Source organism: Meleagris gallopavo, chromosome 1, assembly GCF_905368555.1.
Source record: "Meleagris gallopavo chromosome 1, MGAL_WU_HG_1.1, whole genome shotgun sequence".
NCBI lineage: Eukaryota > Metazoa > Chordata > Aves > Galliformes > Phasianidae > Meleagris > Meleagris gallopavo.
Genome location: NC_139404.1, coordinates 2,525,377 through 3,102,092, shown reverse-complemented (window position 1 = coordinate 3,102,092; position 576,716 = coordinate 2,525,377). Strand labels below are relative to the sequence as shown.

The 576,716-nt window shown below is 44.0% G+C and overlaps 4 protein-coding genes and 1 pseudogene across 5 annotated transcripts; 3 read left to right on the top strand and 2 right to left on the bottom strand.

Moving 5' to 3' along the window:
* Window positions 1-30,692: 30,692 nt before the first annotated feature.
* Window positions 30,693-32,377, top strand: LOC146545182 (E3 ubiquitin-protein ligase PHF7-like; the record flags this gene model as incomplete). The annotated part of the gene is made up of 6 exons (XM_085216831.1): window positions 30,693-30,735; window positions 30,982-31,116; window positions 31,194-31,270; window positions 31,513-31,637; window positions 31,794-31,956; window positions 32,048-32,377. Coding segments are annotated over exons 1-6 (873 nt in total), but the record flags the coding sequence as incomplete, so codon positions are not given.
* Window positions 32,378-32,385: 8 nt separating this feature from the next.
* Window positions 32,386-33,725, top strand: LOC146545181 (uncharacterized; the record flags this gene model as incomplete). The annotated part of the gene is made up of 3 exons (XM_085216822.1): window positions 32,386-32,486; window positions 32,643-32,761; window positions 32,881-33,725. Coding segments are annotated over 3 exons (915 nt in total), but the record flags the coding sequence as incomplete, so codon positions are not given.
* Window positions 33,726-39,051: 5,326 nt separating this feature from the next.
* Window positions 39,052-41,991, top strand: LOC104911613 (E3 ubiquitin-protein ligase PHF7-like). The gene is made up of 9 exons (XM_085216789.1): window positions 39,052-39,094; window positions 39,341-39,432; window positions 39,525-39,629; window positions 39,872-39,996; window positions 40,153-40,315; window positions 40,407-40,513; window positions 40,732-40,845; window positions 41,002-41,120; window positions 41,240-41,991. Exons 1-9 carry the CDS (start codon window positions 39,052-39,054, stop codon window positions 41,932-41,934), a joined length of 1,563 nt encoding a protein of 520 aa, XP_085072915.1. The 3' UTR covers window positions 41,935-41,991.
* Window positions 41,992-49,183: 7,192 nt separating this feature from the next.
* Window positions 49,184-51,544, bottom strand: LOC146545180 (uncharacterized; annotated as a pseudogene).
* Window positions 51,545-132,880: 81,336 nt separating this feature from the next.
* On the bottom strand, window positions 132,881-574,219 carry PLXNA4 (plexin A4). 2 transcript variants are annotated; one of them, XM_085213222.1, is made up of 33 exons: window positions 573,911-574,219; window positions 572,810-573,497; window positions 546,454-547,717; window positions 527,763-527,945; window positions 349,352-349,483; window positions 285,927-286,027; window positions 244,905-245,028; window positions 241,549-241,702; window positions 239,159-239,258; window positions 236,813-236,927; window positions 220,097-220,297; window positions 210,553-210,649; window positions 207,579-207,769; window positions 202,268-202,419; window positions 201,496-201,613; window positions 196,614-196,750; window positions 194,800-194,967; window positions 188,365-188,458; window positions 187,567-187,806; window positions 186,670-186,816; window positions 181,905-182,139; window positions 181,377-181,519; window positions 178,343-178,611; window positions 175,682-175,748; window positions 174,034-174,180; window positions 168,299-168,458; window positions 160,513-160,616; window positions 157,554-157,653; window positions 155,212-155,402; window positions 152,207-152,376; window positions 149,382-149,594; window positions 137,092-137,242; window positions 132,881-136,386 (listed from the first exon to the last, which is right to left on the bottom strand). In XM_085213222.1, exons 3-33 carry the CDS (start codon window positions 547,630-547,632, stop codon window positions 136,291-136,293), a joined length of 5,679 nt encoding a protein of 1,892 aa, XP_085069348.1. In that variant the 5' UTR covers window positions 547,633-547,717; window positions 572,810-573,497; window positions 573,911-574,219; the 3' UTR covers window positions 132,881-136,290. The 2 variants fall into 2 exon arrangements, with proteins under 2 accessions (XP_085069348.1, XP_085069281.1); XM_085213155.1 differs by lacking the exon at window positions 572,810-573,497.
* Between the last annotated feature and the right edge of the window lie 2,497 nt (window positions 574,220-576,716).

Below are 576,716 nucleotides of genomic sequence, written 5' to 3'. Positions count from 1 at the left end.
CCATCCAACCTGGCCTTGAACATCTCCATGGATGGGGCATCCACAACCTCTCTGGGCAGCCTGTTCCAGCACCTCACCACTCTCTCTGTGAAGAATGTCCCTCTGATATCCAACCTAAATCTTCCCTCTTTTAAGGGTCTTCCTTATGAGGAAGGTCTATATATATGTATGTTCATTTTCCTGAAAATTAATGTGAAATGTATACATTATTTGTGAAAAAAGCCAGCTAAAGTTTCTCTAGAGTGGCATACAAGCATATGAGGCAGAACCATCACAACTTTAACCAGGAAAGGAGGAGGAATTTTTTTGGTTGGGAAATTCTTCTTCCTTGACAGTTCTCATGTTGACTCTGAAGGCATACAGAGGGTGTAACTGCTGGAGGGTGTAACTGCTGGAGGTAGGCATAATTTCAGCATTAGTGACCTAAAGAAGCCCTTATCTGGCAAATTTTACATTCCTGAAATATTACTGATAGCTGCTATTATAAAGGGAGAGCAAGAAGAGGAAACACATTCAAAAATTAATAGAAATAAATCCTGCAGAACTAAGAGAAGGGGAAAAAGGAGTTACCATGACAACCACCTTCACCACCACCACCATCACTGACTACAATGTGTGAAAACATGCAGAAAAGGAATAGATTGGGGTAAATGACTGTATATGTCTGGGTGGGAGGATCTACTTGGAAAAGGACCAAGAGAGCTACCACAGAACCAAGTGGCCTTCCACAGCCAGCTCTAAATGACTCTGGGGGTAGTGTGAGGTGAAGAAGATGCTCCTGTGTGAAGCCAGGAATTGGACTCAATGATCCATATGGGTCCTTTCCAACTTGAAATGTTCTATGATTCTATGACTTGTGTCAATGGGGTATGGGGCATGTGACCATGGGCTGAGCAGGGCAGTGAGGAATTGTGTGATCCAAATGTGGGTGGTTGTGTTGGCTTTACCAAGAGAACAAGGAGAGATGTATCTTCCCAGACAATGCTCCTAGCTATGCCTCATACAGGGCAGGCTGTGTTTTCATGCTTGCAGGCAGCATGTCTCAGTGTTCATTCTGCACCCAGCACTATAGTCCAGACAACTGCATTTAGCAGTAAAAAATGCTCCAGATATCACTATGGCCAAATGTTCATTCAGTGATCACCCCAAGAGATTCTGATGCTAAACTATTGCCCTGTATTTGCCAGCAAGTACACAACCTCAGTATCTTGATGAGCTGTATCGAAAGGGATTTCAATCAAAATGATTCCCAGGGGTTAATGAATATACAGCAATACCTTCAGGGTTGAAGTAAATCATTTTCTGTGTATTGTTCAAATGTCATTGTTTTACTGCCTTACAAACACATATATTAAAGGGGGGAGAATCACCAGCTGTAAGTAATACATAAAGGTTTGTATAAAAATGAATTATGCAAATACGATCTCTCTTTTCTTGTGAGTGTAATAATAAAAATGTAAAATAAATCTTAATAACATGTCTCTGACTTAAAATGCTAAGGGGCATAAGGGGAAGGAAGGAGGGTCAGAGCTGTTGTTTATTGTTGAATTCAGTGCTGAATCCAACATGCCTTAACGTTCTTGGAAAAATTGAAACATCTAATGTCAAATAAGATCTCCATGGTCTAATTCTTCATTCAGAGCCCTGGGGATAAAGTATCCCATGTGGCAATCCAATAAGCTTTCACATCTTCATCCATTTGTTATCAAGGAGCCCTCACACCTATGTTTAAAAAGTAAAAAATGTCTCTTAAAAATCATTATTTTTTACATTGTGATAAATTGCACTGGAGCAATGCACGTAATTTAAAAAGAGGGAGGAAAAAAATGACAGACAGAATGAATGATAGATTGTCTACAGCTTTAATGTGTAATATACTGCCTATCATCTACCTGCCCATCTACATATTTGTCTGTCTGTCTATACCCATCTTTATTATTGCAGAGACTTCTGCTTCATCTCAAATGGATGTTCCAGAACTGCATGTTTGCTGCTGAAATTTCACCACCTTCCTTAAACTCCAAAGTTTTGCAGAAAGGCCTGAATTTAAGTGAAAAGAGATGAGGAAAGCCAGCACTTCAGCACTTTCTATTGTGGACCTCAATCATGGTCATCATGACATTGTCCCCCGTTTGTATCTAGTATCACAGAATCATAGAACCATAGAATCATAGAATCATTAAGGTTGGAAGAGACCATTAAGATCATCTAGTTCAACCATCAGTATCACATAACTAACCAGGAACATAGCTGATGCATCCCTCAGAGAGAACAGTCATGGAACGGGAGGGGAGCAGTGATCTTCCCTGTGGTAAGAGGAAGGCAGAAGGGGAACAAGGAGCTGGATGTCTGCTAACATTTAGTATAAAAGAATATGCAGCAATGTGTGGAGAATACCTGGCTTTGGGAAGCAGAGCACATAGTTATCTGCAGTAGATGGGAATCTGCTCCAAGTACTGGACATCCTTAAACATGTCTGGCTGGATGCAGAACATTGGAGAGACCTGCAAAAATTCTTTCATTTTTGGATGTGGTATTAAATCATGTTCGTGACAGCAATGTCACCAAGCACTGCTGGCAGTCTGCAGCCCCAGATGGACACACATGTTAATGACTGGTAAAAGCAGCAGACCCTTGAATGGGACCCGAGTCTTCCTGAGGGGTGGCATTTGATGCTATCCTATGGAGCTGAGATCGAGTCTGTTATCCCTTTTCCTGTTACTAATTTTTACTACTTTTGTTGCTGCATTTTGCATTTTTATCTGCCAGGTTGTTGTTGGACCACAGCTTTCTGCAGGTGGCTTCCTCTGCTTGCCTGTTAATGGAGGACATCTCATCTGCCATTGTGCTTTAAGGCTAAGAATATGTGTGCTCTATCAGAAATGACCCACACTAGCACACATACATCAAGGTACACAGCAGTTACCAGTTGCCTTCGGCTAACACACAGACCAGTCTGTTTCTTGGCACATTAACAAAGTGTTAATTGTTCTTTTCAGATGTATTTTTCCTGCCAAATGCAGAAGTAATCCTGACACTGCCTTGCATCTTAGGCTTTGGGGCTTAGGTCAGACTCTGAAGAGGTTGTAAAACAATGAATCAGCATTGGGCTTTTATTTGGAAACCCAAAGTTGTGCAAAGCTCCAGGGTTCAGGGATGTTGAAGCAAGCTTTGAAGCAGAAGTGGAGCTTACTGAGAAGTCTATTAAAAGATGAAGAAGTTGAGAATTAACCCATAGCCTGGTCTGGAGCAGGTCTAGCAAAGGACTTCAAATGGAGGCTTTGGAGAAAAGAAAGAAAGAAAAGCTTATTTGTATAAACCTGGCTAGAATAGGACAGTGTTTTCATTAGACCTCATCTGCAGCAGGGAAGGAGGGAAATTCCAGGTCTCCTGAGGAGTACAGAGTCTCAGTCCAAAACAAATCTGTGATTGTGATCCAGGCTGGCATTAGGGGCTGAATTTCATAACAGCACAGATTTGATTAACTAAGATCACTTTCTCAGACAGGATTTCAAACAGGTACAGGGCATTGCAAGTTCCACACAATGTCCCAGATTTGTGATTGTTCGTGTTTCAGAATGGGGCATAGAGATTGAAGAAGTTTAAGTGAGGGCACTATTACTGTGAAGCCCAGCTTTTCTGAAACAACACTGGATATCTGCCTCTGTGGAGAGAGGTGGACAGTGAGGGCCTTTGTAAGTCCATGGGGTAAATTCAGTGCACATCTACCAATCTGGTCTGCATTATATAGGATGAGGGATAATGGCCTTAAGTTGTGCCATGAGAGGTTCAGGTTGGATGCTAGGAAAAATATCTTCTTAAAAAGAGGGGTGAGGCATTGGAATAGGCTGCCCAGGGAGGTGGTGGAGTCACTGTCCCTGGAGGTGTTCATGAAATACATAAATATGGCACTGAGGGACATGGTTAGTGGGCATGGTGGGGATGGATGATGTTTGGACTGGATGATCTTAGGCATCTTTTCCAACCTTAATGATTCTATGATTCTGTGATATTTCTGTGAGCAACCAACATGTGTTCCTTAACTAAGGCCATATCATCTGGACTTCAGATACACTTGGAAACCACTGATGAAAGAGACAAAGACAGCAAGCCACAGTCAAAGGTAATGTTGTTTACTCATCCATTTTCACCGAACAGATAAGGTTTGAGCCTGTTATCAACTTGAATAATGCTTGAGGGTAATGTTTTCTTGTCTCAAGAGAAGTGCAAACTGATTTCCCAAAGACAGTCTTTACAATGAGATTTCTATTTTTCCCCTTGGGAGAATGGAAAATCCCAGCTTGGACTTTCTCATGTTGTTTCTTACAAAATGGTTTTTATTTTTGAATAACTTAGTTGTTTTACAGTAATAAGCACAGATGTATCATTGAGGTGTCTGTTTCAGCAGAGTTCCTTGAGTTCAAGAACTGTCTGTTTTTTTGAAGTGGGAAGGGTGAGCATTAGTGTTTTGGCTACCCACTCTCACAACACTTTGTCAGGTCCCCAGGATGCACAAATTGAGTTCATCCACAACGTAAAAATAACTTCCCTCCTTATCATTTATCAAGAAAGTCAAAGCAACATAGAGTTTTCTGTTTACATCTGTGCTTTTTGACACTTCATGTGAACTGTGTATTTTTCAGTATGGTGAACTTAAAGGAACAGAAGACAGCAGGTAAATAGCCATGTGGCCTGAAAATAAAACACACCTTGCCTAGATCAGAGTGACTGCCTGCAGACTGCTAAAACAGAGCCAGCAACAGGCATGGGCAAAGCCATGTTGTCTTGTGTAGCTCCATTTGTGAGGAGAATGAAAATTGGTGGGGTTCAACTAAAAGATGGAATGTTTCTCTGTGCACTGCTGTCACCAAGGAGCCCGGACCAAACAGGGGCTCTGGCCTTGCGCTTTACTTGCAGTATTTCCTCCAGCTTTCTTAGGATGCTGTGCAGCGTCGCTCCACACAGCAGAGAGATGTTGGGCTCTGATGGCTGGAAGCTTTTCTGCTCTTTCTGTGGGGCCAAGAACGTGCCAGTGTAGGCCATGGGATCAGAGGCTGGTGAGGAGCAGGATCTCATGTGGGCGCTGGAGGCCTGTAGCTTGGATCTTAAGAGTGTTTGCTACCAGTATTCTGTTGTGTCCCTGGAAGAAAACTGCTGGAAAGATCCACACACCTCCGTGGTAGAGAAACACTGGGAAAGCCTGGAGTCTGTTAATACAGTTACTCTTTAACAGTTATCTTATTTTTTTTTCCCTTTTCCTCCTTACTTTCATCTTCCCCGATCTGTCTTTTGCTCAAATCTTGAAGTGTGTAACTATGTCATTTTGCAGAGGCTGATAAACTAGGTCTTGGCTGGTGCTACCTTTTCCAGTTCCAACAGAAGTCCCAACAGAATGGGACATGATTTTATTATTGTTGTTATTATTATATAGACCAGAAAATTTATGTTGTTTGTGTAGACAATCCCGTGAGTCATTAAGTAATTTCTTTGTCCCAGGCAGCCAAGGCCAATCCATGGAAGAATGAGGAATTTCCTCTCACTGGCATTACACACAGAGAAATGGAACAAGAGAAAGAACCAAGCAATAGACTCGCTGAAAGAAGAAATCATTTTCAGGTTAAGAAAACTTCTCAGTTTGGCAATGTGCATTCATATATACATATGGACTTCCATCATTTGCACGTAATTTAGTGAGAGCAAAATCCATTGGAAAGATTCAAATGTAACAGAGTCATAATTTTTCTCTGAATAGTGACTGAATAGTTATTATTTGCTTAGGAAAACCTTTTTTTTTTTTCTTTCACTTTCCTTTTTTTCTTTCTCTTCTCCTTTAACATCTCATCAATGTTAATGCAACCCCAACTCAATAAAAATGGGAAAATAGAGCAATAGCAGTCAAGCAATTTTTTTTTTTTTTTTTTTTTTTTTTTTTTGTGAGAATAATATCTTTGGTCTGTATAAATGATATTCTGAGAGGACAGCTGTGCAAAATGAGCATCTCTGGGCTTCATTAACCCAAAGTGAAAGAACTTGGGCAAGGATGATCAATGTGAGATGAAGAAACTTTTTGATTTTGCTTCTTGTTTCCATGAGAAAGGCAGGCAAGCAAGTGATAACATGGTGAAGCTATCAAAGGGGAAGTGGAGCTGGAAAGGTGGAAGGCAGAACTACTGTTGGGCATAAAGGGTAAGAGCAATTACAGGGCTCCAGAGGAAAAGACTTGCTCTTTCACTCTGTGCTTAAACACTGGTATTTGTGTGTGGCTGTGTGGTCTGGTGTGCCTCAGGGATGACTGTTTCAAAGCTACTTTTGTGGTCTCAAGACAAATCTACATATACTTTGCAGGAAAGTATGTATATTGCTATGGTTCTTGCTTCCCACTGATTGGGAATCAATGCAAAGAACATTAGGGCTCCTGTTTAGGTCACTTTCTTTTGCTTCATTTCCGTGGACATTGTGTATGGGATGGAGAAATCCATGATGCTGAGTCAAATGAAATACAGGTACAACAAATCCTGAGCAGATAGACTTGTTCTCTGATGTGCTAAATGGGACTTGGACCCTTCCTTTATTTATGCAGAGCTGATGGCATGGTGTTGAACCTACTGAACTTTAGATGTCTGTGGTGCAGATGCCTCTATCTGAATTTGTCACTCCCTTGTCTGCCTTTACAGTCCCTTTACAGGAAAGAGATGGATACCCAGAAGTCCAATTTGTCTTCCCAGTCTTGGAATCACAGAATAATTAAGGATTTAAAAGACCTCTATAGTCCAATCCCCTGTGCATACTGAATGTGATGCCAATTAGATCTGGTTCCCTAAGGTCTCATCCATTCAAGTTCTGAATATATCCATGGATGTAGATCCTGAAGACTTTGGGCACCTACTCTGATTTTAGCTGTCAACCTTGAGGGTGAAAATCCTTAGTGTTGTAACATCAGCCTGTGGTATCTTGCATTGATGGAGTTACCTGTGCTGTGGAAGAGAAATTCTACTCAGATTCAAGGAGTTTGGTGTTCACAGTTTAGATGTTCCCATGTGAGCTGAGCTCTTTTCATGGCCTGTGAAAATTTACCCAACACAGCCAATCCCTGTGAGAAGGCAGCTGAATAGACTGCTAGGGTATGAGTGAATAACCTCTTCTTTTTCCTGGAAAAGCAACAGAACTGGCCCGGAGGTGTATACAGAAGAAGCTGTGTTGCATCTGCTTCTGCTGCATCATTGTGACACTGGCAGATGGAACCCTTCGTCTTGCCTTAACTCCATTCTTATTGTAATAGGTTAGGACTTTGTCCTCCTCTTCCTGTGTCAACACCAAACTCAGCTTTTCCTTTCTTGAACTGGAATAGGTTGCCCAGAGATGTGGTGGAAGCCCCATCCTTGGAGACATTCAAGGTCAGGCTGAACAGGGCTCTTAAGAACCAGATCAAGCTGTAGGTGTCCAGGTTCATTGCAGGGAAGTTGGAGTAGATGACCTTTAAGGGTCCTTTCCAACTCAAACGATTCTATGATTTCTGCTTCTGAGGGAAGCCAGTTACCATTCTGTAATGAAGGGAATAAAACAAATGAAAGGTAACAATTATCTTTCTCAATCATCATGCATATGAGTGGTCTCTAATAATAATAGCACTTAGCACTCTTGAGCTCTGAAGTGCTTTTCAGACATTAACTAATGAATTAGGATTCAGGGAGGAAAGGCTTGGAGCTCATTCATCTTGGGGTTTCCAACTGTCAGGAGATTCAGATTAGGAATGTGACAGCCATAGAAACAAAGGAAGCAGAGGGTCTCTATTTCTCAAGGTAAAAGAGATCTACACCATCCCTAAGATATTTGAACACTGGCTTCTAAATTAAGTTCAGATTTCAGAAGTTTTTTATTTTATTCAATGGAAAAATAAATGAAAACTGCCAGGAACAGAGTTCATATGATGCATGTTTATGTATACCAATCCACCTATACCAGGATCTCCTATTAATGCCTATAACTGACACGTGGGACATGGGGTAAGGGAAAAGCACCTTGTGGAAATTGAAGGAGATCAAGGAATGGGACATAAATTTGGAGGGCTTCAATTACTTTTGTGTGGCTTTTAAGCTGTCAGTCAAAAGTTGTGCCCATATTTCTGGTTCACTTGTCCAGACGCAGGGCAGACTGGTCAGGCAGAAATTGGCCTTCCCATCTTCCTGTGTCTAGCACAACTTAGCAGACAACCGGATGGCATCATATCATTAATTTACACTCCTGATCCAAGCCTCAGCCTTATTGAAAATGTCACTGTTGATCAAGTCATGAAGAGAAGGAAGAGTGCTCACCAGTTAACTATTGACCCAACAGTTATTTATGCAGCAGTGACGCAGTCTCCGACCATGTCTTTTTAAGTCACTACACTGCAAGGACAAACTGGAGGGTGAGGTAGGACTTGCTTAGAAAGGCTTACAGACCAAGCTTCTTTTGGGCAGCAGACTTTTGCCAAATTCTACCTTCATCCCAGCTCTCTCTTTTGGAAAGTCTCTCCTCACTAACATATTTCCATGGTCTGAAAACCTCTGCTCATATGAAAAATCTGTGGCAGCAACAGGAAGACACCCCAGTACTTCTACCTTTAGATCTTGAATCTTGCTGAGTTTTATCCTTCCATTTTAATATCACAGGAAGAGAGAAACCACAAATGCTCTTTCTACTTTTGCAGTTAGGAAGCTATGCTATCTATTGTTCAAGAGGGAAGGAAAAGAGAAAAATGGAAGGGAAAATGAAAAGGGAAAAGGGAAAAAGAAGCGCCATGTCTGACTGCTCCAAGAAAGTGATTTCCTTACAGTTGGGTTTTTCAAAAGTACTCGACCGATAGTCCTATATGGAGCCTGTTCAAAGAGGAAGCAGGAAGAAAACCCTTTTTTGTTGTTATTCCCATGGTTTTGCATGTCATAGTTGTGAAAAAAAAAAAAAGTCAGAGTAGACTAATAGGGCTGTCTTGATTTTAGGGGGAAATACTGAAGGTGTTGAGGGAGAAGTTAAAACAAATGTTAACTGGGTTACAGAGGAGTGAAAATTGGCTCATGGGGAAGATGGAAAGGGGAAAAAAGGGACTAAGCCCTTCCAAAAGCAAAAGAAAGAAGGAAAGAAACCTGCTTTTGCAGCTGATGAGGATAAAGCTGGAAAACGATAAAACCTTTAAAATAGCCTTTAGTTCACAGCATAATTGGATTTCATGTTCTGGCAGCAAGATGTGATTATTCCCTCCTAAATAAAGCATTCTTCCTGTGAATGATGACCGTGTAGAATTACCATGGCTAAGGAGTTTATTGAGGAAGTTGCTTTGCTCATCTCCCATTTCTTTAACTCAGGATCTCAAAGCACTTTACAGATGGTAAAGTTCTTCAATATTTCTGATCAGTCTGGGCTGCTGCTCCATCTGTGCTGAAAACACTCTGGAAGAAATTGCATATTGCTCCCATTGCCATAATCTTTTCTCTTTTCATATTATCTTATTGGCCTGCCTATGACAAATTATCCTGGGATTCTGTTGGACTGACTCCAAATATTGCTGTTCATAGACATGTGAAAAGATAAGGAAATGTACAACTTGCTGAACTCAATCATAAACATTATCTCAAATAATAACACTGGGAAGCCAGCCAAGATGGGGTATGGTCAAAGATAATGTTCCAATACAGAAAGAGTAAAGATTATTAAGCACCTCAATAAACAGAACAAGTCTACTTCTTTGCCAAAATTATGCATTATTTTTTGTTTTTCTTGTTCTTGTTGGTTTTTTGTTTGTTTGTTTGTTTTGTTTTGTTTTGTTTTGTTTTTAAATCTTCATGGAGACCGCACAAAACTAGGTATGAGACTGGACATCCCTGACTACATAGACTGACTACATAGACCTACAAGACTGGTCTTGAACGAGTAAAGTATGTTAGACTCTCTTGATCATAGAATTATAGAACAGTTTGAGTTGGAACGGACCTTTAGAGGTCATCTAGACCAACTCTCCTGCAATGAACAGGGACACCTACAGCTTGGTCAGGATGCTCAGAGCATGGTCCAGCCTGAAATGGACATTCTGATTGATCCGGGATCTGGAGATATGGTTCACTCAGTAAGACAAGAGGGCCAGTCTTATAGTCTGGGAAACTAATAAAAGGGCTGTCCTGGCTGCTATGTGTTCTGCTTCAATCTCAGTGAATGGGTAGAGAAGAGTTCCCCCCATTGGTCAGTTTCAGGTCTCCATGATATAAACACAACTGTTGCCCCATTCCTTCTTAAGACTATCCTTAACTCTATATGTCATCTTCCTATCTCAAAACCTCCTCCTTTTCAGTTATACTGAGCCCTTTTCCTAGTGAGAGTGTTGGTGATTCAGGTCAGAGAAGTGATGTATCATTGAGAAGAAAAACTAAAATCTTTCAAAAAGCCTGCAGCCTTCTTTCTGAACCCAAGCAGCCTACCCTGGAGCTGCAGCAGTAGCTTAACTAAGAGTGAGATGCTGTTTAATACCTCAAAGTACAAAATGTGAATACAGAGTGAGAAACACACACATGCAGAGTATAAAGCATGAAGATAAAATGAGAGTGGTATAAAACCCCAAGATACATTGGAACAAACTTGAACTGTGGTGCTTATTGTTTAAATGAGAAAAGCCTGTAGGAAAGCTAGAAATAAAAGAATAGCTCAGTAATTGAAATTTCAGGAGAACACACAGAAGCAGTGTAATTTATCCTAGGTAAACATTCCCTCTCCTCTTACAAATCACCCCTGTGACACATATCTTGTAATCTTTTCAGGTAGAAGCCTAGCAGTGAGAATATATGCTTGTGTGAGAGTGAGAAATTTCAACATGTGCTTTTCCTCCCAGTCCTAAGTTCTGTGATAAGGTGGATGGTATGGGTTTAGAGCTAGTCTTTGGATTTCAGGCCTGTGGAGTCAAAGTATTGAGTTTCAGAGGTGAGGTAAGCAGCTGTTTTGAGCACCAGAAGGTGATGGTGGGATGCTCAGAGAGGGAGTGCATGTCATGTAAGTTCTGGAGCTGCCAGAGAAAAGAAAAACGAATCCCATTTTCTAGTAAAATTGTAGTTCTAGAAAGGAAACATCAGAGGAAGATGCTCTCAGCTTTGTATCTGCAAAAATCCAAGGACTTGGTCTCATCATACTGAAAGCATCCTGTCTTCTGTAGACAGCATGACTCATATGATGGGGTCGTGCCAGGGACTTGAAGATGGCAGGTTATGCATAATTATTCATGGAAAATACAGCATAAACGTCACAACAGGATCTGGAAAAGCCCCAAGAAATTACATAAATTTTCAACTGATTTTGAATTTTAGGATGCTTTGGTTATGTCTTCCTTTTTTTTTTTTTCTTTCTGTTTTTTATTTGAAAATATTTTTGTACTGTTTCTAGAACTATGCCCCCTCCAAATTGTTGGCTGAACTACTTTTAGTGTGATCCACACTTTTTTTCTATGCCATAAGATGTTGCTGTGTGTAAGTCATAGCTGAGCAGCTCCATGCTTGTGGGAGCTGGGTCTGTGTTGGTTGTCCACATGGTTGTGTAGGTGCCAATTGTGAAAGGTCAGATGCACTGGTGGGAATTTATGCAGCTGGGAGCTGAAGATGTCTTAGGTAGCTAAGAAAAACATTTCTTGCTCTTTCTGCTGGAATTGAACGTTGTCTAGTGAGCCAGGTACTGACCAGGCGCAAAATGAAGAGAAAACACTCTGTGTCCCAGACAAGCTTATCCACGGTCTTCCTCACACTTGGTTTGTCTTTAGATAGCTGCCTCTTTCATGAGATAGCTGTCAGAAAGCAATAGGGATCCTTCAGGCTTTCTGGAGAATGAGTTGCAAGCTTTGAGATAAGCAGCTGGAGTCGTGCCGTGGGGAAATACCTGACTCTGATTTGGAGAAAGTTCAGCCACTTCTGAAGGGCCAGGAGTGCCTCAGCTCCAGCCCATTTACTGAGCTTGATACCAGGACTCACATCATTCCCCAGTCCCATGTACCAGCTTGTTCCCCCATTTGATTTCAAGAGATGCATATAACCAGACTCAGAAATCATAGAAGCACAGAATCATTTGAATTGGAAGGGACCATAAAAGATCATCTGGTCCAACTCTCCTGCAATGAACAGCACCTCCTGTAGCTCCATCAGGTTGTTCAGAGTCCCATTCAGCCTGACATTGAATGCCCCAGAGATGGGACACCCAACACCTATGCTGCTTACTGCTGCTGTGAGCCTTCCAAGTTTCTCCTCCTTTCCCTCCTAAGGCACTGGGCAAGGACAGTGTGCCTTCACACACCTTTGTCATGCTTCCTTACAGCAAAGCAAAGTCTTTGCTTCTTCCTCCTCTTCTGTCCAGCAAGGTCATAGACAGAGGCTCTGCATCTTTCCTTCTCCATAGATTTCCCACTTCACCAGCTCTTTATCCTCTGCATTAACAAGACAGATGATTTGATCAAGAAAGCTATTTTCCTGCAATGTAGATTATAAAGGAAATTTGGAGAACAGCCCTGACTCAGAGTCTCTGTAGCTTTATCCTCTTAAAACCACAAGCCAATTAACCTCAGCCTGCAGGAAAAGAGCCCCCCTGATAGTGGCTGAGCCTTGGAAAATGAGACATGGGAGATTTAAAATCGTAGGACTCTGAAACTCCATCCCAAGTATATAAAAAAGCCCATGTGTATGCAAACCTTGCCACACAGCAGAGGTGCCACAGCTGTGGAGATGGGGTGTAAGCTCAGCATCTGGTTAGCTATGAAATAATTTGTGGTGGTGTGGTCCATTTTTGGATGAGAGGTTTTGGCTTTAAGTTGTGACAGGCGAGGTTCAGGTTGGATGTTAGGAGAAATTTCTTCTCTGAAATAGTGGTGATGCATTGGAACAGGCTGCCCAGGGAGGTGGTGCAATCACAGTCCCTGAAATGTGGACATGTGGCACTGAGTGACAGGGCTTAGTGGGTATGGTGGAGATGGGTTGATGTTTGGGCTAGATGATCATAGTGGTATTTTCCAACCTTAGTGTTTCTATGACTCCATGATTCTATTCTGTAACATGCAGATTCCCCAAATGTTATCCCACTGCCCTCAGGCTGCTGAAGGGCCAGGCTTAGGAACTGGGCTTCCAGGGGACAGGGATATAATTTATGTGAATGTAGTTTGTGGAGGACAATATCAAGAGCTCTCCAAACTGGAGATGTTTATAGATGATACAATGCAGCCCAAGGCTCAATGATGAAACCACAGTAATTTTATTCTCAGATGAGGGGAACTGAAGAGCACAATGATTAATTAGGTCCTAAGAACTGTGCCATAAAGAGGTAACAACCCATGATGAAGTGGCAGAGACGCTTGGTCCCTGGAAACACTTATTTCTCTTCCATTTTAGGAATTCCAGCTAGGCTCTTGGGTCCATCCAAGTATGACTGAAACTTTGTGAGGCAAAGGAGTGTATCTCTTGGTAGACAGAGATGAGATTTTTTCCACGTCTGCTAGCCTTACCCACCTGAACGATCTCAGCTTATCCCACAAAATGCCTCTGCCATCTGATGCTACCATGGTACCAATTTGCTTGTGAACTGAAGGGAAATGCAGACATACATCAAATACCCTCTCCTCAGGAACCTCTCTCAGAGTCATGCTAACTACCTGTCTTTGCAATCCTTGGCCTTCCTTTAATGACAACAGCTCTTGTTTGAGGTGTTAACATCTCCAGACATTTGACAGGCAGCTGAGTAAATGTCAACATCTTTCTGAAGGAACTGTGGGATTTAAGTGAGTTGTGCACAGATAAGAAAATTGCAGCTGTTTTTGGAGTGTAACTTACTGGTTCATAATAGGTGAACTAATGCTGGTGTTTTAGGCAGAAAGTACTACTGTGCCAATGGAGGTGAGGGACAGACAAAGAAATATCCCTGCTTGTGTAAGTCACAGCCTATGAGATTGTTTTTAATTATGAAGAAGATGGTTTTGAATTAGAACTCTGTTCTGGGGCACTGGAGAAAAGCATCTCATAGAATCATAGAATCATTAAGGTTGAAAAAGATTACTAAGATTATCTAGTCCAACCAAACTTCATACCCTGACTCTGTCACAGACTCCCTTAATAGCTTTGGATTTGGCACCTGCTGGACATAGGTCCTTGCCCATAAAATCCTTTCATAGGTTTCCTGGGCCAGTTGTGGTCAGGAACAACGAACACCTTGTACTTGCACTGAGAAGAATGCCCAAAATATAGCACAGAGTTCTTGCTTCAGTACAGCTCCAGTGGGAACAAATCATCTCTACTGATCACATACTCCTCAAAATACAGTATTTTCCACCAACTCCAAGTGCACTATCAGGTCTTTTCCTGTGAGTTCCTATTGCTTCCAGGCCCACAGCCCCTGGTACTGTGGTCACTTCTCTATTTGTCCTCTGTGTGGAGCATGTGAGTTAGGTATCATTTTGCTAGGGCTTGGTAAACAACACTGCAGGCACCTCTGGGATGATCTTCTTCATCACTTGTTATGGCTACTGTAGAGAAAAAGACTTTCTCATGGAGCAATCCATCTCATCTGGAAAAAGGATATTTGAGAAAGATGAGATGAACAGCTCCTGGAAAATGCCTGTTTCTCTCCCTTAATAGGTCTTAAGGGGAAACAGTTCTGAAAAATCTCACCTGTTGCACCTAGCTTCTGTACAGCAAAGATAGACATGACATTGACGTCGATTGACAGAGCATTGAACTAGGTTTACTGAGTCACAGAGTTCTGTTTCTGCCTGCTAGAGATATCTAGAATGAGATGGACTGGTGAGGGACATGGTTAGTGGACGTGGTTGCTGGACTAGGTGATCTTTTAGGTTTTCTTCCACCTCTTACGATTTTATGATTCCACATGAGTCTTAGGGATTGAAATCAGGATGAGCATACATGGGGAACAATTACTTCCCACTTGGCCTTATTGATTTCTTATTGGAAGATGCCATTATTTTCGATGCAGAGGACAACAGACTTTTGTGGAACTCACTGCTGCAGGACAACAGGCTTTTGTGGAACTCACTGCTGCAGGATGTTAGAGCTTATTGGAACTCTTAATTATACTGGCCAGGCTGGATGGGTCTTTAAGCAACTTGGTCTAGAGGGAGGCATCCTTGTCTATATCAGGGAAGTTGAAACTTAATGATCTCAAAAGTCCCTTCCAACCCAAACCATTTTCTGATTCTGTGACTAAAGAATAAGTAAAAGCCAGTTATTACTATTGCAGTTTTAAGATCCATTGATGCTCACTGAGGTGAAACATCAGAAAAGCTCCAAGAAAGGGTTGTGAGCACCGCTTTGAGTATCTCTGAACTGTTGGGGGCTTATATGGTTTCTCAGGATGCATCTCTGCTTTTAATTTCTGACAATATTGAAGTCATTTCCCAGCGAGTTTAAGAAACATAAGGACCTGTGTGTGGGATAACAGAATAGCATAGGTCAGAAGGGACCTCTAGAGGTGTCTGGTTCAACCTTCAGGTCAAACAGGGCCAGCTTCAAAGCTGGACTGAGCAGTTCAGGACATTCTGTTGGGGAATTTTTAAGATCTCCCAAGTGGAGGTTGCCCTATCTCTGTGGGTTCTCCACAGGCTTAGCCACCCTGCTTACAGAGACCTTATCCTTTTAACCAGCTGGAGTTTCCCTTATTTTAATTTGTGTCTGCCTTCAGCTTTTGCAGGCCTTACTCTGACTGCCACCCATCCACCATGCAGAGACAGAGGGGTTCCCAAAATGTAGATGCTTCATTGCTGTGTTTACTTCTGCCTCCATCCCTCCCTCCAGTTGCTAAGCGATATCTGTGCTCTCCAAAGTCACTGATACAGACCCTTGGCTGCTGCATTTCACCATTCAATTTGCAATTTAAATTCTCTGACAGGCAGAAGCAACCAAGCTGTTCACTTAAGATTGCAAGAAGTTATATTGAAATCCAGGAAATCGCCAATGCCTCAAGCTCTTCATAAATTTCACTTTGATAGTAACAGAGGCAGAGGTGGGGAGAGGGAAGAAGAGAGAAAGCAAAGCAATAGGTGCTCATGTAGGGGGGAGAGGGGGTGAAGCAGAAACAGTAGGGAATCACCACCATGGTGGAGTTTCCTCTTTATTCCTGCTGGTCATTTTGTCCTCTGCCTGCTAAAAGCTTGTCCTTCTTAAAATGCCCCTACATAAAAACATTTTTTGTCTCTTTCCACTCTCTCTATCCTTTATTAGCAATTCCTGGAGAAAATGATAGGTTCCCTTTACATCATATTTTTGCTTCCTAAAACACCCACCCAGCAATTATTGTGGCGGGGTGTCCATCTTGCAAAGCAGGGTGCTGAAGAGCTGCTACCCGTGGCTCTCTGGCTCATTGTGTAGCTTTGTTGGGATTCACTTCAAGCACATGCAGAGGGAGGGTCGTGTTTAGCTAATGGCTTGCCTGGGTCTCCCTTGCACATGCGGATTGGTTCTGTGTAGCAAGGAGAGCAGCACCCTTGAATCAGAGAGAGCTGTGCACAAATTACTGGGAACAGGCAGCTCTGGGAAAGGGGATAGAGTTTTGGGAAAGGGGATAAGAAGGTCCTATGCTGAGGGAATGGGAAGGTGCACAGAGCCTGGAGGCTGGCTCTGAGGATGGAACTGGGGTACTGATGATGGATGAGGAGGTTGGGAGTCCTCTAAGACTGTCCCCCAGGTTGAGTCTCATAAACAGACACTTCTCTGCTCTGAAATCCTCTCTGCATTTGCTCAGAGCCGTGAGTTTTTAGGCCAGCAGAGGGAACCCTCCACCGCAGTTAGTCTGAGCCCCGGGGACTGTTTGAGATGGAGAAGAGGGCTTTCAGTATCTAAAGAAGGGGGCAGACTCTTCAGCACGGTCTGTTGAGATAGGACAAGAGGAACTAATTTCAAACTAAAAGAGAGGAGATTTAGAACTGGATACAAGGAAAAGGTTTTTTTACAGTAAGGGTGGTAAGGAACTGGAACAGGTTGCCCAGGGTGATGGTAGATGCTCTATCACTGGAGACACTCAAGGTAAGGCTGGATGGGGCTCTGAGCACCCTGATCGAGCCATAGATGTCCTTGTTCACTGCAAGGTAGTTGGACTTGATGACCTTTAAGGGTCCCTTCCAACTCAAATCAATCTACGATTGTATGATTCTATGAAACCCCCCTGCATAGGAGGGAATCCTTAGGTCACAGGAGGGTAAGGACTATTCCAAAGGCCATCAGCAGAAACCAAACAGCCAAAGCCTGTGGACCAAAATCCCTCTTGAGAGAGTGGATCTACTGCAATGACTCTCACTGAAGGGAAATGACAGAGGAACATGTGACTCACGTCTGTCTGTAAGGACAAGGTGATATCCAGCATGACCAGGTCAGATACTTTCTCAGAGGCTGATGTGCATTTTGTTCTTTTCCCCTTTACTGTGTTGTCCTCTAGCCCCATGTCCCTTGTCCTAGGCAAAAAAAGATACTGTTTGGCCATGCAACACCATGTTAAAGTCACCATTCCTGGAAGCATTCAAGAAACATGTAGCTGTGACACTCAGGGGCATGGTTTATTGGGCATGATGGTGATGAGTCGGTGGTTGCACTAGATGATCGTATAGATCTTTTCCAACCTTATTGATTCTATGATTCTAGTCACGTCTTAGAGGTTTCTTATCAAAGTTGCTACCCAGTGGCCAGGCTCAAGGGAAGAAGACATCTGAAAGATCTTGGTAAAGAGCTTTATCTTTCACCTTCAGACTCCTAAAGTTCTCTGTTGTAGGAAATCTTTTCCCAACCAGTCTTCCATAGGGTCTGCCTTCATCTGTGACAACATGAGTCAATCCTGGAATCACAGGCTTCCCACTGGTTCTGGAGCAGAGATTTTGTGTAATGTTTCTAAGAGTATAATACTTTTTACCTGGATGATATCTTTACTGGATGAAATCAAGCTGCAAACTGAATCCAATGGGCAGAAAATAGAACTCACCCTCTTGTATCCTTGGTTTCTAGGCACTCCATAGACTATCTCTGCATTTTTTCATTTTGAACATTTTCTATCAGTGAGTCACTTGAATACCCTGAAGGCTGTATAAGACTAGATTAAACTGAGAACAGCAGGGTGGTCAGCAGCATACCTTGCAAAGCAAAGGGCTTCCATTCTTAACCACAATGTTAGAAAGATAATAAAAATAGTAAAAATAAAAACAAAATACTTGGCCAAAAGAAGATCATTTCTACTTACCCTTCTGAAATGATGAATATCTTGTTTGCAAAATCACATACAAAATTTCATATTGCATGTAGCACAGTGAGATATTAGGTTGAGATCAAGGCTCCAAAGGGTCTTCCCCCTCTTTCCCACAACTCAGGAAGGGAACTCTACTTCACTAGCTCCTGACTTGGACTTGCAGCTCCCATGTTTTTCCACTGCCATATGGTGGCCCCCTTTACTTCTCACTCTTCCTGCAGTTTGAGCCAATTAGGCTCTTGAGTAGCTCCCAGCACATCCCTTCTGTTTTGACCTTAGGGGGGACAATAGCTAGGTGATGTCCTACTGAAGAGCATCAGGACGACAGGTTACCCTATGTCTCCTAAAGAACAATTAGGAAAGAGACTGTTTTTATATATTTTTCCTTCCAGTGAGGTGTTCTTTGGCAAAGCTAGAAGAAGTTTTGATCCAGACCCAGCCCTCAGTACCTTGTAGCCTTCAGTGCCTTACCTCTGGTATGGCTTTCGCTTGTCCATCCTTTGGCCTTTATCAGTTTTGAGGCCACAACTAAATGCAGTGGACGCAGCACAAAAATGACCCCAGAGCCATAGCATGTGCAAATATATGTATGTCTTCCTAATGACAAGCACATCACCAATTTCAGATGGACAACCATTAGCAGACTTTTTGAGTTTTCATGGAGATTGGCTGGGATGCTATTCCTGAACAACACATTGATTTCTTGCAGAGGTTGGTGGTCACCATTAGCCTCATAAATGATGACCCATAGGGGGCCCATCTGCCTCTTTGAAGAACAGAGGCTGTTGGGACTCACAACCCACACTTGATCCTATATTTCTCCTTTGTTTTTCCACAAAGGGTGTTCAGGTGTCCGAGTTCAGTTCTATATCCTCATGAGGCAGTTTCTACTCTAGCAGCCAACGAACACTTGAATCAAATCTGTTTTTTATCTGATATGAATGTCCACCCGCTAAAGGACCAAATACTCTGTTCACCTCTCCATAACCTGAGCGCAGAATGCAATGTCAAGAGCCCCCTGGACTACATGGCCACTGGCAAAATGTGCTGGCAGAGCTGGATTTGAAGTAGGAACTGCAACAATCCTTGTGTGGCACTCTCCCCTCTGAGCTCAATGCTGGGATGGTGAGCCCGAGGCCCATTGCACCACTGTTGGTCTTCTTCCTCCGTTCCAGCAAAAACAAACAGACCTCTGAGGCGCAGCAAATCGATTCACTGTGCTATAACTGAATTACAAGCCTGAAATGCTCTCTCTCTCTCTCTCCCCTTTTCATCTTCTCTCTTCTGTTCCTTGCTTTGCAGAGAGAAGGGAGCTTTCCTCACAGCAAAGCTGGAGGTGGGTAGAAGATTCTTCTGAAGGGCTGTGCTGGGACCAGTTCCCAGGGTAGCTCAGCATGACTGCTTGGCCCTGAGGGGCAGTTTCACTTCTCTCCTTCCAAGTGCATCTGGAAGGAAATAAATTGTAGGCTGATGGAGAAAGGTCAGGAGCAGGCTCAGTGCAAGGACATTGATACAGAGACAGACATGCCTATCTGTCTGCCTATAGGAGATTTCTAGACACTGCTCTGCCCCTACGAACCACAGCAATGCCCCCAGGCCTCCATGCAGTGCCACCAAGGGGAAATGGAAGTTTAAGGAAGCAGACTAAGTTTTTCAGTCTCGAAGTAATGATGGATCTGCTCTCCTACAGTATCCCAAAGCAAAAATTGATGTGTTGGGTTGTGAGGCAGCGAGGTACAGTTTCCTCTGAGGTGAGTACTTTTCAGTTAGACCGCTCCTGGGGAAAACAGATACTTTTGGATGAGCATTGCCTTCTATCTCATGTGCCTACTTCCCATCTGTGAGCCAGGAATGCTGATGAAGTGGAGAGACGGAAGTAGCCTTTACCCCTAGAACAGACAATACTGAGTAACTCCTGAGTAACAATACTGTCAAGAGCCCCCTGGACTGCATGGCCACTGGCAAAATGTGCTGGCGTCATGAGAGCATGCTCTTTTCCCTGCTGTTCTGTGCCCCTGTCCAAGTCTTGGCAGGCTGATTAACTACTGAAATTTGTTGTTGAAAAGCTGGAGTTGCTGATGCCCTGTGAGAAAGGCATCTTTGCCTCCTGTACACTCATGCAACCACAGACATGTTGAGAAAACCACAGGCACAGCAGAGCAGAGGAATTGTGAGTGCAGCCTGGGCTCATGACAGCTCAGCAGTTATTGTCTGGTCTAAAGTTGTCATCAAGTTCCCTTTGTAATCAGCAGAGAGAAATCAGAGCTGCTGTAGGGTGATTCAAGTCCACTTATCTCAGACACCTCTCTCAGAGGGGCTGAAATATCCCTATCTCTTTCCACAGTGTGGAGATAGGGGTGAGGCCAACAGCTGAGAAAAGAATTTGAACTTGCAGACAGGAGGAATTAGCAGAAATGCATTTGGCCTCGAGAGCCCTGTTCAGAACCTCTGCAGGCTCAGGTGAAGACTCGGCCACATTGTATCTCATTGATTTCCAAGCAGCTATACAGATGCAAGCCTTTCCTTTTGAGTGCAAACAAGATCACCTTTGCACCGCTTTCCATTTGACTTATTGCCTCCCCTCCCTGCAGAATCATAGAATCATTAAGATTGGAAAAGACCACTAAGATCATTAAATCCAATCATCGACCTACCACCAGTATTGCCCACTAACCATGTCCCTCAGTACCACATCTCCACATTTCTTGAACACCTTCAGGGACAGTGTCTCTGCCACCTCCTCGGGTGGTCTGTTCCAATGCATTACCACCCTTTTGGAGAATTTTTTCCTAATGTCCGATCAGAACCTCCTCTGGCACGACTTGAGGTCAAATATTGCTAACTACTGAGAAGATATTTTCTTTCAAGTCTAGGGAGTCCAGCTCTGACATTTTACTGTGTCCGCTTACTGCATACCAGTGTCCATTCACTCTTTCTATGTACAACTTCCAATTCCCCAGTCCTGGTCCCTGCCTACAGCATCTTACATTGGAAAGACAAAGCTGTCCAAAGTAAATGAGAAGCAGACTTGTCCTGCTCTCCATGCCCAAGGGGATGCCACACTTAAGACTCAGCTCCTGCATGTGTGTGATAAATGGGATCCACCCAAAACAAATAAATAAACTCAGAGGTGCACCAAAGGGGAACAAATTCCCTAGGTTATTCCTGTGTCACTCAGTCATCTCAAGGAGAGAGCAGCTATCTGCCAGCAGTTGGCTGAATCATCAGCTACCTAATGCTGCTTGGAATGAATACAGATGCCTTGTGTGAGCAACACAGTAAAGACAGCTAAAGCAGCTTTGCTATCTCCAGAATAGTGACTGACAAATTCAATCAACAAAGTGACTCTGAAAGCTCTCCTGGCAAAGTATGAAAGGGGAATTAGAGGCACTGCAAGCCTTGCTGCCCATTGCCTTTGCTAGGGAAAAAGACTCACAGTGCCCTGGCCAGTTTGCTTGTTCATTTAACATCTCCTAATTCATCACAGCCACTTGCTCTTTTGGTGATTTATTTCATTGCTTTACTCACAGAGCCTCTATAACATGTGAGTATGCCTGTGTAGGGGCAACAGCCCTCTCCATCATATCTAATGGCAAGAGTCTGTCACCAATGGCCTGGAGGGCTGCAGAGTGGGAAAGGCATGTTGGAATGGATGGTCCACCAGAAGCATTCATTTCAGCTATATTCAGAGGCAATGAATCTGACTTGCAGGACTGACATTTGAAGATGTGACTTGTAAGGAGCTCACTCAAGACCTTAGAATTGGTGGCCCTGTTTCCTCCTGCAGAGACTGAATATCTCCAAGGACCACTGTCCGATGAGTGGATCTAGTTATACAGACCATCTTCTTTCTTTTCCCTTTCATACTCTTCCTTTTACACACTCTCCTATCTTAACCTTTGAAGACAGCTTGCACAGAGTAGACTACGCTGGATATCAGAGCTTTTGTAACCATGTAAGTAAGATGCACTGCTTACCTTTATTCCAGTACATGGAATGTGGTTGAGGCTGATCCCATGTCTGAGACCTGCTGCCATGGAGTGGCAGCCAACAAACTTTTTCTGGCAAACTCTCTGGGACTTTATGTCAGGGTGGCTGCAAATACAGTGTCAAATGGGAATGGCCAGAGGTAAAAGGTTTAATGTTCTTATAAGAACATTCCCTGGGCACTGTCCTGGGGAGCAACTTCAGCTGCAGGTGAAGACCCTCTTTGAGCATGAACATGAGCTGGAAGGCAGGAGTCAATCCCATGGGCTGCAGCAGAGAATACTTGGACTGCTGGCTTGTGTGACAGCACCAGAGACATCCTGGCTGGCCAGGAATCTGTTGCAAGCTGGCCAGCAAGAGAACAAGTAGGACCTGGGCTCTGTAGCAACAGATGCTTTGAGTAGGAGGGAGCCCAAAACTTTGGCACATAGAAGAAGGATTTTGGGTGCCTGTCCTCAGATGTGGGAGAGGAGGAGGGGGATTGCAGAGGGGAAGGCTTGGCAGCAGACTGTGCTCTCGTGAAGGGAAAGAATCTCTCTGTCACAGGCTGGGAAAGAGGGCTTAAGTATCAGGTTGCCTGGCAATGGGTTTCTAGGCATCAGAAATTGCTCTGATCTGTTTAAACAGTGTACTAGTTCAGAACAAAGCCCATGCCTGGCACTTCAAAGATGGGAAGGAACTGCAGGCTGGAGATGAATCTCCTGGCAATGGAAGGCTGTCTCTCCTCCCTTTCCCCTGTACCAAGTCACACTTGGGATGTTCCAGTACAGGCCAGGCTCAGCCAAACACTTGTACCCCCTCTGGGATGAGGGATGAAGATAAGATGATGAAAGCTGGAGAATAAGTAGGTGTAATAATTAAGAAAATCTGGGCAATCTGGCATCATCGACCAGGAGTGGGAATTATGGACAAGGACTAGGAATTGTGGACCAGGACCAAGAATTAAAGTTCTGGTGTTGCAGTTTGAGAGTTCAATTTGATCTTGCCTGTATGTTTATGTATATCCAAGAAAAAAATCCAACAGACCACTGTCCTGCTCTTCCTATGCAAATCTCTTCCCTGATAGTACTGAAGTCAGTAAATTTTCTCAGAGGTTCAGGAACACACAACTGAACTGACCTACACCATGTATCCTGCCACAGACAGTGTGATTTGATTTCTACAGGTCTTGTGGACTCCAGCTGCCAGAACAATTTCTCCTTTCCAAGCTCAATTGTACCATATGGTTGTACATTAATTGAGAGCTAATTGCCAGGTAATTAATCCAGTTTTGCTCATGCCATTTCAATCCCCTTGCGTTTCCAGTTGAAAACTCACTTACATCCCACTATGGATCCTGGTGGATAGCCCTTGTTTTCACCCCTGCTGCAGTCTTTGCAAGAGCATGGGATGTAGCATGGAGAAACAATGCTCCTTTTAAAGAAAGAATAACAAAGCATAGCCATGGGTTTGCATGCAGACAAATGAAGAGCAGATTCCACGTACTTCTAAACCCTTCAGATACAACGGAAGGGCATTGAAGCATCTCAGTTATAAAGATGGAGTGCTATGGTACTGGCTTCTAACCTCTAGCTCTGTCCCTGCACAAGTCTTCCCCTTGCTTTCCCAGCTGCGAAAAGATATAGTAGTAGCCTCCTTCCTCCTGTACTCGTTAAACACACTGAAAATCTCTGATGTTTAGAGACATTCCCTTAGACAGATTATCCTACTAGAATAATGACTAGAAATTTGTTATTAAAAAAAAAAAAAAGGAATACTTGCTGAGTTTTTCTTCACAGCAAAGCAACACTGGGATAGGCAGAGAGGGAAGAAATCTTTCTGTCCATCCAAAAGTGTCTACATTTGAGTTGGTAGATTTTCTTTTAAGCCCTTGCCTCCCTATTGTTTTAAATGACAGAAGCTGCCCTGGCAAAGCCTGTGCTGTGCAAGAAGGAGCAGCGGGATGCCAGGAAGCTGAGGTGGTGAATCATTGCTTTCAAATGGCACTAATAGGAGAGCAGGGGAAAGCTTGTCTGCATTCAGGTAGAATGAGTTAACTCTGCAGGGTGTCCAACAGTAGCTGTGTCAGGGAAAGGGAAGGGGTTGCAAAGCCTCTAATAACTTTGGCAAGGACGGCACAGGTTGCAGAAGGGGTGGGACATGCTACGGCCCATGGATATTCATCGAGCATGGTGCAAAGCCCTGTTTGTCAGCTCAGGGAGCTGCCACACCAGCCTCAAGCTTGCTGCCAGCACAGAGGGCCTCAAGGGGCATGAGGTAATGAATGCATCTTCTGCAGACAACAGGAGCTAATTTCCAGTGGCGGCGAGCGCCTGTCAGACTTGCAGAAATGCTCAGCCTGCTTGGAAATGGTGAGATAATCCCCACAGCATCCCAGTGCAAGGAGAAAGAAGGACAGGCATAGACATTTATCTGTGCCAAAGCAGCAGGGCACAGCCTCCAAAGATCTTTCAATTGTGTCAACTAACCCCTAGCTATGGTGGGGGATCCAACAGCCATGTTTTCAAACCTCAGTTTGACTGTGCCTGTGTTAAAACCCCTGTGTGTGACAGATGCTGGTGTAAACACAACACATGCATAGAGGAATGAGATCAGCCTGCAAAGGAAGAGCGGTCATTTTGAGTGGCAAATGGAAGGTTCAGAGCTGGAAGGAAAGAAATAGGAGAAACCAGGGTACGGGGTGCAGTGTAGTGCCAGCTCCAGTGACGGCAAATAATCTCATGCATGTTGATACTTTGGTTAAACACAGCCCTGTGAACAACGAAAAATATGCAGCCGTGTTTGCCGTTGTGATAAAGAATTTGAGAGCAGGTTTCATCAATTTTCTGTTATATTTGTGGCTTCAATTGACATAAGCACATTTTTCAAGTGGGATGTATAGAGCTGTAATCAGATATTCAACTCAATAATCTGATCATGTCTCTTTACCAGACTTTTATAAGAGAAAGGAATCCCTTGCTTCACAGTAACACCTTATGCACGTCATCTCTTTTGGGCAGCGTGTACATTTGTCAACAACTACTGTCAAGGATGAAGCACAGGAAGAGTGCAATTTCATCAAAAATCTCTGCTGCACACTGTGAGAGCTGAGAATTGCAGCCACTGCCATCAAACCAGGCTGATGTGTTAGTTTCACAAAAGCAAGGTCAGATATCCTTTTAGTTTTATGGTTTTGTTGCTCTTTTTTTGCGGTTTTAATACAAATATTAAAAATTAAAGTAAGTCTTGTTAATTATAGACGTTAACTATATTATATATTGTATGAGGTTTGCTCTGAAAGTAATACCTCCTATTTTATGATGCTGGCCTGTGATGCCAGAGACAAATGTTGGTGGAATGGCAGCAGATGTTGAACCTTCCCACCAATATTCTGTTACATTTTGTTGCTGTGTGACACATGGCAGCAGAGGGGCAGTCTGACAGAATGGAGTCTGACATGGAAGTGCATATAAAGCAAAGGTGTGTCATTGAACTCCTCCATGCAAAAAAAATTGCGCACATTGACATTCATCAATGGTTGCTGAGCAGTTATAGAGAGGAAACAGTGGGGTGGTGGAACATTGTGAAGCAGTGGGCTAGCTCTGTTGGTACAGACTTTTATGAGTGTGGTGTGCAGTCTGTTGTTTATTGCTGGTGAACATGCAAAGCTAATGGTGGTGACAGCGTCAAAAAATAGTGTTTTGTGGCTGAGAATGTGCTCTATCAAATACTGCTATTGTGCTCTTTGTATTGGCTTAGTTTCCATGGAAATAATTAGGAAGCATTACTTTCAGAGCAACACCTGACTATGCTGCTCAAGACAATTCCCTTTACTAAGTGCAGCCCAGACAAGCCAAGACATGCATGCCTTAAGGGCTGATGCTACCTTTATCACCCCCTTGCAGATATCCTGAATAACCCAGATAACTGCATTATTTTAGCAGCTGGACAAAGCTCACTCTGCATGAGGCCACCCTGCATCAGGAAGTGTCACAGATACATCTCCTGAATGCACACCAGTGCTTACATTAAGGGGCACGTAGTCAAATGATTGGGAAATTTATGGGTGGAAATATCCACCCAGAACTGCTGAATTTAAAAGTGCTTTCTGGTAAGGTCTGAGAATTACAGTTGTCTGAAGGATGTAAGGCTATTTTGCAAAGAATGATTCCACACTTCTACTTCTGGCATGAGCCAGCAGTGTGAGACCTTGTGGCCTAGAAGGCCAGCAGTATCCTGGGATACATTCAAAAGAATGCCAGCAGGACAAGGCAGCTGATCCTCTGTCACTGCTCTGTCCTTGTGTGGCTACATCTGGAATACTGTGTCCAATTCTGGGCTCCCCAGTTCACAAAAGTCAGGGATCTCCTAGAATGAGTCCAGCAGAGGGTCACGAAGATGATGAGAGGCCTGGAGCATCTCCTGTGTGAGGAAAGGCTGAGAGAGCTGGGACTGTTCTGCCTGGAGAAGAGAAGACTGAGAGAGGATCTGATTAATGTTTATTAATATCTAAAGTGCGGGAGGCAATTGGATGAGGCCAGACTGCTTTTAGTGCTGTAGAGTGACAGGACAAGGAGCAACGGCCAAAAACTGCAAAAAACATGGAGTCGGCTCTTTTCTGATTTCAGAAGGAGACACAAAGAAGTTCTATAGGAAAAGGCACACATTATGGATGTGGGTCAGTTGCCCCTTTGCAGCATGGACCATACATCCTTGAGTCAGCTCAGCTAAGAGGATGGGACCAAGCAGGGACAGCCTGAAAGAGGAAGAGATAACTTAAGATGATTCCACTTTCAAAGCCTACGTATCATCAATCCACATCCTAAAGGAATGACTAGGGGGAAGTAGGAATACCCAAAACCAACACTGTTCCTGAAGACTTCACACTATGAATGGCACACCACTGTTTTCCCATTCATCCCTCCCATGCCTAGTCAAACACCTTGTAAACCATGCCAGCAGGCACTGGCAGGTGCTGGGGCTTCTTTTTTCTGGGAGCAGTGATAGGAAGCGATGTGCAAGCGATAAGTTGATTTTCATGGTGCTCAGGCCCCAACGGGGTGTTAATCTGCACCTGAGAAATGTCAGATCCAGTCAGCAAAGCCCTAATGGATTGTTTGCTTTTCAGCAGCAGAGGAGTGGAAAATGTGTATCTTGCATAGGCTTGGTTGAGTCAGAAAAGAAACGGCTATTCCCCTGTGCCATCAGGAACAAGCAGGATGCAGTGACTGCAAAATGGATGGAGGGCCATATTCAGGCACTTGCATTGTCTCTCCAGGGAGCAAGAGTCTGGCAACAACCAGCAGCAGGACTCTGAAATGCCTTCTTCTTGCTTGAGTGTAGATGTCCTTGTGGCTGGGAAGATATACGTTATTATGAGCCTCACGAACATCCTCTTATACCTCAATCTTCCTGTGAATCTTTCTGCACAACTGAGAAATCAATCACAGTCCATATATAGACATATACACATACATACTCAGATATGTGTATATACAGAGAGTAGTAAATTCCTTACAGAAAAAAAAAAAAAAAAGTTTGAGAGGAAATAATTTATAAACTCACTTTTAATTTAATGAATAATTTATTTTAGAAAAGAGACAGAAGGGAAATTTCAGAACCAACAAAATACTGTGTTCAGACAATGTCAATATGAATGTTTTCATTGTTCCAATCTCTCGTTTCAGAGTGGTATTTTCACTCCAGAAAATAAACTTCTAAAAGGACAAGTATTAAAACTGAAAACATTCAAATGAAGAACATTATTTGTTCCATTTTTAATTAAACATTTTATTTTAAAACCCTACATGCAAAAATTAGTCCTTAGTTTCAGGTCAGTGTGTCACAAATACAGCTTTTCCGTGTTTTCTTTGTTTATTCCTCTTTTAAAATGCTCTTATTTGATCAAATCCATTTCTAGTGATAGGGCTTAGGAGGATACTGGCAATGTGAGAACCAGAGAAAAAAATGTCACTCAGAGAGCTTTTTTGAATAACAGTTTTAGGGTATTATTACTAACACAGCTTTTCTGTATCACTATGAACTGTGTTCATGCAAGAAAGATAATAAAATTGTGTTTTTATAATATTTACATTTAAATAAAATATCCATAAGTTCTTACCCCCTTTTGTATAAGGCTGGTAAGAAGTTTTCATCATAGCTTGGGGGTTAGTATGCATCCAGGTAAGACTGAATAGATAGATACATAGATACATGCATAGATAGATGGGCCTTAGTATTTACACCAAATTTATACATCCCATATAATCTTCTTCATATAACTGGAGAGGTGAGAAGAGAGAACCTCTAGAGATGTTCTCCAGGTTTAGACCAGATTAGAACAGCAGCACTTCTTGGTAAGGATATGAGACCATTTTAAAGCTTGCAAGTGAAGGTGTTTTGGATATTGACCCGAATTAAGCTTTGAGTGCTGTGCTGCGATGCAGACCTGCATTCCTCATGAGCAAGACAGAGTGAGGAACATAATAGCTCTCCAGTCACACCACACTGATAGTAGGGCTTCCTTTGCAGCTGTGCTGAGATGAACCATAGACTACTTTGCTAATACCGCAACTATACAGACACACTGTGATATTGTAGACACACTTTGGCTATCCCATCTAAACTTGAGGCCATGATTTCACATATGTACCTGGATCCTTGAAAACCTGTTATGTTGCCTTCTACATTTGGGGCAGTCAGAGCTCAAACTGTGTGTACTGAATGACTACTGAGGACACGGTTAGGCCTGTTTGGAACTTGTGTACCAACTTGTGATCTGGAAGAATTTGGGCCGAATTTAGATTCATTTTGGTTTATGTTATACTGCATTCCATTGGCAAATTCTTTCTCAGAAAGAAGCCTTTTATTTTTCATGTTTCCTCCTGATCTACTTAGCCAATTCACTGGGCCCTGGGAAGTGATCTTTCCATGCATTTGTCCAAGAGAAAAGTTCCATTCTCCTGAAGAGAGGACACTTTCTTATAGCATCATCACAACGTCCTGTCTTTGAACATTTGAGCATCTCAGCTTTTACCCATGGGTTTTAAAAAACAGTGAGATGTTCCTCCTGGGAGAAGTTTTTTCAGGCCTTAATGACATCAAACAGTTCCCCTTCTATCTGCAGTGAAGACAGAATTCCTCTCCAATCTCTTTACTGATGTTAACTAGCCATTCTTAGCAAAGATGTTGTTTAGGGGTGCTTAAAGGCTTAAAAGCTTATAGTGCTACTTGAATAGGGGAAGTTGAAAGGAGAACTTATTTTTGTTAATGAATATACATTTTAGCAATTGTGATCATTTTTTTGGTCATGTAACATTTTTTATCTCAATACCGTATCTTAAAGGGCAAACAGACAGCAATGCCAGCTCAGCAAGGCATAAAGATCTAGAAAGTCCCTGCTTAAAAAAATGTCCATTACAAATTCTTTCTGATGCAATAGTGCTTCAAATGCTTGGCAAGGAAAGCAGCATCAAGAGAGTTGACATTATTGAAAGTTGAAAGGGATAAGACATCACACCCATCATTAATATTTTCCCTACTGTCCCCACACAAAAGTGGTCTGTAGCGGTTGTGCATCAGACAAGCATTGAAGATAAAATATTTCTGGCTTAGCTAAGCTTTGTTCAGACCTTTAGCCTCAACAAGATCACGAGAGTATCAGCCATGACCACCAGAAGTCCTGCTGCTAAGCTCTTGGCAACAGTACTGCAGCAGAGTTGGTTATTGAAGAATTATGGAAAGGCTTGTGATGGAAGAGACCTTTATGTTCAACTGGTTCCAACTACACGCCATGCACAGGTTGAAACTACCAGCCAGTGAGCCTCATCTCTGTCCCTGGAAGGGTAGTGAAACAACATCTTCTCAATATTGTCTCTAAGAAATTGGAAGAGTAGAAGGTATCGATACCCAGTATGGATTCATGGAGGAAATTACACCTGATTCACCTGGACGCCTTCCACGTTGTCATCATCAATTGGGCAGATGGGGGGAGAGGAGTGGATGTTGTGTACCCTGACTTCAGTGAGGCTTTTGACACTGTCTGCCACAACAGGTGACTCGTGGTAGCCATAAAGGAAAGGTATCCCTTCAAGAAAGATCTAGTATGATATCCAGGCAAGTGGACCACCATGAAGAGAGGTGTTAAGTACCTGAAGGAATTAGCTTTGCTGGAGGTGATGAACAATATGGGAAAAAAAGAGGGGAAATATAGATTGGATGTTGGGAGCAAATTATGTAATTGGAGGGTGGTGACACTCTGGAACAGGTTGTCCAGATGAGCTGTGGAGCTGCTGCCATCCTCTTGCATGAGGGCCTACGCCCACACCTCCTGTGAGGCAGTGACCATGATGTCACAGTGGGTGTCACAGAGCGGCCATTGTGACCCCCAGGGCTGGGAGCAGAGCAAAGGCTGCTGGGCTCAGGCCAAGCGTCAGTGCAGCCTGGTGAGGTGCAGAGAGAGCAGGGTCTCCTGCAGTCTTCACTGTTGAAGCACAATAATGTCTGATAGGAAGAGGAAGGCCTCCAGCACAGAGGAGCCTGGTGAGTGCAAAGCATCCCTGCACGCAGCTCCCACAGAAGGGCAGAGAAGTGTTGGCAGGACCCCTCTGCTCCTTGGCAAGGGGGTCCAGCTTGGACTGTGGCTTCCTTGGGCCTGCCATGGCCTCTTCTTCTCCACTGCCTCCAGACAGCATGTCAGGCACAGAGCAGGACCCTGGGGACGGCCCTCAGGGACATCTGGCCCCGCCAGGTGCTCACCACTGCTCGCATTTGCTCTCTCCTCTCCAGTGTGCGTGCTGTGTGGCCGGTCGGATGTTGACCCGGACAACTTTGGGTACTTGCTGTCAGAAAATGGGATTCTTGTCCATTCATTTTGCCTGGTGAGTTCCCCCATGGGCTCCTTTCGGATTCCCACAAGTAATGGTCTCTTCCACTCTGTCCTAATGAGAACCTGCTCTTTTCTCTTTTAAAAGCTTTTGCCACCGGCCTTTATCAAGTAGCAAGACTAATTCTGTTGGGAATTTTGGGGTTTTCCATTCCTGCCATCACACGTGCAGTCAAGCAGGCAACCCAGAAGGTGAGGACCTGAACAAAGCAGGCAGATTTGTGGCAGGGGAGGCTCATACAGGTTTAGTCTGGACCAAAGAAAGCAAATGCAGCCACTGCAACTGGCTCCAGGACAAAGTCCTGTCACAGCAGACAAACCTTGTCTACCAGGCAGCTCTGGAGAATGTAACACAGATGCCTGTGCTCAGAGTTGTGGGGCTGGCTGTGCAGGCGCTGAGCCTGTCGCTGATGGGGCTGTTCTGCTTTTTCCAGCAATGCTTTGTTTGTGGTGAGAGGGGCGCTGCCATCACATGCAGAGAGTGGAGCTGTGAACGAAGCTTTCATCTGCCCTGTGCCGCAGAAGGGGAATGCGTCACCCAGTTCTTTGGGCAGTACAGGTAAGGGCTGTCAGCAGCAGCCAAGCCAGGGAGGAATCCGCAGTTACGCCTCTCAGCTGCCCATCAGAACCAGAGCCAGGGCTTGGGACTCCTGCCTGGTCCTCTGCCCTTCTCACAGCACTTCTCACCATGACCATACCTTCAATTTTCCCCCAGTTCCTACTGCTGGGAGCACCGCCCTCGACAGGACAGTTTCGAAGCTCCAGAACATGACATTAACTGCCTCATCTGCCTGGAGCCTGTGGGGGACAGCACAGCCTACCATAGACTGGTGTGCCCAGCATGTAAACATGCCTGGTTCCACCGGGGCTGCATCCAGGTAGGAGCCTTCCCCTCACCCTGCAGGTACACATGTTGATCATCAGCAGCAGGTACCAAAAAAGTTCACCCTGCTTGTGCTTCTCCTGCAGCTACAGGCCTTCACTGTTGGCGCTTTGTGCTTCCACTGCCCCATTTGTCGAGATAAGATCTATACCTTTGTGGAAATGTCCACCATGGGGATCCAAATCCCTGCCAGGTTGGTATTCTTCTGCCCATTTCGGCTGACATTAAGGCTGCAATGCTGGGCCTGCCCAGGAAATGCCTCCAAAGGCCTGGCCCTTGGCTGTCTCATGAGCACGTGCTCCAGCTTCATGGAAAAGCTGGAAGTAGAGTTGGGGTGGAACAGAAGGGATAACCTTCGATATTACAATAGGGACAATGGGGGCTCATCACTTCCTCTCCCTTCTCTTACAGAAGACAAACATAGGAGGAATATGACACATACGAAGCACTTCTAGAGAGGCATAGGCGCTGCAATGCCAGCGAATGCCTTTACCATGGAGGCAGAGAGCAGGCAGAGGGGAGTGGGTGAGTTACCGCAGCAGCTCTCTGAGGCTCTGTGGGGGATCTCAGCCTCACCACAGGCTGGCGGAGCAAGTCCTGAGCACCAGAGATGTGCTGTGCCGGGCACTCCCTGGCTTGGCTCACTTGGTCCTCACGGCCACAACCGCTTTGCTTCCCCAGGCCCTGGCAGCTGCTCCTGTGCAGCTCCTGCGCTGCTGAGGGCACCCACCGACAGTGCTCCCACTTGAGTAACACCACAGCCACGTGGGAGTGCGACAGCTGTGCTGGCCTGGGTACCGGTAAGAGGCAATCAGTGCTCAGGGCAGCTTTGCCAGAGTCTGTCTGCCCCAAGTGGGATGGCAGATCCCACTGTGGTGCCGCAGCTTCAGACTCATGACCTCCCTGCCTCCCCTTACAGCCTCCAGCGCCAACACCGAGCTCGCTGGTCCCAGCACTGCCGGCCAGACGGCTCCGGGGCCATCCAGCAGCTCCATGGAGCCTGAGACCGTGAGCTCCACGCCCGCCAGCCAGGCAGCATTGGGGACAGCATCACAGAGTTCCCAGCTGCCTGAGCACAGCGACCTGCCCAGTGTGCCTGAGACTGAGCAGGAGACCAACGGCCCACGAACATCAGAGGATCAGGCTACCTCAGAGCAGCTGCGAGGACGCCGTGGGAGCAGACAAACAGCAGCCCCGAGTGCTGAGAGCGACTCCCACACATCCACCAGGCGGAGGGCATCAGGGTCCTCCAGGGCGTCTCCGGCAGCTGCTCGCAGGAGACGTCCCAGGCAGCGAGGAAGGAGCCGCACACGAAGCCGCTCCCCGCTGCAAGCTCGGGCCCCACGTTCCCAGAGCCGGCCAAGAAGACGCCGTGGCAGCCGGCAAACGCCAGCCCCAGGGGAGCAGAGTGGCACCCGCAGATCAACAAGGTCTGCCACTTCGAGATCCCCGAGGGCTTCCAGAGTGCCCGGACGCAGGGGACCGTCCAGGCAGCGACGGCGCACCCGCACCCAAAGCCCTCCTGCACAGAGGCGTCGGGCTCAAAATTCCCGCAGCTCGCCCCAAAGAGGCAGCAGGAGCCGGGCCCAACAGCGGAGGCCATCGCGGGAATGAAGCTGCTCCCAGGAACAACTTCAGACACAAAGTCCCCACTGACAGCCCCCAAGTCTGCGTAGGAGCAGCCGTGCGCCCGTCATAGACTCGGTTGAGAAGACCACAACCACCATCTAGTTTCAACCCCCCCCTGCTATGTGCAGGGTCGCACCCCCTTCCCATCTCCCCTGCTAGCTCTGGTCCCAAAAGTCCAACTCAATAAAGATCAGAGATCCCCCCCCCACACATTTGTCAGCTTCATCCTTCCCTGCTTTTGATGAGGTGGGCACAGGTAGGGACCTTGACAACAGGGTTGTCTCCTCCATGAACGCGCTATCCCAGACCTCACTTCACCTGGCCCTGTGGTTGCTCCAGCCCTTACGCTCGGTGCTGGGGGTGCTCGAAGCCCTGCGATGAGCCGTGCAGTTGCTTCTGCCCTCATGACGGGCCCTGCGGTCGTGACAGGCCCTGCCCCGGTCCCTGTGAGAGGACTTGTGGTGCAGCCACGGAACCATCTGTGCCACTGTCAGGCGCCCGAGTTCACAAGACAAGAAAGCGGCTGAGAAAGTCGGCGCATTTAGTAAGGAAATCAACTTTGGCTAAGATGGGAACGGGGGAAGAGGATGAGAACGAAGCCGAGCCATCGCAAGAAATCTGCGGGAAACAGTTCAGGGAGAGGCAGGGACCCGCACTCCCCCCACAGTGTGGAAGCACAGTGGCTCTGAGGCGCGGTGAGCGGAGCCAGGAGTGACGTGGTCAAACGCTGAAGGTACAAAGGCTGCTCTCGGGAGCGTGATCAACCAGGAACGTGGCTGAACAGAGCCAGCAGACAGACTGTGGCACGGCCCTTGGCGCAGGCAGGGCGAGCAGGGAAGGCAGAGCCTCACAGAATCACAGAATGGCCAGGGTTGGAAGGCACCTCAAGGATCACGAATCTCCAACCCCCCTGCCTCATGCAGGGCCACCAACCTCCACATTTAGTACTAGACCAGGCTGCCCAGGGCCCCATCCAGTCTGGCCTTGAACACCTCCAGGGGCGGGGCATCCGCAACCTCTCTGGGCAGCCTGTTCCAGCACCTCCCCACTCACTCTCTAAAGAATTTCCCCCCTGACATCCAACTTAAATCTTCCTTCCCTCAACTTAAAACCATTTCCCCTTGTCCTGCAGTTATCTACCCTTCCCAAGAGTTGGTTCCCCTCCAGTTTGTAGACTCCCTTTTGGTACTGAAAGGCTGCAATGAGGTCACCCAGCAGCCTTCTTTTCTCCAGGCTGAACAAGCCCAGCTCCCTCAGCCTGTCTTCGTAGGGGAGGTGCTCCAGTCCCCTGATCATCTTCGTGGCTCTCCTCTGGACCCTCTCCAACAGCTCCCTGTCCTTCCTGTACTGGGGGCTCCAGACCTGGACGCAGTACTCCAGGTGGGGCCTCACAAGAGCAGAGTAGAGGGGGACAATCACCTCCCTGTCCCTGCTGGCCACCCCCTCTTCTGATGGAAAGCCTCCCTCCCAACTCAGCAGACCACCTCACCTATTGGCTTCCTCCTTGACAACTAACCTAGCCATGGCCTCCACCACAAAGAAAGCTCTTGCCAAAAAGAATGCAGCTACCCAAACTGAGCGCCTACCCAGAGGAATACAGCTGTTCAGGTCTCGGGCCGCAGGGAGTGCCTGAGCCTGCTGCTGCCATCGGAGGGCGGCACAGATACCGGCTGCATGAGGTGAGAGCAGGTGGATGGATGGTGTGCTCAGCCTGAGTCTAAGAGCCTGAGACTAAGGGGAATGCCAGGGAATTGCAATCATAGAATGGTTTGGGCTGGAAGGGACCTTTCAGATCATCTAGTTCCAACTGAAAGGTGAGAAGGGCCCCATAAGTGAAAGTAAAATGGAAAAGGCTTCACAGTGACTGAGAATAAGGGGAATGAAGGGGAATAGTTAGAGAGAGTTTATAGAAGTAAGAACGTAGAGCTTGCTAGAAAAATAAGGGATGGCAGACACTGGGTCTGGGATACTCAGGGGGATGAAAGCCATAAAGATAAGGGTTTGAGAACAACCCGAGGACGTTTGGCAGGGAGGTGATCAGATGTCCACAGGGCAAGAGGAAACCGGTTTGGGGGGATGCCCCCCCAAAAGGTCAGAAGTTTACAGCGAGAAAAGCCAGAAGCTTTTGCGAGGAAGACAACAAATCTTCATCCCACGACCCACTGTGCACGCGCAAGAGGGGAGGGTCTGCACGCTAATGAACTCTCGGGGGTGTAATGAACATGTATCCGAATTCCGGGAAAACTATTGATTATAGATTAGTTTGGCCTATATCTCTAGCACGATTTTTCCAGACGCTGCGCAGGTTAGGTGGATCTTTCCCCCTTGCACCTGGTGTCTGCGCAGCACTGAATAACCCATACCTGCTTTGTAATCTTACTTGGGTTAGAGTTTGATTCCGCACGTCACAACCTTTAGGTTTGTTTAGTTTGACTCCCCTTTAGGCAGGGACACCTCCAGCAGACCGGGCTGCTCACAGCTCCGTGCAGCCTGGCCTTGAACGCTTCCAGGGAGGGGGCATCCACAACCTCGCTGGGCAACCACTTCCAGTGTCTCACCACCCTCACAGTAAAGCATTACTTCCTAGTATCTAGCCCAAATCTACCCCCTACCAGCTTAAAGCCCCTCACCCTGTTGCAACGTGCCCCTATAAAATGTCCCTCCCCAGCTTTTTTTAGCCCCCAGTTGAGAACTGATGGGCTGCTCTAAGGTCTCTTTGGAGCCTTCTCCTCTCCATGCTGAACAGCCCAAAGCTGCCTCAGCCTGTCCCTGTCGGGGAGGTGCTCCAGCCCTCTTCATGGCCCTCCCTTGGCTCTGCTCCAACTACTCCATGTCCTTCTTGTGTTGGGGGCTCCTGGTCTGGATGCAATAGTAATGTTGAACTTAGGGGCATGGTTTAGTGGGCAATATCGGTGAGAGGTGGACAGTTGGACTAGGTGATCTTAGAGGTCTTCTCCAACCCTCCTTAAAGATTCTGGGATCTATGATTCTGTGATGGTAAGAACAGGAGGCAGAAGAGGCACGACTCACAGATGTGACAATAACCGTTCAACTCCCGACCACAGCTGAGCTGAGAGGTATGTGAAAAGACTTCAGCCGTCACGCGGGTGAGCACTGTGCTCCCTGGCTGCTCTGATAACAGGAGAATGGGGCCCGTGGCTCGGACTTAGTGGGCAATGAAGCCAGGCATCTGGGATCCCCTTGAAGGGATCCTGACAAAGCAATTGGAAAAGGGATATCTGATTTCATGGTATGGAAGTGATTCTTTCTCAGCCATGAAGGAAAGTATCCTTTCAAAGAAGATCTGGTATGTTCCCAGGCAAGTGGAAAGGTGTCGAGGGAAACCAGAGGGAACTAGCTGTGCTTGGAGGTGATGCACAATATTGAACAAAGACGCCAGATAAATAGAGCTTGGACGCTGGGAGGAAATTCTTGAATCGGAGGGCAGTGGTGCACTGGAATAGGTTGCTCAGAGAAGCTGTGGAGCTGTTACCTTCTTGCTTTGGAGCTGAGGGCCCGCACCCACATCCCCCATGAGGTGGTGACCATGATGCCACAGAGGGTGGCAGGGAGCGGCCACTGAGACCCACAGGGCCGGGAATCAGGCCTACTTTTGGTGCCAAACTTGAATGGACTTTGACAAGTTCAGATTCAGAGCAGCGCTGCTTATTTCAGGGACTGCTCTGGCTTCAGGGAATTGGGATCCACGTGGAAGAGATTGTCATTTCCACAGGAACAAGCTTAGAAAAATGTTTATAAAGAAAGAAACGCTGTAAAAACAAGCCAACTGTCTGCTGGTAGCCACAGCAATACTTACTGGACTGTCTTTTGCCAATCCCCTTAAACCTCTCCTTTCACCTACAATTTACGGGGCAAACAGCCTTACAGAGCAGAAAGCAGAGCTCACTATGCTCTACCAGCACACTCTCTAACTAACACCCGTGTCTGTTGAGGCGGTCGCTGGTCCCCTGCCAGGCTGGATCTTCATCTCACCCAACACAGTTCTCCTGCCGAAATTTAGGTGTAGACTTGAAGGGAATCGTGGCATGGGTAGGCCAGTTTCCCTCCACTGACTGCAGAAGCTTTGATGCGTGTAGATAAATATTTCTTCTGAGCTGGACAAACCCAAAGACAAATGCTCATCATTGCACAAGGCATGACGCCAGCCTGCATTTCATCTCTGGCTCGACTCATCACTGCTGAGTGAACTTCAGGGCCTTACTTCACTTCTTCCCAAAGTCTTGGAATTCTTCACCTTCAGTGGGATTTCCCTATGGCTGTCTAGTAAAAGTATTGGAACACTCAAACACTCAGGTGAAATAAAACAATGAAACAGTAACTTAAAAATAAAGCAATAAAGGGGAATGACAAAAGTTTGGGAAAATGGGAGCGGGCAGGTTTTCCCTCTGGAGAGAGAAGAAAAGGAGCCAAAATGTCACTGCAGTGAAAAAGGCACCAAAGGAAGAGAGAGCTTAAAGCTGAGCTCAGCTGCAGTCATGAAAGCTCAAGCCACGCTAGAAGGAATATGCTTGGGCAGCTCACTACCATGGGGGTGTTTTGGGGTTTCCTTTCTGTTCCTTCAACCAAGCTTCATCTTGAATCACGCATGTGTCTTTATGCGCATCCTTAACACTTTCCTTGCTGCCTATAACGCAGCAGTAGACACAGGAGCTTTAGACAAACATTGAAGATACGACACTAAGGTCGTGGCTACGTGGCTACAAAGCAGCAGCGTTTGTTACCAAAGTATCACCGAAGGACTCGGGTTGGAAGGCACCTTACAAGCTCAACTAATCCCAACCACCTGCCGTGCCAGATTTGCCGCCGTAGAAGGTTGGAATAGGGCCCCATCCAGCCTGGCCTCAAACATCGCCAAGGATGGGGCATCCACAGCTTCTCTGGGCAGCCTGTGCCAGTGCCTCACCAATCTCGGAGAAAAGAATTTCCTCTAGGACTTAATCTGATCTCTTCTTCTAGAATAGAACTAGATTAAACCATGTCCTATCCCTACCAGACCTTGTAAAAAGTCACTCAGCACACACACTAGACACCAAATATGCTGTTAACTTGCAACCTTTACTAGACTAGGCTCAGATCAGAAGTGCTAGCGTGGCACCAGGGCTGCAAGTGTGCCCAAGGGACAGCCGCACTCCAGCATCTGCCACGAGGAGCAGTGCCAGCAGGTTGAGGGAGGCCATCCTTCCTCTCTGCTGCACGGCAGCACCGGGTCCTCACTCTGTGCTGCCTGCAAGGGCTGCCACCCTCTTGCTTGAGGGCCCGCGCCCACACCCTCTGTGAGGCGGTGACCGTGATGTCACAGTGGGTGTCACAGAGCGGCCATTGTGACGCGTGAAGCTTGGAGCAGAGCAAAGGCTGCCGGGCTCAGGCCGAGCGTCAGTGCGGTCTGGTGAGGCGCAGAGAGAGCAGGGACTCTCGCAGTGCTCGCTATCAACGCACAATCATGTCCAAGAGGAAGAGGAAGGCCTCCAGCACGGAGGCGCCAGGTGAGAGCACAGCATCCCTGTGCACAGCTCCTGCCAACAGGCAGAGGAGTGCTGGAAGGGCCCCTCTGCTCCTTGGCAAGGGGGTCCGGCTTGGGCCGTGGCTGCCTTGGCCTTGCCACGGCCCCTTCCCCTCCACCGCCTCCAGCCGGCACGGCAGGCACACAGCAGGACCCTGGGGACGGCCCTCAGGGGCACCTGGCCCTGCCAGCTGCTCACCGCTGCTCGCATTTGCTCTCTCCTCTGCAGTGTGTGTGCTGTGTGGCCGGGCAGATGTCGACCCGGACGCCTTCGGGCACATGCTGTCTGAAAGTGGGATTCATGTCCACGAGTTATGCTTGGTGAGTTCCCCCATGGGCTCCTTCCAGATTCCTGCCGGGGATGCTCCTTTCCTTTCTGTCCTAATGAGATCCTGCTCTTTCCTCTCCTACAGTCGTTTGCCAACATCACTTCTGAAGTAGCAAGACTAAGGCTGTCGGGAAGTGAGGGCCTCCCCGTTGCTGCCATCAGACGTGCAGTCAAACAGGCCACCAAGCAGGTGAGGACCTGCCCAGAGCAGGCAGATTTGTGCCAGGAGGGGCTCACACCAGCTTAGTCTGGACCAAGGGAAGCAATCGCAGCCCTTCCAACCACCTCCACGACAAAGTGCTGCCACAGGAGATGAGCCCTGTCTGCTAGGCATCTTTGTAGAACGGGACCCAGCTGGCTGTGCCCAGAGGTGTGGGGCCAGCCACGGAGGCCCTGAGTCTGTTGCTGACGCGGTTGTTCTGCTCTTTCCAGCAATGCTTTGTTTGTGGCGAGAGGGGGGCTACCATCACATGCATAGAGGGGAGCTGTTCACGAAGCTTCCATCTGCCCTGCGCCATGGACGGGGAATGTGTCACCCACTTTTTTGGGAACCAATGGTAAGGGCTGTCAGCAGCAGCCAAGCCAGGGAGGAATCCGCAGTTACGCCTCCCAGCAGTCTGCCAGAGCCACAGACAGGGCCTGAGGCTCCTGCCTGCTCCTCTGCCCTCCTCGCAGCACTTCTCACTGTGACCACGCCTTCCATCTTCCCCCAGGACCTTCTGTTGGGAGCACCGCCCTCGACAGGACACTTTCGAAGCTCCACCAGAAGGCACCAACTGCCTCATCTGCCTTGAGCCTGTGGGGGACAGCTTGTCCTATCACACCCTGGTGTGCCCAGTGTGCCAACATGCCTGGTTCCACCGGGGCTGCATCCAGGTAGGAGCCCTCCCTTCACCCTGCTGGCACGCTTGGTGCTCAGCAGCACCAGGCACTCCTCACGCTCACCCTGCTTGTGCTTCTCCTGCAGCAACAGGCCTTGAGTGCTGGCGCTTTGTGCTTCCAGTGCGCCGCTTGTCGAGACAACATCCGGTTCTTTGTAGAGATGGCCATTCTGGGGATTCAAATCCCATACAGGTTGGTGTCCTTCTGCCCAGTTCGGCTGACATTAAGGCTGTCGTGCAGAGCCTGCCCAGGGACGGCCTTGGCAGGCCTGGCCCTTGGCTGTCTCATGAGCACTTGCTCCAGCTTCACAGAGAATCTGGAAGTAGAGTTGGGGTGGATATGTTTGGATAACCTTGGATCTTATGCTGGGGACACTGGGGGCTCATCGCTTCCCCTCCCTACTCTTGTAGATTACCGACATGGGAGGACAACGGCGCATACGAAGCACTTCTCCGGAGGCACAGCCGCTGCAATGCCAGCGAATGCCTTTACCATGGAGGCAGAGAGCAGGCAGAGGGGAGTGGGTGAGTTACCGCAGCAGCTCTCTGAGGCTCTGTGGGGGATCTCAGCCTCACCACAGGCTGGCGGAGCAAGTCCTGAGCACCAGAGATGTGCTGTGCCGGGCACTCCCTGGCTTGGCTCACTTGGTCCTCACGGCCACAACCGCTTTGCTTCCCCAGGCCCTGGCAGCTGCTCCTGTGCAGCTCCTGCGCTGCTGAGGGCACCCACCGACAGTGCTCCCACTTGAGTAACACCACAGCCACGTGGGAGTGCGACAGCTGTGCTGGCCTGGGTACCGGTAAGAGGCAATCAGTGCTCAGGGCAGCTTTGCCAGAGTCTGTCTGCCCCAAGTGGGATGGCAGATCCCACTGTGGTGCCGCAGCTTCAGACTCATGACCTCCCTGCCTCCCCTTACAGCCTCCAGCGCCAACACCGAGCTCGCTGGTCCCAGCACTGCCGGCCAGACGGCTCCGGGGCCATCCAGCAGCTCCATGGAGCCTGAGACCGTGAGCTCCACGCCCGCCAGCCAGGCAGCATTGGGGACAGCATCACAGAGTTCCCAGCTGCCTGAGCACAGCGACCTGCCCAGTGTGCCTGAGACTGAGCAGGAGACCAATGGCCCACGAACATCAGAGGATCAGGCTACCTCAGAGCAGCTGCGAGGACGCCGTGGGAGCAGACAAACAGCAGCCCCGAGTGCTGAGAGCGACTCCCACACATCCACCAGGCGGAGGGCATCAGGGTCCTCCAGGGCGTCTCCGGCAGCTGCTCGCAGGAGACGTCCCAGGCAGCGAGGAAGGAGCCGCACACGAAGCCGCTCCCCGCTGCAAGCTCGGGCCCCACGTTCCCAGAGCCGGCCAAGAAGACGCCGTGGCAGCCGGCAAACGCCAGCCCCAGGGGAGCAGAGTGGCACCCGCAGATCAACAAGGTCTGCCACTTCGAGATCCCCGAGGGCTTCCAGAGTGCCCGGACGCAGGGGACCGTCCAGGCAGCGACGGCGCACCCGCACCCAAAGCCCTCCTGCACAGAGGCGTCGGGCTCAAAATTCCCGCAGCTCGCCCCAAAGAGGCAGCAGGAGCCGGGCCCAACAGCGGAGGCCATCGCGGGAATGAAGCTGCTCCCAGAAACAACTTCAGACACAAAGTCCCCACTGACAGCCCCCAAGTCTGCGTAGGAGCAGCCGTGCGCCCGTCATAGACTCGGTTGAGAAGACCACAACCACCATCTAGTTTCAACCCCCCCCTGCTATGTGCAGGGTCGCACCCCCTTCCCATCTCCCCTGCTAGCTCTGGTCCCAAAAGTCCAACTCAATAAAGATCAGAGATCCCCCCCCCACACATTTGTCAGCTTCATCCTTCCCTGCTTTTGCTGAGGTGGGCACAGGTAGGGACCTTGACAACAGGGTTGTCTCCTCCATGAACGCGCTATCCCAGACCTCACTTCACCTGGCCCAGTCCGGGCTGAGCTGGGTTTGGGCCACATCCCCAGCAGGGCACACGGACCACATTCCTCAAGAACCCAGGCCGCACTGGCAGGAGCAGCCCGGTTCTGGGCTTGTTTCTGGGCTTGGGATGCCACCGTGTTCAGGGTGCATGTCAGGTCCAGGGCTGCTTCCAGCTGCGTCGGAGCTCGGGCTTTCCTCCTGCATCTCAGGTCTGAGGGGGAACGGTTCTAAGCTCAGCCAGGGAAGGGTTAGGGTGGATGCCACGAGGAAGTGCTTTACAGAGAGAGTGCTGACGTGCTGGAATAGGCTGCCCAGAGAGCTTGTGGATGCTCCATCCCTGGAGATCTTTGCAGCTGATGACAGCTCAGCAGGCCCTGCAACCGCTCCAACCCTCCAGCGGAGGCGGCAGTTGCTCCAACTGTCATGACGGAGCCTGCAGTTGCTTCAACCCTGGTGACAGGCCCTGCCGTTGCGACGGGCCCTGTGGTTGCTCCAGCCCTTACGCTCAGTGCTGGGGGTGCTCGAAGCCCTGCGATGAGCCGTGCAGTTGCTTCTGCCCTCATGACGGGCCCTGCGGTCGTGACAGGCCCTGCCCCGGTCCCTGTGAGAGGACTTGTGGTGCAGCCACGGAACCATCTGTGCCACTGTCAGGCGCCCGAGTTCACAAGACAAGAAAGCGGCTGAGAAAGTCGGCGCATTTAGTAAGGAAATCAACTTTGGCTAAGATGGGAACGGGGGAAGAGGATGAGAACGAAGCCGAGCCATCGCAAGAAATCTGCGGGAAACAGTTCAGGGAGAGGCAGGGACCCGCACTCCCCCCACAGTGTGGAAGCACAGTGGCTCTGAGGCGCGGTGAGCGGAGCCAGGAGTGACGTGGTCAAACGCTGAAGGTACAAAGGCTGCTCTCGGGAGCGTGATCAACCAGGAACGTGGCTGAACAGAGCCAGCAGACAGACTGTGGCACGGCCCTTGGCGCAGGCAGGGCGAGCAGGGAAGGCAGAGCCTCACAGAATCACAGAATGGCCAGGGTTGGAAGGCACCTCAAGGATCACGAATCTCCAACCCCCCTGCCTCATGCAGGGCCACCAACCTCCACATTTAGTACTAGACCAGGCTGCCCAGGGCCCCATCCAGTCTGGCCTTGAACACCTCCAGGGGCGGGGCATCCGCAACCTCTCTGGGCAGCCTGTTCCAGCACCTCCCCACTCACTCTCTAAAGAATTTCCCCCCTGACATCCAACTTAAATCTTCCTTCCCTCAACTTAAAACCATTTCCCCTTGTCCTGCAGTTATCTACCCTTCCCAAGAGTTGGTTCCCCTCCAGTTTGTAGACTCCCTTTTGGTACTGAAAGGCTGCAATGAGGTCACCCAGCAGCCTTCTTTTCTCCAGGCTGAACAAGCCCAGCTCCCTCAGCCTGTCTTCGTAGGGGAGGTGCTCCAGTCCCCTGATCATCTTCGTGGCTCTCCTCTGGACCCTCTCCAACAGCTCCCTGTCCTTCCTGTACTGGGGGCTCCAGACCTGGACGCAGTACTCCAGGTGGGGCCTCACAAGAGCAGAGTAGAGGGGGACAATCACCTCCCTGTCCCTGCTGGCCACCCCCTCTTCTGATGGAAAGCCTCCCTCCCAACTCAGCAGACCACCTCACCTATTGGCTTCCTCCTTGACAACTAACCTAGCCATGGCCTCCACCACAAAGAAAGCTCTTGCCAAAAAGAACGCAGCTACCCAAACTGAGCGCCTACCCAGAGGAATACAGCTGTTCAGGTCTCGGGCCGCAGCGAGTGCCTGAGCCTGCTGCTGCCATCGGAGGGCGGCACAGATACCGGCTGCATGAGGTGAGAGCAGGTGGATGGATGGTGTGCTCAGCCTGAGTCTAAGAGCCTGAGACTAAGGGGAATGCCAGGGAATTGCAATCATAGAATGGTTTGGGCTGGAAGGGACCTTTCAGATCATCTAGTTCCAACTGAAAGGTGAGAAGGGCCCCACAAGTGAAAGTAAAATGGAAAAGGCTTCACAGTGACTGAGAATAAGGGGAATGAAGGGGAATAGTTAGAGAGAGTTTATAGAAGTAAGAACGTAGAGCTTGCTAGAAAAATAAGGGATGGCAGACACTGGGTCTGGGATACTCAGGGGGATGAAGGCCATAAAGATAAGGGTTTGAGAACAACCCGAGGACGTTTGGCAGGGAGGTGATCAGATGTCCACAGGGCAAGAGGAAACCGGTTTGGGGGGATGCCCCCCCAAAAGGTCAGAAGTTTACAGCGAGAAAAGCCAGAAGCTTTTGCGAGGAAGACAACAAATCTTCATCCCACGACCCACTGTGCACGCGCAAGAGGGGAGGGTCTGCACGCTAATGAACTCTCGGGGGTGTAATGAACATGTATCCGAATTCCGGGAAAACTATTGATTATAGATTAGTTTGGCCTATATCTCTAGCACGATTTTTCCAGACGCTGCGCAGGTTAGGTGGATCTATCCCCCTTGCACCTGGTGTCTGCGCAGCACTGAATAACCCATACCTGCTTTGTAATCTTACTTGGGTTAGAGTTTGATTCCGCACGTCACAACCTTTAGGTTTGTTTAGTTTGACTCCCCTTTAGGCAGGGACACCTCCAGCAGACCGGGCTGCTCACAGCTCCGTGCAGCCTGGCCTTGAACGCTTCCAGGGAGGGGGCATCCACAACCTCGCTGGGCAACCACTTCCAGTGTCTCACCACCCTCACAGTAAAGCATTACTTCCTAGTATCCACCCCAAATCTACCCCCTACCAGCTTAAAGCCCCTCACCCTGTTGCAACGTGCCCCTATAAAATGTCCCTCCCCAGCTTTTTTTAGCCCCCAGTCGAGAACTGATGGGCTGCTCTAAGGTCTCTTTGGAGCCTTCTCCTCTCCATGCTGAACAGCCCAAAGCTGCCTCAGCCTGTCCCTGTCGGGGAGGTGCTCCAGCCCTCTTCATGGCCCTCCCTTGGCTCTGCTCCAACTACTCCATGTCCTTCTTGTGTTGGGGGCTCCTGGTCTGGATGCAATAGTAGTGTTGAACTTAGGGGCATGGTTTAGTGGGCAATATCGGTGAGAGGTGGACAGTTGGACTAGGTGATCTTAGAGGTCTTCTCCAACCCTCCTTAAAGATTCTGGGATCTATGATTCTGTGATGGTAAGAACAGGAGGCAGAAGAGGCACGACTCACAGAGGTGACAATAACCGTTCAACTCCCGACCACAGCTGAGCTGAGAGGTATGTGAAAAGACTTCAGCCGTCACGCGGGTGAGCACTGTGCTCCCTGGCTGCTCTGATAACAGGAGAATGGGGCCCGTGGCCCGGACTTAGTGGGCAATGAAGCCAGGCATCTGGGATCCCCTTGAAGGGATCCTGACAAAGCAATTGGAAAAGGGATATCTGATTTCATGGTATGGAAGTGATTCTTTCTCAGCCATGAAGGAAAGTATCCTTTCAAAGAAGATCTGGTATGTTCCCAGGCAAGTGGAAAGGTGTCGAGGGAAACCAGAGGGAACTAGCTGTGCTTGGAGGTGATGCACAATATTGAACAAAGACGCCAGATAAATAGAGCTTGGACGCTGGGAGGAAATTCTTGAATCGGAGGGCAGTGGTGCACTGGAATAGGTTGCTCAGAGAAGCTGTGGAGCTGTTACCTTCTTGCTTTGGAGATGAGGGGAGCCACACTTGTTGATGGACTTGTAAGAAGTAATTGTTGAGCCATTATGTTATACCTTTGAAAATTCAGATTTCTCATTTCCACTGAAACATTTGAATTTTTTCTGGTATAATGCTATGTTTTGCTTTAGGAGAAAGACTTTACTGATCAGACAACAATATTTTAGTTATTTCTAAGCAGTTCTTAACACAGCCAAGGATTTTTTTTCTACTACTGTTGTCCCAGTAGGATGTGGGATGTAGGAGTAGGATGAGCTGAGCACAGGAAATTGTGAGTGTACAGAACCAGGACAGCTGAGCTGAACTGGCCATCATGGCCATAGATTCTGATGTAATGTGAAAAATAAACTATGGGGAGTTTTTTGTTTGTGGGATGCACGCAGTGCTGCAGAACTAGCAGGTTTTCAATCTGTAGATGTTGAGCCATTGCCTTGTTTGTCACTTGTTTTGTAAATACATACATATGTGTACAAATATGGAGTTAATGAGATCAATTTACGCCCGTGATAGGAGGCGGTAGGCCCATGCCCTCCCCTCCCCACCCCACAAAATGGGAAGGAAGGGAGGAAAACAAAAACAGCGACAACAATCTATGGAGGAAAACTTTTTTTACTATGATATCGAAATGCAAGATAACACAATATAATACAATCTGATTGAAATTGAGACTAATAAATCAAATAAAATAGGAGAGAGAGAGTTCCCGAAACCGATTCAAACCTGAAAAGCTTGGAACGGCCAGGAAAGCACCCTCCAGCACCTACTGCCAGGCAGTAAGAGACCGCCCCACCCGGAAGAGCCAGATCCCATGACTTCTATAATGTATAGGGATAGGTGCCTGGAATTGGAGCATTAACACTTTAACTCCCAGTACACTACATTATGTTTTGATGCAGAACAGTGAGAACCAAAAACAAACAAACAAAAAAACATAAAACCATGACATTCCATCCCTTATTCTACATCACTACATCATGCTTAATTTATATATATATATATATATGAATAAACGAAAGATGATTAAAATGCATTACACACACAGCATCTAGTTTCCTTGTGGTACACATTGAACATTCCCGTTTTTTTTGCATTACCCACCAAGTGGACCCAGATCCCCGGGCAAAAACAGTACCACAGAGAGGGTTGCCCTTTCCAGAAGCTGGAAGAACCCAAACTGCCTTTCCCAACATGTTCTTTACATGTACAACAGGGACTTTATCTCCCTCTACGGTATGTAGGGAGCCGGATTGGGTAGGACCATCACAATTAATAGATCCTCTGGTATTGACTAACCAGGTGGCTTCTGTCAAATGCTTCTCCCAGTGCTTAAATGTACTGCCTCCCATTGCTTTCAGCATAGTTTTTAAGAACCCATTGTATCGTTCAATTTTACCAGAGGCTGGTGCATGGTAGGGAATATGGTAAATCCACTCAATGCCATGATCTTTGGCCCAAGTATTCCTATTATCTGACTCAATTCTTTCTGGGGTGCCATGTCGCCACAGGACTTGTTTCTCAAGACCTAGTATGGTATTTCAGGCGGTAGCATGGGGTACTGCATATGTTTCAAGCCACCCAGTGGTTGCCTCCACCATAGTAAGCACATAACATTTACCACTGCGAGATCGTGGCAAGCTGATATAATCAACCTGCCACGCCTCCCCATATTTATACTTTTGCCATCGCCCTTACCCCCAATGTGGTTTCATCCTTTTGGCTTGTTTGATTATGGCACATGTTTCACAATCATGAATAACCTGTGCAATAGCATCCATAGTTAAGTCCACCCCTCGGTCTCTAGCCCATTTATATGTTGCATCTCTCCCTTGATGGCCCGAGGTCTCATGGGCCCATCGAGCTAGAAATAATTCACCCTTGTTCTGCCAGTCCAGGTCTGTTTGAGCCACCTCAATTTTGGCAGCTCGGCCTACCTGATGGTTATTTTGTTGTTCTTCAGTAGCCCTACTCTTGGGCACATGAGCGTCTACATGGAGCACCTTTACAACCATATTCTTTATTTGGGCAGCAATATCTTTCCAGAGCTCAGCAGCCCAAATAGGCTTACCCTTTCTTTGCCAGTTATTTTGCTCCCACTGCTGTAACCATCCCCATAGAGCATTTGCCACCATCCATGAGTCAGTGTAAAGATAAAGCATTGGCCACCTCTCCCGTTCAGCAACATCCAAGGCCAGCTGGACAGCCTTTACCTCTGCAAATTGGCTCGATTCTCCTTTTCCTTCAGTGGCCTCTGCAACTTGTCGTGTGGGGCTCCACACAGCAGCTTTCCATCTGCGATGCTTTCCCACAATATGACATGATCCATCTGTGAACAGGGCATATTTCTTTTCATTTTCTGGTAGTTCATTGTATGGTGGGGCCTCTTTTGCACGTGCTACTTCTTCTCCTGGTGATGTTCCAAACTATTTACCTTCAGGCCAGTCCATGATCACCTCTAGGATTCCTGGACGGCTGAGATTCCCCATCCGTGCTCGTTGTGTAATCAGCGCAATCCACTTACTCCAAGTGGCATCAGTAGCATGATGGGTGGAGGGACCCTTTCCCTTAAACATCCAGTTCAGCACTGGCAGTCGAGGTGCCAGAAGGAGCTGTGTTTCAGTACCAATTACTTCAGAAGCAGCCCGAACCACCTCATACGCGGCTAAGATCTCCTTTTCAGTTGGAGTGTAGCCCTCTTCTGACCCCCTATAGGCTCGACTCCAGAATTCCAGGGGTCGGCCTCAGGTCTCTCCTGAGGCTCTTTGCCACAAACTCCAAGTGGGACCTTTCTCTCCAGCAACATATAGAGAATGTTCTTTATACCCTGTCCCATTGTACTGGCCCTAGGGCCACGGCACGGGCTATTTCCTGTTTGATCTGTTCAAAAGCCTGCTGCTGCTCCGGGCCCCATGTAAACTCATTCTTCATTCGCGTCACATGACAAAGGGGACTTACAGTGAGGCTATAGTTTGGAACATGCATTCTCCAAAAGCCCACTGCACCCAGAAAAGATTGTGTCTCTCTCTTGCTAGTGGGTGGAGACATGGCAGTGATTTTGTCAATCACATCTGTTGGGATGTGACGACGGCCATCTTGCCACTTTATACCTAGGAACTGAATCTCCTGAGCAGGAACTTTCACTTTGCTCCGCTTAGCAGCAAAACCAGCACACAGAAGAATTTGGATTATTTGCTCTCCTTTCGTGAAGACTTCTTTTGCTGTATCGCCCCACGTAACGATATCATCAATGTACTGCAGGTACTCAGGAGCACTGCCTTGTTCCAATACAGTTTGGATCAACCCATGGCAAATGGTTGGGCTGTGTCTCCACCCCTGGGGCAAACGGTTCCAAGTATACTGAACGCCCCTCCATGTGAAAGCAAACTGTGGCCTACATTCTTCGGCCAAAGGAATGGAAAAGAAGGCGTTAGCAATGTCAATGGTGGCATACCATTGGGCTGCCTTTGACTCTAGTTCATACTGGAGCTCTAACATGTCCGGCACAGCAGCACTCAGTGGGGGTGTGACTTCATTCAGGTCATGGTAGTCCACCGTCAGTCTCCATTCTCCACTGGCTTTACGCACTGGCCATATGGGGCTGTTAAAGCGTGAGTGAGTTTTGCTGATCACTCCCTGACCCTCTAGTTGACGAATCAACTTATGAATGGGGAGCAAGGAATCCCTGTTGGTGTGGTACTGCCGTCTGTCCACCGTTTTTGTGTCAATTGGTACCTGTTGCTCTTTTACTTGCAGCAATCCCACAACAGACGGATCTTCTGATAGGCCAGGCAAAACAGACATCTGTTTAATGTTGTCTGTGTCCACAGCAGTTATCCCAAAGGCCCATCGATACCCCTTAGGATCCCTGAAATGCCCCCTTCTGATGTAATCGATACCTAGTATACATGGAGCCCCTGGGCCAGTTACAATAGGATGTTTTTGCCAGTCCTTACCAGTGAGGTTTATCTCGGCCTCCAACACAGTCAATTCTTGAGAGCCTCCAGTCACCCCGGAAATATGGATTGATTCTGTCCCTTCATGACTCGAGGGCATCAGAGTGCACTGTGCACCAGTATCCACCAGTGCCTTATATTTCAGAGGTTCTGACATGCCAGGCCATCGAATCCACACAGTCCAATATACTCGATTATCCCTTTCCCCCCCCCCGACTGAGGGCAGGGCCCCTCTATTCATTACCTGTGATAACTGGAGCAACTGCACTGGTGGTTGATCTGCTTTGTAATTCTTTCACCCGTGCTCGTAGTACAGGAGTAGCTTGGTCGTGCCATTTTCTCATGTCTTCTCCATGGTCACGTAGGTAACGCCACAAGGCAATTCGCGATGTATTGTTCCTCACTGGAGCCGGAAAGCGTCTGCCTTTAATAGCTGAGATTTTTGATGGTGCCTGTGAGCAGGAAGGTTCATCATCATTAATTAGTTGGATTTGCATTAGTTTGACCAGCTCCTTCATTAGACTCTTTTGATTATCCTGATCTTCATCGAGTGTTTCTGATACTGCCACAGGTTTGTCACGATTAATCAGTAGAGACATTTGCTCCTGCATTTCATTCAGTTGGTCCGTTATTTGTGAGATGGCGGCAATGGAAACGTGAGTTGGGGGTAGCTGTTGTTCGTAGTTTTGGAGCGTAAGAATCAATTCAAAAACTAAGGGTATTCTCTCTTGTTCCTGGTATCTGTCATTAGCTGACATTAGTGTAGCGGCGTATCTGTCTGGTGCTGTTGTTACGAGTTTCTGCCATATTTCAGGCGTCGTCCTCACTCTCTCAGGGTTGCGGTCTTGTCGTGGGTGGTTAGGAACAAAGTTAGGGTCAAACAACATTTCCACCACAGCCATTTCCCTCAAATACTGGATACCCTTTTCAGCTGTATCCCATCTTTTCATCACAGGCTTCAAGCCATCTTTCTTTCACGGCTATTAACACTCATTCCCAGAGGGTGGCAGACTCATCCAAACATCGACTAATTCCTCGGTCAATAGCTGGGTCTCTGGCAATGGCTCCTAGTTGGTGAGCTTCATTACCATCTAGAAACAAACTATTGGCCCCAAGGTCTCAACAACAAAGCAACCAGGAAACAAGAGTTTCATTCGGGCCCCGTGTGAACTCCTTTCTTGAGCCTTGGATTTCAGTTATCTTCAGAGGCCGACGAGTAGTAATAAAGACTTCCTTTTCATCACTCTCTTCTGCATGTCTCTTAGTTTTTCCTTTTGCTTTTCGCGATGGTGGTGGTTCTGAGGAGGGCCCCTCACCTGGATCTTCCTCCACCTCCTCCTCAGCTTCTTCTCTTTTCCGTTCAAGACACGTGGACACTCATTTCCATTTCTTGCCTTCCACGGGAGCAACTGATATTGTTACTGGTGTCTCTTGTAACTGATCAGATTTGACTTGGAGATTCTCCATTTTGGCTTGAACCTCAGCTCGAAAACTCTCTCTCTCCAGAATAGTATCATATAGGGTGCGGTAAGCACAAGCCAAACTCCAAATAAGTTGTACCTCCTTAGAGTTATGTAAGCCATGTTGTCCCTGACTCAAATACTGACTTAGTTTCTCAGGATCCCACAGGTGTTCAAGAGTAAAATCCCATGACATTGCGGGTCCCCTTGCTTTTAAGATCTTTCCTAAACGTCTCCATATTCCCTGCCAGTCAGCATTCTCTGGTTCTGGAGGAGACTCCTTCCCTTTGTAAAGGAATACAATCCAGGAAAGCAATAGCACGCACACCAACATAAGTATTAATTTGAGATTTGAAAACCGTCTGACAAACCAATAAGGAAGACTGGAGACAGGTCTGAACATCGTGCTGTTCGTAAAATTAGCCATTCCATCTGGGATGTAAATGTCAAAATTCAGACCATACCACATTGCATACAGGTACCATGCAGGTGTCTCCGTCAATGCCTTTAGGTAGTTATATATGAACACAATTCCACAACAAGTAATTATGACATTGATAATTCGCCAGTAAGTTGAGAATAACATGATAGCTTGTAAGCCTTTACTCAACACCCTCACGATGAAAAGTGGGTTCATTGCTGGTGTCTATTAAAAAGGGGTTAATGAATTGAAACTGACAAGAGGAAGGAGGAAAAAGGAAAAAAAAAAGAAAAAAGGCACTACCCAGACTAAGCAGTGCTCAAAGTTTACAAATATCCCAGAACACTGGCAGCACGCCTAGTTTTTCAAGGTTAAGTTTTCCAGCACAGAAACCTAAACTACTGATAATGCTCCCTAACGAAGCTCTCTAAGAGCAGAGAGAGAGATTCGTTCTAAAAGCTAAAAAGCAGATTTGCCTGCATTCTCCACCAAAAATCTGTCACGGAGTTAACAAGATCAATTTACGCCCGTGACAGGGGGCGGTAGGCCCATGCCCTTCCCTCCCCACCCCACAAAATGGGAAGGAAGGGAAGAAAACAAAAACAGCGACAACAATCTATGGAGGAAAACTTATTTTACTAACTATGATATCGAAATGCAAGATAACAGAATATAATACAATCTGATTGAAATTGAGACTAGTTGAGAAACTGTATTCAGTTTTGGGCCTCGCTACAAGACATTGAGGCCTTGGAGCTCGTCAAAGGCAGGGCAAAGAAGCAGTGAATGCTCAGGAGAACAAGTCTTACAGGGAGCAACTGAAGGAATTGGGATATTTTGTCTGGAGGAGACTCAGGGACTATACATTATGCAGTATCTCCCCCTTTTCTAGCTGCTGGTTCCCGTGTCTCACCAGGCAGCAGACAAATTTAAGCATTGTTTTTCCCTGCTCTTCAGCAGTGTCAGTGTTCCTTTTCTGAATTAGATCCCTTTAGAAGTGCTGAGATTTTGCTTCTTCTCTGTTGAATTCTTCTGACTTCTTATTTCAGACTTTCTCTTATTATTTTCTGAAAAATTCTGGAGAGTTGGAACTGGCTTTGACAGCAGCTGTCAACTATTCTTGTTTAATTACAGAGAATGGGGAGAGGGGAAGTCCTGAGAGAGTTGGGGGTACACAGGCTTTACGAAAATCTGTATGACAAGAAAGAGTAGGAGAAATAGGATGTACTGAACTTGGCACAAAGTTGGGCAATTGTTATCCTGGCACAGAGTGTGCCTAAATGTTGTACAGAAACAGGCTGTTAAACTGTCACCATGCATTTCTGTGATCCAGGATGATATAAAACATTTCCTTGCAGTCTGTTTTTCAAGAGAAAGAAGTACTTAAAGACCTGAGTGGATGCTCAGAAATTAGAGATTTCCACTCACTGTGTTGCCTAAAGCTACTGTGATTATCTTAAACAGAGTGTTGCCAAGTGTCTCGTCCTCCCTGGCCTTAAGACTGAATCAGTACAAAGAAACCTGAATCCCTTTTAGTCCAGTCCATAGTTCAGCTCCTGCCTGGATCCTGGCTCAGGGTTGTATTCTCTGCAATATCCTGGAGGGATTTGATTTGGGAATATCCAAACAGACTTCATTTTCACCTTGCTTCAAACCAGGATCCATCCTATCAATCTTTAGCACTGTCTCCCTCCACTTGGAAGAATTCAGATAGATGTCTGCTGGGGTGCTCAACATAGCAGAGTCTCCCAGAGTCCTAGGGGTGGCTTATGACTTCCGCAGAAGCAAACTTTAGTTGTACCAATGTCAATGCTATTCATTCTGGCTTCTCTGATGCCAGTACATTTCCCTGGGAGGGTGAGAACATCTCATTTTGTTTTCCCATATCCCTGCAGAGGAAAAGATACCACTTCCATGCCAAGGCTGAAGGAATAAAACCTTTTCCAGGGAAATTCTGTCAACCTTGAGAGCCACAGCTCCCCAAACCAAAACAGTTAAGCATCATGATAGCTGCACACGAGAGTATATCCTACCTCTTTTCCCTAAGATAATTTACATCCCAGCAGCAGATACAATTTTCTCTGTGAACTTATCTACCCCCTAGTCCCCTCTGCTGTCTCCTGACCACATACAGGGTTCCCAGCAGTGTCAGCTGAGACCATGAGGTATCTCTGCAAAATGTATTAGCACTGTCGGTCTTGTCTGTTTAGCCTGGAAGCACTCCTGGCCTCACATCTCACTCAATGTCTGCTTAACACCTAGCACAGATCTGCAGGGATTGCCACCGTACTGCTAATAATTGCTACAAGGATTCTACTGAGTAGACTATTCTAACAGAGCATTGACTGCAAAGCCAACCACATGGCCAAGAAAGAAGATTAAAAGGGAGGAAGAAACCTTGATGAAGATTGCTTAATTTAGTACACATGAAACTAGTAGTTATTTCTTTAAAAACAGAATATGCTGAAGAAGTGACTTCTAGCTTTTCATTCTTCTCCTTTCCTTTTTTTTAATTACTGTATAATAAAGTAATTAACAAGAGAAAAGAGTGGAGAGGAGAGGAGAGGAGAGGAGAGGAGAGGAGAGGAGAGGAGAGGAGAGGAGAGGAGAGGAGAGGAGAGGAGAGGAGAGGAGAGGAGAGGAGAGGAGAGGAGAGGAGAGGAGAGGAGCCCCTCTGACCATAAAAGCGAGGTGCCCCCTGTGCACAGGAAAGCAAAAACACTGTTGCTTCTTTAGACAGTGGCATGAGCAAACCAGGTGGATCTGTTTTTGGAATTTGCAAAAGTTCAGTAAGACCCTCAAGCTCCTCCATGAAGCTCTCGCATGCCTCCTGGTGTCCTGTTAATACAAAATGAATCAGGAGATGGGAAAGGGAGCAAGAGGTATGTAACTTTCTGGCCAGTGCAGGCTTCCTATTGATTCAGGATTTGATCTTTACCCCCTCTCTGGGGGCTGGTGTCTCCTGCAAAGCCTCAAAAGCAGCTGGAATGAACCCAAACTCCAATTGAACAGGCATCTGAGAAGTGAGAGACATGGGACAAAAAAGTCAACCCAGCTTTTCCACACAGCAGTAAAACAAGATTCAGTCCAGGCTCCCTTTCCAAACTCCATTTCTGGTTTTATCCAGTGACTCACTCATATAAAATTCATAAAAAGTTGCTGGAGCAAAGATGTGCCCTCCAAACCTATCCTTTGCTCCAAAATGGAAGTGAGATACATTCCTGCACACTTAGAATCCAAAATTTATGCTGACACTTCTCTCTGTTTGAGGTCTGACTTGTCTAAGCAGACTAAGGCAGGAGCCCTTTCATGATTACAGAATGGAGCCAGCAAACAGAAGCTGAATTCATTCAGCACCATTCCTCATTTAAGGAAAAGCCCATCACATATACCCTAAGCTGTGGTCTCTTAAAACCATTTGGCTTCTTTTATCTGGTTTAGACATCCCAAGCCTTCTTACCTGTGCCAAAGAATTAAAACCATAAAGCTCAATAACTGGGCTGAGAGCCTCTTACTCTTTGCTCTCATTCAGATGGATACATACTCCTCCAGTTTCTCTCAGTAATGGTCACTCACTTTCCTCCTCTTTCATTCTGGTATGATTTCTGAAGATAGAGCAACAATATCACCCAGCAGACAAACCTTGAAAGACCTGGTTTTTATTTCCAGGTAAAGAGGTCTACCAAAAGACTGATATTTTCCCCAAAATTAGTCAATATCATGAGGAGTCGTGATACACGCATATGAACATTGCCTTTAATCCCTCTCAATTTGTGAGAATGAAGTGGGAACTTTCATAACTTCAGGCTGAAAGCTGCTCATTCATATCCCTCTCTGCTGACACTTTCTGCTATTACCTTTTGGTTTCTCTTGCTGCCAGTCACCCGTAGATTATTTTCTTTCCTCTTTCCTGGTCTGATTTCCTCTGTAGCATCGCACAGGAGCCACCATATTTCCCTTCCATCAGAAGGGCAGAAGACATTAAGTTCAAATGCAAGTCAAATATTATTTTTTAATTATTTTTTTTAAAGAGAGTCTAAAAAACCCCTTCTTTTTGAAGTCCTTTTCATCACCTTTCCATATTTGATGAAGGTGTCAGAGGCTGGTTTTGAAGTAATTAACCTTCAGTCTTCTTCCTTGTGAAGCAGGAGATCTTTTGAGAGTCTCCCTGTGAGTTATAAACCCCAGTGAGCCCTTCTGGGAGTCAGATGGAGGGAAGTGAACCTTGGCACTGTGGCTCACAGGAGCCCATGAGAAGAAAGGACTGATGACACATCACCTGGCTTTATAGGGACACAGCAGGAGCCCAAGATACCATTTGTCCCGTCTCTGTCTCATGATCTGGACACATCCATTTCTCATCACAGGGATGGTGTTTTCCTCTGAGCGAGTCTTCTTTGTCTGCTGTTTCAGATAAAAATGGCATCTTCAGGGGGCTCAGGGTCTAGGCTGCAGGCATGCTGAGACATCAGTCAACCCAGCAGCCCAGCCATTGCCTCTCTTGACCTCATGATCTTTGTGTTGCTTGTTCCCAGAAGTTTTGGAGCGGAAGATAAACTTTTTCTTCAAAATCTGTACTATATCAGTACAAACTTGGAGACATTCAAGATCAGGCTGGACCAGGCTCTGAGCAACCTGATCTAGCTGTAGATATTCTTGTTCATTACAGGGGAGTTGGACTAGATGACCTTCAAGGGTCCCTTCCAACTCAAATTATTCTATGATTTGATGAAACTCCTTCACAGTCTACATCCATAAAAGGTAATTAAAACAAACAAACAAGCAAAACTCAGTTACTTGGACTATTAATTAAGTTTGAGAAGACAGCTTAACTGCCTGTTACAAATACCCATGGCCATTCCTTATCCCAAATCACGTCTGGACATTACATGGCACAATCTAAAACAATTTCAGGAGCCAGCCTAACAATAAAATGCTGCAAACAGTGATGTTTCTGTGGTTTAGCATTTTCCTGCACTGGTGATTTTCCTTGTAGAGGCAGTTGCAGGGCAATATGTAGCAGTCATGCTGTGTTTGGTGCCAGTTCTATGGTATTGCTGCAATGGAGAGGAAATAAGTAGAAAAAGGTTCGGGTCCAGATCTGACTACAAATTTCCTATCTTAGTCCATGGTGAAGAAAGAGGTAGGTGCTGTTAGGAACTGAATAATCTGGCCTCTTCTGAGACAAGCTCACCTGGAAGTTTCCACTAGAACATGGGGTGCATAGGACAGAAGAAGCTATAATAGCCTTTAATGAAGTGAGTTTTTCCTCATGACTCTGTACAAGGCCCTATATCTTTGCTCCTCAGAAGAGAAATTATACATTTCTCTTTCCCCAGCTTCTCAAAACAGCAAAGGAAATGACAGAGAGAGGAATGGGCTAGGTATCTAGACTCTGCAAACCAAGTGCAAAATCAATCCTGTTTTCAAGTCCAGAGATATTTATACACTGGTACAGTGATCTAGTCACACTTCCAAATGCTCTACATGGAATTTGATGTCCTCCATTCCTCTACGCTCATTGCATGTGAGCATGACCTCCCTGTGTCCCAGTTTGTGCTCATTGCCTCTTGTCTTGGCACTGGGCACCATTGACCAGAGCCTGGCTCCATTCAGGTATTCGTATACATTATCCTGTTCACCTTTTTCTCTCTTAGCCACAATGACAATTTACAGTTTGGACATAAAAGGTATCCAATGTCGTTGACCCTGCATATTGTTGACAGCAAGAGAAGGCTCTTCCCACCCTGCCTTTTGCCAAAGCCAAGAAGCACATTAGCATTTCGCTTCAGTGGCTGTTTCTTTGGCTGTGGGAATACTGCCATTCATATGTAGATTGCTTCATAATCCAATGTATGCATGGTTTTTCTGAGTGTCAAGGATTATTTCAGAACCAACCTTGTGGAAAATGGTACCAAAGGTGAGAGGGAAGCAGGTGGACCAGGGAGGAAAAGATACACTGGAACAAGGAACTGCACAGAGATTACTTTGCTGTTCTATCAGGATTGCTGTAGGGGAACTGGATTTGTCCCACCCTATGAGTTACTATCATCAGAGCCTCCCCTTCCTCAGATGACCAACTCTGAGAAAGGAAGGATGAGAAATCCATCACTACCCAAATTGCCTTTACTGAATCTTCCTGTACCTGATGGGGAAGAGAGAATTTTTGAGATGACGATCAATCATCATGCAGCAGCCAGCCATAAGCACTGGAGAAGAGTGGGGAAAACCAAGTTTAGAATAGTTTTTTATAGCAGGCTCCAAGGTCCTGGGTCTCTGCAGAGCTCAGACAGATCTACAGATGTATGTACATCCATAGGCTTTGAATTTCTTTCAAAATAAAAAACACCATCAGTGTTTTTTAAGTGCATTATGTTTGTGTGTCAGAGTCTCACAGTCTTTCGTATTGTCATGCTTTGGGTTCCATTCTCACTGGTATACCAACTGGTATACCAAGTGCTCCTCCATTTTTTGGAAGTATGTGTAAAACAAAGAGTGCACAGCCAGGTTTTGGTACATGACCTGCATGCACCCTTTATTGCTGTGTGGGTAACTTGTCAGCTTAGTAGTGAAACAATCTTCATCCACCTCATATTTGGACAAGGCTTTTCTTGAACACTCCATACAGGGGTTCACTGTAAGTCCCAGGAGGGAGTTTGGCTCAGCTGCATAGGCAGGCAGAGCTCTCCTGGCTTTCCTGCTGCTGTCTCTCAGCTCTCGGTGCAAAGTGCATGCTTTGATGCCCTTCCTTTTTGCAACTTGTAGGCATACTTGACAATGTGGCATCTGGAGTTTTTCATGGAGGAGCAGAGCTGAGGAAAAGAAAGTTTGAAACTAGGCACAAACCATCTATCTCCACCATCAGCCAAACTTCAGTCTAAGGGAGTTCTGAAATTGATATGTGTGCAGAACTGGACTGCTTACAGACAAGCTTCTCAAGCTCAGCAGTGATGGTTGGGCTGGGATAGCTGATCTCAAGGTCATCCTTTGCTGGGAGGTCAAGTGGAACTGAAATGCCAACAGCAATACAGACTGCAAGAGGTTAAAGGTGGAAAGATTGAGTGAGGGTGCCTAGCAGCTGGAATCTCCTTCATTATCATCTCTTCTACAAATTACCCACCTCAAATGTAAATGCAGGTAAGAAATGGATAATCTAGTTTTGCTGGAGCTGTCAGGGGAAGGAAGGGCACTTTGTGTAGCTAATGAAGGAATCTGATGTATGTTTCTATGCTGTATGAACTTTGTGGCAGAAATCTGAGCCATTTCAAATAGAATACTTACTTTCTTCCTACAAGCTTCGCTGCCCACAGTTGCCATGGGAACTCAGCCCACTCACCAGCCAACCACATGAATAGAGCTGTTTTGTTAGTAGTAGTAATATTAGCATTATTTTTGGTACAAGAGACCGATCGTTGCTACCACCTACGTTTCTGTAATATCTTTGGTATGATGTGTGCCTGTGCCCAGTACTGTCAGGAGAAAGAACTGCTGGTAAATGTACTGTTGGTTCAAGGTGGCTAAGAAAAACCTTTCATTCATTAGGAGATGGTCTGTTTGCCTGTTGCTGTTAGGTTATGAATCCCTGTGTGAAGAGGGAGGGGAGAATGCGATGAATCTCAGATTGTAACCTGAACAAATCTGCTACCAGAGCCACAGAAGAGGAAAAACGAGAGCGATGAGGAGGTGAAAGTGGGAGTGAGTATTTTAACAGCAGCAGAGCTAATGGGGAGAGTCAGGGGACTGAGGAGGAGAAGATTAATACTGAAGAGAAGGAGCCTGCACTGAAGTGCAGTTTGTCATGCAGTTTGCAGATGTGCTCATTGGTCAAAATAAATTGAGCATGCTGTAAATCATGCCTGGAAGAGCATATCCTTTTGCAAGTGACAGCCACAGAGACCCCTTGTTAGCAGAGAAGGGCTTGAGTAAAAAGGCAGCTGGAAGCACAGGAGATAAAGCATAAGCAGCAGAATAAAGGTTTATGCCATGTTGAACTGTTCTTTCTACAAAGAGACAGAGGGAGGAGGCACAGGTGGATATGTGAGCTTTCACCACATCTATATGCTGATCTTGGTGTCACTTCTGCAGATAAAGAACATGGATGGTACAATCTACGTATACAGGACAATAAGAAGAGGAACAGCAATGAGGATGAGTTCACCTTACAAGGAAGTAGGAATTACTTTGCTCAGAGAAGTTGTGGATGCCTCATCCCTGGAGGTCTTCAAGGCCAGTTTGGATGGGGCCCTAGGCAGCCTGATCTAGCATTAGATATGGAGGCTGGAGCTTCACGATCCTTAAGGCCCCTTCCAACCCAAGCCATTCTATGGTTCCATGATTACTTCACCTTGACAAGCGGTGCCAATTCCAAAATGTCCAGATGCCCACAATAACAGAGGTAAGAAGGTTCAGGAACAGAATGAGAAGTCTCAATTCTGCATTTCGTGGTCATCAGGATCTGATGTGTTTGATGTGTAACCCATCCTGTGCTGCCCAGATCTTCTTTGAGCCCTTTCCACTTTAACATGGCAAAATCTTTCTCACTTGTGTGGAACATCTGTCTCTTGTCTCTGTTAACCAGTGACAAAATGCATGGAAACAGCATAGAGCTCTGCCAGGGGATGTTTAGACTGGAAATTCTTTTTTTTACCTTAAAGGTAGTCAAACAGTGCAACAGGCTTCCTAGTGAGATGATGGATGCCCCATGCCTGTTCAAGAGGCCTTTTGTTTTTCCTTTTTGTTTTTTCCAATTTTTTTTCTTTTTCCCTCTTGTTGTTGTTGTTGTTGTTGTTGTTGTTTTTAAAGTGGAAATAGAACAGTCTGTGGTAATGCTGTGTTGACTCTCAAAAATTCTGGTGACCTTAGTGTTATGACATACATGTGCTGATTATTTACCTCATTTGGATTTTTCCCATGAGTTTGCTAGACATTGCAGCACTACATTTGTTATACTCAGTAGAGTCCCCAGTGTTGTCAGATTTCCCAGCTGAGACTACAGCAGTGTTGCACATATTCTGCCATCCAGAAAAGCATGGCATGCTCCAGAAGAACCTCACTTCCTGAAAACCTGTGCAGTATTCCAAAGTCACTAGCTGTGACTTCAAGGTCACGAGTTGCATTGAGGGTAAGGGAAAGAGTTTTTTCTGGCAGCTATCTATAGCGGTCAGCAGAGGGGATCAGAGACTTTAATATCAGCAACACGAGTCTTTTTCTAGATTTTGCATCCTGCAGTGAGCTCATCCAGTTACTCCCTGTATTAAATTCATATCAGACCTTTTCAGAGCATTGCCTCAGTTACTGATCAATAGCAATAGTAGCAAGCATCTTCTCTGTCTGGCTTATGAGTATACTGCCTTTGTTTTCCTTTTATAGCCCACAAACAAGTTTATTAAAGACTTTATTTTTTTTTTCTGTAACAGGGGAGCTTTTATATATAATTATACCCACTATCCATTTTTGTGTCAAATGATATTCCCAGGTATAAATCTCTCTGCATTTGTTCTTGCAAAATGAAAAGGAAACCTCAGTAGGGTCAATGTGGTCTATAAAGCACAAAATGCTTTGGTTTCCTGGAGGTGCCACTTGCCAAGCTTGATGCTGTTGAATTGCTTTCTTTCTAACAGCGTGTTCTTTGATGCTAGTGTTGCTCCTGATAGGAAACTATGCATTAAAAATGATGGGAACCTAATCTACTAGAGGCCTTTTACAGTGCACTGTTTGGCAGAATGAAAAAAAAAAAAAAAAAACACAACTGTTTTTCTGACAACAAAAGTTATGTGATCAGCTTGAATGAAAGGATGGAGTTAACTTCGTCATCAGAACTCATCACCTGACTCTTTTTTTCCCAAGGTGGAAAAGCTTCTTCAATGGAAATATTCACCTGTCTTATTTTAAATATTTGCTTTAGAAGATAAAGTAGTGTCTAAAGCAGCTGTTTCTTTCCACTGACTATAAAGTAAACTACATCACTAGAATATCTTGGAAAAGTCTACTCTTCAGACATTGAAAAGCAGATGAAGTGAATATTATTCCAAGACCAGAAAATTCATTAATACTTATCTCCCTTGATCCCATATAGCTGTTTAATCCAATTTGTCCTTGACTGACTGCTGCAAATCACAACATTTCATTAGATGTTGGCTCTAGCCACACAAGACAAACCTCATCTTCAACCTGGTAGAATCATGCTGTTGGACAGAAAATAGTGATAAAAGGTCATTTAAAAGAGGGGAGAAAAAGGGAGAGGGAGAGAAGAAAAAACACTTTATAATTGACTGAAGACTACATGGTTTTTCTGACTGTTAATCTAGCCAAGTGACGTAGATAGCTGTTGGCATATGTTAACGCATGAAATGATGAACAGCTGAAAGTTACAAGCGGCAGTTTTGAAGAAGCGATATCTCTTATAGGTCTAAAACACAAATAATTATCATCCAGAAAGAATAATAGGAAACTTCCTTGGGGCAAGGGTGGGGGAGTCTATAGAAACTTACTTAATTAATCAAGTGATCTACATTATAATTAAACCAAAAGTAGGAAAACAATTATCTGAGTAACTGTGAATTAGAGGATATTTTTAATGACTTTTCCCTCTGTTCCATTTTTAGTTGTGATGCACTAGATGAGATGAACTAGATATAAGACTTTCCTATGTGATTCTAAACCAAAGAGTACTGGTTTATCTCTGCTTAACAGCAAAATTTATAGAGAGTAAGAAAGATATATATACAAAAAGTTGTATTCCCACACATGCTCACTTTTTATTCTCTATACCCTGCATACACCATTAAAGCAAACTGCTCCAAGTGTAAAACAGTGAAGCATTAAAAAGCCATTAATCACTGCTATGTATTCTTTGCTGCTAGATGTTAATTTCAATTTACAGTCACCTATTCAGTTCCCCTTCAGCAGAGTGGCTGGCTCCATTCCTAATGGCCAGGACAATGAGAGAAGGGGGAGAAAATCACCTCGAGCAGAAAGAGAGGGATGTGGAGGGTGGAGGGGTTCCCTTGGGATGCTATTCTTCTTCTCCCTCTTCTATCTGTATTTACATCAGGAATTACATTGTCCAGATGGAGGAGATTTCCATCTCTACTGAAGGAGACAATGACATTTCCCAGCTGTTTGTAAAAAAAAAGAAAAAAAGAAAAAAGAAGGAAGAAGAAAATTGCTGATTAATCATGTCTGGCCCATGGGGTGACAATTATCTTCATATCATTCGTAGAGGATGCAACAGTGAGGATATAAAAAGAAGTTAGCTTGGTCTTCTGCCAGCCAGTTTCCACTTTCTGTGGAGATGACCACTTTGTTCAGCACCGTGAAGCCATACCTGAAGAACTGTGTCAAGTTCTGGGCACTCAGTACAAGAAGGACCTAGGCATACTGGAAAGGGTTCAGAGAATTTCTTTGATACCAAAACCCACTTTTGGAGATTCTTAGGTTATCTACATCTGTCACCTTTCTCTGCCTAGTTCCCTGTCCTTGCTGTCTCCCATTCCCTTATGAGCACTTTGTTCAAGGGATTTGTTTCTTCTCTTTAAAGATACAGAGTCATCGGATGGAATCCAGGGTTACCTCAGTCTCCTTTAAAGAGGCACCATTGCCCTCTCTGCACTTTAAGGTCTGTAAGAGCTCCTGTCCATGTTGTCTAATTCAGCCATAGTATCACTACAAAGCATCCACTCCATATTTAGGAAGGCCTGAAAATAGTCCTGAGATGTATCCCATGGTCTCAGACCACAGAAGATACAACATCCTCCTAGGTCTTCTGGGATCCTGTAATATAATACTCAAACTCAACCCATTTGGTGTGAAGGGGTGAGTTAGATAGCAGCAGAGTGAGATGTTGAGCATGTTTAACACAGACCTTAGTCTCTTCTATCATAGATGAATTGGTGCATCTCATCTCAAAAGCAACTGCAAAGTGAACAAGCTGAGGCTGAGGAGGCCAAGATCTATATCTTTCAAGGAAATGAGCTTGTTCAGAGGGCATGGCATTCATTTAGGAGGAAACAAAACTTCCCTGTGATCCAACTCTGTCTCCCACTGAACCATGTGTGGGAGTAGCCACTGACACTGACAAAATATTTGGTCCCAGTGCAGCTATGCTGCTTGACAGTAGTGTATGTCATGCCTCTCCATGTGGTTTGATGCCAGTTTTTGCTGATGTTTTATGACCTGTAGTAAGGCAGAAACTGCTCTGAGTGAGGCCTGCAGAGACAGTGTTGGACCCAATTGGCACAGCATGTGCATTGTGTCTCTCTGGACTGGATCCCAGTGAAATTATCCTGTCAGCTTTCCCAGACTTTTGCCTGCAGTGAGCCACTGGCTCATGCTGGAAGGGAGCCTGAGAGCACATGTGTCAGATGGATGCCCTGGAGACCTGGGCCTTTGAGGAAATGTAGCAGATCCCACACTTGGCTGTGTGCATGCTCTGCTCAGGAAGAAAGAGCTGCAGCAAGTCTCTCTCTCAAAACCTCCTCCTGTGAGCATCACTTCTCATCCAGCAGATGGGTCCAGCACAATGCCAAAAGATCAGAAATAGCTTTGGTACAGCTCCCTGGGGGATTTCAGACTGTGCTTTCTCTGGCCATGTGGCCAAGCTAGAGGGAATGCTGGAAAAGGTCAACTCTGAGACTGCAGGACCAAGATCTCATTAGGTACAGCAGAGGGGATCATGGCAAATGAACACCTAACATCATGACTTCTCTATGGCAAGAGAATTCTGGTCTAGAAGCCAATAAAGCATTTGCAACAACTCCTCCCAGCTGTCATGCCCTGAAACTGATAGAAGATCTTATTAAAGTAATCAGCTGTGGAGCTGACATTATTTGTACCCTCTCTTAAGGTTTTGAATTGGCATCAGGGTCTCTGAAATAGGCGGGCTGGTGAGGATGCTGCAGCATGCATGAACAATAAGAGGAATTTCCTATTAGCATTGACCTATGGGGAAACAAAAGTGAAGAGAGCAGAGAAGAAATTAAAAACAAAACAAAACAAAAAAAAAAACAGTCCAAAACAGTGGAATATCTCCTTCTTTGCCTGGTTTATTCATCACTGCCTGTTTCCTCATTTACTGTTTATTTATTTACTTGCAGGCGAGGTGACCTTCAAAGCTGCTGCTTGTCACTAGCAGCCTCTTGGTTGCAAGCTGCATGTTAATTTTGGCTTGGATACTGAAACTGAATGTCCTAGGCATACTACAGTAGAATCTGTGTCTCTCATTTTCTATGCTATTTAAAAGCAGGGGTCCACAATGGGTAACCAGGCTGGATTTTCAGGCCTAAATAATAAAGGCTGTAAGAAACATGTGGTCCTAAATATGTAAACTCCCCTCATTTTCATTTGGCTTCAGCTCACTTATATTGGGAATGGTAAGATTGCCTGCCATAGAGGGAGTATTTACAGGTCCCACAGCAGATGTGGGAATGTTCTCTTTCTCCAAACATTGTCTTTACAGGGAACAATCATCTGTATCCCACACATTTGATGCAGTAGACTTTATTTTCATTTGTAATGCTTTTTAAAGCTAAAAGTATCTTTTCTCCACCCTTTTCCACCTATCAGAGGAGTCCACACAGGTTTTTGAGGTGAGTTTATAGTCTTTAGGGCAGCAAGATCACCACAGTGCCAACCAAAAGTGAATCCAAATTGCATCTGCAGAGGATGATCTATAGACTGACAATACTCATACTGCCATGATGGAAAGGAGGTCTTCCAGGGCAGAAGCCAAAGGAAAATATCAAATGTCTGTGGTATTTGTAGCCCTGCCAATATGACAGCAATGGTTTGTTGGCAGCCACATGCTTCAAGCCAAGATCTTGCTAGTCTTGTGACAGGGTTAAGCATGCCCTGGACATGTCCCATTTGGGATGCTTCCCTCTGCTTCTTTATTATTTCAAACAAATATATTGCCCTGTTTAGTGTCCCAATTAAGGCAGTTTGCTCTGGAGCAGACTCTAGGCTATTCTAAACAAATAATGACATTCTCCTGTGCTGTTGCACAGATGCCATGTTTCACCATTTCACTTAGAGTTGGAGGGTTATGTTTCTAGAGAAAACCTGTTACAATAAAAGAAAATTTTGCTGCTTTGAAAAACAGAGGAAATGAAGGAAATGTGAAGGGAGGGGGGGGGAGGGGTAGAAAAAAGCAGTAAACTAATTTATTTGAGGGAAGGAGTGTGAATAATATGAATTCTTCCTTTTCTAACAATCAAAAATAATTATAATGAAAATGGTTCTGAATAGTGGAAGTATTTCTTTCAGAGGTGCCCCTGTTTTGTACATACAAGCTTAACTTGGTGAATCTTGCCCACAATTTAGAACGAAGAGCCCTCTAGGAGGAGCTATTTCTTTCACTTGGCAACAGAGTCCGCTTCAAAGATAAGGACAGACAGCTTTACAAAGGAAAAAGGAACTCTACATCGAACATTAGGAAAATACACTGCAGCAGATGAATGGCAGAGCAGACACAGGCTTATTTCTGAGCTCTGATTCCTAACACAGATCTTGAGAGCCTACAACTGATACAGAGAAAGAGGAAACATACAGCCACAAATCCAACCATTTTGGGTGCCTCTGCAGACTGCAGGGCAGTCCTTGTGGCAGGGCTCCTACCAGAGGCACTTAAGCTCCATGTCTGGAGTTAGAGCAATGATCTTAGGGCACAGAGATCATGGGATCATAGAATCATTAGGGTTGGAGAAGACCACTAAGATTATCTAGTCCAACCATCCACCAAACTCCAATATTGTCCACTAAATCGTGTCCCTATGTACAGCATTTCCACATTTCTTGAACACCTCCAGGGTAGTGACTCCACCACTTCCCTGGTGCTTGTAGACACATCAGGAGAGTCTAACAAAAAATGACAGAATGTGTGAATGAAGCTAAGGCTCACACCAACAGAAATATTGTGGAGCAAGATACAAACTGAGCAAATCTAAGGTTCTGTCGCTCTGCAAAGCTCAGTTTTGCAGCTCCATTTTGATAAAATGTGGAATGAATAACTTGAGGCATGCAAAGCAAATAGGATAGAGCAGGAGTAGATGGAAAAACAGTGGAGAGTCCTGGAGACAAAGCTGTGCTGCTTCTGCTGTCAATTGTTTTCTTGGGAACAGCTACACCAATATAAGGAGTTACTGGTGCTCTGCCATATAATCATAGAATCATGGAATGATATCTGTATGGAGGGATCTTAAAGACCGTATAGCCCCAACCCCTCTGCCATTGACAGAGACACCTCCCACCAGGCTGCTCGAAGTCCTATCCAGCGTGACGTTGAACTTTTCTAGGGGTGGAACATCCACAGGTGTTCTGTTTCAGTGCCTCACCACTCTCACAATAAAGAATATCTTCCTCACATGCAATCTAAATCAATCCTCATTTAGTTTAAAATCACTACACCTTCTCCTAAGGGCAGAGCAGTCAGTGATGTGGTTTGCTTTCCCTATACAAATGCCTCCACCATCTGTTCCTAGATGTCGTCCCAGGACTCAAGAGCTGAATTTAGGTTTCACTCCATACCTTCCCCAGACTTAAACATGGGGCTTTTTAGCTTGAATCTTCTTATACACTTCTTAAAAAATCAACAGCTCCCCTTTTCCTTGCAGATATTTATTTTCCCCCTGCCCCCATTGGCTTGTGAAGATCTTGTCCTACCTCTGCAGCCCTGCAAGACTCATCTAAGGCTTCATGATCTGCTGTCAGAAATTATAAAGACGTTCCCAATTTCCAGGCTGAGCAGCCAGGATCACATTTGCAATCAGTTTTAATCACAAGTGTAACTGAGTGGATTGCAAGTGATAAGCCCCGTCTGCAGACAGCTGTGATATAGTGAATATGACAGTTCAGAATTGGGTCTGAAGGTTATTTTTGGGGAAGGCAGAGAACCGCAAAATTACACTTAGTGCAGGAGAAAAAGAAAAAGATAAAAAGAGAACTAGTGCTTCAAACTCACACAGCTAAGAGATCCTCTCCCTGCCAGACAAGACAAGCTTAAATAATCAAAATTAATTTGTGGAGGAAGGCAGACACTCAAAGAGAAATCAAACAGGTGACCACAGCTGGCATGAAATTTCACAGGATGAAAAGGCAAAAGGGCTGAAATGAAATAGCTGCCAGCTGTCCATATCTTTATGAGCCTGGAGGAATAGAAACCCCTGTTACCAAAATACTTGGCCATTGAAACCGTCCCTTGGAAGAATTTCAGGCAAAATCATCTGAGAATAAACCTGATGCCTTCAAATGCCTTCTTGGCTTTTGGTAAATACGAATTATAGGCTAGCCAAGTGACTGGCACATTTTGAGTGGCAGGTAACATAGCTTATATTTCTCTTTTCTGTGGCCACTGAATCACATAATGGTGGAAGTTGGAAAGGACCTCTGGAGTTCATCTAGTCCAACCCCTGCTCCAGCAGAGCCTCCGGAGCTGTGCCCAGCACCTTGTCCAGGCAGGTCTGAAGATTTCCAAGGATATTCCACAACCTCTGTCACTGCTTTGGCACCTGCACAGCACAGAAGTGGACTCTCATCTGCAAACACACTGAGGGTGCATTTACAATCTGCAGAGCAGAGTAATTACCACTGCTTCTCTCCTGTGCTGGTGGCCACATGCTAAATCCAGCCTTGTCTACAGTCCACCGATGTTTGTAGACAAAGGATTATGGAGGAACAGATGTGCCACAGAGCAGTATGGAGCATATAGTGCCTGCTAGGGGATTTCCCTTCCATCACAAGACCTGGCAAATCCACAGTCCTAGTAATCTCATCACCCATCTGTTCTCCAAGGCTCTGCATCAGAAATAATGTTATTTGCAGTTCCCAGGGTCACAATATAACAAATGTGCTTTGTGGAAAGTAGCTGGTAGCTTTCTGATTTGCAGCAGAGGGTAAGAGAGACCAAACACAGTCTTTTCATAGATTCATAGGATATTTATGGTTGGAAAAGACCACTAAGTTCATCTAGTCCAACCATCAACCCATCACCACCATGCTCACTAAACCATGTCCCTGTGATGTTGTCATCACAGAATATACAAACTTGGGAAAGGGAGTGATCTGGTTCATGATGGCACAAAATATTACCCAATAAATTTATGAGCTCAGGAAGATAATCATGGATTTGTCCAATTAAAATGGGAGTGGATACAGACAAAGATTTTCAGTGCTGCACCGGACTACAGGTCTTTCCATCCTGACCTTGCCGGGTCATTTCAGGCCATTGGTCCATCCATCTGATATTGTTCTCTTGTTACAATGGATTGTGGCATCTCTCATTTGTGCATCCTGTGTCCTGCTGTACCACTGGTGTACTACCTCCTGGCTTGTCAGATCAAATCACTGGCTTCTCCTGCCTCCAGCCAGTTCTAATATTCAATGAGTCAGAAAAGAGCTAAGATCAGCTCAACCTTCATCAATAGAATGATGTCATGTACTGAAAGAAGGACATAATAAAGGTATAAAAAGAAGGTGTGATCAGTCCTGTCATTTTTTTTTTTGTTGTTGTTGTTGTTGTTCTTTCTGTTCAGAATTCTAAACCACAGCAAAAGTATCTGGTTCTAGCTAGAATTCAGCTGCCTCTGTTGACCTCTATTTTTATCCTGTGAGGTTGGAGACAGGTGTCATTCTAGAGAACAGAAAGTCCAGAGAAGTGAACTCTTTCACATATCCACTCCCCAAAAAGTTTCTCCATACAGCTGACTTGAGTGAAAGTCTGTCTGGCTGAAGGAAAACAGAAAGGTAACCAGCAATTATTGTTCAAACTAGCTTTTGTCAAAAACATTTTTGGTGTTTTTTGGACCTAAAATCCTGTGAGCTTGTTGTCATGGGGAAGAAAATTCAACTGAACTGTTAATGTGGATTAGCTGAGCTGCAAGAAAGCATGAATGTTTTCATTCAAAGCTACAGTATTCTTAGTCTGACTCATCCTAACCCTTTGGGGCAGTTATTTTCTCCAGAAGTTAATGCTCTCTGACCAGTCCACCTGCACATATTTTAATCACAGATTATTTCTTCCAAATTGCTGTGTCTAATCTCAGTCGGCCTGATGCTTGTGATGCTCTCCAGCAAAAGTCAGGGTAATACTATAAGAAGAAAGGATAGGTCTGGTGGCCTAGCATGGAGAACACAAGTGTTGAGTTTCCAGTGCATGAGAGATGTTAAAGTTATTGAATCCCACTGCATCTCTTTGCCCCATTTCTCAAAAGGAAATTCTGAAGACTGTCAACTCAGCTTTCACACCCAACCTACGCATCTCTAACATGCTTCTGGCACAAGACTGGGAACTGCAGGCTCTCTACACCGTGTGCCCCCTCATCCACTGTAGGCCTGAAGATAAAGGGTGATTTTACTGTTATGATGACAGTGCTTTCTAAGTGGACATTGCAAATCCATGATTAGGAATTGCATTTTTCCCAACCAATGCATGTGAGATGTAGAAGGGAAAAGAGCAAGAGGATCTGTAGTAAGACACTAAGACAAAGGACATGTCCAGAGTTGTGTCTGACCCTGCCTGGACTTGAACACTGGCATTCTCAGTTCTTCAAAAGGGCTTTGATTCCTTCAAAACATCTTTTGCCTTATCAGTGAAAATGTCCAGCTCTGTTGTTAGCAGACAGACTTCCCAGTGCTTCTTTTTTTCTCTTTTTCAGCAGTATAAAAAAGAAATTCTGCCTCAGAGGCAATATGAGAAGCCAGTTAGGGGGTGCATATTGGTCCAATTAATTCCAATGATTCATTTATCTTACAATCACCCAGCATCAATTGATATCTATTTTCCATTCTTCCTCCTGAAACTGATGTTTCACATTAGATGTACTATGCCCTTTTTGTTCACTCTGACCATGAAGGGAGTGCAAAGTCACTAGTTCACATGTTGACAGCTACCTTGCAGTTGACTGGAGTTTGATAAGATATCCTAGCCCTAGCAGAGGTAAGCCTGTTTGCTCCAACTCAAGAACAGATATGTTCTGGAGAAGCACAAGTTCTTCTTGGCTGGAGTGGTGACTGGGCTTCTTAATTAGATGCCTCAATAACGCAAGACAATTCTTAATTATAAATTAAGAATTTATCATTTTCTTGACCAGTCTCATTTCAACAAGTACTTATTATCTTCTTCTCTTCTCATGTAGATACTCTGAAAGTGTTACAAAACCCACAATAAACTTGGTCTTTAACTGCATAGGCAGCTTCATCTACTGACAGATTTTAGAAGGGATCCTATTGCCCTTTACTCTAGCACACAAAATAGTCTCCAGCTGTCTCCAGTCCTCCAGTAATACGAAGCTTAAAGTACTACTTTAGACTGAAACCAAGGGCCTATAATGCTGTCCCTGTGGACATTATTAATGTTGTATTTGACATGTTTGGACTTTGTCAATGAAAAATGGTCGTGACATTATCAGTTTTGGCAATCTTTTATCTCAGTTCTCCTGAAAGAAAGGCAGCTACATAGTAAATAGGGAAAGTTCACTCTATATGGGAAGCTGAAGTACAAGGAGGTGTTGTGCCATGGGCAAGGTCACGTGGAAAAGGTGGTAGTTCAGATCTCGTGTCCTTTCCACTGTGATTCTGTGTCTCCTGGAGCTTTACATGGCTCCTCATACAGTTGAATTCTGGCTTGGTCAATATTTTTTTTGTACTGTTTAACACTTTTCTTATTTTGATCTGGCTGTAATACTGAAAAACAAAATCTACTGCATAACACAATGGCAAAGCAGTGAGGTTTGATTCATGGTCTTACCACCAAGAACTTAAGAAAATTTGCAGGAGTTCAAATCTTGCATAACATCACTGTTAACATTTCCGAAGTGCCATGAGGAATTTCCAGTTCTTCAGCTACAGCCATCAAGTCACCATCTAAGAGAAGCAGCTACCAGATAATGGAAAAAAATTAAAGGGAAGTAGGGAAGCACGCTTATGTAACAGTCTAGTACAGCATGTGATGGAACATCCCAAGAAATCTGAGTTAGAAGGAGTATAGGCATCTCACAAAATCACAGAATCACAGAAAGCTGAGGTTGGAAGAAATCTCTTGAGGCCAACTGGTCCCATCCATGCTCAAACAGGGAGCTTTGGAAGATTTTGAAGGAGATGACTCCACAGCCATTCTGGACAACTTGTGCCAATGCTCCAGCACCCATACATCACAGAAGTACTGGTGTTCTGGGAGAACCTCCTGTCTTCCAGTTTGTGCTCACTGACTCTTGTGCTGGCACTGGGCACCACTAACAAGAGCATGGAGGTTATTGTCCCCCTGTATTCAGCTGTGGTGAGGCTGCACCTCAAGTGCTGTATTCAGCTTTGGGCCCCTCATAAAACGATAGACACTGAAGTCCTAGGGAATGTCCAGAGAAGAGCAACAAAGCTGTGGAGGATCCAGAAAACAGTCCTGTGGGGAATAGCTGAGAGAATTGCGATTGCTCAGTCTGGAGAAGAGAAGACTCGGGAGAGACATTATTGCTCTCTACAATGACATGAAAGGAGGTTGTGGTGAGGTGGGGGTCAGCCTCTTCTCCCAGGTAACAGTGACAGGATGAGAGGGAATGGCCTTAGGTTGCACCAGAGAAGGTTCAGGTTGAATATCAGGAAAAATTTATTATCCAAAAGAATGGTGAGTTATTGGAATAGGCTGCCAGGGAGGAGGTGGAGTCACTGTTCCTGGAAGTGCAAAAGGAAAGGGAAGATGTAGTACTTAGGGCCATGGTTTAGTGGGCAATATTGGTGATATGTGGACAGTTGGACTAGATGATCGTAGAGGTTTTTTCCAACTCTAATGCTTCTAAGATTCTACGATTCTATGAAAACATCACTGAAAATCAGATATTAAGAATTAAGATGGAAAAAAAGAAGGAAAAAATAGAAAAAGAGATGAGAAAAAAAAGCATCTCTGGAAGTTGGTTTTAGTAAATCTACGATGAGCATGGCTGGGAGAGCAGAGCTGACTGTGCCAAGGACAGAACGTTTCTATCCTTTAGAGAGCCTAGGAAATTAGTATGACAGTTATTATCATACAAACTCAACAACATTCATGGTGGGTCACACTATACGTCTACAGAGTTCAGTACAGGTAGGAGTGTAAAATCAAGGGAAGCACAGAGAAACAATTTCTTTATATATTTTTACAACGTCTAAAGGACAGAATCATAAATATTCCTAAGGCACACTTACGTCTACTGTCAAGTTGTTTACAGTTTTTGGATCAAGTAAACTTCTAGCACTTTCAGTATCCCTTGGACAAGAGGGATTAACTGCAGGCTAACCGCGCATCGTGTGAAGCAGGTTCTTTGTTCTGACCTGCTATCATCTCAAGCATCCTTTTTTGTCTTTTCAAAGGTACAAAATAATAGTTGCTCCCTCTTGTCCTCTTCATGCCACTCATAATTTGATAGACCATTATCATACCCTTCTTCTTATTCAAATGAAATATTCCTAGAGTACTTTGTTGTTCCATACCTCTGATTGCTCTGCTGCCCTTTTATATGTCTTTTCCAGTTCTTCAGTATCCTTTCTGGAACAGACACCAGACCTACCAAAAACATTCAAGAAGCAGTCACACACTGAATTTACCCAAGGAAACAATAATGCTATCTTTTTAAATCTCTTATTTTTCTTTTAATTCTTAACATTCAATCTGCTTTTTTTTTTTTTTTCTCCACTACCACTGAACATTGAGGTGGCATATTCATAGATCTGCCAATTATAAACACCACCTCATTCCTTCCTGAGTACATAACAGTCAATTCAAAGCTCATCAGTGTATGTAAAGTTAGGATTGCTTTTTTTTCCCCTCGTGCAGCATCCTGTACTTACTTCCACCAAATTTCACTCGCTATTTTACCATAGAATCACTCAGCAGCATGACGTCCCACTGTAATTCTTCCACATCGTCCCTCATCATTACTATCTCTAATAGTGTCACTGAGAGATTTAAGTTGCCTCGTTGCATCACTCAACATCATCACACCTGAGCTGTGTCTCCCTTAGGAGAATTTGTCCAACTTTCCATCTCAATGACCACATTCTATTGCAAGCAGCAGTAATGAAACCCCCTATAGAGAATACAGCACTTACACTACTTGTTTCTCTAAATTCTGGGGTATGAGTAAGCAGCTCTGACAGAAGTAATAGCTTTGCTTGTATCTGTGAGCGATGAGTGCATGTACTGAATTCAGAGGAAGCTGTTTTGAATAGGCTGTGAAAGGGGGCCTGTCTGTGCTTGTGTGTGTGTGTGTATCTTTTAATCTACTTCTTTTTTCTTGCACACATGTGACTTTGTGTGTGGCCTTCCTGTGAACATATTTTACTCGCTTTTTGATTGCAATACTAATACCACTATTAAAAAGAAATCTTCTCCTTTAAATTCCCGAATGCCACGGAATGAACTTTGAAACATGAAGGTTAGCAAAGACTTTGGGAACAACTTTGAATGCAGCTAAGCTCTAAGCGATCACCTTGTCCTTTAATCAGATGCTTGGTTTTGCAGCTCCAGCCATCTTCACGGATTAACTCCCATGAACTTTCTGAACTGCTTTTATGGAAAAGCACATCAAACAGATGTCTCTGCTAGGAAGGAATTAATCAATTAAGTAGAAGCAGAGAAGCTGAGTCTCTGCTGAGAAACTGGTCTACTGTCACTTTCCTCCTCCATACCTCCTCCCTTTCACCTTGCTGTAAAGCTTGCTTGCTTCATAGGAATTGAAGGAGATGGAAATTTAGTTGTGCTTTCACCCTGTCCACAGCTTCCCACAAGTATTAAAAACACATCTTTTGTGTTTTTAGAGGCAGAGGGAACTGAGATTGTTTTGTCTGGGGAAGAGGATGCTCAGGGGAGATGTTATTGCTCTCTATACCTGCCTGAAAGAAAGTTGTAGCAAGGTGGGGTTCAGTCTCTTCTCCCAGGTAACAGCAATGGAACAAGAGGTGATGTCCTTACGTTGCACCAGGGGAGCTTCAGGTTGCATATTAGGAAAAATTTTTTCTCAGAAAGAGAAGTAAAGCATTGGAACAGGCTGCCCAGGGAGGTGTTGGAGTCACCATCCCCAGAGGCGTAAACAAGAAATGTTTATGTATGCCACTGAGGGACAGGGTTTAGTAGGCATGGTGGTGATTGGTTGATGGTTGAACTAGATGATCTTAGTAGTCCTTCCAACCTCAATAATTGATTTTATTCTATTTTTAATTTCCTGACCTTTATTATTTTTTTTTCCTAAGATGTGTTTTTATCTAGCCTGTAATTGTGGCCTCTGCAGGTACCAGCAAATTCCATTTGTAGCAGTATTCTTGGTGATGTACTTGGTGAAGCTGAATAGACAGAATGATCTCACAGTGCCTTGAGTGGTGTTTATCTCCCTATGGTGAAGTCACAGGTTGACTGTCTGCATCTTCAATAAGAGCTTAGTATCTGGCATTTCCATAGCTAGCTTGAAGTACATTAAAGGATATTATAAGCAGGAGAGGGACTGACTTTTCCCATGTCTTATGGTGACAGGACAAGGGGGAATGGCTTTAAACTAAAAGAGGAAAAATTTAAGTTAGATGTTAGGAATAAATACTTAACTGAGAGGGTGAGGCACTAGAACAGATTGCCCAGGGAAGCTATGGATGCCATATTCCTGGAGATGTTCAAAGCCAGACTGGATGGGGCCTTGGACAGCCTGATCTGGTGGGTGGCAAACCTGTCCATGATAGGCAGTTGAAACTAGATGATCTTTAAGGTCCTTTCCAATCTAAGTCATCCTATGAATCTAGCCTAGAGGCCAGCTGCGTACCTCATTAAATCAATGAGGTGATAACAGAGTGGCTGGTATCCCCTCAGCTGGAGAGGAATGAGTTGGATGCTACAGGCATAGTGGGGTCTCCTAAGAGATTACCAAATCCCACCCCTAGGGAAGGGAAAAATGAGTTCATCAATATTGCTTCTGCCAGGAACAGGAGGAAGCTACAGGATAAGGAAATTCACACTGTGCTATGTGACTTGGGCATATCCCTGCAAATGACTGATAAATAATTCCCAAAACTCACAGGGTTTGGCCTGAAGAGTTAACTATGAGATCATGTGTTTTCATTTGTGGTGAATGACAAGCTGTTGCCATTATTTATGAAGCTGAGCCCAGTAGCTCTGGGTGTGAACAGCCAGTTGGGATGCAGCTCAGCTCTGCACTCCTCCTTTGTGGTCTTGGGTAAGTTGCATCAACATCAGGTTGAGTTCAACATGCAACTTTAGCTAGGTGATGAGCATCTAGCTAAAGTTGTCTAAATTGGTTTTCTGGGTTTTTCTATAGTCAACAGGGAGACATTTCCAAGGAGAAAATCATCCCTTCCTGGATTAAGTGTCCCAATCAGAACAAAGTGGTCACTGAAGGTGTAAGGGAAGGAACCCAAGTTGATTTCCCATCCAACATGCTCCTATACAAAGTGATAAATACCTACACCTATTTATGGCACACACAAGTGTTCTAAAAATTGGATTCACACTCTTAAGCTGCTCTTTATATGTCCGCCTAGAGAAACTAGGCATGCAAGCTCAGATTTTTTTTTCCTGCCCCATATAAGGATTCTTTTGACTTAAAAAGTGATGATCTTTCATGACAGAAAGAGTTATGAAATTACAATGTTACTGCATATGGCATTTATGGGAGATTCCTCCCATCTGTTTGCTCTTGAGAGTGTTAAAGTCCTGATGTTACAGATTTTTGTAACTAGCAGGGCATATTAACCACTATGTGAAGTCTGAGCTACTGCAGCAGCCTTCACAGTCTTGTGGGCAATAAGCAAGGAGTCAGTTTGCAGAAGCGTGGTTTTATGGACAAGGCAATTCTGAATTTCTCCTGCAGAAATGAAATGATGTGCCATGACAAATCTATCACCTACTCCAGGAATACTTGTGTTGCTAACTAAAAAGCTGGGATTTCTCTTGCAGAGATGAGATCACTCCTGTAGTTCTTCACTAAAAAGATTTTTAGTATGGTAGGAATTCTATTCTAGACTAGAATAGACTGCATCATCTGTCTCTTGTCTCCTCTGTCATATTCACTCCATCAAATCAAGGGATTGGGAGACATCTTAATTCTTCTGTTTCTTGTTCATATTGCTCCTACAAAGAGACTGATCTACAAGAGATGATGAGAATTTTTCTTCTAATTCCCACTCTAAAGCAATTCCTGGTCTGTTTATTCTCATTTTTAGTGCTCATGTTTGCACTGTCATTCTTCTTAAATCCATCTTCATCCTCCCCTGGTGCTTACTCCAGGTGTATTTAAAAGAGCACTTTAAAAATGGAAATGATCTGTTGGTTTTCAGCTTATTTCCTGCTGAGTAGGTGTTTGAAGCACAGTTGTGCAAGTCTCAGATGGTAGGACGACAGAAATGTATCAAAGAAATAGTTAACTTCAAAGCAACTCCCTCACAGAGTGATCTCTCCTTCTTCCAAATACTACCTACTGAGATCCTGTACTGAGATCTCTCTTGTTCTGGTATGTTGCAAGAATACCAGAAGTCTGAAATCTGCTAGCCAAATATAGCTTCTTTCCCACTGTCAACTCTCTTATGTCAGAGCCCTCCAGCATCATGTGAGTATGACACAACTAACTACAGAGTGACAAAGGTTGGAGGAACCCTCAGATAGGTTTGCCACCTTAGTATGAAGCCTTCTCCAGGCTGAACAGCTCCAGTTCTCACTGCTTCTCCTTGCATATCAGATTATTCCGTCTCTTCACTGTCCTTGTGGTCTTTGCTGGACTTGCAGCAGGATGTCCACATCTCTCTTGTACTGGAGAGCCCAGGCTGGACATAACGCTCTGGATGTTGCCTCAGCAGGACTCAGGCAGAAGGGTAGAATCACCCCCTCCCCACCTCGACCTTCTAGTAATGCTCTTCCTTTAAAAATAATAATAGTAATAATAATCCTGCTGTCAAAAATGTAGACCTGAAAGAAGTTACCTGTTTGAGAGCTACAGCACAGAGCTGAGAGGTTTCCATGCCCAGCACACTCAGTCCTCGGGCAAGATATTTGAGTAGTGGGAATTCTCATAAAGTTAGGCTATTTGTAGCATTTTTTAAGATTTGTCAATATCTCTTTTGCAGTAGTAAGCACTGATGTAATGGCCTATGAAGAAATAAGACAGAGAGGAAAATGTACATTTTATTTATGGATTAAAAGTTCAGACCTTTCAGACAGTACTACAGACTTTAACGTGCAAAGCATCTTGATCCAAACTTTTTCACTGCACTTTTGTCCCTAAACATGAAATTTTTATTTTAAAGGACACAAACCTAGGAACAGTGTGCCCAGGTCTGCTCAAGTCTTCTGGAAAGTAATATGCTAGTTTTGGAGGACATTGCAAAGAGATACAAGAAGCAAAACTGGTACATGGTTTGCATTTTCATGTCATGTAGGGAAACAGAAAGTAATTGATCACAGAGAGGAAGTTCAGAGCTCCTCCGTTTTATGACACTCAAAATCTTATTACAAAGAAAAAGGACATGCTATATATTAGCAAAGAAATCACACATCTATTGTTAGTCTAATCAGTCTTAACAGTAGGATCAAACTACAGCATCAAATTATAGAATCATTAAGGTTGGAAATGACCACTAAGATCCATTAACCCATCCCCACCTTGCCAACTAACCATGTCTCTCAGTGCCACAACTGCCCTTTTCTTACCTCCAAAGACAGTGACTTCACCACCTCCCTGGGTGGTGCAATATTGCCTATTGCAATGCTTCACCACTTCCTGAGATGAAATTTTTCCTAATATGCAACCTGAAGCTTCCCTGGCACAACTTGAGGCCATTCCCTCTTGTCCTATTGTTGTTACCTAGGAAAAGGGGTCAACTCTCACCTTGTTACAACCTCTTTCAAGGAGACTGAGAGCAATAACGTCTCCCCTCTCCCTATGACTGAACAATCCCAGTTCCCCATAAGATTTCTGCTCCAGAGCCTTCACAGCTTCATAGTCCTCCTCTGGACTTGCTCCAGGACCTCACTGTCCCTTTCGTAGCATCTAGTTACATTAGTAATAATACTCAAAGTCTCAAGTAGCACAGAAAAGCATTATTAATAATAAAGGCAAAATATTTTTACAAAATAACTTCATTTTTCTCTGCTGTGAGAGTCACCCTACTAGTCTCTCTTCAGTGAAGGTACTGAGTCATGTCATAGAAGGATCTCAAGCTAACATGTGTTGGTCTGGAAAGTCCCTTTCAACAGGGGGTTGGACTAGATGATCTTTGGAAGTTCCTTCCAGATTTTTTTTTTTAAATTATTTTTAATGTAATTAATTTTTTTCTATGAACAGATCTTACATGCTCATCATATGGATGACATCAGTATCTAGAAAGTAGCAAGAACATAACATCTGGAGTGAGTAGAAAAACACCACTTTTATGGGTCTTGGTGCCAGCATCTGGACTGGCACACACAGATCTGGCAGGGAAGAGAAGCAGATCTAGAAACAAATATGTACACATATCACTAGCACAACTGCAAGGCATTACCATCCACAGATGTCCAGCCTGTAGCAGCTGTGCCTGAACCGATCCCACAAGGACAGCAGGGGCTAAAGATAGAGACTTAGAGGCTCCTGAAACCAATAGCACAGCTGGCTTCTCCAACATTCAGATATGCACTAAATACTGATCAGTATTGTTGGTTGTAACAGTGGAAGGTAGCAGAGCTGTGTCTGGAATGTCTCCAGCAGGACCTCCAGTTTTTCTGCTCCACTCTTCTGATCATGATTCACATTTCAGTAGAGGGAAGTGCAGCTATGCTGTGAGTTGGCCTGAAGCAAGCAGGAGACAGATAAAAATGGATAAATACTTTCTCTGAGACAACAAGCTGTACCTTGGCACAGCTGCAGGTAGGGTCCGGTTGAACACATTGACACTGAATGCCATCTAAAATTCCTAGGGTATCCTTCCTGGCCTCTCCTAACATCCCAGAAGCAACAGCTGTCACAGAACCATAGAACCTTTAAAGTTAGAACAGACCACTAAGATTATCCAGTAAAACATCCCCGCCAAGCCCTCGTCCCTCAGTGCTGTATCTCCATGCTTCTTGAATACCTTCAGAGATAGTGACTCTACCACTTCCCTGAGCAACCTGTTCCAATGCCTTTTCACTCTTTGAGGATACTTTTTTTCTTATTATCCACCTTGTCTTGTGCCATACTCAAGAGTTTGGCACCATAGGGCATCTCAGATGGCACTTGGTGATGCGTTTAGTAAAGTGCATCACAACTCTGACCTCCAAGCTCAGCTGGCTGTCTGACATCTGCTTCTTTTCCAAAGAAGGCAGCCACCTGAGGAGATGTCTGAACTCTGCACTGCTGATCTCTCTAAATTGTTACAAAGTCAGAAATTTAAAAAGAAAGTATATTTTTCACTAACTGTTAGGCTTGCTCATCTCAACTCCATGAAGATATAATTGAAAGCATGGCTGTTTTTCTGTTTTGTGTTTGTACTCATCCCCTTTGCTACAACTTCCCACAGCCCTCTTTAATGATGAGCACAAAGTCTTTTTACAAAGAACATTTTTTTCCTGTGGTTTTGGTCCTGTGATATCCTAAAGAATGGAGGCACAGATTGGCACAGAACATATGAGTCTTCTGCACAGTATTGGCCTCTTCATAGTCTAGTCCTTAGTTTAAAAATTTCTTAACCCTCCAACTTCTTTCAGATATCTTACAGAAGAGGAAAAATATGTAGTATAGATTGGCATTCACCACATGATCTGCTTATGAAGAATCAAAATTGCTTCTGGCAGGTTCTTGGCAATACCAGGCAAAATATTCATCGGTAAGCCAATAGCCAAAAGAATTTGAACTTTGAAAATTTGAAAAGAATTGAACTCACCCAAATGGTGAAGGGAGCCTCCTTTCCAAGAAGTAGCCTAGGTCCAAGAGATGCTGGCTCTTCTATGAGTCCAGAGTGGCTACACACTGGGTCCACTCCTTCTGGATAAGTGGAAGGCACAGGTGCAAACAATTTACCTGTGCTCTCTGGGCCAGCCAAATTCCTTCACAATGTCTTCTATCACCAGTTCAAGCCATGACCTAACAGTTTCCCTACACTCCCCTTTTTTAAAAATGAGAATATGCCCTGTAGAGGTTTATAAGCAATGGGATGTCGCACATTCTCACCAGCATGGATTGCTGAGGTCATACAACCAGAGCACAAACTGCAGGCAGGTATCAGTGGGGACTTTACTTCTTAATGGAGGTGCATAACCCCTGCCCTTGTTGCTGAGCTGGTGGGTGGTACAATGCCTTCCCTGCTATTCCTTTCCTGACCACTTAGGGTACTGGTACCACGTTTGCTTGATGTTTTCTAACCTGTTTTCTATTCTGAATAGATACAAGGCTACTCTCATTTTCAAATATTCACTTTTTTTGTCCTAGTTTTGTCTCTGACAGCATTACATTTTCCTCCACAAGTATGGCTGGCAAACAGGAAACTTGTTGCAAGTGGCTCAAAAACGTTTTCTGCTTTGAAAAACAGATTTCGGGAACTGAGACTCTCTACTTCTGCAATGAATGTTCTGGTCTGGTTGCAGTTGGAAACCATCACTTAACTTTTCCAGAACAACCTATCTAACTTGAAACAGGAAAGCTCTTCAGTGTTTATAGAGCTTACAATTTAACTGGATTAGAAAAGGTCTAATAATAGCACTTTCTCACATACAGTTTAGTTAGGGGAATTCAGAAGCAAATCTGTTGCATCACCTCATCTCTCAGTAACCCGCTTTGTTTTGCTCTAGCCATTAGATTCTGCTGACAGTGGCCACAGAGATGCTTTCCTAGCATGACACACAGCAGAGCTGGTGATGAAAAGTCTTCCTGCACACATGCATTGGAATCATCAAGGTCAAGGGCTTGTGGTCATTTCTCATACTGATGTGGATGGCCACGAGTGGATGGCCTTAAATAGTGCCAGGTAAGATTCAGGTTGAATATTAGGAAAAAGTTCTTTGACAGAGTGATGAAGCATTGGAACAGGTTGCTGAGGGAGATAGTGGAGTCACCATCCCTGAAGGTATTCAAGACAAGGGTAATTATGGCACTGAGGGGCATGGTTTAGTGGACATGGTGGTGGGTTGATGGTTGGGCCATTCAATCTTCATGGTCTTTTCCAACCTTAATGATTCTGTAATTCCATAAATGTGTATAAATTGTCATGGTTAAATCACATGATTCTTTCAGCCGTACTGTAACATCCATCATTGTGCTCTGATATTAGGAGAGGGAGAATTCCCTGCACTTTCTGGGGAATTTTGAGAGCCTATCAACAGAAGGATTCTAGCTGGTCAGAGCACTTGCATACCCAGTGAAGAAATGGAAGGTTCAACCCAACTGACTAATGCTTGCAGATGGGCCCCTGAACTGCTGGTTTCTCTAATTCAGGTGTAGACACTGGAGGCCTCTAACCTGCACCAGGCAGAATGTACATGGATAGGGTTGTGACCCCTTGGTGGGACATTCCTTTCATATGTCAGCATGATTGACAACCAACTCCCATCCCTATATCACATTCATACAACAATTGCCTGGATTTCACCTTAACAACAGAAGAATTTGTTGGAGAGATTTGATCTAAGTAGATAAGAGGCTGATGCACTTTATTCCTTTTCAGCATCAGAGCAGCTGAATCACAGACAGACCTGAAGAAAGGGCTGATAGTTTTGGGTTTGCTTTCCATGCTTCATCCTTACAATGACAAGAGAAAGGAGGGAACAGCAGGGGATGGATGCTCTGTTCCTTGTCTCTCAGTACCCTGAAAGGTCATGGAAACAACAAATTGAGATGAGACTGGCACATTTTTAATTCTCTCTCATTACAGCGCCTGTTAAAGCTACATTACAATAATTGCTTTAGTTCTGCTATGGTATTTACAGGTCTCTTAATGTAGCTGTCAGCTCAGCGTGCAGAAAACTAACACCAGCCAAACAGGAAGAAAAAAAAAAAAAAAAAGGCAGGCTCTCTAAGAGATCTTCTCAGATCCTTTTGCTGAGGGACAACTGTGGACTGCAGACAGAACCATCTTTGGTGGGAGATATGAGAGGTTTTTACCCTCTGCAAGAACCAACACAATGGAGAAGGATACTGCAGTGGCATCTTACATTTTCTTGTGATGTTTTGAAGCACCCCTCCATGCCCAAGCCTTTGTGGGACACTCAGTCTAACAGTTCTCTTTTTTGGTCACCAATTTAGGATTAAGAGTTCTTATGAATTGGGTGCTGGATAGATTTACAGTACAAAACCCATTTGCCAGTGTACAGAAAAGGAGATTTCATCATCCACTCCAAGGTGGGTTGCTCAGCTCAGCAGCTCTCCCAGGTGCTCAGCTGTTGTTGCTTTGGACTCACCCCTGACTTTCTCATTGCCATCCTCAGACAAGTGAACCATCTCACAGTGCACTCTTCAGGCTTGCAGTTCTTTATTTCCCCCATGGCCCCTCCCCTCTTCTCTAAGACAGCCAACTTTATCTCCAGCCTTACATGCTTGTTCACATCTTCAGCAACAGCTGTCCCCTGATTACAGACCATCATGACTTTGAACAAACCCTCCCTCCCACTGCATCCACTGCTTGCTTCAGAAAACCACTAAAATGACATCAACACGCCCTTTACAAAGTAGACACTTTTCTCCTCCCATATGACCACACTACAGCTATGGACAGCTCATACTTTTCTTCCAAGTGTGCTTTTTCTCTCCATATGTGCTATGCATTCCAAAGGATGTCCACTGTGAAGACATGCACTACCCACTTCCCTCCATGCACAACATGAAGTGTGTGAAGTGTGTGTGAAGTGCTCTCTCCATTCCCACAGCCATCCCTGATTGATTAAGGTCTCCCTGGGAATTTTCAACTTTGTGAAAATTGTTCATAATTAAAGTTAAAAAGAAAAAAAAAAAAAAAAAAAGAATAAAGTCTCCTAAGCTGTCAGCAATCTTCCAGAAAACCAACAACAGATCTGAGCACCATTTGTCTAATTAGCCTTGATATTTCACACGACATATTTCTCAATTTTCCATGGAAAAGGAAATTTAAAAAATCCCTCTGAGGGGAACAACAGGAGTATCTTTGTAGAAGGATACAATGGCATAGCCAAAGGGAACTCTTAGTAAACAAATGCACATTGAGATCTGAAGGGGGGTGGAGGGGGATACTGAGTCTTCCCATAAGTCTGGATCTGAGTCTTCCCATCAATGTCTGGATGGAGATTGGTGATGAGTGGTGTCCCCTAGGGGTCAGTGCTGGGACTGATACTCTTTAATATCTTCATCAATGACACTGACAGTGGGTTCGAGTACACCCTTAGCAAGTTTGTTGATGACACCAAGCTGTGGGGTGCAGTCAACACACCAGAGGGACAGGATGCCATACAGAGGGACCTAGACAGGCTTGAGCAGTGGGCCCAGGTGAACCTCATGAGGTTCAGTAAATCCAAATGCAAAATCCTGTGCCTGGGTTGAGGCAACCCTCACTGCTAATACAAGCTGGAGGATTGAGCACAGCCCTGCCAAAAAAGACCTGGGGGTACAGGTGGATGACAAGCTGGACATGAGCCAGCTTGCAGCCCAGAAAGCCAACTGTATCCCAGGCTGCATCAAAAGAAGCATGGCCAGAAGGACGAGGGAGGTGATTCTGCCCCTCTTCTCTGTGCTGGTGGGGCCTCACTGGAATACTGCATCCAGATGTGGAATCCTCAGCACAGGGGAGACATGGACCTGTTGGAGTACATCCAAAGGAGGGCCACAAAATTGATGCAAGGGATGGAACACCTCTCCTACAAGGACAAGCTGAGAGAGCTGGGGGTTTGCAGTCTGGAGAAGAGAGGGCTGCAAGGTGACTTGATAGCAGCCTGTCAGTATCTAGGAGAGCTGCAGGAAAGGAGACAGACTCTTCAGCAGGGTGTGGTGATAGAACAAAGGGAAATGGCTTCAAGCTTAAAGAAGGTAGATTTAGACTGGGTATAAGGAAAAAGTCTTGTACAGCAGTGAGGCACAGAAACAGGTTGCCCAGAGTCGTGGTTGATGACCTGTCCCTGGAGACTTTCAAGACAAAGCTGAATCAGTCCCTGGGCAACCTGGTTTAGCTGTGGATGTACCTGTTCACTGCAGAGGAGTTGGACTAGATGACCTTTAAAGGTCCCTTCTAACTCTAGGGATTCTATGATTCTATGATTTATATTCCTTTACTGAATATTTCACATCTGTTACTCTGCCTTCTGGTCATATTTATCTGAGGTGAGGCCAATCTACAACTGCCATGAACCAAGGGACTTCTTTTCTCAGTATTGTAGAATTACAGAATCATAGAACAACCTGGGTTGACAAGGAACAGAATGATCATCAGTCAGTTTAAAGAAGATGAGTGTCTTTATGATAGGAGACTCACCCCCCAAAAGTGCCAATCTAGACTGCAATTGTGAAAGGAGTCTAGATAGTTATCTAGGGATGGGATCCAACAATTATGGTGCAGCATCTGTCTCTAAGTGTGTCATCCTCAGCTCTCTTTATCAGAAGAGACATCAGTGTGGGTCATCAAATTTAGTGTGACTCATCTCTCATAGAGATGACACCCACTTTTCATCAATTGAATGACAGCTTAAACTCCACTGATGTATTGACTCGATCTCAGTTGTCTGCAAATGGAGCTGGGACACCTAGCTCAAGTGCAGATTATATATTAAAAATACCCAAGAAGAAGATAGAAATTTATCTAGGTAAACAAAGATATTCAATTTGTGATACGATAGATCAGCATGAGCATGTACATCTTATTAGCTGGCAGTCTTTCTGTATCTGAAGGGAGGTCATAACAAAGAAGGGGACCTACTCTTTAGTAGGATTGGTTGTGATAGGACAAGGTGTTGTCTATCTAAGGGAGATTTAGATTGGACATAAGAAAAAAAGTTTTTTTGCCATAAGGATGGTGAGGCACTGGAACATGTTGCCCAGAGATGTAGTGGATGCTCCATCCCTGGGGATATTCATTGTCAGGTGGACAGGGCTCTGAGGAGCTGTTCTAGATGTAAGTGCTCCTGTTCATTGCAGGGGAGTTGGAGCAGATGATCTTTAAGGGTCCCTTCCAACTCATACAATCCTATGATTCTATGATAATTAGGCTCACAAGTATGTGAGTTTTCATCACTACAGCCAATGGAGCTCTGAGTCAACAAATGCTGGAGTCTATTGTAGGGTGAGTTAAGGCACTTTTTAGGACCCATGTCTTTCAGATTCCAAAGCTTAGGTTTTGCAGCTGGAACTGACTCTCACCCTTAGAGTTAAATAAGACAGAATCCCCCCATAGGAGATACTTAAGTTTTAGATGGAAAAAGTCATCTGAGGTGAGCCCAACAGTCAACATTCCAGACAGAGCAGAGTGGAAGGTTAGAGTCCAGCGACCTGCAGACATCAGGGCATTTAAACATTGGCTGTAGAAAGATAGTAGATTGTTTAGGAAACTACTTCCCAGAAATATAATATCTTGCTGCACTGGATATGAGGAAGAGGTCACATGAGAGTGCAACTTTGGTGTAATCAGAAATGTGACTTTGAATTAAACAACAGTCTCCTTCATTAAACAAACAAGATCTGCATATTGTTCATGGCATTCTCATCACCTCAGCTCCAAGACCAAGGTGTCTCTGAAAAAAAGCCAAGTAAGATATACAGCCCTTGCAACTCTTATTCTGAGAAATTCTAAACAATGTCTTCTATTCCTAAAATATTTTTAATTGATTTTTTTTTCAGTGATTTTAAAACTTGAGCTGTGCTGTGCTGTTAATAGACCTTTCAGAAGCTCCAGAAAAACTGTAACATGGTTTGAGATGAACACTGGAAAGCTGGAGAGGAAATCAGCTCTGGGATGAATTCTGCAACTTGGTCCTCTGCAGCATTAGGTCTGAAAGAAGTAGTTCGCTCCAAAATTAACGCTTCCTATTTGTTTTCATGGAAATTGCAACAGATACAAAGAGCACAATAACTCTGGTTGATAGAGAATTTGATAGATTTTTCAAGATGATCACCACCATTAGCTCTTTTCACCAGCAATGAACAACAGCCCACATGCTATGTACATAAAAAAACCTGCAGAGGTGAAGGTGACCTACAGTCTCTAGTCTCTGTCATCTATAGGTTCTGTCACCACTGCTGAAATACACTACCAACCAATACCCACTGTGTTCACATCCACTGATCACCAGAAATATTCAGCAATTGTCAATGAATGTCAGTGGATGCAATTTTTTTCTGCACGGAGGAATTCAATTGCACACTTTTGCTCCATACACACTTCCATGTCAGATGCCATTTTGTCAGACTGCCCCTTTGCTGCCATCTGTCACATCAAAACAAAATGTAATGGAATATTGATGGGAAGACTCAACCTCTACTGCCATACCACCAACGTCCACCTTTGTTATCATGTGCCAACATAATAAAATAGGAGGCTTTACTTTCAGAGTATCCTTTACAGACTCATGTTGGCATTGCAAAGAGGAGTGGAGGGAGGAAAAAAGTGTGGTCCTCTAGCTGCAAATCAAAACTTACATCCTGAATGGATCCTCTGCATACTTTTTAGATAAGAGGTGGAAAAGCCAGAAGTTGTGGACTGACGGACATTTTTTTTCTGAAGAGATTTAAGCAATTTCAGTTGTATTAAATATATTTCAATAGTTACAAGTGAAGACAGATACTTAGTTGTGTTTTATACAGTTGAAAAAAAAAAAAGAATCAACCTTAATCTCTTAAGATATTTGGACCTTAGGAAGTCTGCTGTGTACTATTAGACTAAAAATCATTAGCTGAAGAAGCAGGGTCAGTGGTGGGGACACGCTTAAAGTTTTCCCCATACAAATTTAATAGCAAGAGAATCGGTTATTTTCTTCTTATTATTCTGAGCTTTCTGCAAGACACTGAAGAAGGAGGGGATTTTTTTGTGTGTGTGGAAGTAACTGCATTAGCAGGGGGAGTCATTTAGCATCTGGAGTGGAACCTGACTTCAATTTTAGCAGCTGGTTTTACCAAATGGGAGCAAACTTCTCCCAGAACAAATCAGCCTTGGCAAATAGACTTCTAAATCTGGACTAAAAATAAATAAATAGAAAAATGATAGGGGAGATCTAAAGCTGGCCTGCTCTCACCTTCATTGATACTGCAGGGAATTTTCAGGTTTGCTGAGAGGTTAATCTGGGTATTGACTGTCCACCTGATCGTCCCCATGCTCCTCTGCAGCAGATAGGTTAAACTTTTCCATTTGTTGTGCTCAATTATGATATAGCACAGCTAGGAACTGGTGATGGAGCTCAGCAGGAAACAGCTGTGTTCATCTATTGCTTTGTGGCTAAAATATATGGCTTCAAATGCTCAGAAGAATCAAAATCCCTCCACACTCAAACCCCTTGTGAACCCCTACATTTTACTAAACTATAATGAATTATTCCTGGCTTCGGTGAGGAAGACATTGAGGCTCAAAGAGAAGAGATGGAGCAGTGGAAAAGATACCATACTAACCACCAGCTGCAGGTATATGCTAGAAATGCCATTGTAAAACTTCTGCTCACTCCATCCTCTGTCACAAAAGCCAAAGGGAGTCCCTAAGCATCATCTGATTTCTCTAACACCAGAAAGAGCAATGATGCTTCAAAGGGGTGTGTTTCTTTTCTGCTTTAAGGAGTAAAAAGCACCATCAACCACCATGCTTGTGTTGTTACCTGGGTTAGCTGAGATGTCACTGCACTAAGCAGAGTAACTTCATCTTCTATCCAGTGCTAGAAAGACAATGCTCTAATGCAGTGGTGCTCTTACGGTGCCCTTATTCTTTCTCATTTTCTGAAATTGCAGTGATAACTAATCCTGGACAGGAGCCTCAACAGCCTGGTCTTGTCCTTGCTGCATTTGGTCTTCAGTGGTTCAGGGACACAGATGTACTAAAAGACCAAAACCAGAGAGAGCAGTCCCTCATTTTACTTGCACAGGTAAATGTTTTTGGAGCCATCCTCTCCAAGGTTGCACTCATAAAAGCAAATCTGCTTCCAAGCACTTTCTGCTTCTTCACTGCAGTTTCCTTCATCATCTGCTTTGCTAATGCAGCTCTGAAGCAACATTGTCAGCTTGTGTTTTTTCCATCTTGGTCATGCAGTTATTGTAGCTGAACCATACACCCATGAAGCTATTTTTTTGCAGCCTGACAAACAGCATATGACTGGGAAGAATGAGTGTGAGGTAGAGATGTCCCTCTATAGTGCCCATCTGCTCCCGTCTCTCCAGGAATAACTCGTTTTCCTCAGTGAATGGATGCCAGCTGTGGGCACCTAAAACTTCATGTGTTCCAGGCAAGGTCTTGGGTAAATTAGGGGTTTGGTGAGGTCTTGGAACAGAGTATGGCCCTAAGTCTGTTGGAATTGAAGGAGAATTAGGCCAGTGCTCTCAAACAAAGGATTTGAATTTGAGGTGGTCCTGTGTAGAACTGTGTAGATTCTATGGTTGTCAAAGGCAAACACAGGAATGGGCAGGGAGGAGGCATGCATCCCACATGGCCACAGGATGATGTGTCAGATAAGCAGCCAATGTTGTGGGAATAGCCTTTATTCCCAGAGAGTCTGGAAGGGCTTTTCCACACATCCAGCAGCTATAATTCAATTTGAACTGAGAGGTAGCCTTTGGATAGAAGCATTTCTTCCTACAATCATCCAGAACGGCAAAAATCAAAAGCATTTAATTGGAAGAAGTGTTTTTTGCTTTATTATTATTATTATTATTATTATTATTATTTTTAACTTCATTTAATCTTTTGCTAACCCCTATCCCTTCTTTCCCTTACCTTCCTCCATGCCCCATGTAACTCATGGGATGTGCCTACAGTTCACAGGTCATGCCGGCCTGTATCTCACTGTAGGATTCACCTACTGCAGGGTCTGTCTGTCTCCAGCACAGCTTCCCCATTACTGCCAGCAGCAGGATCGAAAATTTTATGTGTCCTTGTCACCAGGAGATTAATGAAAGCTGGGAGGACAGAGGGGGGTCACAGTGGTCTGAACCGTGACCGGATCTCACTGCCACCCAACCTTCCAATATGGTGATGATTTCTAGCCCAATCCCTCACCCTGCCAAGATATACAACAAATGGTAGGGATTGATTATAAAAATGGCCCTGTGCATCACATGAAGAGTTATCATAGTCTGTATCCATAAGATGATCTCTAATCCTCGCGTTTTTCCCCACAGTGGGCATGCAGTGCTGAGATCGGGTATTATTTGGGTATCTACACCTAATTGCTGACATCAGGAAAGCTTAGCTTTTTTTTGAAGATCCCTTTGACAAAGTCTTATAAAATACGTCTTCATTTCAATTAAGACAGGTATTATGCATTTCCTTGCACGTAAGTATCTTGTTCCATTTGCTCCATTAGACATGCATGTCAGCAAATGTGACACTGCCTATGAGACTTTCAAGCCCTTCACAAATTGTACTGGGGCCAGGGAAGATATGGGATGTCTAAGATGACACCCATCACCCATACAAAAGCAGCTCAGTGGCTTGGCTGCTCCCATGCTCAGCGTCCACAAATTGGTCCTCAAGCTGAAAACTCCCCTGTCATTCAATTTGCACAACACTGTTTCAGAGTTCACAGTGCCATGCCATGCAGGATGAAGACCTGATCTCAGCCCTGAAAGCTTTCTTCATGGGAAGTATACCTTCATCATGGATGGAGGCTGGAACTAGATGATCTTGGAGTTCCTTTCCAACCCAAGCCATTCTATGATTCTGTGATTCTGCATTTGATTTTCCCTTGGAAATTTGCAGTTTATCATATCCATCCCATCTGTTGTCTGTCTGGAAACCCAATGAAGAATTTCTTTGTCTTGTTCCTAGGGAACAGGAGGATTTTGGAAAGAACAATCAGGTGACTGAGGTGCTCCCAGAACCCAGGCCAGTCTCTGAGGAGCTTATGATCTCACAGACTGAATTTTCACTGGCAACAGAAACAGTAGAGGATCTGAAGGATGAAGAATTGCAGGAGAAATTAGACGAGGAGAAAAAAAAATTCCCCAAAGACATTTCCTGTTTGCACATATGTTAGGAGGGAGTGTGGAAAAGATAATAATAATAAAAAGAAGACAAACAGAGAAGATTTATCATGAACACTTCCCTCAGCATCCAGCAAATAAGCAGTTATCCAGAGCAGCCAAGCAGCTGTGAATTTGTTGCCTTATCTCTGAAGGTGCTCAAGGCCAGGTTAGATGGCACCCAGTACCTGATTTAGTGGTTGGCACCCCTGCCTACACTGAGGGACTGGGACTAAATGATCTTTGAGATCCCTTCCAACTCAATCCATTCTGTGATTCAATGATACCTGGACAAAATGGGGGACAGTGTGCTGCCTCTTTGTCACCACTCCAGGTGACAACTGGATTGCTGGTGGCAACAGGAGCAGCAAACCCAACTCTTCTTTCTTCTCTCCTATCTTTATGGCAGGAGTAACCTGGGTGAAGCCCTGCACTTTTCCATGTAAGGAGGAAGATTCTCAGTGACTTGACTGAAGTAAGCAAAGCACACTGCCAAGAGGACAGATGCAACAGGAAAGTCGAACTTGAAAGAGAGAGAGAAAAAAACAATTTGCCCAGCAGAGCATCAAAGGTAAATATTCCTTCACCTCTCTCATTGATTCCACGCCTTCTCCGGAAGTTACTCACTGCCATTTAAATCACTTTATCCTGTTAATCCACCAAAGACAGGTGAGATCAGGATGGGTTAGCATAGAACTGCAAATATATTATTGGGATATTTTCTGTGAAGATAAATAGACCTTACAGCGCCTTAATGTCTAACGCCAGAATGCTGTGCTTAATTAAGCAGCTACAGGGGCCATTTACGAATGTGATTTCTGGATTGATTATCTATAACTCTTTCTGCAGCCCTATTAACGGCGTCCTATGAATAGGATTGTTTCCTATAAGTGTTTCATCCAGGAAGATGGGGTGGCTGCCTTTGCCAGGCATCTTATTTGAAAGGATCAACCTGAAAATATCGATTAATCTGCAGCAAGGGTTGATGGGGGCAGAGGAGGAGGTATAAATCTCCTTTGGGTCTTGTGGGGGAGGAGAGCAGTGATGAATTTCCAGATTAAAAGGCTGTTGCATTACCATTGAGGAAGGGTACAATGTGTGCATGTGTGTCTGTTGAGCCAGATCCAAAGCGTGGTGTGTATGCGTACGAGGCTTGATAAAAAGCTTGTACAAAGTAATGGAGTGAGATGTGGGTGCCTTGTTGAAATGATCCAAGTCATTAATGTGTCCAAACAGGAGGACGAAGCAGAGGAAACTGGCAGAGGAAAGGCAGGCTGGTTATAAAACATTTGCTAGGAGGATAGCAGAATAGTATGCAGTATTTCCAGTGCAAGTGCACTGATTTCTTTGGGCTTATTCTGCTACAAACTGTTTTCTACTCTTAAATATCCAAGTTTTATAGGTCTCTTGTGAAGAGGGTTAACCAGGAGCAGTGCTTGTAGTTCTGCTGGTAACTGCTAGGTGTGTCCTGCTATGTGATGAACAAGTAATTTAGACAGAAAATTGTGCAAAAGTTTGCTCCCAGCATGGTGAGAACATCCAGCCAAAAGAATCCAGCAGACAGGTCACACAGACACTTGGCCAAAGGACTGTGACAACCATGTAGGGATAGAATCATAGAATCATGGAATCATAGAATCATAGAATCATGGAATCATAGAATCATAGAATGCCCTGGGTTAAAAAGAACCACAATGATCATCTAATTTCAACACCCCTGCTGTTTGCAGAGTCGCCAACCACCAGACCAGGCTGCCCAGAGCCACATCCAGCCTGGCTTGAATGCCTCCAGAGATGGGAGATCCACAACCTCTTTGGGTAACCTGTTCCAGTGTGTGTCACCACCCTCTGTGTGAAAAACTTCCTCCTAATATCTAACCTAAACCTCCCCTGTCTTAATTTAAAACCATTCCCTCTTGTCCTACCACTATCAACCCATGATAAACAGTTGTTCCCCCTCCTGTTTATATACTCCCTTCAAGTACTGGAAGGGAATAGTGACTCCATCACTTCCCTGGGCAGCCTGTTCCAGTACCTTACCACTCTTTCTGAGAAGAAATTTTTCCTAATATCTAACCTAAAATACCACAAACTAGTGCAGTGAAGAGCCTCAGGTCATTCAAATGAATTTTTTTTACAGGAACAGGGGCACATCCTGTTATGGAAGGAGCAGGTTGGTACCCAGTTGGATCTGCACACCAAATGCAACTTTTCCAGCTTCAGCTCTTTCTTTTGGCTCCCTGTGCACAGAGAGGAGCAGGGAGCAAGATGAGGATGAGGTCTACTCCTTATGTGCCCTGGGGGTGCAAGGGTGCCCTGCGTGAGGGCAAGCAGCAGCACACACACTGACACATGGAAGAAGAGAGAAAAAAAGTGTCAATAATTTAAGAGACAAAGCCTCTGCTGTGAAAGCCAATCTATTTCAGGCGCCTGCAGCAGGTTTTGGACACCTTGATTAATCATAACTTGCTACATATTATTTCCCTATAAACAAACTACAATGTTAGTCATATAAACAGCTTTATCTTGACAGCTGCAAAATGCCAGGATTTAATGTCTAAGGAACAGAGTTTCACCATATGTTACCACTCTGGGCCTGAGACATTATAATCCACAGCATATTGCCTTCCGGAAACAGCGATTACAGGGAAAGTCTCTCTCCCCTCTCCTTTTAATTGCATTTGTTGTCGGTAGTTCTCAGTGTCTTTTTCTTTCCTGACAGCTCAGAATAAATCAGAGTTGCTCAGGGTGCTTGGGGCTGAGTCGGGTTGTTTTCTGGGTTGTTTTATTTTCTCATTTTCTTTTCTCATGATGCCAAATGGTTTGGGGAGTTCTCTGTAGGGCTCAGGGTTGCAGTTTCCGTGCATGATTTCCCAACCACTGCCCTACAGGCTGGTGGATCAGAAAGAGTCCCATTATTACGTCTACATTAAGTGCAACTGCCAGATGGCTTATGCAGTGGATACTTTTCATCCCCCTCTTGCAAATCCCCTTTCCTTTGATAAAATCACATGAGACACCAATATTAACTTTTGCTTTTTCTTCTTGCTATCAGAATCTAGAGGAATTAAGTTTTTCACTACTGGGGACTTAATGAAAAACTGCCTGGGTTTTGCTGGGAGGAGAAGTGAGTGCAGATGTGAACAGACTGTGACTACAGGGCAAGGACCGGGTGCAGGAGGCAGGCTGCAATGCTCTGGGCTCAACTCTGAAGCAACTGTTGTCTTATCCATGTCCCTACCGTAGTAAAATGTATGCCTTTGTTCTTCCAGGCACAGCAATTGTCGTAGCATCATTTGAATTAGAAAGGACCCATAAAGGCCATGTAGTCCAACTCCCCTGCCATGAACAGGGACATCTACAGCTCCATCAGGTTGTTCAGAGCCCCGTTCAGCCTGACCTTGTGTGTCTCCAAGGATGGGGCACCTACCACCTCTCTGGCAACCTGTTCCAGTGCTTCACTGAAGCACTGTCAGACATCCCCACCTCTGAAGCAACATACAGAGAGCATGCGGTGATACTAAAGCGACTCATGCTAAGTGGAAGTCAGCAAAGCAGCCACACTTCATGCAAAATCTCTACTATACCTTCAACATGCTCCAGACTTTGATATTTCTGCCTGTACAAGCAAATTTTTGTACAGAGTTTTATACAATTTCAGGTGGCTATCCTTGGGAGGCAATTTTTTTCGCGTTTTTGTGGTTGTCATTTGGATATTTGGTTCTCATTTGTGGCTGCTGGAAAGGGAGGAAGTTATTACAACTAAGCTATTGTAAATCCTCTATGCTCTCTGAAGGTACAGTTTATGCTTCTGTTGAGGAATCCCTGTATGACCCAACTCATTTCATTTTTATGTTTCATTTTGCTACCATCTGAAAAAAAAAATGATAGACAAGATACTTGTTTTTCTCTCTATTCCATCTCTTTTCTTGCATACCTATGATGCTTTTATACTTATTGCTCTGGCAACTGCAATGCAACATCTCTTGAGTGGATACAACCCCAAATTCAGGTCCCTTTCTCTGACAGTGATGCACATCTTGCTATTCCTTTTGCTTCTAGAAGGGTTTGCTATTGGAGATGGAACGTGGAATTTGTGGAGTTAAATTGTAGTACAGATGAAGATGTGATATCAGGAAGCACTTGGTAAGGGTAGGAGAAACGAGGAGGGTTCTGATCCTTGCAGCACTGCTAGAATAGGTTGCACAGCCACAGCCTAGAAGAGTGCATGGACAGGCTTGTAGGAAAATCCATCCTGTTCCCTGCAAGTGAGATAGTCAATAACTCTGAGTTTCAGCAGCAAACATCTTGGATGTGAAACAAGGCATTGGCAACATGCACAGAATTCAAGAAATCACTGAGGTAAGATCTGAACTGGTACCAAAAAGTTGATGGCCTCCCTTGATTCAAACTGTGCTTTTAAAAAGCATTTGCTCAGCCTCCTCCTAGAATTCTGGTGACTGGGGGGCATCATCATAGCCTAAGACTCTGGTTCCCTCATCCTTCTCTGGTCCCTCCACATGGACTTCTCCTGTGCTACAATTTAGCCTTGGACCATGTCCTCTTGTCTCCAGCAGATCCCAGTTGCTCCCAAGGATGTTACTGATGGCAGGCTGATACGTGGCATATTTCATATGAGAAATGATGTAAAGAGAAATTATAATAATTTGGGCTATATAGATCACATTAAAGCATTGTTTTCTTACTTTTTTTTTTTTTTTTCTATATATATACATCCATAATTCAGTCCTGAAAGGGAAAAGAAGGTAAATTGCCTGCTTGACTAAAAGGACCAGTGGAATTAATCTTACCCCATTTCAGATGTCTAATATGAGTATCTGCAGTTGAAATATGAGACTTTTATAAAAAACCATCGATGTGCATCTCATATTAGAAACAAGGACAAAAACAGAAAGAACATAAAAATTGCTGAGCCCATTCCCTGGATAAGAATTAATGACATCATGAAATATCCTGATTTGGAAGGGATGCATAAGAAACACTGAGTCCAACTCTTGCTGTTCACAGTCCTATCTTCCTCGGCCCAGGGTGCAGGGATGGGAAGAAGACATGAGAGGTGTCAGTTCATATCTCAGTCTCTAATCTGCACTACAGACGATGACAGCCTACTTCAATACCCGTGATGTACCTGCAGGTGCTGACTCCAAGCGAAGAATAGGATTTTGCCTCCTTCACCCTGAGAGAAGCAGAAGAGCAGAAGTGGACAATTCCTACTAAAGAAATACTAGAAGATTGAAAGGTGGCAGGTTTGTGAGAGCAGCTGGTTCAAAGGTTCAAAAGAGCCAATTCTGCAGGTTGCAGCCATGAAATTCATGCTGAGATACAACCAAAACATCAAGTTTATGGACAGCCATTCCACTGGCTTTATGGTTCATCCCTGGGATGGTGTATTAACATCCTGGCTTTACTGTGGTTCAGTGCTGACGAAAGCTTTCAGGCACTTCAGAAGAAATAAGTGCTGTTTCTCCCCCAGTGCTCTTGTAAGCACTGAATAAAGCAGTCCTACTTGGCTAAAGTCTTCCCACAGTGTTCCTTCCTTCCTCATCTCTTTTGATCTAACTTACAAAGGATAATTAAAATCCACAGCCAAAATGTTAAGTAACTGGGGCAAGATAACATTCTTCCCATTAGCAGCAAGGGGTGAAAGACAGCAAGTGAGCCTGATGGTGCAGATGGAGGATGGTGATGAGAACAGAGTCCAGACACATCCTTATGAATTGCAGCTCAATGTCTCTAGGCCATCTGGAACCAATCCCCTCTAACATGCTGCAGGATCCCAGAGCCTGAAGGGGAAGGAGAGTTCACCACTGAGAGGCAAATAAACTGATCTAGGGTGGGTTGAAGTGATATGGGGAGGCATTGAGACATGGTTTGGAAAAAACCACTAAGATCATCTCGTCCAGCTGTTGACCCAGCACCACCATGCTCACCAAACCATGTCCCTGTATATGGTTCTGAATGGCAGATAACCCTTTCCACTGAAGTGCAAGGAGATTTCTCTGGGTTGGGATGTGAACTGAAGCTCATTAACGAAGATGAAAAGAAACAGTTCCAGTGAATGGAACCACCCTTATTGCAACATAATTGCAGGACTGCCACCTGAGCACAGAAATGAGTGCTTGCGAACAGCTGCATCTGATGATCCTACCTTGTCCATATGCTTTGTAACCCTTAACCACTCCTTGACCGTCTCCATCCCAGGCACTTGAAAACCATGCATTGATGGTTGGACTAGATGATCTCAGTGGACTTTTCTAACCTTAATGATTTCACGATTCTATGATTCCCTAGAATACTTGGCTTGAAAAGCTGATGAGCACCCGAATAGCAGCAACAGTCATTGGAACTAGCTTAGCATCAGGCAAAATCAAGACCTGATTATGGTTCCTTCTGAGGCGCTCAGAGACCTTCCATTTACCTCTCACTCCTGGTTTAATTAACAAATGACTCTTGTAAAGTCAGTGCTTGCCTTTTTATTTGGTCCAGTCCTATAAGGAACAGGAGAAAGCAGCAGTTCCAAAACCTTTCAGCTTATCCTACAGTAACAACCTCAAGGAGAAATGGCGAATTGTGCCTTATATACTGGAAAGAGGTCTCAGGGTGATTGATTCAGACATAGGCTCTACTTTGAGGCCAGATAATGTCTAAGGTTAGGCAAAATTAATTCCAGCTATAATAACCACACTGGGCCACATCCATTCTCAGCTGCTCTCAACACAATAGTTTGTTGCCCACCCTCACCAGGCAGGACAATCACCTAGGACAATCACCTGTGGATAATCAGCTAGGACTCTTCAACATATCTGCTGCACTTTTCTCTCTTTCTGTCAATAAGAAGAGTTGTTCTCTTAAGGATAACACATTTGCACAAAAACGGAGGCCCATGTTATGTGCAACAAATTATGTCTTGGCTTAACAAGAGTAAATATACACACATCTCATAGCCACTGTCCTTGAGGTATCCACAAATCAACAGCTGTCAGCTATATAGAAGTGCTGTATTTGAGTCCATCATGGAAAAAAAAAAATTATTGTGACCCACATGTAGGTAATTCTTATTCAACAGCATGAAACGGTGTTCAATAAATTGTAACTCCCTAGATACAATTGCTTTCAAATATTCTTCACCGTGATTAGGAATATTAAGAACCATGCTTGCATATAATCAGTTAATCCTTAATTAAAATTGAAAAAATATATATTTTTCTTTAAAATGTATAGAATTGTAAAAGTAGAATTCTTAGATCTCATAAATTGCAAGAAATACTTGTCTCTATGTATGTATTTTTAATCAAATTATTATTGTACCCAAGTACCCCACAAATATGTTAATAGTTCATTAAACAGGTAAGCTATTTATACATTTACACCTAATATAACATTAATTTAACATCAACACAATCTGCACACATGCCTTCAGATTCACTTTCATTTGCATACTGCTGAATTTACACAGTAAGTTTTGCTAATTAATTTTTCTCAGGAGCTCCACAACGCTAAGCTGTATTCTCATTCCTCCAGCAGTGGTTTGTGCAGTTGTCCCCTCTCAGGGAATGATTTAACAAAGGAGAGGACTTTTCCTCTGGATGTTAATGGGGCTCATAAATTCAAGGCTAAGAGTCTTCCTTCTGCCTTGGGTGGCTTAAACAATGCAAAAAGATATTCTCTGGCCTCGGCTTAATACAGGGGGTGAGTGTATAACCCAGTAAAGAGCTTTCTGTGAAGAACATCCGATTTCAAAATCACCGTAATAACATCTGCATTTTTGTTCTGGTGCTTGGTAAAGCATTAACAGAGAGCTGTATTAGCCCAGTCAGAGAGGTCAGGACTTCTCCAGGTTCTTTGAATCCTTTAATTACATTTGGAAACTCTTAATGCGATTGCAGACTTTCAAAGGTGAATAGATAAAAGAAGGTGCTTGCGTGTTAGCTTGTAGAGGCCAATGTTGCACTCCTGTGGCATTCAGCTCCAAAACCATCAGAAAATCAAAGGGGGGGAATAGCTTTAGCCATCAGAAAAGTCCCCATTATTCTCTGCACAATCATTTGTAACACAGTTATGCAATCACTTTAATGAAAGCTTTTAATAGTAATTTCATCCTCAGAACTTCAGCAAAATCAGCTGAAATCCTTGTAAGCCAGAGCTGTGTAGCTTTAGCTGAAGTGTTCTCCTTCCTTTAAAAATGATTGTAGTTAATTAACATAAATGCACTTTCTGCCTTCCAAAATGTTAATTTTATCCACCCTCCTGAATTCCACAACAATTCTTTGACGATTAATCACTGAAAGTAGCATTTCTATTTAAGACTACATAAGCCAGTGGCATTACTACTTTCCAAACACTACCATTAATAGTCAATAAGAGTTGATGAATCTTGAGCTGAGTCTCACTATGAGGGCCGATTCATAGAAGTTTAAATGCAGGCAACTTGAGTAACATGCTTAATGTCAGTACCTCCATCTGAACTGAGCTCTCCTTTTACAGGAGTAAAATTAGCACCTGCCTGGATCTGTAACTCTGCATCAAGGTAATATGGATCATATGAGGAAAAGAGATAATGGCTTTAATTGCTCCAGGAGGGATTCGGGTTGGATATTAGGAAAAATTTCTTTTCATAGTGAGTTGTTGAGCACAGGAACAGGCTGCCCAGGGAGGTGGTGGAGTCACCATCTCTGGAGGTGTTCAAGAAATATGTAGATGAGGCATTAAGCAATGGACATGGTTCAGCAGGCATAGTGGGGTTGATGATTGAACTAACTTCTCTTTTCCAATATTAATGATTCTATAATTTTATGATTCTATATGCTGGAAGTGCTGGAATTTCTCCTAAGATGAGAAAGGAAGACCAGAAAACAGACTCGGAAGTAAACATCTACATTCCAGATGTCTACATTCACTCAAATGAATTCCACCAGGTCCTAGGTATTCTAAGAGTTTGTCTTCATTTGTCCTTATTTTACTCTCTCCACAATGTTGGGAGGATGACCTACCCTTCTTGCAAGATTGTGCCTGAAATTGATGGACATCCCAGGAGATAATTTTTGAGCAACACAGCAATGCCATTTTGGCTGATAGATGAGCAGCTCTCATTTTGTCCAAGCTGTGTTTAGGAATTCAGAATCAAAAGAGAAGCAAAAAATTGACCTGTCACCATCCCTGATCAAGACAAAGCTGCTTGATGGTCCCTCTGCCATGCTGAGCATGATCATGCTGTGAAACACCACAGTGTTTTCATTAAGACCAACCTCTAAAGTTGTCAAACAGCATGAGCTGGACACCCTGATGTTTTCTCCTCCCTCCCCTGATCCTCCCTTCGAACTATGCTTATTCTCATGCTGACTGACATTTCTGGTTGGAATTCTGATTGGGAGGTTTTAGCTCAAAGCATAACTCAAAGCTATGTAGCACAGATGCAAGTGACCCATTTTTGGCTGTGGTAAAACTATGGGTAGATGATACTAGAATTAAATTTGGAACAGGAAGTGAGAAGTAAAGGTTATTTCTTTCCATGTCAGTAAGGAGAATGAATCAGTCACAATTACTTAAGGAACCTGGGGGAACAGTTCAAGCATATGTGATGCATGACGGCAGACCTAATTGGTGTGATTTTTTGGGAAAAGGTTTGTAAAATGTGCCTGTCTCCATGGTAACTGAACATGTTAGAGTGCGTTGGGTCTAACTGACCACTGGGACTCTCAGCATGTGGCTGTCCATCTCTTAAATGAAGGCTAATTGGTTGTTTCCCATCTTTTCTCTTAGGCAGGCATCTGACTCTATTCTACAGATGTTACACGTGAATCACTTCTTCCACCAAAATGTAGAGGTCTGTGCTTTCCGGAGCAGATACGATCTGATGAAAGAACTGTGGTAAACTTATACGTTCAAATCCTTGGTCTCCAAAGACAACTTTATCTCACACGTTTATCGTGCACTAAATCTCATCCAGATGTGGTATATTTTCTAGAGATCATTGGACCAAGACATACAGGGTATGGAGCAAGCAAAGTAATCATGACCTTGCATTGAATCTGAGCACTATGTGTATGTTTTTCATTAGTTAATTGAATTATATCACCACGTGGATCGTGACCATGACTGCATTAGTCTTCATCAATCAGCAAGTCAAAGCACACTCAGCCAGTATCCTCTGCTCATTCCAAATGAGCAGAAATGGATCAATAGAGGAATAAAAAAGGCTAACTTTTATTTTTGCAGATATTCCCTCTCGGTCACTTAGACCAGTAAATACAGGAATGCAGGAAAATATGGCAGTTTAAAAATTGTAAAAATAATTCTAATGAAGTTTTTAAAACCAAAACTCTTGAAACTTTTTGCTGTGGAGGAGCAACAGAGGTGTACTGCAGTATTATTCGTAGCCCTTCATGTAGAACAACGTGGATTGGGGCAGTTAATTATTTGCCAAGATCTGCCCACAGATAAAATCATAGAGATTTAGAGGACAATGCTTTGTATATTGCCAACAATGTATTAGTTCATCTTTCAATTGATAAAATAATTAAGGAGTTGGTTGAAAAGGGCATATTTCTCTCTGTGGCCACTGGTGCCTGAAAGCGTGAAATTTCAAAATGTTTCCAATAGCTGTTCATTGGAAGGGGAATAATCCATTTTCTGCCTAATTATTTTCAAGAGAGCAATAAAAACTGTATTAGGAATATTTAAAAATGTAAAAAGTGCACTACATTGTCATGGTTTGAACTTTGGCAACGTACCATCATTTGCAGATGATAATGAAAATATTAACCTTGGGAGAAACCATTTTGTCTACAAATTAATGACAAATAAAAGGAATATTAGTTTCTGACTAATTGCTAAGTTCATATACTGCCTCGTACAGCAAAGTATGCTATATTTAAGTTGTAATTCTGTTCTGTGGGTTATATAACTATGTTTTAAATCACTTTTCCTCATCTGACAAAGGGTTTCAGAATGACAGAAGATACTTAATAGCCCTCACCATTGAACAGATCAAAACATCAAGGAATGTCACCATTAAATGGATGGCTGTATAACCTGAGAGTGCCTTAAGATACTTTCCAGTTATTAGGAATTAACTATTACAGAAGCAGAAGATTGCCCATTTCCAATTCCTGAAAGACGTTGAAGATGGGGATGATACAGAGCCACTTTCAGGAACAGAAAATTAACTTCTTTTATTTCCTTTCACAAAATGTTAAAAGATTTTCTTTTTTTCTTTCTTTTTGGATTTTTTTTTTTTTAATAAATGGTGCAGTCATAAAAGTATAACAATCTGATCTTGTATGAGAAGTAATTTATGATATAATGAGTTCTTTGAAGAGCAAAGTTAAAACTGAATATGGTAAATCCTTTGGTCACATTGCTAACTCCTACCAGAAAGTAAACCATAGAGAAGTAGAACACATCAGAAAGTGCTGCCCAATAAACAGCAGCCCTTTGTATGCCCAGGCTAAGCAATGGGCAACTTTTCCACTGGAGCTGGGGACCATGGGAAAGGGGCAGTCAATGAGCGAAGGGGGAGGAGATACCCCCAGGTGGTGCTGAGAGTGAAGAGAAAAAAATCTCACTGTCTAGGGCAGCAGCTACAAAGGTTGCTCCAAAAGTAATGCCTCCTATCTATTTCCATGGAAACTACAACCAATACAAAGAGCACAATAACGCTGTTTAATAGAGCAAATTTTCGGCTACAAAGTACTCTTTTTCAACACAGTCACCACTATTAACTATTCATTTTCACCAGCAATGAAAAAGATTCTGCATACTGAGCTTGCCACAGTCTGTACCAGAGGAGGTGACCAACTATTGCTGTCACCACTGCTCAAATGCACTGCCCAACATCTCACTGTTTGGTCTCCATGAATGTTCCACAAGCATCAGTGAATGTCAATGGGTGCCATTTTTTCTTCATGACATAATTCAGTTCCACCTCCCTTCTTTCACTTCCATGTCAGATGTGATTTTATCAGACTGCCCCTCTGCTGCCATCTGTCACACAGCAACAAAATGTAATGGAATACTGGTGGGAATGTTTAATCTCTACTGCCATACCACCAACATCTGCCTCTGATCTTGTGAGCCAACATCATAAAATATGAGGCATTACTTTCAGAGCAGCCCTCATAAAACATGTAGTATAATTAATGTATATAAGTAACAAAACTTTTTAATTTTTTTTAATGAAAACATATTAAAAATAGAGCAACCAAACCATAAAATTAGTGTGATATTTGATATTGTTTTTATGAAACTAACACATTAGTCTGGTTTGATGGCTGTGGCTGCAATTCTGTCACCTCTTAAGGTGTTCATCAGAGATTTTTGATGAAATTTTATTCTTTCTGTGCATCACCCTTGACAACAGATGTTGACAAATGTATGCACCACCGAAAAGCAATGACATGAGTAAGTCCTGACTCTGAAGTAAGGGGTATTTTTCTCTGATAAGAGAGGTCTTATAAAATCTGGTAAAGATTCTGTGGTTTCAATTTGAGTATCCCCAAGGAAGGACACAGGCTGCAGTGCTAGGTTCTGTCAAGCCACCTCCAAGGACTAGAGATGGTATGAAAAGGCAGGGAAATGTCCTTCCTTCTTCTAGATGAACCATTCAGAAAGAAAGAAATCTTTCCACTTCATTAAAATTCTAGGCACCTGTATTGTATAGTTCAAGTTTCATAAATAAATATTTTTATTTATCTTCTTCTGAAGGTTAGGGCAATTTTAAGATCACAGAACTCCCTCCTTACAAGTATCGCAGTCCTAAAATTGTGCACAAAATATGAAGGGTCCAAAGCCTTAACGCAGGCTATAAAATACTTCAAGGGATAATAGGATATGCATCCACTTTCTCTGCATGAATGAGCTGCTACTTCAGAGGTCAGAAGAAGGAGAAATGTCTTCTAATAATCACCAATAAACAGAAAATCTCTCTGTCACATTGCTAGGTAGACAGGAGCATGCCTGAAATGTTAGGGTGCTGAGAAAAGGCTTGACAGGGAGGTATGAAAGCCCATTTACTTTTCAAGCAGAAAAGGGCAGCAGCAATGGCATGGTAGACAGGACCAGACGATGAATTCAACAGCACAGCAAGAGAGTAGCTGACTCATAAAGTTAATTGATGGCTGGTTGGTTCGTCACTTACATTTTTCAGCCGGACCCCCTCGTGGAAAAAGGATTCTTTCTTTCATGGACATTAAATGATTGCGAGATTAGTGGCCTAGGAATTATAAAGTCCTCCCTTTGACTCCCTCTGGCTCTAAGCATTAATCAGATAATTGTCTGGGATGTGAGACGTTTCCACCTACCTGCCTCTTCCTTCCAAGCCTCGGTGCTAAATCTTACCTCTGTGTTAGACTGACTTCACTCAGGCTGCTGTAGGCTTTCTGCCTCCTTCATTTTGTATATTTGCATGGAAACAGAAGAAGGAATCAGACAGAAAAGGGCAGTTTTCGGAACACAAGACCGGATGAAATGTTTTTGTCCATTGCTACTATCAGATCTACATTACATAATCTCTTAAAAGAAGACGCTGAGGCTCATGAACGCTTTGTTTCTTGTCCTATCTCCTCCTTTGATAGCATACTTCTATAGAATACATTTCCAACCTTAATGATTCTTCCTGTAAGCAAACTAAACAAATGTTGCCGCCTTCTCTAGTTTTCTGCAGTCCAGTGGCAATTTTCTGAGGGGTAATTTGTTTCAGGAAATGAACAGCGGGTAGTCTCCTCTCCAGAAATCAGCTCTGCTGCTCCTCAGTCATATGATCAGTCCTTTGTTGTGTTTGTTTTGGAGTAAGCTAATTTATAGATTATGGCTACACATTGCATTAGCCTTCCTAGCAACATGAGTTGAGGTGGTACCAATGTGCAATGAAACACGATTTTGCATCAGTTACAGAGGAAGACCCAGTTATCATGGTGTATATGGGAGTGGAAAACAGAAGAGATTGGATATTATTCCTGAGATCCATGCTTAAGACAGGATCCATCATTTCTGATACCAGAATGAAGCACTGCTAGCACAACTTCAACACATCGAAGTCCTTTTTATGCATTTTTTTAATCAACATTGAAACAACTGGCAATCATGATATGTAACATAACTTGGAGTTAACAACCCCCTGAGATGAGTGAAGACAGCTGTGCCTCAGAGATGGGTATTCATGCCCTCTGCAGATGCTACTGTCTCTGTTTTCATTTGCTTCAGGATTGCAGGGTTTCTGAAATTTCTTTGATGGGATGCGAGCATCCCTCTATCAGTAGTCACCCTCAGCTGCCTTTACAGTGAAGGGAGAGAACTGGGCATTTTTAGGGCACAAACACCTTCTATATGCACATGTAGAGTGTCTGAGATATGACTGAAGAGTGCTTGCCATTGACTATTTATGTCAAGGGTGAGAAGCTGTCACATACCCTGATCTGGTTAGAGACAGATTGCATGAATCCTGCTCTTATTTTCTTCCTTGAATGGGAGCTCGGTGAAATGCAAGGTAGTGACATGCACAGAACATCATTGACTTCCCCAGCAAACAGGACCTGCTGGAGTCCTCATGCTTCACAGTTCCCTTTTCCATAGCTGTGTTTTATCCATACATCCTAGAAATATTTTATATGCACGTGACATTTCTCACATCTCTCAGCATTGTGTGCTCAGTGTGGGGAGTAATTTTTCTCATCGTTCCCACTAAGATTTCAGCTCTGACAGTGGGATACACCTTGCTGGATGTATCATAAGAATTTTGAATAACTTTCTGTCTACCGAGCAGAGTTTCAGCTCTGTAATGCCGCATGAATAAGTTCACTGCTGATTTGTAAACAGAGAGCATTTGAGGAGGAGAAGCTATAGGGTTTTCCACTGAAAGCTCTTGACAGCTCTGTCTGAAAGCAGCTGGCAGACAAAGGTACAATGAGATCTAACAACAGGAATGAAAAAGTGGGAGGATTTAAAATGAATTTAATTATTTACTTTTGTTGGGATGGATCATCAGCAATATGAATCATCTGTGATGAGATAGCTTCTGCCCTTGAGATCGTTACAGGCAGAGCATCTTGCCCTGCCCTTGTGTATTGGGTATGAGTAGGAAGTGAGTGGGCAGAGGTCTCTGGAGGTCGGACAGAACCAGAATGTCTTTCTGGTCTTAATGCATCTAGCCTCATAGGGTTGTATTACCATCCATGTTTATAACTGGGGGAAACAAAATAGAGGAGCAGCAAGGGGTTCAGGAGGGCTGCTCCAAAAGTAATGCCTCTTGTTTTACTATGTTGGCCCACAACATCAGAGGTGGATGTTGGTGGCATGGCAGCAAAAATTGAACCTTTTCAACAATATTCCATTACATTTTGTAACTGTGTGACAGATGGCACAGAAGGGCAGTCTGACAAAATGGCATCCAACAGGGAAGTGCGTACATAATGTAGGTGTGTCGCTGAATTTCTCCATGTCAAAAAAAATGCACCCATTGACATTCATTAATGCTTGCAGAATGTTTATGTAGACCGAACAGTAGATATTAACCCAGTGAGGTGGTGAGCAAAGTATTTCTGCAATGGTGACAATGGGTCATCTTCACTGGTACAGAGTGTTGCAAGCACAGTATGGAGGCTCCTGTTCATCGCTGGCAAAAACTAGTGATGATAACTGTGTTGAAAAAGTTTTGTAGCTGAGAACTTGCTCTATTAAATAGTGTCATTGTATTCTTTGTATCAGTTGTCATTTCCATGGAAATAATTAAGAGGCATTACTTTTGGTGCAACCCATGTCACTCATCCTGCAGTGCTAATCAGCACCCCTTTCTAGGGAAAAGCTCTTCTACTCAAGTCTTGCTTGGCATACGGTGATTATAGACTCTTTGTGGGCACAGAATTAGTTCTATTTCAGTTGTTCAGTTACTCTCCGATATCAGCAGCTGCAATGCAAAGAAAACTCCCCCCTCACCTGGCAGTGACAGAACTGACCGTGAGCTCACTGTTCTGCTGCAAAATGAAATTATGGTTGGAGGTAGAAAACCGGTCCTTCATTCCCTTCTTCATGCATCTGTCACATTGCATGAAGTGTGCTTCACTTAACCTTATTATACACCAGCAACAGGTCCTGTGGCCCTTATATCACCTTTCTGCTGCTCCTCCACTGGGAGGCTCCATGTTGGCATCCTTGTAAAGGAGGATATTTTTCCCAGCTCTCTGATACACCCATGTGAACTGTGGGACAGAACAAATGTAGGGCATGAACACATCATATCGCATCAAGAAAACTTCCAGAAAATATGCAGAACTTTCCAGAGGGGAAAGAAAAAATATCACTCCATCTGACACAGCCCTGGGAATCTGTGACTTTTATCATTACTTGCTTGGTAAGGATTCAGGACCATGCGGGGATATGTCACTGCCAGCAGGCACTTGAACATCTGTTGCAACTGCAGCAGCATCAAAATGAATAGGAAAAGATTAATCATGCTCTGGACATTAGTAGCTAATGCATCTTCCCTGATTGCCTGCAGTCAGTGACAGGAGCATCCTGAGCTGTGTTTTGCAGCAGGCTCAGCAGGGGCACCTGGACAGCTGGGAGTCTCTGACCCTAAATGGCTTCTTCTAAAAGTTGCTCTCTGGTTGGATTGCTTTGAAATGCTTCTAAATTCTCACTTGTTTGTTTTTTTCTCTCTCTCTTTTTTTTTTTTCCCTTGTTTCAACTTCAAGAGGAAAGACACAGTCTGTAAACAGCATTTGGAGCTGTGACCAAGGCTGGCTCCATTTAAACAAAGCAGTCATGGTTGCCTGTAGAGTTCCTGTGAGTTTCCAGAACAGAAAATGGGGGTGCAGCTGTGGTTCTGACACATATAAAAAGCCTGTTTAGAAAAAGGTGAAAATAGAAAGCAGTTACAGCCACAGCAGACTCTCCCATGGTTGGATCAGCCAAGCGTTTGTTCAGGGGAAAACATTTCCAGCATGCTTTCTCCATGCCTTCGGGGGCTATCACGTAGCAGTGAGAGGATGGCTGTGTGCTCAGTGATGCAGAGGGCTTCTGCTCACAGCAAATTCATCTGCTCCATGTCTGCACCCTCTGTGTGTCTTGGCTGTTGTCCCTGCATCAGTGAAAATTCAGGAGAATGAAACAGTACTGATTTAGGTCCTACATGCAGGGTGTAGGCAAAAATCATCGCTAAGATACCAAGGGCCACTGGCTGTCTGGGTGAAAGTTTTACAGATCTCGCTTCTTAGAAGGATTTAACACATCATTTTTTTTATGATTAATGGGAATCTCACTATCTCCTTTTTGAGAAGGCACATTAAAGACCTTTAATATCATCCAAAGGTACTGAGGAGTCTTCTGTGGCTCATAGGACATGAAATGGATAACGGTTTCATGGGCCCTTCTTTGGAGTGGTTGATGATCACTTATGGTTAATGTCTCCACAAGACAGGAGGCCTCCCACAGATCCAGCCCCATTCAGATAATTCTTACTCTGGGCCAGAGCAGTTTTGTTTCAATAGATCAAGTGCTGCCCATCAGGCCCAAGTATTCTTCAAGTCTACTTCACACATGTAAGATGATTCTATGATTCTGTGGTTCTTTGAAGATGTGCTAAGTTTTTGGCATCCTTTAAAATCTTTCTCTGAAGAAGATGCAATTGCAAGGGATCGATCCCAACCCCACATTTGGAATAACCAATCTGTCTCTGCAAGTGAGAAGCAGAAAATACACCTGTAAACACATCAGAGTGAATGGCAGTAACGATGATTAGATGAAATCCCAGGTGCTGAGGGCAGAGTCAATGAACTGAGTACAGGAACAAACTGTGAAGGCAGTCCATTTTGGTGCCACAGCTTTTCACATTTCCCTCACAATTTGTTGCCTCAGAGTTTCCTGGTGAAAATGGGGTTTTATTCAGCTTTGACAAGATCATTTCTCCTTCTACAAGATGGACTGTTTGGGAAATAAATTTGTGTAGTGCATTTATCTGAACATGGTAGAAGAAGGAAAAAGAACAGAACCCCCTCTGCATGGCTGTCCATAGTTACAGACTGCAAAGTCCAGATTCAACCAGCCAGCCTCTGAGTGGTCCTGTTGGTGTTTCCTACAGATGGAGCAAGGCCTTCAGAGGTGAACAGCATCCAGAACAGTGAAAAATACAACAAAGCCTTCAGTAGGAGTTATATCAGTGAAGCCTGGCCTCGAGGAGAAGAGATATTTTCAGATCTAGAGCAAGATTTAGATAGTTTTATTCTACACCCATCTCCTGCATCGCATCTGACCACCCTGGAGTGTCCAAGTGTGTCTCAAGTGATTGTAAGTGCCTGCATCTGGGTGGCTGAGTTGAGCCGTATATGGCCAAAGCTACAGGCAGAAAATGCTGCTGCTTTAGCTCTTTCCTGCTCCTGTCTTTCCCCTTTAGAGCTCCGCACTATGGCACTCAGTAAAGCCAATGGTCAGAGGAGGGCAGGTGTGCTGCTGCAAGAACCAACAACTGCATACCTTGTGTATCTCTGCCTCTGTTTGGTATCAGATTACACCTTGTGGAATATGTATCCCAGTGGAGGATGAGGCTGATGAGATGCAATCAGCTATGAAAGAAGGAAAGTGTCCTTTTAAACTGAAGGAGCAGGCAGTGATGTGACAGCCAACACAATCAATAGAAGGGAAGAAGGGTCGTTGTATCATCCCCTGAACACACTGTCACTGGTCAATGTTGATCTAAAAGCTAAAAGCTAAAAGCTAAAAGCTAGAATCCTGCCAGGAGCAAGCATGAGAGAGAAAATCAGTACTCAAGAGATTTTCTTAGTTCTCTGGGACAAGGTTAGGATTCCAGCTTTACTGACATTACTCAGAAATACAGAAATTACTGGGTTGTGTTGTTTGGTTTGTTTGTTTGTTGACAAAAGCTCTGAAAAGAAAGTCATGATGTATTTTGCTTTCCTGTTGGGAAGTATATTTCCTGTGCTTACTTGTCCCCCTCCTTTCTTCAAGACAGCTGGGATCTCAGCCCACTCCATCTCCCATGATGAAACAGAGCAAAGAGACTGACCAGCTGCTTGGTCATCCCACAGCTAGAGAAGAGGGTGAAGTTAAATGGTCATCAAGCAAAAAAATTCTGGGCTGTAGGTAGGCAAGACCCCAAAACGCATCTCTTAAGGAGCACAGGAGGAGGGATTTCAAAGCCATTGGATCTTGGGACATGGTTTAGTGAGCATGGTGGTGGTGGGCTAACGTTTGAACTTGATCATCTTAAAGGTCTTTTCCAACTTTAATGATTCTATGATTCTCAGTGGAGTATTGGGATAGGAAAGTGGTTCAGAGATGGATGGAGGCAGAGCTGCTGACTATGGTGTAGTGCATAAGAAAAGTCAGGGTGACCTTATCAAGGTCGGAAAAGCAGAGTATGATCTTACCTCAAGACTCAGCATTGTGCTGCACTGCATACTGCTCCTCTTCTCATTCCTGCAGTTTTGCAGCTGAACCCACCATTAAAAAATCTCCCTGCTCCCTTAAACAACTCCCTTCCTTCCTTCACAGAAGCAGAAAGAACTGCAATTAGCATCTGCGCCCACTCTCTAAGGCAGCTTAGAAGAAGAGAGCGTAGCGTTTCAGGCCATTAGCCCTGGCACCTTGCCACAAAACCTTCCTGCAGCATATCTGCCACCGTGATGGATGGAGGCAGGTTTCAGAGCTTGCCTCGTTCCCAGCCGGTGACTTACAGTAACTTTCTCTAGGGACTGAGAATATGGGAGGAATAAATGGTGCATGAAGCATCAGTGGGGAAAGGAGACAGCTCCAGGAGGAAAATCTACCATCACGTAGATGTGTAGCATCCTTCCCTGACCACTCGTGGATATCAGCTACACATATCTGAGTGAGAACCAGAGATGGAGATGCAGACAGCTGTTAGAGGTACAGGTCATGGGGGTGGTATGGGGAATGATGCTGGAAATACTGGAGTGAAGCAGGGCTGGGGAAGTGCTGCAACCAAATGTGGGAATAGTGCTAGACAAGAAAAAAAGTGATGTTGAGGTAGCGTTAAAATCATAGAAACATAGAACCATGGGATTGTTTGAGTTGGAAGGGATCCTTAAGGGCCATCTAGTCCAACTCCCCTACCATGAACAGGGAAACCTACAGCTAGATCAGGTTGCTCAGATCCCCATCCTGACCGACAGGATATCTCAGGGAAAGGCCATCCACCATCTCTCTGCACAACCTGTTCCAGTGCTTTATTACCCTTATTGTAATTATTTTTTTTCCTTAAATCCAGTCTAAATCTCCAGTTTTATTTTGAAACTAAAATGATGTGTCTGATTCACATGAGGCTGGTGAATAACACAAACTGCTTCATGGGGCTAACTGTCTCCTAAGCCAGAATTCCAAATAAATGCAGTGGCATTTGCACTACAAGAGGTATTTATCCCAGAGAATGGTGACGATGGCATAGATAGGTCATGCCTACACTGTTTGAGAGAGCCCTTTCCAGGCCATCACTCAGAAGAACACTTGTCTATAACACTCTGTTACCATAAGTATTATTTTTATCATAGTTTTTTTTTTAATATGCAGTTCTTGATATATCACATATAAGCATGTGTGAGCCTTCATAAAATCATAGAATCATAAAGGTTGGAAAAGACTACTAAGATCACCTATTCCAACCCATCCCTACCATGCCCACTAACCCTCAGTGTCACATCTGCCCTTTCCTTGAACACTTCCAGGGATGGTGACTCCACCACCTCCCTGGGCAGCCTGTTCCTCCTGTGGGATCAAGGGCTGTGGGAAAGTTTAGTACTGTCTGAGGGGTGGATGGTGTCAAATTCAGGGAAAATCTGGCTACAAGAGATCTGCCAAGTAAACAATTCCTACAGTCACCCTTGGGCTTAAGCACGAGGAACTGCTTAAATGAAGAAGATGGGAGTGATCCAATGCAAATGTAGTGAAATTTTCCAATGTCAAGTTAATGTGATTAAAGCTAGGAAAATTCTGTGCTTCAGCTGCATCCTGAAGAGAGAACGACAGATTCCTCATGGTGAGATGTGTTCACACTGTGAATCATTTTTCCTTCCCCTTCCTATGAGGCAGCATATATAAGTAACTCCAGTACACCAGTAGTCTCACATGCCCATATTGCAGCCCCTGGCTGCTTTTAATGATGATAACAGCACTTAATAGTTCTAATTAGGACAGTGCTAGGTGCCATACACATGGTGATTCCCTTACCAAACGGTATATGAACACTATATGCACCTCCTATAGCTCCCTATTCTTCTGTGAAATCATAAGAAAGAGTTAATTGATACAACATCAGTAAGAAATGTGCTTCTAGATGCATCCCCAAATTATTCCTTTTCTGAACAATGTGTGAGATTTGCCTTTAATTTTCTCTACACCACAAAATTTTCTAGATACCAAAAAGCTGTTACTCTGTTGAAATACTCCTAACGCTACTCTGACACCAGAAATTTTGTTGCTGTCAAGTTTAGAAATTGATGCCCAATATTTCAGCACCCACATGATTTATGTAATTCTATCAATTTTACTCTAGTTTAAGCCCTCTCAGTTTAAAAAAAACAAACAAACACAAATGCTTCTGATGTGCTGTAAATTTGAAATCACGGGAAACATTTGTGCTCAATTTAAGAGCGTGATAAAAAATTGGAATGGTTTGCAGCACAGGAAGCTGTAATGGCAGCTGCACAGACTGCATTCAGAGAGTGAAGAAAACTGTAAATGGGGAAATTGCATATATTTTATAATTCTGTACACACATGGGGAGACGTGCTTAGCAGTAGAGACGGTGCCTTCTTCAATTGTCAGAGGCCATACAATGTTATAAAATCCTGTGATTTGGCAATGTGAGTCCTCCTGACTACTGGAAGTACTGCACTATTCAGCATCCCCAGGCACCTGATATTGAGAGAATGTTCTTTACTGTGAGAGTGATGAGGTGCTGGAAAAGGCTGCCCAAACAGGTTGTGGATGCCCCGTCCCTGGAGGTGTTCAAGGCCAGATTGGATGGGGCCCTGGGCAACCTGGTTTAGTATTAAATGGGGAGGTTGGTGGCCCTGCATGTGGCAGGGGGGTTGGAGATTCCTGATCCTTGAGGTGCCTTCCAACCTGGGCCATTCTGTGATTCTGTGAATGAGCTCTACAGGCTGCTTGCAGAGTGTAAGGAAGAAGTTAATGGCCATGAAGTCACTGAAGCCCTTTTTGGCTCCCCTGCTAACATATGGACAGACCCTTTAGCAGGGTCTGTTGTGACAGGGCAAGGGGAAATGGTTTCAAACTAAAAGAGGGCAGATTTAGATTGGGTATAAGAGAAGTTTTTTTCTTACAAAGGTAGTGAGGCATTGCCACAGGTTGCCCAGAGATGTGGTAGACGCTCTGTCCCTGGACACACTCAAGGTCAGGCTGGATGGGGCTCTGAGCATCTGATCAAGCTGTGGGTGTCCCTGCTCATGGCAGGAGAGTTGGACTAGATAGCCTTTAAATGTCCCATCCAATTCAAACAATTCTATCATTCTATGATTCTATAACTAGGGAGCCTGATGAAGCCCTATAAAAGATGCCCCCAGGTGATCAGAAAAACAAAAGCCCTCTGGATCTACTGCTATAAAATGGATGGGTGCACTGAACTTGAAGTGCCTTCCAGTGAGTTTGGGACTGATACTAATATCCAGCTTGTAAAATCCTAGAAACTATTGCTCACTCATGAAAATCACATGTCATCCCATCACCAGAGCTGTGTTTCACGCCTCTCCCACCCAATTTTGTCAAAGGAAGACTCGAAGTCCACAAGCTCTGCCTCTGCGAGGAAATGTTCCCCAGAGCTAATGAACGTGTTTTGAGCAGTCAGTCATTATGAGCCTGTTTGCTTGCACTTGTGCTACAGCTGAGTCTGATGTCCTTGGGGAAAACGCCTCACTTGATTGCTACAGACTGCGGGTGTTGTGTGACCTTGCAATACTGTGGGCCAAGCTCAAGAGTGAATAATCATTCAGCAGGCAAAATTACTAGGCAATTTCTCAGCAAACACTGAAAGATTTTGGTGTTGGTCCAAATTGTTTCCTCCCTCCTACCACCTTTCCATCCGGGAGATAAGCAGCTTTTTTTTTTTTCCTTTCTCTCTTTTTTTTTTTTTTTTTTTTTTTTTTCTGTTTGTGAGGAGAAAACAGCCTTTACTTCTTGAGACTGAACTGAGAAGAGAACCATATCCTCTTCAGTATCACCGCTGCCATATTCTTTGTCCTCAAGGGGCTTCTCTCAGATAACACTCAGCTCCAGCAATGTTTCTGGACTGTGAATAGCTCCCATAGTCCAACTGAATGCAGGTCTTCCAATGTTTTTGTTGCTCTTTTTTTTATGTGTTTTAATTAAAAAAAAAAAAAAAAGTTTTGTTACTTCATATACATTAACGATATTAATATCTAAAAGGACTGCTCTGAAAGTAATGCCTCCTATCTTACTATGTTAGTCCACAAAATCTGAGGCAGATGTTGGTGGCATGGCAGTAGAGGTTGAAAGTTCCCACCAATATTCCATTACATTTTGTTGCTATGTCAGATGACAGCAGAAGAACAGTGTGACAAAATGATATTTGACATAGAAGTGCATATGAAACAAGAGGAACAAATGGCACCCACTGACATTCATTGCTGCTGGCTAAACGTTCATGGAGACCAAACAGTATCTGTGTGCACAGTGAGGTCATGGGTGGTGCAGTGATGACAGTGACAGTGGGTCACTTCTGCTGCTACAGACTGTTACTATCACAACATAAAGGCTCTTGTTCATCACTAGTGAAAATGTATAGCTAATGGTGGTGACTGTGTTGAAAAAGAGTATTTTATTGCTGAAAACTTGCTTTATTATACAGTGTTATTGTGCTCTTTGTATTGATTGTAGTTTTAATGGGAATAAATAGGAGGCGTTACTTTTGGAGCAACCTTTGTAGTTGCTGCCCTCCAATTCCTTTTCACTGAGTACAGCCAAAAGGTTGGACATCCATGCCCTATAGCATCCCAGATTGCATAAATTTGTTCTGTTTTCAAGAGGTGTTGTTTTTCTCCCACCTCTTTCTGTAGGGCTGAATGTTATGAATTATATTTGCCCTCTTTTGTTATTGCTTCTCAATGAAAAGCAATCGGTGGTAGAGGAAGAGGGGAGGAATAATGCTCGCAATTCAGTGCCTCAACTATTTTTAACACCCTGGCTGGCCTCCAGTTGTGAGTCACAGGGAGTCACAAGAGTCACAAGCATCTGATTCATGTGTACTCCATGTCACATTGACCAGCCCTGCTTGGCTCTAATGGCACTGAAAATGTCATTGTTGCTCTCAGGGACACGGCTAAAGAATCAGCCTTGCTGATGAACTGAAAACATCATTGCTTCTTGTGTTAAGGATAAGGTGACTGGAGCTTCTGGGCAGTCTGACATCTCCTTGTTCACTGGCAAGCGATTTGTCAGCAGTAATCCTTCTCCAACATGGTGGAGCAAAAGCAGAAAGCATCGCCATAATGCTTTCAGGATGTGTCACGAGAGAAGGACACAGTATCTTTCACTTTGTGATGGGGTAAGGAGATCAGATAGATGCAGAGATGAGGGCTCAGCTGGGAGAACAAGCAAGCAGACAGGAGGGGAAGTCTGAAGCAGAGGAGGAAATGTGAAGATGGTGTAGGATGCAATGCAAAACACACAGCCATACAACAGACTTCTTCAGGTGAAGACTCACAGTGTGGGGAAACCACTTTTCAAAGCCATTTGGAAACTTCTCTGTTGCCCTCAAAGGAAAACAGAGTGCTCCCAGTTTCCTGCCTTTGATGATTTCTTCCTTTGAACTGCAATGAACTTTAGAATCATAGAATCATAGAGTCATGGAATGGCTTAAGTCAAAGGGGACATCAGTGATCATCTAGTTCCAATCTCCCTGCCATGGACAGAATTGCCAACCACTAGATCAGGCTGCCCAGGGCCCCATCCAAAATGTCCTTGAATGCCTCCAAGAATGGGAGCTTCTAATAGCAGCAGAAGGATAGCCTGATTACCAGTGAATATCCCTTCATTGCTGGCTTAAGATGAGCTCTAGGAAGGTGAAGATGGCCTTTAGTAGTGCTACTGGGTGTAGAAAGATCAAGGAGATCCTTCAGCCAAGGAGAAATACCTTGAATTCCCATGCTATGGAGATCTTGGGGGAATACAGACAAGCAAAGATACATCACAGCCAGGAGTAGTCTGTGTGTGATCTCAGGACACTTTGGATGCTCATTGGAATTAGCTGCAGATGGAAGCTGTGTAATAAGGTACACAGGTTCCCCTGAGCAGAACATTAGATAAAAAAAAAAAAACCAGCAACTGTGGAGAGGTGTCAGTGAGAAATGCAGCCATAAGAAAGACTTTGCCCTTCCACCCTTACTGACCACACGTCCAAAACTGATGTGGTGTGGATGCATTTGGGAGCAGGAAGTAGGCAGGTCATCTGCCTTTTCTCACTGCAGTGTGTCTTGTCCAGCTAAGAGCAGCCCAGCGAAGGTATGTCTCTTTTCTCAGACTCATGGGGGTCACCTTCCAGCAACTGTGAGTAAAGAGAGGGCCAGGAAAGAGGGAAAGGATAAGTTTAGAAGATAGAGTAGAAAAAGTGACATCTCTCTGCCTCTTGTGGGCTTTGAGAGGTTCAGCACAGGGAGGAATAAACCCTGCAGCAATACCCTAGCAGAAGCTATTCCCATTTCTCCATTCTTCTCTCTTTTTCTAATTTTATTCCTTTTGATCTTGATTTGCTTCTTCTGAGACTTGCATAATCTCACCCTTGGGCAACTGAAACAGATGCAAAACTTCTCTTTCCTTCCTCAAGACATAGCCCCCAGGCAGTTTCCTGAATTTGGAAGGCTGGGGATTAGATCTGTCCTCCATCATCAGGTCACCTCTGATCCGTTTATGTTTTTTTTTTTTTTTCCTAGGACAAATTAAGAGAACTGCATTCCTCAAAGCTGGGTCCACAGCAGTGGCCATGACCAGTACTGTGTGTCTCTTTTACAAATGTTGTAACCTTGAGTGCCCATTGCAAGGTAGGTTTGGCATCCTCATTATTTCAGAGGCCATGTGCAGAGTTATTTCTTTATGAAGTTAGTGGCTGACTCCAAGATCAAGTCAATATAGACAAGATGTCTGAGGTCTAAGGTCCTGTCTCAGCTCCTTCCTCACATACCTAAAAGATGAGCTGATGTCTTGGAGCAATGTAATCCATGTAGGATACTTGGGCTTGAAATGAAAAGAGTTTGAAAGGTGTTACCATGCACTGTTCAGCAGAAAGGCATTTTGGTTCTTCCAGGTTTATACTTCAGAAAATCTACAGTGTTTCATAAGACATTTTTGGTGATCCCTAGGAAACATTATTTCAGATGGATAAATGCCAGTCAACAGGAAATCTTTGTTGGGATCATGCTGTGGCTGGAAAAGGAAATATTACCCCAGCAACATTTGTTGGAGTTCTGGTTTTAGAAAGGATGTGGGATCTTTCAGCTCCTCTCAAGTCTCTTAGAAAGGGCAGAATGGGACTTCTGTTTTAGAGATAGGATTTGATACAGTGATCACTGACAGAACTGTAAGGGTTAATGCGAGGCTTAAGCCAATCCGCAGACCTCAATAATCTGCTCAGCAGGCCTGGGGTAACTCCACTTCTTCCTCATCTTCAATCATTTCCTGCTGACAGCATCTCTTCAGATTTGCACATTCTCTCTGTGATAGAAGACAGCGGTTTCCTTTCCTTTGATGCCATTATCTTTAGTTAGGTCTTGTCACCACTCTTCCAAGAGGAAGATGAAGTGGGATTTCCACCACATCACTGGGAAATACCTGCTATTCCTGAAAGAACCCAGAAATCTCAGGAAAAACTCTAAATACTGCTGCTGGCCTCACACAGGCTTGAATTCTGTGAGTAAGCAGATTATTATGGAAGTGTAATTCATCCCACAAACTGAGCATTTGTCATTCTTTCTGTGAATTATGTTGTATTCCTAACCAAACATTTGTTAGTCACACGCTTTCCAATGCTTCTGTGAACAAGCATTTGAAGGCTCTGAATGGCTTGGAAAAGCAATGACTGTTCTGCATTTTTTAATTATGATAATTTTTGCTGCCTCCGAACTGGGTAGACTTTTTTTTTTTTTTTTTTTTTGTCTTTTTGCTTTGCTGGTTATGAATACTGAAACACATTGGCCAGGTGGCCAAAGCTGTGTGTTCTTTTCTGTTGTGGCTTATCCATCCTGAAGAGATTTAGCAAAGACTATTTAGCAATAGTACAGACATTTAAATGATTGTATTTCCACTCTGAAGGGCATTCACTAAAAGATGGAAGTAGAAATGGAAAAGGAAAGTGGGAAGGGAAGGGAAGGGAAGGGAAGGGAAGGGAAGGGAAGGGAAGGGAAGGGAAGGGAAGGGAAGGGAAGGGAAGGGAAGGGAAGGGACAAGTACTAACATTAAGTCACATCCTCATATAGACCATTATTTAGTGGAGTTAAACTTTGCCCTTGGACAAAACTTCTACCAGTGATTTCATTAGAGATATAAGGCCTTTCTCTTGGAATATTTGCTTCCCACTCTGAAACCATTTTGTCCAGGTGATGGCATCTTTTATTTCTCATGGACTAAGTTAATCATAAAAATGCACCAAGGAACATTCTTGGCTCCTTTGGGCTTCTGGAATAGATTAGTGGGGGTCTTCACAGCATGTTCCTAACCCCAACAAGGCTGAGGCCACTCTGCAATTAGCCAGCAATTGTGCTTCAGCAAACAGATTGCATTGAAGATAACCAGATGTGAGTAGATAAATTTGCCAGTGGAATTTGGACCATGTGTGCCTTATCTCTTAAAGTGTTCAATAGCTTCTCCAGCTCTGAGTTCAGACAGCAGTCACAGGTCTGCAATGTCTCATGCCAGGATGTTTATTAGGCACCATTTCTGGTGATCTGAGCCTGCTGAACTTGCCAGGTAATGAGGAAGGTCAGCAGTTTGAAGGTGAAGGCAGACTTGCATACTGTCAGACCCTTCTGATCACAAGATGTCTGCTCACTCTTTCCTCTGAAGGTGTCAGTGCATTCACAACAGACATTCTGGCCAAATGTTGCATGCCCATTTGGCTTGAATTGCATCATATAAACAGGTTGGGAATAGATATGCCACTGCGAGATAGCACTGAACCTACCCAGATGAACTGTCCTCAGGCAATACTTTTTGATTTTATTCCTAACACCATTCCCTAGCGATTATCCATGCTCAAGACCGCTAGCATGTCTTGAACTCCACACATTTCCAGGGTTTTCAGGGAAATGGTGATCTTTTCCTTGGCCTCCCATGCAGATATTGTCAACAGTAATAACAGAGATGCAGCACAGTTCTGATTAACCCGCAATACAAAGCGCAATATGTCAGTGGAAGGGAATTTCTTTGAAGTAAAACTAAAGAGCTTTTCAGTATATCGAAAGGTTCAGAAGCATCAGGAGGAGTCTGAAATCCCACACAATTTTTTAAAACTGTCCTCCTGTATCTAACTTGGTATACTATACTCAGTCAGCCCAGGTGTGTTGGTTCTTTGGTCATCCCTCATAATTGAACCATTTGCAGGGGCAGATGCAAGAAGAATTGGATGCTGCATTACCCTAAAACTCTTGTTTGTTTGTTTTTTGTTTCTTTGTTTTAAAAACAGATCAAATGAGCAATTCAGTGTGCTCAGAGCATGGCCATTCCAGAGCACTGCTCCGTGTCCTTTACTCCACATGCGCTCCTGTTGCTTTCTGGAGTCTCTTTTGATCATTTCAGCCCTCTTAGGAGTGAAGATTGAACAAGAAACTTTCAGTCATTTGATGAAAATATCCACCAGGCTTGAAGGTGGCAGCAGAATACACTTCAGTGATTACCTAGATATTTTCTCTGTCAGATCCAGCAGTTTGGATGTCTATAATACATTCTTCTCCTTTATCATCCTCTCTTGCAGATGAACATAGCAGTTCAATAAACAACTTCCTCCCCACTCCTTTCATTCCATCTCTGAAAGGTAAACTTTTATTATTATTTTTTAAAGAGTAATTTAAGCTTTATAGGACCTCTACTGTCTGACTATTTCAGATATTCCATTGACAACTCCCAGCTCTCCTATCTCCAAGGATATTCAGTGCCTCCTGATAGTATTATCCTTATCCTTCTGCTAACTGAAATTCAATTCTAAAGAAAAAAAAAAAAAAAAAAAAAAAGATTTCCAAAGGGGGAGAGAAATAACGAGGCCAAAATAAATAATAATAATAATAATAATAATAATGATAAACCAAGGCAAACCTCTGAGGCAATTCCCCAGGCTAGAAAAATGGAACAATATTTTGTACTTTTTTCCTTCTATCAACTTCCCGAAGGGGTAGAATTATCAAAAATTACATGGGCTAATCATAGTAATTAAAGAAATTACACATATATGTGAAACATCACAATGCTGATCACAAGGAACAATCCACTTTACAAAGTGTTTTTCTGCTGGGATTCACCAAGACACTTGCTGTTTTATTGTGGGTTGGTTTTTAGAAGATTGTTTTATACCTCTTTTTTCCAGATGATTTGCCTTGTAACATCACAGGTTTTACTATATGGCTCTCATTTGCTGGCCTAATCTATTTTTCTCTCTCTCTGTGTTCCTTTTTTTCCTCTCCTTTTCTCCCTAGATTTTAGCATGTGATTTTTGGAGTATTCTTGCAGCACTTAACAGTAGACCATTACTTCAATGACTTCCATAAGATTGCTTGGAGGAAAATTGAAGGAGCCTTGAGTGAGAATCATGAATACATTTGAGTTAGTGACACAACAAAGTTTTCAGAGATGTATAGAGTACAAAATCCAAACCAAACAATCCAACAAGAACAAGAAGAATAACAACAAAGCCTTCAAGGATTCCATTTAATTAAGGAAAAAGTTTAGATTACAAACCTTGCTTTCGTGATTGGCTGAACCAGGAGAAAAAAATATGTAGGGCAGTATTTAAAAACAAGCAATTAGAAGCTCTCTTTACTTGTTGAAAATCTCTCTTCTCACGGAGCCCAGAAAAAGTGTCATTCCCACATGCTCAGACCAATAACCTGTGCTCCAATGTGTCCCATGAGAACTCTCTGAAGTTCAGAAAGCCCAGATATGGCCTCATGTATTTATGCAGTGAAATATTTTTCATCTGGTGAAACAGCCCTCACAGTCTGCTAAGTCTGTGCTATCAAAATGATTAACATAAAATACCCTCAAAATTGTCACCATGTGTCAGGAAAAGACTTTCCAGAGGTTTTGGAACCGCTGCCAGAGGATCATGAATCCTTTGGTCTTTAAGCTCTAAACTCACATAAGCATGTAAGCCATCTTGACCTAAATAAACATGGTATGTATGCTACTGGTTTCTATATGGTTTGACACTAGTACAGCTGTCTTCTGACTTAAATGGAGTTTGTGATCATTTATATAATAACTTATATAAAATGAAAATGACAAATAAGGAAAAGAAGACACTGAGCTGTGAGCAACATTGCCATCTCTCTTCTCATATGTGGAAATCTTGTACGTCCAGGATGTGTTTCTTGATTAGAGCAACTATCACATCATATTCCTAAATTCAGTAAGCTTCAAAAATTCTGGTGGAAAGAGGAGACATTTTTATAATGTAAAGTGTTTCAGCATTGTTTTTCTTATATGTGTACAGTGGCTTGATGGCCCATTAAAAGATGTGGTATGACCTAGCACCCAAACTGTGGTCCCAGGAGCTCTAGTCCCAACCTTGTGTTTGATTTTAGTCTTCCTTTTTGGAAGACTGGGTCTTTGAGTCAGTTTCCTCATTCTGAGCTTGTGTTGAGGTTATTTTTTGATGCTTGTCATCTTAATAGGCAAGCAATTCCCAGGCTGATGGTTTATCAACCACTGAAGGCAAGCTTTGGGAAGTTCAAGCTACCCCAAATGGCCCACAAGCTGCAATCACTTAGACTTGTTTAACTTTTAATGCTGAAATGTTCCAGACTGGCTTTATGCTTTGCAGGCTGAATGTCTCCATATAAATGGCAGAAAAAAATATATATTAAAAGAGTGGGGTGCCCCTTATCACCTAAACCATCAAAGAATGCAATTAAGGAAAACGACCTAGTTTGGCCCAGCTTGAAAAGAACCAGGATTGCCCTCTCATTCAAAAGGTTTAACATGTATGAGATGTTTGCAATATGGTTTGTGCTAAGCAATGGTTTTATGGATAAAAAGAGGCGAGAAGATTAAATGTTGTTCTTACTCTTCAAGATGAAGGGAAGGGGATTGGATTTGAGCAGCTGACTGGTAGATTAGTCCATAGGATAGTGACTGCTTTTAAATCTCTATTAAGCAAGAAAGGAAGGAGAGAAGAGATGAAAGGAAGAAAATAGGATGAGTGGAAAAAGACAAAAGGAAACTGAAGTGAGGTGACCTAACTGCATTTTGGAATGGTCATCCTGTGCAGAAGAGAATGGCAGGAAAAAGAATGGATTTACAGCTTTATACCCCCACAGATGGCTCTTTGCATTTGTCCTCTTGCAGACAAACAGACCCTAGCTGAATTATGAGGCTATAATTCTGTATGTGGATGGTGGATGGGAAGATGGGGGAGGTTGCCAGAGCTGTTCAGTGGTTTATTACCTCCCCAGAAGCCCTTGATGGAATTCCAGCCCTATAACTCACAGCTGCCTTTTCTGGATCTAATTCACTGGAGATCTCTGATGTGGTAGTTGTGACTGAGTTTGGTGTTGTTTCTTGCCCCTGCTGGAGATTTAATCAGATTGCCTTTGCTAATCCAAAGCAGGGCAATTTTATGAAACAGTTTCCCTGGTGAATGCATTCTGATTTGGCTTGGGAACTATGAAAGTAGAAAGAAAGCTTAGGTACTGTTAACATAATTGGATCACTGTTTGCAGTCTTATTTCTTTTATACTCATCCATCAGAAATGAAGCATAGGACAAGAGCTATGGCATGGTCATGAAGGCAACCCTGGTGTCCCAAATGCTAGAAGTTACGTTGGATATTAGAAAAAACTTCTCTGAAAGAGTGACTGGGGACTGGAGCAGGTTGCCCAGGGAGGTGATGGAGTCACTGTCCCTAGAGTCATTCAAGAAACCTGGAGATGTGTTACTTACAGACAAGGTTTAGTGAGCAGTATTGGTAGTAGATGGACAGTTGGACTAGATGATCTTAGAGGTCTTTTCAAACCTTAATGATTGTATGATTCTACGATGCTAAGTGCTAAGTTTTCCATTGAGCTCTCCTTCGAGGCATCAAGAACTGTACATAGCATGCTGTTCTGCCCTATACTGGAGCTGGCAGGTGAGATCTAAGTAAGGGACATGAGATCCAACTCACATCCATGCCTGTTGGCCTGCCCTATACCATGACTAATAGGACAGGTCATAGAATCATAGAATTGTGTGAGTTGGAAGAGACCTTCAAAGGTCATCTTGTCCAACTGCCAAGTCCTAACAGTACTTCAAGGTCTGTAGTCGAGTACATCAGTAGTCCTCCAATAAAGCGTTAACCAAACTGCACAGGGAAGAATCTGTAGAATCAACACAGCCCTAGTCAATAGTGCTTGGGAGCTAAGGGGGATGTCGTGGAAAGACGTCACTTTCTCTGGATGATAAATTTCTCTCTGCCATCATTCCTGCCCTCCAAACGCCATATTCCAAAATTCAAATCTAACTTTACAGCAAAAAACAAACATTTATTGGAGCACATTCTCCTTTTCCAGCATACAAGCCCAGAGCAGATATGTGTCACTCACAGTCATATGTTTTAATCAGCTCCTTTTCCAAGATTTCATCATAAACATTTCCTGACCCAGCCAACCCTTTTCTCAGTGTCTTTTTGTGATCTAGTGCTATATCTTTGGCCCATTGAAGCAACCATGTCTAAGAGCAAAGAGGGCAGAAGTGCATGCTCTGCCGTGTCTCCAATACATGTTCTTCCCAAAATTAACATTGCCTGGGAGAGTGCTAGCTGGCATTATCTGACATTGTACGGGGGAGCATGCTAACAGCTGAGCGTTGCAGACAATTTTCATGTAGTGCTTGATACTCTACCTTGGCCTTCTTTTATTTACTAGCACAGATGCAGCCAGGAAAAACATAATGCCTGGTGGTGTTATCTGCTTGTCATGTTCCTACCCATAAAATGTTTGTGTCATGAATTGTGACTAACTGGTGATCTGCTTGCCTGTGTTGTAGAAATAGAGGCTGCATCCCATATGGTGTACTGAAAGAAAGTTGGCCTGTGGAGATGGCTTGGCATAATGTTTGTACTGGGGAGTTACAAGGTCACTGAGTACACTTCCCATTAGAATTTATGAGAAGGCAGGAAATACAAAGCAGCTTATAATAATAATAAGGTTACCCTCGTTTCTATTTCTTTCTCTGAATATCTTAGCTGAAGACAAAGGACCAAACTGATTTCTGCTTTCCTCCGAAATGCTGTGTGGGTTGTGGGAACACACAGCACAGCACAGATGAGATCAGGGCTCTCATGCACTTGCAGGAGACATTCCCTTTCCTAAAACAATCACAGCCAAAATAGTTCACTGGTGGTGTTCATCCCACCTGGCATTAGAAAGTCACAGTACAGCTGGGCTAGTTCCCCTCCATCCTCCCTAGGGCCAGCAACAGGAAACAAGAACTTCTATTTGTCATTCACCAATCTATTTTGGCCAACCAGGTTCCAATAAGATGAATTGCATCCTGAAGAATGTGGGTTTTTTTGTTTTGTTTTGTTTTTACCAGTGTTTGTATGGCATGGTCATGAAGGCAACCCTGGTGTCCCGAATGCTAGAAGTTACGTTGGATATTAGAAAAAACTTCTCTGAAAGAGTGATTGGGGACTGGGAGATAGGACAACTGAACCAGAGGGAATCACCTACAGCTGTTCAGGTAATTGCAAGGCATAAAGACCTCACGAGGTTCACCTGGGCCCACTGCTAAAGCCTACGTAAGTCTCTCTGGATGGCATCCTATCCTTTTGGTCTGTTGATCACACCACACAGCTTGGTATCATCAGCCAATAGCTATGGTTTGCATCACTCTCACAACCTTAGGAAAATAATGAAGCTGAACACGAGCAAGGAAGTCTCAGAATCTTTTGAGCAAGGACAAGAGAACTGATGTTTGAGTTGTACTCTGCTGAACAAGAAAATCCTACAGTGAGGGAATGGTGGGGGGAACAGCTTAATTCAATGCAGGCAGCTGAACTTGTGAAGTGTCAGAATGCGGGTAAGGAAACTGGGAAATAATAAAAACAAATTGAATACTCTCCAGATTGCTGGAAAGATTCTTTCCCAGCTGACATCTGGGATTGCTTTGGGAATCATAGCTGCAGACTGGCTCCTGGCTTCCCCCTGGCCTCTGCCCTGACAGGTTTTTGAAGGGCACTTGGGGGATGTCATTTATACAGGGGATATCATGAAGCTGAGGCAAGTAGTCACTATTTCCTTAGCAGAGGAGCTTGGAGATATATATTGATGCAGGAAATGGGCATTACGTCTTGTAATAATAAAAGCAGGAAAGCTTTCAAGTGCCTCTTTTCTGTAGCTTGGAGGTGGAAGAATCTGGCTTTAACAGTAAAACGCTAATGGTTTTAGTGAAGAGAAAGGTCGCAAGGTTGGTCCTGTTTCTTGGTATATATCTGGTTGGTCAGAGACGTGGTGGATGCCCCATCCCTGGAGATGTTCAAGGTCAGGCTGTATACGGCTCTGAGCAACCTGATGGAGCTGTAGGTGTTCCTATTCATTACAATGGAGTTGGACCAGATCAAATGATTCTATGGTTCTATAACTTGTTGTCCTTGAACCTCCAGCTTAGCCCATGCGAGAGTTGAACAGAGACATTTCAGAAGTCAAAACTGAGAGATGTGGCTGTCTGGTCCTGCTACCACATCCATGCCAGAGGTTTTCCCTCTCATTCCTGCTCTTGCAACTCTTGTTGAGGATAAATTCTCCACTCAGCCAGCCCACACACATAATCCTCTTGCATGCATTTTGAGCTTATAGCTGACAACAGGCAGTTACCACAAGCCTGGAATCTGTTTGGCTGTGCTAAGTAATTGCAGCCCCATTTATTGCTTGGAATGGTGTTTTTGTGGGAATAGCTGATGTAGAGGGTTTTTTTCCTCCTCTTGGCACAGAAGACAAGAGGAAGCTGTGGTCCACGTATGAGATTTATCTACTTGTTCACAGTTTAGGTCCTGACCACACCCTGCCCTGTGGGTTGGATTCTCAGAAGAATGTAATACTGTAATGTGTCCAATTGCAGAAAAAGGTGTCTGACTTGACCACTGCTCAGCAAAAAACAAACTGAAGAGACTCTGAGCGCTGCTGAATGATTGTGGGCAACTCATTTCACCTCTCCATTCCTCAGTTTCCTCCCCACCTCTTCCTTTTCCTGTCCTGTCTCGCCAGCATGGAAGCTGTTATTTCAACTGGGATACTCGTGTTTATTACAAAGCCTGGCAGACACTCAGCCTAACACTTCCCTCAGACAGTCTGCTAGCCTAGAGGAAGCTTTTATGAGACATTTTAGTTTAAGTTTTAAAAACTTAAACTAAAGTTTAAGGGGTGGGAGCAGGAGCACCTTCATAACTTTTCTTTATAAGTGTCCAAGAGTTGTTCTTTTTCCCAAGTGTACTAATAATTCAGAACAGCTGAAATCTGAAGGTCTTCTCCGCACGTGAAAGTTTCTAGCAGCTCACTGCTACCCTGACTGGCTGACCAGCTTCTTGGACATACAAGCAGAATGATGTCAGTATCCCTTTGGGTGATAAGGACATTTTCTTCACTGTGTCCCAAGGAGTGTCTGGACAGAGGTGTGTTATTTTTATGGCTATATGTGTTCAGTCCATTGGCATGCATGTGTTACTCTTCTACTGGTATCACAACGTCTGCTTCTTGGTATCAGTCTGAAATCTATTGCAAAAGCTGTCCTCTGCCTCCCTTCTCTTTTGGAAGCTTGCTTTCTTCCTTCTATGCTCTCTTTTGAGTTGAGACATGCAGACCCAAGTTCAGCAGAAAGGTTCTTGCACAAGCATTATATTGGCTCAATGGCTTGCAAATCTCATAAAACCTCCCAGATGTCTCGTTGCTCAGTGAGTGGCACAGGCTTAGCTATTTGAAACACAACAGGAATCTCAATTCTGGGCATGCAATAACAACCCCGTTCTCCACTCTGTTGAGTGCAGCATAGAACAGTGGTACGTGATGAGGAGAAGGGGAGCAATGAGAAATTCCCTGGGACGTTACCCAGAGATGTGGATGTCCCATCCCTGGGGGCATGCAAGGTCAGGCTGGACAGGGATCTGAGCAACCTGGTCTAGCTGAAGGTACCCTGTTCATTGCGGGGAAGTTGGACTAGATGAACTTTTAGGGTCCCTTCCAGCTCAAATGGTTCTATGAAGACAGATGAAGGTAGAGGAGGTTGGCAAAAATATTGATCCCATGTGCTCAGAATGATACTGAAGATAAGAGCTGTATCCCTGCTTTCTGGCCAGGGGAGGTTGGTGGCTAACAGCAGCACTGTGTGTGCTGGGGAACGTGGGACAAAGTGTGAGCAGAAGGGCAGTTCCTTTATCACGTGTCACTGCCATACATGTGTTAAATTTTATACAGTGGCAGTTTAGGAACTCTCCACCATCACATCTCCCTTGCTGCTCCAAAGGGACCTGGCTTTGCATACATTTGTTTGTCTTTTCAAGAGTATGGTCGGAGAAAATCAAGTATGAATCTTTCATCTCCATTTTGCTGTCAATGGAAGTATCTCAGGTCAGTTTCTCTGTCTATCAGGACACATGATGATGATGTATTAAACCATGTCAAAGCAGTGCAAATGCAGCCAAGTTAGTCATCAGTCCCAGGGAACATAACTTTCTTCATTACAGATTTACTTCTTTGCAACAGCCATTCAAAAGAAAGCATCGCAAGATAATAACCGTAAGACAAGGGGAGCATGGTGTTTATGGATAGCTGTAGGAAAGGGAAAACAGATTTTAATTTCTTTCCTTAGGCTAAGTTGCCTTTCCAAGTGTCCATCACTTGTTCTTCACTGCTCTGTATTTTCTGTGAGGAGAGCAGGAGTACGAGGCAAGAGGGGAGAAAGGCTGCATTTCTCGCTGCCTGGAGAATTTCTTCAGCTCTGAACAAGAATGCTGAGCAGGGCCCCTCTGAAGTCATGCCTGGTGATGAAAAAGCTGCAGATCTGCCCATGGAGGCAACTGGTCCTTGGAGAGGGATGCATCCTCTGCCTCCAGCCAGGGTAGACAGAGAACAAGTGAGGAATTATGATTTCTCCCTATTTAGTGGGCATGGTGGTGATGGGTCGATGGTTGGACTAGATGATCTTAGTGGCTTTCTCCAGCCTTAATAATTCTATGATTCTATTTCTATGGCCAACTATGAGTGCTGCAATCAGCTTGTCTCAGATCTAGCATGACATGCTGAAGAAAAGAAACAAGTGCACTGGACTGTTTGTTTGACAACCTGAACTTGCCTACAGCTCTTGCAAGCGTGAAACCCAGTTTGTGATGACTGCAACTCTGCTGTAATGGCAAAGGAATCAGAGGCTGGTTCCCATCAAAGACTTTCAAGGCCACAGAATTTGGTTCCTTTACTGGCATCATTTACCTCGACAACTTGTCATCTGTCTTCAAAATGCCCACCTGAAGACACTCAAAAAGCAGATGGAAAGGAGTAACTTGTCTGGACTGCACTATATTTTTTTTCAAACAACCCAATGCATGAGTTCTTGTGTGAACAAGGAGAGAGAGGGAAGAAAATAAGGAAGCAAAGGAAGAAGTGAGGTTCAAATGAAGAAAAGAGGTTCATAGGAAGGAAGGCAGGGAGGCAAAGCAGGAGAAAGGGACAGCAGGAGGAATTACTGGGGGAAGAAAACTTTTCACAGTGATTTATTGTCATAAGCATTCCAGTCCCTGAGCCTTTGTTCTCCCTGTAAATGTAGCTGGGGGCTGCTCAGGTGGGAATTCAACCCCCACCACTATTCATCAGCACAGCAAAATACCACCAAGTCATGACTCTTCGGAGCACTGAGGAAGCATGCACTGTGGATGGTAAGAAAATCTGTTCGGGAAGGCTCCTATGGAATAGATATGAAATGGACTTACTTTAATCACTTGCCACCTCTCCAGTCTCTGTAGTTTCCTTTTGCTTCAATTTCCTCCCTCTGGCTCCATTCAGCAGCAGGAAGCAGCAATCACAGCCCAGCACACTTTTTATTTCTTTATTTTTTTTTTTTAATAAACTTTATTCTATATTACAAATAGGTTTTTTTTTTCCTTTTTTTTTCTTGTTTTGTTTTTTTTTTTATTTTTATTTTTTTGTTTTTGTTCTGGACTGCAAAATAGGAATGCCTTATATTTACATACACAGGTATACAATTAATTATAACAAAGGTACAGAAGCTTTGCCTTTACCAAGTAACAATGGGATTCCAATTTAAATAGTATAGATTTTATTTTTTAACTAGGATCAATCCAAAAGAAAATCAAACCAACAACAACAACAACCTAAAAAAAAAGGGATCCCAACCTCCTTTCTAATGCTGTCTTGACATCTCTTTGAGGCTGTTAGTAACACTGTAGTGAAAGGATATGTCTTTACATTGATTTTGTACTTAAGGTGGAAGCCTTAGCAAAAACAGAGAATGAGACTTCTGGACTTGTGTGTACATCCAAGACACAGGGTCAGACACTAGGAAGGGCCTGTCTTGTGGCATTAAATAATCCAGTTGCCTCTCATCTTGGGGAAAATGCTGTGAGCATTTAGCTAGCACCTAATCTCTGCTTCCTTACCCCACCCTGGGCTGGAAAGTGGATCTTCTCCAGGAAATGGGGAAAGAGCAGTGAAGAAATTTTAAGTAACACCAAGTTTCTTTAAGATATTTAAGAAAGAATGTCAAGCTCAGACGTGTGCCTTGGTTTCTCTGACTGGCTCTTGTGTTCCAGTCCTGAAAGTGAAATGCATCTTCTCCTGCTCAGAAATACTGCCCTCAGATTCAAACCACACCAGCAAGAGAAGGGGATGTTGAAAGAGCCTAAATGTCCTGTTCCCTCCCATTTTCCATAAGCAGGCTGACTGTGCTGAGCTTCCCTGCATGCTTCTCTTTGCTGCAGGTGTCTTTGAGGTGATCTGGTTCCAAGCAGAAAGAAATTCTTGAGGTAAACTCTCCACTTTTAGAACAGAAGATTAACAAACAAAAAAATGAACAAACAATGACAGTGACAACAGAAATCATGCATGTAACAAATTGGTTGGACTACGGAGCTTTATATCCTCTCTGCTTTGTTGGGTTTGTTTGTTTGTTTGTTTGTTTTGTAGTGGCTTTATTCTTCCCAAGTGTAATCCTTTTTTTTTTTATTCTTTTGTCATTCTTTTGCATGTTAATTAATAGCCATAAGCCACTGTGTCCTTGGGTGCTTCTCTAACAGAGCAGAAAACTGAGAAGTCCCAAACCAATCGTGATTGACCAGCTCTGTTTTCAAAGCATTCTCTGCATAACTTATCCTCCATAGGACAACAGAGGGGAAGGAATGTTGCACAGTGGCAGACATAAGGGACAACTGCAGAACATTATGGACTCAACTATACTCTGAAATGGAGACAAAGCTGGATGCAAAGCAAGAAAACTCAAGCAGTGAATGGCCAGGAGGCTGAGGTTCACACCATGACGTGGAGCATCTCTTGACTTTCAGCTGTCTGCTCCACAGCAAACCAAACTTGGATGGCAAGAACTAGGGCAGTCCAAGATCTCCATCTGCCCCAAAGGACAATATATTACTACTCATCAGATAACACAGACCAAACTGCTCTGGAATCACTGAGGTTATGCCAGTACCTCTTTACCCAACAGCTGTCATGGTGAGGTCTGTGCCAACAAAGAAACACAATTTGCTGTGTAAATAATCAAAATAATCAAATCCATTCCTGGGCTTCATAGTCACCCCAGGGATTCCTTCTCTTCCAGGAGAGGAGGGCTTACAGGCATTTAGACAACAGCAATTATTCAAGTGATGGATTTTTGTACTGATTTCCTCATTCATGGGTGGAAGATATATAAACTGGGTCTCCTGAGTGCAGTTTCTGGTGAGTTACCAAAAATCAAAAGAAACCTAGTGGGGCCAACATGCACATTTTTAAACAGAGCCCTCTATCCAGCTCCTTCAGCTACATGCTAAACCAAGGAGAAGAAAGGACTATCAAGGATTGATGAGGTTACAGGTAAATGCTTATCTGGTCATGGCATCTTCCCCTATTAGCAATGGCCACTGCTCACCCAGAGAACAGTAAGTTGCTATGATGGAACAAACCTCTTACATACTAGAGCCTGCCCCACGAGTTTGAGAAACAGGACCAGTTTTCTTCCTCTTTGTCATTCCCTTTACAGCATGAACCTACTTATCCAGGCTATCAGATACATCTGCTTCATGAGCTTTTTCTGGCTACTGGGAAGGGTGAACCATGACTTGTATTACTGATGCCTTGGTGATGTGACAGAAGAGCTCTGATCGTCTCCAGCAGCCCAGGTTTTGTTTTGTTTTTTTTTTGTATGTTAAAGGACTCAAGGGTCCTTTGTGGAGACACAACTGTATGTCCCACTAAGAGAAGCCCTAGAACTCAGTCCCTTAGGGTTTTTAGACTTCCTTTGGATGAATATTCCACACAGTGGTATTTCTTCTCAAAACTCTTCATATTCCATATGAAAATACAGAACTGCATTTTGTGTTGTGGCTTACTTTAAAACAACTTTGCTCTTGGCATTATCTGCTTTTTCTTAGGTTGTTATAGAATAGGTATCCCAGCATTTACCAAATATTGCCCAGTGAGGTTGTGAATATCCCCTCCCTGGAAGCATTCAAGGCCAGGCTGAATGGGGCTGTGAGCAACCTAGTCTAGTGGGAGGTGTCCCTGTCGATAGCAGGGGGGGTTGGAGCTAGATGATCTGAAAGGTCCCTTCCAACCTAAACCATTCTATAATTCTATGATTCTATGTACTACTTAGGTTGATTTACTCAACAGTGAGAGTGGCCATGGATTCCTATAACTTTATCTATCAGTTTTCAATAGCATAATTATAAATAATAAAAACAATAATATTATCTTGTCTTTTTCCCTGTAATGCACAAGATCTAGAAACTTCAGTAAACACATTTCAATTAAAACAAACACCAATCTGAATTCTGCTAGTAAATCCTCTTCATGCTGAAACTACTTTTTATGTTCTCTAGTGCTGAGAGGTATGGCAAGACAAGTGCAGGGGTTAAGATGTTGAAAAGTGGCTTAAGCCCAATGGAGCAAGGCTGGTGTATGCCGTGCTGGACCAAATCTTCAAATATCTTCAGGACAGAGTGAAGTGTGGGAAGAGAAGGACTGATGTGTGTTAGGAGATGAAAATGCCCTTGAGAGTCTACATTTCTCCTTTTTCCTAGTTCTCACGTGCTGTTTGCTCAAGCGCTACCAATCTCTAACACCTTCTAGATAACTCTTCCCACAACTCCAGCTTGATGGCTCAAGCTGCAAAAGGACTTGACGTGATGGATTCTGCCTCAGCTCGCTGTGACATTGATAGGTGAATGCACTCACAAAGAGGATACGGTATGTTGCAGAGTGGTTCCTCAAACCTAAACACAAATTCTCAAAGCAAAACTCTGCAATGGAAAAAACTCTGCTCTTTGAGAAGGACCACAAGGAGTCTTCACTCATATTCTCTTTCCATATTTCTGATGGTACTGAAAGTGCCAATATTCATTGTGTTGATTGCAGTGTTTGGGAAAAAATCGAAACATCAGTCTATTATCTGGTATACCAGTAACCTGTCAACTTCTGGGAGTTTTGTCTCCTGTTCTTACTGTGAGGCTTGAAAACCAGCATGAAATACAACTCACATGGCACACTTTTGGTCAAGCTTGTGGTAAAGTGAGGAGTTGGGGGGTAACAAGGCAAAGGAAGAGAAAAAGAACCCATCCATGTCATAGTAGGGCTCATTCTTCTGCTTGTGTCTTTGTTTTTAATTGTATTTTACATGCATTTAGAAAAATAATTAGCTCAACAGATGAGGCTGAGAAGAAAGATGCCGAGACCTCTCATAGACCGTGGTAGATGCTGGAACAGTGGATGGAAAGGAGGAGGACACCAAATGGGACAGAGGACAAAGCCCACACATTTACACCACAATTCTGGACCATTTTTTCAAGTGAAAACCAAATCCATCTTAAGCACCAAAGTTAAAAAAGAAAATGAAAAAGGAAAACGAAAAGGAGGAGGAGATGAAAGAATCGAAATACAAAATCTTCTTTCAAATCCTGTGGTAGGAGAGAGAAGAGAGTTGAGAGAAAAAGGAAATGCCTAACTGGGAACTCTGGAGGGATCAAGACGCCAATCTCATGGCGCTTCCCATTTCCCCTAAGCGTATCATTCTCAGTGTCTCTGAGGTGTTCAAGTTTTTCTTGAAATATACGTATATTTTTTTTACAGCTGAAAAACTCTGTACCAGCAAGAAGAAATAAACCAGCAACAGTGGAAAACAACCATAATAAAACAAAAACACAGCCCTGAAAACATCAAAAAGAAGCAAGGTGAGTCTCAGATTTCCCCTGTGGTGTTCCTCTGACTTCAGTAACAGTGCAGGATTATGCCAGTTCACTTTGATTATTTTTTTTTCTCTTTCTTTCTTTCTTTTTTTCTTTCTTTTTTAACAGCTTCTTTTTCCTTTTGTATGCACGTGTCCAGGCAGTATAGCCCATCACTCATAACCACTTCTCTCCAAGCCAGCTATTTGTCCTTAGACTCCTACCTTCCAGCTGTGAGTACAAGGCATGACAATAGGGTCCATATTTATCTTTCGTGGCACTTTGTTTGTCAAAACCTTTGGTTTCTTCCTTTTTTTTTTTTTTTTTTTTTAATTTTCCTTTTTATGTACTTATAAAAAATATTGTGTTTGTGTTGTTGTTGCAGTTTTCTTACTGCTGGCTCTGGTGGGACATTTACCCCACTTTCACAGCCATAATCAATGGATCTGGAACATGCCCCAACATTACAAAATGGATCAACAAAACCATGGCAGAGCCAACCAAACCAAATCATCCCCATTGCGCAGGCCTCTTAAAAAATGCTGAGATGTCCATAAGGTGCATGATGAGTCCATCAGCTCAGCGATCAAACAGAAAGCAAGCAAAATTAAAAAGGAAATAACGCACACACGCACACAGATACACACACACACACACACAAAATAATAATAATTATAATAAAGAGAGAAATGTCTGGGGTTTTAAAACCAAGACGTGTCCCTAAGTTTACTGTTTCAATATGAATCTTGTGATATTCTTCCCCCACACATGCACCCAATTTTGGACTGCTTGTTCTTTAAATTGTTTTAGAAAGACTTGCTTACATGTGTATGTTTGGCTGAATGAAATCTGCTTGCTATCTGACCCCTGCCTTCACCACTTTCTCCTTTACACACACTTATGAGCCATTGCTCTGAAGAGGTTTAGGCTTACTAGCAAGAGGCATGAACAAAACCAAATACACTTGTTCCATTATCAATTTACACACCCTGTCTTTACGCCTTCATCTACCCAGATGCAAAGTAAACCAAGTCTGTATCTTCGAGGATGGTGAAAGATGGATAAGGACTGATTCTTCACTGCACGATGCCAATCTTCCACTTGCTAGTGAGCACCATTCAGGTGAGATCAACACAGACCTGGCTTCTGCTTCTGTGGTATACCAGATCCAAGGTTTTCCAGTTCCCACAAGGCTCTGCAGCAATGGTTCTCCCACTGCAATGAACCACAGTGTTAAACAGGCCAGCAGCTGCAGGAGAAACCAGCCAAATGCAGAAGGGATGCAGGAGAGCTCATTCCTATTTGGTTTGCATTGAAATAGATTGAGATGTAGATCTTCTGGAGGAGCCGAACAGAGGAAAGAACAAAGTAATCACCCATCCTTGTCCTGTGATGACAATGATCTCTGAAAGGATAGGAAGTGCAAAGAGAGAGCAAACACGTCACAGTCAGCAACTGTGCCTTCAACAAGGCCTGCTGGTTCCAGAATGGAAAAGAGCAAGGGCCAGGAGTTGGCACCAAAAGGCAAATGAGATTACAATAGTTTGCGATCTCCAGAAAACATGCAGTTTGACTTGGAGTATCTAGATGGAAGAAAATTTTGCAGTGTTCCGTTTGGGCTTCTTCCAAGATTTCCTTCCAAACTATATGATGATATTTCCTCTTCAGAGTGGCTCTGAAGGAAGCTTCTACCATCAGTCCTATGCACTACCTTGCTTCACAGGAAGCCCTTTAATATCCTTCTGATATTCCACCAAAAAAAAAAAAACCAATAGCTTTGTTTCAGTTGTGGAAATAAAATGAAAAGAACAAACAGCTTTAAAAAAAAAACCTCTGGTTGGTTTTTGAGGCCACGCTCCTTGTCTGGAACAAAGCGAGACTTGTGGTTCCTGCTTTCCAAGCTGAGGTGGGGACAAAGGAGATGCTGTGCTGTCCATTGCCAGAAGGAACAGAAACACCACCAACGAGATGCCACTGAGAAGAGAGAGCATTTTTGCAGCAGTGCTACGACCAACAGGACACAATGGGAAAGACGGAGGGGAACACAGGTCTCTTTGAAAAATAAGAATAACCGTATGAATCACATGGGCAGGAGACTGTTGGTCTCCATCCTCCCTTCTTGACCCTTCTACTGCCCCAAGAGAGCAACTACACCGCTGTTTGCCCAGGCAGATAAGAGCCACAATGTTCCCACTCTGGACGGAGCTGTGGCATTTTGCGGGGAGCCTTGGTGTTCCTCTCCCAGTGGGTCCCTATCAAGAGATAGAGTTGCAATGGCTCTGCAGGAGAGGATCTTGATTTCCTCCTACCCTTCAGGATCCCTGCAGGCAGGCTGCCTTCCCGTTGGGGAGACATTTAGTAATACTGAGTTCATTTCTATGTCCACTCCAGAGGCTACATCCCCAGGAGGGCAGTTAAAGCAGCATGACAGAGGTGACCTCTCAATTTCCCATCTGCAGAGTGATGATGCGATGCTGGGGGAGGGTTTTGTTTTGTCTTGTTTTGTTTCTGTGGAATTGTTCTTTTTTTTTCTTTTGTAGAATAAAGGCAGAGGGGAAGCTGTGAAAATGAGAGCTTCACCTGAATGTCTTGATATCCCCAGAGCTCAGATTCCTCTGCAATCTTTTCTTTTAACCCCTGGGGATTTCTCACTTTGTCCACAGATTTTGAAAGAGAAAGAAATGAGAGAGAGAGAGGAGTGCTGTTCAGGTGACTCTGCTTACAGCCAATCAAAACTTGCACTTGGTAAAGATGATGATCTTGAGTGAGGCACGACTTGGTTTATCCCTCCCAGGGTGTCCCTGGCAGGACAGTTCTCAGCTGTCTATGCTCATGAGGGTTATGACTTGTTCAAGTTTGTAGGCAAGTTTCTGTTTCCCAGCTTGGTCATCTTGATCAAGGGCTCCGAGAATCTAGAAAAAGAAAGAGAAATAAGTGATGTGGCTCTGTTTTTATATTTATTTTCCAAAACAACTAAGTCCAGTATCTTTCAGCAACACATGAGGGTTAATTTTCCCTACAGCTGAGCCCCAAACTTAGCTTAGATCAAGCAATGCAGGTCAGTCAGCCAGAAGGGAGTTAGGCAGGCAGTTTGGTGTTGATGTGGCTGAATGCAAACCTCTGCTTTGCAACAAATCAAATGGATTAGCATCTTGAACATCAATTATTTAGAAGATTTCTTCATTACCTTGCCATGCCAATTCAGATGTTCTAAGGTATCTCATCTGGTCTTTGATACCCATAACATCTGTTTCATGTTTGATAGACCATTCTTGGGTGCTTTATGGTATTGTAAATGGTATTGGGCATATATGCCTCAACAACTTTTGGCCACTTGTGATGAAGAGTTTATGGAGGTCTTCTCTGATCATCAGCTGCAGCCAGTTAATTTTGATTGACCAATATCAGAAAATTAAAATAATGGAGAATCAGATGGAAGAGCCTTGTGGAAACCAACAAACCCAGACTCTCCAGATTCCAGATTTTGTTTTTTATTCCCTAAATCCATCATCCCCTCAGCCAGGATGAAGAAAGGCAGCCATGACATATGCTGAGCTATCAGAATGGGTGGATTGTCTTATGGTTCTGCAGAACTTCTCCCTTTCCAAGGCTCTTACCTCCTCACTGTACTTGCCGACATAGGAGTATATTTCCGAGAGTGCACTCATAGTGTTGAACTCATTCATATGCATGCGAGACTGCTCAGCCAAGTATGCATTCATGTCCTGGTCACTGATTGCTGGCATTTTGGCAATGTCTGAATAGTACCTGGGAGAGAGAATTACAGGTGTTTCTTGAAGGGACAGAGGATGGAGACAATAACTGAAAGCCATCAACAATATAGAATAACTTTAACACTCAGGCTCTTCTAGAGCATCAATGATATGTCTTGTCATACCCTCTTTTACAGTGAAGATGACTAAAACAGAAATTAGACACTATTCCTGAATAATAGATAAATGTTGTAATCACTCAACCCTATTCTTCTGAGGAATCCCAAAGAACATCTTGTTAACTTCATCCACGTTGTCAAAGAAATAAGATCTACTGCTGCTGGACTCCTTTGTCAGGCATTCAAAAGCTCTGAACACCTCCAGTCCCATAGGGAAGTCCCACTGGTCTCTCTGCCCTCTGAGACCTCAGGCTTTTACTCCCACACACAAAACTCCCCTTACATGCTTGTTTGTGCCATCTATACTACTAGATTTGCATACGTTTCTAAGATTATCTATCTTCCCCACTCAAACCAGTCTATCCCAGTAACAGCTATGCTGCTAGTGTTATATCACATTTCTAGCAATAGGAGTCCATCCCTCTCTGACTGGGAAAAATCTACCTCGAGTTCAAGAGGACTGGGGCTTTATCCATTGGACATGGAGACTTCCAGGACCATTGCCCATGCATCAGATTTTCTCAGCAGACCAATGTCTCTTTAAGGAAGTTGCTATTTTTTAAGTCCTTCATCCCCTGAGTGAGGCAGGTCTTGGAGGACAAGGTTTGCAGAAGGTAATCAGTCACTGTCACTCGCAGCTGTGCTCTGCTGTCAACTGGTTAATTAGACGCCATCATTTACATTTTTAATTTCTGCAATTTGACATTTTGTGCACAAGGAACAAAAAAAAAAAAAAAAAAAAAAAAAGAGAGAGAAGAAAAAAAAGCCCATATCTGCAGCAATCCACAAATTTATAATTAGGAGGCAGAGGGGACAGGGAGCCAAAAGAGCTGACAGGTGTCCTGTAAACAGCATCGAGACACCTGCTGAGATGGAGGCTGCCTTCCACTGCAGAGAAACTGGATGCTGAAGTGCTGTATGATAAGGATCCTTCAGATATACAAGTGGGAAAATACTCTCTACGACAGTGAGATGAGCAGCTGCAGAAGTCTCCTGTGAAAAACAACGGAGTGCAAGAGCACTGGGAGGAAAGCCCTCCACACCAGAAAGCTCCACTGTGGTTTCAGTCTGATTTCATGCCCCACAGTCCCATCCTCATTGACTGCAATATGTAATTCTCACTTATTATACTGGTTTTGCAGAGAGATGGGCTGATGTAACCCTCAGTAGAGAAAGACACAGAAGCCAGAGGTCTTTCTCACACCTCTGTGCATAGCCTTCCAGCTTGACTGCTTCCAGATCTAGACTCAGTTTCAACAGAAAGTCTAATGCAAACCTCATAAATTGTACAGCAGCTTCCAGCATTCACAACATTACTCTTCTTGGAAACAGGTCTTCTTGTCTTCTGGGCTCAGGAAAAGTGAAAATTCCATTCTAATTCAGTCCCTTGCTCTAACTATTGCCCAGTCCCAGTACTTCAACAATGAGTGGTCTGAGCTTCATTTTATTTCATAAATTGCCTAGCCCTCAACCCTAGTTGGGCCTCAACAGCTATGTATGAGGAAAGGAGCCAAGTGGAAACCCCATGAGAAGCTGTCCTACAGAACTACCTCCAGTAGGAGTTGGTGAGCAGGATGAATAGAAATTTCTAGACCTTTGCCAATCCCAGCAAATTTAAACATCCCCAAGCATCAGCAGATAGACAGAATAAGACCTATTCTGCATACACTTCTGACAAGAGGAAGTGTCAGGGAATTGCAGAATTCATGAGAGTGTTGTAACAGAATCCTCAAGGCCAAAGCATATTACTGAGAACCCTAGACTCCTACAGCTAAAACATAAGATGTGCCCTGGCTCTCAAAGGAAACTACGTTCACATGCAACACCACATTTCATAGACCTTTGGGAAGGAAAAAGAAAAAAAAGTCTGCAATGCAGCAAAATGCACTGATTTATGGTGCCTAAGAAGAGCCCATGGAGGAGAGCCCAGTTCCTTTTGAATATTGCATAGGCACTCTCCTGCTGGATGAAATGAAAAGTGAAGGGGATTACATCACAACAAAAAGAAATAAGGCTTGTGGAGGAAAGCAGTAGCACTGTGCTCTATTTTCCAATGTGGTTCTTGCAACCAGTTGAAATGCTCCTTCATCTAATGGCAATGGGATAGTGGGTGCAGGGATGGGAGCTTCCTAAAATGGAAACATGGGCACACATACAGTCAGCTTCTCCAATTTTCTCATGTCTCCCTTTCACTTGGTAGCAATACTTTCCTGGGTCTGTGACTCACAAAGATCTGAAAGCTCCCGAGTCCCTTTCCCTGCAGAGAGATTCTCCTAGCAAGATGAAATTCCTACGATTTATGTGAACAACAAAAAGCAGCATACACTGCTCCCTAAAGGAAAGGACAGGATGCAATGATTTGAACTTCAGGTGCTGTAGGCTTTCTTTTCTCTCCAACCATGACAAACTTACAATCTGTGATTTCAGTGTGCTGAGTTCACAGGCTGTCACCCAATGCCACACCAAAGTGTCCCATCTCCCTTAGTTTACCTCATCACACAGCTGCGCAACACTTTCCCACTGACTGCAAACCAAGATAATGTGGAAGTGGTGGGAAAAAAAAAAAAAGGAAAAAAATGAAAAAGCACGTACCAGTAATCAAACCTAGCTGCTAGAACGGGAAGAAGACATACAATCTCCTTTCATCAGAACTCTGCGATGGACAAATGATTTATTTATACAGAAGTGTTTCTAATGAAGCCATCATTATGCTATCTAAAGAAATTATAAATGTGTACATTAAACCATTCTAGCAGGGAGATGACAACATTCCTGCTGAGTCTTTATTTACTTTCTATTTGAGCCCAGATCCTCAGAGGTACTTAGGGTCTCTCTGCCATTTACATACTTCTAATGCCTTCAAAACCACTGTGAAGCTGTCACCAAATCCCACAGCTCCTTGAATTTTCACTGCCAGCATTTGTAAGACTGCCTGTGTACTACCTTCCTTTGCCCTTGTGGCTGACAGCTTTCACACTAAAGCTAAAATGTGAGGTATTGTAGGGGAATAATCTCAACAATGCAGCTCCTATAGGCACTCCTAAGCTGATGGCCTCTGGATCAGGAAAGGACCATTTTTTGTGGGGTCCCACGAGGGTCTGTCTTGAGATCCATTCTCTTCAACATCTTTATCAATGACATAAATGATGGGATCGAGTGCACCCTCAGCAACTTTGCTGATGACATCAAGCTGAGAGGTGTAGCTGATACAACAGAAGGGACACCATTCAGAGGGACCTTGACAAAGAGGAAAGGTGAGCCCATGTAGACCTACTGAGGTTCAACAAGGCCAACTGCAAGGTGCTGCACTTGAATCAAGGCAACCCCAGATGCATATACAGACTGGGAAAAGAACTCCTTGAGAGCAGGCCACAGAGTGGATGAAGCCTGAAGGAGACCATAAGCCAGGAGAGACCTGTGGTGAGGCAGGATGTTCCCCTCAGCCCATGGGGTAGCATGTAAAGATCAGCTGGTGGAGGAGCCCATGGTGGAGAAGAAGGATATGGTCTGCAGGATGCTGCAGCCCATGGAAATTCCCCACACAAGCCTGGGCCTGGGCTGGAGCTGTAGCTTGTAAAGAGGAGTAGCCCATGATGGTGGATGTGCCTTGAAGGAGGCCAGAGTCTGTGAAGAAGCCGATGGTGGAGCAGGCTGTCCCATTACATCCCATGGGGCACCCCACAGAACAGATCTCCTCATGCAGCCCATGGAGGAACCCACGGTGGAGTAGGTGGATGTGGGCCTGAAGGAGGCTGCAGCCCATGAAACCGTCCCTTCCATGAACAATCCTATCTTCCTCAGCCTGTCTTTGTAAGAGAGGTGTTCCAACCCTCTGATTATCTTCACAACCCTTTTCTGGACCCTCTCCAAAAGCTTCTCATCTTTCCCGTGTTGGGACTTCAAGTCTGGATGCAGTACTCCAGGAGCAGATTCTGGAGTTGCAGCCTATGGAGAGAAGCCTGTGGTGGAGCAGTCCACCCCTGTGGTAAGGACCCATGCTGGAACATTTCCTGAGGAACTGCAGCCTGTGGAAAGCCCATACGGGATCATTTTAGGAAGGACGTCATCCTATTGGAGGGACCTCATGCTGAAACAGGAGCAGAGAGCTATCAAGAAGAAGTGTCTGAAATGTTTCATTATGGACTGACCATATTCCCTCTGCTGCTCATGGGGAAGAGGTAGAAGATGATGGGAAGGTGTTTTTAGTTTGCTTTTAGTTTCTCTCTGCTTTGCTCTAGGCAATAATAGGCAACAAATTACATTTATCTCCCTTATGCTGAATCTGTTTTCTTCATGACAGTAATTGGTGAGTGATGTCCCTGTCCTTATCTCAACCTATGAGCTTTTTTCATCTTATTTTCTCCTGCTATTCTTTTGACAAGGGGGAGTGAGAGAGTGGTGTTATAGAGCTTAGCTGCCCATCAGTGTGAAACCACCACAGATACATATCTAAAGATCCTTTACATGCTCGAATTTCCCCTGAATCACAAGGGGAGACTGACTTCTTACCTCAAGGCTGCTCATTCTCTGATGTGGCAGAGAAAATTTGTTTATTAAACCAGAAACAATGAAAGCCTCAAGAAAGTGGGAGGAATCTCAATGCTCAGAGATGTGATCGATGCCCTGTCTCAAGAGATATTCAATGTCAGGCTAGATGGGGCACTCTGCAACCTTTTTTAGCTGTAGGTGTCACTGTTCACTGCAGGGGAGTTGTACCAGCTGACCTTAAGAGGTCCCTTCCAACTCAAATGATTCTATGATTCTATGAATCTGTAATGACCCTTGCTCAAGCATACTGGCAACTCACATAGGTGATGGGAGGATCACTAGGTCGTATAGATGCAACTATTACCACAGCAGCACACCCCAGCCTGCATGAGCAAGACAGCCCATAGCAATGGGAATAGCAATGCTCCCTCTTAACCTCAACAAAACAATTGCTCTTCTTACTTAAACAACCTCAACTCTCTCTGGGAAGTTTTCTGCTTTGATTTTTTTGGATTGTTTGGTTTTGTCTTGTTTTCTTTAGGAAAGCAATACCACAGTGCCTTGGGAATGCATCTTGCCCTCTGTTTGGGGGTAGGGCAGGGCATTTGCTCTTCTCTTCATCACCAACTGCAGAGTTTCCTTCGTGGTGCTATTTCTAAAAAATAACTGTGCCTGCTGCCACTCAGTAGCTCATTAACTCATCAAAGTGAAGAGAAAAGCCGTGTTGCCAATGATTTTTCTGCAGTCTGAAATTTTCCAGCTTGAGATGTGGTTTAGGCAGCTTAGCATGGAGCTAATTGCCTTCCAAAAGATCTTTTTGTCATGGCTGTTGTTGTGCTGTCGCTGGGTTGGGACTGCACTCATTAATAATCATTTTAGCATATGAAAAGCTTGTAACGAATCCATGTGCTGCAGACGGCAGACGCAATTACAACAATAACATAATTAGGGTTATGCAATAGCCGGCTGCATCCGGACCGCTGAAGGAGGAAGAAATGTATGAAAGGGATATAGTGGACTGCTATAGCAGAGAATGGCTGAAGAAAAGCAAGCCTGATCTAACTGTAGATGTCGTGGGTCATCGTAGGAGAGCTGGAGTAGATGACCCCTTAAGGGTCCCTTCCAACTCAAACGATTATATGATATGATTCTATGAAAGCTTGGGAACAACCTAGTGGCCAGCTCTCTTATGGGATCAAGTGAAGCAATGCAAGGACATGTTGTCAGTCCTTCTGTTGACAGAGCATGATAGCTTTACTTTACTAGGAGGCATCTAAGCTGCAAAGTCAGAGTTCATGCTGATTCAGCTACAGGTAGCCACAAGACCATGTTACTTCAGATCAGTCCCATTTCAGAGAAAGGTTCAAGGCCAAGCTGCTGGACACTAATTGGACTGTGGCATGAACAGCATGACAGCAAAGAAAAAGGATTTTCTTTTGCACATGCGTGGTTTTTCCTGCTGTTTTTTTGTCTCGGAATGAACGACAGAGAATGGGTGGGCAGCACTGAGTCAGTGGCTGAAGAGTGAACTGGTAGTTTCTCCATGAGAAGAAGCTGTCCACAGCACTCTTAGTGCAGAGCCTACATGGTTCTGAGGTTGTATCCTCTGAGTATAGACAAATCTTCATTTTGCTTGCTGAAAACTGTACTGTGTAAGAGCAGTGTGAGACTACAATGAGAAAATATCAGGCAGGTTTGTTGTTTGGTTTCATTTGAGACAAAAAGTGAACAGACTTCAAGTACAACAAAAGCTGCTGAAGAAAGACAGGGAATGAACTATACCCCATACACTTGGGGATGCAGTGAGATGATGGCCAGGGCTTTAATTAAAGCCGGGGAGATTACTGGCTGACCAACAGGGAAAACACTCTGATGTGAAGAAGCACAGGAGCAGACTGCCCAAGGAGAGCAGAGTTTCGATTGCTGGAAGACTTTAAGAAAACATGTCAGAAAGATGTGAGACAGAGCTGATCCAGCCCTAAGGCAGGAGCTGGGCAGGCTGACTTGAGGCCCTTTCCAGCACCATTTTTTATGACCTCTACTGACAACTCCCTTTATCCTTGACTGGAGCACCTCTGAAGCACCTCTCCTATGAAGAAATGTTGAGGGAATCGGGCTTCTCTTGGAAAAGGCTTCTCTTGGAAAAGAGAAGGCTCCTGGGAGACCTCCACTACTTCAAGGGAGCGTACAAACAGGAGAGAGAATGGCTGTTTACGAGCGTGGATAGTGATAGGACAAGGGGGAATGGTTTTAATCTAAGACATGGGAGATTTAGGTTTGATATTAGGAGGAAGTTTTTCATTCAGAGGATGGTGAAGCACTGGAACAGGTTGCCCAAGGAGGTTGTGGATGCCTCTGGATCCCTGGAGGCATTCAAGGCCAGGTTGGATGTGGTTCTGGGCAGCCTGGTCTGGTGGTTAGCGACTCTGCACATAGCAGGGTTTGAAACTGGATGATCACTGTAATCCTTTTCAACCCAGACCATTCTATGATTCTATGACCATTGGTATGCTATCTCTTTAGCCCTCTTTCTGTCAGGGAAAAGAAATGCACAAGACTGCTTTTAAAGTAGAGCAAGCATTTCCAGTTGTTATTTGATGCTCTCTTTTAAAGCCCTTGGAGTTCAAAGGTCACCCGGTTATATCTGTTAAAAATCTCACTGCTTTACAGTGTTGGGGTGTGTGCAGTGTATTGTACTAAACCGATACATTTTGTCTTTGTCACCAGAAGTTGTTGCATAATGGCCGCACTGGGAGAGACCATCGACTGTAGTCTGACATCACAGGCTGAAAAGTGACATAGGTTTAGATACCAAGTAGGACCAGACTATTTATTCTGCATTCTCCAAACAAGCTCCCACAACATTTTCGAGGAAGCTTAAGACCTTGACACCAGATGGCTAACACCATGTAAAACACGGTTACTTCAAGAAAAGGAAGAAAAGAGATCACAAACACAGGCTCTGGGTCCCAGTAGTTAGGTTGGATAGTGTTTGTGCTCAGGTTAACATAATGAACTGCAGATGTTTTAACTCTGAATCCTATTGATAAGGTCACTTTAAACTTCTTTTAGTCTGAAACATGTCAAATCTATTTTGAACTTTCTTGATTAAAAGATTCTCAGAGTCCTAATAATATATGCAGTGTCTCCATTGAAGTCCAGCTTTTCTTTAAGGGACTATTTTTAACTCACACTAAGCAGCTAAAACTTGACCAAATACCCACAGGGATGAGAAAAAAGCACCAGTTCCTCTTCTTGCAGCACTGCAGGTATTTTGGGCACCAGTGTGCAATGGAAAAAACTCTGCCTTCTGCTTTTTGTGCTCTGCCCCTTTGCAGTCTCCTACATCCATGCCTATGTGCCAGGCTTCAGTGGGGAAGCATCGTATTGATTATGATGCAGGCAATTAAATGGTGTTAATGAAGTTCAAACAAGTGTTATCATAAGCTTGGCAGCATGGAGAGAAATGAAAGGTCAGCCACAGCCCTTTGTCATCTTTTCAGTGTGGCACTGAATGCTAATGAGACAGTCACAATTAGAACAGGCTCCACTTTGTAATGCTTGGGGATTGCATCAAATGCTCCCAAGTTCTCCAGATTTCTGGGCTCAAAGGGGACATTTGAAGTAAGCTTGAAAAGATGCAGATCTAAAGCTGCTCTAATGTAAATTCAGCAAAGCCTATGGAGTTTGACTAACAGAAGTCAGATGAGAATCTGGTCTATCTTTCCCATTTTTTTTTCCCCTTTTTCTCAATAGACAAAATTATGATGTTTTAAAAGTTGCCACCTTGTTTTAAAACCACAGAGAGACTTTTCATGGCTTAAACAAAAACCAAATAGTCCGTCCCTCATTTCCTGATTCTCTTGCTTCTCTCACGCCTCATCTTCTGCTGCAGGAATCCCACATTGTGGCTGTGCCTAGGTGCTTTTCAGTCATGCGTTTTCAAAGAGAAAGAGCCCTGATCGTGTCATTTGAATGCTGCACTTGTATTTTACTGGTCAGGATATCTTAATGAGTTTGCTTCAGCAGACAGAAACCAGCTCTGCTTCCAATAGCATTGAAAAAGACCACTGAAATCAAACTCCTGGTTGACCAGTGTGTAAAGGCAGACCATTAGTGAGGCCAAAAACTGCATTATGTCCTTTTCAATGTATTTTCACCCTCTAAAAAGTTGGAAAGATATTTTAACATGAATTGGAGACTGCTTATGTCTGCTGCTTTCTCTGCTATTTCTTGTCCTAAGACAATTGCCACTTTGAGTTTTGTGAGTCCTAAAGGCACACTCCACACTGAGGAATCAGTAGTTGCAAAGCGATGGCTTGGAGTAGCCCAGCTCAGCTGCCATCTGAACAGCCGCACTAAAAGAGAAGAGTTGGCTTTTACTCTAGTGTGCCTTCAAGAAGGGCTACAATTCACTGCTGCCTAATTGCCCTCTTACAGATTCTTCTTCATCAAATAAGTTCATTTGATTTCAGGTTCTTCTGATTTACTCAACCACTTCTTACACTTCCTGATGGAAAATCTTTTTAAGTTATGATTCAGTCTTTGAAGAAGTCTAGTGGTCTTGAATGATGCTGCCTCCAGCTGGCACTGACTACAGAAATAACTCAAACCAGTACTGAAAGCCATTGGAGTACAGTTGCAGAATGGAGAAAAGGAATTCATTAACTCAAACTCGAAATGAAATTATATTCTGTTCATTCTTAGTAAGTTTTTCTTTGATATACAACAGCATCCAGGTGCCACTGCTTTGAGACTGTAGCACTGACACAAAAAAGTATTAATAGGGCAGAAGCTCTAACCATATTCCAAAAGTTACGGTCTCCCCTTGGATTTTAGTACAGTTTTTCAGACATCACTGCAGATAATAACCCAATACATGCTGGGCTCAGAAATGCAGTGCTGTTTACTTGCAACAGGAGGTGTTACATACCTTGTTTGTTGCTCAGGAGAACTCAGAGAAATTCAACAGCTGTTGCTGAAGATCATTGGGCAACAGGATTGAACTCCAGAAAATCTTAATATCCTATTTTTCACCCACGTGTCAATTCTTCACTAAAGCATGCTGTCTCCAAGGGTACAAAGTCAAGCAGAGTTGTAAGTAAGAAACCAGCCTTCACTGGCAACTTCTTTTCACACACCCCAAAGCAGATGGCTCAGAAGGTGGGGATGGGGGGAGCACTGCCCCTCCTGCTCTAGGTGAAGATCATGCTTGCAACCACTTGAGGAACCTGAACATCCATAAGTCCGTCAACCCCGATGAGATGCATCCTAATTAGTCCTGAGGGAACTGGCTGATACAGTCACCAAACCACTCTCGACAACATTTGAGAAGTCATGGCAATCAGCTGAAGTACCTGGTGAGTGGGAAAAAAGGCTACTGTGCACCCATGTTTAAGATGGCTAGAAAGGACGGCCCAGAGAACTATTGACCTGTCAGCCTCATCTCTGTACCAAGGAAGACTGTGGAACATATCCTCCTGGAAGCTATGCTAACACACATGGAAGAGAGGGAGCTGATACAGACAAGCAGCATAGCTTCACCAAGCCATGGTCCTGCCCGATCAACTTAGTGACTTTCTACAATGGTGTAACTGCAACAATGGACAAGGGAAGAGCCATTAATGTAATGTCTTGACTTCAGGAAGGCCTCTGATACAGTTCCCTCATAATATCCTTCTCTCTAAATTGGAAAGATATTGATTTTATGGGTGAACTATTCAATGGAGGGGAACTAGTTCTGAGATAGTACTCAGAGAGAGTGGTGATCAGTGGCTCAATGTCTGGATGAAGATAAGTGATGTGTTGTGTCCCTGAGGGGTCAGTATTTTGGGACAGGCTTTGTTGTGATAGGACAACAGGAAATGGTTTCAAACTAAAAGAGGGTCGATTTAGACTGGGTAGAAGAAAAAAAAAAAAGTATGATAAGATTGGTGAAGCACTGGAACAGGTAGTGGATGCTCCATCCCTAGAGACATTCAAACTCAGGCTTGACAGGGCTCTGAGCAACCTGATTGAGATGTAAGTGTCATTATTTATTGCAAAGGGGTTGGACTAAATGAACTTTCAAGGTCCCTTCCAGCTCAAATGATTCTGTGGTTCTATGAACCACCCACCAACTACATACACTACACAGGTTACAGGAATATGACACCATTGGGTCACTGCTAGTACAAATCTACTGTTTCTAAATAAATCTCAAACACTTCTTTACACCTATCCAGGTCAATCCAGCAATCAATCTCAATACATATCAAGAAACTTGGACACAGTGCTAGAAGTAGGTCATAATTAAGCAAGGTAGTTTCTAAGAGCCTTACAGGTTGCCTAGAAACGACATTTGCAGAAGTGTTTAACCACATCTAAAAATAATTGTCCGGACAAATCAGAAACCAATGGGAGCATTATTGTAAAAAATTCACCTCATGCTGACTGGAGTACACAGCTCTTTCATCAGCTGTGCTCTGCTTTCACAAAATTAGAGAAAATCTTACCCACCAGGATAGACTGGTTTACAGCACAGTATGCCTACAGTAGCAAAGATCTCATATTACCTGCATGGTGACATCAGTTTTAGACAATGCCTATGAAGTCAAGCAAGACAAATCACTGCTGAACATGGGATGCTGTTGTACAGGAATGATCTGTGAGATAAACCCATCGTTGTATTTACAGAACAGTGATCATTCTCCATCTGTGCAGTTCCCAAACCTGTCAATAATGCTAGGCAAGTGTGACATACTGGAAAACAAAGCACAGATCAGCTTCTGCAAGGCTTCCTCCAGCAGACAATGTCTTGCTGAAAGGAGTACAAGATGTGCTATTGTTCATCCTGCAGAAAATCTTAGAGGAACTGAAATCCCTATGTACTGTAGGAAAAGTTGTCTTAGTTGTATTTCCTGTAGGGTAGCTTTGTCAGACAGTGAACTTTAGTGCAGTAGATTGAACAGTAAAACTGCAGGTTCCTGCAGATATGTATAAAATGCTCAGAAAGACTTCTGACCTTTCAGAAAGTACCTGCAGAGCTTCAGTCACTAACCTGACAACTCCACGGCATCCAAAGCACAGAAGAGCTGCCATGGGCAGCTACTGGACTCAGATAAGGGATGATAATTGTGTGACCCCTGAGATCAAGGCAGCGTGGGGACTGTCACAATGATGCTGGGAGAAACTAACTCCTTCTTCTGGTCTGTACGGAAGGAGTAAGAAGTCCATATAGATCACAGGACCCAGATGCAGTCACCTCCACTCCCTTCTTCCCTCCCTCTTCTCAACAGTTTCTCCTCAAGAGAAACAGTGATGGCAAACACCTTCAGTTCACACCTCTAATTAAATTTCTATATGCGCTGTACAGCATGTGGAAATAAATGGCAAAAAGAGCTTTCTACCTGAACATTAATCAAAGAAAAAAAGCCCAGAAGCAGCTACCAAACCCAGTACTGAAGATACCTCTTACCTCCATCCATGAAGCAGGGCTTCATTTTACCACTTGCTTACGTTATTCCCATTTCTAGAGCCAAAACTCACCTTTCCACCCAGTTCTTGTAGCTGGGGATGTCCTTGGCATACAGAAGCTTATTGGAGGGTGAGTCTTTGCCCAGACGATGCTCCGAGGTTGAACAGGAGTCCATGAATGTCTGAGCCACTACAGAGAGGCAGGCATCTGTGATACTGTTCTTGTGAATGTCAAAGACAAACTGTGGGTTCTTGATCATGTTAACCCAGAACCGTAATGGCAGGCTGTCAGAGAGTTGAGAAATGTGGAAAAGGAGAGTCAGTAATTGCAAGTTTCATAAGCTTTGTCTTGTGATGTTGCAAAACTCACTGGTGGATAGGAATTAAAGACGAAGGCATGGAGATAGGGATTCTGGGATATCAACTCTGTCATTGATATACAATAAATCTACGCTGTAGGGGTAGATCTACTCCTGTAGGACTCCAGGGTGCACAACAGAGTCACTTCAGGAATGAGTTTTGTCCCTGTTATCCTCACAGGCCAATTTGGTCACTCCTAAAGTCACAATCATCTTACTGAGGTTGCACATAAATTCTTGAGATTATATTAATGAAAGTATATTCGAGGTGATAGAAATATCTCCTTACTTCCCTATGTTAGGGTGCAAACGTGAGGTTAGCTGTTGTTGGTTGCTTCATCACATGAGAATAAACATCTCATTTACACAACTTATGGTAAGCACTAGGCATTCAAAGACCTGGCTTTTAGCCTCATGGTAACACCATGGGAAGAAAGGTAGGTACAGCTGCCAGGTTGACAGGCGCTGTGTGCCATGTACTGGTCAGTTGCACAGCTCAAGCCCAAGCTTGTGTATGATCCCAACACCCTGGGCATGAAGCAGTTATTATGTCGCAGAGAAAACCCTGTTGCCACAAGGAGAAAAATAAGAACGGGGAACAAGTGTTGCAACCTTTGAAATGAAAATTTATCTGCCCTAACCGTCGAAATGCTATTCCAATTGCAATTCAAAGGCTTTCCCCTCGTTTTTTCCCCTCATACTTAAAAGAGCTGTTCATCTGTGTGAGAGGTCCCAAGGTATCTACCTCCAGCTTTTGCCTCAAGCCTTTTGTGTCAGGGCAAATGCATTCATATGATCATGGCCTAAGAGCTGAGATGTGTCATTATTATCAAACTGTTGTTTCTCTGTCTTCATGCTAGGTAGACTCGTAAGCTAACTTCCAACATTTGCACTTTCCCAGACATGAATAACTCTTCAGCATAAAAAATTCAGCTGACATTCAGGCTAAATTCCTCAGATTCTAACTTCCTTCAATTTGCTCATTACCCTCACATGTTCATAGCACCATAAACAATTCATATCCACATTTGATACCCTTCAGGTGACAGCAGGCATTTTAGCATGTCCTCACAGAGAGATGGAACCACATTTTCCTAAACAAATATGTAGCATCTTCAGCCAGCAAATGTGAGGAAAGCTTCACACAGCTACACTCATCAGCCAAACCAACCTCGTTTAGGGAGGGGACAGAAGTTCAGGAGTGGGAGATGCTGGCAGTGAGACCTAATGGAAGTTGCGGGAGGGAAACCTTTCAGGCTGGGAATGGAGGTTCATCTCTTAAGGAAAGAGCTGTATGAGTGAACTGTGCCAAAATTCTGAGGTTGTTTGGATGCTAAGTACAGCCACAGTGAGGACAAGCACAGCCTGTACGTATGTATGGCTGTGGGGAGGGGATGGGAGGATGATGTCCCTCGCTGGGAATAATGAAGCCCATGATGTGACTTAGAGTTAATTTAATCTGATTGAACAGATTTCTTCGTACTGCCCCTGTTCCCCCCTTCCAATACATACACATTCTGCCTTCCCCCCTCCCCCCCTTAAATAAACCTCCTGCTCATTTAGTCTGAGTGGCTGCAATCAGCCTTAGATTAGTGCTGCAGATAATGTTAATAATATGCTAATGTTTCATTAGTTGAAAGCCTCTTTGGTGCATGGGGTTTCTTTTTTTATGTCACAGCGCTGTGACGACCTGCCATCAGCATGGCTGGTAAAAGGAAAAAAATGCATGAGCTGGGAGCCCCATGGCTCTCCTCTGCTGTTCCTTTCATAGTCTCTGTATTTGCACAGAGAAAGGGGAGGGAACAATTCCCCAGGGACTCTTTCCAACAGGGATACTCAGCAGAGAGGTGCTGCAAAGATCCTTCATCCACCAGTACTGACTTTACCCTGCTGTCCTATTACATGTACAGTGAGGGGTTTCTACCTGCTGAATAGAGTAGTGAGCTAATGTCAACCTTTGTCACTCGTTGAAAAAGGCTTACATCCAACTCCAAACCCTCAAAGTACTGAATACCTTTTCATATGCTTTAAGGTATCTCCTCGTCTCCATCTAACACCCCAGGAGGACGCATGTCTCCTGTAGGCACTGCATATTCCCTTTGGTACACTTTAAAACGTCTCAAACAGCACTAGATACCTCTGGAGGCAACAAAAAGGAACTCTAGGCCCCCAGTGACTGTAGTGGGAGTTCAAACACCCAGGGCAGAAGAAGACAGCACCACTCTCCCATGTATCCCCACAGATCCCTATGGGCCTGAGCACTACTGTAATTAAACATCTTACAATTTTGCCTCCTATATTCTCATGAGGTCGCTCAGAAATACTACTACCCCCATGTAACATAGTACAAACTGGGATCTATAGCCAAAGCACTCTACCTTTGAGAACATCCTTTAGATTTTGGATACACTTCCATCAGCTTGAGAAGACTTAACCTGGCATGCTGAACCCCACATTCCCCACCACTCATATCCTAAATCACACGTCCCACTCTCCTCCTTCTAATCAAGGTCCTGGTAACAGACCTGTCTCACTCACCAATTGCTCTTCCAAGTATGCCGCACATGGGGGTCATGGATGTTGTGCTTATCAGCTTGCTCATCCAGGAAGTCAAACATGTATTTGATAGCCAGGGGAAGTGCACTGCCACGATGAGCTGTGCTGAAGATGGTCTCAAAGAGGTCGTCTACAAATTTCTGGAGAGTGCCCTGTTGGGAGAAGGAGAGAAGAGTATGGGACACCAAGTAGGAAGAGGATGTTTAAATTTGGTATCCCACTGAAAATAGAGTATGTCTATAAATCAGACTCGGGAAATATGCTTGGTAAGCAACAGCCATTTAATAGCTGTTGAACACAACATGAGATGAAATTTCAACCCACATGGCTGACATCTGCATCTTCATAATATCTGTTACTTATGGCTAACAACTGAATGGGATGGGTGAAGTTATTACTTGTTCTCTCTGTTATTGACACACAGGGAAGGTGGCTGAGATGCAGTGGGACACCATATCCCATCTCAAGATGGGATGGTAATGGGAAGGCACTCACCTGTTCCCTCCAAATTTTATCTCCTCTACATCCTAAACTCAACAGCCTTGATGAATACGTGAGCCAAAAATGAGCTATTTTCTACGCTGATTTTCATACAAGGCTTATTCTCAAACTGGGGATAGAAACCAGGCAAAGAAGAGAAGGCTTTAATGACACAAATAGGACAACAGTGACTGGAGAAGATTGCTGTCCATTATGCATTAGTATAACAAAAACCAAGAACTTCATCTTAATTACTTGTATTTTACTACACACTGTCATGGGACCAAGTCAAGCCCTAGGAACAATGCATGGATATGTCAGTTACTGCTCAAGAGACAAAATGGCTACCTAAGGGTGATGGAACACTGGAACAAGTTGCCCAGAGACACGGTCTCCTATGGAGACTTATTTGGATGCCTTCTTGTGTGACCTACTGTAGGGCACCTGCTTTTGCAAGGAGATCGGATTTGATGGTCTCTTCCAAACCCTGAAACTACGATTCTGTGATAACGTCTGCTACAGAGATTGCAATGGTGTCCTCATGTGCTTACAGAACCACTCTGGACCAGCTGATGAGAACAGCTGACCTCCAGTAAGGACATGAAAGGCTAAAATAGCAGAGCCTCCCAAGCCTGGAGAAAGAGGCAGCTGAGGTAGCCTGTGAAAATTGATTCTGCCACCAAAGCAGCAAGGTCATTTACATGTGGATAAACCATGTGGTTGCCAAAATAACCAGTAATTTCCTGATATGCAAAATTTCCTCAGCTGAAAAATAAAATCCTTCCCTTTCTCTGCAGACCCAGGAAAGAAATTCCTTTTTACTAGAAATGAAACACCCGGTTCCATCAGAGTGGCTCAAGTTTACATAGCATTAACAAGTACTTAATTAGAAAGCTGGTGTCTCTTGCTGATTCACCACTCGATTTATTCTTTGGGAAACAAACAGAGGTGCCTTTTGCTTGTGTGAACTCCTACAGGGTGAATAAAGCCCCGTAGTATCTCTGACTCAGAAAGGGCCCCCGAGGGGAAATCTTGTTGCTCTGACATTGAAGAGCTGCCCTCGGGTTCACTTTCCAGAGGGAATTAGTTCTCTACATGCTCACCCACACAAATGCAAAGAAAACCTCTGAAGCTTTTGGCAAGAGACTCTAGGTCTCAGAGGTCAGGGATTTACTAGAATAAAAATCATTGTCAGTTTAACTAAGTGTTCCCTAGGATTGTATTACCAGCAACTGGTTTCTCTCCTCCTTCCCTCCCTCAAATGGTCACGATGATGATAGAAAATTGCTCAGCCCAAGAGGGGAAACCATAAACCACCAGCATTTCTGTTGCTGTGCAAGTTTTGCAGCTGTTCTCCAGCCATCTTTATAGAAAAAAGAAAAAAAAGCAAGTGTTGAGTTTGTGATCTGGAATAAACCAAAAGCACTTCAGTGTCGGAGCAGGGGACATATCCCCAGAAAGTGTACATCAGCACTGGTCCAGTGATCACTGGTTTAATCTGGGACTGAGGCCTTGGGGATCATCATTTTCTTGCTATATTATGTGATCCATGTAAGTACTTTGAATCCCACTGCAACAGAGATGGAGTGAGGCAGAGAGAAGAGACTGACACCACAGGCTGAGGAAAAAATGTGCAGGTAAAACTTACAGTAGGACTTACACATGTAATGGAGACTTGCCAGATTGGCAAGCTCAGATGGTGTCTGCATGAATAAATGTAATCATGTTTGTGCCTGCTGACACCCTGACTGGAAATGATAATAGTCAAAACTTTAGAGAAGGAAGAAAGATTGAGCTGTTTGATTGCTCCTTGGTTTAATCCTGCCCAGAATGGGGTGAGAAAACACACTGATTAGCCCACCTGAGCCACAGCTACAGTTTCCACCTCTGGGCTGCGTTGAGATAACTCATGTGTCTAAGAAATCTGGGCACAGAGATGCACTGCACTGTGAGAGGATTGCAGGATTGCGTAAGGATCTGTCAGATTAAATGCCTGCCTCCCCACCTGCCCTGGTTCCTTCTGTGATGCAAAAGAAAAGCATTGCACCCTCTCCACTAATGCAAGCTTCTCCAAGGAAAGCACCACCACCAAGAGATCCATGGGGTGGAACAGCAGATAGATATACAGACAGCTTCTTCTTCTGCCCATATCCTTAGAGAGCCTTTTGAAGAGGAGTTAGGTGGAGAACTTGTCAACACTCAAATAATGCTGTTCTGGGAAAGCAAAGCCAGACGGACCACAACATACAGAATGATCTAGGTCTGCAGAGAACAGCCTTAGGGGCAAGTCTTCAACTTCTCAAGTCCCTTTCCTGACTTTGACTTTGCTTTCTTAATTAAGTTCCCTCCCTCCGCACTCTATGCACTTCTAGTGCTCTATTTTCCTTCTGCTCTTTTATCCGCTCTTTGATACTCCTTGAGCAGTCTCTCATTTCTTGTTGGCAAGAAGTCACACCACAGCCTTCAAAAGCCCATTCCTCACCCTCTTCCCTACTCCCTCCATATACCTTGGTGGCGAGTAGCCTTGTCAGGTAGATCTCAGAAACCATCTTGCTGCCCCGGTCACCCTCTTTTTGGTCGCCATGTTCATGGTTCTTCACCAAGTGCCACATCTTGACTCCACTCTCAAGGTCAGGAGTGATCATGGGTGTGCGGGAGCGGAGGCTGTCTGGGCTGCCTGTGTAACGGATCATGTTTTCTGCAAAGAGAGATGCATGTGTGTCAGCCCTATTAGCACTTGCATTGAAATTAATGAGTTTCAACAAGGAGATATGCTTTCTCATCAGAAAGGCAAGAAGAAGACCTCTTTCTGCTGTCTGGTTTTAGTACTGGTTCCTCTGACATTTGATATATGAATGAGATGCACATACTGCTGTAAGCGTACTGCAGTGTCCCTCCTCTTGTGAACTCTATATTTCCATATCAGTATGAAATAAATGTCCATTGACCAATTCATAACATTAAGCAGAAGAGTTATATTTCCTGGTGGAATTGCAGTGTCCCAGAAAAGGTCCCAGAACTGGTGTATGGACCAGGCCTTGCCATCAAAGCATGACTGAGTGATTTGCTCAGCAAAAACAAGGGATATGAGCCAAGCAGGACATAATGGTCATGTCTGTAAATTAAATGAAGCTGCCTTTCGGTTGCCCATGGTCTTCATTTATTATGTTCCCTGTCAAACCTCTAGCCTTGGATAACTAGCACTGCTAGTGTAAGGCACTGCCCAGGACGGGTTCAGGGAACAGCAGCAAATACTCATGGTAGCAAACAGGGGCAAGTTCAACTTATTTTACCTGTGTAGTTGATAGCCGTATCTGACCAAGCTTCTTGGCCTTATGGTCAGAGAACAGGTCATAGGCCTTCTTGAACGAGAATATTGATGCAACCAATATGACTTCTTGCCTGTCTCCCCAACACCAAATTCAGGAGGAGCTGCTTCCTCTTTCTCCTTTGGCAACAAAGCAATCCAGTAACTTCTACCCAACTATTCTCTTCAGTCTCTGCTTCAAAGTCTTGTTTTGTTAGAAAGTGAATCAGAACTCAGGGGGCCCACACATATTACCTCCACAAGGTATCCTATAGACAGTACTTCCCTTTGTCCCTGAGTGATGCCATGAGGCATTCCCCTCCCCCTGCCAGCAATGCTACAGATTGAGTTTTTTCCAACCATGATTAACAGAAGAGTGTTGCACATTTCTACAGCAAGATCTGAATCAACATTAATGCACTACCAATCTCTACATATTAATTATTAGATGGAATATCCTTTTTCTCTCTGGATGCTGTTTACTTAATTGCAATTAACAATCACTTGTGACCCACTACATCTTCTCCTCCCCCAGTATTCCCCCCTCACACCCTCCCCCTGAAAAATCAAATGGCAAAAGAATTAAAGAAATCCAAGAGAAATTAACCCCCCTTAAGTCTTCCTTTTCAAAGGTCACTGTGTCTTTCAGTAATTGCAACAACATGACAAACTGGATGAATATTAATAAGGTCTGGTGGATTGCTTATGTCCTTGGAGAAAGAGGAAGGGGGTTCCTCTGGACATTGAGTAACCATACTTTCCCTCAAGCCTAAAGGGAATTAGAAGGATCAAAGATGCCTTCATACATAAGGAAAAATAATAGTAAACTGATACGCTAACTGCATCATGGATAAAGCAACACTCTGGTTCCACATTAGAGACATCTGTCTTTGCCCTCCGATGCCATCATAGCATCTTGGGGTGACAGCTGTCTCATTCTCAGTTGTCTCATGTGTAAAGTGGGAAGAACAGTGCAATGCTCTGAGATACACTGACAAATGACCTCAGCAAGCTGTTTTTACTATTATTCCAGGTGTAAATTCCCTTGGGATAATAAAATAGCAGGATGAGACACATAATACACTAAAATATAACAGTATGCAGCAATGCCCTCTGTCGTGGTTGTTTCTAGTCCTAGAGGCCTCTAATCTGTGCCATAGATTCTTCACAACCTACCAAAATGACTGAGCTCTTACACTATGCAATGCTTCTCCCTTGCCTCTCCCTGTGAAAACTTCAAGAGTAAGATGTATTCCATCTGACCACAGTGATCTGAAATGTACACTTAATTATTTATGCTCCTCTATTATCTAACAGGAGAGAAGAGGTACTTCCCAAGAACATTCCATTTGGCTCAACAGCTTGGACCAAATCCCAACGTTTTAGATGACTTAATCTTTCCTCCTGCCATCCACCAAATAATGTCAACTATTCATCTGCCCATCATTTTTCTTGGTACTGCTCAGTGTCTTGTGACCACAGCGATGTCTGAGATCTCTCCTGAAGTGCTCTCTTGATCCATACCGGCACACAGGTCCTTACCATATTTGCTGGCTGAGGTTCGGGAGACTGTGGAGTTGTTGACTGCATTGTAGGCAGTGACTTGCTTGGAGACTAAAGCTACCACAGATCCATCTGGCACCTATAGAGAAAAATTGACTTTGTTAATAGGCTTCTGAGGAGCATGCCAAAGACAGCAGGAATTCAAATAGCAGAAATAGAGACATAAACCCATGCCACTGCAGGCAAGTCAGTAATTTTCTACCAAAGCTTCAGGTGTTCTCTTCAGAGGGTTTGTTAACAACAACAACAAAAAGAGTGATAAAATCTCCTGTTATACCACTAGAAGGCTGTACTCAGGTATCAGGACAACAGATGACAAAGCAGACAGTCCTGGGATAAAGCCCAGTGATGACAGTGTGGGTCTTTGCATTGATCTGACAGTAGGTTCTCCATGAAGAAGCAGTTGTCAGGACGAGGGTGAGTAGAATAAAATAACTTGTCTTCATACACAGCTGTAAAGCGATTAACTTGCAACCACAGTATTACTTCAAGAAAGGTTGGAACTACTACAGGGTCATTTTTCACAGCAGAGAAATCACCTGAGACTTAAGCTAGTGAATGACCCGGACTATGACACTGGAACAGACATTGGAAATTGCATTTCCTATGAGCAGAGGCAGAATGGAGAATTTAAGGCTGCAAGTTATATAGCAGTTTTCGACCAAGAGCTATCAGTGTTAAGGATCTCTGGATATCCAAATCACAAACATAAGTTGCTTTTACACCACTTCATTTCCCAAATGAAGGAAATTTATCCAAATCAGCCATTTTTGCTTGACCTGACATGAGTACAGGTATCAGCTTTACTGACGTGCTGCTGAGATGTTCACGTAAGAATATTTGATGATAAAGGGAGAGATGAAAGAATGGGGCTCCCTTGTTAGGTCCAAACTTGAGTTAAACCCACAGTTGTGTCAGGAACGAGAAGAGCTCACATCTTATTTATTATCTTAGGAATTAGGATTTGGAGTTCTCTTTCATGGTAAAACTATTTAAAGTGAGTTTTCCTAAAAGAGACAACATTATCAGTGATGACGTGGCTGGTGTGGAGGTGACTGTCCAGCACTCTAGAAATTTTCTGAGAGTGAAGAGTGAAAATTAACACCAGAGTTCATATTATTTCCTTGAAGACAACTGCAGTGTAGACTCCTGCAGCTATGCTAGTCACCTCAAGTGGAGAGAAATAAGTATTTACAGGAAAAAAAAAAACAAAAAACATCAAGGATGGAAAGTCTCATAAGGATGGGAAAATTGATGTGAAATTTTCTGCTCCTCCCACCTTGATTGCAAGTAGTATCTAGATACACACAGCTTAGATGAAGATACCTACATTTTCCACTCTGACTCATCCTGTCAGCCTCTCAGTGCACAGTCTCTCCTTTACAGGCAACAGATGCAATGCTGGCTAGAACTGACCACCACGAACTCTTTCTCTTTGCTGTTTCAGAGGATCTCAGCAGGGATGGAGAGGCTGTGTGAGGACATAGTGGGACAGTGTTCCAACAGAAAGCAGAGCTTTCTGAAATGAGCCAGGCTTTGCATTTCTACAGCTAAGTGATTCATGTGGGTCCTTTATCAGAAATGTTAACAAGTCAGCGGCTCAGAGGAGCCATATCAGGAATATCTGTGATAAATAAGACATCATAAAAAGGAGATAGGTGAAAAAAAAAATGCTAACAACTTCTAGCTCTTGTCTGTGTAATAATAATAATTAGCACTTGCATGGAGTTTTTGATCTTCAAAGCACTGCAGAGGCTAATTAAATAGCCCTTCAGCAATTGTGGAAGGCAATTACAGGCTTTTTGTAGTTTCAGCCCCACGCTATATTAGGGAAACTGAGGCAGCAGAAGTATCAGTGAGTGCCCCAGGTTAAGCAATGCAGAGCTCAAATCTCCAGCAGCTGTGGACCTATTCTGCCCCTATTCATCCACAGACATGGGAGCTCACTGCCTGAAGCAAACAACAGAAAAAAGCACATGAGGGGGAAAAAAATTATACTTGGCCTGTTGATGAAATGAAATAGAAGCCTTTCCTTCTTGCAAAAAAACCCAAAAAACAAAAAACTGGAGTCAGCCAGCAATCCTTCAGTCAATCTGAAGTGAAAAGTTTCGTTCCTTTTTCAAATGATTGCCTGCTGCCTCCTCAGGTCAGCCCTTAAATGGAAAAGATATCTTGTTATGAAACACATATTGCTGAAGTGTGATTAAAGAAATGACAGAATTGTCAGCATCGGATTAAACTTAATGAGTTGGTTTATTTTATCCACTTATTTATTTATTTATTTGCAGGAGTGGAAAGGACGGGGGGACCTTTTGACCAAATCTCCATTTTCATTAAATCTAGCACTTATATGTGATGTATTTGGACATCTTTATCCCTCTCCTATGGGTCTCAAGGTTATGCAGAGATGATGAGAAACCTTGTATTAAGGCAAGTCACAAAGGGATTAAATCAGAGGATCCTAGGGCAGTGTCATCTCCACTGCACTGTTCTCTCCAGTCATGCCGCTTTCCTCCTCCTTTTTTCAGACAATAAATCTTCTTCTCTTCCATTTTTCTCTTTTCCATCCTTCTGTACTCTGCTAGCATTACAAGGCCTCTGATGCATTGGAAAAAGGAAGAAAGAAAGGCTTGTTTTCTGTTTGTCAACATGAGAAATGTTAATCCATGCTGTTCTCTTGAGAAACACTTTTCTTCACATTCTCTGCTCACCCAAACTGCCTCTCTTTTGAGAGAGATGGAGTCTTATTTCTTCCCTTGTCTTCATCTCTAATGATGCTCCAAGAAGGAGTGGGATGGATGTGCTCAACAGGAGCTCTGTTCAGTTATTGCCCACTCAATAACTGTTTAACTCTGCATCTTGGAGAACAACACTTTACCCTTCTACTTAGCAACTTCTTGACTGATTTACCTTCTAACCCACCCTCTCCCAGAGTTACCTGATAATGTGCCAGCGTGTTGAGTCTCTTCCAGTCATTCTCTATCTTGGTTGTGATGTCTTCATCCTGGAGGATCATCCTTGCCCCACTTGCCTGCCGCCACTCTGCAAGGAGAACAGGGACACTGAATGCTGCTCTGCAGAGCCCTCAAAGCCTTGTAATCCCTGTGCTCATAACCTGTGTGACACGTGCACACCTGTAGCACCACATCAGTTGTGGTCATTACGCTCCGTCAGATGCCTCCAACCATGTACAGTATGTGAATGCATAATGCCCAGAGCCCGTAAGAGAGGGAAAGGGTGGACATGTGCCCAAGGAGGCTCTGGATGCATTCAAGGCCAGGCTGTATGTTGCAGCCTGGTCTGGTGGTTGGTGACCCTGCACACAGCAGGGTGGTTAAGACTAGATGATCATTGTGGTCCTTTTTAACCCAGGCCACTCTGTGATTCTACGATTCTATGACAGACGAATCATGACAGGTTCACATAAATGGTTCATGAGCTATGCAAAAAGAGTCATATGGCAAAGTTCACAGTGAAGTCCTAAGTTAACCAGACCAGTTTCTTTATACTTGATAAAATAATGTTGCTGTCAAGAAGTTATCAGTGCACAAGAAAAAGTCAGCCCTTTGAAGAGTGCAAAAAAAGAGTGCAGCTGCCTACACACACGAGAGATCCAAACCCATTGCACAGCAACACACAGCGGTGAAATTTTATGCAGATAAATAAAGCAACGACCACAGAGATTTTGTTCCAACTGCAGAGCTGAATGGAGCAAATCCTGGTGCATCTATTCATAGTGCTTAAGTCCTAGTTTACTCCCTGGTGCTGTTCTTTCTTCATCGTGGCTGTTACTAAAATCCATTTGCCCTTTGCAGGTCAGCTGTTAACATGTGACATAAGAAAATGAACAGCACTTGTTTCAGGAATAGAAATTAGTGGCCCATTTTCATTAAGAGGCAGAGAACTGACATTATGGTACCTTCCAGTATCTACAGAGAACCTACAGGAAAACCAGGGAGTGCAGTAGCAGGACAAGGGGTAATAACTTTTGACTTAGAAAAGAATGAAATTACATTAGATATTAGCAAGAAATTCTTTATTATGAGGATGGTGAGGAACTGGAGCAGGTTGCTCAGAGAAACTGTGAATGTCCTAACCTTTCAAAGCCAATCTGGAAGAGACTTTGAGCAACCCGATCTAGTGGAAAGTGTCCCTCATCATGGCAGAGGAGTTGGAACTAGATGATCTTTAAGGTCTTTTCCGTCTATGATCCATTCTGTGATCCTATGATCCTGTGATTCTATGATTCTATGATACGTCTAACTGCCAAGACTCAGCCACAGACTGAGCACTAACTGCTCCAATGGGCAGAGCAACGTCTGGCTCGGTGCAGTACCAGACCCTTTACTGGGGCTTCAGAAGTATGTCTGCAAGCAGAAGGGTTCCAGTTTCTGACCATACCACTTCTCTAGCTTCCACCTCAAAATACTGAGGGTTTCTTTCCTTCTGCAGTACTAGAGCACCCCATCACTTCCCAGGGTGCTCCAACCTTTTGCAGAAGTCTTGAAGGATGCTTCATGTGGAGGATTGACACAGCTTGTCCCGAAGAGTGCTCACAAACCTGCCTGTAGGCAAGGAACATGTAGACAGGACCAAAAGGAGGGACATGTAGCATCCCTTCGTGAAACCAGTCATGAGTGTAGCTTAACCACAGACAATCTTAACCATCCAAAGCTTCCTTTTTGACTGTCTTGCCTCAATCACAGTGACCCAGACACCGAGCAAGAACCCAAGCAAAAAGTCTATTCAATTGCTGGAGTTAATTAAAGTGAAATTTTGGATGTGAAGACATCACCTGCCACCCCTGCTTATTTATCCTAACATAAAAATGCAAGGACCATTGCAAATTTCCTTTGGTTTCAGCAGTTTTCTTATCACATAATTAAAATGCATTGGGAAAGCTGCCCTTGCCTTTATTATTCATTTAAATTAGTACGAAGAGGTCAGCTGCTCTGTTTATTGCTGGGTGTTACTTTGGCTGGAGACACTGATAGAGTAAGCAAAGGTTGCGTTGGCTAAGCACTGATACAAACTGCCCTTCATTCACTGAAGCTCCTCTGATCCTCACCTATATTATCTTTGTGATGTCCGAGGATGATACACTCTGTTCATTGCCCCCTGGACAAGATTCCCAGAAGCTAACAGATCACAGACGTTGCTTGGAAGAGCACAAAATGTTAAGTTGGAGCTGGGCTGGGACACAGTGCTTTTATAAAGCATTCTGAAGGGTAAAGCGAAACCCTTAAACCCCCACGGTGTCTCTTTGACCCTGCTCCATCATGTCTCAGCATGCTGCCTCCTTCTTCACACATCTTTGGGAAAGGACATACACTTACACAGTATTTTGGGAGGAATCCATGGATTCTCTGAGTTGCACTCAGCTCTGATATGAAATGTAGGCATACCTTTCTTCATTCTGTTTCTCCACGCTTGAGGGCTGAACAGGGTCCTCAGAGCAGCAGAAGTTTTCCCTTTGCTATGGGGACATTTTGGCAACCATAGGACTGTGTCTTCTATGTATATCTTGGGTCCCCTACACTCCCACTCAGACACAGGTGATTACCAAATCTCCTTTCCTTCAGCCTTCATAAAAAAAATGGGCCTTGTGGAGAAGAGCAAGGACCACCCTGACTTTGCACAAGACCTATTCATGAGCAAGACAAGGGGCTGTGAACTCTGCAAGGCAGGCTCAGAGCATCTTGCTTCAGCTTCACGGCCCATTTGCCCAGACCAAATAAAAAGCACTTTCTCATGAATCTGAGCAATAACAGCGAAAGAATCCCCAACTTTTTCTAACCTCAGAAAAGTGCTATGTGTTACTCTTTACTACTAATGGGTGGTCACTGAATCTGCAAAGAAATGTGGTGTCTGGAAGCACCACTGTAGATGTCCCTGTTCTAGCTGTAGGTATCCCTGCTCATTGCAGGGGAGTTGGAGTAGATGACCTTTAAGGGTCCCTTCCAACTCAAACAATTCTATGATTCTGTGATGCAGAGAAACAGGCTGGGAGGGCACAAAAGAAGGAAAAGGTGACCCTGACATCCATATTCACAGCACTAAGTGAAAACTGTTAGCTTTGTCCTCGCTGCCAGCACCCCATCCCCTCTCTCATCAGATCTGCCCACTCCTCTGTGAGCCAGCACAAAGGAGAGACACACTCCAATCCAATTTGTTACACGTCTACCTTCCAGAGAGAGGGGGAGGGAGGTAAAAATCCCATTATCTTTATCAAGCCTTCCAATCAGGAGCAGTGGTAAATGCAAACTCAGGAGACAGCTGCTGTGAAGCCTTTATATTTCATTCAGCAGATAGTGTATCTTTTTATTGCACGCAGGAATTACTTCTTTTTTTTTTCTTTTTTTTTTTTTTTTCCCTTAAGAAACAACCTTTCTGTTCAACTTGACTCAGAAAAAGGGAAATTCCAGGGGACAACGATGAAGAGGAGCTTGTTTGAGTGGCAGCAATGCCTTGCTAAGGAGTGAGTCTACTAGGAGGTGGGAGAGGGGGAGATGTCCTGCACCTCTTATCTTACAGATGTTGTACCTCCTTTTTGCTTTCACTCTGACCCTGATCACCATGAAGATGCCCAGAGAACCGAGGAAAGGGTAGCATAGAAAAGATTTTTCAGGGGCAACTAAAACACTCAGAGCTGTAAGACCTCTCATCTCACTCCAGATGTCTTCTTCTGAGCTAGTCATCATTGTCTACCCTATCCTCTATGAGCATTCGTAGGTCACAATGCACACAATTCATTTTGGTCATCTGTATACACTCCGCTGTGCTTCACAACCTTTTCCTATAGACCTTAAGTCTGGTTTGAAAAGCTATGAAAAGATTTTTGGCTGTGTACTACGATGGAAAGGGGAACATTTGCATCTAGCTTATTCATTCTTGATGCCTTTTTCATGATCATTTGTGCTCATGATGGATTTTTCATAAGAGCCCAGGGTGGGCTGTTTTTAGTCTTCCAGTCCTAGGAGTTTTTCGTCATTTCCCAATAACTTCCAAGTAAGACTCAGTTTATCATAAGAAATAGAAGAAGAAAACCTTTTGCTTCTATGCTGTGTGCTCCAGTACAACCAGATGTGTGGGAAACAAAAACTGAGGAAGTGTCCAGTTAAGTGATGATTTCTAGGAAAAGAGAAGAAACTCAGTTCTGCTTCTAACATGGAAAAGGATCACCACGGTTGGAAAGAAGAAGTTTGTATCAGAACAGATAGAGATATGAAATATTTCAACCTGTATATGCAAGTTACAGAATCAGAGTATTGTAGGGGTTGGAAGAGACCTCTAGCGATCACTGAATCCAACCCCTCTGTCAAAGCAGCTTCCTTACAGCTGCATCCAGGTGGGTTTTGAATTTCCCCAGAGAAAGAGACTCTACAGTCTCCTTGGGCAGTCTGTTCCAGTGCTCTGTCACCCTCAACGTTTTTTCTTGTGTTTGTATGGAACTTCCTACACACCAGTTTGTGCCCGTTACTCCTTGTCCTACTGCTGGGCACTGCTGAGAAGAGTCTGGCCCCATCCACATGGCTCCCACCCTTAACATATTTATAAAGAGTCATAAGATTTCCTCTCAGTCTTCTCTCCTCCAACCTGAACAGTCCCAGCTGTCTCAGCCTTTCTCACAGGAGAGATGCTCCAAGCCCCTCATCATCTTCACGACACTCTGCTGGACTCTTTCTAGGAAATCCCTGTCTTTTTTGAACTGGGGAGCCCAGAATTGGACACAATATTCCAAATGTGGCCTCACCAGGGCAGAGTAAAGGAGGAGGATCACCTCCCTCGCCCTGCTGGCCACACTCTTTTGAACGCAGCCCAGGAGGACTTTGGCCTTCTTGGCCACAAGAGCACACTGAAGACTCACAGACAGTCTGCTGTCCACCAGGAGGCCCAGGTTCTTTAGAGAGTTCCTCTCCAGCAGCTCAGCCACTAACCAGCCATACAGATGCATGCAGTTATTCCTCCCCAGGTGTAGGACTCTACACTTGTTCCTGCCAAACCCCACAAAGTTCCTCTGTGCCCAATTCTCCAGCCTGTCCAGTTCTCTGCCTTACTGTAAATATGATCTAGTTGCACTCTGTTTAAATGGTTCCTAGATGCTAAACCCATCACCTCAGTACTGCATGCTGGTGAAGCACTGACAGTTTGCCCTGATGAGGTCCAAAGTGAGGCTGAGCCAGCACCACCGAGTGTGCAAGGCATTCAACCCAACTGCCTCTGCCTCAGCAGTCCCTTTCCAAAGGCTCAGGGAAAAGTGAATGCCTCAGCATGGAGCCAAATTTCTGTCTGGTGTTTCTCACACCTTACCGCTTTCCCAAAGATGGGGAATGTTTTATTTATGGCAAGGACTTTAAAAAAACAATAATAACAAAAATAGCCACTGTAGAAAGAAGCCTTTACTTTGAGAGCTGCAATTTGGGTTTTGGACTAAAATGTAACCTCAGGGTGTCCAAAATAAACGCTTTCAGCTGACAACCCCCTCCATGAGTTGTCTGGGTAACTGCAAAACATTATGACATTTGCGACACATACGAGTCACTCTGCCTGCAGCTACCCTGCATTTAACAACTCAGAATAACTCATTAGCTTGTTTGCTTTCTACATGTGAGCAATCTGGCCTTAGTGTGGCCGGAAAGCCTAGAAAATTGCATTTGCAATAGAAAACAGTGTTGCTCTTTAGAAAATGATCGATTTCAAGGCCAGATGATAATCATCTGCTCAGACCCACTGCTTAGCATGCACTGGAAGGGCTGAGCCTCTGAGCTTTCAGCCTGGGGCAGGGTGATGCTGAGAACTCTGTGCTGCTTCCTAATGCCTTCTGCTCTCCCATTGCTGCTCTTACTGTCACTGAAGGATGTCAGGTGCCAACAAGCACCTTTTCCTCAAAGAGGATGGGCTGAAGCTGTGGCTGGATGTGCGTGCCCTCTTGTTCCTGCTTCACTCATGCCAGCCTGCTCCTCCCACCTTATTAACTGCTATGATAAGGGAGCCTGAAACTATATTGCTTCTGGCAGAACTCTTCTTCTACATGAGAAGAAGTTTTGTGTTGTTTTTTCTCTTCCTGTATCTTCCTATATAATAGTTATTATTAAACACAAGAATATTATTATTATTGCCAACTACATCATCAATGCTATTGGCCAAACAGCTGCTGATTAAGCATTCTCCTGTCAGTGTGGACAAGACTGTGTTCAGCCCTTCAGTTAGGGTTGCACACACTTTCTGGTACTCAGCATCACTTAGAATATCAAAATTACCTGTAGCAGCAAAGCCCTGGATGCAGAATCCCAGCCTGAGACCCAAACCTAATGGGCTCTGTGATCACCCTCCAGCACCAGACAGATCAATTGGTTTGGCTGTCAATCCCAATAGTCCCATCTCCTCTGCCCTGGCACCCTGCCTGGCCTGATGCTCACCCTTGCACTCACTGCTGACTCACTCAGCATCTCCAAAATCACCTTGGGTCCCTTCTTGATGATATATATGACCTGTTCTTTACTGCTGCTGGTGTTGGCAGATCGTTTCATTATTCTAACTGCCTTACATGAGCAGGAATCTTGCTGCAATTTCTGTCAGGAGTCCCCTCCTCCCCTACACAAATGCACACACATATACACACTTAACTTTAATCCCTGACCTCTTATTTCTGCCTCTGTTATTGCTGTGAATTGTTTCTTGGCATCCATCCATTCCTTCTCCTTTTGGTTCCTCCTCTCCTGCGCTGCCTTTTATAGACTCCATCATTTTCCACTCAAGCCCCTTTCACTGAAGGTCACCAAGGGCAAATTCTGGCTGATCGTCACACACAGTGCAGTCCCAGCCCTGTGCCAGACACCTCAGCAATGCCCCGAGCAAACTGTTCTGCAGCCTTTCATACAGTTCTCCAGGTGCTGTATTGGATCTGCTTCTGGATACAGCTGCAGATATCTCACTGCCCTCATGCCCTTGCTCCAAGTTTTGAACAGAAGCTGATTTTGGCCCCAGAGGTATCCTTTTTTGACGCTGTGTGCCCCAAAGCTGACTTAAAATGCCAGTGAAGCTGGTGCAGCCCTTTCCACCCTCTAAAGCACAGTATCTCACAAGGGAACAAAAAAGCAAGAATTCATAAACAGAGGGATCTTTTCTTAAAATGTTAGTGTTAATCTCCTAATTCTCTACAAAAAGGAGATGTCAGAGCAGCTCCTCCCAGTCCTGCTGCTGGTGGAGGAATGCTGGTAGGAGAAGGAAGCAGTCAGGATGAGATGGATGCAGCCAACTGAATGGAGGATGCTTTATCCCCTTTCCTGTTCCCGCATGATGAGAAATTAATTCTGCTTGGGCTGTGACACTCAGCAAGAAGACATGCATCATCCAAGCCTTCAGCGCCCAGAGAAGAGCTCAGAATAAATCTGAGCAGCCTGAACACCTTGTGCTTTTGGTATTTTCTTTTCCAGAAGGTTTGGCAGGATGTGCCTTGTGCAGGCCAAACTCTGTGCAGAAAAGCAGGATGACTACTGGAGATTTTAAGTCCTCAAGTCTGGAGCAGTAGAGCTTTCACAAGCCAGGAGAGTTTGCATTAATTTCCTCAGTCTTTTCTGCCCTCTGAGCATTCCCGACACTTTGCCTTTCCCAAGCACCTGGAGAGGTGGCACTGGCCACAGCAAAATGCTTGGGTTGAGCTCAACTGTGTCCCCTCTCCCACAAGCCATGGGGCATTCAGAGCCCATTGTGCACTCACATACCCAGGTCCATATCAGCAGCTTTGGGCCGGTGGGAACAGGGCACATTCTTGAAGATGGCATCGAGGATCTTCTCCTTGACCTGTGTGATGGTGTCACAGTTCAGGATCTTCACAGGGATCTCGGAGCTGTTCACGTTGTCAGGGTTCACACAGCTCAGGACCTGAGAAAGAGGCAGTGAGACCAACCATGCATTTCACAACAGTGCCAGTATCCTGTGATCAACCCTTTACACCCACCTTCTCATAGGTCTTTCAAAATAACACTCACCCAGATGCTACCAGACAACACAACCAGACTCTGACTGGATTTGAACTGGTATCCAGAACTTTCCTTTGGCCTCTGACCCATTCCCTGCTCCTTAGAGATCTGGCAAGGTGTCTATGTATTGTAGCAGCCTCCCTACGTTCCCATCTGACAGGTAAAAGTAATCTTTCATCTCTCCACTTTAACTTTGTCCATCTTCTGCATAGGATGGACCAAGATCCTTCTCATGTAATTAATTTGAAATGCAGGCCTTCTTAAGAAGATATACAAAACAACAGTGACTAAAAAGCCTTGCTGCTTTCACACAAAGAATAAGAAAATTGATTCAACTCAAGAGGCTTCTGGTTTCTCTGAAGGAGAATATAATTTTCCCTGAAGATCATGTCCAAGAATAAATGCAAAGCATATGAAATGGGGAGGGAGGGATGCTTTAAAGAAACACAGGGTCTAACAGTAATTTGTCCACTAACTCTTAGCCATGTCTACATCAAGTGTTCTGCTCTCGTTACAGGAGTGTGAAGTCCATAAACTTTCACAAACTTAGCACACCTTTGCACTTGGAAGCTGAAGTTTCTGGCTATATAGAGCCATTAAATGTTGCTCTGCAACTTTTATATGTGCAGGCATGTTATTTTTGGTGACTTTGACAAATTTTACCTTGACGATAAATTCCTCTCTGTAGTACACAAGAGATACTGGACCCTATATCACATTCCATCCATCCTACCAAGATTCAGTGAGATCTAAACGTGGCTTGAAACTGGGTGAAATTGTATCAGTATAATTATATATTGGCTCACCAAGCTCCCTTTGGTGCTGTTATACTTAACTAAGAGGGACTTGTGAAGATATTGCTTACAAAGAGCTCTGTGATCTTTCTGGATGAAAGGGTAGATATAAATATGAGATATTGATTACATCATAATGCTATTATTTATGTGTCACATTCAGGAGTATTGAAAAAGCATCGATTCAGATAATAATGACAACAGCACAGTTGTATAATTCTGAGGCATCTTTCATCTCAAATGATCACAGAGTTATACATAAAAAGCAGTGCTGAAATGCACTCAGTGTTGAGGTTATTAGTTGCCCCCTTCCTGCTACACATTTGTAGGGAAATGACATGGTAATACAGGCTAGATCAGCTCTTTTGGAAATCCTAGATGGGTCCGTCCACATGTCCATGGAGATCAAGTTACTCTGCAGGTCTCATTGACGTGAGCTCACTTAAACTGGACAGAGCTGATATAAGTCACAGCAAGCTCTACAGATTCAGCACCAATGTAAACATCTTCAGTTGCCTTCAAGAATGCAACTCACGCACTGAGATCTGTGTCAGCACAGCAAAATGAGGATGCTAGTCAAGAGGTCAGCACAGAAAGATATGGGACTGGGAACAAGGGGAATAGTCACCTCTGAGCCCTGCTCTCACACTGACTTTTTAATAGAATCATAGGGTTGGAAGGGATCTTAAAGATTATCTAGTTCCAACTCCCCTGCCATGGTCAGGGCTGACCCTGGGCTATGATATCTCACTGCATTTGTGTTTATTGACCTTCTTTCTATATCCTTGGGCTTTATCTGTCAGCTCTTCCAGCCATGAACTATCTCTAAGTATATATATATGCAATGCTTAGCACAACTAAGCCCTAATCTCCACTGGGGATTACTGGCATTTAAATTACAAACACATGGCTTGTGGTTACCCATATGGGGACCCTGGTCCTGAGCTCTCTGTATTGTTTGGGTGCTTCATCATGAGACCAGGACATCACTATAGTTTCGGTCTTCTAGATTAGTCTGAAGAAGGTCCAAAGGGTACAGCACTTCTTGGCAGGAGAACAAGGAGAAGGATATCCAAAGAGAACAAACATGGGAGAACCCTTTGGTATCTCATTTCTGGCTTCCTCCCTGCCACCAAAACTCCCTGAAAGGCTTTAACCAAACGCAGCTCAAAACATATTTAACTGCTCTGGGTTACGTTGTCAGGATGGATGATCTGTTTAGGCTCTCAACTCTGCCAAGGTGTGCAAGGGCCATGCAGAGCATGCCATTGCTCAATACACGTTGGGCAGCTCCTGCCTGCCAGCTCTGAAAACTCATTATCCAATACTCTTGACAGCTTCCGACACACATCAAGGCCTTTGCTCCTCTGCGTTATTTGTGTCAAGAGAAATGAAGCTGATGTAGGAGATGGATGGTCTTTCATCTCCCAGAGAGAGCAGAGCTGTGGCAGCAGGAAGGGAGGTTTGTGCAGAGAGACTCTGCTGTGGTGAAAGGCTAAAAAAAGCCATGGATTCTGGCAAAGGCAGATGGCAGCCAGCAGGAATGAAATCTTCTTGTTTGCCATAGATGGAATAATCCAGCTAGGCTTTTAATAATGCTGCAGACCACAGATGATGATAACTGACTATTAGCAAAGACATTAACACCAGAGGGTGTTTCTCTGAGTTATACATCTTGGGAGAAGACCTACTGTGTAGCTGATGCACATTTATGCTAGCAAATATCATCTGTGGCTACCTTAGTGCCTCCTGGGCTGTCCCAATTCATTGCAAGTGAGTTAGATTAGATGATCTTTAAAGGTCCCTTCCAATTCAAATAACTCTATGGTATCTGGAGTACTGCGTCCAGGTCTGGAGCCCCCAGTACAGGAAGGACAGGGAGCTGTTGGAGAGGGTCCAGAGGAGAGCCACGAAGATGATCAGGGGACTGGAGCACCTCCACTACAAAGACAGGCTGAGGGAGCTGGGCTTGTTCAGCCTGGAGAAAAGAAGGCTGCTGGGTGACCTCATTGCAGCCTTTCAGTACCAAAAGGGAGCCTACAAAAAGGATGGGAACCAACTCTTGGGAAGGGTAGATAACTGCAGGACAAGGGGAAATGGTTTTAAGTTGAGGGAGGGAAGATTTAGGTTGGATGTCAAGGGGAAATTCTTTACAGAGAGATTGAAGAGGTGCTGGAACAGGCTGCCCAGAGAGGTTGTGGATGCCCCGTCCCTGGAGGTGTTCAAGGCCAGACTGGATGGGGCCCTGGGCAGCCTGGTCTAGTACTAAATGTGGAGGTTGGTGGCCCTGCATGAGGCAGGGGGGTTGGAGATTTGTGATCCTTGAGGTGCCTTCCAACCCTAGCCATTCTGTGATTCTATGGGCTGAAAAATCTCCTGCATGTACACAAATTGTTCTACAGTGCAAAGACCTCAGCTCACCGTGGGCTGCTTCCTTGGAGAACTACAGGACATTGACAGAAAAAATTGGAGCTATCTGGTCTGGAAATAAATCAGATCCAAACTACAAAAATTTAGTGAATGAGGTGCACATTGCAAAATTAGTAATTCCAGATGTTTGAAACTGCTCTGTCTCCTTTTGTCTGCTCTGACAAGTCAGTTTCTTGGGATCTGCTTTTTGCTCAAACCATATTTGAAACCATGACTTAACATAATGGTCATGATTAATAAAAGCTTAAGAATAATGCCCTTCCAAAAGAAGCCTTGTCTTCGTGGAATAATGGCAATAAACAGATTGTTTCTAGGTGTGACTCAGCTCCATCCAGCACTCATGAAACAGAACCCAATGAATTTCAGCCACAAACACTACAGACTCATGGCACTGACCAGATGCTTTACAGAGAGAACAGGAGACATTCAGGGAATTCCTATATTACAAATACTGAATCTCCTATACTACAAGCACTGAATCAATTCTTGCTTAATTTCATTACTGTATTTTTTTGACAAAAGATAACAGAATAATGTCTGCTCAAAAAAGGTAGAGGAAGAACAAAATATAACAGAAATAAGAAGAAACAAAAGGAAGAACAATCTTATTTATATTCTGTTTCTTCTTAATCTTCTTCATCGAAGCTGATCTCTGTAAATCTGCTAAGATTCCTATCGGGTTATATTTGTCTGCTCTTGAGATGTAAGAGGGAGAGCTGATTAACATCAAACAACACAAAGCAAATGGAGGAGAGCTTTGTTCAGGCTGACGTATAATTACTACCCTTTGCTGGCTGAGTTATATCAAGCCTAAAAAGATTGGATGGATTTTCTTTGGTGAAAGTGATCACTCTGTGCCTGATTTTTTTTTTTTTTTTCTTTTACTCATTCTCTCCAAGATCAGGTCTCCAAATTACTAGACAACTACACACAAAAGAAAAAGAAGCACTGCTTTGGTGATTTAATAGGAAAGTTTTAGAATGCAAAAGTAAACTGCAGTCTTATTTAAGAGTAAAGTCTACCCATTCATTAACTCATTAGACTTGAATTCAACTAAGTTAGGCTCTAGATTGCAGTCAGGGAAGAACAGACATCTGCAGAGTCAGCCCACCTATGCTAAGATCTAATGCAGGTCAAGGAGCTATAACTGACTGGATACAGTCAGTAATAATAAAAGCAAAAAATAAAAGCAAAATAAAAGCAAAATGAACATCCCTCAATTGAAGGTGTGCATAAAATCAGCTAAGTTCAAAACATCTTCTGATCATAGAATCACAGAATGGCTTGGGTTGGAAAAGACATGACAGATCATCTAATTCCAACCCTCTGCTGCAGGAAGGGTTAATCATCTTAAAACCTGGTGTGTTCTAAGAACAAAATTCTGGGAAATAAAGGAATTACAAGGAGAGTTCAGCATTCAGAAAGTTTCCTTCATCCTGCAGAGACTTAAAAGAATTAGCGTATCCAGGAAAAAAGTGAAGACCTACAAATATTTACATTAAGAAGAGGTGTTTAGTGTTCTTCATCTTTAATTGATGCTCTTTAATCATACAGAAAAAGGATGTGATCTCATATAGAAGCCAAGGTTGGATGTATCTAAGGTAGGAATAAACAGCCTATCTTTCACCATGCAGTCTATTACATTTTGAAGCAAATGACTCAGTGACAGGGAATAATTCCATTTCCCTTGAAATCATTAAATCAAGTTCATTTCTTTTTGTTGAGCTTGCTTAAAAGGAATGTTGCACTGACTCTGAAGAAGACCTGATAGGTCCCTGCTCTGTGCTACTATAACATCTTCCTCAATGCCAAAATCACAGAATCACAGAATTGCAGGGGTTGGAAGGGACCCTCAAGAGATCGTGGAGTCCAATCTCCATGTTAAAGCAGGTACCCTACAATAGGTCACACAGGTAGGTGTCCTGTCCAGATGGGTGCTGATTATCTCTATAGGATTTCACACAACAGACAACACCCTTAGGGAACTCAAGATGGTCTGGGCATGAGATATAACACAGTGGAATTAAATTGGAAGTAGTTATCATTGCAAACATGCTTTGCAAGAAAACTCTTCAGCAACAAAACTTCATTGTGTTAGGGAATGCAACTAGTAGGTCAGGTTATGTTGCTGGGTTGCAAGAAAAAAAAGAACCCAGAAAGTCAATGTGTTCTTCACTAGCTTCTTTCCTCTAAATGCCCTTTTGCTAGAAAAAGGCGAACAAGCTCACAGGAGAGCATGCTCAGAGTACTCACCAGTGTTTTGTAATCAATCTGCTGTCGGATAAGCTTGTCCTCACTCAGTGAGTACCGGGCCTCCCCAGTGATTGAGTCAATGGGACCCTTTTCCATCTGCTGCTTGATGGCACAGAAGAGGGAGAACAGAGGTTCACCAGCACACTCCTGCAAGGGTGAGAGACAACAATCAGGTGAGCAAGAAAAAGCATAGATGAAAATCTGGATACCAAGCCCAAATGGTATCTCAGTGATTGCTGCTGCTTGCCATTCCCAGCCACTCAAGGCAGATGCTTCATTGGAGTCACCCTCACTGGGTGAATCACTGTGTGATTCCACATCAAAAAATATAAAGGCTGTTTGAATGACTGCTGCTGGGCCACACCTTTGCAACAGAGCAGGTGGTGGAATGGGTCCTGAAAGACTTGGAGATAGGCTGGCAGGAGTGCCTCATCCCAGGTGTCTGGGCAGTGCCCACAGTCTCCCTGAGCACTCCTGTGCTGAAGGCAAGCAATGCTGCTTGGACAGGAGCAGCTTAATGACTGAGGGGAGACTTGCCCCACAACCATGGTGCCCCCTGTTCTGTGCAATTGCATCGGTGATGTCAGGTACAACAAGCACCTCACAGGCAGCAAAACAACCTCCTCACCAATGTCTCCTTCCCTTCACTCTCTCTTCACCCTTCTTCCCACACCTATCCTCTTTTGCTGTGACCTCCCTCTGCACGTTTCTTGCCACGCATCCCTCCTTGTGCTTCCTTCTATCCTTCCCTTCCCTCTCATGCCTTTGTTCTTTCTTCCCTCCTTCCCACATTGCCCTCCCCTCTAGCGGTGCATCCCAACTCAGTGAGCGAGGTCATTTTCCTCTGGTGTAAATCCAGGCAAGAACAAGTTAATAATATGAAGTGAAGTGGCCCCTTTCTCAGTTCCTACACCTGTCTCCCACTTAATTAGCTTATCTGCCAGGAGCATATTGCTTCTGTGTGCCTGTCTCATGCACTTATCAGGCCACTGTTCAGGCTAAGGCAGGAAGACAAGTAGCTGAGTGGGTGGAAAGACTTATAAAAGCAGTGCTTTAGAGAGTCACCTCCTTGTACCCTTTCCTTTCAGCTGCAAGAGGGAATCTGATACTAGTCACTGAAATTACCTTGCAGGGACCTTCAAAACTCTCCCATGCATTCAGCCTTTGACAGGCTGCGCCTGGGGGTTGGAAAGGCTCAGAGCAACGGGATTGGTTTGTAAAGCTTTGAATTTCCAAGCAGAGGTTAGTTATCTTGTCCAAATGACATAATGTGAGATGTAAGGAGATTTGGCAACAGCATTGAGAGTCAGGGCACAGTGAAAAGGTATCTTTCTCCAAAAGGCTGGCTGTAAGTATGCGACCACAGCAATTAGCCTAAGGGCTCAGTGTGGGTCCTCATGAGGACATGTCATCACCCAGCCATTAATGATAGGACACAAAGGCTGAAGGCCTCTTTTTTTTTTTAATTATTATTACATAACTCCTGAAGGAGACCTTCCAGCAGGAACAAGAGAGCTCAGAGGGCATCTCAAGTAATTTCACTCATTTGTTGATTGCTGTCATTCAAAGTCAATGCTACCCCAACTACACCTTGCCAAGAAGCAATGCATTAAAGCAGCTGCTTATCCAGGAGTATTACTTAACTTACCTTGAGAAACTTGTACAGAAGAAAGGTGAACCAATTGGTGAGCATTTTCTCAGCTACAGATTCTGTCCTAAAATCAGACCGGGACAAAAAAAAATTGGAAATAAGTTAGTCATGTTGGTCATCTCTAAGGTCTGGTTAAGAGATTTGGTTTTGTGCATCTTACTGTCCAGATCACCAAGCCCCACGGAAAATCAGGCACAATACCATCAGGATTAAGCACATCCTAGGGTCTCTGCTTTAGCTTTGGAGTTTTCTAGAAAACCCTTACTGACCTTGTGATTCCCCAGTGACTAGGAAAGTCCCTATATGCTTTTCTGCATTTTCTCCATCAACGAAATAGAAGAACCTCAGAGATGCTCAGGGAAGATAAATCCATCAAATATGAGGAGCTCACAGTTAGGCTGTACAGATGAGTAGGTCATATAAGTACTTAAGGCAGATCTCAATCTCTAGAGAATACTTATCTGGTAGTGATTATCTCCCTGGCATTTGAGAGTAATTATAATCTTCAGTGTGTCAATGCGGTGCATCCACAGAGCAATTCCTGTAGCCCTTGAACTCTGTTTTCAACCATACAAAAATCAATCTTGTGACTTCAGAGTGAACTTTTCCTACAGATTAACTTGTACTAGTTAACTGAGTTTGGACACCAGGAGCACAGGATAAGCTTGTGCTGCTTCTGATGCACAAACTGATTTTGCTCAAGAAGGAAGCATGAGTTCCTGCTTGAATGAGCAAACGTGCGTCTTGCTAGACCTGGCCATCACCAAGGCAATTCAAAGTTTCTTGCTTAGGGCTGTAGGTTGCTTTTTAGGTTCCTTAGTCTTTTAGCATTAAGTTAATCTCATTTCTTCTGACTACAGTGATCACTGCTGTGTCTCTCTCTAGAGACTGCATCTGTCAAACCCAACCTGCTTGCTTTGTACTTCCCTCAGTCAGCGTCATCTAACAACTGTTCTCCATTGGTTATGGCATCATCCCCAAGTCAAGCACTCTGAGCTCCCCACAGGAGATGTGACACTCACATCACTGGGACCCATCACATACTGTAAACTTAGCATTGATGACAAGAGGTCTGAAATCCTGTCACATTGTTTCCTGAGAACTTTGATCTCTTTGGGTCAGCGTATGTCTTTTGGGATGTACACTGGACACAGGAAGCTGGAAAATCATTCCAACCAACTCTTTCCTCCTGCCTGACAGCCCACAGGCCAATCCTGCAGGAGGGCCTTGAAAGATTTCCTTCCATCCTCACAGTCAAAGGGAGGAAGGGGAAAGAGAAACATAAGTTTAATTCAGCTGCTCCAAATAATTGTCAGCAAATCTTGCACCAATATCTGAATAGCAAGGAATGGAGCCAATTATATGTTCACGTGTGGCCTTCCAAAGGCCGAAGTGCATTCTCAACAAATAGGATTAGTTAGAAAAGAGCTGGAAGAAGGTGAAAAGGGAAAAATGGGGGACTCGGGAGAAGACAGGAATGAACAATTAGAGAAGACAAGGAGATGGAGAGAGGGGAAAAGAAAGGAGAGGATAAATGAAGGGACAACTGGACGAAGGCAGTGACAACAAGCATTGGAGGAGAAGCACAGAGAGGAAGACTGAGAACAGCTGGAGGGAGGTTGCCAGCCAGGCTGTAGGACTCAGAGCCAAATAATGCTGAAGTGAAGACCATTTTCTGCCCCTGGTGTTGCTACTCTGAATGCCAGGAAATGCCTACTGCTCTTCCTTTTGCTGGTACTTCATGATGGGCTGTGTTCCAGAAGAAAACTCACCCAGCAGGCACCACAGACCTCTCCTCTGCCTGAGCCATCCATTATAATCAGCTCAGAGCACCTCAAACACAGCTCTGAGCAGTGGCAAAGGCTCTTTTTTACTTAAAGTCCTGACTTCAAGCAGAAGGGTTGGTTCAAACCATAGAAAGAAGATTAATATGATCCTAAAAGGAGAAAATGCAGCCTTTCCCTAAGCAAGGAGACTACATTAACCACAGAGCAGCATATTCAAGGTTTTCCACACAACCCTGGACATTAGACCATGAAGCACAAACCCAAATGAAATCATTTCTGTTGTCCTGCTCAGCTCTGCCTTCTGGATTCAACTGACCAATGATGAGGAAGAGAGAGAAGATCACACAATGCAGCTGAAGAAGACTACATATGCAGGTAACTCAGAAACATGAAGCACAGCAGATTTGTCCACCTCTCAGGCATGATAAGGCAACTTCCAATTTATTCACCATGCAGTCCAAGTATATTACACAGCCTGTTTTATGTCATATACTTGTTGGTCTAGCACAAATCCAAAATAAGGCTTATGAAATGTGGCCTCTTGCTGCTCTTACAAAGTTTTCTGAAGATTCACATTAAAATCCACAGATAATGCAATAGTAGTAAAAGTTTCAATCACTGGCTGAAGGCAGAAAGCAGCAAAGCAGTAAAGGAAAGCAAAGCCTTCACTCATCCCTACTTGCCTTATTCATCTTTCCCTGCAAACAGCTTCATGCCAGCTCTACAGGGTCATGTGAGCTGTGACTATATACAATTTCATACTCTGCTGCATGAACCAAAATCAAGCAAATTTATCATTTTCGTCCAAAATGGAACTGCATGTTTGTGTTAGATAGTGGGCTGCAGGTTGCCCAGCCCTGGATATCTTTACCTCCGGAGCAGCAGTTTGGGGTGGTTCTTGCTCTCCAGATTTTTGTCTATGAGGTCAGCCAAGAGCTGCTTGAGGACATCAGTAGCATACTCCAGCTTGCTCTGTAACACTGTCATGATCAGCGAGGCCACGTTGCCACGATCGCGCATGGAGAAGCTGCGTTGGGACTCCAGCGTGCGGATGAAGGATAGCAGGAAAACCTTGTTGTTGATGAGCTGTGCAAAGAGCTTGAGGCCTTTCTCCACCCGTTCTTGCCTATAGCCAGGGACCTGTATGAGGAAAAAAAAAGTTCATGCCTTTCTTTCACTGCCTACTTGCAGGACATTCCCAAACAAGTCATACACCGTTTGCTAATTCTCTGCTCTCAGCCCTCCATTTCTTCCAGCTATATAATTCAACAACAAGTAGAAGTCAGATCTGAGATACGGAAAAGGAAAAGCTGCCTCCAACAGCAAAGAAAATTAAAAAGAAAGAAACGTTTTCATTTTGGAGTATAGTTCTTTAAGAAGGAAGAGAGTCATTTGACAGGAAGACAGACAGACATTCCAACCACAGCCAGGTGGTTATTTTCAAGCTCTGCTACTCTCTGAACGGTACATCCAGAGGAAATTGCTGATGCCTGGATGTGGTATCATAGCATACTGTATTCTTATTGCTGTCAGATTGAAGTCTCACTCTATCCACCTCTAACATCTCTTTTTAATCCCTGGAAGAACTAGATCACAGAGTGAATAAGGTTGGAAAAAAACACTAAAAGACTGTGTAGTCCAACATCAACCCACCACCATCATGCCCACTGAACCACAGACAAAAGAAAGTGTGAGAGGGCACAGAGCTGGAACCTATTTTCAATGTCCTAAGGCAGTAGGACCCTGGGGCTTGGGAGGTGAGATTGTTTAGAGACAGGGTAATTGGTAAGATGATAGGTATTTCTCATTTGTGAAAGGCTGGTGAACTAGGTTTGGTGTAGAACAATTCAGGACCTTAACACTGAACCCTGGATGCCACAGTCTACAGTGGGCATTATCCTTTCCTGCCCCTCTGTCTCCGGATCAAAATAAAGCCACACACCATGGGTATACTTCATCCTTTTATATGCTACACCACTGTCCTAAATGAGAACCCCAAACTCATTTCTTCATGTTTCTTTCATCCCTTCAAAAAACATTCCTGGAAGGTGGAGACTCACAACTCGGAGCAACACATGCCACTGCTGTAAGAATGTATTAACCGCCTCATTTTGGCACTTTAATCCAAGCTAGCATGCTTAAATGACCAAGTAATGCAAGTCCCCATAAAGAATCATTACTTTTTTATTCTGCAAATTAGAGATCTTAACTGTTTTTGCAAACTGAAAATAAATTACTTACTAAATAGCTTGAGACAATCAACCAACCACTACCACTCATCCTGCTAATAATTATTTTTAACTCACTTGCTTGAACATTTAATATTGTCTATCCCCAGGTTACTATGTAGAATTAAAAAAAAATAACAAGAGAAGTATTTTGTAATGCATCTGGAAACAGTTAATTAGCAAATGAGCTGGAAATAAGTAAGACCTCCTGACTTCAGGATCTCTGGGGCCTTTTCCCAGTAAGTACTGGCTCCATCTAGGTGCTACAGAGTAAGGAGCAGATGGAAACTCCTTTCTGGTTTGCTGGTATCCAAAGATTTTGACACTGAAAGAACTGTAGAAGGGGGCAGAAACCCAAAGATGAAAAAAATAATTAAGAGAGGAAGGGGAGATCATAGAATCATAGAACTGTTTGAGTTGGAATGGACCCTTAAAGGTCCAACTCCCTGCAATGAACAGAAACACCTGCAGCTAGATCAGGTTAAGTTCTGTTAGACTGACCTGGAATCAAAAGTGGCAGATTGAAACATTAAATCTGTGTCTCTCTGCACGTACCTTCATATGAGAGCATCCATGCTAAAAGCTCTGTAAGGATCAGATACTCTTTGGTGGTCAGCTGGCTGAAGTTAATGAATACACACTTTGAAACCAGCTGTGGGTATGATAAAAGTGCTTGCGTGTGTGTATGTACATGGAGGAGAAACTCATACTCTCATCTTGTGTGCTCATTTGTTGAAGCTGTTGTATCCCAAAAGCAAAGCTCTACAGTAATCAATGTGTTCTGCAGCTTCCTAGCCATTACCACAAGTCCTCAATGCTTCCAGATCATTTTTTAATGATTCTCACCTTACAGTTTAATGAAGTTTGGCTCTCTTGAAGTACAGGAGCAAAACGTAGAAGAAACCTCTGATTACACAGCCAGCCAAGCATGGAATTGTCTGTGCCAAATCCTATTCCTCCTCTCTGCCAACTAACTCAAGTCTTTGCCTCCAGGAAACTCTCTATGCCAGAGCCTCTCTGAGGCACAGAGTTTGCCAGAGACTTTGTAGAGTTCAGCCAAGGACCTTGCTGGCCTTGGACATGGTGTATGACCTGCTTCTCTGGCTCAAGTATCACTAAAGCAGGTCCTGTCTATCTGCCAAGCCCTGAACCAGAATGAACAACGTCATCAAGGTCTGTAAAACTCATGCTGCCAAGGAGATAGTGCAGGCAGCATGCAGACACTAGCAGAGCTGGGCAACGTCTCACCATCCTCACACTGCTGCAGTACTGAGAGCTGGGATGCAGGGCACACAGAGGCAGGTTATGGGCAGACTGATGCTGTATATCTCTGACCTCACTGCAAAGCAATTGACAAAGCTGGTGTGATACACACAGGTATACTGTTCTGACCTCAAACTTTTTTTCCTGGCCCTTGCATGGTCTAAAAAAAAACAAACTCAAACAGGATGGAGACCAAGGGGGAGCTTAAAACAGCAAACTAATAATTCACTTAGATGCATGCTGCTATTGTGAATAGATGAGTGATCAAACAGAATTTAACATCTACATCTACCCATCTTTTTCCAATCTAGACCGTAAATGAGGTACTGTTTTGTCCCTGGTAAGACACAGTATTGTAAGCCATCATGTCCTCTCCACTGTCACAACACATCTTGCAGTTGGCAATGCTGATACCTCCAGATCTCTCAGGACTGGGTGATCTTCAATGCCAGGGAAAAGCACCCTCATGGTGTAGGTTCTGTAATCGAGGAAAGGGATCCCTGCTCCATCCAGGTCACTTGTCAGCTCATGAATATCCGTCTGCAGCTCTGCAAAAGCTGATGCAAAAACAAACAAAACATACATCAATAACAGTTCAGATCTCTCTCATCATAACAGAAAAGACATTCAGCCTCACATGAATGAGGCATAAATGGAGAAACAACAAATGGAGAGGAAGAAGAAGGTAGACAAGAGCAGTCTCACTTTTCCCATCACGTCATCTTTCCCCAGGACGATGGCTCTCTCTGGCCACTGAGCTAGCAAATGCAGTTAACACAAGGTGGAGGAAGACTGGACTCAGAGAAAATGGGCAAAGTCAGATTAGACCTGGACTTGAACTAGGAGTTCAACACCCCTGCTGCTTGGTGATATTTTGGCTCAAAGCTTTGCAGCTGGATTTCTTTCTCCTGACACAATATCAGCCTTCTTTCCTCACCATACCTTCTTTGCACTCAAGTGCCACCCTGGACTCCAGGTTATCCATCTGCATCTGCAGGCGTTTGAGGGTCAAGTCACTCTCTCGGGACTTGCGCTTGTAGGCAATCAGCACAGCCACAATGAAGATGATGAGCAGGCCACCTGCCACTGCAATGCTGACAATAGCTGGCAAGCTGAGAGGGCTGTCTGGAGAGATGTAGACCATCCCTGGGGAGAATTCCATCCCTCCTACACGAGCCTGGAGGGAAGGCAGGATAAAATTGCATTGAAACTGTCAAACACGCAGGAGGAAGTCCATCATCATCCCAATTAAGGCTGTTATGCAAGTCAAACTTGGATGATAACACATGAACGATGACTTCTCAAGTTAAATAGAGTATGAAGTACTTGGATACAGAATGGCTAAAAGCATCTGAAATCTCACTTGGACACAGCTCTGTTGGTAATGCCACCATAAACCAGATTGACAGAGGATTTCTAGTGAGACAAGTCTTACCAGTACCAAAGCCCTGGCTATTTAAAATGTAGGAATTGTTTGGGGCTTTCCTCCAATGTCCTAAACAGCTATGCACTGTCTTAATATCAGTCCCAGGATGCATACAAGATAGGTGATTCTTGGGTATGGTCTGATGGGCCCTAACTTCATTATGAGTTAGGGCACTGGGAATGCAGAAATTACAGAGTCATAATTGACTTTTCAGTCTTCAAGTTGAGAAAACTGTATCTGGAAAGCAAAAGCCACAGAGCCTGGCCCATGCTCTTTGCAGCCCCTCACCTAGCTGTTGTGTCACATGAGCTAAAGAACTTTGCATGCTTACCAGTGGGACAGGAAACCAGTCAGAGCTTTCTGCTCTCCATGCATTCCTGGAGGTTCTCAGGAATCTGGGACAAGTGTCTTTGTGAGATCTTGCTTTTAAAAGCAGGAAAGGAACCCTGCGGGTAGTACTGCTGTGTACCAACAAAATACTCTGCTGAAGAAAGTCTGTTGGGATCCCACTGACACAACATGCACACCATTCCCAAAAGTAATCCCACAGGGTGCTACTTGTTCAAGGCTACTGCAAGAATGCTTGAGACTATCTGTAAAACAGGATAAGTTTGAGTGGCAGTGGGAAAAGTACTACTGACTAGTCTGAGATATAGAAGGAAAGTTTCTAATAGTGTGCTCTAGTATGGGAACACTGCTTATGGATCAGCATGAATCTAGGAAGATGCCACTCAAGCAGTTTGAAGTATCGTGATGTTGTGAGAGCCTCTCACCACCACAGGTCTTTCTGGGGACATGAATCTCTGTATTCCCATCATCTTCTGGAAATTATTTATGGCCTCAATTGCAGCCTCTGAGTTCTGTTTCACACCAGCACCAGCTGTAGCCTGTTCCTCAGTGTGTCTTGAACAATGCCACCTAGCCCAAATCTTTTTATTTTGGTCAGACTAAAGGTGACAGTCTGGAATATGCCATTGTCATCCACAAGGTCCTCTTATGCCCTGAATACCTGTAAGTATTTGGAGTTGCGCTCTTGAAACATAGAATCATAGAATATCTTGAGTTGGAAGGGGCCCCAAAGGATCATGGAGTCCATAACAATGTCCAAAACTAGAAACTAAACCAAATCTAAGCTTGTCTGACCAACTAATAGTGTTAGATGACAAGTTCTTCAGCATGACATGGACACTTTGTAGAGCATCTTCACTGGGCAAAGAACAATCTAGCACCCATATAAGTCAAAGAAATAGAAGCTATTTTTCCTGTCTATTCCGAGATATAAGGTTAAATTCCACTTCATAAAGCTTGCAAAGGGTAGATGTTTGGTACTGGTATGTGGCAAGTCCAGCTAAGACAAACTTCCAAAGTCAAACATTAATCTGCTCACTGGAAGCTATTGCCTTTTGACATAGACCACTGTCTCAAATCCTCCCAAGATGACAGCAAAATTGGCTCACTAGTTCACACAATTTCCTTCCTGTCATGGTGGATCAATAAATGGAGTCATTATCATCATTTTCTGTTTCCTACAGTGGCCTTTTTCATCCAGACCTGGCAGTGAAAGGAGACCTTTGATGGAATATCAGTCCAGAGTCAAACAATCCCAGCCCAAGCCTCAGTGCAAGACTGTCCTCAAAACCCACAGAACAGCCTGGCTCCATGAGTGGGATTCCTCTCACCAAACTTTTGACATGCATACCTGAGTTAGACTCCCAGAGGTATATGCCTAGAAAAGTTCCTCTCCAAAGTTGTTTTCAACACTGAGAAATCCTCACAGTCCACAAACTGCCATGATCTAAGGGAATGTGTCTCTTGGAGAAGGAAGCCTGCAAGGCTGTAGTACTATTTGTGAGCACTAAAATGAAACAGGAAAATATACAGAAATAACCCTACTTTATTTCTTAGGTCCTGCATTTTTTCCAAGGAATCAACTTCCAGATAACCAAACTCTGTACCTCTAAAGAACAGTTTGGTCACTTGTTTGGCCTATTTAACTGGCATTTCTCCAAATAGCACGATGGCAGATACAAGTCTTTTTCCAGCAAAGACATAGGGACGACCAGTAGTGGTTCAAGACAGAGTTTCTTCAACTCCTGTTGTACAAAACTTGACAGTGTCTATGATAGTGTCTTTCCTAGTGCAAGCTTGCATTAACAAAACGTGTCTGGCTTTGAGCAAACTGTGCCCTGAATTTAAGGCAGTACACTTGACCATCTCTCCACTCACTATACAGAGACATCAATGTAACTTTCTGTCTGTAAATGCATACTATGAATATGAGTACTCCTCCTAATGTCCTCCGTCTCTACGCTGCAGGTCTTCTCTACCATGGTTACACTTCCTTGTCAATGTTTCTTTCAGTTGAAAAAGAGCTTCTCCCTAGGCTTTAAGCTATCTTTATCAACCACTGCTCTGCCCTTTTTGTGTGCCTGTGTTGTTTTTTATTTTTAATATATATTTTTTCAAGTATTTAACTCTGTGATTGCATAAAAGAAAGTTAAAGTAGAGCAAAAACATGCTGACACCAACATGTGTCACTGTCACTCTTCCTTCCCTTTGAAATAATCACAGTGTTCAGAGCTGTGGTCTCCTCTCAGATCTAGGCCACTTCACTTTGCAGGAAAGACTTTGCTCAGCAGTTAGCTCAAGGTCACACAGGAAATCATCATCAGAAGCAGGAGAAGGACCCGAGAGAAATACCTGTCAATTATCCCAACCATCAGAGTGACATTCTTGTGAAACATGGGCAACAGAGCTGCTGTGCCATGTTGGAGGAGGCATTTCCCAGCCCAGCTGTCCCCCTGGTAAGTTATAGATGCAAAGTCCATCCTTGGGCACTGGCCTCCATCACAGCTGAGCTTCTGTGTTTGGTTCCCAGCCCAGATCCTGTCAAAGGTTTGCCTTATTGCTGGCTTTAGACAAAGAAATCTGCCAATTGCCCCTAACAGAGATGCTCATCAATAGGCTTCAATGCAATCACCTTCTCATTTTTTCCAACAGTATCTCTTGTTTGATCAGTGTCCTCAAAAAGGGATTATTTCTTTCTCTGAGGTTTCTCTTAAGCTGTCCCAAGCTGTGGGAACAGAGGAGTCTTCCCAATTAGCAAGGCCTGGCCAGATGTTCATCCTCCCTGATCCCCACGAGTTGATAATTGCTCACCTGACTTTGAGTTTTATCTCTCTAGGATTGTTTTTGTCCCTCTCTGACTAAACATATGTCTAACGAAATTCACGAAAATTACAGGCAACATATATTGCTCTGTTCCAAAGCTTTCATATTTACACAGAGAAAATCTCATGTTTGTTATTTTTCTTCTTGGACTGTATTAAAATGCTTTCCAATGAACTGAGAGCCACAGCATATGTGCATGACTGAAAGGGATTACTACCTCTATTTTCCATATGACAAAATTCGGAACAGAAAGGTAAAGTAGCCAGTATGACGTGTCCCAACAGCAGTCACAAATCAGACTCAACACAGTCACCATAAACTCTCAATTCTCTAAAAGACAGTCCCTCTTGTTTTAAAGAGGAAGGCATTGTCTCTCCATGAAACTTGGCAAATCTCCTTACACTGAATTAAATAAGCATATATCAGATTTGGGAGGGCAACAGAGAGCTGGAAAAAAGTTGATCGTGGGCAATGAGAAGCATTGATCATCTGTATGTCTGCTGTCAGCTATCTCTGCTTCCACCCACAGCTCTGCACAACTCAGATGAGTTTGCTGGTGTGCTGTTTATCAAGCAAGAGCACTGAGGCATGCAAATTACTGAGAGGAAAGTAAAGGAGTGAATAAATCAGTGGAGAGAGGAGGAAGCTCCTTCTGATGTAATCGCTGGTTCTTTTTTCACAGGTTCAGGAAGGATATGCAACACCATACTAAGTTGTATAGATGTCAAAATCTCAAAGTCACACTGCAGTCCATATCCTGCACAAATTTTAGCCACCAGTCTGTTGCTAATTGCTGGAAACTGATACATTTAACACAGTTTGTCATGTGGGGAATAAGTTACACATAAGAATTCACAGGAGCATCTGGGGTTCATACAGGCTGCACAAAGAAAGAGGAAAATCATCCTAAAGTTTTATGATTCCAAAAGGTCCCTCACCGTCCGCAAAAATCTCCAAGTTACTCTCCCAGGATTAACTGACAGGAGTATTGTACTGAGAAGGGGCTTTGATATTTCTAGGTTCTACAGAAGGCAAATGGTGAAGGAAACACATTGCTGTACCCTTCCACCAAACCCATGGAAGAAAGGCTGAGTTTCAAGCATCACTTACCATCACCTTGTGCCTCCCAATGAGGTTTGGGGACTCACACAGTAGTTGCACATCTGATACAGTCACCACACAGGGCTTCTCACCAACCAGAACTGTGTAGTTCAGCTTGGCATTCCCTCCTGCCACTGGTGGGATCAGGTTCTTGCCCTGGGTAGAAAGGAGTATCGTGACTCAAAAAATTGTATTACAAAAAAGTTTTCCCTCCATCTCTACTTCTATTATTCCAGTGTTAACATTGCACTTGGTATTCATAGTTTGCAACTCACTCACTTAGTAAGCAAAAGCTGCTCAAAAATCCTACAGAAGACAGCATAAATACAGACTATTATCAGTCAAAGCTGCCTGTCCTATTTCTTTCCCTCAAACTCCACACAAATCTTTCACAAGCAGAAAATGATCAGGCAATACTGAAACATATTTCCAAATGTGCAAGCAGGTATTCTGCATGCGTGCTCATTTATTTGCATATGAATCTCATACAACTGCTGATATGGAAATGTTCAAGCATATAATTTGTTCTTTGTGTTGCTATTCAGGTTAAAGACATGATGGAGGATTGATGTGGGATTTTCCCAAGGATGAGAGAAAAGTGTCTAAAAGACAAGAAATGGGCTTGGGTACAGCAAACAGCATTGGATGCAAATTTAGGCAGCACACAAGTGGCTAAAGCAGTTTACATTTTTTAGTTATGGGTACTGGAAGATGCAGAGCAATGAGTGGTGTGATGTTTGCAAATAGTGATTGATGTGATGCAATATGATAGGCTTTAATGAGTGGAGGAAACCTCTGGGACAGTGTCGGGATTCCACTATGATTAGTGGGTTGTTGGCAGACACAAAATGGCAATAAGCAGCATGTGTCTGACCATCCTTATCCAGTTCTTGGTCCCCATCTCACCTTCAGTATGATTGGACTTCCTGGCTTCAACTCCAAGATCCCTGAGGGATTGAAAACCTCAAAGATAGGGTTTGGATAGTAAGTGAAATTGGTTTTGTTGAGGATCAGCAAGGATTGCACATTGTCGAGAATGAAGCCAAACTCCTCTGGACGCTCAGCTAGCTCAGATTGGTGACTAGGGTCAACAGCCAGCGCAGGAGCCTGGCAGGTCATCTCTGTGCTGTTCTGCACCTCACAGTTCTGGAGAGAGAAACCCAACACAAGAAGAGTTTATGGAAAATGTGCACAGCTCTACTGGTAGGTTGACATTTTTTGATGCAATGCTAGCTCACCTACTCACAGAGGACACTGAGGAGCAGAAAAACTTTACTACCAAGAGACAAGCTGGTGATCCACTGCATCAAAACATAACCCATTCCTACCAGGAATTTGAGACTGGGTACTGCTTGAACTGCAGCAGAAATTCTCTATGCAGAGAGTGGTGAGGCACTGAAACAGGTCGCCCAGAGAAGATGAGCATGCCCCATCCCTGGACGTGTTAGGAGTTCAAGGTCAAGTTGAACAGGGCCCTGATCAAGCAGGTGGCAACCCTGCCCATGGCATGAGGTCTTCAAGGTCCCTTCCAACATAAGCCATTCCATGACTCTATTAATTGGCCATCTCGTGTCTTTCTTAAAAGAAATCATGCCCTCTTCTCTGAATGCAAAAGGAGGTTTCAGCCTCCACAGCTGTTAGGCACCTCTATCACCACCATGGATATGTCTTCTCCTGCAGTTGCAGATTAGTAGCAATACTCACATTTACATGTTCCTTTCCACCATGCTTTGCCCGGATCTGAGGGTTCTGGATCAGGTCTAGGTGAGTTCCCCACACTGCAATGGGTGTGTTGCCACTAGAGAAAAAGAAACAAAAGAAGAGCATAAAACCAGTTAATACATATCAGGACTGAATGGACCAGCAGTGGGTGACCTGTATTCCTAAATGTTGTTTGTAAAGTGTCTGACCATATCTCACGGGACCAAAGGAAGTCAAACAAAACAAACAAGGCTTTTTAACTCATTCACATGGGGAAAAATATGTAAAACTGCATGCTTCCAGAAACTGTTCCATCAAGCAGCATCTGGGTGATCTTCTCTGTTAGGACTAAATAGCTACAAACTTTGGTGGTGAGAAGAGCAGAAAATCTAAAAGAAGCTTTTCAGAGTGGTCCACAGATCATTCTATAGTGTGTAAAGTTGTGATTTTAAGAAACCCTCAAAGCATCTGTCCTGTGTAAGCAACTGTTCAGGATTCAGTGCTATCTTATTTGCATTCTGTATTTGTCTTGAATATTAAACGTGTTATAGAAAGCATCATTCTGAATAAGGCAATGTCACCTCAGTGAACCATCTAATTCATTTCTGCCAGGGAGCCCTGATCTGCAACACTGAGAAGAAACAGAGCCGATGTGTTTAGACTTGGTTTCCATTGGGTGACCTAAGCAGATACAGTCTGCAAATGATGTAGAATCAGCACTCTACACTATGGAGTAGAATAGAGATTTCTAGTCACTGTGTCCTTTTGCTCAGCCAAAGTTTTATGTCCTGAGAGAACTCATTCATACAAGCCATGACCCTGCCTTTGGTAGATTTTATTGCTTTTGTTACATCTCTCTCAGGCCACTTAAGAAGACAAGACATAAACAGAGCCCTTCTCATTCCATGTAATCAATATCACCAGAACGAAAGAGCTTTCAGAAACACTCTTCTTTCCATTCCCTTGCCTCTTCCATCTGCAATCAACATTACTTTTGTGGGACTTTCAGGAGAGGGAGGAAGGAAACTGCAAAGGAACGCATATGGGTTGTCTTTGAGCTCTGCATTGAGGGGAAGGGTTCACCATAAGGTTTGGCCATCTCAAACCAAGCACTGCTCAGCCAGATGGGCTCTTCCTTTTCATCTCATGAATGCCTGTAGCAGAGGCAACAGGGCACAAGGGCTGAAGGGGGAAGAGCCATCTGAGAAAGTGAAAACTTCAGCTGTCAGGACTTCAGCATCCAAGATAAAATGAGGCAATGTCATCAGTGGACGGCCCAGCCTCTGCTGCAGAGCTTTAGATTTCCCAGGGAGGTGGAGCACTCTCATCAGTTTTGACAACTGCCTCTGCAACCCTCCTTGGAAACTCTCCAGGCTTCAATTTATTTCCTGGAACTCTTTCTTTACTGAGAATGGGAAGGAGAGATGCAGAAATCAGTTGTATTCATATGGGATGGGGAATAGAAAGCCTAGAATCTCTTTCCAGCTTCTAGGTAAACCTCTGCATGCATGAAAGGTGAAAAAAGTGCATTATAAATGAGACTGGAGAAAACACCAGAGGAGAGACAAACTGCAGGGAAGATGCCTGAGCTGGCCCACAGATCTCCCCTAGTTCTAATCCTTGTTTTTCAAGTTCCTCTATTATGTATTCCATTATTAATCAGATAGGGCATGTAAAAATGAATGCCAACATGCTGCACTGCTGAGCAGTGCAGCTATCAGATTTCAGAGAGCTGGTTGCAGCTAGCTGGGACTGAATCATAGAATCATTAAGTTTGGAGAGGCCACTCAGATCACCTAATGCAACCATCAACCCATCACCACCACACCACTAAGCCATATCCCTCAGTGCCACATCTACCCATCTTGAACATCTTGAACACCTCCAGGGATGGCAATTCCTCCACCACCCTGAGCAGCCTACTCCAGCCTGTACTTCAGCCCCTCTAGCTAATTCCACACTGATAACCAACAGGGCCAGGACATCAGCTCATACATTGGCTGGTGGCCATTAATGCTTTTAAAAACTCTACTGGCTTGGTTTAAATTGTCTTAACACTCTCCTAGGCAATGTCTGGTCATGGTTTGTGGTATAGCAAGGACCAGAGAATACTTCCAATAAACAGAATGGATGAAGCTATTCTGCCTTTCAAGGAAGAAAGATTGCTTGATGGTAAGGATGAGGAGTATCTCTACTTGCTGGCTTCTGGACCAAAACCAGACCTAAATTAAGTATGTACAAGTTTAAACTTAATTTTGCTCAAGAAGTCTGTAAATCTAGAGTCATCTTAAGAATAGGTGAAGGAAGGATGGCACAAGGAAGGCTACCCCACTGCCATAAAGAAAGTTTTTGCCAACTTTCCAAGACATGGAGACACTTATGTGACCATTCTTCTGACCACAAACACCAAGTCTTTAGCAACAGGTAATGGCGAAGCCATGAGCTCTATCAACAAGTGCTGTCACGACAGCATCTTTCTGCAGGTGCTTCTGTGACACTTCTCTGACAGGTTCCTTATGGTCTTTCAAGCAATGCCTGTATGAACCACATCTCGCTGTGAGCTTTGCAGAGTACCTTAAGTTCTCACTATCCATCAGTAGTGAGAAATTTCCCATGGGGTAAGGGTATATTTTGCCATTTCTGTGAGGTCTGTTTGAATGGCTGAGCTCTCTTGATCACACAGAGGATCTCTTCTGAAGTCACACATTCACTTACAAGAGAACTTTCCCATCCTTGCCTTATAGAAAAAATAGCTTCTCTCCAAAATTCATTTTCAACTTAGATATCCTAGACATCTTCCAGAGAGACCTTGCTTTTCAGAAACCAGAAGATAAATCCACAAACCAAGTTTTTCTTTATCCATTATCTCATTTCATGTGGATTTTTGGCTGTGGGCTTTTATTATTTTTATCATCATGTATTATTTTTATGAATCTCTGCTGACTCAAACTAGAAGGGATTTCACATATTTGCTCAACAATTTAATGTGTTCCAGACATATCAAATTCATGTGCATATATAAATATATACATATATGAGTGTGTGTATGTATAAATAAACCCTTTTATTTAATCAACCACGTCTGTGCATACAGTTTTAAACCCATGTGTTAAAAATTCTCTATTTGTTTTGGAAATTTAGCTTAGAAGGCTCAGACCACAGTTTCTAAGCACAGTAAGAGTGGTGGGTCAGAGAGGGGTCTGTCCTCTGCAAAAATAAAGCCAAAGTAGTCATAGAATCTTTATTACAGAATCATAGAATGGCCTGGGTTGAAAAGGACCACAATGATCATCCAGTTTCAACCCCCTACTATGTGCAGGGTTGCCAACCACCAGACCAGGCTGCCCACAGCCACATCCAGTCTGGCCTTGAATGCCTCCAGGGATCCAGGGGCATCCACAACCTCTTTGGGCAACCTGTTCCAGTGTGTCACCACCCTCTGCACGAAAAACTTCCTCCTAATATCTAACCTAAACCTCCCCTGTCTTAGTTTAAAACCATTCCCCCTTGTCTTATGCACTCTCATAGTCATGTCCACTGAAGACACAAACCCATCTAAAGATTCAGTCTAGCTTGCAACTCAAGCAAATTCAACTGTTACTTGCTTTTGTGTGAGAACTGCTGTCCGTTGCCTTCAGCTGCAGACACTTCTTGCCCAGATCAGACAGAATAGTGACAGATACTGCTCTCCAACATAAAGTTAGAGGTGTCAACACCAGGAGCCTTAATTTAACTCTTCTTTGGCCCCAAAGCTCTAAGCACAATTTTCATTCTGCAGATCTGGATATTTCTGGATGAAATTCAAATCCCAATTAAAAGTATTAATGGAGGCTTACAATCTTCTAGTTACCTGCCTGTTCAGATTGAGTCTTTTTTTATTATTATTTTTTGACTATTGGAATAAATCATCTGTGATCTTTTCTTTATTGTCTTGGAAAATGGCACTTGAGAAGGCTTTAAGTCAGTCTTCATTCACTAATTTTGCAAAGGTAGTTTAGCAGCAATCATCTGTCCCTCAAAACAGCTTAGTCCTCAGCTAGGAGTGATGAATCAAAGAAGCACAGTGCATTTGCTGCAATGAATCATACTGCATAACAGATATAGCAAGGAAGAGCCTACTCAGTCTATCTCCAGATCCATATGTTTCAACTAAATTATTTCTTGTTTGACTCTCTGTACTTGAGTTGGCACTGTGTTCAACCAGCTCTCTGAGGCTGCTTTACCCTAATTGCCTCCATTACAACCTGCAGGGCAGAGCTGCACAGATTAACAGTGATAGTCCATAAAAGATCCCAGACACTCTGAACCACAGATATAATTTCAGATACTGCGTTGTCCTCTGCAGTTACAACCTTCTGGAGTGATTCAAAGGTGTAAAAGAAAGGGCATGAAGGCAGAGGTGGGGTGAATAGATCTGGTTAAAATTAGTCACTACCAATCAAGTGGATGCTTTCTGATTTTAGAGATATCAAAGGAAGTAAAAATTAGAGGCTGTACCTTATTGATGAGACAGATAGAGCCTCAGTCATCCAACCTATCAGCTACACACCCTGAAAGTAAGGTAGCAACTATGAAATAAACACATGTTGATTTGCTTTATGCTGGGAGAGAGGACAGGAGATTCATTTGAGAAAGCAATGGGATAGAGTCTCTGCACCCCATGGCCAAGCAAAACTTTGCCAGCATACCTCAAGCCTCTCCTTGGCTACCTTTTGTCTCTTGCTGGGAGCTTCAGAAGAGAAACCAAAGAGCAAAATGCTCTGGAGATCTCCTCTCATCCCCCAGTCTGAAGCCAGATGAAGGAAGGGCCCTATTCTGTAACTTTCCTGGGGATAACAGAGGAATTTGCTCTTCTTGGCTGTCAATCTTGCACCCTTTAACCAGCCCTAAACTCACTTTCATAAGGAAGGGACTAAAGTGATTTCTCATTTTACTGATAACCTGAACTCTGACTGAAAATAAAACCTCAAAATGGAAAATCCAGACTCGAAAGCTTCAAGCCGGATGTGTAAAGATTCAATCCAGCTAAATCGGTAAATTCCCTCACGGTAATTAAAGGCACTAATTGATTTGTGGAAACATCTTCTGGAGGGAAGCTGAACTGAAGGGATTTATGAGTCCTGCTCCTAATCCCCAGATACCCCAATCAATCCTGTTTGACAGGAGAGCTGAGAGCTGCAGTGGATGAATGAAGGAACACTGAGATTTCTTATTTTGTACCTTTTCGAGGAAACACCAGTGTATTTAATAACCAGTTTCTCTCTTCCTGAAACTATTTCTGCAGGATTCTGAGAGCATTTGGGTCTCGTTTTCAAGTCTTCCACAACTAAGACAAATGCTCCTCTCAGGTACTTTCAGATGAACCTTCCAAATTCACCAAAGCAGCAGCAATGGGCTGAAGAGCAAAAGAGTACCTAACAAGGAAGAAGGCCCTCCAATAGGGTAGGGATCAGGGCTTTCTTTGTGTTTCTTCTCAGGAGATGGCTCTGGAGCTTTCAAGCATGACAGCCAAACAAGGAATAGAGAGGGAAAATTTAGGTTGGATATCAGGGGGAAGTTCTTTACCAAGAGAGTGCTGAGGTGCTGGAACAGGCTGCCCCACCCCTGGAGGTGTTCAAAGCCAGGTTGAATGGGGCACTAGGTAGCCTGATCTGGTATTAAATGTGGAGGATAGTGGCCCTGCATGTGGTAGGAGGGGGTGGATCTTGATGATCCTTGATACTTGGATCCTTCCAATCCAAGCCATTCTATGATTCTGTGAATACTTAGTCCTAAGCCAACAGTCACATGAACGTTGTAAACAAAGTGCTTTCAAACCTGAGTACTATTCTCTTTTCTAAGCACAGTCATGACCAATGGGCTGTGAAAAGGTTCCACTTAGCCCAGTGGAACCCAAAATACAGTTATGACCAGAAAAGGTAAGAATCAAAGTCTTCAGGAATACAACAGACCCAATATTATGTAATACCACTTGGATAGGTTGCATTTGGGTACAGGAGACATCAAGACAAGCTTCTGGTGAGCAACTGCAGCTGGATTTTGCTGCATTAAGCCAGGAAGCTGTGCTCTACTTATGAAGGTTCATTCAGCCTTGGGCTACACTGAGTCAGTTTGGAGAACAAGCGTGGCTCCTGCCCACCCCTCACTAGGTTCTTTGGAAATGTTGTCCTAGGGGTACACATGGCCACAGGTACACTCTGCACATCCAAGGTGCTGTAGAGACTACACAGAATATTCCTGGCATTTAATGTCTCCCCAGAAGGCAAGTCCACCAGCTCTCATGGTTCTTGGGCTCTGTGAAGGAGTTAGATAAATATGTGTTTTCTAGTGAACACGATGCTTGGAAAACACTTTTCAGTATCGAGGACCAACACAAATGTACCAGTGCTGCAATGGAAGATAAAAGGTACTGGTGTGATGTGCCCATGGGATGCTTACCTGAAGATGCTCCACTCAGGCTCAATCCTCAGGATTGTTGGATCCTCCACATATTCATACTGCAGCTCCTGATGTATTTTGGCCTTGTCCACTCTCACAGACACCTTCACCTTCTCAAAGCCTTCATCTGAGGCTGTGGTGTTACAGACAATGTGCTTGGTGGATCTCCTGTGAGAAGAAGCAAGTAAATATAAACGAGGATCTACAAGAAGCAAACCAGTAAGAACCCAGTTACATACCCCTACGTCCTGTGATCTTAACCTATTAACTATAAAGTGGTGGAACTCACTGCTGCAGGAATATACTGAGTATTGTGTGACAAATTCATCATGGGAAGTGGCATTGCCTTTCCACCAGTTTAAGTAAAACTACACAAGCCACTATTACTCAGATCTCAAAACACAAACCTCAAGGGAAGTCCAAAACAGACCTCGCTGCAGAAATATTTCTGTGCGATTAAATACATGATGGATGTTTCCTTCCTGCCTGCAGGCATATTCAGCAGCAGCTCATAAAAGGGAGTGTTTGCACCTCAGCTTTCCAGTCTGGGATAATAAAGTTTACCTTGCATTAGGACTGTAAGCCTTGTTTAAATGCCATTTGCAACATGCCTGGGACCTTTGCATGGGAAGTGCTAATGTAGTGGGAAGCATTTCATGATTTTACTTAAAATGGATTCTGGGTAAATGTTTTCCTTTTGGGCGAGGCTCAAATACAACTCCAGGACTGAATATTGCAGTGGCACTGCCTTCAGTAAAGAGCCAAAAATCCAAGCTTCTACCACCTTCAGCCTTCCCAGCCCTGTGATTTGTGGCACGGCCTCATCTCATATCCCTTGAAAGATAAAATGGGAATTCATTCTTCCCTTGTAGCATGGCATGTACCTCAAATGTACCCTTCAAGTGCTCTTTAAATTTCCCTGAAAACCATGCTGAATCCCTTCTAAAACGCCCTAGTCTGTTCTGAAAGCAACCCCAAGCAGTGCGGTTCCCATTTGGCCTTTTAAAATACAAGCTGTGACTTCACCCTCGTTCATTACAGATATTAAATCACTCTGCAGTCATGACAGGCAGCTAAACAGGATCCCAACAGCCAGGAGATGGAAACATCCTGCCCCAGGACAGTAGTCCCGGCTTCCCTGTGAATGGGCCCTTCTTCTTCTGGCAAAGACAAGCTGGGAGAAATGTGCCAACTTTGTCTTCAGCTTCCACCAATACTGGCAGTAAAGTGTATTGCACTTAGCAGTTTTGAGCTGCAGGAGCCCCTGGGAACTGGATTTAGGCTCATTCTCACAGGGATCAGGGAATATTCAGCAGGTAACACTGACATTAAGCCTCTGAACTGCAATTGAGCAAGAGCCAACCCTGAGCTAAAATGCTACAAGTCATCTGTTTCTCAGCACTATGGGACTATTCTTGGATAAAAGGGAGGTGTTTTAATGCTTATAACTGATGTTGTCAGATTTTCGTTTTTACTTTTTCTAAAGTAGGGACATCAAAATGAATCTTTTAAATTACATACTCTCAAAACAAGTAGCAAAGCATGGGACCGTGGAGAATTGTAGTGAAATTTGACAAGGAGCCATGGAAAAAGCACATCAAATAGCAATCAAAACAATGAAATAAGTCCTATTCTCCCACCCCACAACGTACTCAGTAAGGTTGTGCTGGGGAAGAATGTAAAGATCCCACTGCAGAACAGATGTTCTGCCAAGAATTACTAGAAAGACAGGTTGTCTGGGCTGCAGAAGAAGTCTCTTGACTGTGATTGCTTACATCTTTCAGGTATGTAAGGAAGGAAGAACTCATCTGTACCTGTAGAAGAGGCAAGGTTGTCGCCCAAAGGTCACGATGACGTTGCTGCCCGCATTGAGGTTATTACCCGTAATTGTCACCTGAGTGCCACCCGATACAGGTCCCCGCTTCGGCTTGAGATCAGAGAGTGTCAGAGTCTGTGAAAGCAAAGAGTCATGTTGAAAGCACTGGAGATGAGCAGAGGTACCTACAGTGCTAGAGAAATGCAGGCAACCCCGAAAGTTTAACTACGTTAGGTGGACTTCAGAAGACACCAATATTTTCCTGGTAGAAGAGGAGCCTGGAATGTCTCCTTAATAGAATCATTAAAGTTGAAAAAGACCTCTAAGGTAATCTGTTTAAACCATCAACTCATCCCCACCATGTCCACTAGCCATGTGCCTCAGTGCCAAATCCACACTTCTCTTGAACACCTCCAGGGGTGGTGATTCCACCACTGCTTGAATGACAGCTTTGGTAAGATGAACTCAAGACCTAAGGCTAATTTCAAAATCCCTGCAGAATAAGGCCTGCCCTTGTACCCATTCAGAAATGCTCTGAGCTTCCAAAGTCATCTCTGTGCCTGGGGCAACTGCAGCCATGATCTCTCTGATCTCCACTATTTGATACAACTCAGGAGCTTTTTTTCCAACAACATTTCTGCAAGATAAACTGGGTCTTGAATTGTCTTATTGGATCTTAACAAGGACTCTCTGCCCCCAGAGAAAATTCACAGAGCTCACAAGCATTGAAAACTACTGTGTCTTGAAAAGATTACTCTGAAGTTCATTGATCTACCAAAGTAACAGGTCCTACTGTGCAGCTCAGGAGGACACCTAAAACCTCCCCCTGTGCTAACAGCCCTTTTCCGTGGGAAGGAAGAGAGCTGAGATTCAGAGCATCTCAATATGTGTTTTGACTCTTGCAGGCCTACCACATGACCCCAAACATTTCTCTTTCATCAGATGTTGATGCTGAAACAGTCTCACATGGCATGCATGTCCTGCACTGATACAACGCAGCATCACTCATGTTAAGCTGTTCTCTGAAATAATTCAGCCACAAGAAAGAATGTTGTACAGATGAATATTTTTTTCTCAGTTTCCTGCTTGTTTGAGTCTCTTTTCCAACCATAACACAACGTTACACAACATTAGTATATTAAAAGAGGGGCACCATTCCTTAAGGAGTCTCGAATCTGAAACCTCTTTTTTGCCCTCCAACTCCACTCTTCCCAAAAGCAAGATAAAATACTTGCACTCTGAAAGCACAGATCACCCTATTGCCACAATGTAGAGAGGAGACATCCATTTTCAGGGAGAAACTTGGAGTTACAGTTTATTCTTTCATTTGCATTTTAATAGAAAAACTTTCCACTCAGTCCCAAGTGAAAAGCCACTATATGCATTTAAATGAAGATTTTTTTTTCCCCTCTCTTTAAGAATGATGACACAAATGCTTGAAGCTCTCCTCAGCTCCTCTGAATGAGCAGGTACAACACACAGTCACCTTATTGAGCTTTGGAGACCATTAATCCCTGTTTATAAAATGCCTGACACACACCATAGCTCCCTCTTTCACACACACACAGCTCTCCCTGTGCCCTTCTGGTTAACCATTTCGAAAAACAGCAGCATGTTTCCTCTTTGCTTTTGTTCAAAAATGAAGCTGCTGCCTGGAGGAAGAGCTGAATATGAAAATCAGACTTACAGCCCAGTAGAAAATGTATTAGCAGAGATGGACACTTCTTGTGTTTACCTGTCTGCTTCTGATATGGTGTTTTGGAAACTATTTTGCCTCAAGAAGTCCCTCATCTATCAATTGCTGAAGGTTGGGAAGATGTATAAGAAGAGAAAAAGAACAAATAAATGCTCTGTTCCTTCTACATTACTGTGACTATTCTCTAATAGCTTTTATTGGGATACAAGATGCAGAAAGGGTCTTCAGTATAAAGGGCTTCTCTGTTTTGAGGGTACTGCCTCATGTTGTGATGGCAACGCCTCTTCAATTCCTTACTGGTGATCACAGAACTAACACCAAGTACTGCCACCCGTGAGATGGATGTTGGGAGACTACTTCCCACCTGTGAGAAAATGCACTGAAAGTTGCCCATTTGGTGCAATACTGGATGCTTTACAAACGAGATAATGACATCTGAGTTAAAGATCTGAACCCCTTGTCCCAGTCCTTGATGGGCAGGCATTTCTGCCCCTCTTCCCAGAGGATGACAAATGCTTATGCCCCATTGAGGGCTCTTGCATATTGAAATTATACCAGCGATGCTCCTTGGCAAAGTGTTGATGCATTTCGTGCCGATTTCACAAAAGGTTTTATGGCTAATCTTTCCAAATTGCAATAATCCATTAATTATTCACTGTGGCCTTCATAAATACTGCACAGCATGTCTGCACGTCAGCCTCCAGACTGTTTACCATTTCCATTCTGGTGAAAGTTGATGGAAAATGCATGGGGGTCTATTGGATCTGTGATAGGCTGAGGTGGACAGTGACAGTGAAGGAAGGAGGAGGCCAGAAAATCATGGAATAATAGAATGGTTTGAGTTGGAAAGGACCCTTAAAGTTCAACAAGTCCAACTCCCAATCATCTGTATCTATCTACAGTCTTGACTACTTTCCTCTGCTGTGGAACCTTTTACTTTCTTCTAGCACCTCCTTGGCATAAGCTGTCCACAGAGAAGTTGCTACGAGAGCTGTATCTGAACTGACCTCGTGGTGTACGTTGAGACCTTGGCTCCCACATCACCGATCCTGGGAATAAGGGCATAGAAACACGTGACCCACACAGTTCATGCACCCAGATATCCTTTCTATTGGTTCAACAGCAACAGCTGGAAAGGCAGTACACAGCCCTCTCTGAGCCTGTTCAAAATGCTCTCCTGAAACAGAGAGCCAGAAGAGATGCAGACCGAGCAACCCAAATCACACTGAGCCAAAATAAAGGCAAACTCCTTCTGTGTCTGAATTGAAAAGAACGAAGGTAATATTTCATGGATTGAAAGACAATGGCATTAATCACAGCAATAAAATGAATTAAAAAAAAAATTCATTTAGCTCATCGTAAATACCATTTCAGCATACAACCAAATGCTTTGTTTCCCTTCTGGCTTATTGAACTCTCTAACGCAATTTGCATTTTTGATCACAGACCAGTTTGAAAAACAAATTAACAGCATTTTGAACCTAAAAGTTCTGCATAGAAGTGTTGAGAAAAACTGCTCTATCATCTCTAAATTAAGCTCTTTTTCAAAACACTGAAATAAAATATTCTGTTGAGTACAAATAATCAGCCCTTCCATTTCTCACAAGAGAGAGGGAGGCGGAACCTATTGGCCAAATCTAACCTTGTTTTGCTTCAAACCTTTTGCAAAAGCAATTTTCCATAGGATTTGCTACGTGTCTGGTAGCAGCACTTAACTCCCAGGTGGTGCCCATCGTTGGTTTTTAAACATCTTCCTTTCCTGAAAGCTGCCACCCACCACTGCAGGACGCCAAGGCATGTTGCGATGCGTGCAACAACATCTCTACTCTCTTGGCAGAAATATCAGAGGAAGCCAAGCCATGCCAATAAACACCTCCCACTACGAAAGCAATGGACACAGGAGAGGGCATATGATGGGCAGGCTAGGGAGCATCATTGTTTTTTTCTGCCTAGCACAAAGGTATCAAGGTATGCAGCAGAGAAAACCCTGCAGACTTCACGCTTGCACACGGCTGGGACAGCTGGCAGCCAGAAAGCCAGCAAGTGGAGGGAAAAGCTGTCACAGATGGACACGGATGATCAACATCAGACAGTAATTTCAAGAGCAGCAAAGGTGACATGCTGAAGTGTAATGTCCTGGAAAGAGCCCTTCTGTCAGCAAGGTGGGGGACACTTCTTGAGGTATTTCTATGCCCCCCACATCACAGTAACACCTGAGTGACACTGGAAAATACAGAGATCACTGCAGTTCAAGGGGGAAATCTAAGATATTTGCATTCATTACCAGTTCTCTTTGCCATGAACAAATGCTCAGGCATGTGAATTATTTCAGAAAAGACTCATTCCCTTGCAGGGGTTGAGAGCTTTTGATGCGAACAAAGAGATCCTCTCATCTCAGACCTGCACAGATCTGAACAGATCAAGGCTAGGCAATGCTTGCATGTCCCCAGCAAGGAGCCTTACAGAAATAAGGAGATCTCTTGGACACTAAAAGCGAGCAGAAAAGGGGAGAAAGGAGCAAAAATCCAAGTCGAATGTGCAGCATGCACTGGGCTCTGCTTCTCTCTTCCATGAGGTTTTCACTATGGCAAAGCTACAGTCTCAGGCTGAACTTCCTCCACTATGGTGGTGCAAAAAAAGAGCCCATAGCCCTTCTGACTGCTTTGCATACTGATGTCCCCAACAGAGAGAGTATCACACCCATCTGTGAGTCCAAGCAATATCTCCAAAAAGAGAAATGTAGCTGCTTTCTGAGTGTAGTCTGTATACACAGCTGACGCCCCACAACCTACTTCTATTTTTTCTTTTCCTTCTTCTTCCTCTTCTTCTTCTTCTTCTTTTTCTTCTCTTTCTTCTTTTTTCTTCTCTCTTCTCTTCCTTTTTACTTTTCTACATAGCATTTTTAACTATTAATGAAGATGTTCTGTACTATTTTGGACCATGGCTGTATCAAACTGAAGCTGGACTAATAATTTGGACTATTAATAGAGTGTTAAAACATTAATTAGGAGAGCTATTTTTGCTCATAAAAATGATTTTGAAAGGAAATGGAAGGAACAATTTAGTGTACTCAGGATGGCAGTGAAGAACACAGAGATGGAGTTTGGTCAGAGAACAGACACTAAGAAGTGGCCCAGGGTCTGAGGATCTTCAGGGCCCAGGAGATCTTCTTGCAGGATCTTACCATAAAGTAGTAGAGCTGTGAAGACCTGGCCATGAACTCTGGTTTGCACTCAGCCACACAGATCTCCACAAATCCAGCGTGCTGGCTGGGTTTGGCCTCCCCCATCTCACATACTATCCTGTGGAGAAAACAGGAAACAGAAGCAAAGGTTTAGGGATGGTTTTGCAAACTGGGTGAGATGAAATCAGAGCAAATAGTCCATGTTCTTGGGAAATGGACTGTAGACTTATAACATTCTCTGTTGCTTTCCAGTCCAGGATCCAAATTGTGCACTAAGTTATTTTTTATTTAATAAAAATAAATTTTTTAATTCTGATGGTACTCAATGAAGCACATGGTTGGCTGTTGTATACCACCATACCATCACTTAATTATGTAGGCAAATATAGACAAATACTGGACAGAGATCTGGCCTCAGGAGTTCCTCTGCCCTCCAGTCTTGCATGGTGGACACCTCTGCATCGTAATGATCATTCCCACATGGAGCAAGCTGCTTCTTGGAGCTGCGGCCTCACAGACTGGATTTGAACACCCGTGTGGTGGCTGTTATTTGAAAAATAGATAATTTTATGCCATACGCCAATGATGATCACACAAAGTGTACCAAATACACTAATAAATGCACTATTAGCACCTGAGCTGTTAGTGAGGAGTGGCATCTTCTTTGGATTTTAGGGAGGCTGGAGGGGATGGACTCCTCAAAGACCCCACAGGTAGCAATAATCAGTATTAGATGTTCTGTGGCCCACTGTCTGCCACACACCCAACTTACTGCTCTGCTGGGATGTACCCTTCCACCAGTGGTTTGCACTCCACTCCAGCCACTTTAACATGAGATGCAATGTCTCTGAACTCCAGCCCCAGGTTCTCTCCACGGATGGTCACTTTAGTCCCTCCTTCACGAGGGCCTGTCACTGGGTTGATCTGGAGAAACAAGTCAGGAAAAAAGAGTATTTATTTATTTGTTGTATTTACCTTTGTAAATACAACATCATCCTATGAGGCAGTATGAGACCTTTTTGTCACCACTAAAGATGCTCATAAATGCTGATCAACTAAGTCACCAAACGACTCCAGATACATTACTAGGTCCATCTCCCTAGCAAATTTACTGTATTTTACATATGGTCCAACCTCAGACTATCCAAAACTCTGCGCCCAATACCATTTCTTTCTCTTCTGACTACTTGCAAAACGCATAGATAGGGGTAGGAAATGTCTTCCAGGTAGGAACAAGGGCTTCCAATGCTGCAGCTGAGTTCTGCATTTTATAGACATAAACTACGAAAAAGCAGGAGTGGGCCATGGTGCAAATAAATGAGAGAAAGAATAAGAAATAAGTTGCTTTAGCCAGTCAGTTTATGATGAGAATTCCCAGCCCAAAGTTCAAGTTTTTTATCTGTTCTGGAGGGTGATATCAGGTATGCCTTATGAACTCAGCTGAATATGTCCATCTGCATAAATAACATCCAAGACACAACAGAAACACAGTGTCAGATTAGGTGCAGAATAGACTGACAGTGACAGAAGCAGTAGCAGTAGTTGCTGTGCACCAATATATATCTCTAGAAATGCTCCAGCTACCTTCATGGGAGAGCAGGGTCCAGTGGAAGGGCAACAATGCGAGCATGGATGGCTTGTTTGTAGGGTGGTGGACTATTGGCTGGGAGGTCTGTGAGCCCTAGTCTGAAATGAATGGATGCCTCAGTGGTGCTGGTGTTTGGTGATATGACGTTTGCACCACAGTCTTTTCAGCCAGATCAGAGACAGAGAGGGATTCTGCTACAGCAAGGTGCAGCAATTCCAAATAGCCAAAGCTGGAATTTACATTCCTGTTGTCTCCATGCTGCACCCCAGTCTGATACTTGCAGTGATAGGCAAGTATTATTTCTGATGTCCCAGTGCCACAGCAACTTCAGCCTACACTGAACAGAAGATAGGCTCTAATTAGATCAGATAACCATCTCAGGTCCAAAAAACAGCCAAATTCCATCAGAGCTGTGGAAGGTTTTTTCATGCTTCACAAGTCAACAAGACACTTACGTCCTAAAATCAAAATAGTACAACATTCATGAAACTGACAGATGAGATTTCTTTGGGTTGGCTGAAGATTTCACCCTTGGATGATAGACAATGGGTAAAAAGTGAGAAAGTGGTTATCTTCCCTAACAATAATAAAAAAAAATTAAAAAAAAAAAGAGGAATGTAAGGAATGCATATTAAAAAATTAGAATTAAAATGGAATTTATATTCTAAGAGAAACTAATCCTGATGTACTTAGCTAGGGGCTCAGCAATGAAAACTTAAACAATCTTCCAAAAATAGCAATTCTAAACTATTTTGATTCTGAATCACTAATAAAATATCTATTCAAGGGAAGTTTTGTATTTTAAATAATCATTTTGCCAACATCGGTTAATCCTCTCCTGATAAAATAAAACACTTTCTGTGAATGTCGCTGAAAGGCTTGTATTATCACCATACCAAACCAATCTAATATGTACAAAAAGTGAAAAGGGAAAATTAAATCACAATTTCCACCTTCTATTATATTTCCTTACATATTAAACTTTTTTTTTTTTTTCCTGTAAGAAATGTCAGGTCCTTATGGAATATTTTGCTATCATTTTGTGGCATTAAACTTGCTGTTAAGTAGTTTTCACTTGTTCTAGCAAGACAGGTGTCCAGGTAGGTAGGTCTGTGGTTAATTAGGGCTCACTTATCTTCAAAAGAACTTGCTAGTATGTAGATGTATCTCATAGCAGGTCAAAAGAGGGTTTTTTGCTGATATAACTACTGTCACTACACAGAATAGAAGAAGTTGTAGTGGTAAAAAGGAACATCTTGCCAGAAAAGTCCCTCTTTTTTAAAAACTATGGGAGAATTTGAGACAGAAGTCACAGAAACTCAATGGAAATATCATGATCCTCCTTCTGACTCTGACTAAAGCCTGAGAATTTAAAAAACTTACAGTAACTCAAATAGGAATCTTCCTAGATTGAAGCTACCTCTGAAAATCCCCCTTATAAAAATGCAATATTTAAATTTTTATAGAATCATAGAATTGTTTGAGCTGGAAGGGACCCTTAAGGCTCATCTGGCCCAACTTCCCTGCAATGAACAGAGACACCTACCATTCAATCAGGTGCTCAGAGCCCCATCCAGCCTGACCTTGGATGTCTCCAGGGATGGGGCATCCACCACATCTCTGGGCAACCTGTTCCAGAGCCTCACTCCACCCTTGTCTCAAAAAAAACACTTCCTTGTATCTAACCTAAGTCTCCTTTTTTTGAAGGCTAACTTCAAAGCCAACTCAGTTCCTAAAGTAGGGAGGCTGGAATTCCCCCAGATGGGTACAGGAAATCTTTAAGCCTGACTCATCACACTCCTTCAGATGCCTACAACAAGAAGGTGCTACTGCAATGTTTTCACAGCAAGAGACAAGGAGCATGTTTCTATCGTAGGTGCAAAAATCTGGAAAGAGACCTGTCAGTTTTTGCAGAGGGAAACACAAGCAGGGATATGAAAGCTGCCAAGAAGCCTCAGCTTTCTCTTTAAGACCCAGAGCTACGACACTGCATCACAATTTATGCCCTTGGCTGGTACCAACCATATCACAGAATGGTTTGGGTTTGGACGGGACCTTTCAGATCATCAAGTTCCAACCCCCTGCTATAGGCAGGGACACCTCCCACCAGACCAGGCTGCTCAAAGCCCCATCCATCCTGGCCCTGAATTGTCACTCCTACAGAAGGTTCTGTGGCTGAACGAATCTGTAAGCCTTTTAATTTCTCTTAGTGGCAATATAAATGCCGGAGCCAGGAAATAAAATACAGGCTGTGGGAAGCTGTGCTCTGAGTTGCCACGTGCGTGTGCCTGTGCAAGTGTGAGGACACATGTTATTTCTCCTCCCTCGCCTGCACAGATATTTCCCTGGCTCCTTGCCAGGATATGCACGCTTTCACCAACCTCTCCAGACGTACCATTAGCTGCAATATATATCCAGTCACTTGAGATTACTTCCATGCTAATGGCTCAGAAAAAGACTTTGCAAGAGCTACTTATGATCGCAGCAGACAGTTGGAATATTTCATGAGCGAATATTGCAATAATCTGTTCGAGCTTTGGGAGCTGTTGGAGGAAATGCCAGCAGAAATGGAAGTATGTTCCTTCTGGAGCTGTAACGTGGAGAATGAGTGATTTTCACTTCACAAGGAGAGTGTAGGTAACACATGTGAGCCAAAGCACGGTCAAGAAATGTGGATGGACCTTCAGAACAGCGTGCTATTGTATGGGAAGGTCCTTGTGGTGTGGACTTCTGTTTTAGTTGGTCATCTACCATCTTCTCAATACCAAATTCTATTAATCAATCTAAAATTTCTGATCTTTAAAGTTTGAGACATTAAAAGATTCATAAAGGTTTCTTTCCGCTCAGCTCCCTGTAATTTTCAAGGCCTCAGAAGTGAACTTTCAAAAGCAACCATTTACTCTGGCTGTTGTTGGGCCTGGTTTCACAGCTTCAAGTGCATTCAGATTGACCAGCTGCAGACAAATGCAAGCATGGTGGAGATCCCCACCTTGGAAACATCATAATTGGCATGACACTTGGGCAATCCAATTCACTTCGGAGAGTGACAGACTACAGGAAGATGGACAGAAACAAAATCAGAGGAGTTCTTTTCAGTAGCATCTGATAAAACAAAACTCTAGCCAGAGTTTGCTCTCATGAAACCACAGACATAGACAAAACCATTTCACCCATAGATACAGGTTTAGGGTTCATCCACAGTACCCGCACTTTTTGATTCTTTAATTCCTTGGTTTCTAGAAAAGTAGTCTACCTTACGTTTCATATTAAACAACAACCAAGGAGGCTAGATATTCCTCAGTGTCTTTCCCCTCTTCTTCCCCGTCTCATTTTCTTCCTTACCATTCTCAGTTGCAAAATAAGGCCCTATTCATTCTGGAAGTTTACTCATCTTAATTACGGTACAGTGACTGAGAAATACTTAAGTCAGGGTGCAGTTGGTAAGGGTGCAGTTTCCCATTATTATGGCTCATATCTGTCACTCTATCTACCTATGACCTTGAAAATGATGCCCACCATTATGGCAAAAGCATCCTAAGAGCAAATAAAATCACTGTAGACTGGAGTCCTGATTCCCCCTCCTTGTTGTCTCTCCCTTCCTCTGTTTCCCCTCTTTATTTTCTTTCTATTCTTTTACCTCTTCCCCAGCTCTTCCTTTGGCCTGATCAGCATAATCAATAGGAAACATTCCAAAGGACTTTGCAACCTTGTGACGTCCACCCATCATTGCCTTCATTCTCTTTTTATCACTTAATTAGGCTGTTTCACTTAGTCTTGGCTTGAGCCTGCCTCTTCCTTGAGCCTTCAAAAGGGGAAGGCTGATCTTTGTACAGGACTTTTCTTGATCAGTTGGGACATCTTTCACCTTGCAAAGACAACCAGGCAAACCCAAGAACTTTATTCTGCTGTAGTTAGTGGAGTCTTTTTTGCCCCAGGCAGGAACTTTGCCTGTATTCTACTACCAGGAAGCATGAACTACAACCTGCCCTCTTTCTTTGCCCTCCTGTCAGTAAATCTCAAAACACTCTGGGATCACTCAATATCTCCTCTCATCCAGTTTGGCCAAAGAGCTCTTTTCAAGAGAGCTGTGCTCCTTTGATAACCCTCACATAGCCTACTTGAGATGCCCCCAGGTGTCTTTTCTCACCTCCAGCTGCACCTCTAGAAGGCCCAGGTCTCCTGAATGCTGCATGTCAGATTTGCCAAACCCATGTGGACCGCTCAGATGCCCTGAGGTCTTCCACTAGGAGATTGTGATGTACAAATCATTCATGTTCATATTGACTGTGGTGGGAAAACACATCTGAAGCTGTGTGCTTCTCTTTGAAGCACACCATAGCCCTTCATCCCAATACGATAGTCACTTGGGACTTTGCCTGATCCAGCAGAGATCAATCTTGACTTTCCCCTCACCAACCCAAAGACCAATCAAGAAAATAAACCAAGGGAAGAGTACAAGAGGGAATCCACTGGCTCTTGAAGATCCATGACTTACATCTGTGATCTTGGGGTTGGTACATTTGCCTTTGGTGCTGGACAACTCCAGCCACTGGCTGTCCTGGGCCGGGCAGTGCTGCTTCAGCGTGCACTGGTTCTGCCCCTCACACCAGCCACACTCGAAGTCTGGGTCGGCTTTCAGGCACAGGCCACAGCTGTCCCGCATGGCCCCACACTTGTACAGATGAACTGCAGGGACAGGAAAACAGAGAGGACTTCAGAGGTGCAGACAGAATGGGTGAGCAGTGGGATGTCAGGGGCAGCAATGAGGTGAGGACTGGGATGCTCGTCCCAGAGGCAGGATGGGGCTTATGCAGGAAAATAAATAATACAGAATAAAATACTTACACCCTCTGTGAAACAAATTACACTTGTCAGAGTTCACCTCCCATGCAAAATATTTCACTGAATCACAAAATTGTAGGGCTTGGAAGGGACATCTAGAGATTATATAGTTCAACCCCTCTGCTAAGGGGGTTTGCTACCCCTTAGAGTAGGCTGCACAGGAAAGTGTCCAGACAGGTCTTGAATATCTCCCTATTTGTAGAAGCTGAGAGCAAGAGGGCTGCAGCCATCAGTGTAGAACGATGGACTGCAAGAGAGACATTGGGAAGAAAGATACTTGGTCAGAGACACGGCCTCAGCCATTTCCTTTTCCTGAGAATGTCTGAATGGCATCCAGTGATGTTTCAACAAATCCCAGTTCTCCATCTGTAAGTGGCTTACTACACCTGCTCTACCCACCATCTAAACTCCACATGGGGAATTTTCCTGGAATACCCTACCCAGAACTGAGTGTAAAGCTACTCAGGTTTTCCCCTAAACAGAAAAGCTAAGAGAGAACAATAAATTCACAGCAGCTCTGTATGTGAGGCTAAATCCAGAGTTTTACCATCAGCCTTTCCCTCTTCTTCTGCTCCAAAAATTAAGACTATTTTATACTTTGAAGTACTAAGTTGATCCCCTTCTAATACCAACAGCAAAGATTAGTGCTTAGCTCTGTTTTGGGCTGCTAATAAGTGATTAGAGGCAGTCAAAGCTTTTTTCCAAATAAAGCCTAAATTTCTTGCAGTACTATGAAATAAGATCATGCTATTTATCCTTATTTTACAGTTGAGTAAACTGAGGCCTGAGTTGCACAGGGTGCTAATAGCAAAAATCTGCTCCCTGAGGCTGAAGACGGCAGAACTGAGGCTTTCAGATTAGTTTATTTCTGTACTTATGTGGATGTTGGTGATTTTCTTCGTAAGATATGGGATTTTCCCTTTGTACTTTTGTGTTGCCATGCCGGTAAGCGACTAAAGTCTTGTCTGTGGTTATTATCATGCACAATCCAAAAGCTCAAAGGTTTTGAATCTTCTTGCTGAAAAGCTTTAGCTCTCACTCCATACCTATGCCCTGTTCTCCCAGAAGTCAGCAAGTATTGACCAACGCAGGGGAAACCTTGGAAACTTTTTATTTCTCCAGGTTGGTTGCAAGAAAAAAATGTGAAATTCTGTCAATCTCAGCATGCTGCAAGCCTCTTAGGGCACAGACCTTTCCTTATTTGTCGAACTGCTCTGCTCACAATGTTTGGTTTAACATAGGCTTTCAGTCTACCAGCCCAGCCTGCGAGTTGTTGGCTGTAACAGTGATGGCATCTTGGTTGGTCTTGGAAGCAATGTACCTTTAGTGCAACTTCACTTAGAAAGACACTGAAGTTATGATTGAATCATATGGTTGGAAAAGACCTCTCAGATCATCTAATCTAACTGTCTACCTATCATTAATATTGCCCACTAAACCTTGTCCTGCCTCTGTCTCTCTCTCAATTTTCCATAGAAGAAAATCTACTCAAAAGCTCTGCTAGGGGATTCTACTTGTTCTTAAATATTACATCTGTGTTAGTAAATAAAGTTCTATGTGTCCACGAAAGCATGTGCTATGCTTCCACGTGATACAGCCAAGTGTATCTGGCTATTATCCTCCTGCTACAAAACATAATGGTATAATCGAAGCCATTCTTTGATGGAAAGGAGTCACACCATGGGATGAAGAGCTGCCTTCTGTATTGCTCTCCAGCTTCAACGAGGTGTTGGTGGAAACCTCATCCATCGCTGCTCAGCTCAAGGTTGGGTGTGAAATGGTATGAAAAGAATTTGGGAGTACGTGACTGGGAGAGATGGAGTGGGAGAAGCAGTGGAAAGTGTCCAAGGAAAAGGAAGGTAAAGTGAGGGAGGGAGAAACTTCTGAGAGGTGGTGGTGTGAGGAGAGGCTGCAGGTCTGAGCTGTGAATGCAAAGGCTGAGAGCAGAGGGAATCTGGGGGAAAATCTGCCATGTGGTTGAGGGTGATGGACAAGAAGAAGTAGGAGACGTGAATGGACCTCCCATATCTGGCAAAAACAATTGTGTCAGGGTTGGACGAGCAACTCTGTGAGAGGCACACCAACTCTGTGCCATGTATGGCAATTAAACAGAGTCAGACTCTGGGCAGGAGGAAGACGTCAGTCCTTTGCTGTTAACGTTTTGTTTTGTTCAGTCTCTTTCCACTGACAAAGCTGCAGCCTGTCTCCTCCCCCTCTCCTTTCCTCTGTTCATTACCACATCACCTATGAGCAAAGAGTGCCTACTTTCCTGGCGTGTTAAATTGAAGAGCATCACTCCAGGAGAAATAAACAGGGGGAGAAGGCAGGAGGAGTAAGGAAGAAAGACACACAAAAAAAAAAAAATAAAAAAAAAAAAATGGGGAGAAGCAGAAGGCAAAGGTGATGAAAAAAGAGAGAAAAAGCCATGCAAGTGGGAGGAAGAGTGGTATTTCTCAGAGGGAAAAAAAATTCACAGAGCACAAAAAAATTGGTAATTTGCAGAGTGCAGAGAACAAGTCTGCAGCAGACAGCGCAGGGAGATGGTGGCAGCTTTGTTAAGTGTAGGGAGGGATGTGGCCCGTTGCTAAGGTTACCGCTTCCAAGGACAAGTTGAAATAATTTTTTACCTTTGTTCTGTGCTGGGTTGTCAATGTTGAAATTCCCGTTCCATACAACGGTCAGCTCCACCGGCAGGCTGTTAATCTCCATTCCTTCATACGAATACTAGAAGAAAAGGAAAAAATGAACCCAGAGTTACTTCACGTCCAAAGGCTGGGTTCCGGGGGGGTGGGCAAGAAGTGGTACCATGAGTTGTGAACAAGAGAAATTGAGCTGTCACCTGGATCCCTACCTGTCATTACCTCCAAGAAAGCCATGGGAAGCTCTCAGAGCTGTGGTTCTCAGTGAAGGAAGCTGTATCCATATCAGTATCATGTGAATTCTAGATGCTAGGTAAATATTCTATTTTTAAATATATATGCACATCGTGCGACTTGGAAAAGTACCTTCTAGCTGTGGAGCACAGTTCTGAAGGATATTCTGCCAATGCTTGGTCGCACCTCTAAGGTTAGCAATGGGTTGCTAGAGTTAGGGTAGTATGGTTAGGTTGAGGTTGGACTTGATGATCTTGAAAATACTTTCCCACTTGAGCAATTCTATGATTTCACAATTCTGATATTTGTACGCATTGTATGTATTTGGATATAGCATCCAAATATACCTCTGCTGTGTACTCTATAGGTGCTGAATATATATCCATGATTATCTATGCCAGTGTCATTTTGAAGAGCTCTTGAAAGCTGAGTGAAGTCTCAAGTATCTCAGAAATGCCTTAAAAAGGGGAAAATGGAGCTTCTGTGTAATTATAGACCTGTCAGCCTAACTTGGCTTCCCAGAAAGAAAGTACATCAAATTATTAAACAATCAATTTATAAGCACCTGCAAGATGATAAGGTGATAAAAATCAGCCAGCATAGATTTGTCAAGAACAAATTGTGTCAACTCAATTTAATTTCCTTTTTTGACAGGCTTAATGGCTTTGTGGATAAGAGGAGGCAGCAGATGTGATTTATCTAGATTTTTGTAGAGTATTTGCTACTGTCCTGCAGGAGATTCCCATAAAAATAAATAAATATGTAAGTGGGGAAACATAATCTAAAATAAGCCACCATAAGGTACCTGTAAAAACCGACAGAAAATTCACTGTTGGGCTGGGAGGACTTTTCAAAAGAAGTTTAGTCCCAAGTCTGGCATTATTCCATGTTGTTACTATTGACTTCATTGATGGACTGCAGATCATGCTTACAGATTTTGTGAATGACTCTGCTCTGGGAGAGGGTGCAAGAACATCCAAAGGCAGAGTTAAGAATTCAAAACAAACTTGACAAATCGTAGATGCAGGCCAAAATCAACAAACTGAAATTCAGTAGAGGGAAGTAGTGAACATTCTTCGGTATGAGAAATCAGTGCAAACAAATGTGGAATGGGAGTGACTGGCCAGTGTTGCATTAAAGGGTCTGGGGATTGTTGAAGGTCACAAGCAGATTGCAAATCAACAGTGCCACGTTGCTGCCAAAAAAAACAAACAAATCTCAGTTGGGAATGCACCAGACAGAGTTTCCTATATACACAAGCCCCAGGAGGCAATTATTTTTCCCTATCCAGAACCAGAAAAGCTTCAGCTGGTTCAGGAGGGATCCAGTTTCCAGAAAATATGTATTAAGAAAGGCATAGAAATCTTCTGAGAGTGAGACAGACTAAAACAAATACTTGTCAGGCATAGTCACAGTACATGGATCTGGTCTTAATGAAGAAAATGGAAGCTTGTCTCTGGAGGCCATATCCAGCCCCCCACTTGATGATTTCTCTGACATAGTATTTAGGGCATTTTTTTTCCAGCCAGATTTTGGTTTATTCTGAGTTGGTTCACATAGGGCTCACTCAGTTGCCCATCAGATCCCATTGCGCATCTCCTCCAACAGTTTCCAACACTTCACCAAAAGGCAAAAAGCATCCTAAGTGGGAGAGGATGCACTGTCACAACAGCTGCTTAAAGGACAGAAAGGGAAGAAGTCAAGAAGGGAAGAGATGTGTCATGCTATACTGACTGCAGAACACATAAGGAATTCTCCTGAGATCATAGAATCGTAAGGTTGGAAATGACCTATAAGATCATCTAGTCCAACCGTCTTCTCATTACCACTGCTACCACAAGCCACTAAACCATATCTTGCAGCTCCTCATCCAGACGCCTCCTGAACACTGCCAGGGACGGTGACTCCACCACCTCCGTGGGCAGGCCATTCCAGTGCCCGACCACTCTCTGGGGGAAAAAAAGTTTTTCCTCATGTCTAATCTAAACCTCCTCTGGTGCAACTTGCAGTCATTTCCCCAGGTCCTGTTCATTGCCTGAGAGAAGAGCCAAACCCCTCTTCACCACAACCCCCCTTCAGGAAGTTGTAGAGTGCAGTGAGGTCTCTCTTGAGCCTCCTCTTCTGCAGACTAAACAATCCCAACTCCCTCAGCCACTTCTCATAAGACTTTGTGCTCCAAATCCCTCACCATTTTCGTTGCCCTTTTCTGGACACGTTCCAGGGCCTCAACGTCTTTCCTGTAGTGAGGGGCCCAAAACTAACACAGTACTCAAGGGGCGGCCTCACCAGTGCTGAGTACAGGGGGATGATTACCTCCCTGCTCCTGCTGGCCACACTATTTCTAATGCAGGCCAGGATGCCGTTGGCCCTCTTGGACACCTGGGCACGCTGTCGGCTCACGTTCAGCCAAGCATCAACCATCACCCCCAGGTCCCTTTCCTCTTCACAGTCATCCTGCCACTCATCTCCAAGCCTATAGCGCTGCATGGAGTTACTGTGGCCAAAGTGCAGGCCCGGCACTTGACCTTGTTGAACCTCATCCCATTCACCTCAGCCCAGCAATCCAGCTTATCTAGATCCCTCTGAAGGGCCTACCTCAGACAGATCAACACCATCTCTCAACTTGGTGTCATCTGCAAACTTATTGAGGGTACACTGAATCCCCTCATCTAGGTCATCAATGAAGGTATTAAACAAGATAGACCCCAGTACTGACCCCTGGGGGATACCACTTGAAATGGGTCACCAGCTGGACTTAACTCCATTAACCACTACCCGTTGGGCACGGCCCTCTAGCCAGTTTCTTACCCAAAGGAGTGTACATACCTGTCCAGACCACAAGCAGCCAGTTTCCCCAGAAGAAGCCGGTGAGAGACCATGTCAAAGGCTTTACTGAAGTCTAGGTAGACTACATCAACAGCCCTTCCCTCATCTACCAGTCTGGTCACCCAGTCATAGAAAGAGATGAGGTTGGTCAGGCACGACCTGCCTTTCACAAACCCGTGCTGGCTGGGACTGATCAGAGATCAGGAATCTCCTACTGCACTGGGAGCAGGACAAGCTCCCACCCAAACAGAAAGAGATGTTCTCTCCTCTATGTGACTAAACATAACATTTCTGCCCAGATAGATGGTGGATGCCCCAAACTTTTGGACGCTCAAGGTCAGGCTGGATGGGGCTCTGAGCAACCTGATCAAGCTGTAGGTGTCCCTGTTTATTGCAGGGGAGATGGACCAGATGACCGTTAAGTGTACCTTCCAACTCGAATGATTCTATGATTCTATGAAATACACTTCAACAAGCTGCCTGGTTTTGCTGGATATGTCTTACAGACGAAAGAGTTCACCAACACTAAAAGCCTCAGCATGGTTTTCCACAGAAATGTGAAAATTCTGAGCATTTAGAGGTAGGTTTTTCTGTTTCCACTAATTGTCATATAATTGCAGAGTAAATCATGTATGGTGATTTCTGTCCATTACAGCTGAGTGAGTGCTAGTTGCACAGTAATTTCTCTTTGGACAAACTAAACACGATTAGCCACTAATCTGCAGAACCCTGTGATTATGATCTAGTTGTAGGGTATTTACGGGTATAAGCTTCGTGGTTACCATGGAAGTAAAGAGCTGCTGCAGGTTAGCAGAATCCTGCCTGATAGGGCTGTACCCGTCAGCCTCATTCACTATTAGCATTTTTATGACACTTCTCAGTGTCACTGCCAGGAAGATGCAAGATGATGCAGAGCCACTTGGACTCACAACGGTGACTTTTCACAGCTTTATGGAGCTAGGAGCAAGGATAGGAAGGCTGAAGTGGGAAGGAAAGTGTTTGAAAAATAGAGAATAATTAATCTTCTGTCACTTGGGAACTTTGCTAACACCTGTACATGGCACTTTGCAAATGTCAACTGGAAATGGGAATGAGCACATACACAGAATGACTGGTCACCATTAAGTAACAAGCTGAGTCTGTAGGTGCCTGGAAAAGCACTAATTTCTGTCTCAGCAGATCCTTATGTGTGTGCACTGGGATTTATTTGTTAGCAGAGCATAGGCAGGGCTGCAAAGGGACAGGCAATGAGAGTCCCTCAGAGCCTTTCATCCCACTTAGGATCCCAAAGCCAACAGCAGGAGCCCAGCTGGGATTGTAGATCTTATCTGCCTATAGCACTGGAGACACACACATATTAGTGTTGTTAGCTCAGCTGAATTGAACCAGCACTGGAAATGGATGTGAGGGAATACGCAAGATCCCCATGGAAGAGATCCAAGGATGAAGCCAGATGGGGCTTGGAAGGAGGATGCTCATGCTGCCATGCCCAGACAGCTTGTAGGCTGCACAGCAGCAGAACAGAGCAATTTGCCAAGTACCAGGGAGTAGATGCTCTGTCCTGCTCAGACCACAGGAGCTACTAACTCACTGTGGTCCCTGTTCAAAGCCCGTTGAACTCAAGAGGAGTCTTTGAAAAGGATTTGCTCAGCTGTAACAATAAGATGAAAATACATTTCAGAGGAGAAAAAAGGGCTGATGTATTGATCTGCAGAACTCACGGCAGAGATTCCTGGATACTCCTTCTAGGAGCATTCAGATCATTAAGGCTGGTTCCTATGTATTGCCTTGCACAACTTCCTCCAGCACGGGCAAAATTGCTCAAAAGATATAAACCTGATCCTGAAGACTGCAAAGTCTGGTTTCCCACTACGCATACCAAATGAAAGTAGAAAATTACAGGCAATTGAGAGGACCAAACTGAGAAAGAGATGCTGCCCTTCCAGAAAGGAAGGCTGGATTTCATCAGGAAACCCCAAAAAGCTGCTAGAAGGAGCTGTTGTAATTCACAGGAACAGCACATTGTGTTTTGAACTCTGCAGCACTAGTTCTTTGTCTCTTGAAATCTTTGCTGGTATCAGATATTCTTACAAGAAGGGCTGAGCCCATCACATCTCTTGGCCACTTTGCCACTCTGTTAGCAGCTTAACATTTTGTACACAAGCCACTATAAACACATCAACTGTTTGTCTCCTGGAAGTTCACCATGAAGTTTACTACCCTCAGGCTGAGCGTATAGCTGCAAAAATCACAGCTATCAGATTTATAACAGCTATGCAAACATTAGCTGACTGCCTAGATAGATGTTTTGCTTTTCAGTAATCTGCAAATTCCTAGCTCCTCTGGGCATCCAGTTAACAAGCACCCTAAATTAAAGGAACTCAGTTTCACAGACCAGTGAAGCTGTGGCTTGTGTGACTGCACAGCCATGCAGAGGGATGTAACCTCTTGGTGCATCATCCTGAGATGTTATATCATAAAGCAAAGACTTCTGGTAGTTCGTTTAGGGGACATTTAGTGTAATACATTGGATGGAGGCCTGGGCAACATGATCTAATCCCTGATCTAGAGGCTGGCAATTCTACCCACAGCAGAGGTGTTGGAACTGGATGACCTTTGAGGTTCCTTCCAATGCAAGAAATACAATTCTATGATCCTATGAGTATATGATTCTAATGAATAAACCAAGAGCGATTACATGATGTACCTCCAGATATATTGCTACATATCCAGCAGCAGGGAAGCATCTGCAAGCAAGCAGCATTTTATTACTGAGTGTTGCTTTGCTTTCCCTAAAAGCACAAAGACCAATTTTATGATTAGACCTTGGGCCTGGGGGTTGAATTCTATATCTGTCACTGCTATCAGATCCTGGTGTGGCCCCATGCAAAGCATTTAATCCCTTTTTGCATCAATTTTCCAGCCATAAACAGGAGGCATAAACCCTCATGCCCACTGACACCCCATTTCTTTGGACTCTTTGCTTACTAGAGCTGGGATCGAACCTCTATGTTTCTGTATCACCCACTACAATCGAGCCCACATCTCAACTGGTAAGTTACACATTCTACTTGAGGTATGACTCAGCCCTGTTCTCATCTACCTTCGGCCACTCATAACTATGTTTTCCCATGATTTTTGTGAATAGATTGCTCTTCTTTTATTTTTTTTTTCCCCAGCTCTTTGTTTTTATTTTCTCACTCTCCTTTGTGAGCCATGGCACAGAGTCAAACACTTCTGAGATCTTTTACTCAAGTGCAACAACATGACATATTTGCTTTTCCTACTCCTGAGATATGCAGCACTTTGAGCTGCACCACCTCGGGTCTCGCAGGACACAGACCTGTGAAGGACTATGAGGCCAATCATCAGCAGGGATTCCACTGCTAGAAATCAGTCTGTGCTGCTTGTAAGTGCCAAGACCAGACAAGGGACAGGCTCACGCAAAACAAACATGTATGCTTAGATCACTGAAGCTGGTAATAGTAGTGATCATGGCATGGTCAGGCAGGTCATCTCTCACCAATCTCCCTGTTTCTTACACTGAAATTTGCTGACTGTATGAGACTGATTGTAATTGCTGAGTCTACTAGTGCTTCCCATTGGGGAGACTGTTCTCTGACCTGATAGATCTAGCAGTTCCAGCCATTTCTGCTGACATTTTTACTTACTTATTTATATGCCTCCTTAGCTCTCCTCCTTTTCATTTCCTCCCATCACTCTGTGTCCAGACGTCGGCAGAGCTATCATAAGTGCAATAAGGAATGGCAGGCAGGGTCTCGCTGAGTGATAATTGTGTGCCTTGGGTGGTGTGATAGAGGACAAAGCTCAGAGCTGAGAGGCTCAAACCACTTGACAAGAACAATAATTGTCCCGAAGCATGCTGTCTGCAGTGACTTATTGCTGTTATCAAATGAAATATCTCTGGGAAAGACAGGGAAAGATACAGAGCAGGCTATTGACTGGACCAAGCACCTAGGCACCATAAGTGTTGAATATGATGTTACCGACAGATCATCAGATAGGCTGGTCCCACCTTGGTATCTTTAAAACACCTCTTAATTGAGCTTGGAGCCACTTGGAAAAGCTCCTGCTTAAGATGGAAGGATGTGGTTCTGATCTTTGGTACCCTGGTGTAGGTCCTGAGGGAGCGGGCAGTCAAGAGCAAAAATAAAGGTTTTTTTCCTGCTCCCACGAGGAAATCTCTTGAATTTTGCAGAAGATATTCTGCAAGAGCTGAATTTGAGCTCATTGGTGACTACTATGTGATGGGAGGAGATAGAATTTGAGTCTTATGGAGGAAAACAAGCCAAGAATGATTGCTTAGTCTAGCACGCATCTCCAAAAGAAAGATCTGCTGGCAGGATAGCATCCCTTCAGGGACACAACATCACAACATATCCACCCACCCTCCTTTGGACCTTCTCCAAGCCTGCAATGCAGGTGCTACGTTCAGTTCTCATCTAGCAACTTTGCTGACTAAAAAGCTCTGTTGAAGAGGGCTGATTCAATTTGCAAACAAGCTCATACGTCTGCTTCTAAAGCCAGGTGACCCTTGGAGTGGAGGATCACTGCAGCACAGTGGCTCCAGACTGAACGCTAATTTTGGCAGGAAAGGAAATAATCACGATGGAGACATACCCACAGTACTCCTTCCCTATTGTCTGTGTCCTCAGCCACATGCTCAAAAAGAGCTGGGGGCTTTACTATTCCTTTTTTTTTTTTTTTTTTGTGCCTGTGTGAATGTTTCTTTCTTTTGTCTGGTTCTCCCTTCTGTATCTCTTTTTTTCCTACTGCCTAGTAAATTCAGAACAGCAATAAAATGTTTCTCAGAGAGTAAAAAGACACTTGAGTCAGAGAAATGAAATTACACTGACGAGAGGAGAGAGAGGGAGAAGGAGAGGAGAGGAGAGGAGAGGAGAGGAGAGGAGAGGGAGGAGGAGAGGAGAGGAGAGGAGAGGAGAGGAGAGGAGAGGAGAGGAGAGGAGAGGAGAAGAGAGGAGAGGAGAGGAGAGGAGAAAACAGAAAGGGGAAAAGAAGCGAAAAGAAAGAAGGAAAGAGAGGAAGAGAGAAGAAGACAGATGATGCAGGAGAACAAAGAGATGAGTTTAGTCCAAAATAAGATTATCCCCATTGAGAAGACAGAAGCCCACCTGAGACATCATCTAATAAGGGAAAGGAATACTACAGGCAATGCTCATCAGAGAGATCAGAGACTGCTTTGACATAGGTGTGACATTCTGTCCTGCCACGCTGCACAGTTTAGGAGTAGAGTGCTCTGGCAGCAAAACAAATGCAAAAATCAACACAGTGTTGACACAGCATTCTGGCATACCATTAGCAAATATATCCAGGAATTCAGTGAATCCAAATTCTCTGGTCCAATGTACTAGCAGCCACTTGAAGCGTGCAGGTAGTATGAGAACGGTCACCATTATGTCTCAAAATCAAGTTAAATTATTGAATAATACAAACTAGGAGGCTGAAAGAGACTCTCTAGGACTGTTGAGGCAGTCAGTCCCTCACTTAGCCCGACTGTACTTAAAATCACCCTGTTTATGCCAGATGAAATGTGTGAACTGCCTGTAATCTTCAGCACACTGCTTAATGCAGCAGAATATGTTGTGATGGATTTTAACAAACCCTGCCCGGCATGGAGTGGCAGAGCTGCAGTGAAGTGGCTAAAGCCTGTAATTAGCTCTTTGGCTAATAAATCATCTCATAATAGCAATGAGAATGACTCAAATGCACATCTAGGAGGCATGAATCTGATGAAGAAACCTCTGGAGAAGCAGTGTTAGGAGACCACCATCACACATACTCACAGCTCCTGGCAGCAATGCCAGTGTTTGCCCCAAGGACTGGTATTTCTGTAGTGACAGCACCACTGTGACTCACAGAGGGCTCTGGTGAGGAGATTTAGTGGCTCTGCATTGCAAATAGGGAAATGGAGATGTTAAAGGGATTAACTAGAGGTCATGGGGTGGATCAGTGGGCGGGGAAGGTTTGGCTCAAACTTATCTTGGACCCATTGCTGGTGCCTGTTAAACTGTTTATGTGGATTTTTATGGGCTATCACCAATTATCTCATTTAATAACATTAATTATCAGTGTTGACTTTAACATTTGTTCCTTCTGAAACCATCTTGAATACAGATAAGGATGTGCCACTGTCAGAGTACAGGTAGTTTAACCATGCGATAATGTATATTGGCTGTGGCTAAGGAGCTCCAGCATGGCCAAATCCAAGGGATCCAAGGATGTAGCACTACTGTTGGTTAAAGCAAGCCAAACTTAAGGAGCAAAAGAGGTAGTTTGCAATCTACCAACCAGTCTTCCCCTGACTTTAGCTGGAATTGGGAAGACAGACAAGGCTTCAGCACAACACCAGATCCCATGAGGACAGTGCTGTAGGCACTCACGGTCCTCCTTTGCCCTCCCAGACATGCCACAGGCAGCAGGGCTTCCTCACCGAAGTGTTCTGGCACTGCACGCTGGAGCTGTTGAACCTCAAGGCGGGCACCCGCTGCTCATTGCCTTGGATGTTCAAGATGCATTCGTAGCCTCGCTGGCCAGACTGTGGCTGGGGCAGGTTTTTGGCCTTCAGCGTGATCGGTTTGATCACTTCCACTGGCACCAGGATCTTCTCAGCCTGCAGCAGCTGTGGACAGTCCTGGGGAGAAAGAATACCATGCAATAAGTCAACACGTGATTTTCCCAAACCTGTGTGGAGTCCTCAATCTTCTCACTTTTACAAAGCTGTTGTGCCTCCCTCCATTTCAGCCTATTATAAGGGGTTTGTGGGGCATTACTGAGGAGGCTCAGATAAACAGGTGAGGAAGGAGTGTTTTTACAGACTTTTCCCATCTCCTTTTTCTCACTGGAGACCCTTGACCTTCATGACTCAAGAATGCTACTTCTGGTGCTTCTTAATACCTGCTCCATTAATGCGGTAGTAGAAAAGCAGTTCTGCCCCCTCCAGGTACTTTGCCTGGTCACGATGCCATGGCACAAGAAGTGAAGAAAGCAAAATCACAGCATAACTCCCTGCCACCACAAAAACCAATGTGCCATTGTGCAAAAGGCACAGCTCCAGCTAGCTCAAGCATGACACCGTAAACCAGAGTCTGGGCTATTTAAAAGATAATTTGATTTGGCTTAGAAAGGGACAGAATATTTATTATATATAAAATAATACCTATATTATTTTCTCAAGAAACAATTCTTACTTAATATGATTAGGAAAGATCAGCAATTATTTCCAAAAAGGCTCAGTGCTTGGTGGATGTGGCTAACTCAGCCATGTAGCAGGCTGGGCACCCAAATCTGTGTTGGAGAAGGCCATATTTGAAGTGAGATGAATTTGTACAGCTTTACTTACAGCAGCAAAGTACTGCTTCTTCATGGCACCATTAGACCACTGGAAGCTATCAACCCTTTCGGAAATTACTGCAGTGTTTTTCTTGATAATCCAAGACATTTTTATGTAAAATGGGATTCCTTAAACAATCGCCATCCCAAGAGCAACCCTAGTCAGATTCAGATGGTACAAGCAGAGACAGGGAGAACTTCTACCTAAACAGATACATGCTTAACCTGTAGTTGTGACAGTGGACAACAAGAGGATATAAATACTGATCCAGGGCTGAAGAATAAGAAAAGGAATTTAAGGGCTTGGAAGTGGAATTTATGGCTTATGAGAGCCTGGGAGCTTGTTAGAGCAGATGGTGGAAACATCTCACTGAAGCAAACAGCTTAGGAAGATAAAGAAATGGATTAGACGTGTAACATCTGCACTCAGACCAACCAGAAACAGAATTACTAGAGATATCAATCATCACACTGTGGGTGTGAGCTGATCCACGGCCAGGGGCAGGAAGAAAATCCAGCATCCACCCAGCACGCAGCTGTAATGAAGTCTGGAAGCCTTCCTCAGTCCCCAAAGAGTGTCTGTCTGTCTTTGCCACTGGGGATTTAAGAGCTCTGGGGCAACCTGATTTCTTATCTTTGCTTACTGGTGGATGCTAATGGTATAAGTACTTGACAACTACCGATGGATTTCAATTTGCCTTGCTCAGGCTAACATCAGAACATGGACAGCCCAGCACACAGTCACTGGAGCATGATGAAGGTGAATTATCTTGGGTCTGGTTGCACAGTGATGAGTTCTAACACAGTGTTTCTCTGTTGTCTTGGAGTTCTGGTGTTGTGCAGCACTTCACTAACTTTGTGTTCCATCACAAGATAAAAGACAGAAGCAGTGGAGAAGAAGGTTTGGTTAGACACTCAGGAATCCCTGAGGAGCTACATTTTGTTCCAACACTCCCTGCTCTTGCTGTTGTCCTGCGCCATGACAAAATATTCCCAGGGAACTACTAATGCTGAGATACAATAATTGAACTTCCACAGAAGTGTTTCTCTTAACAGGAGGACAATGATTGACAGTGTAGAAAGTCCTTCTAGCCTTGGGTTCAATGCTCTTATCCTATCGAGGCATTTATGTAGGTTAGCTGCAGGGTTAAGTAGCTATTCAGCTTTAGGAAGTGATGCATAACCTAACCCTGTGTGATATAGCCCAATAACAGCCCAGAGGGTAGGAGAAAGACCACCCCAGTGTAAGTGTAAGAGTGTCCAGTTGTGATCCCACCACCTGACACCATATGTAAATACCTTTTGGGACCGTATGTCTTCCACACCTCCAAATTTTCCCTTGCACACTCCTGCCTACTCAACATGTTCCAGAGTCTACAAATTAGCTCCCTTTCTCTCTTTGGGCATAAGAACAGACCTTGGCACCATTTTCTTCATTATTTTCTTCCCCAGCTAGAGTGGTTGAGAGAGACGCATTGGCAGAGTGAATCAGTGGGACAGGAGGATGGGAAAGCCCTATCTGCTGCTGAGCAGCCATGTCCCAAGAGTGGGCATTTTGCCTGATGTCTGTCAAACAGAAAAGCTTTTGAAGGGGACTGGAGGACGGGGGTTGAAGATAGTCAACTATGTTACCTGCAGGCCAATCCCAGCTCTGCAGGCTGGTCTTTCTTGTTTAGCTTTATCCCGTTCCCCCCACCACTGGTGCTGTAACCTTTCCGATAACACTTGTTTCAAGTTCATTAACAAGCAGTGATTGTGGCAGCCCCAAAACAGGATTCGTTTGCATATAAAAAGCTTTGCAGTGCTGTGAGGAAGTTCATTATAGATAATTGAAGAGGCAAGCGCCATAAAGAGGAAATCCTCCCAATGTGGCTTTATCTGATTGACCTAATGTTCTTTCTAATTGAAACGGGGGGAAAAAGGCAATTTCATTAGGTGATGTGCTGCATAAAAGCTAAGAACTTGGACTAGGCTCTGGGTTCAAATTCAAACACTGAACTCATTTTGTAGCCTGTGACAAGCCCTGCCCAGTCAGCTCTGGGTGCCTGCTCAGGATTATAAATTTGAGGGTACATTGAAATGACCCTGCTGCAGGAAGCAAGCAGAAGGGTCCTTACCAATTTTGATCAATTTCTCTTTGTCTTTTCTCTGCAGTGTGCATCACCTATGCTGGAAGAGCAGTTTTTTACATCATGGATGGGAAGTAAATGCACCCATTATCAAAGTATATATAAAGGAAAGGCACAATTCCATCCCATTTGTCTTTGGGATATAATAAATTAAGCCTTCCCCTGTAAGGGGAGTTGGTTCAGATTCCAGAAGAGCTAAAATCCAGTTTAATCTGTAGCAGGGCATATGTGAAAACTGACTCTTGTTGATTAATTTTGTGTGTGTAGCTTCATTCTATTCCTTAAATGCTTCCAAATGAGTCAACCCTTAAAAAATAATATCCTCCACCCTTGCCAATTACTCATATCAGCAGTTATGCACTCCTCAAATCATCAAATTTTGCCAGTTACCAAGTCAGAGAGCTTTTGTAGTGAAAACACCAGAAGAAATGAGCTGCACTCATTGGATTGTTGCTAGTTTAATTTTCCTTATTTATAACTCCACATAGAATGCCTGCAAATGTGTTTTGCTATAGCAGAAGTAACGAAGTCTCAGTAATATGAGAGCCCCCTGTCTCCTTCTCTTTCATATAAGTGTTACAGCCCTCATCACTGCTATACCTGAGTGAGTCCCCAGTGAAGTGCCATCATGAATCATAGAATCATAGAATGGCCTGGGTTGAAAAGGACCGCAATGATCATCTATTTTCAACACCCCTGCTGTGTGCAGGGTTGCCAACCACCAGACCAGGCTGCCCAGAGCCACATCCAGCCTGGCCTTGAATGCATCCAGAGATGCATTCAACAAGAGTCTGCTGAAGAGAGGGATGAAATCTCTCAGAGGCTGTGTGGTCTTAGCCCTGAGCTAATTGCTTTGCTTCCTTTACAGTGCCCCATACATGCCTAGTTATGGTTTCTTGAGAATCTCATCATCTTATCTCATAGTCAAAACTGGAGACGGATCAGAAATACTGAATTATCATCGTTTCCCAGGTACGAAACATGTAGATCATGACATATTGCAAGGGGTTGCTCCTAAAATTATTTAGTACAGTTTTAGTATTGCTATTTTTGGCCAGTACCATGAGCCCAGATCTCACCAAAGCATTTTCCATTTTCTGAAGGAAAATGAGTTTGATTTACTTTCTCATGTCAGGGAGAAGATTTTTACTGAGAGAGTGATGAGATGCTGGAACAGGAGAGGTTGTGGATGCCCCATCCCTGGAGGTGTTTAAGGCCAGGTTGGATGGGGCCCTGAGCAATCTAATCAAGCACATGATCTAGGGGTTGGCAACCCTGCCTGTGGCACGGGGGTTGGAACTTGATGATCCTTGAGATCTCTTCCAACTCAAGCCATTTTATAATTCTCTGAAATGCAAACATCCTGTAAGGAAACGAGGGTTTCACAATGATCCATCCATCTATTAGCAGCCTGTGCCCTTCACTGGGCTCTCAGTTAATCTGTCTTCTCCCATGCAACTTCTTGTGTTCAAGAAACATTTAGATGTTGTACTAAGAGACATGGTTTACTGGGGAAATATTGGTGGTAGGTGGATGGTTGGTCTGGATGATGGTGGAGGTCTTTTCCAACTTCGGTGATTCTATGATTGTATGATTCATCCAGAGCATCTAAATGAGGGAAGCTTTCATATTTTTGCTTCATATTGCTCCCTCGTGATCATTGGTGGCATTGAGAGGAAACTAGAGCCCACCTTTTGCTGACTGCTCCGTAGGCATGTTTGCTGAGAAAGCTAACTCTTCAAAACTATTTTTCAGTCTTTTTTTTTTTGGCCCAAAAGAGAATTCTCATTATCCAGATCCAGATATCCAGCATCAGTTCCTTCACTTTAAAACTCAATGCATTTAGCTCACTTTTCTTCCTGACATCAATTCCAGTTCTTCATTCTCAGTGTCATTTTGTTGTTGTTGCTGCTGTTTGTCATTTTGTTGTTGCTGCTGTTTGTCATTTTGTTGTTGTTGCTTGTTTGTTTTGTTAATAAAACTTTCCTTTATACATCCTTTGTTCATAACAGCCATCTCTGTGCTTGTCTAAGCCATCTCGTCCAAAAGAAACATAAAATCACAGAATCAGTAAGGTTGGAAAGACCACCACGACTCATCAAGTCCAACCATCAACTCATCCCCACCATGCCCACTAACCATATCCCTCAGTGCCTTATCTATCCTTTTCTTGAACGCCATCAAGGACAGTGACTCCATCACTTCCCTGGGCAGCCTGTGCCAATGCCTCACCCCTCTTTCTGAAAAGATTTTTTTCCAAATATCAACATTATATATATAATATATATATATTATCAACAATATCAACATTATCACATGATCTAATTGAGAACTGGGAACTGTTTATTCCTTGCTCAAGACCTTTTGGATCCCACAAGAAGTGATACTCAGATTGTTATTTACTCATGTGTTATGTAAATAATAATTATTTTTTTAATCCATCTGTTCTACTAAGATGCAATGCAATGGCTTTTTCACCCACCACTCTGTATTGTAATCAATCTAGTAAGATAAGATTTGAGATATGGATTGGTTCTTAAAAAAAATATCTAGGCCACAGCATCTGAATGCCCTGCTTCTTAGATTACATTAAAAATCATTTAAAAAATCAAAACAAAACCAATGAACAACAACAATAAGGAAAGAGAAAAGAAAGGAATGAGAAGAAGTAGGAAAAAATGAAAGAAATCGTATACACAAAAAGACTTTTTGCCATTGATTTTGGAGTAATCAGATTTCTCCTAGATAAAAAGCAGGAAAACATCACGTTGCTGTATGAGAAGCAGGAGGGACTGCCTGCAATATGTTGCCTGAATTTCTTTCTTGCACCTTGATACAGTCGTCCTGGGTCAGAGCTGCCCAAGCAAAATCAGTCACTCCTTTATCAGCTGCCCTGCACTGCTGCAGAGAGCTTTGGATGACAAGTTGGTTCCATCGATGAATCACTTTTAAACTCTCACACAACTTCCCAGGGCCACGGTAATTTGGAGAACAAAGCAGCCACACGCTTGGCAATACGGGAGCAAAAGGGTGAGTTATAGTCCATGTTGTGTTTACATTATTACACCACTAATTCCTAGCATCATAAAATTATATTTAAAATTTACACGAACAGTGCCGGGGAACGTTATTAGGTTATAAAGTGGAATCAGGTCAATGTTTTGCAGGCAGGACTCCAAGCTTCATAAATTTCTGGACATATTTCCCCCAAATTTACATCGGCACCAGCAGCAATCAAACTAGCTACAAAAAGCTTACCCAGTCAAAGAATTTTTTAATGCACCATATATTTTATCTTCACTTCTTAAGTTTACAGTGCTGTTAGTTTGATTGATGGTGTACTTATTTATTGGCACAGCAAAAGTAATAATACAGGGAGAAAATGCTCAGAACTTTAAAGGCAGCTGATGAGGAGAAAGCAACAGGATTTATGGAAAGTCTAAACATCTGCAGAGACAACAAAGGGGTAATTGAGTCCTTGCATAGCTGTCACTTCTAGTGGTTACTTTCTAGTTAAGAGTCTTCCACGCAGTCAGGATCAAAAACTAACTTTCTTTTGTCAGATACTGCAAGTGATTCTGGTGCTTGGGAAAAGGTGGCTGATTTGGAAGCTGGAGCTCAGTCTGTGGGAGAGATGTGGCCCTGTTTAAGCTTTGCCCACTCTAGCAGCCACATACCTCAGTGGTGACTTGCACAGACATCACTGCTATACGGAGGAGTACCATCAGATCAAATTCGCTCATCTGCCATTGCCTCTTAGGTCCCTGGTTTCAGTGCTGTGAAAGCTAGTGAGCAGTGACTGAAGTTGGCCACCAAAGAACAGATACAGAGTTAAATGAAGATAACCAACCTCCTTTCATGTGGCTCACTGCTGAATCCCATTGATTGGGAGCAAAGTGATGCCCCAAGGCCATGCAGGCCGTGTTGAGAAGTGGCCCAAGTCTTCTGAGAGCTGGATCCTGACCTAAGACAATTCTGCCTCTGAAGTCAGTCCACACATCTCTGCTGATCAGCATTAATGATTTTACTCTCCTTTAATACTTTATTAATAGAGCCCTTCTCAGCTGGTCCATTATTTTACCAGGATCAAGGTCAGCCTGCCATAATTAGCAAAGCTCTGCATTAATCCTTTTTAAATACAGACACAACGCTAGCTTTTCTTCAGCTTTTTGTCTTTTTGACACATATTCAGAAGGAAAAGTGATGATCAGGAGAGCAGGAACCTTCTGGTCATTGGATGGAGAGTGTGGACAGGAGAAAATAAAAGTAGGTGATTGTGTCAGTAGGTACATCTGCTCAAAGGAGAGATGTGGAAGCAATCTCAGTTCTGGTGTTTCCTGAGTGACAAATGCCTGGTTTTGAAATCATAAGAAGTATGAGTGTGTGCACTGAGGAGGGTGACACTTGTGAAATAAAAACTCTAGCTAGGTAAGCCAGTCCTTTTAAGATATCACACATGGTAAAACTGTATTGTGCAAAGCCACGGAAAGCATGAGGCAGAGAACAGCTGAGTACAATCAGCTGACAAAGCACTAATGTCTACCTTCTTTATTTATATTCTATGAAACCGCATTCTTCTATCTAGCTTGACTTCTTCTGTCCTTCTGCAAGGACTTACGTCTGAGATTCTAAAGATCTTTTATGCATAATAAAGCATTGCATATTCACACTCTGCACCATCATACCAACGAGTCTCTAAAGTTTCAGCATTGCAACAGTATTCCTTACTGATCATCTACATGACTACTAATGACATCAACGTGTCATTTAACAAAACTAGGTTTTCCATACATTTCTGTCCACAAATTATTTTTGCATAAAGGAACCAACCAATGCTCCTTCTGAAACTACAAGAAGTCACACGGCAGCACTCTCATAAGGGGATTTCTGCTGTCTAGTTAAAGTGTTAAGCACAAACTATAGTGTTTTTTTCATAAGAAAGAATGGAAATTCTCTTCTCTAACCTTCCCATATTTTACAAAATTTGTAGGAACTTAATACCTTTGAGAGCTCCACTCTTTGGCCCAACTAGGCTGCAAATGGACAACAAGTTCAGAAGTCAACAGAGGAGAATGAGTAACAGATGGACTGGATGAACACACACAGACCATGTTGATGTGATCCTGCTTCCTTCGGATACCAGGACAGAAGTCCAGAGAATCATAAAACCCTGGCTTGCACAATGTCAGGACAGTGATATCATGGCTCTTATCACCCTCCTCCTCACTGAGATCTGTGACAGCATGAGATAACATCCAAGCCAAAGCAAATGGACAGTGTGCAAAGACAAGGCAGGGGAAGGAGATTCTGGGCTCAGCCTCTTGGAGATATCCCAGTCAGGGCAGAAGGCACAGTCCAGCATTACTTCTTATCTGTAGCTTCAATATCCTGACAATGTTTCTCCTTGGCCAGGTCCCAGAAGCTCACATTCCAAACCAGTGAATGCAGATGATACTGCAATGAAGAAAAGCAAAAAATTCCTTCTTGAGAGACAGGCCACCCATCACCCCATGCAAAGGGGAACTGTCTTTCCTCTCTGGTAACAATTTTTCCCTCCAATTTCAGAGTGTGACTAGATCATCAGCAGTCCTAACAGATGTCCAGATAGCCAAAAATTCCTGTAGTCACTTGAGGCTTTGCAATGGCATTGCACTGACTCAGGCTATCAAAACAACATAAGCTGTTCTTGATGTTATTTCAAGGGGACAGATGAATATTACCCTGTTGCATTCTGAGATCACTCTGTCCTGTGGGATAAATAATCTTGCATTACAAAGATGAACTGCCCAGCTGGTATGAATAACATGTTGTACTGCGTATCAGATGCCTCTCACATTTACATTCAAACAAATTCCCCTCACTTGCTCCAAGAAATTACACAAGTGTATCTCATGGTTGGAGAGGCTAAATCCTAAGACCCAAAGTGAAAAAATGTGTGTACTGGTGGAAGACGAACAGCACACAGAGAGGATTTTATCCATCATTCATCAGTTTGTTGTGGTCTGGTTCCCAGTCTCAACAGAGACATGATAGAGTTGCCCTGTATCAGGACAGATTTTCTGCAAATCTACCTCCATAATTATCAGAAAACCTGCTAGAAGTGAATGCAGAAGTTATCCTTTTCCTCTACCAGCTGGAGGATGATGGAACAGAAAGTCTCAGAGGTGATAAAAGGTAGCCAGAAAAACAACAGAACAAACCACATACAATCCTTCCATCTTCTTCACCAGTTTAAGTCAGTGCAAGCAATGGCTTCTCACAAAAGTAAAGTATCCAATCTGCAAATGCTCAGAGACTTCTTATGAACAGCCCCCACTGAGACCACAGCTCCAGGTACTGTACAAGCACCTATGAACAGAAATTGCTTAGCCAAATCATAAGAGGATTTGAGAGATGCAGAGGCACAGAAATGTGAACGTGCCCAAGCCAACTCAGAGCTAGAAATGAAACTCTCATCTGCTGAAGTGAAACCCATGGCCCCAAATAATGCCTGATACTTCCTTTGAGCTGCATTTCCTTCTATTACCATGCTTGAACAGGCCTATATGAACAAGGGGAAAGATTTCTGCCTTGTCTGTAGTTTCCGCGTTTAATTTAATAGAAGGGCTTGGGTTGGAAATAACCTCAAAGATGACCTATTTCCAATGTCCCTGCCATAAGGGACATTGGAATTAGGTGATCCAGTTTGCCAGCAGTTTGTCCAAAGCCCCATTCAACCCGACCTTGAACTGCTCCAGGGATGTGGCATCCACAGCTTTTCTGGGCAACTTACTCCATAGTAATTTCTTCTTATAATTGTTTAAATGACTGCTTCTGAACTGGAGGTATCCTCAACACGTCACAGTTCTGCTTCTTGAAAAAATGCTTAAACAATGAACAAGGGTTGAAATTCCAAACCAGCAGGAGTCCTGACCTACAACCCAATCCAAACCAACAACTACAGCCTCCTCCTGGATCCCCTCTGCCACCCCCTGGACAGGATGTCAAGAAGACCAGACTCCATCACACGCACTTGGAAACCCTCCTGTGAGCTAAGCAGATGATACAAGCCCTCATGCTACTTAGAGGCTGGTTCCACCAAATGAGTGCAATGCTATGTCAGATCTTAGCTGCACAGGGTGCAGAATCTTTCTGTTAGGATCTGCATGCTCTCTGCTGCCTGCCTCAAGCTGCTCCCAGTCCCCTCACCTCTCCTGCTGGTCCCCTTCCTGCTCACATCACTTGCATGCAGCAGGTTTCTGCAGTTTCCATAGAAACTACACCTCCCCTTAATGATAGACAGGTGCTAGAATAAGTGAGTGGATAATCAACAAACGGGAAACAATTTGGTGCTCCAGTATTGACCTCCCTGCAGCTGTCATTAATGCCCCTGAGACATTAATTTGAGCGGGGTGGGCTTCCTCTCCTCCCCAAACTGATGCCACCAGCAGCCACCTCTCTAGCTGAGTTAACAGAGGCTGGAAACGGGAGTAGGAGGGAAACAGAGCAGTTGCCACAGCAACAACTGAAGACGCATTGCCAGAATGGTTTGTCCATACAAGGGAGCAAAGAGTTCACCACATTCATCAGGTGGCCTGTGGGGTGTTAAACCCCACCTCTACGCAGCCACTCAGGCATTTCTGCAAGGATGCATTTTAGGAGGAGCTGGGCACTTTCCTTTTGCTCCTCCCAAAGGAGGACATATGCCCAGAGAAGCTGTGGATGCCTCATCCCTGGAGGCATTTAAAGGCCAGGATGGATGGGGGCTGTGGGCAGCCTGTTCTGGTGGGTGGCAACCAGCCCATGGCAGGGGGTTTAGAACTAGATGATCTTTTAAGGTCCCTTCTAACCAAAGCCATTCTATACTTTGGGCTCCCTCAAGACCTGCCTGTTCTGTGACAAGGTGACTACCTAAAACCTTTCCCTGATCCAGGCTGGGATGCACCAGCATGACGGGTAGGATGCTGATGAGTTCCCTAAAACTCCATAATAGGGAAATATAGGTGTCTGCCAGCTCAGATCGATCTGTCACTCTCTCTCCTTGCCTTCTTTTTTCTCTCCTGTCTCGCTCTTTTCCCCGAAGAGGAACAAGCAGCAACAAACCAGCTCATTTCTTTGCAGAGGCTGCCAGCACAGCTCTTCATTCCGCAAAAGGCAAAGCGAGCACCAGGCAAAGCAGCACTCTGCTCTCCAGCAGCTGCTCGCCAGCATGCAGCTCACACAGCTTTCTACTGCTTTTGACAAATTAATATTTGAAGCAGTTGCTTCTTTTATGTGGGCTTTACTGTCATTAGCACGTACAACTCTACATAAAACACTTTGGTGCGAGATCTTTTCTTCTCTTTTCAGGCAGCAGATGAAAATCCTTTTAATAAAAAGCTTGTTTGGGGGAGGAAGAAAAACACAGGCACACACAAATCGGTTGAGGAGAGAAAGATGAAAACCTCCTTCAAGGTAATTAAATGATTATGTATCTTTTAAACCCAGCAGATAACAGATCTGTTATCAAGGCTTGCTTTTCGCTTTTGCCTTTTTTTCCCTCTCTTTCCCCTACACAAAGCTAAAATCCTGGCAAGGCCTAGAACAAGATAGTGCTCATCTTTCAGAAGATCGCACAAAAGAAGACTTCATCTTTTATCCCATTAACTCAAGTAGGTTGTTCCATCTTACCCCCAGCCCAGACTTGTGCAGATGTTTGGGAAATGCTGACATGAGAACTATGCCACTTGGACCAGATGTAACAGACATCAGGCATGATGAATTTCTATCGCACTTCATATCAATTGGTGTACTACTCTGTGCCTCAGTTTACCTCCAATACTTGTTGGCTGCCTTTTCCATTTACAGAGAGAATGAATGAGCTCTTACTTTGTGATTGTGCCAATAAGGAAAGGTTGATTTCATCGGTCGTTAGGCTGCAATGCAATGCTTCACAGTGCATCACTGGATCTGCAGCATGACTTTTGCAGTGATCAACAACAAATGTCAAAAGGGGAAATAGAATGTGCAAGAAACAAATATAGACACAGCCTGATCCCTTCTGTAGACTGTGATTCTCTCCATCTTTACTACCTGCTTTGTTTAGGGAAAAGAAAAAAACAACAAAACAAAACCAACAACAAAGAAATAAAAAAATTCACATAAGTGTTAAAACGTCTTTTTTTCATCCTTCATTCCCTTCCTGCCTCCAATAGCAATAATATCAGCTCCCTTTATAAAGCAAGAACTCACTCGGTATATTTCAAGTGAGTGCACTTGGCTTTCAAAAACCTGCTGTAAAGGGAAATTATACGTCAAGGTGTAGTATTTCTGCCACAAATCATCCAGAGACATCATCAACCCCATTTGATTGAGTTCAGCACCATAATCATAAATACTCTTGCTTTACGACCATGCTGGAATTCTTAACCAGGAGCAAACACAGGTTTTCCCAAGGCACCAAAAGCAGTTGATTCAGCTCCATTATGGGCAGAGCTGATTCACCAAGTACTGAACAAACGACAGGTATGAAATCCTGGCTCCTTGCAGACAATGTGGGATGTGCCTCTTTATCCTATTTGTCACCTTTGGTTTAGTTCTTTGCAGGGTGATAGAAGGGTTTTGCAGCTGCCTTGTCCTAGCCCAAGACTGGCTGATCACAAACGTCCTCAGTATGGTTCAAAAGCTCCTTTGGACAGTAGGTCACTAACTATACAAAAATAAACAGCATTTTCCTTTCTGATCAGCATGGATAATGGCCAACATCTTTCTGTTCTCCACCATGGTCAGTCTCGAATTCATCCTGTGCTCTGCACTAGCTGAGAACTCATACTTCAAGAAAAAGAAAAAGAAAAATTAAAATAATCAAGAAGTTTTTTCTGTGCACATGAAGAAGACTTGAAAGAAATTAAGGCTGAACCTATGGAAATCCACAAGCTGGTGAGGTATGCTAAGGAAATGGGGAGTCAGAAATACAGAAGGGCACGAGGCTCCCTTCATTGTGCTTCAGGCTGGTCCCAGGGCGATGGGTACCAGCCCCATCAGACCATTTGCAGCTCAGGCCATCTGGAGAGTGGGAAGCCTCAACCTACTCAAGAGTGAGATGGTGTACAGGAAAAGAGAGAAAGCAATCACCCAGAAGTAGGTGTGTCAGCAAAGGGAAAGTAAAAACCGTAGTGTCAGAGAGGGGAGTAGGCTTGGCATACCAATAACAATGATTACAGATGGAGAGAGTTTCTGGCCCTGATCCATGTGACAAAGTAGCACTAATATGTATTTGCTTGGCAGAGAGATTCACGGGACAAGCAGACCATATGATCCTGGAAGCCAGCCATGCTAATCTGCTCTGTAGTCTCAGGGAAGGACTGCAAATGGGATGGTCCAACCATCCCACGCTTGTAGTAGTTTCCTATCAGCATGTCCTCAAGACTTCCACGTTTAAGAGGCACTCATACTCATGCTGAACACACCCCTTTTGCATCCTTAGGGAATCAAAGTACTTGCAGAGAAAAGGAGCATTGCAGATGGAGATGAAAAGCCATTAAAAATATACCCACTCACAGCTGTTGGGAGCTCTACTGAAGACAGCTTTGGGAGGGCTGGAAGTGCACCTCAGCCCTGTTAACCTGGCAAGTCACATTACATCATCAGGAAGTAGGTGGAGGTCTGAAAGGGCAAGGAAGAACCAGGCTTGGCTTCAAGGTACCAAATGGTTTCTACTGTTCAGGGAACTCAATGGATAAGCTCAGTATAGGGCAGAAAAGGAAAGAACTAAAGGTGAAACTGAAAAACAGTGGAGATGAGTCAGTGAGAAGATGGCTTCTTAAGAGAAGTGTGGGACGTATACGCAGCATTTATTTTGTAATTTGTCAAAAGTGTAAATTGATAAAGTTTGAAGTGTAATTTGACAAAACCTGTCTGGCCATGCAGAGAAGGCAAATATGCATTTGTCAAGATGTATTGGTGATGCCGTCCTTCCCCTGTTCTATTGTCTTTGTGAGCCTCAGACAGCAATGAGAACGACTCTACAGCTACAATACATTTCTCACATTGCCAAGCAGAAAGCTGTCACTGATAGCTTCAATTTTGCAAAGTCATTATTTTTGCAGATACCATCCACTCTTTCCAGTGCTGGGAAGTGTTTAAGCTGTGCAGCAGATAGTAGAAACAGCTCTGAACTAAGCAGCTGACAACCAAATGTCTCCCATGAGAAAGAGGTTTGTGCCCAGATGTGGATTTGCTGCATCCAGAAGCCAAAGGGTCTGAAAGCATCATTAGCAATGACCACTGTAATGTACCTGTATGTCATGATGCTGTCATTCCTTGTAGATCAATAGTTGTCTTTTAAGGGTTTGTACACTTACTTGATGCTTTGCAAGATCAGAGTGTGAGTATTTGAAGCTCAGCAGAAAAACATCTATCAAAGGGGATACAAGACAGAAAGAATCAACAGACAAATCCTCTCAGATTTGAACTATCTCTTTGTCTGAAGGTGGCACCTTTAAGAAACCCAATGAGAGGTCATACAGTGATGGAAAAAGTGTGCTCAAATGTGGAGGTCTGGAGAAGGCTGCAAGTCAACTGCCTCCTCCCCAGTTCTTCAGAACAAGATGTTAGAGGGAATAGAGTAAAAGCCAGATGATTTTCTCCCTATGGAACTGGGAAACTGGGATGATGAAGAGTTTCACACGATCTTTCTGATGGAAACAAGAGTCAGAAATACCAAGAAAGCTGAGGCAGGTGCAGATGCACTGACACTTGTAGGTCTTTCATGCACAGTGGCTGGAGGAGAGAAGAGATGGGAACTGGGAAGATGAGTCTTGTGCTTAGTGCATAAAACCTGCCAGAGGATTGCCAGAGGAGATAAATGATGAGACAGTGCCCCAGCAAATACCATCTGCTCTAGAAAGTGAGGTACCTCCAGTTCCTGATGTGGAAGATACAGAGAACTGCATCTACCAAAACTGACCAGATTCTGCCAAAGGCTTTACAGAATTATAGAATATTCTGAGTTGGAAAAGATTCATAAGGATCATCAAGTCCAACTCCTGGCTCCACACAGGACACCCAAATATCAGACCACCTGGCTGAAAGCATTGTCCAAATTTTTCTTGAACTCCAGCAAAGTGACATGACCACTTCCTTGGAGAGACTCTTCCAATACCCGACAGCCCTCTAATTAAAGAACATTTTCCTCATATCCAAACTGAGCTTCCCTGGTCACAGTTTCATGCCACTCCTGTGGGTTCTATCGCTGGTCACCAGAGAGAGGTATGCAAGGTAATAGATTCCATTTGGTTGGAATAGGGCTGAAGCCTGGACTGCCTTCTGCACCACTTCACCCCAAGCAGAGGGTATCAAATATCCACCCTCTAAGCTCTCAGTGAGTTTTTCAGCGGGTTAACAGCAAATGCTGAATCCTGCTAGACAAAGAGCTGGCAACCTCCCTGCTCGTGAATATTTATGACTTGTCCCAATGCCTGTGCAGTTCAGGATGTCTGCTCCAGGACATCTCAACCAGCACATATGTTAAGGGAGTAGTGGGATGGGACAGCGGATGCCATAGGAGTGTGAAACCATTACAAGCATGTCCTTTGGTGCAACAAACTGGGTTGTCTGGGGCACAGGCTGGGGGATAGGCAAGGGAGTATTTTAAAAACACAAGACCCAGCAAGCAGTGCAGGGAGAAGTGTGGATTTCAGACTCCAAATGCAGCGCACGTCGATGGAGATTTCAGCAGCCGCCTCTGTGCCCAGTGGTTCAGCAGATATCAGATCTCTTAATGGGTACTGGTCCCTTGGGCCAGGCACACAACGAGCCATCTCGGGTCATTTACCAGACAGACCGGGATGCTTCCAGACCATTCCTGACCAGGAAGTAATTAAGTGGCTTCCTATTTGTATTCTCCTGAGCTCCACTTGTCTGCAAGTGCTCATTAGTTACAATACAGCCAGACAGCATTTGCAGTGCAGCAGCCAGCTCTGTACTAAGCCCCAAGGTCCAGTTCAGCTCTAGCTCAGAGACTGGCAATGAGGCATTCCCTGGCCTCTGCTGGAAGCAGTTTGGTGTACTGGCCATTAGACACTAAACACACAAAGCCACCAACATCCTTGAAATATTGCTGAAATACACTGCCACTGTTTTCATAGCCCTAAATACTCTCCAGACCTCAGTAGCTTGAAGACTTGCTTAGAGGCACCATCCTCTTCTTCTCTCCAGGCAGAGATGCATAACAAGCATTTCCTCTTGCTTCCAGTCAGGGACTTATTATCCACTACTGGTAGATGCAATGGCTTCCTGAGGTGGAACACTCCCTATAGGTGTGCCTTATTTTTGGATGGATGCCACCACCAAGCCCTCCTAGTTCCAACAGCACACAGACACTGGCTGTATCTTGGCAAGGACTATGACCCAGTATATGATGGCTCTCAGCAGAGCTTGTAGGTATCAGCATTTTGCTGTTGACAGTCAGCCGTGTCATTGGGCAGAGCTTCTCTGCATGATGCGCCAACACTCTTGGGATGAGTATCATCTTTCAAATGGGTTTCAGTACGAGGAAGAGGAGATGTAGAGGGAAAAGTGAGGGTTTTGTGGAGCGCAAGCCAAACAGGGAGTGGGTGGGATTGGAGCTGGAGAAGGCTACACGGTCTGTTTGTCTGAGCAAAACAAAAAGGCTACATCATCTCATGATCTCTGAGAAGCCCCCACGCACAACACGTGCCCCTGCCTACCTCAGGCAGCTTGACTCGTCCCTCCTGGAAGGAGCAGGTGCTGGGATCATGAGTGCAGACGTGGCGGTATTTGCACCAATGGCACCGGTAAGGGCTCTCCACACATGACAGACACCTGGAGATGGAGGGAAAAAGCAGTCACTTGGCCAGCCTGGCCTCTTCTACAAACAGGACAGACCAGGAGGTTGAGAGTGCTCGTCAGAGATAAAAATAGTCTGTCAAACATTGCTTTTACAATACTAGTGGAAAACCATAAGCTTTGAACTGGCCTGATATCATCAGGTCTCCAGATGGCACTTTGCTTGCCATGGCCTGAGCTGGGTTTCGTTGTGACTGACGTGTCTTGTACTATTTAGAAAATTTAGACTGCTTTAATTTCATTCGAATTAGACTAATGATATTTTTGTTGTATTTTGGTTACCCTGTTACTACTTCTAATGAGATTTACAACAGGTCCTTGGCTTCATACACAAGGTGTGCTCGCCTTTTGCCCATAACAAGATTCTGAGTTTAACAAAAAAATCAGAGGATGTTCATGATCAGATGAGAAACTGTTATGGCTTCACTGCTTCTGTGCAAAACTGCAGCAATGCCCTGAGAGCTGTGAACACATCATGAGAAGGTGCCGAAGGTAGGGGGGGCTGAAAGAATAGAGGTGCCCATGGAGGGCAGTCCTGGTGCATCAGCAGTCCCATCTGGCTGATCCTGCCTCCCTCAAATGTTATGCAGAGGCCAACCAGAAAGTGGTATGCATCAAGCTCAGGATCAAGCAGGATATACTGTCCCACAGGCTTATTATTACGATTTGAGCCCAGAGTGATGGGGATCCTGCACATATTTTGGCTGTATTCTTCCTTGTTTCAGTAGAAACAGGAAGACATAGCAGTTTTTTGGGTAGCAGAAGGCATATTTATGAAGTTACCTATTCAGAGTATAGGAAAGAGCCAGTCCCACCATCTTGCAAGCATTTGCTCTCCTACATCCCATAGTCCCCATAGATATGAGCTGCAAACACTTTTTCGAGACTATTTTACAGCACTGACTTAAACCTACATCACATTTTTTTATTTATTTCATATGATGTCTGTCCACCAGGAAACACACTGAGCCATAACAAATTGTTTACACAAGACAAGCACTAGATGGTAACAACTCCTGGTTGCTCACTGTCAGAGATCTTCATGCTGCTGCTGTCTCTGAAATACCTGAAGAGGATTTGGAAGGAAATTTTCCTGGCCTGTATGTGCCACTGGGTTTTTAATGGGCAGGAGTGGAAAAAAATGCCTCCAGGATAGCTTGGCTAAGTGCAGCAGGCAGACACACACCCTCAGTCCTGTCTTTCTGTGAAATCTCATTCAACTTCAATCCACTTTCAGCTCTGGTACAGCGAGCTGTTCTTCAAATTGGTAACAAGTGCTTGCTCTGATACATCAAATTAAAAATGGATAGTGTATTATAGTTTGTCAAGTAAGGAACCAAAACATGCCATAAATATTTAACACCACCATCTCTCCTCCTCTCCCCCCCAACACTTGCTTTCTGACACTGTTTGTCAAAGCAGCAGGAACAAGGAAATAGGATTTGCCTTTGCTTGTGAATTGCTGAGCCGCAGTAATTATCTGCTTTTGGCACTTCTGATGGCTCAGTGGTGGTGACAGAGCCCTCAGTCTTGCTCACGGGTGGATCAATGTGCTGGAAGAACATCATCCTGTTTTGGCAGTCTTACTCTGGTAGGGCAGCTGCTGTGTACCAGCTAAATCCCATGATAATGTGGCACAGGGCAGGAAAGGAAATTGCAAGATAGAAAAGATGGGTTTGAAGAAATCAGCTGGGCAGTCTCCACTCTGTTCACATCACACAAAATCCACAACTCCCATCTTTCCAGATTTCAGCACTCAAACCCAAGCTAACATCTTGGGCAGGACCCTGCTGGCAGGACTGATATGGATAAGGGCTGGAGGTGTGTATATTTGGGCAGAATCCATCCATCCACAAACAACTGCTTACTAGGAAGGAAAAGGGGCCCTTTACTGAAGTCACAGATTACTTTTAACTTGCTTCAATGCAAACTCCCATTGATCTTCCTTTCCCTGAGGGACATGTGATGATGTACCATTACTCGAGGCAATGCTCTCCTTCATAGGGGGATCATAGTGGAACAAATGTTCACTATGTCACCCCTGGTTTTCCCAGGAGAGACAGCATCGTGCTGACCATTACTGATATCACTCTGACTGCTGCTCTCCTCCACACCTGACCAAATTCCTGAGGGACACATGCCTCCCTGAGTTCTGTGGCAGATCCAGGGTTGGGATAGAAAACAGGTATCAAAGGAACTTGACGTACGAATTGTGGACACTGCAGTTGTAGAAGACGAAGCTGGTGCTGGCAAAGGTCATACCCGTTTCCTTGGACTTGAGCTGGAGTTGGACTATGTGATGGTCTCCTAGGAAAAAAAAATATACATCCGTTTGTGACTGTATTAGCACAGTTAAGCCCTGTTGGCCATGCCACCTGTCTGAACAAGAAGCTGGTCCAGAGTAAACGAGCTAGTTTATCTTCAGAAGGTGAAGGAAGGGTAATAAAATCTATCTACAGCTCAGACCTCCAAAAAGTACATCTGCCCCCATAATGGTAGTGCAGTGATGCATTAGGTCTTCACCACTGGAAAACTGCAAGCAAGGTCTGTGCTGGATGATACCAACAGGTCTAGATTTATTACCAATCTGATTTATTTACTGATTTCAAAACTATGGTAAATGAAGTCAGCAAGTAGGAAAGCTAAGTGCAAAGAGTAGATGGAGATGCCTGGAACAAAAAGCTCATTCAAATGGAGCTGTCCATAAGGTTCTTCATTCCTGTAGGTTCATTTAAGTCCACCAAAGGAAGGGGCCTGTGGGACATTGGGTATATCTTCTTCTCACCATCATTATTTATCATCTCTGAATATAGCCCAATACCTAGGACAGGGTAGGGATTCCATGTCATTCACCCCAATGTCCATACACCCTAGTCTTTGGCTACAAACAACCCAGCTTAACGTGGGAGAGACATCCACAAGCCTCTGTATGCTTCTGGAAGTGTCAATCCATTTCCACAGCAGACCATCAGCAGCAAAGCTTGAGCCTCAGCTTCTGGATAGTAACTCCCCTTTTCCCCTGCTCCCAAGCCAAGCAGTCAAGTGCAACCTCTTCTCACAATGCCAAAGGCCCCATTCAAAACTCAGCACGTGTGGGAAATGACTGGGTACAGTAATTGCAGTAATTTAGTGGGGAAGGGATCCCTGTTTAATTCAAGACTTTGGCTTGGCTAGCCCTTTCACCTCTATTATTTTCCTTCTCACCTGAAAGATTCATTAATCAAACAGGCCAAAGTAAACTTGACAATTCATCTCGGCTCATCCACCTACAGGCATACACACATACATACCACATACACACACACAAACCACACACTTCACTGAGCACGTTTTGCTGCCAGTGCTCAACTCTGCTGCCCATCTGCTGCCGTCGGCTTTGACAGCTCTGTTAACCACTTCGTATTTAACAACTTTGCCAGTGTCTTGCATATATTTTAAAACAGGATGTGAGGATTGGATGGCTCCAGGGATCAGATGTTCTACAGAGCCACACATCCTTTGGTTCAAATCCAGTTTCTGGCCCTATGCATGGAAGATGTGGTCTTTGCAGAGGTGCAGAGCACCAGCTGCTGAAGTTGATACAAGCTGCAGGTGCTCAGCATCTCTGGAAAGCACACTTCACATAAATCTCTCTCTTGTTCTGCCTTGAGCTTCCATTGCTATTTTTGCTTGCTTGTCGATTGTAGCCTGGCCTGAGACAGATGTCTGTATCAAGGAAATAGTTCCTGGCAGCTATCTTGGTAAGCAAACATAGTTGATGATTCAGTGGGACCTGAAAATGAGAACAGCCCTTTGGGGGCTTCTTTTGGGACTACAGTGGAGAGCACACGCAGCTGTGTGCAGCTTGGGGAGAGCAGGGGAAGGTGATGGTGACAGCTTGTGTAACTTCATTTCTGTGGCCTGTAGGGATCCCTGGAGGCTCTCCAGTAATATTTCACAAGAAGCCAAGGAGTATAATGGCTACATCCTCTCTGCACTTCATGAGGTGATCAATAGAGTTGAGGTTTTTATAGCAAATCTCTGCAAGAGCCACAGGTGCTCTTGAAAGTATCAAGAAAAACATTCAAAAAGGGAAGCCAAAAAGGGCATGAAGCTGGGGATAAGGGGCCCATCCTGAGAGACAAGGCATTTCTGCACTGAATCATTCTGGGGTGGAGCCAGCAACAAACATGAGCATGAGCACAGGAGCAAAAAAATGGCCAGTGACAGAGACAACAACTGAACACGTAGATCTAAAGGTAAGATGAATAGGATAAAATTGTGGAAAGGACTGGAGATCCTTCATCTGACTCTTGTCTTTGTTAGATATAGGCAACTACCACTCGGTGGCAGTCTGAAGACACGTACTACCATGCATATAGGCACCTAAATGCAGGCACTGATAGTACAGCTCAACACTCACACACATAAACTCACACATTCAACTCATTCGTGCTACAGCTGTAGCAATCACTGGCAGCATAACCCTCACCCCTATGCTTTGCATAACCTGTTCTCAGGCTCCCATATGCCAAAATCTTGGAGAACAAGCAAGACGAAAGACATAAAGACAAGGGATGAGGAAGGGAGGAAGAACTGAGAGCTGTGTGGTACTCACCATTCTCTGTGATGATCTGGGGCACCTCTTTGGCAGCTGGTGAGATGCACTGGATCTGACTGCCCACTACCAAGCCATCCATCTCTGACAGGTCCTCGAAGGTGCAGTTGACTCCTGCTGACAGCTCAGGGACATTGTAGGTCTCCAAGACCAGCTGCAAGTGAAGATGGAGGGAGGGAAGAAGAGATAGGGAAACAAAAAAAAAAAAGAGAGAGAAAAAATACTGAGCTGAACAACAGAGCTGGGTCAGCAGGAGAGAATTACACTGGAGAGGTTGGACAAAGAGCCTCTTGCTAGAGAGAGCATCCTCCTTCAACAGAAAGCAGCGATTCAGGAGAGGGATGTGTGTGCGGAGGGGAAAGGGGATGAGATGCTGATGCCAACACAAGTGGTACGTGGCTATGCAGGGACAACTGCACTGCATCCCAGTGCTGCTGGGTCAGTGGGGGGGAGGGAGTGCTCTCTATCTGTCATGCAAGTGTAAGGTTAAACAGGGAGTCTTTGGAGCCGGCTGTGAAGACCAGGGCTTTGGTGGCCCCAAGGCACGCGGTTTCTGAGGAAGGTGACTACTACTCACAAGAGGCACTCTGCAGACTACAGAGAAACTGTAATGCTCCAGTCTAACTCTCTACGGCCTGCTCTCCTAGCATCAGCAGATGGGGGAGCGCTCTGTCACCAAGTTCCTGCGTAAGGAGAGTCTAGTTACAGGCTTCAGTTCACCACAAAAAACCTCTTTCCCTAGAGGCACAACAAATTTCTCCTGCCCGTCCCACCAAAGATGGCCTTAGGGGCATGCTGCATTTGGGAGCTATGCATAAACAAAGCTGTGAAGGAGGAATTGCCCACCTTAATCATGTGCACCACCGGCTTAGCTATTACCCACGGTCAGGAAAGAAAAGAAGCATGTGGCTGTTTTTCTCCTCTAGAGAAGGACCCTCATGCTGCCACTAGGTCAGCTAAAGTTCCTCTGCTGTCCATCATGGAGCGTCTTGCCCAACCCACCCTTGGATCACAGACATGCCATGTCCAAAGGCAGAGAAGCATATCAGGGTACTTTTATCACCTGCTAATGAGCTGCTATAGATTTAGAGCTATTGTGGCCAACCACTAAAGCCAGACACTTGAGGCAGGCACAAATGCAAGTACTCTCCACACTTGCCTCCACTGTGAACAAGCTGAGGCCCCATCTGTGGTGACAGCCACTAAAAGGAGACACAAATGCATGCTGAAGTGTTTCTGCTACCAGTACAAAGAACAGAGGATAAGTTGGTGATGTCCAGGTGATAAAGCAGGAGAGGATGATAACATTGCTTTTGCTTACTGCTTCTTCACATTGTGTTTTCCTCACTAAGAGAAGGTTTGGGGCTATCCCTTAATGCTAGACCTTATGGCCCATATGATAGAAAGGCCAAAGATGGGCCTTTGCTCTGCATAACATAAAGCCTTTGTGAAATCTGTTTATTTTGTAGCGATGGGAACGGCAGTGGGAAAGGAAATCATGTCTTGGGTGGGGATTAGGAAAAATGTATGGGTGTTTGATAGATTTATCACTCAGTCTAAATCCATTCTACCTCCTCATCTATATACTGTTAGAGATAGAGAAGAGGAAACTTCTGCTTAATTAATATTGCTCTTTGTGCACAGAAGACGCAGAATAAAGATGTGTCATGGAGAAGATATGGCAATGGACAGAGCAATAGTGCTTGGCCATAAACCTCATGAGCCAAGGTTCACCTGGAACAAATAAGTCCTACATCCTGCAAGCCTCTTCTGGAGCTCCTGCAATGAGGGAAGAACACAGACTTCACTCCAACAAATCTCTCTTCTCATTGATCCCCAAGTTACTGAAACAGACTCAGATAAAACTTTGCAAGTCTCTGTTAACGACTAAAAGATAGAAGATTGGCTGGCCACACATACCTTCTCCGCCTCTGTGGGCAAGAATTAAATATCATCCCTTTGCCCAAATGAGATTCAGTAAGGACACCACCAATTCATCTAATAGTGCTGCTCTCTGACTTTGCCGAGAGATTATCTGTGGTGATGGTGGATGAGCTGGGACACCAGTCTAAACAGGTCTGGGATGAGATTCCCATGGCAATGTTTCCCAGATAACTGGGTAACAGTTAGACAATGGCAACTGATGTTAGAAGCTCGGGGTTGAATTGCCCTGCCAGAGTAATCCAGAGGCAAAACTCTTTTATTCTGTTATCAGTTTCAATCACCCTGAGCCAGCTAGTCCCCCAGGATTTATCCCAACATAAAAGAATTCAAAAACTACTGAGAGAATAAGAAAAAGGAACCTTGAACTCCCAGAAGAACAAAGGACTTAAGATGTCTCAGATCAATTTTGTTTGAAGCCTCGGAAAGTAAAGTCATAGCAAAGTTAAGAGGCTGAAACAAAGCAGTAATGAATGGACATGCAGGCTTTGAAAGGTTGATTTTATTATCACTGAAGATACCCTAGTACTCCAACAACTATCACCTAGAAGATATCGGGCAGCTACACCTTCAGCAAGACCTTTCAGAGCCTGGGACCAGTCAACAGCTTAGCCAGATACGGAGCTCTTGGTCTTCAATTATCACTTCAATTCCAGCCCAAACTAGTATGCTCAAAAGGACAGAGCCCTTATAACCTGGATAAAATGGATCTCTTCTCCTTCTTGGGGAATACTGGGAATTCGCCATGTAAGGTACTGCTGTTATGAGTAAGGAGAGAAATGATAAGCTAGTTAGAACTTCCACAGAGATTTCTTGCTTTATGTCTAGATAAAGATCAGGATCTACTTGTCTGCCAGCAATCACTGCGTGGCTACATTGGCTGCTGTCTTCAGTAGCTCTAGGGCATCAAGGCTAAACTTTGTGCTGAGGAAAGTCATGTGCTAATTATGCTTGCTCAAATGACTTGGCAGACTTGAAGTTTATTGAAATAATTCATGATAGTCCTCACTTGTCCTCTTTCTAGAAGGTCAATTCTAACTGTGACAGTGTCCCTTGCTTAAATTCTATTCCCTGTCATTCACAAATCCCTCTCCCAAGGAAGTAGACAACCTCACTGTGCACTCAGAGCACTTGCAGAGCATGTAGTCCCATCACACCTGTCCTCAGCTCCTCACAGCAAAAAGGGAAGTCTCTTTCCACACTTCTAACCAGGATAACCAGGGACTGAATGCCTTCCCATGGTAAATATTTCACTGTGCCAAGCAAGACATCGGGGAACTTAACGGACTGTGGAGCATCTTTTCATCACACTGCCAGCCCTTCCCAATCCTGCTGAATCCAGATTGCACATATCTGGGTCTATCAGACCGTATGAGCAGATTAAACCTGAAGGGGTCAGTGACAACATTCCTTACCAATACATTGTACTGGGAGACAGAGATGTTGTTGGGATGCACGGTCAGCCGGACACACTGCTTCATCTCCGAGGCGAATCTCCGAGGCTCGCTGGAGCGCTCACACCGCTCCTTCCTTGTGCACCTGAGCAAACAGGAAAAGAGATGGACAGGGTTAACCTGAAGTCAGGCTGGGACAGGGAGGACAAGGGAGAAGCAATCATTTCTGATGGAAAGTCAACACTTTTCCCTTTGGGACTGCAATGGTTGGAAAGCCTTCAAAATCATCCTGGAACACTATGACTTGAATGCTGGAACAGGCTGCCCAGAGATGGTTTGGATGTGCCATCCCTGGAGGTGTTTAAATCCAGGTTGGATGGGACCCTGGGCAACCTGATCTAGTGGTTGATTTAGTGGTTGGCAGCTAGATGAGGTTGGAACTAGACGATCTTTGAGGTCCCTTTCAACATAAGCCATTCAATGATTCTACGATTTTATGATTCTAAAAGCCATGGTGTATCTCAGCAAGCTGTGGTAAGGACACCATGATGATAGGAAGGGTGTAGGTGAAAGCCCCATCCCTCAGTTCGGATGATCTCTGCTGGTAACCCATGCAGCAGGTCTGGGAGAACCAGGAGTCCTGAAAACTGCACCATCCAGAGGCAGTGATACATCTTATGGAGGGATGAATGTCTTTATAGACTGGCTGTACATAGTCTATGTTCTTCGATCCTTCTAAGGATACTGCAAATTTGTGATACTTTTGAGCTGCTGGTATCACTGCTGAGAAGGAGCAGCTCTCCAACCCACTGCCAAGGAACTAAGGTGGTTCCTAGCAAATAGAGGTTTCTTTGGCATCTGGTTTGAAAACACCTGATGAGAAGTTCCCATGGTTGAATCTGAAAAAATTCCCAGTGAATGGCAATGAGATGGGTGCATGGCACTTCAGCAGAAGTCCCTAAAATTGCTCATTCTTTGCCACGAGTGCTGAAAGTGCGGTCACCATCTCTCATCTTTTCTGCCAGGAGTAGTCACAAGGCAGCAATGTGAACTGGCAGTGGTGTGTCCCACCTCAATCCACGTTTGCATTTACTTGGAGTAAAATACATCTGCATTGCACTCAACATGTGCTGCTAAGGCCACTGCTTCAAGGAGGATATCTGCCTAAAAATCCACAGGGTTAATACAAAAGGACAGCTCCAACTGCATGCCAATTACCTTTTGCCATTAAGCTAATGTTATGGACTTGCACAGGGTGTCTGCAATAGATTTCATTATTAGCAGTGCTATTACCCCCCATTAAAATCAGCTATAAAGACTAAGTGCAGATGTTAAATTATTCACCCACTCTCAGACTTTGGAGTTTTAGTTGCAAGCACAGAGGATTTGGTGGAGGATTAGCTCCATGATCACCCCTCACCGTGCTTTCTTCTGAGAGCAGAGGTTGCACCTCTATGCACAGGGATTTGCAGGCAGGAATCTAAGGCAACACATGTGAAACAAATCCAGCATATGGCAGACTCTGAATGTTACAAAGCTTGGAGTCTGGCCTTAAACTTTAGGGCTTAGCTTCTCTCTAGCAAATGACACTAGATAAAATGAAAGTCTCAATTTAAAATTCATTTTGCTCCATCTTTATGGTAAAGTTGTGTGTTTCCAGTGGCAGGAACCATAAAGAGATCTCTGCCGTTCTCAGCAAGCTCTTGGTTTGCTTTGCAGATATAAGAGAGCAAGAGCAGCACTGCAGCTCCCTGTGAGCATTCATTCCATTAAGTGTCCTTTAGTGCTGCCGCATGCTGGATCAGGAGTTTTAAATGCGCAGTCTCCAGAGGGCTGGATGGATAGGAGATTAACTGCTGTAAGTCCCCTATCACGGAATGAAAGCCACAGCAAAACGCTGACCTGAGAATTTGGCAAGCACTTCTGTAAAACAAATAGGCACAGCAATCCCATTAAAGCTCCGTGGGGCATAGGAAATCTCCTGAGAATAGCTCAGATGGAAACTTGTTTGGGGTTTGGTGTCAAAGCACAAGAGCCTAAGTTCTCCAAGAAGCCCAACTCCCTCCCAACTGCAGTGTGACAGAAACATCTGGATTTTCTAAAAGTAAATGAACAGTTCAAGTGCAGCAGCACAAGCAGTCGCAAAAGCATCCAGCATCTTTGCAAAGGAGGACAACACATTGGTCCGGGTCAAGCTCCAAGGAGCTTGGTTTGTCTTCCCAGCCCCACCATGGAGCTTCAATACAATAATCATAGAATCACTAAGGTTGGAAAAGACCACTAAGATCATCAAGTCCAACCATCACCATCATGCCCACTAAATGATGTCTCTCAAAGACCTTATCAAGACCAATCAAAATCTTATCCTGCTGTTTACTGCTCATAGACGTTAAAGAGATGAAACTCTTCAGACCAAAGCCTCACTTAGACTGATGCGTCTTACAGCCCTGACATCTGTTGAAAGGTGTATTACAATCCAAATAATGAAATGATGAAAAACTGCCTCAAACTAAGCCTGGTTTTAGCATAAAGATAAGGTTGCAGTGTCAGGCTCTCAGGAATTAGGTTCTGGCAGATTGAGAGTAGCTTCTGCATTCTTAAATCTGCTCCCTGCGCTGACACTCTGCAAGCCAGACTTTAATTACAGGATCACACATTATTATTTCTTTTTTCCATGGGTGACCTCAGTTCTGCCACTTCATAACATTTGACTTTAACTGTCTGACTTTCCCAGTGAAATGTCTCAATTTAAAACAAAAGATAAAAGAAAGAAAACAAAGCCAAACCACCTGGCTGTGCCTGATGCCTAAATGTGGTGATGAGGGAGCTGTGCCACACAGAGCCAAACCAAGCCTGGCTTTGAGTAACTGGTGGGATTCAAACCTTCAAATAAGCATCACAGATCCTCTCCCTGAGCCAGCAGCATAATTGATTGCAGGTAACTGACCCCAGCTGCTGCCTAAATCAAGACTGAAGGCATAATGCCACCTGCCAGTGGGTTCTGCAGCTCAGAGCATGCAGGAAGGAGTGACTGAGGCTCTTCTCCAGAGTCTTTTGCACATGGTTAAACCCATCTCCCCTTTCCTGAACCACCTCATCAATCCTAAGCTGGAGTACGTGGGGCAGGAAAAGGCATAAAGCAACCTTTCTCTCCTGTCTTCTGCACTGCCATAAATCATAGAATCATTTGAGTTGGAAGGGACCTTTAAAGGTCACCTAGTCCAACTCCCTGCTATGAATAGGGACACTACAGCTTGATCAGGTTCTCAGAGCCCTGTCCAGCCTGACCTTGAGTGTATCCAGAGACAGAGCATCTACCACATATCTGGGCAACCGTTCCAGTGCCTCACCACCCTTATCATAAATATCTTTTTTCCTTATTTCCATTCTAAATCTCCTCTCTTTTAGTTTGAAACCATTTCCCCTTGTCCTATCACCACGGACCCTGCTAAAGAGTCTGTCCCCTTTGTCAACATTACATTCTCCCACAAGAGTCAGGGAAAACAGCAGGGAAAATTGTTTCAGCATGTGCAGAGGAAATGATTGTCTTCTGACATTGATCTCTTCAATCCCCGAATGGAGTCAGATGAGATACCAAAGCAAATGCAGCAAAGCACCTGACCACTAAGGCAGCTGCCCAAAGGGGCCACTGTAGTCCAAAAAGAGAGCTGTGCTCTCAACTGCTGCATCTGTTGCCCTCTCTATTGCTGCTTCTGTCGAAAAATATCTTGTACTGCCAATAATTGCTTCTCTTTAATAAAATATCAGTAACTCCAACGTGCTGGCTCTGTCAATACGCTGAGATCACTTTCCACTGCCATACAACCTAATTCAGTGCTATTCATGCTATAATTAGCTGGTGCATAACTCCCACCCAGTAGCATCACATTACACTTAATACATCTAAAAGAGCATATTCCATTCCTGAACTTATTTGCATAAGATTACGGTATAGACATGACACTTCTCTGTATATCTTAATAACACCTGCTATTTCATATCAGCTGCATCTTTAACAATTGCAAGTGTCCTGCTGCTGCCTAAACCATTAGTGCAAACACTAAGAAACTGGTTCTACCACTGAACCATGAGGAGTATTATTTCCTCCTCATCTCCCATTAAGAGTAAATACTGCTAACACCAACCCTCTGTTCACTACCCTCTAACCAATTATTTTAATAATGTTAAATTAATACTTTGCACTCCTATAGCATCTCTCATCCGAGGATCTCAGAGGGCTTTGCCTGGAGCTAATTAATCTTCACAGCACCTCTGTGAGGTTGAAACATTCCCATTCAGAGACAGGAAAGGGAAGTATAGATGCATACATGTCAGATAGCCAAGCAAATCCCAGGTTTCTTGAGAATGCCATGAAGACTTCAGTTAGGGATGGCAATTAAATCCCAGTTTGATCATCCGGAATCTAAAACAACATTCCAGGACCATATTCTGCAAATACTTGCTGCATTGGCAGAGGTGTTATTCTACCTCTGCAATGAGATGTCAATGGCTCTTCTACCTTGATAGGTAGATTCACCTCACCACCTCCAGGTTTCGCCCTAAGTGTCCAGAATTAGAAGAAGTAATCCTATCGTTTAAGTTCCATGCACCTGGATACACCAGACAGAAGAAGAGTCAAGAGGGGTACTCATCCATTTGCAAGCTCTTTGTTTACCCTGTGCAGAGCATGGAAAACAGATCACGCTGCTGAAGGGTTGCCAACCTAGCAGAAGGCATGCAAGTCATATGCATGCTTTCACCTGCCTCCGCCTCTCAGTGAAGACACATCTTAACTGATCAGATGTAGGGAAAAAAACAAACACAACAAGACAAACAACAAAAGATCACACAGCACACAAAGAATGAACAACCAAAAACCCATAATCTTTGTTTTTCATCCTGGCCTCTTCTGGGCTATGTCTTTGTTTCCTCCATGCCCAATGTAGTGGAGTTCTTATACTTGCTGAACTGTCCCTGTACAGTTCTACAGACTATCATCTCCGTCCTATCAGGTTACCCTCCAGAGTTTCTCTCATACATCTCTCTCCCACCTTAAGATTGTGTCTTTGCCATTCACACCTTATGGGACCTCAGCTCATCGTGAAGAAGTGGATGAGATCACAACATCTGCTGGGGATGGAGCTTGGTTCAGAGATGACAGAAACAGTAAGAAGAGCTTTTCTGACTGTGTAGGAGCTAAGAACAGGGAGAAAACTGGGGAAAAGATGCTGACTGCAGAGAGAAGGGTACATGGAAAGAGTAGTGCCAAGAAGTGCTGGCTGAGGCCAACCCTCATGAGAGCAGTGTGGTGAGACAAAAACCTCTAGGGGAGATAGTTCTTCTCTGTTCCTTCTGCTTCTTGTCCATCTCTCCATCCTACCACTGACTGAAATGGCTGCAATGCTGAGCTTTGCTTTGGGTAAGCAGAGGGAAACTAGAGGAATGGTGTTGATGCAATCTCCCCTTCCAAAACAGGGTGTTTAGATGCTGATCCAGATCCAGAGTGTAGCTCTGCCAACCTATTTCTTGCACCACAAGGGAGACACACTGCACCAGTGCTGCTCTACAGACCAAGGTGTCCAGACCTCCATTCAGGTTTACAATGGGACAAACTTCTTCCCATTCCTCTGAGTTGTGGGCTAATCCTTCATACCCATACTGCCAGCAAGCCAGTCTTCTGTATCACCTATTATGAGAAACTAAATGCATTTAAAAGGCAGGATGGCCCTTACCGCTGGCCTCTCTGGTGGTAATTATTTTCTGCAACCTATAAAGCCCTTGTAAGATCATGCAGTGAGTTTCTCTTCTCATTTGGGCTTATGGGATGCGCAGTGCTCAGCTGCTCGGTGCTGGTGCTGCGTTGTGTCCTGGGGCCACAAATCCTTGAGGCGAGGTGGGGAGTTCTGCTAATTCACAGCATCAGTCAGATCTGCTGGAGACCAAACTAATTGACACCCTGAGTGGACAAAATAGACAGAGATAGATAGTCCTGGGAGGAGAAAGCCAAGGAGGAAGCTTCCATAAGGTGGGATTTTTTTTTGCTCTCTCTTTTTCTTTTTTTGTGGTTGGGAGGAGGAAATAGTGCAGTCAGAAAATCAGCCTATACTCCTGACGGAGCCTTTCTCATTTAATCTTTAGCTGCTGATAGAGGACACAATCTTGATTTTCTGTTTTCCTTTATTTTGCCTTTATTTTAAAGTTTTTAGAAACAGACTGAAACACTCAACTTTTCGAATACGAGACAAAAAAACAATATTAGATTTCTGACAGCAGAAAAGGCTGATCTGCAATTTTGCCAATTAAAAACAACTCTAGACAAATGAGTTATGATTGAATCTGATCAGGAATTGCTACTCAGAGATATTTTGCTTTTTTTTTTTTTACAGACTGCAGTTAGCACACTATAGATTGTTTTATCCAGAAAAAAGATAAACATGTTATTATTAAAGAAGAAAACAACAACAACAACAACAACAACAACCACAAGAATTCCCAGCAATGAAATTCAAACAAATTATTTCTCTTTGTGGAAGCCTCACAATTTGATGGGCAGTGGCTGTCTTTAGGTTGCTGTTGCATTGCAAGACTCATAATGTGGCCAGGGAGGTGGACTCACAGGGAAAAAGAGGAACACAAAGCATCTGTACTTGATGCCAACGGTGGGATAGCAGCACTAAGAGTTCAGTGGCTTGTATTTGCTCAGCTGAACCTAAATGACACCTTGCTACCACCTCCAAACAGATAATTTGTGGGCATCACTGTTTTGCAAAAGGTTTTGACATTTCAGCTTCCTTTTCTGATTCCAAACAGTGACATTTCCTTCAGGGGACAAATTCACTCACCCCTGGACAGAATAATCACACACACCTTTTCCTTACACCTTCCCCCCCTAGTGCTGGTGAACTCAACAGTGGTAGGTGACATCCAGACGCCAATGCAGATCCCACTCACATCAGCTAGGACCAGCCATAGGGGCAGCATGGGACAGTTTGCTGGGGCACAGGCTCCATGCTGGCATCCACATTTGTTTCCTTTCAGCAATTCCCCATCCTAGTCTTTGTTTTTTGTTATGATGTTGAGTGTGCAAGGTGGAGATGTTGCCTCTGTCCCACTCCTCCATCCTCTTTATTTTCATCTGGGAAGCATTTATCTACACCTTTCACATGTGTCTTCATCTCCTCCTGTCATCCTTTGGTCCTGTCTTCTCCTCTTCTCAGGTTGTCTGTCTGCTTGGAATCTTATTACCGGGATTGTCATACGCCTCTTAATCTCCACATGCTCAATCCAACATAAAATAAGATATGAGGAAAAAGAATACGGGCCTGGGCAGAAAGGTGAGGACAAGGGAACCATCATGCACATCCCACACTCTTCATGAGGACATAGGTGTGCTGGACCAATGTGAAGACCCCTGCAGCCATAGCCACAAGCACTCCAACCCCTCTACTGTCACAAGTGGTCTCCTTACCAGGTGCACTAAAAAAATATGAGAGATTTAAAATGGATATAAGGGAAATTTTTTTACAGTAAGAGTGGTAAGGTACTGAAACACGTTGCCCTGAGAGGTGGTGGATTCCCCGTCTCTGGAAACATTCAAGGTCAGACTGAATGGGACTCTGAGCACCTGATCTAGCTCTAAGTGTCCCTGTTCACTGCAGAGGAGTTGGACTAGATGGCCTTTAAGGGTCCGTTTCAGGTCAAATGATTCTATGATCCTTTAATACATTAAAGGAAAATTCCCATGGAGGAGGACAGAGGAGATCAAGGGAAACATTCAAGGAAATCTTACTTAGGTCTCAATTTGAAGACCTCCCTCCATTTCTGAGAAGCCCAGATGGACCCAGTTGTCTTGGAGAAAGACAGAGCAAGAGGAAATGATCTCTCACTTCTTCCATCATTTCTTCTCCAAAGAGAAATCTGAGATTTCCCAGTCCAGTCAAATTCCAAAGCAATGCAGAATGCACCTGTAAGTTGTTGGAAAGGGTTGAAGTATGGAAACTCCCACATATCCAGTTCAGCACAGACTGAGAAACTGGGAACCTGAAATCTTGCAAGGGGAGCAGGTATGGCCCAGTAACAACTCTCTTTGCTCCAGAGGAGAAGAGGCACCTCCTCCAAAATGAGATAACAGAAAAGATCTCTATTTCTCAAAACCTTCAGTCTTGTACAATGCCAATATTTTTAATCTGACGTGTGTTGAACACTCTGCAGAGCCTGGGGGGCAGTGAGGAGACTTTTAGCATCACCACATCACCTCGTATTTTCCTTTCTCTGCACCAAAGCAGGCAGCTTGTGGTAGAAGGTCATGCAGCAGGCACAACACTGCTAGGTAAGGAAGGGGTAGCGCCAGTCTGCTCTGCACTGGTGTGGCCTCACTTCTAGTACTGGGTGCACATTTGGATGCCATAACATAAGCAGGACATAAAGCTGTTGAAGAGTAACCAGAGATGTCCTCAGATATAGGGTTTGACTTTTGGGTGGTGCTGTGTGGAGCCAGAAGCTGGACTCAGTGATTCCTGTGGGTCCTTTCCAACTCAGGATATTAAATTATCCTATGATTCTATGATTACTCGGATGAGCATAGGCTGCTAACTTTGATGTCCTGCCAGTGTCCAGGACCTCCTGCCCAAATTCTTTGCTGGAGGAGGTGTCTTCTCAAAGATCATCAGGTCTGTGATGCCTTTTAGAGGGTGGTCAGCAGAGGGAGCTCAGTGGAAGCCAAGTGCAAAGTCTCCCAATGGCATTTGCAGCCAGCACTGGGAATAGGAGGCTGCAGGACACAGAGAAGTGTGAAGCTGAAGTGGCTCGGCTTATTCAGGCTATACGGTGGTCAGAATCAAGCTTCTCAGTCCCCCTGTTCCAGGATAGGATGCAATATGACAGCTTCATTTTTATTAGGGGAAAGGTTTTTGTTTTCCTCGCTGGAAAGAAGGACGAGACAGGAACAGAACAATTAAAGAGACCTTCGGAGGTAATACACATTTCAGTGGAAGTCTCACCAACATGTATAGTTGGCTTAGCATTTCTTGGGATCACTTTATCACAAGAGGGAAGCAAGACTGGGGAAGGAGGGAGAAGCTGAAATTTGCCTTTCTCTCTGCTGGAGCCAAAGCAATTTTCTGGCTGGAGTCGAGAAAAGGAAGGAGATTCAGTCCCACTAACATGTAAAGTTTAAGGTCAGTTTTAGCAATGTTTTGACATTTCCAGGTTCCCTCGGGGTCCTAAGAATAGGAATGCCATAAATGTCGAAACACAGACATAACTGACCTTAAACTTTACGTGGTGAAGTGGTGAACAGTCATCCCTCCCTGTGTATTCTTTCTGGCCTCTGGGTTGCCCTCCATCCCTGCTAGAGGATAGCTGAAATTCAGCTCTCCCCAGCATAAAAGAGTTAAATTTTATCAATTCCTCTGGATACGCCATTTGGGACAAAAAGGCAGGAGATGCTGCAGGAAAAGAAAGATAAAACAGAGCTGAAATCATGGAAAGAATCATTCCTAGGAAACCTGTCCTGGCAGTGAGAAGAAGGGAAGCTTTCCCAGTAAATTCATCTGCATCCAGGGTCCTGCTGAGCTCAACACAGCCTGGATGTGGTCTGGTACATCCCTGGAAAGTACAACAGAGTAGGAGTAGGGCTACTGCTCTAATTTCTTAGATGTAGAAATGAGCCACAGAGGGATTATGTGATTTAGAAGACTGAGGAAGGCATTGGACCCTTGTTGCATGCTCTGGCCCTAATCACCAACAGGCTATCTTCTCCAAGATGCTTTTTGGGCATCAAATATGAGTATGAGTGAAGAGGGAGAAAGGATTTGGGGCAGCCTGGAAAAGCCAAAGCAGTGCTGTGGCTGTCATTGTGTTTTTAATCATATGTTTGAGGCCCTAGAGGGTTGTGGACTCTCAGAAAGAGACCTGCATAAGAAGATTTGAAAAGGCAACTGCAATCAGGAAGCTGAAATCTGCCCTTCAGGGCTCTGCATCTTCCATGGACAGTGTTCCAGGGACTATGAACCACAAAAAGTTTCAGAACAACAACCAAGGCTCACTCTCATCCCTGCTCCTTTTGGAGTCTGGCTCATAGCCCAGCAGGGACAGCCCTGGGGCAAAAGACTGAAGTCTCCTCTGTCCTTGGGCAGCAGTTTGGCCTCCGTGCCAAAGCTGACTCTTCCCCACATGCCTCCTACCCGCCTGTCACTTGGCCAAATAGAGTGAGGATGCTAATTGCTCTGCCTGCTAATCTATTCTAATGCATGGTAATAGATGCCGAGTTTCTGCCCTGATAACTCGCCCGGCTTATGCTGCAGAACAGCAATTCCACCACCCGCCCGTTATCTCTGTCCCCAGGTGGGCTCCTCCCTCTATCACAGCAATTGAGTAAGCCCACCCCGGGTGCCCCAAGGGGCGTGGATGCAAGGGATTTTCTCCTCCACCTCCCACCCTACAAAGCCATGCACTCAATAACCAGCATCCCTCCCCCTTGCTTTGGGGGATTTAGTAATGTTTCTCCTTCCCCTCCCCAAATTTCCAAAGATGGAGATTATCTTATCCCCACTAATCTTGCCTGGGGGGTCCTTGGGTTGGCCAACAGAGCACAACGTGCTCCACAGTCCCCAGCCTGTGAACAAAAGTCACTGGTTCAGAGGTGGCCCAAGGACCACACCAGCTCACACGCCGCTGGGGTGCAGCCACAGTTGAATGATTTTTGTGTACACATGTGTGTGTGCCTGTAGGAGAGATTCCTGATGAGCATTTTGATGGCTCATTCAAGCCTGAGATGAACAGGAGCATTTCACATGCAAATCCCTGGAAACTTGGAGCTTTTGTCCTAGGAATAATTGGAAATTGTTTGCTGGCACTGGGGGAGCAGTGTGGAAATGAGGGAGGGGATCTGCAGAAGGTGATGTGGACATAGATCCCTCAGCTGGTCCTGCTTAGCATTACACAAAAGCACAGTTCCTCCCCTCCCAGCCATGTGGCTGCTGTCATGTTCAAAAACTCCTCAAAATAAGGTGCTCCAAAGCTCTGCAGCATCACTCAGTGGCTGGGGCTGAACAACTCTGGGTTGGAGATAGGACTCCAGGTGAGCCTCGATTAGAGGTGAAAATGGCATTTTCAGCTTGGGCAGGTCTAGATGAATTTCATTGTGTTCAGTTTCTAATGAAATCCATGCCATGAAGCTGGGTTGCCCTAAGGAGTTCTAGCATTTGCTGATTCCCACCTAACACTGCAGATTGCCTTGAAGCAGGGACTAGCAGCAACCATGCTGGAAAGAAAGCTGTTCTCTGGGCCAACCAACACGTGTATTTGACATCTGGGAGCACAAGTATCACCTGCCTTCATTCACTGACCCTTTCCAACGTCTTGCAAAGGTCAAAGACATAAGGAAAGACCATCTCAGAAGATGCAGAGACCCTGCTATGCAGTCTCTTAAATCACAGACCTCTGACTCCTTTGTTTCAGAACTAACCAGGCATAACACAAGCCTGGAAGCTGAAGGCAGCAGGCAGAGCTCAGAGCACAAAACCACACGTGGCAGGCAGGACTCAAGCCAAAGGCATATGAACTGTGCAGTGCAGAGCACCGAGGAGGGCTGTAAGAAAAAAAAATCACAACACTTTGTCAGCAGCAGTCTTTGCCATCTGCTCGTTAAAAGAGTGGGCTTCAAATAAAGATAGAAAAGCCCCTGAAGATTCAGTTGAAGGCTACCTGAGTAATACAAGCTCTCCTTCTGCCTCTGAGGAGGCAGGAAAATAACTTTCCCAGCACTGAATTCACTTACAGTCATTTTAAAGAAAATTAAAAAAGAAGAAAGTGAGAGAAAGGGAACAACGTTGCTAGATAAGGCAAGTAATTAATGAACAAAATTACTTTTCCCAGAGAGCATCCTATCATGGTGCTTCCTATTCATGTTAATAATATTTGTGAGTGTCTTCCCCAGAACCTAGGTAGATAACACCTACGCTATCCCTCGTTCTTACGAGCTCTCCTCAGCAAGGGCTGATGCAAATAATTTGTTCAAAGGGGCTGAAGCTCTTTGTTCGTGGCCTGACTCATACGTTTGGGAACATCTTTATGAGAGCTCAGCTACCCAGCATCTCCATCTTTTCCCTATCACCACAGACTAAATGCCAAGTATCTGCTGGTGAAGATGATGGGAATTGCATAAGCCTCCATAATGGTGAGATCTGAAGTGTTTCTCTCAATACCAGCAGAGAGCGGGGCTAATCCAAATCAGTGGGCTTCCCTGTGAACCTATGCCAAGATCACAGCAAGACCCAGGAGTCCTAAGTGAAATCTGGGAGGGTCTGGTCCCACTTCAGCCTTCCTGCTTGAACAGTAAACGGGGCAGGAAAATTGCAAAGAAGAAGCACATCATCTGCGTCCAAGGAGTTTTGCAGAGAGGTTTGGGGAACCATGGGATGCACACTGTAAGGGATTCCCCATTTATGCAGATACTGAATCACAGCCAGATTCAGTCAGCATGTGACTTCATTGCTCTTTAACTGCTAGCATCTGCTGTCCTGACTTGGGGAAGCATGGTGAAAAGAAAGGAAACATTTTCATGGAATGGACCATCTGAACATCAACACTGTTTGCCTATTCCCATAGCACTAGGAACCCTTCAACCCAAACAGCCCTACCCAGAATGCTGCAGTGGATCCGAGACCACACAGAGCTTCCCAAATGAGTCTCTCCCTCCTGTTCCTTTCAACCTTCATCAACATCTCCTCTTTGACGTCACTCTTTAGCTCTTTCCCTTCCCTCTTCCTCCTGCCCATGTGCATCCATCCATCTGCCATGCCTCTGGCAGCAGAGCCAACAGAGAGTGACGTGTGCTGGAGTTCTGGTATTTGCTGCTAGTAGAGACTGTTCTTCCCTCTGGGCACAATTCTTCCCCATGCTCTGCAGCAGTACTATCAGCAGCTTGAAAAAACACAGGGTAGCACAGAGAGAATGACACTGAGTTACCATACAAACCTCAAAAGGGAATTTTCTGTCTGCCCCGTGGCTCAGGTTGAAAGGGACAAGCACTCTGCATTGAGAGTTAGCTTCACTGGGGAGACTGGGGATGGGGGACAGCTTGCAATTTGTTTTCTCACTGTGATGGGAAGTCCTTGTGATGGGATTTGCTGCCTGGAGGAGACAGGTACCCATGCAGGCTCGCTGTATCCAGACCATCCCTGAAGTTCCCTATCTATCTCCAGGGCATTTGGCTTTTTTTGGAGCAATGAATAAGCACGGACTGAGATGGATGTAAAGCCAAGTTAACAATCTCAGAAGTCGTAAATCAAAGAGAAAATGTGTTCGCATGGCAGTTGTCAACCCATCATTGTTTTTTGTTAAAGGCATTTCTTCCCAACTACCTAAAATAGCATTTCACCCCAACGTTGGCACAAATAACAATAAAAGCCCTACTCCAGATATGCCTCATTATGACTTTCAGAGCTCAGTTCCTTCTTGCTGTGCACTATGAAAGAGAATTTGGGGGCAGAGTAGTAAGAAGAAAAAGAGAGTGGGAAGGTTTCTAACCTCAGTCTCACTGCCCTTCTCTCTGACTAGGCCTGCTCCAGCCAAAAAGTCAGAGAACAAGTTCAGTTCCTTTTCACATACGCAACTTCTCCCTCCTGAACACTAAAAGCCATATGAAGCAGCTTGAGCTCCAGCCACAATGGTTTCCTTCCCAGCAAAGCAAGCAAGCTGGCTGTGAAGTGAGTTTTATGGGCTCCACCAAGAGATAACCCCTAAGAAGTGAGAGGACCAAGACTTCAGGCCACCACATAAATGATCCCTGCCTTATCACTCTGTTGCTTCAGCCAAAAGGAGGTCTTTATACCTCTAAAACATGAGAAGCTCCTAGCATGGTCCAACACACCCCACTGAGACTCCTTCACACCACAAGGCATAGCAAAGCCTTCCTGAGCTGTTGGGACTCTCAGCTAATGCTCCAGCAGCAAGGAAAAGGCTGTCAGCATGTGATCTATCAATTTCCCCTCTTCTGTGCATGGCTGGAAGGGATGGGATAAACAATGACAAATTGCTGTGGCAGTATGAATGACCTCCAGCAGGCTGGCTTGTCAGATGCATAGCAATAGAGCCATTTATTATACATTCCAGGTGTCCAACTCCTGCACTTACCTATTTTCCTAGTTTCTTTCCCTTTAAAATTGAATAGTTTCTGGAGAAAACTTGCATGGTGTTCCTCTGGGCAATTGTGGGGCTGTTGGGTGCACAAGGTGGACACTGTGTTATGTGTCACCCAGAAGTTATTGCTATCTGTGATAGTGCATAGCAATGCTCCAACATAGGCTGCAGAGTCATGATAGTGTGGATCCAATGTGGCTGCATGAGGGGAAAGGGCTGGAAAAGGTGAAAATTCAAGTGTTTATTTGTGGAGTCAGCTTTTATGCCTCCATGTAAGACACATCAACATAGTAATTAATAAGAAGAGTTCAGCCATGTCCATCAAGAGCAAGAGGGACTTGCTCTCCTATGGTGTCCTTTAGGATCAACCCACTAATATTCAACCACAGTCCTGCGTTCAAGCCATTCATCTTATTGGTTGGTTCAGGACTCAAGGTTTTAATTGCAGTTGGAAAGTACCTTGGTACTGGACACTGAGGAACAGAAAAGGAAGAAGAAACAGAGCACATGCTGTGTTTGTGCTATCAGGTGGATTATAGATGAGGAGGAGGACTTTTTGAGGCAGCCCGGCTGGAGCTAGAGGTGGGCTTATTCTCTGTATGCATGGAGATGATGGAATAGAAAGGTCTATGATTGGTGTCTATGTTTTGGATGTAAAGGGCAGTTTTGTCAATAGACTGAAGCAGATTAAGCCCCATGACCTAAAACATCCCGCTCCAAACCGCACGACTTGCTTAGGGAAGGCAGAAGTCAGGACATCAGCTGGTGGGACATGCTACGGCATACTCATCCTCACTCATCCCTGACCCATTGGGACAGCAAAAGCCTTCAGCACTAAGGTACAGCTCAATCCCAGTCCTTCCTTGTTGCAGAGCAGCCAAGCTCAGGCTGTATCTGCTCCTGAAGGTGCAAACATCTCAGCTGAGGAGGAAGCTTGGACTGTGTTTATCTCAGACTGCAGATGTATCCTCAGGAGCATGGCTAGGCTGGCAGAGCTGGGAGAAAAACGGAGCTTGGTGCAGCCTCCAGCCCAACCTTTCCCCTGCCCTAGTGGTCCCTGCAGCTTGGGGCATTAAGTATCATTTGAATCCCATGCAGCGCATGAGGTGAAGGTGTTATTATTCAAGCCACTGGTTCCAATGAGATTATTCACTCTAATGGAGCAGCTTGCATGGACCTCCTCTAAGCCAGCCTGAATTTTCACTGTCAGAGAATCCCCAGTCAAGTGGAAAATTAGAAGGAGAAGGGAAGAGGGGGCTGTGAAGGGGAGAAGGGAGAGGATGATTATGTTCTCTAGAAATTAATTCATAACTAGAGAAATGGAAATAATAACTCCCCAAGCCGATGGACAATCCCCAGCAAACACATTTCAATTTGGAAGCCAACTTTGCTGCTGTTGCATCGCTTGCTTTCTGGCTTACACTGCATCATTGATTTAATTTTCCACCTAAGGTGTTGATTTTGTCCTTGGATTGTAGTTTTTGCATTCTCCTTGCCAAGGCTTCAGCAATTCGTAGTTCCCTCACTACCCCCGACTGCCTGACCCATCGTGCTTGGCATTGGGAACCCAATCAAAAACACAATTTGGAAGTTACAGTAAAAAAGAAAGAAAAGTGTTGGCTTTTTTTGTTTTGTTTTGTTTTCCTTGAAAAGGAAGAAAAAGAAGGATCATAGAATCATCACAGAATCATAGAATGGCCTGGGTTGAATGGCTCTGGGCATCTTGGTCTGGTGATTGGTAACCCTGCACACAGCAGGGGGGTTCAAACTAGATGATCGTTGTGGTGCTTTTCAACCCAGGCCATTCTATGATTCTATGATTCTATGAAAAGGGCCTCAAAGATCATCTAGTTTCAACCCCCTGCTATGTCCAGGGTTGCCAACCACCAGACCAGGCTGCCCAGAGCCACATCCAGCCTGGCTTTTAATGCCTTCATGGATCCACAACCTCCTTGGGCAACCTTTACCAATGTGTCACCACGCTCTGAGAGAAAAACTTCCTCCTAAAAGGAAGGGAAACTCTCACTTTTTAGTTTTCTTCAATTGTTTTTTTTTTTCGGTTGGTTGGTTTTTCTTCTCCAGGAAGTAAGGTCTTGTGCAATGCACACATGTATGCATGGAGGAGTTCACATCTGGCACCAGTGTGTTTCACCCTAACACCTAAAACTGCAGGTCTTTAAGTCTGTTTTTGGTATATAGTGATCTCATATACCGTTGAAGTGCAAGATGGGACTTGCTTAAGGCCTTTAGCTATCAAAGCTGCAACCTCCAGGACCACATTTATAGCAGTTTTGTCAACAATGGTATGAGATATTACACTGCAGGGCATTGTATGGCGTTCTATGGCTTGACTCACAACAAATCCTGCCTTCAGCTATCAAAAGCCAGGCCCACTGCCCAGCTGCTACCTGGAAACGGGAAATGGCAAAAGAGACATGTAGAAATTTTAGCTTTGAATCATAGCATCGCAGAATCATTAAGGTTGGAAAAGTCCATTAAGATAATCTAGTTCAACTATCAACCCATCACCACCAGGATGAATACCAGCACCATGGGTTCAATTGAATGCCAGTTACTGAACAGAGATGTTAGGATGAACAGGCTGAATTACAGTAGGTGAAAGCTGATCTCCAGCAACAACAGGTTCCTGAGCACAGACCTCTAGTCAGCAGTTTGACAGGGTTTACACACATAACCGCCCTGAAATGGCACTGAAATGGGGCTGGAGAGAGTTAACATTGTTTACCTGATTCCCCGGTGCAGCTTGGTAAAATGTTACTGCTTCCCAGAGGCATGAAATATAATTTTGCCTTAAAGGTTAATAATATTCTACTCACCAAGGAGAGAAATGAGTGCTTGAAAAGCTCTTTCATTAGGATACCAGCCCGCTGCACTTCAAATAGTACCCAAGGCTCTGACCACCAAGGGGAGCTGGCCTCTCCCAGCCAAAGCCCTCCTCCCTCTCTTCCTGCCTGAAGAGCCAGCATCAGTAGCTCTGTAAGAAAGCTCTCTACCAGGCATGCAGAAATGTCTAGCTCTGAATTTAAATTAAAGGCATTCTCATGACCTTGGGCAAGAGTGAGTCCCTTCCTTGTGAAATGCAAGTGATACTTCCCTGTGTTTTGGGATGGCATAGTTGGAATTTATTCTACATATTTCAATAAGTGTACCAAAACAGTTGCAAAAAAGGATGAATTCGTGTGTTAGGTCAAAAAGCAGAGAGTCTTCAGCAAGCAGAATATGCCCAGGAAGAACTGTTCTAAGCAAGCCCACTCTTCATTAAATCGCTGGGCCTATCCAAGCATCCTCTCTCAGTATTCAGCAGTTGGGAATCCACAGCTGCTACATGGAGGGTGACTAGGAAGACTCACAACCCTCTGAGTAAAGAAATTTTTCCTAACCCATGTGTCTCTGCAGAGAGACCAACACAGTCTGGTAGATCAACTGTGGGAGACATGGGGCTGACCTGAGAGGATCTGAGCTCGTGTTTAATTGCACGAGTCTGAAGCAAATCAGAACTCAGAGAACTTTTACTTCAGTGTTGCTCTTGGTCTCTGCTGCATATTTCATTCTAAAGTCCAAGCTTAGGTGTGCAATAGGCTGACAGTTGCCCCTCATCCACTTATTAGCAGTGGCCATAAAGGAAGCAAATATAAAGCACAGGGCTCTTCTCCAAGTCCCATGTCTTCTAGATTGAAGCAGGATGCACAGTGCCTCCTGTGCAGCCCTGCAGATTCATCACCTCCCCCAGTGGCTCAGGAGAGGATGTGAGCCACAATAGGCAGCAGAAAGCTAATCCGTTAGCTATATAAAACAGCCAATAATATGCAGGACATTTCCTATTAACCACCACACATCCAGACGATTACTCTGATTGATTCCAATCAGGTTTTACACCGTGCTTTATCTATCAGCACAAAGCTTCACTGCCTGTTAATATTGTGCGGCAAACCATTCTTAATGGAGGCTGCCAAACAGTATAGAGTCAGCATTAGCAGACACAAGAATTGATGAAGTAAATGTGGGGTTAGGATGGCTGGGGGTTGGCAGTCTCTGTATGGAAAGCACAGTAAAAAAATCTATCACTGCTTCCACACAACAGCAATAATTCTTACTCTGATCTGCATACGTTCCTAATCTGATGGAGAAGATTGAAATGATACATTGAGATCTATGTCTTCTACAATCAGGATTATTAAGCATGAATGATACTAATGTGATAGATGAATAGAAAGATAGATAGGTGGACAGACAGACGTCTTCATCTAGAGATAAACAAACTACCACTTATTCCACAGAAAGGGAAATTATTTTTGCCCCTGCCCTGATGCAGCAGAAAATAAAGGTACATGCGGAGGATTCCATGAGCTGGAAGAAGCAAGAACTACACTACTAAGAGCAAACTGAAGGAGGTTATGACTCTAGGTATGTTATGGATGCAAAAACAAAAGACAGTTTAGCATGGAGAATCAATTTTCTACAGAAAACCTATTTGCATCACAGTACATGAATGCAAGTTTACATAGCACTTGAATATAGTTAGTGCATGAGAACTGTGTATGTACATACATACACAACTTACACAGAGATCTCACTCCATCTACCTAGAGGTAAAAGAACAAACTCTCAACCTTCAGCACTGACGCAAGGCCACAATGAGGACAGTGAAGAAGGAAAGTCCCACTGGGGCATTCTGCATGTTGAGAGCATCTGGGGCATTCCCAGTGGAGTCGTAGAATCACTGAGGTTGGAAAAGATCTCTAAGATTGCCTAGTCCAACTGTCCACTTACCACCAATATTGCCATAAACCAAGTCCCTAATTACCACATCTCCACATTTCTTGAATATCCCCAGAGATATGATACCACCACCTCCCTGAGCAGCCTGTTCCAGTGCCCAACCACTCTTTTGGAGAAGTTTTTCCTAATATCCAACCTGAACCTATGCTGGTGCAACTTAAAGCCATTCCTTCTCTTCCTAACATGGAGAGAGGAGAGAACTGAGACGTTCATTCAACCAGTGCTGAAGACACTAGAGCCAACCTCATTCAGCAAGCTCAAGCACTATATTTTCTCATGAAACCAGCAAATGAATGATACAATAGACTCAGCCTGCAAGTTTTGTCTGTATAGGCCAGATTCATTATCTTGGATGCCTTTGACTTGGAGATGTTGGAGCAAATCTAGAGGAGGGCCATGAAGATGATCAGAGGGCTGGAGCACCTCCTGTACAAGGACAGGCTGAGAGAGCTGGGGCTCTTCAGCCTGGAGAAGTCTCTGAGGGGACCTTCTAGTGGCCTTCCAGTACCTGAAAGGGGATTGCTGGAAAGCTGGGAAGGGAATTTTAGAAGGGCATGTAGAGACAGTGCAAAGAGAAATAGTTTTAAACTGGAAGAGGTTAGGTTTAGACTAGATATTAGGAAGAAATTCTTTACTGCGAGGGTGGTGAGACACTGGAACAGGTTGCCAAGCGAGGTTGTGGATGCCCTCTCCCTGGAAACATTGAAAGCCAGGCTGCATGGACCTGTGAGCAGCCTGGTCTGGTGGGAGACATCCGTGCCTACAGCAGAGGTTGGAACTAGACGATCTGAAAGGTCCCTTCCAGCCCAAACCATTCTATGACTCTATGACTCTTTCAGCCATAAAACTTCAAACTGGGATATATCTCCAAAATCATTCCCTCTGTTCAAGCATCTTCTACAAGATTTTTTTTTCCAGTCCTCACTTACAAGCCTTGATGTGTTTCTGCCTCTTTTATTAGGAAAGCAAAGGAACCTCTGTGTCAGATTTCCCCGATGGCAGTTTTAGGTAACACATTATTGCCAGTTCACTTCCAGTGGATCACACTGCTGAATCTTGTCCCCTCTTAATCTGTTAATAGGTTCAGTATGTGGATTTAGGTACTTTGGTCATTGTTTGTTTCATGGAATTGTTTTCTTCAAAGTGTCTGGTATGATGCTTGCTTTTGTTCTAGAGACAAGCAATGTTGATAACACATGGATGTTTTTATAGCTGCAGCTAAGCAGTGTGGTACAGAGCCAAGGCCATTCTCAGCAAAGGGCCTAAGAAGCTGGGAGGGAACAGGGACAGTTGATTTAAACTGGACAAATAGATATTCTATACCATATGACACATGAAGGAGTTTTGAAGGGAATGGGAGTTTATCCCTTCTATTCTGCTGCTTGGGAGCTAGCTGTGCATAGGTTAGGGGAGTGGTGTGCAACTGCTTGTTATATCACTTGTCATCACTTGTTATATATATTCCTATGTATAGTCATATAGTCATAACTATTATCTCTTCCCTTTTCTCTGTCTTGGTAAATAGCTTTATCTCAACCCACAAGTTCTACTTTTTTTCCCCCAATTCTCTCTCCCATCCCACTGAGAGGGAGGGAGAGAATGACTGTGTGATGCTCAGCCACCTGCCAGGTTAAACCACAACAGTCATAATCATAGAATGGCTTAGGTTGGAAGGAACCTTATGGATCACCTACTTTCAACCCCTAGTGATGACGTGCTCATGTACACACAGCCTACAGTTAAATACAGCTTTATTCAGATGCATGGTCAAATGGTTGGTAGCTGGGAAGCTGTACTTGTCCATTCCAGTTCAGATTAAAGGCTTGGTAGCACAAGAGCACCTTGTATTCTGAGTCAAACACAGTTATACTTCTATTATAAACTACACCTCGATCTCCAGTGGCCGATTGTGATCACCTTTAGAAACCGTCTTCCACCAACACTGACATTCCAACGACTTTAATTCCCCACTGGTTTTCCCATCAGATCATTTTTTATTTTTCCTTTTTCCTTTTTCTAGTAGGAAAAACAAACAACAATAACAAAAACCTTTCCAAAGTAGTATCAATAGCATGTGGGCAAAATACCTTTGACAAACAAAGCCCAGGGTTATTTTATCAGATGTCAAAGAGATAGAGGAATGGCAAACAGCCCAGAGCACCAATTGGAAAACCTGGTTCAGCTTATTAATTTGAACACCTGGCATTGGCTGTCTTTTGCAGCAATGCTCATGATATGGATTCCAAATAATTAGAGGAAGGTCACGGGCAGGTACAGACCTTCTGCCTTTACCGAGGCAGCTGGCTCAGGCACTCCAAGTGGGGAATGCTGACTTCAGATGCACATGGAGGTCTTCTTTCTAGTCAATGATTCAATATCTAATTAAAGTGTGCACAGCTCCCATGCAGTGATTTGCTGGTGTTGCTCTGAAGATTCATCAGTTGGATCAGTGCTTTGTTGGAGAGCAAATCTCTATTCCCACCCAGTAATCTCCCACTCTCTGGTCTACAAACAGCCCTTGAAATACAAATGTTTTCCTTGTGTTTCTGTAATAACCTTGAGACATCCCTCCTTTTTCACGGACACACTGACATTTAAGGGAAATAATTAGCAATTTCTGCCCATGGTCTTGCAAAGGAGGAAATAGATCAACTTAGAATACCAGTCAGGTACAGAGAACCCTGATTCTTTCCCTAGGCACAGCAAAACACGCTCTGCAAAATTCAAAACAGAAATCAATAAATCAGGTGAGGAATAGATCCTGTGCACAACGACACATCTCTGGGCTCAAGTGGAGGCAGGAGAGAGAGACAGTTTCAAAACTTAACTCCTCTGGAGCAATAATGGTGGTGCGCCTGGAGAAACAAAGCTAGGGAGCTGTTTTGTAATGCAGGATGAAAGTCTGTTACCAGTTACACTACTGTTGATTGCTGACATCTGAGTAAACTATTTCTGGGTTTGATCTTTTTGCAGAAAATTGTTATGAGCAGACACTTGCCAGGGCAGTTTTAAACAGAAGAAGAAATCCATTTATCCATCTTTAACACCAATAACACCCATTCAGAAGGCCTCAGGATCAAGCCAAAACACACAGAACACGTTACTGTAGTTGTCTCATTGGCAAATGTGAATTTCTGTTAGAGAAGGAAGAGAAAAACACAACTATCACTCCCAAGAATGTGAATAGAGAGCACAAAGACAGGAAAAGCTAAAAAAGCAGAAACTACCACAAATGCTCCTGGAAGTCTTCTGAAGATGTGGCTACTTCCACAAGTGTCTAAGAACTCTTCAGCTTTTTCAATGTGAAGATATCTGCCTTTTGGGAGACTACAGCTCTGACCTTTCAGAGTCTAGTAAATTCTATGCACAGAAGATTGCCAACTCACAAACAATGACATCTGTCCAGGAAATAAAATAAGTAATTATATAACTAATAATTGAAATTGATAATTTGCCAGTGATCAACAAGAATAATTGTGTCCAGTAAATATGGGGGCTGGGTGATCAGGCAATCAGTGCCTATTTCTGCTACCTGCTGCTTGTTTTTTCCTTCCAGTTTCCTCCATCCCTTCAGATACAGCTCAGTCTCAGTTTGTGCTTATTTTATAGATTTATTTCCTCTTTTTTCACACTCAAACCAGTAACAATTATCACATGGAAAGAAAGAGGATCCTCAGAATGAAGTAGATGATGTCTGGAGGTAGCTATGAAAGAGGAACCAGCAGCAGCAAGTCAGATACTTGTTTGGCACAAGAAACTTCTCGTTAAAATATTTTCCCCATTCCCAGCCTGTCTAGAATTAAACCCAAACAGCCTATCCATCCTGGAGCTCACAATGGACATGGCTCTCACATAACAAGTTGAGAGACAGTAGCATCAGAATTCAGATATTTCTCAAATCTACGAGGAAATAAGACTCAGATCCTGAAGGACCTATTCAGTAATTCTCTGAAGACCGCTCGGGGATTTCTCAGCCCTCCTATCTCTCACGACCTTATCATGATGACTGGCAGGTTGGATTTTAGAGCATCTTGTGGCTGTGACATTGACACACCTCGCGTTAGAATCGTTTAGATGAGCGGATAAAGCTGTCCTTCAAAATCCAGGCTTAAAGCTTCACCCATCACCCATCCAGAAGAAATCAATAAAACAAGCATGTGTCCTCCCGGTACGCTTACTTTTGAGTCACCATTTTTCAGAACAGAGGACCTGGGATATGCAGGAGAAACTTGCCTCAAAATCACATCATGCTTTTAAATGAGCAGTTTTAAATGAAAATCAGGAATCCTGATCCCTGGTTTCTAGGGAAAAAAAAAACACAACACTCAACACTGCATTCACCATGACAACACTGTTACAAACTTCATCAGCTGCTATCGAAGGAAAGTAAACGAAGGACGAGACAGAGGGAGACAAATAAAAAATTTAGAATGACTGACTTGAGATGAGCTGAGCGCCATTTTAATGGGTATCTGGGCTCCCTGCTGTTGCTGCTGAAAGGTTTCAGTGAGGATCTTGGCTTCCCCTTCCTGTAGTTACCAAGCTAATCAAGCACAATTCAGCCCAGTGCTGGACAGCAAAAAGCCACAGCTGCTGAGAGGGAGCTGGGGCTTCTCAGCAGGACCATGAGTGGGTGAATGGAAGAGAAGCCTCCACTCCATGCAGCATGAGACAAGTGCCAAATATTGTCTTGCTCAAACACCACACAAGAGCCAAAGCCAACTCTAAAGCATGCTGTGTGCCGGGCAGGATGAAGAACAATTTAGCAAGTACATGTCTGAGAAGGGTTTCCATGCACATCCAGGCTGTTTCCATGCACATCCAGGCTGGATGGACATGGCAGAGATGTCCATCATACTCTTCCCACACGAACTGTGCTGTGATTATTTAGTGTCATGCCAATAAAGCCACAAGTCTTTATTAGCCCCACAAGTAAAGGAGCTCTTTATTGAAGACCCACAATAAGAAACTCACAATAAGAGGCCTTTGAAAACAAAGTGACAGAGAAATGCTGATAATAGTTCAGCCCAAAAACCCATTCAGTCATTCTCTCTGCCTCTGTACAGTAGCAAATGCTGAGGTGGAAAAATAAGAAGATGGAGATAATAGAGTGAAATTCTTCCTGCTTGAAAATCCCAGCTTCCCGCCAGCAAGGACATGAGGACTGCCTGACTTGGAGCCTGTAGTGATGTAATTATATTGAACAGCCCTCAACAGATCTTTCTTTCATTAATTTCTCTAATTGCTTTCCAGACAGTTGTATTCCTGGCCTCCATAATGCGTCTCACAATATGCCACAGTTGAGTGATACAGTATATGAAAATGTCCTTTCTTCTGTTTGTTTTAATATTCCGCTTGATAATCTCATATAAAGTTCCCTAGATTTTGTGTTATGAGAAATGGTGAGTAATCATCCCCTATTCACTTTCTTCATTACACTCATGATTGTCCGGATGTATTATAGTCCCCTCAGTCATCTCTCTTTTAAGATGAAAATTGCCAAGTCATACAATCTCTCCTTGTATAAAGATCATTAGAAACCCACATTTCTGCTTCCCACACTTCCCATTGCTTTCTTGGTTCAATAATATTCATTTTAATACGGCATGATCAAAAGTGCCCAGTGTATGCAGCATGGGAGAGCACCACAGATCACCACATGATGGTATTCTCCGTTTTGTTCCCCATTTCCATAACATCCTTCACATTATATGCATTGTTCCAAGGCTTTGGGCATCATTTCATGGTTTTGGACTGACTTCACTGCCTCATTTATTCATGGAAGTCACTCACTGCAGAGATAAAGCTGTCTGATATCTCTGCACACATCAGCTCTGAGCTCTCCTTGCCTTTTTGTCACCCTGACACTCAGTTTTGTATTTTTCTTCAGCATCACTTTGTAAACTTATTTAACAATACTGAAAAGCACTGCATCACCAGTTTTACATTTTCAGCTTCAGTCTTTACTCTTTTTTTTGTCCACTTATAACTGCACCAAACACACGCAGCAGAGATGCCTGTGAGACTCACAGTGTATTCCTTCCCTATCATGACCCTTCATTTCTGATCTTTATTTCCCATCTTTGAACTGGTTAATAATCTGTCAGAAGACTCCTCATCCCATGACTGCATAGTTTAAATTCTTTGCTATGGGAAAACGTTTAATTCCTCTGTATCACATGAACTTGCATTTATTTAAAGAGCAAGAATAGACGTGTGACACCCACCCCTCTCCTCCAGCAAGTCATACGGTTGGATTGAGGTTTTTTCTCAACCTATTTTTTACGACTGTTTCAACCAAACTGACAAGTAGAAAGACTGGATTCCAGTTCTTAGATCCTTCAGGAGTCCAACTTAAAAAAAACAAACAGTGACACATCCTCTACCTTTCACTCCTCCAGTATCAAGGACAGCGTAAGCAATGAGATGTACAGCAGGTTTAATGGAGTGGCAATCTCATACCAGAGTTTCTTAACGTTCTTTCAGTGAATAACAGTTTCATGCTCTAAAACCTTATTTTACCAAACATTTAGTGGCAGACATTTCAGCTAGCTTACGCCCTTTAAAAAAAGGAAATTTCTAAGGGAACACTGTTCATTTTTAATCACTCATTTTTACTAGGTTGGTCACCCTTTTCCTAAGAGGACAGCTTTTTGATTGTTTTGCAATTCATGTGATGCAGTTAGTGATCTTTTTATTTTTTCCTCTGAATATAACTTCCAGTTCTCAATAGTACCTTTGAACCTGTCTGCTTAAGCAGGCATTTTCCATTTGCTTTTACAGTCTTTCAGGTCTATTTTCATAGGTCATATAACTTCACAATAAGCCTCTTACATGATGTCTTTATGCAGTCTCCAGGATACCATGAAGTACTTTATCCTTCTGGCTGCTCCTTTTAACAAGCTTCCTCATTTTTATGTTGTTTCTGTCTTGAAGTTGAACTTTGTTGCAATCTTTATTTGTTTATCTACTGCTTTTGCTTCAATGGGACACCAGACTTGAATACATCGTGGTCACTCTATATTATAGTGTGATGCGTGGCTAGCTTTGCTCTGAACGAGGTGCAGATTCAGACTTATTTCTCTTCTGGTGGGCTTATCACCAAAAGGCTTTGAGCTGCAAGTGTTGTGACATTTGCTTAGGGCAAGTGAGGCCACTTGAAGTCTCTCATTACTGCATTTTCTCCCCCTACAGCCTTTTGGATTTCTCTCTGAATGTCACAATCACTTCTGCCATCTTCAAGTGGTCAATAAAAGAGTCCTAACGCTGCTCCCTTCCCTAGAGATCCCTTGTCACTTGTGCACAGATTGACCCCATTTTCTTCCTTTGATTTTACATTTTCTTTAACATAAAAGCCCTTTCTTCATCATTTTGACCTCTTCTATTGTTCCTGTGTCATTTATGCCACAGATGAGCTTCCTTCAATCAGGTCTTGCAGATGTGTGTCCGATTAGTATTTTCATTTAAAGCAGACTACTATCACAGGAGCAAGCATATATTTGATATTTTCCAATTCCCTATTTTCATGTGCCCTGAATAAAAGTGCATTTGTCAGGACTGGAATGTGCTGTTTGTGGCTTGAATTTTATCAAGATCCAGTCCAGTCACTCTCCAAGGATAAACACGTATTATGACTTCACCTTTAGACAATGAGTTTCGACTTTGAAAACCTCATCCAAATCCAATTTGTATTTAACTGGCAACAGTCAGGTTCCTTCCTGTGCTAGCTACTGTTCTTCCAAAAGGTTTCCTTCCATAAATTTTCCCTACTTCTTTTTCCCTACTTCATTTTCTTAACTGTGCATTAAGACTTTGTGCTTGTACCTAATTTTGCAGTTGAGAAAATGTTCCTACACAAGCCCTGGTCTTTAGCCTGTTATCTAATAGCTTGTGCCTTTCCTTCAGGATTTCCCTCCTACTGTCTCACTGGCAGTGGGAGCCATGGCTATGTACCATTAGTATACCAAACAATGCCAGGAAACATTCTTTGATCCTGGGGCCAAATTACATGATCTGGTCACATTCATGCTATTAAACTCTATTAACTTCCAAAGCACCTTGTGGAAAATAGTTCTTAATCCATTTAATTCCCCAAATATGTCCAGGAATAGTTTGAAGAAGCAACAGTTGGCCAAATCAAATTATATTCTGGTCATTTTGCAGTGCAGGAAAGTGATGTTCTTGTATCTAATAACATTCCCTCTGGTTGCTCTATTTGCTACTTGAAATGTTTATCTGTAGTAGCCCTGTGATGTCAGCTAGAAAATCAGTCCAGAGTTAGTTGGAGTGGGACACAGATGGCAGATTGAGGGTCTTAAGTTTGTATGTCAGTCTTCCCATGTGCAAGCCGGCATCTGAGTTTCTTAGATGAGAGATTTATTCAATACAGTCAGCAGAACCTAGAGACTAATTTGCCTGATCTGATAAAAAGGCTCAGTTCTGTTCACTACGTATAGGAGATCCAAGATAGCCAACCAGGGCTGACAAACATGGAAAACTTGGTCAGAGCAAAAAGAAGGCCACAAAATGCCTCTGTCTGGGTAAGTGAATGGAACCTGGTACCTCGCAGCCAGAAACCTTCTAACTTCCACACTAAATACACAGTCTAGACTCTTTTGGGTGTATTTTCCTTTGGGTCAGTATGATCCACAATTTAAACATCCTTCCTCTTTTACAGGTACGTATTCCCTATGTCTACACAAGAAGAAATCTTGTCACCTTTGTGCATATCTGTTTCAACACTTAATGGAACTCATGTCAGTCTCTTCTTATGCAAGAAGCCCCCTGCTAGCCCTGATGAAAGTTTGTCCTGACTTCATTTCTTTTTCTACACACAGCAGAGCTGCTGTGTCCTAGACTAGTGTTTTAACCAAAAGAAACTCCATGCCATTAATACTGTAAAATGCAAATCAAGCCAATGGGGGGAGACACCTGGTCTACATCTCCATTCCACAAGTATAAGTCTGCCTACCAGAGTAATGGCCCTGAGTCTGGAGTCCCTCCAAGGTCATTCCATTGTAATCCCAATCAGATTTTCTGCTCTGTTTGTGCCCAAATTGTTGAGAAAAGTGAGCTAACCTTCATGCCAAGTACCCCAAGGGGGAAGCTGCAGGAGTGGCAGGCAGGCCAACAAATTGCTGTCTCCTTTCTGAGAGACGTTCCATCCTCAAACAGCTCTGACATGACAGAGATTAGTTGTTATTTCACATATTTAATTATTTCACACATATGCTATAACACTGCTTGACCTTAATTTTGGGCTTCAGTAAGCTATCGATTTTTTAATTCTTTATATCATATTAATGATGTCATGATCATATCAGGGTAGCACTGAATTCCCATAAACTTTCAAAGAGTAATACATTTAATAGATACTTTAAGTATTAATTGATTTTGCTATATTTCATTCTATATGTGTTTTCTCTTTCTCTCTCTACTATCATCTTTTTTCTTTACTATGAACAGTAAATGTCGTATGCATCCAGGCAAAGTGAGAATTCAAATCATTTACTTCTCCTCTTAGTTTTTAATTTGGGAATGGGGGCAGTGAGAAAGGCTTTCTGCTCCAGCTCACTCCAATCAATATGAGATTAAGTGTAACATTGAATAGTGGGACTGATATGTTCCTGAACAGATCAAGAGGCAACTGAATGATATTTTGTCAATTGGCCATATGAGCTTATGCTTATGGGTCTCCTCTCCTTACGTTCTTGCCACCCTCTGAAGATCTTCCATCAGCTGAAGCTGGAAGGGCCCATTTTTTTTGCCTCTGGTCCTTGAAAGCAGAGAGGGGGACTGTGAGCAAACACCCACTGATGCCCTAGCAATACCAATATGAATTAAGCCCCTAATGTTCAGAAAATCATGTTTATACCTAAGTATATCCTAGCCCCTAACCAGAAAAGCTGCAGCATTCAGATACCTGAAAAGAAATTTTATGAGTCAACAGAGTTAAGATGGAAAAATCATTTCACTTTCTGGGTTACTTATAATCTGAAACTAAGTCAGATATACAGAATCACAGAATTGTAGGGGTTGGAAGGGACCTCTAGAGATCATCGAGACCAACCCCCTGCCAAAGCAGGTTCCCTACACCAGGTCGCACAGGTAGGCGTCCAGGCGAGACTTGAATATCTCCAGAGAAGGAGACTCCACAACCTCCCTGGGCAGCCTGTTCCAGTGCTCCGTCACCCTCACCGTGAAGAAGTTCTTACGCACATTCATGCGAAACTTCCTGTGCTGCAGCTTATGTCCGTTTCCCCTCGTCCTGTCTCCACGTACCACTGAAAAGAGACTGGCCTCACCGCTATGGCCGCCACACCTCAGGTATTTATAAACCTGGATCAGGTCCCCTCTCAGTCGTCTTTTCTCAAGGCTAAACAGACCCAGTTCACTTAGCCTTTCTTCATAGGGGAGATGCTCCAGGCCCTTCACCATCTTTGTGGCCCTCCGCTGGACTCTTTCCAAGAGATCCCTGTCTTTTTTGTACTGGGGAGCCCAGAACTGGACACAGTACTCCAGATGAGGCCTTACCAGGGCAGAGTAGAGGGGGAGGATCACCTCCCTCGACCTGCTGGACACGCTCTTTTTAATGCACCCCAGAATGCCATTGGCCTTCTTGGGCACAAGGGCACACTGCTGGCTCATGGCCAACCTGTCGTCCACCAGGATGCCCAGGTCCCTCTCTGCAGAGCTCCTCTCCAGCAGCTCATCCCCCAGCCTGTATTAGTGCATGCAATTATTCCTCCCTAGGTGTAAGACCCTACACTTGCTTTTGTTAAACCTCATCTAGTTTCTTACTGCCCAGCTCTCCAGCCTGTCCAGGTCTCGCTGAATGGCAGCACAGCCTTCAGGCGTGTCAGCCAATCCTCCCAACTTCGTATCATCAGCAAACTTGCTGAGGGTGGCCACTAGATTAGGAAGTCAGCTGCAGGTTTATTTTCAGGACTGGGTGAAAAAGAGGAGGGGATCAGACCGATTCACTCTGGTCCATGTTTGCAGTTTCTCCCTGAGAACAGCATGGAGCTAAAGCTCTTGGCAGCCCTCCCAACATCATCTTCCTACCATTATTAACTGGCTGGCTCCTCAGGGGCTCTGAGTGGAAGTGGGCCAGGGAAGCCTGCAAGGAGTTGGGAAAAGCCACCTCTAGCCCAGCCACATCTTAGCGGTGGCTCCAACAGAGATGCTGTGCTCTGATAGTGCCTTATCAGGCCAGGCAATGCTTGAAGAGAGCAGGAGCAGACAAAAGAGGAAAGCGTTATTTGAACTGAAATCCTGCCCCTTTGCCCTGCACTAAATAAGCCAGTGTTCGTTTGGTAGGGCTGGCTGGTTAAAATATCCCTTCCCAGCAGGCGTTGGAGGCAGGATGTGTCTGGCAACCTGTCCCCAGCTCATGGGGTGTCAAAGGAAAGGAGAGCTCATGGGGGCTTCTCTCACTGCTGCCACTGAGAAAATCTGCAAACAAAACTCACACCCCTTCCTGGTGAAGGTCTCGGTCTCTTTTGAGGGTCTAAGGTGAAGAAAACACTGAAGTTCAGCTCGACTGATTATAAAATCACCAGGGAGTGATATGGAAAGGGCAGGATGCAGAGCAGCGTGCCCTAAGAATGCTTAAGAACCTGTTATCAGGACAGGACACAAGTACGAACAACTTCTGCAACAAACTGTAAAATGTCTGGTTTTCCTGTGATCGTCTCCTCACCTTATTCCTGAGCCATCAGAGTAGGAACTCATTGACAAAAGCAAGAGGCTAAAGACTCATTTCACCTGGTTCCTTTCTCCATCATCCTGCAGGTAAACATCTGAAGCATCTCGTTGTTTTTTTTTTTTTTTTTTTTTTTTTTCATTCCTGCTATAGAGGTGCAGAGGGAGAGGAGAGAGGATGCTGCTGCAATGCAACAGGGGTCAGCCATCCCTACAGAACCCATCGTCAGGGGACCAAATCCTCAATAGTCAGGACCCAGCTGCTGCCATGCACTGCAATACCTGCTGCATGGTTTGGTGCATAGCATGGCTTTGGGATTTGCATTCCACTGCTTTTTTACAAGAGGGGGGTGAAGATCTAAACAACATCCTGCCATTTTCTGCTCTTCTCCAACTCTGTGCCATGCTCCCTAAACCTAGGAATGAAGCAGGGCTGAAAAGAGGAGAGAAACAGCCACATAATAAACACCCTCAGCCCCTAAACCCACACTCATCATCAGCACTGGGCTAACAAGGGAGAAGCCTTCCAGGCATGAGTGAGCTAGATTGAGATTATTTTCATAAGGTGTCTCAATTAAAATGTAGATCTGCTCTTGTGCCTGGGGCGGAGGGGCAGGAGGCCCTGGGAATGAGATACGGGAGGGAAAAGCAGAACACAGGGGGTTTTACTCCATTCCTCTCTGTCCTGTCTGCCTTAACCCTTCTGGTGCCACCTCTGCTCTAACAGCCATAGAAGGACATGGGGTGATTTGGTTACGTTCAGCGCACTGATCATCTGGCCATGCCTGCTCTTCTCCTTCTGTTTTAATTAAATGAACTCCAAATTTACTCAGTCACTGGTGAGATGAAATTAATCTGGTCATGCTTTATAGCCAGTACTGTCTGGAAGCCTTCCATCACCTCGTCTTGCTCCTTGTAGGACTTTGGTGAACTGTATTCATAGTCCAAAGTGCACTAATGATTTGGACCTCAGCCTCCTAGAAGGGAGAGAAGAGCTGCTATTCCTCTCTTACAGACAAGTGGCTAAGCCACATGGAAATTAAGGATGGGAGTCACTATAAATTAGACATTTTTAAATGCAATTTCCCAAAAAGTAGTAGGAGAAACCAGCACTCCCAGGAGGCTACTCCCCCACTACCAGTAAGCACCTCTGATTTACAGTTGTGTTTATTAGGTTAGAAGAAGTCCTCTTGCTCAAGAATCAGAATTTTTCTCGTAACAAAACTAGCTATAGACATCCTTCTAATAAAGTTATCCAAAATCATGCAGAATCTTTCACAGTCCAAATGTCTTCAGTGTGAATTGAAGATGAATGGGAAGAAAGCATGTTTTCTTTGTATCACCTGGTTTCTTACATCCCAACGTTTCAGCCAACTCACTTTAACTCTGGCTCCAGGGTTTATTAAGACTTAAAATGATAAAACTATTAAGACTTCTCATTACCTCTGAAAGAAATTACTGTGGCTTAATCCATCAGTCATTGGAATGGAAGGCAAGAAATGTTGTTCTGTCTCCAGACCTGCGACTCATCTGTCACACAACCAAAGTCATGTTACTATGTTTTTGTTCTCCTGCTCTTCTGAGTGGCTGATCTGTGCTTTTGAGCCCTGCAGAGAACTGTAGCACTGTGTCACATACAACTATGGCAAGGATTGGCATGGTCCAATGGCAAGATTTGAGTGTTGTTTTATACATCAGAGAGGGACTTCTACATTACCCCCATAAGGTCAGAGATCAGGCTGTCATCTGGCTTCTGTAATTCATGGTAGGTAGACATGGAATTAAAACACCTGTGTCTGCTCTTGTAGATAGTCTCCAATTTTGATATTATACTGTTCAAAAGCTTCTGAAGGGGAAGTGTGAGATGGAAAGTGATGGAAGAAAAGATATTCAGGAAAAGAAAATGATGACTTGCTCAGTTCCACTCAGTAAATTAAAAAAAGTATGTATATTGCTGGGGGAAGGAAAAAGAGACTATCTTCATAGCAAAGCAATGAAGATCTCCCTACTAAAACAAAAGACCCAACAGCAGAAGGAGATAATTAGCTTCAACCTCTGGAGCTTCTGAAACCTCTATCTCCAGGACCATGGTGCTTCAGGGAGCGGGGATAAAATATCCCTGGTACAGAAGCCAACTGGCAAAGGATCAGCCTCTACATCTCTGCTTGGGTGAATGAGTGCAATAGGGAAAATTAGGGACTAAAGGCATGCATGTTGATGGGAAACAGAGAGTATTTCACAGAATCACAGAATCATAGGAGATGGAAGGGACCTCAGAGGATCACCATGTCCAATCCCCCTGCTGAAGAAAGTTCTCTGCAGTAGGTTGCATAGGACACTTGTTGGCATGTCACTGAATATGGGAGTGACAGAAGATAATAAGTGCATTTATGTGCAGGAGTGTTTATGTGCAGACTCATGGAGAATGCATGTCCAGATAAACAGATTCTCCTCATCAAGAAGAGCTTTTTGGCACGTGCCTCCTCCACACCCAATTCCCCTCTGAGATCTATCACAGGTTGAGGATGATGAAATGTCACAGAAGAAAAGTGGAAGGCAAACATGCCCCCATCCTGGGGATAATTCATGTGGCATGCCATCTTCCCTCATTGGCAGATCATGGGCTGCAGACACAGCAGGGAGCATCTGACAGCAAGACAGACAGCAGTTCCCTACAAAAATCCAGTGACTGAGAATGAGTTTACTGAGCTAACTATATATCACAGCAGACACCAAATCCACACCAGAGAATGGCACAACCTTGAACAAAGTCTAGCCACGCTTTACTGCAAATCAGGACCCTAGAGGACTTGAAAATTCAGAGAAATCAGACCCAGGTTTTGACCACATTCAAAGACATGAGGGAAAACACTCTGAGCTGATGCTTGGCTCCATTGTGCCACTCACACATTGGAGTCCAATGTCACTGAGATGTCCTCAGGACTCGGACTAGCTTCCATTTCATTTCTAGTACACATCTTGTCTGATATTTGGTCTCATTTTTGGGTGATCCTGTGTGGAGCCAGGAGTTGGCTTGATGGTAATTCTTATGGGTCCCTTTCAACTCGGGATATTTTATGATTCTATGATTCTAGGATATGAAAACCTTCAAAGCTGTGCAGGTAGGTCATACAGCTTTGCCCTGTCCTTGCTCCCTCCCTAGCTATTACTCTGTGTGCTGTGAGACCTACGGCTTGCACTGGTGTGTTGTATATCAGAGGAAAGCTGGTGCTGAGATAATGAGAATGTATCCCCTGTCAAGGATTCTGCATATAGGAGATCTTCTAGAAGGAGGACTCCAGGTACCACAGAGTACCATTATAATTTTCTTATTGTTTGCCCTTGCATGAGACTTTCCTCTTAGCCCATGACAGATCGTGCAGCCATGTTTCACTTCAGAGGAGAAGAAACACAAGAGAGCTTTCTGTGCAAAGGCCGAATTTTCTGCAGTACTGAACCTGAGCATGTAATATTTCTGTGGTGGAGACAAACCCCAAGTAGGACACCTAACACACAAGGCTTCATCAGCAGAAATCTTTTGCTGGAACCCGTTGCACAAACTAATTATCTTCCCATTCCTCCCTACTGCCCTCTAGCAAAATAAGCTAATCAAGGAAGAAGGTTGTTAACAAAACACATTTACCACACGCCTGCGTCTTACAGTCCACAGTGCCCAATGCTGTCTCTGAATTGCTTGAGGCAAGCACATCCACCAAGATAATCAGTCTGTGAAGGGCACAGCTCTGTCCTGCACTGCTAGGTAGACAGGATAACAAAAGTGCTCCCAAAAAGGGCAGGATGGCATCTAGGGAATGGAAGGATGCCTGCTCTGCTGGATAGAGGGACGGAAGGAGGTACAGACATAGGTCAGCTCTCCAGGACTGGTGATCACTTGTTATGCTCAGAGGTACAGGGATGGTTCAGAGTCATTTGTTTAATGTCATCACCCATCTGTAGTAAAATGGGATTCCCAGGAGCCTCCGTTTCACTCAGGGCTTTATTGCAATCAATAGGCATGCTCCCCATCCCAAGAATTTCCTCTTGCAGGAACTAAGAGCCCTGATCTCATTTCAAAAGGCCATTGGAGAGCTGTCACATTTGGGGCTATTTCGTCTGTACTAAAGGGGAGGCAATGCCCAGGTGTGAAATGATGGGTACTTTAGCTATACCTCAGCAGACAGATTAAAGATTATCTAGGCTCAATGTAGAATGCTTAATGGGCCACTGTCACTCCACAGAGCCCCCCTGCTGTGTGCTTCCCTCTGTGCGCAGGCTGAAACGCCGTCTCCAGTTTCGATAACTACCTGAGAAGAAGTGGGAATCACTCTATGCCAAGGCCAATTGTGGGAAGATGACTCCATTTCCCCTTGCTATCAGATGGAGAGGCGATGTGCAGTGCTGTCTGCATGCCAGCTGTGACTGGAGAGGAGTCAAACCAAGCAGAGTATGGAGATAATGTACATCGGCAGCTGGTTCGTTCCTGCCCTTGCCACCAGTGAGCAACATCAATGGCTGCACCTCTGCTAACACTGCTGACTGGAGACTATGAAACAAAATGAAAGATTCTGCATTTCTTGCTATTATTTTTTCCACTTTACTTATTCTTTTTCCCCATCACATACTAACAGCACTCTTCTGTTCCAGTGATCATAGAATATGTTGGAAGGATCATCAAATCCAACTTCTAAATGATAAATGTCCCCAGATATCTCAGATACACAGGGATGCCAAACATTTGCAACAGCTCTGAGATTCCCTATGATCTGGAAAATCAGCCCAGCTGGTTACAAGTTGCCAAGGCAATGAAGGATTTAAATTGGAAATCATTTGCTCCTCATGTGCCTAGGCCACAACTGACAACTGACCTTTGATTCCCAGAACTGGCCTATGTCAAAATGATGTTCAAACAGGAAAGGAGACAGAAATCTTTTGCTATATAGAAAAAGTCCCAGCCATGGGAGGAAGCCAAGACTTCCCCATCACGGCAGGTAAATGCAAAGCACTTAAAACTGCCTTTCGGTGGGCACTTCATTTTGCAACTTAGGACAAAACAGCAGAATAGGAGAATACGGCTCAGATCCTGGTTTCTTACAGTGAAAGCTGAGCGCCTATAAGATCACAAGGTCCTGCAGGAATCAGTAAATTACACTATCACCACTATTGTTTAGAGCTCATGATGGCACAGGACTGAGTGCAATATTCCAGCCTCCTGCCCTGCCGGATCTCACTGTCCCTCTGTAGCAATTAGGAAATATTCCTTCCCCTGCAGAAGTGAAGGGAAGGACTGGAAAGGAAAATAAAGGAGGTGAAGGGGCAAAAGAAACAATTTCTCCCTGAAAGTCAGTCACAGTCAAGCAAGAAAAAGACCCTTCAAAAAAGGTCTTATTGCAGCATCTGTAGGCGGCTTAGGTTACCTGAGCCTCTCTAGTGATTCAGAAGACTTTGACCAAGAAAGTTAAAGCCAGGGACGATCAATGAGCCTCTGCAAGCAGCACTGCATCGGGTTACCAGCTGAGACGAGACAGTGGGAGCTGCACTTCGTAATGTTTTTTTTTCCCTGGTCAGGCAGTGAGTCTGAGGAGGGATTACAAACCTCCCTCCTCCTCCACTAGAAAACCTGTTTTTTGAGTGTCATTTTCTTCCATATCATGTCAGGAATGAGCATGGTAATTTCTGTGTACAGAAGCACCTTTCAGCTACAAGGAATCTGGGAAAAAGCAGGAGAACAGAAGAGCACAGAGGGCATAGAGCTCAGATACCAGTGTATATTTCTATTGCCAGATGACAGCACAAAGCCCTTCCAAACAGGGCTTATCTTTTGCGGGAGAAACCAAAAACCCTCATTTGGCTTCTCCAGTGTTTCATAAACACCACCATCTCTGCCACAGTTATGTAGGTAATATGTGGTCAGATCAGTGTAATAAATGTTGTTGGAGTCAGCCAACCTAGAATCCACCAAAGGCATCCAGGAAGGCGGCTGGTATAATCCACATGTCAGAACTCTCTGGTATCACTTCATTCATGAGGTGAGGATGACTACAAGGAACCATGCCATCCTAATCCCACACTTCAGAAGCAGAGGAATCTCCTGCCACCCACTCTTCAGCTGGGGTACAATTGGGGTACAAGCCAATGGAGACAGCTCGGTTCCCTAACTGAGGTTTTTGGGTGCCAAAAGGACACACAAAGGACAGCAGAGGAGTGTGGATAACAAAGCCAAACCCCAGGTCTGCTCCCTCCTGGAATAAAAATCCAGAATAAGAATGACTGAGGTATAAATGAATTATTCTCCAATTACAAAAGGTATCATCCTCTTCTAAAATGGCTTTAAAAATATTTCTTATTAAAAAACTTAAGTTGGAAGAAAAAAAAAAAGTTGTGAAATAGCACAAATCCTCCCTGAACTTGGGACCATTTTCCTGTATGTTTGCAGCTAATAATCAGCTGGCCAAGGAGTCCTCTTAGCAGCAAGGGCAAATCCCAGAGCAGAAGGAGGCTGGTGCCTGGAGGTTACATCCTCCCTTAAGGACAGCTTGTGCACACTCCTTGATTCTCTATCCCAAAATTAGGATGAAATGAAACAGCATGACCAAAATTTAGAAGGGGCAGTTAAAAGGACAGAGTCTGGGACAGGTCCCTTCTTCACCCAGCAAGGTCAGTGCCTTCTCCCTTTATAAATTCTCTCTCCTTGCAGGACTACTGCTGCCTCCTTGTCTCGAATATCCATTTTTTGGGGGGCAGCTAGGGTCTTAAATATGACACAGAGACTTCACACAGGGCTGAAGCTTGTGTGGTCACCATGCACATGTGGAATAGCACTTGTTCATGTCTGCTCTGGTGCTGGTGGTAGATCACGAAGGGATAATGAGGGCTCCATCAGCTGCAGAAGGCTCTGTGCCATCCTGAGGGCTAAGAGCCTCCCTGCTCTCAGCCCCTGTGTGATAGGGGAGGGAGTCAGAGGAGGGTTGTTGTTTGGACACAGATGCAGACTCACAAGTGCTTGAATACTGAATGGTGTCTTTGGACACCCAGTAAGACCAGAGGATGCTGCAGTTCATTTCAGGCTTAGGGGAGACTGCCCTGCTCTTGTCCCTCTCTGCAGCCCACTCTTCAGGCTGGTGACATTGCTGCGACCTTGTGACCAGGCACCACATGCCTCCATGCCAGCTATTAGCGTTTCAGCCTTGTTCCTCAACTACCCTCCCCTCCCTTCAGCTCCCACCCTGGCCCCTCACCCTCCCCTGGAGACTCATGCAGCAACTGAGTGCCACATTTTCAATTTACACCAACTAAATGATTCATTGCCGCCTAAAGAGTCCTGAACAGAGACCAGGAGGGGAGCTGAGCTATAACAGGAAAGGGAGGAGGGGGACAAGATTGAGACTAAAGATACTGAGATGAAAAGCTCCGGTGACCTGCTCTATATTAGCTCTCCTCTTCTCAAGGCAGAAGCCAATCAATGCCTCCCTCCTCTCTCCTGCAGCCGTCTGTGGGTCTGTCTGTCTCCTTCTCTCTCAGTGGACTCGAGTTTCTAAGTGTAAGGTTAGGACGGCAGAGCTGAGGAAATCGATTCCTGAGCCCTGGCACGCAGCCCTTTGCACAGACAGCCCAGCTCTGCCATGAGATGCTGGGTGCAGACCCTGTCCCCAGGTGTCCCCAGACCTCTTATGTGTTTGGAAATGGGAGTCTGGTGAAAAGGGTCTGCATCAGCCCTTAGAGTGTGAATCCCAAAGTATGAGTGACCCATATGGGAGAAATAAAAGGAGAGATGTTGTGCTCGTCTTACAGTTTTCAGTCATTTCCCAGCCCACCATTGTTTCTCCTGATGGTTTATACTGGAGGGGAAAGAAGTGTGAAACGAATGGCCTTGCCTACAGGAGATCTGATTTCCAGTCCCATTCTGTCCCAGGTTTTGGACAGCCTATACACCTCCTTCAGCCCTTCCCAAAAGCAGCTCCCACATCAGTAGAGCTAGATTCAGCCAAGCCCCAAAATTCCACTTAGGAGGAAAAAGAGAAGGGTCAGCACACATGAGAGGAAATATTAAGGCAGACTTCCCCAGAAATCCTTGTTCAGGATTTGCTGACCAAGCATCACATATGAGGAAAAGTCTGTTAATGAATGTTAAGGGGTTTTGATGTGCAAAAATAAGAGCTATTAACGGCCTCAGTGTTATGGCACTGTTACAATGAATGTCCTGCACAGCTAAACATTGCTGAATGGGATGCAGATGGTTCCTCTGCTTTTAGGGATATCTAGAAGGATTAAAAAAAAAAAAAAAAAACTTAGACCAAAGAGGAACACAAGACTGAACTGAAAACCCCTGCCATACTTGAGCTGGAAATAGGATTTCTTGTCTGCAAGGGAAAGAAAGGGGAAGGAAAAGACAGGAATGGGACCGAAACATTTGCTTTCCAATTGCTTCAGAAAAATCCACAGGCATCTCAATGACCATGCCACTGTTTTACAAATAAGGGTTAGGTGACCGAATGGAAGAGGACTTGAGGACCTTGCTGTCACCCTCATCTGGGTGACTCTGGGGACAAATTTCTGCTTGAAGGACTGAGTTTGCATGAGGATTTCTTGTCCTAGTACAGTCAAGGCTGCCATTCTCACTTATCACCAGCCACAACATTTCTGGACTCTTTCACAACGAGTTGCTGGGCAATCTGCAGTTGTCTCTGCCCCTTTTCTCTCTTTTTGGGAATTTACAGTTGGGTGTATTGATTGCTTGTTGCCACTGACCCTGGATGGTAGGAGATGAAATATCTAGCATTGATTGTTACAGTTCAATCAATGGCCAAATTCATGCTTGCATACAGTCTGTACTGCCCTTCTATTAGCAACATGTAATGCTCCATAGGATGGATGCAAGATATGAAATGGAAACATACTATAGAGCTATATATCAGTCGAAAATATCCTCGGGTCAGCAGCGCTGAGAGTGAAGGTTGAAGGGCTTCATAACTATAAGATCACAGCTCAGGATTAGTTTGCCAAGGATCCCTTGAAACTGGAGCTGGGTCACCTAGGAATTATCTTAAATTAAGCAGACTGTCACAGTTTTGACTGAGGGTCAGAAGACAATGAGCATCTGCAGAAGGTTGGGATATGGTACAAGTTTGTTCCTTTTTTGTCTGCTTCAGAAAGGAGAGGTAGAGAAAAGAATCTTTCCAACTGGATCACTTTCTCCACAGGCAGAGTTTGCAGTGCAAGAGGAAAAGTTGTGAGGTAAATTCAGAGGAAAAGACAGACACTGCAATAGCAAAGTCCATCAGAATAACCATCCATCGCTGCCAAGGATGCTGAGGCTTGGAGTGACAGCACCCTGCAGAGCAATGCTCAGCTGGAGACATTTGGTTGGACAGATCCAGTGCACTTTCCAGCCACTGTCTCTGCTGAGAGGTTCTTGGCAAATGAGACCACTCTGCCACTCATAGCCAGGAGCTCAGCCAACCTGACACCTCCTTCTGCATGGCTTTGGCAGAGGGCTCTCTGCAAAAGGAGATCACTGGCACTGAAGGCCGCAGAGAGGGAACTTCAAGATCAATAACATCATTAAGAAAGTCTACAGAAAACAAAGCCAATTAGTTAATCTCCCCATCCTGAGGACACTTGGATCCATTGCTCCTTGGGAGGCATTGCAGAGGGCAGCACTGCAGAATAGTGTAACGGTGAAATGAGGTCTCTTCTTGGCCTGCTGCAGAGAAGCCTGAGGATGTGGATACAGACAACTCTGCTCAACATCATGGCTTGATAAGCCAAATGAGCAAGGCCAGCACAGCTGAGATGACCTACAGAAGACAAATGTTCAACTTCAGGATTAACATCAAGCCACAGTGAGGTTGGAAGCTTTACTGTCCCCTTGAAATCTAACTTGGATCAGATCCTTGGGTGTTCTCAGAGAACTGATTCCCATCTAAAAGCACTGGAGAGTATGACGAATGTGAAAGAAGTTCAGCCCCATAATGGAAAGTTGCAGGTGCTGAGATAAGTTCCAGTCTGGCTGTTAGCTAGGGCCTAACTGGCATAATACGGAAACAAGAAAGTATTTGTCACACAGAGAGAAGCACTTGGAGGGTTTGATTCAACACACATCAGAGTGGATGGGTATTTTCCTGTGCAGTCAGCACACTACGAATGTGGCAATTGAGGAGATCTGATCGGTCTCTACTGACCTTTCTCTTCCATTTTCAGCTAAAAAATGTTTATTGATTAAGCAAAGACTTCCCCATCAAATCCCAGAGTCCCAACTGGAGTTGCCTGGGTGACATCTAAGTTCATCTGGCTAAGCCAGGGACCAAGACAGCTCTTTACAGCTGCTAGAATGGTTGGAGAGGGAGACTGTCTGGGCACAAAGGAGGGCTGGGATGGTGACAAACACCAGCAGGTACTTACGTGTTGTGAAGCACACACCACCCACAGTGAGGGTCTCCTGAGCCCAAGCACTCGCTGCAGGTCTCGTATTGACTGCAGGACTCCACGGGCACCCGAGTGAGCTGCAGAAAGAAAGGGGACAAATTATCAGGATTTTCGTAGGGCATTGCAATGGCCTTAATGACTTGGCAGAGGTGCCACCCTTCCTCTCCTTTTCCCCGAAAAGGACATCTCTGCTGAGCTTAGCAGGGCTAAGACAGATGCAGGGATATGGCTGCAGATTACTCTAGAATTCAACATGGTGTAAATCCTGTTCAGATCAGCATCTCCTCTGTGATCATGATCTCTCAGAATCATAGAATCATACAGTCACTAACGTTGGAAAAGACCTCTAAGATCACCTAATCCAACCATCCACCTACCACCAATATTGCCCACTAAACCAAGTTCTTCAGCACAATATCTGCACATTTCCTGAACATCTCCAGGGATGGTGACTCAACCACTTCACTGGGAAGCCTGCTTCAATGCCTGACCACTCCTTTGGAGAAGTTTTTCCTGATATCCAGACCTCTTTACGTGGTCTCTCACTTTTCACCTTACATCACATTTACATGGGGATTCAGCAAATCAGGCAGCCTGGGTGCAAACTGTGGTGACATGGCACCTCAGGGAAATTAAACATGTTAACTTCTGTGGTAGTGAAACTGGATCTCTATGCTCTCCTATACTGTGGTTACAAATCACATCTCTTTCCTTCTCCTTACGAAATCTGAGATCTCATGATGTCTTTGTCTCTTTCCTATGGAAAAGAGCATCTCCACTGCACCCAGAAGAGCGCTAGGTTCACACCCCAACTGTCAGTTGTACCAGTCATAGAATGAGAATATCCTGAGTTGGAAGGAGCACATAATGATCACTGAGTCAAACTCCTGTCAGGCCTGATGCACCCTGGGGTACTGTTGGCCCTTTTGGCTGCCAGGACACACTGCTGGCACACATTGTACAGAATCCCCACATCCTTTCCTCAGGGCTGCTCTTCAGTCTGGACACATACCCAAGGTTGCCCCATCCCAGACAGGTTTCTCCCAGCTACCAGGGGCTACCAGCCTGGGTAGTGCCAGAGCTTGCCATTACCCTGACTTTGCAGCTCAGAAGGTATCAGTTTGACCTAAAACACCCACACACTGCCAAAATAAGGCATTTTACTATATTCTTTCTTCCTTCTTAATTAAAGTATTTCAGGCAGAGATTTCAAAGACAGAAAGGACCATCTAGCTGACCTCCTGTTTAACGGACCACAGGCTTTTGATTCCTACTAGCTTTCCTAAGCCCCTTACTTCTTTTGAAACCAAACATACAATTCGGGCCCAGTGACCTGATAGTCTCTTTTCCACTGAGTAAGCTTCAGAAAGCTTCCATAATACACAGTCAATTGCCAGTGCCTTCACCCTGGCTCATGTCATCAGGGAGAGTTTATTCCTTCAGATGATACAGTGTGATATTATACTGACGAAACACCACTGAGAACTGTCAAATGTAAACTGCAGAACAGTTACTCATGACAGATGACAAGGGAATACACCTAGATCCTAGTGACAATTTTTTACTCGGTGCAACATTCAAGGGAATTTGAACTGAAGATTCACTCTAATTACATCTGTAAATGGAACACCACAAAGCTCTGTATATACAGGAGGAAGGTAAGGAAAAAGAAGAAAAAGAGATTCTGGACAAATTCCAGATATTTATGGAGATCTTTTCTATTTTTATCAGAAATGGGCTTCCTAACCCCTACACAGACCTCACATAGTCTATGTGAAAAGCTGAAAATTTATATTTTACCTTTGGCTGTTGGCAATAGCTTTAGTGAACTTTAGATAGAAATATGATAGAGTCTATTTACCATTGCACTACTGCCCGTATCAAGGCACCCAAGGAAATCAACGATGGCTGCTTAAAGCTTTTAAGGACAAAGGGTGAATGTCAAGTAAAACCCACAAAAATGCTTTTCTCAAATTCAATCCACTGCCACGCACATAAGATCATAATCAGAACAGATCATGGAGCAATGAAAATGGGAAAATCAGAACAGCTTATCAAGTCATTCTAACTTCTGTAAGTATCAAGAAGTTTTCAAAGGCAAGATGACTTGGGCTTGGATGCAACAGCTCCACATTCCTTTAGGTGCAGACTTTAGGTCAAGAAGGAATCGTCAGTTCATCAAATATAAATTTCTATACGCTTGAAGATTTTGTCCAATTAGACTTATATTTACCTCAAAAATATATCTTATCTTACAGTTCAACTTTCAAAAAGTCATACAACTTCAATAAGAAGATAACAAGGGGTGGAGACCTTATTATTTGTATGTTGATCTTCACCACCTGTTAGCTCCACCTGGGAAAAATGTACTTATTTTTACTGTGTTACATCTAGCTTGAACACATCTCCACTGTGAACATCAGAGTACTTGAAGAAGAGGCAGATAGTTCAGCTTTGAAAGACTGCAAATCTGCCCTTCCTTAATCCAGATGTAATCGATTGTGTAATCTCCACCTCGTAATTAGAAAGAATACAGTTGGTAATGGCTATCCAAACTATCCTTGGTTTAACATATGGTGCTGCACAATTTATCCTCATTAGCTGTAACTAATTTTTTCAGAGCTCAGCTTCTGAGCTAGTTTACATATGCCTTACAGAAGTGAGTTCTGGTTATAGAGTTCAAAACATGTGCTTTGCTAGAATGTAGTGATGTTAGATTTGAAAGCTGTGAGTCAGAATCCACTTGTGACTCTGACATATGAACAAGAGTGAAGTCCTAGAGGACAGAAATCTACAATTTCGTTGCAAATTGCTACAAAAAGAGTGGATAAAAAGCTGTCTCAGTAGGTTTTATTGTTATTATTATTTAATTAGCCATCAAAGGATATCCAAGCTCCTCTCTGAGGCAGAAAGCACCTACTGGGAACAGAGATCTTCATCGAAGACAAACTTCTTTGTCTGTGTACTTAGAGTAATTTTCCATAGGATACAGTTAGTGTGTTGTGTGTGCAGGAACACACATTGCTTGTGTCTCTGTCCCAAAGAGCACAGCTATGGCAGTGTGAGCTTACAGCAAGCCCCATCCTTACCCCAAGTCTTGAGAAGCCGAAGTCGTGAGTGTCCTGTGTCACCATTTGGATTGCTGCATGTTATTTTTTGCTATATATAAGATCTTTTATGAGTTCACCTCAAGTAGCTTTATGGTGAAACTAATTAAAATTGTACCATGCTGGTAAATGTCTTGGGCTGTAAGTGTCGCACCTTCTAATTAATAAAGGAAGAGACTATAAAAAACAAAGAAGCTGCAAGTGAAAGGGAAGCCGCCTAGGGGTCATCAGCTGAAAGGAGAAAGAACATCAAGCAAATAAGGCACATCAGAGGTCTCATTTTCCTTTGGAACATAAACTGTAATTAATTCAGCTCAGCTTTTCAAGTTGAAAGTTTTGAGAACTGACCATGCCCCTTGGGAGCAGTCAGCTTTTTATGCTTCCCCTAAGATATCTGGAAAAGGAAAGTCTGTGCAACCTCTCAAGTATGGTTGCCTTGCCATTTTTTGTAAGGATGAAGAGACTGGACAACACTGAATGTTGAAATCTCGATTGCAAATCATAGTGTGATTGCTCCTTCCCCCCATTTTTCATCCTTGGAATGTCTAACAAGCATTTCAAGCTCGTTTCCTACCCTCAGTGGAGATCCCTACATCTGATCTTTCATCAGTGAAACTTTGATTCAACGTTCTGCAGCAAATATTATCAGGGTCTCAGCAGACAGAGGATTAACAAAAGCAAAATGTCCTTCATTTTGGTGCTCTAAGAGCCAGCTTGGAGACATTTGTATTCCTGCAGTGGTCACCGTTTAACTGATATTTTGGCCTCACTTTGCTCTAGCAAAATTTGGATGTGGTAAGAGACTGCTGTTGTTCTAAGGGCTTATAGCCTATAGTGATGTGGCACATATTCCCATTTTATCCATGAGAGCCACCGCTGCAAGTGAGGTCTCATGCAACTGAAGGAAGCTTTGAAAATGTAAGCCTAACGCATCTGGCCAAGGTCATGCAAGAAGTCCATGAATAAGTTGATTATTGAATAACAAGTTATTAAGTAAAAACTACTTAGATATTAGTTGCTTCAAAATGTTGAAGAGATTAAGTTAAATCTCCTAAAGATCCCTGTTCACACAGCTGATGGACACCTATGAGCTGCTGTGCTTCCAAGCCCTTGTCCATAGCACACTGGAGACCATCTATCCTCCCCACTACTTACAGAACGAGATGCAATCCCAGTGTCTGGGTCAGACAAATGGATATGACATCCTTCTCAAGGGCAGCAAGAAAACAGTGAGCACATCTAGCTGCCTCAGCTGCAGCAGGATTGGAACAAATACTTCACTTCGCCAACTCATCCATTCAGAAGTCCTCAAAGAAATCATTCATGTGTTTCTGGTTCCCAAGGACACCTCAAAAAATCTGGCAAACCTGCAGACTGCTGTATAGTTTAGAGCTCACCTGCTATATATGACTTACGGGCTTTTTGCACAACACCAGGGCCATCCTCACCTCTGATCCAGCTTAACTGCAGCTTCTGTAGCTCCCAGCCTTGCTTTTACCCTCTACTTTTAGTATGAATGAGCTTCAGAAAGTCATTTAAAACAAAGTGATTGAGATTTTGGATCTGTCAGACAGTAACAGTTAATCCTGTTAGAAATTTGGCTCTCACTTCTGCCATTATATATTCACAAAAGCTCCTGCTATGTGCTCAGTCATAATTTTCTGGCTCCCATTTTTGACTTTTTTATTTCAATATACTTTTTTTTTTTTTTTTTTTTTTTTTTTTTGTCCCTTAAACTGCCAACATTCTGGTCAAAACATGAATCACTGCTCAATCTCTTCTGTTATAATTGGATGTTAATACAGCATCAGGATTTATTCAGTCTGATGGACTAAGTTAATTTAAATGTACAAAAAGGCATCTTAAGTAGCCAATTTCCTTCCCAACAGTCAAAAGATACATTTCCAAAACACTGAACAGTGACTATTTTAAGCTATGCGGGTTCTGTGAATGCTGCTATCTTTCAAGACTCAGCCAGCCCCAAAAAACTGCAGCAAGATTAAGAGAGGAGCTTATTTGATTTCAAAGTCTTGAATCGAGTATTCATGATAATACCATTTATTAAACAGAGCAAGACAAAAAACCACCTAAGAGACCACTGGTGGATCCAGATTCTGCAGCCTTAACAAAGTTACCCGGGATATTTGGCTACACGTGGGGCATCCCAGGATGCCAGTTTTAATATGGCCTGAGCTGTGGACAAAGGGACCTTGAATTCTTCTGTTTTGGTCAAACTCTTGCACCTCTGACTGCAAACTCAGCAAAAAGCAGAAACACAGAAAAGAAAAGACCAGGGAAGCATGTCTTAGACTGGCAAGAAATAGGAGATGTGTTCATGTATATGATTGTGAAGCTGGTGGGAGAGGAAAGAGATGCTCCTGTGGGGACAAAAGCGAGGCTCTGAGTTTGATTCCAGCCTGTCACACTAGCATGATGAGTAAATAACTTGCAGTCCCTCTGGGGACATGGAATGTCATTTCTCATCAGACACTCACAAGCTCTTTGTCTTCATCGTAACACTCTTCCCAGTAAATCCGTGCTTACATACTTGGAAAACTGGAGGCTTTAATTAAGGAGAGTTAATTGGGAGCAGCAGTAGCTGTCAAGGACAAATGACACAATAATTAAACTGGGGGTCAATGTCCCCCTGCATGGCAAGGTAAATTACCTGTCCAAATATGCTTGTTCACAAAGGGCTTCCTCCCTATAGCTGTGTTTGTGCTGCTCCTCCACCCCTCCCCTTCTCTCCCTTGAGTTGTCCTGAATGTTTTTGGCAAAGAATTCCATACAGCATTTCCAGAGCAAAACTCCAGCCACACCTACAGCCCACTGACACAGAGGCAAAGCAAAAGCAAGATGAGATACAGAAAGATTTAGTGCCCGTGGCCAATATGTTCCAAAAGCCCCAGCAATTTTTGGGGTGAGGCTGAGAGATGTCTGTTCCTATTAGACGTTCTCACGATGAGTTCACTATTGATTACTCTTACAGTAGTGAAATTTTCATTGCACCCCTTGCCTTCCTCTTCCCCATGCCTTCTTTGGCAGGACCCTGCCTTATAGCAGGATCAAAAAAGCCAACTTTGAGATTGTGTATGTGAAGCATGCTGGACCCATCAAGACAATAAATCTTTGGCACAAGACATATGCAAAGCAAGGGTTGCTCTCTCTCACCAAAGTCCATCTGCAGTGTCACACCTAGGCTAAAAGCTCAGGGTCTGTCAGTTGAGGGACTCTACAGGACAGGATTTGTCTGATTTGTTTTAGATGCCTTCCCAGGGATAAGATAAATCATGCCCTGGATGTACCTATGTCTGTTCACTGAACATAAAAGAGGCTAGACAACCAGGTCAAATTGAGTCATTTACAACATACAAGGTGAATTCTGGGTGAGGTGAATCTCACATCATTGCCAAACTTAACTTTCTATTCGTCCAATCTTTTCACTGCAAACTGTCCCCAAACATGCTGAGCTCTCCCCTCTTCCCAGTTGCAGGACCAGAATTATTAATCACTGTGTGAAACACATTTTCTTTAATCACCAAAAGAGCAGTAAAAGAACTCCACAATGTTGCACAGCTAGAAAACTTCCAGGAATCCAAAAGATTCTGTGTGATGACACAGAATACATTTAAATGAGTGCTTTTCACCATCCTTTCTGTAAACACAGCCCTCATGTTTTGCTATGTCCAAGCTCATTCCTGCTCTGTGTTCTGGTTTTATTTACAAAGAAATAGACAGCAGGATAGCATAGAGTATCTCAGTCCTTAAAGGCTTGTCAGTTTCTTAGGTCGCCCCATCACAACTGCTCAGCACACGTCCTGAACAGTCCCTTCTTCAAGGAGGTCCACCATGCCTTCTCCCAAAAGCATCAGTGCTTCAAGAGAAATCACAGACATACCATTCTGTTGCCATCCTATTGCAATATTGACAACAACCTGGAATTTGAAGAGCACATGTCCATATGTTTCAGTGCTATATCTCCTACAGTGTTCCTCTGTATTCGCTCTTGTTCTTCCTTAACAGCAATACTAAATTCATCCTCAACTGGGAGAGCAGCAGTTCACTTTGTCAGCATGCTGCTGTACTTTCTCCATAAAGCAGTACATTCAGTAGGAGTCCTTGCCCCTCATGAGAACAGCAGTTCTTCAGTTCACAGGTGTGGAAACAGTGTCAGGCGATTTTACCCAAGCCTGATGAAACCCTCACCTTCTTACCAAACAGCAAGCCATCAGTTAGAATCATATAAACTCACAGAATGACTTAGGTTGGAAGGGACCTCAAAGATCACCCAGTTCCAACCTCTCTGCTGTGGGCAGGGTTGCTCACCACCAGATCAGGCTGCTCAAGATCCCATCCAACTTGGTCTTGAAAACCTACAGGGATGGGGCATCCACAGCTTCTCCAGGCAATTCTCTGGTAAACAAGGCCAACTTGCTTTACCTGCCATGTTCAGCCTGCATTTCTCCCTAACAAGTCCAGGTTGTTTCAGATCCATGCTGCCTTCTTTTCCTTATCCCACAATCAAGTGTTTCAGACAGTAAATTGGAAAACAAAAGGATAGACTTTTGTCCTCTGGTGCAGGATGAGTTGGACTTGATGATCCTTACGGGTCCCATCCCACTGAGAATATTCTATGACTCTAGAATTATAGGATTATCCTACCCCTAAAAGCACAGTCAAGCTATAGAGAGTGTTGAAGACAATTTGAAAAACTGCCTTTTCCTCAGCTGTGGTCAGACTTAAAATCTCTCATGATAGCATATATATAATAACACAAAACAACTGTATTGGTTGGCAGGAATAGCCCACATAGCCTCATTCCTTATCTTCAGCCATTGCCATATGGTGCTAAAGGAAAAATAAGAACAGCTTCTCTCCCAGCCATGAAATGGAGCATTTGTTTTATTCCCAGACACCCTCACATATACCCTCCTTCAACCTCTCTCTTCTCATCACTGCCTCCTCTCCCTTTTTAAGTAATGCTCCACGTAGTGCCATCAAATCTCAGCTGACACAAGCTCCACTGCCTGCCACAGGCAGCATCAGTTGAAGTGATAAGATCAGCTGAAGAATTATGAGGTCACGCTGGTTAATCTGCAAACCAAAAACTTAAGATCTGACACAGGGAGAGCCATGATAACCCCTGCTTGCAGCTCACCCTGGGCTGCAGCAAACTTGAGAGACGCAGATTTGGGATTTTCCAAAGTTATTATAATACCTCTGCAGAGCATTCACCACCGATGGCTTTAATGAGTGTTTCAGTCAAGATCCAGGAAGGAAATGTAAAGCAGGCTGTTCCCAAGCCCTTAAATGCGTGTCTCAATTTAATAAGTGAGAGAAAACCAGACAGAGCTTACTGCTCAGCTGACGCCTGTGAGAGCACAGAGCACTTCTGAGGTTTGGATGGTAATTAGTGCTGCCAAAAAGGCAATTACCAAGCAGAGACGTGGGCAACTACTTTGGGCCACATCTATTTGCCTTCATATGTCTCTGCTGTTTGTTTCAAAGCGGAGTAAGTGAAAAGAAGTTCCTAGCAAAGCCCAGCTCCTTCTCTGCAGCATTTTATTTCAAGGAGATGCAACATTTCTACTAAATGCAATGAGGGTTGCCATATCCCATCCTTCAGTGTCCATATTTCAAAGGGTTAATGGCATAACCCAGCATTGCAAGCACTACACATGTTTTTCCAGCTTTCTCAGACATTTGTCCTGTCGTAAAATGAAAGTTCAAGGACATCTGATTCAGGGATCGTATAAATGCATAACATTTAAGGTCAGAAGGGATATTTAGATCATCTGTTGTCATCCCCCTATACATCATAGAATCGTAGAATGGCCTGGGTTGAAAAGGACCTCAAAGATCATCTAGTTTCAACCCCCCTACTATAGACAGGGTTGCAAACCACTACACCAGGCTGCCCAGAGTCAGGATGGTATCAGAACATTTCTGCCAAGGACCAGGAGAAACTCTATGTGAGGATATCAGGCAACTGATCCACTCATCCATCTCAGTCACTGCTTTCTAGGACACAGCTCCCGCTTTCCAGCCTGACCTACATTCCTTCTTAGGAGACAGAGAAGTTTGCATTTGTTTTGTTTGAGGATGCTGAAGACACTGAATCTCTCTGTCCTCACCATCATCGTTAATGCTGAGCTAATCACTGCACCACTGAATATTTTATCTGCAGCGTTTAATACAAACTTCCTGCTCATTCATGAACATTTTCAATAGCTTTGGGCCCAATACTGATCCCTGGAGAACACTTCTGGGAAAACCCTCAGGCCCTTTTTGCTATTTTTATCTTCTTTTTTTTAATGGGAATAGGCTGTGTCTCAATCGTGGTTTGGAAGGCAAAGGCAGGAAAATCACACAATAAAACTTAATTATTTTCTTAAAGAATGAAAAAAAACATGCTTTTCATAAAAAAAGATCCTCACTCAATGGCCATTTGGCCTAATTTGAGAGCAAGTATGACAAGTTTCAAACTTCAGACCAGGGACTTTAATACTTGATACCGATTAATACCCCTTATAACCACCACAAATCTTTCGCTCAGAGGGTGGTGATGTACTGGAACAGGCTGACCAAGGAGGCTGTGGATGTCCCATCCCTGAAAGCATTCAAGGCCAGGCTGGATGTGGCTCTGGGCAGCCTGGTCTGGTGGTTGGCAAACCTGCACATAGAAGAGGGGTTGAAACTACATGGTCATTGTGGTCCTTTTTAAACCAGGCCATTCTATGATTCTATGGATTACTAAAGCAGGAGTGTCTCAGTGCTGCACCTAAGTTATGCATGTTGTCCCCAGGACATTTGATATGGGGCATTACTGGTCTCAGTTGGGCAAAAAGGAGCCATGCACTATCCAGTGCTTGTATGTCACTGCTGTACACGTGGCTAAAGCTCCTCGATGAAGAACCTGAAAAACTGGAAACTTGTGGGATTATTAGACATGTTTCCTGAGGCTGAGATGTGTGTGACTACAGACATCACAGAGGTACAGCAGCACTAATGCAGCTGGCTTTGTCAGCATCCCAAAGCATGCATGGGTCCTCCTTTCTGTTGCCTCCTGGTGATTACTCTGAATTCAGGCATTTGCATGAATTGTGCAATGGCTCATTTGCCTTTTGTGCTCCTTTAATTTTTTTCATATTTTTTTCATATCTTTTCCTCCAGCCAAGGCAGAAGTTGAAAGTCACACTGCACCTTCCTTTGAATGCAAAGACATAAACAGCATCCACATGGCATGAGGCTCTGTAGAAAAACAGAACTTTTGTCCCCGCGGATAATTGATTCAAATCTGATTTAAGGCCTTCAACACTCCTCAGTACTGTTTAGGTACCGTAGGAAGCAGAGATCTCATTTCAGCTCCCAGCTGCCAAGCACTGAACTTACAAAAGCTGCTGCTGAGCAGGAGTGCTGCCTGGGGGGGGTCAAGGACCGGGGCTATGGGGTGACAGTGTTGGACGGCTGCTGTATGAACACTGCCAGCTGGCCCATGCATAAAGCACGGAGACCCAAGAGACCCCATAAAGCCTCTGCCAGCTCCATCCAGGTGGTTTCCAAACTGGCATCTTGAAAGGGAGTGGGATTAACGCACTGAAGCATCTTAAAGGAGCCCTCTGCATCCAAGATCAAAGCCACCCTAGCTTCAGGTCTCCAATTACACCTGCCCCCCTTTCAGACATCTCTTACAAAAGCACACAATATGATTTGAGCTGGGGAACTTGCTCGGGTGCATTACACAGTGCACACCATGCCGTGAAGGGAAAAAAAAAAAAAAAAAAAAAAAATCCCCAAACAATTCTTTTGTCCCTGTTCATAAAGAAGGGAGGCCTGTTTGGCACACAATGTAAGGGGAAAGAAACAAGAGCAAAGAGTAGGGTCAGATCCTTGGAGAGCCTCTCTGAAACACAAGATGTGCTGTGCAGCTGGGACAGCAAAGTCCTCCTTGCTCCCAGGGTAGCTCCACATCTCCAGCCAGGCAATGTCTGAGCTCACTCATTGCAGCCTTCAAGAACTTGCAGGGAGCTGATAAGCAGGAGGGGGACTGGCTTTTTGCACGGGCTAACAGCGACAGGACAAGGATGAATGGTTTTAAACTACAAGAGAGGAGATTTAGGTTAGTTGTTAGGAAGAAATTCTTTACTCAGAGGGTGGTGAGGCACTGGCACAGGCTGCCCAGGGAAGCTGTGGATGCTCCATCCCTGTCCATGTTTAAGGCCAGGTTGGATGAGATCCCAGGCAATCTGATCTAGTGGGGAGCAACCAGCCCATGGTAGGAGGGTTGGAATTAGATGGGCTTTAAGGTACCTTCCAACCTATGCCATTCTATGATTCTATGATGCTATGATTCTGATAGCAATAGCAGTGATTTCTTCATTTCTCCCCTTTACTCTTCCTTTTCTTGAACAGCACTTTTCACCTGAAAACCTCATAGCTATTCAGGGAGGGGACAGGGATCAAAAAGCATCAAGGATCAGACGAAAGATAGTCCTAGCCCTGAAGTAACTGTCCTAAGGTCCAGCACTATGTCTTTGTTGGCATGAGAAGTTATACTACCTTTAAACTATCTATTCTCTATTTCTAAATAGTAGGAAGGAACTCACAAGGATCACTGAGTCCTCTCTGATACCTATCTGTCTTTCTGTCTGCCCAGCAATAATGTACATTCTGGAGGAACAACATTACCTCTATTCCCTGAGGATTACACTCCCTCTTCCAGGAACAGGCATCCCTGTGATATTCCGTATTCATTTTAGTTCTTATTTCACACATTTCTCCAGAATCAGCATCTCCAAACACCTTTCTCTGACTGGAGACCTCATTTATTGCTTTGGAGAAAGAACATTTGAAAAGGAAGGAAGCTCAGCCAGGTAGGAGCACAGATCCAGTCCTTCTCTGTCCAGAGACCCACATCTGAACAGCTCATTTTACCTGCAGTTTATATTGCCTGAGAATCTCTGACAGGGACAGGAAAAATATAATAAGGGTGGTGAGGCACTGACACAGGTTGCCCAGAGAGGTGATGGATGCCCCATTCCTGAAGACATCCAAGGTGAGGCTGGATGAGGCTCTGAACACCTGATCAAGCTGTGGGTGTCCCTGTTTATCACAGGGGAGTTGGACCAGATGGCCTTTAAGGCTCTCTTCCAACTCAGTGTTCTATGAGGAACACCATTCAGGACTATTTTTCTCCATTGCTTATGAAAGAAGCCTTGTGTGACTATACAGGAGGTAGAATGAATCTGGGCCACTTGTTTGTTGTTTTTTTTTTCCACTTGATGAGAGCATCTCTGCATCTCACAAGGATGTTGTGAGGCTCTGGGACTAGGTGGACTGCCCATTGCTTAATGGTAGATGTTTAGAAAGACATGTGCTGAATCCCTGGAAACATTTAGCACTGATGGTTTATTTTCCTAAAAGATATGCAGCATTGCCAAGTTGGGCTCAGAGCAGACACCTCCCTGAGCAAGTCCATGACCTGAGTTATGCAGATGACATCACACAATCACGCCGGTTTCCTCTTGCTTTCAGATCTATGAATTTATAAGTAGTCGCCAAACAGTTTCAACAATAATTGTCAGCCTATGCTGAAAAGAGCTTAGCAAGGCATACCGACCTTATGTGAAATGTAAACTTTTTATTATTATTATTACAATTGCAGATGGGTTTCGTCTTGCTCAGCTTTAAACTACATTTTCTCCATCAGGATTTAGATTTCGAAAGATAAGCTGCCTGACCCAATGACCGAACCCATAATGGGACTGCTACTGTAATTGCTGTATCTGCAAGACAAGAAAGAATTGCAACTTCTAGATTAGCCCCACGAACAGTGGAAATGAAGTTTATAATCATTCTAAATGTGTTTTGTTTTCCGCTGATGCATGAATGTTTCAGCAATTAGTTTGCTGTGTTAGGGTTCCCTTTTCCACGTAAGCTATTTTTCCTGAGTTTTTTTTTGGAACTTTTGGAAATTATTGACAGTACAGGCTTTTAAGGTAAATTGCAATGAAATGACTATTCCAGCACCATCAAGTGATTGTGCATCAGTTTGGATTTTCTGCTGTTTTGTGCTGCATTGCAGATCTAGAGCATCTGTGACACTGACAAGCTGGGAAAGATGAGGATGTTAATTAGTGTTCTAAATGGGATTTACCAAGCTAAGATTAACTAATTGAATTCCAATCAGATTGGCCCAGGTAGCATGGCTTCAAAAGAACCCCCGATCCTCTCCTGCTGATTTGCTCCAAGATCTTGGATAGATGCCCTGAAACTTCCCTCTTTTCCCTCTTTTACTTTGAAACCTTTTCCCCTTGTCCTATCACAGCAGATCTTGTTGTTTTCATGCTGAATTCATGATCCCTCAATCATTTAAAATGCTGTTTCCTTTTCAGTTTTTTTTTTTTTTTCCTACTGCATTTTTTGTGTTACTGCAATTGTGGTAATGTTATTTTTTTATATCCCGTGGCTAACAAGAATCCTAAACCTTCTCAGTTAGGCAATTAGTGAGAAGGTTTCTATATTTAAATTCCTTGTAGAGGGAATTGAGACTGCCACTGATGATTCCTACCTGCTATTTGACTGCTGATAAATTCTTAAATTTGAAATCAAAGTATCTTATGAAAATCAATCAAAATTCTTTCATTTTTGAATAAAAATTAAATTGATTCAACGTCTTCCTCCGTAACAGTTTTCTGCAGAAATCTTCCTCTTTTTGTAAAAGAATCAGAAGAATTGATTTGTTATAAAATCCTACTTCAATAGAGAATTAAGTCATACTTTAGTATTACCTCTTCTGCTCCCCTGAATTTATTTGTGATTCTTTTTGTCAGTTGTATCATTTGTCAAGTAGAAGCTGATGCATGGCTCTTCTTGAAAAGGATAGCATGGAGATCAATTAGTCAACCTAGAAACTGGCAAACTCCTAATAGGACTGTTTGACTGCTACAAAATGGCAACTAAATAGAGATCCATCTAGCTTGTAAAAAATATTAGCCTTTTTGTTGACATCTCCATTTGTCAGATGGTTTATTCATTGAATGATGAGATGGATGCAGCAAAAAGCAGAGCTAAAGGCCACCAGCTACCTCATCATCACACAGCCAGGCAGCAGATGCCCAGGAGTGCTTTTTAGCAATGAAAACTAACTCAGACATTGCTTTGACAAAATAACTGGGATTAAAGAATGAGTTAGATGTTCAGTTTATATAGAATACTTCCTTAATTAATTGGGAATTGACAGTCTTAATAAAACCTCATATACATCCCTCTTGGTCTCCTACTTCTGTTATCAAGTGAATGAGATGTTTCAGAAAAGGAGCAAATATCCTGCAAAAGTCAAACTCATGTGTGAGGTATCTCCATGTTCTGTAATACCTACAGACTGGTTTATAACCTGAAGAACTGTAGTTGGGACCACTTAAGTTAAAATTTCTTCCAAACCTCTAGGTCAACATGCTTTTGGTTTGTTTTAATTTAAACTCAGAATAAAGATTTGCATTCAAAAATTGTGGGTTTTTTTCTACATTTGCGGGCAAATTTTTATGAGTGCTTTGTTTACAACAAAGTCCTGAAGAGGAAAATAAATAACCACCTTATTCATTATCCTACAAAACTTGTCCTCTGTACAGAGTCACAGAATCACAGAATCAATCAGTCCAACTGTCCACCTACCACCAATACTGCCCACTAAATCATGTAGACCCGTATGGACCCTGCAGAGTCACGGCCAGTGCCCACTGCGAGGTCTGAGATGCAGGACCAGCTGTGGTCTGGGATGGCTGGAAAAAAACCAACAGGAGAAAACTGCATCAGGAAACACTGATTCACAGAATTCAATTCATCGAGCACTGACATTTTGCAAGGGACTGTTATTAGGCTCAGCAGAGCAGAGAGAGAATAGAAGACCTCCAGCAATTTGCAAGCTGTAGTTCTGAACTGAGAAATGCTGAGCTAGTTTTGGAGCAAAAAAAAAAAAAAAAAAAGAAAAAAAGAGAATTATACTCAAAATATCTCCAGTTGCAGTTTATCCAGGAGAGATGCAGATGTAGGATGTGAGCAGAAACTCAGACCCAAGTCGTTAAAGGGTGAAGGATCTGAAATAGAACTGTCTTACACAATAGATCATCATTTGGATAAACATATTTATGACAACCATTAATAAACAGAAGTCTGGGGAAACTGCTAGAGATCTTTCTGCTGCAAAAGCTGTTCTGTGATTGTTTGGGAAATCATTGCCTCCATTACAGACCACAGAAGGCCAAAATAGCTTCATGCTGTCAGTGGCAAAAGTGGTGAATGAGGACAATTTATTCTTCCCATCATGAATTCAGGAGGCAAGCAGAAGAAAAGGAGATTGAGAGATGCTCTTCAAACTGTCCAGTAATGAGAGGGAAATCAAAACATCTACTAGTAGATAGAGCAATCCCAAGCCTGCTAAACAAAGCCAAATTCCCTGAGCATCCCTCAGCTCTTCTAGCTGCCAGCTGCTGATAAGCTCGGGACAAAACCAACTGACAACTGACTGTGAAAGAGATGGGATCAGAATGCAATTCTACCCTTAATGAACTGTTCTTCATTTTTACCTTTTTTCATTTTGTTTTCATCAATCCACTGCAATTCCTACTTCTTTTTAAGGACTAGAAACTCAAGTCTTGGTGGCCATGCTTGCGCTACCACAGCCACAAGCTCACGTCACCTGTGGGAGTTTGGGCTCAGGGAACTGATAACCAGTCCCACCTGTAAAGTACCACTCTGGAATTGCTGTAAAGTGAGGGCAATATCCTCTCCCAGGAGCAAGATACAACACAAAACATTAGTTAGTAAAGTGAAGTTGCCAATGGGACTAGTGACCTATTCATGCCCATTAAAAATGCCTGTCTGTTTCAGGGACAGGGTTTAATAACTCATCTGCAGGAAAAAGCTGGGAAATGATAGGAGATTTGAACACATGAAAGAAAAGGGTTTATAAAACTAACTGTGCTCTAATAGCTCTGATGTTATCCACTGACAACTTGTAGATGCTATAGGAAATCTCTTTGTGCACCAGTCTCCAGATCTCCTGGGGTTTCAGTGTTTCTAAGCAACATCAAGAAGAGAATAAAACCATTTCCATACAGGTGGTTGGTCATACAGAGCAAACAGACTGGCAAAGAAAATGAAGACTGAAGTCGTGGACAGCTTATTTAAAAAGAAAGGAGTTCATCCCTGGTTCCTGCCATCCTGAACCACTGATAGCTGAAAATGGAGAGTACGTCACTGTTTTGTGTTTCTTTTGAAGCTCTCTGCTATGTGTTCATCACTCAATATTAATAAAAAAATTGTTTCTGGGCTGGAGACATCTTGGTCAGAGCAGGCAAGCTTCTCTGCCTGTTTTCATGTCATGGAAGGAGGGAACAGACCAACATCAGCATTCCTTCCTAGAGAAATCTGAAGAATGATATAGTGAGGTTTGTGACACTAGGAGAGCATATAGAATCATAGGATTATTAAGGTTGGAAAGACCACTAAGATCATCCAGCCCAACCATCAACCCATCCCCACCATGCCCACTAAACCATGTCCCTCAGTGCTACATCTGCCCTTTTCTTGAACACCTTCTGGGAGGTGATACTTCCTTGGACAGCCTGTTCTCATACTTCACCATTTTTTCTGGAAATTTTTCATAAACTCCAATTGAGAGATATAATGAAGTCAGCATTGAAGATGGATTAGGAAAAGTTTTAGAGAAAAATGTTAATTAATTGGGAGATTTTGCAGCATTGATGTAAAACGAAGGCAGGACAGGACTCCTGTATCAGAAATGATTCCATCTTGATGGAAACCTCTTCCATTACGTGGTAGGAGGAAAGTCATAGCATGAAGAAATTTACCTATGGAAGATGTATGTTTGGTTACCCAGCCAGGGTAGATGTGATACCAATGCTTACATTTTTTGCCCAGTAACACTACAGATGTACTTCTCTGCATCATAGTTAAAGGTCACTTGGTTTCCACCATAAACTTCATTTTCAGGAGGCTGTAACTCATTATACTGCATGGAGTTGGAAAACCCATAACGAGACCAAACCAAACCAAAACACAAAAACAACCCCAAAAGGATGGCTCCATCCATTCTAAACTATTTTTTTTAACATGAAGACAACGTTGAGGTAGGTACTGTAATATTTCGTAGAGGAGAAAATACCTAGATCTAGAGAGGAGTTGTTTACTACATAGATGGAGGAGCTCTGCTCTTTTCTTCTTTTTGATCTTTTTAGTTAAACTTTAAGGAAAGGCTGAAGATTGCAAATGTGATATTTGTCTAGGAAAGATTCCAGCATGAGGAATCACCGTTCTTCCTCTTCGTTTTGAAAGACCAGTCTATTTAAGGTTCAAAAGCATATGCTGCTCCCCACTTAAATTCCATCCCTTTTGTTGTTGGCTGCAAGTGAGAGGATGCCACTTCTCTTCATCTGGCTCAAAATCATCGTGTTGCTAGATTGTACATCACGGATTATTCACTAAATCTTGGTTATGTGACAATGTGACATCTCAACAGAACTCCCTGCCAGTACTGTGTGAAAATATTCTCCACTGATCCTACTGACAGCAATCAAGTCATTTGCATCTGAAATTGCTACTATCTTTGAAAACACAAAAATGGCAAGCAAATAAACCTCCATCTACCCTACTCCCACCTCTGATATTGCCTGTTACCTGCCAGAGTCCTCTAAATTTGCATCCAGCTTCCAAGGTCAGGTATACTGCGTTTTGGACCTGCTGAACCTGAAAAGATTACACATTTTGGACCCTGTTCTGTGATGTGAGATCTGTGATGTGACGCACTTCTATCTTTTGTCTTCATTCCTTTTATTTCCCTACCAACCATAATGTCCTTAGCGCAAAGCCCGAAATCATAGACTTGGGGAATCATAGAATCGTTTGAGTTAGAAGAGACAATTAACGGTCATCTGGTCCAACTCCCCTGCAATGAACTGGGACACCCATAGCTAGATCAGGTTGCTCAGAGCCCCACCCAGTCCGACCTTGAGTGTCTCCAAGGACAGAGCATCCACCACTTCTCTGGGCAACCTCTTCCAGTGCCCCACCATCCTTATTGTAAAAAACTTTTTCCTTATATCACTCTGAATCTTCCCTCTGCTAAAAGCTCCCCAAATCTTAATGAAGTCACACCTCCACCTGTATTTGCACTTGTACTGCTACAAGTTCTCCATCTGTGTTTCTCACTACTTCTCAATCAGTAAGAGGGTTCAGCAGACACATGGGCATTAATGGCAATAAAAGTCCTTCAGAGCACCAACGCAGACTTGTTTTAATTAAGCAAACTTCACCAACTTTGGAAACAACGAGCATGCAGCTGAGTGAAGTCTTGAGTAAAAACACTTTAGCAGTTCTTAGGTGACACAGGAGCACTGCAAAAATGTCAAACCTAACGCCATTATTCAAAAATAGGAGCACACGATTAGACAAGCAATTATAAACAGAGTAGCTTAACATAAATTGTGGGTAAAAATATCAGAAACAATTTTTCAGGATTTAGTGAGGGAACACCTTGTAAAGCATAATTGGATTAGAGGAGACAGCTAGCGTGGATTTACAAGCAGGAGGTTTTTTGCTTAACTAACTTGTTTGAGTTCTTTGAAGATACAGCATTACTGCCAAGGTATGGAACGGAAATGTAATAGATGTTATGCACTTAGATTTCCCAAAAGCAATTGGTGAGGTTGTACAGTGATGAGATTATCAGCTAATGGAAGAAGTTGTGTTATAAAAGCAGGATGGCTTAGAAAAGTGACTCAGAAGCAGAAAACAGCCAGTGCGTGGGCTGGCTTGCCATGTATGTTCCCAACCTCAAAAGTGAGCTATTTAAGTTTGGCCTAGGGAAGAAGGAAATGAACGGGTTCAGGCTTGGAGGCCTCTTCTGCTTGGATTTCAGAGTGCTCCCAGCCTCTCGCAATGAGAAAATCTCCCAGGAGGGCTCAGCTTATCAGCCATGAGGACAAGAAGAGCCCAGGGAGATCATTCCTCCTCCAGACACAGGAGCAATCCAAATGCAGTTTGACTGTGCAGGCTGTCATCTGACATCCCCAAGGCTGCTTGCGGAAGGAAAACAAAACACTGCTTCTCCTGAATGAGCTAGCAAAAAGAAGCACAAGCAGGAATGGAGATGTGCTTGATCCCAAATCAATGTCATAAGGAGTTCGGATCTCCCAGTGCTGGCCTTCCACCTTGGGTTCAGGCTGCCATGAACAACATTCAAAGCAGAGGACTTCATGTGCATGATGTGTTGGGTGAGCACAGCCAGGTTCAACATCACAACACTTAATTTCCACTGTAGCAGGGAAAGAGTGAATTTCTTATGGGATGGGTACTTTGAGGAGTGGGAATGTGGGGTGTTGGGGTGTTGGCAATGGGCACAGAGCCCTCCAGAAAGCAGATGCTTTGCTTTCAGCCCCCTGTCTGCAGCCAGTGGACTGAATTTTGCAAATTTGCATCAAAAGCAAGCTAAGGAGAATACTTGAGAGGCTGAATTCAAACCACAGCCCCCAAAGCATTCCCAAAAAGCCAATTCCTCCTTCTGTTCCTTTCCCACATCTTTTCTCAGCAGCAAGTATCATCTCCCAGCTCCATCTGCTTTTCTTGGCCGCCCTTGGAGTCACCAAAGTCGACAACACCGGAGTTGGGGCTCACTGCAGTGCTGTCATACAACATCAGTGGCAGCTCTGTAGGGGGGAGAGGTGTTCTTGTGGGTGCAGCATTGGTTTGGGGATCAGCAGCATCCCCAGGCATCACTGAAGGCTTTTGCTGGATGCTCCCCACACAGAACCTGCTCCATCTTGCTGACCACCAGCTGTCCACACCCACAATTTCATCTTGACATCCCGACTCGATTATTTCTTCCTCCCATCCCCATGAACATGACCCAAGTTTGTTACGGATCAGCGTATTTACAAAGCTTAAGCTGGAAATCAATTTTAATTACCAAAATCAGATTGCCATATCAATAAATCACTGGGGACCTCTTGGAGACACAGACAGAAGGTTCCACCTGGAGATGGAGGGATGGAGAGATAATGACTCATTTTCCCATTGGGACACTCCCTGCATTCAATGGACAATATTCATCAATGTCATTATCTTTTGTATTATTGATGGCATTAAAGGGAGATGAATAGATCTAGAGTCAGTTTTAAACAAATAACATTGTTTGAAACTTGATTTGCCAGTGACTTCTTGACAAGAGATCTCATTTTTTATGTTTCAAGATACAGGGGAGGAAAGTAGTTGGAAGATCTTTCACAGTGTCCCCTTCATCAGCGTAAATGATTGATCAAACTTCATCCTGGTAAGCTAATTAATCCTTTGCAACTGGACTGAAAGGAGGCAACACAAAGCATCATTCTTCTTATTGCACCAAGACTACCTAAATTTGTGATTATTCATCACCATTATTACTAGAGGCACTCTTAGATGTAGGTTTCTTCAGAGAGATCATTGTTTCAGGCCTGGGAAGAGTCCCAGTAGCAGAACATTGTCCAGTTTTGTTTTTTTTTCTGCCCCTGGGTCAAAGGATTTTCCATGAAATCCAGCATGGACTGCAGACAGGCCTAAAGTCAGGAAAGGGAAGTGACTATAAGCCAGATAGGGGTAGAATGCAAGGAGAGGCTTAAGCAGGTCCAAGCTCTGCTTGTTGGAGAAAGAGTGGGTAAAGAAGGCATCTCCAAGAGAAGTCATCTCCAAGAGAAGTCATTTCCATGCTTTCAAAGGCAAAAATACGGCACCAGCCAGCTCTCATCCCAGTACACTGGACTGTCTTAGATTTTAGACAATTAAAATTGCTGCTGGCCTGATTGAGCCCTTCTACTCTGCTTCCCACATCTCTGCCACATTGGCTGGGGGGCAGCTGACTAAGTTAAAGACAGGGGAGAAATCATGGCTCATTTAAAGTGATTCAGCAAAACAATTAAGTAGCTCCACTGTGACCAACACTATTCACTGCAGAGCTGTAACTCACTCCCCAAAACCTGGTGGGACAGACATATGTTGATATCCCAACAAGAGGTTAACAACAAAACATTCATCAAGTACAGCTGGGTAGTGATTATCATAACTGAGCACTGGCTCCAAATACACTCTGCTTGCTTGAGCCCTAGATTCACTCCCTGAGCACTGATCTACAGAACATGAGACATGGGGCTGAATCTTTTGACAGTCTACCCTCACACTACTGCTGAGCCAAACTCTACGTATTTCTGTATATTTTCCCCTTCTGGGTAACAACAATTTAACTGTCTAGTGAGGGGAAGATCCAGTAGAAATATGTGGAACAGTCCCCAAAAGAGAGAGGTGAGACCTGGTGACTTTGGGAAAAGCATATAACTCAGTGATTTCCTCCATCCTGGATCTAGTGGCTGCATCCCAAACTTAAGGGAGCCAGCCAAAATCAGACTCAGATGGAAAAAATAAAGCACTGTCCATTGCCAGTGAAGAAAAAGAGCTTCCTTGGCAGTCAACAGACAATTCTTGCAAAGATACTTCTTTTTCTGCCTGCTGCACTATGAGCACCCAGATGAGTACAAGGAGACACTGCCAAAGACATAGGGTCAGGAAGGGATGAGACAAACCTTCCTACTGGAGGTGATAACAGCTCCTTGCTGGAGCTCTGGCAGTTCCTTCTAGTGCTAAATCCTCAGGAGTTATTAGAGGTGATAACTTCCCACTCACACTCTATCTATTCATGCTGTCTTTCCCTATTTATTGTGCATCTACAACACACAGCTGCTCTTGGTAAATGTAATTTCCAGAATCTGTATCGTTGTGACCTCAGAAGGCCAACTTCAAAGATGTTTGACTAACTCTATCTCCATTTGGGGAGGAACCTGTGTATACCCAGTAAGTCAGGACCTGTAAGGGTAGGGAAGACCCAATCTTGTGTCAATAAGATCCCACTGGAGCTAGAACAAAGTGACTTCTTGGTGTGATGTAGTCGCTGGTGTTTAATCCAAGACCGGTGTTTAATCACAAACTGCTACTCTGCCCTTTCTTTGCTGTGGGTGGATGGAGGACTGCCAAAAGTTGGAAATGTCTATTTTCTGCATCTGCCCACAGCTCTGCCATGTCCTCTCTCACATTTCAGACTGATAAACCAGGGGGATTTCCTGAGTGTTTGCAGGGGTGGATAACACTGCTCTTTCACAGATGGCCTCTACTGCCATGGTCTGATTTTCAGAGGAGCAGAGGGGATTTCTGTGCTCAATGCCCTTCCAGGATGCTAATATTAGCTGGGCACATCCTTCCCATACTTGCCTTGAAAATTTTACTGTAGACATCTACAGGAAATAGGTAACGGGCTTCCTAGATTGCTGAAAAGAGCCTTGGACCAGAGCACTGAGTTCTCAAACACACCTCCAATACACTCGCACTCAGAAGTGAGAGCAATTCTTTCTCATCTCTCTAATATCCTCAATGCCTGGAAATGAAACAGCAGGCAGAATAAACATATATATGTACTGTACGTATATATCAAAGCAGCAGGAAGGATTTTTTGGCCTGTGTTTGGGGAAAAGTAGAGTGTCCACTCATCAAAGTGGGCAAATATGAAGTCAGTTTCTTCGGATGATCTGCATCCGCATCTCTCACCTCCAAAGGGGGAAAATAAAATGATCTTTCAGCTATGGGCAAGGAAGGTATACTGAACTATAATTTCACCAATAACACGTGTAGAATAAATCAAATAAGGACAGAGTAGGGTTGCACAAGTACTAGCAACACTGTGCATCCAGCATGAGCAGGAGTTAGGTACAAATATGTCTTGTGTCCACACTTGGAGCTAAACAGCACACAACTGCAGCAGTTCCATAGAGGACTTTCCTTCCTAGAAGACACAAGGTTGTGACTGTATATGAAGGTGTTATCTTAAAAGTTTCTATAGTACAGACTCAGGGTACCTCCTTGGGGTGTAAGACAGCTCTGTGTTTCATGCATCTTACCCAAGACTCCATCCACTGGCAAAACCATTTACTCTTGGCTCACAGAGACAAGCCTTTTGCTACAGCAGAATGAAACAGTGATGTTCATCTGTAAGTGTTGGAGTGCCAGGGACAAATGGTGGCACTTTATGCATATTTTTAATTGGAAAATAAGTTTTTCCACAGAAAGGGGAAGTTTTTATTTAACCACACACACACAGACCCTTTGTTTTTTACTAAGAAAAGTTTTTGGCTGGTTGTGTTGTTGGTTTTTTTAAGACACAGGAAAAAAAATCTTTTTTTTTTTTGAATGAATCTACACACAGAGATGTTTCTCACTGGAAAAACAGAGAAGAAGACTAAGAATGCACATAAAAGTGGTATTATTGTCTCCCCCAAACAATGGTGGTTAATTTACACATACAAATAAAATACTGATATTAATAGAAAGAGGAATATAGTCATGGAAAAGTTTGAATGATACAAAAAAAAGTGCAACTGTGTCTATGGGAAAAATATATGTGTCTCTGTGGGTGTTTCATTCAAACTTGTTGGGCATTTTCTTTTGGCGTATCTGTGCTTGTTTCTTGCTCATGTAACTCATCACCCAGAGACGTCCTGCTCAGTGTTTCACTGCACGTATTTTTTATCTAGCTGAGCATTTGACCCCATGATTCATTATGAGTGTAGGGTTGTTATATGTTTGGATCTTTGGTTGTTAGAAGAAACTTCACCAAAAGAGTAGTGAGGCATTGACACAGGCTGCCCAGAGAGGTTGTGGAGTCACCATCCCTGGAGATGTTCAGGAAATGTGTAGCACTGAGGGACATGGTTTAGTGGTATGGTAGAGATGGGCTGAGGGTTGGACCAAATGACCTTAGTCATCTTTTCCAACCTTAATGATTCTATGACTCTATGATTCTATGTGTGGGCAAAACCCATTGCTGAGCATCCAGGATGTCCAGCTGCATTTGTTAAAATCCCCTCTGCAAAATCTTTAAGCTCTCCAGGGTTTCTTGAAACAAGATGTCATGTCATCCTCTTACAAGCTGACCATTCTCTCCAGGATGTCTTTGGTTTCTGAGTTTAAACTTTACACTAAGATTTGTTCATCGAGGCAAGAATTACATTGGACTTCATTGCTCAGGAAGGTGTTTTCTAGTCCAAAATAAACCATTTAATGTGTCCCCTTAGTGAAGACACATTGCTGTCATTTAAAAGATCTGAGACTCTGTTATCCGTTTGCACTGTTTTAAAGAGGAAATAATTCAGGAAAGTCCCCGGCTTAATTTGTACTTGCTTTACAGGAGATCAAACAAGGTGATTAGGTGACAGCCCACTCCCACTGCGGTATTGAAATCTCATCAGAAACTGTAAACATCCTTGGGAGCAGGAATTAGCAGATCAGGTTGTCTCAGTTCATGTCTGAAAAGAAGGTCCTTTCAGATACCTTCCTCTGATGCACTCAAGTCTTAGTGGGATGCACCAGGAAATTAATTCTGCAGCAGTGGATAAATAGAACGACCACTAGCTCCTGTTTTTACTGACAAGCAGGGGAAAGTGACTCAAATGAAATCTGATGTGTACAGACTGATAGGGGAGATCAACACGATGTGACACCGCGGTCCCAACCAGAAAACCACATACAGTGTTGTGTTGCATGTAACTTCCTCTCACTTGCACAGCACATCCACTAGTGACAGGTCAGTCAGTTTGTATTTCTAGCCATGATCAGAAGGAAGAAACAGGCACTGCTGGGCTACCGATCTGATTTGGCAAAGCAGTGTGTGCCTTCTTAAAAACAATCCCTCAAAGCAGTCTGAGATTCTAGAGAACAAGTGGGCTGTCTGACAGCTGATGCTATTTTGTGTGATGAGCTGCTCTTTCATTCTGTAGAAATGTATTACATTAAGATTTATTAAATTAAATTTATTAAATTAAGAAATAAACCCTAAGCAAACTTCCTTCATTTGCATAATGGGAGGCTGTGCAGCAGATGGAGAACGGAGACTGTAGGCAGGCAGCATAACACAGGAGTCTGTGTGTTTTGTATATGAATATCTGTCCTCTCGAATACTCTCCCAGTTGTCTCTAAATGTTAAATAATCACTATTTCCATGTAGTAGATGTTAGCAGAGAGATCAGAACAGAGGACACCGAGGGAAACTACTGGACCCCAGCAGCCTGGTATAACCTTATCCATTCAGCAATGCTCATCTAGACCCAACCAACATTCCTCTATCCCCAAAAAAATTCAACTTTGGAGGACTTTTGGAAAAGCACAGCAGACACTCAAGCAAAATATAGCAAACATTCAAGGAGAGGAGAGGAGAGGAGAGGAGAGGAGAGGAGAGGAGAGGAGAGGAGAGGAGAGGAGAGGAGAGGAGAGGAGAGGAGAGGAGAGGAGAGGAGAGGAGAGGAGAGGAGAGGAGAGGAGAGGAGAGGAGAGGAGAGGAGAGGAGAGGAGAGGAGAGGAGAGTATGGTACTTTGAAAAGACATCTGGAAAAGTTTCTCCTAGATCCATTTCTGTGCAGCTGATATCATCACAGGGCTCAAGAGAACCTAGATGCCCAAGTCACATATGGGATATACTTCAGGTACCAGAGCCAAGAACAGCAGCATTATGAAGAAGGGAAGAAGAGACACTGAAGGCAGAGTAGAAAGAAAAGGAAAAATGAGCAACAGGTGAGGGTAAATAGCTCAAGTCAATAACAGTAAAGCCTGAGGACCAGGAGGTCAACATGAAGGTCAAAGTCAGTGATGTTCAAAGATGCAAATTAATTACTGACCTGATTTTCTATATTTCCAACAAGATCATGCAGCACACTGGGAAATTAGGCCATGTATGTTTCACTGACAGTTGGCTTTTCTGTATTTTTGATTCTTTTTTTTTTTTTTGTGCTATATAACAATGGGATCCTCCTTCTCCCATGAGAGAACGAGGCACTTTTTCCCCATCTTCTACCCACTGGTGATTATTAAACAGCCCTTCCTCCACAAAAAAGGTATCCCTTAATGATCTTGAGGGGAAACAAATCCGATCTTGCTCATGGGAACCAATTTCCAACACAACTGGTTTGACCCAAACCTCAGCTGACCACAAAACTGAAGTGGAGATCAGACATGGAGAAGTGGCAAGATGGACATCAGCAAATAATAAGTCGAGCAAAGTTAAATCCTGGATTGGGCCAACCACAGATCTATAGCCATGAGAGGCTGCAGAAAATTTCATATAACATGTTTGTGCCATGAAGGGGGACAGGAAGCTCAACTGCAGGGCTAAAACTCCTAGCCAAGGACTAGTGCTGAAGCACCTGGTCTGCAGATCTCCAGCACTCAGAGATCAACCTTCATTAGACAAAATACCTGACAAGTAACAGTCAGTGCATTCATTCAGTGGAGTTATATATAGATCCCCATTTTAGCTGTATCCTTGTGTTTATTCCCCAAGGCACATGTTACAGCTAACTTAAAAATGTTGATACATTCTAGGTGTTGGTGACAAGATATAAAGCATATAGAGCATGAAGTAATGCTTTAGCAAATGCTGATTTGCTGATTGCATAAGTGCTCCCAACCCCCATCACAGGAAAAACTTTTCTGCAGTTTTACTATTTGGATGTCTCGTTGATTAGTCATCTTGGAAGATGATGGAAAAATGCAACCACCATCACCAGAGTTCACACAGAATGGGACAAAGCATTATCGATGTAAGTAATTTATTTTCATTTAGGGTTGAAATGTCCATCCAAGTTGGATGGGGCCCTGGGCAGCCTGAACTAGTGGCAGCCCTGCTGTCATGGTTTCATCCTGCTGTCATCCACAGCAGGATGGTTGGAACTGGATGATCTTCAAGGGCTCTAGCCCAAGCCACTCTATGATTCTATGATATGATTCAATGTGAAAATAGAGGTGAGCCCATCTTCAGCATAGGCAGGAGAAGCTGCAATACTCTGGATTTGCCTATACTCAAGAGTTATTTCATTTTTAATTAAACTAGCACAGTTAAGCCAGAACATTGTTTGCTGACTTTTGTTTAAAACTCTTCTTGTTAGCTAAACTAGCTCTCTGTATCGTTCAGTAGCAACTAAACAGACATGTAAGCCATGATTAAACAGATACAGAATCATAGAATCCCAGAAGCATTAGCTGGAAAAGACCACTAAAACTAAAACCATCTAGTCCAACCACTGACCCATTCCCACCGTGCTCTCTATGCTCAACCACAGCCTTCACTCCCTCATGTCTGTATTTCTTGAAAACCTCCTAGGATAATGACTCCACCACCTCCCTGGCAGCCTGTTCCAATGCATTACCACTTCCCCTTAGAGAAAAAAAATGTTCCTAACATTCAACCTGAGCTTCTGGTGCAACGTAATGCCATTCCGTCTTGTCCAGTGCTACAATAGCATTCACATAAAATGCTGGGCAGATCTAAATATATCCACATAAAAATGCAGCCTGGAGTAAATCAGTCCATATGGGGATGTCTAGATTTTACTGTGGCATCCAAGATGGATTTGAATGTCTCTTACTATGCTTCTTCTTAAGGAAATGATGGAAGATTCACATCAGCACTTAGCACTGCCTGACACTGATTCCCTATGCAATCAATGGAAATCAGAAGTTGGCAGACCAACTACCAGTTATACACATATCTGATTAGACAATAATCAAACGCATATTGGGCATTAACATAGGAAATCAGTTCTCCTGAGTTTAGAGGAAAAGAATAGGCATGGAAAAAGACAAGCAAAGTGGCATGATTCTTTGGACAAGTCAGGCATTTCTGGCCACACTGGGAGCATTGGTATGTGCATGCTGTCCCATACTATTAAAATGAAAAGCACAACTTCAAGCATATTTTAATGCATGAGTCACCATTTGCCCTAAGATTTATTTCTATGTGCTCTCCTTTAGGCTTACAATCTTCACTTTTGCGTAAAAACACCTTCAAGACAAATGATTTTTTAGAGGCAGTTATTTAAGAAAAGGCAAGGAATATGCCATACAACATGAGCTGACATCTGTAATGCATGGCCTTTCCCAGAAAACTAATAAAAGAAAGCCAAGCTGATGCTGAGAAGGCACTTCCTCTGTGGATAGGGGAAAAGAGCCAGAGCTTTCCTTATGCCCCTTGTAACGTGCCCATTCCGTATGAGTGTTGTGCTTGTAATATATATCCATATGTACTGGGCATCTGTTCATGTGCCTGCTGTAAAAATATGTGTTATAGATATAGCTTTCTCAATGCACATGCTGTACAAGTGCGTGAGACACGCATTATGTAGGTTTGATGTGCACATGTGATGTGTCTCTCCCATCACGTAATGAAGCACATGGTACGTTTATGTGTATACAAACAAGTGTCATATTTATGACAAGTCATGTTTTCATTCAGTCACTTCATGCATGGATGTGTTTGAAGACAGGATGTTGGTGTGCATCTGCATACCATGTATGCACACATTCGCACGAGGATCAAGAGATGTAAAAATGAGGTGCATGCTGCCCTTGAGACATAGCTCTATCAACATGCTGCTCTTACATTGCATCTGCTGTATTACTCAGTCCTTTGTGTGCTGCGTGCTTTGTGGAGACTATGCTCTGCGTATTTTATGAGCATGTGCCCCATGTCATGAACTCATAGAATCACAGAAGCATAGAATAGATTAGGGTAGAAGATCATCTACTTCCAACCTCTCTTCCATAGGCAGAATTGCCAACTAAATCAGGCACAAGATCAGGGCCCCATCTAACCTGGCCTTGAATACCTTCAGGCACAGGGCATCCACTACTTCTTTGGGCAGTCACTCATACTCTATTTGCAATCCAGGGTGAGATCTGTTTTCTGTACCACATAAATTTTGGTAAAATAGTGTTCATTATGCATACTACACCTAGTAATATAGTGTCCTGAGTGTGTGTAGAAAGCACTTAGGATCCCACAGTGTCCAACATGGGACCACACATGGATACTTGATAGGAGAGAATCCCCTCCAAGTGTTGCCTAGTAGGAAGAACCCCATGTCAGTATGCCTGGGACACAAGCAGAGACAGCACAACATTTAACTGCCTGGAGGAAGAATAATTTATGTGTCTGCACATTAAGTCTGTCAAACAAGTCAGACAAAAGAAGATCCATCTTGCATCTAGTGACCAGGACATGGATGGCAAAAGCAGCAGTCTGGAAAACCCTGCATGCATGAAACTCACTGAACCTTCACTTGCTGGATCACTCCTTCCAAAACAATAATGCAAGCAGTGCATTGGGAGGAGAGGGAAGAAGGAAAAATGGGTGAAAGAGGAAGTTATGAATATGAACAAAGGAAAAACAATGAAAAAACATATCACATGGTTTCCCTTTAACAAAACATCCAGATGTGAATGTAATCAGAGTAGGTGGAAGCTACCTATCATAGGAATGTAGGATGTTGCACTTACATCTCATCTCCCACTTCCTGAGTACATTCAGTTCCTGGAGTGGTCCATTACTCCTGGACTGAGGGACCAATGCACCATGGTAGAAACTGGGCCTCCATGAGAACTCAGGCTATGTAGGTCCAGCTCTCACCTGGAAATGATGCCCCTACCCAGCTCTAACCCATATCTTGCACCTTTACAGTTTCTTTAACAGAATAGAAAGAGATAGAGCAAACTTCAGTCTTGTATAAGATACACTCTAAATTGAAAAAAAAATCAGGCACAGTTCGGAGTCAGACTTAAATATCCTAAGGTTTCCATTTCTGAATGCATGCCTGTCTTTCCCAGACATATTAAAATATTGACAGTTGGGCTAGTTGATCTTAGAGGCCTTTTCCAACCTTAATGATTCTATGATTAGCTTACTATTAGATCTGCTGCAGGATAATATGTCTATTTAGACCATTTTCTCTAAATAAATTAGTTGACTCTTTCCCACACATTTTCCTGTGGTACACAAGCTATTTTTTTTTTTTCTGCTTTAATCATTATTAACTTTGAACACATGCTGCATTACATTTTAGTACATCACTATGTTGTGTCAAATGAGCAGTTTCGTTGTCCTTAATCTTGGCAAAATCTGGCCAGGACATATCAGACATAGAATCATAGAATCATTAAGATTGGAAGAGACCACTAAGGTAATTTAGTCCAATCATCAACCCATCTCTACCGTGCCTATGAACACACGTCCCTAAGTGCCATGTCTACCCTCTTCTCACAAATCTCTTCTGCATGTGCCACCAACTATCACCACTTCAGCCTCATGCTTTACAGAAACTTCATCAGCACCTCTTCATCTTTTAGCCACAAGCTGTGGCTCCAGGGGACATACTGGTACAAAGATGAGCAGAAATCATAAATGAAGTAGCTCATATGCAAGCACTCTGACTCACCCACTGTTAATGGATGACATATCTGGAACATTTAAAAGCGTCCAGGGAAGAGTAGGGATCTCTTATGCAGGTTCTGTCACTGTACATCTCTGAGATACAGAGAGATTCCCAAGAGAGAGAAAAAAATAGAAGAAGGTGAAAATATGGAGGAAAGTGAAAAAAAAGATGAATGAGAACTGAGAGTTTTTACATGAACTTTTTTCAGTAAATGGTGACAATGCAGACAGGAAAATCAAGTCATGGATATTACCAGGTATGCCATGGATAGCAATTCATTCACTGAAATAGTATCATTTTATGGTCCTGTGGCATCTTGTGACCCATGCTGTAAGTTCTTTTTATGGTCTACTGCATCCCTCAACCACCCTGGGATATCAGACCAACATCTTGTGGGCCATGACTAGACACAAAAGATCCACCCTGATACAAGTGATGACCCATTCAGATGGCCCATTACCCAGGAATGTCAGACTTCGTCTCCTTGTACAGCTCACAAAGGAAAACTCACAAAAAATATATTCAATATGTGTACAATAAGTGCTTTGAAGGCAGTTCCTACTTTTCTCTGGTGGCTGAAGAGGCAATGTCTGGCTGTGCTGAAGAGCTGCAAGCTGGATTGCCTACTGTCACCTTAAAGTTACCACAGTTGGTGAGAAGAACGTGGCTTGGAGCTACAGAGGGATGTGAGAAATTCCTGTAGGGCTTTTTCAAGAACTCTCTGCCAGCCTGGAGATTTCTATGTATTTGTCCAGCACAAAACAGACTGGTCTCTCCAGGACAGCTGTCCAGCAATGTCTTATGGAAGGCAGTTTGTTGGAATGTGAACTGAGACTGCTCAGCTCGGTGTGAAATCTCTGGCATTACAGAACACAGGCAGCACACTCCCTGCTTCTGAAACAGATGGAGTTAATTCTGGGCCAGAGTCTGCTTTGCAAATACTCTCAGGAACAGCCACCCCAACCGCTAGCATGGTTGCTGTGCACCAAGTTATCACAGCATCCAATTGAGCACAATACCTGGAGAATGGCCCAGGTCCATGGCCCCACCATCTCTTGGCTACTTCCCCAAGGGTCAAAGGTCCTGTGCATTGCATGAAACCCAAATACAGCCCTGCTCCTGCCCTTAGGATGCATGAGATTGAGCTGACAATGGCTTGCCCAAAGTTGTGGATGCCTCATCCCTGGAGGTGTTCAGGGCCAGGTTGGATGGGGCCCTGGGCAGCCTAAGCTGGTGGGCGGAAACTAGACTACAACAGGGGGATGAGAGCTAGATGATTTTTAAAGTTCTTTCCAACCTAAGGAATTTTCTTGTTCTATGAATGGCCTGGACTTCTGCTCCTGGGAAGATGGTGAGATGTTTGAAAGCTCTTGTTTGTAACTCTAGGTTATTCCCAGTACTTCATGTGCTGCATGAACCCTTCAGCACTCTGAGGTCTCAGCATCCTTCTTCCAGACAAGATGCAGGACTTCCCTGTAGGTCTACTACCTGGCCACGTGTAAGTGTTTGTGTTTCCAGACCTCTCTTCCACCCTTATTCTTACTTTCACCACTGATAAAAGAATACTGTAAAAATCAGACCTTCCATTCTTGGAAAATCTGTTGGAAAAACAAAAAGAAATTTAAAGATGGGAAAGGCGTTAGCCCTTTATCCAACAGCCAGAAGACAACGTGTGCATGAAGTGTGCATCCAAGAGGGAGGAAAATAGGTCTGAGCCTCATAACAGAATAAAAACTTGTTCAAATAGCTCCTACTAGGCTAATGCAAACAACAATAGTTTCTACTTAAAGAGGCTTCAGCAAAGCATACATTATATATATATAATACATATATTGTATATATTGACACTGTCAGTATGATCCCAGATGACAAGTCAGATGGAGATTTCCCCATGGTATACATAGGTGAGTTGAATCTTACTTGCTATGTCTGTTTTCTAGGAGCATTCTCCATTCAAGCACAGGACACCAGAAAATATCAAAGTCTGATATTTGCTGATAACGGCAAAAATTCCCAAATTTTTGAACATAGCTCCAAGTTCTGAGAAAAATGTGCAATGGATTCATGAATGGTTGGTCTTTTTTCTGTCTGCTGTTATGCTCTCAGTGTGATTCCAGAGGAGTTATCCAAGAACTTCACCTTAGATATGCAAGCACTGTGTTGTCAAAGCAACGCTTGACTTCCACACACCGCTACGGATTCTCAAACTCTACCACATTCTATGTAAGAACACACTTGACTACTGAGGGTGTCATCATGACTTCTGCAATACCATCTCAATAGTATCAAATCAGTAGACTGAGATCAGTGAAGAAAAAAGATGTGAAAACTAATAGATTTGCTCTTATCTAGTCCCTGTTTTCTCTCTTAGTTTAACCCAAAATAAAGTATAGACCAATCCCAAGGCAAGAGACTGCAGATGAAATGAAATGATGCTGCAGGAGACACAAGATAACTCTAAAAAGATAAAGCTTGGTGGAACCAGAACCAGGGTAAGGCTGAGGATCACTCAGAATTAATCAATACCCAAGTTTCCCCTGAACATCTCATTTAGTCCTGCTGAGGCTGTGAACTGTCAGTATGTTTGGGAGTCCAAAATTCAATAAAGTAGTTAACCTTCTCCCTGTGTACACTCCTGCTCAGTGAAGTACTTCAGGACCTGCTTACATTTAAGCAGGTGCTTAAGTGCTCTCCTCAACAGGAGCCAATTTCATCGTGATTTGTCACCCTCGTGCTGCAGGTAGCCGCATCTCCACAGATGAGTTATACTCAGGGATTTGAAGACAACAACTGCTATAGCTCTATATCTATTCTACCTATGGAGCTTGTGGATCCAGGTACAGAAGGTAAAGCCATTAGAATAACAGGCATTTTAATTCTGTTCTGAGCAATTACGTAAGCCATATCTGCTTGTAGAAAAAGCCTCCCTATGTCAAACCTAATAATAATTTTAAATCTCCAACCTTTTCATTAATGTGAAACTCTAAGTTTCCACATTCTTTGATTAAGCATTCTGCTGTGTAATGACTACTTTATTATTCCCCCCCTCCAAATTACTGATTGTTGTCTTACATTACAGCCTCATCGGTACTTATTAAATTAACAAGACTGTGAAACACTTAATGAATCAAAACTCATCAAGTGTTTCCAAAGTTAATAACTAATCTAAAGATTTTTTTTTTAACACTATATCTGCACGTGAAATTTATACATTCCCCACAGAATCGCTGAAGTTCAGATGGCTCCAATCTCATGAAAGATTTATTACCGCACAGCTCTGTGATTTATTCAACACGTGCGTGTGTGGGGAGGGGAAGAGTATCCTTATTTATTACTTAATTTCCAAGGCCTATTCTTAGGATCCTTCTGTGTGTGCATCTACAGACTCACCAAACGGCAATTCTGCGGTTGTGAATTGGAAGTGGGAACTGGGATGCACAAAGAATGGCCTAAATCCAGAGAAGTGTGGCTGTGCAGTGATGGGGACAGAATAATGAAGTATTTACTATTCCAGGTTTCAAAACAGAAGACTGAATGGAAAAGTGTTTTTTTGAGGAATATGGAAAAGCAGAAAATTCTTCCCATCAAATGATAGGAGGAAAACTAATTATGTACAGGAAGGACATGCAAGCTAGGTTATTGGGAAGGGTATGGAGGTATAGTACCTAAAATGGAATGACAATCTCCTTTTCCCACTAAATCCACATACGGACAGGTAGCACAGTGCTTTACAACAGCTGCAGCCTAATTCAGAAGAAAATATCCTGAAAATTCAGAAGTAAATATCCCTGAAAGCAACTGCTGTGCCCAAGTAACACAGAATGATAATATCACCACAGAATTATAGAACTGTAGAAACATCATAGAATCATGGAATGGCTTGGGTTGGAAGGAAACTCAAAGACCAGTCAGTTCCAACCCTCCTGCCTTGGGCAGGGATGCCAGCCACTAAATCTGATCAGATCAGAGCTCCATCCAACCCAGTCTTGAATGCCTCCAGAGATGGGACATCCACAGCCTCTATGGGCTCCTTGTTCCAGTGCCTAAGGCGGGGAGAAGATGAAGGATATCAAACAGTGAAAGCACTGCAAAAAGAGCAAGAAGGTAGAGTGTTAGGTAAGAGGACCACACAGTGTTCTGTTAAAGACTTGAATGCTCGGCTGCCCATATGGAGTCTCATGCAACTTCAACAAGATTTATATTCTGACCATATAAATTGTACCTCTCTGCCAAGGGAGTGATAAATGGGCCCTACAAAGCTTCCTCAGGCCCTACTACACTCTCCTCAGTGTCCTGCACCATCTTTGTTCTCAGGTTCCTCAGAACAGCTGGGTTTGTGATTACCGATTCCAATGCCCTATCAATCTCAGGCACTATTTTACACGTTTAGGAAGAGATATCTTCATGTAATGACACTGCTGTAAAACACAAAGTCTGCTCTACAGCCTTGTTCAACAAAAGCTCACAAGCAACTAGCAGGGTTGTTATGAGAGACCAACGACCAAACTGAGAGAAGAGATGCAGCCCAGACATATGGGGCTGGATGACAAAACCTGTCAGGCATATACAGGAGACGAAAAATTCATCTGCAATTTGTGTTGCAGCAGCTGAGACCCAAAAGTGGCCTTTTAACTGGATTTTACACCAATTCTCTATGATGCATTGTGGGGAGACAAACAGGCACAGAAGGGCCATGTCTCAGCCCTGAAGGCAATTGTGGAGGAAAATGCAATTACCACTGACTGCTGAACTTGCCCTTGCCTTCCCCTGGCTGTGCACGTTGTGCTTTCACCTGGGAAAACTCATATGCAAAAAAGGAAATAGGAATAAATAGCCTTGTCATTGCTACCAGTGACCCTGTGCCCGTGCTCCCCATTCCCTGAAAAAAAGGTGTTCACTTCATCCTAAGCACCATGCAGCTTCTATGAAGGGAGATGGAGCTTGTCATGACCCTCACTGCCACCTCACCTCTCCTCATCTCACAGCAGCTCGCAGGTGACAGGACTCTTGTCCCATTCTTTGGTGAATCCACAAACATCCAAGACTATCACCTACATTAGCTGCTTAGAGGGGGCTGCAGGAGGTGATCCCACATCCTCAAGTTTACAGAACAGGCATTATCTTCCAACCAGGGTGTTGTAAGGACTCCAACTGTTGGAGGACAGCATAAAGCAGACGGAAGATGAGTCTCCTATAACAATCTGCCCTGCCAGGCTTTCTCCTTTAAAAGGCAGAATCTACCTTGGGATGTGGTTGGGACCAAGCTCATAGAACCAGGCTGGAAAAGACCACTAAGAGCACCTGGTCCAACAGTTTCCAGGAACTCTCCATATTTACAGCACACATTTCCCTTCATTGGCTAAGCCAACTCTTCCTACTCTTTCCTGTCTACATCACGGGGGTAACCATGATTATTACTTGCTTTACAGTGGGAATGATTAAATTCATAGATATGCTAAATATCATCACCTTTCCTAGCCCATTTATTCTTACTAATCCAGAGTATTTGCTTTCTTGAAACTCTAAGACCTGGATTAGGACCTGGAGACAGTGACAGACTAGAGCTAAACTATATCTCTTGTAGCTACATCTCTTGTAGTGCCTCTTGAGATTGTACAGTCTCTTTTTCTGGAGATATTCAAGATCTGTCTGGATGCTTTCCTATGCAACCTACTGCAGGAAACCTTTGCTATTAGGGGGCTTGGACTAGATGATCTCCAGAAGTCCATTCCAACCCCTACAATTCCACGATATCAATCATCTTTTTGAATTTTCATAGGGATTTATGAACAAGTGAAAAGTCCTCATACACCCACATTGTAAGGTTCTATCAAACCATGCCAGGTAAAGAGAAAGAACAACCAAATAAATAACACAGAGTGACTTTTACGCTCGTATTTTTTTGGATGAGAGCTAATCCTGGGGAGATTTGGTGATTATCTCAAATGAAAGTGACTTTTCCACTGCTGGTAGGAGGTGAAACCAAACATTCTGAATCCTACGTCAGTGTCTCATCCAGAGGACCAAACCCTCTCAGAGATCTTCTTGAGCTATCAGCTATTCCTCAGCTATCTAGAGCTGAGGATGAATAGGAGTCTTGATGTGGAGCCCTCCAAAGAGACAATTTCAAGCCAGAGACCACACAGAGCCTCCAAAGTAGCCCAATCTGCCAGTAGTATCAAGTAGTCCATAAATTATCCCTGAAATCTTCTGGTTTTAATCATTCTTACTCCCCGATTACTCTTAGAATGTGACTCCAGGCCTCAGCATAGAGTATTTATCTTACATTAATTAGATTAGGAAAGCAGAGGTATTCAATACATTGACTAATCAAGTCAAGGAATCAATATGTCATGTGGTAGAGCCTTACGTTCCCCTCATTCTGCAAGATGACAAGTAATGAATCAGTTCTGGAAGGTGCCCAAAATAACACTTTGTGACCTAATGCAGAGAAAACAAATATTTTTATCTGTTTCCCCACTGGGGAAGAAAGGAGACAGTGCCAGTGTGTATGTATCATTTCTGTAAACCTAAACTGGTGAGGCCAAGTAGTTAAATACAGGTCATCAGCCAATTTTGAAGGATATCCTGCACTCTACTAGGATTATTTACAGCAAAACAACATGCAATGCCACTGTACACCGCTGAACCTGCTCCTGCCATTGCAGTTGGGCTCTGTGTCCATCAGCTGGCTGTTCCACATGTCACTACAGCAAGCAATCCACCCTGGAGGTGATTGCATTCCAAGCTGCTATCAATCTACTGTAGTCATACTTACGCACAAGGCACAAGGTAAGTTAGGATGGCTTATTAGTATCATCTACAGACTGACTGAGTGGATCTGATGCTGCAAGTCTAGGTCTTGTCCTTAGCTGGAATTTCTAATGGTCTTCAATGCTCTGTGGTTTGGTTATTGATCCATAACACTAGCTAGCTAGTTTGTGAAGAGAGCGAAGAGAAAAAAAGTAGTAAAAAGAAAAAGACTTTGCAGCAGCCATCTATAGATGATAAAACTGCAGGCTGCTCTGCTTCAGGCAGTGATAACTTGTCCATGGAGGAATGGGCTCAGTGATCATTTCAGGTCATCTTTTATTATGTTATGAGGCTGAAAGGGGTTGGAAGACCTAGTCTGAAATCCAGACACAGAGAAGGGGGACCCTGAGTTCATGTCAGAATTGAACTAGGGATGAGAGTCTGTCTGGCGAAGCCCTGTGGGCTGCTCAGCCAATATATGAACAGGCTGTAGAGCACTTTCCAACCACAATCCATCTTCTGACCAAGATCAGTAGAAAGTAATCCCTCAGCTTCACTGGGAAATGTTGCCCAAGCAACCTTTTAACCACTTTCTCCTCCCCTCAAGAGCTTTCCTCATTGCTAGAAAATACAACTTTATTAAGTTACATTTTGTTGCTAAGCTTTGTCCTTGTGTTACAATGCCTCTGAAAATCTGTATCATATTAAATTGTCTTACTGGATAGAGGGATCCTCCTTCCCTATTCATGGCAATCAAAGAATCATAGAATAGTTGAGTCATTAAGGTTGGAAAAGACCACTAAGACCAACTAGTCCAATCAACAACCCATCACTTACATGTTCACTAAACCATGTTCCTCAGTTCCACATTTACCCTTTCCTTGAACACCTCCAGGGACAGTAACTCACCACTTCCTTGGGCAGCCTCTTCCAGACCTCACCACACTTTCTCAGAAGAAATTTTTCCAAAAGCCAACCTGAAATGATCAGCTGAGGATGGAGAGCACTCATCAAATGCTGTTTTTAGTCTCTGCATATGCTCAGAGTATTCACCAGCTTTTATCATTAACCCAGTGCAGGTTCCCAACTCCGTCCACCCAATTCATCAACGAAGCCAATGCCTCTAAACTAACCCAGGGTTTACCTTTAGAAGGGGAATGAAGGGAAATGTTCATGAAGATGAAGGCTCTGCCATCTCCCTGGAGAGAATAGGATAGGATAGGATAGGATAGGATAGGATAGGATAGGATAGGATAGGATAGGATAGGATAGGATAGGATAGGGATAGGGATAGGGATAGGGATAGGGATAGGGAAAGGGATAGGGATAGGATAGGATAGGATAGGATAGGATAGGATAGGATAGGATAGGATAGGATAGGATAGGATAGGATAGGATAGGATAGGATAGGATAGGATAGGAGATAGCTACCTACACCAGCAATGCTACACTGAGTGCTGCTTTCTGGAGGGATACAGAATTTCTGAGTAAATAGGGTCTTTGTAAAATAATCAGTTCTCATTTGTCTGTCTTATATTAGCTTTGATCGAACTGACCTTGTTTTGAGAAGGTGGAGTCATTGCCCCTGGTAGTCTTTAAGAAAAAGGCAGATGTGGCACTGAGGGACATGGCTGGTGGGCGATGGGGGTGACGTCCACCTAGCTGGACTAGTGAATGTTAGAAGTCTTTTTCAGCCTTAATGATTCTATGATCCTATAATAAATCATAAGAGCAAGACAACAATTATGACAAGCCACCTCTGCCTTCTCAACCACCATCCTGATCCCCAGTTTGGAGTTCTGTCCCCAAACCTGCTGCACTCACCCGCAGAGCAGAAGTTCTCCTTTTTCTCTCTCATCCATTACACACAAAAGTTTCACAGCACTTCTGCAGATGGGGCTGCTACTCCAGTTAATTTTCTCTCTCCCTGTGCAGCCTGAAGCAGTTGGAGCCTGCTCTGAGATATAACGATCTCTTGATTTTGTTCTTGTGAGTCAGCCTCTGCTCAGTACAAACCTCGGAGCTAATCCCAGCATGAACAGCTGTTTCTGGCAAAATGAGGGACAACAGGCAGACAAAGCTGCTCAGGGTGTTTGCTTCCCCCTTCCTTGGGAACTAAATCTTCCCAGTTAAACTTCTCGAGGATGTCCATTAAGTTTATTGAGCTTGCAGGAGGTTTCAACTACAGCTCACTGTTTCGTGCTCAGCTGTTTAGATCAATGCAGCAAACATTTAACAATTTAACAACCTAGTGGGAGGGGAGAGGCAAGGAATGCGATTGCAATTAGAAGGGTGTTGTTTTTTTCTTTTCTTTTTCCTAATCATTATCATTAAACAGCAAATGCTCTACAACTGGAAACACAGCAAATGTCAGAAAAGCAATTCTAACAGGCACAGTCATTTGGGGCTCTGTCCCTACTTATCTTCAAGGAGGAGGTGGAAGAAGGAGGCATTGTTATTTCAGACTCAGGAGCTGGTTTGTCCATTTGAGGTCTGGGTGAGGTGCGAAGCTCAGATCTGCTTTGACTACCACCTCTTCTCCCCTGAATACCTAGGAGGTGAGATTACCTTCGTGTCCCTCACATGCTGAGTGCAGCTCACTGAAGTTCTGCATCCCTCATCCTACCCGGGCTGGTGGGGAAGGCTGGTTGTGATCCTCTCACAGCTTCCTGCCATGCATGCTTTCCTAGTTAAACAAAGACATGATCTTGCTTCCAGTGGCCTCCATGAGAATGGCTTATTGGAAAAAGCTGTATTAACATGATCTCATGAGCCCAGGGATTTACAGATATTGAGACAGAAGATGCTCTCATTGCAACTCTTTTACAATGAGGCTTCCATTTCTCTTTATGAACTGCGGGAATCACACTAGGGCTACATGAGAAAAGCACAGATGTGGCGCTCAGGGACATGGTTTAGCCGTCATGGTGGTGATGAGTTGATGGTTGGACTAGATGATTTTAGTGGTCTTTCCCAGCCTTGAAGACTCTATGGTTCTACTCCGTCTTATGATTCTGTGAGACTCAAACCTCACAGCTTACAGTGGCTTTATAGCATGCCCAAAGAGACTTCTCCAGGTCAGTTCTACAGTCTGAGGGAGGAGACAAAGAAGAGGTGGAGCAGTGTGCCCAAGATCCCCATCAAGCATGTGCCTGAGGTAGAACTGTGTCCCGTATCCCCAGTAGCTCAGTTTCTACTCCTCTCTACTCTTTCCTGTCAAATTCCCTGAAGAAATGTAAACATTGAGATGAAAGGGATGACACCGACAATGCACTTGCTAGGGTCACTTCATGATGTAGCCTTCTAACTCACTCTGTTGTTACTTCATCTTTCCTTCCCGAGAGCAGCTGATTTATCTTTATTAGCTTCCCCTGTTGTCACTGTCATTAAATTTTGTTGAGCCAAGAGACTTCACTGTGTGCTTTAGTAATTTGATCAGAAAAGAGGGAAAGCAGAGCTGAGGTAATAGACAGCGTGAAAGAGGTCAGAAGAAGCAGCCATGGCACATTAAGGGAAATACAGATCTGGGCTCACTTGGAAATAGTAATCATATAGAGCGTGCCTGAGCAACTGGCAGCAATAATCTATAATCTGCATTTCTATAATTCATGTGCCTCTGCATGAATGTGTGGGCTGTTTTGTTTAAGTACCAGCCTCTGAACAAGCCCAGTGGCAAAGCAATTATTTATCTGTTATTTATAATGCAAGAACCCTTTGAGTCAACCCACTGAGGACCATGTGACCATTTCCATGACCCAAGTCTTAACATAAGGACTTCACCAGGATGCAAATACTAAAATTGCAACAGCCTTAACAGCACCTAGGAGGACTGGGCTTCGTGAAGATACCAAAGCACAACCTTTAGCTATGGCTCTATGGATCAGAGCCTTCCTTAACAGTTATGCCAGGCTGGGAAGACAACCCTGAAGAACATTATTTTCACAGATTCAAAGAATCATTATGATTGGAAAAATGCACTAAGATCATCTAGTCCAACCAACCATCAACCCATTCCTACCATACCACAAAATCGTGTCCCTCAGTGCCACATCTACCCTTCTCTTGAACACCTCCAAAAATGACAACTCCGCCTTCTTGTTTGATCAAGGATAATACAAGATACATAAATGAAAATTGATTATTTTACAAAAATGTTATTACTTCTAATAACACACACCCTCAAGGGAGACCAACATTCCTCTTTTTTTTTCCTTTTTTTCCTGCTTTTTCCTAGTGCCTCATTACACTAACATAACACCAGCAGAGTTGCATGGCTTGTGTTTAGATTCATGCATATACATACAGCACACACCCCCATATACTTGCCTGTATGTGCACAGAAGGTAAAGCTGTAATCTGTGAATTATGCAAACTCAAAAAATACATAGCTATGGTCAACCACATAGAAACCACATGTTTACACTGCATGCACATGTATCTACAAAGAGGACAAATCATTTGGTTTATCTTAAATGTCTTTCTAGGAGAAAAAGAAAAGCTCCCCAGGATCTTTGTGGACTACAAGTGACCAGTCCTGTTCTGAAGAAGTAGCATTAATCTCACATTGGTGTTGTGGTATAAAGGGAACCTGTACATCTCAACTTGAGAGTGAAGTCTATGCACACATACATGCACGGATAGAAAGAAACAATTTCTTTTCTGTCTCTCACCTTCACATATTCACTCACTTGTATGTACGTAAAGAATGAGACTTTGTGGATTCCCCAAAAGAAATGTAGAAATAACAAAGCACAATATACAAGAGAGATCCAGGATACCATGTGCTGTCTTGGGCTAGCTGAGGTCCAGCATGCAGCACTGCAGACTGCAATTTCACTGGAATAAATTATTTATGAGCTTTTGAGGGTTTTTTCCTTGAAGCTTATAAAGGGAACAATGAAAAATTACTCCAGAATTTATTCATTCAGCATGCTGGGAGAAACACCATGTGTCTGTATATATATGCAGATGTAAAAGAGGCCACGCTGTGATCTTATTTTTTATGAACAGACTGCAAGTTTACGCAGAATGCCATAAAAAATAAAGGAGTCATGCAGAAATCCAGTATCTTTGCAGGCATGTATAAAGAGAGGCATAATTTTCTTTGGATGCTATAGAGGTATGCTCTCTCTGAGCATAACTGGGCTGGAGCTGATGTCTGCCAGATGATCAGTTCTGTACCTTTAGGCACTGATATGCTATGCTAGGCTTGGGCCACTGCCCTGGACTGCCACAGCTAATACATACATGTTGTGTTTGCAACTACCCTGTAAAGTCTCTGTGCACTTAACTTCACTGAAGAATCCTAGATCCACAACCCTAACCCTGCTCAAAGATTTCCAGCTGTGCCACGTTGATTGGTAGCAACACAAGGTTAGAAATGCCAAAATCTCGTATGGTCTAAAAGTGTTCTGCATCTTTTACTGCTCTCCTGCAGTTAGAGTCATATAATCGTAGAATGCTTGCTGCATTCTAAGTAATAGCCACACCATTTTCTTGAAGGGCTTTGCTGTGGATCACTGATTTTTCTAATTCTTCCAGAGTTCTTTGTCAGCACTTGTGTCTCTGGAATCCCCAACCACATTTTCTATAGCAGTGATGTGGATTTACGTTTTTTGGAGATTCTGGATGGAAGGCTAAACTACTGCACCTAGCTTTAATTACTGGAGGATTAGCAGTAGTCATCCTATTCATGACCCCTGGAAGCTACCTGGTCTCTCTGTGACCTTTTCTACAAAGTGTCCACGTAGCCATGGATAGGATGACAAGAAAATCTCAATGCTTGTAGACAAAGTACAGTATAGACTACAGTCCAAACCCTAAGGATGAAGTCGGAAGTAATGTAATTCCATGTCTTTTTAGTAACCATTTCTGGCTATTCGAATATCACCTTCTGAAATGGCCTCTTTTCATCACACCTCAAATGCACAAAGAAACCACCTAAGGAAGAAGGCTGGAGAGAGAAAGAGATGAAAGACATCAGAAACCCCCTCACCAGTAGCAGGAGTCTGTATGCTTTATCTAAATTTGGGAAAACATATGCAGTTGGATAAGAAAAATGCCATCATTTCTACCCAAATGAGGCTTCCCTATCCATAGATATGGATATAGATACATCTGTGGATACAAGTGTGACTGTGCCCAGCCTCATTCCAGCCAGTGGTGGAAAGAGCTGTCAAGGAGAAAGTGAGTTCCCCCATCGATAGTGTCTTCCATTAGTGTAGCTTGAAGCTCTTTACAATTAAAAGCACACACTTACTTAAAGTTCCGGACTCCTAAACCTCTTCTAAGGAAGATAAGTGAAAAACCAAAGATGTCTTTGGAGAACTGGATGTTACACAGCTGTTTTAAGGTGGTCGTTTCCCTTACAATATAGAAATGCAACACAGAGAGAAGAATTTGGTGAGGTTGACCCTAGTGGTCCAGGCTTTGCTGAAGGAGGACAAGAAACATTATGGTAAGGTTTGTAGAAGATAGTTTAAGAAACCTGCCATGGTTGCTACTGCAATCCATCAATAAGGGATGTAGTCATTTCAGCCCACTGTTCACATCATCAAAGCCAAGGTACACAAAGGTTAGCTGTTTCATCCAACCTGTCCCAGTGAATGAGTGCATCAGCAAGGAGTAGAACTCAGAAGTGTGGACCTCCCCAAATTGCTACATCTTGGGTGGTTTGCATAGTGACAACTTTAGGCAAAGGCTGAAAAATGCTGCCTTCTGCCCTTTTGGCAGGCAATTTGCAGCTGCTGGTGTATTTGCTCCCATCTCATTAATAAAACGTCTCCCTTCTCAGAGCTAAGTGCTTGAGAGATGCCCCTGGTGTGTTTGCAGTTTTGCCCCAGTGGTTTTATGGTTATTGGCTATTACTCCAGCTTTCTCAAAGGAATCCAGCATTAAAATAGCTGTCTATATTCCTTGAGTAACTTCCATCATCCCTTTCAATCCCTGGCAGCAGCCATCCTTTCATGTCCTCTCAATGATGTTACTGGCATCATGCACAGGGCCTCACCAATCCCAGCTCTGTGATGCACTTAATTATAGCAGAATCACTCAATTATTCTGTCGTGCTTTCCTGGGCATCTGGTCATTCAACCCTCATGTGCACAAGCTATTAATTTTTAGGTTGTCAGTACAAAGGGACTGAAAAAAAAGAATATTAATTCCAGCTCAGTAGGAGGAAAGGAGAAAGATTTGCTCGTGTGCAAGTCCACCTACAAGTTTCCGTCCCAAGGTGCTGAGTGCCCCTAACACCTAAGGGCCTCCCAGAGTGCTGAAAGTTGAAAGGGAAGGAAGGAATTTGAGAAAATGCAGTCTTGCCAAGTTCCATTAATATTGTGGATAAGTTAATAACTGTGTTCCTGTCTGGAAACCTCATCAAAAACAGTGGCCCAGGGTGCTACATAAAAATAAATATAAGATCCTGCAAGTTCTACACAGCCCTTAGTGACCTGTGCAAAATCATACAAGAGATCACGTAGAAATCTCAACTGTACAACTCCTGGGCTAAGACATTTCTCATTAGTTCATCTCCTCTCTTTCAACCTTAGAACAAAGGAAAGAAGGGAAGAAGAAAAGAAGGAAAGAAAGCAGGAAGGAAAGCAGGACAAAAAGAAGGAAAGAAGGAAAAAAGAAGGAAGGAAAGGGAAAGGGGAAGTTAAAAGGGAAAGGGAAAGTTAAAAGGGAAAGGGAAAGTTAAAAGGGAAAGAGAAAGAGAAAGGGAAAGGGAAAGGGAAAGGGAAACGGAAAGGGGATGGAAGAAGGGAAGAAGGGAAGAAAGGCAATACAGAATCATTCTTTTCCCATGGCATTTATTGAAATGTTATTTGAAAGAGGCCAAACAATGCTTTCTGTTTCTTTGGGTAACTCATATGGGCAAAAGCTCGTAAGAACAGGAAAATTGCAGCTCTGATCTAGTTAATGGATATTAGAGGCACAAAATGCACACAATTATTTTCATCTCCTAATTAAGTGAGGAGGTGAAAGCTTCTTTCTAGGAAATATGGTAATATATATTGATCAGAAAAATGATGCTTCTACAGCAAACCCTGAGCATGATGCAAGGTTAAGAGATTCTCATTAATGAAAAAGCTCTTTTTATGAAATGATGCCACCACTCAAGGAGAGTGTGGACTATGACCTCCAGTTAAGTGGAGATACCTCTTAAATATGACACTGCTCACACAAGCATCACTCAATGTCTTTCTTGGCCAGATAAACATCGAACAAACAGGCTAACAGACCAAGCTCTCCTGCTCCACCCTGCTTGTTAGATGGGTATCGACTGCTGAGGTGAACACCACAAAAACCCAGTGCAAAGTATGGATGCTTTTCAAGCATCAGAGGCTGGAAAAGTCTACTAAGATCATCTAGTCCAATCCAACCCCACCATGCCCACTAACCATGCCCCTCAGTGCCACATCTCCATGTTTCTCAAACACCTCTAGGGATGGTGATTTCACCACCTCCTTGGAAGGCATCAATGAAGGCATCAAATAGCAGTCCAATCATCCAGGTTGGACCAGATCAGCACTGATGAGCAAGACTGCAGTAGGGATCAACAAGCTATCAACAAGCTGTGTCGAAAGACTAAGTATCAGTATATAGCAATAGTTATTACCATTACATTAAGAGCAGAAGGGGAAAGAGGAATGCAATATGTGTATACATAACCAGCAGAGCACAGCAAGTGCAGATCTGTAGGCACAAAACACAAAGTATGAACATTGTATGTATTTCTAATTCGCACATTGCGTGTATTTCAGTAGGGTTACTTCAAAATGGACCCAATCTTGCCCCCCTGGGGTCAAATATTGGCTGTGGTCATAATCTTCTGGTTTAATTTGTTCTAAAGGAAAGTTGGGGTTATATACCCTGATACATCCTCAAATGAGAATAAAGGCAATAAATACAGACAACTGGAACATTTATCACAGACCTTCACTTCGAATTTGAGTAAATTTAAAACAGTAATGTAGCTACATCCACAAGTACTATGCTGTTTACTCCTGAAAACAATTCCTTTGCATTTATTTTGTCCAGACTCCTACAGTTATCAGATACCCAAGCTGCCAGTGAAATTAAAAGCTGCTTCTCCTAGTGCACCTGGATTTAGTTTCTAACTCCTACAAGCACAAACAGAAATATTGATTAATTCTTTCTGTTACTTATTTTGCTGTCTGCCCTGCTTGCCTTGTTAATGGAAATATAATTAATTTCAATTGCAGTCAGAAACAAGCGCTTTTAATTGTTCAGTATATTAGTGCTACAGTGTTTACAGGATTATTATTCTTTAGGAGGCACAGTCAACTTAGACTGAGTCCCAAATGGATGGTAAGCCTGCAGAATCTAACCTGCAACGTTGTTTTTGCTACCTGAAAGGTATTATATTTGCTTTCAGCCCATTGGGATCTTCCTGCATTTCAGACCTGGGCAGAACAGATTCCAAATTGCCCAAGATGGCAGAATTATCATACCACAGGGGTGGAGAGGAGGTTTTGCTGCACGATTTAACTGATTAGCTTGAGTACAGCAAGGCACCTACTAGCACATGTCCTATGAACCATACATGGATATAGCCCTGCCTAAAATCCAACCAACAGTTTCTTAACCTAGAGGGATAGTTTGGACCCACGCAAGTCAGCTCATGATGGAGTGTCAAGTTTGTTTTGTCATAATCTCCAGTGGGAAGAGGAACAATACTTGTGAAGAAAAAAAAAATGGTGTTTTTGTATTTATTGTGATGCTTCAGGTGGAGATCTAACTGGAAATCTGTTCCCAGTGCTTGAAAGCGTTTGCACCCAGGCTTGGTGATGGGGCTCAGATGCACTGCTGGGTTCACAGAATCACAGAATATCCCAAGTTGGAAGAGACTGATAAGGATTACAGAGTCCTGCCCTATGCAGGACCACCCAAAAATCAGGTTATAAATGGGGGGCACCCAAAAAAAACCACTCAATAAGACAGAGGGAGACAGCATTTAATAACTCTGCAAAAGGAACACTTTTTTCTAATCGCGTGGTTTTTTTACCTTGCTTCAGATACTGTGCAATGAATTTGGTGGAAGCCAGCAGAGTCCAATGGAAATTCAGAGAAAAGCAACATTATCCACTGAAACATCAGACAAATATCGACTTCTCCACAAAAGGCTTACTCAGACGCCCTCAGAGAGTCAATATTTGGTGGGGAGCATTAAAATTTCACAGGCCCTTGGCCAAGGTGACTTTCTGCAAGTAAGGATGATCTCTCCGACAAGCAAGTGCCACGTGTGGGCAGAGGCAGTCCAGCATTCAGCAACCCCTGGTCCTCCAGCTGATTGATAGCAGGGCAGCGTTCATCTTCTTTTTGCTCTGCTAGGGATGAAAACATTCTGCCTTGGGGAAGTGCCTAAGAAACAAATCCATGATCCCAAAGAAACTGCAAAGGAGGAAAAGAAAGGGCAAACCTTGAGACCATGATCATAGAATCACAGAATGGCCTGGGTTGAAAAGGACCATAACGATCATCTAGTTTCAACCCTCCTGTTGTGTGCAGAGTCACTTCATGAACACAACTGATGGGTCAGGGAGGTGGGTAGGTAGATTTCATAGGAGGTGGAAGGTGGGTAGGTAGAATTTCTGGCACTTTAGCCCATGAACACATTCTCTATAAAGCCTGGATCCACATCCAGTTGCAGTAAAGGGAGATTTTCTGCTCTTTGGGAATTTTCAGTCCCCAAATGCTTTCAGGAGCTGGACTAAATTTCATGTGCATTATATCCCATTATGCAGATGCCTTTAAGTAAATGTAAATCACATCAAGACTAATTGTAAAGGGCTTTCGGTTGTGAGAAGCAAAGTGCTTTGAGATGGCTTCTGATGGCTCAATGGCCACATGTCTTTGCCCTCTTTCCCCCACCTCCATTCATCTACACTTGATGATGTCCAGAGCTCTCACAGACAAGGCCAGCAGGGCTCACTGGGTTAATTAAATCAGCATCGTTTGCTGTCTGGAGCTCAAATGACAAACAAATTTCTGATCTTGACCCTTTTGAGGCGAGTGGTCTGTGAAGCATGACAGTGGATCAGTCCTCGTTCTGTATTCACAATCTTACCCAGAAGAAAACACCACACCCAGTGCCTTGGTCCTTCCCTCATTTGCTGGGATCGAAAACACCAGCGCTGGGTTAGCATCAATAAGCACTTTTTTGTTCCAGTAAGCCCTTTTCTGCTTCCCTTCCTGGGCTGTCATGGGGAAATAAGATGTCAGGAGATGCTCAGGAAGACTGAAAGGGACAGTTCCCCTCCTCCCTACTCAGGCTGTGAATGCGAGGCTAATTCTATTAGCCCAGGCACTCCATTATCCAAACAGCCCCTTGCCAGCCTCCTGGTGCATTTGCAGATGCATTAGTGTAATGGTGCTGTACACTGCCAAACACATGCTGCCTTCCATCCCAGATGTTCCTCCCAGGCTAAGAAGGCAATTTCTACATTTATATATATATATAAAAATACATATACACATCTATAATTATATACTGGAGCATCCAAATTTCAGAAGATATCAAACACACAGAGGGGCTACAGAACAAGGCTCATATTTTTTTAATACCCTTCAAGGTCCTTTATGCATGATGGGTACAAGTGTACAAACACTGCATGATATTTCACTAGGCTACATGCTTATTACTTGCAAATCATTACAGCTGGAAAAAGATAAAACTGATTCCCTATTTTCTGTCTTGTAAGTTCTGAGGTTTGCAGAAATCTGGCATTCGCAGGTGGTGACGTTCTTACCCTAGCACAATGGTCTTTCTTCTTCTAAGGTGGAGAGGAAGGGATATAACTCAGTGGAGTGATGGGTGATGTCACTGAGACATGTCTTCTCTCTTGCTTTATGATCTGGCATGGAACTCACTCACCTGCAGCCTACTTCTAGTCTGAACCAAGGAAGAGGGCACTCAGAAAAAGGCTATGTCCATCTCAGGAATCTTCTAAGAAAACACTAAGGAGCCAACAAACAGCAACACAGGACATGGCTTAGTGGGACATGGTTTAGTGGGCATGGTGGTGATGGGTTGATGGTTGGACTAGATGATCTTTAAGGTCTTTTCCAATCATAATGATTCTACGATTCTATACACCAGGCCTCAGCTGCACTTGACTACTCTCCTTGCCAACAGGTAAAAGAACAGATTCCCAAATTAACAGCGAACCACAGAGCCAGACCAAGTATTTTTTCCCCCAAAATTGGCAATAAACTCAAGGCAAATTTCTGATGGAGGAAAAAAAAGTAATGTTTTGAAGAAACAGTGGCAAAAAGGAATAAATATGAGAAAGAATATACCATTTAAACACACATGATATTTCTAGGGACCTGGCCCAGCTGAGAAAGAAACTTTAATGTACCTAGTAAAGGAATTTGCTATTTTTCTAGGATCCTGAGGCAAAATTGCTGATGTTAAGACCTACAAACAATACCTTTAGATAAGAAAAGTATTATTCAAAACTGCAATTATTTATTAGGTGTTATTTCTCCTTCCTTCCCTTAAACAGTTGTGTGAGAAAGCAAATGAAGACATACTCAAGTCATACACCTACATTAAATAAGAAGACCTCAGAACTTATCAAAGCCCGTTTTTGTATCACAACCAACATTCTGCTGTTCTTCTCAGTAGGAGGAATACCCCCTTAGAGCTGTTTGAGTACATCCCTGTGGAATAGAGGGGCAGAGAGACACTACAAATAATCGGTAATATAAACTTTGTGTCAAATCCAGCAATAGGTGGATTGATTATCAGTTCACAAAGGAAGGCTAGACGAGAGAAGGAGAGGCTATTTGGCTCATTTGGGAGCTGGAAAAGCCTACGATATTTGCCACAAGCACTTTCATCTGTTTAACTACAAAAATTAATGGAAACAGATGATCAGAAGACAATAAATGGATCTGTAGTTATCCTCACCAAGGAATGCTGATACTCTGTTTACATATCTAATGTTTGTTTTGAGACTCCACACTCTCTGCAAGATGCTTCATTGCATATGGTGTTGTCGCTGTATTTTTTTTTTTTTCCTTTTTGATTTCTTGATCCAGGGTATGAAAGTGTCCCTGAAGCCCCGGATTGGTTCCCAAGCTTCTCTTTGCTGGGAAAGGAGGGATACTCTTCAAGCAAAGCAGCTCAGCTGGAGCTTGGATGCAGAGATATGTGAGCTGGATCCTGCAGTCACGGGGAGGTTGTAAAGCTCAGGGTCCCCAAGAAGACACCTATTTCCACTGCATTAGCAAATGTAGAGTATCCAAATCATGCTAGCTAGTATAAACTGCTATCCCCAAATGCTGTGCCCATGTTATCAAACAAAACAGGCCAAGTCTTGTTGACAAGTGATACTGCATCTACATCTGTACTTCTGGTTATTATCGTATCACAGAGTCATTAATGTTGGAAAGACCATTAAGATCCTCAATCCAACCATCAACTCGTCCCTACCATACCCACTAACCATGTCCCTCAGTGTCACATCTATCCTTTCCTTAAACACCTCCAGGGATGATGATTCTACCATCTCCCCGGGCAGCCTGCTCCAATATTTGACCATTCCTTGCAGAAGAAATACAACTTGAACCTCCCATGGTACAACTTAAGGCCATCACCTCTTGTCCTGTCATTAGTTACCTGGGAGAAGAGGTCCTCACCTCACTATAGCTTCCTTTAAGGTAGTTGTAGAGAGCAATAAGGTTCTAAGTATAGAATGAACTGCTTGCAGGAGCAAGGAAAACCACAATTTATTAAGAAAAAAAAAAGCAACAATAGCAAATGAAGGTAAATCCCACCTCCACTCTCAGGTCATTCCTGGTCCCGTATCACTGATCAGCAACCCCCAAGGTGTTGCACGCATATGGTTGTGAGGCTGGCCCATCCACTCATTTGATTCATGGCACAGTTTTATACACAAACCAAATCAAAACAACCAAAAAATAATAATTGTTTTCTTTATTTCAACTGTCATCCCTTTGGAAGCACAAATGCAAGACTTGGAGAGGATATCAGAAATCCTTACCTAAACTGGACATAAGGTTCCCATACATACACAACCTGAAAAGATGATCTCCCAAATAGGGACCATACCTGCTTCCTTGAGGGGCTCATACAGCTGGATTTGTGAATGAGAATCACGGAAGCTGTTTTTCTCTTTGCAAGCACATGTTTAAGATGGACTGCGCAGACATTAGGTGTGTTTTCCCAAAGGTGTGAGCTCAACCTTGGAAAAGTGCTGAGTAAAGGAGTAAGAAATTAGTGATGGATAGCATGTTCACCAAGTCCATTAGCTGGAAAGAAAAGCAAATCTGCAGCATGCTCAGCTGGAAAGAAAAGCAAACCTATAACATGCTTTGCATTCCTTCCCTGCATTTCCTTGCCTCATGACAGCATCCTTACAACCCCCACCTGTGAGGCAGCTCTCCCCGGCACAGTGCATCTCACCAGGGATTGGCATTTCCAATCAATTAGATACGTCACCGGTGAATTTCTCTGCTAATTACTGGGGTTTATTATGTCTAAAGCCAGGTTAAATGCAGAATTCACGAGGTCACACGAGGTCACCCAGACAATCAGTTCCACATTTTCCATAGCAAAAGAGCCCCCCATAATCAGTCACTGCCAAGTGGTTTATAATGACCAACCTGCCAGTTAATGGCCTGAGGTGAAAGTCTTGGGAGTAGATTATGCTCTTAGAGAGAGAGAAAAAAGAAATGTGAAACAGCAAAGAACATGGCCACCTTGAAGGAGACAGAACAGATGCATGAAGCCCATAGCAGTGTGTTGGGGCAGAAGGAGTTGGCTTCTTTTACATGTAGGCAGCTCATAGATGGCAAGAAGAGTCTTCCATTGCACTGATCCATTCTCCAAATGTCCTTGGCACTCAAGGGTGTCATGGGAAGCTATAATGAAAACTAACGTAGTCATGGGTAAAAATCAATGGGGTTGTAAGCCGGGAGAACCTGGTAGGACTGTTTGTGAAAAATATAGCACATAGCTCCCTTCAGAAGGCAAAGAAAAACATCTTCCCATCTGTTCTGGAGACTACAGAGTTTTCAAATCTCTCCAGGCTCATTTCTACACTGCATCCTGTGGTTGAAAGATGTCCTGACCCTTACCAGCATTTTGTTCTGAGCCGGTTCTAGTGGAGCATGAAACTGCTCAGCCCAACTAAAGCACATAGAGAGGCATTGTGTTTGCAGAAGCAGCTGCCTGAAGACTCCTGCCTAAATGTCAACACTGTTTTCAGAAACAATTATAGGGAATGCAAAAATAGCAATCAGGGTGTTACGTACATCTTCTCCATCCAAAGGCTGGCAGATGCATTTATTTCACGAAGAAGCCAAAAGAGGATCACTCTAATTGCTGGATTCACAAGCTCTACCTGAAACACAATGCTACACAGGCTTCAAATTGAGGCTTCTTCCCTGTACGGTCTGGAAGAGGCTAACACTTCTTGGGAGTGAAAGAAAGCTGTATCATACAGGCTCAGGTCACACTGTGACACTTGGTCTCGAGAGTGTTCCCTGATTTATCACATTTATTAGTAGAGAAAAAAAGGGTACCTTGTCCTGATGGAGGTTGAGTTGGTGCAAATGTCTGCCTACATCCCTTGTGCCAATACTCTGTGAATTCAGGCACAGAAAGAGTATTTATGTGAATCATTCTGAAGATAAGATTCCTTCTAAACTCATTTTTACTTTGATGTTCAGAGAAAACAAAAGTTATGTTTGCTTTCTGAGACAACAACTATCAATAAATGAACTTCAAAAGTGCATTGGAGGTTCCTTGCAGAGAAAGCTTCCCAAATCACAGAATCATAGAATCACAAAGGTTGAAAAAGACCTCTAAGATCATCTAGTCCAACCATCAACCTGTCACCACCAAGCCCACTGAACCATATCACTCAATATCACCGATTACATCACTGAAACAGAGAGCTTGTAAGAATACCATCTTTAATACACAAGAAATACAGCATGCTTTACAAGCTCACATATGCACTACAAAGGCATGCATGGATTCAAGCTCCCGGAGGAGTGTAAGAGTAGTTTTTTACACTGGAGTTCAGGACTAGATAAAAAGAAGAATACCTTCATCCAATAAAGAAACGGAGTCAGAATGGCATGAACAGTGCTGGAATTGAGATGAGCTTGCAAGACCAACAGTTTAAAGACTACTATCTCAATAAGTTCCAATTTCAACCTATTCAACAGGACATGGGGCATCTGGCAGATAAATTATCCTGTCCCCATACAACACTCACTGAATGAGCAGACAGTCATACAATCCTTGGTATTGATTTTATTGCCTCAAAGAAACTTCTCAACCCCAGGATTGCCACATTGCCATCACGGAGAAATATTGCTGGTAGGTGGACAGTTGGACGGGATGGTCTTTCAGAACCTTGATGATTCTCTGATTCTATGTTTATCGTATCAACATAGCCTCAGGTGTGTATCCAAGAGGGATATCTAGGGAATATCATTACAGCAATAGGTGACTTCCTGGCCTGTGCTGTCCATCTACACAAATGTGCTTCCATGGCACAGTATACCAAACCCATGCTACAGACAAAAATACAGATGCATTCTATCCCTGCTCACTGCAAGGAAGTTGGACTAGATGACCCATAAGGGTCCCTTCCAACTCAAACAATTCTATGATTCTGTGCATCAGAATCAATGACCAGTTTGGTTCACTGCCTCAGAATACTTTCATAAAGGAAAAACACAAAGCCAAAAAATCCCACAATCCACACACAAAGAAAAATCCCCACAAAGTAAAACAAAACCGAATTAGCATTCAAGAATTCCCATTGCTTCCTCATCTTGTTAGGAGATACTACAAGAAAATTTTTTCAGGGTAGTTGAGTATACTGTTATCCAAACACCAACAGTAAAACACAGCACGACATCAAAGTTCCTTTTTAATAGAAATGAACATAAAAGGCAGCTTGCCATTCAAGGGCAAGTTCTGACGTGGTTTTATTTTCCTCATCCTACAACACCCGCCTATGTTGATAATGGCTGTATCACATAGCATAAAATGATGAGAAATATTTAGCAGGGAAATAAGGCAAGAAAGGCACAAAGTAAAATGGGCGAAAGGGGGGAAAAAAACAAACTGTGGGACAGTTAAAAAATGATGCTGACTGAAAAAAACCTGGCTATTAATCCCCACTAGAAAGGAGCACTCTTAGCAGCTCAGGAACATTTAATACAAAATAGTACTAGAAAACAAAAGCTCTGTACAGTCATGGTGTAAGGAAATGCCTTGAGAATATTGAGTAAATACTTTCTTTAAAGAAAAATATATGAGCCTGCAATGGAAACAACTTTTGAAACATATTTAAAATGCAATGATTAAGAGAAGAGCCCCTGACAGCCACAGGGCACCAAACCAGGAAAGCACTCAAGCATGTGTTAGATTGAAAAGATTAAGCCCAAGAGGTATAGAAGTGACTGCATTGAAGGTTTCCTGAGCCAGGGTCACTGCCTTACCCAAATCCTCCCTCCTTGGGAGCACTGGTGCCCAGCAGAATACCAAAGCAGAGGGTGATTAAACACTGGTGCTTTCAAGTGACCTGCAAATGTAAGGTCTGAGTGAGGCAGCTCAGAGGAGGAGACCTGGCTGTCACAGAGATTGGAGGAGACAGATGTTTAATGGAGTCCAGGATTACAGATCTAGCACGCTTCACATGTAATCATCAGCTTCTTAGGTTTCCTCTTTCTTCTCCCCTTCTGAGTCTGTTACGGGGTCAGGGGCTGGGGGAGGAGGGAATGAAGATTTTCAGATTTCTACCTAAATTCCTTGAGCTTCCCTTAATACTCTGACCTATTCCAAGCTGAAACCACAACCAGAGCACCAAGAAATGGGAGTGGATATATTATTATTATTTATATATATATATAACGTGAGTGTTGCATTGAACTCCACAGATCTGCACTGTTTTCCCCAAGCAGAGCTCAGCAGGCTGCGCTTGACTCACAGAAGCCACATCAGAGAGGAATAACACCATGATCAATAGGGCCAGCTGACCCATGCACAGTGTGCCAGGCTGTCCTGAGCCCCAGGGGAGGCATCAGCACAACTTCCCACCCATCATCAACATGTGAGGATCAATAGTCCCTGCCACTTCTCTCCCAGGGAGTAACTCCACAGTTGTTTTTTGTACTCACTTTTTCCTTCAGCTTTCCAAGTATTTTGCTGTTTTTTTGTGCAAAGGAGAAGAGCTACTATTTGTGAAATCAGAGCCCTGAATGGGACCCTGTAAATACAGTAGGACAAGAGTTCCCACTTAAAAGTGCAGGGGAAACGAGGAGGAAGACGTGGTTGTTGGTTCGACCCATCTCATTCCTCACATCACAGTCTCAGGCAACCCCCTATAATTGTGATCACCACAGAGATACGACACAATCACAGAATGAAGGAATGACTTAGGTTGGAAGGGTCCTTAAAGATCAAGCTTCAACTCCCCTCACATGAGCTGGTTGTCCCCCACTACATCAGGCTGCCCAGGGCCCCATCCAGGCTGGCCTTGAAACCCTCCAAGGATAGGGCATCCACAACTTCTTTGGACAACCTGTAAAGAGTCCCAAAAGTTAAACAATCCATTCCCTATAGGAACACTGTGCCTTCAAATGTCCCCAGCCATCCTCCAGCTCCTACACTGGAGCAACCCATGGAGGAAGCAGCTTGTTACAGAGAGAACTTTAGAAAGCTAAAAGAAAAATGTTGACATTAGATATTGCTGTTCAATTTCAAGCCAAATGCAATTCCACAGATGGTGATGTGAAAGTCATAATTCTCCCCACAAATGGAAGGCACAGAGATGTGAGAATAACTATATAGTTTAGGCACCACCATTGGAACAGGCTGCCCAGGGAGGTGGTGGAGTCAACAGCCCTGGAGGGGTTCAAGAAAGAAGTCATCTCTGGGACAGGGTAGGTCAGAAGGAAACAGGATTCTGGTATGGATAAGCAAGTCCAAGAATGAAGCCAAGGGATATCAGTCTGCACTGTGTTATATTCTTCTCTTTGGTGAAAGGTTGCCAAACTCTGCCAAATTCTTCCACAGGGAAGAGATCAAGAGAGCTATAACTTCAAGTCACCTGCAGGATGGCTACAAAGATTCTCCCAATGAGCATCTCCCCCTCCAACACTTCCAGCAGAGCTCAGACTACAGACGTGACGCAGGTGTGAGGGGAGACAAATCTCCTTCAGAATCCAAGGGCCAAATTCTGCCCTGTACTCTTTCCTTGGGAGGACCTACCTGCTGCACTGCACACAGCTCTGGGGTCCCCAGCACAAGAAAGATGTGGAGTTGTTGGAGTGGGTCCAGAAGAGGCCACAGAGATGCCCAGAGGGCTGGAACATCTCTCCTATGAAAAAAGGCTGAGGCAGTTTAAGCATTGCTGCCTTCCAATACTTAAAGGGAGCTTATAAGTAGCAACTTTTTACATGTTCTGATCTTGGAACTATCTACTGTACCTTCAGGACACATGGATCCATAGTGGCTTGTCCGCAGTGGTACAAGGTAGGATATGAGTCCAGATCTCTCAAGTCCTGAACTGCTTCTGAGCTGTAAAGCTCTTCTCCTTAGAACAGTACTTGTTTCATGGAAAAGTGAGGTACTGAACACAGCATCAGCACTTACAAAAGTACTTCCAAGGCATAAAAAAACCTTATTTCAAGTGCAAAAAACCCAAGGTTGAAAGACAATGAGAGGTGAAGCTCCAGATGCTCACATATCTCATGGTATGAAGATGTGCATTGGTGGAATTCTTTTGCCACAGAGGATTCACCTGGGACATCTCCAAGACCTTGAATTGGTTCCTCATTGGCTCACTCCAGTCTTCTGTTATTTATGACCCCACTGCAGCACATAACCACCCCTGCATGTGATTAAGATACTAAGAGTATCCCTGCTCCCTTAACGCTGCCAAAGCTTTGTCCTAGGATATCCATATGCAAACAGCAAATGAGTTAAAATCAAGCTAAACTATGACTTTTTTCCTTGCCATAATATGCATTATGCTGATAAAGTATTATTTCAAGAGAGTCAGCAGCACAATGTGCTGCAGTTTTGCCAGTGGGCCAAATCGCTTTTATCATTCTTGGCTGGGAAACACAGGCACTCAGTGTCTTTTCCATCCTTAGCTGAGCATCAACGCAGGGTTTTCCATCCATGCAGTCATTTCTCAGAGGGCATCTCAACTTAGTTAACAGGCCCTTAATTAGGTGAAAGCAAATGCAAGAGAGAGCCGAGTTCAGCCTCTGATATTGCTGAGGGTGATAAGTGGTATTTTAAGGGCAGGAAAGGACAGTGAAAAAGAACAAAAGTTGCCTTGGCCTCCAACTGGGATTATGCTCTGTGCTTATTAGAGGTTGACTGAACTCTAGGAACTTTCCTTCTTCATATGTTTTGTTCAGGACTGCCCAAAAGCAGGGTGGCTGAGCAATGAAATAGGCAGTTAGGAAATCCTTCGTAAAGAGAGCCAAACAAAACACAACTTCACAAAGAAAAATTATATTTCAGCACTTTACCCAGGTTCTTAGAAGCTCTGATGACTCCGGTCTTACTGAGCATGTCAGCCTCAGAGCATCAAATTACTCCACAAGAGAGACTATGCTGTCATATCCTTTCCTCCCAGCTTTTATAGGTTGAACAGTGAAGTCCTGCAGAAGACCTGAACATCTCCAAGGAGTCCCTGGAGGCGTTCAAGACCAGGCTGGATGGGGCCCTGAGCAACCTGGTCTAGTACCAGATGTGGAGGTTGGTGGTCTTGTCTATTGGCTGGGAGATGGAACTTGATGATCCTTGGGGTCCCTTCCCACCCAAGCCATTCTATGATTCTATGAGCCAATGTGTACAGTTGTGTGTTCCACACAACACACTCTAACCCTTCTACAAGACGACTGACATTTTCCCAAGAGCCTTCAAGTCAGCAGAGTGAAATGACAGACATCTGCAGCAGCAATGCCATCATTTATAACAGCTTATGGGTGTCTCTGCAGCTTTTAAATCCCAGGTCAAAAAGTCACACTTATTGGACAATCTCAGCTTTCTCTTTTCAAGCATAATCATTTCAGTCTCTTCTGGTCTTGGACCAATGATGAAAAACGTGGTCTGCACGCAACCTGGTGGCTCACAAACAAACAAATGTAAATTTACAGGAAAAAACACTTGAGTTATTTTTAAAACTTGTGATCTTGAGCCAGTGTTTCTGGGGACAGGCTCAGGCTGACAATCCCCAGGAAACAGCCACTCCAAACCGAGGGCTTAATGCTAATTGAAATCTTGCGCAAAGACCACATTTGAAGAAATTATGTTGTAATTAGGTAAAGTTATTAGTGACTGCTTTAACTAATTGATACGATAACACAATCGGCAGACAAGATTTCAATCAGTGGTCATGAAATCAGAAGTAAACTAACCAGTCACTACCTCCTCCTTTGCAGCTAATTTGCACACAATAATTCTGTTGCAGATAATGACTCAGCGTCAAAAAGAAGACTAAATCTCAGGAGGCAAATAGGTAAAAGCCTCCCCCATTTTAATGAGAAACAGACACAGAAAGGCCAAAAAGATCCTGTCAACATGATTTGTAATACCATTACTTAATTTTTACCAAATGCTTTTTCTGCCATGCTTTAGCTGAAGCACATATTTATTTGATACTGCATTGGCAAAGTTTAAAAGAGTCCCCAAAATACCTGTCTGCTTCTGCTACACATGACCTGACCAATCTCACCTTTGATTTTTAGGGAATGATAGCACTGCATTGATGTGGGTTATTCAGATCATGGATGCCTTTCTGCTAGTTTATACGAAAGAAGCCCAACTTCCTGCTGGAGTGTGACTCTGAGTCACCTGCACGGTCAGGGACAGAAAACCTCTTTCCTTGAGTAAAACACGGGGTTACTCAAACTATTCACAGAACAGTGTCCTCCTTAACCATTAGTAAACCAGAAGTGGGAGGCAGCTAAAGCCTTGGAATTTTAATAATACAAAGTTGAGGCCTCTTGCTGTTTACTTTTTTTTTCCCCATCCTTTAAGTTCCTTTTCTCTAGCTCTTCCCTTTGATCCCCTTATATCAAAGGGAAGAGCTAAGATTCTCATATCTTGGAGCTGCTTCCAGGTGTTGCATCAGTTTTGCAAAACACTTCCAAGCACTGGGAGAGTCCCAGGAGTCTGACATGTTGGAATGGAATTATTTGGTGGGTTGACTGAGTGACCTTCCCATAACTAGTCCAAAGTCACAAGAGGAAAATGAGCATCCTGCGCCTCAGGACATCCAGAGCTGGGTTGAGTATATAAACAATTCAGCATCAAGGAGACATGGCCATTCAGCAGCGTGGGGACAGCTGGAACAGGAAAGAGCTAAGAAATGGAGCAACAGAAAAGCCTGCAAATGGGAAGACAGGGCTACAGAGAATGGGTAAGATTGGAGACAGAAGCAGGAAAGTGATGAAAGAGGCACTTCAAACACTGCATAGAATGTCAGGGAATTTGTATTCTCAGGCTTCTTGTCTGAGAGGAGAAAGTTTTGGTGACCAATCTTTCCCTTTCTATCATTTGATCACACTTCCCATAAAATATATTTTTATATGGATAGAATGGTGGTGAAAAGTTGCTGCATCCTGCTCCTGAGAGCTCAGCATTGTACAGAACTGCAAGGGAGGATCAAGGACCACAGGGCTAAGCAGGGCTCCCTGTTCCCTTGGAGCCCAGGTTCATAGAATTATAGAATGACTTAGGTTGGAAGGAATCTTAAAGATCACTGAACTCCAACCCCCATGGAATAGGCTGGCTGCCCCCAACCAGATCAGGCTGCCCAGGTCCCCATCCAACCTGGCCTTGAGAATCTCCAGGGATGGAGTATCTTCAACCCCTCTGGGCAGCATATGCCAATGCCTCATCACACTTTGTGTAAAATATTTATTCCTAACAACTAACCTAAATCTTCCCTCTTTTAGTTTAAAGCCATTCCCCCTTGTCCTATCACAATTAAACTGGTTGCAGCCAGGCAGATGCTGCTTTTACACATGCCTTGTGATATTTTCTGAAACACAACAAGTCAGGTTTATAGCAGCAGTGCTTTGAAGGCGTTTCAGATTAAAGGATGCCATGCTGAGCTGGGTCCTAACACCTCATTGGCTTGGGGTATGGCAAGAGCAATGCGTGCTGGGACTGTCAAAGCTTTAATAGAACAGAGACAAGCTGGAAAATTTAGTTTTATTATTGGAGCTTCCATTCCCATTGAGGATTGATGACTAATGAAGTTGAGCTTTGCAAAACTGCTTTTAATGGAGTAGCAGAATACACAACAGAATTGCTCTTATCTCTGGGACACAGCAAGGGGTGAGCCCTGAAGACTCCTGGGGCTGAAGAAACCCCAGTCCATGTCTGCCTTCAAAAAGCTTAGCACTCCTCCTTAGCACCCTCCTGTCCCTCATCTCCACAGACCTCAAAATGTAAAGAGATTTCAGTGGGCACTGAAAAACTTTGATAATTCAGGGCTTCATCCATGTGTGAAAAGGACCATATGACATGGTTTGTACAATGGACAAAATACATGCTCCCCAACGCCCGTAGCATTTTTCATCTTGCCTAGAGTGATGGCAAAACTCTGCACCTACCCTCAGTCGTCCCTCCTCTATATACTGAGGCCAAATAGATGTTAATCCAAGCACTTGAAGAGTGTTCACACAGAATCACAGAGGTGGGATGGGGCCTCAAGTGATCATCAAGTCCAACCCCACTGCTAAAGCAGGTTCCCTACAACAGGCAGGCATCCAGACTTGTGTTGAATATCTCTATAGAAGGAGACTCCACAGCCTCGCTGGGCAACCTGTTCCAGTGCACTGCAATCCTTACCATAAAGAAGTTCTTCATGTTAATATGGAACTTCCTACAGTTTTAGCCATTACTCCTTGTGCTATCACTACACACCACCAAGAAGAGCCTAGCCTCATCCATTTGCCTCTCACCTCCCTTCAGATGTTTATAAACATTTATCAGATACATGTACCATGGGCACACAAATAGCACATGTTATTGCTATGATGGCAGCTCTATCATTTGCATTGCTTCCTGTATCATAAACAAAATCAAAAATGGGCAATGGCTTGTATAAAAGATAGGAATTGAGTAAACAGTGATGAGCAGCGTGTATTTTCCTCATTGCCCTCTCCTGGAGAGAATCAAGAGAGCTCCTGTGTGTGTTACTAGACCAACTAGGAGACAAACATCTCAGCTTTGTAAATGTGAAAGGTGTAGAGTGGTGGGATCTGAAGGGACCTGTCCCAAAGTGGATGCTCTTGGAAACTCTGAAATCAGTGGACTAGATTTTGGTGTATCACCTTGGCATCAAGGCTTTCACTGTGTGGGAAGCCTCACTCTACTTAAATGAAAGGATTCCCTGACTAAAATGATGGTAAATAGATTGTATCTTTTCACAAGTCTCACAGAAGTTCATTAGCATCACTTGCCTCCAGCTTCCCACCCCATCCCAGCAGGTGACTGACACTGGAGAAGGCATCCTATCCTTCCAAGCATTATGAAAAAGAGCAGATGAAAAAGAAGTTCCAGCTCTGTCACCATACCCTTTTTCCTGTGTTAACATCTCATAGCATCTCTAATGAAGATGAATGTATAGAGTTGCTCCACTCCCCAAACCATATTTGAGTTATTCATAGCTTAGAGGAAAGAGATGGAAACAAAAGAGACCTCACAGGCACAGAAAACATTTAAAATAAAGTGTTTTAAGCACACAAAATGGCAGTCTTGGAAACTATAACTCCCCGGACTATGCAGAGATGAAAAACAATCAGCCCAGAATTCTGAGCTCCTGGACCACAGCAACCCCACTAACTACCTCCACTCAAAACCCACACATATCTCTGTCTTATTGCCCTTGGAAAACTAGCTAAGGTAAAGGCTAATCATTTCAGTATTAGCCACAGTCTAGAAAACAGCCACCTGAAGAGGATATGAAGGTGTATAAAATCATAACAGGTGGAGATGGGATGATTATTCATTTCATTTTTAAGAGGCAGGAATTAGTGGGTGGAAAACCTGCCATAATGGTGGAGGAGTAGAGAAGATAACATGGCCCATTTCTGTCCTGGACACTGCTGACTGTTGACCACTGCAGCACAATGCTGACAGAGGGTCAAAGCACAGGACACAATATCTAAAGGGGAATCTGGTGTTAGGGAACTTCTGGAGTTTGCGAAGGCAATAGGAAGCATATCACGTTTGTGTTTTACATTTGGTGTCATTTACATGGTGCAAGGTCAGGAGAGGTGAATTTACTCAATGAACCCTAATGTATGGGTGAACACATTGCTCTTGAACTGGTGGCCTGCAGTAGAACTGGAGGTGCACACAGAGCACATAGTGCACGTAGAGCACTTGCATTGCCTTGCCACATTCCCTCATTGCTCCCTTTTGTCTAGCCATCCTAAGACTGCTTTACAAACATGCACAAAACAACCAGTTACAATACATCAAGTCCTTGTATGTTCACAAGGCTAATTACAAGCAATCACTTTTTTCATGCCAAACTAGCTCTTCCCAACTCAAGGAGCAAACTTCCCTACGATCAAGCACTCTGCCAAAATCAGTCATTCCATGCTGAAGACCCAGATTGGATCTTCCACGAACTCTGGCCAGTAGTATTTTCAGTAATAATAATACTAACAAGAATGTCACTCAAAACCATGTCTTCACCAAGGCAGGCCGTCTCTCCCACTCTAGATCACTGTGTCTCAGAAAAGCTCCAACTACTCCAAATACTCCATTTGGAGCCAAAAGATTCAGCTTTGCACTTACTCTATTCATATCCGTGGCAGATGTAGCCACAGTTTGAATGGGGGCGGAGAGAATGTGGTACACAGCAGATGCAACAGCAGCTCCTTGTCATGTAACCAGTAGGACGTGTAACTGCATAAGGCAATGCTGGGGGTGGTTCCTCCCCCTTAGGTCCGTGCTCCTGTCCTCTCAATAATCTTCATCAGTGTGTAAGTGCAATGGTTTCTAAGCACAATCATTAGATATTTAACAGAGCACAAGTATCTTTTGCAGTAACTGTTCACTGAGAATTTCACGTCCAATTCTGCCATCCATAGCATGATCAAGCTAAAAGCTTTCAGAACACTAGACAGGGCTTCTTACCTGCTTCTCAGACATGATATAGAGGTGTTCATGATCCATTGAGAAGGCCATGTCCCTTAAGATGGGGCCAGTGTCCACCACCTGCACTATCTCATACTCCAGCGTGTTCTTGGTGGTGCCATCCACACGGATCTGCAGAGCAAGAAAAAGGTGGGGAGACAACATCAGTGTTTTTCCTCCTTCCATTTAGACTGCAAATAATCATTAGAAATTGTGTTCTTGTTCACATCCTTTGGATAACAACCCCCATCACCACAAAATAAACTTTTCCCTTGCGTCCTCACTTAAAGGACAAAGCACAAAACTCCTGCTGGTGGTCCCATCAACACAGAAGATCCATAGAAGAACAATCCAGATCTTGCTAATTTTCTCTGGCACTATCAGTGTATAACTGTTGTTGTATTACTATCAGTGTATCACTGTTGCTGCCTGGACAAATCTTACCAAAAATTATGATATAAAGGACAGAATGTGGTGATGATGAGCAAAAGAGGCAAAAACACACAAGAGTCTTCCAGACTGACTCACTCAAATGCTAGTCAGATATTATTATCGTTCTTATTACTAATATTCCATGGGGGAATATATTATTGCAGAACATACAATGCAACATAGGCTATTTCTCTTGTTGATTACCTATATCTGATATTGAAATCCGTCCTGCACAATTATGACACCTTATGATTCCAGCTACAACTCATAACAGGGAGTCAGGGACATTCAATAATTGTAATTATGAGAACACTGTCCCAGTTTATCCCTGACAGTAAGACAGAACTACAGAAGAAAGTGCACAAAACTCAACAGGTTTCTCTCTTTACAGCTCTAAAGTTAATCTGTAGAGAATAGACTGAAAAACAGCTGAAGAAGGTTTCTAATTTTTCCATTAGCATAATCACAATTTAGGTTAATCTATCTATCCACAGAAGTACTGGGTCCATCTGGATATTCCAGACTCAGTATTTCAGCAAAACTCATGACCACACAATTCAGAGATGCATCTACATTGCTTCCCTCACTGTGTTTACTCTCAGTTCCTGAAAATCTTGTATCCCACAGCAATCCGAACATTACAGTACCCCTCCCTAGTTTCCCAAGTTACAGCAGATCTGTTTCGTGCTCCAAATGATGATCTCTGCATCCTTCTGAGAAAAGCAGATCAAATGCTTCCAGATCCTGGTTTGTAATTGTGCAGATTGATAGCAGAGAGAAAAAAAAAGGAAAAAAAAAAAAAAAAAACACCCAAAAGGAAATAACATGCCATGGAAAAATGACAGTATCAAGACCCATTCCCACTGTTCCCTGGCACATTGGCCATGAGTTTGTTACTTCTGGATCAACTTCTTTTTTTTTTTGCCAAAAAACTGAGCCTGAATCATCTTCTGTATTAGAAAGGAAAACAGAAAGGAAAAAAGGGAACAACAAAGGTCTGGAAAGCCTGTATAAACAAAGGGCTGCAATGATCATAGAACCATATGAGTTGGAAGGGACCCTTAGAAGTCATCTAATCCAACTCCCCTGCACTGAACAGGACCACCTACAAGCTGATCAGGTGCTCAGAGCCCCATTCAACATGAGCTTGAGTGTCTCCAGGGATGGGGCATCCATCACCTCTCTGGGCAACCTGTGCCTCACCACCGTTATTGCAAAAAACCTTATTTTCTTATATCCAGTCTAAATCACCTTTTCCAAAGGAGACCAGAGGATGTGTGGTTGGTTTATTGATGGATCTGGTGTTGATAGAAACATACTCCTCAGTGTTAGCACACAAAGAGGTTTGGGCCTTAAGCCCAACATCAAGCATCCATGCCTCCCAGTATCAGTGAGCACCTGGTAGGAAAGGGCTCATTCATGTCCATAATGAACACCTTTATCTCCTTGGTCTCTGCTTAAGAGTAGTCACTGATATGGTTCACATGTGAGGTAAAGAAGAAAGAGGCCAATGAGTTCAGGATAAACTCTTCCTCTTAGGACAGTCAGAAGAAAGGAAGGACAAGCAAAAAGGATTGAAGGTGCGGAAACACAGGAACCTGTACATTGAGGCACTGCCCCAGGCAGTTCAGACAACCCCGTAACAGAAGCCTTTCCAATTTCCTATGGGGACTTCTCTGCACCAAGTTTTCACTGTCAGAGGGCAATGACTGAGCTTTGTCTGCTGCTTCAGCTTTGCCCCCATTTCTCATCCCCTGTGGCTGCTCCAAACAAACCTCACATTTTCGCTGCCTTGACCTTGATTTCTCAGCATCATCAGGGTCAGATCTGTAGGCCACCAGATATGTAAGCAGCCAATTATCACCCCAGGCTCAGTCACTATCCCCAGCCTTTGCCAGCCCCATTAGAGGAGAAGGAGCTTGGAGATAGAAGAGGCAGGCAGAAGAAATAACCAGCTGGAGTTAACAAAAAGCACAGACACGAGGCACAGACCCCTGGGATCTCCCCTTGGTGCAGGTAAAAGATTGCAGAGGTTTCACACCAGGAAAACAGTGATACATGGAAGGGATTTAACAGCTATCGCTAACCTAATTGGCTGCAAAATCATTATGGTGCAGAAGGGGAGGGAGGGCTCACTGCACTGAACATGTGCAAGCATGCACACGTGCACTCATGCCTACACAGCCTCACAGCTGTAAGTGCACAGATCTCTTCTTCTAGTCAAAGCTATTAAAAAAGGTAAGAGAAAATTCAAAGTGGCCAAAAAGTCTGGTAACATTCACCCACATTGCAAAGACTATGCAAGCCCTGTGCCAGCAAAGAGATGATACTGCAGCTTGCATCCAGAAGTCTGGCCCCTAAATCAAGTCCTCCCCTATTCTGTCTTCAACCTTGGCCTCCATATGCTCAACCCCAGGCATTGAGCCTAAAGGATCTCCATCTTCGCAGAACAATCTTGCTGCTGAGGATCAAGCACTACAATAGCAATCTATCTTAAGAATTTTATTCCCCACTCCCAAGCAACTACTGGAATTAAAGCATTTGTGTTTGGAGGGGGAAAAAAAGCCAAGGAGTCTATAAAGGGGAAATGAGGAGATTCTAATCTAGGCTTGCAAGTGGTCATCACTGATGTTAGGGACACAAATACAATATACCCATGCTGCTGAATGCAAGAGAACTCAAAGCACACACCAGCATTTTCCTCTGTTCTTGCTTTCATTAGTTGAAATCAGCCGTAAGCATGGAGCTGGAGTGCTGAAGCAGATGGAGTTTTCTTCTGACTGAAGTACAGATATTCTTATATTGGAGATGTTCTTAATAGGCTGTGAGATTAGAGCCTGAGTGAGAGTCCAGAGGGATTTCTCCTTGAATCTGGATGTGAACCAGTAACATCTCTGCAAGGTAGGAGGGTAGGAGGGTGGAGAGCAAGGCAATAATGGAAGGAGGGGCTCCAGGACTGAACGCAAGTCCAAAAATGCTCAGCCCACCACTACCACCACTGCCAGATGTGCACGCACTCATCCACAAACATGCTCATCACCTTCACTGTTGGAATACCCGTTCCTACTGCCTGCACACCAGCCCTACTCAGCACTCTAAATCCTCATCCAACCTCATCACCATGCCTGCCACCGCCCGTAGGACTGACACCAACCACTTTTTACCCAGCACCCTGATAATCCTCCATTGCCCCACAGCCAACACACGAGCAGAGCTCCTGGGGATCAGCTCATTCAGACTGCACATTAATCCTGCTTCTCAGAAGGCTGCGCTTGCTGGGCTTCATTCTGCAAAGCTGGCTGCTATTAAAACATCAGCATGATGCTTCCCGAAGGTCAACTGCCAGGGGACCTATTCTGGCAGCTGTTTGTTTGTTTGTCTGAACATTATCTAGGTCTGGCTGTTTATTTACATCCATTGAAGTATCAGACAATAAATATCCTCTCCCAGTAGCAAACAGATGCTTGCACTCGAATGTTCTGGTTAGCGCTAGCTTCAAAATGATCTCCTTAATGAGCAAACAACACTATTAATCTTTAAAGATACAGGCTCTGGTCTTTCCTGAACTCCCACACTGGTCATGGCTAGCCCTGTAGGCATTCTGGCAAGGAGCCCATTGGTCTGGAAGATGAAAGAAGGTAAAAGATACCTTCCATTATTTTACTGATGCTTTACAGTTTTATCTGGATCCCTACAGCTACCATGAATCCACAGGAAAGAAATGTTTGAGAACAGACTCCTGGGCAAGACTCCCTGCATGTGGCAGGGGGGTTGGAGATTCATGATCCTTAAGGTCCTTTCCAACCCTGGCCATTCTGTGATTCTGCAATCTGGTGGCCGATCAGACTTCTTTCTTAGAAGGGGTCATGGGTTTTAGGTGTTGGAATCATACGGTTATTGAAGTAAGGGACACAAAGAAACTCCCTAAAGCATGGGACACAGTTTAGAGGGCATGGTGGGGATGGGCTGATTGTTGGACTATGTGATCATAGCGTTTTTTTTCCAACTGTAATGGTTCTATGATCCTGCAATCTCAAACAGACCAAAGAAAAACAGTGGGGTTGGAGGACAAAGAATTAATAGGTGTCAGCAAGCAGTCAGCCTCACTACTGAAAGACAAACCATGGTCATGGCAAAAAGCAAATTTCTTCAATCTCAGCAGAGCAACAGAAACATCTCCCTTGCAGATCAGAGCACTGATCCTGCCCCATGATCAGAGGATCTCGCAGTTCTGGTAGTACACTCTTCCTCTGCTAGGCTGGATGCGGATAGTCACTTTTGGGAAGCACTGTTCTTCATACCAAGAAGTGAGCTGTGAAAGAGGTCTAAGCAACCAGCAGCAGAGCTGGGAAAGGCAGTCTTAAACTGTATATCTGCATTTGCAAATAGTACAATGTAAAACAGCTGATCTGTAGAGGAATGCCACTTCTGCTAAAACCCAGCATCTAAGCTGCTTGTGTTACAGGCATGGCATGATGTCATAGACTGAATCAGTGTTTGGAGCACATTAATATATCCCTGGAGGTGTTCAAGACCAGGCTAGGTGGGGCCCTGGACAACATGATCTAATAGATGGCAACTCTGCCCATGCCAGGGGGTTGGAACTAGATGGTTCCTTCCAACCCAAGCCATTCTGTGATTCTCTGAATATAATGCAGTCTTGTTTAATCCAAGAAAAATCTAGTTATGCTTCATCTTCTAGTATATAAATACCAATATTTTAAGCATGGGCAAATTATTGCCTTCAAAATTGCCTTCAGATTCACTTCAAAAGCAGGTTCCATGAAAATGATCACAGCACATCTGCTAACACATCATCTCTATTTTCTTGTCCCAGTAGGTTGGTCTTGTTATAGGCAGCAAAAGTCTGCATCACTTCTGCCGTGTCAATTGTACTGAGCTGTTTTCTACTCTTCTAAAACCATAAATTCCTGCTCAGAGCATCAGCAGAGTGAAAATGAGACCCCCATATACTCCTTAAAATCCAGCTAAGTCTCCTGAGATTGTGTTTGGGAGCTGGGACAGGGCAGACAACAGCTGGATAGGAAGACAGCAGGAGCAGAGTCTGGTTGGCTGATAGTAATTACAAATAATTAAATGAATAACTAAGGGGATGAGGAGCTTGGTGAACCATGGCTCATTCAGCCAACGCTTCCCTCCCCATCACTCTGCTTTGTGCAGAATCAGCAGACCCCAGGCTGATGAAGTTAGAGGGAATTCATCATCGCCAGCCCCAGTGCTTCCAGACAGCACTCTGGCAGTTCCTGCTCAAGTAACAGCGACAGTTTGTTTTAGCCATGAAATTGCCCCAGATCCCAGAGGAGGTGATTAAGGAAGATTGTAAGAATGGATTTCAAAGGCAAAGCCCCACAGGACATAGAATCAGGCCTCAATGCCTCCACCTGGGTGCAAGGGAGCAAACAGTGGCACTGACTCTGAAAGAAAGAAATACTTTATATAGGGAAAACCAGAGCTGAGCAGAGGACAATCTCTGTCCTCCCTGTAGTCTGAGGCATCTCTTCTTTGTCCTCCCTGCATCTCTTTCTCCAAGGGCTTCTCTCTGAAATCACCATCATTATTTCTTACTATTGGATTAAGGCTGAGCAAATCTCATTTCCAAGAGATCCAAGCAGCCCTGCAGCCCAGCACATCAATCCAGGCTGCTCTGAACAGTGCCCAGCCACAGCCTTACGACTGCACAGGGGCCTCTAATACTTCATTGCTTTTCCAATGTCAGTTCCTCCCCATTTTATGAACCTAACATTCCCCAGTGGACACAGAGTCTGCTGGCTGCTGTTTCTGACATGGCAAGGGGGCAAAGACTCAGCAGAGTATGATCTAATGTCAGGCCATCATGATGATAACCTACTGCTTTTCCATTGATTTGGGTTACATGATGTAGCTGCACTGATCTCAGCAAAGACAAGGAAGGAGCTGGTGCACTCTGTTTCCCCCTATTTCCCTGTTTTGCCACATGTTTTCCAATAGAATAATCCATTCTAATTTGCCTAAAGCCTATTAGCAGGAGATCAATTTCTAATAAAATATGACATTTCAATAATCCTGTCTATCTACCAATACAAGAGGCTTTTAGAAACACTAATTGAAAAAGCAAAGGGTGAGCTATCTCTTTCTTGTGCCTAACAGCCAGCAGTCCTCTCTCTTCTCTTTTACAGCTTCCAGGTGCTGCTTCTGTTGACCAAGTCATTCCATCCAAGTACGGATCTGAGAGCACCTTCAGTCATATGGAGAGCAAGATCCTAACAAGCCAAGTGTTTGGTCACAGCACTCATGTGCTCAATGCTATCCAGATCCAAACATGTCTGGATGGCAGCATGTCACCAGAGGCAATGCTAGGCACTCTGGAGAGACCAACCTCAGAGTTCTGCTTCCAGGGAAGACTCACTAGAGTCTAGTGTTTAAGAGGCACTGAGTTACAATGGATCAAGCACGCAGTGATGCAAGATACACTGGAATGACCCTTCTGCTTTGTGCCAGAGGATCCTACAAGCCAGGAGACCAACTCACAGCAGACAGAAGTCCCCTTTTTTTATAGTCCACAGCAAGGGACTAGCGTGCCATTCCATTCTATTTCCCCACTAACATTTATAGCAAGAGAAATTCCCAGCCGTAATGGATTTATGATCTAAATTAGACGTAAATAAAAGGCCAGACTTTTGTTCTTGGTTTGGACAGCAACTAACACAGTAGGTTTATGATCACTGCTACCAATACTATAAAAATAATAATTACAGCCATAAGTGTGGCCAGCCAGGATATGGCTGGACTGCAGGGCTCACCTCAAATTCAAATAGCAATTGTTCAAGCTTTAGACCTGGACACAGGGGAAAGACAAAGAGGTGGTTGGGTCCTTTCTACCCCTCATCAGGGAGAGTATGTCAGGTGTGTGCAGCTTTCACATCCATGAGCCCACTGACAGATGACATCATTTTTGAAAGCATGGTTTACACACAATCCCCTGGCGCTCCCTGATTGATAAATTAGACAGTCGTGAGCCACGTGCTAATCAATGCAAATCATTAGTCTGTAACAACACAAGGCAAGCTCGGCAGAGCTCATTTTTCAAGGTAATGGTCTGCCAAGAGATTGGTGTTCAGCAACAAGCCTGGCCAGGCAACCTATTAGCAGGCTGCTGGCTCTCACCTATGGCATGGGGCTGAGGCCTCTACTCTCCAGTCTCCATGCTGAGGACTTGGCTGTGATGCTACATGCAAGAGCCAGAGCCCTGCATCTATAATTCCTTCCCCTTCCTTTGCAGAAGGCATCACAACTTCTGGCCCTCGCTCCACTGATAGCAGCCACCTCAGTCCCATGTATCTGGAGTGCATGTGCTCTTGCTGATAGATATTTCAGGAACACTTACTCTTCACTTACCCCAACCCTGCAACCTAAAATAAAAGCCATTTGAGACTGAAAAAAATCACACTTTGCCCTCTCTCCAGGGAAAACGAAGCAGGGGACAAAAGGCACTGGCCTGCAGAGATGTCCTAGAAAATGTCATGATGACCATTGGCATCTCTGAGATCAGATGCCTACATCAGGCATGCATTTGACCAAACCAAGAGGACATTTAAACACTGTAGTCACATATTTTATAGACAAGCCTTTACTGAGGCTCTTGCAAGTGCTGTCCATCTGAGTAGCTACTTTGAGGAAAGGACACTATGCTGGGGAAAGACTTGCCATCATTGATGAGAGCAAAAGCAAGGGAGGAATATGGGACTATTCTGCTTGTTTCTCACAGGTATCTCCAAGGATCCTATAATATCCTTTGAGTCTGGGTTATAAGCACTGCAAGATTTTAGTCACTCTAGGAACAAAGCTCTCTTCATCCATCGGTTATTTAACCAGACATTTTTCTTACCACATTCTATACGGCACCCCAGATTCTCTATTTGACATTGCTAGAAGCCAAGCTCTGTGCTCATAGTGAGGGCCCTGCTCCTGAATGCTGGTATTTATGATCCCAATGGATCATCTCAAGGGCCATCCTGTTGTCACACTGTTCATGGACTCTATGATGGCGCTTTTGGATTATGCATTTGTCTCTCTGCAGCACATTTATGGCTACTTTACAGCTATGAAGTCATCTCCTCCAAATAACAGCATCCCATTGAACAATCTGAAAGAGAATATGCTGCACTTCGTAGCTGTAAGTATCTCCTTGCATGTCAAAGAGTTATTCCAATTTTTCAGCATGCCAGGAGTTCAGATATACATAAAGCCAACAGTCATGACATGAAGAGTACAAAACCTCAGCTACTTCAGTTTGTCCAACACTGGTGGTATTTCATTATCAGCAACACTTTGGGGAGGAGATGGCTAGCTTTTAAACATTTACCCTGATACTGCCACCAGTGATAGAATCATGGGATCATAGAATGGCTTGGGTTGGAAAGGACTTCAAAGATCATCTAATTCCAAGCCCTCTGTCATGGGCAGGGCTGCCAACTGTGCAGTCCTGATTCTTCGTGCAAAAAAATTGAATAGATGCTTTCAGTTAGAGTGGATTTTGATTGATATTCAGGGAGGAAAAAAAAGCAAAAAAAGAAAGGAGTGTAAAAATGAAACTTCAGCATACAAGAACATTCTTTGGGTGGCAACTTGCACGGCATACAAGCCAAATTACCTGATGACTCTGGTCGGATCTTAAGCAGAAGTGAAACTATAGATCAAAGCTCACACAAGTAGCACTATCAGACTCAAAGCCCTGTATGGTTTTGGGTCAGAAACATATAAAAACAAAGCTTGTCTGTGAATAGGACTGGCCAGAAACAAAGATATTCACACAGTATTGGCCTGGAGCACAAATCCTTACACGGGATTGCTCAGAAGCTGTGGTAGATAATCCTATGGGATGATCTGAGGACAGATGGATGGCGACGTGGGAAGGACCTGGAATACAAGTCCTTTATAAGTGTCTGTTCTTGGGGCTGAGAGCCCAGATTCCTCACAGAGATGAGCTCATCTCACCATGCTGGGAATGCAGTGACCGGGGGGCTGGGATTGCTGCGGGGGGGTACAGAGCAGCACCACAATGGGCCCTTTGACTGCAGTCAGACGGGGTGAGCTTTGAGACACCCACGGATCTTCATGATACTATGTCATTTGAGAGGAAGCCAGCTGCCCTTGGGCAATGGGAGGCATGCAAAGACCCAGGCACTCCCATGGACACGTGGGCAGGAGGGCACGCAGCAGCTTACAGAGGCACAGCAGAGCATGCATCAACCCAGTAGCACACCATACATTGGAAATGCTCAAACAGGTTGCAACACAAAGGTACCCAGTGACATGTGCACATGGTGATGCTCATCCGCCTGGACTCAGGATGCACCCAACAACGTGCCATCGGGACTCAGTCACGACTGAGTGGTTATGAGATGAGGTGAAGATGAACACAAGTGTGCGAAGTGCACTATCACACAGCAGCAGATTCTGGGGTGGGAACACACCTGAACAGCACAGAAATCCCCCCCAAAGGCACCGACTCTCCGTAGCAGACAACACAAGGATCTGATCTGAACACTTTAACACATGGTGGGTAGGACAGTGCCCTCTGTGGCTCCATGCATCAACCATAACTTGTAAGATGTGCAGAAGCATTTGCAATTTCCCTTTACAGCATAATAGAAGCAGACCAGAGTATCTGCTTTGCTGAGGATTTGGGCATTTTCACCACTTCCTCTAAACAATTCAAATCCAAAATCATATCTCAGAGATTATATCTTTGGTCAAGTAAGGTTCTCTGGTCTTGCAATGATATTCATTTCAGACTCTAGTTCTGAATGGCTGCAGAGAAATGGAAAGATGGGCTATGACACATAAATAAAAACTGAGAAACCCGGGGTTTGGAGCTCTTTGCTCATTCTTCTGTAACATAGAAGGCTTATGTGGATGGATGGAATGATGGCTTGGGAACAATTCCTGTCAGCAACGTGGAGAGGTGTTATCTCTTAAATATGTGGGAAAAAGGGAACCTGAAGGAGAATCCTCAGAAGGAAATCAGCCTTTCTGCCCAGTCCTTTTTGTTGGTTAACATCCCGGGGCTAAGGTCAAGATAATGAGGTCCCACGTATCTCTGGGCCCCAGACCCATTGATGGGGTTGTGCTCTGCAAAGGTTATTGTAATTCAATTGCTGGTTGTTTCAAGCTCCTGGGTTTCTCAATGCCAAGGTGACCTATTAAGAACTTAATAACAGATAAAAAACATCCCTCGAAGCTTTTCTAACCTTCATAATCTATGTTTATCCACAGAAAGAAAAAAAAAATAAAATAGAAAGAGTGAAAGCTTATCTTCCAATATTGCCTTAGATAAAAGGGAAAGCCCATCTGAGGACAAAGGTCCATGCTTAGCCTTTCTCCCCTTTCACACAAGCTTCCAGGAAAGTGACCCAACCCTGCAGCAGTGGGCTAGGCCTATTCCCTTCATTTCCTATAGGCCACTGCTCCACTGAAGGCTGCTCTCATCTACCAGCCCACCAACAGTCCCTTTTCTCTTGTCTGATGTCTGATCATGGGACATGTCTCTCCTTATGCACATAACATATTTCCCACCATCCAGAAATGAATGAGTAGCATTAGTCCCAAATCCAATCCCTAGTTAGTCCCCACTCTCCTCTCAGCTAACCTCCAGCAAGACAAAAACTCCCTGAGCAGCCATCTCAGCTCAGCTGTGTCTCACTGAGCCCTCCTTCTTCCCAAGGCTTTCTCTCATCTCTCATCATCCAGTCCTTCATTAGTGACCAAAAACCATTTCTTATAATTTTTGTCTTCCAAAGACCACTAATTTTTGCTCTTCTCCTACAAAAACCACATATCACTTTACTGAACTAAACTTCAGTGTCCAGCAACAAACTCCAAGATGTTCCTAGTCACTACTGAATGGAAAGACAGCCAACCCTCCAAAATCCTACAGAAAAGACCACACCAAACAAATCCCTTGTTGCTCAGAGATGCAGCAAATGCTCAGGTCTTCCTTCTCCACATCCTTAATGTTTCCAGAAAGAAGCACCACCAATTATTGCTTGCAGTATCTTCCAAATGGCCCTAAACACTCTACACAGCACCTTGACTTCATCAAGGCAAAGGATCTCCAAAACATCCAGCCTCCTGTACTGAGTCCTACTGCTTTACCCTCACAGAAATGCTCTCATGTCAGTCTGTGCTGATAAATGATTTGGTCATTTTGGGGGGATAGTTTCTGTGGTACAGGAAAAGTTAAGTGGAGGTTCTTGAAGAGTAGACCATAAAAGATGCTGCCTAAGTGACATGCACCACTGTACAGTTCTTAGCTCAGAGGGTCACACAGTGGAAAGCAGGTGATCATATGATCACACAACCACAGTTCTCAGCACATTACCACTGACACCTCCAGAGACGGCAAAAGAGAGACAAAAATTGATTGGTATTGGAAATCTTCAAGGGGAAAGTATTGTGTAAGTGAAGTAATTGCTATCTCCGATAGCATGAGAACAGCGTGTGTCTCCAGACCCTTAATCACAGACATTCCTTGTACATCAGTCAGATTAGACAAATGTGTATGCAAAGTCTTTGACCGAATTATCTAAAACTAATACAGACAAATTTTAAAATGATGACCAAGTAGGTATGCTTTTAACACAGTTAAATGGCAGCTTACATTACTATCAGTGCAAGGTCTCTATGGACAAGGAGACACAAGGTGGTAACTTAGCTTTTGAGGAATACAGGGAGTGATTTTCTTCCAGCCAACCACACTCTGTGTTCTGTAGAGCATCGGCACAGGTCCATGGGGATAAAGCTGCCCACCCTGTGGAGGAAATAAAGCTCTCCCTGTGCACTTAAAAGGATTAGGAATTCTGCTGGGATCTGCCCTAAAGGAGCTGTACAGCATGGAGGGCAAGACACAAGGCACAATCAAGAGAGTATTAAGAGAATCAGAGGGATTTAGCAGGCAATACTGACATATTATTCCACTTGGATGGAGGCAGGGGACTCCTGGGAGAGGAGGAAGGCTTGCTGAGCTATTCAGGTTGGGGGCTGGCTGCTAAGACAGGAATCAGATGCTACACAGAAGTGTTGGTGAAGTTGGGCTGCCCCATCAAAGGACTCAGAAGGCTTATCATGAGACCAAAATGTCTGAGTCTTATAAAGAACAGCAACCAATAGTTTACAGGAGAAACTACTACATCACTGTTAAAGTTGGTGCTTCAATAGCAGAATTTGGGAAAAAGCATAGGAGTGCTTCCCAGAAAGACTGGTCACACTGCTGGGTCTCAGGACTACAGGGAGCCCAAGCAGGATCTTCCCCCACTATCCTAAATGCATCAAGCGAGGCAGGAGCATTCAGAAAGCTCAGCTGCACACTTGGTGATGGGAATGTGAGAGAAGAATACCTTGGCCATGATCCTCTCATATCTCCATAGCCCTCATCTACCTCCCATGGGTTTGGGAGAGTCGGCAAGAGTGTGTCACTATAATGGGAGATGAGGGATCACTTTCCTCTGGGACCTCAAGGTAACCCTGGCAGTGAAACTCTACCCAAAGCAGTTTTGACATAAGGTCGCAGCACAAGACAAGGCAAGGTCAGGAGTTCAGCATCAATACAGCAAGTGCCAGTCATGACACAAAAGACCCGGGGATCAGATATACCTGCCAAGTGCTGCCTGGGAGGGAGGGTATTGAGATGCGTAATTACTCCCGCTTTCATCTGTGCTGCTCTTCCCCTCTGTTCACATGGCTCTCCTGGCTTTGTCCTTTTACTCCGTACTACTGGAAAAAGCTTCCAGATGCTGACTCCTTCCTTCCCTTTTATCAACCCTTTCACTCTCTCCTCTCTCAGCACAGTCTGGTAACTGAAAGGTCTACGAGCATAATCCTCTTTCACTGAAGCAATGGCCCAGTTTCAGCAGTCACTCCTAAGAGCAACCAGTGATCATCTCCAGCTTTGTACTGGTGTAACTCAACGAGGTTATCCCATGCAAGTGGAAGGAGGAACTACAGAGGAACCAATGTAGACTGGGGACTGTGAAAATCAACACAGAATTGGTCAGGTTGGAAGAGACCTTAAGGACCATCAAGTTCCAAAGACATGGTTGCCACTCATCAGATCAAGCTGCCCAGGGCACCATCCAACCTGGCCTTGAGCACCTCCAGAGATGGGGCATCCACAGCTTCTCTGGGCAGCTGTGTCAGGACCTCAAAACCTCCCAAGAGGGTGCAACTATTTTCCTTTAAACTACTTAGACACTACTGCCAGGTTGTGTCAGTGCTGTTTTTTTCATACTCTTAAGGGTACAGGGGGTTATTTAGTGAAATTCCAACTTGGGGATATATAATATGCCAAACCCAGCACATTTCAAGGCAAATACACTGATCTCCATCCAAACAATGGCTTGAAACATCTCAAACATTGAGAATTTACATAGAAACAGCCTCTTTACCACCATCACCACTTGCTCACCCTGTCCCAAAACCTGGTCTCCTTCTGAGGAAAAACCTTCCCTGTTTCCAAGGTTTTGTTGTCGTGAAATTGGATCCGTTTTATGAAATTGAAACAAAATACGAGAATGTCAGGTTTGTAGACCTTCACATACTTTTGGAGATATTTTGCAGAGCCCTTTTAAACAACTTTTTTTTTTAAACTGCTTTTAAATAGTCGCTTAACCAATCCTTCTCACGCCAAATCAAAGCTTTTCTTTGCCTGCGGTATATACCTGCACAAAAAAAAAAGAGGGCAGAAAAGATGTTGGGGATGGGCTGTCTATTATTTTTCGTCCCTTGCAGCCCCAAATACTCCTTTCTGGCCGAAGGTTCTCTGTGTGTGCAGCAGATGGCGCAGCTGCAGTAGCTGTCCCACTGCCACCCACCGTCCCCACATCAGCTCTGGGGCCTTCTGAAAGGACACCCCACCAAAGCCAGCATCCCTCCATAATCGATAAGCTCATCCTGCCCTTTTTTGTTGTTTTTTTGTTTGTTTGTTTTTGTTTTTGTCTGGGTCCATCTCTGTGTTTTTAGCACTCTCAGGGAAGTTTATACCGATGAAAGCAGGTCACGAGCTGTCCCAAAGAGGGGGGGACACATCCATAGGGGATGCAGGAGGCATAACTCTGTCACAAAGAGATGGATGTGCCATAAAATCCCACATGAGGGACTCCTGAGGTACTGGTATCATTGATAGCCCTGAACTCAGCCTGAGCCCCCCAGTTCCTTGGGACATTTAAAATGGGAAGAGACAAAGGACAGGAGACAAAATGGGCCACGGGGAGCAATCTTACATCAGTGCAGGTGCCTCATTTCCATGCTGGAAGGCAAAAGCCATGTTCCCCAGTGCAAGATTTGCCTCTGTGAGCAATGTCGGTCTGGGTGATGGAGACCAAAGCCCGAGCAGCTGCCCCAGGAGCAGCCTTTGGGCTCTCCGCATTCATCGGAGCAGACTGACTCTTCTCATCACGGCTCTAATGGTTCCCACTAGACTACTATTTCTGTCCAGGAGTGACAGAGGAAGGCAGTGTGCAGCCTTTATTTTTGGGACTCGGGGCTATCTTTGAAGGCTTTGTGGTTTAAAGGGACATGCTCTCTCTCTTTGTGACAATCAACTGTTTCTTCTCTCATCTTCAAAGCTAAAACTTATTCCCCTGCCAATTTTGTCTTGGGCCAACAACTCCTTCTCACCCCTTTGTGTTTCAGAGCAGAGCAGAGACGAGCGTGCATCTCTTTTTTTATTTTTGCTCTGTTTTCGTTCGGCTCTCTTGGAGGAGTAGATGGTTGTTTATAAATGGGAGAAACTCGTGTTTGTACACAGAACTCTTGGCAGTCGGGAAAGAAAACACAGAGGGGAAAATATTCTGAGAGGAAACATCTTGGCAGTGGTGGCAAACAAACTACAAAAGGAGGCACACCGAGGTGGAGGAAGAGTTACAGAAGTTATTTTGGGGGGGATTTGGCCATTTCTGTTTTCAATCACTTCTCCCCCATCCATCTCCTGAACTGGGAGCCCTTCGAAGCTGCTCGCCCTCAACCCATGGCCTTGGGAGCAGAACAGGGACAGCCACAAGCAGGCTGCTGACCAGCCAGCTGCCACCTTTATCCCTGCAGTAGCACTAAAAAGCACAGCTGGGAACCGTCTGGGGAATCTGTTTCCTTTTTGTTGTTATCATTATTATTATTATTATTTATTCTTCCTGAGAACAGTCGCTTTTTTTCTTTTTCCTGGAAGCACATTTTTTCAAACCCAAATTTGCCCAACCTTTCTGAAAAAGTCACTGCATTTCTTCCCGACAGCCACAGGGTGTCAGCAGCTATATGGAATGGGTCCCCTATAGGAATCCTGGCTCTCTCAGATGTCCCAGAGCAATGCCAGCCCTGATGGGACACAGCTCTGGGGTGTGTCACCCTGATATCTTTGCCCCAAACCTGCAACCTGCTTTCTAGGCTTTGCCCCAAACACCCATAACACTGTAACAGGATTTGGGCATATTAGTGTCAGCTCTTCCCCAAAAAGGAATCATAGAATCATGTGAGTTGGAAGAGATCCTTAAAGGTCATCTAGTCCAACTCTCCTGCCATAAAGAGGAATACCTACAGCTCGATCAGACTGATCAGAGCCCCTTCCAGCATGACCTCAAGTGTCTCCAAGGATGAGGCAACAAAGAGAAATGATCCAAAACGATCCAGGTGACATGTCCTGGCACAGTAGAACTTTTAGGGGCAGCGTGGGTCTGGGAGGAGAAGCTCCCAGAGGTGACAGTGTCTAAATTTCCAAATTCCTGTTTCTGAAGGTCAGAAGCCAACTTCTAGGAAATATTATCGAGCCGGCTACTGTGGAATCATGGACAGCCTGTTCAGACCCCAAACACCACATAAATAACCTCAGAGGAGCATCTGGACATTGAGTCCTGTGCTGTGCCTGTTGTCAAATTCCCTTTGCTACTGCTCATGCTTTTTGTATCCCAAGTGCCCTGTCTGTACAATAGGAGTGGCATAATCTTCCTTCCTTGCAGTGACATGGAAGAAGCCATTCAGATCTTATCCTTCTTACAACAGCCTGTTCTCATCTATTCTTCAAATCACAACAAAATGAGATGCCACTTCCAGCCCCAGACCAAAGCAGGATATTTTGGGAAGCAAAGGCTGGAGAGAGGCAAACTAAACCAACCTGACAACAAATGGATAGGGATTGAGCAGCCCTGTTCTGTCTGGCTCCAGAGATGTCTTCCTGTCACCGGCTACCTGCATGCCTTCCAGGCATGCATTCAATGTGGAATTCATCTTGTTTAACATGGTCTTCCTGAAAATCAGACATCTCACCTACTGAGTCAGGCAAGTTTCCCCTCTAGTCAATGGAAAGAGACAGGTTTCACCACAGGGCTAATCGTGCCATCCTAAATAGGTGTCTCAGGCAGATGGAGTGAATTGCTTTCAGGAGATGCCAGTCTCTCTCCATTATCTATAAACGGCAACTCATTTCGATTCAGTGCTGATGGCTGACATTAGGTGAGACAAATTTCAGCCCGAGTGACTGACTGTCTGGCATCTTTCACAGATGGGTCATTCACCCTTTCCTTGCTGTCCATGTGGAAAAAAAATATGTAGATGGTTTATTACAGAAATGTTTAATTTTGAGAGTAACGTTCAACATGTCCTCCTAAAGGTGTTGGGTTGAAGACATATACCTTGATCAGTTTACCTCTTGAGAGCTATGCTGTCACATACTTATAAACCAACTCACACAGAGCAAGAACTGTAGACCTAGAGCTGTTGATTGTTTTAGTTTAGCAGAAAACAGGCCGCTGGGCATCTTGCAGGTCAGGACTAACACAACTTGTCATTTGTGCAGAGCTGACAATAGGAAACGAAGGAAAAACTACAATGGCTTTGCAACCACTGTCCCTTTTGCATACATACATGTCTTGTTCTCGCTTGGAGGATCCCATGAACACATTGTTTCCTGGTTATATCACACTGTTGAAATTGAGCAAGGAGGACAATTAATGGTATATCAAGAGTAAAAATTGGGTTAGTCAACTAGGAAGAGTAATTACAGACAAACTGATGTGGAAGATACGCATTTAACCATAGAAGGCTGTTTCATAATACTCTGTACTCTCTAAAAACTGCCAAGTGCCATTTCAAAGGAACTCTATCTGGTTCCCTTTTGAATTCTCTCTCCCCACACTGGTTTTCCTTTGTCACTGCTCCTCTGAGTAGTTTCTGTCATTCCTATTGCTCATCCCTAACTTGTTGCTCCTCACTCAGTCCTCACATTTGGACTTCTGCCATCTCCTCTGTCCAACTGCCTGCACCCACGGGAGCTGATGGACACAAATCACATCCGTTGTGTGGGTACCTCCATACATATACTCTCCTTGGCAAGGGAGGATTCCCCTCCTGAGGTGGTTGGGAGTGAAGAAGAGAAATGGATGAGGATCAGGACATGCAGAATGAGCCACATTTCTCTGCAGAATCACCCTACACAGCAGACTTAGAGGCTTTCAACCCCATTCAGTACATTGAAGGGGAGGAGAGGCTTGTGGACAGCGAAACAGATGAACTGATGATCATGTTGTCACCATATATTCAATACAGCCAGATGAGCTGATGGTCATACCATCACCACATACTCAATAACAGTTTGGTTTTTCCAATGCAACACTTAGCAATGAGTAAAGAACACCCTCCTGAACCTGACCAGTGCTGGGATTCCCTCTCTCTCAACAACAAAAAAAAAAGCCCCAAGTAAGGCATCCTCTGTCTTGAGCTGTCCCATCAAGTTCCTCCTGATGAAGATGATTTCAAGCACCATTGGCAAAAGTGATGAGTACCAGGCAGCGGGTCGCCTCCCGACATCTGCCACACACATTTCCTATCCTCTACAAGGGGCTTTCAAAGCAACCCTCTGCTGGGATGTTTGTACAAACATGTGTATTTACTGTGTCAACACACATTAGAGAGCAAACACATTAAAAGGAAAAGGAAACAGACTACGAGCTGAGGTCTTTCCAAACCTCGCTCCACCACAGCTCTTCCCTGGGACCACAGGTTGATGGAGAAAGCTCTCATTCACAAAACCTCACCCCTCCTTTCCCCAGTTCGTGCCTGTCCTGACAACCACAAAGATCAAATCTCTGTGGTGGGCAAACAGCTCTAAGGAGGACACATGGCTGAAGATGGAAAACTGAAGTTTCTTATTGATACAAAGCTCCTTGAGGGTAATCTGGCTCAAATTAGGAACTACATCTGGGAGGGAGAGGAAGCAGTGCAAGGGATAGAGCAGTGCAAGGGACAGTGGCATGCAGGGATTTGCAACAAGCAACAAGCACATTCCTGGTTCAGTTCTTAGTCCCATCAGCCCTACCCCAGGCAATTATTCCATGACACATGATCTCCAAGCAGGGGGCAAATTTGTACAGGCAGAACCAGTATTTAGCAAAATTCCATTTTTCCAAATTAGGCGAAGCATTTCTGAGATTAATTAATTCTTGCGATGCTTGGGCTAGGAAGAGCAGCACCAAGATGTACATAAAAAGATGTTTAAAGAAAAACTGTTCCTCGTGACTTGTCACACACTGGATCCAGCTGTTGCCTTCATTCAGTATTTCCTCTTCAGCCTGGTGCATAACTGCATGTGTGTGTGTGCAGGAACATAAAGGCTAGACAGACAGAAGTAATTACAAAGCTACAGCCACCAAGTACTTCCCAGCTGTGCAATGAAAAAGCTTCACTCAACCCATCCCATGGCACTGGTGGCAAAACTATGTGCTGAACTCCATCCCTCGTTAAGAAATTCCTCCAGTAAGGTGCTACAAAGCCTCTGCAATGTGAAATTCATTGTACATAATGATGCTTAACAGCATGCTTATACAGAGAGCAGGGACTCTCATTTGTAAGAGCTCAGATCCAGTGCAGCACTTTGCATTTCCTATGCAAAACTCCTTGTCAATGGAAAGCCTGGTGGATGGGACGGGAGCAGTGAAGAAACCTTAGAAGAAAAATCAATGCTGAGTGATATGACTGACACTTCAAAGGATGTTTGTCACTCCGCAGGAGGAAACTCTGTATTGCTTTGCAGGACCACACATAGGGGAGTACTCCCTGACCCAGATCCACCTGCTTGCATCAAACTCATCGTGCCCCACTTGCCCATTGTATTGCAGTTTGTGCTCACAGGAGATTCTGATTGCTCAGGACAGAGTCCAGAATGCCACAGGATGTCAATGATGAGAGAGTAAGAACTTGTCATACAGAGGTGCAAGCAAGAGCTCAACTAGGTGCATCTCCAATAGTTGTTGCCTGTCTCTTATCTCTGGGAATTCAATGCCTAATTTTCAAAGTGTTAGAACCAGGGTATTTCCCTGAATGATTAGAACTTCAAAAACAAAATGATCAGGATAAACTGAAGGAATAGTTCAGGAAAAAGAAAAAGAAAGGAAGAAAAAGAAAGAGAAAGAGAAGGGGAAGGAGAGGAGAAGGAGAAGGAGAAGGAGAAGGAGAGGAAGAAAGAGAAGGAGAAGGAGAAGGAGAAGGAGAAGGAGAAGGAGAAGGAGAAGGAGAAGGAGAAGGAGAAGGAGAAGGAGAAGGAGAAGGAGAAGGAGAAGGAGAAGGAGAAGGAGAAGGAGGGGAAGGGGAAGGGGAAGGGGAAGGGGAAGGAGAAGGGGAAAGGGAAGGGGAAGGGGAAGGGGAAGGGAAAGGGAAAGGGGAAGGGAAAGGGGAAAAGAAAAAGGAAAAAGGGAAAGGAAAAAGGAAAAAGGAAAAAGGAAAAGGAAAAGGAAAAGGAAAAGGAAAAGGAAAAGGAAAAGGAAAAGGAAAAGGAAAAGGAAAAGGAAAAGGAAAAGGAAAAGGAAAGTAAATTAAGGCAGGACAAATGCTCTCAAGTTGGAATAATGAAGAACAAAGAGGCAGGCATAGGGAGCATGGACTCAGCAACACTACAGGACAAGAGGCAAAGAGGTAAGTGTACATGATGTGCGTAAGTAGACAGTGCTGGGCTGCTTGCTGGACAGCTTGTGCTGTAAAGAACAACAGGTACAGAATCACAGAATCATAGAACCATTAAGGCTGGAAAAGCCCACTGAGATCATCTAATCCAACCCTCAACACATGTGAGTTTGTGAGCCTGCCTGCCCCCCTGGTACTGCTGAGACCATGAGTGGGGCAATTCGGTAGGAGGTAAAGGTGAAGATGACCACAGAGATGTGCTGGGCAAACTTCCAGGTTTCTCCCTGCCCTATTATCACTGTTTCTGCAGGCCCCTCCATGCACAGGGGAGGCTTTGGCTGGGGCTGGCTCTGCAGCTGCTGCTTTGGATGAGAGGAGTGACTCCCAACCCTGCTGAGCTGGCAGGGACCCAAGGTTTCCTCCCAGAAATGACAAAATCCCCGTTCCGCACCCCTGCAGTCTTCATTTAAATAGTGGATGGTGTTCAAATTAGCAGCCACCTGCACTGCAAGGGAGACACAGCACTCATGAGCGCATTTACCCACGTGCTGCACTCCCGGGTACACTGTGCTACATCCCATTGCTCCAGGCACACATCCTATTTTTCTCAGTGCTACAGCAAAATAAAACATGCTTTAACTGATCTTTTCCTCATAGGTCATGGCAGATGGTCTCTTTGCTTTTCTGTGCGTGCTGGGGGCAAACTTGGCAAGGTTTAGGAGGACTGTGGACAGTGTTGTGACATCACACGCGCGGGTTTGGTGTCACAAGTTTCTGCTTCAGTCTTGCCTATCTGCCGATAACGGGTTATGATAATCATATCACAACTCGATATGATTAAAAAGCACCACATCAACAAATGCCCCTTCTCTGGAAGCATTCAAGGACAGGCTGGATGGGGCTCTGAGCAATTCGATCTAGAGGGAGATACCCTACCTATAGCAAGGGAGTTGGAACTCAATGATCTTAAAGGTCCCTTCCAACACAAATCATTCTATGATTCTATGAAAGGGTCTTTGTTTGTGCCAAGGGATGTGAATTGTGTAGAGGATATGGGGGTGTGGAAAACAATTCCTAGAGGCCATTACAAATTGCAGCCTGCAATTGCCCCCTTTTCCACCAAGGACCAAGATAACACAATCAAGTGGAAGTGGCAACACCATTTTCAAAACCACACTTTTTGGGATGTCTGCCTCATCATTATGTGTTTCTTATCGAAGGATTGCATGAAACATCCTACAAACTGTTTAACACCTTCTGATCCTCAAACAACACGTGGCAGCAACGCAAGTCCTCCTAAGACACACTGAAATATGATGATTCCACCTGCATGAAAGTGCCCTTCAGGTGCTTGACTTAAGGATGATCGACCTGGTTAACCACACCAAGAGCCTTGGCATACAGTATACCCACCCTGACACAAGGATATGCCAACCCTAACGGAACTCAAGAAGGAGGTAAGTAAATTAAATCTGAACAGAGAAAATATGTTTTCTGTAGACTACTGGAATGGTTGGACTAGATGACCTTGTTAGTCTTTCCAACCTTAATGATTCTATGATTCTATGAATACAGCTCTGCTGTTTTGCTCTCCACACTGACCCCAGCCTGAAGTTTGCAGACCACAGATGAAGGAGGGAGGACTGCTGGGATCCATCCTCATACCTCTCTGATAATGGATTACAATAAGTTGGGTTCATTATTAATAACTGTACAATTTACCTAACAAATTCAGAGCTTGTAGTACAGCTTCATTAATATGTTTAATTTATTGTTACACTTCCTTCAGGTCAATGGTTTGAGTGTCTGTCAGAGTTTAATCTTTGCAGTTATTATGAAGTGCTTGTTTCTTGTTAAAATGCAAAATGGAGTCAACCAAGGAGAGTTACAGATGACAAACCACCCAGAATAAATCTCTCTCCCAGGTGAGCTGAGGGAGGTGTGGAAGAAATGATGAATACTTCAGACACAGATCACACATGTCAGTAGCAAGCAGAGCTTCACAGCCTATCCCCTTCGGATGGTCAGAAAGCCAAAAACGAAACTAGTTAACCCTGAGCTCGTGTTCTGGAGGGACCTAAGTCTGAGCATCAAGACTTCAAGTCTTGGGAATTCCTCATGCCATGTGGTCACCAAACACCTCAATGACAATGCAAAGGTGGGACAAAGAACAAGAAGAAAGGCAAGTATAACCCAAACCTTAGAGCGTCTTCCTGAACAAGTTTTTTTTCCCTTCGCTGGAAGAAATGAGGTGACATCTTTACCCACCTGAAGGAATACCAGCATTTTGTTGAGATTGGAATTGTTCAGTCTGGAGGAGTCTCAGGGAAGATCTCTATAACTCACTGAAAGGAGGTTGTAGCAAGGAGCGGATCAGCCTCTTCTCCAGGTAACAGCCATAGGATGAGAGGGAATGGGCTCACGTTGTGCCAGGAGAGGTTCAGGTTGGATATTAGGAAAAAATTTCTCTGAAAGAGTGATCAGGTAGTGGAACGTGCTGACTAGAATGGTGATGTAGTCATTGTCCCTGGAGGTGTTCAAGGAACATGGAGATGTGGTACTAAGGGACATGATTCAGTGGGCATGGTGGTGGTGGGTTGATGGTTGGACTAGATAATCTTATTGGTCTTTTCCAACCTTAATGACTCTATGATTGCATGACCAATCATGTGGGTGGAAAAAAAAAATAAAGAGTAGCAAAGAGAACATGAGTTTTGACCCTCAGTGCTTGGAGGTAGGATCGAGCTGGCCTGACTCTGTAGATGGGACTCTGTAAATGGCAGGCATGTAAAAAATCATTCAACTATGCTAAGTTTGTCCAAAACAAACTACAAGTGAGTTACTTTTCCTGTGTTACAAGCCATGCTGAATGGCCAAGCTTGCACCTGCCCCAGTCCACCCTCAACAAGCCAGTCGTGCAGTCAACCACCCCTGCCTCACTTGCATGGTCCTCTTATTAGTCATCTTCCTTATGGATATTTCCTTTAGTCAGTGTATAAGGATACCATCATGCTCATCACTGTGTAATTGCTCTCCCTCGGTGTAAAAAGGAGAATGCATACAGATGAATGAGCTACATACCTAAGTACATACAAAATTAATGCATTTAGCCCATCACGAGTCTCAGCTGACATGTACCCTCTTAGAACGGTAGAAAACAAAGGCATCAGATGCAAAGTAAATGATTTCGGTAAGGATGAATAAATGCATTCAGAACATGATAGAGTTTCAAGTGGTTTCACTAGCTGAGGAAGACCAAAACACAGATTTCCACAGCTGGATAAGTTATGTGAATGAGGGTATTTCTGTGCTTGCTCTGTTCATACACTTTATCCATATTTGTTAATGGTAACACCTAGAGACTGGATATGAGCACAGACGAGGTACTCAAATTCAACTACTATGGCCATTTCTGAGTTCCTATCTGCATGGAATTATAGGATTTTATAGTTAGTGTAGCAATGGGAAATGGTTTACTTCTGAGAGCTAGCAATAGGGTGGCTGTTCCAGATGCTCCTTGCATAGATAAAACAAATAGCAGTGAGTGCATGTTAGGAAATTAGGACCAATCTTCATTGATCACTGGCAATCTTGACTGAGAAGTACAGAAGATGATGTTATTAACCTTGAACATTAACAGCATGAATGTGGACACAGGCTAATCTTGCCAGTAGGAGTTGAGGACATGTGGCAAATTGCAAAGGATGAGAAAGCTTCTAATGGGACCTTGCCCGGACCAAGCCATGACAGACTACAGGAGCAAAACAGATCCTGAAGTTGAAACTAGCATCCCCCATCAAACCACCCACACAAGCTTGCAACAAGCTGTGCTCTTCTATATTACACAGCCAGATGTCAAGAGGTCACCCTCATCCATCTCTCCAACACGGGGCTGGAGGAAACACACCATGCACAGATGCAGTGAGTTACACCACGACTGCTCTGCCCAGAAGAAAAACAATGCTGTATTTCACAGGGGTGAATACCTTTATGAAGATACTTAAATTGCAACCTGGAAGCACAAGGCCTGTGCATTCCTCTGAAAGGCAAGTGAAGGATGAAGGAGAGCACAGCGGCAGGGATGCTTAATTTGTGATAAACTGACATGAGACTGTAGGTACCCAGAGGTGGAACAAGAGCCAAGAGGCATTAGCAGTGATACCTGCCCCCCTTTCTTAGCTGAGATATGAGCATGCACACTTACAGAAACACATTTTGTGTTGTCTTGCGTGGAAACAGGGGTTGGACTCGATGATCCTTATGGGTCCCTTCTAGCTCAGCATATTCTGATTATAAAGTTCTTCCCCAACTCTTTCACTTGGTTGCACTACTTTATGAGGATCTTGACGAGGATTATAATTCAGGCAAGATGGTCACTAAAGAGACTAGAGATCAGGGAGGCTGACTAGGTAGTACAAGAGAGCCTCAGAGTTATGCTGCAATGTACATCCAAGTCCCAGGTTAGATCATGGGATGGAGAAATGCAGTGATCTTATTTAACCCCTGGTAAATTTAATCCAAAGCAGATAGTTGGCCACAGCATACCATCAGCTTAGGGTTGTGGGGTAATAAGACACACGTGGAATCTCCAAATTAGGGCCCAAAATAAGCAAAGGACTGGAACAGCATGTCTGAGTTAAGCATGCACACATGTCCTCTTGCAGTGAGTAATGCTTGGTCACATGTTCAGCTACTTTGTCAAAAAGGAGCATCCAGAAGCAAGACTGGAAAGCAGGTTAGCAGAGCTGGGACAAGTTTGGCATTGTTGGGAGAGACATGAAGCAGATGGCACAAGGACTGAGAGTGTACTGGGGATTAGGATGGCCATGGGGTGGAGGACAAGGTGCTGTGATGCAGTCATGAATAGTGTAGATGCCACATCTCGAGGCAGGAAAAAGTGAGGTGCTTCAGCATGGCTCTGTGCTGGGATCAGGACACCTACAAGACACGGGTTGCATCTTAGCAAAATCAAATTAAGAGCATAAATGTTTACGGAGGTGGAATATCACTCCTGGTGTTGCCAGCCAGGAGACAATCAGAGCCAGAGAGCTGCAAGCTGGCTGTTCCCCAAAAAAAAGCACACAGACAGTGGTACACGTATGAGACATAAACAGCTCCTGCTACTGCAGCTGTGTGCCTTAGGAGGGGCCCCAGTCTGGCCACCCTCCAAGGGATGTCTCCTCAATGCAGACACAAGGAAGATGTGCTGTTGTTTAACTTCAGGCATCTCAAAATTAATTTAACAAAGTGTCTCCTCTGAGCTCTCCTAGCGTGTGGTGGAGTTAGCTCTTGAAGGTGTTCTGTCCCAACAGCTCTACACATCTCCCTTGAGAACAAGTGGATCATAGAATTATAGAATCCCTCAGGTTGGAAAAGACCTTGAAAATCGAGTTCAAATCCATTGGCTAAAAAGGAAAACCAGAAACCAATGAGCTTTTCATCACCAATGGTCATTTCTGTGGGAAGGGGAACATGAACTGGATTTGAAGCACCTGTGTAGAGATAACAGGATGGGAGAGCTCTGGTGAGACTTACTAGGTTAGAAAATTGCCCTAGTTAGGCCAGCCAGGCACTACAGAAATAGTGCATGTGCCATTATGGATGATGCCATGGGATGCTTGGGAAGGAGCAGGAACGTGGGAATGGGGACCTGGCTGCTGCACAGTTCTGGTCTAGCTCCTATTTCTCACCTAAGAAACTGCTTTGAGTATCTTACCCTCTCCCAGCTTACTGAAAATCTCTGGTAAAACAAGAAGATCTGCAGAATCGAAGGGGAACAGGATTCCTCTTCCCCTCTGAGATTTTCAGTTGGGAAAGAGGCAGAGTATTGACAGGCAAGAGGAAAGTTTGCAATGTGGCAGGCAGAGCTTTCCCCTCTGCACTCCCCCACTCCCTCTGCCTTGCATGAAGTGCTATTTTAAGTCCCACGTCCCACTTGTGGCTGCCTTTGTGATTTCCTTGGCAAAGCTGCCTCCCTGACATCAGCACAGAACACTGAGCTGCTGGAAATCCTCAGAGCAGGGAGGCACCATTCCCCTCTCTGCTTCCCACTTGCAGGGGATGGATAACAGCAATTGTTCCCCACCTGACTGCAGAAAATGAGCCCTGCTCCAGGAAAACATCCCATCCAAAGACTCAAGAGTGTGTCATAAGGAGCTAGGGATGAAATGGGTCTCCCTTTGTGCAGGTAGCTGTTAGTACATCGTGGTCTCCCATATAGATCAGCTGGTTGATATACGGCTTAAAAACCTGTATCTACCATCCCATTAACTCAGCCAGTGTGGGATGCTTTTGAATTCCAAAGAGCCTCAGCCAGTGACAAGGCACAAGCTACTGAGTTGCACTGTGTTTACATCTATAAGTAATCAAAAGAGCATTCGGACTGGCTATTTGTTAGATGGAATTACAGTCCAAGCTCAGAGAATTAAGAGGTCTGAGTGTTCAACTCCTACAAAGGCATGGCTTATAGCTTATTCCAGTCCCATCAGCAGAGAAGGAAGGCACACACTTACCAGCACTGTCAGTGGAACACAGTTCTGGCTATACCACGCTGATAATTCAGGCTTAGGATGCAGTACCTCAAGCACAACATGATACTATTCATTACATCAGTTGTTTTGAGCTTGCAACTCCCAGCCACCACTGACTCATTCCTCTGACTTAGCTCATGGAACATGATGGAGAGACAAATCTCTTCCCTTCTGAGTTTCCCACCAGCCCAAAAAACAGTTTTGTTCTTTCCTTTGTTGCTTCCCAACTCTGGCCAATGCCACTCAACATACAAATTGTCAGTCTGTTACCAGGTCTATTATAACAAGTAGTATATATACTTTTATAAATCTGAGAGACTACACTATACTGGAGTAAGGAGAGACCATGCTCTATCTAGTGATGTTGATAGAAAATATCCTGTGTATAATCAAGGCAATAAATGGATAGGGAGAAAGGCAAGGGAAGAAAGAGACGATGTATGAGCAACCCCAAAGATCTGTGACTGCAATTTGACTTCACATCCCAAAAGGCTTTGAAGCCAGTGTTTCAAGGACACAGTGATTTAACTTCAAAAGCAGAACTCCTGCCACTATAGTTGCAGGAGAGCTTTAGGGCTATGATACATAAGGGACAAGCAGTTCATTTGGGCATACTGCGAGGACTTTGCATCCTCTTGGTCAGTGTTCATGCAAGTACACAGATGTGAGAGCTTATGTTCTTCCAACAGAAAAAGGATGGCACTGATTCCACACAAGGATCTGTCCCAACACTCCAGTGCCAATCTGGCCCAACATTATCCCAGCACAATAGCCTTGAACACACCCTGTTCTCTTCCTAGCAAGACAGCAGTCTGAATATCATGAGAAAGGAGAAAAGGGAACAGCAGCCAGGATTTGCCACTCGCTTCTTCTTTTCCTAGAAGGTACTTAAGTAACAGAGTCATAGAATCACAGAATGACTCGTGCTGGAGCTCATCTCAGCACCATCCAGTTGTTCAGAGAAACAAAACATATATGTTTTTCCATGAGTAATGAAACAACTCTGTGATCTAACACTAAACTGAATGATAGGTTAGAAATAACAGATGCACTGCACCAACAGTAACAACTGCACATCTTGTCTCTGGCAGGTCAAATAGCACTGCTGGAGTTGATTTTAAGGCATAAATAGTTGTACAGATGGTAAGTCCCAATCCACTGATGTCACTATGATTAAAACCTCCTGCTTCAGTATCAAGTATTGTTACAGGTGACTGCAATGTTTCATTTACAGGCAGCACATGGCCACCATAACACATCTGGTCTCACTGCCAGAGGCTTTTGTTTGTTTCTCTCAAACCTCAAAGATGTTGGTTGTGCTCATGGCAAGAACTCATATCGGTGTGATGGACAAGCATATTTAGTGATGACATTGAATCAGTGGTGATGAAGGGAGGAGGGAAGGGAAGGGAAGGGAAGGGAAGGGAAGGGAAGGGAAGGGAAGGGAAGGGAAGGGAAGGGAAGGGAAGGGAAGGGAAGGGAAGGGAAGGGAAGGGAAGGGAAGGGAAGGGAAGGGAAGGGAAGGGAAGGGAAGGGAAGGGAAGGGAAGGGAAGGGAAGGGAAGGGAAGGGAAGGGAAGGGAAGGGAAGGGAAGGGAAGGGAAGGGAAGGGAAGGGAAGGAAGGGAAGGGAAGGGAAGGGAAGGGAAGGGAAGGGAAGGGAAGACTGCTCTGTACACCATCATGCATAACTTTCTACAACAAACTTTCCCACCTTGGAGAGCGTCATTCTCAATCATACAGTTACAACTGCATAAGGTACCTCACATAAAACTCAGTTTCTCCCCTCTGGGTAGAACCAGTTTCTATTCCACTTGGCTTCAGGACAGTAGGCATAAAAGAGCTGGTGATTATGTGTTCCCTCCTGTTGGACATCCTTTGCAACCAGATCTGACATCTCTTCCCCACCATCCTGCAGCTGTGGTATTGGAGAAGGTCTTACCATCCACTTATCATGAATATTGCCCAGTAAACCAAGATCCTCAGTGCCATATCTACATGTTTCTAGAACATCTCTAGGAATGGTGACACCACTACTTCGCTGGTCAGCCTGTTCCAGTGCCTGACCACTTTTTCAGATAAGGTTTTCCTAATATCCATCCTGAACCTCTCTTGACACAACCTAATCCCATTTCCTCTCATCCTATTGCTTGGAAGAAGAGGCTGATTCCAGCCTCACCGCAGCCTTCTTTTGTGTCATTGCAGAGAATGATAAGATCTCCCCTGAGCCTTCTCAAGACAAACAACCCAGCTACTCCCCATAAGTCTTGTTCTCAGACCCTTCACAGCTTTGTTGTCCTTCTCTGAACATACTCCAGGGTCTCAATGTCTTTCTTGTAATGAGGGGCCCAAAATTGAACTCAAGGTGTGGCCTGACCAGAGCTGAGTACAGGGGGATGATCACCTCCTGCTGGCTGCATTGTTTCTGATACAAGCCAGGATGCCACTGGCCACCAGCACACTGCTGGTTCTTGTTCACCCAACCACTGCCCAGCAACCCCAGATTCTTTTTTTCTTGTACAGCTTTACAACCAATCTGCCCAAGCCTGTAGCTTTTCCTGTGGTTACTGTGGCCAAAGTGCAGAACTCAGTACTTAGTCTTGTTGAACTTCATCCCATTGGCCTCACCCATTAACCATGACTATCCAGATCCTTTTGAGGGCTTTCCTATCCTCAGGAGGATTAGCACTTCCTTTCAACCTGGTGTCACCTGCAAACGTACTGAGGGTGCACTCAATTCCCTCATCCAGACCATCAATAAAGATATTTTGCTTCTATCTTGCATCCAGAGGAGTTGCCCCACCAGCACTCAGCGCTCCTCCACGTTAATGAGCAGCTTTGTTCTGCATCTCCTAACAGCCTAACAGCAGCAGGAGTTTATACGATCACAAATTAATAGTGTGACGGAGCAAACAGTGCAGAATGAGATACATCCTAATGCGCTCCCTGGAAGGGAAAGGGAAGACGAATGCAGGGGACACTGCTTGCCACGGCTTCTGAACCCTGCCAGCTGGGCTCTGCTAACAAGTCGCTTCCCCCTGCCAAGGATAATAGAGCCGCTGGCATCCCACACCCATTTCAGACACAGAGGCACTCTGCTTTTGGCTGCCTCAGAAACCCAAGTCAGAAAGGATGTTTTTGCACTTGTCATTTCTCAAGGAGGGAGGAACACCTCTCCCAGCTGCTTCAGCTGAAATCCAGTCTTTATGTAATCAAATGTGACCTCTAGCTGTCTGTGTTTAAGGCTGCCATTGCTGCGGTATCATTCATATGGTGAGGGCTAAGTCACCCGTCTCCTCAACTACAAATACCTTATAATCATCCCAAAGGACCTGCAGTACTTCACAGATGAAGCTGCCTGGAGAAAAGGGCGGTTTGGTTCTAGGAATCACTTCACTCCTGAAATGCAGCTGTCTCTTGCTGTGGAAAGTATAGATTTTTAACAGCTTCTAGTAACTTTAAGCAGCAAAAAAACCCACAGAGAAATAGCCCAAAGGATGGAGAGTCACCTCCAGCCGATGTGCAGCCAGAACAATCTGAGAAGCACTTTTGCAGAAACAACATCTTTACGTGTTCATAGAATCATAGAATCATGGAATGGCTTAGGTGGGAAGGGACCTTAAGGATCATTGAGCTCCAACCCCCCTGCCATGGGCTGGTTGCCCTCCACCAGACGAGGCTGCCCAGGGCCCCATTCAATCTGGCTTTGAGCACCTCCAGGGATGGGGCATGCACTATTTCTCTGGGCAGCTGTGCCAGTGCCTTACCACTCACTGAGTAGAGAATTTTTTTTAACATCTAATCTAAATTTCCCTTCTTTTAGTTTAAAGCCCCTCTTCAGAGCAGACACAAAGCCCTTCGGTACAGGCGCATTCTGCAAGAAACCCAAACTGGTGACTCTTATTTACTCGTGCTGCACAGTGTGATGTTAATTTGGCAATTAACGCTCAGGCTGATAATAACTTGTCCCACCTCCTCCCAAGTGTGCACCTGCTCCCCCTCCCGCTCCTTCACTCCCCTGGAATCCACAATGAGGTGAGACTGCAACCACACTGTGCAGCCATTCAGCTTCCACAGTTTTGCACGCTGGGGATGGAAATCCTCAAGTTCGAGGGACTTCTGCAGTCACTGTCATCTGCCGTGTGTGACAGCAGCAGTTTTACTGCTTTGTTTCATTCACACACAACAGTGCCTGTTCTTCGGTGTCAGACACTTCTGCTAACTACTGGCACATGCTGGCTGGAAAGTAATTGCTTCCTCCTCCTCCCACAGTTGTTGGGGGAGTCTGGGGAACTCTATGGGAGGAAAAAGAAGATAATCCTCTTCTTAAGAAGAGAACTGTAGAATCACAGAATGGCTTGGGACAGAGGAGACCTTAAAAACCATTGAGTTCCAACCCTCCTGCCATGGCTGGTTGCCAGCCACCAGATCAGATTGCCTAGGATCCCATCCAATCTGGCACTGAGCATCTCCAGGGATGGGGCATATGAAACTTCTCTGGGCAGCCTGCTCCAGTGCCTCACCGCCCTCTGAGTAAAGATTTTCTTCCTAACATCTAACCTAAATTTCCTGTCTTTTAGTTTAAAGCCATTCCTCCTTGTCTTATCACTATTAAACCATGTAAAAAGTAAGTCCCTCTTCTGTTTATACGCTCCATGAAGTAATGAAAGGCCACAATGATGCCTCCCTCAAGCCTTCTCTTCTCCAAGCTATACAAACCCAGTTCCCTCAACCTTTCTTCATAGCAGAGGTGCTCCAGCCCTTCTGAGTATCTTCGTTGCCCTCCTCTGGACCCACTCCAACAGCTCCACTGTGGGATGCAGTACTTCAGATGGGGCCTCACAAGGGCAAAGCAGAGGTGGACAATCACCTCCCTGTCTTGTTGCCACCTCTCTCTTGCTGCAGCTCAGGATACCGTTGGTCTTCTAGGCTGCTAGAGCACACTTCTGGCTCATGTCCAGCTTTTTGTCCCTCAGGACCCCCAAGTCCTTTTCCACGGGGCTGCTCTCATATCTCTGACTGCCTCGACCCAAGTGCAAAATCTTGCACTTTGCCTTGTTGAACCTCATTATATTCTCATGAGCCCACTTTTTGAGCCTGTCCAAGTCCATCTGGATGGTATTCCTTCCTTAATCTCTGTGCATCTTCCTCCTTCAAAGAAGCAGAGGCAGGCATTGGCCTGCTAGTCACAGCCTTCAACTGCAGCTGTAGTGAAAGACTGATATATTTATTGGCTACTTGACTGGAGGTTTGGGGCCTCTTGCTTTGTGAAAGGGGAGGAGGGATTGTATTGCAGTAAATAAGTCGTATCTCCACTTTTCTGTACAGATGCAAAGAGACCAAAGGATGACAAATGTCCTTCCAGAGCAAACCTGGAGGTTGGCCAGAGGGTGGATTAGCCATCACTCTTGAGGTAAAATGAAAGATCTTCTTTTAAGGATGCAGCACATCTTTCAGTGATGTGGGTGGATAGAGGGTCTGGGCTACATCCAGGCTTTGGCTCACAAAGATGTCAGTCTGCAAAGGTGTCTCCACTTTTCCTCTGCCTGAATGCATCTCAAGCTTCAGACCACTGCACAGCCCAAAGCATCTCCCTGGGATGCAGCATCCTGGGAAACCGTAGAGATATAGGAGGAATTCCTCTCCTAGAAAGGAGATCTTTCAAGTTCTTTACTATGAGAGTGGTGAGGTGCTGGAACAGGCTGCCCAGAGAGGTTGTAGATGCCCCATGCTTGGAGATGTTCAATGCCAGGTTGGATGGGGCCCTGGGCAACCTGGTCTAGTATTAAATGTGGAGGTTGGTGGCCCTGCATGTGGCATGGGGTTTGGAGATTCCTGATCCTTGAGGTCCCTTCCAATCCTGGCCATTCTGTGATTCTGTGAATGGTGAAGGGAAGATTGAGCTGTGATATCCTGTGGCTGATATTCCCTTAAAAATGAGGTTAGTGCCACATCTCATGGGTCTCCAACACCATCATAGTTTTAGGGAAATGAGGGTGGAACTGGAGAGTGGTAACTGGGATTAAACCAAGACAGAACACCATGCTCCCTATGAGCTTCCAGATGCAGAGCCAACGGTGGCAATCACAAGCTGCTGTCCTGGCGGGAGCAAGGGCAGAGTCAGGGCAGGAAGAGACCACTGACATCAAGGAAAAGCTCCTTCCCAACCGGAGGAACAGCCCTGTACACACCCTCTCCTAAAAGCTATCCCTTCAGCTATTGCAGATTATTATGCATTGCAAGACCCTAAATGAGATCTACAGGAGAGCATCCCCTCCCTATCAGTTCTTTTTCCAAAGACTGTTTAAGGATCTTAGTCTTCAATAATGAAGCAAGTTAGGACAATATGTCCTGGTGAAACCATCTTCCACTCTCCATGCATTCCTACCAGTTCAACCCTTGTTTCTTTGCATGTAACTTGAGAGCATGCACCAAAATCTGTTTCTCATCCTACACTTTTATACTGCAATAGCTTACAGCAGTAACAGCACTACAATGCTGGATATGCAGCAGAAAATCTGCAGCAATGTGACTGCAGGACACAAAGCATTAGCGTTCCTGTCAGGTTTCTGCTGTTCCTCACCAGAATATTCAGTGCAATGCCAAAATAAAGAAAAAATTACATTTCTCATCCTAGACCAAGAGACTCAACGCTGCACAGCCACAGGTTGTGTGTACACATACACACTCCTACCTGTGAAGGCACAAAACAGACAGCAGCCCTCTGCAAACTCAAGGACGCAGAATTACACTTTGTGTTCCTGCACTCTCACACATTAAGAATGGCAGTGGCATATACTACACATTTGCACACAGCTGCATTTAGCCTCCTGCCTCCCCAAACCTCTAAGTGCAGAGGTAGACATACCACGTACTCCATGCACGTGTAGATGGGCTTTCATAAACTCCCTGCAAACACTGGCATAAAGAATTACATTCAACTTGAGCAATGGTTATACTGGCATTAAAAAAAGTCTCAATTTTTATCTCTCTCCGGGCACTTCTGTCCACCATAACACATAGGCACAATACATGTCAATAGGACAAGAGGCAATAGCTTTAAGTTGCAACTAGGGAAGTTCAGGTTGGATATTAGGAGAAGTTACTTCTCAGAAAGAGTAGTCAGTCATTGGCAGAGGCTGTCAGGGAGGTGGTGGAGTCACTGTCCCTTGAGGTGTTCAAGAAACACAGAGATGTGGCACTGAATGACATGGTTCAGTGGGCATGTAGAGATCTCAATCATAGGATTGCTGGAGTTGGAAGGGACCTTTAAAGGCCATCTATTCCAACTCCCTTGCAATAAGAAGGGGCACCTACAGCTAGATCAGAGAGTCCAGAATCACAGATATCACAGAATCCTAAATTAGTTGAGGTCAAAGACACCTCTGCAGATCACCTTGTCCAGCTCCCTGTTCACATCAGGGTCAATTAGAGTTATTTGCTCAGGACATACTGCAGACAAGCTTGAATATCTCAATATCTCAAAGCATGAATACTTCACAAATACTCCAGGCATCCTGATACAGTGCTCAGTCACCCAAACAGTAAAAAAATAAATAAATTACAGTAAAAAAGTGTTTTCACTGCTAGTGAGGAGGCAATCAGATGGGGTGAACAAAGGTGATGATACATATATAGGTTTAACCATGAGACACCAGACCAGTTGACCAACTATAAACCATTGGTAAGTTCCCAAATGAGAAAACACTGACTGAAATGAAAATTAAACCCATGAAAAATATGCAGCTGTATGGGAAAATCTAAATGTTACAACTGTACACTCCATACAAATTTATAGTGAATGTCAATAAACCACTCCAGTTTCCCAGCACGACAGGACCTGAAAACACCAACTGCAGCAAGGGAGATGGCCCAGGTGCATGGAGTGCACAGACTTTGATAAGAAAGGAAATATAAGTGCTTTTTGTTTGGATATTTTCTTTCTTTCTGTGCAGTTAACATGATGAAACACCTTTTAGCACCTAGTGCAGATACAGTTTAACACCTCCACAGTGGTATTTGTAGGTCACAGTCCATCCCAGGAGGGAACACTGTGTATGGGTACGGGTATGCATGCAGGAAAAAATGCTGGGAGAGAACACAGGGAGTGAAATCTCCATTTAAGAGGAAATCCATAGTATTTATTTTGCACCATTCTAATCCTTTTGTTTCTGTGCCATTCTAAGGCCTGAAGATGTATCCATACTAGCATACCCCATTTAACCCCAGCTGGTGCACACCAGGTGCACATGAGCTGAATACCTTTCAGATAAAGCACATCTAGAAGATAAGAGCACACCTGATGGTCTCCAACTGATAACAAGGAGCAAGTTATCATTTTCTGAGAGAGAGCAGGGGGAGAAAGGCAACAGTTGGGGGCTGATGCCCTGCTCCTTGCCAAGGGGCACATCTGTCCCACGATGGGCATCTGTGCATGCATCTGTCATTCCAGCTCCAGCTCCTCCTCGCCATGTGGCTCAAGCCAGATGTACATGTTGCCCCAGACTAGAGAAGCCTTTGTAGTTTGATGCTGCATAGCATTTATCACAATTAAAGAGACTCTCTGCAGTAAAAGCAATAAGGGCTGGGCCCTCACTTATGCCTTGATAGACCCAACACTGTGTTGTCAGCCCTCCTGCCTCATAAATCTCTTTGAGGGACGTTGCTGGTTTCTTGTTTGAGGGCAGGCACTTGGTGACATCTGCTCCATAGAGGCATAGGAACACAAGAGTGGTGGTACATCATCAAGTAATAAGTCAAACTGGCACCTACAAGTCCTGGGTTCTCTGCTAGCTTTCAACTAGTATAAGAAATCAGTCACAGACACTTCTGTTGCCAAACTACATGGCACTGCTTGGTTTTGTGCTCACTGACACTTGCTAAATGCCCTCATGAATGTGGTCTGAATTTTGGGTTAGTCTTGTGTGGAGCCATGAGTTGGACTCAGTGATCCCTGTGGGTCCCTTCCAACTCAGGCTTCTCTACTCTACTCTACTCTACTCTACTCTACTCTACTCTACTCTACTCTACTCCATCCTATCCTATCCTATCCTATCCTATCCTATCCTATCCTACTGAACACTACCCTACCCTATTTTTACCAAACCAAGGCAACTCTTGATTCCTAAAGACACGTGTTTTAAACATGCCCTTGAGGCTCTGCAAATTGGCTCAGGCTGAAACCACACCAGCAAATGCACTGGGAGAGACTGTACTTAGTGTCCTACTATGGAGATAAGCTGCAGACTATCTGCAGCAGCACACAGCATCCTGGCTCCAGCAAAGGGGATGGAGGAGACACAACAGCCAGAGGCAGTGCCAGGAAACCCATTCCAACCTTCCAGCTTTCTTGTATGGCTGAAAGCCCAGAAGATGCTGTAGGCCTTCTCTGGATGCTGGCTGAGGAGTCAGTAGAGCACAGATGAAACTCTGACAGTCTGCCACATCCCTTCATGGTGTGCAAAATGTTCCTGTGGGCTGCTGACAGGTCTGGTTGAACTTCGTGTCCAGCAAGCACTTGGTGTCAGCAGCCTGGTATGGATTCTCTAGAGATATCCTTGGAAGATGCAAAAAGGACCCAAAGGGCAACCACCAGTACTGGAATGGAAGATGACAGAAGACTGCACCCAGGAACTTCTGAGTGCAACACTCCATGGATATAGGCATGGCCATGCTGCTGAGTGAAAGCTGCTCTTGGAAATGTTAATGAACTCAGGGCTGTTCATTAGATACATCACAGTTATTTTGGTTTAGTAGCACTGTACTTGGCCTTAGGAGCCCCAAGTAGATCCTGGGCCTCAGCACATTGGATGTTGTCCCAACACCACACCAGAAGGCAGTTTTCCTCAGAGAGCATCCAGCTCAGAGCAGTCCCCTGCTGTGTGATGCACTGCTGCCCGCTCCTGACTCATCTCAGAGCCAGATGTTACATACACATGCTTTCCCTGAAACATCGTTAGAGAACCTGAAGAAAAACTTCAGCTCGCCATCTTTCAGTACTTAAAGGGAGCTTATAAAAATATGGAGACCAACTCTTTACATAGCAATAGGACTTACAGGAACGTTTTTTAACTAAATGAAGATAGATTTAAGTCAGATGTTAGGAGGAAATTCTTTACTCAGAGGGTGCTGAGGCACTGGAACAGACTGCCCAGAGAAGTTGTGGATGCCCCTTTCATGGGGCCAAGTTGGATAAGGGTCTCATCTAACATGATCTGTAGGTAGCAACCCTGTCCATGGCAGAGGGTTGGAACTGGATGATCTTTAATGTCCCTTCCAACCCAAGCCATTAAATGATTCTATGACCTTTCATGACTAAAGCATCCATCATGTGGGCCCAGGTTTTGGAGTGAGTTAAGGCTCCCATAGTTGCAAGAGGTGGTCTCATCACATTGTCCACCCCTTGTGTCAGGAGGGGACTCTTCCTCTCTCTACAGTTATGGACTACCAACACGATCTATTACACCACATCTGTCTTCAGCTGTGGTCTCTGCTCAGTGACTTTGCTGTTTGGGTGCATTCCACCCGGATTTGGTTCCCATATGTCAGGCCATTGCTTAAAGCATCTGTAAGCATTTAAGCAAGCGGTGCGCAACACTTGGCTTTCAGATCTGAAAGTGGCACTGATCATAAACACAGGGCTGTCAACATGATGTGGGCAACATCTGCTAATGCAGCCCTTCACCGAGCCATTATCCAAAGCGCTCTTCCAATTGCACAATAAAGTATGTTGAAGGGCGAGTAGGATTTTTTGCATCTCTACCTATCTGAATGGACTGATGCTTTGATCCCAGATGCTGGGTCAAATTAAAAGAAATCCAGGAAGTGGACGATATAAAGGTCAGCCTCCTAACTACTTGCAGAACATACTGACACATGGTAAGGAAATAAAACGTATGCATATGCTGGAGTTTCATGTCAGCATGCTTGCAACTCTAATAATATTAAGGGCACGATGTGCATTTAATATGTTTTGTTACTCTGATGTCCTGCAGCTATTTAACAGCATTGTTTTTTCCTTTTTCAGTTTACCCAGAGGCCTTTGCAAAAAGCTCAGAGAACCAACTGTTGCTGAACGAACTTTTGAACCTCAGCGAAAGCAAAATGTGTTAAATTTCTAGAAAAAGGGAAAACAAGTGTATGATGTTTTGTGTCATCCACAATCTGGGAAGCTTCACTTCTTTGGACTTCCCAAGGAGAAGAAAGGGATAATGGAAACAGTTTCTGTTTTAAACATCATGAGCCCTGCAATAGATCAAGAGACTGAGGCTAAGTGAAAGCCTTCAGCAACCATTTGTTCAAAAGAGCTGCAAAACAGAGTCAGTTTGATATGATTAACTAAGGAAAGGATGCTAGAGCTACCCTTGCTCGCAAAGGGACAAGGACAGGCAGAGAAAAACCCCAGCATAAAGCTGGAAATGCCCCCCAACCTCAATCCCCACCTCATTGGGTAGTGCCCCACACCAAGTCAAGCTGTGCTTCTTGTCTGTATCCTGGAGAAGCTTTTGTGTGCTGCATTCAATAGCCCTGAATAACTCCATCATTCACCTATTTCACGGGGCGGAGAGGAAAAAAAAAAAAAAAACACCACCACAACAACTCTTCAGATAGAAAGAAAAGCCCAACATCATCCTTGGGGGGTGGAATATGAGAGTAGCTGCTTCCCCACGTGACCCATCCGTGCCCCACTTGGCAAACAGACCCCCCTATGGCTCTCTGACAGCTGCTTCCCATCCGTGCAGCACCAACCCCAGGCACCCCGCCAGCTCCCACCAGCATCGGCACGCCGGCCACTTGGCTTCTCTGTGTTGCCTGCCTGGAGAAGGCAAAGGGAATGTGTTACCACATTTTTCACTGTTTATGGATTTGTTTTCCTATCAGGATGCTCTCCAAGAGCTGTGATTTGGGAAGAAAGAGGTTTGCTTCCCACTTTCTCCAAGCTGGAAAGGGGAGTGAGTGCTGCGCCTATCAAAGGAACCTCATGCTTCCTATCCAGTTCATAAATATGTGCTCTATCCCACAAGGTACTGCATGCTTTCATCTCCCACTGAATTCAATGCAGGCTTCCCGGCTTGTGAGAAGAGAGGTCCCAGATGGGAAAACAATTTGACAGATGCTTGCAAAGGATTAAGAGTTTCCAGTCGCTCAGAGTCGCTCTGCCTGCACCGGTAGAGAGACGATCAGAGGCAGAAACTGCATTCAAACTAAACCAAGAAACTACCTCCAGTAAGTGGATTATAGGAGCATTATCATCCAATGAGAGCTTCCCTCTGCATTCTCTCCTGGCAGGGATGGTAGGCAATATTATAATCATCTGTGCACCTGGTGCAGCAGCAGCTCTGCGATGAGATTAATGAACCTGCTGACTGGCACGGAGAACTCGGGGAAACAATTTGCCCTGCTGCTTCTTTCAATTCCCCTGGCTGCAGCAGGGGAAGAATAGGTCTTAATTTGAGAGGAATTTGAGGCCTGCACTGGCATTTCCCATGCAAAGGAGACAGTGGGAAGGCTGGGAACTTGCTCAGAAGCACTTAACTCCAGGATTTAACTTCTCTCCCTCCATCAAGTGCAGTGAGGGGTATGTCTGTGCACATGGATTCATGTGAATGCCAGGTTTGTTCCCAGGCTCTGGTTGCAAGCCAAGCAAAACATCTCTTGTTGCTCTTAATTTCGGCTGGGGTTAATCCACACCACTCCTTTCCTCGACTTTTCTTGCAGAAATGAAAGATTTCTGAAGGGAAACTGATTAGGTAAAACCAAACAATTTGCTTGACATGAGCCAAAAGATCTTTTTTCCCTTTTTAGTATTGTCACCAAAAATAATGTCACTGCTATATCAATATTATCCAGTAATATTACACCTGGTTGTTTTATTTCAGTGAAGTTTGAAGAAAAGTTTGGTTCCAAGAGGAATAGTTTAGATGGTTAATTCCAGAGTTTCTTGGTGGACAGCAGCCAGACCAACAATATTCCACAGTGGTTCTGCTTGCTTTCAGAGAGAAGAAACCCATGGTGAATGTACATGAAAAAAAAATAATAATAATAAAACAAAGGAAACCACACATGGGAAACCCCAAACCTCAAACACACCCAGACCATGCTTCTAGCTAGACAAAGGAAAATACATGCCCAGAAATCCAGGTGCATTGTAACCCTAAGCCGAAGGCATCTCCTTTGGTCCATGACAGCACAATTCATGTGTACAGCAATTGTGACAGCTCGTGCTGTTCCCCACAGGCTGACACACAGTGAGAGGAGAACTGGCATTTTGGAAGGTGGGACGTTTTTTCACTGAGCCATTACCATCTGGGCTGTTGGAAACATGTATTTATTTATTTATTTATATCTTTTCTGATCCATTGTGCTTATCCATGTAGTATTTAAGTCTTGACCAGGTAAATCAGATGCAAAGAGAAAGCCGGATTGTCTCCTCCCTGAGTTTCTTCTTTGGGCACTAGGGAGATCTAGATTAGACGTCAGGGGGGATTTTTTCAATGAGAGGGTGATGAGGTGCTGCCCTGAGAGGTTGTGGATGCCCTGTCCTTGGAGGTCTTCAAGGCCAGTTGGATGGGGTCCTGATCTAGTGCCTGATCTACTGGTTGACAACCCTGTCCATGGCAAGGGGTTGGAACTAGATGATCTTTGAGGTCCCTTCCAACCTGAGCCATTCTATGATACTATGGTTGATTGCTGTCTGCTTGGGATGGGATGAGCTGTGAAGGGGAAATCGTGGTTAGGCCTGAGAATGAATGACACTACAGTGCAACCATGCAATTAGAAGTGTCTTAGGCTGATGCAAGAGAAGGTAATCAAATCGCTGCCTTCTAAGTGTTATCAGCAACCTTGTAATTATTATTATTTGATTTCTTGACTGCAGTGGGGCTCCTCCATCACATGAGGTGCTATACAAACGCAAATTGAAAATTGCAGTCCTTCTTCAAAACTGCTTATGGCCCCAAAAGTCTGCTTTGTGACACATAGCGTCACCACAACCTCCCTCAAGCCACCCAGAGGTGGATGCACTGCTGTCCCACGGCACCTCATGCCAGCTTGAAGCATGCATGCCAATGGCAAAGCACCTGGCAATCCTTCCAAATAACAGGACAGCATGGAGGCAAGGTGTTAATAAAGTGTCACTGGCTCCTTCGCCTGGAACCCCGCGTCGCAAAGATGGTTGTGATGTCAAAAGCAGATGGCTATGTCGTCAGGGGGGAGGTAAGCTGCACAGCAGATGGGCACTTCAGATACAAAGATCCCTTTCATGCAAATTGCCCCCGATGATATTTTTTTTATCCTTAAATTACAGAGAGAGAGAACTGGAGAAAACATCTGATGTGTGAGCAGTACCGTCTCTAAATAGAATATTTTCCCCTTTTCCCATGAAGCATCGTGAGGTTTTTTAGCTCCTATGTATTCGTTTAACTCCTTGAGGCTCTAGACTTACACTTCCTTTGCACTATGCTGCCCTAATACGCAGCACACTCAAGATTGCTGTTTCTTTGAGTTTATTTCTAGGCAGCTAATCATTTTGCACCTGTTTACACACAAAACTTAATATAGCAGAGATTATTTTAACGAAACTTTCATTCCAAGCTCCTCCAGTTGATTTACAGCCAACATACATACAAAGCTTGAAGTCAACCAGTAAGCACCAGGATGCCAGGCTTCAAACTTGTACATTATATTTGTACATTACGCATCATACTTCAGATGGGTGCATTGTAATTTTAAAGAACGTAATCAGACTGCTTTCCTCCTGTCAGAGCACTATATATACCCAAGCAGATGGGAAAGTTCAGTGGATACAGCAACAGGTTACTCTTGCACAGTACAGAATATCCCAAGTTGGAAGGGATCCACAGGTATCATAGAGTCCAAATCCTGGATCCATGCAGCACCAGCCAAAATCCAAACTCTACGTCTGAGAGCATTGTCCAAAGACTTCTTGGACTCAGCAGTCATTTATGGTGACTAAATTTCAGGGCATCTTTGTCACCCTTATTATCCATGAACAACTCAAATGACAAAACAACCATCCATACCATTTCATAAGACAAACCCTTAGAATATAACTGGCAGTCTCACCAACACTATGCATGCCAAAAAAAGGATACAATATGCTGTGGAGAACATACTCTTCTTCTCAACTTTATAGTTGAACCAACTAGGGAGGTTGTCTTCCAACGTAAAGCACTCTTCCAAACTCAGCTCTAGTTTAAGTTAATAATATGCAGAAAAGCAAGACTGTTCCTGTTACTAGAATGGGAGAACTGTCCTTAACTTATGCTTTCTTTGTTTGAAGCTTGGACATATGCTCCTATCGATTACTGACGTAAGTACAGGTATGGTATTGTTTTTTTTCAAATTTTAATCATTTTTATACACTAGATTTAAAACCAGCTGTATGACTCAGGAAAGAAAAAATCATTTATTGAAAATCACCTTGGTTCAGACTTAGGGAGGAGAAGCAGGACAGGTCTTAGAGCTATGCCAATCTTTTCTCTTAGTCTGAAAACATTAAGAAAACTTTTCTGATGGTTTTGTTACATCCTACTCCAATAGGTCCACGATCACTTTATAGCAGTGTCAAATTAGATGAGAACTGAGCATGTAAACAAGAATACCCAGATTGCTATAAAATACAGATTACAGAACATCACATAATCCAGTGAAACAACGCATGTTCTTCTAGGGTGAAACACAACAGCAAATGAAAGTGTATCCAGCATCCAAAGTTCTCCCAGCTGTTTGCAGGATGCCTAAATGAGCAATGAATGCAAGGATATAAGCAAAGCTTAGAATCATAGAATCGTTTGAGTTGGAAAGGTCTTTAAAGGCCACCCACTCCAACTCCCCTGCAATGAACAAGGACACCTACAGGTTGCTCAGAGCCCTATCCAGACTGACCTTGAATGTCTCCAGGGATGAGGCATCCACCACAAACTCACTTATTATTGGTAATTTCATAAATAAGTAACTTATTAAACCTACTTATTCACACCACTTCCACTGTTCCCTCAATTACATGTCTCGGTCGAGAAGAACAGGTGTATTTAAACATACACCAATTAATTCACACATGCTAAACACACTCCTTTGTGCCCAGTGAAGGGAAGATCTGAAGCTCTCTTTCTCCCAAATTAGAGCAAGTCCCAAATCACAGTCCCAATTGCTTGGTCCTTCTCCAAGGATGCACAAAGGCAAGGCTTAGAAGGGTGTTTTTAGGGAACACAGAGGCATACACACGTACTGTCCTCCTCGTGGGGCTCTGGCAGCTCTGCACTCTCCAGGTAGGAGTCATTTAAAAATGAGGATGGAACAGCCCTCCTCTCTTAAAAGAACCTGAACCTCTCTCAAAAGAACCTAACCATAAGCTGGCAATGATAAATACAGATATTTACTTTGTACAAAGAACCTCAGCCCTCAGTGTCACATTAGCTGTGAAAACAGCCTTACCACTGATGTCAACAACACCACCAGTGAGGCTTTCAGCTCCTTCATTTACCCGGTCCATGTCCCTTTGCGCTCCCTTTCAGCTATGCACAGCCAAGGATGCTGCCATCCACCTCCTGCCCAGGGCATTGTGTCATCTGTGCTGAACTGGTTTCCCACGGGAATCTGGAAACTACCATCTGAATGGAGTCTGGAGATAATGAACCCTCGGCAGTGAGTAAATAAACAGTGGCTTGCCCATATGCCCAGCTGCACCCAGGACCCTGGTGGCAGCTCACTGACAAGGGCAGCAATGTTTTCTGATCTTTTGCCTGCAAGGTATGGTATTGTAGGGCTTGAAACAGCGGGGAGTCGAGGTTCAAAACTCCAAGGAGCATCCTTCATTCAGAGATCCCCTCTGAAAACATTGCCCTCCTGGCAGACTGCACACTCCACTCCTGCCAACACCAAGGAGGATGAAAGGGCAAAATGGGAAAATGTAAGAAGTGAGACGGACAAAAGCACAGCCATCAGGTGATCTGGAGATGGATGTGCCTCTGGGGAGTCTGGTCTAGTGTTTGATGACCCTGCCTGTGGCAGGGGGGTTAAAACTAGATGATCTTTGAGGTCCTTTTCAACCCATGCCATTCTATGATTCTATGATTTTATGATTTTGGATGTAGAGGTCCTGAGCAATTCCCCATCAACAAGGAGCTGGGCTCATGCCAAAAGTTACTGGCCCAAATCATCACTCCTTTCTTCCCCTGCTGGTTCTCTCCCTGCCTCCTCCCACTCCCATTCCTCTGCCAACACAGCCAAATCAGCAGCACATGAGGTTATGGCCAGCAATAGCGCAGGTTCATCTCACCCAGATGTTATCTGTGAGAGATGGACGAAGGGTTAACTCAAGTTCAGTTAAGCCTGTCGTCTGAGATGAATTAATACACACTCACATCAACACGCAGAACCCTGCCAATTGATTTAGGATACTGCAACATCCTCCCAAAAGAGAAGGGGAAATCTTGTCTCAGCCCCTCCTGAGCACTTGGTCTTTGCCACCATCAATGAGATTTTCACAGCAACAATCACACTTTCAAATGTGAATATGCCTGAAGATACTTCAAGGGCTGTTTACTCAAAACAAAAGAATGGCTGGGACTAAGTCTTGAAAGTCCAAATTGCAGGCATCAGCAGACTGATGATAGTTTGGGTGCTAGATTTTGGTGTGGGACATTATTGCTGCAGTGGGCAGACAAGTAGCTCATGATTGAAAATTCCTTGAAACTGAAGAATAAGAGATTTTTGGGCTCTGGTTTGGATCCATGATAGTTAATAGCAAAACCAGCACAGGCCTTGGCCTCAAAGACAGGGCGTTTACGGTAGGAAATAAAAAAAAAATTAAAAAGCTATGAATTTTTACTTTTCTACTCCACTTTTCTAAATTTCTTGTACTTTGTATAATCCACTTCTTTTTATCTTTCTGAGATTTGACCATCCCTTTAAGAAAGAATTATCCTAAGAAAGAAAAATCAAGTCAAACTTTCGTGATGGGTGATGGAGGAGGAGGATGGTCATTGGCTTCCTTTTACTCCACTGAGTTACAGACACTTAAAAGGGTGCTGAGTTGGGAATTCAAACATCTTAGCTTCCCCATCACCAGAAAAGACAGGAATATCTGAATTACCTTCTGGAGTTTGTAACTACAGAGTCATTGGTGCATGGATTAACCCTTTGTTTTTAAAACATATCTAGCAGCTGGGTAAATTTGAGTAATTTCACCTTCACATCCAGCCATGCAGTCTCTAAGGCAAGAAAATGGTTGTGAGCAGCCTGCTTTCTAAAGGGTCACGTTGTAAACAGGCTTAGAAAGAAAGACTGTTGATGCAGTCTCCCCAGTTTCCCAATATCACTAATTACATGTGCTAGCAGTCTTTGAAAATGCAAATGTTACAAGTAGCATCACATTTAAAACAAAAATACTCTGAAATCCAGACTCAGCAGTCTGAGTGCATGTCAAGACAGATGAAACTTTATTCTTTTCACTATTAAACATCAGGACTTTCCAGTATTAACCCTAGAAGTGCAGAGCTAAAAATCACCCTACAAACCATGATTTTTTCCTTCCCCTCAAATGCTGATAGTGTTTTGGCTTTGTCTTCAATCGTGCCCATCTCATGTCTGGTATCAACAGCCAGATCCTATTATCAAGAATTTATTTTCATTTATTTGAAGGATGCTTCAGAGATAGTTCTCACAGAACAAATTTCACCTGCACGTCTACAAAAAGCAACCCTATAGGAATTTGATCCTATGAATTGCCTTTATCCAGTTGCTAATGGATGTTTAGCATGTGAGAATCCGTATCTTCCGAATTTTGAACATAATAAGCTTTCTGTGAACTTTTCATATAAGAGATATCAACTGGAAGTAATTCCGAGAAGTTATTCAGCAATTGCTTGGAATAACAAAAGAGCTTGAAACAGATTTACTGCCTGTTGACAGTCTGCATGCCACGCTTGTATAGCTCCCCGCATTGACAGAAAGCTCCTGTCTTGCTGCCTTTGCTGGGCTGGGCTAGAGATACCTCCAAAAAGGTAAAATAACACATGAGACAGGGAAAACTAGCCAGGCTGAACCACTGAACCCAACTATCAACTCCAGAACCAAGAGTCTGGCTTATTTATTAGAGGTCCTTGTACCTTTGTAGTCTCCATTCGCTGCAAGGAGACATTCATTCCGTGACAACTGCCTCAAAAGCCAGCAAGGAAAATGCCAGCAACGTTCATATATGAGCAAGCACACTGCAAGATAATTTATTTCTTCTCCTGTCTTCTGACATTGGGATTGATGGATGTTATCCTACAAGCTCACTTCTCCTATCACTCAGCACTCCTTAGCGAAAGATTTAACTGGTTTCACTCCTGCTGAGGAGTATCTTATTCCAGTACCTGGTTCCCTGGCAGTTTTGAAGTGTTACAGTGTACTGCTGGCTCTGGCAGTTTCAAGCAGGTGCAGCAATGCTATTGTTTTTCAAGGATGCATTTTTGCCTCTTTGCTCTGTGACTCAGTGCTTCAGATCTGAAGTGTTTGTGGGCTTGTTGCCAGGGCACTCCTTTCAGACTGGATCCCAATTTAGTGTCCCTTGCTTTCCTGCCTCCTGCCAGGAAATGCCATTTTTCTTCTGAAAGGTCTTGTAACAGCAGGTGAAAGAGGGTATAGTCTCAGCAAGATACGCATGGCAAAAGATGGGGGGGTGGGGGAAATGTAACAGGGGCCACTTCCAGTCTCAGCACCTGCTTTTTGTATGAGTTAAGAGATCAGAGAAAATAGACCCAATGGAGTGGGTTTCATTATCACAGGGGTAGAGAGAGGAGAAGGAGGAAAATGAGAGCCGTGAGACCCCGCCTCCCCCCCCCACTCCTCCTTCATGATGACTCCTCGCTGGTCCATTACCTGATCAGGAAAAGCCTCCTGTTTCAGGTCAGAACGAAAACATTTTGTAATGATGGTATGACGGAGCAAAGGCCTTGTATCAAGAAAAGGAACGACAAAATAAATAAATAAATGAATAAATAAGCTTCAAAGAGAGGACGGAAGAATAAAAGCTCTCCTTTGCTGATCCACAGTTGAGCCGGGCAAAGCTTATACAAGATAAATAACGCTGACATTACAAAGCTATGGCTAATTCATTTTTTCTCCTTGTCACCACTTCGGATAATTGGCTGACACAACAAGCGTGGGGAAAGGAGTTGGCTTTTTTTGTCTTTTTTTTTCCTCCCTGAGAGGTACAACTAGGATTAGACGATGTGCTATACCACTGATAAAAATAAAGAGAATGATCCAAAACCCTCAATCTTTAATCCGGAGAGGTCAACAGCGAATAGCACAGGTGCTAGAGGATAAAGTGAGACTTGGTTGTCTCTATGGCAACTAAACCATCACTAGTGTACAGACTGACCTGGAGCCATCAAGTAAGTTTGGTTTTGTCCAAGGCACTGTGTGCCATGCACTATTATCAGTCCACTCTCCTGATCTCAGGGAGATTTTCACAACAGTGTAGAGTTTCTCTGGCAATCTCTAGCTTCTCTATCTGTGTGAATGATTTGGAATCCCAGCATTTACCTATTTGTGTAAAAGGAAGTTCTGAATCGTCAAGGATAGAATCGCAGAATCAGAAAGATGGTTTGACCATCACCACCAGCGAGAGAAAGCCTTAACGTGTGCCCTCACTTACTTCAAAATGAGAATGGCCAATACTGAAACTGCCATTATATATTGGCTTGGAGAGTTCAGAACACAAGATATGGGAAAGAGGATGAAAATTGGGCTCAAACACAGAGAAACCACCATACAACAGAAAAAGTTCAGAGAGATACTATTTTAAAATATTCTTGAGGCCCAATTCATTATTTTAGAACCTGAGGGTTTTCAAAGTAGATAACTTCAGATAGCCACTGACTTTCAGTGCTGCTTTGTCTTTCCACAGAGAGTTTACTGAGACAACCATCACTTCATATGCCTTCCCTCCTACAGAACAAAAACTGTCTCTAAGTCATGAAGAAGAAATATACTATCAAAGACTACTTTTCTCCCATCATTAAAAAATTGTCTCTTCTTTTAAAGATTTAATCTTCTACCTTTGAGACCATCCTACCAGCAAATGCTATCCACTAAGCACCTAATTTCCTTCGTTTCATAAATGCCATGAACCAGTTAAACATGAAGTCTGTGGGGAAGAACATTTGTTTGGTTGTTTTTCATCAGGTACAGCCTTACACTGAAAATCTGGTTGGAATCTAAAGAAGTGACCATACATATAAAGTTAAAAACTTGCTACTAACCAAATTAAAATCTTAACAATCTATCCAAAATACAACAAAAAGCTATTATTAGTCTAGTTGCAATAGTACTTTCCAGCAGTGTTATCTTTAATGCCCCTTAAAAAACATGGGCACACAAAGGGATGCTGTTTGAGAGCACCAGTGCGTGGTGGCAGCCCTTGGCAATACGTGGCGTGTTCAGTGCTGAGCTCAGGCTGAGTACTTGGGTCCTCCAGCCATGGGACATTTGAGATCACTGGGACACCCAGCCCAGGCCATGACAAGCTGTGAGCCATCCTGAGACTCTGCTCTGTTGGTCAGTACCGAGCCCACAGACTTCTGCTTGTGATGGCCAGAATCACATTGACTAGGCTGGAGTGAGTACAGGTTGGCTTTAAAGCTCACCCTAAATTCATGAATAATTCAGATTACTCATGAGTACTCACGTTATTATCGAATATTCAAAGCCTCAAAATAGCAAAATGCCAAAAGGTGTGTAGTCTTGATTTCCAGACTGTTGAACGGGATCAGATCCATACCAAGTCCCAGCCTCAACCTCGTCTCCACCTTGCCAGCCAACATCAGCTATAAATGCCCAAGGTATGAGGAAGTGGTGTTTGGTTTGAAGGGCAGTTTCCAGAGGTCAGTTAGCAACTTTTCACATGTTTGTCAGGACAGATCTTTACCTGGCCAGGCTTCCTAACCAGTTTTCCCCAGTCAAAGCAGGATAATATTGACCCAATAGGAAAGCAAGCAACAGAGGGAAAAAATCTTCCATTTCAAAACCTTCCTAGGGAAAGACTGGCTTTAAAAGAGGGCAATGGCATGCTACAAACACTGAAGAAACAGAAGTATTTTGAGGTGAAGTTGAAATCATTGTCCCCAAAGGACACTGCAGGGAGAACGATGGTGAGCAGCAGAGCAGATAGAAGATGACCCTGAGGCAGTTTGTCCCTCTGCACCTTTTCTCCATACGGAGCAATTCAGTAGTGCAGGACTGGACTTCTCATCATCAGGGAAAGCTCTCTGCCCAACCCTGTGCCACTGTACAGCTGAGAACTCCTTTCCTCTAATACTGTGCTTCCCCTTCCCTCTGTTTTGGCTGTTTCTTTTTGCAGCTATGTAATAAATAGCACAGACACATACCACTGATACGAACCCAGAGTGGTTCTGTCCCCAGATGAGGATGGGTTGCCTCCTGCATCATCTGCAAGGCAAGAACTTGCTGAGCACAGGGAGACTGTTTCAGATTGCAGATGCTGCTGAAACAACGAGACAGGGTGGATTCAGCAGCAACATCCATTTCTGGAAAGCCTTACTATTCCCTGGAGAATGAGATACGCACCTGTGAGACCAGCCTGCGTCAATAGGAATACCATAACCTTATGGTAGTATACATTAGTGCACTGATTCTTATGGGATTTTTTTTTTTTACTTCTATCAGCTAAGCACTCAGCTACACCAGGCAATGTGGAGGAGTCACCATCTCTGGAGGTGTTCAAGAAAAGGGTAGATATGGCACTGAGGGATGTGGTTTAGAGGGCATGGTGGGGATGGGATGGTGGTTGGACTAAGTGGCCTTAGTAATCTTTTCCAATCTTAACAATTCTAAATTTGGAACAGAGAAGTGCAAGGTGAGTGCACACACATTAACAAAATGGTGGTGCTAAACAAAGCTTGAACAACATGAGGATGAACATGCACTTTCCTAACAAGTGAAGCTCCTGATGCGCTGCTTTGGAAATAAATCCAATACCCCCCTCTCTTGCTTTATAACTCTATTTTTCCCTGATAAGTGAGAGCTATTTCAGAAACTTCAGAAAGCTCTCAGGAAGTTTGTAAAGTAGTTTCTACAGACTAGTGTTCTTGTCCTCTATGAAATAAGATGATTGAGTCATCATGGGCTTAAATGTTCAGAGTAAAGACAGAGCCATGAAAACCTTGAAAAGAACTCTGATCAGCTTCACTACACACAAAAGCCACATTTTTTTTAACTAGCATTTAGGTATTTCCAGGATAATAATTAAATATGACACATAGAATCACAAAATATCCTGAGTTTGAAGAGACCCATAAGATCCTTTGTCTCTGCAGCCTTTCAGTACCGAAAGGGAGCCGATAAACAGGAGGGGAGTCAACTCTTTGAAAGGGTAGATAACAGCAGGACAAGGGGAAATGGTTTTAAGTTGAAGAAGGAAAGATTTAGGTTGGATGTCAGGGGGAAGTTCTTTAATATGGGAGCAATGAGGTGCTGGAACAGGCTGCCCAGAGAAGTTGTGGATGCCCCGCCCCTGGAGGTGTTCAAGGCCAGGTTGGATGAGGCCCTGGGCAGCCTGGTCTGGTACTAAATATGGAGGTTGGTGGCCCTGCATGTGGCAGGGGGGTTGGAGATTCCTGATCCTTGAGATCCCTTCCAACCCTGTCCATTCTGTGATTCTGATTCTGTGACTACTGAGTCTAACTCCTGGCTACGCAGAGCACAACCATATATATATGCAGACCCAGACCCTTGGATCTGAGAATTTCTACTTTTCCTATCCTCTTGTCTCTGGATCTAAAGACATATTTAGACCCAAGAAAAACTGTAAGATGTGTTTGTTGAGAGCACTGAGAATGGGCAAAGAGAGAAATGGAACTGCCGACTAGTGGGGCAGAGAGAGGAAGTGCTGTGTTTGGCAGACTGATATTTTTCCTTGCATTTATCTGCTGAGGATGCACAAGTTTGGGGTGTCAGAATGAATTCATTAGGGGGATAGAGGAATATTCAACAGGGATGAATGGCAGTGCAGTTAAATCACGTGCTTCTCAAGACCTGGCTTGAAATTACCATCAATAAAGCACTTGGCTTTGGGGTGGCTTTAGCCCAGCTCTTCCTACCCCTGCTGCCTCCACCCCCCTCATCCCAAATGCCCACTTTCAGGCATCCGTCCCCCACCCCTCCTCCTTCTGCCCCCGTCCCCGAAGGATGGATGAGCTTTGCCAGAGCAATCTGGCCATTGCTGGAGAAACTGCTCAAAGCCGGCAGCCGGAGCGAGCACAGCAATCGATTGGACACGGGACATTACGGGTCTGCCAGCGCAGCCAGGGCGAGAAAGTGGCAGCTTTGTGAGGCTGAGCACACGTGTGGATTACAGCGTTAACAAAGCTCCCTGAACCGATCAGCCTACCCCTAGGTGGATGGGGGACCAGGCTGGGATGGGGAGCGAAGGGGATAAAGGAGCAGCAGCATGAAGTCGCCTTCCTCCCCTTTACAAAAGAGCATCGCGAATGAGAAGTCCCAGAGACACAAACAGCCGTGTGGGACCATGGAGCTGTTGCACTTCTCTTCAGGGCTCTGGGCCAAATTTCAGTTTGTTTGATGGCAAAAGAGTAACCCAAGAATGAATTGGAGCTGATGGAGAGAGTTTATTGACTTCAGCTCAAGCAAGAGAGCGGAGTCGTGCCAGCTGGGGTGCCAGACTGTGGGACTCAAAGGGGCTTAGGCACCTAAACCCATTAGGTGCTCCAAAAAATGTGCCCTCTCTGATTCAAGGGTCGAAACAGTCTATTTTCTTTCTGAAGACAGCTTTGAGGACCTCTGTTTACCATTGTCCTTAATGAAAAAATAACGGTAACAACTTGCAAGTACAAAGGACCTTTTATGTTTCTGCCGATGCTTTTATCTCAATGTGTTTTAGTAAGTGCTGTATCAAAATCACTCCGCCCACCACCAAAAATCAGTCATCTCCAGAATGCAGAGCAGCAGCTGTTTAACAGTGTGCAATAAAGCTGAACAGCAGTTCAGGACAGTGAGGGAAGGAGAGCTGTGTACGAAACTGAAGCTGACATCCTCTTGCAAATCAGATGGGCTGAGCAAATAATTCAGCAGCAAGAAGCACACCCAAACATTCAGCAACTTGGGGAAAAAAAAGTGTTGCTTTGACCACAGACTGAGCCCATGTTCTTGTATGGACTTTGAGGTGATGCTCCTCCTCTTCTGGTTCCAAATCACAGAATTATTACGGTTGAAGAAGACCACTAGGATCATCTAGTCCAGCCACTGGCCCACCACCACCATGCCCACTAAGCATGTCACTCAGTGCCACATCAGCCCTTTTGCTGAACACCTCCACGGATGGTGACTACACCATCTCCCTGGGCAGCCTGCTCCAGTGCATTACCACTCTTCCTCAGAAGAAATTTTTCCTAATATTCCTGGCTGCTGCCCTCTACAAGCCTTGCTCATGGACACAGGTAGTAGCACATCCTTATCATGTGGCCACGTGCTGCCTGCACAACTCATGTCACGGAGATGAGCAGATCCCTGCCAAACAAGCCTCTCCATAGCATCTCCAGGCTGACTACTGTCTGAGCATTTGGTTTTTATGTGCCAACAACACTGTTCAGAAAGTGTTAAAGTGGAGGCACCAGAAACTACAGACTTTCAAGGAAGGTCATATTCAGCACTGGGATCGAGTGATATTCAAGGTGATGCTGTTGTCCACGTTTAATAAGGGAGGTCAAGCACAGAAAACCTGAAAGAAAAACCAGATGCTTTGCAGGCTGCTGTTCACTGCTTTGCATTACAGATGCCAATCTGAGATGCCTTTAGAAAAACTTTCCATGGCCAAGCAATGAAGCGGCTGGAAACGAGGCAACCTGCTGAGGTGTGCTGCCTCCTGTCCACACTTTGGAGAAAACCTTTTCTTTCCTAAAAAGGAGAGTAAGCATGTGGAGCCCCGTCTGAAAATAAAAAGGGGCCAATTCCCTCATATTAAGCCTGTTATTAGGCTCAGAATCAAATTAAACCACAGGGCTTTTCACTAGCAAAGTGCTATTTTAAGGCTTATTAGACTATATTAGGATTGGCATAAATTTCCACTGACATAATATAGGCCTTTAATTGGATTTAAGGGCGAGGAGGCTGCATTAAACTAAAATCAGTCCTCACAGGGGGAAATTGGGTATTCTCCTCACAACTCCTCTGCTTTCCCTTGGCATGAATCCCAAGCAGCCAAGCAGGCTGGGTAACCCATTCAAATCCAGATGCAATTGCTTATAGTCTCCTATATCAATCTGATAAGCAAGCTGGCTGCCAAAACGTACTACACACTTACCAATGCTTATTAGCCAAAGCCCCACTGCTGTGGCCAGAGTTCTGGTTCTCTTGCAATTCAAGCACAAATGGCATTTTCTTGGACATGAGCTGCCTACTACACTCTGTACACCGTATTTGCCCTCAAAAGGTTACAACAACAAAACCTCAAAGCCAAGACCTTGACTTAACCTTCAAAGAGCAGAGAGCATCAGAGCCACAGGCAATAAAGAAAATATAACCCCACTGCTCCTCCTGTGCTGGAGATGGGAGTCAGAAGGCACTTCTACGACCCTTTCCTTTTCACACATACCCTGATTAGACACGGAAGGCTTTCGGGGGCTCAGAGGTCATGGGCTCTCAGCTCTCTCCATGTCACAACCATGTACAATTCCTCCCCTCCCAGAGAAGCAGAGATCAGTCCTGAGACGTTCATAAACAGGTCTTGTGCTCATGTCATACAGCACTGGGGTATCAGTAACCCTGCACGTGGTAGGGAGTTGGAACTAGATGATCTTTGAGGATCGCTTCAGCCCAAGCCGCTCCATATGAAGTCCTTTTTTGTGTTTACCAGTCCTCAAGTCATTGCCCAGTGAAGGAGAAGAGCTACTACATGAGCTGGTAATTTTTCATAGCGCTTTTTTTTGTGTGTGTTTCTCTAATATTTCCCATTCACAAGAGACAAAGAGGGAGGAGACAAAACCTACTTAAATATTGAATGGGGCACATTGCATGTCAGGCTTAATGAAGGTAGAGATTCAGTGATCATTCATCCTGTACCTTAGGAAATGTCCCTTATTTGGCATGCAATGTGCCACGGTTGGCTTCCAGCAATAAAGATCTGTCAAGACTCACCCATGCTCTTCTGAAGCTCCAGAAACATAGACAAACTTTCTACCATGCTGAAGTTACCTTTGTATCTGGTACTTGATGTTTCCAGCTCACATGATCCCAATGGCTGGACTAAATGATCTTAGTGGTCATTTTCCAACCTCTATGATTCTATGATTCACTATATTGTGACACACATTTCTCATACAAATGCAGCCTCTTAATATATCAACACTTTCACATCTGTCTGTGTCAAGGATGAGGCTCTAACCATCTAAATATTGTAAGTGGAAGCATTATAAACCCAAGAAATCATGAAGTCACCTTAGTTTCATGCCTTTTCTGGGAAGCTACTTGGAAGTCCATTCTATTCCCATGATCACGGAACTTATTTTCTCTCTCAACTCTTTTCTCTCCCAGCCCAAGGCTTCCTATGTCATGGGGGACCCTGTGAAAACATTTCCTTCTGAACGTACCAGGTCCTGTAGATCTCACATACACATGGCCATCATTAGCAGAAAGTTGAAAAAGCAAAGACTTTGCTGCTACTTTTAGCAGAAAACTTCAAAGGATTCTGAAAATTTTAGCAGAAATTGTGGTATGGCACTTTCCACGTGCGGGTGCACATTGGGAGGAGTGTGCACTTATTAGTGTGTGTGTGGTGAGATCTGATATGTCACAGCTTTGCAGCTGCATCCCATTAGCACAAGCATTTAGCTGCCCAATACGACGATATTTTTCATCCAATGAAAAGAGAAAAAACCTTTATTCCTTTTTGTGATAGTTTTGAGATTACTTCAAGCTGTATCTTTGAAGCTCAGACAGGCCAAATGGGGTTGATGGTTTCATGGTGGCAACGTACCCCAGCAAGAGTTTATGACTTCCAAGCAGTCTCAAACCTCCTGCTGTGCTGCCACATCCCTTTCAAGTGACCACAGTGGTGTATCCATGAAATCCTGGCTCTCTGATACTCATGCAACTCCATCTGAAGTGCTGGGGATGCCAGCCACGCAGGGATGACTTGGCAGGAAAAAAGCTTGAGCTGGACAAATAGCTTTGATTATACTGAGATCTCAATATTCAAGCAAAACTTTAACCATATCTATTTGAAAAGCTCATATGACTTCATTGTGCAGTCCCCGAGGGAGCACAACTAAATCTGGGAACCTCATAGTGCTGCTGAATATCAGGAGTGATGCCAGCTTTGCTGGCTGCAATTCAGCAGGAATTGAGACCCAGAGATCTACCTAAGCAGATCTCCCATATTCATTTACGTTGCCTGCAACCAACAAAGCAGTCTTTGTAACATAGATATCGTGGAAATCATGCACTTGCTTTGGGGGTTTATTTCTTGGTGGTTGTCAGAATCTCTTTTTGCTTCAGCTGAGACTGAGAAAAGTCAGTTTGGGAAGTTGAGGAGATTTTTGTGACAAGGGGAGCTTCGCAGATAAACCACACTGAATGGGCCCCAAATGCTTTAAAGCTATTTCTGCAATGTCTGTGCTCTCAAATGAGACTTTTCTGAAACGCATCATGGAAGGACAGTCCCACACCTTTTGGACCCAGTGAGAAATAGGTGATCAGAATGAGAAGAATAAGCACAAGACTGGAAGCAAGAAGGAGCTGGCTCCTTGGGGCTTTCCTGTTTAAAATGTTCCACGTGACTCTGCACTTTCTGGCTCCAGATGGGACCCAAATACCAACGGATCAGGGAAAATGCTGTTCTCATGATATTTCTGAAGTAGCCGAAGTCAGGGAAATTCTAGACAGAAGATGGATTTTCCAGCTGTAAAGAAACTAGGTCAAAGATTTCAACTTTTGGATGCTTAGCTGTGCTAAACATACTACAGTGCTCTGCTGCTCATCATTGCCAGCTCTTCCAGGCCTGCTCCAGTCCCATCAGAAAGCTAAACCAAGAAGGGGGATATGGTTTTCCAGTCCTATTGCTCTAACCCACAGCTCTGGGAGATGCCTGAAAAATGTGTTTGTCTCCTGTCCCCTCGGATATAATCTTAAGACCTTTCTCAAGAGTATTTTGTAGCAGTTGACTTCTACCTTAGCAATTTTTTTGCACGCACCAAAAAAAATCATTGGCTAAATATTAACAAACATTTCTCTCAGTCTGAGGACAGGTCCCTTCAGGGATATAGGAGAAGTCCCATTGCTTGAGGCGTTTAGAGTTAGACTGGCCAAAGCTCCTGGGAGTCTCTATGGGGAGACAATCTTGCCCCCGCCGATGGTGAAGGCACCAGACCTAATGAGCCTTCTCTCTGTCTGATTTCTCTGATCCTCTGATTAAAGTGTGTTCATATCATTTGCATATGAATTTGCTTTTATCCAGCCCCCGATGCCAAAACATGTAGGCAGGCAATTCAGGAGATGATGTGTTTATGTAACTGTAAACTAGGTTTATAGCAGTTTAATTAGTAATATTAATAATGTCACCTAAGCTTAATGATACCAATTATAACACAGTAAATATTGCTTATTGGATTACAAGTAGCAATGTTGAAAGATGAACTTTCATGCTCGGTCAAACTTTCAAAACATATTATTTAACAAGAGAGATAAGACAGTTTACTTTTTACATACGGGTAGCTCTTTTAATCTCAAAAAGGGATAATTACTGCAAATAAATATTTGTGGATGGGAAATGCTGTCCCGTTTGACATATCATCATCTTTCCTCTCCCCAGTTTTGCTTCCACTCCGAGGTGCTATAGTGGATTTTCCAGCTGCACCAAGTGGAAAGCACCTTTCTGATGCCCGAAACAGGTGATTATGAGTTGCTATGAGTCACAAAGAGAAAGGCTTAGATATCTTCAAGAGAGGAAAGCCAAGGTTACATTAATCTGATTATCATTTGCTGCATCCTTTGAGGTACTGCATATGCAAAAGAGGCAGAGTTAGGAAAGACCCACTAGGTCATCTGGGACCGATCTTTTATACGACTTCCACTTTGACCCTAAGGCATCTAATGAAGGTGGCAGATGGAAACAGTTAAGACAACTGAGCGCTGTTCAAATTCCTATCACTATCACAGTCTCATCTCTGCCCTCACCATGTGAGATTATCCTTGGCAGCATCCTACCTCTCAGAACTGCACAGTTGCTCCTCAGTATTTTCTGGGCTTGGTAAATATGTTGCATTCCTCGTTTCTATGGTTAGTGGACCAATACACTCTGGACTTCCATCATTTGGGTACTGTCAGTGATTTGGACAGGATTTGGACTCGATGATCCTTATGGGTTCCTTCCAACTTGGGATATTCTGTGGTTCTATGAGTTATATTAACACTTATATCATCAGTGTTAATGAAAGTAATTAAGAACTGCAATTTAAGACTGTGAAGATTGGGAAGGTGAGAAATCATGAAAGAGGGAGAGAACACAAACTGGTAGTTAATGCAGAAAACCATGAGAACTTTGAGTGTTCAGTTTTGGGCCCCTCACTAGGAAGGCATTAATACCCTGAAGCACCTCCAGAGAAGGGCAATGAAGCTGTGAAAGATCTGGAACACAAGTCTTACAGGGAGTGGCTGAGGGAACTGGGATTGTTCAGTCTGGAAAAAAGAAGGCTCAGAGGAAACTTTATTGCTCCCTACAACTGCCTGAAAGTAGGTTGTGGCGAGCTGGGGGTCAGCCTCTTCTCCCGTGTTACAGCAATAGGAAATGAGGGAATGGGCTCAAGCTGAGACATGGAAGGCTCAAGTTGGATATCAGGAGAAATTTCTTCTCAGAAAGAGTAGTGATGCATTGGAACAGGCTGACCAGGGAGATGGTAGAGTCACCATCCTTGGACGTGTTCGAGAAATGTGGAGACATGGCACTGGAGGACACTGGCTCAGTATGCACAATAATGCTGAGTTGACAGTTGGACTAGATGATCTTAAAGATCTTTTTCAATCTTAATGATTCTATGATTCTATATTAACAGGGACAAGATCTTTATTCTACAAAATGATGTAATAGAAGCAGGTTTGCTGCATCCCGACTAGGTTTCCCCAGTTCTTTCCTAAACATGTATTTAGTAGGTCTGTCTATAAAAGTCAAAGAAAACCTGAGTTTCCAGCATGGAGCCACTCCTGTCTACAGAAGTAGTCCAGTGTCATCTTCCTCCTGTCTCTTTGGTCCTTTCTGATCATTCTCTTCCCCCAGGAGCTTTCACATCTGCTCCCCTTACCTCCATCAGTGCCTCACGTGGTGCCCAGTTAAGTAACTACAGCAGTTTTCACTGCCACTTGTCTTATGGAAACAGGCTTTTTCAACAGTAATTCAGTGACGCTGTCCCCCAGGAGGGGTGAGAGGGGAAGGGGAATCCAACATGAGATCTGCTGCCGTTATAGTGATTAGAGTACTAGTGAACCAGCAGCTTCCAGGCCTAGTTGGAAACCATGCCTTCGGGTCACTGCTTAAGATGAGATATTGTACATCATCTTCAGGAAGTGCTTTTCTACTTCCAGTGATCACACAGAAAGCAGAGGTTACTGCTGTGCAAAAGATGACAGCTTTCAGAAGTCTAAAATAAGAGGATGGGAATCCCAGTGTTAATGCCACCTCTATGAAAGCCAGCAGGTCCTGCAAAGAAGCCAGGCAATGAGCAGACCTCCCAGGTCTGACTTCCTATGGCAATGCCTACACAATGTATCTGACATTTTTCTCCCTCTGATTAGTGGGTTTTTGATCTTGCCTGTGCAAAGGTGTAGAGTGAAGGAAGAAGAAGAGGAGCAGGAAGGACTGTGAAGGAGTTGATAGGGGTGAGGGAGGAGAGGGAGTGAATATGTCTCTATCTACAGTCTCAACACATAATTTACAAGAAGGGGCAACTCATCATAAATAACCCAAAGCTCCTGGGAACAGTGACCTAATCAAGATGTATAATTGCATGCCTTATCTAAATGAAAGCATCATTTCAGAAATGATAATGTGCATCACCGTGGATTCAATTGCTATAGAGTTCAGCACTGAAGGGTAATTACAATGTTTAACAAATATATTCTCTTTGGGGGCCTGCAGTTAAAGATATCATGTCCTGGTTTCCCTTCATGCTTCATCCCTTCTACCAAATTATGAGGGTTTCCAAAATAACGCTCCTTTATATAATTCCTCATTGATTTTCCAAAATTTTTTCCATTGTTCTGTCCAGAATGGCTTTTACGATGACATGAGGCAGAGACAAAAAGTTACTTAACAAATGAAGGAGAAAAGCAGAGAGGAAATCAATCCACCTCCACGCTTGCTTGGCATCATCCCGCACAGCTAGTGCCACAGAGATCTGACAAGTTAGATTCTGCCACCAGGCTCCGACCACCCTGCAAGAAAGCACATTCTCCTCTCTAACAAACCCTGCCGACTGAATATTCATACGATTCTTCCAAATCCTTCTTGGCAATTTTCTCCCTTTCCTTCTACTCCTACCAAGATGAATTGCACTTGTCCCTTACAGGAGAAAATAAGCATGAGATAGCACCAGGTTGTTACAGTACATAACTGATGTGCTACACTCGACATGATGAAGCTCTGACACAAACAGGTATGCACATGATATCTATGCAGAAAGGCAATATATGATAAGCAGAGGGATGAAACAGCTTCCCACCAGGAGATGCTAAGTGGACCAGTACCTTTTAGCCTGGAGAAGGGGGAACTGATGAGGTGTCTGTAAAAAGGCAGATCAGAAAAGGAGAAATGCAAACAGCTGTTCCCTACCCAGAATGCAGGAGCAAGCAAAGCAGCATTAGCAGGCAGAGGATTTAAGGTGAAAGAAGGGAAGTACTTTTTCATGCAGTATATAATTAAATTAGATAACTGGTTGGGGCAGGATGTCAGGCGGGCCAAAAAATATGAAGTATAAAAAAAAATAATTAAATGGAAGAGCTTGAAGGAGGATGGGTCCATTAAGAGCAATTCAACACTATTCAGGATATAACCTTCACCTCAGGAAGTCCCTACACCGCTATCTGCTGGAAGATCGGAGGATATTTAGGACAAGGATTATTCAGCACATGCTGCTTTCCATGAGCATCTCCAGCTCCAGCCAGCACACTGCTCCATTGACAGCCAACTGAAAGCGAGCCAGCAGTGTGCTCAGGTGGCCAAGAAGGCTGATGGCATCCTGGCTTGTATCAGAAATAATGCAGCCAGTAGGAGCAGGGAGGTGATTTTCCCCTTGTACCTGGCACTGGTACAAGGGGGCACCTGAAAGATTATGCTTGGTTTTGAGTCCCTCACTATAAGAAGGATATTGAGTTGCTCAAGTGTGTGCAGAGAAGAGTAACAAAGCTGGGGAAGGGACTGGAAAACAAGAGTTATGAGGAGTGATGGAGGAAACTGGGGTTATTTAGTCCAGAGAAGAGGAGGATGAGGGGAAACCTCATGTCTCTCTACAACTATATGAAAAGAGACTGCAGCAGGGAGGTAACAAGTGATAGGGTGCAAGTTGCACCAGGAGAGGTTTAGACTGGATATTAGGAAGAATTCCTTCGTAGAGAGAGTGGTCAAGCATTGGAAGAGACTGCCCAAGGTAATGAGAGAGCACCCATTCCTGAATGTATTTAAGAGACGTGTGGATGTGGCACAAAGGGACGTGGCTTAGTGGTGGAACTCAGTGAGTCAGATGGTTGGACTTGATGAGTTTAAGATCTTTTCCAATCATCAAGCCCTATAAGATGTAGTTCAGTTTATGCATATCGGCTGCTCAACAATGACGTGTTTTGGCCTTTTCAGAACAAGGTTTAATTGCTAAGAAAGGCTCAGAGCCTGTTACACAAGTTTACTCCAGTTCTCAGAGACGCAAGCAAAACCAACTATTGCATGGTGAGGTCGTAGGAAATATCTTGCAAACACACTGCTTCATTAAGCCTGTTTGCCATGGATGCAAGAAAGAAAGTAACTCCAAAAAGTGGCCATGCTGGGAGTGGGATTGTCATGGTGGAAATGAGCTCTCACCACTGCTGTGGAAAGTGACAAGCCTGCAGAACAAAACATTTTCATTCATTTATTTTTTATTATGTTTTTTTCATCATTCATGATGGATGAATTCAGCAGGACAGACAATCTAGTTTAGAGGCAGATCCATCAGCTGCAAAATAGCTGATCCTGCTTTCAGTTATTAGCTAGGAAAACAAAATTGAGCTAGCCCTGTATTCTTTAATCTTCTTTAAACTCACATAAATAAAAAAAAGAAAAAAAAAAAAGAGGCAGAGAGAGACAGAAAGACAGCAAGAGAGAGAAAAAGAGACAGAGAGGAGAACTTGGTTAGAAGAATAATTTTTGTGATGTCTCAAGCACTCTGATTAAAGCTGTGGTGCCTAAATCAAAGATACCAAGAGGAACCTCAAAAAAAGGACTGAAAACAATTTTGTGTGCTGCCATTTTTTCAACTTGCCTGTGTTCCATTATATATAAAGTTTTATTTCATCTTTTGATCTTTGAAAGTAAAGAAGCAAGAGGGAGGTGGGAAAAAAAAAAAGAAAAATTGACACCAATCTTGTTTGCTTCCTTCTCCTTGCCTGCATCGATAACTCAATTGGATCAGAAGTAAAGTGCAAGCAGAAATGAACTGAGCACAACTACCAAATGAAAACCAAATGCTAGATTGCAAAAGCAGTATTTCCAATAACGTGAAATTACTGGGCAGATTTTCCTCCCTTCCCCCGACAGCCAGGCTGTTGTGGAACCCAATGCAAACCTACTTACAGGGGGAGCAGGGACACTGCCTCTAAGCAAACCTGAAGCTACATTTACTGGTAAAAGACCAGCATCTGCTCTGGAAAACCAGAGCAATTTATGCTGAATATAAAGCTTCGATCACAGACTGCCTGATATGTATGGAAGTAGTAAGGGTTCATGAAACTGCCTGCATTCACAGCTCAGATGCCACTTGTATTGGATGAGTCACAGCACTCTTCTCCACATACATCTGTCCCCAAAGCAGGAATCACAACAGACACATCTTCATTAAATTTCTAGAGAGCAAAGGTGGGGAATCTGAAAGTGTTTAGCCCCAGTTCAGCTTGCACAAAAGAATAATAATAGTAATAAAAACAGCAACAATAATTATTTCAATATCTCTCACTTTGCTTCCCATAGCATAGTAATGGATGTCACATTAGATCTTCATGTGAGAATGGCTTCTCAAAAAAAAAAAGACTTGCAGCTCTGGACAAAGAATTAACCCACTGCAAGCCATCTGCTATTTGAATATGGTTCCCTGCTCTGGTAGGAAGGCTGTACTGGGACAAGAGTAACTGGTGAAGCACGAAGTTGTTGAGAGTCATCCTTTACCTCACCCCTATCCTCCCACGGCTGCTATAACCTGTCCTCTCTCCTACTTCTGCAGCTTCTGCTTCTAAGATTTGTGCTTGCTAACTTGCATCTTCTAGCCACACACGTGACCCGCAGGTCTGCTCATATTCTTGTCTAAACTTTGAATGACAAATTGAATGGTAATTCAGTGGGAGGACCTTATGCACTCAAGAATCTGCTTATCCAGTGGGCTGTGTGAATATGCCCACCTTTATGTTATCTACTTCAGGAAGACAAGCACTCGTAAATCACAGAATCATTAAGACTGAAAAGACCACTAAGATCATCCAATCCAACCACCAACCTATTCCCTCAGTGCCACATCTACAGCTTGTTCCAAAGCATTGCCACTTTTTCTGAGAGGAAATATCCAATCTGAACCTTCCCTGGCCCACGCTGACGTCATTACGTCCCATCCTCTAAGTGCAAAACTGAACACTGTAGCAGCAAAACAAAAGTCTGTTTACCAAATACGCATATTTTCCATACACAGTGGAAAAAAGGAGGCCCAGTGAAGAAGAATATTCACATACTCATATCACCTGCACAGGAATATATCTTACCTATGCCATGAGATCCTCACGATCCATCAATATCCAGCAAAAAACCCACAAGGTATGTTTGCCTTTACATGATCCAAGATCTGAAATAACACCTATAACTTCCATATAACAGGCAAGGAGGGGGCAGAGTGTCTTTGGGTTTCTGGTTCTAATAGTGAGCTACAAAATGGACTGCTGTACCAAAGCCCATTCAACACCGTGGATAGCAAGCCTGCAGTTTGCACATGGCAAATATTACATGTGATAAGAGCCCATCTACTTTTCAAGCTGAGAATTGGAAGGATTGGAGGGCTTAAGTTTTGGATTAATTAAGCAGTGATTTTTCCCTCCTTGATGGTGCTGGGTTTGGGTAATGCCTGGGCAATACGTCTGTGTGTGGGTTGTGAATTGTTTGTACATGCGTATGTGTAGGGAGGGACGTCAGTGGGAGGAATTCATTAGCATTTGGGTTGTTACATATTTATGCTCTGAAATGAGCACGTGGAACAAAGAGAAAACACATCGGGGAGCCCTGCTTTGCAAAAAGGCCTCTGACATTCGCAGCTGTTCAGTATGCTGGTGGCCAAACACAGCCAAACTGCCATTCCTCGGGTCTCACCAGTCCAAATCATGAGCAGAGAGAAACCACCACCTTTCTGTGGCCACCACCCATATAGTGCTGCTACCCTAGGTAGGTGCTATACTTTTCCCACTGCTTCAACTACATATTTGCTGCAATTTGAGCCTTTGATTTCCCGTCTCACCTGCAGTAAGCACAGAAATTGTATGACTCCCTTCCTCCTTGCAGCACTTGCTGCTCTCACAGAACCATTAAGGTTGGAAAACCATTCAACTCTTTGAAAGGGTAGACTATAGCAGGACAAGGGGAAATGGTTTTAAGTTGAAGGAGGGAAGATTTAGGTTGGATGTCAGGGGGAAGTTCTTTCCTATGAGAGTGGTGAGGTGCTGGAACAGCTGCCCAGAGAGACTGTGGATGCCCCGCACATCCCTAGAGATGTTCAAGGATGGGGCCCTGGGCAGACTGATCTAGTATTAAACATGGAGGTTGGTTGTACTACCTATGGTGGCAGGGTTGGAGCTTCATGATCCTTGAGGTCCTTTCAAACCCAGGCCATTCTGTGATTCTGTGATTCTATGATTCTGTGATTCTGTAATTCAGATCACCTTGTCCAATCATCAAACCATTACCACCATGCCCACTAAACCACATTTCCATGTGCAGGTATGGTATGCTGTTTTTACCCCTAGACATTTCAGACCATCCCCATTTCTTCCAAACTATGTTCAGAGGGTCATATTTTGAAGAAAACCCAGCCAAGCTCCACAAGCAAAAGGATGCAAACAAGAAAACAAAACAATAAAAACAGCATCTGTCTCTAACAGCAAGTGTTCATCTTTATGCACATTTTGGAGTTCTTTTAGGGACAGAAGAACCAAGGGATAATGGCCAAGAAAACTGATTCAGGACCAGGAATAGCACGGATTCTCTAAAAGCAAATGGTTTTACCTCTTTTCTGCCTCACCCTTGTCACTGCTGTTGTGTACATAAAATACAGATCATGGTTTCTCGCTTTCCCTGGGCAGAAGGCACAGAGTGTTAGTCTGAGTTGCCCAAATAACAGAACTATCAAGGCCAGAAACTCCCAGCTCCACATTTTGCCTCCTACACTACACACCATGAGCAAAAATCCGCTGATATTTTGCTGCTCTTCTCTTCTTCTCCTTATGGCAATATATTCTTCCCATTTTTTCTCCTCTGCTGAGCCAGGAAGTGCATTAGAAAGGAAAAGGAAGTGACCAAACAAGCAAATAAGGTCTTTTGGATCGTGCAAGTGAGCACTGAGGTCTCTATAGGAGTTCTATCATAGGAAGAGGCAACTGCCTCATTAGTTTCAGTTGTATGTTTGTTTTTTTGACCACTGCTGCTCCTTTCAACTCTCATCTTCCCCTCAGGCTAAAATCAGTTGCACAGGCTGTATTAAGCTTTCCACTAAGCTTCCTCTTTGATTACAATTCCCAGCAAACCACCAGGGTGCAAGAAACATAATTAAATACCTTGCTTACTCTGTAAACAGACATTCCCCTGAGAAGGCAACCCATGACTCCCCAGATGGACTACCCAGAAAAAGTCTCCCCAACTTCAAGGTGAGACCAGGGAAGCCATAACAGTTGCATTTCTGTCCCTAAGACATTATCTCAACAGGCCGTGCAAAATGCAGTAATGGAGTAACCTAGGGAAGGATAAAAGAAACCGTTTAAGCGATAAGTGACTTGGACTGATAAAAAGTAATAACTGTGCAAAGTGTAGAGCCAACGCACGTTCCCTGCCCTGAGTGCATTGCTTTGAACATAAAGCTCATCAAAGGCACTTAGTTTTCATATAATTTCTTTAGAATGAAAGATCTAATATCTATTCTGTCTACGGCAAAACCCTGGGCATGGTCTAAGAGAAGGCATAGATGTAGCCCAAAAGATATGAAAAAGCTTCCTCAATAAAGAGAGTAATATTTATTAGTAAATCCTTTTGCAGATTTCACCTGTCTGGAATATTATCTGCGAATGCAAGGGGTTTCCCTGCCTCTGTCTCCAGAGAGCCTTCGTATCACTCCTTGCTAACACACAGCTCTCAGGAGCATAATTATAACAGCAGTCTCAGGGCAGAGCGACGCATGGATCAGAGCCTATGAGAAGTGCTGGAGGGATGTTCTCTGGGGAGGGGTGAGGAGGCTCTCCAAAGACTGGGGTGTTCAACCGCACAGCTTTCCGTGAATTTTAGTGATTTCTGTAATTACGTGAATTAAGGAGGATGAAAAAATATGTTAAAAAAAAAAAAAAAAAGGCTTCAGGGAGGAAGTTCACCGTGATAGTTTATATCACACAGTTGTAAAGATGAATTATGGAGGCTTCTCATTTCCACCTGCAACTTTTGACTGGGTCAGCGCTGAACTGGATGTGTCACTCTTTCTGGTGTGGTCCATCATTGTCTTCCACAGACAAAGAAAACTAGAATCTTGTGAGATCATCTTTTTGAAAAGAGCCAAGGCTGCTACATCCTGATATATTCCTGTAATAAATGTTATTTCTAGATACACACTGCCAGCTTGGTGAGGGCAACGTAGTTGGACTAGATGATCTTAGTGGTCTTTTCCAACCTTAGCGATTCTAAGAAAAATGAATGCTTAGCTGTAAACATGAAAGTTCATAACATGTATGAAGTTATGAGAGAATGGAAATCTAAAGTTCTCATCATGCAAAGAAGCGTTCACTTTTTGCTCCAACAGATGCATAGGATGCACCTTGCTCAGCCTTTCAAAAAAGTACCTGCTGTGCTTTTAGAGCAAACCAGCCAAAGGGCACAGCATGTCTGCTTGACCCTAAAATCCAAAAGCACACGCTGACTTATACAATCACAGAATCATTAAGGTTGGAAAAGGCCACTAAGATCATCTAGTCTGATCATCAACCCATCCCCACCATACCCACTAACCATGTCCCTCAATGCCTCATCTACCCTTTTCCTGAACACCTTCGAGGACAGTGACTCCACCACCTCCTTGGGCACTCTGTTCCAATGCCTCACAATTCTTTCTGACAAAAAGCTTTCCTTATTTTTCCTATATTTTCCTAATATCCAACCTGAACCTCCCCAGTTGCTACTTAAGGCTATCACCTCTTGTTGTATCACAAATAGAACACCATGAATACCTGCAAAAGTCTTGCCAAGAAGCATATTCAAAGATATGAAAATGCAAAAGCAGAAGAAATTCAGATACAGCACACAAGACGAGTCATTCCTCTTGCTGTACAAACCCACTTTGTTCTCCTGTGTTGCATTTTCTTCCTTCTTGGAAAGTGGATCGCATGACCCATCAGACGCTTCAGTCAGTAATGGGAATTTTTGATGTCACTGTGTTCATGTAAAAAGCCTACAAAGCCTTTTGTTTAAATTTAAAAAAAAAAAAAAAAAAAAAAAGATTTTGGATGGTTTGTTATTAATTGCTCTGCCTTTTTAGCAGTTGCATGAAATAACTAGACATCCATGACATCCATATGGAACTGGGGGGAGGGGGAGGCCACAGTAGCATAAAGGAAAGGAAACCGGGGAAATGTGAAACTTTCATGTGAGATAAGAACCTCATAACACTGTTATTATATCCCTCTGCAGTCAGGCGGTCTCCTGGTTTTAATAAAATCTCATTTTCCTTAAATTTTCCCATGTGGCCAACGTATTATGTGTGGAGTTTAATGTAGCAGGATATGATCTAAACTTAGACTCAGGTGGTCCAGGCCCTCTGGAACAGACGGGCTGGATTGTTGAACCCTGGATGGGGAATATAAACAGCACTAGAAAGCTTCCTCTTTTTTTTTTTCTTTTTTTTTCTTTTTTTTCTCCTTTTCCAAGATCTGAAGAGACCTTACTATATTCAATTAATGATCCAGCCAGCCAGCCCAAATCAAAGCGACATGCATGCAGTCATGAAGGGGTGGGGGTTGAGGGGAAGAATATAATCAACACTCACTTTTCTTTGTTGGAAGTAACAAAGAAATTCAAACTGATTTAAAAAAAAAAAAAAAAGATTTTGCAAATGCTTAATTTGTATGGCTTTGTTTTTTGCTTGTTTGTTTCGTATTTTTTTGTTTTTCTGTTGCAAAGCTGTCGGTTATTGAAAACCATCCTAGCTCTATTCCCTGCAGAACTCCTTAAGGTTTTCATTAGGATAGGGATATCACGTTCATTAGGATCACTGGTCCTGATGAATTCATTTTTGTTGTCACATACAATTCCATAAATGGACTTCACTTATAGTTCCAAGGGTTATCCTCTGTCACACGGCATCACTCACCGGATACTTAAGAAAGAAATATTCCTGAAATAGAATGGATTTCATTCAATAAAGAGAAACATTCTTTGCAGTAACTCCGCTCAAGAACATTGGGATTTCTTGTTCTGGTTGGTTGGTTGGTTGGCTTTGTTTGTTTGTTTGCTCGCTTATTTTTCAATTTAAAAGATACACCATTAAATTATATGTTCCTAACAACAGCTCATTAAGAGTTTTTCCTTCAGCTGATAGCACCAAAGCAAATTATTTGTTCTGCTTGTTGAGCTTAGTCCAGCCAACTTCTTATTGTATTTACAGTATTTCTTGCCCCGTGCTATTTCTCTATGCATTTCCAGAAGGCACATTCAGGTTGTTGCTGCAGAAACCAGAACACGGGGATGGTTAAACAAGGCATAATGGATCTGTGGTGCCCTGCTGAGCATCGATTTAGAAATTTCTGTTCATGGCTGTAGGCTTCCAAATATAGGATCTCACAGTCAGACATGACCAGGATTAACTGGCAGGACTTCCTGGATCTATATTGACCAGTCATCCCAATCAATTTCACAGCAGACCCTTCTCTTCTTACAGACTGGGACAGATGGCAAAGGAGACCACACAGAGCTCAGACTTGTGTGCTGGGGAGGTTAGCATGCAAGACCACCACAGCCTCCATCAGTGTGCACGTCCATGCAGCTCCAGGAAAGGAAACCCCATCACTGCAGAAAACAACATCCTTGAACACTTATTTCCCAAAGCAGAACCTTCACAAGGCAGCCTTGTAAAGGCTTACAAGACATATGTCCTAGAGTTTTGAAAACTAAGTGAGCAAAGGCGCAGAGAGGAAACTTTCCCATGACGCAGACAGGGAACAGTGGTATCAAGGGTGAAAGTCCAAAGGTACTCATCATCCTTCTCCTTGCAGAGCTACAGTAATTATTGCAGAACAAAAACCTTCTGCTTTCAGCTAGTTCACACCAATGTTGAGCTTGTGTAAATGGTCCCAGTCAGCAACTGATAGGACCTTTGGGAATATATCAGAAGCCATGGATATTTTACACCGAGCTGGGAATTGCACCTTGATCTCCTAAATTGCAGCCCAAAGCGTTAACCATGGGCTCATCCTCTTATATTAAAACAGTGGAAACGTTGCCTCCCTAAGGACTTGTCTTCTGGAAAAACTCTCTCACTTTCAATTCACACTCCGCTTTACTCTGGAAGAACTTTCATGTGTCAACAACTAAATGAAATGATTAAAGATAAGCTCTTTCCTATTCCCTCAATTTAAAAAAAAAAAAAAAAAGAAGGAAAAAAAAAAGAAAAAAAAAGGAAGAAAAAAAAAGAAAAAAAAATATTATCAGACAAAGACAACCTGAACAACCTCAAAATCCCTTTTTCCATTTCCTAGATCAATAGACACAATGGGGTTTCCCAAGCCCACAACAACACTGATCAACCTGCTGAAACAACTCATTCAGACTTTGCTCTGGTTTCAAAATACTTTTGGAAAGGAAGAAAGCCTTTTTGAATGAGCACCTTTCAAGCTGTGTCAAGTGAAAACAGGCTTTGTAACCGAAGGGGCGTTAAGCAAGATGCAACTCATCAAAGCTCAGAATTGCAGTGGTGAGACATGAGGCCAGGAGGCAGTTGCCTTCCAGATAGAATGCTCCAAGGATTTTGATCAATCTCAGATAACGCTGAACCCCAAGAGGGAAAATTAGTAAAAACTCGTCAACTGATCTCCCCATCTAGCAGCAGCATGAGAGCTTATCTCCCTTAATCTAATTCATTGGACTCTATTTAACATCCCCTGCCCTTTCAGCCTTCATAAGGGAATAGCGAAGGATAAAATGAACTCCTTTCCGCTCTGATTCTGATCTTACATTTCCCCCTTCTCCCCCACCCACGAAGCAGAGCACTACCCCTAGAACCCAGTATTCCCACTGCCATCTCACCTCACACACCCTGCTATGGCACCCCATGCTTTGAACTTTCTAAGAGCTAATTATGTCGCTTGATTTGAGCAGGATGTGTGGAATACAGCCTAGAGCAGCGTATGCTTACGGAGTAACTCATCCTGGCTGCGTGCTTGCTCTTCGTCAAACATGAATGTCAACAAAACTTCACTTTCCTCTTTTCATGAATTTTGAAAGAGCTCTTTCTGTTCATGTTATTTGTTTCTTTTTCGTTTTCTTGATTATTATTTCTTATGGCACTGAGTGACATGGTTAGTGGGCATGCTCGTGATGCCTTGGTGGTTGGACTGGATGATCTTAGTCTTTTCCAACATTACTGATTCTACGATTCTATGATTCCATTTTTCCTTCTCTTCCCCTGGGATTCTCGGAAGGGAAATGATAACGTTTCATTACAGAGGTCACTACATGAGTTTGCTGGCCCATAGCCTCCCTGGTTGCCATTTGACCCCATATAAAATTATTATAAAAGCCTGCCATGCAAGACTGATCATATAACAATCCCCCACGACAGAATATTGACAACATTTGAATGCGAACCTCAAAAGCAACAAAGAAAAGGAGATTTATTGATTTCTAGGAAGAGGAAAAAGGCACACCTCACTCCCAGAGATTACAGAAAACACAGCTCATGTTAAGCACTATGGAAGAGGACAGCACCTGGACTAAGGGCTCTCCAAAATGCACCATAATGAGCCATAAACGATGAGAAACTTGCAAACAATCAGAGTGTGAAATTGCAAGTTTTGCATTTGAATTTACCCTATTTGCAGTGCTGGCACTGAGTCATTTTCTACACTTTGTTCTGGATGGTAAGGCCAGGCTGGGGGATTTCAGGGGTTGCAGGGTATTATTTTGATAGTTTTTGAGCTGTACTACTGTGAGAGTTTTCCAGGGCTGAAGAACATTTCAATTCCAAATAAGAAAAAAAAAAAATGGAGAGAGGCTTTACAAAATCATTAATTTTCTAGAAAATATACCCAAACTCAGTAGGTTTTTACCTAAGCGTTCACTTATTATTTCCTCTTAATGTTTCCTTTAAAAAAAAAAAAAATCTGTTCATTACACTTCTTTTGTAACCCTCTTTCATGACAAATACCAAAGGAGGGGCTCCCCATACACACCCCATTTTTCCACTACCCCTTTGTTTCTATTCACTTTTCTTTGTTCGTATATCTCTAAGCCTTACAGCCTTACAGCACACAGAATTTGAAACTCGTCTGAGCTCCTCACACTGAGTGGGCCAACAAGGATTTAAGCCAAAGGCTCCTGGAATCAATACTAGCCTTTGACTTGTCCTTATTTTATCCTTGCTGATGGTTGATGTCTGTTGTCAAAACTCCTGGAAAGTGTCTGCTGTGATTTGCTATACTATCCGTGTAGGCTTTAATGAACAAAGTCCCTCTCTTATATTTGAGATCACCTTCAAAATCCATTACACTGTCTCATTAGAGAGCCCTTGGAAATCTTCCACGTGGAGAAACAGCCAAACACTTCCAGTTGAACTGTTTTCTGATTTTCTTTTGGCCTTATACTGCCCCAAATAGGCCACTTTGCAGCTCACAGCTCAGGGCTTGCTCCCCACTACATCTGTTCTGGGGACATCCAGTCTCTTCCACTCCTCAGTATCCCATGTCAAGCTGGTCGGTCGTAGGTGCCATAAGATTTCAAAGAGCATACCAAGCCAACAAGGAGGCATTATCCTCATTGCTACACCATACAGATGAATCAAAGGGAAAGATTTGCCCCAGGAAAACAGTGAGTCACATAAGCCACAAAACTCCATTCCCAACTCCTCGTCACAATCCACATGAGCTCATGTGAAGGAAGAAGACTTACAGCCTGCTTTTAAAGAACACACTAACACCATCCCCAGTTCTTTATTCAGAGTGAGCAGCTCAATCTCTGATACAAGTCCAACACAGAACTGGATCTTTACGATCTTTTTAGTCTATTTTGGTCTTTTTTGGTCCACAGATCTCAGAAAATTGAGAAACCACATCCTTTCTGGTAGTAGTCATCCAGTTTTAACTATGCCATAAAAGCTTTCTCACCAGCCTGTCCATGAGCAGACCTGCTTTGTTGAACGGGAGCATTTTATGTAATTTACCTTCTGCTTAATCATTCTCATGCACACGTTAATTGTTCTTCTACATGAGCAGGATACTAATCGGAGCTCAGATAACCTCTCTACCCTACTTTACATGCTGGTTCATGCTTTCCCTTATTTTAACGGGAGCCGTTTTTAATTCCAGTTAGGAAATTGATTATTCACACTTTTATTTGCCTTCTTTATGAAGAAAGCACAAGGAGCGCGAGAGGAATTGTAAACGCCTAGGTTAAGACCAGAAATGGAAATCTTGCATGTCAATGTGTGTGCATGTACGTGTTGTACGCGTGGATGGGCAGGAAGGAAAGTGTCCTCATCATGTTCCTGATCAATACTTGGGAAGCTTTTTGCAGCAAAGGTGCTGAGGCCAGGTCATTGGGGCACGGGGAATATAAGTCTTACTAAGCTGGCAGAAGGGCTGAATGCAGAACTCAGGCAATCAGACAAAAAATGTCACAACCAATAACCCTGTCACTAAAGCCTTGACAAGGTCAGGGTCTGCCTTGTTTTTATGAGCAAAACGTGTCCATGTCTCAAGGGCTCTGACATTTGGGTAACAGCTTACCCTGAGACCATGGAGCCAGAAAGTGAAATGGAACTACGCAACAGATGGGTCAGTGGAAATGGTTCCCTGACCTTCAGCCACCAGTAGGAAAGTGTGAGGCCGGTTTGCTCTCAGCTCTACCTGGTTCTTTGCTTGTAAACAGGCTGGCTTCCAAGTAGATTTGCTTGCTCAAAACCCTTACTGACACCATCAGACCTCTTAGGTACGTTTAACAACACAAAAGGCGAACTCAACTGAGCCAACTCCTTCCAGCTCCTTCAAAACAGGCTACAGAGAAATAGGCAATTTCTGGATAACATCCACTTGGTTTTCTCTCCAGAAATTCCTGTTCTTCTCCATAGGCTGCAGAAGTGTGAGATGACGACATCCGTTAAGACGTCATGGCACAACACATTTTCAGACAATCTAGACTTCATAGGATCTCTTCCAGGGCAGAGGGAGGCAAAAGGATTTGCTGAATACCACATGGTTAGAATGGGCATCAGTTATGGCAAGATGAAATATGGTATCTTTCCTTTCCCAGTATTCTTCTTTCAATTCCTTTTTATTTTGGTGCTAAAAACAATAATAATAATAGAAGAAATTATTTGGGGCAGAAATCACTTGACTGGTCTTTATCAAAACCTAGAGGAAAGACCCAGAGTTTGATTCTGTGTTCACATTTGTGAGTAGCCTTATACTGCTATTGCAAACTTGACTCCACCAATGTCAATTCCTACAGGTGGCTTGGTTGGATGTAGTGTTCCAACTTCACTCACAGGCTAAGAACATACCAAAAAATAAGTTTTCATTTGACCTGTTTAAGACTCAGAAATCAACTGGCAGGTAGGAGTTAGAAGCCAGTATCATGCATTTAGCTCAGTATCCAATTATTTAATCTGGTCATACATGCTCCAATGAAGTAACTACAGCAGCAGAGGCCAGATGCATTCAGGATAGTCTTGTGCCCCAGTGCAAAATGCAGCAAACCAACTCACCAAGCCTGGCAGAGGCAGGTAGCATCTTTACTTCAATGTGGATTCATTTGAATACACAGGGAAACTCCATTATCAGTTCCAAAAAGGTTTGGTGCCTCTGAACAGAAACCATGTTTCTACTACAATTGACCAGAAGGAACTGGGCTTTGCTTATGGTTTCTCAAGCACTTTCAGGTCTCTGTTAAACAAGAGCAGACTACAACTGGCAAAAAACTCCTGGGAGCTCTGGGGATTTGACTGCTGGCAATGGAGCTCCTGCTGTGCCAGTGCAGCCAGGTCAGAGCTCTCTGCCTGAGTATTTACATTATGCTTTAAGCTCCAATTCTAGCAACTCAGAAGCAACCAAATTAGATGGGGATTTGCCTGAATTCTCATTCCTCAAAAATTTCAATGAGCAGCAGTGCTCAGACATTGCCCACCCTTCAATTTCTGTTCCCTTTGGGCTGTGCATTGCCTAACCCCATTAAGACACCATTGCTTGCATGCAGGCTGAAAACTCCAGAACCAGGCCTGTTTTCAGGGTGTAGGCTAGCAACATGGAAGCCAGACTCTACTGTCCTCTCCCCCCCAGAAATCTGGCAGGCATGAGCTGGAGCAAGATTGTCCGTAAAAAAAAACACATATTTTAGAGGCTGAGCATGCAATGACACTCTTTAAATAACATCTGCTCTGGTCAACATTAGTTATGAATACTCTTCCTGGAAGTCTCTAAATAATACTGTACTGAAGAGTGAGTGAAACCTCATTAAATTTGACAAGCTCTTAGCTCAGGACACAGGCGGGAGTGTGCAGGAAAAGAAGCAACAGAGGGCGATGCTCAACCTTATCCTATGTGCAGAATCAATCAGGAATATGAGCCTTGTGGCACAGTACTGCTTCAGGGCTGGTGATTTGATGGAGTGTCAGAAACAAACATAAAGAAAGCAGGCTGGTATCCTGATAGGCTGCTAGAATAGAGGAGGGAAAGATTTTAGGCCAAGTGCTAACTAGAGAAAGGAACCACAAGCAAGTCTTCTCCTGTTGTTTGATCACTGAATATATTCATGGAACAGAACTTTATGCATCTTTTATACGAGAGCGGGATCTCATCAAAGGGATAATAACTGCATCATCAATTTCTCCTCCGAAATGAAACCCAAACGTAGCCCGAATGCAGAAGCCAAAAGCAGTAGCAATAACATTGCTGGAAAGAACTCTGTAATTGAAACTCCATAAACCATAATCTTTGTTTTAGAAATAACACCTGCTCTCCCAGTGACTTACTCTCTGTGGTACCACCTCCTGAAACTCCCTGCACACGGTGTCAGCCGGCTTAGGAGCTCATATAAAACGCTCCAGCATGGCCGCTTTGTGAAAACATATTAACTAAATGGAGCTGCAGGCTGCATTCCCCTTTGCCAGAAGATGATTCCTGCCTCCAGCTTCACTTCTCATAATTTATTTTCCTTTTTTAAGTGCTGATACGCTCTCTCATATTAAAAAGAACTGCTTTTCTGATTACGCTGGCAGAGGGAAGGCTGCAGAGCTGCTTGCCACTCTGCATGGGAAACTTTAGTTCACTTTTCTCCATTTCAGATTTATTTTTTTATCTCTTTTGGCTGTTTTCCTTTTTTTTTTTTTGTAAGAGCAGACATACTTATTATCCTCTCAGTCAAGAAACCTCACAGCCACAACAGTCAGGGAAATGTAATTACTCCAAAGAGCACAAAGAGGGTCTTATTTAGAGCAAGGAGGCACGAAGGGCTGTGCAGCTCAGTGTCACAGGGGCCAGGGGAGACTATGGGGACAGAGCAGGCGACATATCTGAAAGGGACCAGATGGAGTTCATCCCACCCCATTGTTCAGAACGAAGTGAAGCAAGGGCTCGTGAAAGGTACCAGCTTGATAGGGTGGGATACAAAGAGGAAGGGGAGATGGTGCTTTGCCCACTCATCATTCGTCTACCTGTGTCCATTATGAGAATTTAATTGCTTTTTTAATCCAGACTGTGATAAATCAAGGGTGTTTGTGTGAACTCACACTATGAAGGAGCACAACCCCCATTCAGCACTTGGAGACTTTCTATTTCCCTTGCTTTTTCACCAGAGTTGCCTATGGGAACTACCACCCTCCCCTCATCCAACCCTTCACAAAGAGGGCTTAGGTGCAAGGCCTGAAGTACTTTCTCACCTTTTCTGCTGTGAGCTCTGCCAATACACTTTATTAATCACAAGGCTGAAAATTGCGTGTTTGGAAAGCCCCTATGGGTACCACGGGGGGAAACTGGAGACTTTAATAGGACTCACGTGGACAAGAAGAAAGAGAGCAAAAGGCATGGTAGGGGAAGAAGGGAGCTGTGGGTGGATGCTGGACTTTGAAGCGGGAGGAGATGTTTTCTGAGATGGAAACACAACTCACCCCCCCAATGCTGCTGCAAGAAAATCACAAACTGCCTGGAACCTCCCAGAGTAACATGAGTTTCCCACTGACTTCAAAGGACTGTAGACAAAGCCCACAAAGAGTTTTTCTCTTCTCTTCACTGACAGACAGCTGAAAATTGAAGGAACTGAAGTAAAAACTTTTATTCTCATACCACGATTTGCAGGCACTCCCCAGATGGGCTGCTTCTACATGAAAAAGTTTAGTCCTTGGGAGAGACCTCAGGGTAATGGGTTTGAAATGAAAGTTGCATTCATCCACAGACCACGTAAAGCAAAGGGGAGATGAGTCTGGAGCCACTGGCATGACTGAGACTTAAGATTTGGGGTAAGTTTGGACCCCCTGCCTCCATAGACTTATTATGTGCTTGCCTTTGAGTAGCATCATCCCTCCAGAAGGAGACAGTCCAACTAATCAGCCAAAACTGAGATCTAAAACAGACATAGGAAGCCTTTCTCCTCCTGAAAATGGAATAACAGCTTTGGCAAGCCTCATGTTCATGTACATTCCGGCACTATCCATTAATGCTGAATACTGATGTGAGCCATGTTGGGTCCTATGAAACAAGAGCATCTGTCTGGTCCAAGGGTAGAAGACCATGTTCAACGCTGTAGTCCTGGTACTCACAGCATTACACCAACAACCCTGAAGCTTTAGGTTCAGCTTTCTCCTTCTTCCTTTGCAGAGCTGATAAAAGGGAAGCAGCTTTTATCTGCCTCCAGACTCAGTGCTCTTTCCCAGCTCTTTTTGCAGGACTTTTGTTCCTCCAAACAAAGGAAGATGCTCTGTTCCTCCGCCAAGGATCTCCCTTACTGTCTGAGTCCCAATGAAAGGAACGACACTCGAAACCAACCCGGATTGCTCGTGCCCTGTTTCTAATTAGCACATCATCTGCTTGCTTCTAAAAACAGCCGTGTACATGTGTGCCTGGAAGGAGAGCCGCCTGCCACAGCACCTCGTGCTCCGAGCAACAAGGAGCAAGGCTGGCAGGGCCACTGGCCACACACCAGGGGTGGTGCCACACTTCTATAGCTAGCAGAGAGGTTGGTGCCCCAACCAAATGTTTCTCCCAATGCAAGAAGTTCAGACCATGGAGTGTTTGGTGAAGAACGGGATGAACTCATCAGTCCACCTGCTCCCTTCACCCTGGGAGCTCTTCAAACCACCAGGTGTCCTCCAGGTTCTCTCCATGCCTATGCGATCTCAGAGTGAAAACTCAGACTGTGACTGGATACAACAAATTAAACTCTAAACCACTTGTTTGAGGGAGTCCAGGCACACAAATAATAAAACTGAGTGAGCTGGAATGTGGTTTTATGATGTGACTTCTAGCTGGAGATAATAATGTTTGGGGCCCCTCATTTCAAGAAAGACACTGAGGCACTGAAGTGTGTCCAGAAAAGGGCAATGAAGGTATGAAGGGTCTGGAACAGGGAGAGGCTGAAGGAACTGGGATTGTTCAATCTGGAGAAGAGAAGGTTCTAAGGAGATCTTATCACTCTACAACTCCCTGAAAGGAGGTTGTGATGAGGTTGGAGGTTGACCTCTTCTTCCAGGTAACAGCGATAGGATGAGAGGTAATGGCGTGAAGTTGTACCTGGGAAAGTTCAGGTTGGATATTAGGAAACATTTCTGTTTTCTGTATCTCCCTTTAGCCCTGAAACTAATCCATTGAGAGCACTGAATTAATCTAAGAGCAGAGGTATCTGAGGATTGTTTCTGGCAGTTTGTTCCAGTGATGCTGGACTTGGTGTGAGTCTTTGGACAACAGCCAACACTGCTTACAAGCCAAAGACAGGACTGCAGACACAGTAAGTCCTACTGGAACAGCCAGTCAGTCTGTGTAAGAGATGAACACAAGAAATGAGAGAAGATTCATTGTCCTAACCACCCTCCCAAGACGATAAGGACACCAACAGTCAGTGATGCTAACATTGAGAGAGAAAAAGTCTATTTGGAAAATGGTAGAAGGGAGGGAAGAGTCAGGTCCAGATCAGCAAGGCAGTATATAGGACCAGGAAAATGACTGTGTTCTCTCCAGCCTGGATTCAAGTGTAGATGTGAGCTTGGTTTCTCCTAGCTTCTCCTGAGTCTTAGTTCTGTAACAAAAGTGAAACAAAATAGATTTCATTTTTGGATATGAAACAGCACTGTGTCCAGTGAAACCTCTACGGCTTTATCTGGCATGAGGCAGGAAGGGGATAACAGGTTGAAAAAGCAGCTAAGATTCAAAAAAAGAACTGACAATAGTGAAATTCAGGAATCAGCACCTGTGGTCCCTCCAAACTTAAGGTCTTTCTAATGTTGAGCAATTAAAGAGATGGAAAATATAAACCTGTGTCTATATTAGATCTTTAGGTAGAGCCTTGATTTGATGTTCAAGTCAACCCTAGATTTTAAAGAGGCCAGCTAAAAATTAAGTCTGATCCAAGCTGTATACCAAATGATTAAATTTTAGCTTATATAGATGGAAGGAAGCAATATGGATGGAAGAAAGGAAGGACATAAAGCAAGGTTCTACATCTTGCCTATGCTTTCTCCAAATCTCCAAAGAATCCAAACCTAAGCTTTGGTTTGGCATACAACAGAAGACATAATCCCAATCTGCTCTTGGGCATGGGCTCTACACCTCCCACTCAGCATGATGCAGATTTGTTTGGTCTATCCCTTTTTAAATGTCCCTCTTCCACTGCCAACATGAGATGCTCTACATACCCAGAGAGGTTGGCTGGGCAGATTCAAAGCGCTCCAGCTCACTCTGCCAGCACACAACTGTGGCACTTCCAAAAGGTATTGGGGTTTTGCAAGCTGTGGGATTTCCTTTCTAAGCACAGCTTGTGCTCAAAGACCAAGACGAGACTTCTCTGAAGCTCTGCCCAATCAATCTCTAGCCTGCTTTCAACCCCTGGAGACATTCAGCTAAACTTGGTCCAGATGGCACTGGAAGACACAAGATGTCAACAAGTCACATCCTGACTCGGACAGTGATGTCTTTACCAGGGTTGCCCAAACTCAGATGACGACAAATAAAAACAGAGATGACCTGAAAAGCAAACTGAGCCTTCCTTCCTCTCAATGCTCCCTCTGCTTTGTGAAACTGTTCCTAAACCAATCCATTACCTTGCTTTTCCTTTCACAGTTTCTTCACAGCTCAGTCTCAGCCAGAAGTTGAGCCATCTGAGCACACGAGAAAGACTTTTCAGACATGAAATCTGGCTCAGCGGGAAACCTAAAAAATCTCTGAGGCAAACTGGGCACATTCAGTTCACTAGCAAATGTCTCAAGGGTTTGTGTGCTGCCAGAGAAGAGCTGAGTTTTGAACGCCTAATGAACCCTCTGAGATCTTCCTGTTGTGGCTCAAAAACCACATCATAGCTCCCTTCTCTAAAACATGAAAATCTGTGCCTTATATAAGCTAAATTTTCTGTCCTTCCAGTTTACGATTCAGTTGGCAGTGCCAGCTTGGGAGAATTCAGTCCATACCAAAGGATCTCTCAGCACTTCTCAAACATTCATGAATACCCCTGAGGAAAAGGGATGGAGTAAACAGACTCTCTCATATCTCCGGTGAATTCATGCAGAATAAACTATGCTAACTGACCTTCCCCACATACCAAAAGACCGTGGCAGCATCTAGCACGCAAGCTTCACCTCCCAGCACATGATACAGATGCTAAACAGCTCCATCTCCATGTGACAGCATAGTTGGCACTTATTGAAATCCCTCTGGCACGAAATGCCCTCAGATCACCTATGAGCACTGACAACATCCCTCAGTCTGCTCCACGCTGCAAAGAATCTGCTGTATCAGTTTGCAGCCATTAGTCATCAGGAGAACTGGGAGTCACCTTTGCAATGCTTCCCCCCAAGCAGCCCCATCCCGTGCTCTGAACGTAAACACAGCCCACAGCCAGTGCTCGGTTTCCACAACAGCATCCACAGGGCTATTTATATCCCTGGTCCTCTCTGCATAAACAAAATCAAATAACTTATACCTTGCAGCAGCAATTGTGCCTGCAATTATTGATCAAACAGGCCTGGGTGTGAGCTTTCCGTAATAAAAACAGGGAAATACCATTAAGTGTTCACATCTATGCCTTGTAAAATCTGCTTCGGTGCTTCCTTCTCTAACAAGGGTGATCGCTCATCACCCGGGGATTGCAAACCAAGGGATTTGGGAAGGCTTATGCATGGAAGGGAGATTAATGCAGACTTGAGCCGTCTGGCTTGAAGATGGGGGAGGCATGATAGTGGCATTCACTGCAACAAACAGCCCAGCCCAGAGCTTCCCCACCTAGGAAAATTTCTGGTGTGAGTTTTCCTTAGATTTAGTCCTCTGGGGTCTTTCAAATTATTGTTTTTTCTATTCTCAGCTGAACCGCCATGGATTATTTCCATGCAGGGGATGGCCATGCAGATGGGTGCTGTCCATCCCTTGCTGGAGAGAGAACCACTCGGAGGGATTACCTGTTCCCTAAGCCAGGTAAACAGAGGATGCTGCATGGTCAGAGCCCAGCAGATCTAGGTTAGCATCCTTCTGTGACAGGCTCCCTATGTGACCTTGAACATGTTGCCTACAGGTCCGTCTTGGAGCCGATTATGGGATTTAACAATATTTTCCTTCAAACTCACAGGAGGGGTTTGCTTGTTTAAGGTTTTTTTGTTTGTTTGTTTTTGCTTGTTTTCTTTTTAGATCTTAAATCTGTTAGGTGGCTTTAGATATCTCAATCATAATACCTCTGGGTTGCAGACACAACCATCCAGCAGATGCAACTGCTGTATGCACAGCAATAATTAATGAAATGAAAGCTCTTTTGACTGAAGGCATGGCCTCTGTCTTACACTTTCTTCCTCTGACCAGATTAACTGATCTGTCAGAGGCCAGTAAAAATGAACACAGAATCACAGAATTGTAGGGGTTGGGAACCTCTAGAGATCATCGAGACCAACCCCCCTGCCAAAGCAGGTTCCCTACACCAGGTAACACAAACTATGCTATCTAAAATCATTCTATGTAGGAATAATGTGTCCTACCAGCAATTTTTTTTTTTAGTAATCTCCAAACAGGGCAATTTAATATGAATGAGGTGTGAAGACTCGAACAGCAAATCACTTCAAGTGCATTCACACCAGCTATCGTTCACTGTAGGATCCAGTGACCTCAGCAATCTGATCAAGCTGTAGATGTCCCTGTTTACTGCAGGGATGTTGGACTAGATGATGTTTAAAGCACGCTTCCAACTCAAACAATTCTATGACTCTATGTAATGACCTGAAAGTAGACAAGACTTACCAGTTCTCCTGGGCCCTCCCATGGGACCAGAGCTAAGCTAGCTATGAGATTGCTTCTGGTCTCCTCCAAATGGAAGAACATGAGCTCGTAAAAGAATAAAAGCCATGCAATCAGATTGCCAAGAACTATATTTAATTTTTGTCTCTTAATATTCATGTCTCTTCTGTGCCCAAATTAAACCACAGGATTTTGTGATACTTGGGTGTGAATTCATATCTGGTATGAGATAAACAGAAACAGAACTGTATGAGAGCTCATAACATAAAATCCTGTCTTATTCCCAGTCGCTCCAACTGTGACATTTTTGCCCTCTAGCTACAAGGAGTGGGTGATCACAGCCTTTATTTCAGCACTGCAAGAACTGAGTTTAGATCTCCTGTTGCATTGTGGATGCCTACTTTGCTCTCATGTTAGAAGAAGACAGAACAATAATCAATGTTCCTGAAGGAAAAGGATACCACCTTTCGTGAACCTTACTGTGTGACCTCCCCAGAGAAGGCTATGTTCTCAAGTTCATATATTGTTAATATCCTCCATCAGAAGAGAAAAGTGAAACAGCTGATTTTGTGAGACTGACTATTGAACAAATGCTCCTGGCAATAGCAAGCAATCAGGGAGTGGGGCACAGAATTCGTCTAAACCATCTCAAGGTTTTGATGGAAGAATTTCATCAGGAAGTTTTTCATACAGAGGGTAGTGACACACTGGGACAGGAGGTTGTGGATGCCCCATCCATGAAGGCATTCAAAGCCAGGCTGGTTGTGGCTCTGGGCAGCCTGGTCTGGTGATTGGCGACCCTGCACATAGCAGGGGGGTTGAAACTAGGTGATCATCGTGGTCCTTTTCAACCCAGACCACTCTATGATTCTATGATGTTTTTTATATGTTCTGAAAGTCCAGGTTGGATATTAGGAAAAATTTCTTTACCAAAAGGGTGGTCATGTATTGGACTAGGGTATCCAAAAAAGCGGTGGAGTCACCATCCCTGGAGGTGTTCAAGAAAAGGGTAGATAGATATGGCACTGAGGGACATGGTTTAGTGGGCGATGGGCTGACTGCTGGAGTAGATGGTTTTAGTGGTCTTTTCCAACCTTAACGATTCTATGATTCATCCAGTCAAACTACGGAGAAGACCAATGTTGGGGCCATGTAGAAGTATTAAATGTGCACAGAACTGGCAAACTTTGGAGTTTAAACTGAGACTGCTACATATCCTACATTTGTAATAGGGATAGTGGGCAATGCTGGGCTTGACAATGAACTGATAATAAACACAAACCTCCTAGAGACAAAATAAGATGGAATAATGAACAACCAATGCTTAGATGGCACCCAGGATTTCCTTTGATGGCGCCCAGGATTTCCTTTATGCTGAATCCAGCACATCATCCCAATCATCTTCTGTAAGTCTTCACTTGTACTCCTAAATTTGGCAGCTGTCATCTCTGGGAATTACGTGATCTGGAGCTAATGCAATTAGCTGTGACTTTGAAGGCACACAGCAGCTTCTCATCACTTTCTGAAGAACCTTAGACAACTTGGGGACAGCAGCCAAGCTCAGAATGACTGCCAGGAGTGTCATGTGCTGTTCCGGAGCTAAGATAGTGTCGGCAACAGCAACAGAGCCCTGGACAAATTGAAGGAAGGATGTAGGAGGGAGAGGAGGAAAGAATGAAGACAAAGAAGGATCAAAATCAGAAGATGGATGGTCACAGAGGTACATATTCACGGGGTGAGGGTGCAAAGGGGAGCAAAGGAAAGGAGGATGGTGGGAATCGGAGAATATGGGACACAATATGTGGGGAGAAGAAACCAGAAAATAAAAGAAAAAATAAGCAGATTAAAAATAAGGGCTAGGAGAAAGTAGAGGGGAAAGAATAGTGCATGGAGACAGAGAAGTTGAGTTCAGTGTGTGGAAATGACTGGGGCTGGAGCATAGGGCTTCATCAGTCTCAATGATGGAGTGACAACGCCGTCAACTCAAAGGAGACATTTCAGGCCAGACAGGACATGACCTTGATGGTCTGTCAGTGCCCTCCCTTCAGTACAATTTAACTCTTGCACAGTGTGCATCATGCAGCACTCCTTTCATCCAGCACATCTGAATACTGCTGCCAGTATCCACGACGCTCTGCACCAAATCACTGACAGGACTGGGGACAAGCTTTACAAATGCTGTCACTGATGGGTCATGATTAAACATGGCCTGGCAAGAAAGGTGAGAGTTTTAAAGTGTGATCAAAGGCAAAAGAGGAAGTCTGACTTGCAGGAGATCAAGCAAAGAAGAAATAGCCTCTGCTGGCCCATAAAGCTGCTCCTGTTCATGTGGTTCATATTTTTTTTATTAGTCTTGATGTATTGTAAAAAAGTTACAATAAATACTCCCAAAGGTCAGGCTTTCTGCTAGATGCCTGTGGAGCACATGGTCCATTCTTCTTCTTTCATGTTACTGTCAGAGAGACTGTGAGGGACACCTTTACCAAGGAGACCAACTTAGAATCATAGAATCATTAAGATTGGAAGAGATCACTAAGATCATCTAGTCCCAACCACCAACCCGTCACCACCATACCCACTAAACCAGTCCCTCAGTGCCATTCTTAGTAGACTTCTCTGAACCTTAGAGGTTTTCCAATGCTAATTAACTCACATCTGGGGTAGGATGAGTAGCAGGGTCCCATGCGAACAGCACCAGTGAGTTTTTGATCTTCCATGTGTTTCCCACTGCTTGTCTACAGGACTACTTCCAGATTCCCATTCTGACCCCAAAGTGCTTATACATGCCTAGGATGATTTGCATAACTCGTCAGCACCCCACATGCTCAGTGTGGCTATGAGTTATGCACACAGGCTGTGCACACACAGATCTGACTTACTGAGCCTGCCATGGGCAACCACCATGCGCATACGCTGCGGACATCTGGCTTTCTTGGCCATACAACAGCCCTGGATAGGAAGTCTGTGCTTGCAGACAGTTAGTGTATGGCACCTGCAAAGTAGACACAGTAGGGGCCTTTGATCGTGATGAAGCCTGCCAGAATCCAGGAGCCACAACTAAATGCAGGACTGTCTCCAGCTCTATATATGGAAGAACATGCCTACATATGTCCCTGTATATAAAAGTTAAATGCAGGTGTTTTATGACAATTTTGCCCTAAGGAAGAGGTGATCTTTAGAGGCTGCAGCTCAACAGGCTATTGGATAAGAAAGAAGGGGACAGACTCTTCAGCAGGGTCTGTTGTGACATGATAAAGGAAATGATTTCAAATTAAAAGAGAAGAAATTTTTAAAAAGATTCTTACAGTAAGGGTGGTGAGGTACTGGAAAATGTTGCCCAGAGAAGTGGTACATGCCCCATCCCTGGAGATGTTAGATCAAGCTTGACAAGACTCTGAGCAATCTGATCGAGCTGTAGGTGACCCTGTTGATTACAGAAAAGTTGGACTAGATGACCTCAAAAGATCTCTTCCTATTCAAGTGGTTTTATGATTACATGATATTTCTGCTCTGCACAGAGAAAGTCCTGCATGTTATTCTGAGGTCCACCAGAGAGGTGTGTGTGCATGCCTGTGCACTGGTTTTCAAGAATATAATGTGCATATAATGTATACAAGGACAAATATAGCCTGAATATAGAGAAGTCTACCAGTACAGCCTGCTTTCTTCAGCTTAGAAAAGTGGCATGCTTGAGCACTTTTTTTTTTACAAAGCAAAAGGAATTCCCACCCTATAGGTTGGCACCTTCTAGGAGAACAAATGCATTAACATGAGTAGCTCCTTCATTGGGAGAGAAGACCGGTGTAATTGTAAATAAATCCAGCAGACACTTAGACCTCACAAACCTAAACTCCTGTGTCCCCAGCTTCTCTGCCTCTGCCAGTCCACACAAGTCAACACACACTATGGGAACCAAGAGCTGAGAAGCGACTGCAAACAGATGCCAGTCTAATGAATGTGTCTAGGTTGGGGCAAGCAGGCATGGAAAGATAAGCAGGTGTCAATGTCACATCACCTATGAAAACATCCATCACACTGCCATGGTGGGGCAAGCTACCTCCAGATGGCTTCTAAGCCTGCCTCCAACAAAAAAAGGGTTGCGTCAAAGTGCACCATAGTGATGCCAAGCCAGGAGAATCTGAAAAGGACTGATAGTGATGAGAGAGAAAGGCGTGTGGCTTGCAAGAGAAATCTGCCTCTCTTCCTGCAAAGGAAGCTGGCATGTAAGCAAAAGGAACGACAGACAGCTGCTTGAGATGTTCTGGAGAGATCTGTGGTTTGCCAGTAGTACAGAGCTTCCTCTCCCAGAGCAGCTCAGGTAATAAAAGCTATGTAAATACTGTCTGTGGTGTACTGTCCTGGTGGAGACCAGGAAGCTAATCAGACTTTGGTTGAAGCTTAGAGAGAAAAAGAACGCTTGGGAGCAAAATGTATTTTTTCCCAGTGGGACATTGCTTGGCTTGTTGGAAGACGACAGCTCTGAGCCCAACCCTGGGCAGCATCAGAGAGTGACTGACTGCAACTAGGGCATCTTGATGGGTACCATCCCAATATAAATTAGAAGGGACACAGGAAAAACTGAAGCTAATATCCCCAGCACTGCCAGGATTTGGAGGTTATTAACCCCAATTTTCTTCTGAAATTCTAGCTTAGGCAATCATTTTTTTCTCAACCCAGAGAGATGAGTCACTTCTGCCCATCTGCAGCTGTCAGTGGCACTGCTGGGCTGCTACCTTGAAGGAAAAGCAGCTTTTCCCTTCTGTGGAATATGATTGCCCAGGGCCCTCCTCTGTGCACATTTCATCCTGGGATATTTGTCCCTGTCTCTGTGTCACATCTCTCTTGTGCCAACACTGGGCTCACAGTGTTATACAGTGAACCTGACCCAGATGAAAACTAACTTGGTAATAAATAAGTATATAATCTCTGCCCCTGCGTTGTTGCACATCCAGTGACCTGTCTGCACAAGGGGGATGTAATGATGTGATAAGTGGTTTGGAGGCTGGGGGCAGAGATTGAGGTGGGTTTTTTTTTCCAGTTGTTCATGTTGTTTGAAGCACACGTAAAGCGAGAATGTTACAGGTGCAGAGGTGCTACAGCTAACAATCTTCCCTATCAAACAGTGTTACTGTGCTCTTTGCATCTATTGTAGTTTCCATGGAAATAAATTGGAGGCATTACTTTTGGAGCGACCAACATACTACTACACCGTGACACACGGTCACTCCAAAGCCTTTTCCAAGACTGACAGAACCAGCCTAAAATCTGCAAAACGCAATATGCCACAGGAGGAGGTAGAGAAGGGCATTGCCAACACCTGAGGGTGGTTTTAGAGCAAAGGGAACTCAGCAGTACTCAATGCACGTGTTCTGTGACATGCCAGCAACATGGTTCTCTAGACAGCCACAGATTTGTTATGCTAATATTCCCGTCTCCTTCTGAGATTATCAAAAGGCAGGTGCTGTCACACACACACACAAAAATTACAGCTGGGGATGGATGGATGTGACTGGTGTTTATTGCTCATGCACTACGGGGACACTAAAAAGAAAAAAGGATTTTACCATTTTCCTTCAGATCTGTTTATGAAATCTCTCTCAGCTGGGAGTCATCGGACCAAATAATCCTTCCAGGAATATGCTGAAGTAACTGCACTGATTTCTATGGAGTGCCTCCAGCCCAGGTTGGAGTAAAGGCAGCGGGAATCCAACCTCCCTTTTTTAACGTAGGCTGGCCTCAAAAGCTGCCAGCCCCAGGGATCTGGGCGGTGTGGGATGCTTCTGAGCCTGCAGGCACAGCCTACAGTCCTAGACAGGCTTCAGGAAGAGCTGCTTTAGTTTTCAAGCTCCTAATTGAACTAATTGAGCTTCTGCAATTTGCAGAGTTAACCCTCCCCTCACTCACTGCGGGAGGCCAAAACCTTACTGCTGGTCTGCTTTTTGCACAGCACTTCCCACAACAAAGGGGAGATGGAAACTGTTGTTGCTCCCGGACCTCTCAGGGTCTCCCTTTGATTGCTGTATTTCCTACCAGTGTCAGCATTTGTGCTATTAATGAACATGACCATGGGTCATTAAAAAACATTCGGGGCAGCGGGGGGAGGATGGGATAGACTGCAGCCCTATGAGGAAGGATTAGAGCCCCATCGCTATTAGAGAGTGAATATTCACCCCATCCAATTAAAGAGATCTTTGCCTAATAGCAGGAACACCACTCCTTCAACTCCCCTCTGGCAGGAAGGCAGCTGGAAAGCTGCAGAATAATTTTATCACCCCTGAATAAAGCCGAGGAGATATCTGACAAAGAAGTCTGTCTGTTTCTCTGCATCTGAGGTGCCCACTCCAAAACATGAAAGCGATGCTGCTCGGGGAATCACAGGTTGTGGTCTGATAGCATTCATAGGGATGTTTCAGCCAAAGAGAACCAATGGTTGCAGAAAAGGGGACCTCCAATTTCAGTGTCCTTTCCTTTCCTTTTAATGTTAATTGGATTAAAATTTCAATTGGTTGGAGGTGTATTTTTGCATGTGGGAGATAAAGATGCATAAATACCAGCCCTGTAAATAGGAGAGTAAATCAAAAAAGAGGAGGAAGAGGCCATGATGGCTGAAAGAGTGCTCACGTTCTCGCTTCTTCCTTTGGCTTGGGTAAAGTAAGATCTCTTTGATCCAGAGCTGTGAGCTTGGTCTTAGGACTGGAGTGGGAAGAAGTTCTTTCCTTTTCCATTAATTCAAGACAAAACAGCAGTGAGCTGTGAAGGGGCCAAACAGGAGTTTGATGAAACGAGTCCCGTGCAAACAGCTCCATTTCTCATGCCCAAGCTACCTATGGGGTATCTTAGAGATGAAGGAAAAAAAAGCTCCAACAGCCATCATCCCCACCACCCCCTCAGCACAGCCTCCCCCAGGGCTGCTTCCAATTGACAGCAGCTTCCAGTATTGCTTGTCCAAGACGTCAACCACCAACCGTGCCTCCCTGTGAGATGCTGCACAAAGAAAAAAGATCTCAACTCACATTTCTTCTCTCTCTTGTCCTGCAGCCTTTGCTCTCCTCCAAAATGAAGCCAGTTCACATAATTGGACTCCCATCTAGTTGGATCCCACTGACTTCCAAGCAGCCTTTACTTATGGAGCTGACTAGTCCAGGTTACTGGCTTTAACCTCCTTGGATGAAAAAGATACTAGAGAACTATGACTACTTCCCCCACCAGTGATGGATTTTAAGCAGATAAATAACTGGCATGAGTGATCTTTGTAAAGCAGACCTCTGTACCCAATTGTTATCCATTTGTTTGTGGATTTCTAGCAAACACACTATCAGGCTATCTACAGAAAGCTGCATCACCACCACATGGAGAGAGAAATTAAAGAAAAAAAGAAAAAAGCTCTTCTATTTATTATAAAACTTTAATTAGCTTTAAAGAGTGACTGTCGTGCTGTCTGACACTTTAAAGTGTTCTGTACGGTAGGAGACATAAAACATGAATCATTGCACTTGTTTTTCATCGTCTCTCTTGCCACATTTGCTAATTATTTAATCTTCCATGTCAGAAGCAGGACATTTGCTCCTTTTTCTGCTCATTCTTTTCTTTCCTATTTTCTCCCACACTCAAATATAGCATGCATGCAGTTTGGGCATGGATGGCACAGATTTGGAAGAGTTAGGCTCTCAGAAAGGGGTCACACATATACATGGTTAAGAAATCAGAGAATCACAGAATGGTTTAGGTGGGAAGAGGCTTAAAAATCACCTAGTTTCAACCTCCTGTCGTGGACAGGGTTGACAACCACTAGATCAGGCTGCCTACATCCCCATCCAGCCTGGCCTTGAATGCCTCCAGGGATGCATCCTTAGCAACTTAACATGACAGTCTCAACACAGCTTCTTGCATGAGTCCCTCATCTTGCTGCATACTGGACGTCTAGGCACCAAGTCCAATCTCTGAATCATAGAAACACAGAATTATAGAATGGCCTGGGTTGAAAAGGATCACAATGATCATCTATTTTCAACCCCCCCCTGCTGTGTGCAAGGTTACCAACCACCAGACCAGGCTGCCCAGGCCGCAGGCTCCCAAAAGCATTTGCTCCTGGTCACATTGGGCATAAAATGCTTGACTCATGCTCGCAAGAGCGGCTCCTTACTCGTTTTGCCCATTAAGGTCTACTGCTTGCATAGGGGATGAGCAAAGGTGATAAAGAGAACCAAGACTTATTCGTCTAACAACTCCTTGAAGCGCTACAGAAAATCACAGTATATCCTGAATTGGAAGGGACCTCTGAGGATCATCAAGAACAACTCCTGGCTACACTCAGGATCACCCAAAAATCGGACCAGAATCACACTACTACACTACTTTGCTACTTTGGTGGGACAGAGCAACTGCTCTTCTTCATTCAGCTTAAAGGAAGTTCTCACTTCAGAATGGGGAGAGCAATATTTTCATACATTTGTTTATACTGCAATCATCAACATGGGAATGCACATACACTCCAATCCACATACAAATGCTTCCATTTTAGAGAGAAAAAATAATTTTTCCAATCTGCAGAACTGGAACGGAGGTCTTTAAACAAGAAAGACATCCTGTGGGCAGTAAGGAGAGAAAAGACCAAACAAATGGATCAGAAGTTGCAATCATGTTTTTATCCACTCTAAGAGATTGCTTGGGATGGAAGGGATCTCAAGGAAGGACAGCAGCAAGCCAGCAAACCCTGTCTTCTCCTTCCCACTGTGCAGAACAGGGCTTGCAAGGTACAGATCTGGATGGGCTTTCTCTCTGGTTGGGAAAATTAGGCTTTCTCCTTTGCCTGTAGCAATGAGATCCCAAGGCTTGGTATCCCATGGAACTGCTCCCCTTTGCAAGCCTGAATGCCCATGTTGTAATTTGTCAGCAATATTGCCTCTAATAACAATTTTCTTAAATCCTCCACCATTTTTGAACATAGGAGATAGGAGGGAAGGGTAGGGATGAAGAAGAGTCTCAGATGTTAGCCGAGAACAAACAATAATACCACTAATATGGCTGCATAATTTTATGGCACTTTCTTCGCTTCTGTGGTCTTCAAAGGGCATCCCACAGCTTTTGGCAAGGCCTTGTGAAGCAGAAGCTTGTCACCAGCTCAATGCCAGCTCAGGGTTTAGCATTAGCAGGATTTAAGGTGACTGTTGATATCATTAATACAAACGTTTGAATACAAATGCTGGCTGGCAGTCAGAAGCAAAAGCATGGGCCCAGGGACTGCCCACCAGGGGCAAGAAGCAGGGCAAGGACCTGCCCTAATTCTGGGTATTTTGGATACAGAGGAAGGGATTTGCTCCCCTGGCTGGCACTGCTTCCAGCAATCACCAAGAAATCCAAGCAAATTTCTTAGCTCTGCATCATATGGTGCCGGAGAACACATGATCCCCTTGTCCCCATGTGTGACAGCAGCGTTGCTGCCACCCCGCCTGTCCTTAAGCTCAAAGCTTAAGGAAGAAAAAAGAGGATCAACTTCAGAACAAGGCCAACCACAAGACAAATACTGAAGAGTTAATGCAAGGGAAATGTAGCAACACAAAGTCTCCCTGAAAAACTCCAGCAATTCTCCCATCTCTGACTTCAAACTATCGACTTGCACAACCTGAGGCTGTTTTGGAACACACTGCCCATGGAGGTGGTGGAGTCACTGTCGTGTAGGTGTTCAAGAAAGGGTAGATGTGGCACTGAGGGCATGGTCAATGGGCATAGGCCAACAGTTGGACTGGATGATCTTAGAGGTCTTCCCAACATTAATGATTCCACGATGCTAAGATGCTCTCTTGCAAATGCAATCCCTAGATGTATTCAACTTGACACTTAGAGTATCTGAAGAAGAGACTTCTGAAACCATGAAGACTCTCCAGGTATTGCCTCCATCCCCAGACACCACATATTATAACAGTACTGTGAACAATGTGCAAAGCATTATCGCAAAGGGGCTGCTGGAACAATTTACTGACCCGCGCAGGCAATCAGCTTATGATATGAGGAATGGGATCGTGTCGGTTGAGCAGGCACAGCTGCTAATGTTATTCTTGTTCATCAGAATACTTAATCCGACTTTCTTTTTTTTAATAAAAATAAATCCTCAATGACTATTTGCCCAAGGCTTTAGTTAGAGCAGCTAATAGGACGGTCACATGCACTGAACCCTCTGCACGGAGTAGTGAACTGTATCAAGATAGCAGAAGTCAAAGACAGGAGGAGACAAATAGGGTAGAAAAAATGTGTGCAAAATTCTCTGCACAGGAGCAGGGAGCCTGCGGATAAATGGGTGTGAGCAGTAGTAACATATCTGTGTGCAGGCCTCTGAGGGAGCGTTCAGGAATTGCTACAGCCCTTAGAAAAATGCCCCCAGTAGAGGATCACAGGCCCTGGGGATGAGAAACATGAGCCCAAATGAGCAAGCACTCAGGCGGCTGATAGAGGGAGCTCAGGAAGAGGAATGCCAGAAGGGCAAGTCCAGCCCTAAGCAGGAGGTTGCAACACACAGTGGGCTTTTTTAGCCTTTTTTTCTTTAGTTCTGTTTACACACCACAGTTATCCATCTCTTCTGAGAAGTCAAAGCGGTTCACACCCATTCTGGCTCAAACAAGGACCATGGTCTGGGCACATCATCCCTCTGAGCCAAGTCCTGAGCCCGTCTATCAATGCCACGCGAGTTCTGCAGCCAACAAGTTTCCAAGACTCACATAGCATACAAAGGAAAGCAAAGAAACGCTGGAAGATCAGACCCTGCGCTGAAACTAATTGTTCAATAAGCCATGAACAATGCAGCGTTCGCGCAGTTTGCTTTTCTGCCTTTCATCTGCAGGAAAGAAAAATAAACAGTTCAGAGAGAAGGGTGAGAGGTGCCAAGAGACAGAACAGCATTAGAGCCAGTAGTACAACAAGGAGATGCAGTATCTGAAGCAGGACGGTGCTACAATGCCTCCCCAGCCCTGCAGAAGCACTGCCTGCCCTCTGAAGTGAGTTGTTTCCCTGGTACTGTCATTGCTTTGGTCAAAGAGAGCTCGATTCAGCTCAGAGTAAATCAGCAGTGTGATATCAGCCGTATCAGAGTCCAGTCCCCAAAGCAACTGAGAAATAAGACCTTCCATTCAGGGCTATTATTCTGGGAACAGCAGCATCTCATTCAGAGTAGATTAATTGACAGGAATTAAAAACATACATTGATAACTCCGGACATACAGAACATTTTTATTCATGTTGGAAAGAAGCCCAGATGTAATAGACTTGCACAGACACCCGCTGCCTTTCCCCCCTCCTTGGTGCAGTAAGAACTATCAGCAATTTCTTTTCCGATCCTTAATGAAGCAAGGGCAGGACAGGATATGGGGCACCCAGTAAGACAGCATCCCAGCAGCCTTGGCAAAAGGCAGATTGCTGGTCTTCTCCTGACCGCAAAAATTAACCATCTACCCAACATATGGGTCCCAAAGAGTCTCCTGCAGAGCCCATTCCTCTCCCCACCCCTACAAGGAGGATAATCCCCTTATTGTTATTTAGAGACACAGAGAGAGATCTGATCCACAACCCCACAATCCCCGTGTCTAGGAAGAGAGGAGATTAGAGATTCACCTCCCATAAAGGGGAAGAAACGAAGACTCAGACAGCCTTGAAATCCATGAGCCTCTGAAATTTGGATCCAGACCCAAATTTTTCAGATGCAGCCCAGTACCATCAGCACGTTTTGTGTCTGTACAAGGGACTTGCTGCAACCTAGCAACTAACATCTGAGCGCATCAATAAGCTCAAAGCTTAAGGAAGAAAAAAGAGGATCAACTTCAGAACAAGGCCAACCACAAGACAAATACTGAAGAGTTAATGCAAGGGAAACGTAGCAACACAAAGTCTCCCTGAAAAACTCCAGCAATTCTGCTATCTCTGGCTTCAAGTTATTGACTCACACAACCTCAGAATCCTTTTATACTAAAGCTTCCAGGTTGGACCAAGTAACTTTTTAGGTTCCTTCCAACCTGGGCTATTCTGTGACTCTATGCATCTATGTTTCCCTTGATTCTGAATTGGGGTGATCAGTTTTTCTCTGGGAGTAAAAGCATAGCGCAATACAGAGCAAGGAAAATTACTGCAAACGTTTAGCACTCGGAGAAGCTTCCTTGTAGACAACAGGATGGGAGCAACCTGATTTCAAACACGCATGTTGGCAGTGAGATTGCCTGAAGCAGATCCCACAGTGTCTCTGGAGAAGGTGCTGCCCTGCTGGAGGGAGTTCAACTGGATAAAGTCAACTGGAAAGAACATGGGTCTCATTAATGGAGGGCTCACAGACATAAACAGGATCAATGTCATCAAGACAATTGCTAAATGTTTTTATCTCTAAGCATAATTCCCATTGCATGCTCATGTATGGAGAAGGGGAATCCCTTTTGCATAGGTCCCAGGGTCACACCAACCTGGTGCAATCCTGCTTCTTCTCCTGCTCCATGCCTCAATGTGCCAGACACATCCAGGAGGCAAATCCCAGCTCAGACCACCCATTTGGGACCTGGAAGGAGAGCAGGGAACATATGTGGTGCCACAGCATATATCTATGTAAGATATCATCTGTAAAGGAATCTGTAGGGAATTTGGTCAGCTCTACACAGGATTGAGATGGCCATGATGTGCTGAGATTGGATTGGACATTGGGACACCACACACCTTCCATCATTTGGGACAAGTTACGGCAGACCAAAGAGTCTCTCAAATGATTTATCCCACAAAATTAATCTCTCTTCCTTTCACATACGGTCTTGTTGCTACCAAATAAGGACCAGGCAATGAAAAACGCCCTTTGCTCTTTCTCAGAGTTTGTCATTCCTTAAGTAATAATGATAATAATACAAACAACAAATCCTGGACTGTTTTGCCCATACTTAAAAATAAGGGCCAGGTCAAGAGGGAACTGAGATCCAGTGAGATCTGTCTTTCTATCTTTCAACTCAGAAATGCTCTGAAAGTTTTTTTAATGTATCCCAAAGCAGTGAAGAATATCGGGGAGGGGAAAGGAGATGCTGGACTGCAGGGCATTCGAGCAATATCTAGCAGCACTTCAGAAGTGGGATGTCAAAGCACTGCTGTGTGCAATCCTTGATTCAGTGACCAAACCTATTCTGAAGTGCACATACTCTTTGCTATAATTAATATCCACCTTTTTCCAACTTCTGGGACTGAATTGCTGAGGCAAACCCATCTTTGCTGTCTTCCCAGAAGCCAAGCTGCATCCCCAAACCTTTCCATGAGTCAGCAGGGAATCTTATTGACGTGCTTGTTGTGGCAGCAAAACTAACTGCTGGGGTGATTTCACCAGAGCAACACGTCAATCCCATTTTCTATTATTAGGCATCTGAGTGTTATGTTCATTGATCCTGGGCACTAAATTACCTCAGGGATTAGCAATATTTTCAACACGTGGACAAAAATCCATGGAAGCTTAAAGAATACTCAAGCGCAAGATTCCCAGAGGTCCCTGAGGACTGTGTTTTCTTTAGTTTACACAGACACGTCAATATATCTCCTTAATTTCATTTCATTATTCCCCTCCCATAGTATGTACGTTCTCCCTAGATTGACTTGAGGGAGTTCTTTTTACGAGAGATGGGAAGAGACGCTGCCCAACTCATTAGGTGTACTTTGTGTTTTGCAAGCTTGATGATCAAGCTTCAGGACGAGGGTGAAAACATGTTTAATTCTTCTGGTTTTCAAAGGAATAAAATGTAAGTATTAAGGCCTCTTGTGAATGCAAGATGTGATGTGTGATTCCAAAGGGATCTTATTATAAAAGTCTAATTAATGTCCTATTACAAAATGAGATCGAATAAATATCCCTATTAGCTAAGCAAAGATGGGCAGAGATTTTAATATGCAAAACCAACAGTGAATAGGTAAACGGAATCTCAATGAACAGCCCAGAGCAGATAAGAAGAGCAGACAGTCCAACTCTCACAATGGACAGAGGGGAACAGTAAGTTGATACTACAAATGGATGATACACGGATGTGTCATCCCATGGAAGATGGACATGAACCATGACATACACCTGCCCTGGATGCTGCCTGTGGGCACTCTCTATAGGCTGCAGAAGGAGTGAAAGTCTCAAGTAGGCTCCCAGGTAGGTTCCTGAGTCATAAAACTCTGCCCTTCGATATCACCCATCTACTGATATACTGCAAAGAATGTTTAAACAAGTAGTTAACAGCATTAACAGTGATGAGGTCCCAACTGTGCTGCCCACTCTAAACCTAGAAGAGTTTCTCTTGCTTCTGCAAAGTTACACCAGCACACATACAATCAAAATCTGGTCCATTAGTGCTCACATTTACCTTCTGTTCAGAATGCAATTTTCTTACATCTGCTCTAGCTAACAAGCAAATAGGAAGGGTGAGACACTGAAGGCAGAAAAGACAGGAGCAGTAACTAAATGATGGCTAATGGGCAGCTGATCGAGTAATAGGACAGATGCAGAGAGAGATGAATAGAATAGATAAACAGGCATCAGACCCCAATCTCCCAGCAGTTACAGTCTGTTCTGGAAATCCTAATCTTCTGCGATAATTCTCTCCAATAATTCCAGTTAAATTAGTTATTATCCCCCATTTGTGTTTGTCCCTGGAATTATTTTGGTGGCATGGATCAAAGAAACACCACAGGCTTTAATGTGGCATGTGGTTTTAAAAAGTCAGAGCATTAGAAAGTGCTCCTCGTGTAATGCATTCTTGTCTCATGCTGGAAAGTGGCTCTTTAACTTCTAATTAGTGCATCTCAGGATCTGTCCAAACAACCCTGCCGTGTCTCTCCTTGCAAACACAAACAGATGAAGTTCCTCAGGGACCCTGAGCCAGCTCAACACCTATGAAGGACAGCAGTGCTATCACAATTAATAAAGCATGAGCAGGCACTAAACAGTGCTGAACCTAGCTCTGTAAGTGTAACCCAATCATTCGTACTTTATTTTCCCCTTCCCATCTGATGGAATGAAAAAAAAATACCTTCAACAACAAAGAAAAAAAAGGGGGAGGGGGGGAGGAGATGAGGGGAAGAAACAAAAATGGGAGTGAAGAAACAAAAAAAGATCTAATTACGTGTTTAATTTAAATCTCTACCAGTGATTAGGATATTTTATTGACTGATCGTTTGCCAAATGTTCTGGTTTAAATCAAAGCTGCTCCAGAGGTCTTCATGAGCCATAAAAGAGATACAGAGTTTGGAATTTTTCCTCTGCCTTGAAAAGTCACTGGGTCAGATGTGACACTGAGAAGGGCCAGGAAAGCAGAGGACAGGGAAATGACAGTAAGGTGGAAAAATGAGAGGGGTCTGATGGAGTGAAGAGCTTAAATCTTTGGCTGGAGAAAGACTCCTCTGAGATATGCAGCAATCAGCATGTGAAAGCAATCAGCATATCTTTCTATATAGCTATGATGTGAAGCAAACAGAAGTGTGCAGGAACATTGGCTACTATCAGCTGGTCATGAAGGTGCAAATGGGATGAGTCCTATGATACCACCACACACCACAGCCAGGACAAGAAGTGAAATGCAAGGAAAAGGTGCTGGGATGTCTTTCTTATCAGCCACACAGGGCATGGGAGGCAAAAGGATCCCTCAAAAAATGAAGTGAGGGAACAGCAGCAGCTCTGATGTCCCAAAGAAGCACCATTTTATCCACAGAAGTAGCAACATCCTCTTGTAAGCACATCCACCGCCAAGAACACATTAGCAGCAGTGAGGATGATGTCTTTCTGCTCAAAACTCAAAGAACAACACACTTTTATGAATGGAAGTGCAACAAGAGGGAAAAAAAGATGCTGGTTTCGAGGCAGAATAGGAACTGAGAGGATCATGTTCAGCAACATGGCCATGCTCTGCCCAATCCAATCAAGTGAGCTGATGGGGTTACCTGGACATTTCCTTCCATTTTCAAAGTTTTATTTAGCAGACCAAATCAGGCTGAGGTTCAAGTCCATAGGAGGAAGAACTGATCAGAAAGCTGAAGACAAATACCCTACAATTCCCACCTCACTCATATCCAAGACCAAACCAAGCAGACCTCTAAACCTTCAATATCCATAAAGTCCCCGTGTGAAAGTAACTGGATTTCTGGATTAATTTATAGGTTCCCACTTTCAGAGACGCACAAAATTAAAACCAGGCTTAAGAAAACAGCCAGTTCACACAAAGAGTTAGTCTACACGGAGCTCAGCAGCTCCAATAAACCCACAGTCCCCAGTGCAACTGGCCAGGCCCATCAAGAGCTGCCCAAGGGAAAGCCGTAATCTGCTTTCTAACATGTAGAAGGCCCATAAACAAATGATTAGACTTCTGTGCCTGTGCTTCCCTAATTTGCAAAATGTTGATAATGATCGAGGCTAATTGAAAATTTCCCATCAAACATTATTAGGATGGGGAACAGGGGCTTTGAGTGTACCAATGGCAAAAGGCTTGATTTCCCCTATATATCTGATTTCTGACAGTAAAACAAGCAAGCAAACAAAATGAAACCAAAGTATCCTCTTAAGTCTTTGTTAAAAGGGAAAAATAGAAAACACCTGCTATTTTCTGGACAATTCAATGACCTCCCAGACCTCCCGAAGCTTCTAAGGTTTCTTTTATTTCTCTTTTAAGTAACTGCAGATGACTAAACAGAAGGCTAAGTAGAGCAAGCTTTATTTTGGATATTCATACAAAAACGCCTGGGTCAAGTCTGAGTAAAGTCTTTGGCAATGCTGCCAGGAAAAGACACTTATTCGTCAGAGAGAAGGAGATCATGGTGATGAAGAAACTGCACAAGAATAGCCAAATTCTGCTGTTTGGGTGGGTTTTTTTAATCTGATCTCATCAGATTTTAAAATATCAGTCACTGGCAGAGAGAAGTGCAGGCCTAGACTCTGCTATCACCATGTTTTCGTGAGAACTGGATGGCTGTGCCTATAGGTAAATACATGAACCATATTAAAACTTATTCCCTAGCCCCAATAGCAGTTCATATTCATATTCCCACCTGAATGGGGGCTGCATTGAAACTGCCAACTGAGGACAAACTCCAGCCGAAGCTACTTAGGTCCTTTCCAACCAAGCCATTCTATGATTCTAACCCAAACAACATATGGGAGCTGGGAATTAAGCTGTGGGAACAGCATGGACCAGATCTTGTGCCTGCTTCACTTTCTGACCCTGATGTACCTTGGAAAACCAAGCCAGACTGGTGGCCATCAGTGTGGGTGGGAGCCCTCAGCAAATCATCAGCAACCTCAAATCTGGAGGTCAGTGTACTTAAGCACCTCTCTAATACAACTCCGGCTGAGGCACCTGCCTTGACTTTTCACCCAGTCAAGACTAGACTTCGTTATGATTTAATTGCAGAGGTGAACAGAGGGCCTGGGGCCAAAGCTGCCACTTCCATTAAGCAAATTGCAGTGTCCCTTCATTGCCTGCACTTTGCTCAGGAGAGCAGGGCCAGTAAGAAACACAGAGGGCAGTCATCTGCCTGCATCGTTGGACTAACAAATACGCACACATAATGATGTACAACAGTGTTATCGAGCAGTTAATAATGTAGGATAATTAGCAGAGCCGTGACGAAACACACAAGCAGAAACTCACTAAAGGATAGAAAGACTTCCATCAGCATCAGTAAAAGCTTTGGATCAGATCCCAAAATACTCATTCATGTATTAGTGAGTTTTAGACACCTAAATCCCTCCCTGTAGTGTGCCTTCAAACCTGGCCTTTAGTTCTGTTGCTGTCTAAAAGCAGAAGAGAAGCTGGAAAATCCAAGAAAAGAAATATTACTGACAAGGGTTGTGATTTCAAGGAAAATTGGCTCCAGCAGGACAGGATTTGCTGCTGCTGAGAACTCAGGATCCTTCTGTCAAGGACGGACCAGATTGGAAATCCCATTTCCCACTTATCTGAGTCATAGGAAAGTTTAGGTCAGAAACCCTGCCCAAATCCTGTCTGTACTGTGCCTTGCAGAGTGATCATAAGGCTTCCTTTGAGCACAGGAGGCAACTCAACATTGCCATTGTCTTGATCCATGTGAAAGCCAAGCAGGAGGACAGTATCATCCACACTGCTTTGATTTTAGTGAGTACTATTGGTGATAGATGGATGGTTGGATTGGATGATCTGGAAGGTCTTTTCCAACCTTGGTGATTCGGTGATTCTGTGATTATCCTGATGCACAGTGCTGCATAGCTTTGGAAGAACCACGATGCTGAAGAGCTCAGAGAAAGAAAGAAGAAAAGCTGAGGGATCTTGAACACATCTTAAATTAGTTTATGTCATTTTTTTTTTTTTATGAAAAATACAATTGGATAGAGGATCATCCTGCTGGGACACAGAGACACAGCGAGGTGAACCCATGAAGCACAGGGAGAATCATCAACTCATAGAATCATTAAGGTTGGAAGAGGCTAAGATCATCTAGTCCAACCATCTACCATCACCACCATGAATGGACCCAAAGTGAAATGGCTCAAAGTGTAAAGCAGTTCTTCAAAGTAAGGAGGAAGAGAGGGGATGCTGTGCTCTGCAGCTGGAAATCAGATTAATATGAGAACCCAACTTCTGATTCACAGCAAATCCCACAACTTTGGTCTTCTGCTTTGTGTTTGCTCATCTAGATAAAATGTCACATTTGGAGAGATTCTGCAAGTGAGACTGGAGGCTTGTTTAGTGTCAGCAGGGAGGCTCCACTTTGATTTCCTTTTAAATGAGCATGGCAGAAAAACTACTCCTTGCAAGGCAAAAAAAAAAAAAATCATTCAAAAATGTCAAACTACATGATCCTGATTGAAAACAAAGCAGTCTGTACCTCTCTCTACTTTAGCACAAAAACCCTGCATCAAAATCGGTAAGCCCTCACTAAATGCTTTGACATGGAAACATGTTGTCTTGTTTTGAAAAAGAATCCACTGGAAAATTATGGATCTGCCTGAAAATACAGCAGCAGTGTGTGCCAAAGTCTAAGGGGAGTTTTTGAAAATGCCACAGAGCAGATGCTCTCCACTCTGGCAAATGCATTCCACTGGAAACCCAACAAATGCATGGTGGGCACACAACTCTCTCTCCTTGGGTGATGCTTGTATTTGGAGAAGAGGAGGATCAGATGATGTGCTTCCTTCTGCTGGCTGTTGTTGCTTTCCTTAGATAGAAAATAAACTCTTAAATTAGAAACTCCACAAGGCTGGAGCTGGAGGACCACCAAAGACTCTTCCCAACCTCATTAATTCTATGATTTGCACAGGTCCTTCCATGCCAAAGTAATCATGCAATCATAAAACATTAAGATTGAAAAAGACCACTAAGACCATCTAGTCCAACCTTCAACCCATCCCCACTAAACCATGTCCTTCAATGCCTTATCTACCCTTTTCCTAAACACCTCTAGGGACAGTGAGTTCACCACCTCCCTGGGCAGCCTGTGCCAGTGCCTCAACCACTATGTGAGAAAAAGTTTTGCCTAATATCCAAACTGAACTTCCCTTATGCATCTTAATGCCTCTTGTCCTAACATTGTTACCTGGGAGAAGAGGCTGACCACCTCACTACAACCTCCTTTCAGGCAGTTGTAGAGAGCAAAAAGGTATCCCTGATCCAGCATGCTGCAGGGACTGGCAAAGAGGTGCCTATTCTCATCCACACAAGAAGCAGCTACTTACAATTAATCACGATGTGCAATGCATGGCTGTGTAACACAAGGAGCTGAGCATCATCTGTCCTCCTAGCATAACTCACTAGCATAGCTGGAGACTTACAGTTCAGATTTGCCAGTACAGAATAAATTATCAGGCAAACTTGAAAGAAGATGTGAAATTTGCAGAAATGAAAAAGTTGCTGGGGGGAGGATCAGTTGCCAAACAGAAAAGCAGGGGAAGGAGCAGAAAGGTGAGCTGAACAGCAGAAGGGGATTAGCTGCAGTGCAGAGCTTGCTGGAGCCTGATCCGCCGCACTGGCGACCTGCACAAATCAATTTGATTCTCCTGCTCTGCCTGTCTTAAATAAAGAAGAACATGTTTCACCCATGCCTGTGTCACCAGCCCATGTCACATGCTCTGGGAGACATTTCAGACAACTATAATTGATCACTATTTAGGAAGGAGAGCAAGGAAGCTTCCTTTCAGGGCTGAGCTCTAAGTGTAGGGTTAACCCTTGGCAATGCATTTGTCATGGAAATCAAATCCTGCAGGAACAGAATCCTGCACACTGATGATCTCCACTGGTTTCAGGGGTTCTGCAGTGGTTTTTTGAGTCCCTCTATGTGTTTTGAGGAGACCAAACAGAGCAGGGTAAAAAGCTGAGCAGGGAGATGAACACAGCCTTTCTCCAGAGCTTCCTGTTCATCACACATCCCTTCACCATCATCACTTCCATGCAAAATATGTTGCTTCAGCAACCCAAAAAATCTTGCAGTTCTGCACCATGATGCCTGGACATGGCAGCACTGGAAAGAGAGATGCACATTGTAGGAACAAAAAGAGAAGTCCACACAGAGCTCTCCTCCATACCTGTTGGCTCAGGTGAGCTCTAATTCCAAAGTAAGGGCTCTATTAATGATGTTTGCAGAGACCAGAAACAAATAGTCTGTATTGCTTAGCCTGCATGCTCCAAAAGTGGAGCAGAATCACAGAATCATTAAGGTTGGAAAAGACATCTAGGATCACCGAGTCTGACCACCAGCCCATCCCCACCATGCCCATAAATGAGTATCACTGCCACACAGAACATAGGGAAACTGAGGTATGGCTTGAGAGGTGTGCTCCTCTGAGTGTCCCTGCAAGTTGTCTGCAAAAGTAGCTCCAATAAGAAGGGAAACTGCCACATTCCTAGCAAGTTAAGAGAACTGTAGGCAGCCCGGTGTGAATCAGCCTCCTCCACTCTTCCTGCAGTAAGGGAAAAAGTTCCATCTCATCCTATCCCATCTCTGGAGAAAGATCCACTGCCACTGTTTTCCATGCACTGCTCTACTATGTCGTAAGATTTCATAAGCTGGGATAGAGTTGGGGTCTTCACACTCAGGGCTTTCATTTATATATATATATTTAAAATATGTTCTCCTGAATGTCTGATGGAGGACTCAAGAACTCTCACAGTAATTCAAGGGCTTTACAGCTCTCATCTCCTGCTGCATGCGCAAAGGGAATTTCTCAGCCCCAGCCTTCCTAAATATGAACAGCTGGCCACACATACATTAAGCAAATACCTGGGTTTGCAGCTTAGCTTTATAAATCCTGCTTCCTTGTGCCTTTCACTCAGCACACATTTTCCTGCCAACCCAACATCATGCAATGTCTCTGGTGTCCCATAACATGGCTGCACTCACACTAAGCTTTGCCCTTAAGTGCAGTGCTGATTTGCTTCTCTCTCTTGTACTCAGCCATCTGCTTTCATTAAACTCACACGGAAACCTTGGAGCCCCTTCCTTCTTAGCAGACTTTCAACATGAAGATAATCTCCTAATGCACAGAGCAACCACTGGTCAATTAACTGCAATCAGTGCAAGCAAAGAGGTGGGAGATGCTCAGAGCCACAATGGACCAAGGTTCCTTCCAGTTAGACATCATGTCTTTGGCTGATGCTTTAGGAGAGCACAGCTCAAGCAAAACACATGACATCTGACAAGCTGACCAACACTGTGCAGAGAAATGGGCAGAGGAGAGATTTCAGCTGCCTTTCAGGTTATCAGATGAGACTGTCAAGCCTTGTCATCCAAGGAAAAGACAGACTGTGGGGGTCCTGGGACAACTCTCAGTGCCTCGCCTCTATAATGCAGCTTCTGGTGACAGGGTTGGCTCAACCTGTAACTTCAGCTATCTGGATGAAACAAGCTTATACTGATGGCACGAAAGTGGACACCAAATCAGGTAGGACCAATTTTTGTTTTGGTGCAAATGTTCCATGTGATAACTCCAGAAATGTCTTCTCTACCTCTTATGACCCAAACCCCAGGTACTGTAACACAGAGATACAGAACTGGTTCTTGCAGCATGAGAGCCCAAAGGGCATGGACAGCACTCAAAGGTCAAGCTAGGGCTAAAGGAATGATGAGAATATCTTCATTTATCCACTAGATCTCACATAACAGCACAGAAGGGTTTGGTTAAAAAAAAAGAAAATTAATGTTCTTAATGCATCTGAATTGAAGTCAATCCACATGGCAAACAGCACAGGATTGTACTGGTTGCCAGCAGTGTACTGGGATGGTGACTCAGCAACAAATACATTAGGCTGACTATCTCACACTTGATCTCATAAACCAACTCATCCTTGGGATGCTTAGGAGAAAAGGATGATAAAATCACCTTCATTTCCAAAGAGGGAAAGTGAGAGACGGATCCTTCCACCATTAGCTGCAGTTGGAGTTTATCTTTGTAGGTCTCTATCAACTGAACTGTTCTACTCCATTCTTCTCTATTCTATTTCTATTTTTCTATTTCTGCTTTATTCTACCACCACCAAGCAAGACAGGGACAGACCAAGAGGAGATGGAAAACCCAGGCTGCCCCAGAAGAACATCTATTCTTTAGGCCACGTTGCTGTTCCTACCAAACCATCTGCAACCTCCAGATCAGTGTGTGCTGACAATGTGGTATGGATCCCTTAACTACTCACACCAGGTGGGATTTCCAAATGAATTCTTCTATAGGTATTGCAGACAGTCCAGACCCTTATCTCTGTGGTCAGTCAGTGAGCTCTGATAGCCGTGTGGAGTAAAAAGGTCTGAACTCTAAAGGACTCTTCACTGTGCAAGACTAAACTGCCTTTGAAATCTAAGTGAAAATTTGCAAAACAATCATTATTGAAAATGAATAAACTAGAGTTCTGTAGCCCAAAAAGGCTGCTTATCAGGTATCACTGGATGCTTTAAATCCAAGACAAGAAATCTCATATAAAGAGCACGTTGTCATTCTCGCAGCTAAAATGTAGGCCAATTCCTTTTTAATAGAATAAGATCTTCCTCAGAGGAGATTATATCATACTGATAATTATCTAACGACATGTTGAGGTTTAGCAGATGGATTAATTTTATTTTACATTATATTGTTTGCGCCACCGGAGAGGTGTGTGGCTGCATCCTGTTGGGTATTAAGCTAGAGCTCTCGTTGTGCACTTCACAGTCAGTGGCAACTGCTGAGCTAAAAACGAGCCTCCTCTGGCTTTCTGGGAAAAGCTGTCTGCAGCATCACATGCTGTAATGTCAATCATAGGGAATATGCCAACAACAGCCTTTTAACTGAAGATGAAGGATGCTCCAGGTGTCCAAGTCCCAGCCTGAGTCTCAAGAAACCGAGAGGTGACATCAAACTGTGCAGCAAACATCGATGCCGATACGAATCAGCCCAATATTATGAGATGCAATGTCCTTGGCGGCTTCCTGCCACCTGTAACACTGGGAACAGGGCATCTTTCTGCCCTCCACAGTAACTCTCTGCCAAATAGCTCAGACCTCTTGGTCTGCGGGAGCAATTTTCCGTGCACTCTGCTGCAGTCTGTACATACAGCAAATCAAATGACTCCATCCACCACCATGCAGAATGCATGCTTGTTTTAAAGATTCTTCCCCATCTATCCACCCCTGCTTCCCTGAAGACTTATTATACATAGGCACGTGCAACTGGGGAACCAAAAGGCTGCCAATCTCAGAATATTGAGCAAATAAATTGCTTGCCCTCTAACATACCTCTTTTCTCCCAGGATGACCCAGGCTACTGAAAATCTCATCCAGCTTTCTACAAGCTGGAAAAGGAGTGTGTGGAGTTCAATGTGCTACTAAGCACAGCTGAAATAAGCAGCAAAGGTGAAAAACAAGAGGACCGAATGACTCTAATGAAGGATATTGACTGATTATCATGCAGGAAGAAATGTGAGTGGTAGCTCCAGAAAATATGCTGAGAATAGCATTTACTGCACTGTGAAACAATTTCCAAAGGGAAAAAAGAGGGGAAACTTCATTACCTTCAGCAGAAACAGTCAGGTTGGACAAAATAACCTTGCAATGAAGAAATAGCCCAGCCTTGACTTTCAATTCCCTACAAGCCTCACTGTGCTGCAATGGGACCCATGGAACCAAGAGGAGTTTGGAGATTGCTCCCTCCCTGAAAGGGTGGGATCAGACTTATGGTGAGAAAGTGAATCAGAATCATTAGTGGTGGGTAAGATGACTAAGATCATCTAGTCCAACCATCAACCCATCCCCACCATGCCATATCTACCCTTTTCTTGAACACCTGCAGTGTTCAAGACTCCGTGCTCAAGACACCTGACTCCACCACTTTTCTGGGCAGCCCGTTCCAATGCATTACCACTCCTGCAGAGAAGTATTTCCTGATATCAACCTGAACCTCCTCTGGCTCAACTTAAGGCCTTCACCTCTCATCTGAGGCTCTGATATTATTTTATGCCCTTCTGCTTCCTACCAGTCTGCTCTCATTCTTTCAGGTTTCATAGACTCTCTGTATCATCATGGAAAAAGCTACATCAGGAGCAGCATGAGGTTGTTTGGACAGAATCACGGAATCACAGAATAGTTGGAGTTGGAAGGGACCTTTAAAGGTCATCTGGTCCAACTGCTCCGCGATGAACAGGGACACTTACAGCTAGATAAGGTTGTTCATGCAATCATCCAGCCTGATCTTGAATGTCTCCAAGGATTAGGCATCCACCACATCTCTGGGCAACGTTTCAGTGCTTCACTACTCCTAAGGCAAAAATACTTTTATACTTTTTTGTTGGTTTTGCAGCTCAGGGTGCTTCAATAGGCCCTGATAGTCCATTTCAACATCTTGAAGAGCAGCAGCATCATATGATACAGCACATAGGTGACACATAAAAACCTATTCCTTAGGTTATTACACAGCTTCACCCTAGGGTAGCCCTGGTTAAAAACACAGATTCTTTTTATTTCGTTAGCTACAACCTAGAGCTAGATGGGGCAAGGGAGAAAAATCCACAGGGTTAGTCACATAATGGAGCAAATTTTAGAGGCAAGGACGGTGTGACAATGTTGGGCCTTGCTGAGGGCAGCAGCTCACCACACAGAAGTTTCTTCCTTCATCTTAGGGTTCCCAGGTACCTAGTCGGGTTTCATTGGACCTGCTTCCCAGACCTCCACTACATGGAGCCTGGGATGTGTTTAAGCATTGCTCTTGGAAAAAAAAAAAAGAAAAAAAAAAAAATGACAGGCCCTGAGGCCCAGGCTTGCAATGAGAAATGGCTCTCATCTTTATGAGTGCAGCAGGTTCAGCCAAGGTCAATGGTAGCAGCACCAAGGGAAAGCCACTGGAAAATATAACTAAGTTTCCCATCACTCACTCTCCTCTTTCTTTCCTCAGCAGACTCTGGGTCTTCTGGAGAAAGCAAAGCAGAGCCAGGTGAGTGGTCAGGCTCTGTGAAATTTGCTTCTGGAGCTGTATATGGGCTGTGGACTTGAGCTTCTCTCCAACCAAGTGTCTTTCCACCAAGTGCATATGGCACTGAAGACACTGATACAGTAAGGTACAATACACATCAGCAATGATGTACCCTATCCAAGCCAATGCAGGTGATCCTGCCCCTCTGCTCTGCACTGGTGAGGCCTCACCTGGAATACTGTGTCCAGATGTGGAGTCCTCAGCACAGGAGAGACATGGACCTGCTGGAGTGATCCAGAGGAGAGCCACCAAAATGATCCAAGGGATGGAATACCATCCTTACAAAAATAGACTGAGAAAGCTAGGGCTGTGCAAGTTGGAGAAGAGGAGGTTCTAGGGAGACCTGAGAGCAGCCTTTCAGTATCTAAAGGGTGACCATGGGAAAGAAGAAGTCAGACTCTCTAGCAGGATCTGTTGTGATAGGACAAGGGGAAGTGGTTTCAAACTAAAAGAGGGGAGATTTACACTGGACATAAGGAAAAACTTTTTTACAATAAGGATAATGCAAAATTGGAAGAGGTTGCTTGGAGAGGTAGTGGGTGCTCCAACCCTGGTCTTCAAGGTCAGCCTGGACAGGGCTTTGATCAACCTGATGAAGCTGTAGATGTCCTTATTCATTGCAGGGGAGTTGAACTAAATGACCTTTGAAGGTGCCTTCCCACAGAAACGATTTCATGATTCTATGATTCAATTAGCTCAGAGCAAAAATACTTTCACTGCAAAACTTTCTTATTTTAAAGAAGAAACGCCCTCCTCTCAATAATGAGTAAATAAATAAATAAATAATCCTGCTGCTGTGAGTTTTTAACATTAATAATAGAAGGGAGTTAATGAGCGTGATGACTGAAGAGTGAAGTTAATTGGATTAGCTAGAATTGCTCCTTGTTGCTGCTGCGCAGCCCCTGGTTACAGCTGACTCCTGGATGCTGTGAGCCCATCCCCAGCTTCTCAGGCACCTCAGACTTCTTGGGATGGAGGTGCAGATCTGTGCCAGGATGTCTGTTTGCCTGGGGCAGGATTTCCTGGCAGTCTGACCTGAAACACTACATGGAAAGAGGAAAGGGAGAACGGGGAATTGTTGCCAAATAAGTATGACAAAGGCCAGACTCAGAATTCTGGTCCCATGTTGAAGACTAAATCTTATTTCTGAGAGCAAATGACTCAGCTTCTGTTTTGAGTTCCTTTTACAGACTATTTGCTGCCATAAAGGAGACCACTACTAATACACTGTAATCATGTCTTCTATTTATTGCAGGACCCTGATTCAATATAAAGGTTTCCCTTTTGCCTCAACGGTCTCTGAATCAAATTTAGTATTGCATCTTTTTATTTGTGACTTCAATGACTTCAGTGCTGAAGGTACTCTGCTCCTCTGAGATGGTCACTACACCATTCCCAGCATTAATCAAAGCTGTATTTTGGAATTGGTTTGCATATGTGGAGGCAACATACTTTTTAGGAGTTGCATATTAAAATTGCATCCCTGCTCTTCTCTCATTTTCCTAACAACCACCCTGCAATGCAGCAGAATGATGGGCTTCAACACGAAAGCACTGCGGCACAACAAGAAAGAAGACAGGCAGCTCATCCCTAGCTGTCCAAAATTCCCCCCTAAGAGAACACACCCCTACACAAACCCTTCAGTGACATTTTACCTGGCTGCAGGAACCTCCTGCCACATTTCTGCCAAGCCCTCATCAACCTTTCACATCATCATCTCCTTTCTGATAGTATAATTGAGGCGGAGCAGTGCTGGACCCCAGCCAGGTACAGTTGGCAATCGGAGCCTGGCAGAGATGCAGGCTGGGCTGCCCGCTGCCTGCATGGCTCCAGCATCAACATAAATGGAAATAAAAAGCAATCCAACTCCTGTCTGCGCACCCATCACAGCTCCATCTACGTAGAGTATTGTGATGCACGTTGTCACATCACTGTTTTAAGGTTGACGCATTTGGTCCCAGGAGGAGCTGCCATTAAACAGTGTGCTTCTTCTTCATTGCACGTCTTTTCACAGAGCTGGAAAGCCAACAGTTAAACCCCAGCAAAGTTGAACTGAACTGTCACACCCTTACCAGACTCAAATCAAGATTTCCCCCAAAATGAACAAAGGGAAAAGTGAGTAGACTCCAAGTCTGCTTTTCCCTACAGTCATCCATCTACTGAGATGTTTATTTGATCTTCTGTCACAGTGGTATCTGAGCGTTTGCAGTACACCACCATTTATGACAAAGCTGAATGAAAATCCTTAGCAGTGCTGTGACGCAGCCCCAGTGCGCCTCCGGTGCATATGAATGCAAAAGAGGGTTCCTCTCATCCCTTGTACTGCACATAGGGAGGGAGATTTGCTGAAGTCTCCCTGGGCACAGATTTGTGATCTTGGATGAATAATGGTTTCGGTTATTGGAAATTCGCTTTTCATTTTGCTTCAATTAAGTGACCAGCGAAATCAATCACAGACCTTCTGCAAACACTAAATCTTCCAGAGGGAAAATATTTATCAAGTCCCAAGCCACCAGATTTAGTCCCTTTATCCATCTAGCTCTCTGGAATTGCTTCTCGAAGCAGAAAAACAGGGGGGAAAAAAAGTCAACTTGACAAACTGGAACTTCAGGAGATAAAAAGCAGATTTTGAAACAGCAACAAGAGCAGCAAATGCAGAAACATCCTACGGACTTGAGCAGAGACAAAACCAAGAGGTTATGAGCGTATGTCCAGGTGTCACTGAGATGACAGCTGAAAATGAGCCCCTCTGCATACAGCTGCTATGCTTAGTTATGTTAACATCCCCCAATTTCTCTACTGTTGGTATGAAGCTCCTCAGGCCAGAAAGGTCTGAGGAAAACAGTCTGCTGTTTAATTCTGCAAGACTCCTCCGTATGGCAGCAGCAGGAATCTGCCATCAGAGAGCTGAAGCAGAGATATAAAAGCTTGGGCAGACCCCAAACAAACCAGTTTTATCTTAGGCTTCAGGTCACAGTGAAGTCTTTTCTCATTATATCTTGCTAAGCCCAGCTCACACTACAGTGATCAAGGATGGACAGGTTGGCTTTAGCAGTACCCAGGCCAAATTCACCTCTGTGCTGACTTCTCATCCCAAAGGCATTGCTTTTGAAAACCACAGGAATCCAATTCCCTTTCCACAAGCATACCTCATTCCCCGAGGACACTGGAGAAACATCACCCACAACCCAAACTGAGCTAAATGGGGATTCTGCAGTTGATTACACATCCACATTTCAGATTTATTTCAACTGAGATGATCAGAAACCTGGTTTTCCTCTTCAGGCCCAGGTCCAGCTATCCTTTGCAAACAAAGCAGGGAATTTCCCTTTAGATTTGGAAATGCCACCCACAAAAGTTGTCCTGAGGAAACTATAGTGACCACGATTGCCTGCTTGCCACCACTCTGGATGAAAGCAGACTCCAAATATCCTGCAATTCAGTCTTAGAAAGGAGCTCTGAGACATGTTAAAATCAGATGAAGGCTCTTCAAACTCCTCAGAACAACAGGATTTAAAACCTCACTGCTAACACCCCTGGGAAGTAGTTTATTTATAATAACACGTGCAAAGGTAATTCTCTATAAAGAGATGCTACTCTGCCAGCTGGTTTTGCATGAGAAATGAGAAATACCAAGAGAAACCATGGAAGAGCAACTTGGCTACATGGCAAAGGCCACTAATGATAGCTGCACACAGTGTCCTTTGATACCCCGGAGGTTTTTGCCATTGACATAAATGAGGCTAGTGTTTCACCTCTGGCAAAGTGTGGGATTGCAAGGTGGAAGAGGACACAAGTCAGCAGAGATGGGATTCCTTCTGAAACCACCAGAATTACAACAGAGGAATCTTCTATATGCAATCATCCAAACTAATTCTTTTTGAGATTAAGGGCATTTTAGAGAGGGAAGTCTTTCCTTGGAGCCTCTTAGCAAATACTGGTGAGAGAATGGAGACATCTGGGGAGATTGTAGTGTGGGCTAAGCATGAACATTAACTGTGTTGGTAAACACCATATGCAGACAACTCCCAGCTGTCTCAGGAAACCCACTGGCCAAACTCCATGAGATCCAAGTGAAAATACGATGGGCAGACAAGAAATCTGCTCCTGAGGACTTGACCCAAGGCATAGAGAAAGCCAAAGGGAGGTTGTCCTTCAGTTTTAGTTGAGCTTAATTGGCTTTAACTAGCCATGCAGCCATTGTGCTTAACTGCTCACAAGGAGTCGGGGAGCACAGATGTGACCTGAGATTACCATCACATGTTATGGATTCTCTTCTCTCCCAGCTTACACATTCCTAGGATGGATTATGTAAATGGACTAGCAGGAAAAATCAGAGCCCTGGAAGGGATCAGTAGTCACTACCAGACAACATCCAGGCACCAAATTAGTTTGGATATGATGGGACAGAGGTTGACTAAACCGATCCAAAAACTGATGGGCAGAAACTTGAGGGCAGGAACATTAATTTAAAATGCTACTCAGTAATCAGAACAGGACTTTGGACAGGCAGAAATCAGTTCATTATCAAAGACAGCTAAAACACTCTCTTGCATGGTGGTAGACAAGGGATACCAATCCTAGCAGAGCTCTTGACCTACAAGTGCAGCTGTCTGCAGTCCCACACTTACAGAAACAGAATCATAGGACATTCTGAGGGTATTCTGAGTTGGAAGGGACCCACACGGATTATCAAACCCAACTCCTGGGATACAAGTGACTCATGGTACATAATCTCATATGTAAGTCACTCTCCTCTTGCTTGCTTTGTCCTGTCTCGTTTCCATAGTTCTGCTCCCTTCACAAACCACTTTCATATGGCAATTTCTTGTTGCATATGCTACTGTGTAACAACCACTCCCTCACCAATAACCTGATCACATCTAGTTTCCTGATGTAACGCTATATTTTTTTCTCTGAAGTTTCACATTCCTTAACCTCTTCTTCCTTCCAAACCTTCTACCTGCCCACTACCACCGCCTCAGAAGCAGACTCTCATTAGACTGTTAAAACCCAAACTGAGCCACGGACATTAATGTTTTGATTAGAATTTTGATGCCAGATCACAGCCACTGGACTTGAGGGACCCTCAGGAAATGGAAATCCAAAAAATCTTTCTTCCAAACTCATCCCAAAACAGTCCATTGACTCTGAGAACATCTGTGTGCTTTGCACACAAAGATTTTTGCACTGGAGTACAGCCACTGCAAATGTCTAAATGCTCTAAAACTGCCAACAGTCCACTAGCCAACTACTGTTCATCCACGGCAAGGTCCATTCCCAACTGTGGGACTAGCAGAGAAGGCTTCCCTATCACACTGACTAGAGACCATGTTGGTCTCTAAGGAGTAAGATTATCAAGGAAGATTTGGCATTATTGAGAAACACTGAACACACAGACCATATTCAGACATGCACATTTTGGTTTTGCCTCCATTCCTTCCAACTGTCCTTTCCCCTCCCACAGCTTTGCCTTATCTCCCCTCTTCATGGAGATGGATATTGAAGTAAATGGCCACTTAGTGAAAATGCTAGCTTAAATCTAAAGATATTCCAAATCTCAGTTGTGGAACACATGAAGACAAATTCAAATTGTTATAAAGAGTAGCCCAGAACTGGTCTTAAAATTCTTTGTTTCATCTCTATGTGCTCCACTTAACGACCCTCCATACACTGCAGCTGATGCGCTTGAGAACACTATGAGTGACTGTTTTATCAGGTTGTGTTTCAGAGGTAACTTTTATAGTGGAAGAGACAGATGAGGAAGGAAATGAAATTCATACATAGATAGCAATAAGGAAAACTTTGTGTGTGATAAAAGGAAAATGAATGGCATCTATAAATCCAAGAACTTTGAAAACGCCTACAGAACAGTTAATACCAGTCATGTTGTTCCGTAAGCCAAAGTTGGATTTGGCTGGGATGCTGAGGTTCATAACCTCAGTCTGCTGGCTTGGGCAGTGCAGATGTGTTGATTTAAGACAACCATAAAGAGGTCAGAATTAATATTTTTACCACTATTGCTCAATGCCGTGTCAAAACAGTAGTGAAATCCAGAGCACCTTGCTCTGAGGAACAAATGCTATCCAGCCATTTCCTGCACAACTCCAACTTCTTGCACTTTGGAGGGCTGGTTTTTTTTTTTTTTTTTTTCCAAATACTAACCCAGTCCAAGCTTAAAGATTACAGAAAAAAAAAATAATAATGAAAATAAAAATAAATTAAAAAATCAATGCTCTGGGATCCCTAACTTTGGCTAAGTTAGGAGAAAAACTGCTTGACTTAGTACTGAATAAATCCCTTACATAACTCCAATGAAGCAATTCCAATGGGCAGAAAGACTTGAGAGATTTATCTGGCTTCAGGACAAGGTCATCTTTTCATGTAAAAATCAGCATCTTTCTTGTGAATCTCATTTAAGTTACAAGAGATTAACAATTCATTTCAATTCTTTATGGATCTTCATCCATCGCTTCCTGCAGACAGAAGTTCTGCCAGGCATGTCCAGTTATGTGTTTTTATCAATGGTTATTGATGTTTTTCAATTACTTCTGTGACACTTTTTGAAATACATTTCTATGTGGAAAGCACTCAGTATAATCCCATTCCAGCTCTGCCTGGCTGAGATTCTCTATTGCTGAGCTTTGCTCATACCTCTGCAGTTTGCAGCTCTTTGCTGCTCTTGCTCAACGTATCTCTCAGTGCCATCCCATGGATTTACTCATCCTCACAGTAACCCCAACAAGTCTCAGCAGCTAGAACTAATACAGATTTGAACTGGAGACCTTAGGTGATTCAATAAAACATATTTTACTTCTTTTAAACCCCACACTCTTACGTCCTTCCATGTTTTTGGATAACAAATTACTACTGCTAAGTCCACATTACTCAAGATTTTGAGACTGCAATTGAATTTTCTTTGAATAAGCACCCCAGCAGGTAGGTACAACCATAGCATCATGGAAACAGAATCATCTGAGTTGAAAGGAACGATTAAATGTCATCTGGTCCAACTCCCCTGCAGTGAACAGGGACACTTACAGATAGATCAGGTTGCTCAAAATCCCATCCAGCCTGACCTTGAGTGTCCACAGGAATGGGGCATCCACTGCCTCTCTGGGCAACCTGTTCCATTGTCTCACCACCCTTACTGTAGAAAAAACTTTTTCCTTATATCCAATCTAAATCTCCTCTCCGTGCTACTGTACTTAAACAAGTCTCCTAGTTCTCCTAAGCTTCTTGTTACTGGAATTTATGCAGAGAATGCTAAATAATTACAAGCTCTGCTGAAAGAAAATCGTGCTTTGAAAGCAATGCTCCCATAATTTCTGCCCCTAGTTTCCACACTGCCCAGGAGTTTAGCCAAAGTGATCACTTCTTCCATCAAACTTACTGCAGACCAAGAAATGACAAATGAAACCAGACCTCAGCAATTTCCATTCTGCCTTGTTTCTCTGGGATGAAACTCAAAATCTTCTGTGACTGCTTTGCAAGATATCCAAACAAACTTCTGAATCCTATGCATTATCATTCCAACACTCAGTGCATTTCATCCAAGCACCAAAAACATCCTCAAAGAAACTACACAGCAAGCAAAAACACAACTAGCATATATTGAATTAAAACAGATCCCAAACTGAACATTTTCGAAGAAAATAATCCTTCTCTTATTTTTATTCCTGAGCTTTACCATAAATTTATGACATACAGAATCCTAAAAAATATATATTGTAGAAGTCCTTAGTCCCATTGAAATTAAAGCCCACAGACTCAACAGAGCTAAGGCTTTATGGCTATCCACAGCTCTGCAGATGGCATCTCTCTTCTGCACTGGAATTAAAAGCAGTATTTCTCTCTCTCCCACTATGGCTATGGACCTGCCTCCTCCACTGTTTTTACCACCCTTCTCAGCTTTTCAGATGCTAATTGCTTTTCTCACTAAATTGAAGGCTTAATTAGATTAAATGAAGAACAATAATTGTGTCTTAACTAGTATTTAACTGGGATTTTGCTGTTTCTTTTCAGATCTCAAGAAGAGATTTCTGTACAAAAACGTGCTCCCATTTCCTTTGATTTCCATCGGTTGATTCAATGAAAGATATTTTACTTCTTTTTGTAAACCCCACACCCTCACATCCTTTCAGGTTTTTGGATAACTAATCAGTGCTGCTAAGTCCACATCAGCCATTTTATGAGATCACATGTATATTGCTACTGTATCCTCCAATTTGTCTCTGGATTATTTTACATATTCACAAATAGGGCATCTCCAAGCGAAGTGGACACAAATTATAAAATAGATGATAATCATTACTGCATTCAGTATTTTGGACACCTCAGAGATTTCTTCAGCAGTGTCAGTGAGGTACGTTTATTTTCCAATAAATTGAGTCCAAATACTGGTAGCAAAAGAGTTACTGCTGAAACATGTCAACACAGCCATGAATGTTAGCAGACCCAGTCAAATAACTTAGCCCCTCATCTCCCTGTCCAACTTCTGGACTCAGAGCATCCCAGTTATTGGCACAGATCAGACAAATGCCAGATGAAGCAGCTTTTCTAGGTAAGCCATGGCATTCCTGTCCTTGGCAAAGCCTGGCAGGGTCCATCAGAGGCTAGAAGCTACTTTCTAATAATGTTTTAATTGTTAATAATCCAAGCTGGATGTTGCTCTGGGCAGCCTGGTCGAGTGATTGGTGATCCTGCCCATGGCAGGGGAGTTTAAACTAAGTGATCATTACGTCCTTTTCAACCCAGGCCATTCTATGTTTCTATGAATAAGGAAACCAGCAACTTGTTGATAATCTTCTGGACTCTGTGCCACTTCTAAGACTCTACCAAACTCGACAGGAGACCGTTAAAGAAGCAATAGACATTGCTTAGAATCCTCCTCTTAGAAATCTGTAAGGTTTAAAGGTGTCTTACTGAATAATGCAATGCATCAGCCAGATACCAGTGTTCTTCTCAACAAAAAAAAGCCATAGGAAGCTTCTCTGCAGAACAAGTCAATCATTTGGTCTGCAACACTGCATACCGTCTTGTCATATCATCATTTGAGTAGGAAGGGACCTTTAAAGGTCATCTAGTCCAATCCCCCTGCAGTGAACAGAGACATCTACAGCTCGATCAGGTGCTCAGTGTGGCTCAGCCTGACCTTGAATGTCTCCAGGCACAAGGCACCAACCTCTTCTCTCAGCAGCCCGTTCCTGTGCTTCACCACCCCTATTATAAAGAACTTTTTCCTCATATCCAGTCTTCATCTCCCCTCCTTTTGTTTGGCCTTTCTGCCAGTGGCTCTAGAAATAGGATACAACGCAGAAGCTGTTGTCTGCCAGGAGAATTTGCTGGGGAAATATGAGTTAAGAGAGATGGGAATATTATTCATGCAAGACAAAGTAGGAGTTAAGAGGTTTAAATCCTCTGGATAATCAAAGTAAGATGAAATTACTGGTGTAGGACCTGATTAAAAATAATAATAAAAGTAATTATGAAATGTTATACAGAAAAAGCATTTCTTACAGGGCTCTTATCTTGAAAGATTTCCATGTCACCAGTGGAATGTGGTTTTCTCTGGGATGGGACACAACAGATGCATGACAAATTTTCCTCATAAGACAGATTATATTCTAGATAGAAAGAGGGGAAGCAGAAAGCAGAACAAGCAGAAAGCAGAACAAGTAGAAAGCGGAACAAGTAGAAAGCGGAACAAGCAGAAAGCTCCTACATACATTTTAGCTTGGACCCTGGCTTATCCATCCCTGCTCTCAGTGCTTACAGATCAAACCATCAGGCAGTTCTGCAATATTTCAAGCAAATGGATTGGAGTAAAGCAGAAATCATAGCAAGTAGACATGATGTACCCTGCCCACAGGGCAATGTACTCTGTCTGGAAAATTGAACCTTTTGCTACCTCACCTTTTTAAGAAGATAATCTAGACAGATAGCCAACACACCTCATTTTGGTTAGCTATGATATCAGACATGAAACCTCAGCCTCATGTTAAGGCCTCTTTACTCTGCTTACTGCTCTGAAATAGATTCAGAAAAGATAACGATGAATAGCCATCGCAGTCAATCTCTATCCTGTTATCCAGAATTGGGCAAAGCAACACAATAGAAAAGTTGATTTAGCCTCTAATTATTTGTTACCCATAAATCTTGTCTTCTCTTCAGTCAACAAACTAACATTGAAGTCCACGGTCCTCACACTGGCCCAACAGAAATCTATCCTTCCAATAGATCTTTGCCTAGTGTTGCCACATGAAAACAGATGTCAGTAAAGCCATTTTAGGCTTTGCCCAGCACTGGTTTCTTCTGTGGAACAAACCAGAGTTGCCATCTTTCCGTCCACTGTCAGCCAGACACAACCTTTTATGCACAACTTTTGACACAGTCTAATCGGGATAGGATAAGGAGAAATGGCTTTAAGCTAAATGAGTAGATATTTATGTGAGATGTTAGGAAGAAATTCTTTACTCAATGAGTTCTGAGGTACTGGAACTGGTTGTTGAGAGAAGGTGTGGACGGTACGTCCCTGGAGGTGTTCAAGGCCAGGTTGGATGGTCTAGTGCCTGATCTAGTGGTTGGCAACCCTGCCCATGTTAGGGAGGCTGGAACTAATTGATCTTTGAGGTCCTTTCCAACCCAAGCCATTCTATGGTTCTATACAAAATCTCTGCAGTTTTGCCTAATTACTCTTCTGGTGATCGTCTCCGCTTCCACTTGGCTGGCTTTGATGAGCAAAACGTGTCTGCTGAGAACAAAAATATCTCTTTCAGAGCACTCGGTTTCTCTGTGTCTTTCTCCCAGAAACATCTACTTGGTGGGAAGAAGACAGAGGAGTGAACGCTGTCGGATCAAACAGCACACAGTCATCTGCAAGCTGGCCTAAGCAATGGGTCACTACTCGAGGCCTGAGCAACCACAGGCATTCAAGTCTTTGCTTGACAACAAAGAGCTTAAAGAAAAGAACTCTTTCATCTTCAGAGAAATCATCTTCAGTGATATCTCCAAGTCAGATGATTCCAGAGCTAGCTACACTCCCTGCCCCTGGCCACAGAGCAAAAATGAATGTTTTTTCTTCTCTGTTTAAAGGCAGTTTGAAACAAGGTATAGAAAATAAAGATTTGTAAGATTCAAAATCCTACAGACTTGGTAAGCGGCACTCATACAGAAACTTCATCTCCTACTGTCTGTCTCATCCCTCATTGTTTCACATGTCTCTTTTTACACTGTCTGTATGGAGGTGCTATCACACTAAATGCCTGACGTGGTGGCATTGACAAGGTCAGTGGATCCAAGTCTCACGTCTCACATGTTCTTTACACTTGTTCCTAAACACGAAAGACAAGAAACGCAGCTAAAAGCAAGGATGCAAGACTTACATTTAACACGGTGACCTGTGACAACCCACTTGCCTCTTTCTGCTCTTGATATCTGTCTCTACCAACATGGATTGCTGTTCCTCAGGCATCTGTGTGTCCTGCACTGGAAATACTGACTACAGAATCCCTTTCCTCTGGGAGCTGGATTCCATCTGGATCCATCAGGCTGGCCTGCTCTTTGACCTGCTGCACAGATGAAACCAGCATGAAAGGTCCCAGTGTGAGCAATAGGTCACACTGCTCTCAAAGATAAAATGGATTTGGCCTCCATAAGGTTCCTTGCATTGATCCTCCTCCATTACAGTAACTCATGCATAGCCCCATCACATGACTAAATGTGGTTTCCTAGTCTAAAAGAGAACAAATTTTGGGTTTGCAAGAGAGAATAGCTGGAAACCGTGTGACATGAGCCAGCTTAGGGAATAGATCTGCATGAGAACAGATCAGGAAGCAGTGGTGTGGAAGGGAAGGATGATGGCAGGAGATATCGGCTGTTCCCTGAAGATTCAGGGAGCATTAATGAAGAGAAAAAACATGTCAGAAGCCGAAGTAACACGGCATCAGGAGACCACTGCTATACGTTGGGGACTTATTTGTTTTGAAAAGCTGTCCACCTCCACTGGCTTGATTAGGGAGTATTAATTAACCAATCAGTGAATACACTGACCAAGATTTGCCCGTTGTCCACAGCAGAACATAAACGGATCTGAATCATTTGAGAAAAATAGTGTCACAGCTGGAAAACAGCACAGTTCTTCTTTGTGGTTCCTTTTCCCTCCCTCCTCACTTCTTTCTCATCAAATACTTCAGTAAACCTCTGAAAATTGGTCTCCTTTTCTCCCCTCTGGCAGACTGCATTTCCTCTTTACTCACAATGACTGTAATTGTATTATTTCCATAACAACAGGCTGTGAGAACAGAGAGCTGCAGATGATGGCTTGGAAAAGGAAATCAACCAGGTAGATGGTCTCAGCCTCACAGAGTATCATGAGTATCATGTGAGATGCACAGAACTTCCCAGGAGAAGCAACACCTGATCTACTGCGTAAAACATCAGTGGAGCTACCCCAATATACTTCAACTTAGACTCCAGCTCACGCTCACAAACACCTAAGGAGTGAGGCAGTGTCTTCCTAGAGCTGGTGTCAGGGCTAAACGAGCTGCCAGGCTGCCATGTACAAAGGATCTGATTTAGCAAGCATCACACATTAAGCACATGCTTTGATGTGTGTCACAGTGAAGTCCATCATAGAACTGGACCAGTTACATAAAAGGTGAAGCAGGTCAGCATCTCCCTGGGAAGCAGCAGAGAATCTTTTTCCCTACAGTGGCAGGGCAGCTCGTGTGATGCACTCACACCCCCTGAGCACAAGTGTCCACCTAAGTTTGATGGGTTCCAGAGCATCAGTGCTGTTTAAGGGAATGACAACTGACAGGAGAGGATGTCACCTTGCAAACCAAAAGCTGCCTCAGTCCTCTCCCGCTCTTATTTTATCTCTTTCTATTCAAAGCTTTGAAACCATTTTACATTGCCACTGGAGGAGAAGGGAAGAGGAGTTGAAAAGATAGAAGAGCAATCAGCAGCTCTGTGAGGACAGGAGGAGCCCTAACGAACATGGTAAAAGACCAGAGCCCATGTCCAGAGGGAGAGGAGCTATTTTGTTCAGAAAAGGTACCCACCTCTGTTTGGTGAGCAGAAAGTCTTGTCAGTGGTTCCCTGAGCAGAGATGCAGGAGAAACAGGGGCTGAGGTCTATTTTCTATCTTGTATGAAGTCACTGAGAATAAGGTATGTGCAAGAAAAACAGAGCATGCTGGCTGTGTACCCCCTTCACCTTAATACCAAGCATCAACAAAAAGAAGGTATTCCAAAGGCAGACCTCAGCGGTAAGTGGAGCAATCTGGTTGGCAATTTGTCACTAAACCAAATATGGACAAAGCTCCAAAGACCAGTAGCTACGACAGTAAATGCTCTTGTGTCTAAAGTGCAAGCACAAGATGCACTTGTAGCAAGGATCAGGCTCATAGACCACCTTGGAACTTCAACCATAAAATCACAGAATCAGAATAGAATGGCCTGGGTTGGAAGGCACCTCGAGGATCATCAAGCTCCAAACCCCCCCACCGCATGCAGGGCCACCAACCTCCACATTTAATACCAGACCAGGCTGCCCAGGGCCCCATCCAACCTGGCCCTCCAGGGATGGATAGGGCATCCACAACCTCTCTAGGCAGCTGTTCCAGCACCTCACCACTCTCATAGGAAAGAACTTCCCCCTGATATCCAACCTAAATCTTCCCTCCTTCAACTTAAAACCATTTCCCCTTTGCTATTATTTACCCTTTCGAAGAGTAGAACCAAGTTGCTTCCTGCAATCAACAGCAGAGAGCTATGGGTGACTTGTAAGCAAGTCATGCAATAGAGTGTGGCTGTTTTTAACACTTTTAAGGAAGCAGAAAATATCATTTTTCATAAAGCAGAAGAGGCAGGAAACTGACATGGCTGGGAAAGCACCTGTTGGTCAAACTGGGGAAAAGAAGGAAATGCAATTAGCTTGAAAAATAAGAAAAATATCTCTGAAATGCATTCAGTAACAGAGATGACTGGCTACTTTATATCTTTCATTTAGGGACCAGGAAAGGGAGAGGGGAGTGAAAGGTGTTTCTAATAGCTAATTAGGTAGCTTTCTCAAGCAGTCATTAAAATCTGCTAATTATCTCACAGTCTGAGTAAGAAGAAAGAAATCTCTCCCTCTGGATTATTCTGGTGTTGGTGAAAAATTTTCAAGGCCAACAAGTTGCCACTTTCAAACTTGCAAAATAAACCCTAGGAATTAACCTTACACTGGAATTCTCACTGCATCACTTTTGCCTTGCAAATGCTTCCAAAGCAGTCAGAGGTGAATGGGTTTCCCAGTGAGCTACACCATAAACAGATGCTTTCTAAATGGCAAAATCATGACATTTTCAAAGGTTACTGGTCTTTGTGACAGAGTTTAATGTGGGTCTCACAAAGTACATGGAAGACTGTCCTACAAGAACAGGCGTTGTGATGGACTGGTGACCTCCTTGGCAGGACCTGCACTAGTAGAAGCAGTGTCTGCTGGAGAAGTGACTGCCAGTTCAGTCCATCTGAACTGCATTTCTCCAATAGAGGAAATACTTAACTGAATGGTTTTGATTCATAAGTCAACTCTGTACCAGGAAGATTGAGAATTTGAATATCCTGCATCCCTGTTCTGGCAGGTAGTACTTAGCCAGAGACAGCTTGAAACCAGACTTGAATAATCTTCCATTTTTTTTGCTAGCACTTAATGTCTGAGAGAACAAGTACAGCCCAATCCTTCTCATGTTGTGCTTGCAGTACTACTGACCTGTGAAGACTATTTAAAACAAAGAAAATTCAGGCTCCTTAGCAATACTGGCCCAGAGCCTCTTGGAAGATGGCCCTGAGCCCTCATTTTAAATCAGATAAGTAATTCAATATATTCTCATCACAGAAAGATTTTCCCCTGCAAGGACTATACTGTTTACAAAAGTCCATCTCTCCCTGCTCAGGGCACTTCTGTGAGATAAAAGTACCTGAGCATCAAGAAGATCAGGTCAGTATTCACAGAAGAGCCTCTTTCATTGCCCTGGATTGTAGATCACAAGAAGCCAATTAAATATGCACACCCAGGTTCATATAATGCCAGCTGAAATCCCTTCTAGCTCTGGCCTGGACATCCCAAGGTTTAGGAATCTTCCCCACATTCCTGCTGATGTGCTTCAGACACAGAGAATGGCAACACTCAGCTAGTGGATGGTTGGCCCAAAGCTTCTTATCAACAGATGCAAAAATTAACTTTGTCCTATATGAATGAGGAGCAGAGCTAGAGGACAAACTCTGGTGAAACACAGAATCGTTCAGGTTGGAAAACACCTTCACAACCACCAACCTGACCTACAGGGTCCCATCATGAACTATATCCTGTACTGCCACGTTCACACAATCTCTTAAATATCTCCAGGGATAAAAACTCTACCAATTCCCTGGGCAGCCCTCTCCACAAAGAATTATCCAGCTTAAACTCCTCTGGCACAACCTATTTGCCAGCAGTTTCAATGACAGGGTAGAGAAAGGTACAGAAAAAGTAGACCGCCACTGGAAAAGGAATCCCCATATGGATTTGCAAGATGGAGTTGGGAGCAACCTATGAGCATTGCAGTACCATTAGTGATCAGACTGGAATCAAAGAAGCAAAGCACACGGTGTTTGGCAGGTTGTTAGAATCTTCCACAAGGACAAAATGAGCCAGCAAAGCTTACTCATCAAGGGAAAAAAAGAAAAAAGAAAAAAGCTTATTTACTTTGACTCCCCAAAGAGAAAAGCATTAAAAGAAGCAAACAAATAAAAACATTGCTCCGGAAAAAATCCTCAGGATTTATACTATGTAAAATGAATTGCAAATCCCCAGACAGGAGGATTCAGGTAAGCAGAACAAAAGCAAGGTCCTACTTAGGAGCCTGATTAGGAGAGAGAAGCTGTTTTTTCCTAGCTCTGAAGAAAATTACTCTGGATCTTTCTATGAGCAGAAGGTGACACGCTGATCTTTCTAACAATCAAAGCTGCTTCCTCCCATGTTCTTGGAGGTGTTCCAGACCAGGCTGGATGGGGCCCTGGGCAATCGGCTCTAGTGCTTGAACTAGCAGTGGGCAACCCTGCCCATAGCAGGGGGTTGGAACTAGATGATCTCTGAGGTCCCTTCCAACCCAAATCATTCTATGATTCCTCCATAGCTTCCATTTGCTGAACATAATCCAAAAAAAAACTAACAGCTCATTAACATTTTTGGGCAGCCCCGTGAGGAGCCAGGAGTTGGACTCAATGATCCTTATAGGTTCCTTCCAACTCAGGACATTCTATGATTATGTGATTAACACCTTCTTTTAGCAACATCCACACATTCCTGAGGATTCTCCATTCAATTGCTTGACTCAGGAAACACATGGAGATCAAGATACAAGACGACACAATAGGACAAGAAGCAATGGCATCAAGTTGTGCCATAGGAAGTTCTGATGAGCTATTAGGAAAACTTAATTCCCAGAAAGAGAATAGTGAGATATTGGAACAGGCAGCCCAGGGAGGTGGTGGAGTCACTGTTCTTGGAGATGTTCAAGGAAAGGGTAGATGAGGCACTTGGGGACATAATCTACAGCAGTTACAGGCATGCACTGATGGCTGACTGGATGATCTTATCGGTCTTTCCAACCTTAATGACTCCCTAATTCTATGAAGAAACATGGCTGCAGGCTAGAAATCATTTCATCACCTGAGGGGAGCAAGAATGGTCCTCCTTCGTGGACAAGAAGTTGAGAAAAAAAATAGTGAGGGTGTCTCCAAGGAAAAGTAAAGCAAAGATGAGAAAGGGATGCCCATAGCCTGCCTTTCTTTCTAGGGGCAACTGCACACAAGACTTGCAAGAGAAGGCACAAGAAGGCAGAGCCTGGAGAGCTGCAGGATGAGGCTCAGGATGTACCACAGCAATCTGTCCAACAGCCCTGTCATCATCTCTGAGGACGTATTTGGGGACGGTGCTCAGAGTGCTGCAGCCCCAGGCTGCAAAGTGCCCATCTGCTTGTTTGCATTCAACATACGATGGTCCTCAGAGCAAACCAGGAGGAGAAATCAGCTTCAGTGCCATTGCCTTCTGCAGAAAGAAATGAGGTCTGCAGGGGGCAGGGGCCTGAGGGGGCAAAGGGGAGCTTGAACTTTGAAAGAATTAGAAGATCCCAGCCAAAAAAAAAAGCAGGAAGGAGGGAAGGAGGGAGGGAAGAAGCCCAGCAGAGCAGTGCAAGGGTGCCTAACCACGGCTGCTGATGCAGGTGAGCAGGTTTCTATTTTCATCTTTTCATTCAAATATGAGCCTGGAGTGGAATTCAACCTCTTTCATTAACGTCTGTGACCAATTCAGCATACTTCCGAAATGTGGATGACCCAGAAGAGTTCTCGTAAACCTGCAGACTTTCTAAAATAGGTCTGTAAGAGGAGGGAGGGAGAGAGTTTGTTGAATTCTCTCTCTCTCTCTCTCTCTCTTTTTTAAATACTCTATCAACCTGCAGGCTGAGAAAACAATAAAAAAATATAGACTCCATTAAGCTACTTAGAAGAAAAATCACTGCCTCTGGATCGTTGAAGCCTGCCAATTTCCTGCCAGTCGCACTGTATTTGTTCTAGTCTGAGAAAGAAAGGAGGAGAAAGCTAAAAAAAAAAAAAAAAAAAAAAAAGACTAATAACAGAAGAAAAACAACTGTGTGAAACACACTGAAATAATAAGAGTTGTTCTGATTGCATTTCCCAGCAGCAAGTCCTTGGCTTGTGTGCTGCGGCAGGGCGAGGAACGTAATACAAACATGTAATGAAAATAAAGCAAATATGTACCTCACCAAAGGGGAAAAAAAAAAAAAAGAGAAAAAAGAACATTGTAATTCCTGGAAATAAATGGAAGAAGAATTTGTTTCTGCATGAGGTTTGCAGCTGGGAAGGAATAAGAATCCTTCCCCATTCAGCATCTGCATCCACCTGCTTTTGTGGCAGGTGGAAACTCTTCCCATGTCCTCATTGTGACATCAACCACATCCCAGTGCCACGTGATGCTAGAAGGTTCTCATTTAATGGGGAGTGCACAGGGCAACACAATTCATCCAGCACTGGGTTTTCCATTGAAAACAGGGTCTGCCCTGTGTGTCTGAAGGACCACAGACATACCACCATGAGCAGAATTGCCACCCACCCCCAAAAGGCCAAGGTCTGTCTAAAGATAGTCCAGAGAGCTGTGACAAGAATGATCAAGGTCACTGCAAACATTTGCTCATGAAGAGGGATTAGCAAGGGCTCTGAGACTGAACATTTCAGAGAGGAGATGAACGTGAAGGGATGATAAAGGTATATTAGAAAATGACAAAGGGATCTTTTGTTCTTTCTGCCTCATAACACAAGAAAAAGGACAATTTCACAAGAAAAAGTAAATTAAAAAAAAAAAAAAAGAGGAAATACAAAGCTGATAAAAGAAAGTGCTTCTTCCCAATGCTGTATTATCACAGGAGCCTTTGGGGCAAAAAAATCTACAAAGGCAAAGGAGGAAGCTGATGTATTTATGCATTTTAAAACAACAGCCACTGCTAGAGGAATAGCCAGTAGGTTGTCCTACATGGCAGTATCTGTCAAGTGTCTAGTCATATATCTTTAAGCATTGAGCAAAGCCAGAATACATTCAGGACGTAGCAACTTAACAAAACTCAATTTCACTCTCCAGATGCACAGCAGCAATTCACAGTATTGCATGAGCAGCACACAGGGAGGCATTGGATAGGAACTTGGATTCTTCTGTTTACCACTACAGCTGCAGAGATTATCATAGAATCATTAAGGTTGGAAAAGACCACCAAGATCATCTAGTTCAGCTATTAACCCATCCCTCCCATGCCCACTAAACTTGTCTCCAAGCGCCACATCTACGTGTTTCTTGAATGCCTTATCCTTACAGGTGATAAAACAAGAAAGAACTGTGCCAGAGAGATTACATCCAACCTGAAAATCACCCACTGAACCATTCCCTAAGGTAAGGAACAGTTCCCAGAGGGGACCATCTCACAGCTTGTACATGACACTGCATTTCTCAAATGTATTCCTGACTCTTAGTGTGTTCCCAGCACAGAGTAAAAGAAGAACCCATCTCCCTCTCTGAGACAGTAAAAACAAGAAGTAATGGCCTCAAGCTGTGCCAGGGGAGGTTGAGGTTGGATATTAGGAAAAAATTACTCTCAAAAAGAGTGGTGAGGCTCTGGAACAGGTTGCCAAGGGAGGTGGTGAAGTCACCATTCCTGGAGGTGTTCAAGAAAAGGACAGATGTGGCACAGAGGGAGCTGGTTAGTGGGCATGGTGAGGTTAATGGTTGGACTAGATGATCTTGGAGGGCTTTTTCCAAGCTTAGTGATTCGACAGTTCTAAATCAGTGAATGTCACAGCAGAAAACATGTAATGAGATGTGCAGGACTGCAAAACACAAGGAGCTGTAAGAGGGGTGAGGTCTGCAGCCATGGAAGCAGGGTGAAGGCAGGTTGCCATCCTTTCTTCATCTCTAAATTTCTACTACTTTCTAGCTCTTCCTACTGTCTGCTTCCCATCTGCTCCTTTCAAGAGGTGACTGTAAACTTCCACGGCACAAAAATCCCAAATTCCTAAGCGAGGAATTCCAGCTCTTAGTTATTCCCCAGCTCTGGTGCTACATGGGCTGTAAACCAACAAGTTGGGGCAGTGCTACGCTGGGGAGCCCATATATGAAACAGGCTTAGGAGGGCAACATGTACCCAGATGCACCCCTTCTTCTCTCCCCCACCTTTCTCTCTTCACTACCCTTCAATCCAGCCAACCATTCCTCATTTTCCTTCCTGCTCTGCTCAACTCTCCTATCTTTTGATTGATGCCTCTGGCAGGACTTAACTCCCTGCTTTCTTAACCCTAAGCTCACACCCTCTTCTCACCATAGGCTCTGTCTGCTCTCTGCTAACCTGCTACCAAAGCGTCAGGATAAGCAATGTGAGAAAGAGCCAAATAACCCAACCTCCCTGACCTTGCTCAGCCCACAGCAGCAAAGCAGCCTCCAACCTGATACCAAGGGTGAGCCTCAGGCAATATTTCTTCTCTCCATCCATGCACAGAAGCCAGAGAGGCCAGCCAGTTGGAATGGTGTTGGCAGAGACAGCCTGCAGGCATATAGAAAACTCAGTAGTGATGGAAAAACAGCAGAACAGGGTTTAGAGGAGAGGACAGTGCTGATAAATTCCTCCCTCTGCTCCATTGGTAACCTGCTGAGCAAGCAGAGCTGTGAGCATGTGGGGACCTAGGTAGAAAGCGTAACACTAGAGACTGGGATGAGGACAGCCTCCAGGGTGGCCCAACACCTTCCTCCAGTGCCTGATGCTGGTCTCATATGGATGAGTGGGGGCTGTTTCAAAGAGTGAGGCCTCCCATCTCATAAACTAGAAATGGGATGGATGCTCTGCACTTGGAGACAATCAAGGTCAGGCTGGACCGGGTTCTGAGCATCCTGATCTAGCTGTAGGCAGCCCTATTCATTGTAGGGGAGTTGGACTTGATGACCTTTAAGGGTCTCTTTCCAACTCGAATGATTCTACAATTCTACAAACTAGCACTGCTCATCATGGGGCCATGATGCTGAGGCTTGGGAGACCCTGCTCTGTGGGATGCCACATCACTCCACAGACATCTGTTCTCTCTCTCTGCCACAAGAAATCGATTCTCAGCTTTTAAGCCTGGAAGATCATGGCTTATTTTTGTCCTCTCTAACAAAAAATAATAGCAACATTCCTATGTTCCTATACCAGCAAAATGAGACTGTAAGAGAAAGAGAAGCAGAGGATTATTAGACCAAGTCCCTTCTGGATCCTCAACCACCTCTGCAATGCACATCATTGCAATATTTAAATAAATGAATAAATAGAACCAAAAAAAAACCCTCAGCCACATGGGGAGAGAGCTGTGGGTGAAGAGCAGCAGATATCTGCAGAGCAAATGAGAGTTCACATAACTACAGCTGGCTCTTGGGGTGCAGCACCATTCTCTAAAACTAGATGCCAAACAGGGAGAAATCTCACTGCAATATATCCTCCTATCCGTGCCATGGTCACCCCTAAATGCTACCAACCATACTTACCATAGAATCATTCTCCCCTTTATCTTATTTCTCCCCCCGCAAGCACGGAAACATCCCAGCACCAAGGGGGGAGGACTGCAGTGTCTCTTGGCAATGGGCAAAGCCCCCCATGAGGGCTCAACCTTCGTCATTCAAGTATTTGAAAAGAGGGAGACAGAAAAACTCTGGGGGAAGAGAGGTGTTCTGGGAGAGGTTGGGGAAGGCTTCATATATTCCTTGAATGTAACACAGATCACATATGTATGAGTCTGAATGAGGCATCCCCTGCCAGCACCTCCCAGCCTGGCAGTGATTCAGGTGTCCTCCTGGTTCAGGTCCTGGCATCCAAATCTCCACTGTGGATTTTTGTTTTGTTTTGTTTTGTTTTTAATTTTTCCTTCTCTTTTCTCTCTTTCTGGAAAGCCTTGTACTACGCTGGCTGCCTGCCATGTTCACGCCTGCCTCCCACTTCATCCCCGTCTGCCATTGTTTCCAATCAGTTTAGGAAACAGCACAGAGAACAATTAGAAAAGATAACGGGGAAGAATTACATAATTACAGGCCACCAAAACCAAAGAATTTTCACAGGCTGAAGGAGGGAGGGGAGCTTAACCATATCCTATCTTTGCCTTAACTTTTCAGTCTCACTATCATCATCAGAAGATGCCAGGACAGAAGTCCTGTCTAAGGCTGCCCCTGCAAACTGCTCCAAGGAAGGGTTCCCCCCCAGAATTACTCTCCTGAACTTGAGGAGAGTGATATCTTTCTGCCTTCTATGCCTGGTGGTGGTTTCAGCCTCAGCCCTGCACAGCTGTCTCCATGGATCACATCTGAGCAGCAGACTTCACCCGCAGGAAGAAAGAAGGTGCTCAAGGAATTAATCTGCTCCTGAGGTCCCCAGTGAGGCTTATGCAATAGTTCCCAGCTGAGCAAGGCTCTGGTGTGCCAGCAGAAAGATATCACAAAACTGCAAGCAAGCAAAGATGCCAAAGGCATCTCTGCACACTGGAATAAATCTGCACCCATAGTATGTACATTCCTCTATAAAATCTGGTCAGTCTGGTCCCACAATCCAAATCTCCTGGCTGTAAGGAGCTGCTGTTCTGGTTACAACCTCTCCTTGTTCCTTTACCAATAGGACCAGCTATTATTTCAGTGCTCCTCTTTCCACTTCAACTGCGTAACAGCACCGTTACACCACAGCCCAAGTTTCTCCAGGTGACTCCAGCTGAGGAAACCCAGCACTGAATATCTGCTGCTTGCATTGCTCAACACCTGCCTAATTCCACCTATCTGATTTCCTTGTCCCTCTCCACACCACACGTTCACCATCTGCCACCTCTTGCATTAGAGCTACCAGAGAATACAATGCCAGCAAAGGAGACGTTTACCCAGAAGAGCACAGTCTTGAATGCTTTTTTGGGGGGGAGGATTTCAAAGCAATTCTGCTATCATCATCCTTGCGTGGCTGGAGGCAGGGACTGCTATGTGAACTGATATTTGATCTGGCTTCACAGAGGCTCCAAGCTCACTTTGTCCTCTTGCCATACAAGCTGGGACTGATTTGCCACTCAGCCGTTATTTCTGGGAGCAGAGAAACATCTTCAAATTTAAGAATCCACTCATGTGGCTCTAAGCAACTCTTAACAAACATCAGAGTAATTAAAAATCTCCCGAAAGCATGAGATCTGGGAAATGCCTTTGATATTTGCTCTGACTACAGATGCTCTCATCCTGACTCACTGTGTCACAGATGTTAATTGTGAATTCCCCTTCATTCTTCAACCTCCTGAGCTCAGCAAATTCACCATTACCACGTCCTTCCTGATCGAGGTGCAATTCAGATCGTTTGAAATTAAACCCCTTTCATGACATCTTTGATTGAGTCGCTCCCACAGAAGGACTGTAGGGCTTCTGTGTTCCCTTTTAAGATGCAATGAAAGTGAGAAACTGTCCAAGCTATGCAGGAGAGCTTAAAATTTAAAAATCTGGCATGTGAAATAACACTGTGGGGGTGTACAGATGTTCGGTCTTGGAATAGGAGCAAAAGGACTTGAGCTATGGCATCTTGGAGATTACCTATCCATGTTGGCTGATGTCTATGACTCTATTTAGGTTGGATATTAGGAAAAATATTGTCTAAGAGTGGTAATGCATTCCTGAGAATTCTCCATTCAATTGCTTGGCTCAGGAAAAACAAGGAGATCAAAATATAAGAGGACAAGATAGGACAGGAGGGAATAACATCAAGTTGTGCCAGAGGAAGTTCAGGTTGGATATTAGGAAAAATTTCTTCTCTGAAAAAGTGATGAGATATTGGAACAGACTGCCCAGGGAGGTGGTGAATTCACCACATGTAGAGGTTTTCAAGAAACATAGAGATGTGGCACTTAAATACAAGGTTTAGTGGGCAATATTGGTGGTGGGTGGACTGTTGGATTAGATGATCTTAGAGGTCTTTTCCAACCTTAATGATTCTACAGTTCTTCTATGATTCTGTGATGCCCCCTACACTCCCCACTTATTAGGTCTTGATGGGCAGATGAAGCATTCAGAGATCCTTGTACAAAAATATTAATGCTATCATTTAATATAAATCAGACAGTGCAATGCAAGCTTGGGGAATTGCACAGATAAGAGGAAGAGACATTTCCAAATTTACTCTGAGATTCATCATCACAGTGAGTATTCACAGAATCACAGAATTGCAGGGGTTGAAAGGGATTTCAAGAGATCATCAAGTACAATCTCCCCTGCTAAAGCAGGGAGTCAATAGGTTGCATAGGTAGAAGTCAAACCTGAATTCCTACCATATAAATTTAAGATAACTTAGGTAACCCATCACCCAATGCTGCTGCATTGGGCAAGAAATGAGGGCAGCACCTATAGAGAACGTTTCAGATCTGAAATGGACACAACACACCTCTGGATGCAAGAATGGTTCTGTATTGCCAGCAAAAGCCTGGGAAGCCAAAGGATGACCAGGTAGTTGACTGAGGTATCTAAAGTAGGTGGGACCAGGTTTCTTGAGGATGTGGAACTGAACCATTACATCAATAAGCTCGGATAATCAAACAGCTCTGGAAATGCTAATCAGAAGATTTTTCAAATGGGGCTGAATGGACAATCAATGTTTAGGGATCCCTTGGCCCATGCTCCAGCCATGGTAACATAGTCAATCTTTTGCAGGAAGAGTTTTTACAGGCAGAAATGGAAGCACTTGTGGTAGTTCTGGAAAGAGCCAGAGGACTTCCCAGGGAGGGTATAAAAGCAAAAGTGGATGAAACACACAGACAAGGAGGAATCTGTTTTTGAATAAGGTTCTGTGATTGAGTAGAAAGCACAAAATAAACCAGGAGGACAGTAAAAATCAAAAAGCCAATGTGTGAAACGTGAGCTGAATGATCTGTGAGGAAAATGCTTCTCAAAGCTTTGCACCAGTCCTCAATGGCTCTTGAACACAGCTGCGTGATAACAAACTCTATTACTCAGGCAGGCTTTGTTTTCTGCATGTACTTGAGCAAAATGAAAGCCCCTCTCTCTCAAGGTAGGGAGCCCAGGTGGAAGGAGAAGGAGGTTTCATAAGCACTCCTTACAGCACTTGCTTGATTTTCCATTGTACAGAAGACTGCCTCCCACCATTGCCGCTGGTGTGATGGTGATGGAGACGGTCATTAGATTCAATGAGCACCCCCTGAAGCCCATGTGAGCCTGCTGGCTCCCACAGAGGAGAAGGGTCCTTTAGATGCTAAGAGCATCCCAAGCAGGTGTCTCTGGGAGGGGGATTTCCCTGGGACATCCTCCGCTTCTCCCTTCACTAATCAGCACCTTGCCAATATTGTGGCCCTCCAGGGACCATCCAGACCCTGTTCTGTCAGGATCTGTTCCTACAGGCTCTGCCCTATCACTGGACCATCCGTGAGATGTCCCACTGGAGAAGCCCGCTCTGCTCTAAGCAGTTCTTCCAATCCCAAGGGTCCCTACGCAATGCACTGCCCCATGAGAGCAAATCTTCAACAAAACAACAGCAAGAAAAGAAGCTTGGGGAGGGGGAGAGGAGGGAAAAACAGTTTCAAAACTTGGACACATCAAGAGACTGTTTCCATGGCAACCTCTCCTTCTTACAGTAGCTCAAGCCTGTTTTAATCAGTGGCAGCATTTGCCAATAAAGTCTGTCTGGGTCTGCACTTCCTTCCCATGTATTCTCATTGGGATGGAGAGGGACATGCATCCGTCATTTGGAAAACAGTGATTATTTTTGCCATGGGGCTCTATTGGCAATGACTGGAGCCACAGCGCTATGATGCCTACACACGCCATGGAGAGGGTGCAGTGTGCAGTGCAGTGCTCTGAGTGTGTACATTGCTTCTTCTAAAAAATCTTCACCCAAGCAGCTTTCCATCCTCTCTGACCCTGCTGTTGGCAAACTCAGTCCTTAGTGGCTTGCAAAGCTGCACAAGAAAAAGCAGGAGCTGCCAGTGCTGCCTTCAGACAGCAAACCACAGTGGGAAAGGTCACGAAGCAGCTGCTGTGTGGCTGCTGTGTGCTTGGTACTACAGTGTGCCAATGGGCAGCATGGAAGGGACATGCAGAGGAGATGAATAGCTCAGTCCTCAACATGGGGCACAAGGGATTTTGCTGTGTTTTTTTTTTTAAATTATTATTTCCACTGGTCTTGTTAAGTGCATTTTGTTCTTTGCTACCTGGAGCCTGCAAGGTGCCAAACTGCAAGACAGTTTCTTATTGTAGTTGTTTGCAATGCTCTTATTTTTGAGGAGTCCTAAAAGTAAATGTTTAAAGTAAGTTCTGGTTCAGCTCCAGAACAGCAGGTTTGGTTTAATGACTTTCAGCAGTTTCTAGTTCAAGTCCAGCTCAATTCTCTCAGGATTTTGCAGTGCAAATTTAAACAGAATAGCCCAAGCCATCAAAACTGCCCAATATCAGTTGGCCCAGATCCAAAATTGCTCTGCAAAAAGAGGTCCTCAAGCAAAAAGTGCCACAAATTTGTCTTAAAAATATTCATAATTGCTACAGCATCTGTCACACTATGGTCTGAATTAATACCGGACAGGAATTGTTGGTTCATAGAATAATTAGCAACCAATACAGTGCAAGCATCGCCCATAGCAAATGAAATCATCACAATGGTTTTGAAAATTCTGAGAAGATTCTTTGTATAATTTCAAAATAGATGTTGATATTTTATTTTGAGATTATTTTAAATTTATTTTTATCACAACAGCAATTAAAAATAACGAAGTGAGAAAAAGAGAACATTTAAGCTTTAGATATATATCTGGGCCTTGTATTGAAGCACATTCCTGAAGCATATTCTTTCACAGAAATCTGGCAGAGAATATTTTACGTCAACCGAAAGACTTTTCAATGTGTTTTTGCTTTCAGCCAGTGAACCAAAAATCAATTATTTGTACAAGTTTAGCCCTGATCCATGACTAGGACTTCTCCAGCAATTCAAATAAATACAAACTGACAGCAACCTCACTTTGTTTGGGTTTTCTTTCTGCAGATGTTCTAATGGACCAGTTTAATGCCAGGAAACGTTATGAGCATAAACACAAAGGAAGTTTCAGTGACTGAATTTGGAACACACCCACTCATCCTGCTTCTAAAGAGTACACACAACATACCACATAAACAAGGAGCCAATCATGTCTGATCACCACAGCCCAGATTGCACAAGCTTGCCATGAAGTGCTTGGCAGAGCAATGGCTCATTGCCTTCCAACAGCAGAACCAGCCATCACTCAATGGAGCTGATGGGTGCTGGGTTCAAAATCATAGAATCATTAAGGTTGGAAAAGACTTTTAAGATCATCTAGTCCTACCATCCACTACCAATACTGCCCACTAAACCACGTCTCTCAATGCCACATCTCCATGATTCTTGAACACCTCCAGGGATGGTGACTCAACCACCTCACTGAGCAACGTGTTCCAGAGCCCGAACACTTTTTCAGGGAACTTTCTCCTAATAACCAACCTGAATGCAGCTCACGGCCATTCCCTCTCGTCCTATCACTTAGTTGCCCAGGGAGAAGAGGCCAACCAAAATTGCAGAAGCCTATTTCTTAGCACAAGCCATGAAGTTCCCTGCCCCAGGGATTCTGGATGCTCAAGGTCTGGATGGTTTCAGAAAACACACATGTATATTTTGGGAAGAAAAATTCACTGCAGGCATTAAGAAAAAAATAAATAGCAGTGTATTAACCATCACAGCCACTCCTCAAGAATGCTTCTTCCCCACTGGCAAATTTTATCCGTGACGCCTTTGTGCACCTTCACAGCAGCTTCTGCTCACTGTAAATATTTAACAAAGCTTTCTCTCTCAGGAGACTCCTTCCTCACATTGCTTGGGCTGAGAGCACTGTGCATCTGAACACAAGCCAAGGTTAACAAATTTGAGCAAAATGTCACGGCTGAGCCCTTCCTTCCTTCTCTGGCACCCTCCAGAGTGTAAATTCATGCTCCACAAGCCACAGGGTGTTGTTGTATTTGTTTTTTCTTGCAGGGAGCTATTCCCATTTAATGCTTTGCCTGACAGCTGCTGTGATTAATAGGTGATGTGCCAAAAGCCACATACTATTATTATTATTATGGCAATATTTAGAGGTCATAACCAAGAGCGGGGTCCCATTGTGCCATGCACTGTACACAGTTGGATGTAGTCTCTGACTAAGAAAACTTCCACCTAAGTAGTAGGGGAAAAAACATGCAGAAAAATGAACGTGCTGTGATTTTCTTTCTGTGGTACCATGCACAAGGCAAGCAAGAGAAGAGAATAACTCTGCCCACCCCAGCACCCAATGCGTTACCCACTAGACCATGCTGTTTAGCAGTCAAGAATTAACTTTCATGCATAATTATTCCACCATTGCAAAGGATAGATGCTGAGGTACAAGATGTTTAGCAAGTGGGTTAGATTGCATCTTCAAGGTTGGCCTAGGACCTTCATGAGGAAACAACAACAACAAATTCTGAAGTTTTAGTAGCTAGTGTTAGAAAGCCATGACTTCAGCAAAGGTTTTCTCTTCCATCCAGAACAAAACTGATCATTTCTTGTGATGACCGTTAACACTGGATCAAGTGATTTCACCCAAGTTTCAACATAGTTTGGTTTCAGGCTGACAAATAAGACCCAAAAGTCCTCCCAGCTTTTCCAGTGTGACGTCACCTGGGTCACAGCTCAGAAAGACGTAACATCTCTCAGCTCTTTATCTGAAGCCTCCAAGGTGGAAACTGCAGCACCTGGTTGGCTTTTATTGGCCAGTGAGAAATGGAGGCTCAGGTGGTCAGATAGAGTACAGGAAAAATTATTTGTGTCCTATAGCCATGCAGATGAATTACCCAATTCATTCAGTGACATAATAAGGCTGGGTAAAATGTTATCTCTAACCAGGCAAGGCTATTCACTTGTCTTTGAAATCAGGTATCTTTCCATCCCCGGTAAGACATTTATGTTCAGAGGGTGAGAGACTACAGCTAAAAGGATGAAAAATACAAGAAGAAAAACATAAATTATGTTCTAAACGATGCAGTTCTCTGCAAACTGGAACCTCCCCATCACCCCAAATTATTTGATTTGGTGGCTTCATTCAGGTTTGTGTCCAGGGTTGAAAGTATCCAAACCTCTGCACTCATCTCGCTTCTCATACTGTAGAACTGATGGAGTGTTCAAAGACACATGTATTGCCAGCATTATGAAACAAAAATAAGACACAAAATCCTCCTAACCTGACGTAACTAGAGAATAAGGAGTTCTGGATCCCTGAAGAAGTGATGAAATGGTTTTAGGACCAATCTTGCTCCTTCAAGAAAACCACTTGGTGAAAATGGACACTTCTTATAGACCTGTCTACACCTAAGATTTTCTGTTCCAGCCACCGAGCACTACTACTGCATAATTTATTCATATAAAAAATTAGTCCCTTCTCAACCTCGAATCTGTATTAGCAAGGGGTTGACAAGTGCCACTCTGCTACCTCCTATTCTATTCCACCACATCTGCTTTTCTAGCCTTGTGATGCCCAAGAGCAGCTCCCGATCCCATTATTTCTGTGCTACCCACACGTATATCTGAGGCCTCTTGTGATCCTCACATTGCCTCATCTGCTACCAGGAGCAAGCAGTTGTCTTCATGTGCAAGGTGGGAGCACAGTCAGGTCCAGAGTTAACCCTCTATCCAGGGTTTTTCCCAGTCCCATGCAAACGAAAAATAGCTGAAAAGACTAAAAAGGAGAAGGATTTCTGAAAATACATATTGCAGCACATGAACAACTAGAAGGTTGCCATTTACTGGTATTCTTTTCTATACCCAAAAAGAATAAATCCTCAGCTATCAAACAGTGGGATCTCAGTATGTTGGGTTTTTTTTGCATACTGGCATATCATCTTTACATGGGCCAACAAACAATATAAGCTTGACTTCTAAGGAAACTGCAATGAGATACACAGCCACCAACTCTGGAAAGAAAGGAAGTGGACAGCAAGAAACTCAAATTGGCTTTCTCTTTAAAGTGTTGTCTCTGGACTAACCAACCTGAAACTGCCTACGAGTTTTACATATAATTTATACTATGGCAGAGGATAATAATTTCCCTTAAAGAGGAGAAATAATCAACTGAATCAGAAAACGCTTACACCTGTGGAAGTCTAATTTAATGTGATAATATTTCTGGAAGAATGTGGTGAGTAATTCTACCTTCCCCCCACCTCCTTCTCTCTTACATACTTCTGCCTTAAAAAAAAAAAAGATAACAAAAAGACCCTCACAACTCCTTTCATGCAGTGCTACTGCATGGAATCAATCAAATATCTCCCACATGGACAGTTATTAACAATCTCTTGTTTGTGAAAAGGACTTTCAAATAAGTGCTGTGCCTTGGAAGTGCTTCTGAGTTATTGGCTTTTCCATGCTCATGAAAAAGTCATCATGTTTATCTCTGGAGAAGAGAGAACCTCTTCTGAAAAAAAAAAAAGAAAAGAAAAAAAAAGTTAAAGAAGAAAAGTGACAGCTTGAAGGCAAGAGCCCACGTGGTGTGTTACAGGAGAGAAGGAAATGGCATACAGAGCACAAAGTCATCCCCAGCAGAACTCGAGCTAGCAGCAGCCTGTGGAAATCCTTTCCTCTTATAGATGCAGCTAAATAGCATTGAAAGAAAATGAAAAACAACAAGAGAGGCAGGGATGGTTTTATCAAACCTCCACAAAAGTTGAACTGCTCTTGGGAGCTGTTTTTCTTCCCTCCTGAGCCATTCATTGGCGACAGAAAGGATGATTTCTCCTGTGCATACCACCCATAATTCCATCACTGGATTTGATGTTTCAAAAGGAAGCTTCAATCCCTATGAATAAAAGAGGCTGTTTGAAGGAGATTAATCACCTGCCCATGTAACCTAGACAGGAAGGAGCTGATGGCTCGTAGTGGGTTTTTGATAGGCCAGCCTTTACCCCTTCAAGTCTAGATACAAGCAAGGAGATCTATAGTGAATTTCCACCTAGTAACGATAGAAAAGAATGAATCTACAGCTTTTCCCTTCCTATGTTGCCTCCTTATATCTTAAGTACTAACTACAACTCATGCCATCCTCATCTCCTATAACTGATGTGTTCTCGATTCTTCTGAAGGACCAAAAAAGAGAGATATCAAAGGGAGTCTTATTTATTTTGCTCCTATGTGAGGCTCCAGATGGCAGAGCTCTAACTCATGGCTCTTGGAGGCTTCATAACTCTCTCCCTAGGTCTGAACTTCCCTCACATACTGCCTGCTACTTGTTAGTAGTTAACTGTGTTATGGATCTTAAATAGTCAAGTAGTGATAACCTCGGAGATAACTCTAGGATTTTCATCTACTGGGAGGAGAGAAAATAGCTTTACATAAAAATGAAAATTTAAACGAGGAGGAGGACAAAAGGCAGTAACAATGCCAAGGCCTTGCTGTCAAATAGCCTATCGTAGCACTTATCCTTCATACAAAACCACAAAATAATCAAGGTCTTTTGGTTTTTTCCTTCATCTTGAAGGAGTCAGCAATTAATCCAGCTTCAGTCCACCTATTCTGGCATTGCTCTCCAAAACATGGCCGACGGAGACTGCAAAATCCTGCCTTCCCACTTTCACAGAACCACGGAATCATTTCAGTTGGAAGGGACCCTCCAAAGACATCTAGTCCAATTCCCCTGCAATGAAAAGGGACATCTACAGCTAGATCAGGTGCTCCGAGCCTAGTCCAGCGTGACTTTGAACAGCACCATGGATGGGGCATTTCCATCTTCCCAGGAGACAGCAGCTATTTCCCTGCCTTTAGGGATGTTGAGAGACCACAACAGACTCCCAAGAAAAAAAAAAAAAAAAGTCAAAAAACTAAGATTGAAAGGAATGCAAACCAGAATTAAGATATGGGGTCTTAGAAGAGACTGTCAAGAGCTGAGCTAGGGCTGCAATTTGTGTAAGGGAGCAGTTCAACCCCACCGCACTAAAAGAACGGCCTGGACAAATCCCACAGCATCATATTCACCCCAAACCATTATGAAGCATATAAAAAGCTTCTTTTTTTCCTCTGAAAAAAACCTTCCCTGCGGACCACATTAAAATTTCACCATGAATACCGATGTTCTGAGTCTGCTTTCCAATCTGAGGACCAAAGTTTAAAATTCTTTCAAAACTTTTCCTTATAACACACACTGTTGGAAACTGGGGAAATGAATGATGAGGATCACCAAGAACCTTGAATTTTACAGCTTCCAACATAGATGAAATATGCTGCATTTTAAGCAATATACTTTTGCCTGAAATCAGAGCTTATTCCACAAGCTTTTTGGTTCCAGCAAGCGGAAGCAAAGGCAATTCCCCAGGACAGCTTATGCAGTTGAAGTGTCTAGCTAAAGGGGAGATTGGGATTCCCCTGATGATACAAGAGTTTGTTTTCCTGATTTTTTCTCCCTGAATGTTTTTCTATGTGTATTCTTCATCATAGGGTCTTTCCTCATTGTTCCCTAGAACCTAATATCCAATATATCTAGGCTAGAAATGTACATTTTTCTTCATGTGCTTAGGGAAGCAATGGGGAAAAGAGAAAATGTAAGAACCTGAGTGCCATGGAAAGATGAGACAGAAGGGGAAAGATATGAATAAAGACGAAAAGAAAGGGGAGAAAGAATAACTATTTTAGGGGAAAAAAATTAAATTAAATTAAATTAATTTGCAGAAACCTGCCCTGACACACACTGGTCCTGCTCATCAACAAATGACATTTGGAAATCACATTTCCAAGGAGAAAAGAAGGGTCAGAGCGCCCATTTTTCTGCCTTCTTTGGATGGAAATTTCCAGTAGCAGGTGGAGCAGAGTGTAAGTTCAATTGCTGCGATTCCCAATGCCTGCATGCTCTCTAAACACTATGTTCTCCTTTGCATGTTTGCCTTTGCCTGGAAAAGGTGGAGGGAGACTTTAAAAGTGCTACTTAATGCAACTGAAACTGTTCTTTCTCTTTTTCTGAGCCAGGTATGAAAAGTCTTGGAAGAAATTCAGGCATCCATGAAACTTACTTTGAAACTTACTGTACGAGGAGAAGAGAGCTTCACTGATACTGAATCAGAAGTTATCCATGAAGGTTTTCCATCATTCTGAAATGCATATTTAGTGATAGAATACACAAATTGGAGGGAAGAAAAGACTAGAAATGCTCTGGGCCAATTCCACCAGGCATTTGTTTTTCGACTACCCACCAGTCCTTTCAGGAAGAAAGCAATGGATATCCTTTAAACTTTGAGTTAAAAATTAATAGGTGTGATGTGGTACATCATTTCAGCATTTTAGACTTGCATTCTGGTACATTTTTATATACCAGTGAAATTAACAGACCACACAGCAGGACTCCCAACTCATGCTTACTTCCAGTCTATCGCTGTAGATCTAAACAACTAATCACAGGTAGTAACTTCCTTGAATCCTTCCCTAAACACGCATATTATCCTGAAGTTATTAATGAGCAACTCCAGTCATGATCTAGATGGATGGGACACTGGACAGGTTGGAATGGGTTGCCTAAGGAGGCTGTGGATGCCCCATCCCTGGAGGCATTCAAGGCCAGGCTGAATGTGGCTCTGGGCAGCCTGGCCTGGTGGTTGGTGACCCTGCACATAGCAGGGAGTTTGAAACTGGATGATTATTGTGGTCCTTTTCAACCCAGGCCATTCTATGATTCTATGATTCTATGGCACCGTAAGATGTAGTAGCCAGATCACTCACGAATAACCTTGGTGCTCAGAACCAGCTTGCTCTTCATCTACAGCACTTTTCCCAGAAAGAACCCAAATCACAGGTAATACTAGGGTTTCACAGGATCATACAATATCCCAAGTTGGAAGGGATCCATTAGGATCACTGAGTGCAAGTGCCACGAGTTTCGGTTTCCTAGCTCATAAATTTTATTCACATCCCCATGGATCATCCCATATCACCCCTTTTCCTGCAATGCCCTAATTTCTTTGTTCAGACTTGTAAGAAAATCTAAGTTTTCCTCTGTATTACTGGAAATAAAACTTGCTTCTTTGCCTTCTTCATCCATAGGTGACAATAAATCTCCTTTCTAGCCAACAGCCTGAGGCTGAAAAACTGAAATTTGAGCTTTGGTTCAGATCTTAAGCTTATAAAAAGAAGAAAAAAAAAAAAAAAGGAAAAAACAAACAACAAAATGAGCAAAAAAGCACACAAGAATGATAAACATTGCAGGAATACATCATCCTCTTTCTCACTGTTTGAAGTCTGCTCTGATACATTTCTAAACTCAAAGAGACAACTTGGAGTCATAGTGCTTGGGCAGTCTCATTGCATCCGAGCAGAAGTTGCAAGGTGTCTACTCACACAGCCTTCACCAAGGAAGGAGAACATAACCCTGGGTTTGAAGGAAGTAAGAATGGCTTTACTGGGTTCAGTCAAAGAGTCAGCCAGCAAAAAAAAGCTGTCTCTAGCAATGACCACCAGGAGATGCCAAGAGAGGAATAGAGTAAGCATAGAGCAATGTGTGCCCACTATGCTCTTTCCAAGAGTTTAAGGCTCAAGGATGTCCCAAGGCAAATATGCAGATTTTAAAGTTAATGGACCTCCAGTGGCTGGTGGCACTGAGGGACATGGTTAGTGGGCACGGTGGTGATGGGTTAATGATTGGACTACATTATCTTGGTGGTCTTTTCCAACTTTGGTCGTTCTCTGATCCTATGATTACTTTGCTAGGCATTTGTCTGGTTGCTTTTCTGAACCCAGAATATGCCCCACAGCATTAAGTTTTATCAGTCAGGCAGTTCTTATGAATGGAGAAATGGATTTATTTCCCCAGACATGTGTGTTTTGAGCCTGACACCTGCCAGCTTCTTGAGAATCTCTCTAGCTCTTGCACCAGAAAACTCAATGAACGATTGATCCCTGTCCACTTTATGTGGAAAGGATTCCTCCTAATTGAGCCTAAGCAAAACAAAGGAACTGTACAAAAAGGTGGATTTATCACCAGAAAAAGAAAAAAGGAAAAAAGGAAAATGAAAAACGAACAATGTTGGGGCCATTTATTAGGCAACCTCCCTCAATTTTCAGATCATCTGTAATCCATTCTGTCTTTATACCAAGCTCCCATATCTGCATATCTGTTGGCCCACTCGTAACAACTGCTTCTTTATTAAAACCCCTGCCAAAAACCGTCACTGCCAGCCTCTCCTAGGACTCTGTAGATGTCAGACCCATCCTTGCTACAAATGTTCACATTTCAAATTTCAGCAGCAAAGCCTGAATTCAGATCCTCCTCTCCTCACTAGCACAGCTACCTTGTCTCTCTCCCTCTTGCTTCTGCACATCTATTATGCGCATTTTCATTAGGAGCATTTTGCAAGTGATCTGTTGATTCATTGTATTAGAATTGCAAACAAATGGTATGATTTTCCCTGCATGCTCCTCTTTGAGAATTCAGCATTGATTTCCCAGTATTGTAAAGCTACTTGACTGACACTTCTGGTTGATTTGAACCCTTTCAAGACTTCTCACCAAAACCACTCCTGCTCATCAGTTCTTCTGCCAGGACTCAAGAGCTTGCAGGAGCTCAGACATGTGTATTGGCTTAAACTGGGCCTATATTTTCTTGTTCCATATATGCTTTATAATGCTTTACCTTGAAATTGTAATGAGACAGCAAAAGTAGGGAGCAAAGGGCCAAATTCAAATCTGTTCCTCATGTAATTCTATTGACTTCAGTGCCTGCTGTGTGTCACATGGGCACATGCACTTCCACCACCTCCAGACCTTCAAAGGGCCCTTGATGCTGTAGGCAGTCAATGCACTATTTAATCCTTTAAGTGCTAGGTTTCTTTCTTTTTCCTGTATGTGTTTTTATCTTTTTAATAGACAAATGTGATTTTTCCATGGTTGCCGTACTATCTGAAAACACTACAAAATGCTTTCTAACACTGTTGCGTTCTTTACCTGCAAAGAAACCCTTAGTAATGGATCTTACACACCTAAGCAAATTATGGAATCTGAGATACCTGCCCTGCATAGTGAGGTTTAGCATCTTGCAGAGGAGAACAGAGGGTCATCAACAGTAAATAAATCTCCCACAGTGTTGCATAGCCGAGTCTCCAGATACAGGAGGAATCCATATGAAACTTTCAGAAGTCAAACTACCTTCTCATCAAATAAGAAAATAGGATTAAAAGCCCATTCAGGAACCTTTTGAGTTCCTGTGGAAATTAGCAGGATTTCTTTGCACTGCCTTCAGTGGAAGTTGCACGATATTGCAAGGTCCTCAGAACATTTCAGAGCATTAATGCTGCCTTTAATGAGTGAGATTTTAGCTCCTTAATTCATTAGGTGCCTTCACAAGCCTATAAAGCTGGTCTATAATGTTTGAGATTGATTCTCATAGAATCATTAAGGTGGGAAAGACCAATAAGATCATCCAGTCCAACCATCAATCCATGCCTGTAACAGCTCTAGACTGTTTCACTGAATGCAACATCCACCATTATCTTGAAAACCTCCAAGGATGATGACTCCTTGCAAATGACCAATTAGAGATGCCAAGATCAAATCAAGTTACTAATTCAAATACTTAAAACAAAGCACTAGAACATCTAGGCAATGCATACTCGATACCAGCACAGAGAGAGGACAGGTGGTAGGGAAAAGGGCCTTTGGATGCCCAGGATTTAGGAAGCTATGCAGGAAGTAATTTCTTCAATGTAATGTAAAATTATTTCAGATGTTTATAACCAAATTGTGTGAAATGTTGGGCAGCACACTGATTTGGAGCTTTCTGTGGTGTCATGCAGAGGAGATGAATGACTTGTTTTCCCAAAAGTCCTTCTGCTGCTGAGTGGACAACCAAGCCTTCGTTTGACTGGACCCAAAGAGGTCTTTTACAGAGACCCAAGAGCATCACAGTTCAGGAATGTGAGCCCTTCTCTGCTCATCTGCTTCCTACACAGATCTTCAGAAGCCTGGCCTAGCGCCATTAAACACTGATCTCTCCTGGGTGCATATCTGCTCTGAGTGGATGATTGATTTTATTGCTGTGACAGAGAATTGCAAATATGAAGTGCTCAGTGTACCAAAATGACATTTGTGTAACTTATATTGTAAATACATACTGACACACTGACGTTGTTGTTAATGTAAGAATGTTAAGAGGCTATTAGTTTCATTATTGCTTAATCAGCAGCAAACGCTGTGTTCTCCTCTCCAGCCCAGCTGTTTGGCTGGTGAGGTGTCCTCTGGAGAGGAGGCTGAGAATGCAGGACAGTGATGATGATGCCAAATGTCGATGCATGTGGGGCAGAACTGCACACATCTGTGCACATCTGGACCCTGGATGGAAGAACAGCTGCCTTTATGAACGCTGAGCAGATAGAGTGGCCTGAACAGTTCAGTCAGGGTGTCCCAGCCCTGGGCTTTCCCCTTGGATGGGGAAAGAGCCTTTTACCTTTTATTATTTCCGCAGATGAGCATCAAAAGTAATCTTTCTTTTTTGTTGTTGCTGTCGTTTCTATTATTTTACTATTTTCTGTCTCTTCTCATCCTTAGAAAATCCTGCTGCAAATCTGAGAAACTATTATACAGAATCATAAAAGTTGGAAAAGACCACTAAGATCATCGAGTCCAACCATCAGCTCATCCCCACCGTGCCCACTAAACCATGTCCTTCAGTGCCACGTCCACCCTTTCCTCAAAAACCTCGAGGGATGGCAAACAACCCAGCTTCTCCCTAAGTCTCCAGAAACCCTGTGCATCCAGAACAGAAGAAACCCTATTACACCCCTTCTCTACAAATCCAAATTCTATGAGAGTGTCTAAACCTGTGGAATTTATGAACATCCTTGTCTCCATTGCTTATACTAACAGATCTATTCTTTTCTACCCTCTGCCAGAGTTCATCACATTTGAGATCCAAAATTCCTTATACTCCAAAAAATTGCAGCAAGAGAGGAGAAAAAGACCTGTAAAGTCATATAACCTGACCATGCTTTAGTGCAAGGAAAAAGAGGTTCCCTTGGGGAGACCAGGGCGAAAGGATACAGAGAGACAGCTCTTGTAATGGGAAAACTATTAGCCCAATGAGTTGAAAAAGTGACAGACAGATAAGAAGTAGCCTGTGTATGAGGAATAACTTCCTGACAGCCAGATCTATCAGACTGCAGGAGAGAGGCCCAGGGGAAATGTCAGGAGGCCCAGCATTCAAGCCACATAAAACAGAGCAAAACATATTTGAAAGTAAACCTGAAATGACCAGGAGACTAAACAAGCTGCAGTCTCGTAGCTGTAAGTCTTTTCCATAGCTAGTAATTCATGAAGGGATATCAGGAGCACAAGTCCAAAGAGGAATGCAGTTGACTTACATGACTTCACCTAACAAGGGTGCAGTCGCTTCAGTGTCTCAGTCCTCTGGGACACAGGCAGGCCAAAAAAAGCCAGACACAATCCCAGTTCCCTCAGTCACTCCCCATAAGCCCAGTGCTCCACACTCTTTCACAGCTTCACTGCCCTTCTCTGGACACGCTCCAAGGCCTCAATGCTTTTTCTGTAGTGAGGGGCCCAAAACTGAACACAGCATTTGAGGTGCGGCCTCACCAGGGCTGAATACAGAGGGACAATAACTCCCCTGCTCCTACTGGCTGCACTGATACAAGCCAGGATGCCACTGACATTTTTGGCCACCTGGACACACTGTAGGCTCACATTCAGCCAACTGTCAATCAATACCCCCAGGTCCATTTTCGCTATACAGTCTTCCAGCCACTCTGCTCCAAGCCTGTAGTGTTGCCTGGAGTTGTTGTGGCCAAAGTGCAAGACTCAGCACTTGGTCTTGCTGAATTTCATGCCACTGACCTCAGTCCAGCTATCCAGCCTGTTCAGATCGCTCGGTATGGCCTTCCTTCCTTCAGGCAATTTTACGCTTCCTGCCAGCTTGGTGCCTGCAGACTTACGGAGGGTGCACTCAGTTGCCTCATCTAGGTCATCAACAAAGATATTAAACAGGACAGGCCCCAGTACTGACTGAAAGCTTTCACCTGACTCTTCTCACAGCTATCTCCCAGGATACCGAGTGACATCACAGCCAAAAAGAAGCTACGCATCATAATTGTCCCCATAGAGTTGACCCATGAAGGACAGCACACTTATCAGTAGCTTCACGCAGGCCATGCTAATTCCAACTATGTATATTGGGAGCCTACCATCTTTTCCCAGAGTTGTACCCTTCACACAGAAACAATTGGGTTAGGGGATGCTGGGACCTCTGGTGATGAAGGAAGTGAGGGCCAGCTTTGTAATCCCAACAGCCCCTGAATCAAGACTGGCATTCATTCACTAGTTCTGCATTTGACTCACTGCTTGACCTTGAAAAAATCATTTAATCCTTCTATGCCTCAGGATCTGCATAAAAATAATTATCATAGCTGATGCTTTAAGGGAAAAGATCTCTGCCGTATAAAACATCATTCTAAAATGCCCTTTTCATTAGAAAAAACTCTATAGGGGGCAGAATTCCAGAAGCCTGTTCCAGTGTTTCAGTGTGTTTGACTGGGTCTCAGCACCCGCTGTGCAACATTTAGATCAGAATTTGAGAACAAGAATTGTTCAGAAAGATATTCTAAATTATTCCAGTGACAGCTTCAAGTTCTGATGATGAATTGTATCTAATTAGTTATTTTGTCATTTGCAAAGATAGCCGGATAATAAATCACTCTTTGCAGCTAGAAAACTTTGACTCCTCTTCTCCCCTCCTTCATAATCAACTTTTGAGTTTTGAGTTCTTTAGTTTTTCGTCCAGAAATATTTTCTTCCAGCAACTGTCAAACAACCAACATTTTTCAGGTTAAAACTGGGTAGTTAATTTCTTTTTTAACAGGAAGAAATTCCCTGATTAATGTCATATATATATATATACGTATATATACACACTCTGCTTAAAGCTTATCTTCTCTAAAATAAACATTGCTACGACTCTTCACCCTGCTCTAAGCCCTCCAGCCAATGACAAAAGGCAGGGTTTTGTTGACAGCTCTGTTCGCAAGAACAGTTCTCCTCTCTCTGCTTCAGGTTACCCTCTCTAGGGAAGACTGTAAATAAAATAAAAGAGGAGGGTCAGTGTAGAGAGTGGTGGGGGTGTCCTGAACCTTTTTACTTATAACAGCATTCTCCTTCAAGTGGCGATACATGCTCCCTCCACAAGGAATCATTATTAGCATCCCAACAGAGAGCACAGAAGAAAAAATGAAGGAAGTGATTGATCTGCTCAGAGGGCTCTGCTCTGTCCTACCTTATTATTTTTGACTCTCTCATGGCACAAATCATTAAGCAGATCTTTAGCTGCCACTCGTTCCAACTGCAAAGACAAAAGTCCCTTCTGCGTGAAGTCACCACGGCTCAGTTGGAACCACACTGCTGCTTGTCATCTGCACGTTAACCACTTCATTCATATTAAAGACCCACTCAGATCTGAGGCAGCACAGCACCTTGACATCAGACGGCCCTCACACAGAAATAACAAAAGAAAGAGATGGCTGTGTTTCATTTGATTGCTTTGGAAGCTGCACACGACAGCAGTGGTGGTTCAGTGTTTAGTGGATGAAAGATTTGTTGGTGCTACATGACCAAACAAATCTGTCTTTTTGTTTTATTTTGTTTTGGTTTTGTGCAAGTTGTACCTCTGGTTACTTGAAATCAAAATATTGTGATGGAACAATATTCTGACCACAACTTGGACTTCCTTCACTGAGCTTCCAGTGGGATTTCCTCTCCAACAGCAATGGATGATTTCTGAAGCTGCTCTCGACTTGAAGATCTTGAGCGGGACAGCCAACACCCAGCCTTCAGTAAAGGACCTTTTAGCCATCCTATATTGCAGAGAAAAGTCACAGAATATGCTGAGTTGTAAGGGATCCATAAAGATAATCAAGTTGAGATGGCCAATCTTATTAGAAACTCCACTGGATCAGGAAAACTCACTGTAGTGATGGATGCTATGAGCTGTAGCATGTGAAGTAAGAGGACATTCCACCTTCTACCCAACATCTGTCTAATAAAACCAGATGTCAGAGGGAGTGCAGAGGGATCCAGTATTGGTGTCCAGAGAGCACAGTGCATGCCACTGAATCCTGTCTGATAGGGAGGGAAGTCATGGCAGTGGTCATCCTCAGTATTTACAAGGAGATCCTGGGGCATCTCCATAACAAGGAGGCACATTTGTGAACAAATGCACTCTATATGCCCAGCATTTTTCCCCTGCGCTTGCCCTGAGCTTAACACCTACAAAATAATTCAAGTGTCAGAGTTCCAGAGTAACAAAGGAAGAGAGAAGCGCTGTGCTGAAGTCCTCCAGCACCTTGTGCTATTTAATTACTGGATGCATGGTTACTTTTAGGAGGAGGCCTATAATTTTCTCACTGATCTCTATGCAATATCTCCCTTGATACTGGGAATTTAGAAACATACCACTATGCAGACCCTTCCATGAGACGGATACTTTGCAAAAAGCAGAATCAGTAAGATCACAGCAAGCCTATCCTGTCTCTCAGGTTCAAAATGAGCCCTGGATTCATTCACATATACTCAAAGCATGGCATCTTTAACAAGCCTGAAGCTTTTACCATCTTCTGAGATTTCCACCTCAATTACAGCAGTAGGAGGAAAAGACTGAATGAGTCACAGTCTGGAGACCTGTCCTCTTCCCATCCCATTGAATCACACACAGATAACTTGATGCAAGCATCAGAGAGCAAAGGAGATGTGATTTGAAATGCACCCGACATGCAGTACTGACAGCTCAACATTCAGATCAGTGGGAGGTGGATTTGGATACATCTCAGGCACACTTCTAGTCCCATTTTCTTCTCTCTTGTCCTGAGAAATTTCATGAGCTGTTTTGCTGTGTCTATAAGGTAACATAAAGACGTTGCCATTCAGTTCTTCCTAGGGAGACAAGCTACCAATGGTCCTGTATGTGAACAACAGGGACATGGGGGAATGGAGGAATGCAGTCTAGGATGGACCTGAATCCTAGAACAGTTTCTCACATACAGCCCCTGGACTGACTCCCTCATTCATCTTCCACAGCTTTAGCTTATAGGAGTATTAACTGTTGAAAAGAAATACCAAGCAGGAGATCTACAAAGGACACACAGCTTCATTTTTCAAAGCATAAACCAACTCTATATAAATAGGTCAAGGGGAAATATTCCCACAGGCTGGAATATCTCATAACTCCTTTCTGACAGCTTTCTTGCACCTTCTTCTTGGCCAGAAAAATACCAGATGAGCTGGACCACAGACCTACTCTGATTCTCTGTATGGTCAGTGATGATTTCTCCCCTGTGAAGTACTCAGGTGTCATCTTTATAATGGGAATTTTGGTCAGGGGGATGTGGAGCGGAGAGAAAGCAAGAGGCTGACACTTCTACATGCACCACATTCTAATTGGGGTCAAGGGATGCAACAGTTGGAGAGCAAGTTATTTTCTGCATCACTGGCCTGTCAAAATATGTTTCTACCCAGATATAAGGAAGGAAAAGGACAGAGCCCAGGAACAGCTCCCTGTCAAGCCAGTTTTAGGAAACATGGGATGCCAGCAGCTGCCACCTTGAGCTGGGCTTAGCAAGGTGCTTCACACTCTTGAAGGTTAACAGAGAATCTCAACCTGTTGCAAAAGGTCTGTGAAGCAGAATCATCCAGAAATCCTTCTCACGGGTGGCTTTTCCCACGAGGTAATATGATGCATTGTTGACATTTGATGGACTTTGATTTCCCAAGCACATTAACCCTAACGTCGAGGGCACTGGGGTTCAAGGCTCCTGCTAGCACAGCCAGACAAGATTCCCAAGGCCCAGACAATTCAGTCTGACCCAAACGTAAAAATAGAGCAGTTCCCTATGTAGCCAGCTCACCCCAGGAGAAATCCTTGCTACGTGTTTGGAAAGCTGAAGTCCCATTGAGCGATGTGAGCCAAATATTGCTAAAAATCATTGTTTGGAAAACTAAAGACATAGCTGTATGAGCCCAAACCCTCAGATGGAAAGGCTCTCTTTGATGATATGAACAGCTAGAGTAGCTACAGGCTCAAAGTGGTCAGAAGAAGGAAGAGAGAAGAGCTCCTCGTTTGACCACCACTGATAATTACCAGATCCCTTCTTTCATCTGATGTATATCCCAAGCATGTCCATTCCAGATAAACAGAGCAGTTTGGGATATTTTCATCCAGCAAGAGCAAGTCCCCTGCCCAAAGGTGTGGCCAACACTGAGCTGCTTACTCCACTAAGAGGCCTCTGCTCCACCTGTTAAGGACTGGGAGCTGAAGGCTGGGAATTTGGGACAGTGACAGAAAGTTAAAACCCAGGAAAGGAAAAATATAGCCCTGTAAGAAAACCATAAAGCAGTACTTTTTTGATCAAACATCTAGACAGAAAGGCAAAACATGGGGATATTACTGGAGCTGTATAGACAAATGAGGAGGGTGTTCCAGGAGGTGTCCGCGTCCCTGCCACCAGCCAGGGGACACTATGGAGGTATCTAGCTAGAAATAAACTCCTTTCCCAGCACAGCATACACAGAGAGGTTCCCCACCTACAGCTCTTTATTAAGCCTCCCTTCCTCATAAATGAATAATGAGGCTCCTTTAATTGAATTAATTCTAAATGCTGATCTCGGGATGAATTATCAATGTAAAACAGCAGCACAAGCACAGGGTGTTTGCACAGTGCTGCCAGCCACAACGGCTCGTTGGCTGCTTGCAAACGGGTTTTCAAACAATGGGATGTGAAAGGAGGGAGGGCCGGAACTCCAGAGCTTCCCTAAAGGAAGCTCATGCTACCCTACTTCTTTTCTTGATACTTGTAGCACCATTCGGGACCAGCCTGCGCATGCAAAAAGCCTCTCAAGACTGTAGGTTACAGTATAGTTTGTGGGAGGCTGAAATAAAAATCAGTCGTATGTGAGACAGTCTGAAAGACGCTGTTGATGTCCAAAGGGTTATGAGAAAAAGAGCAACCATGGCCAAGAGCTTGGTCACAGATGCATAGGGCAGCACAAGCTCAGAGCTGCACCAGCTCAGTCCTATTTCTTATTTGCAGAAACACCTACTCTCGAGAAACTGAATGCTGAAAACACCGTTCAAGCAGAAAATTCAAGCAGTATTCCCTGAAACACTGGGTCAAGGGTGAAGGATCTTCTCTGTCTTTCACCCATGTGCCACTTCAGAATAGGATCATGTTGTATGAGCCCAGAAAGCAAAGCTGCTCCCACGCCTGCTCTTCCCAGCAGGCAGGTGAGAGAAGCCCAGCCATGCAGGAGAGCAGCAGACAGAAAGAAATGTGTCAGGCCCTGCTTTATTTCCTCAGCAGTCAGTACAGTTGGTGGGGAGGAGTTCGGAGGGAAAAAAAAAAAAAAAAAGTGTAGTGGAGATAACTGAGATGTGAGCAATGGTGCAGAAAGCTCAAGGGAAACAGGTGAGAAAAAAATACCCATACCCCTCCTCCCACCAACACTCTTCCAAAAAGACTCTCCCAAAAAAACTCTCCTGGTGTGGGCAGACATCCATGGTGCTGTTTGCTCCAACATCAGTTTCAACAGGACCAGGATTTTCCCCATTTAGCTAAAACAAACACAATCTTTACATGCAGCCTAGACACTCATCCAAAATAAACAGCTTTGCTGTGATGTATTGGCACCTCAGCAGCTTAATCCTACACTTGAGAAGGGTTCTCCATCCTCCGAGTTCAGGCTGGCCTACCTGTTGGCTTGGGATTACCTTCCCTCTCCAGTTAATCCTTGGCAAAGGCACCAGCTCCTCCACTCACTCATCCCCTCCTCATGCACAGGCTCCATCCCTGGCAGTGTCGTTAAAGACTTTTCCTGAATATTTTTCAAGAAAAAAGGGTAGCTTTTCAAGAAAAAGGAATAGATGTGGAACTGAGAGACATGGTTTAGTGGGCATGGCAGTGACGGGTTGATCATTGGACTTGATTACCTCAGTGGTCTTTTCCAATCTTAATGATTCTATGATTCTACAATACCCCTACTCCAAGACGATTGTAAGGGCTTTGCTTTCACTCCTCTGCAATCACTCAGCTCCACCTCTCTGTGGTCAATCAACTTTTTTTCAAACGAGTCAAAATGAAGCAAGGGTCTCAGTCACAAGTTTAGAACAAGACCTCAATGATATTAAGTCCATCTAAGGCCTGTTTTGGGTTTTTATGGCACAAGGATTGGGTTAAGCACAGATTGATTTTCCTTCTGCTGCATCCCAGCTCCAGGCAACAAGCTCAGGTAAATTTTGTTGAACACATCGCACCTGAACACATCAGGTTGGACACTAGGAAAAATTTCTTCTCAGAAAGAATGGTTGGGCACTGGAAGAGGCTGCCCAGGGAGGTGATGGAATCACCATCCCTGAAGGTGTTCAAAAGAAGGTCGATGTGGTACTTAGAGACAAGGTTTAGTGGGCTGTATTGGTGAATGGATAGTTGGACTAAATGACCTTAGAGGTCTTTTCCACCCTTCATAATTCTACAATTCTACAACAATAACAAGGATGGGAATAGATGACAGAATCAAAAATAAAAAAAAAAAGAATCAAAAAAATCAAATCAAAACTGAAGAGCTGGCTGAGCTGATACTGGTGAATAACGAGTGGTTTGTGTCTTATAAAATAGATCCTGCACTTAAACTGCACTTATTGGAATTTAACCCCCATCAAAACTTGTTCGATTCAAACCCTGCAGTCCGATCTTTAATCACTGCCATTAATTCCCATGATCACAGGCAGTAGTGATAAGACTGTTTTCCCAGTCCTTGCACTCTTACTGTGCTTAATATCACTACTACTGGAGAGTGGGTTTAGTGACTACATCCAGTTAACGATGTGTTTATCCACATCTGTGCCATGACCTTTCCAGCTTGGAAAATTAGCAGTTATTAGAGATAACTAAAATAAAATAAGATGAAATAAAATAAAGTTGTCACAGCGTAATTAAACTCTAATTATTATTAAATTGAGAGCTAAAAGAGATTCCATCTGCGTAATAGCCTTTCTTTAAATACACAAACATATATAAAAATAAACAGACAGATCTCTTCCTCCCTAGGTGTAATTATGGAGCTCCATCATTTATTCACATAGCCACACTGTATGTATATTCCACAACGCAGCTACAGTAGGCAGCATACGCATAAGAAGAAAGTTATAAACTATATTTAAAACATGATCATTACTCAGAGTATTTGACAACTCAAATATGAAGAGATGCATTTGCACTGAAATTATTTTTTGTTTGCTAATCACTCAAATGCAAGTTTCCTATGAGCTTCCCCTCCTCGACAGCAAGGTCCCAGAACCAGACCTAGTCATCTAAAAAGGCCAAGAAGCATTTCCTGCCTGCCAATTAATTGCAAAGAAGAACTGGCTGTGCTCAAAATAATAAACAACACCAGTGCAAGTTCCTCCGAGCAGCGACTGCATGCTGAACTGCTGAGTCAGCTCCTCCAGAATGCAGAGCAAAATGTAAAACAGCCATCAGAAATGCACTGAGGAAAAAAAAAAAAGAATAAAAATGGGGAAAAAAACAACCATCCTCATCTTCAGAACAAAATCAGAGTAGGAGCATGTTTTCCGCTGTCTCTGCTAACGAACCCTTCCATCAAATTTGTCTGCTCTGTGAATGTGAGTGAGGTGAGCATATGTCTGTATTAAATATTTTTGGCAGAGGCAGTTCTAGGCAAGATGTGTCCAATAGCTTTTTTTTGCTGCTGTTTATGGAGTGGCCAGAGGAGAGGCAGGTTCAAGTGCTGTTCCCTAGCACTGATAGGTGAGCATTGATTGTCACACATCACTCCAAGGCTGGAGGCACATCAGCCAACTGCAGCCAACAGCTTTGAGGCTATCACTGCAAGTCCTGTCTGTCATAGCACTGCTTTTGAACATCCCCTTAAAACTGTGCAAAATGCAGTCTTTGGTGCTCCTGGTTGCACCAGCTTTGCACACGGAGATGTGACATGGCCCTTGCAGAGCAGTAAAGTAATTTTGACCCAGCTTCTACAATACGTGTGTCAAAGCCTTTGGCTTTCCTAGGCCGCACTGAGCAAAGAGGAGTTGTTTTGGGCCACGTATAAAATGTTATACAGTTAGTGCATATTACAACAAGTTTTGTTGCTTATATATATTTTTATTAAAACAGAGAGCAACAAAAACATAAAATGAGTGGGATACATGACCTGATCCTGTTGTTGTGAAACTAATGCATCAGCCTGGTTTGATGGAAGTAACTGCAATTCTCAGTGAGCTCTCAAGGTGTTCATCAGATTTCTACAGAAATTTTACTCTTCCTGTACTTCATCCTTGAATAGAGTTGTTCACAAAGGTAAATATTGCCAAAAAGTGATTGTGATTGTGAAGTGAAGGGTATTTTCCTCTGGTAAGAGAGGTCTTATAAGTCTGATATAGAGATACTATCAAATTTTTGAGCTGAATATCTGAATGCAACTCCGTAAGTTCCATTTGAAAATTTGCAGATACAGTACTTATATCTACTGAAAATAGAATAACAGATATACAAAAAAATTGATGTTTTTTTTTGGCAATCTGGAAATCTTAAATTCCTTTATCACAACAGAAAGCACAGCTTTCTGTGTATTTTTCACTGTTCACAGGACTGTGTTTCGCCAGTGTATCAAAATCCATAAAATTATTTGCCACCACTTCAGTTAGCACAGCACTGTACCTTCCCCATATCCTGGTTTAATCCCAGACATCAATGTGTGGCTGTTGCTGAGTGAGCATCCAAGGCCAGACCACTCAAAGTCACTGCCATGATGGTGCATGGCGGACCCAGTGTTGGCCATCTCAGGCTGCAGGCAGCCCACAGGTTGGATATGCCTGGTCCAGTATGTCATCCACGTGGTCCAGTGAGGACACAGGTTGCTGGAGGAGGCATGTTTCTGCATCTACCTTTGCTCAGCTAGGGGGTTTTGGTGTCTGTGGTTTAGCATCCTCAGTCCTTCCCATTTACCAACTGTAGCCCATTGGAGCCACCAGCTTATTTGTCCCACCAGCATCAAGAAACTTTGGGTCTGAACAACCAGAAAAAGTGAATTAAGGTGATGACGATGTCTTCAAAGCTTTCAAACAGATTCCAACAGAATGGTGCCAGCAATGTCAGTAGCCTGGATTTGACCAAAATGTCTCTTTCACTTTTACAGTGCTGTGTAGCATGGCAGAGTTCTGCTCTCTGGCCCTTCAGCAAATTCTAATGTAACACATGGATGAGAGAGAGGTCATAAAACTCATTCTCATGGAGTAAGTCATGTTTTGAAGAGGACACTGATGTACCTTCTTCCCTGCCCTGCTTTGAAGTGACACCAAGGAAAGAAATCAGGTGCTACTCTAGCAGTGCTGGAAATGAAGAAGGTGAGTTTTGGGCTTAATAGAAACATTAAGGTTGGAAAAGACCTCCAAGATCTTCAAGTTCAACCAACAATGCATCCCTATTAAACTATTTTTCATTAGAAAACGCCATCTGTGCAGAAATAACTGCAGAGGGATGACTGGCAAATGACCCTCCACAGTGACATGAGTGAAATCCCAGTGACAACAGACTCTGAAAGCCATACAGGAAAAATAGGATGAGGGAAGTCAGGAGGAGCAAACAGCTGCAGAGAAGATAACAGAGGTCCCACCAACCACACCAGTGTCCAAATGTGGGGAATGGTGTGGCTGCCCATCAACAAGAAACCGAAAACCAAGAAGCACACAAAGAGAAAGAGAGCACAGATGTTCCCAGATAAAGAAAAGTAGTTCCTTCTTTCAGTAATTATTTCATAATGATGGTTCTAGGAAGAGCACAAAGCGTATCTGCAGCTTAACCTTGGAGATTTTTCATTTCCTAGTAAAACTTCTACTTGTAAGACACAGAAATAGCCATGGGGCCATGCAGGCTGGGCTGTTCAGGCAGTGAATTGAGATGACTACACCATCCATTGTGGCTTTTAAAGCTCTCTCCTATAAACTGGAGCCTTGAGCAATGAGAGGCTAAGATGGCAGAAGCATTCAGGAGACCCCAAAGTGAATCATGAACAATTCAGTTTGTGGATATTATGGTTGAGGCAACAAGTCCTGTAGACGCTGGGTAGTCAAAACAGTCCACCAAAACACTCATAGGAGTCGCTGGAGGGACTGTAAGCCACTCATTTTAAGCCAACCATGATTCCTGAAACACCAGGACAGGTGGACCCATGTGAAAAGTCAACATTTCAACCAATGCTGCAAATAAAGAGGGTACAAAACACCACTACACACACAGTTTGAGCACCAAGCCTGTTTTCTCCACTTGTGTATGCTCTGAGCACCAGAAGAAGCTTTTCTCCTAACTTATTAATGATGTTCTGGAGGTCTCACCAAGTTCACCCCAACCCAGCTCATGCAAAAAACAAAAGCTTGGAGCATCACAACAGGCATTTCACCAGTGTGGCAGAGGGAAGAGAGAGTTCTCAGTAGTTACACTGCTCTTGCAAGAGTGATAATGCTCCAGGAGCTGCAAGATGCAGTGAGAGAAGGGGATGAACTCAGGCCAGCTTATATTTGGCACTTCTGGGAAGTCAAGGACCTCCCACCAGGATGCAAAGCCTCTGCAGGGAGCTGTTTCTAACTGATACTCAATAAGCACAGAAAGGGATGGTGTAGTCAAGCTGCAAAGCTTCTACTTCTATTACCCCTTCACATTCCTTCTTATGTGCATTCAGACTACAAAGAAAAAATTCTTAGCAGTCTTCCATGCAAAAAGCACTCAGCTAGTTTCTACATACAAGAATAGAAAAGAATAGACATACAGTTTTTACATACGAAAAAAGTGAGATATGTAATTTTTATATAGTAAAGAAGAGTGGGTATATAGCTTTTATATGCCAAAAAAGAATAGAAAAAGAAGTAGATATATAGTCTTACATACTAGAATAGAATACTAATCTGGCCTCCGGTTACTGCCAGTGCATATGATCAGAGTTTGCATCTTCCAGATGAGTCCCGAATAAGGGACTGTCACTTGATGTCAGAGAAACATGAGGCAGCACAGAGGCAACACCAAGGGGAGTGTTATGGTCACCTGTGCTGTTCTCACAGCTCTGGGACACAAGAAAACTGGCATTCAGGCTGGAAAGAAAAAAGTCAATGGGATTCATGTGTCAGAGATTTGCTAATTTCCTACTTTTTCACTTGTTAATAACCCTGGGAGACATCCTCTCATGTCAGCATCACAAGGAAGAGATGTAACAAATGTGATACTGCCAGATGTGGCTGATAAGGGGGAAGATGTGAGATAAAGTTGTCTGTGCACAGCAGTCCACTACCGTTACCAAGGGGAATCCTGTTTCCATGTAGCTGAAATCCTCTCCTCCTAACTTTCAGGGATGCTTAGCACTTCTTTGCAGCACCCTTAACAGATCTGCTAGATCCTCAAGAGGGCAGCAATCCAAGATGTGGCCAGTTATGATGCATACTGTTAATATTATGAACAATATGTCTTGGCTTAAGGTAGATGAAAAGGAGAACAACATTCCCCAGGAGGATATCACCTTTACTCCTTACAGGAAGTTTCCTACAGAGAGCACTTCAGGCCCTGGCTACAGGTCACTCCTACTAGACTGTGACCTGAGGTAGGGATGGGGACAGGCACTGCACCCAGGACATCAATGGTTCAGGGTCATCACCATAACCCTGGTCTGAATATACAGCCCTGCTGCACCTTTTGATTCAGCAGGGAGGAACTGGAATGGAGCAAGTGATGGTAACCCAACGCTTCGGTTGCCTGGCTGTGGTCAAGCTGTTGCAAATGATATCATCAGTGACTGTCACATAAAGCTGATGGAATAAACACACTGGTTTGGAAGAAGGGGACGGAGATATGAACAAAGATGTGGTTCAGTGCAAATGAAGTCCACAATGAGTCCAGATCTCATGGGATTGGTTCTAGAACTCAGCCAGGCTGCTGGCAATTATAATCTATTAATTTCATTTCTGCAAGGAACATGCCATAATCCTAACCTGGGTCTACAATACTTTTAACTCTTTTACATCTCCAAAAGGGAAGGCTGGAGATTCGTGATCCTTGAGGTCCCTTCCAATCCAGGCCATTCTGTGAAGGGAAAGAACTGAGGGATCGAACAAGAAAACTATCCTCTAAAGGTATTTGTGTTTGTATGGCACCACAAAAAGTACCGTGTGTTTATGTATGAACACACACAGTCACCTGCCCATGGTAGTGGTTGGCAAATACCAACAAACCTAAAAATCAAAGGAAGGGTTTGAGTTTTGCATCATCCAACTTTCATCTGCTTTCTCCCAGCTAATCCAGTTCTATCCACAATGTGCCAGCAGGTTCAGCACAGCTGCCATTTAAAATAAGTCTCCTCGAACTATTTAAAAATACCCCATGCTCACGCCAACAATAACTCTGTATCACCATCACAATAGCCCTGTATTTATAGCCATGCTTTCTTTGTGCTGCCCTGTCTCATACTACACCAGCAGCATCTCATCTCCGTGAAGAGAGATTTTATTATTTTAACAAGCTGTGGCAAAAGCCAGACAACTTCCCCACTTCTACTCAGGAGTGAATTTCAGCCACACAACCACATGCCACGTCAGCACAAGCAATACAGAATTTTAGCCCTTATCTTCACTAGAGATGACAGGGTAAAGTCTCCTGAGAGTTAACACAAAGCTGCAACCACTTCCATTTGAGCAGTAATTGAAAATCAATATGATTGGTAGTTTGAATGCTTTTGCACTTAAAACAGAGGTCTAGAAGTCAGAAGTAGAAATGATTTCTTCTCCCTAATCTGAAAGAATCATATTATATCATAGAATCAGAGTATGGCCTAGATAGGAAGGGGTCTTAAAGATCATCGGACTCCAACCCCCAGCCACAGGTAGGATTGCCAACCACTCAATCAGGCCTTTTAAGTTCTCTGGGCCTGCGTTCTACTACCAACAAAATGAAGACAACCTGCTGTTGAGCTGTTATTCACTAGAGCTTAAAAAATGCTGAGGAATGTAGGAGTGAAGTACACATTCATGGAGAGCAAGTTATTATCAATACATTAAAATAGGAAGCAATGAGGGATGCAGAGCCTTCTTATTTCTTTCTTTTCAAGGAGCATCAAGAAAGGCTCTGCATCAACAATCCTTGCTCCACTTGACTAATCTAAAATGTCCAAAACCACATTTTCCACATGTTAGCACAGAACTTCTGATGTTCAAGTTTTAGGCCATTACTCCTTGTCCTATCAATACACACCACTGAGAAGAACCTGGGCTCATCCGTTTGCCTTCTACCTCCCCTTAGATATTTATAAATGTTTATCTGATCCCCTCTCAGCCTTCTTTTCTCCAGGCTGAATACACACAGGTTACTCAGCCTTTCCTCATACGGGAGATACTCCAGGCCCTCAATCTTTTTTGTGGCATAATGGACATTGCTGTATTACCTGACCTCTGTCCAGTGCCCTAGGAAAGGCACTTCCACGTCACATAGATCAAGGGCAGGCTCTGGAAAGGAGGGAGATACATTTTACTAAAGGGGTGAAAGACAGTATTGAAGGAGAGGAGGGAGGAAGGTAGAATTACTGATGCAAACACACCTGAGACAAAGCATTCAAATACTGACTCTGGTCACAGCAACAGGGATGGACTTGCTGGTGGGCTCCCAAAGATGGAGCTGACAGTCCCACTGTCTGTGAGTGTTCCCCATCTTTGCTTGGTGTGAGTCCCCACCCCAAAAAAGCAAGAGGCACCTCTGTTTCAAGACTACACATACTAAAAGAAGACCAAATACAGTCCTAGAAACACTCTGCTACAGTAGAACAGAGAAACATACCACCAGTTTCATCTCCTACCTCACTCCCTTGCAGGAAATGCTGCACGCTGCTCCACAGCCACCCATCTTCTAGAAGAGGCTTTAAGCAAACTGGTGTTCCACTGTGAGCAGTTGCACCAAATTATGACTTGTTTCAGCATGACACATTGTTCCCCTGTCACAGGAACTGGTGTACATGTATTTTAATAATACCAGTGAACACCAGGGAGAACATCTTATATCTTTATTACAGTCCAAGCAGCACAGTTGCTAAGTTGCTATAGAAGTCAAGGTCAGTGGTTTGTGCGATAACATCTGAGCTAGCTCACACTTGGCCTTCATCTCCAGCTGCAGAGCAGCTCCAAAGCAGCTGCCTAGTTCCTATTGGATCCAATCTTCTGCAAATGTGGGGTGGTGACACAAACCTTGGGCTCCCAAGGACAAGCAGCCTCGGTGGAAAGTCTCATTTCACCAAGCCCTGCTCAGAGCACAGCTTGGAGATGTCATTAAGAATCCAATCAATGTGACGTCATGGATGTAATTGAATTATGTGTATGCTCGGCAGCCCCTTTCCACTTGCTACCTTCATTGGCTAATGGAGAATTATGATGGATCATACACAGGGATATGTGAAACATGCATGAGTAACCCAAGCATGCATTTTTAATGATGCAATCCCGATAACTTCCCCCTCCTAACGAAATCAAAATGAATTAAACACAAGTAGCTGTCAGTGGCTTTAAAAAAAAAAAATTTCATCATTTAAATGGCAACATGAAATGTTCACTTGAATTGCAGTGTGACTAGGACCATTTGTCGTAATGATACCAATTAATATCTCTATTCATTTAAAGTTTCCAGTGCAAAAAAAAAAAAAAACTTGGGTGATATTATGGTACGGAAGAAAGGTGGCAATAATGGATTGCAGGAAGTCGATAGGACTCCTCAAGTGAATGGATAGTTCAAGTGAGCTTTCTGACATTGGCTGGACAATCCCACAGAAGACTATGTTCACAGAATAATAGAATATCCCAAGTTGGAATGGGATCCATAAGGATCACAGAGTCCAACTCCTGGTTTAGGCATTTATTAAAATAAAACAAGCACAAAACTCTCAAATCCAACATTGAGAAATGTTCCAAGTCAATCAGAGACCACCAAACTGCAGAGTTCTCTCTTGAGATGCCACCCTAGACATGTTAACCTCTATGGTTTAGCTACACAAGCTTTTCTTTGGAACAAAGAATACCAGAATTCCTGAGGTCAGTTCTACACTTGCATTCTCTGATTTGACTGATCACAAATAAGGGGAATCATCAGCAGAGGTTGCCTTGCATCTTAGAATTGCACTTTGCATTGCTGCTGACCTCATACAGATACAATGCAAGAGCTACTTTGGACAGATGAGTGATATGGCTCAGTTCTCAGTGCCCTCATCTATCAGCACCATCTCAATACTCTTCCTTTTCTTTTTTTTTTTTTTGACATCCTACGCCATCACTGTATGAATTACCTATGGTGAGGATTATAGGCTGAACTACCCATGCTAAAACTATTCAAATTTCTAAGTATCTAAAAAAAACAGGAGGCAGTCCTGCTAAGAAATAAATAAATAAACAGTAAGTCTCTGGAGACTTCTGAAGAATTCAAGCCATAAAGAAGTAAAAAAAAAGAAAGTTTCTGTTTTGGCAAATCATGAGTTTCTACCACATTCAGTGAAAAACAGCCATTTTCGTCTCACTGAGGATTAGCATTAAGCACAGTGTCACAGACCTTGTTCCTAATTGCAGACAGGCTGGACACGGTGGCAAAGGAGAGAGCCACTAGAGATAGCAATATAAATCACATCATAAGCTCATTAGCTCTAACACCAGCCCCCATGTTCCACAAAAACTGTCCCAGGGCCCTTCTCAACATTTTTGCTGAGTGTGCTTAAGCAACAAGTCTCTTGGAAAGCTCGTAAGAGAGGAAGTCAGTATGCTTCATAACATCCAAGCAAAGGGTTATCCCTGGCAATTAATAGCAAGGGAGTTAAATAAATAAATGAGAGCTTGTTTATCTTCTCCAAGTGGGTGGCTAGCATGCCTTACTTGCTGCTGCAAGAATGTGGCACATCAAGCACTAACAGCAGATTTTGAAGAAGAGGAGATCTACACATGATCAGAGGTAAAGAAAAATACAGGGTCAGGAAAAACCCTTCTTTCCCAACTGTGGCACGATGATTTGTTAAAGGGAATAATCCCATTGTCATCCCAGGGCCCCGAAGTAATCCCCTCTTCTATGCCACAAACTTCGTAGCCTGTGCAACTCATTGCCATCCCCTGACTGCAAGTCACATTCAGGCTTTCTGCTGCAATGCCTCACCTTAAGTCACATACTGCTGCACGTGTCTGCACTGGCAGGGCACTTCATCACACTCCCCTTAAGCATTTGAGTTACTCACATAGGAAATAGATGGTCAGTTATCTCCAGGGAACAATACAAGAAATGCTTTGAACTCCTCTATCTATATAAGCCTGGGCAACCTGTCTAGGAAGTGATCCAAACCGCTTTCTTAAATACCTCTTTTCCAGGTAAATCCACTTCAAGCATTCAAGTCCATAGCTTGAATGGCTTTGCCCTCTCTGCAACTCAGGGATAGTATCACTTCCATACCTGTCAGGAGAATAAGTATGTTATTGATTTGACCTACTAGGCAGCCAAAACCTACAGCAGGAAAATCTGAGCAGCCTCATTCAGTAGCATCCACAACATGAAACAGAGATGACCACAATCTTGGTTGGAGTGCTAAGATTTCACCATCCTTTTAAAGACAGCAAGATTTTTAAGAAGACTTAAGAAAACTGAATTCCAACATTTCTGACTCAAAGTCCAGGCCCCGAATTCCAATGTTTCTCACTCAAAGCGCAGGCCTCAAAGCCACCATTCTCTTCTCACAACGGATGGTATATTTCTAGGAAGATGGAACTGCTCTTCCTTGAAGGGCTCATTACTGACGAGAGCTGTGAATTGTTCTTTGCAAACAAATCACTCCCCCAGATGCGTGCCTCCATCCCTTAGAAGTGTATTACAGACTTCCACTGAAAGAGTTCAAGCTAAGGGGATAATTTTTCCATTCTCTATTTGCTCAGACTTCAGCGTTGTATGTAAATGTTAAATCACAGCATAATTTAGAGATGGGTTTGTTTATTTTAAAGAGAGTCAATTCATCTTTTGTTACAGAAAGACAGAAAAAGGGGGGAAAAAAAAGCTTCAGCTTTGGTAAATTTCAAAAGCAAAATCACTTAATAAAAAGCTGCTCAGAAACTGCACATCGCTGGGAGATGTTTAAAATGCAAGCAGAGGGTTTTTTAACTGTTCCCGAGAAACACTCCTGTCGAATAGAACGAGGGCCAGGAGGTTAAAACACAGCCATCATAACCTTTATTGCTTCATTTTTGTGGAGCCATTAACCACAGGAGGACCACAGATGTGCCACAGCTCCAGCAGCTGGAGTGAAATTCAATACCCACATCAGAACCTAATTTATGGTCAACCTGTTGGGAGGGGGCAGGGAGGCCAAGGCTCGGCATTCCTGTCTTCCACACGGCGGGGAAATCACAGATGCATGCGAGTCTATGAAAAGCTGTGTGTTGAAAGAGCTCAGCCAAAAACCTTGCACAAAGAGGGAAGGTTTAGTCTTGGATATAAGGAAGAAGTTTTTCTTACACTAAGGATGATGAGTCACTAGAACAGGTTGCCCAGAGAGGTGGTGGATGTCTCATCCCTGGAGACACTCATGGTCAGGCTGGATGGGGCTCAGAACAACCTGCTCTAGCTGTAGGTGCTCCTGTTGAGTGTAGGAGAGTTGGAACAGAAGACCTTTAAGGGTCCCTTTCAAACTCAAACGATCACGTGGAAGCAGCCAGCACTTGCACTGGTGGTGAAGTTTTACAAGTGGAAATTTTGCACATGAAAGCAGCTGAACGCCAACAACACAGAATCATAGAAGGGCTTAGGTCAGAAGGGACCTTGAAAGACTGTTGAGCTCCAACCCCCATTCTGTGGTGGGGCTCCAAACATCCAGCTTGGAACTGATGGTTCAGTTGCCCATGAAGCCTTGAGATGAAATCAAAGTGCCAAAGTGCGGGACGTGCTCATTGCAAGTGACAGTCCATTCCCTGAAGAACTCACAGGCTACACGAGGAAGAGTGTAGGAGGCATGCAGAGAGTGATGTGTTTTGCCTAAGGTTATGCAGCAATCAGCTGCTCTCCTGTGCTCTCTGTGCTCTCCTCCATATTGTCCCCAGTTTGAGCTGCCCTTTCTGATCAACCACCTGTTCTCAGATCCCTGTAAGGAAGCCACTCCTTTCCGTGCTTTCCCTTCTGACATCTCCCTGCTCCAGTTACTAGTTACGTTCTGATTGCAAGTTCCTGGATATAAAGACCTCCTGCAACTGGGAATCATCCACCTAAGCACTTCTGAATATATCTTGATTGCATCTTTGCATACTTCCTTTCTTCTTTAATCTGTCCCATGCTACTAACTTGATTCTCCAAGTCACCTGGAAGCATGATGAGCACTCAAGAATTTACTGCTGAATTGTGCCCTGTCACCCTGAGTGCTGCTTGCACAGTGATATGATGATACGACATAAAGCCCTGCCCACATGCAATGGCAGAATACTCCAGGATAACACCAGAGCAAGCCCCAGGATCACTGCGGCTGTCAGATGTGCGATCCCAATGAGAGACTGGGCTGCTCATCCACTCATAACTCTGCAGTTGCTGGCAGAGCCCCCGGTCACTGCAGATGCCATAAATCCTGCAGGTTCCCTTTCCCTTTTCAATGAACCTTGAGGGGTTTTGCTGCTGTTGTTTAGGCAGGGGGGAGCACTGCTTGTTTGTTTTTCTAAGCTTTTAGTATTTTCAGGAGTATTTGTAAAAAGCATGAAAGACTCAATCTTTCAGGGGTACACACATGCCAGGTTTGTTCTCGGCTCCAAACCACATGAGCTGACATGGCAGCACAGTGTCCATACTCAATCCATCTTCCATACACTCTCTGCAACCTTCACTTGCTATGGCCCACTGCCAAGCCAGGTAAGTACACCTGAGTTTTGTAGAAGAGGTTGGATAATTCACTCCCATAAAAATGAAGAAAATACAGGACGCTGCAAAGAACCAAAAGAAATGCCCCATCCCTGGAGTTGATCTAAGCCAGGTTGCATGTGGCTCTGGGCAGGCTGATTTGGTCTTTGATTCAGTGGCTGGCAACCAGTCCATGTCAGGAAGGTTGGAACTAGATGAATTCTGAGGTCTCTTCCAATCCAAGCCATTCCATGATTCTAAGATGAGATCAGTCATATCCTACAAAAACTGGAGGTTTTTTGCTTCCCAGACGGAAAAAACAGTAGGTATCTCCATCCAGAGGAAGTATTGTCAACATTTATGTTTCCTGCACTTCAGTTCAATGCTCAGATCAAACCACAGATGGAAATCCAAGATGAACAAGGCCAAAGAGCCATCCAGGAGTAATGAAACTGTGGAGGCTTGAACGAAGCTGCTTTTGGGAAAGGAACGAATGCAATGGAGAAAGAAAGCACAAAATATTCTAGAAGACAAAGTCAAAGGAAATACACAAGGCAGCTATTGGAGGAAAGGGACCAGATGTCAAGAAAGCTGAGGAAGTGGAGTCAAATGCCCTCCAAGAGGCAGGAAACGTGAGGAAAATTCAGGAACATGCACTGAGTAGTTGACGGAACAGGTACTGGGCAAGTCTTGAGGACTCCTCATCCCCATTTCAGAGTGGGTTTGAGGAACTTAGTCCTTTCCCAAACCACTTCTTTCCATCTCTCTCTCCATTTTAATAACTACAGGACAAATAGGAAGATCAGACATATGAGTCTACAGTTACCTAGACAGCTGGTGGCACATCGAGCAGTACCAAGAGACTCCATGTCCTGCTGCAACATAAACCTTGTCACAAGTGGTGGGACTGAGCTAAAATCCTGGAATTGAACTTTGTAAGAATTGAGCTCAAATTCTTGAATTTGCAGCCCCATCCTACTCAACTGATAAATATAATCATCATTATTATTATACTCCAGGGTCTGTCATGATAAGACATGGAGAAGTGGTCTCAAACTAGACGAGGGGAAATTTAGACTGGATATAAGGAAAAAGTATTTTTATGACAAAGATGGTAGATTCCCCATCCCTGGAGACCTTCAACTTCAGGCTGGATGGGGGAGCTGAGCAACCTGATCTCGTTGTAGGTGTCACCCCTCTTCTGATGGAGCCCAGGATACCATTCGCTTTCCGAGCTGCAAGAGCACGCTGCTGACTCATGTTAAGCTTTTCATCCATCAGGACCAACAGGTCCTTCTCCGCAGGACTGCTCTCAAGGACCGCTCCTTCCAGTCTGTATGGATGCCTGGGATTTCTCTGGCCCAAGTGCAAAACCTTGCACTTTGCCGGGTTGAACCTCATTAGGTTCACCTGGGCCCATTTTCAAGTCTGTTGAGGTCCTCCTAAATGGCATCCCTTCCTTCTACAATTGTTAGGGTCCCTTATATAACAATTTAAAATAATAGTAATAGCAACAACAATAATAATACACGAGTAGGATTGGAAACGGTGACAACACCAATCTGTGCATCTTAGAGGAGAAAACTAAAAGGAAACTGTAGTGGGTTTCTGTCAGGAGGGAGAAAACAGACAAATAATGGCTGAGCTCTTCCCAAGCAATTAAAGAGCAGTTAATGAAATCACCTGCTGCAGACAGAATCGACAAAACATAGAAAATAAGTCACATCAGAGTCTGCCAGAGCATCTCTGGCACTGACCAGGGGCCTGATGGCTGGTGTATATTTAGTGCCAATGATATCATCTTTCCTAGTGGGGTTTGCTTTCCGCAGTGAGGAGAAGGGCAGCACTTCTATTGCAATGTCAATGCGAGCTTTAAAGAGGAAAGCGCCTGAGATTTCCTTAACAGGGAAGAAAGCAGCGCAGTGGTAGCCTGGGCTAGATCACAGAGTAGGAGACAAGCAGAGCATGATCAAGGTGAAAATCCAGAGGAAAAAAAATAACAATAACATCCACGCTGGTATCTTTAGAACTGGTGGATGATATTCTAATAATTTTGTGGTTATTCGAGCTTTGTTGACTTGCTTCATCATATACTGCGACTGCTCATAGCTTTGCAGGAAGGATACAGCTCAGATTCCCCCCTAACATTGCCCAGATTCAAGCTAAATATTAATCTTTGTTAGCACTGTAAGGCATATAACACATTGGTGAATGGTCCTGCATCTGCATAAACAAGCATTATGCCAACAATCTGTTAAAAGTGGAGCATCAGAATACTAATTGTGATAGGTCTTCTCATCTCTTGCTCCCCTCCCCCCATCTACCACTTCATGTCACTGCCAGTGCCCAAAATTCAAAGATGCAGAAATCAGACTCACCTAAAAACACAAGACTGGCTTAAAATCATGAATTAGCAATTAACTCTCAGTTTCGGCTTGTTATTATAATTACTAACAATTAGTGTCAGGAGGCATTTGGGGCTTTTGACATTTGGATGTTAAATTTTCCTGCTTTCCCCCAGCCCAAGCAGCCCCCACCCCTTAAAATAAAGATTTCTCAGTCACGCAGCTCAAAGCTGAAGTAATATTACAGCTCTAAATGAACAGATGTAATTCACCAGGGTAGCCCTGTGCTACTCCACCATTCTAAAAATCTTTTCTTTTCCCACTATATTATGATAATTTATTTCACTACGGAGGCTCCCAGGTGAGTTCAATTCTCCAGTTTCCAAGCAGGCAGAAATGCTAACCTGGCAGAAGAAGTTTAACTTAGAGCTTAAATGCAGCGGTCTCATAAGATCTTGCAGTTCTCCATATATTGCATGCTAAGATAGATGTGAGAGAAAAACAGAGATACAAATTTGGAATTTCTTCCTTTCCATGCATAGTAAGTTAGCTAAAAATTCCCAATATAGGTGGGATTTGGGGAATTCATTTACATCATCACAAAGAGAAGAAGGGGGTTCGAAAGCATCAAAAGATTTTGACTTTCCCATCTTACGGCAGAAATATCTGTAAAACAAGAGCTAATTAATCAGAAAAAAAGAAGAAAAGGAGAGGGTGGGGAGGTCAAATAACCATAAATAGTTGTTTTGTAGTCCATAAAAGCTTTCAGAGTTCTGCAGTTTTGTTTGTTTTGTGGAAAAAAGAGGAGGGAAATAGAGTAAGATCTGATTTGGTGCTGCTGCGAGTTTGTTGGTTTAGAAGTTTTCCCCCTCCCCCTGTTTTCCTCAGTTCTGTAAGGAAACAATAAAATGAATTATCCTCATTGTAAGAGAGAGAGAGAGAGATGCTCAAGCCTAATGTGATGCCAAGGCCCTATCTCTTACCAGCACAGAGATGCTGTCTAAAGGGCAGGGAAAATGCATTAGCATGCATGACATCTCCTTATCACTCAGGTTAGCTCTATCATCAATATGTTCCCTTAGACTCCAAGGAGATAAATCGATTGCGTATGAAATCCAAGAGAAGCCAACAGAAACTTGTAAGCAGTGGGGAAAAAGATCAAAGTGCCCATAGTGTGTGAAACCACATCCATCCCAGCAGATATCACAAGCAATAAACTCCCCCCGATAACCCAGCCTTAATCAACCATATGACAAATGAGGCAAACACAGGGAGATTCACACTGCTCAGTCGCTGTGTTTAATTAGATTTCATTGGAACGATTCTGAAAAATTAATATGATGAGGTCTTCACCACTTTCAGCGATAACCTTTTGCTCGACATCACTGAAATACATTGCCAGGATCAGTTCAGGAAAAGTTACATGAAGTCAAAGGGAAAGATGATTCCAGACTACAGCCAAGAGCATCCCAGCAGGGTGAGACACCAGCATGACTGGAGTAGAAATAGTGGTTTGCATTTCCAGGATGCCTTAAACACAACAGTGCTGGGATCCTATGCCAACATAGCACATCAGATCGAAAAGCAAGAACCCACAGAGCTTCTGAAACCCTCTGAGGTCCCTTAGGAGTTCATGTTTTGTTACCAAAAGTGTCCCAGCCCTGTGAATCATCAGCAGAGCATGCTTGGCATGAAGGATTGAAACCAGAGCTGAAACCCACAGATCAGTAGTTCCCAACTTTCCTCTCAACTGTGCTTCTCTTGGCACTTCCAGGGTTCCAACTCATCTCCCATTGGAGCCTGTGAGTGTGCGACTCATTTCCAACCTAATTCCATGCTCACCACACCAAGGAGGATCCCAGTTTGGAGGTGATGGTGCATGCTCGACACAATGCTGCTGATACATAAGAACAGCTTTTATCAGGAGTTATATTCTGTAAGATGTATCCCATAGATGGGATCTCTCCATTAAAACACAGTTCTGCTGTTTAGTCAAGTGCAAATACCAACACAGCCAGCACATCTATTTCCTTTCAAAGTCTCACACTGAAATCCTCATCCAACTCAATCCCTTTTAATTTAAGAAACAAATGATCTTCCTAGGGGTCAAAGCTGGTGTAACACTGGCCAGTACACAGCAAGCCAAGTGATGACAGAGGCTGGTTCATGAAAAAGGCATTAACCTAGAGTTAACATTACAGAATATAGTGAAATCTACAGTGTTAACTGCTGCTGTCACAGCTACAGCAAGATGTTTTCTTTTCACCCTGGACATAGCATCCCAGGGGGACTTTGCTAAAGCCACAGCTTTGATTAATAGTCGTGGTCTAGTCCTCAACCCATACTTCTACCCCTCACCCAGCAGTGAGCTTTTTTAATTTCAGGAAAGGCCAGGGACCTGAAGCTCTTCCGTATGGTTTCATTTAGGAGAGGTGAAAGGCTACTGACAGGGTTTTAGCAGAAAAAAAAATAAAAATGACAAGTGCCAGACCAAGCAGGAACAGATCCCTGAATCCTGCATAGTAACACACGTCTTCACTTCCAAGACGTCATATGGGTTGGGATCTACAAAACCCAGCACAACTCTCTCATGCTCCCCTCCAGGCTTCATACACATGGGTCCTAAAATCAGCAAAGTTTCATTGTTTTCAAGCCAGGCTGCCACCAAGACAAAATGACAGATGATGCAATGTAACAAGCCAAAGTCATTGAACTGAAGGAAGCACTAGGGGGAAGAAACCAAGCTGTAAAGGAACAGGGAGATTTTATCTCCACTTTCCTCCTCACTGATTTCACAAACACCACAAGACTGGATACAATTTTGTAGAGGCTTTTCCTTAACTATATTTGACAGTGTCCCTTTGAAAGAAGGAAGCTAATGGTCTACATCAGTAACCACACATCAAGGTAGAGCAAGACTGAGTTAGGCAGAAGTGTTCACAAGTAGTGGACATACAGACAGCACAAAGCTCCTTAATGGGGGTGTAGGAACACCACAATGATGCTGACAGGCTGACATGCACTGGAGAGCCTGCATGTATGCAGGGGAGAGGCTCTTCAAATCAGCTCAAGCTGAAAGTCATTCATTCAAACAAAGGAAGACACACTCCTTTTTGCCTTTTAATTAAGAACTGGCTCATAAATCAAACCTCGTTCCTACTCTCAAGGTGTCAGCTGAGTGAAAAGCTTTTTTCAAATAGCCAAGGGCTACCTTATGCAAGCCATGGTACCTTCTCCACCTCCACTAATATAGCTAGTTATACCACTTTTATTTGCTGTTATAAATCCAACCTGACTTTACTAGAAGTCAGTCCAAGCATTTCCTGGATTTTGGAGGATAAGAGGATAATTGGCACTGGAACTCGTTGCCCAGACAAGTTGTGCATGTTCCATCCCCGTGACTGGTTCAATGTTAAGATGACTTGGCTTTTGGCAAACTGACCCAGAGGGAAGTGTCCTTGCCCATGGCAGGAGTTTGGAATTGGGTGATCTTTAAAGTTTCTTCCAACCCAAACCATTCTATGATTCTATGAATTTCTTTGAAAACAGGGACCACACGATGCATAAGCAGAGCAAGTAGGAATCTACTCTCTGTCCACCTTCACAAATGGCCTGCTATGGGTCACAGGCTGAGCAGAGCCTCCCCCAGTTTAAGCATCACCAGTGGAAAGGAGAGTCACTGTTAAACTAAGCATTTCCTTAAGTTTCCTTGAGGGCATCCACAACTTATTTTAAAGAAAAGGATTCTTTGTGGTAGGCTGGGGAAAACTGCATAAAGCAAATTGTTTCCACAGAGCAGTAGCCAGAGAACAAAGCCCCAAAACAACATCCTTTACATGTACGCACACATTATATATTTATATGCAGCTTTAAATACAAGAGATTTCAGGGAAAAAGCGTGGATCTCCATCAGTGAGTATTCTGTTCCTAGTCACTCTGACCCTGCTGTTGTCTGCACAGCAGTTGGTAGATGAGTTAACTGTACAGCAGACCAGTGCAACAGAGTCCAGCTTAAATTCTCAACAAAGGCCTGGACAACATAAAAAGTGAAAAATGAAAATAAACTTCTTTCACGTAATACATACTTCACAGACACAACAGGATTCTGTTATGAGCAAGCAGGAAGATTGGAGTGCACAGGGAACTGAACCTGGACCTTTCCGTCACACTTAGCATCTTCACCAGCACTCAGTTCCCATGCTCTGCACCTTTTCTGCTTCCTTCCTAAAGATGTCCAGTTTTGATGTCTACATCAATACCTGTCCAGGGATGAACCTGAGATCTTCATGTGTTGGGGCTGCAACTCTACAATCATAGAGCCATTTGAATGGGAGGGGATCTTGAAAAGTCATTTAAGTCCAACTCCCCTGCACTAACAGGGACACCTACAGCTCAGTCAGGTTCCTGAGAGCCTGGTTCAGCCCAACCTTGACTAAGATGCCCTCCAACCCAAATCATTCTATGATTCCTTGTGGCCAAAGAAAGAAGATGAAGATGAGACAGACTGTAGAGGTGATTCTGCGCACAGACCTAGCTGCAGGCTGGTGAGGGGGGATAGAGTGAAGGACTATGAAAGGAAGAGATGGATGCACAGTGCCTTATCAGGGACTTGCTGTTCTTTCAACTGGCTCCCTGATAACATATGGAGCTTAATCAAATATGCAAATGATGTCCTATCTAGAGACAAGAAAAATAGAGAAATAAACCCAGACACCGTGCATTAAAACAAGCCAATGAAATGAGGAGTGTGTAAAAGGTTTCCTCTTTTTGATAAAATTATTTCAAAAGATTAAATTAAAGCAAAACTAATTAGGAGAATCGCACTTAAGCCGACTTCCCATAAGAAGGGTCAGCAGGCAAGAGGCATTCAAAGGCAGATGCAAGAGGCACTTCAAGGGCTCCCTGAGAAGTCATTATCCCAGTGAAAAGGGAAAGGAACAGAAAGAGGAAGAAGGAATGACAAGAGCCATTTTGGCTGAGCATCCATCCGGGCATTAGATGGAGTGGATGGGAGCTAACACCCTCTCTTTGTCACCCTGGAGAGCACAAGTGGCAGGTGAGGATCAAAGCTGGTCACCTGATGTCCCTTCCAGAGGGCTTTCCAGGGAACAGAGGGATGAAGTCAAACAGAAGCACATAAAACTAAGGGCAGAGAGATGTATCTTTTTTTTTCCCCCCTTGTATGGTTTCCATGAACAGCACAGCCACATCAGGAGTGGCAGCCTGAACACTCCACACATCTTGCACAGAGCCTGCAACGCCGCAATGAAATCATCTGCTGTGATGAAGCAGGTGACAACAGTGTCACTGCAAGCCATTCCCTGGGGAGGCTACAGGGACCCTGGATTTCAACAAGGTACCTGGCAGCAGGACCTGCAGTTATTATTTGTCCCTTTGTGTCTGCTTTTGTCACAAACATCCCCCTTTCTGCACATCCTCAGCCCACAGTGGGGGAATCCAGCTCTGCTGCTCTGGGACTAGAAATCTGTCAAATTCAAGCTGCAGCCTCTTTGAGGAAGGCCTTGAAGAGCTGACAGTACAGCCTGCTGCATTCCCTGCTGCAACGGGTCTGCTGGAGTCCACTGTGGTCAGGAATAAAAACATTCAGAGCAGCACCAGCGAAACAGAACACATGGCAGCAGCCAGCGAGCACCTCTGGGCTTTGAAGAGCTCCAGAATGCATCTGGAGGGATGAGATTCACACGATCCCATCTCTGACAAGGCACTGTTAAACCAAAACCTCAAAAACACATGTATGCAAGGCACCCAGCAAAAGCACAGCTCAGCCAAACCCTGCACACCAGCATAAAGATTGCTGAATAGTCAGAAAGCAGGGAGAGGTACTTGAGGGAAAGACAGGGAGAATTAATTGCTCTCTGCCAAAAACCATGCTCTAACTCTTGTTAGAAACAGCCACCTCCCTAGCAGACTAAAGGGAGTGTTCCTGCTGCAGTTAAACACTGGAAGGAGCAGTAAGCTCACTGCAGCATAATGCCCTGAGGAGCTGTAGCTAGAAGTCTCAAGGCAATGGACATGAGGGATCTGAGAGGTCAAGCAACCATTTGCACTGATAGAGTAATTAGCAAGTGTTTAAAGCAAATGTTCAGCAGCAGAGCCCAGATACAGATCCTGTAATGCGGTTTATGGCCAGGAGTTTTGCAGCAGAGGATGAATCACAGGGTGATCTAGGCTAGAAGGGACTTTGAGATTTCTAATCCAGCTGTCCTTTAATCTCAGGAAGTTCCTGTCAACCCATTTCCCCAGCCTGCCTAGGTCCTTCAGGATGCCAGCTCTATCATTCAGTCTGATTTTTCCAGTTGCAGGGAAGGATATATGCACTGAGAAACTTGCTTCCCATCCACTTTTTACAAGATGGACCTGGAGTTGAAGGGTAGAACAGAACAATGCTTTCCACCAAGGCTTCAGAGGAGATAGGAAAGAGATTACATAGCACAGCAGCCAGGATTTATAAGTCCTATGACTTTGATTTCACCTGGAGAAAGAGTACTGAACACCCAGCACCTTTAGGCTAGATATTAGGCAGAAATACTTTACTCAGAGGGCGATGAGGCACTGGCACAGGCTGCCTAGAGAAGCTGTGGATGCTCCATCCCTTGAGGTGCTCAAGGCCAAGTTGGATACGGCCCTGGGCAGCCTGAGCTGGTAGGTGGCAATCCTGTCTGTGACAGAGGGTTGGACCTGGATGGGCTTTAAGGTTCCTTCCAATCCATGCCATTCTATGATTCTACGATTTATGTCATGCCAGACTCCAGTATCACTGGGCTTTTACATGGCCCAGTATGACCAGCTGTTACTGGTCCATGTTCACGTAGGTTTCCACCACCACCTCTCAGAGCACCCAACATGAGCATCAAGGCTAACAAAACACAGCTTTCTTGCTGTCACATCCAGAAAACCGAATACTCTTCAGGCATCTAAGCTGGCAATGACCTCTCAAAAAGTGACTCTACATCGATGCAGGACAGAGAAAGCTGCAGCCTTCACAGACGTCAAATACAGATGGGAAACTGTATCATTCAATCACAAGCGAGTGAAGCACTTGGACTCCTGCTGATTTAGGAAGCTGTGAGGAGAGACCAGGGTGAGCAAGTCCCTCTTGCAGAAACCAGCTTCTCAGCAGGAGCTGGAGCCTCTACAGCATGTTTTCAGAGCAGTCAAGTCCACTTGCCAAACAGTCAGGAAAAAAATATATATATATATTTTTTAAAAAAATCGGACTCCTTCAAAGCAGCAGAGGGAAAGAGAAGGAAGCAGTTTCCCTGCTGACATTTGCAGAGCGCTGTCAGCAGCAGAATATCCTCCAGGGAACATCAAAACAGAACAGAATTTCTTGTCTTGCGCATATTCAGAACCCCTTTATTCTTGGAGAAACAGAGAGAATCTGGCTTTTTCTGCAGTTATCAGAATCCACAAAACTGTGCTCAACAAACCCAAGGCTCACTCTCATTAGCTCCAGCTTTTGGATGGGAAGTAATGCATCACAGGAGAAAGAGGAGCAATTCCTCCCTTCACCATGTGGATACATTGCAATATCACTAACCTGGCCAGAGCTCTTCCACCTGTTGGGTTTCTGCTCACTTATTACACCATCTTACCTTGCTCAACAGTGTTTTGCATAAAAAGCTCCATTTCTTCACTGTGTTGCCCACTAATAGCACTTAATAGCCATCCAGTTTTGTGGAAAGATCTAATGTTCTATCAAGAGCCATCCCACTAGGATGAACTCTGCTCTGGGAGGGATCTATTCCAACCTGTGATGAGACAAGGACTTGCTACAAGAGGGAATTCACAGCTATCAACTATGATAATGAAGCTGCACGTTCAAGTTACTTTCCTGAAGCATGGACCAAGGTGCTTCATCTTCCAGCCACATGCTGACTCCTTCTGAAGCTCTCGAGGCAAACAGGCTGTAAACAAAGCTTCAGCACACAACTGGAAGAGCTGTCAGCCAAAGCTACACGGCCAGAAGCCAGCAAAAGCTAAAACATGCAGCACTTTCCATCCCACCTATTCATCAGAGAAAGCCAATCTTCCCCAATGCGACCGTGAGATGGGCCCAAAATTAGAACTGCCAATTTGAGCTCTCAAATTGAAAAGTCTCCCTATGGTGTTTTGCTTTGGATCCAAAGAAAGCAAGGTCTCAAGAGTTCAGGGTAATCCAAAGGGTGGTTCATAAAACTGGCCGATGGTGAGAGTTTTCTACTAAATTGAAGTGATACCTGATGGGAAGTGCTAGACCCATTTCAGAGCTGTCTAATCTTGAATGAAAACCTTTACCCTAAATGTAAAGCCTCTTCAAAGACCTCAAACTGATGAGATTTCATGTAAAATGAAATATTGGCCATAGAGTGAAAGAATTGACACTTAAGTTCAATTTCTTTCTCTGCAAGGAATTTAGCATAGGGAAAGCTTCAAATGAAATATTTTGATGGAATAAAAGAATATTTCTCACAAAGCAGTTTCAAACAAATGTAAATTATTACTACTTCATTTTAGAGGAGACATTTCAGAATGGACAAAGTTTTGTTTTGAATAGAGGTGCAGCTCCTGGAGCTGCTCCCAAGCTGATATTTTTAAATGTTAAGTTGTTCTTTAAACCTGCACATGCATACAGAATAATTGCAAGTAAGTTGTTTTTCTTATTTGTTTGTTTGTTTGTCTTTCCCTGAGTGGAAAGTATCTGCACAAAAGCAATATCCACACATTACACACCTAGGGAAGATACATAACGAATACTGAACGCTGCCACATTCTCTCAGCCATGACATGTATTCATAACATAATTTGGCCAGGTCTTCCAAGATACAAGTATTTCTCTTAAGTTCCATCACAGGATCTTCATTGCCTACAAGTGGTCAGGAGTTTTCCATTTCATCTGATTTACCTGCTTTAGCTGAGTGATAGAATCCTCATGCTTTATACACAAATCTCTTGCAACCTGCAGAGCATTAATTTCCCCCAACACTTCTTTAAGCAAACAACGTATTTCCTTCCATTTGTAGAAGGGAAAAGCATATACAGAAGAATAGAAGCTCCTGTTAGATTAAAAAGCTGAGCACGGCTGTCTCACAGCCCACTCATCCTGAGCTACATTCTCTATTCCCAAGTTGACACCAACAACCATCAAACCTTTAATCCATGGACTGTGGTTTCTGCCACAAGATACGGACAGGGGGAGATTTTTCCTTTTCAGAGCCTAGCATTTTTATCCTATTTATATCATTGTTCTGCAAAGCCACGCTGTGCCGTGGACAAGTTGGCAGAATTGGAGGGCATATTTCTACAGTATATTATTCAGAGCCTTCCTGTTGGTCTGCACACGTAGCTATGTGCATGAGCAAGGGCTGCAAGAACTATTTTGCCTGGGGCAGTGGAACAGCTAGGGCCAGCCTTGTCATTCTCTCTCACTCACTCTTTTCTTACCCTATCTCTATGTTGCTTTTTGCTTTTCTTTCTCTCTTTGTTGTCTTGGTTACGTGGGCAGATTCCTGATGTGCTGCTAGTTTTCATTTTAATGATACGTTCCTGTAAAGCACGATATTTTACTTCAAGTTTTGTGTGCCACTGGATACATTCCTTTGACATATGACATTTGTATATCAACAGATATTGCTTTATGACTGTGGGTACTTTTCAGAGCCTCCATGGATTTCATTCTTCAAAATCTGATACAGTCTATATTTTTTTATATAAAAAACAGGGAAGATGACTGAAACTGCAAGAAAATAAGGGAAGTTTCTCCGAAACCATCTTCTAATTATTTCTAGTGAATCTTTCAGCAACAACTGAGCAGATCCTGCTGCTTTGAAGATAATATAACAACTCATCTTTTCGTGCTATCCAGAAATGCTTCACTGTGGCTTGATCAAGCAGCTGCACTGCACCACAAAAACAGCAGTACATGCCACGTGTGGTAGGGGCCCATAAGGAAAAAGACCAGGTGTAGAGTCCTTTGTCTACTGGTACAGAGTTTCATCTAATCTTATATAGCTGATTCCAATTTACCCAAATGCAATTTTTTTTAAACATAAATCAAACTTCATCCCAACACAATGGATTTCACAGGAGTTGCAATTACCAGTGTGGTATTTCCCTCTGCTTCCAATTCCAAAGCACCTGTCTGATGAGCCAAGATGGAAAACCAAGTCTTGAAAGGCCATGAAGCTTTGGCAGGGACCAGGTGAAAATCCTCAGTGCCAAATTGGCCTTGTGTGGCCCATGGAGGGGGAAAGCAGGCTGATGTCCTGAGCTCAGATACCCTCGGGAGCCCTGAAGGAAAGTAAATGATTGCAAAAGTCATAGCAAGGATGGGACCAAACTTTCAGGAAATGCATATTTCCAGGATCAGTTCGTCCAAAACAACCACATGAGTTTGGGGAAGCCTCATTTTGCACTGATGATCAGCTCTGCGTGTTGCTTTTCTGATAGATAATTATTCATCCCATGAAGCCCTTATTCACAGCTCCAGCCCTGCTCTGACACACAGACCCAGTGCTCTAACTACCGCAGGCAGAACATTCATCACGTTTGGAAAAAGAGAATAAAACACAGCTTTCTCAAGTTACATCAGTTAGTTCAGCACCCCTTTTCTCATTCTTTACCCTATAAGGATGTCTCTGCTCTCTACCACACTCATAAAAAAAATAAAATAAAAAGCTTTCTCACTCTTATTTCCCCCTTTTCAAAAGAGATGAGAGCTTGGATTCTGCATTGTGACCTGCAAAGGCAAAGACAGAGCTATGTCTGATTTTGCTGCTCCCAAAGCCAAAATTAAAACCAAAAGCTCACAGAAGCAGAGAAGCAATAGGCATTCTTAACTGTTTAGGTCTTTTGGATATTTACCATTCAGATCTCAGCTACACATTTTCCTCCCTCAATGAGAACGGCTGGAGGACTAAACATTTTATTATGATATCACAGAAGACAAGGAAGCAAAACCTAATTAGTCAGGGGAGGAGATTATTTTTACTACAACTGTTTAAAAAACAATTTGGCTCCTTTTCCACATGCTAGAGCAGACCGTTACAACAACCACACTCTGTACAAAAGCACCAGCAGCTTTTCCTCTGTTGAAGTGGTCTGGAGACATCTGTCAGTGGGCAGGATCCCATTTCATATACCTCCTACCACATGGGTGTAATGCCACCTGAGTTTAAAACCTTGATGTTCTTCTTAAATGAAGCAGTAGCAAGAGGAACAAAACCAGAGATCTAAGACCCTCCTTATGCATCCACGAACAATTGAATCCCTTTCTCCTCTCTGCTCTGCCCATCATATATACAAGCCATAGTGGGAGACTTTTTAATAGCACATTCATCTACTCAGCTTGACGTTATTTGCAAAAAGGAATTCAAAGAGGATTCAACATCCAACCCAAGCCTTGGGGCTCCTCCAACCTCTTACAACAGCTTCTCACCCATCTCCTCACAAATCATATTTTGCAACATCCCCAGCTCAAGCATTTAAATGTCGCCAAACTGGCACGGAGGAGTTGAAATGGATGTGATGCCCATCATTAGCATAAGGCCACTTCTAATACCTCTTGCTGATTTAAGAAGAGCACCTACTAAAAGCACAACAAAGCTTCCAACTCTCAGGCTCTGTATTACTGCCGTACATGATGAACTACAGCAGCTGTTACACCACAGAGCTACAGCCGTGCAACAGGCTTTTATATTTTTTGAGAACACAGAGTGAGGAACATAAGCTCAAATTCAATAAAGAGTGTATTTATTTATGTGGCGTCAACCATGGTTGCTCCATAAACATAACGCTCATTATCATTCAGACACAGCTGTCTATTGATGAAAACACTTTTCCTTCAGAACAAGCACCCAGCCCTTGAGGGTGAAACACAATTTTTTGCCAACTGAAACATGTGCTATCTTCAAAGTAGGTGATGCACCTCACAATAAGGTCTACGCTCACATACCGTTCAACACTGCCAATCTCCATAAATATGTGAAAATTTGAGTGAGAGGACAACATTTGGTCTTACCTTCTTGAGCTTTCCACTCTTGGTTCCCACAAAAGCTAGGGAGTGGTTCTTGTAGACATAAGCAATCACAGATGTCATTCTGTCTCCATCTTCAGTGTAAATGGGGAGCCCTCGCACCATAGATGATACTCCCAAGGGGGCATTCATATCCAGGCCACAGAAGTTGTCATCAATTGTTAACAGCTATAAAACAATAAGAAAGAAAGTATGAAAAAGTGAAGCCAACAATTCTTAAGCCATCTTGGAAGCATTCATTCAATCAGGGACACCATTATGCAGGCTGACAAATCAATGACAAAGGCAGCACAAGAGGAATACAAAGGTGGAAAAAAATTGTCCAAAGTCTCTTGATGAGTTACAGACAGAAGGAGCACTGGAAATTTGCTTCTCTTGAAGCCCAGCAGGATATATTATTTTAAGCTTTTTTCCTACTGCTTTACCAGTCAAGACCTAGCAATCAAAGAGAAAGTCTGCAGAAAGTGTCTTAAATGTTTCTAATTCTGCCAAAAATAAAGTATGTGTGTCATTACTAAAGGATCCCGAATACAAAACACTGAGATAAATCCATATTAGCAGATAGACCATGGCCTGTTCTCTGGCCCTTACACTCACTACTGTGGCTCACACCTATGAAACCTAAGTTATATCTCCTATCCTAACCCCAAAAGCTGCAGCACCATCCAGGATACATCTTGGAAGCAGCACTAATGTACACCCTGGTCAGCAGAAGGGAGCATGGTAAGGATTATACACCACAGTAAGTGCCTGCACACACTTTCTGTTCCTGGAGCTACTTCACTCATGCAATTCTGGGTCTTTCTCTAACACTGTTTGGTCTGGGCACCTTTCTTCCAATGGGTCCTTATTTCCTTCTTGTGAAATGGAGATTATTCACCTCCACCCAGCTCACAGGGGCACTATAACTCATTGAAGTCCTTGGAGAAGGCAAAAGTTTCACACCTTTACTGGTGCTTTATTGTGCTTGCTGGGGAAACCCACAGACTCACAAAGACCAGAGAAAATGCCTGACTGTTGCTGCTGCTGCCTAAGCCCTGACATCTACTGCATTAGAACTCAACAGACTATCGGACAGATGCTCCACTGCGATCAAAGAAGATTTGAGTTGAAAGGGACACTTACAGATCATCTAGTCCAACTCCCCTGCAATGATGAGAGACACCTACAGCTCAATCAGGGTGCTCAGAGCCACATCCAACTTGATCCTGAGTATCTCCATGGGTATGATCCTTGGATCTGAATGCTCATAACATCTAGTTATCTGCAAAGGTGTTTCCTTCAACTTCAGAGTGTTACAGAAGTACAACAGTGAAATCACAAGAACAACTCTTCTATCCTATCTCACTGCACAATTTGGAAAGTAAGGTTAATACAGGTTCCCAATGTGAAGATCCCACAGAGTAAGCAAAATGAAGATGAAACTCCAAATATCACAGCACACAACTGCCAAAAAAATAGACTTCGCTGACATCAGTGAGAGCGCTTTCACACATCTGAAGCTAAGTTTAAAACATTTTTCTGGACCAAGGCCTAGGAAGGCAATAATTTAGTGAACAATAAATGTATCTAATTTTCTTCAATCATTAAAAAAGGACCATGATCATTTTCTTTACCTGAGACCACATCTTCATAGAATCATAGAATGGCCTGGATTAAAAAGGACCACAGTGATCACCCAGTTTCAAACCCCTGCTATGTGCAGGGTCACCAACCACCAGGCCAGGCTGCCCAGAGCCACATCCAGCCTGGCCTTGAAGGCCTCCAGGGATGGGGCATCCACAACCTCCTTGGGCAACCTGTTCCAGCGTGTCACCACCCTCGGTGTGAAAAAAGAAAGAGTTAAAAAAAAAAGTGCGAACCGTTTACAGGCCAGTGACTAATGAAGCAGGAGACTTGTAGGCCGCGCCCGGGGAGAGGGGAGAAGGGGGATGGGCAGGGATATGGGAGATGGGTCTAAAAACCGAGCAACAGCAACGATCTGAGGACGAACACGTTAATTTACTAAATACGATCGCAGAATGCAAGATAACACAATACAACACGATACAACTGGAATTGAGGCGAACGAATCAAACAAAATGAGAGTGCGTCCAAACTGAAGTCCTTACTCTAAAGCCCGGTGTGCTCCTCGGCAGGGAACAAAGAGGGGCTGGTGAGCTGCCAGAACCTCCACCTTTCTTTCACAAAGTCCTCCGGGGAATGAAGCCCCTCCCCTGCCCCTTCAAGAACAAAGCACCCAGAAATGGCGGTCCACAGAACCAGAACATTAACTCTTTAACTCCCAATGCTTTACATGATGTTATGATGTGGAATACCGACAACAGAAACATCACAAAACCACGACATCATGTAACATGTTGGGGTTGCTTCCTCTGGGGATCATCTGCAGGAAAAAAACAAACAAACAAACAAAAAAGAGAAAAACAAAGCCAGCAAGTGAAAGCCTGCAAATAAACATCAGCCAGCTTCTGTGCAGCTGTGACTCTCAACTCGATCCAGAACATCTTTGTAAAGGCAGAAATACAGTCATCTTCTTCAGCAAGGAGAAGCACATAAGGAAGCTTGGATTTATGATGAAACAGTCAAGAGTTGCAAACCCAGGTTTTATTTTCAATTCCAGACACTCCTAACAGCAATAAAAAGTAGCCACGTTAAACTCTCTGGAGCTTCTCCGCTTGGCAATTTCACGTTAATGACTTTCCAGAGTGAAAGTGGAGATGAGAACATGAATTCACTCTGCCTGCAACATAGCTGTTGCAGCAGCTGGAGTATCAGAGAGGGTCAAAGGGAAGATCTGAGGAGACAGGAAGCAATTCTTGCATCTCAAGAGTAAAAGTCTAACTCTGAAATTCACACCACAGTCTGTAGGTAGCTCAGAAAAGGGGAAAGATTTTGTGATTGAATCATAGAATCATTAAGGCTGGAAAAGACCTCTAAGATCATCCAGTCCAACTATTAACTTATCCTCACCATGCCCACTAACCATATCCCTCAGTGCCACATCTGCCCTTTTCTTGAACACCTTCAGGGATGGTGACTCCACCACCTCCCCTGGGAGCTTTCAGGCAGTTGTAAGGAACAAGTTTTTGAGGACATAGAATGGTTTGGGTTGGAAGAGACCCTTAAGATCATCTAGTTCCAACCCCCAACTGGAGTCAAACCATCATCCCATATCACATTCCACCTGCTAATGAGAGAATATTAGTCACCACCCCTCTGCCCCAGGGAAGCTGCTAAACAGAGGTTTATTAGGTGCTCTACATATCCAAAATATCTTTATGAGAGAGTGATTGGCAGCTCCCAGGGCATCCAAGTCCCACCAGATGCCTCTTCATTTCAAGCTGATGCACAGTGGGGATTCAGCTGTGGAGAGGTTGCTGTCCGTTCCGAACACCAGAGGTTACATCTGCAGCAGTGACACCGTGGCCAAGTGTCACATTCGCCAGTGAGATAAGAAGGATGTGCAAAGAATGGGCCTGATTTACAGGAGGATTCTGGCAGGCTTCTGCTTTCTCCTGGATTAAGCCTATCAAATAGATAATGAACAGATCCAAGCTCTTCTGAATAGGGTGGTTTTAACAAGGCTGGTGCTGGCTCAGCCCTCTAGAGATTCACTGAGCCCCCCAAACTCAGCAGAAGGGTTACAACTCTAATTACAACATGTCCTTCCCCAATTCCATTTGATTTCCTAGCAGAAGTGAGCAATTTGGCACTGCAAAAGGGGCTGAAGTGCCAGCTATTAGGGAAGCAGTGCAAACAGTGCTCCTACTGAGCTGCAGTTGTCACTTAAACATCTGTTGATGGGGGTTGGCATCCTTTCCCTGGTAACTAGAGATGGGATGAGAGTTGCAGTAGGGGAGGTTGAGGTTGGATATTAGGAAAAACTGGAGATGTTCAAGAAAAGGGCAGATGTATCATTGAGGGGCACGGTTAGTGGGCATGGTTGGGAAGAGTTGGGGTTGGACTTAGTGATCTTAGTGGTCTTTTCCAACTGTAATGATTCTGTGATTCTGTGGTTCTGTGCTTTAACCTTTGGCCTCTGAAGCAGCCTCTTATAATCAAATACAGCCTAACGCACATTTGGGGAAAAGCTTTGATGAAGGATCAGCCATCCCTCATTCCTCTTTACTTTCACTCGGATGCAATCTTCCTTCCCAATCAAAGCACAAGGGCCTTTTTTAGATATCTCAGCAGGCTCCAAAGCCATTCCACAGCCTCACCAGGGATGAAGGCTGTCCCAACAGCCAAGTCTCGCCTTTGATTTACAGCTAATACCTAACAGCCTTGTCTTTGTATAGTGGCAGATACTTGGCTTCTCACTCTTGTTATCTCAGGCTTGGCTACTTCAGATGATGAAGGGAATGCATACATTACAGCTGCCTGTGCTGCCAGCAGGACCAGGGAGCCAACAGCAGTAAGAAATCAACAGCGATATTTAATTGAATCTTTGCAAGGTCCCAAGGTCTTTTCATCACCTGAATGCAAGATCTTCTCATCAGCAAAGACTGAGCTTCCTGCTGAGGGTGTATCATACTCCATGGGATGTTTAAAAATGTAGGGAGATAGAAGCCCTAGGAAAATCCATCACCAGGAATTTTGTGGCATATGTACGGATGCAAGCAATGGAAACTTAGGGTCTAGAATGCCCGAAGTGGGGGTAAACCATAAATCGCTCTCCAGCAGAGTTGCTAATCATAGAATCATAGAATCATGCCTGGGTTGAAAAGGACCACAATGATCATCTGGTTTCACCCCTCCACTGCTCCTCCCTCCCGTCCCCCTCTCCCCCACTATGATGCAAACCACCTCCCTGCAAACCACAGATCTTTAAACTCCAACTTCTGCAGCAGCAGTCTGCTTCCCAAGGATTGTGCTTCTCTGAATATCTTCACAATACCATCAGCATGGGCTTCACTACTTGGTTAACCTTCTGGTTTAGGTGCTGGTTTGTCCTCACTCTGGCATTAGTACCCTGCCTTCCTTAAGCTGGATTGCTTCTGCTCTCCTGCATTTCTAGCATCATTCCTGCTTCTAACCATGCTGCCTCCAGCTGTCCCTTCTGACTCCACTGAGGCCAATGCGTTTGGTGCATCCAACTTAGTGATAGAACAAGGCAAACTGATTTTAAACTAAAAGAGGAGAAATAAAGGTTATATATTAGGAAGAAATTCTTTACTCAGAGAGTGGTGAGGCCTTTGCATGGGCTGCCCAGAGAGATTCTGGATGCCTTATCCCTGGAGACAGGGTGGCAACCCTGTCCATGGCAGGGGCTTGAAATTTGATGATCTTTAAGGTCCCTTCCAACCTTAGCTATTCTGTAGTTCTATGTCTTTCTCCCCAGTTTCTGTGCTGTGAACTTTGGCAGGATCATCAGATTTCACATATCAACATCAGCCCATTGGTTGTGTCTAGCCATGAGATCCAGGTGCAGGATGGAGACAGTTCTTCTGACATTTGCCTTGTGCCACATCATTCACATAATTTAATGCCTTCCCATCACACGTGATCCTGGCAGTGGGTCAGAAGAAAACTGTGGGCTTGCCCAGTGACCATCAACAGCCATAGACCTTTATCATCTGAAATTCTGTGGGCAAAAAGATGGGAACTCTGGGCCACCAACTGAAATGGAACAGATCACCAACCAACCCGCTCTTCAGCCGTAAGCCTGCAGTCTGATGATATACAAAAATATCCAGTACCATTTCTCCAGGGTGCTTGGTGATATAATGGAAACTGGATAAAGAGCCAGCATTTGGAAATACATTATAATTGCACGCTGCTTTTACTTGTGCAACCAGAGCAGTGGTTACCATGCAATTACATGTCACCATATACAAATGACAGTGCAGTTACAATAACTTCACCAATTACAGGGAAATTGCACCCACTCTGCTAATAGGTTTTCACTCAAACATAATTCAGGATCACAAGACCAGTTACCCAAATTGACTTGAACTTGTACAAGCATTTGGTTTTTAGGTCTACAGTTTAAGCATCAGTTCAAGGACTGGTGTCAAGTTTCCAGAGTGCTGCAGAATCTTAACATGGTACAGACTTCTTACGCCTGCATTAACGTTCTTTCTGTACTGCGAGCATAAGGATTCCCATCTACCATCTACCTCCACATCGTAAAATTTGCAATTTCCTGAAGAGGAGTCTGCCTTCCTTATGGAGACCAATATTCTTTAGTCTTCATGCCTTGTGCTCAGCAGAGCTGGTTGGTTATTAGTAAGAAGTAATTGTTGCCGTAAATTTAGCATCCTCTGAGTTCTGAATTTTGGAATGATTCATGTGCCGAAAGATATGCACAATGTACATTGATCAGTGAACTCCTACATGTATTCTAGATCCAAAAAATTGCAAAATTTAAGCAATAGTGGCATAGATTTGTTCTTCTTATTTCTTGCTGCAGACCCGGTGCAGCAGAATCCATGAGAAAGAACAGCAGATGCTTTCCAGCCCATTGCTTTTGCTCCAGCTCTGGTTCCCACTTTTGCTATACACATTGTCCAACTGCTGGTATGGGGCTGCTCACAGCAGCATTTTAGTCCTGGAGGCAGCACTGAGCTGTCTGATGGAAACAATTCATGTCCCCAAAAGTACTGACTCTGTGCTTCTCAAAAATCATAGAATTTTGATATACAACCTCCCAGGCCAAATACAGAATCTAGAATCGTTAAGATTGGAAAAGACTTTTAAGACCGTTCAGTTTAACTATCATCCCATTCCCACCATGCCCACTGACCATGTCCCACATCTGCCCTTTCCTTGAACATCTCCAGGGACGGTGATTCCACCACTTCCCTGGGCAGCTTATGCCAGTGCTTCACCACTCGTTCGGAGAAGAAATGTCCCCTAATATCCAACCTGAAATACTGTCATCAATACTGTCATCATCCAAATGACATCATCAAAATGACATACTGACTTCGCTTGCAGAGAACATACTCCTACTATTACAAGTAAAGGGGCAATTACCAACTTGAAACACCTCCAGGTTAACGAATCCATGCTGTGGCAGACAGCACCCTGATGGTGTACTGATATAACCTCCACTTTCAGATCTTTCATCAACTTCAACTCCAAGTGTCTGCCAAAGAAAAACGATGCCAGGATATACAAGATGCAGTGCAGAACCGATTCAGGTACCTGGGAATATATTTCAGTGGGATATTTAGAATCATAAAATGGTTTGAGTTGGAAGGGACCCTTAAAGGTCATCTATTCCAACTCCCCTAAAATGAACAGGGACATCTACAGCTAGATCAAGTTCCTCTGAGTCTATCCAGCTTGACACTGAATGTCTCCAGAGACAGGGCACCACCAAACCTGTTCCAGTGCCTCACTCCCTCTGTTTGGATATTTTAAGTTAAGGGATATTTCAAGAGCCCTAGAAACTGATACAGGCAGGGAAGGGGGACAGCACCTCCAGAAGCAATGCAGTCTGTCAAATTCAGACAGCACAACCACTCCTGTTCATAGTGGCCTTCATATCCCAAGTACCATACATCATCGCTATGTCAGCCAAACCTCTCTTTTGCACACAAAAATGCTGGCAGTACTACTCCAAATCTCTATATTAGCACAACAAGTTATGCAGCTGGGCTGAAAGTCAGATCACTGAGCTGTGTGGTCACTGAGGTTCCTTCACTCCCAGTTGGGAACTGTGTCTGTGCTCGGGAAGAGTGGATGGGACCTAAAGAGCAGAAAATGTGGCTGTAAAAGGAAGCTGAGCTTTTCTGCAGTCCCTAAACTTCACTATGTGGGCTGAGAGGATGCAGAATCGTGTGGATGAGGATAAAGAAAGGAATATGATCTCTGCAGCTCTCAGCTTGCCGCTTCCCATGAGCTTTAAAAAATTCACTTAAAATTTTTCACACCCCCAATAAAAGAGATTATTGAGTGTGGAGACTCTGCTTTTGAAACTACCATGGTCTATTGGGTAAATAAGCATTTAGGGATTTTTCAAAAGTGAAGTATTGATCAAATAAGCTGCTAGAGCTCTTCTGTAAGAACATATTCCAGCTGCAAAGCTGTGTTACGCACCTGAAACACAGCTGCACTGACTTCCCCTGGGGACTAAAAGTCACAGGAAAATCTTGAGTGAAAAGGTTTTCTCTGTATAAAATGAAAAGGTTTTGTCTGTACAGAGTGAAAAGAGTTTATCTAGATAGGCAAAAAGTCACCTTTGAGAGAGAAGTGCATTTTGTCCTAAAGGACATTGGATTTCCATGATCAGCTAAAGGCTGTTACATCACAAATTCCATCAACAGCAGTATTAATAGAGGTGTAAGAAGAGAGTGGAGCTCTATCCTTTATATGCCTCTGTAACCCTGACCATCCTTGCCATAACTTGTATTTCTCCCAGGTGTCTCCATCTAATAGAGATACCTAACAAGGAGACATTCCCCACATTCATCTTGCACGTTCATCTTCACCAGGCCACAAAATCTACCCTGCAGGACTCTGGTAAAGTCTCCACTGCAAACATCATCGCTGTCACATTCCACTTTGAAGGGTGTAGGAACACTTGCTGACTTGTCCTCTCTTTCACATGCTTGACCCATTCATTCACATCCCCCAGTACTTGTTGGCAACAGAATGGTTAAATCTGAGCTCAGATGGAGCATTTCTGGCAGCTGCCAGGCACTCCTTATTCCTATCACTGATGCACACCAGCACCTTGCCGGATAGAGTCCAGCTGCCTCCCTCATGTCGGCACCACCAGACATTCCCTTAATTACTATAATTATTATTTTGTTCCACAGTCAAAATTATCATTTGGGCTGCAAAGTGCCACGTGCACCAGCAGCGCTATACAAATGAAACAACAATGCTGCTTTGCATGCAGGCGACACCTCCCAGAGATCCCAGAGCTGCTTAAAAGCATTAATTAATCCTCACCACGGTCCCACAAAGGTAAGCTAAGCGTTGTGATGAACAACTTGCATGTGTTGTTGGTCTTCAGCACAGGGAAATTGCTCTGTTGGATATGAGAGTTGTGCCAGGGGAGGTTGAGGTTGGATATTAAGAAAAATTTCTTCTCTGAAACAGTGGTGAGGCATTAGAACAGGCTGCTCAGGGAGGTGATGGAGTCACCATCCCTGGAGGTGTTCAAGAAAATGTGGCACTGAGGGACATGGTTAGTGGGCATGGTGGGGATGGGTTGACAGTTGGACTGGATGATCTTAGTGGTTTTTTCCAACCTTAATGATTTTATGATTCTATGAGTGACCTTGGTTTGCTCATCAAATAATGAAGAGCCGAGGGCTGCGCATCTGCATCAGGGAGAATTGAGTTGTGTCTGGTTTTATCATCTGATGGAAAATGAAAGCAAGGGAGCCCGGTTGTCACTTTAAACAACAAAATACAGCACTCGAGTTCTGCAAACCAAAATCGCCCACTTGCTGCCTCTATCTGTGCAGATCTCAGTGCTCGAGGAATGCAGATCGCTTGTGTCAGCCTCTGTATAATTCACTCAAGCCTTTTGCTTCCAACTCTTTGCATCTGAAAGCCGGGCTGTGCAGTGGATGGCCCTCCGAAGCAGGGATGCCATGACAATTACAGCCCTTTGTTTCTTGGCGCCGGATCCCGACCAATAGCCCCGACCCACTGATAAGTGCTGGGTCATTCCCTCATTAGGAGCAACACGTTTTTATTATTCCCTTCTGCATATTCCCTCGCTCTGCCTCTCCCACTCTCTGAATAGGCGCCTGGCTAATATCACTTGTTTACAGAATAAATCAGCTGAACAAATCCTATTATATTTTGGAACAGTGACAATGATGGGGTAATGACATTGAAACAGGGAAAATGCGATGTTGTTCCTACTGATCTAATGTCACCCACATGTTCTATCAGCAATGCCAGCTCTGGTAATGCATGGAGGAAACAGAAGTCCTTCTGTTTGCCCACAGCATTACCACTTTGATGCACATATACCTGGGTGTCCCACCTTTCCTGTGTTTCAGGCACTTCTGTAACTACTTTAACTATTAAACAGGCTACCCAGGGCGATGGTGGAGTCACCGTCATTAGAAGTGTTCAAGACAAGGGTTCCCCACCAAGGTGTATGGTTTGGAGGGCATGGTGGTGATGGGTTGATGGCCGGACTGGATGATCTTAGTGGTCTTTTCCAACCTTTGTGATTCTGTGATTCTATAATGCAGCATCTCACACACACTCAGAAAAATCACAGTGTACTCTCAGGAAGGGTCAGTGTGAGAGCATTCTTTCCCTACAGGAGAGGGATACAACAAAGGTCTGTGTTTCAGCAAGCACAGTGAGGTGATGCTCCTCCACTTCTTGATTTACATCTGTGCAGAGGAGCAGTTCTGAAGAGGATGGTTCATACATAGATGAGTACATGACACCCAAATCTCCAACTCCAGCCTCACTCTGGGCACACAGAATCAAAAAATAAGGTTGGAAAAGGCCACTAAGATAATTTAGTCCAACCATCAACCCATCACCGCCATGCCCACTAAGCATGTCCCTCTGTGTTACATTTGCCATTTTCCTGAACACCTTCAGGGACAGTGACTCCATCACCTCCCTGGACAGCCTGTGCCAGTGCCCCACCACTCCTTCTGAGAAGAAACTTTTCCTAATAGCCAACCTGCATCCCCTATCCTCACATCTTGCTCGTACCTACATGGTGGAAAAGTGCAGCATCTGTATTTATGCTGACTGATATATTGGGAATACATTACAATTCAGGTAAAAGTGGAAATATGCTTATTTCAGGAACAAAAATAATGCCTTATGTTATATATGTGTTGAAATAGAAAACCAAGACAGACATGTGCATCAGGCTGTTCCCAGAGGCTAAACATCTTCACTGATTCCCTCAGCACGAAGACAGACCCTGCACTGTTTTTCACCCCGACAACTCCACTTGCATCACGCAAGGAAGAAAGGGTCTGTGCAGGATTTGTCCCAAAAGCAATGCTGAATCCAGCAAGCCATGACCCCCTCCTCAACAGAACGGGTATTGTACAAACCCCAGCTGCCCCCAGTCCGGAGGTGCTTTAAATAGCCTCGGTGTCATGCAGGGAGCCGAAATCACTTTGCTTCTGGCTCATGCAGGATTTTTCTGGGTTTTGCATGCAGCTTCTTTCTTTTTCTTTTCCTTTTTTTTTTTCTTTTTAACGTTGTGTAAGCATTCCCCTCGGCCTGGAAGGCAATCTCCTGGCGAGGCAATCCGAGGTCAGGGCTGTGATCACCCGGCATGGAAGCGAAGGCAAAGAGATCATCTGGAGCACTCTGAAAATGCAAGGCTGAGCCACATGTGACCGCAGGGCTCAACCGCAGAGAAAAACAGCCTGGGTCGCTGGCAGGGAAAGCAGCAAAGATCACTTCCCAGAAATAAAAATAATCGTCCATGTGGCAAGGAGCATGAAGCAGCAACGTGGAAGCCAGCACTTCGCTCTCCTGTGATAGCATCTGTGTGGAGTCCAGCAGGGGCAAGAGATGATGCTGAGGGATGCTGAGAGATGCTGAGTGATGCTGAGCTGTGCAGGCAGAGTCCAGAGCTGGGATGATAGTGGGGGAGGGAGCAGTGCCTGAAATATCTCAGACACAACAGCGAGTCAGCAGCCTTGGGCCCTGCTCCGTCTTCAATGAACATTTTGTGTGAGCAGGGTCAGGCAGACGTGAGGATCCTAGAGAGAACAGCACAGCGTGCACGGGGCTGGCACCCGGCCACTTAAAGGCATAGGGTTTCCTCTGATGCGTGGGAAGAAGTAGTTCCATGCAGGATGTTGTCAGGTGGTTTTTTTGTTTGTTTGTTTGTTTTTTGTGTGTATGTGTGTGTGTTTTTTTTTCAGAGGTTTCTCAAATAATTACAGCACAAATAATGAGTGTTCTGGAAGGAGGGCAAATAATTACAGCCAGCATTATTTCTGATCTGGAGGTATCCTTTCAAGGGTATGGTTTAGAGGGCATGATGGTAGACATCTAGACTGGATGATCTGAGTGGTACTGAGGGACATACTTATTGCCTCAAAAATAATCATCCTCTGCTTGCTGTTAGGCCCTGATTTACAACTCTTAAGTGCAAGCTTCTGTTTATGCAAATGCTTAAGACTTTTTGTTCCTCTCTCCCACGGAGCTGCCAAAATTGGGAAAAAAGACCAGAACCAACAAAAAGTGAAGATGATCCCATGTAATGCCTACAAAGCCTCTGCAAATGAGTTTTGATCAGATTTCAGTATCATAGAATCATAGAATTGTTTGAGTTGGAATGGGCCTTTGAAGGTCATCCAGTCCAACCCCCTGCAATGAACAGGGCCATTTATATCTAGGTTAGGCATACGCACATCCACCTGCTGATGGGCACAGGCTTTGGAGATGTCCAGGAGTCAGGATGTTGGCAACAGCTACATCCAGGCCTTAAACACCATGCTTGCTAGACAAGAACTACTGCTAATCATCTAATGATCACATCACAGTGGAAAAGATGGGGAGACTTTCCTAATTCCAGCTACAGAGGGGCCAAGACCTTGCTCAGTCTCAGAGAGTAGAGGTCTGAATTCAGTTGCTCCCTATTAATCTGAAGAGCATGGCCTCAGCCATCTCTGGTGACTTCCACTACTGTCAATATTCATGAGAAGTAACAGCCACATCACTGTAGACAAGCTCCTTGCTCTGCTTTTGCTCGAGCTACCTCATATAGCATGACAATATGACATTTTTCTCCAATGATGTGCCTTTCACTCCCAGAGCACTGCTTTATAGAGGAGGCAACAACTGGGCCCTGGAAAGAGATGGGGGAATGAGGAGAGGCAAGGTTCATGGGGAGATTTTCAAATGACAGCTCAGCTGCAGAAATCCTAAGCCAGCTCCTTAACCCTTGTCCAGGTTGCATCCCCACTAACCCCTTCATCCCCTCCAGCTCCCACCAATGGCAGAGATTGCTGGTTAACTATTACCAAAATTTTTGGGTTCAGTGAGTCCCTCCAGCAACACACTTCACAAATACACTACCATCCAACACAAACTGATGTGGCCAATTAAACAAATACAGAGCACACAGTAAAAAGCTTGTTTGCTCCATCTCGGAATATCCAGTAGGCACTGCCAGAGAGGAAATTCTGTATTTCTGAGACCGCTACTTCTATACAGGCTGCACTCTGACTTTTTTTGGGGGTGCTCTTGCTCTTGCTTACATCTCCAGAGGAAGAAGAGGAAAGCACCATTAAATGTTGACCAAGAATGGTCTTCAGCTGATCACGAGCTCTTTAGATGAGAAACTTAAGTGTATGTAATTTGGGCTAAAAGTTTATCTGCAAAGTTTTTCTGCATGGTATATCCATGCAGAACAAAAAACCCTATTGTATGAGCACCAGCAGCAGTGACCTCATACAGATTTACTTAGGATAGCCCTGCTGGCAAGCAGTGACATGATGAGGCCTCATGAAACCGATAGCTTGTTCCTGTGACTGTGAGTCATTCCCCAGGGAAAGTGGCAGGCTCATGTACTGGACAGAGCCGCCAGGAGAAACCAGCATGCTCTCAAAATGTCAAGGCATCAACAGTGCATGGACCTCCATCCACGTGCTCCTCTCCCCTAGTACTAAGCAAGAGTTAACACTGCCTTTCACTCCAACCTTTCCCTATTATAGGAATGACAATTCCAAGTTTTTTGATTGATTAAAGTGATACTTTTCTTTGAAGCAGCCTTTTATTTTTCTTTTCAGCGAGTCATTTTTAAATGATTGTAATAAAGATTTATTCCATCTTCTTGCAGCAGTTGAGAATATTGGGTGCAACACAAGGATTCAGAAGTTCCTGAGCTGCAACCTAGCTGCAGGTCATGTTTTACTGTGCCTTAACTCCTGTAAAACAGAAGTAAAGCTTCTCCCCATCTTAGTGTTGTTGAAGAGGAAAATAATGAAATTGTTTGTTTGGACAAAAATATTGGAAGTTTTTTTATAGGAAAATTATGGCCTCATCATCAATGGTTGTCTCACCAAGAGTCAAATTGTCTTTGTTTTACACCAAGCTAGAAAAAGCCTTTTTTAATCTGATGGTATGGAGCAGTAGAGAGCCTAAATGTATGGATCAGTCTCAAGGGCGAAGCAGCATTCATCCTGGGGTGAGGTGCTCATTCTGATAACACAAATCTCCTGGGCACCCAAAAGCCAGTGCAGACACATCTGACAGCCATACACGGAGAACAGTGTTGAGATTAATCAGCAGTATGCACTCTACGACCTCTTTCCATATCCGTATGAACCTCATGTGTAAAGCTTGGTGGGCATGAAGCACCTGGGATGGGCAAGGGTTAATAAGTAAATCAGGAGTGAGTAGGAGAGTAATGTCAACATGAGGAGCATATATGTATGGAGGAGACAGAGGACAAATGGGGAACAAGGCAATGGTGACTATTCTAGGTGAATTACTGACTTAGATGTGGCTTGGATTATCAGAAGCAGAAGCTTTTGTAGCTGAGTTACTTGTCAGACAGTGACTCCAGTTCCAAATGCCTCACCTTGCCTGCCTTCTATTAACAAAGCATTGGAAAAATATTGCCCAAGTCTTTACACAAAGCCTTTTGTTGGCTGGTCAACTTCAAAAAACATTTCTTTTCTCCCCCATCCAACAACATTGCCATGAAAAACAGGAAGAGATTGAATGCAGTTCTTTAAACAATCAAACTCCATTTCCTGCCAAAAGGAAAAGAAAATACCGGCAAAAGGCAGAAGGCAGGCGATACTTGGGGACAGACATTCTGATTATCTCAGATAGATATTCGCACTGTGTATCCGGTAAAAGCTGCAGTAGTGGAAGTGACACCTTTTCATTTCAGGGAATGCAGATTGTTAGGCTGCAGAGCAGCAGGTGATGCTGTGAGGCAGATCAGGCTGGGATCAAGGTTGCAATCAGCTTTTAAGCTAACATTTAGGATTGTACGCTAACAATGCACTCTGTGTGAGTGTGTTGCTGCCATGGGGGTTGGAACGAGATGATTTTCAAGGTCCCCTCCAACCTAAGCTATTCTGTGACCCTATGAGAATTTATTGCAAGCCAAGGCTCCACCAAGGATCCCTGTTCTTCTCACATCTCCCCAGCAGGCCGTGGCACATTCACAGTTCTCTAGGGGCAGTCTCCAGTATCTTCCTCTTCTTCATTCATCCTTGCATGTCCCACATGGCAGTTCATCTGCTTGTTCCCTAAGGCTCAACTTCTGCACATCTCAGTAATGTAATTTCCACTGGGCTTCAAAATGTGCCCGCTGGTAATCTTATTTCATAATACAGAAAAACAACAAATCTACCAATGATCAAAACCAGTACTGAAATGACCCATTCCCAGCTCTATCCTCCTCTCAAGCTGCCTCTTTTTCAAAAAAAATTTGGTATGTTGATACAGCATGATGCGTATTTAAATCACTGTCTTTTTTATCCAACATGAAGATCATTTTCTGGTTAAAAAAAACAAACATCCTTTTCACTCTAGAGCAGCCCTTCCATCTGCCAATACTCTGCACATCTATACAGCCTCTCTCTCTGCTCCACAGAATCATAGAATCATTAAGACTGGAAAGACCACTGATCAATCCATCAACAAATGTCTATGATCACTCTAAACTCAGTGCCACATCTACCCTCTTCCTGAACACCTCCAGAGTTTGTGACTCCACCTCCTTGGGCAGCCTATTCCAATACCCCACCACTCTTTCGTCAGAAACTTTCTGAATTTAGACTAATGCACCACAAAAGTGGTGGCATTTTGGTGGCACACATCATTCTTTGTAGATACTCAAAGGAAACAAAGGTGCTCTCTAAGGCTATGTACGTTATAATGGCTTCAGTATGAGGAAATAAGATTAGAAGTGAGGGAAAGCTTCCTAGCAGCAGAGATAGATCATGTAGGGAGAGAGGGGAGCCTGCCTCACTGGAGGTTAAGAACAGGTGAGACAAACATCTGTCAGAAATGTTATAAGTAAAGCAGGAGGGCAAATCAGATGACCTCATAAGATTCTTTTTTTTTTCACAGTCTCATTTTTCTCTGATTATATGAATTTCTAAGCATTCGGGGTCAGGAGTACTGTTTAAATATAAGTTATTATTCTGCATTTGCAAGGTACAGAGAGGAGAACCAGAGATATTACCTGCAACTATTCATCACCAGGGTGAATTTGCAAATCAACTGCCCAGACATAAAAATCCATCTTTTTTTCCTGATATATGCTGAAGTTTAAGAGGAGGACAGCTATAACACAGGAGAGGAACGTACATCAAGGATTGTCCATTCATCTCTGGTCTTTCCCAGGCCAGATTTGACCAAGGTGCAAAGACAGTGTGATGAGCCCAACTCCAGGGTCCAAGAGTAAGTATCTCAAGGAAAGGCTGGTGTATGTCTTCTTACAGTGTTTCTCTGCGATGCTCAGTGGAGGTTTCCCACAGCTTCTCTTTACCCATCTGCTCACTGAGTAGCATATCAGCTGTATCTGTAGGATTTTGGCTGCTGGATGCAGGGCAGCAGAGCTGAACTTCAAGTCCAGCCTTGACCATGGGCAAGTTAGGCTTCTATCCTGCACTAGCAGAAACACATTTGATACCCAAATTTAAAAAAAAAAAATAATAATAATAATAAAAACATATGAAAACTTATGCTGGTAGCTTTATAATTGGTTTTATAGCTGTTCCAATCCACTTGCGAAAAGGCAGAGCAGCAGTGCTGGTGGACTGCTGGCAAGCAGGACATCCATCAGCAACAGAGATGAGGCCCTCACGGACATATGTCCAGGCTCCAAAATACTTCACCGACCATCAAATATTTTCCAAGCTTAGCAGCTGGACTCTGCAGCCCTTACAGCAGCCAAGTCACTAATACCTCTTCCCTCGGGCAACACAGCTGATCTCAGGCAGGGCTTGCCAGCAGCTCTAAGTAGACTCATTAAAGGAGAGCACAGCCCACTTAGTTACACTTTTCAGACTCTTATTTTCTCTTCAAGGATCTCCCGGCTCTTTTTCCAGATGGGATGCATTAGCATCTCTGATTCACAGTCACAAAGATGCTCTTACAGTTTTCCCTGCTGTGCCACACAGACCCCAATTTGTTGTCCTCTCCCCAGTCTCTGCAGTCCTGTCCCTCCAAATTTGCTCTAATATATCCCAGACTCATCCCAAGGGACAATGTTGGCCTTTTTTCCCCTTTCTAAAGCCACAGAAGACAGGTGATTGAGGGATTTCAAAACTGTTGGTTTGAGAGGTCCTGTGCTGCAAGCATTAGTATGGAGCACAAGCGGAGCAGATTTGCAAATATATGGAGAGGCTTAACAGCCTGGGAAAGTAACTCCAGTGGGAAACTCCAGCTTAAATCTAAAGGCAGCTTTTTGAATGAGTGGAGGCCTTGAGGCTAAACAAACAAACAAACAAACAAAAGAAAAAAAAAATCAAAGCCAGATTCAGGCACAGTCTTTCTCCCTGTGAAGCCATAGGGGGTTTGCTGCTGGCAGAGGTCTAGACAGAAGGGATCCCACCAAACCAAAGGGTTTGTCCCTCCTCAACTTCAGTGTAGGACTGTGAGAGCAGTGCAAGGTCGCACAACACTGTGCTTATGCAAAGGAAAATTAGGACAGGGTAAGGCAGGATCTGTCTCCCTGCAATGAATGATATTTCCATCTGCATTCCTCTTACTGTGCCCTTGTCCTGCAAAGGAACAACAGCAGGGATTCCCCAGCAAAGGATGCTTGAGTACAAAGGAAAGCATGAGCAATCCCATATACTGAGCCCTGACTCTGCTATGAGATTATGGGGCAGGAAAGCGCTCTGGTGTTTCTCCATATTCCCTTTGCTCAGACTTGAACTTGCCTCTTACTTGAAAGAACTAATTAAGGATGGAAATCAAAGCCCAGAGAGGCAGCTATTACAGCAGCTGGGGTGCAGTGCCAACTATAATGCTGATTTCTGTGCATGGTATCAAAGCCAGTCATATATTGGTGGGGCTGAGGCATATTTCCGCAATGACACTTTAGAGAACTGGTGGAATAAACTAAGAGAATTTCTTAAGACTGTTTGTAGGTCAGGTAGACCAACCTCTTCCTCTGTCCTGCCCTTAAATGTTGTAGCATTTAATCCTTGATCTGTAGCCAGGCCTTAATTTTTTCAGTGCACAGACAGTGCAGAGCTGGCTTGAAGGAGGAAGACAAGGGACTTTGATGGTTAATGATCAGCGCTACTCAGCCCTAGAATAAATGAAGTACTGGCTTCACAAAGCTCCCAGAAAAAATCCTGCCTCAACTCCTGCCTAGGGAGATAAAATTCCACCATCAGACACAAAAATAAGCACAAGCAGTTGAGGTTATCTAAGTCTTATTTTGGTTTAGGCTTGAGCCAATACTGCAGAAGGGAGCGTGATTTCACCCCTAATGAATTTCACTGTGAAATAACAAGAGCAGGACAATCCTTCCCAAAGATTTCAAGGCCTATTGGCTTATTCCATCAACAAACATAAAATTCCTGGGAAGGTCAGAAAGTGATGCCTTCCTCAACTTGACCACGAGTAAACTGGGGCATGGGCTGGTTAGATTAGATGATGTCAGAGCCAAGACTGGGAAGAGGCAGGCTCAGTTCTTCACTCCCTACTGAAACCACTGAGGCACACTTTAAACTCTGCAATAACGTGAGGAAGTCAAATGTGGTTGTTTAAAGGCTAGACTTACCGCACTGCTACAGGGAATGTCCTTGACTTTGAGCCAGGCCAGATCTAATGTCCCCTCTCCCCTGTAGCAGGACTGCAGCCTGTCCTTGATGCGATCGTTGATTTCTTTCAGGACAAAGATGCAAAGAGCAGATTCATCCAAGGACTTCATCTTCCTTTTCTGCCCCTTAGAGAAGACTGTGAAGAGGATATCATCCTCAGGACCAACACCCAAAGACCTTGCTAAAATGGCTCCAGCCTTGGACAAGTAGGCTGCCTGGAGCAACCGGTATTCCACCCCGTTCTTCTCACAGCCAATGGGCACCTCAACGTAGGAGTTAAAAGCTGTGTCCTCTTTGCACAACCGGACCAACTTAGAGGTATAAACTTGTTCTTTGGTGGTGGAACCAGGTGGAGAGATCATCTCAGGCTGCAAAGTTAGGAAATAAACAAAGTTACCGCTGCTGAAGCCATAGATGTAATAGATATCAAAATCAGGGATGATGGTGAAGGTGTCTGAGGGGATTTTGATCATAGATGCCACAAACTCATCATGGAAAACGTATGCAAACATCCCATCTGCCTCAGAGTTCTTGGTAAGCTTTCTGCTAGAGATAGTGGGGAAATATTCAGGTTTGCCATCCACAGCAGTGGCAATGAACAACTTGTCATCCATGTTGCTGTAAGAAACAATGACTCCAAAAACAGAGCCACTCTCATTCACGCCGGAGAGGTAATGCTCCTTCTTGTGGAAGGGTTCTCCCAGCTTGAAGAGGTCATCCAGCCTCAAAAGCTTACAGATGCCCTGGTAAAGACTCCCACAGGCTATCAATCGATTCTCCTTGTAGTCTATGAGGAGCATTTTGTTGATGTTGTTAGTGGGTGTCAAGGGTTCATTGCAGGTTTGGACTATCCTGGGAGGATAACATTTGGGATTATCATCATCAGGACCGGTCTGGTGGGTCACCAGGACCTTCAGGTCACTGGAGAGTTTATAGATCCTGTTGACAGCTCCCAGGTAAATATGCCCAGTCCTTTCATCAACCACTAAGTGGTTGAAGTTCCCCTCCGTTTGGTCTCCAGTGAAGGTGATGAAGGGCCTCTTTGGGTGGGGAGGCTGCTGCCTCCCAAGAGGTGACACTGTGGCAGATAACAGGAGGTGAGAAACCAGGCAAGTCCACTTCCACATGGCTGGTGACATATTTAGAAAGGTTTGTATTCCCAAGGGAATGAGGATTCGAAGCAGTAAGTGTCTTCAAAACACCAATTCCCTGGCAGATTTTGTCCTACAAGCAAAGAGAAAAGAAAACAAAAGTATGTTACTATGGAGTATTTCTTCCTCCTCCCTCCTTCACAACCATGCCATCATCAGAGCATATTTAATTGCTAATCCTCCTTTTCTCGACTCAGAGCTCTCTACTTAAAACCAGCACAAAGGGAGTCCTCCTGAAAGAGAAGATGCTGGTAGAAAGAGCAGAAATCACATAGCAGAATAATAAATCAGTGCCCTTTTAACCTTTACTACACACACATGTGCCCCATGGTACAGCACAAAAACTCACTGGAAGCCAGAATAGTGCAGAAGCATCAAGCAATATTACTGTTTGCACTGCCAGCTTTGACCCAACTGTGTATTTGTTAAGACAGGACAGGAGAAGGATTATTATTTTGTTCTTCCAGATGAGGGAATGAAGTCTAGAGAAGGTCAGGGACCTGTCTGCAGGGATAAGCCCAGATGGCTGCTGAGCTGTCTTGTGACTCTTCAAGTTTGCCAGGAAGAAGCCAGCTCTGGTCTGACATTAATATCCTTTCAGGGAGACGCCGGTCCTGAGCAGGACTGTTTGAAAAAGCTCTCTGTGGCTTCCAGATCAAAGCTCCCTCATGCCAGTCCAGCTTGGGGTACAGATGTAGGAGTTGTGGTGTGCCAAACTTCAGAGCAACATCTAAAAGGGGCACACTGCCAAGCACAAAGCAAACTGGGCACCATGTCTTCTCCCTCATAGAATCATACAATCATAGAATGGCTTGGATTGGAAGGGACCTCAAGGATCATGAATCTCCAACTCCCCTGCCACATGCAGGGCCACAAAACTCCACATCCACAACCTCTCTGGGCAGCCTGTTCCAGCACCTCTCCACTCTCTTGGTAAAGAACTTTCCCCAGACATCCAACCTAAATCTTTCTTCCTTCCTTCAACTTAAAACCATTTCCCCTTGTCCTGCTATTATCTACCCTTTCCAAGAGTTGGCTCCCCTCCTGTTTATAGACTCCCTTTTGGTACTGGAAGACTGCAATGAGGTCAACCCGCAGCCTTTATTTCTCCAGGCTGAACAATTCCAGCTCCCTCAGCCCTCCCCTGGTCTTTACCATGGTGCTGCTCTTCGCTCCCTGCAAAGCCGAGACAACCTTGTCTAAATAAAAGATACCGTTCTGTGGGGCATTTCAGAGGGCTGAAAAGAAAGGGCCTGCCCAATTATTAGCAGTAATAAAGTCTAAAGGCCCATGATGTACAAAAGCTGACAACCCAGAGACTGGCCTGGTGATTCTCCCCCAAAAATGAAGGGGTTTTCTTGCACTACTCAGTCACTTTAAATCTCCCAGCTTTTAACCAGAGTTGATGTGAGCCATAGGGGATTTCACCACATCCCTACTTTGAGCTGTGGAAATACATCCTCTCATTCAAAACACTCATCTGCTCCCCGCTCCTCTTCCTTTTCAAGGTTGATTCTATACCAAGAGAAGCTTTCAGAGAATCACAGAATCACTAAAGTTGGAAAAGACCTGTAAGATCTCTAAATTCAACCATCAATCCATCCCCACCATGCCCACTAACCATGTCCCTCAGTGCCACATCTACCCACTCTTTGAACATCTCCAGGGATGATGACTCCATCAGTTCCCTGGGCAGACTGTGCCAATACCTCACCACTCTTTCTGAGAATAAATTTTTCCTAATATCCAACTTGAATGGACTCCCCCTGGCACAACTTGAGGCGCATGGAAGATGGATTCTCAATACCTTGAGTCTTGCCAGCCAAACTTTTTGCTGATTGCTGATTACACAACCCTTGTTACAGGTGGCCAGGCCAAGGCACACTGGTCTTACCCCTTTCCCTCTTTAACATCCAGGTCAGAATTTCACAAAATTCTTGTTGCCTATTAAAAGTGAAACAAATCAAATCCTAGCTTCAAATATCCTTGTGATTTGAATGCACTTCTGTAGACCACTATCCTATCACTTCTCACAGAGTGCCTTTGCTGGAGTGAGGGGTGTAATTTGCTGAGTAAAGGTGACAACAGCCAGCAAGGAGGAGGCAAGGGAAAGATTGCTGTTCGCAAATCCCAGCAGGGAGGAAGATGTGGCAGTGATACAGGGCTGGGATTCACAGCTTTTTCAAATGTGTGCCAGAGGAATGGAAAATTTTACTTCAACAAATAACAAAAAGAAAAAAAAAACTGTCTTCTTTTGACCTGTAAACTGATTAGATCTGATAGTGGAAAGGGTACGTCTGGGCTTCTAGAGCATCCACCACTTTTATGCCACCCCAAATATTTCAGACTTCTCACAGCAGCCAGAATTTCAAAGCAGCTGCATGATCCCCTTCACCTCCCTCTGCCCTCCCTACCACATCAGCCACAGGCGCTGGTTGGAGGACGGACAAAGGTCATTTCACATTTACTTTAGGCATGTTTACCCTGTTCTGCTTTGCCTTTCTGGTCAAGCAAATATTTAATAAAATCAAGATGATACTGCAGAGTTGGCAAGACTGTCCTGTGAGTTAGCGAGGATTCACTCTGCAGGGATGGACAGGCCGGTCATGTCGGCTTTTAATAACCTTTATTATGATAGATAGAGAGGCGATGGGATGAGCACTTCCTGCATAGGCATTCCCCTTTCAAAAGAGGCCATCCTTGAGAGAGCAGCAGAAGAGAGAAGCTGTCCCTGTTTGAATCCTGTGTTCAGAATCATCACATGGTGACCCTGAACATTGGCGCCCGTCACTTCTGAGCTATGATCCATATTTCTAGCAGATACTGCTTTGATCGGGCACTAGACAGATGTAGGAAGAAATTACTCTTTTGAAGTACAAAAAAGATATCTATTTTACTCCTGTATTTTACTATATTTTACTCCTCTTAGACCAACTGAGTCAGCACAGCTGCAAGATAGGGAAATGGGAACTGCTATTATCTATGCTGGATATTAGGAAACATTTCTTCTCAGGAGTGGTGAGGCATTGACACAGGCTGCCCAGGGAAGTGGTGGAGTCACCATCCCTGGAGGTGTTCAAGAAAAGGGCAGATGTGGGACTGAGAAATATGGTTTACTGGGCATGGTGGAGTGGGTTGACAGTTGGACTGGATGATCTTTGCCAACCTTAATAATTCTGTATTTCTATGACTCCAAGACTGAAGATGCACATAAAAGCCCCTCAACATGAGCTGTCTGCCCAAGGATTATTACAGACCTGAGTTGAAACAACAGCAGGAAGTGCCCCTTTAAAATAAACAGTTAACCCAACGTAAGAGGAGATGCACTCCAGATGTGAAATCTTCAAGGCCCAAGCAAATGGGAACTGTGATTGAGTTTGAGAAGTGTCTGTGACTTACAGAGGAAGGGGGGAAACATTCCTGCAGGGAATGACAGCAAATTTGGTTTGGAAACTAGAGGGGCTCCTATGAAAAACTCCAAGAAGGGTGGATGAGGAGCACCCTTTGCAGCAGTCAAGGGCACTTAAAAAACAGAGAACTTCATGGGATAAGATGTTCACCTGCAGTAGGAAAAGCCACCAAGCAAGCACAAATGCAGATTTTGGAAGAAGCAGAATGCCTACCATCTTCATTCTGCAGCCTGAGTGACCCTAGGAAGTTTAGGTTTCTCTCTGAACACTGCTGGCTCTCTCCCTGTTCACCCATCTGCTCCTGTACCCTTCATCCCAGAGTCCCAAGTAGTACTTGAGCCTCTCAGGGTTAAAATTTCTAATTTGGCTTAATTATTAAATAACAGCAGAGGGCAGAGGCAAGGAGGATTGGATGTTTAGCTTGCAGAATAGAGCAAGGTTTGCATAACCCCTCAGAGAATGCACCAAGGAAAAGGGTTTTATGCATGTCTTTTTATTATCCATGTCTGGACAGCAGGAGATCAGAGCAGTTGGGAAGACAAATACTGCAGTGCCATAGACATATGCAGTCTTTTAAGCTGCAGGATTCTAATTACATTACAAAAAAAATAAACAAAAGGCCAAACTGAACAGGCAGTGAGGTCTGGGCTTAGGCTCTGGTCTGGGTATTTCCAGAAAGAAACCCAAACCACCTCCCAAAATAACCATGTTCCCTTGGTTTTCCCCCTAGTGATATGGCCAGCAGTGCCATGACCCAGTGTGCAGAGCTCCTGTATGAGCGGATCTACGTGGCTCCTGCCACATCTTCCTCTTTGCCAACATATCCAGGATCCCTGGAAAGGTCACAGTTTCTACAGCCCCATGGATGTGTGATTGGGCTCCAATGATCCCAAGACTCTACAACATGCAGTTCTATGGGCCTTGGACAAGAAAAAAGCCCAAGGCGAAGAAGCATTTCTAACTTCTTTTAACTGGAGACCAGCATAAATCCACTCCATTGCAATTGCTGTTCCAGAGACAGTGAAGATGGAAGACGACAGCATCTTCCCATTTGGTTCTCACACACACACACAGCCCTCCTAACATCCAAGGTTGCAGAGAGGTCCAATTCACCAGGTCCCCTGCCATAGCCACCTTCTGCAGCAGGGACACTGCAAGGTCAGCAGCAGTATTTCACTAAAAGAGTTATCTAAGATAACCTGACTGCAAAGAGTTACAGAAGCAAAACTACTCTGTGTCCATCTTCAGCCAGGACCTCAGAACAAAACACACATTAGAACATAGAAGACAGCAAAAACAGCGCCAAGAGAGGAGCAAATCTGCCACTTCCTCCTCCAGAGCATGCCCAAGAAACACCACACCAGGGTCCCAGCATGTGGTGGATCAGGCTCATATGGACCCCAATGGCTTATTCAATTGGGAACACCTAGTTAGGAGGAAGCCAGCAGCAACCAGGACTACAGGGCAATGTCAACAGCACGAGCACTGCAGTTAATGAAGTCAAACATTAATCAGGCAGCTCGTTCCTGTTTGCTTTTGCTTTGCTCAGGCATGGCTATTCATTTGCTGGGACACAGGAGGCCGTGCAGATGCTGACGAGGCAGACGTCCAGCAATGGAGCCAGCACACAGCAATTCAGCACCAAGTGCAGCTACACAATCCCTTTAATCTCAGCTAAAGATTTTTTCCTGACTTCCCTTAATAAATCCTGATTACCACGGATAGATGCTTTTCTCTGGGAGCCGACACGGCAAGAAAACTCACACAGGCACGTTGTCAACAACTCCTCAACAAAGAACAGCTTCTAACTTCAGCTAAATCTTCCCTCCCTGAACACACAACCTGATGGAAAGCAAAGGCAACTCTCTCTTTGAGGGCATCCAGCACCTTTTTTTGTGTTTTTTTTTTTTTTTTTTTGGAGCTTGCCACAATGAACAGATCCCAGCGCAAGCTGCAGCTTGTCCCAAATAGAGAGATTAATTTCAGCACTGGGTCATTTGCAAGGCACTTAAGCTCCAGCAACAGAATGTGGCCTTCACTCATCACACAGATAATTCTATTCAGGCACTCACATGTTGCCCATCACCTTGTTACCTGTGCATCTGACAGAAGAGCATTAAGGGAAGGGATTAACATTTGCCATGAGTGGGATTTCTTTCTTCCTGATTTCCCATTGGAGAAAACTGCACATGGATGCTGTTTTTCCCTGCATTTCAGACTTGGTTTTCTACCAGCAAAAGCAAGTCGGATGTGTGCTCCCTTGTGCTTGGCATGGAGAGAGGAAAGGCTTGTAACATTCCTCCAGGAATTTGCTATATGGAGATTTGATGTAAGAACACATATATGCAGTGCCACAAAAACAAGAATGGAGTTTTGAGGTCATGGAAATAACCTACAAATCCGAAGAATGGGGTTAAACTCTTCTTTCTGGGGCAGATTCACCTATGAGTTCCACTGTGAGTCCCCTCCACAGTGCAGATTCTTATCTCAAAGTCTCCTAAAATTCATGGCTAGATGATCTTAGTGGTCTTTTCCAATAATAATGATTCTGTGAAAACTATTCTGAGGAGAAATCTATTAAAATTATTCCTTATCACAGCAGCTGGGGAAATGTAAACCCCCAGGCAAACAAACAGTTGTAGTGACAGCACATGAGGCCATAAATTTCAAGTAAACAGTGTCACTACACTGCCTGACATCGTTGCTCTTTGTATGAGGAATGTCTATATTAGATCACCCAGATCGGAAGTATAGAATCTCTATATTAGACCAAAGCACAGGGGAAAAAAAAAAAAAAAGAAAAAAAAAGAGTCTCTGAAGGATGCCCAAATAAAACCTTAATTTTTTCTGGACCTAGTCCAGTATCAAATGCCAAAACCCCACTTTGGTCCTCCAACATCAAGAGCCTCTGACCTTGGGTTTCTTCCCACGTCACCAGGCAGCTATTTTCTTGTTCTGTAGAACAGAGTTTCTGTTGCACTGAATGCCAGTGGGTGGATGTTTTCCCCTGCTTTGCAATCTTAGTAAGATCTGTGAGACACAATTCCTCTCTCTCAGAGTGAAGTTTTGTAATTAGCGCTGTATAAATCCATTAACAGCCAAATCTTGTAAGACAGAGACCATACTTCAGCTGTCTCCTGAAAGCTTGGCACAAAGAGGAAATCCATAATCACAGTGACTTTGTGATCAGTGGCTATTTCATTCTCCAGATCTACATGAAACAACAGCAAGGATAAAACATGGGGCTTACAGGAAAAACAAAGCCTTTAGACCTTGATCTACAGCTTGTTGGAGCACCAAGATCTGTATTTGCAGCTGGGAAAACTACTTGCAAAGAAGCCAGAAGAGAATCCTCAGTCTTCAAAGTCTGAGATTTTACTACATATTCAAAAGGCAGCTGGAGCAGAACAGCCTGAGAAACAGAGGATAAAAGCAACAGGATGAGGAAGATCAGAGATCGTACCAGGATGAAGGATAAAGTTCCATTGGATCCGTTGTGTAGAATCTGGAATCATAAACTATTCCAAGTTGGAAGGGACCCACAAGGATCACTGAGTTCAACTTCTGTCTCCACACAAAAGCACCCGAAATCCAAACCCTATGTCTGAAAGTGGTATCCAGTGTTTGATGCCGTGACCACTTCCCTGGGAAGCCTGGGATGCCTGAGCACACTTTAATGATTAACTTTTTTCTTTTCCAAAACCTTACAGTCATAAATAGGCTAAACAAACAGCAGGAACAGGAATAGAAAGAAAACATCGTCAACAGCCCTGTATAACTAGGAGGGAACAGATAAAGGAATGGTGATTTCTCTTCAGTGGCACAAGATTTGCAGCACAGGCAAGAACAGTCTCCCTTTATGCTTTATTCAGCTTAACATTTTTTCCTCTCATTTTGTGGCAGATATCCAGACTGCTTTGGAGCATCAACCACTGGCCACTCATGAGGACAGTGGGAGGAAAGATCTGACAAAGCAAATCCTTCAGCTTCTTCCCACGTGAAAGGCTAAAGACAGTTGGATCAACTCACAGCCAGATCTTGAGTCCAACACACACATTATCACTCATGGGAAGAGGCCATGCTGACTGGCATTTGCTCTTCCAAACCTAAATGAGAGCTTCAATTTACTGCAACCATTAGCAATATTTTTGTGATCATGTCCCTACAGGATGAAGATCATGAAAAAAATATATATTTGACATCTCCTTTGAATCATAAAATCGTTGAATGATTAAGGTTGGAAAAGATCTCTGAGATCATCAAGTCCAACCGTCAACCCATCTTCACCATGCTCACTAACTGTGCCTCTCCATGACACGTCTATCCTTCTCTTGAATACCTCCAGGAACCACCTCCACCAGCTCCCTGGGCAGCCTGTTCTGGTGCATAACCATTCCTTTTGAGAATAAATGTCTCCTAATTTCTAACCTGAACCTCCCCTGACTCAACTTGAGGCCATTCTGTCTCTTCCCAGTTACTTGGGAGAAGAAGTTGACCCCTACCCCACCACAACCTCTTTGCAGGTCTTCCTGGTGTGCTTAGTTCATACCTTGTGCGTATAAAAGCAATTCCTTACTCTACTTTGCTTTAAATTATTCTGTTTCTCTTGTCTCTGTGGGCATGAAAGTAGATCTTTCACAGATCTCAGAGTGCTGCCTAGTCCAGACTTCTGCCCCAAAGTTCACCAACTCCAAATTCCAGTCAATTACAAATACGAGTTGCTACAAAGCATGACGTCTTCTTTATAAATGAAAAGTTACAGAACAAAACAGTGATAAACAGATTTTAAAAAGGCATTTGATACTGTCTCCCACGACATCCTTATGACAAAGCTGAGGAAGTGTGGCATAGACGAGTGGACAGTGAGGTGGGTTGAGAACTGGCTGACTGGCAGAGCGCAGAGGGTCGTCGTTGGTGGTGCAGAGTCTGGCTGGAGACCTGTAACCAGTGGTGTCCCCCAGGGGTCTGTGCTGGGTCCGGTCTTGTTCAACATCTTCATCAATGACCTTGATGAGGGGATAGTGGCCACCCTCAGCAAGTTTGCTGATGATACAAAGTTGGGAGGATTGGCTGACACGCCTGAAGCCTGTGCTGCCATTCAGCGAGACCTGGACAGGCTGGAGAGCTGGGCAGTAAGAAACCGGATGAGGTTTAACAAAAGCAAGTGTAGGGTCTTACACCTAGAGAGGAATAATTGCATGCACTAATACAGGCTGGAGGATGAGCTGCTGGAGAGGAGCTCTGCAGAGAGGGACCTGGGCGTCCTGGTGGACGACAGGTTGGCCATGAGCCAGCAGTGTGCCCTCGTGGCCAAGAAGGCCAATGGCATTCTGGGGTGCATTAAGAAGAGCGTGTCCAGCAGGTCGAGGGAGGTGATCCTCCCCCTCTACTCTGCCCTGGTAAGGCCTCATCTGGAGTACTGTGTCCAGTTCTGGGCTCCCCAGTACAAAAAAGACAGGGATCTCTTGGAAAGAGTCCAGCGGAGGGCCACAAAGATGGCGAAGGGCCTGGAGCATCTCCCCTATGAAGAAAGGCTAAGTGAACTGGGTCTGTTTAGCCTTGAGAAAAGAAGACTGAGAGGGGACCTGATCCAGGTTTATAAATATCTGAGGTGTGGTGGCCATAGTGGTGAGGCCAGTCTCTTTTCAGTGGTACGTGGAGACAGGACGAGGGGAAACGGACATCAGCTGCAGCACAGGAAGTTTCGCACGAATGTGTGTAAGAACTTCTTCACGGTGAGGGTGACGGAGCACTGGAACAGGCTGCCCAGGGGGGTTGTGGAGTCTCCTTCTCTGAGATATTCAAGTCGCGCCTGGACGCCTACCTGTGCGACCTGGTGTAGGGAACCTGCTTTGGCAGGGGGGTTGGTCTCGATGATCTCTAGAGGTCCCTTCCAACCCCTACGATTCTGTGATTCTGTGATTCTGTGAAGACAGGCATTTTTTTCTAAATAATACAAATCTACTGCATGCTTTACTTGGTTCTCCCCAGCAAATGTATTAAAAGCTGTATAAAAGTTGTTTATAAATTGTAACTGTGCTGCCGTAAAATAACTTTTTGTTGAGTTCTAAGCAAAGCAGGGTTCAATGCAGCATCTGTGTTCAGAATTTCCCTCTGAGAAAGAATACCCAAGATCTGCCCAAATGAAAGATTTTCTCTGCAGAGGACTTCCCTCAGAGTGCTTTGGCTCAAGTTTTTTGTCCCCATTCAACTTGGAATTTTTTTGCCGATCCAAAAGGCAAACCGTGCTGAGGGAGTCCCAATGCTTGCTTTAACAGAGCTATCCAGCTGAGACACAATTTCAAGCCCAGCACTAGGAAGGAGAATTGACTTGTTCTGCTGATAGTCTTAATGCAGGCGGGGATATTAGGAAAAATTTTCTTCTCAGAAAGAGCAGTGAAGTATTGGAACAGGCTGTCCAGGGAGGTGGCGGAGGTGTTCAAGAAAAGGGTGGATGTGGCACTGAGGGACATAGTGTAATGGGCTTAGACTGGATGGTATTATGGGTCTTTTCCAACCTTAATACCCTATAGTGAGGCAGTGTGGACACAGCCCTGATAAGCAGTGGCTTTGTGAGCATTTTTTGGGGAAAAAAAAACAACAACAAAGAACACTAACAAAACCATCAGTCAGACATCTGTCCTTTAAATCAGTACCACCACAGTCCAATGAATCCCCATTTTAGAGGCTGGATGATCACAGCTGTCACTTTCAGCAAAGAACCAGTAGCACAACTATTTTTTTCCCTTCTCCTCTTCCAAATAATAATAATTGTTATTATGTGAATAGTAACAACAGGCTTGCTCCTAATTTTCTCTTACAGTGACTTTGTCACTTTAAGGCAGAGTACAACCTAGCTGCTGCCAACATATACAAAAGCCAATGGGAAGTTATTCTTAGAGCCCTGCCCGGCTGTTGCTGCAGGATAACTAGCATCAAATCATGCCTGACAGCCTCAGGATACTGCTGAGCTAGACAGGACACCTATGGCCGGGCTCTGATCTAGACAACAGACAGAACTGTGCTAATACAGGCAAAAAAACCATAATCACATGCTATGTTTGTTAACAGAAAGATTAGGAGAGAGCTGGTGTATACCCACACAAACAGCATTTGCAAGGAGAGACACAAATCCATCTTGCACAGCATACAGACATTTAGCTTAGCATGGAATGAGGTAACACCCAGTGCAGGGCGCTGTGTGCATACGAAATTACATCAAGCATTAACAGCAACAACTGCAGCTCAGGTTGTCTGACATGTTCCACAGCAGGGCTCAGTTTTAAGGTCCTCATTACTTTGACAGTCTTTAACCACTCCGGAGACGATTTCCCCAGCTCAGTGTCGGCCTCAGGCTAACACCTCTGGAGAAAGTTGCATTCAGAATGGCATGGGCAATTGTGAGAACTAAATTAGGAGAAAAGTTTTTGCAAGTTATTAATATTTGCATCTGTGTATGTTTGACCTTGGTTATATTCTTTCCACTGTTCTGCTGAAAAGTTTCCTTACTTTGGAGCAGGTGATAATAACTGGGAGGATGTTGTCAAGAGCATCCTTTGGCCATGCTTCAAAATGTCTACATTTGACAGGTTACAGCATCACATATGAAGAACTGTCTCCCCAGCATGGATCAACCAGCACTTGGGCTATCACCATAGGATGAGTAAAACACACTCAGTATCAGGGATGAAGGGACTAAGCAGGTTTTTCCATTTGCTGTGTCAGCTGGAGGCTGCAGTGGTGCTAAGGAAACTCTTCTGTGTTCCCCGATGAAGTTATGCTGCAGCTCAGTTTAGTTAACCCAACTGGAAACCAACAGTAGAGCATGTTCTGATATAAGGAAAGGAAGGCTGGAAGTGGAGGAGGAAGAGAAAAGTGGGTAGAGATAATTTAGTAAAACGGATATGAGCAGAGAGTGGGACACGTGGGAAGGTTGTGGATTTGCGAGTTCTGTAAGCACTGAAACATCCTCTCTTCATGAATAGAACATTGATCTCACAGCTCCTGATTCCCGTAAGATGGGCTTCCTCCAGCTACTGACACATCCGAGGTCAAATCACTTAGACAAGATTAAAGTTCTGGGGAGAAATTTCCATTTTTGGCGTGTGTGAGAGCTTGGAAAATTTGTATTAAAACAGAAGGTGCATCTATAAGAAACTTAAAGAGAGGGGAGAATAAAAAAGCAGGTGATTGCTGAATTTTATAAAGAGCAATCATAGAATCATAGAATTATTTGAGTTGGATGGAACCCTTACAGGTCATCTAGTCCAACTCCCTGCAATGAACTGCGACATCCACAGATCGATCAGGTTGCTCAAAGCCCCATCCAGCCTGTCCTTGGATGTGTCCAGGGATGGAATCCATTTCCTAACTTTGGACATGGTTTATAGGCAGTACTGGTGGTAGGTGGATGGCTGGACTAGGTGACCTCAGAGGTCTTTTCCAACCTTAGTCATTCTATGACTCTAAGAGACACCTACAAACACTCCAGAGAGACAGAGGTCCAGGGTAGAGAAATCCAGCCCGTCTCTTCATTCCCCAGCTAAGAGCCACTGTGCCACAGCTGCTACTCTGCAAAGCCATGTGTGCAGCACCAAAGTTACCTCCCTTCAAGCTGATTTTTTTCCATTACTGTCTCCTAGGGTGCATGTTTTAGGAACACACACATACCCTAATGGCTCTGGAGCTGTAAATTCCCATCAGTCTTAAACTCATCCACTCTGTGAGCACTCTGCCAACATCAGCAGAATAGGTGCATTACACACTCTGTTGTCATTGTTGAAGCTGCTTTAAATAGTCCAGTGGTGACTGCGCTCAGTGCGTCTGCACAGATGCATCCAGGGTGTCCTGAGATGATACAGAGCAGAGCCCTGCTGCTGGCAGCAAGCCTGCAGAGCTGGTGGGAGGAAGGGAGGAGGCATCTGATCCAGATACTTTGCTGCTAAAGCTCTCTACAGTCTATACATGTGTGTATAAACTCAAACACCGGGAAGAGACACTCTCAGGCTGCCTTCAGAACCAGAACCAAACCTACGAATTCTTTCAATTTGCAAAAGATGGTTTAGGGGTTTGTAGTAACCAAACCTGGGTTATGCTACCCCCCAAGGAAAAGTTTTGTGCTTGCTGAGAGTGCTGCAAGCAGAATGTCACTCCAAACTCTAATTTAATCCAGATCCAAACACCATCTGCGTTATTGTTCTCTGTCTAATGGCACCTGTGTCTGAGGCGAGGGGCATTTGTAACGTGGGAGTGTGGGAAGGCTGTCACTGTTGGTGAAATCCTGCTCATTACGAATGAAGGTCCTAATAACAGGATGTCAGAACTGGAGAAACATTGCAGAGGAGATGCATGGGTGGTGAAAGAGCAAGACCCACTGGGGACTGTTCTCCATGTGCCCTTCTGTACCCCACAATCCATTGCAGAGAACAATCCTGCCCCATTTTCCTCCTCCTCCATCCTTCTCCAGGACAGAGGGAGCTCTAGCAGAAGAGTGAACACATGCATTTTCAGCAGTGCACAAATCCCAGATACTATCAGTCCCATGCATTCCTGCCTTTTTGGGATGCAGACACCATTGCTTTGATCCAGGAGCATCCCACTGATCTCAGAGAGTATCATGTGTGCTCCAGACGAGGATCCTGCATGGCTGGGATGCTCAGATTGGGGCAGCAAGGGAGGCTCAAGAGGCTGCAAATGAATTTTCAAAAGTTGGAGCCTGTAAATAATTTGCTGGGAGAGACAGAGAGAGAAATGCAGTTTGCATTATTGGCAGTGGGATTTGGCTGAATTCAGCTCTGGCTTGCAATGGGTGATGCTGAACTTACTCGGATGGGCATAAGGAACATGCTTTAGTGCCACTTGGGCACTCCTCCTTAACAAAACAAAAGCACAGAGCTAAGGATGGACTGGGACACCTCCCAAAAAGCAGATAGGCCTAATAATCTAATAACTCTTAGCCAGATGGGCCCTTGTGAGGTCAGTGTTAGCAAACACACCGAGGAAATGTAGGAATTGTGTGGACCAAATCGCACTCCACCAAGACCATGGTCATACTTCAATACTATGGATCTGTCAAACTCCTACTTGTCCTCTGCAGTAAAAAAATCCTATCAGAATGAGCCCACAGCTCATAGCTGCAGTCTTTCGCAATGCCCAAGAGCCAGGATCAAAATTGCCACAGCATCCACAGGTGCAAAAGATGCTACCACAATTCACTGGGTTATTAATAACAAGATCTTTCTCCTCAATGGCCATCTGCATCCCATACACCCACACAAATGTAACACTTTAGCAACTAGAACACTCATTTAGTGAAAAAAAATTCCCTCTTTTCTCTGTCTTCAAATCATGCAAAAAAGGTAGCACTCAACAAACAGTTTCCCTGGTAGGACCCATGCAGACTAACACTGTGCCAAGCACCATGACCTCAGAACAGAGGTTTTCCTACAGAAGAAATAAGACAAATGAACCCTTCTTCTCTCCCTGGCTTTCTGTCTACAGCTCCCACACATCACTACCAGCGGGGCTTTAAAACTAAAACAGACTGGGTCTACGTGGCTTGAATTTAGTCTGGAAATTTATCTCTTCTCCTGAAAGCTCTATGTTTGCTTGATCTTCCTGCCTTCCAAGTCCTACAAGTGCCACATGTTGCACAGCTGGATTCCTGACAGAGAAAGAAAACAGGAGGGAAGAGAGAAGAGATTTATATATATATATATATATATATACACACATATATACACACACTTGAACGCAATGGCCAAAGCTTTCAAAAGTTGACTGCAAATTTCAGCAAAACAGTTTCAGATATCCAGGAGACCTACACACAGGCAACACAGAGCTCTTGATCCTCCAAAAATCTGCTCTCTGTAGGCAGAACAGGAAGAAAAAGGACTTGGGAGGCTTGGAAGGTGTTGCTACTGAGAAGATGCTCCTGATCACCTCTTTCAGGGGAGGTTCAAGCTGGATCTTAGGAAAGATTTGTTCTCCAAAAGAGTGGTGAGGCATTGGAACAGGCTGCCCAGGGAGGTGGTGGAGTCACTGTCCTTAGAAGTCTTCAAGAAACGTGGAGATGTGGCACTGAGGGATGTGGTATAGTGGGCATGGTGGGGATGGGCCAACAATTGGACGGTGTGATCTTAATGCTCTTTTCTAACCTTAGTGATTATATGATGCTATGATTCAGAAAAGGTTCTGCAGAAAAGTCTTCAGCAAAGGCTAGACATAAGACAGCTACGAGGAAGAATAGATGTGTGCAACAGTAAGGGAAACACTGGCTCGTAATTCTCAAATTTTTAGTGTGTTAAACCAACCATAAAGCAAAAAAAAACTAAGGAAATGAAAGCTTGTTCATCTGAACATCTGAGCATTTTAAAGAACATGCAACCACAGGAAAGAAAAAAAAAAAAAAAGAAGAAAACTTTTTTTCCTTGAAATCATCATAGAATCATGATAGAATGATTTGAGTTGGAAGAGACCATTAGAGGTCACCCAGTTCAACTCCCCAATGAAGTACTGCACTGTTGCAGCAGGAGTGGGGAAAAAGTCAAAAACAAAGCAAACGAGAGATTCAGTTCAAAAATACGAGAGAAGGTCAGCTTTCTTCTCACCAATTCCCACAGGAATTGAGCATGGTATTTGATATAGGGCAGACATTCGATTCTTTCCTCCACGTAAGCAGGCTGATACATCCACTTCCCACCTCTCCATCCACCTTCCCCATAACACTGCAGCATCACTGCAGGTTTAGGTCCCTTCTGCTGAGCAACTGCTTCAGCAGCAACCTATTAGAATTCAAAATGCATCTCCTCTTAACCCTGAACTGAGAAAGGGGTGATTCTGTCTGTGTTTGAGAATAGACTCCTGCTTCAAGGTGCATGGGTGGCAGTTGCCCATCAGCAAAGAGCAGCAGAGGAGCAGGCTAGAACAACCAGTAACTTGGAGACCACTTGCTCATCATAAAACAAAGCAGCTTCTGCTTTATTTTATAAGGCAAAGGAAAGAGGGAGAGACAGAGGAGGCAACCACCAAATGAAACTGCTGCACAGAATAGCCATGTGTTTCTTTTCAACTCACTATTACAACTTCACATAGCATGCTGTAGTTTTTGTATATCTCCATGCAGATATTGAGTAACCTCAAAATTATCCTTCCCACACACATAGCCAAAAGGAGTGGAGGTACAGCAGGAGAGCATCTTGCATGGACACATGGAGCTGCTCTTGGGGGAAAATGTGGCTTGATGCATCCCATGCATGAGCCAATCAGAGTGATGGAGATGTCTGCAGGAGCATCAGTGTGTGCAAGACCAAGCACTGAGAAAGCAGATTGTCAACAAGTCACAATCTGCTTGGGATCTGCTCCAGGCCCATGGCACCTTGCTGCTGCCCAACTTGAGTGCTCATGGCCAACCTCCAGCCAAACACCTTGGAGGGAGGAGAAGTGGTGCACAACCCCATCCTGTACCCTCTTTGTCACCAGCAGCATCTGCACCTTCTGAAAAACATTAAAGAAACCCAGCTCACAGAAAGCCACATTCCCAGACACAAAGGCTTCTCATAGAATCATTAAGGTTGGAAGAGATCATTAAGATCACATAGTCCAACCTTCGACCCATCACCACCACCACGCCTGCTAAGCTATGTCCCTTTTCCAAGACCACGTTTCTACATACATTTAGAAGATATGGAAGACATAGCTATGTCTATGTGCACATGTGTAGATCTACTCAAAGGATAAAGGAACTTCAAGTCCAAATGAGAGCTGGCAGTGCAGTACAGTGACTCAACCCTGCTGCATACTCCAATGCAGTACAGGGTATCCCATGGGCTCACACAACAAACATGCAGTTTTACACTGGGAAGCAACAAGTTCTCTCTGTTTCCACATGGAATAGGAAAAAGAGAGAGAAATTAGTATAGAGAGGTGGTCACTCTGAGAAGATGCGAGTCCTGTGCCTCGGCTCCCCAGCATGAATGTGGGAAACAAGTCCTACCAGGTCTTATTGTTGCTAGAAAGATCAGCTGGGTTTGAAAAGATGCTAAAAAACCTCAGTTTAGCCCAAATTTTGAAAGGTTTGGGAAGAGTTTTGCAGCTCATCATGTTCTGATTATTTACTTCTCCAAGCTAAGGAGAGATCTACTTGACACACTGCCTCCTGGAGAGGCGGAAACATCAGGCATGCAAAATAAGAAGGAAATCGACTTGATAGCTCCTTTCCCCTCCTTAATGGGTAATACTTTCCTAATTATGCTCGCTTGCCATTTCCTTTTCCTGTTTTATTTGAGACATTATGTAGAGAGAGATTTGTACTGGAAGTCATTACTTTCATTCCTTGGCGTTCCTTTGAGCTGTCTGACTTGCTAAGGCAGGCAAGGACAGAAGTTCCATGATAAAAGAGGAAGAAAAGCTTCCTCAATAGTTCTGAAAGGTGTTCTTTCTCATGTCCATCTCCTGTAATATGCACCTTACCTCTCTCCCCATCCTTTTCCTTCTTCCATTGGGCAGAGAGGTGCAGCACAAAGGATACCCTGCTCTCTCTGTGTCATGATGAGAATCTTAGGTAGGGAGAGTAAGCCAAAAGGCTGCAAAGATACTCCAAGTCCATGACCCAAAGTGAATGCTCCCAGCTGGGGTTCAGGAAGAAACCTGATGGTCTCATAACTGGTGGGATCCAAGGTGGCATCAAGACAACCTTTGGATGATCCCTCTCAAAGCACATCATATCATAACCCAATCCAAGCAGCTGGTGGAGAAAAAGTGATTGTAGAAGCAAACCATGACCACTCTGATCCCACTGCCACAAGGGTAGCCCTACCAAAGGCTTGTATTTGCTGCAGGCAGGGTCCTTCCTTTAGCACAGATCCCTACTAGTGCTATGCTTCATTTCAACCAGAAGTAGGGAGGGGCGGCACACCTAGAAGCAAGGAAAATGTGCTCTTCCTCATTCCAGCATGCTAATGAAAACACACCTTTCTCCACTCACATGCTGCTTGGAGGTGCATCCAGCCACCTGAGAGGTGGAGAAAGCCCATGGGATTGCCAAGGATTCTGGCAGAGGGAGGAATCAGCATTTAGACCCCCCTACATCCCTCTCTCTACTTCCAAGCTGCAGCTGACAAGAAGGCCGCCAAGCTGTGCTCTTGCACCCCAGGTGTTTTTCTCTCTTCTCTGCAGGGAGCTCAGCTTCCAAGAAGGGAAATACAAAGCCCAAGGGGATTGACTTCAAGCAATGAAACAGGCTCTGTAAAGGAAGGTGTTTTATTCCTGCTTGAAGGAATGCTTTAAAGAGCTTCCTTTTGTTTCCTCAAAGGCTGGGAAGGATGTTTCCCAGTCCCAGCCTGGCAGGATGGGGAGGCGGAAAGTGGAGAGAAATTTGGGGGAAACTCAGGAGCTACAACCTGCAAACACCAGCAGAGATTTCCCCAAATTCCGCCTGCAGCATCTTGCACTGGTTCAGCCATTCCTGCATCCCTCCCACCCTGCAGGGGGCTCATCCCTCTGAAGAGCATCTTCAGCAGCAATCAATGGCCCAGAAAGCAACATCTAGAAAACCTATGTTGTTATTTATTTATTTAATCCTTTTTTTTGTCCTTTTCTCTTTTTTGGGGAGGGGAATAGTTGGGCATGTTGGCCACGCATTTTGCCCTCCACCTCCAGGCTACATTGCACCTGCCCTGGATGGAGGCACAAAGCAGCCCCTCTGCTTCCCAGTTCCTTCTCCAATCTTCCAATCCATTCACCTCCTGGCCCCACTGAGCCACCCTTCTGCAGCAAATTCAGCATCCTTAGAACCACTGAAGCATGAAGGATAGAAGGTTTCCTTGCAGAATCACCTCTGCAGTGCTGCCAGCTTTGAGGTGAAGCTGAGAATACAGTTTTGTATCCCTCCTGTACTTCCTATCCGTGCATTCCCCAAACCAATGGATTTATATGAAGACAGCTCTAAGGGGGCCCAGTGCAGGATACCCTGCTGCAGAAGTCAACTGGAGCATTGCTCAGCACCCAGCCTGCAGGAAATACCTGTTCCTACCCTTGTACTTGGAGAAAAGGGAGACACAAAGCAGGACATGTCCCACTCGCAGCTGGAAAGCAATAGCTGGGAAGTACAATTTGCTCTGCTTGGCATCACACAAGCTGCAGAAAGCCCTGGAGCAGCATCTCCCTGCACTGCCTGGCCAGGTGCCCAGCTGCAGGAGGGCTCAGGCAGAGCAGGAGCCCAGGACAGGGGAGCTGGAGGATCTTCCCTGCCTCCCAGTGCAGAGGGATGGGTTTGCAGAGAGGGGAGGACTTCAGCAAACAACAGGGAGCAGCGTATGCAAAGAGATAAGGGAAGGTATTTACCAGGCAATCACTACAAGGTCCTGTGAATATAGTATTTGTGATGGATGAATAGGCATATTATTACAGAACTTAATGCAAACCGGTTGCACCAAATGGCGACATGCGATTACTAGTTGGGAAATAACTAAGCTCATTATAATGAAATGCTTCACTCAAATCCCCCTCCAAAGGATGCATCTGACGGAGGAAGGAACCTGTGACGGGAACATGCAAGGGGATTTGTTTAACCAGATCAGCCTGCTGGGCTGCTAAAGTCTGGCTGGTGGGAAAACACAACCTTCCAACCTATGTGGATGGAGTGGGCAGCACCCCGTATCCAGCACAGGGCTCCTCCTGGCACCACCTCGCCTGTAAGAGATGAAAAGAAGCACCTTTCAATAATAAATAATAATGCTAACTATGTGTTTCTATAGCAACTCATCACCATAGCAGCTAAGCACAGGAGGAGGACTCAGGGCTGATCCTGCCTTCTTCAGGGTGCGGAGGCAATTGCCCCTCTGGGGTTGGCTCAGTTGGTGGAAAAGCTGCAATGGAAACCCAGAACTCATCCTCCAGGTTGTCCCGAGTGCTGCCAAACCCCACATTCATTCAGGAGGACACCACAGAGGAGAGAGGGCAGCCAAAAAGAGGAGATGTCCTGGAACACTTGCAGTTAAAGAGGAGGAAATAAGCATGCAAATCCCCACCCTGACACATGCATCTCAGGTTAACATCTGAAAACACTCCACATCATTGCTCTGCTTTAGCAAGGATTGGAGATGTGTACTGAAAGCTGAAAGAATAGAAGCTTCCCAAAACTGCCCAGAAAGTCACTTTCTTTAAAGCTAAGCAGTCATGCAGACCTCCTCACTGTAATTTGCTTTTGTATCCCCTAGATTACCCAAGAAAGAAAATCTGTGGAAAAACTTTTGAGTAGCCCTGCTACGAGCATGGCTGTGCTCCCAGCTCACCTCTTCTCTCTTCTTTTCCCCCAGCCTAGAGCAGCCCAATGCCACCTCCAAAAGCCTTTTCCCAAAAGTCAGCAGCAGAAGGGGACACCAGCCAGGGTCAGACCTTGGTGGATATTGGCTGTGTACACGATGCTGTTTCTCAGGCTGGTAAGTAAGTTTCCCATCAGAACCTCCCTGGTTTTATCATCTTGTTGACCAAAAGTGAGTCATTTGTAAAGAACATTAGAGCAAACAACTGCGAGATGTTTGGCAGTCATTTCTACCACACCAGGGTGCCCACACTTGGTAGATAGAGAGATTAAGACTTGAAGGACAGGGACCATGGGGCAGCTCTCTGGCAAATCAAAGTCTCCCTTTGGCAAATCAAAGTCTCCCTCTCACAAACTAAAGTCTCCCTCTGACATCCCAGAATAAGTTTTCATAAAGTAAAACAAAGCTGTGTTGCACAGCGAGCACTTGCTATTCCATCAATAGGCAATTGTAACAGGATACACCTCCTTAGTCTCTAAATGAGTTTTATTTCCAGCACTACATTATGGACAAATCCCCAGTCACAAAATAAAAACACAGCACAACAACAAATAAATCCCATTTCACAATCAAATATGCACTAAGTCAAACAGGGCTACATGTGCACAATGAATCCACAATTCTTTTCCCAATTTCCCATCTTTTTTTCAAGGAAGGGAAAAAGAAAAGGAAATGAGGGAAGAGCTGATAGAAGAAATGAAGTGGCAATTTCCCCGTTCAGCTGGGGATCAATATGTGGGCTCTTCATGGTTCCTGATTCAAAGGGCTCAGCTCTCAGTACCCAAGCCCAGATTGATACAACTCCAGTGCTTGACTTAGAAGTACTTCATCTCGGCAAGATATTTTTAATTTAAGCCTTGCTGCTGTTGGGTACAGAGCCATCCAGGGTTTGATTTACTGCTAATTCGTCGCTTCGATTCCTATAACTCTACACTCAGTCACCAAACAGTTTAGTGTGGAGACACTCAGCAGCGCAGCTCTTCATGAATGAGCACCAAGGGGCTGCTGGTGGCCAGCACACATTCCTCACTTCAGATGCAACAACAAGTAAATAAATCACAAGCATTACACGCAGTCTCCAAGTCCAGCATCGCTTCATGATTCCAAAGGAAAACAATACTGAGACAAAAAAAAAAACCAACAAAATTCCACTACCCTCATCTTTCATCCCTTATGTCATGTTTTATGCTGAAGGTGAACCAACAGGGGGGTCAGGGAAACCTGACTGAGCTGTGGGTTTCCCTGTTCAGTGATGGGGAGTTGGACTAGGGGACCTGTAAGGGTCCCTTCCAGCTGAAACCATTCTATGATTCTATGATTTATTTACATGCATTTGATGTGGTATTGGCTGTGAGAGTTCACCAGGCATCAAGATTTATTCCCCTGTCCCTCTGCACAACCTCCAAAGAAGGAGAAGTGTATGAGTATACATCATGCAAATGCCTGTAATGGAAACCTATCCCATATTATCTGCATCAGATCCACACATTCACCCTGTCAGAAGGACAAGGGAGATTCAAGTGCCAGTCAGCTCCTGTAAATTTATAGCATATAGCTTGCTGGGAGAGCCCCAGCAGAGCACTCATGTACGGATAAGGCAGCTGGAAGGGAACTTGGAGGTTAGGCATGAAAGCTGGGAGAGATGGCGACGTGAGGTCTCCCCTCTGGGTCAGCGGTGCAGATCCTGCCTCACTCAACTGTGGTTTTCTTTTATTCCTATAAGAAAGAATATCACCCTCCTGTTTTGGGGGTCAGGATTTCTGTTTTCATGGCATGTGAGATTTAAGACACACTCATCGGCAGCATGGCCTGGATTTTGCAGAGTTTGCAGATGACCTCTCTCTTTCTAGAGAAATCATGGAATCATTAACGTTGGAAAAGACCACTAAGATCATCTAGTCCAATCTCCAAAAGAAGTAGAAAGCTACTTGTTGATACGCACCATGGTGGGGATGGAGGTTTCAGCCCAATTCATGATCCTGCTCAAGCGTTCAGGCACTCCAGTCCCAACCACTGGGTGTCTTCTAAAGATATTAGCATTTGAAATGGAAACAGTTGAGAATGCCATAACTTCAGCAAAGAATTAGCTTCTTCCATGGGAACAATGCTCTGCAAATAGCCTTTGAAAATCAAGCTTGACGCCAATGAAACGTGGAGCATGCATGAGAGATGTCTGAAATAAGATGGCCATCGGATTTCCAAGGCAAAAGATATCCATTCAACCTGATCTAGTTATCTCCATTCATTGCAGGGGAGTTGGACTAGGTAGCCTTTAAGGATCCTTTCCAACTGGAACAATTTGATGATTCTACAGATTAGAGCTACCCAAAATGAGATGACCATTGGGTTTCCAAGGCAAACGATACCCATTCAAAGTTACAGGACAGATACCAACCACACTGGCTCCAATTGCTGATGCAGGATACAGTCTTGGAAACCCTAATCTGGTGTAGCATATTATGCGATATCATAGAATCATAGAATTATAGAATTATAGAATTATAGAATCAATGGCTTGGGTTGGAAGGGACTTCAAGGATCATCAAGCTCCAAACCCCCAGCCGAGGCAAAGCTGCCAACCTCCACATTTAATACCAGACCAGGCTGCCCAGGGCCCTATCCAACCTGGCCTTGAACACCTCCAGGGACGGGGCATCCACAGCTTGTCTGGGCAGCTTGTTCCAGCACCTCAACACTCTCATAATAAAGAAATTCCTCCAGATATGACCAAGCAAAGAAAAAACAAACTTGACAAAACACATACTAATGAAAAACAAAGAAAGCCAGACAGTTCTAGTGGGATGAATCAAGAAACCACCACAAAGAGGAATTGCCAGTTCCAGAAAATCACCATGCAGACTGTCAGCATCACAACACACCTCATTTTTGCAATGATTGCCCCATTTCCAAGGGTTATTAAAAACACTTTACACACAATTTCAAACATGGAAACCAAAATTCATGGGAGCACAGCTGCCCCATGGCCCATGTGCTCACCCAGGATGAACTTTTCTCATTTTTAAGCATCTATCTGTCATCTGAACTGCAAAAATTTCAGTTTTAACAATGTCTTGTTCTGACCATGCATTACTTTTGGCTGTTGAAGCACAGGCTCAAGGGCAGAAGACCACTCACTGTCCTCACATCAAGGACTGTTAGGGGTTCAGTCTGTATTTCATGGTAGTGAGTAAGGAGTCCCACCAGTAAATGGGGCTCAGGCAGAGCCTCCTGCCTCTCTGTGCCTCAGTTTCCCTTTTTTTTTTCTTTTTTGCAGAGAAATGAGTGAAAAACATCTGGAGAGCCCTGTGTATGTATTTCTGCTTCGTGTTGTTAGGATCTTTTTTTTTTTTAATTAAATATAGACTTCTTGAGAACTCCAACCTAAGGGATATAAAAGTGCTTTTCAGCCTGAAGACAGCCATGCATGGAAGCACGCCCACCACTAACATCCTGCAGCAAGTCAGCGGTGTTGCCCGGACTCAGCGCAGACGGGAAGTCTCGTAGCCTTGGGCGCCTGGAGGGGCTGATGTCCATTAACGGAGCCTTGCAAGCCATAAGGAAGGAGTAAGAAAGAGCCCTCTGAAGCCTCTGTTCAACTCTGGTGGGAAGCAGAAAGAGCTTTTATTTTATCTTATTTCTTAAGCACCAAGACATTGGAGGGTTTTACAATGGGAACCAATCCAAATACCCCCAAATAATGTGTTCTTAGCTGGGGAGGGGCAGGACATGAGACTTTGGAAATCCATCACTGCTGCAGTGCAGGGTGACGCTAGGTTTCAGTTGCCATCAGCAATGTGAGATTTCACTTCACAGGGGTATTGTGACAAATAAACCAAGAAGAGCCAAGAGATTCCGAGGAGAGATGATCATAGGAAAGTCACCGTGCCTGAAAATGTCTACACACAAAGCCAAGCCACAAACTTTGGCACTGCTAGCTCCAAAACTCAAAAGCTCTACCTCTAGCACCCTCCCAATGCAAGATCCCAATGCGCTAGTGAGTAGAACACAAGCTCACCATGCCAGCATCATTCTCTGCTTTTTAGGAAGATTTTCAGAGTTCCCTTCCAAATAAGAAATTAATTCCTACGCAGTGTTAACCCTCAATACACCTGAGCATCCTAAGACCTTGCAAAGCTTTTCATCCTCGGGCTCACAAGCGCTCAAATCAAAGCTCGGCACTCCACGAAGGAAGCAGGTTGCATTGCATTGCATGAAGGAAATCGGGAGACAAAGCAATTCAGGAAAAGGAGAAAGGCAGTACAAAAGGGGCACCAGCATCCCTCCTCCTCTCCCCTCCTCTCTGCCTTCCTGCTGCCCCCCGGGATCTGCCTGCTGAAACTGCTGCCTCCCCGGCTTCGCTGTGCCGCAGCCACAGGGCTGTCTAGCACTGCGAACACAGCAAGGCAGGCTGGCAGGTGAAAGCTTGGATATTTCCTCTCCCAGTGGAGAAGTTCAGCATCTCTCCTAGGATTCACGCTAGCACTCAGCCCTCCGCTGGCCAGGCTCACTGATTTAACGGCAGCCTTCAGCGCCTACCAGGCAGCAACGTTCATCAAGCGAAAGCTTCCCAACAGCACTGTGATTGATCATCAGGCTGTATTCTAAAACACCCGTCTTGGATATAAACAACGCTTAGATCATGCAGCTGTCATCTATTTTGCATCGTATCGAGATCGCCGGGCGCCACGCGTGGAAGAAGGGATGGGAAGGAAAAGGCTCGGAGTGGTCCTCCAGGAAAGGAGACACCCCCCCCGAGGATGGGTCTGGGCAGGGGAGGGAAGAAAATCCCCGACTTTCCTGATGGGGTTGCGTGTTGCAACCTGGCTGCGCACGGAAAGCAGGCACACATCTGTTGCTCTGCTTGAAGCCTGGCTCCGGCAAAGGGTCCCATGCACAAACAAACAAACACACACTGAAAGCGAGGCTCTCATCCCTGAAACCTTAAAGCAGTGGCTCAGCCAGGGGGAGGAAGCACCTAATCTCACAACGGGAGGCACACGCTGTAATTAAAATCACAGAGACCCCATGCTCCAGCAGTCCCACCCGCTCGCGGATTTAAGCAGCTCCTATAATTAAGACCCAGGTGAAGCAGAAGGCGGATAAAGAAGTTAGCATGCTTTATGCCTTCTGAAATATTTGTGCACGCTCAAGATAAGACCCCAGAAGGCTGCAAAAAATCCCCTCACACCGTCATTGTTCCCCTGGAATGGGAGCATCCCCGGCAGCCCAGGTCCAAACCTCCCTCCCTCTGTCACTCTACCCTGGACCTGAGCACCCTCGCCCTCCCCAAAAACCTCGCATCCCGATGTCGGAAGGAAGTCATGAAAAATCAGGTGTGTTTCCAGCGATCTGCCTGGCACGGCTGGAGGGCGAAGCAGAGCAGACGTGGGGTGGGAGTTTAGAGGGAGAGGAGCGCGGCCGCGAGCTTCCCACCTGGTCCACGAAGGCAAATCCTTTGGGTCCGACGTGGTGAAGGCTGAGTCCCTACCCAGAGCCAGAAGCAGATGGGGCCCCAGGAGGAGGGCTTTCTCTGGGCTGGGGATGGAGCAGCCACATGCAGCCGCTCCAAACCCAAACAGCACTTAGCCCTGCTGGGGCTGAGCAAGTGGGTTTGTTTATCTGGGAGGAACTCATCTGCTGCCGGAGTATTATATTTCCACCAAAACCATGTGCAGCTCGGTGTTTAGATCACTTCTCCTTGTCTACATCATTTAGGGGCATATGTCTGATAAACGGAGAGCATCAATACGCAGGTTTCGGTTGCAGCACACACACACACATGCACGGAGGGAAGGGAGGGTTTATCAGCACCGATTCCGCAGCCGGGATTTAGGCAGCCAAAGTCCCCAGCACCTCGCAGGGAGGGAAATGATGGGGGTCACCCCCTTCTCGCTCAGGTGTTTCCCACCGGGGGTGGCCCCTGTCCCCATCGGTCACCCGGGAGGATCCGATCTTCCCTGAGAAAAGGGCTCTGCCTCCAGCTGCAGCCTCGTCGGGAAAAGTTTGCAAATGCCTCCAGCCCGGAGGAGGCAATGGGGCACGGAGGGAGGGAAATAACCCCCCCGGGAGGAGGAAAACCGCTGCCGGGAGTAGCCAGGAGCTGCGACGCCGGAGCTCGTTCCTTCGGGGAGAAAAGTTGAGCTTTGTGCAAAGGGAGAAAAAACACCGAGGACGCGGGTGTGGAGGCGGGGGGGTGGGGGTGGGGGGACAGCGGGCAACGCGTTCCCTTCGCTCTGAGGGTGCGGAGGATTGAGAATCCTGGGGGCTCCCCGCCGCGACCCCTCCAGCATCCTTCCCAGCCCGGAGGGGCCGTGCCCAGCAGCCCCTGGTTCAGCCCCGCTCCTCGCGGGGGGTCCCTGCCCGCCGGCCCTGACCCCCTTCCCACGGCCCTATAGGTGGGGAGAGGCGGTGGGGTTTCCCCTCGAGGCCCCCCCCCAGCCGTTCCAGGTACATAGGGCAGGTACCGCTGCAGCCCCTCCCGGGGCATCCTCCCCTCCGATCCCCGCTGCCCGAGCAGGGCGGGAGGTTCCTTACCTGGGAAAGCTCCTCGCTTGCTTTTGGGTGGGTTTATATATATAAATATATATATTATTCTTTTTCCCCTCTCCTTTCCCCCCACTTCAGTCTTCAGAGCAGGCGCCGCATTGACACTGCAGATGGTCTCTGTGTGTGTGTGTGTGTGTGTGTGTGTGCGTGTGCGTGTGTCTCTCTCCAATCCCAAATACTCCACGGAGGCGGAACACGGAGGAGCCCCTCTCTCTGCACTGGGCAAACCGTGTCTGGCTCGCCCAGAGAAGCGGGGGGGGAACACAGCTCCAGTTTTCACTCCCCCCCCCCCCCCAACCCTCCTTCCACACTACACCCTCCTTCTCTTCCCCAAATCGCCCCCCTCCCACCTCCTCCTCCTCCTCCTCCAGCCTTTAAATCAGCGAGGGAGAGGGGGAGGGGGGGCGAAGAGGGGAGGAGGACGAGCAGTCGAGCAGAGCGGGCGGGGGATGCGCTACGGGGCCATACCCGGCTCCGCTCCGCGCTCCGCGGCCGCCGCACCGCTGTCCGCCCGCCGGGGAGGGCTCGCACTGCGGCTGTCTCGCCAGCCCTTCCTCCCTCCCCAGCCCTCCTCCTCTCCAATGGTGGCTGAGGAGCGGGCTTTGACACCCGAGGCTCTTTTGCAAACAGCCGCACACACGCACACACACCCCTCTCCCGAAAAAAAAAAATAGCATATATATATATTATTAATAATAATAAAAAAGCCGGAGAGGTATGGAAGGGAGGCAACGCCAGCACAGGGATTGGTAATAACAATATTTTTTTTACAAATCCCTTTATATGATTGTTCTCTCTATATCTCTCTGTATATATTTTTCTTTTTTCTTTTTTTTTTTTTTTCTTTTTTTTTGCTGTGGCCGCTCGCTCCTCCTTTCACCGAGCCCACCCACCTCTGGGAGAGGGGAGAAAGCGAAACGGGCCGTCTCCACTGAAGAATTGGGATCTGAAGCCGCTTTGCCTCGTCCCGAAGTTTGCAGGGGACGGGGATGAGGACGGGGATGGGGCTGCGAGCGCTGCCGCCACTCTCCTACAGCAGCATTCGGGGCTTCCTTGATTTCTGCCTTTCCTCACTCCTACTCACTACTGACACCTAGGATCTCCAGCCTGATTGGGCTAATTGGGAAATGTGGCTGCCCACCCTCCTCCCCCCGCCAATAAATAAATAAATAAATAAATAAATAAATAAATAAATAAATAAATAAAGCAGGGAATCAAACGCATCTCTCTGGCTCTTCCACCCCCAAGAAAAACCCATCCCGGCATCGCGGCTCCAGTTGGCATCTGCCTCTCCCTTCCCTCCCCACCCCGTGCACTGCTGCTCTGGTCTGGTCAGGACAAAATGATCAGAGCGGGTGTAGGGAGGCTCAGAGGAAGATCAGTTTCTCAGCTTGGGTGAGCAGTAATCTTAAAGAGAGACTGAGAACTGCTCTGCTCTCTGGTTCTTCATTCAGTTCCTGGCAGCTGCAGGAATAACAGTGTTTTTTGATAGCTGTTAGGTCTTACCCATGGAGTTTCGCATCCTGATGTTGCTGACCAGGCTGACCCATGGAGCAGATCCCTGCTTGGTGAGCTCGACACCCAAAATCCATTCTGCAAATAATACCAGGTCTCTTGGAAAGCAGAACGAGCAGCAGGCGCCAAGGGAAGCGATGCTCTCAAGGTGTTGCTATAGCACAGCAACAGGGCTGCCTCCCTGCAGAGCCCAGAAGCCACGAGGGCAGGCAGGAAGGGATGGGAGCAATGGAAAGCAACTGGGAAACCTCTGCTTGCAGAGCTTTGGGGTCTGTAGCCAAACACCGAGAGGATGGACAGGGGTAAAGGGACTCAATTGGGAGACCTCTGCTTGCAGGATGTTGGGCTGGGGTCAAAGGGATCCAATTGGGAGACCTCTGCTTGCAGAGTGCTGGCTATGCTCACATTAGGATACCTTGGGGGGGGGGGGGGGAGATGCTCCTGCTGCTGCCTCCCACCCTCCCAGCAGGACCCAGGGATGGATGCTGAAGAGGTTCTAAGCAATTCCCACTCTCAGAGGCAATGCCTCTTGGAAATACATCGTACAGCACCAGGACCACCCCTCCTCTCCCCAGCCTCAACCATTGACAGGAAATAAAGGCTAATCCATGCTTTGTATTTTTAATTATCTTAAATTTATGCCACCTAACACGGGGGCTGGGGGCTGTCTATTTGCATCCTCCGAGATATTTATTTTGAAGCAAGATCATGTTTTCCTTTAAACTAAGTTTTATCTCCCCAGCGCGTGCCTCTGCGCGCGTGTGTGTGTTTTGCCTGAGCTCTGCTTTACGTTCCTGATGGATGGATGGAGATTCAGAGCCCTTTTTTTTTTTTTAAAGGTGGTGCATAAAATGTATTTATTATTCTTTATCTCCTGCCTCTTGCAAGGAGTCATTTGTTTTCATTCAGAGAAATGAATGCTATGTGAAGCCTGAAGAGTAATAACACAGCAAAATGACAACGGAAGAGCGAGACGGAAATCTGAAAGATACAATGGCAGGTTGGTAACCTCTAAAGATCACTGCTGTTGTGAGCGGTACAGTATTATTTAATGTCCAGTCTGGCTTGCAGCTCTATTTAATAAAACATATGAAAATCTCTGGGAAATTTGGTCTTGCATTTAAAACCCGGCTGTTCTGCTGAAAAGGGATAATCTGGATACGCTGAGATTATTTCCCACTATCTGGAAAGGAAGAAGAAATTAATACAAATTCTTTCTGCTTCTTAAGACAATGACATGAGTCAGTGTACCCCCGGGTTCATAAAGGAGTGACAAATG

What these genes read in the sequence shown, in the direction of transcription:
- PLXNA4 (XM_085213222.1), bottom strand. Translation starts at nt 547,632, where the DNA reads ATGTCACCAGCCATGTGGAAGTGGACTTGCCTGGTTTCTCACCTCCTG. An exon ending in ACATTCCCTGTAGCAGTGCG is followed by an intron (nt 527,946 to 546,453) that starts GTAAGTCTAGCC and finishes ATTGTTTTATAG; the next exon opens with CTGTTAACAATTGATGACAA. An exon ending in GACGAGTCAAGCTGCCTGAG is followed by an intron (nt 220,298 to 236,812) that starts GTAGGCAGGGGC and finishes CTTTCTCCCCAG; the next exon opens with GACTGTCCACAGCTGCTGCA.
- LOC104911613 (XM_085216789.1), top strand. Translation starts at nt 39,052, where the DNA reads ATGTCCAAGAGGAAGAGGAAGGCCTCCAGCACGGAGGCGCCAG. An exon ending in CTCCAGCACGGAGGCGCCAG is followed by an intron (nt 39,095 to 39,340) that starts GTGAGAGCACAG and finishes TCTCCTCTGCAG; the next exon opens with TGTGTGTGCTGTGTGGCCGG. An exon ending in GGGATTCAAATCCCATACAG is followed by an intron (nt 40,514 to 40,731) that starts GTTGGTGTCCTT and finishes CTACTCTTGTAG; the next exon opens with ATTACCGACATGGGAGGACA.